The 562,434-nt window shown below is 41.7% G+C and overlaps 4 protein-coding genes and 3 long non-coding RNA genes across 13 annotated transcripts in view; 3 read left to right on the top strand and 4 right to left on the bottom strand.

The window, feature by feature from the left end:
• Nucleotides 1-18,454: 18,454 nt before the first annotated feature.
• Nucleotides 18,455-66,920, bottom strand: CARD11 (caspase recruitment domain family member 11). 3 transcript variants are annotated; one of them, XM_069029980.1, is made up of 26 exons: nt 66,818-66,920; nt 65,283-65,362; nt 62,585-62,707; nt 42,105-42,317; nt 41,364-41,501; nt 40,407-40,732; nt 39,504-39,683; nt 37,785-37,937; nt 37,566-37,691; nt 36,886-37,083; nt 36,206-36,385; nt 35,117-35,171; nt 33,782-33,891; nt 32,508-32,611; nt 29,805-29,857; nt 29,136-29,268; nt 28,454-28,655; nt 27,889-28,015; nt 26,567-26,807; nt 26,056-26,152; nt 24,905-25,000; nt 23,835-23,967; nt 23,111-23,290; nt 21,831-21,955; nt 20,885-21,000; nt 18,455-20,316 (listed from the first exon to the last, which is right to left on the bottom strand). In XM_069029980.1, the coding sequence occupies exons 3-26, from the start codon at nt 62,595-62,597 to the stop codon at nt 20,112-20,114; spliced, it is 3,504 nt and encodes a 1,167-aa protein (XP_068886081.1). In that variant the 5' UTR covers nt 62,598-62,707; nt 65,283-65,362; nt 66,818-66,920; the 3' UTR covers nt 18,455-20,111. The 3 variants fall into 3 exon arrangements, with proteins under 3 accessions (XP_068886081.1, XP_068886082.1, XP_068886083.1); XM_069029981.1 differs by lacking the exons at nt 65,283-65,362; nt 66,818-66,920 and having other exon boundaries at nt 62,585-62,820; XM_069029982.1 differs by lacking the exons at nt 62,585-62,707; nt 65,283-65,362; nt 66,818-66,920 and adding an exon at nt 42,720-42,796.
• A 15,303-nt stretch (nt 66,921-82,223) lies between these two features.
• LOC138118776 (uncharacterized) lies at nt 82,224-122,852 on the bottom strand. Of its 2 annotated transcripts, XR_011155284.1 has the most exons (4): nt 122,802-122,852; nt 103,828-104,070; nt 88,753-88,869; nt 87,971-88,031 (listed from the first exon to the last, which is right to left on the bottom strand). It is a non-coding gene; the product is annotated as an uncharacterized lncRNA (long non-coding RNA). The 2 variants fall into 2 exon arrangements; XR_011155283.1 differs by lacking the exons at nt 87,971-88,031; nt 88,753-88,869 and adding an exon at nt 82,224-82,662.
• Nucleotides 122,853-123,570: 718 nt separating this feature from the next.
• SDK1 (sidekick cell adhesion molecule 1) lies at nt 123,571-511,412 on the top strand. 3 transcript variants are annotated; one of them, XM_069030218.1, is made up of 46 exons: nt 123,571-123,644; nt 124,069-125,437; nt 231,600-231,759; nt 237,240-237,346; nt 241,337-241,484; nt 305,416-305,549; nt 356,688-356,799; nt 357,757-357,947; nt 366,455-366,538; nt 371,659-371,853; nt 373,050-373,166; nt 373,417-373,584; nt 375,576-375,678; nt 376,764-376,940; nt 384,875-385,011; nt 391,627-391,774; nt 392,599-392,739; nt 396,175-396,356; nt 403,922-404,037; nt 407,055-407,247; nt 410,214-410,312; nt 414,866-415,057; nt 416,935-417,056; nt 424,306-424,415; nt 426,819-426,969; nt 428,824-429,061; nt 434,867-434,982; nt 435,248-435,437; nt 437,303-437,401; nt 445,794-445,988; nt 449,970-450,171; nt 452,007-452,110; nt 454,142-454,212; nt 458,763-458,898; nt 460,770-460,829; nt 462,854-462,955; nt 477,785-477,900; nt 479,572-479,758; nt 480,496-480,633; nt 483,692-483,853; nt 484,909-485,034; nt 493,174-493,338; nt 496,073-496,210; nt 498,132-498,252; nt 498,462-498,591; nt 505,114-511,412. In XM_069030218.1, exons 2-46 carry the CDS (start codon nt 124,978-124,980, stop codon nt 505,387-505,389), a joined length of 6,819 nt encoding a protein of 2,272 aa, XP_068886319.1. In that variant the 5' UTR covers nt 123,571-123,644; nt 124,069-124,977; the 3' UTR covers nt 505,390-511,412. The 3 variants fall into 3 exon arrangements, with proteins under 3 accessions (XP_068886319.1, XP_068886320.1, XP_068886321.1); XM_069030219.1 differs by lacking the exon at nt 460,770-460,829; XM_069030220.1 differs by lacking the exons at nt 123,571-123,644; nt 124,069-125,437; nt 231,600-231,759; nt 237,240-237,346; nt 241,337-241,484 and adding an exon at nt 292,203-292,423.
• On the bottom strand, nt 167,783-169,805 carry LOC138118973 (uncharacterized). Its single transcript, XR_011155342.1, has 3 exons — nt 169,686-169,805; nt 169,285-169,424; nt 167,783-167,835 (listed from the first exon to the last, which is right to left on the bottom strand). It is a non-coding gene; the product is annotated as an uncharacterized lncRNA (long non-coding RNA).
• Nucleotides 511,413-512,516: 1,104 nt separating the features above from the next.
• Nucleotides 512,517-531,450, top strand: LOC138118781 (cytochrome P450 3A29-like). 2 transcript variants are annotated; one of them, XM_069029992.1, is made up of 13 exons: nt 512,517-513,109; nt 520,181-520,274; nt 521,375-521,427; nt 522,535-522,634; nt 523,025-523,138; nt 523,731-523,819; nt 524,381-524,529; nt 525,033-525,160; nt 525,468-525,552; nt 526,199-526,359; nt 526,538-526,764; nt 528,202-528,364; nt 530,329-531,450. In XM_069029992.1, the coding sequence occupies exons 1-13, from the start codon at nt 513,063-513,065 to the stop codon at nt 530,422-530,424; spliced, it is 1,506 nt and encodes a 501-aa protein (XP_068886093.1). In that variant the 5' UTR covers nt 512,517-513,062; the 3' UTR covers nt 530,425-531,450. The 2 variants fall into 2 exon arrangements, with proteins under 2 accessions (XP_068886093.1, XP_068886092.1); XM_069029991.1 differs by lacking the exon at nt 512,517-513,109 and adding an exon at nt 519,205-519,327.
• A 24,095-nt stretch (nt 531,451-555,545) lies between these two features.
• LOC138118787 (cytochrome P450 3A9-like) overlaps nt 555,546-562,434 on the bottom strand; it is an 11,640-nt gene continuing 4,751 nt past the window's right edge. Inside the window, exons 4-13 of the mRNA XM_069030000.1 lie at nt 562,334-562,433; nt 561,647-561,760; nt 561,280-561,368; nt 560,174-560,322; nt 559,188-559,315; nt 558,439-558,523; nt 557,934-558,094; nt 557,311-557,537; nt 556,329-556,491; nt 555,546-556,166 (exon numbers count right to left, since the gene is read on the bottom strand). Of these exons, the coding sequence (XP_068886101.1) occupies nt 556,068-556,166; nt 556,329-556,491; nt 557,311-557,537; nt 557,934-558,094; nt 558,439-558,523; nt 559,188-559,315; nt 560,174-560,322; nt 561,280-561,368; nt 561,647-561,760; nt 562,334-562,433 (1,315 nt within the window). The 3' untranslated portion in view covers nt 555,546-556,067. The remainder of the gene's footprint in view (nt 556,167-556,328; nt 556,492-557,310; nt 557,538-557,933; nt 558,095-558,438; nt 558,524-559,187; nt 559,316-560,173; nt 560,323-561,279; nt 561,369-561,646; nt 561,761-562,333; nt 562,434) is intronic.
• Nucleotides 556,153-557,518, top strand: LOC138118788 (uncharacterized). The gene is made up of 3 exons (XR_011155285.1): nt 556,153-556,221; nt 556,345-556,448; nt 557,437-557,518. It is a non-coding gene; the product is annotated as an uncharacterized lncRNA (long non-coding RNA).

The raw sequence follows: 562,434 nt of genomic DNA, 5'->3' as shown, positions 1-562,434 counted from the left end.
GAGCACCGCCCGGCGAGTGACGTCACGCCGTGCCCCGTGTTGTTGGCGTGACGTCACGGCGGCACCGGGGTGACGTGCGGGGCGGGCGCGGCGGCGGGGCCGGGCCCGCGGTACCGGGGCCGGTGTTTGCAGCGTGCGGGGAGAACCCAGCCGGGTTCGTTCCCACCAGAGTGACCGAGCGGCCAGGTCATGCAGTGACGTAGAGAAACGTCATCGCTGACGTCATCAGAGAAACATGTGCATGGCACTGCAGCATCCTTAGATCCTTACTCAGCCAGATTAAACTGCACAGGGATTTGTCTCTGCAGGCCGGGCTGCCCCTGGCAGCTGATCCCGAGTGGATCTAGCCCCTCCTTTGGCATCCAGACTCCAACACCCGGGGTGAACCCGCTCCTCTGGGACACTCCAGTCCTTGGCTGACATGGGGTGTAATTCCTTGCAAACACGCTGGAGCAAACCAGTGCTGGGCTGATGGCGAGGTGAGGATTAAAGTATCAAAGTACGAGTTTGAAAAAAAATCCCCCATGTCTCGTGGTTAGGTACTGGAGGGGAAAAAAAACATTTTGGGAAACAGCTGGGGTGTGATCACCGAGCAGTGGCTGGGATCCCAGACCCTCTGGCTGCAGAATGAAATCATAAAAGACAGGCACATGCCCTCTGTTCTATGAGATTATTTGTCCTTTCTGCATTACTTCTGTCTGTACTTCCAATTATTTATGCCATAAACCTCTATTCCAGTTTAAGTTTGCAATAATTTATCCTCCCCAGGCTTGCTCCAAACACCGGGGCAAGTGACACAAGTGTAGAGAGCTGAGGGAAACTACTAGGATGACTGGGATTTCACAGAATATTAAGGATGCTGAGAATCACAGAACGGCTTGAGTTGGAAAGGACCTTACAGATCATCTCACTTCTCCCCCTGCCATGGACAGGGACACCTTCCACTACCCCAGGTTGCTCCAAGTCTTGTCTAACCTGACCTTGGACACTTCCAGGGATGGGGCAGCCACAGCTTCTCTGGGCAACCTGTGCCAGGGCCTCCCCACCCTCCCAGGGAAGAATTTCTTCCCCATATCCAATTTAACTCTTACCTCTCTTCAGCTTAAGGCCATTCCCTCTTGTCCTGTCACAAGCCCTTGTCAAAGGTTCCTCCCCTGCCTCCTTGTAGGTATTGAGACATCTCAAAAGTCAGGGAGTCACGATTTAAAAGAAAAACAATTAAAGAAATCCTTTCATGGAAGTGAGAATCCTGTGTGAGGATCAATCCCACTGAGATGCTATTGTCAACTCTTTCCCAAAGAGCAAGTGGTTTTCCCCCTGGCAAGAAGAGACCTTTCAAAACTCATTTAGGTATTGGAGATTTCAGGAGACCAGCACAAGACTCTTAGTCCTGAGCCATTCACTACAGAAGCTTTCTTGAACAGTTTCCCTGCCATGATTTTACCGTTCAATTGCAGTTTGAGACTCAGGAGCAGCTCATTCCACCCATAAAATGCTGCTGTAGTTCAGGAGTTTCCCACTGGATGTCATGCTTACCCCGCCAGAACCCAGTAACACCGGCGGGGTGGAGACAAACAACCCAACCCCGAACCCCCCCGTTCTCTGATTTTCCAACAGCTGAGCGCTCAGGACTCCCGCTGGAATCCACAGATGTTAAACTGCCTGGAAATCGGGCCCTTTGCAGCTGTGGAGTGCCCAGATTGGCGTTTTCTGATTAGCTCGGTTTCTCCTGCCCCACTGGCTTTGTCTGTGCCCTACTTGAGGTCCCCTTCTGACTTCTGAGGTGCTGAGGGGGTTTTGGCAGAGAGCTCAGTAACTATGAAGTCCAACTCCAGCGACAGACCTGCTTCATGTGGGAGAGGGAGACTGTGGTATACAATAAACTAATCACATAAATCAGTTGCCAGACGTCCTTAGTTCTCCATGCATTCATCCATGAAAGCAGCTTTCAACAGCTCCCATCTAATTGTCAAAAGGAAAAGGTCCACCCCTCCCTCCCTCCATCCCCCGCAGCACTGTTGTTCCTCATGGAATCATTGGGAAGCGGCTCCCGGAGCAGGACAAAGCAGAATTCTGTTTGCTCCTGCAGCTCTGCAGCCGCCGGGGCTGGTGCTGTGCCCAGGGCCCGGGCAGGGCTCACAGCCACGCGTGACAATCCCCATTGATGGCCCTGCAGAGGTTTTGTCCTGAGCGTAAGCAGGAGGTGAAAGCAGCCCTGATGAGGGACAGGTTTGTTGTACTCAGCCTCAGAGAATTCCCTTTTCCCCTTTGTTACCTGCCCAGCTCTATGCGTCAAGATTTCTGGTTCATCTCCCTTATTTGGGCTTAGACTGAAATTAAAACAATTTATATTGATACAAAATAAAATAAATCAACATCAATTACTTCATTTTTCTGTTCTTTTACTTTCTCAGTTTTTCATTTTTTCCCATTATTTTTCTATTTCTACTCTGTTTTATTCTTCCCTATCTCTGTTTCTTCCTATAACTCCTGTTCTCTTTCTGCTGATTGTCCAGCTGCTTCTATTCCTCCTTCTTTCATCTCCCACAGAGAGAGGGAAAAGACTAAAATACGGAAGAGAACAGAGAACTGGAGGATAGAAAGACAGGGCTGTTGAGGGCAACATTATTTCCACTTCCCCCCTTGGCTATGAGCAACTGAATTAAGAGCAGAAAGATGGGGAGCTCTTGGAGGAAAGGTTGGGGAATAAACTTCTGGGGCTCTGGCCCTGAGACCATCTGCAGATTAAAGCTGGAAAGGTGTCTGGCAGCTGGAGAAGGCAGTGGGCTGCTTCTGCTTGAAGACCTGACTGCAGATGGGAGTGACAAGAGGAGGACCAGTGGGAAGGAGCTGCTGCCTCTCGAGCTGAGGGTGCAGCTGATGGACCCTCAAGTGTATTGAAAACTCTTTGCCCATACCTGGGACATGGCTGCTGTCTCCCTGAGCCCCACCAGACACCATCACTGCCAGGAAGAACATTTTGCTCAGTGAAATTGGGAAGCAAATAAACTACAAGGAGGATTTGCCCCCACTGCAGTAGTAGCACCTTGCAGCAATACCAGAGCTACTGCAAACTCAATCAAAACTCCAGAGCTTAGGCAAGAAACTGGAGGTCTTGACAGGACAGCAGGAAAAGGTGTGCAGTGATGGAATCAGCCAAGGTGATAAATCACCCTCCTTGTGCTGGGTGAACAAACTGAGTCAGAATATTGAACTGTTGCTACCACAGGGCAGGTGCACTCCTGGCTTAGCCTGGGTGATTTGAAGATGTCTGGGCCCTTGAATTTGCTCATTGTGCATTCAGGCAGCAAAGCTTGTAGATCTGAAAGAGCATTTATGATCTAAACTCCTTTTGCTGCTTCTCTGTTGAGACTGTGACTCTCTTTGCCTGAGGAGGTGCAGGAGTTTATGTGCACTTCAAGCCTTACCTAAGCTGGTAGTTTTGTCGTGTTAAAAGTGCCATGTTCTGCTTATTGCATTCTCGAGGTTTTATATGGCTTTTTCAATGGCCCTCTCTCTGCACACTCCCCATGGCAGAATGAAAAAGTGGCGAGAGGCAAAGGGAATAACATTCTCCTGCAGAGGAATGAACAAGAGCAGTTCAAACAGATCAACCATTTTCTAGCAACATCATTAAGTATATGGGAACCTTCTGGTACTAAAGTATTACTTTTTGCTGTAGGTATTGAACCCTTGGCTGGTTGTTATCTGCAAGACTTTATGATCCCTACTCTATTCTCTTTCTGAGAGATCCCAATTTTTTGAAGTGCTTGCAGTCTTAAAACTCGTGAAGCCAAAGAAAACTGAAGTAATTTGGTACCTCTCAAGAAAAAACCCCACTTACTAGTGAATTTGTATCTCAGTATTTGCCTTGTCCCTTTTAATGCCACTGGAAGGGGTGAGAGAACTGGGTTTATTCAGCCTCGAGAGAAGGTTGAGGGGAGAACTTATCACCATGTTCCAGTATTTAAAGAGTGGCTACAACGAAGATGGAGACTCCCTTTTTACCAGGAGTCACATGGAAAGGATAGGGGGAATGGGTACAATTTATTCCTGGGGAGATTCTGATTGGACACAAGAGGAAAATTTGTCACAATGAGAACAATCTGTCATCAGAATAATGTTCTCAGAGAATTGGTGGATTCCCCAACATTGGACACTTTTAAGGTTCAGCTGGACAGGGTGCTGGGACATCTTGTCTAGACCAGTCTTTCGCCAAGAAAGGTTGCACCAGATGATCCTTGAGGTCCCTTCCAACCTGGGGAGGGATTCTATGATTTCAGTGTATCCTGATTTTTAATTATATTTTCTTTCTCCTTTGATAGCTCTGTGAATACAGAGGCTGCAGAACTTTTGGTGCATACTGTTTGTGAGTTCTCTTGCAGTGGATTCTCTTGCAGTGGCCCAGCCCAGCTGCCACCAAGCAGTAAAAATGCCATATTATGTCAAAGCAATTACTCCTGCTTCTCTTATTAAATTGGCAGCCGCTATTTTTTCTTTTCCGTGCGGTATTTTCATCTTCTGTCCCACAGAAGACACATTGCTCATATACATAAAGTATGTGAGTCGTGACACTTCATGGAGTTAATTTTCAGTATTTTCAGACTGCTTGACAGCAGCCTGTTCTCCTTCATTACACACCAGCCAGCGAGTGGATTAGTTTACTTTCAAAACACAAAACCTCATATTAATCCACAAACAATTAATTATTGAGAGAAGACAAGCATATTTTGAATCCAGCCTGTGACTTTCCTACTTATTTCATGCAACGAGGCATGATCTGTGTAATTCCAGGCATGTCCTGCCAAGCATTCTGCAGTTCTTAGTGAAGACTGGATAATAGGAAAAAATCCTTTCCTATGAAGCCCTGGCACAGGGTGCCCAGAGAAGCTGTGGCTGCCCCATCCCTGGAAGTGTCAAAGGCCAGGTTGGACAGTGCTTGGAGCAACCTGGGATAGTGGAAGGTGTCCCTGCCCATGGCAGGGGGTTGGAACCTGATGGTCTTTAAGGTCCTTTCCAACCCAAACCATTCTGGGACTCTGTGAAGTTACTGTGATTACACCCCAGGATTATGAACCTTGGTTCTGAGAGTGAAGAAAGATCAGAAATTGAGGTTCTGCTCCAAGGTGTTCCCTCAGAGGGCACAGAACCTGGGGCTGTGAGACCTGAGTGGGGCTGTTTCAAGTTCTGAGCTCTAAATGTGGGGACACATTCCTGCAGCAAAAGGGACAGAACTGTCCCTGTGCTGGCTCAAGTGTTCTTGGTGTACGGAAAAACCTGGCATTGCAGAAACAACTTAAAAGCAGACCTAAGTCCTGAAAGCATTTGGACCTCTGATTTTGAGTACAGAAGGCTCCAGCAATAAGGTTGAGGGGATTGAGCTTTGTCAATTTAGGTGCATTTTGTTTAGTCATCCAAGTCATGAAAAGTAATCGGAAAACAAGATGAGTGACATTAAGAGGGGAAAAAAAGGCACAAATCTATAAATTGCACAAACAAAGCCAAAGCCCTGGGAGCAGAACCTCATGCATTTGCTGCCAAGCTATGTCCATTTTTTTCTGCATTGTTTTTAAAATGACTTTTCATCTGGTGGTGCAGAGCCAAATATCTCCATGGGCAACATGTATCTCCCCAAACGCGTTGGAAATTAGCAAGCCTTAATAAAATTTATGCATGGCTTGCTATTGCAGTTCCTCATCTAAAGGGAAAACAGATGTTCTCTTTAGTTATTCTCTTCATGTCCGAAGGAAAGCTGTTGGTTACAGTTTGGTTTTAAAAAGGCTGGTGCTGAAAAGGTTACAAATGATGCAATTTTTGCAATCCTACTCCAAGACTCTCTGTGAACCTGAATTGCTGAGGTGACACTTGCAGATGCCTGTCACCCACTTACCAGCCTCATATTTCTTAACACCTCCACTTTAGGATGAATAAATGGAACAGAGTTCCCAGTATTTGCCTGAGATCACTAACAGGCTGGCGTGCCAGGCTCCGAGCCCCTTGGCTCAATGCACGGTGAAGTTCCTCAGCCTGGGCTGGTTTCAGAGGTGAGGCAGAACGGATGGATGGTGCATCTGAGAAGTGTCATTGGACATGTCACTGAATGGGCCTCTCCAGGCTTCAACAGGAAGAAGGGAAGAAGCCTTGATTCCTCATCTCCCTCACCTGGCTCCCTTCACTGAGCACACGTGCACCCTGCCCACAGCATTCCCCACTCACACTGCAGATGGGCAATCTTCTCTCTTTCCGCTTTTACACAAATAGTTTCAAGATGTGCAAAAAATGATGTCGGCACTTACAGTGAGTGTTTGCCATCTGAAAGAGTTTGCCCTTGCAAACATGGAAGCATGTGCGCACATATATCTGAAATTCGTATTTTGCTTTGCAGATGCGTGTCAAACACAGAGCCTTTCAAAATGCTAATATTTGTTTGTTTCTACAACATATTTATTCATTGCTCTCTCAACAAAGGATCTCAAGCCTTCTTTATTCCTCTGCAGCTACCAAATGGACATTGATTTAAAAAACCTTCTCTCTATCCACAAAAAAAATGTCCCAAATAACAGAAAATGCAGTAAATTGTAGACATTGGTTTAATACCCTTTCTAAGTGTTTATTCAAACAATCCTTTTTAGCCTGTGAATATTCACGGTCTTACAGATAATATGGAAGATAAACACTCACGCCACACCTAAATGCCACGACCAGCTAATTTAGGAATTATTGCTCTACCAAAAATGGAGAAGGAACAGGTTCTGTCACTTAAAGAAACGATAGCAAATGATGCAAAACCCAGGTGGCAGGAATGCAGAGAGGAGCTGGCAGGAGCTAACCAGATGAGTGATCAGCATTTTATTCAGACAGTGTTTCAGCGTCCACCCAGAGGAGATTAAGTATCCTGTCCTCTCAGTGCAGAGAAGAAGAAATAAATCAGCTTTTACCACAAGTAGGGTGGCAGGGAGTTAATTAGGAATGGAAAAAATATATTTCAGTTTGAAAAGGAATAAAAAATGGACAAACGAAGGAAGTAAAAGACACTGAAAACATGTTGGAACCCACCTGGGAGGCTGACTGAGAATCCTGCCTGGGGATCTGCAGCCACAGGGGACTGACAACAGGTGATGCCGACAGCTCTCTGAAAGCTGCAGTCCAGCAGCCAAATGCTGCTGCTCTGAGTTGTTATATGAAAGCAGACATTTCCCATAACCTGTCTCATGTCAGAGTCTGTCCAACCACAACGCGTAGAAAAAAGGCAAGGTTGCATAAAGAAATAAAAGAACCTTCGTTTTCTTCTTAAGGTAGTTTTTAAAAACCACAACCCTTGTTAAAGTCAACAGGAATTTGCTCCACATCTCTTCTAATTTGCCTCCCAGGATTTGTGCTAAACTAGATGATGACAGATTCTGCTATTAGAACAAGCAAAACTACACCAGAAAATTAGCAGAAGCCACAAGCAGTAGAACAGTGGTGAAATCACCTTATTGCCCTGTGTTCAGTGATTTCCATTAATGATTTAACAGTAAAGGTCAATTAAATGAGTGGTAGATACTGATACCCGCTGGCCGTGGCTGTGCTCTGTGTTGTTGGAGCACACGGGTACGGATATGCTAAAGCAGGAACAGCTTCCAAAGGCAATGCACCATCTCCCCTCGGCCTGATCCGAGGTTAGATGTGCCTGGGGCATGTTCCTCTGCTCCTAATGAGGATCAGTTCCAAACTAAGGCTGCCAGTCCCCTTCTGTCAGCTGAAGGACAGTGTTCTAGGAGGGGTAAAGACTTCTGTATCCCTCTGGGATTAAACCCTGGGTACCAGGGGGTTTGGGGCATGTTGCCTTGCAGGAGGCAAAGTCCTGGCTGTCAGCTGAGGGGTGACACACACCTCTGTGGAAAATGGCACAGGGCCTGCTCCATGCCATTCCAGAGCCCTTCTTGCCAGGAATGCCGTAGGCTGCAGGTCACTGCTCAAGAGGAAAGCTTGGATGTAAATGAATGCAGGAACATGGCTTCTGGCTGAAATATTTAATCAATGTGGAAGTGCCACCAGTGAATATCAACATTCCTCATTTTGGGTAAAAGCTGGGAGTCACATTCCAACAATATATTCAGAAAGCATCAATATATTCAGATTGCATTGGCTGATGCAGGAGCACTGGCTGTGGTCAATCACCATCCTGGTAATTTAGGAGAGTGCAGAAGAAGGAGTGCTGGCTTTTGAGTGTCTCCATGTCTGTTATTTATACACGGTGTCATCTGGAGCTGGCTGTTTGCTTGTAGCTTTGGGCTGACAGTTCCCTGATTCCAAAGGCAATTCAGCCCCTGACATAAAGCAGAGGAACAATGCAGAGTTCCTGTAAAACAACAGTGCTCCCCCCACTGCTGTCAGAATGCAGGGATTAGATGCAGAATAATGCAGTCCCTGATCAAACCTGCAGCTGTAATTCAACCTCTGGACAGTGCTGATGTCATAAATTTGGGAAGAAAGTGCAGCTCAAGCGATTTGTGAACAAGAGCTGGTGAGTCCAATTGAATTACAGTTGTGGGAGCAGCCGGGATCCCCCTGCACCGAATCATTACTAATGAGAGCCAGAGAGTGATTACTTACAACTTTAATGAAATTGAATTTTAATTTATAACCTTGGCTAGGAGAAGGAAGAAACATCCACTGAATATTTGGGGGTGACAGGACAAAAGTAAAAAACAGAAATCCAAAATATATGGATGGACAATGCATTCTCCTGGAAGAGAGAAGATAAAATTTTATCTTCAAAAATAAATTCATATTTAAGGAAACAGTTGTGATACAGTGAGGACTGAAGAAAGCTATTCTATATCACAGTTCTGATGATGAAAGACCTCAGAAAGAAAATGCTCAGATGTGTTTTCTCTAAACCATTTATAATGCTCATAAAAAGGGGAATCTTTAGCTGATTCTCAAGCCATCACTGCCCATTATTTTAGCATGAAATCAGGAGAATGGTAACCCCAAGCACCACTGACATATTCTAATCAAATAATCCCATGGAACTCTTTCTGAGCAAGTCTTCCAATTTCAGCACTGAGTGATTCACTACTGGAAGGAAAAGCATAATTAACATTAAATACTGGTTTCAATAGAATTCTGTTTCTCGCTGCTTCCCATCACTCTGGAGGTATCACTCTGCTATTTTAATACCCTTTTTAATATTGTAGCTTTTCTGCTGGTGCTACAGGAAGGCCTAGGGAGGTTAAGAAAAGTGGTTTATGAAGTTTGTCTCAGATATGGAAATGTGAGGAGAGAGAGGAAAAACGGAGATCTTGAGTGGAGGAACACAAAATGGATGAATAAGGGAGCACATGTGGCTCACGACACAGATCACACAAGTTTTGCAACTCAAAATATGAATCTGCAATTCGAGGATGATTAGGAAGGTGTGGTACGGATTGTGGAAGGTCTAAGACATGGGGCTTGCAGCCAGGGTCACACCAATCAGGCGGAGTATGGAGAGGTGGTGAAAAATGCTCCGACTTTTGACTTTACATTTATTTTACAGAAGGTAAATCAATATCTCTTCACCCCAGTGCACTTGTGTCATATGGCTTTCTGTTACAAGGTGACCAGGGCTTGGACATGTCTCTTCTGAGCTGAAAACAGCTTAATCCAAAGGGATTTTTTTCTGCAAATATCTAAAGCACTGTATTACTTCATGCCATGGGGTGATGGGATCCAACCCAGTATTTTATGTGCAACTTGACTATCATCAATAGAAACTATTACTACTCCAATGGTGAAACATGCAAATTGAGTGGGAATTCAGTGCTATTTGCATATATTAAACTATTTTGTTAAAAGGGGTAGGTAGTATTAAAAGAAGATTTGCTGGACAGGAGGAGATTTTCAAAGATACAGGGAGGGTTCTACTGGGAGAAATGTTATAAGAAGGGGTGGCTAACAGTGAAAGGTCTTCAAAAATTCTTCAAAAAATTATTTCCCATCGAAGTGTATTGCGGTGCACGCTCATTTACCCAGCCTCACATGCCCGTATTGATGTTGGGAGCCCAAGGCGTTTCCTGCCACCACTGGAGGGAGACCTCATTCCTTCGAAGAGCTGTAAAACTTCTGCTGCCAGACTGCACTTCAGTAAGGAAGAGTGAAAAATAATCTGGAGAAATACAGCTGCTGAATTTGATCCAGGCTGGACACGGTGAATCACAGGTTCTAATAACAATAATAATGCAGCACGAGTGAAACAGTGCCAGATTAACAGAGGTGCTTAATGTTTCCACTCTGATCAATACTGCTCAAGTGAGTCTGCTCCAGGGTCTGAACTCAGTCCTGGTTAAATCCACCACCATTCCCCTCCCTCCTTCCTCACCCCTCCCCTCACTCTCAGGCTGTGCCTGCAGAAGCCATTTGTGATGTTAAATTCTCAGGCTGATATTTCCTAACCCTTTCTCTCACTGTGACCTTAAGTGTGACCAAAATATGTTTCCGTCAATGGCATTATTTTCATTTTCACTTAACCCCTACTGGCCTAGTGGCCTATTTTACAATCATTCAATTACCCCCACTGCTGCTGAGAAAAAAACAACCAGGGAGAAAATAATTTTTTGGTGCACCTCAAGGTTGTTGACAGCAGGAGGATAGAGAGCCATCAGGCAAGGTCCAAGTCACTCAGGCACTGTTGGCCCAGTGACAAGTGCATGGATGTACTTCAGAGAGGGGCCAGGACATACAACTCAGCTCTAAAACCCCAAAGCTTCTGCTGGTGGAACAAAAGAAGCAGTTCTGCTAGGAAAAAAAGAAGAAGAAAAAAAAAAAACAACAAAAAAACAAGCCAAAAAAAGGGAGCAATTCTCCCTAATGCCATGTGGCATGTTCCCAAAAGGATGATGTTGCACATGTCTGTATAGACACATTCTGCTGGGTGGTGACACAGATGTGTGTTTGCACAGGTACACACTCACCCACTCTACCCAAGTTACAAAACAGCATCTCAGCAAGACAAAACTCGTGATAAGAAAGAAATTCCTGTCTGAAGGACTCTCACATTTCCAGTAACAGTGAAGGGCCCACGGAAACTTTCAGCTCAGCTGACTGACTGTGGTTTGTGTTTTGAACTTTATTAATGACACGTGCTACCACCTGAGAGCTGCCTCCTCACTCCTTAACTAGGCTACTTCTAAAATTAGTGCAGAAAACAAAGCTTTTGTTGAACATATAGTCTCATCACCTCCCCACGCAACTGCATCTGACACCTACAGTTGCAGCCAACCATGAGTTTCCTGTTGTACTCACTGAATGGGGCAATTTCAGAGTAAATATAGTTCAAACACTTATAAATCTCTAGAGTGAAATCCCTGCTGTGCTGAAAATAGGAGCTTCACCACAGATTTTGATAGTTTTTCAGTCAGTTTTAAAGTTGCTTTTGGTTCTCAGTGAGCCTTGTTACTGGCAAGGGGACGATTAATGTAATCTTACAGCGTGTGCCACCCTGTGTCTTCCTGCTGACCCACACGTCAGCTTCCATAAAGCACCACGGACTTCCTGACAGGAATCATCTGCTCTGCCCTCATGGCTTAGATGTGCTGGCTGGAGACTGCAAGATCCAGCTTGTGAACAGCGACCTAAGACATTAGAGAAGAGGTAGGAAAGAGCAGGAAAAAAACCCATAATCGCCATCAGCTCCATTAATTTTACTGCAGGACAAAACCTCCCCCTGGTACAACCTGCTCGTCCCAGCCTAAGCACAGGTGCCTGTTCTGCAAGTCTGTACCTCCCATCTGCTTCAGCTCTAGCAGTGGTTCTGGCCAGTGCTAAGCATTTGTAAGGTGTCATCTTGGAGAGATAATTTGTGCTCGGTATCCGTGATTCTCATGGATTTCCTTAGGACTCCACCTGCAGGACTTCACACACTGGTGGAGTCTCATTATCACAAAATCTCCATATGCTGTTTTATAGCAGAGAAGGTCATGGCTTAGTTGCTGGAAGAACCCACTGTTCTGACTATCACCACAGAAATAGAAAGAGCTAAAGAGAAGAGAAATTCAAATCCCTATCCCTACTGCACAGTGCAGTTCAATCTTCCCGAGGCATACAAAGTAAATAGTAGTAATAAAATGTGATAGGAAAATCAATTGGAACAAATGAAGCACTGTCTGTGCTGTATTCCAGCTCCTCCGTCCCATTGTTACCGCTTTGATTAATAAACAGCAATCTGATAATGAGCAAATCACCTCAGCACCAGGATATGGGGAAGCTAATGCTGCAGGCAGCCTACAATGACAAAGCTGAATCTTCCCAGTGTAAGGTTGTGTTTGGAAGGTGCTGGGCTGGTCCAGGAGGTTGGGTCAGAGAAACCACGACCACCACAGGACAGGCTCAGAGGGCAGAGCTCTTTGGGAGAGGAGCTGTTGTAAGCCACTGAGTTTGATGTTATATTTATAAACGTGCACTTAGAACCAGGCATCAATTTTTCACATTCATTTAATAGAAGTTTACCCCACTGGCTTTCTCTAGGGTGCAAGAATAAAGGCAACAGCCCAAAATTGGCTCTTAAAACAGTATTTTAACAATACAGTAATGTTAGTGTAGGGAACTCCAACTAGGTCAGAGTTGATATCCAGCTTAGTTTCTTTCTGGTGCATATTTAGATGGAGCTGAATGCTAATGGAATTGTGTCCATTTCTGCCAGGAGTAAATCAGTTTAATTATGAGTTATTCTTTATTTCTTACTGTGTTTATTTCTTTGCTGTTCTTTCCAAATGTTCCCATGACCATGGTTGGAGATTGCCTTGTGCAGCCCTTCCTGAGCAGCGTCCTGATGTGCTCTGGTGCCCTCCTGAGCACTCTGTTAGGAGTTACTCTGACTGCTGCTGTTTGAGCAGGGGGTTGAACTTCAGCAAGTGTCAGTGCCTGTTTCTGTCTCCTTGCTGTTTTGCTAAGCCCTGGTAGATGCAATCACTGCAGGCTGTGCCAGAGATCCTTGTTAGTTCTCCACCTCTGTGAGCAAAAATTATCAGATTCACTGACATTTCAGACACAGAGACGAGGAGCAGTGTACATAATTGATGTGAGACCACTGGTTGCAGGGAATTTAAATCAGAAGTAGGGATCTGTTTTCCAAAGAACTGGATATACCCAACACTTGTCATCAAGGAATGGTTCCAAGAGCTGACTGCTGACCACGAGAAGGCTTTTCTACCAACATGGGAAAAAGAAATTAATGGGACAGGGGATAAAGGAGAAATCTTAGTTCTAAAGTGGAATTTTTCCAAATGCTACGGTGTTAAAATGGTTACTTTGGCAGTGCTCTGAAATGTCAGGATGGCTGCTGTATCTGAGGGAAAGACAGGTGGAGTGGTAGCTATTGCTGCTCAGATTGCAGCAATTAATTCACATATCCTCTGAAAACAGCAAGGGAAGCAAGCTACATCCCATGTCTCTTTCACATTCCATCCCAGATCCACTACTTTGCTCTACTTCCCATTTTCCCTGGGGGGAGCAGCCTGGTCCTGGCCCCAGTGCTGGTTCCTCATCCCTGGGATGGTGTCCCTCCGTTCTGCACAGGCTTCTGACAAGGCTGCAGTGGATCTCTCCCGTGTTTCCCTGCAGAGCCTCTCACCTGCAGGCTGCTGCTGCCCTGCTGATAGGACTGGGGGCTGCAGGTCTTTTCCTGCCTTGTCTTTGCCCGGGCATAATGGGGATCCTCTGAAAGAGCCATCTCTCCATCTTTGTCTTTCTGCATCTGCACTTTGGAAGAAAATCAATATTGCTGTTTGTTGCTAAATTGTCAGACAGCTTTTGATGCTAATATCTGATGAAGCAGACATGCTGTTGTAGATAGTTACTCTCAAACAGGTTCTCTATCATCTACCATCTGCTTTTAAAAGGTCTTTTTTTCCCTTTTTTTCCAGTGACTAATGGTGTATTTAACCCTGGAGAGCTTCTGATCTGAACATCAGACAGTTTCTGCAGCACAGGAACAGAAAAGAGGAGGTGGGGGAGGGAGAGTGAATGAGCTTCCTGTTGTTCTAACTTGGCTTACTGGTAGGGTTCTCAAATCAAACTAGAAATCTCACCACTTAAGGCAAGCCCCACTCAAACCCTTGATCCAGCTGCCAGATGGCATCACCCCCTCACTCAGAGTCTTGAGACAGAGCAGTGGAGCCCAGGGGGAGCCAGGCCGTGTCACTCGCCCATGTGGACAAGTGCCCTCAGTTCTCTGTCATCTGCTCCATCCATACAAAGACAGTGACAGCACCTCCTTCTTAAAGAAGCATTAGTTCTGCAGGTGAAATCTGCAGGGATGCCAGGCCTTCTGTTTGCTTCTGCAGCCTCAACATTTACAAGGAATCAATGAAAAGTCTGTGAGAACAGATTCCTCAGTGTTTGGGTCTGGGACTGTCCCTGAGAGTCAGACAGTTTTACAGAGATACCAAAAGTGATGCCTGGGAGCATGGCAGAATTCTGCAGTGCCTGAAGGATATGGAGGAAATCTCATGCCACAGGCTTTCAGCACTGCCTTGGCTGAATTAGGTGTTCTTCCCAGGAAAGTGTTGGACAGAATGGTCAGCCCAGTTGCTGCAAGTTCTGTGTGGGCAGGACTGGCACAGCAGGGTCACTGTAACTCTTGCTGTGCCAGAAGGCTGTCCCAGGCAATGACTGTACTGCCACCCAAGCTGCCAGTGCTCAAGAGCCCCTATTCACTGTGCCTGAACCAAAATTCACACTGGATTTGGTCTCCAAAGCCAAAAGCCACATGGCCTTGGATCCATGGGAGAGCCTCCTTTTTGTTCTGCAGAGGAGTCTGGAAAAGCATAAGGTTTTCCTGGAATTACAGTTTCAACTGACACCTGTTCCTGAATCTTGTGGTGCTCTGGTGAGGGACCTCAGGGCTGCACACCCCAAATCAGCCCTTGTGGTCCACAGGGTGCAGAGCAAGCAACTCTGGGAACTGAGCAAGCAGGAGAAAGGGGGGGGAGACAAAGTGACTTACAAGCAGTGAATCACAATCTCCTGTTTGATATTGTGTGTCTCTTTGTGAGATACTGTTCAATTCTCAGAGCTGAACGAGAGCAAGGGAGATGGAAACTGCACCAAAGGGGAGCACATTTTCACGGTCTAAGCTGATTAAGGCTGAATGACTTGGAATACACAATACAAATAACTGCAAAATCCAAGAATGCTGCTCTCCCAGAAGCCCAAAACTCTTGTGTCTTGCTTTTCCAGTCTCCAGGGAACAGTTTAACTGCTGCTTAGACAGCCCAGCCCAGACAGAGCTGAAGAAGCTGAGAGAAGCTCCAGGGCTCAGCAGTGCCCGACTTCAGCATTGTACTGAGCTCTCGAACCCTGGGCCATGAAAATAGCTTGGCACAAAGAACACAGAAACCTCTAACAGGTTTACAGGCATTTTTCCAGCTTTGGCATCTATCTCCACTTCAAGTTTGTAGGCACAAGCCTGCTTTGTGTGTGTTCCTACCCCCCTGTAAATTGTGCTGCCAGAGATGTCTGTGCTGCAGCCGGACCGATTGACAGCTTTGCCTTCAGCCAGAATTCTGATTCAAAGGAATATCCAATTCTGTGTCATAAAGTTTGCATGAAATTTTTACCTGCAACAATTCCCCAATGTGCTGAACTGCATGATGCTGACTTATACAATACATCATTTTAGCAGCAGAGTTAAACAAAACGCAAAGCCAGACTCAGTTTGATTTTTCTCTTGTGATCACAGACATAATACCACATGTGAGAACTGTAAGCCATTACTTCCATTATTTTGTAGTATAAAAACATCAAATACAAGTGTTTGAATCTAATCAAATGTTTAAATGTAGACTTTTAAAACTATTTCAACTATAAAAATTAAAAATTAACGCCAAAATTTTCTTCAGATAAAAGATTGAAAGTATGTGAAATATTGAAAATGACTGCTTCAGTATTATTGAAATACTTTAAACTTTTAAAAAATGAAATGTTAGAATGGAAGAATTTCCACAGACATTTGATTTAGATGAAAACATATTTTCTAACAGGACAAGTTAAAAAATTTCCAATTGCATTTTCTAGTGGGCAATTTTTCAATGACATTTTCAGAAGAACATTCTGCATGTGAAAAATTTTCCAACAAGCTCTTGTGAGCTCTTAAAGGCAAGAAGAACTAGTTTTCAAATAACCCATTTTGAAAGGCACTTATTATTCTATGTTTTACGCCTTTTACAGCACAAGCAGCAGACCAAACATAGGGCAATTTTGGGCTTTCTGTTACCTCCTTTCTAACTTAAAATACAAATTGCTGCAAAATGTTCCCAGACCTCAATTAAAAACCATGAATGATTTTAAAATGGGTTGTGCTGAGAATGTTGCTTACCTTAGGTAGGGATGTACACCTGGGATCCACACACAGCAGCTGGGGCTGAGCTCTGGTGTCCAAACACAGCCTCCAGTTCCAACTCAGGTCTGCAGCTTGAGTCTCCCTCTTTAGACTGATTCAGAGAATGTATCTGAATTTTGGTGGTACCTGCAAATCCAGTTATTGCCCCCAAACCTCATATCAAGTGCTGTCTAAAATACAGAAACAACCAAATCAACATTAAACTTGTCCCATTCTAACCCTTTGATGAGATCAGGTGGAGAATCTGCTTGAGATTTCATTGTGACACTATTTACAAGGAACATTTACACCATTTCCAATTCCCACTTCGTTTTCTGAGTTGTTCTTCCCAGTTTTTTGACCACACAATCCCTACTGAAGCTGGCTATGCCTGGTGGGCTTTTGTGTCTGTGCTGAGCCCAGGTTTGTGTAAATGGGATGTGCATGTGAGGAGGGATGTGGCCTAAGGTGATACCTCACAAAGGAGATTTAGCAGGATGGAAAATACCGCAACGATCTACAGCCCAAATTCCAGGCCTGCACCTCCAATCTGCTGGTTCAGGACTTGGAATCCACACTGATTCCAGCACTCTGACATTCAGGGAAAATCATGGCCTCTTTTCAAGATCTGAAACAGTTTTTCAAAAGGTGCAGGGGTTAATTTCCTTCAGTTGAGAGGGAGAGCTCTTGGCTCCAGAGCAGAAGCATCTCCCAGCCAGTGTAAATGACAGTGGCCCCTTTTGCTCTGTGGCTGTTCTGCAGCTCCACTCCAGCTACAGATCTGCTCTTGGAGTTCACACCCAGAAGTCAAGAGGGAACTGAGTTTTCAGTCCTTGTCTACCAAGTTACAGAGAGATGAGGGTTGTGCAGGCTACAGCACCCAGCTGTGCCATGAACTGCACTGTGCAGGGTCTGGTTGCTTTGCATCACATGAGCAGGCAACCACAATGCCCTATAGTGTCTGCAGAGCTGGGAATTTACAGATGCACTTGGATGTGAGAAGAAAAGCCTGTTCCATGTATCCATTCCTCTCTTGTTTCACAGAAATAATTAGATCTCTTGTTCTCTGCCTCAATCCCTACTTCCACTTTTCCCATAAGGTGGTTTAGCTGTCCTAAATTACAGATCAAAGAGCTAAATGCTAAAGGCCAGGCTAATTCTCTCGTTTCTTGCTGTAGTCTATGAAAACCCCAGACAGTTCAGAGGGCAATTCATCTCACCCTCAGATAGCCATCTCCAGTAAGCCAGACAAACAGCTCTTTGGAGGTGTATCTCTGCTCACTGCTAAAGGAACCTCCTCCAGATTTTGGCATATGCCTTTCCTGTGCCAAAAGTGAAGTGGGACAAATCACATCTGCAGCTTTGTCCATGCAAAGAGACATAAAGCTGTGGGGAGAGGAGATCACTGCAGAAACAACAGTGGCATTCTGAGATAGTCCATCCCCTCTGCCCCACCAGCCATCTGCTGCAGCCATTCTAGCAGATGGTAGCGATCCCTGTGGCACAGCCAGTGGCACACGGACATCCTCCGCGCTCTGTCCGGTGAGCAGTCAGCTGGTGGCTCCTGGAGGCATCTGATGCTGACCTGGCTGAACTTTTTGCTGAAGCAGCTGAGAAATGTTCCTGCAGTTCCTCCCATTGCTCAGCTGCGGACTCAAAAGCTTTCACAAGGGGGGCAGGAACAAACCACAGGCAGCTGTTACACAAGGTTGCATTATCAGGACGTTAGGAATGAATGCAAAATGCTCCTGAAAGGCTTAGTTCTTCCAACTGATGCTTTCTTATTTCTGCTTGAGCTACAGAGGATCTCTGAAGAATCATCCAATTTGTTCTATATATACCCCAACTGGTTGTTATTCTTTGCCCTGGAGGGAGTTGAAAATTGTGTGTGCAGCCTGTCCTTTTCGTAAAGAGATTGCACATGGAAGTTTCCCCCTGCTTGCACAGTCCAAGCAGATGGCACTGGGCAGGTAAAAAGCTATTCTCTGAGAAGTGCTAGCTATGAACATTCTTTCAAACATTAATAACTTGAGAAACACAGCAGCAGCAATTAGATGTAAAGTGACATAAATTACTTCTTGAAGATTCCATTAGTTAAAAAATGATGTGCACAAAAGAGAAGAGCATAAAAGAAAAAAGAGCATAAAGTAAAAGCACAATCCCACAAGCCAACATGAACTGACCCAGTCTACCTGAGAGACACCCACAGCAGAAGTTTGTTGCAAAGACTAGGGAGCAGCTAATCTAACGAAGGCGACCAGACCAGATGTTTTATTTACATTCTGATTGGTTTTTTATTGCCTGCTGCAAAAATCAGCCCACACCACCAAGATGGGGGACTGGGGATGAACACAGAAGCAAAAAGTAAATTTGTTATTAAATGCATCTTAAAATGGAGGGATATGGCAAGGAAAGAAGGATCTAAGGACAATGGGATGCACAACTCTTTATCTGTAGGTCAATTTTAATTGCATTTTAGATCAGCAATTGCGCGAGTCATTATTATCGGGTCAGTTTTATTGGATCAATTTGGCAATCTCAGTACAGCGTCTAATGTCGAGAGGAAAGGTTTCAAAGACTGAAGAGATTTAGGAGTCTAAGTCACACTCATGAACAGTGGAACTTAAACTCTCTGAGGACTTAAGTGCTTTTGAAAATGGGACATGGTCTCCTCAGCCCCATACACTCTTCTGGAAGCATGCATTATCCCACTTGGCCACAGCACAGCGTGGTGCTCGCTGGTCTCCTCGCTGCCAGTCATGGCACACAGGTCAAGGACTGAGTGGTTCACAGAAATTACTGGCTTATGAAATTCTCCTTGTCTTCTTCTCAGAATAGTCCCTCCTGTTGAAAGCAGGCATGTTGGCAGGCAGTGATGTCATAGAAAAATATTTCAGTGAAGAAACAGAGAAACCTGTCGTCCGGAGAAGGCACCATGGTATTTTCCATGAGTAAAAAAATGTTAAAAACTGAGAGATGTACAAATGAATAGGATGCAGAGGCAGGGATAAACTAAATGAAATGTTGGCAGATCTGGAAAGATCTGATGTGCCACTGGGACAGTGAAGTCTGTTTTCCTGTAAGTGCCAGGACTACAAAGGAAACCTGCAAAACTGTTAAATAAAACTGGGGTTTTAAAAGGAAGGGAAAATTTTCATTTTAGTTAATGCCAGGAAGAATAGCTATTTTCTTCTCTTTTCATTAAAATGGTTGTGGAGAAACAGGGCCACAGAGCTGCTCTGGCCATCAGCAGTTGTGTTGCTGTTGCTCCCAACCAGCCTCCAGCTTCCTCAGCTGGGTATGTTCTCACTTCAGGGGGGTGTGGGGCACATATCAATTCCACATCCTGAAGCCCAATCCCCATGCCTTATCCCTTTTAGATTCCACTTATTTGGTCTCATCAGAAGTTTTCAATGAGATAAAATAAATCCTTATTTTGAACATAATAAATTACCCCAAGCTCCCTCTCAAGGTCTTTGTCCTCATGTGTTAAACAGGTGCTGTCCCTTAAGAAATGCCAGCGGATCAGAAATTGTGGTGGTGGCTGTGGTCTGTCCCACAGCCTGGACCCCAGCATCTGAGACATGTGCTCTTCAACACAGCTCCAGTTCCATTCCAGACATGCATCCTGCCAGCAGGAAGTGCCCAGCCAGCAAGGGTGAAACAGGAGTGAGCTCTGGGCACCTCATCAAAGAATTCAGTGAGCCCCTGCTCCACCTGGATGTGTCGTTTGCTCACCAAAGAGCTCCACGTTACTGATGGCTTTTTATAGCTGATCCTCATCTACCCAAATGGTTTTCCGCTGCTCTTCCCCGATCCTGTCTTTTATTGTCCGGATAAGATCCTCAATGCTGCTCCATGCCTCTGCCTCCACAGAGGCATAAAGGCAAGGCAGTGCTTCTAGTTCTTTCTCCTTCAGGCGGCACATCCGTAAAAACTCATCCTCAGCCTCTGGCTTTGGCAGCAGTTTCCTGGATCAAATGAGCAGACCAAAAATAAATGTCTTGCATTCTAAGTTAATCCTGTAGTCCCAGCTGTTCCATCAAGAATTTATTTTCTCCTAACTACATACAAGCAATAAAAGCAGTGAAGAATGCAGCTACTCCAGGTGTGCCCTCCCCTTACCTCCATGCTGCCCCCAAGGAGAAATATTTGCTATGGGGAAACAATTTAAGAGCACTGAATGGAGGGAGAGTGCAAATGTTTATGAGCTCTCCTCTTCCAGCTTGCATTACCTTAAGAAATGCTGTGGGAGTGCTGAGCATGGAGAAAACCACATTTTCTTTGGTCTCATCCTCCCACAATGCTCATTGCCACCAGTGACAGTGAAAGAGTGCCAGATTTGGGGAATTCCTGCTTTCTCTGGTTGTAAGATTTCAGGGAGGAGTCATGGGAGGAAATAGTGCACAGGGAAGTACCAGATGGAGAGGGATGAGGTTCTTTATTTCTCTCAGTGAGAACATTATTGGACTCAAGAATCATTCACTGAATAAGATGGAATATCAAATATGCAAAAGGTTTGCATATGCAATATGTTACCTGAACCTCTTGATGTTTTTCTCTGAGACTCTTATAAAGAGAACAATAGGATATATCTTGGCTTTGATTAAATCCTTTGTGCAGCTTATTCCAGCTTCCAGGAGACAATGCTTGTTCTAAAAACAAAGTCATAACAGTGTCACAAAGGAAATTCACTGCTGTGGAATCTCAAGATAATGGTATCTATCCCTTATGGGGTCATTTAGAAAGCTCTCTATTTACCATTGTACTGATTTAAAATCTTTTAATCAAATACATTTAAAGTCCAGCTCCTCCTACTGGTTTAAAACTAGTCAGTCAAATATCAGCTGAGCTTAACAGCTTTCCAAAAAGGTTTAAAATGGAAATGGATTGTTCTAAAGATGAAAAGTATGATAAAATACCAGTTTTACATAGAGACACAAACACACAGGCTTGCTTTTTGTTCAGAAAGAACATCCGATGCAACTACTTGTGAGAGAAAAAACCATCACTTTAATTCTCCTTTTTTTCCATGCTGTGCATCAAATCTACTCTATTTGACATCAGATCTCTGTCTCAGGCATTGTTATCTTGCTTCTGTACACCCCTGTGTCTGGGTTTCAGGCTTCCCTTTCCTTTGTCTAGGTCCTTGTATCTTTCACTCTCTCGTGTATTCATATATACTTATGATATGAAAAGGAAATGACTAAAGAATGGAGTACAGAAAATGAAAGGATACTTAACTGCATCTATGTGGGTCATCACAGGGAATGAGGGAGAATATAAAAGAATATGGCTGAGGATGGGAAAGGAAAGGAAAACAAGAGCACAAATAAAAAGCCATTTGGGGGAATAAATACAAATCCGAGATTGAAGGAGGGCAGGAGAGAGAACATGAAACTTTAAATTGGTCAGTCTCTTATGCAAGACGTGGCAGAGAGGTTCACAGAGAGCCCAGAGAAGGGACACAGAGGACTGGGAGCACCTTGGCAGTGACAGCCTCAATGTTGGCAGGTACAATACATTCGTATGTGTTCAGATTCTTTTCTCTGCTGAAGATGACAGTCTCCGTCCTTTGCTTCCTTAAGAACTCTTCCTTTGTTACAATATCTAGGAAGAGATGTGGATGGGGATAGAATCAAATTTACAACAGCAGAACATGTAGAAAACTATCCAGTAGTACTTCACATGGGATGTAAGGATGGTTCAGGGAAGGAAGATGAGCAATGAATTGTCTTAACAGCTGCCTCATTTCTTCCATTGAATTCAATTAAAGCCTAATCTGATCACAGCTGAGCATCTCAGCTATATCCTACACCAATGAGTCCTTGGGCAATTACTACAACACTATAAAGGCATTAAATTAAAACAGTAAATACAATTCCAGCACCTAATGTTATGCAGTAACAGTTCAGGGATGGAGGATGCTGAGAAGTGCTAAAAAAAGAAGGTCTCCTCAGCACAGGATCCTAAAACAAGGATTTAGTGTTCCAACATTTGTGTTTAAAGTTTCAAAAAAATTTGGCTTAGGTTGCAATGTGTGATACCGGCCCCCTTGTGAATTGCAGCTCCACATCAAAGCTTTTGTTTTATGTTGCAAGACAGGGGATATTTATTATAATACTTAACTTCTCAGGTTCTCTGTCTGGATGACTGTAAGGCTGCATACTATGCTGTGGGTATTCAATATTAGTGTAAAAATGAAACGTCAGCTCTGTTTAATGCTGGGTTGTATACAATCCTGCCCTGCAGCCATCACGGCACTGCGTACTGCTTTAATAGTAAATACTTAGCATGAAGAAAATCAGTCTTTCCAGTAGATCAAATGCACAATCTTCACAGCTTGGATGAGACAGAAACCTAAAGTCGCTCTAGGGAAGATATGCCTCATAATAGCAAATACTAGAAACAAATTAATCAAAATTTCACATTGCCTAGATATGCAGTATGCAAACAGTATGCAAACAGAAAGAGCACTCACAGCATTTCAGTCTCTGAGGGGCAGCCTAGCAACCACACAGCATACACATGGATAATATTTATAGACACAGAAATCTCATAACCATGTGTACTGGCTGTCTCAAAAACATTCAAATATCCCAGATAGTCTCAAAAAGCAGGATTTACAGCTACACATCACTCTGATGTGACTTGAAGTACCTCAAGCAGCTCTCACATGTGCATTCCCCTACGTGTGCACGCATATATATGTTCGTATTTCCAACACTGAAGGTTGACAGTCATGGCCCTCTTTTATCCCATTACCTGGCTTGCATATGTTGAATTCCAGGGCACCTCCAGAGTTGAGAAGCTTCTGCACCAAGGGCTTGGCAAGCATGGTGGGGGTGAACAGGACAGGGCGCCTGCGCTCGCAGTGGATGGGTCTCACCAAGCTATAGGGGATCAGACTGAGCTTCTTATCGATTTCACTCTCAGAATCCAAATCTGAGCAAAGAACAAGACATTTATCATCTGAGTTCCCCTCCATGAATATTTGGAGAAAAAAAGGAGACACACATGAACCAGAAATGGCATGATTAGTCATACTGGTCCTCTTTCCCCTTTTGCTGGGGTTGTCTTTACTATACTCACAGCACTATGATGTCCAACCTAATACTAGAAAATTCAAGTGCCTTTTGCTTTCAAGAGATTATTTCTTAACCTCTTCAACACAACATTTGCTTGGAGATTTTCTGCTTGTTAGCTTGACTTACTCTAAGTTAAATGTTTTGGAGCAAAAGGCAAGAAAGCACTTAGGAAGAACTGCCAGTCAAACAGGACATTTCAGTGTCCTAAAGCTGCCCATGAAGGCTTAGTGGCCCAAGCACTTTTAGCAGAATCAGTTTTGGTCACAAATCCTGTTGAACTTTTGCAGAGTTGACCACAAATGCAAGACCTATGATATGTTTCGTAGCCATGCTGTTGTGTAGATGTTTATGTAGGCCTTTGTGTCAGTGCTATGTGTGTAAAGGCTGTTTTAGATCTGCACCTTCCAGTTTATCAGGCAGCTGCTTCTTCCCTTCGGATGAGCTCAGTGCCAGGCCTGAGGGCCAGCCCGTGACGATGCGGACCCGCTCGTTGCTGTTCATTCGTTTGTATTTGTTCTCAGACCTACTGACAAACTAAAAAGGTGAACAAAAAAAAGAGAGATTTGACTCTCATTTCTTGCATTATTTACCCTCCCCATGTATTCATCAGCTGACACCTGTTAACTATGAGATCTGAATCACCTGTGTCTATCAAAGACAGGACTCCATGGATCTGTGGACTGACTTCTAAGACTCTTTAAATATCATAGATCTGTTTCAGAGCGGGTGTTAATCCCCTCTGAGATTTCTTGTTTTGTTCTCTGCTCTTAAGAGGCATGTTTCCCTTCACAGAGCTCCCTGCTATCACCAGTACAAGCACTAATGTGTACATCATACCCAGAGTATGTGCACAAATGTATCACAGGTTATACTCAAACTGCCTCTTCTTTACTCTACCAGAGAGACTTAAAAACTCTCAAATGGCATCTTTTTACAGTTATTTTACCTGAGAAATGGGCTTCATGCTTTCCTTCCTCATCCACCCGACTATTCCTCTATCCAAACATTAACTCCTCCTCCTGTGTATTTGCTAACCTTTCACAACCTCCTTCCTTCACAAGGTTTATCTTTCACCCACAAGTCTCTGTCACGCTCAGTCACTGGCCCACAGTTAAAGGACTATTTCCTGATGGAGCCCTATCTCACAGAGACTTGGAGATTTGATCCAGTCCATTGGATTTGTCCTTATGGTACAAGCAAAGCACATTTCAGCCTCTGATGGCAGACATGGGATTCCTCAAGGCACATCTGTAATGGAAGCTATGCTCTTAAAAACAAACACCCCACATCACAACAGAAAACACAACCCATCCTTCTCGTTCGTGCATGAAATCTCTTTTTGATAGGAATAAATTCCAATACAACCTCTAGACCTGAGCTGGGATTTCTGGGGGAATTAGGATAGCCTGAGAGTATCAGCTGTTCAGATCCACTATTTCAGACATTGCACTGAGGATTTGAACTTTATTACCTGTAAAATCTGGCCCAAAAGAAAGCTTGCTCTGGACAGGCGAGGGCTGGTTTTTGGGTCGCTCTGTGGGGCAGGCTCCTCTGGCTGCAATGTATTCTAGTAAAAAAGAACACAGGCGTTTTTCTCCCCCACCCTCTTTTTAGTATTTGTTTTTTTTAATCATAATATTTGGGAAACAAAACAAGCCAAGACAGATATTTTATATTTCCAGTAAAAGAGGAGAGTGATTGATACCTATCCCAAATACAATGTTCTAAACAAACTGTGGACATAGCATGGCCTGTGCCAAAAACACTGCTTTTTCACTGCTCTTCACACTCCTTTTTTCACAGACTGCTCTCCACACCTAAGAAAGAGGTAATTTCTGCATCAAGAAAGATCATGCACAGCTTTTGCTTTCACAAGCACCTCTTCCAATGATCTCTGTCCCTTTGATCAGTGGGGATGCGAGCACAGAAGGAATGTGTGACACTTAACCTTGACTGAAATCAAGCACAAGCACAGTCTACCTGTCTCTGCACAAGTTAGAAGCATGAATGTCTCCCAGACTCTAAAAATAACTTACAGTAACTAATACACTGGGAACATAATTTTAATTTTGTGAAGATGGAATTTTGGGGTCTAAAGAAAGAAAAATCAAATTACTTTTTGTGATGGAAAAGGAGAAAATAGTAGGGCTGTTGTGTGTGAAGGCCTGATAATCCCAATTCTCTCCACAACATCTAGGCTGGAAGAGACAGGTCTTTCTAAAGTGGGACAATAGACTCTGTGGTTTAGAGGCCTGCTCACAATCGGAGAGAAATAACTCTGATTATTAACTCCAAGGACACAGCTTCTTCCTCATGTGTACATGAAGATGCATTCAATGTTTACAGGCAGAGAAGCATGAGAAGGGCAACTAAAGCACAGAACAGTTTTGACTTTTAAAGTGTACTCCCTCATAGCTGGAAGGGTTAATAGTGAGCCAGAGCTGGGTTCATTCGCAGGGACATTATTTAAAGCAAACAGAAGGTGCCCATTGCCTGACACAATCAAAACCTACACAGAATGTAAACAGGAATTTCTGTAAAATGATGATGAAAAATGAAAAATGAAAAAACAGTAGCAGGGGAGTATGAGGTGTTAAAAAGACTTTGTCTGTGGATACTTACCCGCAGTGCCCGAAGGGTATTGTAGGAGTTTTCTGTCTCATCTTTGCTTCCTCTGTGCATCAACCGCTGCAGCTTCACCAAAAGGAGTTGCTGGGCTCTGAAAGAAAGGATGGAATCACACAGATCAAGATAGTTTTGAAACCACTCACAAGAAAGCTGGATTGCAATGGGTCTGTGCCTACGGAAAAGATTAAATAGAAACAGCAGTGAGGACTGACTGAACCATGAAGTAAAGGCAGGAACAAAATAATATGGAGAACTGCATTGCAGTTAAGGATTAAAGAATATCCATGGAATATTTGCGTATTATACTTTTTGAGCAACCCACTTTATTTTTTCAGGTGACATCTGGAATCTCCTTTCTTAAGTTTTATAGCTCATGTTATAGTTTAACATCACCAGATCTTATCTCAAAATTTAAGACACAGACACGTCTTTCCTTACAGCCGTAATTAAGTTCCCTGTTTCTAGATCCCTGCTCTCAGTTGTGGCCACTCAGCATCACCCTCACCTGCTGTAGCTGGGAATGGTCCCCATCTCCAGGTCCCTGTCAGTGAAGGGATCCACCCTGGCACACAGCCACTCACACCTGCCCTGGTACATGGTGTCGAGGATGTGGACGATCTCATCACATTTCACTGACAGGGAGCAGCAGTCCAGCTGGCTGGAGATATTCAGGTTCAGGCGGATGTGAAATGAATCCCCTGAGGTGATGAGCCCTTCTTCCAGCTCCGACAGCAGCTTCCGGTACCCTGCAGCAGGGAGGGAAGGGGTGAGGCAGGATCTCACACTCTGCTCTTGCTGCATTCCCAGGCATCCTCTGGGAGAAGCCACAGCACAAACTCCTGGGGCTCCTCCGAGAGAGGTTTGTACTTCCAGAGCGCTGCCTGCAGTACTTCCAGCAAGATCATGGGCCTGCACCTCAGAGATACTGATGGGGCATTGCCTCAGGGACAGACCATGCTGCTGCTGTCAGGCCTGTGGGAATATTCTCATTATAATGCTGCTTTTAGGTAACTCCATTCTCAGTACTCCCCACATAACCTGTGGAACAGAGAACTCACCAAAGACGCAGACACAGCTATAGCTCTGCCCTCTAAGTACAGTGTGAGTTCTGCCACCAATTTTACTGGCAAGCTATTCCCCTTATTAGCTCTAATTGGCACTCCCAGAATCTATAACATGCTTTATCTGCAGTTAAGTGATGCTCAAAAAATTGCATCAGTCTTTTCTACCGTTGAAAACATCAAAGAAAATCAAAGGCATCACTTCTTGTGTGATCTATGCAGCTGAAATTCTCTAACCAGCATAAAAACACGAACGCCCATTTATACACACCAGTAAAGAATGGATTTTGGAATGTAATTTTTGATCCATAACCTGAAATTATCATTATAGGCCCTGAACACTAAAATCAGATTCTGTTCACCACACATGAACTCCAGCTGTTAAAGATAAGATAAAGCCACAAAGCAATAAACAGGGCAACTCCACCAGGTAAATGCTAAATTGACCAGCTGGATAAAGATCATTGAGCTCACCACATTGTATTGCAAAAAACTGTACATAAAAATAAGCTTGAACGTGTTTCACGAATCATGTCACTATTGGCCACCATGTAAGTTTTTCAGAATCTGCTTGACAAGCACATGGGCTTTTTATTTTCTCAGTCACCAGGCTAAAAGCTGAGACAGTTCCACAGAGGTGCTGTAATTAACACCAGTGGCATGCTCCAGATTTATCCCAATACAAAGGATATGCTGGTCCTGTCACTCTCTTCCAGACAAGTTGCTATAACAGACCATATGAGATGAGAAATACTTCCAGTCTTACCTTCGTGATTTGATTTATACTGGAGTGTTACTGGACCACTGCACCTCTGAATTGTCCAGTGAACTTCTTCCTTTGTGCAAGTATCCAAGGGAACACTTTGATTTTCCCCTTTAATGCAGCCCTCCAGCTAGATACGAAAGAAATATCACTCTCCAGCGCAGGGTCAATATCTGAGTCAATTATACCATTTTTTTTTAAATGTCATAATCTTTTTCTTATTAAACAATGCAGACAATTTGCTATCAGGATGTAGATTATATCTTAATTATACAATTATTTTTCTCTCAAATTAGGAATGCTAGCAGTCAACAGAACTGCAGCACTTGGACAATCCCAGGCTTCCCTGAGAGTAAGGAGTGCAGGAATATAAATTGTGGGGGGTGTTTTCTTCCCCCTTGGAGGAGTTTTAATAGGAAAATGGTCTGGCAACATTGGCAATGGAGGGAAAACTAAGTAAAGAGAAACTTGTCAGAAGCACTGTTGAACTTGTGCTCATGGGCTGCCAGGGACAGCATAGGTGGGTGGGCAGACACCCAGTGCCACTTGGTGATGATTTCATGCTCACCAGGAGGATCTGGTGTCCCTCCCGAAGGCCAGCTTTCTCTGCAGGGGAGCCTGTCTTGACAGAGCTGATGAAGCTGCCCTTGTCATTGCCCCCGAGCAGGGTGATCTCTGAGTTGAGGCTGTCCCCGTTGAGTGTCACGCGCTGGATCGTGTGACACGAGCTCCTGATGCGGCCCACAGACGTGACAGAGGGACGGAAGGGCCTGGTCCATGAGAGGAAGGGACAGTTGGTTATCTCACTCTGAGTTAAATGCATGTATGATAAATGAGAGATATAGAAATAAACCTCCAGCATTACCAAGCACTAGGATCTAAGGACTCTAAAAGAAATCCTCCTAGTTACAGCACAAGTTCTGGAAAAGAGCATCTGGATAGCTGCCAGTGCTCTGGCATCTCTGAAAACTCAGCATACAACAGTTCTCCACTCTGCAAGCTCTTGAAGCAAGATAGCAAGATCACAAAGAGAAATTTAAGCCTTTAGAATGTTTAGTCTGCCTTGAAGTTTTTGAAATTTGAGGATGACCTTCATGGGTTTACGGGACATGAAAGGGCTCCAAGATAACGTTATATTGCTGCCACCATAATCACTCCTGCCACTATAACTTCAGCAACTAATAAATAAATAGAGAGTTTCTACCACAGCACCCTTTCCTCTCAGGTAGGTAAACTGGCATCTCAAATACCTTTCCAGAGAGAACTTTCTAAATATGGAGTTGACATGCTCAAGCTCATAGGCATCCAGGCCTTCTGACTGATGAGAAGAAGAGGAAGAGTGCACTGAAGGAGCTCCATGTGACTGCCTGTCATGACTGTCATCTGGAAAGAGTAACAAGAATGATAATGAGTCCTAGATAAACTGACAAAGATGGAAAAGAGGAAAATGAATTTTAATTGATCCCAGCCAAAGCTGAAGTAGGAAATTCCTCAGGCAGAGGCATGAGGACATGGCACGAGGAATGCCTCTTTCATAGAATAGAAAGTGGGAAGGGACCTCTGGAGATTTCTAGTCAAAGGTCAGTGCAGGGTCAGCTCAAGGAGATTGCTCAGGACTTTGTCCAGTTGGGTTTTGATATCTCTAAGGATGAAGAGTTTGACTAAAACTCTCTGGACAACCCTGTTCTAGTGTTTGACCCCCCTCATGGTAAAAAAATGAACCCTTTTCGAACTTAGTTCTTCAGGAATGACTGCTTTCCCCTTCTTAACACTGGCTGACCCTTTGTTTTCTCAATTTATTCACAGATTGTGTGTCCCATTTTCTTAGAGCAGGGTTGGTTATCTGACAGTCTCTGTAGCTGGGGAGCTGATAACATACTAGCTCATATTTCAATTACACATGATATCCTCTTGCTTACCATCCAGCTCCAAAGCATCACATCCAAAGCTGTCATTGTCCTCTTCAACCAGGCTGGAATTAAAAACAAAGCATGAGATAATGGAAGAGAGAGAAAGCTGAACACTTTCCAGCTTTCAGCAGATTTCATTAAGTTCTGAAGGAGGAACTTCTTCTGTGAAAAAGGAAGATGTTGGAGGCGTTGCATCAGGCAATGGTGCAGCTACAAAAAAATAAGCAAGTAACATCCTTGAGAGTCCAGGGGAGATATAGAAAAGGGCAGGAAGACAACATGTGTCAGCCAGCATGGGAAGCATGTGAAGCAGCAAGAAGGTTCAGCAGGAAGAATTGCCAACAGCAGTGAGGGAATGAAGATTTTGCTGAGGACAAAAGGAAGCTGCTGACTGATGGTCTGGTGTGTGACTCACACCACACTTGGCTCACATGGAGATAAAGGGCTGCACAATGCCTGCTGTGCATGCACTGCACCATGGGGGTTTTCCATGACAGAGCAAAAAGCCAGAAGTTCACTGATGGACAGAGTAAATGCAAGTGAAGTTACTGAGGTGCAGCAGTAAGGAGTAATTTATCTGCTTGATTTAAAGTACTTGAAGTGTTTTATAGCAGTTTCAGGGTACCTTGCATGGCTACTCAGGTACCTGCAGTACAGAACAGCAAAGTGCTCCAGGCTTTGGGAACTGCCAGAGCTCTGCTCCCAGCCCAGCTCGCAGTGACACAGCCATTCCTGGTAGAGGTGACTGGATTGGTTGGCCTGAAAACCACTTAAGATTCTCTAAAATTTTGCTCTTACAGGGGTATTGGGGCTGTCCAGCCAAGTGAGTGATCTGTCAGCTTCACTAGAAGGACTTCATTAAAGCATGTCCTTTGGTTGCAAAGCTGTTTAAATAACAGCTTGTTGTTTTTCCCATTCAGAATGATTTGTAGGTCTCCTGTGGAGCTGATATTCCTCATATTTGGCTTTAGCTGAAGGGTGAATTTTTGCAGCCAGGCTGCAGAGGATCAGCTATTTTTACAGCATGCATAAGCAGGGAAATAATGTACCTTTTCCTACATTAAATGATGATCTCACCTTTTTTATTCACACAAATTAAGTTGAGATGAACTGTGAAACCTGCAACTTGGCTTGCAAACAGCAATTATTCTGGATTATGTTCACAAATAAGTTACAAAAATTTATCATGCTAATTATAAAGTTATAAACTACAGTGAATTTTTGGGCAGGCTCTTGAGATACTTGACTTTAGTGATTATCAGCTCAACAAAGTAAACCCACATTCAGACCTTGTTCCAGGGTACCTTTTTTTTCCACATGAAGAATATCTAATATGAGGGAAAAATTCAGATTTCAGTACAACTCAGTCTTCCAGTGCCTTAACACATGGAACAGAATACAGTCACAGTTACAGTGAAATAAGTCCAGAAGATGAATAATCTCTGTGTAATCTCTACTGTGTTCTGTAATACACTGCAAATATTGAAAGGTTCAGGCATGCCAAAGGCTTCTCAAGCACCTGAAGCACCAAACATTCAAATCATTACTAAAAAAGCCTTTCCTCCATCTTGTAATAAAACACACTTTAAAAAGGGACTTGGAGGGCAATGTAGGAGAAGCTAAGGGAGACTGAAATAAACACTGCTTAAAGCCTCAGCAGCCTACAAAATTATGTGGGAGGACCAGCTGAGGATGCCCTCAGTGGAAAGCTGTCTTGCAAAGCTGTCCAGAGAGAGAGGCAGAAGTGGCAGTCTGCCCAAGATCAGATTGTTTTGAAAAACATAAAAATATGAATAAAGGTCTAATAAAGATTAGATATCAAAAATAGATCTAATAAAGATCTAAACACTCCACATATATTGCTTTCTTCTAAATTGGTCTGCTCTGTTCTTTTCTCCTTCTGCTTGGGACCTTTAGGGAATGTATCTGTATTTCCTGATATTTCTGATGCAGACACTGATGCTATTGACACCACACCAACACAGCATGTCTGAGTATCACATTGCAAAAAACCTTTCAGAAAAGGGGTCAGTGCCCTTTAGGGAACTGTGAAGCAGGAGAGGTCTCTCTCCTTCCTGCCACCAACTTCCCACTTACCAGCTGATGAGATTTCACTGCCAGGGGAAGTCCATGGGGACCTGACCCGACAGAAGTGGAAGCTGCAGCAGAAGGTGAAGCCAAGAGCAAAGCCTCTCTCTCTGCTCTCTGCTCTGCTGAGAAGCAGACCCTGAGACTCACAAAAACCACCTCCCTCCTCCACTTCTCCCCTCCACTCCTCGCAGACATGCAAGCAACTCTGCTCTACTTTGGCAGCTTACAGAGAAGAAGGGCGAGCTTTGAAAGAAGGGGAAAGAACAAGGACACAAGGGCAGCATGGAGCTGAGGGGCAAAAACTGAAGCTGGATCAGTGTATGAAGGTAGAGAGAGCACTTTCTGCAACAGCATCAGTGCCAAGTGATTCCAGTCCTGTTTCTGTTCATTACAGAGTCAGTGCTGCAGTGGTATCACTGTGTCATTCATCCCGGCAGAACCATCAGGCACTCCTGAGTGGTTTGGACAAAATGTGGGATGAAGGGCTGCAGCCTTGAGAAGTTAATCCTGCTGCTTTATAGAGGCTCTTCAATCAGAGGCAGACACAAGGACCTCTGCAGCCCTTTTTCCCTTGTCCTTGTGCCATTGGGCTCAGGACAGGTTTCCCCACACGTGACCCACCTGCAGTGAGGGGTGTCCTCTTTGCAACGCCGCACGATGGAATCGTTCCCGGGAGGCTCGGGAGTGGTCGACATGATGCTGTCGTTGCGATTCCGCAGGGTTTGCTTTGAACAAGAAACCAAAAGGTTTCAGAAAGGTTATCTGGTTGAAATGTGCTCTCACCTCTAAGTCACAGCAGCATTAGCAGTGGTGCTCTGCACTGGCCATAGTCTGCACTGAGAAGCACACACAGAAAAAGAAGAGAAGTCGATTCTAGCTGTGCAGAATCCAAGAGCACTCATATATCCCAGTTTATAGCACAATGCCCAGCTTGTGTGCTGGCACTGCACCTCCTCCTGTGACCACATAACTGCCTGATTTACTAAGCCATTGTAACTTCACCCTTGATGTGTGGTGTATATGTTGCACAGCTGACACAGGAGGAGGATGAAAAGCAGTATGTCTACTTATATAAATATATATATAGTTGGAATGAGACAGAAAAACACAGATCTTCGTATGTTAAATAATCTTCCAGTACACTGGAAACTAAACCCTGAATTGCACTAGAGGGAAGACTAGTATAAGTCATCTTAACATTCAACAGATATTCCAAAAAATATTCCTAACCCAGCTAAGCTTATTATGAGTGGCAGCAAGTTCTTTCCTGGCTATTCTTGAGTATAATTTTAATTTCCTGGGGGCAGCATTTTTCACGGTGTTCTAGAAACATGTCTTGTTCTTTGTTATTAACACTCTGCAAGAGCACTCTCTCTATCTGCCTGTCCTGCTGTGTCAGTGCTCACATATGTATAATGGAATATCTACCTTGGAAGATTATGGGGATACAGCAAGCAGGGAAGAAATGGTTTGATTATGGTATGCAGAAATTTCCAACTGTGATCTGCACCCCTTTTCTCACTTGCTGTTACTTATAGACAGGAAAAGCATTATAGAACTCAAAAAATCCTTAAAATTTTCCCAGGTAAGTTACAAAGCAGCTTTTAAAGCAAATCTCTTTCTTCTAACAGTAAATGTTAAATGGCATAAGGAGACAGCAAGAGGTCATAAATACCTCTGAAATATCTTTAAATAAACATAAACCAATTCTGTGATTTTGGGAAAGGCTAATAACATAGTTCTAACAAAATGCTGGTAAAAGGATTAAGGGAGCTTCTGACAAGGGCCTTGAATGTGATCACAGCTGGGATGCTGGGGAAGTGCTAATACTGAGTTGTGAAAGCACTGAACCACATTAGGAGAGACAGTTGTAGACAGGCAAGGGGCATCCTTACAATCCTGGTGACTTCACAGCTGCTGATGGAGTTACTGATGGACACAGAGGAGCTCGTGTCCGTGCGGCCGGTGCTGCCCTCGGCCCCGTCTTCATCCTGTGCTCTGACTGCTGCACTCACGGGGACACAGGGAAACACAGACAAAACACACGAGAGAGAAGCATGTCAGAGCACTTCCAGTGCAGAGTCTTTCACAGATGTGCCACTGCACTTATGTTCTCTTTCCATTTCAGCTGATCTTGTACTGGACAGGGGCCGCAGACACGCTCCTGCTCTGCAGCTCTGGCTCCCACACCTTCCCCAGCAGTTCCTGACAAAGTACGGAAATTCCCACCCCTCTGCACAGACTCCTGCCCCCTTGTCTCTCAACTCTGTCCTGGCCATTTTTAATAGATCTGTGAATGCTATTTGACAAATAAAGAAAGATTATTTCATGAATTTATGTTCTAACTTCATCACCTGAACCAGGCGATCTGCAAGGTAGGCTCATTGAATTACACATTTTTACTACAAAACATTTACAAGGATCAAGAAGCCTGGGATCCCTCCGCAGCCCCAGGTTAACACAGAGTGAATGTGGACTCCTCCCCTTCCTCAGCACCTCTGATTGGTATTAATGTTGCACACTGCCTGCTAGCAAAGCTGCTGTTTAACATGGAATACCTTGGAGCAGAAGCCGTGTTTCCCATGGTGTTTTGTCCAACAGAAGCACACTGTTAACACACAACAACTGAAGGAAGTGCTGCCTCTGATGGTGTTTGTTTCAGGGATAGTGTTACACAAATAGGAGGAATTAGGAGTAACTCAAACATGAGTGTACAGCAACAAATTCGGTAACTTGGCAGCTGGCTGGGGCATGGGTCAATCCCCCTCTCTGAGCCTTTGCAATGCTTTAGATTTAAAATTAATTCTGTTTTGCTGAAGGACAAAGGAACTCATTAGACAATCACTAGATTAGGGCCTTTTCAGCTTGAATGATTTTTCCAACAGCAAAAAGAGAATGGTATGATGATTTTTAGTGCAGATGTTACACAAATGACTTTACAACTTTTGTAAACTAAATGGAAAACTGAGAAAACAGAAAATTTAGCTAAGCTGTGGGATGCACATCGTGTGCCTGTGGAGGCATCTTTGGATGGAGAGGACAGTGAAGTAGAACACTTGACTACTTTAAATTATTACATTGGTATCTGTGAGAGAAACTGTTTTTTTTTACCAACTTGGACTTAGTTAACAATTTCCCTGGTTGGTATATTTGCTAAAACAACTTAAAGAGATTAAGTGAAAGAGACAAAGCAATGGAAAAGGAATAAGGACATGGGTGCTCTTTCTGACCTTGAAACTCTGATGTTTTGTTCATGCTGACAGGGGATTTAGCTCTTGGACTTATCTAAAAGTAAGAGGACAAAAATCAGCACAAATGCAGAATATTTGCCACACACTGTAAACCAGATATTTTTACCACCTTTTTTCACTGCTACGTTGTAATATACTTGCCCTCCTTTAAACAACAAGACCCAAAATTTAGAAGTTATTTAGGTATCTAAATACCACAGCAGTGATGGAGGGTTAGCTACCTGACTACTTTTGAATGTCTGGCCCAAATGCATTGCAATTTACAGATTCTGCTGAGGAAACAAAGAGACAAAAGGTGAAGTGGGTGCCTTGGGACTGGTTTCAGGCAGCTGTTAATACAACAGGCATCCTTTTGGAGTGTGCAATGTGAAAAATGCAGCTCTATCGCCATAAGTAATAATGACAGTCAGAGCTCAGAAAGGTTATGGAGGGCAGGGAGAATTCAAATGCAGATGAAAGGAAAGAGAACCTCAAAAGCCGGAATGTTAGATTTTTGTGGGTTTTCTTTACAATTCATGAATACAGCATCAGATAATAGCTGTGTGAATGCAGCTGGTTGGGGAAATCATAAACCTAACTCATGCTACCCCTTCCTGTTAGGGGTGAGGAAATTGCCATAATTTAATTCTAAATTAGACAGTTAATTTTGCTCTAGATTGTGTCCACTTCTTTCTATTTTTCCTTCCAGCTGCTGGGAGCTTTTCCTCCAACACTTTGTTTTTCACCTTCAGTGTGTGTTGGACCTCAGGCATTATGTCATTTTTTTTTTCCACTAATGTTAAGGAGGCAAAGAATCAATTTATTGACAACGCTCCAAGAATGTGAATGAACAGCAGAAGCAAGAAGAAAACAGAAAATGGGGAGAAGGGACAGAAAACAGTCTATAAAGCCTGATTAGATCTGCTCCTCAAGATGCAAATCACCACAGGGCAAAAACTGACAGCTCACTATCATACACAAATCTATTATCTTTACAGCAGTTTCAGAGGCACTGCCACAACATGTGTTATGTCTGATAGTTCTAACAGTCCCTGCTCTGTGTCATTCCAGCCTCAGATTCAGACACACCTGGATCCCCTTTAGGTTCACTCTTCTCTTGAGACGAACTTGATCAGGCAAGAAGAATTTGTTGTCTTCTGGAGAGTCTTCAGAAGTGGAGGAGTCATCGGCTTCCTGACCATTGGCTTTTGGGCCAGAAGTCCCAAAGGCCTGGGAGATAACGGTAATGGGAAGATTCCGTGGCAAACTCTAAAGGTCACAAGGGAACACTTTTACTTCTGAGACCAGTTTGGTACAACACATGACCTTCCTTCAGAGCAATCTGATTGAACCCATTGTGACTCTGTGCTTCAGAAGTTCATGCAGAATGCGGCTCCAAACCCAATCAATAATTTGGGTTGAGATTAGTGGGGATTTCTGTTCACTGCCTGAATTCTGTTTCACTCACATTCCTAAAAATATTTGTAGTTTCTAACCCGGTTTAGAAAATAATTGGTTTTCTGTATTTCTTTCCCTACCATTTAAAGTCAAGCTGTGGAATGGCAGCCTTTGGGAAGGCATGTGCATGACAGACAACTTGAACAACACTACAGCAAAGAATTCACAACACTGACATTTAGTAGGAGGAGATTATTTTTTTCAGTTAATTCATGGAAAGAATTAAAAAAGTCCCCTCTCCCTTCCAGACCAAAATGTTTGCAAAAGCAAGTCTTAACAAAAGAGATCATGTCTGTTTTGCTCAGCTGTACCTGGTCAAGGAAGTTGTTGTCCTTGGAGAGGCGCCGGAGTTTGCACTCCAGGTTGACGATGCACGCTTCTTTCCGCACCACCTCGATTCGGAGCTCGTCGTTCCGCTCCTCCAGCTCCCGGATCTGCTTCCTGTATTTATCCTTCTCTATCAGACAGTGTGAGTACTGGGTCTGAGCCTCGTCGCGCGAGCGGAACGCCTGCAGCGGGGCAAGAACCCTCTGTGGCACCTGGGCACCAGACCCTCCCCTCCTGCTGCCTTTGTTTGTGAAGTGTTGGCAACGGGCACTTCAGAAGTGGTACCCAGTCACCCATAAACACAGCAATCAGGACCAGGATGTGCCACGGTAGCACCATCAAAAATTATGATGATGAGGGTTTACATCTCCCTCTGGGTTGGTGGGAAAATGTCCCAGAGTGCAAACGGGGTGACTTGACACTGACATAGAGCCTTGCAGGAGCTGTTGTTAAGATCCTGGTTCTGCCTGCCAGATGCTACACTGTGGAAACAACCCAATATTACCCTGTGTTTAATTACTCTAATGCAAATCCCAACAAGTAATTCTTTTAACTGCTTATTTTATAATGGTATTTTGGGCCCAATTACCCACAATTCCCCAAAGTGACACAGAGGAGATAGAGGCTTTTGCAATTGATTTCCCCCACTTTAACTGTGAGATACCTGGTCCCGCTCCTTTTCCACCTCTTCCAGCTGTATCATTACAGTGTTCATGCGGTGCTTGTACATCTCACAGTCTTTTCCTAGTGTTGAGCACTTTAACTCCAAATCTTCTTTCTCCTCAAGATACTGGAAATGACAAACTGTTAACCACCACCACTCCCAGAGGCATTTTGGGCACCAGCCTGAGATATTCCATCTCTCGACCCTTCCATTTCTCACCTTGTCTCTCAAGTCCTCCACATGACGAATATCCTCTTGGAGATTAAAGATCTTGTTGACCAACTCATGACGATCCTCCAGTGCCTCCTTACGGTCGTGTTCCAGAATATCCAAAATGGCTTTGTCTGAATCTGGCAAACCCCTCTTGTCAGCCTGAGGAAAGACATTTTTTAGAGCCAGGCCAGGGAAACAGAAAATAGTTTTGCAGGGAGAAAAGTATCAAAGACAGTAACAGGCAAGAGGAATAGCAAATGAACAAGGTACTGCAATGGGAAAGCAGGAGAAGAGATGGACATTTGTTCATATTTTAAAGCATTGTCAGAAAAGATGAATAAAATCTGTCTTGCTGTCAGAATAATCTGATGAAGGAACTGTTTTACTGGTCTATTGTACTGGCTGTAATTTGATCTGGTTTGGATGCAGTGACAATTCTTCACTCCAAGAGCTGCATTCAAAACTCTTTTCTATTAATCAGCTCTCACTGAGCACAAAAATCACCCTCTTCCAAAGAGCAGGGCCTAAGAAAATATTCAGGAGAATTTTTAAGTCATGCACAGGCTTTGCAGGCTGTGCTCAGAGAATATTAAACATGCCTGGAGTACCTTGTACCACTGCTTCATTTTCCACACTGTCCAGGAATATAATTTCTTTCAGATTTAAAATTAAAAAGATTACCAAAGCATGTTCCAACACATAATTGCCATCCAAAATTAACCATAAATGGAAGATGAAAAAAGCATAAAATGACAGCAAGGAATATGCTTTTTTTTTTTTGAAATACCTAGACTGATTTGGAGATTTCAGGGACATTTTGGTTATCCAGTATTTCTAAGCATTCCTAAGCATTTCTAAAACAACCAGGTTCAAGTTTATTTATACTTTTGCTTAGGAGAATTTAAATCCTATTTTTAGCTATTTCTCTGTTTCTTTAAGTGCTGTAAGACCATTTCAATTAATATAAGAGACCTACATGGACCAGAACTCCCAGAATCTTCTATCCTACACTGTTTTTCAACCTTTGAATTGGATTTGTGTTAGAACTAAGAATCATTAGGCGCTGCTAGAGGCTACAGTCATTTCTGAAAGGCCTTCTATTGATAATTTTTAAGTGTCATTTTAAAATGCCACAAACATTTCCATCAAAGTGCTGAGCAGTCTCATATATATCCCATTATTTGGCTAAGCTCTAAATGTGCTGCACATCATTTGTTTTCCCTACCTACCCAAACACACGTTAGTTGAGCTCCCTGTGCAAGCAGGATTCTCCAGGGCACCCTGGTGCTTAGTGACCGCTCAAGTACAGGAACCTTTGTTACCCTCTGCTTCATTAAAACCTTTTGGCAAAGATATGACAACAGCCTGACACAGGGTACACAGAGCCACTGTCAGAAATTTCTGAACTGGCTGTTTAACAGAGCTTTGCAGTGACAGGCTGGTACAATGTTCAGCAATTCAACACTGCGTTCTTGGAAGAGCCAATTTCTCATGTACACTTGATTTTTTTTTAGAGGACTATTTTTGTAGAGCCCCTCCTCATGCATGTGTCTGTGCAGAGAGCACTCCAGGCAGCTGGGAGCTGTACAACCAGCCTTCTGTTTGTCCAAACTTTGCACTTATGCTGGTTGAAGCTTTGCAGGCAGAGGTTTCAGCCTACACTTCCTGCACTGTAACTGGAATATGCTTGAGTTTGGATTTAAAGGCAGCAATCTGCTTTTATACCTGAATGATGGACTGTAACTCCTGGATTTTAGTCTTCATCATCTCATTTTCCCGCTCCAACTCCAGAACCTGTTCCTTTTTGGGTCGGTTTTCAATATCATTTTTCAGCTTCAAAGACTGGTTCCTCTCCAGCTTGCACTCCTCTTCCACCTTGTTCAAGCGATGCTTCAGCTGGTCAATCTAGAGCAGCCAGGGAGAGTGAAAAGGAGAAAGAGGAGAGGAAGGGAATCCTTCCTAGCTCTGACATTTAGTGCTCTGAAAAAGCTCTCACTTCCAGGTGAAAACATAGGGGGAAAAATAGTTTAAGCTGTGAATGCTAAGGAGGAGTTGATAATTGGGTGCTGAATGTCCACAACTGAACTGGTGAAGTTTCAAGTACAAACCTGCTACTTGCCAGCTGTAACTCATATGGGCTGATTGTGAACATTTAGAACACCTGGATTAAAAAAACAGTGGCATGCCCCCAATCCTTCAATAAATAAAGAAGTATGAAACAGAATGAACACTTAAGAGGCTGACCACACATTGTGCTTTTCTGCAGGTGGACTATTTGGATCAGGAAAAACAGAAGAAAATTCAGGATATGTTTCTGAACAAACCCTCAGCAGCTGTAGTGCTGCTGGATAACTGTACCAAGATATTACTAAGCCTAAAAAAGCCCAAATTATGTTCTTAGTAAGGAAGTATGTTTTAAATTTTATTTTTACTTGCATTCTGTTAATTCATTATCTGCCATTAAAACACCTCACTGCACTTGGCATTTCTGTACAGTGATGCCTCCAATCATCTGGGTAAGCAGACCAAAAGAGAGCTCTACACCTTTCTGCTGTCTCATTTTCCCAGATGCCACTGGCGCTCTCCATTGCTGTTGCTGACTAAAGCACCCCAGAGCATTTATCTCACCTCCAACTGCAGGTCTCGGCTCCTTATCACAGCCATGCTCTTCTCGTCACTCAGCTGGGCGTATCTCATGGCCAGATTGTAGTTCTCATCTTTCACCTTGACCAGCTCATCATTGTAGTTGTTCCTCTCCTCCTTCATCTTGTTGTACCTCTCCTGGAAGGTCAGCAGCTCTATCTTGTTCAGCTTTAGCTGCTTTCGCTCATCCTCCAGCTGGCGGGACTTGGCCAGGAGCTCACAGCGCTGCATGTCTTTTGTCTTCACTTGCTGCTGCAGCTTGATGATCTCATTCATCAGGAAATGGGTAAGGCCTTCATGTCCCTCCTCCACTGAAAATGTTTGAACAGCTTATCAATGTCTAGTGAAGTACCTTATTTAAGTTACTTTATTAATAAGTAGGATCAGAAGAACTAAGTAAGAAACAAGGGGCCAGAATATGTACAGAGGTGCAGAATTTGCACAGATTCATACACATCTGTATGTCTAACAGTACAAATATTACACAACACACTGGTATCAGAATCCCAATATACACACATACAGCTTGTCTAGATAGAAGACAAAGCATTTACATTTGTCTTGTTTCAGCTGAGCCTGTGGAAATAGCACAACCTTTGTAAAATGAATCTGTACAAGTTCAGTTAATCTGAATGCATCAAATGTGCTGCACATGTGTAGGCCATCAGTGTAGTTTAGTTCACTGTTCCAATATAGCTTCTCCTGAGATTTCTGGCAATGTCTATCATTTCATTTGAAGCTCTTCAGCTTCATTCAGACAGCTGGGATGTCCCTTTGCTTTATACATTACCTACCACATTTTGCTTTGAAGGGGACTGAAAAGCTGCAGAATGCTACAGTAAGATTAGCTTTTATTTCCACTTCTTTCCCAAAAAAAAAACCAAGCCAGTCTTCCAGATAGTCCTTAGTTCAACAGGCTCCTTTATGATTGATTCTACTCACCAACAATAGTGGAAAATCTCCGTGTAGGTTCTTTCCCTGTCACCAGTTTGTAGAGTTCAGGGTAGTAAAATTCCAGGCTCTCTAAGAACACCACATAGCCTCTCTGGCCCTTGGTGTGGAGGATGTCCAGCAGTCGGCCTGGGTATAGACAGAAGAGAAGAGACACATCAGCCCCACCAGCAGCATGAGCAAGTATCACATCCCTGAAGTTAGATCTGCCTAAGGTTCATCTCTGCCATGGCAACGAGCTGTGCAAAATCTGGCTGATTACCTGAGTTCAGCTGAGCCCATAAAGTAATGCCACCAATTCTACATGTTTGTGCTGATCGTTATTCTGAAGGAGTAGAATGGGCAAATTGGTCTGGAAATTTCAAAGGACAAGTTATTCAGTGCAGCCTTTACCAGGCAAGGATGGCAGATCCTCCAGTGACAAATCACGAAGTACTGCAAGACAGCTGAAAATCTGCTCCTGGAATGGCACTGCCTGCTGCTCATGTTAACTGAAATATTTGCCAAGGCCTTGATGGGAGTTTGAACCCCATGAGCTCCAGTCTGCACAGCACTGGAAAGAGTCTTTGTTATCAAAACACCAGCAGAATCTTCCCTTACTTTAAACCTCCTCTAAATAAGATTAAAGGTTTTCATTTGGTGATGTGCAACTTGATACAGGCTCCCTCCAGACTTAGCAAAGCAAAGCTATTCACACAGGGATGCAGATAGAGCCACTGACCAGATAATTACCTGCTCTGTTAATTTTGGAGGGCAGCATAAGGGAGTTGAGCACCTCATCCTCATCCTGCTCATCGATGACTTTGCACTGCCGTAAGTAGGGGGTAAGTTTGGCTGGGTTGATGTAGCGGCTCAGCATGTGCCGGTTGCACTCCACATTCTCCCACAAAGCCTCCTCTTCATCTTTCAGTGTCTCCAGGCAGTCATCCATCTCTGGCTCTGCTCCTGAACAAGGGAAACAACTGGCAAATGAACACCAAGAAGGAGAGCTTCAATCCCCGTAGTTTTTTATACTTCCATGTCATATGGGATGAGCTCAGAACCACTTCTGACTAATGCTGAATTTGCCCAATACTGAAGCTGTTTGAAGTGCAGCCTGTCCACAGCTTATCTGGGAAATGACAGTTCACAGAAGTGCTATCTTGAGTCTATGAACTATTGCTCATCGCTCTCCAGTGATGAATCTGCACTCAGCCAACTCCACCAAGGTCTGTACAAGTCAGACGATCCCTCTGCTCAAGAGAGGCAATGGCAAAGGGCACAGTGCAAGGCAAGAAGTGAATGAACCTGCAGAGCTCAGAGCAAAGACAAATACTGGCTGCAGGCAACGAAGGCATTTATCCTCACCTCCTTTGCTCCTCTCAGCTGTACTGAGGTGAACCTGTGCAGATGCGATGAGCCAGCACCTGCAAGTGGCTGCACACACGAACAGTTAAGGCAGGTCTGTGTCTGCAGCCGCCTGTGGATGCATTGAGGGGTGTCAGTACAGGTACCTGGGAGCTCAGACCTTGCCTTTCCCTGCAGGAGGGGGGAGGTAACAGCGTTGTGTCACTGCAGTCTGAAAATGTTCTTGACTCATGCAAATGCTGTCACACGGTTTCTGAGTGCTTGCAAAGCAATTTCCTGCCAGCTCCTAATTTGTACCCACCTCATTAGAGAAGGTTACATGGCAGGCTACAGTGAGGCAAGAAAACTTGTACTGAAGTTAAAACTAAAGAAACTTTGCAAAAAAAAAATCTTTCCTTCTTTATTTTGTAATAAATATTAACTTTTCACTTAGTACTATTTTTGCATTCTAGCCTTCACAGAATCTCGTGATCCAGGTGGCACGTGGAACATAAGCTTCTATTTCAAGTTCAGAGACCCTGGTGTAAGAAGAATATGCAGTTCTTGGATCATATGCAATGAGAGCTGTGCTTTATGAGGCTTTGCTGGTAATCAGTAACTAAAGACCTCAAAAGCAACATGTTGTTTCCCTCAGCTTCCAGCTGTAGGAACTGGGGAGCAGCCTGTGTTACATGGAGCATCCCTGGGCAAAACCAGCTCATAAACTGCACAGCCAAGGGTTATTAATTCCTCATTTTGAAAACTAAAGCCAAAAGTGCTAATCTGCTAAATAATGCGTTTGTCAGTGTTCTCACATAATGAAATACAGACTACTCCTACAAAAACAATGCATGCTCTCTGCTTGATGCTTTTAAAAGCTTTCCCAATTTGTCAAAAATCCTAGTTGGGGTTTCAATATCTCTGTGAGAAAAATTTGGATGGTTCCTCACAGTATGGGCAAGCTAAGGGAGTAGTGCCAGGGGCTTTGTTTTTTCTCCTGTTCTCCAGCAGAGTTCTTTTCTTTGCAGTTTCACATCCTAGGAGCCACTTTTTCCACATTTGCTTTGATGCTTACATGTGGATTCATTACTCCAGTTCAGAATATCGAATATTCTGGGAGACACAGCAGTCCTCAGAGGGCGAGGAAGAGCAAGGCCGTTCAATGGGATCCAGAATCATGGGGCAAGGCTGTAGTTAGGGGAAAAATCTCCCTGATCTTATGAGCTCCACACTGGCTGGGTGAAATTCTCACCGAACGCCAGTTATCTATGTGTGGTAAAACTGACACTGAAGCAATGAGCAGAATAAAGGTAAAACAGTAGAGAAAAAGCTTTACAAAGCAGGTTGCAGTGGGAGGAATGCTAAAGGGGAAAGAGCTTCATCTGAAGTCCTCACACATTCTCATGAGCCTCATTCTCCACCACTTATTCTGGAAGTAACAGTATTTCACTTCAAAGGTGAATTTAACAAACGCTACATAATTGGAGAAGCTGGACTTTGGGGAGTAGAAGGCAGTGAAGCAGAAGGTCACACAGTACCTCAGTCAGCTCACAGCCACAGCCATCCACTGCAGTTGAAAAAAGGAGAGTCACAGGCCCTTTAATTTCTGGGAGCTCACAGATGGACCTCAGAGTGCAGAAGAAGCACTTGCCTGAATTTCATAAAACGCAAGATATCTTGTAATCTGCTGCACTGAACCAGAAATTATTGCACACTGTCAGCAGTTCCCTCAGGACATTAGTAAGGGATTTCTCCACTAAATGATTCAAAGAAGAGTTCACTCATCAGCGTAATTCTCAACACAAATACGCTTTTTTTTTTAACCTGACATTAAAAAAAATCTTTACCAAATAGTCCCTTGTGTATGGGCATAATACATCCATACTGTTATTTTGGGGACATAATGTTTAATGGGAAAGCAATAAGTATATTGGATGGGTGGCTAAGAATTTTAAAAGGAGATTTCTGGTAGCAAACTCCTGCTAAACACAGTGTATTAATAAGGAGAAAGCCCTGAGAAATGACATTTAGTGGGGTGGTCCTTCACGGCCATGTAGGAATGTCAGACTCTCCCTTTTGCTTTCTTCCTTGGAATTCCACCTTGGAAATTTCCTGCCAGAATCACAGCTGAGATCTGTCCTAACTTCCTGTGCTGTCCATCAGCTCCCAGGGGTGTGAAACAGGTATCTCTCCTCCCCTTCCTGGAGCTTGAGGCGTTGCCTTTGTTGTGATTCTTTGGCCAGGCTGGTCTAAGAGCAGAACCCCCATGGAGCTCCAGTGTCCTGTGGAGCTGTTCCAGAGAAAATAGCAATGAACAGCTGATTTTAGTGCAGAACCCCTCCTACTGAGCAAATAATTCTTTGATTTAGTATTTAATATAATACTGAAGCGGAAACAAAACGCTTGCCATTGGTTGAAATTTTGGTGTGCTGGTCAAAAACCCAGATGTAACAGTGGGAAACCAATAAAGGTCTTGTATTACTGGCTTTAATTTTAGAAGTTTTTTAGCAGTACTTGCATTTTCTAGGCATTTAATAGCCCTTATTCCCTGCTTCTGTCCTTCCTTCCTATGATGATATTGCAGAAAAGTTGTTTTCACCTATAAAATTAAAAATGACAGATTTAAAATGTTTTCAAATGTGTAATCACTTATTAAATCTGATCTTTATTACCATTATCTACTTTGTGATTCCAACACCTCTTGAGCTGTAAACTAACACATCCAGGAGTTGTAATATTTCATAGAAATACTATGGCATCCGTTACAAATCACAGGTGTGAAGTCACAGACTTGGACTGACTTCAACAGACATGAAGCAAAAAGAAATCAGAAATCACCACAGCAGTTAAAAAATTGCTCTCCTGCTGCTCCTTTCAGTAGTTAGTATACAAAATAGCTTTTAACTGCAGGAGAGCTTAATCCAGTAATAATCTCAGCTAGTTCTATCTATTTCAAAGGTCTCTGTAGATGTAGACAAATAAAAGAGAGAATCCCTTTTTACATTAAAAGGAACACTCTACTCCCCTCGTCTCCTTTTCTCTCTCAGGGACTATCCTTCTGCTGGCTGTTACACACAAATGAATTGTTCTGTATGTTTGCTGGTTTTCTTGTGGTGTATTTTTCAGCTGAACAAATCACCTTGCAGTTAAAGCTGCTCTCTGTTCTCACTCAGACTCCACACTCTCATATGTCAGTGACACTCTCCACTGATCAAGGGAACAAAGCCTGCAGGCTTCAGACCCAGGGGTTCTATAAAGTGCTCATCATCAGGTCACATCTAAAGCTTCGTTTTTGTTTTTTGTGCTTCTTTGATGATGGTGCAGAAATTAACCCTTCAGCTGTTTAATTATTTGCATCCCCGTGCTCTCAATTCCTGCCAGCCTGTCAATACTCAGGAATTGCTATGTAGCTGACTGCAAATGCAGCTTTTAGCTCAGGTTTCTGATTTCCTGATATCACCTTTGTGAAATATGAAAAAATGGTTTTGTCTTTGTACCGAGAAGCAGAAGAAACTTTATTTTGGAAGAGGTAATCTATTGTCGTGTTTTGGATTTCTGCATTTGTCACAGATGCTTGCAGACTGGCAGTATTTGAAAAGAAACCACAGCACACAAAATGTTTTGCACATTATAAGTTAATAAGAACAGAATTTTATGTTAAATGCTAAGTATGAATGAATTACATATAAATCATCATACTTTAAACCAAAAATAAAGATGAAAGCAACACTTTGTGTATCTAATTATCCTCAACAATTTGAGGGTGTTGTTCTACATCCTCTTTCTCTGCACATCTCCAGAGTCTGTGGGGCAATGTCTTTTCTCCCTGCAGTTTGTACAGCACCTCACATGACAAAGTGTAACAACTGGGTGATTTTCTCAAAAGCTGCTTGTGTGGATATGTGCAGATTTGCAATATCAGAGAACCACAAAACCACAAAGGGATTTAGAGCTATTTTTACTTTTAGAGGAAAGTCACAGTTTAAAGTGTGATAAGAAAATTATATTCCTTTGCTTAAGGACAGGAGAGCTCTGTGTGCCCTCCAGGCTTTCTGAAATGCTGAATACCAGCAGTTTCCAATTATTCTGGCTGCTCTCTGGATGTTCTGTGGTACTGAAAACCACTTTTAAAAGGCTTAAACATTGATAGAGAGGACTAAATTTGATTACCTATCCTTGCAATTTTTTTCGATACAGATGTCTAAATCCAGACTCCCAAGGGAGACGAGACAGTGTCTTCATCTGCCTTTAAGAATTTGCACTTTATATCCATTCTTCCTACTTCAGTGTCCCCACCTGAAAACAAGGCTGGCATGGGTATGTTTATGACAAGGTAGAACTTGTTAATTAGTGACTGCAAAGCACATGGAACCACTGAGATGGAAAGTCCCCAGAAAAATATTTATTATTAGTGCAGTTTTATTACTTCAGACTTCACAGGCTTCAGAACACTTTCTGAAGGCAGCAGCACTGTTGAGTGGGCTGGGCTGTGTTTCTGTTTTGGGTCATAATGATGCACATGAAAAGAACCATTCTGTGTATCTCAGAACCCCTTCTTTAAACAAGAGATTCAACCAGCTTACTTATTTCAACAAAATATAAAAGAAAAAAATTGAATAAGAGATACCAAAGTAATAGAAGAGCAACAAGCTTTAAACACAAAATAGGATTATTTTTGCACAAAAATGTCCTATTCAATTCAATTGAGTCAATCTTCCTGTTCCACACAGCCTACAAAAGAAACCTCAAACACCAGCAGACCTGCAAGGCTTCAGGGAGGCAAAGCTAGATCTTTGGTAGCTAACATGAGTAGTACTCCCATTTTCTGAATAGAAGAGAGGGAGAAGGAAGCAAACCAAACTCCCTAACTGCTTCAGAGAGCTCTGGAGGCATCTTCATCTGGCTTCAGAAGGGAGAAAGAAAATTCCCTTCATTTTCATAACTATAAGCTTAACAACCAAGTGAGAGAAAAAGAAATGAAGGGTTCTATTCTGTTACTCTCATTCAGTACTTCTGCCCCCTGGAAAAAAAACCAAACCAGTGGAATAAATCGGAGATTTATGTCTAATCACTATTCCTGTCCTAACAGAAGGGGGGGTCAGAAGAATTAATACTCTTGGAACTCTCTTTAATCATCACTTTCTTTGTCTTTATTTACTTTCCTAAGAACAGATCCATATAAAACCTCATCTCAGAAAAAAAAAAAAAGGAAGGGTAACTCATACATAAAGCATGGATCAGTTATTGGTGGTGTCAGTCAGGACAGCCAACAGTTTGCTTAGAACCACCTAAACCAGAAAACACCATGTGCAACAAAAACAGACAAGTGTTCAATATTGCAGGACAATATTGCCTAAGAGTTGAACAATGAATGAACTGAATTCCACACTTTCTACATTGAGCTTTTGTGTATTTTGAAATTGCAAATGAAATTCTACACAATTCCTATTGCTTTCTGGGGGAGAACACTATTTACACATTGAGAACATCATTTTGCCCCATGCAATACTGTTGCAAAGACTCCAATCAGTGCAGCAATACTCCTTAGGATCCTGCAACGATTTCTGTTTCGTGAAAGGCTGAGATCTGCGCTTTTCCATTTCACACCCCACCTGCTGGCAGTATCTGGTGTACCTCCTCCTCCTCGAGTCTGGCAGCTTTAGACGCTCCAAGCTCCCATCGCTTGATCTCACAGGAAGGAAGTGACTCATTTTGCTCAATGGCCAACTGACAGCAGGTTGTGCTGCCTCTAACAGGCAGCATCCAATCAGCTTTGGCTGTAGCATACACATTATTGATAATAAACAAAGACAATGGAAAAATCCTCCTCTGCAAATAGCTGAAACGATGTTTTGACAACTGTCATTTTCTGTGTGTCACTATTTCCTACAAACAATGAAGCTACTTCCAGCTCTGGCAGTAACACACAGTTTAAGCACTACTGAGAGAGGAGCAAATTTTGGGGGTGGATTAATCTCACCATTTTGAATTAGGCATGAATTTAAAAATCCAGTACCTCTCTAGTGAATGGAAAATGCTCTGCTCAAAACTCTTCATTTGACCATTTTATACTTCCACCTTGGAGTGCTCTCCAAAGATTGGTTTCCAGCCATCCTGAGTCTTGGGTTCCCTCTGGGGTCCACAGAGAGAGATTTGTCCTCCTGATGCCAGTATCTACACTGGTGATTAGATGGGTATTATTCTGTTTTCACATGTTGTTTGAGAATCTGATACCCAGGTTTCAGAAACTTCCATACTGCCATTATTCAATGCTAACATGTGTAAAAGTAAATGAGAAATGAGAGATATGAACAATGAGAGATGCAGAAAAAAAAGGGAAGAGGGGAGAGAGAGAGATGAGATTTGAGGATGAAAAATGGTGAGGTCAAGGGAAAAGAAAATATAAAAAGGTAACAGGAAAAGAAAAAGAAAGAGAATGAAAGTGAGGAACAAAAGTGAGACAGAGATGAGAATAGGAAAGGCCTTACTAAAGGCAAAGGCAAGGAATGTGGGAATAAATAGGGAAGGACCTTCCACAGATCCTGAAACATTAGAAATCAGCGTTACTTATGAGCATGCAAATCAAGATAATGGCACAATAATTAAAATAAATAATTTACCACAGGACTTCAGTGCATCTATTTTTTTACAAAGTAGCAGTGGAGAGCTGAGTGCCTGACATTTAACAAATGCTTTAATCTACACATGCTCCGTCCTGTTCCACATGGTGATGAGGAGGGCGGCAGAAATTGCTGTGCTAACGTACTACAAATATGTTTATATAGTTGCCCTTCTGTTCTGGAGCATCAGCTACTGACACAAGCATTTCCTTTCAACTAACGTGTGCTAAAAGCTCAGATCTAAGAAAGAAGCTGTCATCCTCAGGCTGCTGAGGCTCATGAGAATGCTGGTCCAACAAACGCCTCAGAAGTCATTACTGGGTCCCAGGTTAATTTTTTCTTTAGACTGACTCACTTTGTTTTTACAATTGATAATGAGATTCTAGCCAGCTCAAGAGGAGGAGGAGGCACAGCTGGGGGCAAGTCCTGTGTGTTTAGGAGGAATGTTGAATTAAAAATTCAAGTTGCTCAAAGATGCAATTGGCTTTGATGACAGTAGGTTAGGTCTCAGTAAATGTGTGCTCAAATTACAAACCCCAGCACATCCTTTGGTACAGAGAGCCAGTGTTTGTGAGGGATCTCCACAGACTGAACTACATAAGAACCTGGTAAGGACAAAGGTTCATTAACTGGTACATATGAAACCCGCACAACCCTGGCACAGACAGCCTGATTCTTATCAGTGCTGTTAACATTTCACTTCTATTAATACAAGTCACATCAGCAAGAGAGAAAGAATTGTAGCTCTGCCAAACAAAACTCCTACTTAGTCTGTTTCTTGAAAAAATTGTCACTTTCTACAAACTCTTACCTTACAAAAGTTTTAAAAAATAACAGAGAGAAGAGCACTTTCCATCCAGTCAGATAATGACCCTCTGTAGGTGATACTCTCATCTCCAGACAGTCAAAGGATAATGCAGAATGTATTCGAGGAGAGGACTGCACTCAATCTCCAAATTCAGAAACAATTGACAGTAAATGTGTAGGCCATTCTTAAAACAGAAAAGGTCACACTCCAATCTTGAATACTGTCAGATAATCTCACTGTAATTCACCATGACCCAGGAAACTTTGTAAATAATATTTCATATAGCAGGCTTTATAACATGGTAGGAAAATAAGACAGAGATCTATATGGAGAATCATAGAATTATGGAATTTCTGAGTTGGAAGGGACCCACAAGGATCAGCCAGTCCAGCTCCTGGCCCTGTACAGGACACCCAAAAATCCCACCCTGTGCCTGAGAGCATTGTCCAAAGGCTCCTGGAGCTCTGGCAGCCGTGGGGCTGTGCCCATTCCCTGGGGAGCCTGGGCAGTGCCTGACCAACATCTGGGTGAAGAACCTTTTCCCAATATCCAACCTAAACCCCCTTGACACAGCTCCAGCAGTTAAAGAATCCCACAGCTAGTCAAAACACATTAAATACAAAGAGAGGCAAATAAGAAGCCAACTCTCATAACCCCCCTATAAAGATCAACCTTAACAAACTACTCCAAATACATGAAAAACAACCCCCATGCAACCATGCAATACTGCACTACAAGAACAGCATGCACTGATTGTGATGAGAATGTGATTCAGTTAAACATCTTAAGTATTCTGCAGAGGTATTAATAGCTCCCACCGAGCTCTGTGAAAACTTACCCAGTCGTGTTGAGCTTCTAATTTCCAGCAACGTATCCTGTTGCATCAAACACTGGCTATTCTCCTAAAGCTGATGACTCCCATGGTTCACACGTCCATTTTGATCATTTTATGTAAATGCATAGGTTATGTAGATAGACCAGATATCTACACTTTATTCCTTTTTGTGACCTCTTTGTAACCATTACTTTAAAACAGACTCTAATTTTAAAGAACAGGCTGCTCTCCTGTAGCTCTACTGTAGCTGGAACAATGTCATACATACCTTACACAACCAACAACTCACTGGAAGAGGTGAGCTTCACTCCTAGCCACAGTCTGCCATAGTGCTGGATGCTCTGCTCATTGGCCAAATCCTTGCACCTTGCTCAGAGCTGCAGGAACATCTCAGTCAGCAGCACACAACATGCACATATGGCAACTGGATGCCATTTGATGAGAAAAAGCCAACAATAAATCACAGCAGCCTGGCCTAGGAAGGGCAAACCCCCACCAGGAATCAGAAGGAGTTTGATATTTTACTCCTTGCACATGGAAATGGTTGTGCTTTTTTTATGAATAGATCTTCCCTGCTTGTGCTTTCTGGTCACCTCCTCTTCTTGCTCTGTGTCTTCTCTCTTTTTTCACCAGTGTGGTGGGGCTGTTTCACACAGCTCCGGAAACTTACACCCACCACCCTCTCTCTCAGACTTACTGTCTATATATAGCAGGCAGAAAGGTGCTGGGGGCTGCCTTAGTTCCCTTTTCTTCTGAACAGAGCTTGTGGGTAACTTTCAAATTTGACACCGCTGCTGAGGAAAGTCTTAGAGGAACTTCTCTCACAGCCACAGAGAGCTGGGGGCTCTGCATGGAGCAGGAGGAGGACCTCAAATAGGTCCCTTTTTCCTGCAGAGAACCCAGCTGCATTTCCTTAGCCATGCCCTGTCACCAAAGGCCTGCAATTAAGAGCAGGAAAGCAATCTCTGCAAAACAGAGAGACAATTCGCTCTCTGTCTTCCAGAAGGGCTCCTGTAAGTCACTTCTGTAGCAATCTAAAGGAAAAATGGTCTGTTTGTACATTGTCTGTCCATTATTTCTGTAGTGGTAATGTCTCCATGACCTTGTCTTGCTGTCTTGGGGAAGAGATAATACCAAATACTTGGCAATTCTATATTTTCTAGGTTCAAAGCATTGTAAGGAGGAATTAGGCATTTTCTGTTTCTCTCTCCATAACTAAGCCCATTGCTCTGAAGATAGAGAATAAAATACTGTAAAGCTTTCAAGTGGAAAATTTATCCCCAAAGAATTAACTAACCATGGGAAGAGACTAAACTCTGGTCTCATCAGGAAACTCTGGCCAGTTCAGTTCATGGTTAATGTGTATTTTTTTTTGAAGAGACCCAAGAAACAAACTACTAAAATAGCAATAAATCTGGCTATTTGTCTTCACCTGGTGTGGTTCTTGACCACAAGTCAAAGTAAGAAGAAGTATGAGAATTGTATTGAATTCTCCGCTGACTGTGGAAATAAATATTTGGGAAAATAACAACTGTAAAGTGATGCCAGAATTACATTCCATCTGTGAGCATCCCAGCCTTTAAGGATGGGCAGCTGTTATTAAAACAACATCTACAAAAACTACTACAAAAGCAAGATTTGCAGGGTTATTTGCACCCAAACCCTGATCTTCAGGAGATGTTGAACAGTACAAAGAGTGGTAACAAACTCAAAGTCAGAGGAAGTTTGTTTTATTTTCCCATCTTAAGCCTTGGAGCACAATAATTCCTTAGAACAGGCTGACAACAAAATCATTTGCAGAATGTGCAGAAAAGCCTTTGTTTTAAATGCAGCATTGCATTTGTGTCTGAGGTGAGGTTACACACAAGATGAGCACAAGCAAACGGCTTCCACTCGTGAGAATTGATTTCCCCTATTCCTCATTCCTGCTCCAGGGCACAGCTCATAATTAGGGTCAGATTTTCTAAGAGCACAGGTGGTATTTAGGCATCAAAATAAATGGGCAGATTTTTGCAAGCCTTGCCGTGGAGTGTGGGATAAGGTGGTGTTATGAATCATGGGCCTGCTGAGTGTTAAGCACTTTTTAAAATCAGGGCTTCTGTACACACTTAAATTGAAATTGAATGCTTTCAAAAATCTTCTCACAACTGGAACATTCTTCAAATTCTAAGTATTGGAAAAATGGGCCTTTAAAGCTTTGTGAGGTGCTAATTTTTACATGAATGGGGAACTGCTCTCTATAGCACCTATAAATCTGGCTGGCAGCAGTATTTAAGTAGTTCTGGTTCTCTAGTGTTGTATAAACTCTCCAGCAGTGCACATTCCATGGGGAAGAGGGCAGATGCTGTGTGCCAGTGCTTACCTGTGTTAATTCTAAGCTCTGAAATAAATATTTTGCTAGCTAACAGGTGATGACAAACATTGCTGATGCATCAATCTCTTTTCAGCATATTGTTTCCAGCCACAACTGAGATTTGAAGAATTAAATGAAATTTTAAGCTTTGAACCCTCTGAGACATAATAAAAGAAGGGTTCTTTCTACATGACTTTCTACGAGGAACGAAAACAAATTTATTTTTCTTATGCTCAAAAGCTCATACACTGTAGAAACTGTATGAGGTTTTAGATTAGACTCTCCTTTCATCATTAGTTGCTCTATTTATCTTTTTTTTTTCAAAGCCGGTGAGTTCAGCCTTGCAGAATCCATGCTGCTGACTCAGCTAACTGAGCCAAAACTCATAAAAATCTATTTAAAAAAGGTCCAATGATTTTATTTTCTAATCGTAAATATGAAATTTAATTAGCATCTCATTGCTAACGAAGTCACCATGGAAGACAAGACTGAGGAATTAGGCACAGGGGTGGAACATCAAGCGTAAGACAAAGCAACTGTTATGCAGGAGCCAGTTTAACTCCTGCTTTTCTCCACTCATATTTCAGAATTTTTAGGAATGATGCACAGGTTTCCTTCTCCGAGAGCAAGGCCCTTCGATCCTCTCTGTGGCAGTAATTAGTCCAGCATGATACCCCATCACACAAAATACAAAATAACAACAGATAAGGTTCACTCTGGATTAGGAAAGGAAGCAAGGCAGAGCAAGTTGGATCTGAATTCAAAATCCTGTTTTGTCATAAGCTACTCAGGTCAGCAAGTGTTTCAAATCCTGTAAAAGCAATAGACTCATCAAATGAGAAAAGAACTCTCATTATTCTCCAGGGTACAGCAAACATCAGAAAGATTAAAGGAATTTTTTTAAACGAAGCATATGGAGAATTTAAAAAGCCTCTTCAAATAGGAATGTGTCCAGCCTTTTCATCATCAGCAGTTTTAGAAGCTGTGTCCTAGGCTGACATGAGCACTGAGGTCGGCATTACTGGGTGGAATTCAGACTACTGGGAGCTTCCTCTGCCACCTTCTGCCTGAGTTCTTGAGAGGTTGGGAGTTCTTGCTCTGGCTTCGCCCACCCAAGCCTGCAGGAGGAGGTTTCCCAGGTGCCTTTCCCTGCACAGCAGCACAGTTGCCTGAGCTGAAGGCAGGGACAGGTGCTCTCCTGGTGCCCCACTCGGTGCCTCGGTGAGGGAGCACAGAACACAGAACATCACAGGAGAGGGGACTCAGTGTGATGTGGGCAAGTGCCGTGGGAGAGCTCTGCAAGGGGAACTGCAGTAACCACAAAGCTGTGCTTTCTCCCCACACTCACACTGAAATTGTTCACAGCAATCAGTGTGGGAGGAAGTGTTTACAGGACCTTTCCTGTGAGCAACTAATTATTAATAATTCCTGGATTGCTAGAAGAGCTTTAGCAGTAACTCTGTGAGTGGGCAAGCCCCTTGGGTGCTCTCAATGACAACATTCTCTGGGGTGAAAAGCAGTTTAGTAGTGGTGGTCCTGGTTACTTATATACATCAGGACAATTTCATATCACTGTTGCACAATCAGTTACCTGAAATAGCAAAGAGCCACACCCAGACATGTTATCACCAAGATGGACCGGGGTAACGCTGCATATTTTATCAGCAATGCTGGTCCTGAGTGAATGGTGGAGGTGAGGTGAACTGAGCAAGGACCAACAGCTCTCTTCAAACAATTGATGCACAGCTCCTGGTATCTTCAGTGGAGTGGTGATGGAAGTCTCTGTGAATCAGACTTATCCCAGTTCAAATTCCTGAAATAACTCTGTTTCTTGCTAGTATTTATGATGCCACTTATTCTAGCAAGGGAAAAAAAAGGGAATTAAACTTTCTCACTCCACAGTTAGAGGGTCTGAAATGGATAATTCTGGTAAAGCATATTTTTAAAGAATAAGGCAAGTTTAAAGCAATGGCCATATGCTCCTTTTGGATTCTTATATGCAAACCTTTAGCACTTAGCCAAAAATGTTGCTGTTCCTTTTCAGGACAAAATGGTCCAGCTGGTGGCTCAGAATCCACATTCAACCATCAGAAGGCACTCACCCCACTCACTGCTTTTTCTCGGAGGAATTAAGGATTGTTGGTTTGGGCAGCATATAACTGTACAGTTTCTCTTGGGCTTGTGTAAGGCCAAATTCACAGTAGAACAAATTTCTGGTCTGAGGTTACAGAGTTCACTGCCTCCACGTGAGGGGAGAGGAGAGGTGGGCAGGAACCACTTTTAGCCACAGACAACATAGTACAAAATGCCAGGATGTGGCATTGCCCAGCCCTTAGAAGCTGATGCTCTGATCTGAAACCCAGCACAGCAACCAGAACAGCCTGGATTACTACAGCCAACTGTCTGTGTGAAACATTCTCCACAGGAGAAAAGAACTGGAAGAATATCCCAGATTAAAATTTGACCTTGTTTAGAGAGTTTAGAGCTTGCTAAAACACAATGGCCTGTCTCTGCTTTCAGGCAGGTTTTTTTCATTTGCTGTACTTGGTGCATTGCTTCATCTCCCTCAGTCACAAACTGGAGGTGAGTGATGCCTTCAGCTCTAAAGTCTGCTGTAGAGAGAGGAGTTTGCCAGATGCCTTCTCTCATTTGACAGGACTCGCATGCATGGGCTGGGAATCAGAATCAGAGAGGAGAAGGAAAGGAGATACTGAACAAGTGAGGGGAGTCAGACAAACTGGTCAGGCTGAAGGGAGAGAGGACTTGAGATGTCCTGTGAGGACCAAAGGAGCAGTAACAAACCAAACTCTGCCTTTTCTCATATTCTTTCCTCGCAATATTTGAATGTGCAAATAATTTTTACTGTTTGGTCCCTTTGTGCAGAGACTCTACTCAATCTGTGCTGATGGCATTGGTTATTCAATAGCCAGTATTTCTGAATTCATTCAAGATTTCTAATAGTATCCTGCTCAAACAGCATTGGATTTCTGCACTATTATCATGTTGCAATGAGTTTACATTTTTCTGCATTGCAGCATATACTACAGTGTATCAGGAGCTTGTCACTGAATCCACAGCTTTCAAAGGGGCATTCAAATTCTGATCATTACTGTCTCAGACCGAGTGTTTTCCAGTTGTTCCTTGCAGGTGGAATATTCTTCCTGATATTGTATTCTCACCTGGCTTCTAAGGCCAACATGAAGCCAGCCCCATGCTCCCAGGTGTGCAGCCTTGCTGGGCAGTGATTCAGTGAAGGTGCTGCTGTCAGTAGCGTTTAATTCAGCAAAACTGCCTGGATGCTGCTCTCAGTGTGGATATGAATGAGTCACAAAAACACCATTCTGTAGTGTAACAATCCTTATGAAAATATTCAAGTATCACTTTTCCTTCAGGCCACAGACTTGCAGATTAAAAAAACCCAACAGATTCAGCGTTTCCAGCCTTTCGGGAAATGTAAAACTCCTTCACTTTTTTTGAAAAAATCAAGCAAGAGAAAACCACATTTTTTTCAATCCTGACACATAAGTTTAAACAATTTTTGTTTCGTACTACCCTGGTATCTTTCATGGCATAAATTGCAAAAAAGAGAGAATAAAAGACAGAAGGAAATTAAACCTTCTGAAATAAAACATGTTAGTCTTGGGTCTTTCTGAAAAATATGTAACTGGAAATACAGGGATATGTTACTGGAAGGACAAATCACACACAAAAGATTCTTAAATTTTGAGACTTATTCTGACTTCCTTTGGCAGGAACTGTGAAGGAAGACCAGCAGTGTAGTAGCAGGGAAGTATCGTACCTTAAGCTTGTTTTTTTTTCCTCAGGCTCAGCAATAGTAAAGAAGGTGGGAAAAATTTATGGAATTTTCTACTTTCAGTCACTGCAAATCATTAGTGAAAAGAGTTTGATGATCTCACTAACTACCTCATTATAAACTACAAAAACCATATGGAATGTAAACTACTTCACATGGTGCTCAGAGACATGATTTAGTGCTGGACTTGGCAGTGCTGGGTTAACAGTTGGACTCAGTGACCTTAAAGGTCTTTTCCAACCTAAATAATTCTGTGATTCAGAAAAAGCCAAGCAATGAGATGCAGGAAGCAGATGCTGGATAGACACTATGACTTGTTCTTGTAAAAGACTGGGATGCACCAGTAGACTTTGGAGAGGATCCACACAAAACTGCAACCAGGGAGGAAAGGTTCTTTTAAACACAGACTCCATGCAACGGAGTTTGGTCAGCGAGGAGTGTACATCACTGGTATTTGAATTGAGTTGTTAAAAGCCAAAAGCCTTCAAATGATCTTATAAATGTGATAGTTTTTCAGTTCATGATCAAAGAGAAAAGTGTCAATCACCATTTTCACTGTAGTTGGAAATATACTTGGTGTAAAAAGAATTGAAATACCCTTTGGGTGTTTTCCCAGTTTCATCAGGATTCACAATCCCCAGAGGGAAATATTTGAAAGGTGTCTTTATTAGCGTTTCAAATCTTGGAGGAACTTATTTTTGTGCTCAAATATATTAAATGTGTGTAACAACCTATTAAGTACACTCACTTGAAATCATACACTGATCTCAAGTATGGGCACAGACAGACTGGAGATGTTTATACACATTTTGTGCTATAAAAATGAAGTGGAAACAATCCTTCAACTGCTAATGATAACCATATATGTACTGCTACCATACAGCTTTTTCTGTGTGCAGATGGAAAAAAAATCCTTATCCCATTTTAAACAGAAACCTTATGCTACATTTGGTCCTCAGCATCTCAATTACAACCTAAGGAGAATTTGCCCAGTGCTCAGAGGGCCAGTGGGAATCCTTTCCTTGGCTACACTGAAGTTGATTCCTCCCCTGAACTCCAAAAACCAGGGCTGGCTTGAGCAAATAACAAGTACCTTTGTGTAAGGCCAAGCCGGCCTCAGGGACCAGAACAAACACATCCCTTAATACTACACCAAGTTACTTCACAGACAAATTCACTGAGGCAACAATTACTACAAATAATATCACACACACAGCTGTATATACATTTATCCTTTTGACAAAACCAGAATGCTACAGCATTTCATTTGACATTTCTGATAGATTTCCAGTGAGATTTGACAAATTTCTCTTTCCTCTTGAGCTGCTAAACAGATTCACTGAAGCAGACAGCATTAGAAAGTAATGCCCCATCCAGCCCTGAAGATAAAATAGGTTTTGCAGGACTAATGTAACAGGAATATTCTCCTCACTACATGTTCAGCACTGGGGGCAGACAGTGTATAACACATTGCCAATTTTGGGTGCTATTAATAATGTACTTTTGTGAGCTGTGAAAAACCCACCCTGCATGGTCGCCTTACACATATGAAAGCACAAAGTTCTTACCTGCTGGTAAAATGTTACATGTAGATCACTAAGGTTGTGAATTCATGGTACTCATAAACTATCACCCTTCCTAGAGCCCAAATATTTGGCAGAAAGTTATGAAGGGAGGTGTTTGAAATCAAAGTTCAGAGGAGACCTTCGTGCTTAACTTAAGTCAGCGTGCAAACCTCAGCCAAGGGAATCCACTGCCCAGAGCTGGGACACCATGACAGGGAAGCTGGCAGAGCTGCTGCTTTGTCAAACTGCACTTTAAACAGCCTGGCACTGCGTTCTGCTCTTGCCTGGGAGGAGCAGAAGTGAGAGGGTGATATAGGGAGAGAATACAGACTAAAGCAGCAGAGACAACGAAGCTTTTATCACTCATTGGATGCGTGCCACAGACACCAATTATATACATTTGACAGCAACCATTATAATTCCAGAGTCCTTGAACAAATCACAAGCAGAAAGGTTACCTTCCTGAAAATGTTCTTTGCCATTAAGTAAGTGACCCAGACTAGAGGGTGAAGGCAGCTCTTAAGAGAAAATTTGGGGGAAGGGTGGAGATGGAGAATCTTATTACATGTAGACCTATAAACCCACATCATTTGTTCTGAAAAAGGAATTGCAGATTCACTGCAGATGCTGGATTCACAACAAAGCACACAGGGTTCTGCAAATGCAAATCCTACAGACAGCAGTGGCAAAGCAGACAAGAGACAAAGAATTCTTCTCTTGTATCAGTGGCAAAACTTCACCAGACTTGGTGGGGTTTATGGTTTTACCCTTCAACTTGAAAATCACAAGGCCTAGTTCCATATTTCTTTTTAAGTTTAGATTGCTATGGAGGCTACTGCCAAAGAAAGCTGCCATAGGTCAAACTCCACCATCAGTTACACAACTTAATGACCATATCTAAGTGAAAGATTTGTATTTTATGAAAGATGTATTTCAATATCAAAGAGAGAGTCGAGCCATCTGCTAACAAGTGGGTAGCTAAGGATCTCTATAAATTTCATCCTCTGTGAGCAATCATTCCATATATCTGGTGAAAACTTTTCACCAAGCAACTGTATAGAAACCAAGGTCATTTGGTATATGGGACTCTGGTATCTTCAGCATATCTGGGATGCATCCTTCTAGAGAAGGTCCAAATTACCTTTAACTGGAACAAATCCATGCAGTCAGATGGTTCTCTCTTGTCACCCACATTAAAAGCTTATTGTTCTCTTAATTCAGAGTTAAGTCTAATTGGAAGTAACTATTTGCATAAGAGCAGGGAGTCAAACACGTGATTCTGAATCTGTTCTGGAGTTGGCTCTCTTGATAGAGCAATTTGTTGAGTAGAATAGAAAGTTTCCAGGCTCTTTCCTGCTGAAATTTCTCCTCTGCCAGACACATGACTCAAGAAGCTGGACATACACGCAAAAATAAAATTTCTGTCTCCAGATCCCCTTGCAAATGTCACAACACACCTTTGACAATGTCCATTTTTAACTCAACACAAGCAAACTATGTAATGCAAAAGAAAAAGGAGGGGGAGAGAGAGAGAAAAGAGACATTGTCTCAGCCAATTTATTTCTGGGAGACATCAAGTCTTTACCAAAAGAACCAGTAATAGGGTTCCAAATTTGCCAAAAATATTTCCAGATTTGCCCAAACCAGCACATAGGGGCAAAACATACTGACAAAACAAGGCACAAAATCCACAAGTTTGGTAGAATGACTCAAAGGAATACAGATGCTGTTCCTGTCACAAGGTGAGTTACAACAGAGTAAGAAAGAGTCATATTAGACCTGTATGTATAAAATTAGCATTTTATTGTTCTAGGCTTGTAGTCTTTTTTCAAGTTCCAAAAGGCAAAAATATTTTAATGTACCTGTTTCTGCATTGAGAAGAGAATGTTCACAGCTCAAAGGCCTTTCTGAATCAGAAAGGATATCTTATAACTGCAAACATAAAATTGAAGCTCCTTTCATTCATAAGGAGATGGACAATTTGAGAGAGCAGGACAGATCGCTAAGAGAATTCTCCCACATAATAATTCTCCTACTAATTCAGTTGAGTTTAATAAGTGATCCATATTCAGTTCCCAAAAGACCACATCAGAACATCCACAGAAATAAATCTTCAGTCTCCATAGTCCTTCTTAAGAAGGTGAGGCTAAAAAGCTTCATCAAAGAAATGCACTTATTTGTCATATCTGATTCAAAGCATACAAATTTAAGCAAGGACTAATACCAGATATTGTCCTTGAATGCAGTTTTTAGCCATGCCTGATCTTGGTGACTCACCAATATGTCTGGTATAAAAGACATGAGCTGTTTCCAGATCCTAGGAGCAAAGTTACTCCCACTACAGCATTAGAGTTGAGGACTTCTGCCTCTGAGACTTGGAATCCCATAGGAATCAACAGCACAAAAACTATGCCAGAGTCAGACTGGAAATTCTGCTGTGGGGAACGAATTCCAGAGGTTTATTAAGTTTGGTAAAAAGATTTATGATCAACTAGAACTATTTTTTATGGTTTTCCAAAGGCATTTTGCATTGTGCTCTCCCATTTTTTCATCTACCTTCAGTCCCATCACTAAGCTCTTCCTCTGCTCAGGCTGCATATTCTGCAGAGGAAAGAGGAGCTGAGAGACTGCAATACTTCCTCTGGTTCCCCCGCAGGCTGGCAGCAGGGATCGTAAGGCAGCAGTGCAAGCCCATCTGCATCAGCGGTTCCTCCCAGTTTCAATGCAATATAAAGATAAAAACAGATAGAGAAACCTGGTGGAGAGCTGTGGTAAGGAGGTAGGAAGGAGTGGGATGGCAGAAAGAGAAGGGATAGAATACACAAAGTTAGGGCAGGCTGTACTTGAGAGTGGAGAGGAAGACAAAGGAGGTTACAGGTGTTAGAAAATGCTGTTTGTGAGACAGAAAGAAACAGAGAGACAGGATGACAGTGGTTATTTGTTGTGAATGACTAACTATGAGTCTGAGCACTGGAAGGAAGCTATGCAAGTGTGAAAGTCTCTTATTTTGGGATGCATCCCCAAAACCGTAAATATGCAAATCCTGCACGTCCATGGAAGGGAATGACAGGAAAGAGACGTGTATGTAAGGACAGCCCAATGGAGAGGCAACACCTCTGTGTGGGCAACAGGAACTTGCCAGGGCAGCAAACCCATGAGAGAGGGGATGGAGCAGGAAGTAGGAGCGCGTGTGTGAAGCTGGAGGAGCAACAGGAAAGGGGAACATAAGAACAAGAAGGAACTGACAGAGGGGAAGGAGGGAGAGATTAAGAACTTGAGGGAGGATGTACAGTCTATTGCACAGGCATGAAAGAAGGCAGAGGGAAAGGAAAGGAACAAACAAGGGAAACATTTGTCACACAGAAAATACTCCTGATGAAGAAAAGACATAAAAAGATGGTGAAAAAGATAATAAGAGCTAGAGAGGGTTGAGAATAGAATAAAGGAAGTGAGAAGAACGAATGAAAAGACGAAGAAAACCAAGTAAGAAAGATTTTACTAGTTAACAGAAAGCATAAATCTCAGTGAAGAGATTTAAAGAAAGGGCTGGGGCACAACACACTATGGGCAGAACCAGAAATTCCCTGGAGACAAGTGCTGATGACCAGTCCTTCATCTCCCCTCTCCAGACCTCCATATCAACTCTCTTTCCCAGTGCACCTTTGCACCTCCAGCTACAACCTGTTTGCCTCCCTGAGCCCTGGGCTCCAAGGATCGGCGCATGCAAAGTACCAGACCTGTTGAGGGCAAGGAAAGCACGAATGGAACCATTTTCACAGAACCTCTTGAGTATCAATGCAAAAACGGTCCAAGTGGAACTTCAAGTGATCAGAGCCAGTGCTGTGGTAGCCAGCAGGGAGGTGGAGCTGCTCTGACAGCTGCTTTCCTTACCTTGGGTGCTCATGAGTGACCGGCTGTCTCGCTGCAGCTCTGCAGGCTGCACTCTCTATGTCGCTTCCATGCAATTGTCAGCGTCTCTCCAGGAGTCCTGGACAGGTTATTTGTGCTCTGCAGCTGTTGAAAATTAAAGGAAACACAAGGAGTAAAACACCCCCTGGCTCCCAAAGTGCAAAAGTTTCGGAAGAATCAGGAATGAAGGAGGCTGGGGCACTGGGGGAAGAACAAGCAAAGAGCTGCACAGAAAGTAAGAAAAAGTGTGTCAGAGACTGGGAGGGGCGGAGAAGGAAAATGCAAAGACCTGACAGGAAACCAGACTATAAATCTGCTTCGGGTTTGAAAAAAACACATTTCTGCTCCCCAGCGATGGAGCCTGTTTGCAAATGACTCTGCAGGCAGGTGACAGCAGAGCCCTGTCGCAGCAGGCAAGCAAATCAAGAGGCACTGTTGCCCCTTCCCCAGGAAGAGCAGAGGGCAGAGGTGGAGGCAGCGCAAATGCCCGGCTCAGGCAAAAAAGCAGCCCATGTCCACTGCCTCACTTCCAGCTCCACACACACACACACACTTCCAGGGCATGTTTCCCTCGGGCACAAGGGGACGTGCTCAGCGCCAGCCTCTCCCAGCCCAGGGCAGCAGCCCTGGTGTCTCAGGGCACTTGATGGTAGAAAGCAGGTGGGAGAGAAAAAAGAACGGAAGAACTGAAGAAAACAGAGTTTCAAGAATAACAGTTCCAGGCAGAAGGAGTTCTGGGTTTTCCCAAGGTTTCAAAGGTTTTTCATTAAATCATCTATTTTATTAGTAGCTTCTTTTGCTAAAAAGGTAGTCAACAGGGTTTACTTTAGATTAATACATTAGATTATTTTACAGTTGAATGATACGTTAGGCAATATGTTTCCAAAAGGAGTTTTTGCTGACACAAAGAAGCTGCAGTACCTTGTATTTCTTCAATGTTGGATTTCAGGCTTTAGGCCAACATACAAGCCCAACCCTGGTGGATCTCACAGAGAACATTTACCTCTAGGATGCAACCATGAGCCTCCCTACAGCCAAACCCATAGGAGCAAAGTCACTCAGTTCCTGCCCTTGATATTGTCGTGGTCCTGCAGGACCAGGAGTCACCATCAGTTCTAGAAACATCCTTCAGTGCTGCTGTCACCCTGCTCAGGGATCCTGAGCCTGAACCCCTTGTGTGGTGTGCTGGTTCTTGTGCAAGGCACAGGTAGAGATCTACTCTCAGTCACTCCCAAGGCTTTACCTTTGCACTGGGCAGATGTACACAAGTGAAGTCTCACTGGAATCAGGTCCTGGATGTGTGAGGATCAGAGAGAAGAACCCTTGAAGAAAGGATGAGTGTAATAAGGATGCCCGTGTGCAAGGGTGACTACAAAGGTCATCAGTCCAGCTACAAGTGCAAACACATCAAATTACTGGATCAATAAGGGGGAATTCGAGCAGAGTCACCCACAGGTTTTGTTGCCTGGAATGCCTTCTGCTCCCTCATGATTTTTTGCAAAGGTTCAGTTTTTCTTTGAGGGTGACTAGAAAAAAACAACTATGTACATATGGGCATGGGTATGTTTTTATTTCCTGAGAGAAAATAACAGAAATAAGTCAGAAACACTACAAAAATAAGCATAAGCGACCTATGAGAGATAATTTAGGAATGTATGTAGGGGGAAAGCATGATGACAGTAGTGGAGTGAGAGAATAAGAAAGGAAAAAATATTTGGTAAGAGAATAAAGAAAAACACAACAAATGGAAAATAAGTACAAAAGAACAGTGGAAAAATTATCAAAGGATAGAGCAGCGTCAAAGAACAGAATAGAGGAAGTGAGGAGATAAAGTGAAAAGAAGAAATGTAAAAAAAAAAATAGAGAAAACACATGGCTCAAAGTGTTGCTACCATAACACATAAAGTGTTCTTACCAAACTGAAAACCAGAACCCTGCAAAAATTGTAAGGGTGCAGAATATATTCCAGGCAGCAAAATGTAGTGGGCAGCTCTGCTCCAATCCTCCCTTATTTCTGCTCTAATTTCACATGTTTGTAACTGTACCTGGACTGGTGAGGGTCTAAGTTTATGCATAGTGATGATACTGAAAGGGACTCTGGAAGCAATTCCAGTTCTCTAAATCAAGAGCTCAAAGACTATGGAAGGCAGGGATTTCTGTCTTCTGCTGAGCAATAGCAGAACTTGCTACTACCCTACTAATTTTTTTCCAGTGAGGACTATACTGTGATGTGTTACTTACATTCTTGTGCAACGTTATCAAAATTCACTGCTGAACAAACTTGGAGTTGCAAGTGATGAGGTGCAGGAAAACCTCCTGCTCTGAGCAGCCAAAAATCTCTCCATGTGACAACTGCACAGGTGAGGTTCTGCAGTTTCTGAGCAGGGGAAAATCAGCAAAACTTTGGGGGAAAACTACGAAATAGAACTATAAGAATCGTGGCCAACAATTCTTCCATCAAAACCAATACAAGTCACTTTTGAGTTGAGCTTTCTGCTGCTTTCACAGAGGAAGCTGATTTGTGCATGCAACAGAGGAACCATTTTAAGCACAACCAGAGAAACTAACTCTGCTGGCAGGAGGCTCTGTGGCTTCACTTCAATTTTAAAACCACAGATCTTCCACACATAGTTCCTAACCTGAAAGGAAAAACATGCTAAAAATTCAAATCAAGACTCACCAAGTCTCATGACAGCTTTCTCCTTCTGTCCTTGATTTCTTCAGCAAACAGGGTATCAGCCAGCCCACTCTGAAACTGCCCTGGGGAGCCAAGCAAGGGGTTAGGTTTCATTTGTTCCTGTTTCTGCTTTTGCTTTGTTTAATGCTGTAGATTACAAACAGATCAAAAAGTACAGTAACTGTTTTAAAGAAGATGCCACATTTCCCTGGGCCTAAAGTGACGCTCTAGAGATGAAGCAGTTATCTAGCAAAGCCTGAGCAGCTTTAAGGAATCTATCACAGAAATCAAAGGACCTAAAATTCTCATAGTCATAAAGGCTTTCCTGGCAAACTGAGATTAGCTGAGCAGGATACAGTCATCAATCACAAAGCCACATGCAACTGAGTATCAACGTTCTCTTATAAGAATTTACAATCTTAATCCCAGTTTTCAGGTGTAAAAATTCTCTCAAGCTATAAAAGTGTTATGGTGAGGTTGCAGCTCCTTGAGGCTGGCAGACTGAAATGTGTTTCACACAATGTAAGTGTAGAAAATAATTATGTTCTATTAGGCAACCAGAAAACGAGAAAATTCAGATGCATCACCTAAAACACAGCAAAAATCTGCAGGGTTTGAATAAGTGGCTTTCCTGACCCAAATGCAGGGCTTAGTCTGACCGGTAGAGTTCTAAGCAAGAAATGTTCCATTTTTATTTTTATTTTTTGGGGGTGAGAAAACTGAATTGCCTCAAAAAAATACTGTCTCTGTCCTCTGTTTCTTTTTTTGTAATAATAATAATAACAATAGTAGTAGTAATAATAATAATAATAATAACAATAATTCCACTGGGACATTCAGTTTAACAAGCTGTCCAGTCAATGGGTAACAATAAACAGTACTTTTTTGTTATTGTTGTTGGTTATGGCTTCTCAGATTTCTTTCATTAAACTTGGTGCAGGAAACAATAAATTGCACCTCTGCTTTCAAAGGAACTCCCCTCCCTTGAAAGTCCCCTGGAAGGACACACCTGGAATGTTTTCTGTCTCCCTCTTTCTCAGACGCTTCAGAAAAGAAGAGCATATTTAGTCCCTTCCAATTGGTCTGATTCTGCAGGATCTGAGCCCTGTGGTACAACCTGAATTTCAAGTGCATCTTAAATCCTTTGGTGGGGCTGAACCTTCCCTTCCTCCAGGCTTTTGCTTTGGGTTCCTTGCATAAAAAAGCCAGCAAAATGTCAAGGTTATTACATCAGGTGATCAACCAGTGAAGAAGACTTGGAACCTCAGATATTCCTCCCCGTTTTTGCTGGCCTCCTAACTATTTCTCCCACGGGTGACTTTCATACCAGAACATCATTATTGGTGTCTATAGGGAAAGTTGCTCTTCTTTGTCCTTCTGTCTGTCTCACAGGAATCATATATAATTCCCATGGGAATAAACTTCCCTGGGTGTAAGGTTCTCCTTGTACACCACTTCAATTTTAAAACCACAGATCTTCCAGACATAGTTCCTAACCTGAAAGGAAAAACATGCTAAAAATTCAAATCAAGACTCACCAAGTCTCATTACAGCTTTCTCCTTCCTGCAGAAGGTCTTTTTACAAGGTGATTCATCAGCTCTAAGTCAGAACTGAAGCTGCTGCAGAGTTTTAAATATCTGCAGACTAAAGAGTTAAAAAAAATCAGCATTTAAAAGTAAAGAAACACTAAAATGTCCAGCTCTTAATCTGCTGCTCCTTTTCTTCTGTTCCCTTTTTCTCCCAAGAGAGCCATCCCAGCCCATGAGGAGACTGCCCTTGACTCCTTATCAGTGTAACAGTCCTGAAAATCCCTGGATACTAGAAACGCATTTCACAAACTACTGATTTGAGAACTAATATATTGCATTTCTCCTGCATGCCTGAGCACAGCAGCACCGTATATATTGTTAACACAACCCTTCCAACTCTTTAGAGCAGAGAAACAGAAGTATTAAATATTTTCCCCGTTTTACATATTTTATATTATCAGCCTTGCTCAACTATCCTTAGAGACTATCATTCTTACTTAAGGATGCTCACAATTTATCATTTTTCTCTGGAGATCTGACTTCCAGAACAGAAGTATTTCCCTATTCAATTCACCAGCCTGTGCATAAGCAGCTGTTACTGTTCATCTGCCTTTTCTAGGCATTAACATCAAAAATGCCCCTTGATCTCAAAAAGTGACACACAGCGTGGTTTCCTTAACACCTTTGGGGGTAATGGTTTAAATCCAGCAGGGAAATGTTCTCATCTATAGGTTTATGATACACATTTAAACAGTGTTTCAATTGCCTCAACTATGAAATAAGATGACAACCAAACATATATCAGAGGGGGACAGAGAGCATAAAATTCCCTCTTTCATTTGACAGTGGTGGGGCTTACGTGGTTTTGCACAAAATGTACAGTCTCTGTCAAGTTTGACAGCATTATGGGATTTATCTCAGTCACCTGTTAGCATATTCACCCATTGTGGAAAATTTGGGTTCAAATCCATTCTGGGATCTGGGTTCTCAATCCATGGCACAGAAGACCAGCCCTCCACTGAAGCAAAGAACCCAGACCTGAGCTTTTGATAAGATAAAGCTGATAGAGGGTAGATTTAGATGGGATATTGGGAAGAAATTCCTCCCTGTGAGGGTGTTGAGACCCTGGCACAGGTTGCCCACAAAAGCTGTGGCTGCCCCATCCTTGGATTGTTCCAGGCCAGGTTGGACAGGCCTTGGAACAACCTGGGACAGTGGAAGGTGTTCCTGTCCATGGCAGAGGGTAGGAAAAGATGGACTTTAAGGTCCTTTCCAACCCAAAGCACTCTGGGATTCTACAGTTCTGCATTTCTACCACCAATTCTGCCCCTTCTTGAGGCCACAGAGAGGGAAGCTCCAGACTCTGTGACACTCTTTCCAGAAGAGTCAGAGTTAATTTAGTGGTTATTCCAACTATTCTCTTTCCCTTACACATACATCATTCATCAAAATTGGGTATGAGCCATAGTTCAGGTGCTTATGCTTTTCCATATGTTCTTAATTACATGTCCATAGGGCTTAAAATCCAAGGATCTTTAAACCTTCCAGACAAATGATTTAGTTTCACAGCAACCAGTGAGTTATGTATTCATATCCATCCTCAATGGATGATGAGACAAAGTATTGGAGAGGTAAAAAAAAGGAATATTTCCTCTCTCTTGCAAGTGGTAAAAATAGTTTTTTCACATAGTTCAGTATTTTGGTCTATTAAAAAAAACCAAACCAAACCAAACCAAGACCACAACTGGAAAAAGTTAAGAAATCAAGGCAGACACTTCTAAAACAATATTTTTTTCTTAAAGAGGGAGAGGAAGAAATCCAATCACTCTTATGGATAAAAGAAACATCGATATAATTTACATCATTGTTGTCTAAACAAATACTGGAAAAAATAATTTTAGTTCAACAACCTCTGTTGAATTTTTTTCTAAATAAATTAGTTAGTCCCATATCTCTTTTTTTGCTTAAAACACAAGGTCACCTTTCCCCATTTATGTGATAGTAGCACTGTCAGTATGTATTCTGAATAGTGCCCTGAAGGATTTAACATATCTGGAATCTGAAGGATAATCTATCAAACTTGAAATTCAGTAGATGCAAGGAGAGGTGAGTTACTTTTGTTTGTTTGTTTGTTTGTTTGTTTGTTTGTTTTAAATTGAAAATGTTTCTTGTCTTCTTTATAGGCCAGCATTTATTCCAATTAAAAAAGTATGCATATTTTAATAGAGACAAATTGAAAACAACTGCAGAGTTTTAATGGCTTGCATTCTTCAACATTTTATCTTTTTGGATCTATAGAGATTCTTTGAAAGGTCAGGAGGAGGAAAACTTGTGCTGAGAGCACAAGATACCTCACAGATATAGCAATGTTAGGGTTAATTAATAATATGAATGATTTCTAAACCAAGAGTTATATATTAATCCACATAGCTTGAATGGTAAGGGATATTTTTCACAGTTTAATTATCCAGGGAATGCAGCACAGACCTGGAAGTTAAGGATTTTTACCTTTCATTACAGGTCTTCTGCATCCACTGTGGTTCACAGAATCCACCAGTGCTTCTGTCTCCTCATCTGTAAAGAGAACCACGACACCTTTGAACTTGAAACTGTTATATAAATGAGTTGTGTCAAAACCAGAACATGAAACTTCATGTGAGCATATCATCATTACACATTAGAACAGCAAGAATTACTGTACTGAGTCACACCTAAGATCCATCTCTGCCAAACAACAGGAACATTCCCAAGGCTGGAAGCTGAAGCCATCCTTACAGATATACAGCTCCACTGCAGGAACAGGAGTTGGTTCATTATAGAGGAGAACAGAGATAAGCTTATGAAACAGGAATTTGCCAAAAGCAACTTGTGCTAAGCCAGTAATTTGATGGAAAAGTTATCAGATCCCAGAGGTCAGACTGAGATATTACCATGTTATGCCTTATTTCTCCTTATTGTTTCCCTTAAATAGAACAAGCTTTAGCCAACATCACATTCAGAGTTATTCTGCCAAAACGACAATGATCATTTCTGAAAGCAGAGGATTCAGAGTTAGGTTATAAACATATAATATTTTCCAAGCAGGGGAGAGAGGGCAGAAGCAGCAGGTAGGGGAGAGCTCTTGTGAGAATGAACTGGCCCCTGTGACATAGGGCACAGCCCAGAACTGACAGAAATCTTGATGTCCCACTTGATCAGTATGTGGCATTTCTCTATGACTTGCTGCTTACAAATTATTTTTTCATCTTTGGATGTACTTCTTCTCCCAAGCTCTCATGTTCATTTTCTTTTTAACTGTGTCATTCCCAAGGGAAGGACTCTGAGCATTCCTGTGGAAGAGCTCTTAGGATGCATATAAATAGTGGTCATATATCATGACACATTTTACATATGTGAGATTAAACATAGCCATAAAACTATATGACTGCTATTTATTGATCCATAAATGAATACCTGGGTTGGAATTTTTAATATTTCTCTTTGAAACAATAGTGTAGGTTTCTAGAAGCTGTGCTTTCTCACTGCATGACAAGTCTGTGTTAGAATGCCTTTACGACTATATGACTTTCACTTCATTCCAATACCACATACCCACACTCATTACAGGCCATGAAATTTGTAACAAACATTAATTCACTTGTCATTCATGGAGTTACTTCTGATGCACCTGATGTAATAGAATGCAGATAACTCATCTCAAAATAAGTAATGGAAACGAAATTAATTCAAGCACACATAGGTCTAGGTTTTTATCTGTAGATCTAAATTGCCATGATTTTACTAACTTCTTAAATTTATTGCATTAATAGATAATGATATCTAATAAAACTGAAGCCTGATTTTATGAGACATTGCACTAATTACCTGGTTTGATGTGTTAATCACCTGATTCTTGTGTAAAACATACCAGACCACTGCTGAGTTTATTGACCCCCATTCCTTCACAGAAAGGTGCCTACATTATATTTTGTATAAAGGAGAGAAAGGACAGAGAGATGGGCACAGTCCATTCATATAAAACTGAAAAAAATTGTCTAAAATTTACAGCACTGCATAGTGCTTTAGACTTATTTAAGAGTCTAAAAAGTTTTGGCGAGAACAAAGAAACCATATTGTCTGTTTCTGAAAAGACATGAAATTATGCATCTATCCTCTTTTGGCTCACCAAAATATGAAAAACTGCTTATAAAGTTGCAGGCTTAAACTTCCAGAGAGTAAAACCTGTAAATTTTAAGAAACCCCAGCGACTTCTAAATTGGAATTTCAGTGAGACAAAGAAGCAATAATCTTAAAAGTATTGACAGAAAGAGGGAACTACCATTTTATATCAGGATTTAGGGAATGATCTATTCCCTTTGCAGCTATGGTATCCAGTTCTTATCCTTACATGGTGAAACAAACGAAATTCTCTATTCTATCATGGGTCTATTGAGCTCTCTCTCTACACCAATATAACAGAATCCTGAAAATTTATCGACAACGAAATAATTATTTCTCAAAATACACCACCAGACAGCCTTTTGCTAATTACATCCCTGTTGTTAGGGCCTGGCCTGCCTTTCTCCTGAGCAGAAGTCATGCCTGTCTTGTACCTCAGGTTGTTGTATTTCTCTGACCATGAGAAATGAAAGCATGCATGGAGTGTATTTGGTCTCACTGTATTTAACCACTCACTAATAGGTGATTCAAAGTTCGTTAACATCATCCACTTAATGAACAAGACAGGACACTTCCTTCAGGAATGGTCAGCAATCCATTTCTGGCCGTGCAAGCTTCCCAGGAGAAAAGCCAAGTGTTTGAACAAGACTATGGTTTGGGTCTTAAGAGATTTAACACATCGACAGCAGGCTGTCATGAAGGCCAAGAGCTGCTTGGAAAAACATCAGTCTTCCACTGACATGGCAGGGAATGCATTCCCTATAAACATTCTCTGAAATCTTTGTCCTATGCTGTTACAGAAGTTGAAACAGGAAATCTGATGTTTTCCCATTTAATTTATTTTTTAATACAGGTCTAGAGCATGTTTCACATTTGGACACAGCCTGTGTCTGGAAATGCAACCAAAGTAACTAAGCAATGATGTAATCAAAGTAATTAAGCAAACAGGGTTTGGAGACGAGGGAGGAGCAGTGAAGACGGGTACATAAGTTTCAGAAGACTTCACTATTGCAAAGACAAAAGGACAAGATGTTAGTGGCCAACAGGTGAAGATCTGCTGGCCAAAAGCTGTAGCTCTCCATAGTTCTGTATGGACAAGGAAGTGAAAAAATCCTAGTGGAAATGAAAGGGTAATTAAATTGTCTTAAAAGTGATTTCATACACACAGAACACTGCTCTGGTGCAAAAACTGTACATCAGTCACTGGCCTAAGGTCTTCCTGAGAAATACTCTGGTAATTGATGGCTTCAGAGAGAAGAAAAGAGATGACAGCAAGGAAGAATAGAAAGCTCGTAATTTGAAGGGAATAAAAAAGCTCGAATCTAAAGGGAATAAAAAAATCATACATGAATATTGCATTTGGGGTGATGAAAGGACAGAAGGGAAAACCAAACTATGGACATGGAGTGCTGGTGGAAGAAGCTGCTGAGCAGGTTTGGAAGGATCAGTAATGATGAAAGCACAGATATACAGACAAAGGGGAGGTTTTGTCCTGATTTCTTGAAACAGACCAATAATTAGTTTACATTTCTAAAGACTGTGGTAGTGTTCTGCTTTCAACAACAGCTAAGAAACAGACATTTGCTATCAATAGTACTGTACACTGCTACAATACCTTCATCTGGGGTTCTCAGTAGTCACTGCCTCTCCCAAAGCAAGCAGCTCAGTAATATTGACCTATGCATGCAGAAAAAACAGGACTGGAAATTTTCCAGCACAGCCACGGACATTCTCACCAGAGGCAGACAAGAAGTGACCTCACAAGACTTAGCACAACTTGATCCTTTTGCATTAAAATTGAGGTTCAACCTTTTTTTCATATGAGAAACCATTGTGGATGCCTGGGGTATAAGAAACAAAACAAGTATGATAGTGAGTACCAAAAGCCGTAATAAGGATGAATTAACAAATAAGAACATGTGAGGAGACGGATTAAGATGATGATACAATGCTTTCAGCAGAGGCTTTCACTTTGCTGAGTCTAGTCTAAACTGACAGCCCTGGCTGGGAGCAAAAACTCAAGTGTTCAGAGGAGTGGAGAAGGAGAGCTCACTTTTATATTTTGCTGAGTTGAAAAGTGTCACTTTTCATTTCACTTTTATAGTTGCTGGAGACCATTACTGCTCAGGCAGGATTGGTTTTCCCTGCCCTGGAGAAAGTAAATGCCATGTGAGAAGGCAGTAACTGTGTGGTTTATTGGCTCATTACATGGTACCCCCACAAAAGCACTGCAGGCTCATCTGCAGTGCTTCAGCTTCACATCACTTGGGTGAGGCAGTGTACCAGGCACGGCTACTTTTGTTTATATAACTCTCAGCAGCTTTACAACAGGGGAGCAGGAACACGGTGTCTGCTCTGACAAGCCCAGAGGAAGCAGGATCATGACAAGAGACCTTGTAGGAACTTGCTGTCCTTGAAGAGAGGAGGGGTGACAGGGAGAACTATCAGGAGATGTAGTATGGTATAGACATATGGCAAAACTTGGTATAGGCACTGGGCAAAACTTATATCTGGAATAAGACAAATACATCCTTTTCAGCAGAATTCAGAATGTCTCCACATGCTGTGAGGGGGTGAAGGTGATGCAGTAAGGACAGATTCTTTCTGGCATGACCCTGAGAGCAGAGGAAGGGGCACTAAAAAAGCCCAACTTCTTCTTTTTGGTTACAGAATTTAGATTAACCCACTGTGAGGCTTCTGAAGGAGGAGACAACTGTGGGTGTCATAGTATCTCTCTTTTTTCTAATGAATACTCAACGCTTCTGTGGATGAAAAGAAGAGGAAGAGGATGCAGCACCCAGCTGTGCTGCTGGAATGGTCAGAAGCCAAGGGTAACTCATTCTGTCATGGAGCAAAAGACAGTAAGAGAAAATCAGAATATTCATTGTCTGTAGGTTCAGTGACTGGATGGCACCAGGGTTGTGAAGTCAGACTCTGTAGGATCAATGCACAAACACAACCTGCTGCTCTGCAGCTCCCTATAATTGAGGCAGCTGGCAATTGTCCCCGGAAATAGTGCACTGTTAGAATTAAGAAGAAGACTAAGGCAAAGTTAGTGTTTTGGATCTCAATTCTGCAGTCTCACGTAGGTTCTTCATACTGTGAACAGTCCTACTGAAGTATCAGTGCTTAAAATTAAGGCCATTAATAAGTCTCTGCAGGATCAGAATCAAGGATAGTATTTTTCAATCCTGTGTTAGTCCTGGAAAGGGGCTTCATGAGAAAGACATTAGAATAAAGTAGACTTGAAAGCATATTCCATAAATTCTAAGATCCTAGAACTCATACAAGCTGTGCTATTCATTAACGTTTCTGGTCTTCCCCAAAGTCATCAGAGATTAATATGATTGCTGCAGCAAAGGGCTACAAATACTATAGAGAAATAAAACATTTACATACATATAAAGCCAGACTAAATTTGATTGCTTTTGCATAGCATCTCCACATTTGTATTGATACATTTGCTATCATAAAGTGGGAGAAAGAAGACAATAATTTCTCTGCATTATTTCCAGTGCTGAATCCATCAATAGTGTGAAACATATGTCATAAACAGCAGTGAAATCCAGCCTTTCATCCCATCAAGGGTAAGACATTAGCCAGGTTATTATCAACATAATGTCACAGAGCAAAGGAGAGGGTTTCAGGTGGGGTTTTCACATGAAAGGTGAAAAGATTCTTTCCATGGTGAGTTTCTATGACTGTTCTAACTGCCTCCCTCCTCCCCCCCAGTAACAGATATCTTCCATTACCTCCACACGGATGCAGAGAGGGTTATCTCATACATCAGCTTTTTATTCAGGTAGCTAATGACTTCAACCAGACTGAAAGTACTAAAAATAAAATGCAGAAAATTTGACTGGAATGTTTTCAGAGTTTACAAACTCACAGGAGCTAGCAGAGTTGGAACAAAAAGTGAACTTCAAGGCTCTGTACAAATTGAAAGATGGATTAAAATATACTTCAGCTCATTTCTTTTGTATCTACAGTAGATTAAATTATCACACTTGGTTCTTTTTGAAACTTTTTTCCTCCTCCCCAAGTGCCCAACTCTTTTCCTTGTTCTTGCATTCCATTCCTTAGTTCCCATGCAAAATTATATAAAGAGGTCTGTGGTCATTTAAGAAATCTTTGCCTCCAAACCCAGGTCCTCATTTGTTTGCCAGTGCCAACTTGAGAGAGCAGGCAATGATGTGAAAATGTGGAACCAGAGAATGTGCACACGTTGCAGTTTCAAACTTCTCATTCCTGTATGTGCTCAGTCACTCACAGCCTTTGCTCTCCCTGTTTAACTTCCCCAGGAACAGCAGTGCAGCTCCCTCAGCTGCCTTGGTGTTACTTGTTCCTGTGCCATCTGCATGTGTGACACTGATTTATTCAGCCACTCAGAGAGCTCCCAGGTTTGGCCAGGAGGACGAGCAGCAGCTTTGCTCTCCTAAGCAAAACACTTGTACAGTGCCCAGCTCGAGGTGCTCGGGTCTGATCTGCACCTGATGTGTCACTTCCATCTGACAGCGCCAAGAGACCCCAAATGTGCAGATCACAGAGTCTGTGAGTGCAAACAGCACCTTCCTGTCCCCCTCCCCCTGCAGTGGTCAATCCCCACCATACCCAGCTGGTGCGAGAGCTCTACTGTGCTCTGCTACTTCAAAAACTTCATTACTTCTACAAAATATGTTGCAGCACATTTAACAATGCACTGTGAAGGATTATAAATAATTAAAACTAAACCATTCATGTCAGAAATAAATGAACAAAGCCCATTTTGCAATGCACCATCCCTGATTTATTTTTATTGCATTCATTTAGCTCATTTGTTAATTCTCAAAACCCAGCAGTCCGCACAGAGTGGGTCTCACACACGGTAGGGAATGCTAGTGAGGTTGTGTCTTCTCTCATAAAGGACCAGATAATTTTGGGTCAATAAAAACTGTACAAAATACAGAAAATTAGCAACCAACTGCTCCTGGATTTCCCACTCTCTGTTTTCCAAGTGTCTCTGCTCTGAACATCTCTTTTTAAGAACCTTATCTGCACACTGCATTTGCATGGGGGTACAAAATATGCAGAATCACACTCCAATTAGAAATAATTTTAAATACAGCTCTGGCTAGTATCTACCCTGTGAGCTACTGATATTACCTTGGCTGCTCCCTGACTTCCAGTGGGCTTGTTTGTGAGCATCATAAATAACATTGCTTCTTTTTAAAGCTGCAGTTTCATGAGGTGAGGATTTCTTTGGGGGTCCAGATTATGACAGTGGGGATTAGGCATTCTTCCCTTATTGCTGTGCTATTCTTATTCTCTGTATCACTGATATATTTAACAAAAAAAATTTGATCTCACACAGAAGAGGATAAATAAGCATATCATCCCAGATCTGCTGCAATAAGAACCCATAATATTAAAAAACCCCTACTTTTTTTCTTCATCTTATTTTAAAAGAGATTCTGTGTGGAAACATATGCAAATCTATAAACAAATGCATATATTAAACACTGAAACAATTCCTCAATGAAATCATAATGGGCTTAAACACTACTTCAAGCTATTTTAGAACAAATATACATGCACCTGCAGCAAAATAAAATTCTGGAATAATATTGGACCCTTCCAATTCCATTCATTTAATCACAAACCTGGGTTTGTCCTTATGGCTCAGTCCCTGACAGCAGCGACTCCTGTAAAAGAAGGAGCTGTTTGGGCTTTCTTTGCTGGGAGAATGCCCAAAGAATTTGGAAAGCACAAACTTATGTGAGAACCAGGGGAAAGCAGAATGCTCATCTCTCTTAAGTGTCTTTTCTTATGATTCTGCCAAAAAATATTTCAAATTCTATGCATGTATTGTTAATACTATGCTTAAATTATTTCATACTATTCCAATATTAATTATCCCACAAAATTTTGCAACCGCTGCAGAGTTATCTTTGGTGAAATTTCACAGGTTTATTGATTGTGTGTCAATATTTTAATCATAAAGAGTTTCACAGATGGAATATTTTAAATCCTTCCTAAGGTTTCCATGTGTTTCTCTGGGCTATTTTTTCTTGCCATTTAAAGAGGAAATACATTCTCAGAAGTTAAAATGGATTTGAACAGGTAAGAAATCAAAGGCTTTGCTTCTATTCTGATCTTTTCTTTACTATTCTATGCTGTTCTGTTCCATTCCTATGCTTTTCACAACACTGGAAGTGGAGAGCTTTGTAGACCCAAGTTGCTGCTCTTTTCTGGGAGTTTCCCTATTCATGAAACTGTAGAATATCCCTGCCTGCATTCCAAGTGCACCACAGAAATTAGAGCATTTAATCTTGCTGCCTATTTACAGCAAAAACACCTACAAAAATGAACAGGATGCAGAATTAGGTGTCATACCCTTTAATTCTGAGAACAACTTGCTCTCATGCCCGATGTTTCCCAGCACAAGCAGCTCCTGATGCCTGGGCAAATCACCACCTCCAAGTGTGCTGCTCCCAGCACAGATGTGGGCACACAGACCCCTACAATCTGTAGAACAAAGTGTGCTCAGTGTGGCATTAAAAAGAATTTGAGAGAAGCGTACTCCTTGCTGATAGGAGTCCAGGTGCCCCCCAGGGACGGGGCTCTCCTGCTCTGCCAGGGGGGTTCCACAAGGAGGTGCAAAGCTCTGAGTGTTTGCTGAGTTGGCGTCCAAGGAGAGGGGAGGAAGCAGATCCTTGGCTCTAATTCATAGTGAGAGAGGAGCTTCTGCACGACCTCTGTTGTGAGAATCTTGTAGGAACAGCAGCTGAGCTCACCTGAATCCCTCAGCAAGAAATTCCTGTGTCCACACCTCCACAGACAGGACTGGGACAGACACCACTAATAAATAAACAAACCCCCCTCACGTTCAGTAGGATGGGAACAGGCACTCACTGAGCACGAGCCCAGCTTCTCCCAGAACGTACCACACTTGGGCTGAACTTATGCACATAATGATTATTCTAATCCATTCATCTTTATGCATGAACTGGATTTATTTTATTTTTCTAAGCCATTATTTAATACAATAGGCAGTGCAGAAAGTAAGAAGCTAATACAATCACTTCTGCTGTGTACTGCATGCTTCTCTGGCTGAAAATGTAAAAATGTCAGAATGCATGAAGGATATCAGAAGTGTCACTAGGTCTGTTTTGCATGCAAGAGAGCACTGGAGAAGTTATTTTATTTAAAAATATATATTTACTCCAAATTAAATGTCTCCTACTATACCTTTAGTACTCAACAACTAGCTTTCAAAAAAATTCTGATTGGTTTTTAGATATTTATAGGTAATGCAAACCAAATGATTAACAAGACTCAGATCCAGACTGAGATGTCAATATGCACAACAACCTCAACCTGAGCAGCCTTGTCATCCCTGAGCTTTTAAACAGATGTGAACAGTTAAGGTGCCTCCCAGTTCCCACCAAAGGAATAGCTCTGAAACCTATTTTGCATTGACTAATGCTGCAGAGACAGAAATCTTCTCAAAGGAGCCACCTTACAACTAATGCTGCTCAGTTTTAAACCTGAACGCCCTGAATGTTTGGTATCTCTTCCTTTCTACCTTACACATAATTTTCGTCAGAGGGAAGCAGCTACTGAAGGAACCATAAGTTGAGCACTGTAAGTTTTTTTATACATGTGAACTTTGTCAGGGATTGCAGTTCAGTCTTGGTTCTGGGGAGACACAGTTATGTTACTGTGATAGTTCAACGATGCCGTGACATTTGAACCAGCAACAAGTAAAGCAGAATATGTGATTCTTCCTCTTCAGATGGAGAGCAAATAGGCAGAGAGCCAGTCATGGACATAGTAGGGCTTACTGGTGCCCTTCAGCAGAGCTCAGATCCTGTTTGTCCACACTGGCAGGGCAGAGAGCTCCATCAGCAGCATCGTGAACAAGAGTGGCTGGAGGCCAGGAGCAGGGCTGGGACGCAGGAGACACCGAGACCACAGTCTGTCATGTCTGTTCATGAGTGCCTGAGCCCCTCCAGCAACAGCCAGCAGAGTATTAACACCATCACCAGAACAATGATGACTCTTTAATATTGAAGAAACACTATTTTAATCACCCCCTTTTTCTATTAAAACATTAACAAAAATCTCCAATAAGTAATCTGCATTTCACAAATGACAGTGACCTCAGTCTGCTGCTGCTCCAAACACAGCTTGCTTTAGGGCAATGGGCTCTTAACAACCGTCAGTTTACAGCAAATGAACATTTATCTGATTTATTTTTTTTTATTCTATTGTATTGTATTTCTGTAATGGTGCTTGAAATTAACATTTTTACTCTGTTTTTTTCACTTTTTTGATCATTAATGTAGTAAATTATACCAGCAAAATGACTACAACAGTTTCGTTTGTGTCCTAAAAACCTATTAAGTGTCTGAGTAGAAATTGTGGAGCTTTTGCAGGTTGACTGTCTTATTTCTAAGGTCATACTTGGCCTATTGACCTAAACCAAACTGACTCCGCCTCAAATATTCACAAGAAGAACCTTATAAAATTAAAAGCATGAAGTGAAAGAGGAAAATAGAGCCTAGACACATGGTGACATGATCAAAGCTAAAATTATCTGTAACTAGTCAAAGTGTTCCAGAGATCTCCATTGGCTTTTTCTTCCTGGGAGGCCTCTGTTGTATTCTTCAGATTTAGAAAACCTTGTAAATTGAGGTATTCAACAAGCTGCTGGATATAATTTATCTTACTTTAATTTATTGGAACATGTTTCTACATCACCATTTTTATTTTAACAAAGACATTTTTTAAACTGGTAAAACGAAATGCATATTTAATTTATTTCACCCAGTAAAGAATCCTGGAGAAAATCAATTTCCATTTACAAAGGTATCCCAGCAGGCTGGATGTCCCATTACCGCAGTATTGTGCCTCTTACATCCAGGTTTATGTGACACATGCTATCATTTCTTCTCCATGATTCTATTACTTCTGGAAAACTATGTTAAAACATAATATAACATATAATGTGATTTCAGACTGACAAAAGCTGTGAAAATCAAAGGTAGTGCTGATCACTGGCAGGTTGGGTGACAGCACAGCCCATGATCAATGCACACATTTTCGTATTTCTGCCACCACGTGACCAAGCAAACTTCTTATACCTCACCCTCACAGCCACTGAGGTACTACCAATAGCAGTGTTTCCAACCTGCTGGGGCATGCAGTGGGCATTCAGGCATTTACCCCAATCCCAGGGCTGACAAACATCCCACTGACACATTTCCACAGCAGCAGGTACTCAGCTGGATGAGCTGTTCCCCTCTGAGGTGATGCTCTCAAAAACAGCAGTGATCCATCTTACCCTTCCTTACCTAAAGGCCCATGCTTGGATCAAGGAGTGGGTTTTTGTGTTCTGATATTCTTGCACACCATATTTTGCAATCAATGGGCACAACTTCAGCAGGAATGATGATTTAGGTGCACACAGGCAGCCCCAGGAATTACGAGGGCTTTTTCTGGGACTGCAGTGTGCACAACACTGCAATGAATAATGCTGCACTCCCCAAGCTGGCATAAGAAATGGCTGTAAAACTAATCACCTCCTAGCCCAAGAATGACACAGCTGAGGGTGCCTTTGCATCCTTGATTCATCTGAAGGTGTATGTTGCCCCTCATCCACACTAGCACAGGTTTCAAAGGGAACTTAGGGAATCCAATGCTCCTGTTTCACTGAAGTTCCAAGGAATGCATGCTCTGCATGCAGTTTTAGAAACTGTTGGAAACTATAATTTACTGTATTTAATTATATAACCCTTTTGTCTTACACAACGATGGATGGTGCTTATAAAGTCATGTCTGAGCAAATGTAATCAAGTTCTTAAATTTTAGTATATCCTTAAATCCCATTTCCTTTAGCAGGAATTTAATGAATCTCTGTTCTGATGAGGTGTGATGTTTACTTTAAAATAATGTCTGAATGCAGGAGAGCAAACTGTCTCATATCTAAGCACTTTCCTTTTTGGAACTGCAAGAGGATTCAGAAGTGAAAAGAGGAAGAAAAAAATGTGTATTTCTTAAGATTGCACATAACAACCAAAGGCAAAAAGAATGGAGGTAAGATTTCCAAATGTGGATGTTGTCTCTTGCTTATTCACAGAATAAGTATGTAGACTACACAATAGAAATACATTTGTTCAGTATAAACACTTCATTTGCTAAGGTAAAGTGATTGAAATTTGGAAAAGGAAATCACAGGTCAGACAGCAAACATTCCTGTCCATGGATAATAACCTACCCATGTGACAGGAGACATTCAATTTTTATAACCTGGATCTATGTCAGGTGACTGGGATCAGATAATAGAGGGCAATTTGTTCCTAACACTTCTTTGTTGCACATTTTTTACAAGGTTTTAACCTCCAGCAACTCTGGGATTTGAAAGGAGGAGGTATCTCCCTTACACAATATCCCTACATCCCACATCAGACTAAGAGTAAATTCCAGCATGTCATTAGCTGAGTGTAAATCAATAAAAACCAACCAAACAAAAATAAATCCCAGAGACCAAACATATAAGATCAGAATTTCCAAGTACTTGCCTGATTTATAGACTCTCTTTACTAATTCTGAACCCAAGCCTGTTATCAGCCCTCGAGCAGTGCATCAGGAATGCCACACGGCCACCAGTCTTTATCCTTATCTTCATCACCATTTCCCCTCTGCCACTTCAACACAGCACAGAAAAAGCAGCAACTCCTCTACTTTTGGATATCACTACAGAAACTTTTGCTCTTTATTTGAATATTATGTACTGGATTGCTGTGCACAGATTTGTTGTTAAAATATGGTTGTTGTCTTCATGTTTCGCTCTTTCATAAGCTGCTGTTAAAAATGCCTTAAAATGCCCAACACAAACAGCTACAGCCTGTAAAATGCAAACCACAGAGAAACTGCAAGGGTGTCCTGCAATGCATGTGTGTGCACACATGGAACAAAGAGAAGGCAGGAAGCTCTTCAAGAACTTGTCCTGTTGGAAGACCGTGCTGCAGCACAAGACAAGGTGATGCTGTGCCATCACTACACAAATCTGCCCAACAATTCACCTACACTATGTCCACAGGCAACCACACTGGGAGGAATTGCTGCAGCAAATTACTACCAATTGAAATGAGCATGGAGCTGCACATGCTTCTTACAAATATAGCATAAGAGTATGGTTTTCCTCTACAGATCTCTTTGAATAGTTATGAGAGGTTCAGGCTTCTTGTGAGCAGTCACAGAGCTTTGAAAATGAGTATTTTTGTACCATGCTGCTGGTGATAGCATCTGTGGAACAATGTCATGGCATATGCCACAGGAATATAGCACTGAAATCAATCAACAAAGCCTCCTTCTTAACATGCCAGGAAAAAAAAAAGGTGAGACACAAATATTTCATATTTAGAATTGCATATGTTCAAAGCAGGCAGTTCTTCAGGCGAGCTGTGCTCAGGCAGCTCCGGCTCTCTGTGCTTTGCAGAGCTGCTGCAGCGCTCGTGCCGCAGTTCAGCCCCGTGCCCAGAGCTTAGCACACACAGCCAGCACCGAGGGGATTCACTTCTCAGGAAGAGAAGGCAAAATGCATCCTTGCTCCCAGCATGCAGATTGCAGAACGCTCCCATCCAAAACTGAGTTGGTTCTGTCCATGTAACATCCTTCATCACAATGTCCACTAAAATATCCTTTGGCAGGACTAAAAAAAAAAAAAAAAAAAAGCTGTCACCTTTCTTTTGGCACTGAGGTACCTTTATACTGCTAGGGATGCTCTCAGGGAGTGATCAGAGCAATTAGGACATTATTAAGTAATGAAGCTCATACAGCATAAATCATCTTCTCCCTGATATCTGGGTTTCTGAAATCTTATCTTCTCAGAGGATGAAACCAAATCCAGCGTCCTCAGCTGTGCTGCCCTGTAACACACCAGACACCAGCACTTTGTGACAATTACTATTCCCTAGAAAGCTGCTTTGCTGCAGCTGGAACGCTCACATGTTTTTAGCATATGCTGAGTCCATATCAAAGGCCAGCTTGGATGGTGCTTGGAGCAACCTGGGATAGTGGAAGGTGTCCCTGCCATGGCAGGGGGTTGGAACAAGATGAGATTCCAACCCAAATAATCCAGTGAGTCTTTGTTTCTATGAAATCAGGTGTCCTGCTGGCCGTATGCAGGGAGAAAGTCCTACAGGAAAAGTTTCAGAAGCAAAGGTGGGGAAGTGCAAAGAGGCATTTAATTCAAATGCAAGGGGTGGGGGAGGGCAAGAGCTCATTCATGAACTTTCCTCCTGCTGTCATCCCAGGTTGTGTAAATATTAGCTCTGTGAACTGGAATAATGGCTCGACTGTCTGAGAGGATGACAAGGGACAGTGAAGAACTGGGTCAGGATCAATCCCTATTTGCATACCAATTAGTTAATGTTCTTTCTTTTCTCACACAAACAGAGGAAAGGGTAACATTTCTCAGTTTTAGAATAGAAAGCTTCAAATGTCTTTCATGCAATAACTTGTGTTGTATTTTTAGAAAATTTGTTTAGGCCTCAGAGCTCTGCTAAAACTCCTTAATCCTGATTTTAAACTCATCTAAGTCCCAGCTTCATCAACTCAGCTAATGTATCTTGTACCACTCAGCTTTCCAGTAAACCTATATGCTTAGCAAAGGGGTTTTTTTCTGGCTTTGGAGCACTCACTCCTATTTCACTCCCTCTTATAAAGTGCTTCTTTATAACTCCTGTGTTTTTCAGTGTATTCCAAGAGTGATGTTTGTGGCTTTCCTCTTATTCAGGCCATAGGCTCTCTGTCAACACAGCAAACCCCAAACATGTGGCACTCCGGCAGATTCCCTCTTTGGTCATCATTAAAACAGGGCTTGAATTCCACCCTCTTTCTGTGCACAGCAGATTTATGGTAGAAATTACAAGAATCATTCATCTTTTTCAGGTTTATAGTGGAGCTCACTGCTGGACCGTTACCTCTCTTAAAGAGGCTGCTTGCAGTAAGGAAATTGGAGAAAGGAGCAGCTAGATGGAAACTTTTATCATTTGGACATTGTTCTTGTCCTTATTGATCCTTGCCTTAGTTGAGCCAGTACCCCCAGCTCCAATAACACCTTATTTCTAAAGAGGGCAGAAGCCTCAAAGAGACTCAGAATGGTGGATTAGTAAAACAGTCACTTTCTAGGCTTATTTCTTCAAGTATTTTGATATTTCAAAGAATTAATTCTAAATGTTTTAAGAGCTTTAAATTAGTAGCTGTAACCTGATCATAAATTAAACATCTCCCTTTCCAATGCAAAGTGATGCCAAGTTATTTGTATACTTATTGTTTGTTTACACTCAGCATCAAGATATTCCCTGGAAACTGATTTTTACTGCCAAAAGAATCTGAAAAGACAATACAACTTCCATACTAACTAATCTCCTATTATGCCTTCATCAAGCAACTTGAGCATTTCTGGTCATGAACAAACATCCACCCAAACCCATGAAATTTTAAATGTAAATAAATATCCCAAAATCCACATAAGCAGAGCCCCTAATTCTCACATCAGAATGCAGATAGTTGAGAATATATGTGCAATCATATCCAAGTGGAGTTTCAGGTGATGTAAAAGCTTAAACAAAGAGCTCTGGCCAAATGGAGGAATCACAGTAACTCCAGCTTCTCTCCCTCCAGACAAAATGGAAACTCAGAGTCCTGGTCATGCTCATATGCTAAGCCTAATACTATTTATTTATTTATTTATTTATTTTCCTTTTTCAAAATACAGTACACTTCAAGTCACATCTGGGTGCAACCCCACTGCTCTAGATGCTGCATGGCCATATGGCTTAACATTAAGCCACAGGAAAGCTGAAGTGAATTGGACATAAGGTCAAGATTAAAAAAAAAAAAAAAAATTATGTGTGCCCATGATGACTTCCTTAATTATGGAAGGCTTCTTCCCCATGTTTTTTAAGCAAAACTTTTTTAAAAAAAACTTAAAGCTTTTGGACTTTTTTTCTCATTCCAGGGACATTCACTCCAGTAGACATTCCAGGAATACACTTCCTTTGATTTCATTAGGAGTCATTCCCAGGCCAACAGCCAGCAACACAATGGATCCTTCAGATGTCATTTCCGCAGCTCATTCTGTTATTAATGAAAACTGGACACAAATTCTAACTTGAGCAAAGTCATCCCAGAGCTCTATTTTCCTATCGGAGCTATCTATTTTCCTAACTGCTGCTGCAGTGCTTAGAGAATAAAAAAATCCTTGTTTGTGAAATCCCAGGTGTCTGTCCAAGGTTCAGACCAGTTCTCTGGAGTTTCACATCAGCTGTCTGGGAGCTGGGTTACACAAACTGCCCATATGCACATTCTTGCCTAAGGTGAATAAGTAATAACAACAGTTAATTTACCTATAATTAGCACCTCACATGACAGCTACATCCCACTGGAATAAAAAAACAGTCAAGTCAACTGAAGGGAGCTTGGGTGAACAGGAAACAGAAATTTAAATTGAGTTGGGTCTCTGGAAATCATTAGCTATTGGAATGGGATTGGCTAAAAGGTTCATAGGTACAAGTAAAACACTATTCTGTATCAATTGCTCCATTTCATCACCTCAGAAATTGGTTGACTCAAATTCCACAGCCCTCAGAAACACTCAGCCCTGTATAACAATCCTACATAATCCCAAGCATGTATTTTTTTACAGTTTTTCTACATTTTTACATAAATCCTACAGCACAGCCATAATAAAAATATACTTTCTAACTGGAGAAAATTGAAGTAATTAATTTCTTATTGACTCACTTGTTTTTTAAAGAGCATAAACAACAGCCCTTTTCTAAGCATTTGGAGGCTCTCACAAGTATATGTTTATGTAACTCACATTAGTTGTGCATTGAGTACCTGTGTGCTGGTTTGGGCTGGGGCAGAGTTACTTTTCTTCACTGAAGCTGATATGGGGCTGGTTTTGGGATTTGTGCTGCAATTACACAGTCAAGGCTGCCTACCCCAGCCCACCAGTGAGGAGGCTGGGGATGTGCAGGGAGGTGAAGGAATGCCTTGGGTTCCTTACTGTGTGTGAGGCTTTTGCTTTACCTCTTAAACTGTCTTTATCTCAACCCACGAGTTCTCATTTTTACTCTTCCAATCCCACCAGGGATGTGTGGGAGTGGCTGTCCAGGGCTTAGTTGCTGTCTGGGATTAAGCAACAACAATTTGGGTATGCTACAAAATCAGTAATGAAATCCATACAAGGCTCCTGAAGACACTCCTTTGCTACTGCCCTAAACCCAAAGATTCAGAAACCTCAGTGGTTTCCAGCTGACAGAATATTTACAGTGTCTCATGCCTAAATGTCATTTTATTGCATTCTTCCTGCTTCATCTCCTATAAATTAGAAGATGTTTGATTAATCACTTGCGCTTTGGGTTCCACACATGAATTCATGCCCTGCCAAACCCACAGCCCAAGTGTGCCACCTAATGGCCCCAGAGTCAGGAATGCACCGCTCCTACAAGTCCAGCAATAAAATCTAAGGAAAGCATCGCTTCTCTTGTTGAGGTGGAGGTGGAGCTTCATCATTATTGTCCTGCAGGACCTACCCACCACATTTCCCCAGCAATTCTGCAGGTCAGATGAAATAATTGCTTTAAGGCACCTCAAAATATTGAGATAAACAAGAATTTGAATGTGACCATGAGGTTAAAGAACTCCACAGAGCTTTAACATCACAGTCAAAACCTCATAGGCTACAAGCTGCACAAAAACTTGGACAATGCCTGGCTGCCTCCAAGCCTCACTGCTAAATGATCACCATTTCCAGTGAAGTTGGGGTGAGTGGCAGCAGTGGATTCAACCTGCTAAATGAATGTGTTATTCATCTGTTGAAGTACTTTCAGAGGGCAAGCTTAATTTAGCTGATATCATCTCCTTAAAATGCAGTCCATAGTCAAGAGAAGTGTTTGCCTTAAGAAGTATCAGGGAAAAAGATTACATAGAGAGTTGTGGAATAACATTTGCAATGGTGATACATACAAAGAGAATATAATTCTGTTATAAAATAAACACCACAGTAGCACACATTAATGAAGTTGTCAAACAAAGTTCTTAAAAATACTACCCATCTAAAAATACTGTTAAGGAATAAAAAAGAAATACAGATGCAATTAATTCATATAACATTTACTATTGGGAAGCATAGCTACTTTATAATCATTTACAAAAGAAAGCATTACAAACGTGGGGCAGAGGTTATAGATTAAGGAAATGAGTTACTGATTTGGTTATGTACTCAGAAGCTGAACACCAGGAAGGAGGCTTGGGATTTACGTTTACATTTCTTACTGTCACTCTCTGTTTTCTACTGCTTGAAAAGGAGATTCAGAAAATGCTTACATTTGCATGGGATTAATGATTTATTATAAACAGAGTGTGCCAGCAGACGAACAAGGGATGGAAAATACTCCTTGACATTCAAATTATTTTCATATGTACTCAATGCTTCCTTTTCATTATCATTAACTAATAACGTAAAATCTAAACCTAAATATTGTCAGATACAAAGCTGCACGCCAAGACAGTGTTTATATTATTTATTTTGAAATAATTTATAATAAATCCCCATTTTTTTCCAAATATGCCTGAATTCTGTGCCTTTCCTTCCAAGCTCTATTTCACCACCTTGCTTGCTTTAGGCAGGATGAACCATGTGAGCCTTTTGATTCTGATAAATTCATCCAGACCACAAGATTGCTTTCTCTTTATCTAATGTTAACAGTAGTAAAGAACAATTATATCTGCTTTATGGAGCTGTAGCAATACAGAATATCTCTGTGATACATAACTGTGGTGCCTTAGGAGGAGTAATTACTGAACAAGTGTCTTGACTATATCAGTGGCACAAGTACAGCAACGAGGAAATGCTTGTGCCTGCGGTGGGCTCCGACAGACCCCATGATCCAGGGTGCAATGGAGCTTCAGTCATAGTTAAGCACAACAAATCCTAACAAATCCATTATAGTTCTGGAAAGAGACTCTACTGTTACAATTCGAGAAGAGGTTTCAGATAGCTTGAGCCTGAAAGAAATAAAAGTGTCTTATTTAGTGGGGTATTTAGAAACCCTGCAATACACAGCTAAATTTATGCAACTGTCATCTAATTTGTTTATAATTTGCTTACAGCTGCCTCTTAGCAGCTGGTAAGATGTGCCAGCCATGTGGAGATTCCAAACTCCAGTGGAAAGGGCTACTAAAGGAATGCCATGTCAGAAACCATCAAAACGGGGATTTTAGGATGCATTTTTATCCTTTAGTCCAACTATGCTATTCCTAAGGCAACCTCCCACCAAATGTTCAAGCAAACATGAAACTAATCCTTCCATTGTGATGGAAGCACCTCTATTCCATAGGCTTTAATTTCTATTCCAGAAGCCTTCTGGGAACTGCCCGTACTGTACAGAACTGAACTTGTTCATCAAAGCAAAAAGCTTTGTGAACACGAGAGATGGTCCTACCAGACAGATTTGTCCGTCTTTCTAAGATCAGAGTTGAAGACATTTTTCAATCAAAGTGTACTTTTTCCGTTTCACTGCCAAATTCTCCACTTGCTACCATGGAAAGAGATGGAAGGATATGAAACAGAAAATATTTCTGTCTCTTTTCCTGTAAAGTCCTGATTTCTTTTGCCACAATGCTGAAGCTGGTAGAACACTCTGCATGTTACTTAAGCCAATAGGAGTAGGAGGCAAGAAGGACCTGAGTGAGAGTAAATGGCAGAACTAAGTAGTTGGGGTTTTACCTTTCTTTTCCTCATTTCTCTGTATTCATGCTTGGACAATTCCACACAGAACCAGCTGACCCTGCCCACCCAGAGCTGGAAGGTTCTTTTTATTTCAGATCTCATTTCTCTGACAGGCTGCCAAACAGAGAGAATGTTATCTCACAATTTGTCATCTCAGGACTGCTAGTGATGCAACAAAAGGAAAATAAAGACAGAAAATAGCCAAGACGAATACAGGCACTCATAGCCAAGAGATTTTTGAAGAAGTGAAGTTTAGAAAAGGTATGGTTCATACACCGTGCTTGTCACAACCAATGCTGCTCTGTGGCTGGCTACATTAATGCTGGGAATGGCTGTTACTCGTGGAGCTCTAGTATTTCCTTTGTTGGGAAAAGAACAAGACACCCCTCCTATCCCATTCCTTTCCTTATTTACTGTGTTGTGCAATCTGTATATGGAAGATGCTTTTATTTCATCTCCTTACAACCAACACTGACCAAAGGACTTAGTTTAGATGGAAAGTTATCTCCACTGCAGGTGTCAGTTATTAGCAAAGAAGGAATCACTCAATGTTTATAGACACCGCCTTTCCCACTTTATTTGGAGATAAACTTCCTTAATGTATGGCACTCTTAATGTGTGCGTATAGCTTAAGACTGTAATTCTGTATAAATATTTAAATTAAATCAGCGGCAGCTTTCTCTAGTGACGAAATACAAATGAAACTTGCAAAGAAAACAAAAAACCCCCAATGCTTTCACTGAACGCTACTGAAAACTACATAAGGTTTTCATGGAAATTTTTCACACCACTCCCCTTCTCATTTCCTCTTGTCATATAAATAATTCACCAGCAAAATCCTCATTCTGAACAAGAAATGAAAAAACTAAACAAACAGAAGATCTAAAGATATGTATGGGCCCTGCAAAAGGCATAATCTTGTTTTGTTTTGTTTTGTTTTGTTCAGCTAGGTAGGGAGTTGACAAGCAAGCTGTCCTGCCACACTGGGATGAGAGGGGGGACTGCAAAACCTGCAGATAGATAAAACTGCTGGAGAGGCTGGAGTCTGATTTCCTTATCAGAGTCAGAAAGTTGGCTGATGTAAAGCAGAGTGCAAACACTCACCTATTGTGTTTTAAGCATGCAAAACAGAAATGGTAATGCACAGTGATGTCTCTGAGTTACAGGCAAAATAAGTCACTAAACCAGGTGAATAATTTGAATTTGACATAGCTGCCAAGGTAGGGGAATGGCCTAGGTTCTTCCTATCAACAACAAATAGTAGATTTTCCTCCATGCCTATCATGCTCCAAAGACTTTTAAGTGAAAGAATCTTGTTATCTGAATAATCCAGTTTTAGCACAGTGGAACAGAATTTGCAATTATAGAATGCTGCTGTAAACCTTGACATCACTCATGTAAATGGCATTCATCCCAACGTGATCTGTAAGCTCAAAAAACATTTCCAAAATCAGGATCTCAGCACTTAAGGGTGAATCTTGCCTCATGCGCTTGTTGAGCCTGCTGATCCTTTCAAGACTATTCTTCTGGATGGGAGACACTTGAGCATCTTAGTTTGATAGTTGGATAGTTTCTTTCCAAGAGAAAAAGGGAAGGAAAATTGCAAACCATTTCTCATTCTCATTATGAGCTTGCCTGGGTGCACATCCCATGGCACCTACACTGCTCTGTCAGCAGCCACTGTTTGCAAAGAGCAAAAGCCCCATTTCCTCCAACTTGTACAAATATTGTTGTCAGTTCAGGGGAAAGCCTGCTGAGATTTCTGAGTACAAAAACATGTGTAGTCATGATAGAAATTCTTCCAAGAAAGCAACAATTTGCCAGCATTAAAAGTCACTAACCCTCTGTTTCACTCATCCTTCCCATACCACCTTTGTGGTACAGACAGAGCAGGCGAGCGGGGGTCCCTTGGCTACAGGAGGCTGGTGACTGCTCAGGAAGAACAGTTCCTTGCCCATCAATAGCAGATGGTGCCTGGAAAGAAGGAGAAATATTTGGCAGCATGTCCTGAGAACAGCCTGGGATCCCAAGTGCTCCCAAGACACTGCAGCCAGCCTGGCCAGCCCTGTTCTAGCTGCTCTTTGGGGACAGTATCTCCAGGAGTCCAGGCCACTATAAACCAGGCACTGAAATCTGGGGGTGATTTTCAGTGCTGCTTTCAGGAGAGCCCTGTATGAAACCTGAGCACAGCTGTGCATGTTAAGCTGTTACTGGATGATCATTAAAGGAAAGAGAATAGTTCTCAAACAGAGGTGATGCCAGCAGGAAGCTCCTCTTTCAGAAATAAAAGCCTGATGCATCCTGAGAGTTTACTTGAGTGAAGGAAAACAAGGGAAAGAGCAACCCAATCACTTCTCTTGATGTGATTCCAGTAAACTACAACACAAAACATATATGAACACAGGATTTTTATCTATGTGCCAAAATATATAATAGTGTCCTGTTTCACTTATGGCTTCAGGGTGCCCTAACTGCAGCGTTCCAGTACCTGAAGGGAGCCTAAAGAAAGATGGAGACAGACTACAAGAGTGTGGAGTGAGAGGACAAGGGGGAGTGGATTCAAACTGAAAGCAGATTTAGATTAAATATATGGAAGAAATCTTTCCCTGTGAGGGTGGTGAGGCCCTGGCACAGGTTGTCCAGAGAAGCTGTGGGTGCCCATCGATCCCTGGAAATGTCCAAGGCCAGGCTGGATGGAGCTTGGAGCAACCTGGGATAGTGGAAGGTGCCCCTGCAACTGGAATGAGATGAGCTTTAACGTCCCTTCCAACCCAAAGCAATTCATGATTTCATGGTTCTATTATACTTTCATGGTAAATTTAGGGAAACTGAAGTCATCAAAGGGTAACTGTCTTAACATCACAAGAGATTTGAGGGGGCATGTTCTGTCCTTAGTACTTCCAGAAAACTCTATTTATGTCAATACATTTGCGAAAATGTAACTCTGGGTAGAATTTGATCAGCAATTTGTAAATGATCATGTGCTGGAGTCTGCAGCTGTGTTGAGCTGATATTTAGCTGCTTTATTGTGAGCCTCTGACTCTGATATGAATAAATACACCAATGACAGAATTCACAAGCAGTGTAAACCTCAGGGGGACTGTAAATGGGTTTTCTTGTTGGACTTTTTTTTTTAATCATTCCAATCTCTTTATTTGGAACAAAGGATTTTCTGGGAGGAGGAATACAGAAAGACCTTATGAAAATACCATCTAGGTATTTCTGAAGTTGGGTTTTCAAGCAGCCTGTTGCAGGGTAGTTAAACTTAACGTCACACTAACAAGTTCTGTTTGTGAAGAGCAGCTGTGAAGAAGTTTGTAGCAGAAACAAAATAAAACCATTAAAAAGAAGATTTTGAATACTGTGGAGTTTTTCTGGAATTTCTGGAGACAGGGTCCCACCTTTCTTCTCCAGGCTGATGGGAAAAGAGTACACTCTTTGCAATTCTGACTGATACAGTTACAGTTCAGTCCCATACACTGACTGGGATCATTAGCCAATTCTATACATGGAGAGGGAAAATATAGGACATGTCTAAACTGCAGACAATTGTGTGCTGAGCATCCTTTGTTCTTGTCTGGCTACATAATGAACCAGCTGTGATCCAGAGGCACTTGGACATGCTGGGGGTGGTGATGTTTCTGTTGTTCCCAGGCTCTCGCCCCGTCAGCCCTTCCAGGAGAACGGAGCCAGCCTGGCTGTGCCACGCCAGGGCAGAGCAGGAGCAGAGATGATGCCACAGCTCCCTGTGCCTAAAGATGTCTGTGGTCCCAAATCTGCCAGCCCGTACTGGGTCAGAGATGGAAAAGCTGCCTTATATTGAGATAAAGCATATTCCTGCCTCAGGAAAAGGTTTTTAAAATCTAAGGCAAGTTGTTTCACATTCATTCCACTGAGCTTCAGAAAGCAAAGAGTGAATGAAAGGGGAAATTCAGTGTTACGTGGTTTGCATTAGCACATGTATGATTTACCTTCAAGATCAGTGGAAAGAACAATGAATCTGTTTGAAAATTCTTCTTTAACATCAGTATGGAATAAACCACAAAAGTAGTCATTTTTTTTGCTTCAGACAAGATAGTCTTTCTAGGTCAGAGTTGCGGCTTCACTGCTTAACTGAGATGCAGAGAATTCAGGACTAATCAAGTTCTACTGAAGGGAAAATAAATGTCTGAACTGAGGACTGAAAAATACAGATCAAATAAAACTAAGTAAGGTTCCTCTTTTTCACAGATGAATTTAAATTTTGGTCCAAACTGCAGAACAATAATTCTGAGTACGGAATTTTGAAAACAATGATGTAGGCAAAACGTATTTTGCAATTTACTTTAAATGAATCCACTGATTCTACCTTCCAGGGCAGCATTAAACTCTCGTGTTGCTTAACCAAAATCAAGGGATTACTCTGCACTATTATCCCATAACAAACAGAATATGTTAATAGCTGTCATTGCCATTTCTAAAAAGAGAACTCCATCATTATGCATTGTTTGAGCTGCCAGGCTCACATCCCTTTTACAGCACTCCTGTAACCTCACACAGTAACAGCAGTGATGTTTTGCAAGATGTTTTGATATCTGTGGACCTTAGGAGACTTTAGTAAAGGTGGTGCTTAGGTTAGATAGGGAGAAAGAGAGCAAACCTAAAAATGTTTTTCTTCATTTTAATTTAATGTTGTTTCCTGCACAACTCTTGCAACTTTTCTGACATATGAGAAATGCCTGGAGGAGGCCAGTCTGTCAGCAAAACAGCCAGAGAGAAATTTATTTATGGAAAGAACAGAGGTGCAGTTAAAAAAGAAAATAAAAAAATACTCCCCTTTGAGAGGAGATGGAAAAGCACGTATAGACTAACAGGCCTTTCTTGATCTTTCCTCCTTACTTAAAAAAATGTCCTAAAGAAGTCAGACTTGCAACACTCAGAACAGAACTGGAAATTGCCATCCAGTGTTTCCCAAAGTTTCCTGCAATATAATACATGCTTGCTTAGGGACTGTTTCCCACGTTTCTCCTGTGGAAGACAGCAGTTCCCACACACAGCTGGTGATATTCACTGGAGATCTACGAGACTCAGATTTGAACTCCAGTTTCAAGACAGGGGTTTGATCCCTGTGTCAGACACTACCCCATCACTGCCCTTAATAATGGCTGTTCTGGCTTTTTAGTCTCTTGACAATGTTTTTGAAAGACTGGAATTCTTCTCTTCTGTCTAACTGTACTGCCAGGCTTTTTTTTTCCTTATAAAACATGCGAAGGAATTGCAGAACAGACGTGATATGGATGGTAAAATTATTGTACAGGGCAGTAAAACGTTATGACCAAAATCAAATTTCCCTTCTTTAGCTAAGGCAGTCCTAAAATGAGCTCGGACAACAAACCCATTCCACTAAGGAAAACCATGACACATTGTAATGCAAAACGTATTTATAATACAGTTGTACTTAAATCCATGAGTTAGCTATTGGCATTTTCCTGTGAGTGCCACTGTCTCACTTGGAACTGCACCTACTGACAACAGTATAATTTTATCTACAGCCTGTTTGGAACACGGGCAGCTTTGTTGCAGGGAAATGCATTCTCATATATTCCTTTTCTCAATCTATCTTTCTTAGTCATTCACACCATATAAATGCTTTTGGTTTCACATGTATCTCTTGCAGCATACTAATGAAATGTTTCAAAAGGCTTTATCCATGGTTAAGTGATGATAAAATTTTAATGATTTAATTAGCAAGCTCCAAGAAAAAAATAATAACGAACAGAGACGGGTGCTTTTAGTGGCTCTTGCTCTCATGTTACATTAGAAGCACAGGAAGATGCAACATTCAAGACCACTTTTCCTCATACACCCAGCAACAGAGAACATGGTCTATACCATGCTAGAAGGGAAGTGTGGAACACAAGGCAAGTGAATTATGCCAGTTCTCAGCTACATGTGTGAATGGCACTCCCTCAAGGAAAGAGTGCAGTTTTGTGGGGGGGAAACAAATCAACTAGCATTTGATCCCTAATTTTTGAAAGCAACTCAGAAAAAAACCAATACTAATTTCAGAAGATGCACTGAAAATTGGTTCACTTTTAATATTTCCTCATGGCTTTGTGTTTCTCTTGTCAGTTTGCCCCTTTTGTCTCCCAGGCCACTGCATTTAGGGTTTGGTAGAGCTAAAGTTCTGTTGTTCTTTATCATATGTTGGAGAATAAGAAGCTAATTGCTCTGTGTGAATAACTTCCTATACCAATTTAGAACGTATTCTTCTGCTTTCCTCTCCACCAAGATTAGCCTGTCATGAAAATCACTACCCAGACACCGCATATCAATGACAGAGATCACAATACCATGGCAGTTTGAGCCTGCCTCTGGGATGCAGCCATTCTAATCCCACCACTTGGCTCTTCCCTCCCCAATGTGATGAAGTTGGTTACAATATTCCATTTCATATAGACCATGATGCCCTATGCTCTAATTCACATACTGAATATCAAAAGGAGATTAAAGGTAGCCTGGATTGTTCTGTCATTGTAAAGCGTCACTCATTCAAAGAAGTTAAATGCATCAATAGGCAGCTGCTCCCTCAGCACAGTTCAGAGGGATCAACAGAGCATGGAGTGCTACTTTAAGAATTAGAGAGAAGGACAGAGCAGAAGGAGGACTCAGAAAACAGGCATTTAGCTGCAATTAGAATTGCAGCCCATTGTAATATAATCATTGTTTTAGTTCACAAAATTTGCGGTTGGCAGCGATCTCACTCTGTCAGCCATCACTGAGCCTGCTCTGCAAAGACCAAGAGCTGTGCTCAATATCAGCTCTTGGCAGAAGTGGTCACCATGCAGTCACTCAAAGCAAAGTGATATCTATATTCTCATCTCATTATCATTATTCTTCTCAGCCAGGATCCCCAGTAAGAAAACAGAGCTGGCCAAGTTCTGCAGAAGGCTCTGCACACAGGATAATAAAGCTGTGAAAGCTACATGCAGAAGGAGGGCACGGCACAAATGTGCCCTGCAGAGGGAAGGCAACTGATAAGGGAAGAAACTGAGGAACTGATCCCAGCCAGGGAAATCCTGCAGAACATGTGACTCTCTAAGAATTTTGGTAGTATATAGTGCTTATTCTATGTTCTGGTTCTTATAAACTCGGTATATGGGCACTGCTCAAGCCTTTAATCTGCAAATCCCCTGGAGCAAGGATTTACTTTTGTATGTGTAAGTCAACCTCTTGTAAATCACTGTGTACAGCTAACAACACTATCAATGACTGCAATAAAAGAGTGCTAATATGGGTGGCTGAGGCACTGGGAGACAAAAGTTGCAGGGAGCAATGGTACAACTGATGTGGATATGAAGAAGCACTCGGGGTCAGCTTCACACGTTCAACTTAAAATTCAGACTTGTTTTTCAATGCTTAGTTAAGAAAAAAATTAAGTGATCTGTACATATCAAAGTCCCATCCACTGGACATATTTATGCTGCTCATTTATGCACAATATGCTCCACACATTATTTGACCTCCTTCCTGTAAATCTGACTAACCAAAGATGACCTGTACTGTTGTAAAACACTCAAATTTAAATTGGTTCACAAAAGCAGGTTTGGGGGACAGAAAGAGGAACAGAGAATCTGAACCATTCACTCATGAAAAAGCACCATCCATTCACAGCTGGTATTTTACAGCTGATGCGTTTTGTTTTGCTTTCTCTGCACAAACAAACTGAACAAGGAAATCAACAGTTTTGAACTTTGAGCTACATTGAAAGCAGATATGGAGAGTTCTGCCCTAGGCCAACTTAAAACAAACCCCAAACAAAACACCACTAAGATCCCTTACAAATAGACTTTAGAGATTTTCAATATTTAACTGCAATAATTTGAAAGAAGTGCAAAATAGAGTACCTCAAATATTAAATGTAAGTACACCAGTATTGTAATGTCCTTGCTCTTGCAAATGTCAGTGAAAACAAGGGATGGTGATTCAAAGTGTGAGGGTTTTCCACACTTCCCACTGCTACAGAATGCAGCTATTTTCCTGATGAAGCTATGGAGTACTACCAAAACTAACAACAAGGGAAAACTTGTGCTAGAGACACATGAACACTTTGGTTAAAATCTGGATAAAATTATCATAGGCTTCTAGGAAGCAAAGGTCTGTCTAAATCAGCTGTTCTTGCCTGGCACCTCTGCAAATTTGCTTATGAGGGTCTTCAAAATTTCCTCGATAAAAATTAATTAAGGAAGAAAGAGTCTATGTTTACAATCTCTTAATTCTCCCAAGCAATGTAAATGTCTGAAAACACTGTGAGATTGGCTTCAGCTCTTTTTCAAATAGAGAAGCTTCACTGGTGAGATCAATGGTTGGATGTGGGCACAGCCAAGAGGCAGATCACAATAACCAGTGGCATTTTCTGTACAGCTGATCAGCTGTTAACAATTAAGCTCGACAGAAGCAAATCTTCCAGCTGCAGCAGTATCTCAAAAAAACTTCTACCAGGGATTCTCACATTGGTGTGGCTGTAATAAAAAGTCTATCAGTGTTAAAGTTATAAGTCTTGCTTAATTTAACTACAAAAATTTGCTGGAGGCAGAGGTTTGTAATACACATTTTTACCCTGACAGCAATTTCTACTTTACACATTTTGAAAACAAATGTGGCAATGTTTCCGTTAGTGGAGAACGAATAATGTCGTGGAAGTCTATCTGTTAAAGGAGGAAGATTTGCACATTTTAAAGCTGACAAACTCCCATTACTATCAGTGCTGACATGTGCTTGGTTAATTCATGCTTTACCAGAAACTGCGATCAAGTCAGGAAATGTGGAATGACTACAAATGTTTCATAAGCATTCACAGTGACAAATCGTGTTGGAATGACTTGACCAGTTTAACTAGAAACATTTCGAATATATTACAGAAATCCTTATGAACACACACCTCTGGTTACTTTTGCTCTTTTGTTCCATGAGTGTCTTATAATTTTGGCTGTAAATCTGTCAATCACTACTTTTCAAACACTCTGGAAGTATGATAAGGCATCACAACACTATAAATTACAGTTCTAGATAGAAAACACGAGGCCAAAAAGAGACAAAGAACCCTGGATATGGGGCAGAAGTCCATTCAATTCTGGAAGTGAAACAGAGAGTGATGCAAAGCACAGCTCAGTGTGATTCCAGAAATACCATGACCCTGAGAGTACTCATGTGTGCACAGTTCCAGGCACACCAATATTCATTTGTCCACAAAATAGGCTCTAATAAATCCTGATCAGCAGTTGTGCCTGCTCTCTATGTAATTAGCATTTGTGTGCTTCTCACTGCCCAGGACTGTCATCTAGAATCCTGTAGATTACTGCTTTCCATTTCCCCTCCAGTATTGTAATTTCTGCCAAACTGCCTTCATGCCAGAGAATATAGTTGTAAAATGATTAAAGAAAAAAAGAAATGAACAAACTCATCATGTTTGATTTTAACTGCTTTCCATGTTCATTATGTGATACGTGTTTCTCGCTCAGGCTTTGTGGAACCACTTACTGCAGGTACGGCCCTGCAATCTCCACTGTACAATGGAAAACTGACTTGCAATTATTGTCATGAAATTGGAAGGATGGTGTGAATTTCCATAACAACTTAATGGATCTCAGTTCTTCATCTGACAAGCAAGTTTGTGCTTATTTCTTAGTAGATTTACCAATTAACTTCCTGGTAATCTGCAGTAGTTTGAAGTGCATGTGTTTTATACAAACTGAAAACAGAGTCAACCCTGGGAAAATGCAAGAGTTCACTGGATGCTGTGAAGCTTAATGTACCTATGCTCTGCTGGACCAAGGAAATAAATTAATTGCCTCTCAATGGAAAATGCTCTAGTCTGTGATTCCTGATAGACACTTTTTGCTTCTAAGGTTATTTCAACTGAGTAGATAGGACTTAAAAAGAGGTGTTCCTGAGGCTATGTTGGATTAACACTATTCCAGCCACTGTATAGATTAAGTGTACTCAGAAACAAACTGGAAGCCAAATAGGTCTAAAAAGAACAAAGATAATTTGCTTTACCAAGCAGCATGACAGTGGGATTCTACATTAGTTGAGATTTCAGAGTGATCTTTTAGTATTGCTCCAATGCAGATTACAAGTCTGCGATTCTGGACACAGCAAAATCATGGATACCTGCAGTGGAGACGACTATCACTAAAGCTCAGGAAACAAAGAAGTTGATGAAGCAGGACAATAGTTCAAATACTGTTTTAAATAAGTATTTATTCTGCAAAAGCTTGCAAAAATTTTATTAAAAATAATTTCATAGGAAACTCGATTTTTGTTTGAACAGAACCATTCTGGAGAGTAAATTCAATCATTAAAGTGTAAGTCTTGCTTGGTGTAATAATCTCAAAGCAATCTCAACTGCCAATTTACTGCTGATAGCTCTGTAGTATGTGACTTTATAAAGCATTGTCCAAGATTTTTAAAATTAAGTATTTATACTCCTAAATCACTCCTGCCTGAAAAATGCTGGGTATTCAGCAATTTTGAAAATCCATGCCTTTGCATGTCCAAATATAGATGTAGGATGTTCTTGATGACTAAAGCATCACAGAATCCTTCTCAGCTGAGAGAGTAAATATTAATACTACTCTGAGTTCTCGTTCATCCCTCTGCACAGCGCTTGGAGATCTTTGGATGAAAAGAGTTACATGTCTATTAAAGGACCTTCTCCAGAACTCAGAATATTTAAGAGCTCTGTAAACCCATTCCTTCTTTAATAGGACTTACAGCACATGCTCTCCAAAAAATCTATGTACCATTCCCTTTTATACATTGGCAATTGGAATTCTGTCAACCGGAGTTTTTTGCCTTAACCTCTTTGTTCTATTTTTGTTTTTCTGTGCCACATTTTCCTCTTATCGATGGATGCTGTAGCTGCACTAAAGGATGTGCACTTTTAATGGAAATAAAATCACTTTTAGCTTGCTAGCTATGCCATCTCCATTAGTTTCTGTACACAGGCTGTTGCTTATTAATTATATGTATCTATTTAAAGATAGTAAATGCTGAAAAATAAAATACATGTATGAGGCCTGGAGCCAGTGAGAAAGTGAAATAACAGCAAGACAACCTTTCAGCAATGCTCCAGCAAAAGGTAGGCTCTGGCTTTTGCTGCATATTTGATCTGTTCAGAGCATTTTCATTTATCAGAACAGCTGGATTACAGCTCTAGTGCACAATTTTTAAATAATGGTGCATTCATTCTAACCCTATCAAATAAACAAAATGAAACTGCTCTTTGTGATGGCAGAGGGTTTAGCTTCTTTTTCAGAGGCTTTCTGTACATTGGAACTAGCAGGATTGCTTTTTAGGGAAAAAAAACCCCATGCCTGTTTTGAAAGGGTCCAATTAGCAAGTCTGGGGATGCTCAGCTTACAGTGCTGAGTGAAATTGGAGCTGGACTTGTGCAAAACAAGACTCCAGTCCCCTGCTCTCTGGATAGAAAAAGTAGTCATCTGAGAAGCAGGAAATAAGAGTAACAAAAAGGAAAAAAAAAGGAAAGTGGATGATAAAACCCATTCTCCCCACATGTTTTCATTTATAGAGTGTCATAAAAGCCTGCTTAGAGGCTTTTGTTTACTCTTAAGCCAGACACTGGAGTTTTCCCTGAACATTCAATACCCCTCAGTAGGACTAGTAATACTATTTTTCAGAGGGACAGAAATATTTCTTGTTGATTTTTATGAAATTCTAATTTTGTAAATATTGGAAATGATGCACAAATTGATGAGTAGTCTGGGAATTTCAGAGCAAACAATTACTTTCTTTTTTGTGCAAAGAAGAGGGAGAAGAGGAAAATATGCAAGATTAGTAAATATATGAAAACTGTTCAATTAGTGCCAATGGAAAGACAGGAAATCACATGATAATCAAACCTCAGTATTACAGATCAAAGAAGATCCTAGCAAATTCCATGAAGCTGTTCTAGTTTAATCGAAACCAAACTCATGCCAAAGCTTTCAGTTGCAGTACAGACACAGATTCTCACACACAGACATTTAAAATGAAACTGTTCGCCCATTCAGCATTAAACCCCAAAACTTATATGGATCTGCCAGCATGTATTTTCTGTTTTGCAGTGGCAAATAATAAACCAAGCCTACATATTACATGGAGTACAGTGACACAGTTAAACCACCAATTTCAATTATAAGCCTGTTCACTGTTGTCGACCCCTCTAACCATCTCAGCAGCATCTAATATATCCTGAGGTCTCTAAAGAGGCTACGATCAAAACATTGCAAAAAAGCAATCAGAAGGTTGTGTGTGAACAAAAAGCAGCCAGGCAACAACAAGCCAAAAATACCAAGCAGAGCTGCAGCTGGAGGCTGCCTTGGTGCACAGGGGCACGAAAGGGAGAAAACCTGCAGGGAATCTTTGGCAATTTATGTCCCCAAGGGATGTTCCCCAAGACAGGACAAAACCCACAGAGCAACCTCCACACCTTTCTGGGACTGTCACACAGAAGGGAGTACAAAAGCTAAGAGCAGCATTGTTCTTAGCACTGGTACTGGCAGCTGTGCAAACACAAGGAGCCATCTGCTGTCATTTCATAAGTGCAGGGGTGATCTGGGACAACAATGGGCTAAAAATATGACCTTCCTAAGTAAGGGAGGTTGGCTCAGTTTCTAACATTTCTGTCAACAAATCTGTGGGCTAGGTCATACTCTTGAGACATTCCCAACTTAGTTTCTACATGGAGGTGTTATATCAATGGGTTTTATGACCATATTAGTTAAGCCCTCAGGACAATGACTGCATTTCATGGATCTTAGGGGATGATATGCTCCAGCTTGGCTTTGTGGTAGATGCTGAACTCCTCCACACCAACCACTAGAAAAAGACAACACACAGGAAAAAAAGAACAAATAGTATATTTGTGCAACCTAATCTACAGCAGTGTCCATCTAAAATCCATACACTGGGGGGGTTCTGCTTTGCTGGCACTGGCTTGCATTTTGTGTCATGGCAAACTATACTGTATTAAAAGCATTGCACACAGTGTTGCAATTCCTACAACAAATACACAGTTATCTTGACCTGACTATTCGCTGCCACTTGCAGGAAATGTTGGCTCCTGAGGAAGAACAGAGCTCAGCAATGCATGGAAAATAAAGGTTTGGTTGTTTAAAACATACAGCAAGAAGTCACTTAAGTGTTATTATTTCTTGTCAGTGTTGTCTTGTAGTGATTACAGCAAACACTGGCCATGTATTTGTGAAAATACACTAAAAAAATGAGGTACATAATGGAAAATCATGTCATACAAAGGAAAGAATACAAATTTATAGACCTCAGAAAGCTAAAATTCATAGCCTTATACTGTGACTTGGTACTTCCATGCAGCTTTGCATTTCCAACGAACTGTACAAATTGCCTAATTGATCCTCATGAATAATTTACTGTTTGAAATGACACTGTAACCCTTGCCTTTCAGTGTATCACTGAACCTTCTGCCTTATTTTAAAACTGTGGATTCTGCAAGACATACACATAAGCATGTTTTAATCATTTAATGGAATTTCAGCTGGGCAATAGTCCACTACAATTTAGTGGAAGTGGACTCATCACAAACTACTTGTTGATTCCTCCCCATCATGAAGTGTTCTGCTCACATAAATTAAATGCTTATCTAACTGCCTTGAATATGCTACCTTTGCATGTGCCTTTTGTGTGGATAAGTATGCACATAAAATCCACAAAATCCTTAAATTTTTTAAAAGCACCTCCCCAATAAAACGTTGTGAACCTCTCATTAGTATCATGGTGACTTATAATGGCAACACATGGAAATCATTGCTACAGTGAATCATTGGCTACATGAACTCTCTACACTAAATCTTAGTCCATAATTTCAGCAGAATTCAAATAAAGGACCAGACATTTAGAGAGAAACATCCAAAACTACAATGGACAGAATAAAGTTAATTATCAGGGATACAAACTCCTTGTGGTGGTTTTTTCTACCTATCACAAATATATTTTATACTTGCAGATGTCTGATAGATACAGCCTTGAATGAACAAGCAGTTTGATCTGCCATGGCAATTCTTATCTTAAAATGTAGAAGAGTTTTGCAATATTCTCTGTGAAAGTCCAAATCAATTGGAATCAAGTAGCACCACAGGAATTATATTTTTGTTTAAAATGAATGTGCAATATCATCAATGGCATGAATAATTTAATTTAATCTCTAATCTGATTTTAATTTTTATTATTAAACATGACAGTTTTGTGCAACACACTTAATTCACTTTTACCTAGTTGGTACCTAAAATGTAATAACTGTGTTACCACACAAAACTTTTTATATGGCATTCATCACATGTTCTTTAGTGCACTGTATATTTTTGAGCTCCATGTATATTTTAATAATGCTGAGTAAAAAATTTATAGGAAACCTTTTTGCATCTTTTCAAGCATGAAACTGCCTTACTACAGATGAAGAACTATTCTGCAAATGTGCATAATGCTATGACAGCTCCAGAATTACACAGACAACAGTGCAATGGGCAAATACAAAAGCAAAAAAGAGGAACATTCTACCTCATGTTCATATAATCCACAGATTTTTCCATTAAACTATAAAATTCTTTGATTCTGTCTTTCTCCCTCCTTTCTACACAAAGGCACAAACATGATTTCACACACACATAGTTTCTTGAACTATAAACTTTTTCCACCTGCAAAGTAAATTATAAATTATAGCCCCTGAGGGCTAACTACTGATATTCTCTTAACGCACATGGCCAATAACAATATAGAGTTTCATGGCTAAATAGTAACCCTGTAATTCAATCACAGGCTCCTGCTGCCATGTATAAATTGCTCTGGCTTTTATGATGCCAGCATCACACCTTCTTTGGAAATGCAGAACGGGATTCAGACATAAAACTTGCTTTATTGTACCAGTACAAGGACTATAAGGCAGTGTCCACATAAATGTTAACCCAAGGGGAATATATTCTTTCTGGTCAGAGCTGCTGATGCAGTTCACCAGGTTGAGACCTGTTTCCTGAAGGAGGGAAAGGCAGGTACACTTACCTTATACTTAAATGCTAAAAAACTAGACAAAAACCATCTTGGATCAAAGGTCACCTTTCTCTTCTTGCTCTTGCAAGGCCTTGTAGTTTTACTGGGAGAAAAGGGTGTCAGAATTCTGGCAAGCTCTGTAATGTAAGGCGGCACCGTCCCCATGAAGCCGAGTCTTCGTGTGACATATTCAATTTTCATATCCAACATAAAATTACAGCTGGAAACCCATATGCCCACAAGTTCAGGGAAAGCCTAAAGGAAACAAGTGGAAAAGAATTAGGTCAATAAGGAAGGCAAGAAAAACAGTGAAAAGGGGGAGGTAGGTGAAAGGAGTAAAAGAATATTTATTTCCACTGCTGTGGATTTTTTCTCCATAGGTCCTCCAACAGTCAAAGCTCAGCAAGTGTGATGTGCTGTATTGTAACATCAGCCTCCTTCCAAACACATCCTGGCATTGCCAGCTGACACCACAGGACAACTGTGGAGGCCAGGGATTTCAAATGTCCTTCAGAAAGAGTGTGATATGCTTATAACAGATTCAATACATTTTGTGCTTTTTTAGTAAACATTAGGTTTGCTAGACTTCTACCAGAATAATCATTCTTCTAATGAGGAACCTCTAGTGAGACAAGTTAAGAGGTTCTTGCTACATGGACACTACTTGGTCTTTTAACAGTTACAGGACATGAAAAAGATGGCACTTGGCACAGTTCAATAATTTCACTGTTTTATTTCTTTTGGAGTTCACACTGACACCCTACTGCTCTTCAGGGAATTTTTTTCCAGGTCAATTCCAACATAACACTTCAACATCAGCAGAATTAGCATTGTCTGTCTCTCACCCTCCCTTTCCCCATGACCTTGGACACTTATGATAGAATCTGTAAAAACTATAGAAGGGGGACTACACTGAGAACTGTGATCACCAGGGTTTTAAAGAAAGTTTCCCTGAATATAAATGGATTAATACTTCAGATTAATAGCCAAGTAGAATGAATGATGAACGGATGCATTATGACTGTTGCAATTGAGAAACTGAAGCATAACTAAAAAAAAAATGAAATGAGGTTAACTCTATGTGGCTACCATTGTGGTAGGAGCAATGGGAAGCACAGCCTTGTGCCAGATAAAATAACTCTGAAGGGAAAAGCATCACTCAAACTTTATACAGCTCCATTCATCCTGCCTGTCTTTGAGGGGACTGAGCAGCTGACCCACCATTTGACCTACTGAATTGTAATTGGAAATACATATCTCTGCTTCATTTTCTGTAGGGATGTCTGTTCAGGGTCTCATATTCTGTCCTAAATCTGAAGACAGTCAGGATACACATTCTGCATTTAAATATCTTGGGTATTCCACACAAATAGAATAAAATTGTACCTAAATTGAGATAAATCTGATTATGTATAGCTTAGACCTCACTCTCACGGCCTGCCACATGGGTGCAGAAAGGATTGTAAAATTGCTATTGTAAAAAATATCAGGACTCCATTGAATCCTACTGAATATCTCTCTCTCAGTATATGTATTTACTCCACACAGGCACGAATGACTACAAAACCAAGAGGCAAAAATGACTGGATAATTAGTTCAGTTGTTACAATCATCTACAAATACTATTCCCACTGCAATTCTCGTTTTCTTCAGTACACGCCCTTACACATACAGAGCTGACAGAAACATGGCAGAGAAAACCTTTCTTTACTGAAATCAATCTTCTTTCAAAGCAGGCTCATAAGGCAGTCTTCCTAGCACACATCAATGACATAAATTGCCATGTTTCACAGGTTCATTGATACCCAGTAAACACCTTTCAGCTTTATGTCTAAGGCAATCACAGAATCATGGAATATCTGGAGTTGGACAGGACCCATAATGATCATAAAGTTCAATTCCCTGCTCCTCATAGGACAACCTGAAACTAAACCATATGACCAAGAGTGTCATCCAGATGCTCCTTGAACTCTGACATCACTCATGTCTCTGTTTCATAGAGCTGTTTTGGGTTTTGTGTGAGCTAACATTTTTATTTTCTTACAGGCCTGTGCAGAAACAAGTGAATCCCCACTGCTCCCATTCTAATCTAGTGCCAGCTGTTTTCACGTAGCCTGGCTGTCAGCCAGCCTCCGGATGGGTTCTGCTGCGCTTTGGATGAACAGAGGTCATGGAGTGAAATCCTGGGGAACACAAGCACATACTTCAACATATGCTTAACAATAGAGCACCAAGGTATTTGAACAAACATTGCTCTTTCCATGTGCCTCAAGACCATGAAGGTGAGATGGCCTCAGTATAAATTCTGGGGTTCTAACTGGAAAGTTAAAGTTTTCCACAATTTAGGGAGTTATTCTGAACTTGTGATTCTGTTGGTAATAAAATTCTTCTGTTCTTCTCTTGAAGTATATAGACAAGATTCTTTAAGTCTCTGATGACTACAACACTTTTAAATAATGCTTTTTCTCTTGCTTCTCCTTTTCTGATTTAATATTTTTAGACTCAAAATGTCTTTCCCAAGGATGCAGAGTGAACAATGGAAACCTCATTCAATCCAGCCTGCATACAAAGATTGACTTTGTACCACTGACACTGTAACAGGTTGATGTCACTAAAATTAATAAATTCCATCCAACAGTTGGACCCCAGCCATGGAAAAGGGTTATGAAAATGAATGATGTAGCAGATGTCATATATCAGGGTAGGAAGAGTCATTGTTTTCCACTCTACACAATGCCCATGATAACATATTTCGGGAAGGGCATCAGATTATCAGGAGGTTTTCAGCGCATGAGAAAACTGGACAAAATGATCAAAACTGGCAACTTAACCATGTTTCTAAGTTTATAAGAACTATGTTTCTAGCATATTCTTTCTCTTTATAAATACCTTCAACCCATTTTTCACACAAACTCAGAAAGCCAATGACTTAATTACACAAATACAGAACCCACCAGTTTTGTTTCTTTGATTATCTGAGGTCAGTGGGAACGCAAGGATGAACTAGGATAAAACTAAGCCTTAAAAATTACATTAGACACCATCCTTATGCATAAAAAAAGCAGAAGGCCTAACTACCTCCTGGGAAATTATTATCATAATATATCCTTCCAAAAATACAATTGAAATGGGCATGTAGATTATTTTCTACAGCTGCATTTTTTCAGACTAGAATAGTAGATAAACCCACTAAATATTCTCAGGTTTGCCCTGCTTTTTAAAATATGGACTCATTCCATGCTACCACATCTGAGGCATTTCAAATAGATTATTGTGCTTGCCCATTTTTGTGTAAGTTATTTACAAGTAAGACAATTATGAACATCAAATTATGGCCAGAAGAACAGACAAGTCATCTGAGTTGCACACAAACACTATTTTATATACCGAGTTTCTGAGGCATTTCGTTGTTCCCAAAGCCACAAACTGCAGGATTAGAGGAAAGATGGCTGGTGTTTCCCACTGTACAAAGAAGTCAACTGTGTCATCTGAAGGAACAGCTTAAGCTGCACTGATGAAAGAAATCAAGTCATTTTAGGTTTAACCATCAGAAGGCTAAAACACTCAAGCAGTCAAAATTCCGGGATTTTTTGTTTCTTTCTATTTTTTTAAACTGGGAAAAAATGTTCACGCCTGATGATCCTAAATGTCTTCCATCTCTTTGCAATGAAATCACCCAAAGATATAAATAAACTATTCTAAATAAAGTTCAGACTGACTGCAGCATTAGATATGTCTATTAATGTATGTGACTGTCAGCCAAAATAAATTAACCTCCAATAGAAGTCATTTTCATAAAATTAATTATTCCAATGTCAGCTAAAAGAGTCAGGTGCACTCTCTCTGCTCCTTCACCTAGACTTTTTGATGAACTTCTCAAATAGGCTGCAGCTAGAAAAACTTAAGAATAGATCTATATTTGAAGGTTTTATTTTGTTGCTCCTCCTAGGCTGTGAGCTTGGTTGTTAATTTTTTTTTAAATAAACCAAAGGATCTAGCAAGAAAAAGAAAGGATTACTGAGCAATTTATATATAGTACAACAAAAATATAAGGAGGAATTCAATGACAGAATGAACATTAAGCCTCATGGACTAGAAATGGGACTGAGATACTGGCAAGTACCCATAATTCACCTCAGGGATTTAGCTTTTCCACTCTTCTGAAAATTTGCCCAAATTTAGTTGCTGTAAATCTGAAAAACTGAGTTTGTATAGCTCAGTGGGGACTTTGATTTTTGCTGTCAGTGCCTGCAAGATTCAATCCACACTGAGAACAGAGTGGTTCAGTAGGAAGGGACCTACAACAATTGTCTAGTCCAAGTGACACACTGAGCACATCCCAGCCAAATATTTCCAATGCAGCCACAGCTCTTAGCTGCTGTCAAGTGTTTCTAAGTTCAGGCACAGATGTTTCTCCAGAGCTTGCATGGGAATTCCTGCAGACCAAGTTACTGTGCTGTCCAGGCAGACTCTGAGCATGTACAATATTCATAAAAGAAAAAAGAATGTGCTTACAACTCAGGTTCATCTAAACCAGTGTTACAAACATATTTTCATTGTCATTATGAACTTAATGTAGAGGTTCTTAACTTTAATTTTTGCCAGGGTGACACTGTTGTTTCTTTGCTGCAGCACTCTTAAGTAGACTGAAGAGTTCTACATATATTTTCCTCTCTGCTGGCATTCTTAAGTTTCCCTGAATGGCATTGCTGACAGACCACTCAGTCTCTTAACTCTCCCTCCATGCCTCAAAGATCAATTTAAGCCCAAATATACTAATTAAATTTTCTAGCTTAGTAATTCTTGGGTTTGGACTAGCTATTACATTTTCCTGACATAAACACGTACCTCTGTTTGTGTGTTTTTAAGGATGCCAATATGTATTCTCAAAACCGTTTTCTTCCAGGCTTAGTATTTTGTGTGGGGGGTAACAAAAACTGCTTAATTAACATAACAGAGTTTGCAAGGGATAGCTGAAAGCTGGTTGTGAAGCAGTTTGTCCTCACAGCAATTTGTATATAAGGACACACATTAAACATATGGGTAGGGAAAAATCATAATGCTCTAGGCAAGGCTTTGCTGTGGAATAAAGATCCATCTCCTTCTGCACAGAAACACAATAGTTTCCTAACATCACGACATTCCAAGAGAGAATTGGAGCATATACTATTCAATTTTACAAAACTGTTGAATTGTGCACTTTAGACAGTAAAAATGGACAGCAAGATAGACAGATTTTTTATTCCAGCAAAATTATTTTGTGTTGATATTCCGTGTCCATGATGCATCCAAATAGCTGCCCTGGGGCAAGACCCCAGTGCAATCAAGCTGTCAGATTTAACATATATATTCTATGAAAATAACTTTAATAAACAAATTAAAGATCATGACTACTTGCAGAGAAGGCTATTTGCTCTTTTACTGGCAGTTCAGGCATTTTTTACCTCTAGCAGGTAGCCATCAGATATTTGGAGCATTAGTTTCATCACCAGCAGGATAAACAAAATAATGCTCCCCAGCCTTTAAATCCTTCTCCTGTCTATGCCTTAACAAATTCAAGACATATCAACTACTTGTACTGTCAGCATGGTAGATGGAGTATGAGTGCTGTCAATTTGTTGGAATAAACCATTCTGTGCACACAGATCCCAGAATGCAGCTTCAGGTTTACCTGAAGTGAATAAAAAAAGTTTTGGTGAAATGAATATCTAACTTAGCAAAGTGTAAATTTCATGCCACAAAAATAATATTTTCTTATTGTAGAGCATTTACATGCTCTTAATTCATTTGCATCACAAAGGAATAAAATTATTTTAAAGAAATAGTCCCTCAACATCTTAAGGTGCTGGATTCTGCTGTTGTTCTGCCTAAGCTGATACAACTCAGCTGGAAATAAAATGTAACTTAAAAATAGAGTATTTTCATTTCTCAGTTGCTATAATTTTCCAGCAACAAATATCCAGCTGTACTGTATTTCTCCGGGCACTCAAAGGAGAACAAAGGCATGAATTGTAGGTGGGATGTAAGAATTTCCCAACACTAGGTATTTGGGCTTTGTTGGTTTATAGATGGAAAAGTACGGACAGTGAATAGCAGTAAAGTTTTGTTTTCTGGAACAAAACATGGAGTCAGATTCCCAAAGCACTCGCCTTTCTCGGAGAAATGAGGAAACTGGAGCAATAACAGCCACATCCTGTAGGTTCAATGGACAGCAATGGTGCAGAGCCCTCAGTCATTTGGATGTTGTTATGGAAACTACAAAATCAGAGATCCAACAATTGCAGGCATCAGTAAAAAATGCCATTTTCCTCCAAATTCATTTTCGTTGGTCACTCTTCTCAACGCTAAAAATCAATAGGTACTCAATAAAGAAGCCACATCCGTTCCTTTCCATGTCCTGCAACCCATGGCTTATATTTGATACCAGACTAATGTAAAACCTTATTTCCTCTTCTGTGTAATACTGTCAAAACATTTTAATTCTAGGCTCAAACACAGCTTTCTAAATAACCGGCATTTGTTTTTTCTTGTTCTGAAATTAGAATAGTCTATGTCAAAATGACAGTCTAGCAATTAAGGCATTACTCAACATCACTAAGATTACAAGGATCATATCCTTAGTATGTCTATTTGAGGCATGAATTTGCATGAAATAGAATAAAAGAAGTAACAGTTCAACCAAACTGCTGAACACATACTTAACTTTAAATGCATTCTTAAATACTGTACAGCATTTAGGCCACAAAAATATAACCAAGTCTTATTCTGCAGCAATATCCAGTTTACAAATTAGTGCCCTATAAAATCAATTTACAGTAAGAGGCATAGTAAAACACAGGCAATATAGACTTTAATTAAAGCAAGACTGTAATGATGTCATCAGTAAACCACAGTTTGTGCTTTGTAAATAGCAATTACTCCAGAACTGCAGAATTATTAACTTAATCCTATTTATCTGCTCCTTGGTATAAAGTTTTCCTGTTTAAGCTGTGAGTTACAGTCCATCATGACTTTAAACAGCATAAGCATAACAGGGACATCTAAATTCAATCATACACAGAAAATAAATAGAGGCCAGTTTCTACCTCAGTCACATTGTAAATATCGGGTAACTGATTTCACAGGGATGAATTGCAGAACAATGCAAAACACAGAGAGTAGCAGAATTCTTATTAATTGCTATTCCCCTTAAACCAGTATTGATTCCAAATGCTTACATACATTGGGTCACATCTATGGATGAAAACTTCCTGATGTTCTGTCTGTGTGTGAACATGTGTACAAATGTCACACTTTGATAATTTTGTGTCTAATTAATGCACAACTTGCAAACCCATAGCTTCTAATTAAAGTTCTTTGTCATTAGAGACACGCTTCCAAGACACTTCACAAATATGTCCAATTTCATCTGCAAAGAATGACAGACCATAAGCAGCACATTAAGTAATTTGAAAATCACTTGGGGAAAAAAATCAAAACTTAATTACCAAGTTCAAATTATTGAAATTGCTCATGCCAGTGTTAAAAAAAACCCCACAAACCCTCGAAATTCTCCAACAGAAAATATTGACCACTAGTGTAAAGCTAATCTAAGAAATACAATTTGTCTTGAGGCTTTTCTTAAGAAAGCAATAATTTAAAACTGTGCTGGTCCCCAATAAGTAAAACTCCAAGACAGTTTTGATCCATTGATGAATCCTTCCTAATATGTTCCCTGAGGTACAGTTTTCCTAAATCTATTAGACATTTACAGTCTTTCAGGATGTGCTGCCTGAGCTGCTCTATCACACTGTATTAACTTGACAAGGTAATGCAGCACTATCTTTTATTTCCATGGAAAGAACGAAGGTTTGACCTTGGAACTACTAACAACAGTTTATTACCTCTAACCTTACTAGAGGGACATGCTGACATATTCCTGCAAATTATTACCCCTGACATATGATACACATTAGATGCATAGAGGAAGTTATATAGGGGGTTACTCAGGGCAAGATCCCAAAATCACAGTATTATTTCTACCTAATACCCAATTCTCCAAAGAAAGGCAAAACAAAACAAAAGCAGTCCATGATGGTCTAGTAATTTATGAAACAGCTACCAAAAACCCCCCAAGTCTCATGTGTTGCTTACTGACTTCTCTAGGCTCTCTATCAGTATGGAATCATGGCACTGACTCCTCTTGAACCCCAGATACAATCATTCCTCTTCCAATACACACACTTACATGTTCGTGGTGGTAAAAGGAATGTCCAGGCCCTTCTCCCCTGTTGTGCAGTGCCCTCTGGAAGAGTACCCTGAGTATTACTGCACTGATAAAAAGATCCCAGCTACACTGAGCACAGTTGTAAACCCTCCCATGCAACAGATTTTGTGAGTTTATGCATCACAGTAAGCTTCCAGGAAAAAGAGTTATTTGTGCATTAATCTTCATCTTAATAACCCCTTTGCGCCAAATAAATTAGCTATACTTAGCTGTGTCATAAGACGTTATACTGCAATGTGCTGGAAGGAAAGCTGCTCTTCCATTTTTCTTTTTCAGAATTACTCTCCACTGCAATGTTTATCAGGGAGCCAATGCAAAGTGTGACTACTCAGCACAGGGGCACAACTAAAACAAGGGTTATTTTTCACCCTTTTGATATTTTTCTAGGGACAAATTTATGGATACTACTTAAAAATATACCTTAAAGTAACTAAACCCAGAATAATTTAAAATGTTTGTAACTGAAAAATTCTACTTCTGAGATATTTCAACCTGCAGTTTAGGATGTATTGTTCTTTCTTTGTTCAGAGGTTTTGTAATCACTATTTTACAGCATTTTAGGATGCCTTTTAATGAGTTTTTGCCTAAATAATGAACGCTAAGTGACTGGAAGCCCCTGGGACTTGTTAGAGATCAAGCAATAACAGCAAGCAAGGCACAATGTCTCCAACCAGCACACCAAGCTCTGCTCCAGGTGACATCCACTGAAACTAGAAGTGTCTGCTTAAATTAAATCCTGCAGAGATATTCATCTGCTGCAAGTTAAGCATGTATATATTACTGCTGTAATATATGGGATTTGTCTCTTGCCTGGAGTACATGCACTAAGTCCTTGCAGTATTAAGGCTTTATTTTGGATTTATATCATTATGACAAAGGGCAGAATTAGTCTCAGTATTATTTAGCACAGATGTATATAGTGAAAGTAGAAAGGCCACAGCTATGAAAGCTTTTCTTGATCTACTACAACTCCCTGAGACTTCAAACACCCATAGCAGGATTCAGACTCCATCCAGGTATCCAACTGATTAAAGCTACTAATTTTGTAAAAAATTAATTACAACCAAATGAAAGAACTCTCTGAACATATGGTTTTGAGATTTGCCAACATCCAAGGCCAATTTATTTCTTGTTAATCTACGTATGTAAGATTTCTGAGACAGTGCGTAAATCTCCTTTAGAGAGGTTGGAGTCAAGAGTTGAGAATGAAAAAGCAAGATGTGACATTGTTCAATGAATGTCACAAAGCAAAGTTTCTCTTGTCATATAAAAGAAGTATGGAGACTCCAAGCTAACTTTTCTTTGCCATGCATTTTAGAAATAAATGTAATTGGAAACTTTTTTTAATTGCAAACATCCTTCCTTGCTGGCTTTGTTCTTGTCACCAAAGCAACAAACACATTTTATTCTTGACAAGTCTCTCAGAATTTGGAACGCTTTCTGGTGTTTTTGTTTTCTTTCTTGCACACTAGAGTAATTCTTTGGCTGCTACTGTGATCAACAAAGATCGTTGGATTCAGGTGAAACCAAGAACAATCGACCACCGTGCAATAGCAACTTCCTTCCCTGTCTTCTCCCTGAAACTAATGAAGAAACTTCCATGGATAAGGTCAGAATTTTACCTCAGCTTGTGAGGCAGCTGTTTCTCTAAGGTTTGATGAAGCAATGTTGGTTTATATTGCAAACTCCCAATAATTTTTAAAGCTAAATCACATACACAAACAATTTTTTTTAGTTAGCATATTAACATAACTATTATTTCTATTGGAAAGCAACACTGAACATTAAGAAAAATGTAATTTGGGATAGCAAAAAGTCTATTTACAGATTATTTTCTAAATAAGCGATGTCTTCTATGGACAGAGAGGCCATTGCATTTTTAGGTAAAGAATGTAAAGACCAGTTACCAACTGGGATGGTCTGAGTGGATGGATCAGGAAACCTAAGCTGCTGAACACTGGCAATAAAATAAAACAAGTTAAACTCAGTGGTGATTATCTCATTTCAGATGTTAAAAATCTCTTCAGTTCCAAACTCCAGCACACTAGAGTTCACATTACTCAGGAATTATGACATCCACAAAGGGATTTATCATTCTTCAGTTTATGTTCTCTAATTTCACACTTTCAGTTGCCTCAGCTGAGCTTTTTCTAGTGTCACCATAGAGATGCAAATTCACTGTTGACAACCTCTACTCTTATTTGTGGTCTGAAATAATTTAGCATCACTTTTCAGCTGTGGACTTTTTACTTCCCAAAGCATGCTTTTCCTGACAGATGAAAGATGTATCAGAATGTCATTCTCCAGGAAAGATCCTAAATAACATCACACCTAAAAATAGATCTGACAAAGTTCCCCCAAACACACACTTCCACACACCTTTCAACCCAATGATGATTTTTTGAAGTTTGTTTCAGTTTATCATTCCAACCTAAAGGGCTGAACATCAGATAACCCACTTGTTTTTAAAACCATAATCAGGCAAGATATTATGGCCAAATGAAGTACATTAAACGAAACAATGGGAGATTATCTGTCAAGGCTGTGATGTCATCCACAGCATCAGCACTCCTGTTCAATATCTGTTTTCCATAAAAAACAGATCAATCAGCACTGATTGTTAATTTTGTTTCTGCTGTTTCCATCTTAAGCAGTCTGTTAAGTGCATGAGAACTGATCTTCAATTAACATGTCTGGGATTACTTGTGGCGTCATTAACTTTTAAATATTTACACAACATTGGGTTTTCTTTCCAGTTTTCTGGAAATTTTATTGCTAAAGAGACACTGACAGTTCATAGATCTTGTTCAACAGATGTTATAAGAATCCATGGTATATCCAGGCATTATGTAATATAAAATAATATTTATATTATTCAAGCATTATAAATTTGAAGGTATTTTGCATTCATCTTGGTGACTCTTTTAAAGTATTAATTTTGACTAACAAAGAAATATATTGGTATTTCTCTACAAACACAGAAGAAAAATATGCAATCTCTCATCAGTTCCTTTTGCCCTTGTTATTTTTATTTAGGCTTTTAAGGTTATAAATTTCATAACTGAGTTCAGTTGTGTGTGAATGAATCCAAGTTACAACTCAATATTGAAGTTTCACCCTTATCTACTTAATTTTCATCCTTGTGAGGGGGCTTGAAAAGCTCCTCTATAAGACTGTCAGGAAAAGCAATGATAAACATTCTCAGCAAAACAAAGCAGCTCTTATTCTCATCCTACATAGTGTCTCTGATCTGGAATCCACTACAGTTCTGGGGGAGAAAAAATGGTAACAACACATAACTTTGTTTTTTTCCTTTGGTTTTCTCACCCTAACAGTGAAAACCAGAAGTAGTGACACTAAAATGTATAGGGCTGCAGCAGGTGAATAAACATGCTGGATCAGAATTAAGTTCTGTCTCCTTAGGGAGATCCAGACTAAGCTGAACTTTAGTTACTTCACTGTTAAGGCAACAGGAGTCCTGTTCTGATCACTGAGTGCTAGTCACCTCACTGGGTAGTTTGTACCTTTTCCTCTTGGACCTATGAGAACCCTGTGGAGCTGCTCCCAAAGGGAGGTCATATTAGAGTCATCTTGGAATACTTAAAACCTGAAGATACGCATACAAAATCAGGAATGAGATCAGATTTAAATACTAATTGAAGATTTATAGATTTTTTTACAGTATATTCATTAAAAGAGCAAAGAGGCTGCAGCGTTATTGTATTGCAAATGCCACTCAGTTTAAAGTTTATAGTTTTCGTTATTTTGCTAAACTCATTACTAAAACAAAAATCTCCAATCTCTTGCTGTACTAAAACTCTGTATTAGTAGGATCACATGTATGTATAAACCAGCTACAAGAATCAGATCATATTAGAGCTCACTAACAATTATTTTAAAAGTGCATTTATATTCATCCCATAGAAGCATAGTGGATTTTTTCCATTACTGTGAATTATTTACATCAGAAGTGTTGATTCACGAAGCTGGGGTTTCATCAAACTTGACCTATGTGAAATGCATGCACCTGATGGAGTTCTCTGAACTATTGATTCTCCTGCATCCATCAGTCTCACACTCACTGTGCTCCGAGTACTCTCTGAAGAATAATGCTGGCATCTGGTTTAAGTATAAGCTTTCTAAATTACTGCATAGATGCATTACAAAGTAGTTAAGAAAAATCAATGGTTTCTGTGTAAATAACCACAAAGCTTTCCTACTTTCTTTAAAACATAAATTTCTTCAATAAAGATTGTTTTATTTTATTTTTACTCCAATATTTCTCCTTTACATCAGCTATGCTGTCAAAGCTATCCTGATATTCTGCTGCTGTTTAAATTTATCACTGGTGTGAACTCATTGGTTGTGGGTGTTTTTTTCCAAGGAATATGCATTTCATATTGTATGTATTACTGAAAACTAATAGTGAAAAGTGAGATTTGGATTCTGAATCAAGACCTTAGACACATTTAAATACATTTTCATTGCTTTCCTAAAAATGGTGCAAGGGTGTCACCCAAGTGGATCACTTAGAAAATATTTCAGATTAGCCTTTAAAAATAACATTTAATTGCTGTGGAAATTAAGATAAAATGTCTGTAATTAGTATGCACTCTTCCCTTCTGAGCACAGAGCAGCAATAATAACCTTGAGCTAAAACTGTAAGAATGGTGAAATGTACTGTCCGTGCCCAAGCCTGGATTTCTACAAAATTAATTTCTGTTAGCAGAATCATGATAAGAGACCTGTGGAAAGGAAAGCTCTTCAGTGCTAATCTGAACTCTTGTCCTGTCTTGAACAGATTCAAAGATATATTATAATTGCTTTTGATCATCTTAAAAAAAAAAAAAAAAAAAAAAAAAAGAAAGAAAAGAAGAAAAAAGAAAAAAACGTGGAAGAAAAGCAATAATCACAGAACTGAGAAGAACCAGTAGAAAAAGCTGTGAAGCACTGTGTAGATGCCAGTGGAATAACAGTCAGTCAAGAGAAGGGCTGAGCTGATGTACACAAGATACAGCCAAGGAGAACAGTGATGACAAATAAATTATTTTGGCTGCTAAATATAAGAACCTGCTGGTCAGAATCTCTGCACCAGATATCTGGCAAAAAATATTTTGGGACAACATTAATTTTATGCCAAAATAGCAGTACTTGTAAAAACCATCTGGCACAGTGGCTCACTCACATTAACCCTCTTACTTTATCTCCCTGAACCAACAGTCTGGTCCATTTTTTATTTTTGTAATCCAGAGTTACAGGAGCTAAAATTGATGTCTCAACTTCAGTCATCAGTAAATATGGAAAATTCTTGGATACACAAGTGTTCAGGCCCAAAAGGCTAATAAAGCCAAAATGTCATTAAAAGACAAGCCATGGTCTCATTATGGCAGAAAAGTATCTGGTGAAATCTCCACAGTGGCAGATTCCTCTGGATTTGAATCTTAATTTAAAATATTACTAATCAATATATGTTCATGTCTTATGGAGGAAAAAGTAATTTATAGCTAAGGTGACCAATCACTGAAAATACCTTCTATTTATTCTTTAAAGATCACTTTGCCACTTCATGACCTGTTTATTTTTATATGATGGGCAAATTGTAGACTATGGTAGCAGCAATGTGGCCAAGATATTCGGTTTTCTCCCCTTTAGTAAGTGGAACTGCTCAAACCCTGGTGGTAATTGTTTTCATCCTCCTTCTTGTTATCTGTTTATCACGCTGGGATTTTGCTTCTAAGGCTTTTCCATTTGAGTCATGTCAATCAATTCAGAAAAATGTAGGGTTGTAATAATGAACTAACTCATCACATCTAGCACTTTGCATTTCTCAATTACAGGATCTCAAGAATATGCTATTTTTTGGAATATGATCTCCATGTATACATTTAACACTGTTCTTCACTATAATAATGTAATCCTGTCACAAAGTGTCTAACAGATGTCTTTGCTTAGTTAAGACAAGGTGTTTATACTGCATCTGAAAATAACCCATACTCCTGACAAAAACAGTCTTCTTCACTGTTCAGGGACTGCAAGACTTTGTGAATAAGGATATGGAAGACAATAACCAGTTCACTAATCACTGACCTAGCACCCTCTCTGGGAGAGACCATGGGCATATTACAGAATCTTAGCCAGGAAATTCAGAAAATTGTAATCAACAGAAATCACAATGGATCTTGCATAGGGTACAAGGACTTCAGTTTAGGATTTTGTGGGGTTTTTTATTTGCTGGGGTTTTCATCCAAAAGCTGTTGAAAAATGGAAACCACCATGAAATCTAATCTTGTTTCAAAGTGTTTTAACATTTTACGCCCTACCTGAAACATGTCCTGCAGAAGCAGTACTTTTTAATGTTGTGAATGGGTTTTGGTTTAGTTCCATGAAAAAAAAAGGAGAGGGGTGAAAAAAGAATGCAGCTAACACCGCACTCCCTACAGTCTGATGTATTCTCTGGAAGTCTTCTGCCTAGTGTGCTCAAGTGTAAGCTGATGTCTTAATGCATTTCGCTGCTAATATTCAGCTGCAATTCAGTAGACTTCTTTTTTACTTATGGTTTCAGATTCTGCTTCATTTATTTTTTCCTGATCAACTAGAAAGTTGAGGAAGTCCCCAAGATGGCACTCTTAAGTACAAAGGTTAAGTTCAACGGACACATTTAGTCTTTGTCCAAAGTCTGCCCCAGTATTTACGGGCAATTTCAGACAGTTCTCAAAGTGCTCAGGTCACTCATGCCTGGGGCATCATCAGAATCATGAAAGGGCGATCCCGGCAACCCATGGCTGGGTAGCCAGACCCACTGGTGTTTGAAGGCACAGACTTCTTAAGAGAAGATCTCTCTCTACATTCTACACCAACTTGTGTGGAGTAGAATCATTATAGCCCCTGTAGACTTCCTCTGGCAGGCTCTGAGAATGTTTTCAAACGTCTACATTTCAAAAACGCAGAACCTGTTGTCTTGATCCTTTATGTTACTTCGCTAACTCTCTACTCCATAAAACACAGCAGGGCAACATGGCTGGGTCATTGTGAATTTCTTCTGACAGCTAAATGGGAAAGCCTATCGTTACCTTGGGATAATACAGGAGATGGGATAATTCAGAAACCACGTTAGCCCCTTGTCCTGACTGCACAGACATTGCTTCCATAAGCTTAACTGTATTTGAGCATAAATACAGCTGTGCTACAGCTCTAGCAGGATCCTTCTCAGGCTCACAAAAGCCATGAAACATTTCAATATATTCATTCTGCCCTCATCTTTTACCGCTGTGCCTTAGAACTGTGCCTCGCCTGTTCCCACTCTCCTGAGCACAATCATATTAAGCAGCAAGAGAAGGAATTTAGCTCTGAATTTGCTCACATTTCTGAATTTAAAATCAGACCTAAGAGGTACATAAATCTAATTCTAATTTCTTTTATGTAAATTCAAACCACATGGAGAAAACAAAAATTTGTCATTCTGTTTGTTTGGGGGCTTTATAAACTGACACAATATTAAGTTATTTAAGCCCAGTAAAATTTAATGGGAGTTATTCTTGTTCTTGCAACAGCATTTGCTGCAGGAGATACTTCCAGACGTGTGGTGAAGTCATTGCCCAATGTCTCCCCTGAGACTTCCAGCATATAATGGGATACTTTTTCCCTTGTCTTCCAATGTTTCTTACTGACGTAGAAGCATATTTACTTGATAAAAGCAGAGCAGCTGGATAGTGTCCCTTGGGAATATAATCTTGTTAGGGAAGATTTTAGCCCCCTCCCAAAAGTTCATTGAATTCAGGTTGATTTAATATGCTGAAAAAAAATTCCCACCTGAAAGAAAGTTATTTTCTACTTGCAAAGTCATTGTTTTCTAAAGCACTGTCCCTCTTGGGAGAAAAGGAAAGGCACTATAAAAACCCTCTGGGACTATCATGTGGTAGTCAATAAAATTGCTTGTCCCGAGTTTTGCACTTTAAGCTTTTGAGTGGAGGAAAATGGAAGTGTAGGAACAACCCATTAAACTGTTTTCAGGATTCCAACAAGATCTATACCTTCTATCCAGGGAATTAAAACTATTAATTTTTCTACATTACTTATGATGAAGACCTTACTAGAATACTAACTTTTATTTTGCTTGTCATAATGTCTCTATTGCTCTCCATCTAATTTTCAAAGGTTTTGGTAAAGACTTTTTCTTTACCAGTTAAATTTTCCAGGTAGAGTAAATCATCATCAAAAAAAGTGCGCTGACGAAAAACACCGCATAAAAAAAAATTCCTGATTAATTTTGTTGGGTTTTTTTTCTCTAATAGAAGAGAATGCAATACAATTACTTGGCTTACAGGACTAAAACAGCCAAACAAAGCATAACAATTACTTGGCTAAAAACCATCACATTTGGTATTATCTAGACCCCAGTTGGGTACCACCCATCAATGACTCCAAGAACCAGAGACTGCATGAGGAGATACAGCAGATCGCAACAACCTGCTGCATTGCTCAAAAACAAACAAAAAACCAAACAATGCCCCCAAACAAATAAAGCCTTAAAAAGCCTATAAAATTATATGCATATGAGAATGCTCTGTCTATAGGAGTGCAGCTAAGTCCAATGGTTAGAGTCAATAAGCTGTATCCCAGAAGATAGAAAGTATTGTAAAAAACATTGCTGAGATTTTCCTGTGGAAGTAGTTCCATGACTCCACTTTCTTGGCTAGAAGGCCGCCTTTCATTAAATGGCCTCTCTTGAGTAGTGGAGCCTTTTCCTCCTTTCTCTTTTGTCTCATTATCTCACTGCATTTACACCTCATTTCAAAACACAAAAGTAATTGATAAAAAGACTTTTAACCTTCTTGTTTTCCACCTTTAAATAAAACTAACTACGTTGCTTCTTTTGTTCCTGCGCTTACTTTTAAAATTCCTGAAAATCCATCCCGTCCTTTTTTTCTGTCTTTATGACCGTCAGATTTGTTGTTTCTGCTTTTTCAGGTGAGAGAGCTGTTTTCCTCCCAATATTCTGCATGCACGCAGGAGGGAGAAGTGGTAAAAAGCTTTCACTAATCTAGATAACAAGATTTCAGGTAATTTTTTCAGGTATGAACACTATTAAGTATGTTTACTGTAACCACGGTAAATAGAAAAAAAAAAACCCAACCATGAATGTTCTCCTCTTAAACATGCTCATTGTTAAAAGTAAGGAAATAACAAACTGCAAACATTCCTCCCAAAATGTCAAGTATAAAAGACACAACCATATTTAAATAAGAAAGCAAGACCTGAGTGATGAAAATAGGTTACTTTCCTATGTTTATGTTTGTAGGTTACCTTCCTATGTTTATGTTTGTAAGTTACCTTCCTATGCTTGTTTGCATGCTGAACAGATTGAAAGGCTACGAGGAAAACATGTTAATTTCAAAGTGAAACAAACTTTCACTGAAATTGAGCAATGTTAGAGAAATGAGCATTTCTCCTGTGTAGCACCTTGGTTTTAACAGTTTGACAATGACTCTTTCACCAGACTTTTGACAATACCATCATAACCACTGCAAATTGCCCCCCTTAGAACTTGCGAGGAAGCACTGAGGACTTTCTTAGATATCAAACTAAATTTGAAATCCTAAATTGAAATTTCCTTGAGCAGCCCCATGCTCCTTTGTTAACGGTGCTTAAAAAAATACCAAAATAAAACTGCCCAACACACAATTAAATATATTTTCCATTTCCAGTTAAGGTAAATCAGTCCCACCCAAAATTACTGGTTAAGTAAAAAGGGTTTTTTTCATGCTGCAGTAAAATAACTACTGTTAATGGTGCAATGGGAGTTAAAAACAGATTGTTACTTCCTTGAGGTCAGTTCTGAACACAATCTGGGTTCAGTTTGCATTGTTCTCAGAACGGACGTATTGCAGGGAAAATCATAAGCACTGAGTCCTGATATGTGTAGATAATTATTAATGTGGTCTATGCACAAAAAAAGGAAAGTGTGACGTGAGAGGCACAACAGAATCGCTATTTTCACTTTATTTACCACAAGGAAGAGGCGGCTGGTGAATACACCTCATATCTTGTACCACGAAAAGATGCCACAATAAGGAGGATTTAACTACAGCAACTTCTTGAACACAGGAACAAGCTGGCACATAGAGGGATAAAGGGTGGGCAGACAAGAAATGTCATAAAACTTAATAACCTGTTGGATACTCGAGGAAGCAGGGACTGGCGTAGGAGGGAATCTGGCAGACAGATGTACCCGTGAGATAAAAACGGAGCGTCGGGAGGAAAAGCTGCCCAGCAGCTCTGGATGCTGACGGATGCAATGGCACCTGAGGGGCAGGTGCTGGGCACAGGAGACATTGCCAGGGAAACCATTCACCTTGCTGGAGCCAGGGAAAGTATTCACCTGTGCTGGGGTGTAAACTGTGAAGCTGCTTTACCTTTATTTTATGCTGTAAAATAACAAAGGCTTGAGAAAAAAGTGCTTTCTTGGGTAACACACCTCTGTCAGACACCCATCACACCGGCAGTTAGTAACACAAATGACCTTACGTTTGATGTGATAATGTACAGTGTTTGCTGCACGGCTCCATCATCACACACCGCCTGTCAGAAAGGCAGAAGGAGCAAGAGCCAACCTCCAACTTTGGCTCTGCCAACCTGCAGCCCTCAGGGGCACAACCGCCCCGCGCTCAGGAACGCGGCAGCACCGCACACCTCAGCGCGCAGCGACGGGGTTAACTCGCACCTCGGGGCTCCCTTGGCTCTGTCACCGCATTCCTGCTCCTCGCCCGCCGGCGCACGGGAAGCGCGGCCGCCGCGGGCGTGCCCGGGATGAGGAGGCGGCGGCCCGGCCTGTCCGGGCGGGCCCGGTGTGTCCCCGCCCGCGGCATCGCCGCGCGGGCATAGGGGGCGCTGTGAGCGCGGGGACGCGGCGGCGGAGCGCCCCGCCGGGACTACGGGAACGGGATGGGAGCGGGAACGGGGACGGGAACGGGAACGGGGACAAGCGACGGCGACCGGGGGCCGCGTCCCCTCAGGCCGGCGCGTGCGGGGTGGTGTGGGGGGGGGGGGGGGGAGGAAGGGGGGCGCGAGACACAGCGCCGCTCCCGCCTTTGCGCGGCCGCGCTGCGCGCGCGCGCTGGCCGCCCGCTCGCCCGCCCAATGAACGGCCCGGCCGCGGGGAGCGCAGGTCCCGCTGCGCCGGCAGCATGTGAGGGGATGGGGGCTGAGGGGATGGGGATGGCGGTGTTTGCGTCCCCTCTCCCGCGGCTGCGGAACCTGTACTGAAACCACCCCCCCTTCCCGCCCCGCACCGCCCAGTCCCGACAGTGGCACACACGTACACATACACACGCCTGCAGATAAACACACACGCACACACAGATATCCCCTCAGCCCCGCGCAGGATGCGCCCCCCCCCCCCCCCCCGCCCTTCCCAGCCCCGCTGGTAAGGTGTAGGTCAGGGGAAGGTGGGCTGAGGCGCTGTGGGCGGGAGAGCCGTGCGGGGAGCCGGGAGGTGAGCCAGCAGCGCCGCTGCCGGTTCGGAGGGAGCCGAGGGAGAGCCGGGACGCGGGGCGGGGACGGCGAGGTGGGCGCGGGGGGATGGCGGGGGGCGCGGGCAGGGTTGCGCCGCGCTGCCGCCTGAGGCGGTGAGAAAAGTTGAGGAGGCTTTCGGGGGCGGGGGCGAGCCGGCGGGGCTCGTGTTTGATCAACTTCTCGCTTAGGTGCTTTGTTTTTAACTCGCCTTTATCCCGGGTGCACTTCTTTTATAACTACTCCTATTCTTTCCTTTCTTTTAACAAGGGGGGAGGGAATCTCCCACGAAAGTTTTCCCTTTACGGAAGGCGGGACTGAAACAATACCCGATGCACTGTTCAAATGTAAAAACCTCCGGCGCTTTCTTTCTCTTTTTTTTTTTTTTTTTTTTTTTTTTTTTTTTTTTTTTTTTTCGGTTGGGTTTTATTGCCGCCGCCGCCGCTGTTGTGATCGCGCTTTCCCCCTTGTGTTTACAGCGCCTGTGAGGGAGAGACGCTCGGAGGAAGGACCGGGATCCCTGGGCTGCATCAGCTCGGAGAGCAGGAGCCCGGCTCAGCAGAGCTGGGAGGATTTCACCTTGTTGCTGTTTGTTTCGGGAGATTTTCGCTCCCCCCGCCCCGGACACTGTCCAGCTGAGGGTTTGCTTCCTTGCTGCGTCCACAACCGGCCAGAGAAAAAGCGCTTTCCCTGTTAGAGGTGATTTTTGTCGTGGTCTCCCTGGAAGGAAAGGATCGGCACCAGCCTTCGAGGAGGGGGAGACAGGATCAACTGAGGTTTTCTCTACCTCCCGATGAACGTGAGAGTTCAAGTGACACCGGCACTGGCCTGTGGCTGACTGACTGCACAGCGAGCTGGAATCGCAGCCAGAGCTGCTCGATTTACCTGCTCGAGGACCCTTCAAACCCTTCTATTGACGGTAGAGATTTGTATCCCAAGGAAAATCGGATTAATATAAACTATGCAGAGCTTTGCGGGGATATCTGGAGACTACTCTGTCTGCATGGCTAATCTTAAAATTGTCTGAAATAAATCCTTAGCGCAAGGAATAACGAGATACTTTCAATTAGTTTTTTTTTTTCCTTGTCGCTTTTTTTTTTTTTCCCCTTGTACGAGAATTTAACACTTCCATCGCAGTGTTTTTGCAACAGAATGGGACACATGCTGGAGAACTCACCACGCTTCATAAAAATGACGGGGGTAACAATTTCCATCACGGTTGCGGTATGAAAGGTTCTCTTTGGATTGTCTGCTGGTGGCTAAAATGGATCAGTTTCTCCCTGCTCCTGTTTGAGATGTGCTGAAGGATCCGGATTCACTGAAATACTGACGCCCATGAACTTACTCCCTCTCTGCTGAAGGCATCGGATGTGACAGTGCAGAGAAACATGTGTTTCACATTTCTGACTGGTTGTTTTGGTGCAATCAATACCTCCACAAGAAACATTGACTTAGGTGGCGACTGTCATAGCGGGAGGCACACGGAGTGCTGCTCTCGGCTTGCAGGCGGAGTGAGCACAAATCAAAGAGCCCGCCGATCCTGGCAAGTGGGGGCTTCGCTTCCCCCCAAAGCGCGGGGCACAGGCTCCCGACCCTCCACAGAGAGCCCGGCCCGGGGGTGCGGAATGAGCGATGACCAAAGCGCTGTCAGGAGTGGCAGCCAGTCGGATCGGATGGGGATCAGTGAGGCAATACCGGTTGAAAGAAAGGTGGATCGTGAAATTATTGCCCGAAGGAATAGCAGGCGAGGCGGAATGATGATAAAGTTAAACTTCTGTTTCATCTTCTGTCGGGGATGGTGGGCGTTTCTGTTGCTTCAGCTCCACATGTTGCAAGCACTGGCACAAGGTAGGGCTAGAGACATTTTTGTTTATAGAAATGCTGCATCTGCCTTCTGAGAGGAAGGGAATCTTGCTCGGGTACAGAGAAACCCTTTTACTTTTATCCTTATCAGAGATAAACTGCAGAATTCGCACTGAGCTGATTCATGTAGGAATGGTCGTTCCTTACACACAATCGTTTCTTTATGCAGCAGGGATTTGCAAACTGTACCTACATGTTTCTCTCCCTTTCTAGCCCTATCCTTACCCCATCCCAACCTCCCACGGAGAATCAAAATCCCTATCAGCACCAAACCTCCTTTTTAAATTTACTTAAATGCATCTGTGCTGTTCTTTCAGGCAGCAAAAGAGTTAACTGCTGGTTTTGTGTGTGTGTGTCTCTCTGTGACTGTGTGTGTGTGTGTTTAAAAACACTGTGCTCTGAGATAAGTTATTAGGAGAAGGGGAGTCATAAATCCTCCGACTAGAACTAAACCAGGCATGTAAAAGGAATTCTTTAAACATATGAGCACTATTCTATGCGAGCCTCGGTCTCAGCATTGTTCATTTCTTTTGGATTGCCAAGTAACATTTACCCGAGACAAAAACTGCAATTGATTCGTATCTGAGCATTTCCACATCAGAGATCCTTGCAGTCAAATGAGTCACTTGTAAACGAAGGGTCAGAGTCGACCAATAGACTTTAAATACCAAGTGTCAGTCACTTTGCATGTAAATTCCCTTCTCAAAAAATTGCCAAATGTAGCCTAATTCTTAATAATCCTTTGACAGAGTAAACAATAAATGGCAGGAATGGCAGGCAGAAGCATTACAGTTGGCTGCGCCAAATAACACGCTGAACAAACGCAGCTTTCACTTTCTTTGCTGGGTTGAGTTTTATTGCTGTGTGCATTGTCTGGCTGAAGTGGGGTGTGCTGGACAATGCCGAACTGTATCGTGTGGGACCAGGAGTTAGTTATTAAAAGCGGAAGTTAATACTCCATGAAGGGGAGCGGGCTTTGTGTTTTAGCTCTTTGTTTTCAAGTATTTCACGGGGAACAACGGTGCATTCAGTTGTAATAAGTGGATGGGGCTCGTGCATTGAGGAAGAGGGGTTGGAAGCCAAGTCTGCTGTAGTTTGTCTGCTCAGGGTTTACTGCTGCATCCTCGGAAAGTTTGGAGCCGCAGGATACAGAAGAGATTTAATCCAGTGTTTTATATGGACTCCACCCTCATAAACCTTTCTCAGTGCTTTGTTTATGCTGTCACTGCTATTCCCAAATTACCTCTGCTGAGGCCTGCAAGCCCTAACAGGGTATTGTTATCCTGAAACAAGCCATACCTGACATAATTATCTCTGCAAATTAAAATTCACATCACTTTTTGGTCTTTTCCTTTGGTAGTTGTTGTTGATATGTGCCAATATGAAGCTTCATGTTGGCAGATAAATGCTGATGATTCTTGCTGTTTACATTAAAATGAAAAAAGTATCATAAAAGGCAGTTTTAGGTGGCAGGGATTCAGGAATCATTTTAGATGCCATGTAAAGCAGTTTTTCTATGGTCAGTAGTAAACTAGCCATTTTACTGGAATAAAAAGTGAATTGAAACTTTTGTTTAGCACATAGTAGAGCATAATTTTTCAATAGTATGTTTCAGATTACTCAGCATTTGCAGTAGTATCAATTTCAGGTACTGTATATCTCAGGGAGTTATGCAGTGTATACAAACTATCCCAAAATAAAGTCCTTACACTAAGTTAGTTTTAAGTAACTGGGAGTATTTAAGGAAGGAAGGGGAAGAGAATAAGATACATTATTTCTGAAAAATATTTGTGCAGATAAAGGTATAAAACGTAGAAGACATGAAACAATGAAAGATAAAACAATTATGTAATGCAGAAACAAAATACATTTTAATTTTTCATAATGCTGAAGATTACAGTTAGTCCCCTTAAGAATTATTTGACACATAAACTAGTGTGGAGGTCTTAATGTAGAGGGATTTTATTGGGATTTCACAATATTTGTATTAATTTATAACTTACGGGTCTTTTTTGCACTCTGAATTCTAATGGATTCTGAGACATTCATCATTTTTATGCAAAAACTTACTTTAGAGAGAAGATGACAATTCCTATAAAAGTTCTTCATGAAAATGGAAATTCTGCTACAGCCACAGAAGTTTCTAAATGGAATGATGTGGTCATATGCATGAGAGAATTACATGACTTCAATCTTTCTATAAGATAAAAAAATTAACATTCTAAATATATGGGCCATGGCTCTTCTGAATGAATCATAATACAATGCTATATCCAGCTAATGTTTCTGTAATAACTATTCCAGCATTAAAGACATAAGAAGTATTTCAGGTATACTGAAATGCAGGTTCTTCATTTGTAGGAAAAAGATCAGGTAAAGTTGTTGAGTATAAGATACTGCAAGGTGAATGGAAGAAATGAGTTTCAGCTGCAACAGGTTGGTTTAGTATTCTCTAAACTTGAATGATCATCCATGTGAAAGCTGATCTAGTAGTGAACTGTAGACAAAACCACTTGTAAATTCATTTTGTGCTTAGCTCTTCAGCTGTTCTGTCTTCTGGCAGTTGCGTTACATATTTCAATATAAAATTTATTTGATTTCTTTTTCCTTTTTAAAGTGAGTTTCATTAATCTGAAATGTGCAGTGGGTTGTTGTCCTGAGCAAAAAAGGATTCTCTTCGAACCTTAGTGTTGTGCAGACCTTCTCACCATGGCAGTGACTTCTGGGTGGAAAAGACGTACAGGAGACAGAGGTTGTGGCCTGTTCCATGAGCACAGCTGGGAATGGTGCTCCCACTCCTGTGATGGCCAGGGATCTACACAGGGCCCCCTCACACTGGGGGTGTGACTGCATTGGCCCATCTCTGAACAGGGCCTTGTCAGAAAAATTAACCTTCAAGAGTCCCAAAACTGTTGCACATTCCTTTGTTTACTCAGCTCTTTCTGCCTGCTGGCTTCTGCCACCAACCCTCTTTTCGTGGCATTTTTGTTAAATGTGAGTACAAGATGCTAGTTAGCCCCAAGTCATCATGTGTCATCAAATAGTGATGAGATGCTAATTGATAATCACTATAATTATCAAATTAGAATTTGTGAGGTGATGGTAGGAGTGAATCATTTGGCCCCAGTCGATGCCTACTGTACTTAGAGGAACATCCCCCTGCAGAGACGTCTAGCCCAGGGGTCTGCATGCCTGGGCAGAGTCCTGGGAATACACAGACAGAGCTCCTGCAGGATTGGAATTTATTCTTTATGTATGAGATTAACAAACATTGATGCCTACTGAGGTACAAAATGTTTACTAAACTACTGGAATATTTGTATGGAAATAGAAAAATTCTGCTTATTTAAATAGGTTGGAAGTTGCTAGAGGCTACTCTACATGCATCTTAATGGATTTAAGTACCTTCCCAATGTCTGTCTTTTGTTGAGGAATGAAAGAATACTTTGAAAATATATTTCTTCAGATTGATGGCTGTTGTTCAGAAAGATTTTAAAATAGATAAAAGCAGTGCAAATCTTTAAGCTTCTCCAGCAGGAGCCTGGTATCTTTAAATATTAAGAAAGAGAAGCTTGTCTGATTTTTCTTAGTTTTACAGCAATGGAACTGTAATCTTTTTATGCTACTTAATCAAATCTGTATTCAGAATTCTACAAATACCTGAATGTACATTTAAGGTGGTATTGATATGCATTATGCTTTGAAAGAAGCCATGACCCAGTAGATAGATAAAAATGTTTCTGGGGCCCAACTTCCTTAATTCAAATATTTGATCTGGTGCATTATAAATTTGCTGAGTGTAAGAAGCCTTTTCAAGCAAACTTCAAACTGCATAAGGTGCAGAGATGATAAACAACTTGCATAGAGTATTTGGTTGTTAGGAGGATGAAGAGATGGTGAAATGTTAGGGCAAAACTTACTGGAGAGTGAAAAAGATTCTGAATTAAATGTAGAAGGAACCATTTCTAATTGCAAAAGACTGTTACTGTTTATTGGAAACTCAAGATTTTGTATTGGCTTTGCCTTTCGTGTTTCTTTTCTTTAGATGAGCATTTTAAGTATGTGCTAGTTTTTAAACAGTTGATTTTTTGTGTATATAATTATAATAATTAAACAATTGATTTGGAGGAGTAGATCCAGGCCTAGTCTAAATAGAAGTGGGGTGGAGACAGTTGGCGTTTTCTGTGGCCAGATCATGCGACTTCTCACTCTACTGTGGTAACTCTTGGTTTGCTTTATATGTTTATGTTTTGCTGGAAAAGCACTTATTCTCAAGACTTCTTACAGCAAGTTCAAAGAGCTGTGAACACATAATGTTAACATTCCAAGTGCAGTGTTTCAGTTGATTCCTTGAGAGTGCAGTGTAATTGTCCTCTTAGAGCTGAAGGGAGACCATAAGTAATGGGTGTTTATCATCATTGTGTTCCTGCACTGCCAGGAGATGCTCGGACCAGGAATGACCTGGGTGTGGAGAGAGGCTGGGGCAGCTCTGCTCTGTGGCTTTCACCTCACTTAAGAACAGAAGGCAAATCTGTGTCCGTGGCTCTTAGTTCTTGAAAAGTTGTTCTGGAAGGTTCTGCCATCTCTGTGCATAGTCATGTATTTTGAATAACAAAGGCAAATGTTATCCAATATTTTAAAGATTGCTTAAACAAACCATAGAAATACTAAAAAACTATCTTAAAGTGAATTATTAGGAAGCTGTTAAGTGAAGGGATTGGGCTTTTGTATGTCTCAGAGGGATTTTTTTTTTTTATTGTCTTATTGTTCTGACCACCATACATGTGCAAGTCTGGAACACATTCTTGACTCAAAGAAAAGATTTCCATGAATTTTCAACTTTCTGTGCAGCTTTACCTGAACATCACATTCTGGATGGACTGGTTATTTCATCCAGCTGGCCCTTTTTGCTGTGATGAATCTGTGGGCTTACTAGAGGCAATTCGATTCCCCATGGAGCAGGATCTTGTTCATGCTGAGTTCATTAGAGAAATAGGCCTTTCCTCTTCCCTCTGTATATGTACATACATAATATTTATTTAAATAGCTTTTAAGGAACAAATTGATGATATATGTTGATATTTTCAAGATTGTGTTTTCTTGAAGTTAAAACATATGAAATATAACAATTTTCGTAAGATTTGTGCAGAGATTATAAAATGCCAGAAGGTGCCTTTGCATCTTTGATGCAAATTCTTTTTGCACGTGCATGATGATTAACTTTAAATTGATACCTATTATTTTTCCTGTCTACACACTCAGAACTGAGACCCAGAACTGCCCACTGATCAGTTTTTCAGTATTTTGTTTTCTTGTCAGTGCTTGGCTCCATCTTTCATTTGCTTGAAATGTTTCAAATTCAGCACAAGAAGACTTTTGTGTGAACCAAAGGAAGAACTGTTAGCAGCTATAGCATGGCATTGCATTAGACTACTTACAGCTATTACAGCTGGAAAGCAAGTAATTGGTGAGATTTGGGTTCTATTTCTGGCTATCAAGTGAGTATTTTCTAGTGAATAAAGAATCTTTGCTGCACGTGCCTCAAAGATGACCATTCACCACCCGTAGAGCTCATGCAGAACAAAAATTTAACTTCATGGAAAGGCCTGTTCCCAAAGAACTTGGGGTTTCTGAAGTTATATTTGCCAGTGGAGTAAAGCAAGACTTTGCAATTCCTTTACAGACATGGCCTTTGGATTGTCACAGCCCCAGAAGGTTCTGCAGGAATTTGATCCTGTAGCACTTGCAAGTCTTGAGTTCAAAGGGTGACATGGCTGAGAAGGGAGGAGCCTTTTATTTTAAAGTGATACCACCTTCTTTGCTTATATGACTGGGTTTATAGGATCTGCTCATGGCACAGATTCTTGACTTCTAGATATATGTGATATTTCTGTATCTTGAGCATTTGTATTTTTGGTTTACAAAGAGAGATTTTTTGTTCTGCCTTTGCTACAGAAAATAACAAATCTATTCCTGGAGTAGATGCTAGTCTGTTGCTAATCGTGTTTTATCAGTGAAATGCCCCTGAGGTGTAATACAAATGGCACCCTCACTAAGATTAGAAATGTAGATCTAGGCTTTTTTTAGGGGAGTATTTCTAAAGTTAATTTTCAGCTGTTCAGCTCCCTGAACTAGCTCAGACTGGGGTCACACAGGCATCAGGGACAACGCAAACGAGGTGACAGGAAAGCCTGGCCGGGGCATGACCCTGGCAGCCATCGTAAGATCAGCTTAAACTGGGAGGGAATTTTCCGACTGTGACAAAACACAAGGGAATGTACGTGTCCTGACTTCTTACAAATATGTGGAGGCTGCTGCTCATGGGGAGAAAATAGTTGGGTGAGGTGGTTAAGAAGACTTAACTTTAGTTTTTTTCTCTGAAAGACCTTTTCAGTGAGTTTCTCCCTCTGTTGGATGGAGTCTTCCCAACCTGAGTTTGTAAGGTAGATGCTAAATTTAAGTAATGTTAAAATTGGTATCTCAGTTCTGTAGGCTGATGATAGGAACAGCACTTTTTTCTTAAAAAAAAAGGAACTTTGTAGCTTCAGTTGCAAATTCCACCAGTACTACTTTCTAGTGTTTGTATCTAATGCCCAGATTCAGTAGGTAAAAAAGGGTGGTGTGAGCTCAACATTAGGAGGAAGTTAAAGGAAGTCTTTAACACCACTTAATGCAAGATGTAGAAGTGGATTGTACAATCTTACCTCACGCCATTAAGATATCTTTTAAAGTGTCATTTTTATAAACAATAAAGTATTAGAGCTTTTTATGCAGATAACGTGATTCTTTAATCCTGTTTTTCTCATTTCCATGCTCTATTGCGGCAGCCTGAAGAGAAAGTTGATTCTGGTAGATAAATCAATGTCCCTTAGGTCTCTTTAAACCCCTTTATGGTCTTTTAAGCCCAAAGCCATATATTTTTCCTAATAAAATCCTTGGTCTAACATGTTACCTAAGAAATAATTTGTTGGGTATAGCTCTCTTGGACCAGAAAGTAGAGAATAATGATAACATAGCTCCAGTAGGTGCTGCCGGAAGGGTCCCATATTGATTCCAGGCTGCAATTGAAGTTTGTAACTCATTATTACACAAAGAATCAGAAGATCTGGTGGACACTGCTTTCATCCTCATATTTGTCAAATTTTGTGTATTTATTAGCTGAGAATGTTGTGGCTTTAATACGTGGTTTTGGCATTGAGTTCAAAGGAAATCAACTTAGTAGCAATTTTGCTTTCTAAGGGAAGGTGCTAAGGAAATAATGGAACTATAGTGCAAATATTTAAAATGTTTAGACACTTAGAAAAAAATGTATTTTGTTAAACTAGTGCTGTTTGCTCACCTAACATTTGTGTTAAACACTGACTCAGTACTAGCACTGTCATTGCAGTCTTCCTTGTGCATTGGGGAATGAATATCTCTTGCTTCTTATTTCTTATCTGTCAAGAAGTGCAAAGGCCATTCATGACTAAATACTTCTGAAGTAACTAAATGGTGTATGATTATTGGAAAAGAAATATATGGTGCAGTGCCATACCTGCAGTTCAAAGATAATACATTTATCATAACATGGAACACATTTTTGGAGTATTGAAGTGGTTGGGAGGAGGTGAAGGGAATTCTCCATCAGTATTTCTAAATGTGTGTATTGATAATTTTAAGTCCTCTTGAATTTGTGTTTGTAGAAGAGGTACAGCAAACTTTTCTTGCAGATTGTTCATGACTGTTTCCTTTCCTTCAGGATCAAGAGGCTGAATAAACCCAGATTCTACCTATCATGTGAATGTAACATTTGCAAACCTTTGTGCTTTCTTCCCCGCTGTCCCTGTTGAGGAGAAACTCACTGGCACTTTTTTATGCTGTGATGCATAAAAAAACTTCTCCAGTAGCTTTGGTGATAGTGCTCTGGAAATACTGCTGTCCAGTGGAGAGGGCAGTCCTGTTGTTTGTGTGTACATCCATCTGTGTGTCTCACTCCTCCCTCTGTTGTCTTTATCCCTTTGTCTCGGGCTGCCAGAGCCTCTGCACCAATGTGCTTCTGGTCTCAGATTAGTCCTCCTCCGTGCTGTTGTCATACAAGTGATGCCTCCTGCTAGGGACAGGCTGAGGAGGGAGCTTAAACCCTCTGATTCTACACCTGCAATGTGGGACAGATCCCACCATGATCCTCTCACTGGGCACAGAGTGGTTTTTCTAGGACGCTTGCACTGTGCTAAGCAGGGCTTTTATTGTGCCAGAGGCCTTGTTGAAAGCAGATGAGCAGGAAGATTGTTTAATGGTAGATTATCTCAGCTTTTCTTTTTAAATGTTAGATAAATCTAAGAGGCAAGAGATCAAGAATAGTAACTCCTGTGTTCCACCTTTGGCTATTTTTATTGCCACGAAGACGTGAGATTTGTTTTGAAGATGGAGTAGCTGGAATTAAAAACCATTTTAATGCCGCTTCAAACACCAGGTTTTAAGATAAATGCTATCAACTAATTTCCCATTTCTCTTCAGAATTTGTTTTGTTTTTACAAACATAACTGTTTACTTGTGAACAACATCAGATGTGTCTTAAATGAAGAAAAATATGTGGATTGTTGATAAATTAGTTTTTTGCATTGGCATATGCAACCATAATTTTCTAAAATGCCATATTTAAACTAGAAAGATTATTTTCTTTTTATCCTAAACTTCTTGTTTAAGGTTGTGTGTTGTCTTCTCTCATGGAACTGCTATGCAAGATTCTTAGCTTTTAAGAATTAATGAGAGGTTGGTGTTCTGTTCTGGGGATTTTTCCCTGCTTGAAAAGAAAACATATTTTATATAGTAACTTCGTAAAATCAGTGGACTGAGAGAAGGTGTTTCCTGTTCACAGAGCCTAATCATGCTAGTGCTCATTATCCATAGAACAAGGCTAAAATCTCACTTTTAGGTGTTTAGTTTCATGGAAATTGGAGAATAGGTCAATTGACTCTAGCTTAATTCAATTACAAGATAGGCCAGTGATGCTATTGTTTAATGAAATCATCAACAGAAAAATTTCAAGTGACTCTCAATATAAATCTCCCATTCATAAACAAGTTTGAAGCAGCAGTGACTAACAAAGCAAGATCTGTATTTTGAAAACTTTTTTCAAGCTGTTTACGTAGTACCTAACATCTTCATTTCAAGTTTCTCTATATGAGTGTTGAAAGCACTCTTACTCAGATTTAATTAATTATATATGACTTATTATTACCATTTAATGGGTCAAATATTTAAGCATCTTTTTCTGAATCTTCAGTTGAGGATTCTGAGTCAATGGCACTCATGTCAAACTCAGAATTTTAAGTGCTGGTAATTTAACGTTACATTCACTATGTAAATGCATCATAATTAAAATGATGCCTTGTCAATCCCATTCAGGTTTCTTGTGAGTATAATTTTCAGCTTTCATATGCTGGATGTAGCTCTGTCTTTGCTACCCAAAGCCTGAAAAAGACATATTTATGGTATACTGGTGTCAGTCAAAACCTGCAGTGTTAACTGTTGTGCCTGTTTAAACTCAAAGAGTGAAAATCTTATTGCTTCTGTTGAGGAAAACCAGGTCAAGTCTAAAATTAAATTTTTTAATATATTTTTCAAATTGTTAAACTCCAGTATATAAAAAGATAGTGGAGCAGCCACTTAGAAAAGACAAGATGGCTCTGCAAGTGATCCATGGGCAGAGATGGACACTTTTCATCTATATCATTGACAAGTGAAGTCAAAGTTTTCATGTAGTATATAAAAAAGGAGGTGCTGAGCAATTTTGGATTTCCACACTTAACATGTGAACAAATGTTCTTAAATGTCACAATAAATCTTGAAAGAATTCAAGAATTAGAAAGATGTTCTAAGTGTCTTTCCATAGAGCTGCAGGACATTATAAACACTGATAATCCAACTTCTGTGCAAATGTTCACTAGAGTGGAGTAAGTGCTAGCTGTCACTTTATTAAAACTAATGGCATAATTACTCATGTTTGCTTGAAATTCCTTGCAGCGTGAAGTGATTAGGCATTGGTGCTTTGGTAAATTATGGCATAATGCACATTTTTCATAACCAATTAGTGAGTGTTGGTGTTGGGCACGTGCAGTGCACCCACTTGTCACTCATTTCATTAACAGTCAGATCTGTGTGGTTGCAGAAGTCTTCTGTTGGAACTTTTAACATGTGACAAAGGCAGTGGGGATTTTACATAAATAAATAAATGAAACTCAGGAAAGACAGTAAATAAGTACAAGACAAGATACAAGTTACAGAGGTACAGTGCAGTCCTGAGGACATGACTGCCTTCCCTGACTGAAAAGCTCCCCAAACAAGTATCAGTGTTGCCAGATACAGCTTTCTCATAATTCAGTCAAATCTTACATTCTGAGTGAAAGGCAAGTGTTGCCTTCATACATATTTGCAGCTCTCAGTCACTCTTCCAGACATCCAGCAGTCTCAGCTGTCTCGAAATTCTGGAGAATTCAGCTACATGCCGAAAAAACCGTGTGTTAGCCTGGTTGTTTAGATGCTGCATCAAGGCAAATAGAACACCAGACACAGCTTCTCAGAGCTCATGTAGTAAGCTGGCAGTAGAATGTACTGTACATATGAAGAACTGTCTGTAGTGATTGATATATTGGGTTTTTTTGAAGTCTTCAGTGTGTTCAAGGCTTCTGAAGTCCTATTTCTGATGCTGGTCAGAAGTTCCTTTATGGTTCTGTTTTCTGTAGACAGAGTATTTTTGTGATTTAAATGCATATATTGCTGAATTTCAGATTTCTAGGCATGATTTGTGTTTATGACTTGTTATGGTTTAAGCCCAGCTGGCAACTGAGTACCACGAAGCCGCTCACTCCCTCCCCCACCAGTGGGATGGGGAAGAGGATTGGAAGAGTAAAAGTGAGAAAACTCGTGGGTTGAGATGAAGGCAGTTTATCAGGTCAAACAAAAGCTGTGTGTGCAAACAAGGCAAGCCAAAGTGTCCCTTCACCTCATCCCCTCAGCAGGCAGGTGCTCAGCCATCCCCAGTACAGCAGAGCTCATTAATGGTGATTAATGATGGCTGGGGAAGGCAAACGCCATCATTCCAAACATCGCCTATTCCTCCTTCTTCCTCCAACTTTATATGCCGAGCATGACACCAGATGGTCTGGAATATCCCTTGGGCCAGCTGTCCAGGCTGTGTCCATCCTAATTCCTTGTGCTCCTCCAGCCTCCTCACTGGCAGGGTGGTGAGAAGCCCAAAAGGCCTTCACTCTGTGCTGCTCAGCAATAACAAAATATCTCTGTGCTACCAACATTTTTTTTTTGCAGCACAAAACCAAAACACAGCCCCCAACCAGTTACTGTGAAGAAAATTGACTCATCCCCAGCTTAAACCAGCAAATGACTGCATCTGTAAATGCATTTTCATTTTGTACCTTGTATATTGAGTGAGAGAAACTGTATGAAATGGCATGATCTTAAATGGAGATCTCGAATCTCATAAATCTGCATTGTGAAATGTAATCGTGTTAGAGGCAGAACACTTGTGGTTTTTCAATTACTTAGTGGTGCTTTTTCATATCACTGTGTGTGAAGCAGTTCTGCCAGAAACAAAGAGTTCAGAGCTCTCAGACATACCATCTTTGAAGAAACAGCTAAAGGCAACAGGTTTCAAGCTCTTTGAAGCCTTTTCTCTTTGAGTCCTTGTTAAAGGATGGTCTCATAACTACTGGTCACTTACTAAGTCTGTTTTTAAATTTGTGGGCAAACACATGAAGTGCATTATTACATACTCATGTAGCACAGAAAGGTTTTATATTTTCCCTTATATAGCGCACATTTTCATTTTATAACTTGCAAAAGTTAAGTTAATTGCAGTGAACCCTTTCGGTAGGAGGAGACTAATGAGCATCTCAACTAATATAAAAAGGAAGGTTAAGATTTGTATGACTCAGCTGAACATGATAACAAATGTAATTATAGTAATATAATAACAAGATGTAGAAAAGTAAGCTATTTTAATTTTAGCTTTTATTCTGTAGAGTTTACATGTTGGAAGCATTCTTTGACATGGTGCTTTAAACAGTTTTGAAGAGTTACAAGCTTGAAATATGTGTATTGCTGTTACATGATTCTTAATTTTCCTTTAGACATTTAAAAGCCTCAGTTGTGCTGTGATGGTTTTAAAACTTGTTTGGTAGAAGAATCAATGTATACAGGGGGGGTTATTAATAAGTGTTACTGAAGTTCCTCAGATTCATTCCAAAGAGGTTCTTTAGTGTCAATATGTCAACTCTCTCTGCTTCTTACTGTCACTCTGATCTAATTTTTTTTGAGCTTAAGCAAGTGGGGGGCATTCTGTGTGTGAAAAAGGATGTACTTCAGCAGGTTTCAGGAACTGAAAAATTGGTCTGTCCCCCCAGATTGGTAATGGAACTAATACACTTTCCAGGTAAAAAGCCAGTTGAAATGTAAGGATTTTATGATGAAATCCTTGACTTTTGAGATATATAGCTTTCATTGCAGTTCTTAATAAAGCCAAGGAGTCCAATGTTTTGGTTTCAGTTTTAGTTTTGTGGGGTTTTGTTGCTTTTTTGTTGTTTTGTTGCTTTTTTGGGTTGTTTTATTTAATGTCATAATCTGGCTCTGTATAACGGGTTTAAGAAAATAAATACAATCAGGTTGTTGACAAGATCAAAACCATGACAAGTTTTTTAAACAGAAATTTTGTTTGAACCCCAACAAGACAAGACATGAGACGGTATCTTCATAGGTATAGTAAGGAAAAAAATGTAGTACCTTTTGACTAATATTGCTTATCAAGTTGCACAGAGCAGTGTGATGGCTCCTCAAGTTAGTAAAAGACAGCCATAACCATCAATTTTCTACTGAAGTATGAGTGAGCTATTGAATAAAATTAGATATTTTTTCCAAGTCTTAAATCTTACTAGTTGTTTACAAAGGTGTTCCAGACAGAAACAGCAATACTGAATTGTGGGTTGCATTTGCCTGTACTATTCCAGGTGTGTAGATCCCCTAATCTCAAAAAGGCAGTATTTATTCTAAGCTCTGGCCTTTCCTTCAACTAGATCCAAAGGAAAGATAATTCTCAGTAACACAAATATTTAGAGTTGTCCAGCTTTTAGGTATTTCAGAGTCCAGAAAAATGCAAGTAAGCAAATGAAAAGGATTTCCTCTAGTTACCATGATTTTAAAAATCACTGATAGAATTCAAGATATTTCATGATATATCTTTTTTGTTTCTGTAGAAACTTCTTCCTGTGAAAGCAAGCATTCCCAGAGCTTTCCTTTACCCCCGCTCCTTTTTCTTTTTGCCTGCCTTTGATTGCGTTTTTTGGGGCTGTTGGGTTGGTTTTTAATTTATTTGTTTTGTGGCTAGCACGGGGACATTGGTCAGCAGAACGGATGTCCTATGTGGGAGAAAACAGAGATACTGCATAAATGGCTTTTTCCATGTTGGAAAATGAAGGATCTTTCTTGAGTTCTTATCTATAAATTCCTGATACCATCCACCTGGGCAGAGAATAGAATACATATCTCACAACTGTGAGGTACAGGGAAAAAGAAGTTCAAAAGGAGAACCAGCTAAAAGCTGTGGGCTCTTGCAGAGGGTTTTCTCTGAGCAGGTCTCTGGGATCTGTGGAGGGCAGAGCTCTGCTCTGATCCTGAGGCCTTTGCAGTTGTCTCTCTCACCCTGGAGCAACTCTGGTGCCAGGAAGTCTGACCTGTTTATCTAAGTCAACATGGAATCTTTGGGATTGCATGGAAGCCACAAGTTTCTGCACATCAAACAAGGATTAGTGTTTTTATGCTTTAAAATTGCATATCCAAAAACTTTTTTAAAATGGTACCTACTTAGCACAGACCATCTCCTGGATCCCCTCTTTTTAACACTTCCAGTTTATAACACTGCCTGTGGTCAGAATGGCAGAGGAATTCTTCACCATTTATCTTCTATAGTGTCTTGATCACTATTTGACCATCTTGGATCCTATTTTCTCTTCATGCATCATCTACAGAATTGTTTATTAAGTTCTGAACAATTAAACAATGCAAACTCATTCAAGACAAAATAATTGGAGCAAGTGCTGGTGGAGCACTTACACAATGTCAATATTGCATTGATATTGCAAATATCACTCGTTCATTCATTTTTTGTATCTATTTGACAGCATGACATAATTTAAGAGAAGAAAAATAGATTTTAATTAGCATATTTCTGTATTACTGAACAGCTAATTAGGGAAATTAAAGTACTTTCTCAGCTATGAATAGTACGTTAAAAGAACTGTGCAACAAAAATACTCTTGTAGCTGTACTGCTGACTTCCTGGAAAGTATCCATTTAATTCTATTACAGATTATTAGTGGTGCATCATAAAGTGAGAGTGCTCTCAGTTGAAGAGAATTATAGAGACAGAAGAACCAAACCATTGAATATGTTTGACCAGAGTTTGCTAGAGACTTTATTATATTGACTAGTTCAAAGAGCAGTGCTAATAATACAAAAATCTGATACTCGTGGCCTTAGGTTTTTAAAATGAATGCCACAGTAATGGGGAGAATCAGCCTCGTCATCCAAGGGACTTTTACAATTCTTTTTTTTTGGTGTTTTTAATTATTAATTGAAAGTTATTTTTAGTCAGTTCTCACATTATGAAAACCTTTTCTGAGAATTTTCTATGAGGACTCTTGTATAACAAATCATTCTCCTACTAGGTAAAATATATATTTAACTAGCATATGGTTTTCTCTGGCCAGCTGTTGTAGGAAGAATTTCTTCACTGGAAGGGTGGTTAAACATTGGAAGGGGCTGCCCAGGGAGGTGGTGGAGGCACTGTCCCTGGAGGTGTTTCAGAAATGGGGAAGGCACTTGGTGCCATGATCTGGTGGTCAAGGTGATCAGTCAACAGCTGGACTCAGTGATCGTGGAGGCCTCTTCCAACCTCACTGATTCTATGATTCCATTTTGATATTGACATTAAATTTGGTTTGCTAAATAATGTATTAGCAACAGAAGGAATACAACAAAATTCGTGAGGAATACATTGAAGTTCATGTTGGTCCCTCAGCTTTACAGAGAGCCACGTCTCTGGGAGGCAGACAAATATTATTCTGGTTTTATTGCTGCTCTGAGAGTTAATGACCATCATAATGATAAGCATTTCTTGCTAATTGTCCACTAGTTTTGGTTTTAATAACATTTTAATTTGCATATTGATCATCTGCTGAAAACACATGGTTTTAATTGTTCATCTTCAATTAGCATGGCTTTTCATATTTTTTGAATGGGCTTTTAAAAAGTTTAAAAAGTGCTGCTTTAAAAAGTTTGTCAAAACGAATTGAGACAGAAATGTGCAAAATTAAGCTTTTGTAAAAAATACTGGATTTCAGCTAAAAACTAGAGTTCTAAGTTTAATCTTGCCCTACGTGGTTTTCAGCTTGGAATGTTTTGGGCTGTTATGACCATTACCAGATTGACTGACTTCTGTGTTTTATCTTGGACAAAATGGATTATTGCTCAGAGCCTAGTATTACAGTTTGAAAGGATAAATTATTGATTGTTGGCGTTTTGCACAGTATCAGATATTACTCTCTCTAAGATCTTTCCTAGAGGATGGGATCTAATTTCTTTGATCTCGTAAAAGTGAAGTAGAAAAGCAACTTTAGGTTGATTTGGGGAAAAAAAATGCTTTTACAAATAAAAAGATGTTTTCATATTTGCATTATTTAAAATGCATTTTTTGTCTTATAAATATGCTAATCTTTATAAGCTGCTTCTGGTGTGACATATGGTTTGTAATTTTCAGTTCTTTGACATCAACCTAGTTTCTATTACATAAAAATGTACAATTGGCAGGGAAAATTAGTATGTTCAATGGCACCATCCCTAGAAGACTTTTGAGAAGTATCTGGGGTATTTATCTGCGTTATAAGCAGACAGATGTTTGAAGAGGTCTTGGAGGTTCTGCTAATTGTGTGTTTGTTCCTTTTCTTTGGGGCTTGGTCTGATGGAAAAACTGCTGATAAATACTTGCAAATAAAAGAGCAAAGCTCAGTTTAACATATGTTTGTATTTTAAGTAGTTTTGTATATAAAAAAGGATATTTAGCTTATAAATAATTAAGATTATTTTCTCAGGGGGATGGAGCAGTGTTAGGAAAGAAAAAAAAAATCCCAAAACAAGTTTAAAAGTTTGATTGAAGTGTCCCCTTAACCTATCAACCAGGTCTTAGTCACATATATCGTGTTAGGAAACTCAGGAAAATTAAATGATAAATTCAAATTCTGTAGGTTTTTACTATTATAGAGCCAATGAATGAAAAGCTTGAACTAAATTAACTAAAAAAGCTACAGGAAAAAAGAAAGTTACTTTTCCCACCATACTGCTGTTTACATGGAAGGAGATTTGTCTTTCTTTTTTCCTTTTTTGAAATTTAGTCTATGAAAACTGTCTGTTGGTCTCTCTTTGTTCCCCGTTTTACAGGGCTGTGCAGAGATAATTTCTGAATTGAGAAGCTGTCTTGGGTACCTTGCAATAATCTAGCAGTAATGGTGCAGAGTTCAAGTGGGAGGTTCCATGATCTTGTCCCTACCCTCTGGATCACGTGTACCATTTGAAATATTCCAGCTAACCTTGCATCCAAGGTTTTCTGCTCCTTGTTGAAAACAGCTGCTGAGAATCTCAAGTGCTCAGCTCTCCTCAAGTGACGCTGAAGCAGGGTTTGTGATTTGAACTGCTTGAAGTAGGTGTCAAAGGTTGGGTAGACCATAGACCCATTTGTTAGATCTTAAAGGGTAGAATATGTTAAAAATAGTTGCTTTTACTGTTAAGTGTTTTCTGTTCAGTTTAGCTGCAATTAAATGTTGTTACATGTACACTTCTGCCTTTTCTTACAAACGTTTTTCTTCATCTCAGCAACAAGAGAGGTAATTGTTAAGCCAAGGCAAGAGAGCTACAGGCAGTTTTACCTGACTCTTGGTGTGAAAGGGTTCCTTGCTAGAAATTGATATTGAAGAATATTTCCAAGAATTAATTCATACTTTTTGGTTTTGGAAGACTGCTTTGATTATGGTTTTCATTTAGCTAGGTCCCATCCTCAAATCATTGAGCAATGATTCCATACAATCTTATTAAAACTAATGAAATGAATACTCTTTTCATAGGCCAAATTCAGTGGGGTACTTCAGCAAAAGCTTAATTTCACCTACATGAGAAGTGATATTATTGATAAGTCAAGCATGCTTTACCCTACTGAATTATATCATCACTTGTATTTAAAAAAACCCCTCTCAGTCATTTGAGGTCTTTCATAATGAAAAAATTCTGTAAATTATTCTTAGTAAGTGAAAAATTTCCTATTGGTCTTGCTTGGCTTTGTTTGCTCTAGATTTTTTTTTTTTAAGATTTTTGAGTGGTGTGCATAATTTCTTGTACTTTTGGGCCAGTAGTTTAGTATTTATACAAAAACTGTCAGGAACTTCACTGAAGTTTTATCACGTTTTTGTTCTGTAGTAAGGGCACCTTATTTTTTTGTACAAACATCTCTAGTCTTGTTTTGACTTAGCACAAAGTGGTCTGCATTTAGTAAGGTAAAAGCTTCAGCTGGTCAGAATTAGCAGCTGTCTGGAGTAGTTCTGTTTGGACTGACAGACTGTGGAGGTGTGGCTGGGGTCCACCTGCCATCTTTGCCTCTCTCAGTGGACACAAACGCCAGGTTTGAGCCTGTCAGGGCCTTGGGGACCCTGGGTCACAATTTCCCTGACTGCCCTCCACCCACACCCTCTACCCCTGGGCCCCCAACTCCATTTTGGCTCAGGATTGTGTGTTTGGTCCCTGCCTGCTGGGGGGACCTCAGCCCTGTGTGAGAGGTGCCTGCTCTGGATGGGCCCCTCGGATGTGCCTTGTGCCTGGTGCTGTCCCTGTGCCCATTTCTTTCTGTCTCTGCCCTGCCTGGGTGTCACTGTCCCTGTCCTGTTCTGTCTGGGATGGTCACTGAGTTCCACTCCCTGTTCCTCCCTCTGCCTGCTGTGCACAGGTGCTCTGGGGCTGCACCTGGGTGTGGAGGGAAGTCCCTGTCCTGGGGTCACACTTGGTATCTGCTTTGCTTTTTGGCAACAGCCAGCCCTGGCTGCTGCTGGACACTGCTTCAGTGTCCTGTGATAAAGAGTCTTCCTCAGTGCTGGCAGCCAATCCTCCCATAGCTGTCCTTTTCCATCGGTGGCAGGAATGGCAAATGCAGCTCCCTGCCTCCGCTACAGTTTCCTGGCACCAGCACACCTTCCCAGCCCTTCACACCTGCCACTGAGCCCCTTGCCTTGCTGGAGTCTCCCTCTTCCAGGCTTACTCTTCCTCACCATCGCCACAAGGCTGTGAGCTTTTTGTGATCATCTGCTGCTTCATGGCTGAATTAAATATGTTTAATTTTGAGTGTGGTTTTAAGAGATAAATTAACTAAAACACAAGTGATGCAGATGCTGCAATTCAGTGACTCAAAGAGAAGAAGAAAGCAGGGGGGCTGGAAGGGGATTCAAAGGTTCAACAGTATATTCTCCTGGGCTATGGCAGGATCAATCATACCAACACAATTTCTGACAGATATTTATTTAATCTGTTTTCTAAGCACTTCAGTAAGGGAGATTTCCAGAGATTCCATTGTCAATCTGTTCACTATTTAACAATCCGAGCTGTAAAACCCAAATTTTCTTGAGTTCAGGGTCTAATTGCTTTTGCTGCTACCAGTACTCCAGATTGCTAAAGTAGATGGTATTTTGGACACCTGCTATCCATAATCCTTTTCGGTTTCATGGGTTTGATGAGCCTATGCTGCTTGCATTGAAATTTGAAAAGAACGGAACTGATCTGTCCTTTGTTAGTGAAGTAAAAGCATATCCAAACTGTGTCCTCAAGAGATTACTCAGCCAAGTTTTGGGAAACTGCTTGGAAAGCCATAAGAGTGCTGAGGAAGAGTTGACAGTTAGGACTTTCATTTGAAAAAAAAAACCACAATAAGAACACCCACAAGAAAACAACCTTCTGTAGGCACTGGCACTTTAGCAGCCTTCAGTCAGCAGTGATGGTGGAGTTTTATGCTCGTTTCAGACTTGATTCTCTGCAGTCTGCTGTGTTCTCAGTGTATTCTCACGTTGAGGTCAGTCACCTTTCAGGGATGTCTAATGACAATCCTTTAGATGCAAACTCATTTGCTAAGTCAGACACCCTCAGCATTCCCCTCAGTATAAATTCCTTAGGACTGCTCAGCTGGGGAGGAAACACCATTAACTTACTTCTTAAGATAAAACTGAGTTGCAATATTTTGGTTTTCAGAGTCTAAAGTCCAGCTTCCTTCTTGCTTCATAGTAGTTGCATTAAGTGTTGCTTTTGCAGGACTGAATGCTGGCAAGCCAGCTACAAAGTGAGTATCCTGAAGTGTAGAAAAAATGGGGGATTTCAGAGTTGAAGGAAATATTACCTGTGGCTCAAGCAAAATTCTATTGCTTTGTTAATTGGACTTGTAGGGTTTGAGTTTGTTTCCCCAAGGAAATGCCAAAGTTATTTAATTTGGCAGAAGACTGCTTGGATGTGCTTAGCTGTAGGGAGAAAGAGGAATTTTTATTGGGGGAGGAAAAAAAAGGTGTTGGAGTGGGATTTAAAAAAACTGAAATGGACTGAAAGAGAAGAGCAGGAGTGTAAGATTTTAGGATGGGATTTTTTTGTTCAGATAGGAGCTCATACTTTTGCCAAAGAAAGCTCTTTGGAGGATCAGAGTCCACATTTCAGGACAAGCCAGGAGATCAGAGACCCAAGGTGTGAAGTTTGCAATCCTGAATTCTCACAAACGCTCAAGAATAGAAGAAAAGCTCAAGGGAACTGACAATTGGAAGATAATACTTTCTTGCTTATCTTGTCATCCTGCATCGTGTGACTTCTTTTAAACCGCGAAGTTATTTTGTGCTTCTGTTCCCAAATCTCCTAGAGTTAGTAAGCTGTGTATTAGGCTGGAACTCTGGAAAAGAGAGGTGTCAAAGGATCTGCAGCCCGTGGGTGTCCCGAGCCGCCCGCTGCGTCACCCACGGAGCCGCCACAGCTAGCGGGAAGCTTTGAAATCATCGCAAAAAGATGAACAGCCAGTGGTGGGGCATAATCGGCTGAAGGCAGCCTGAAAGCCGTTCGAATCGAGCGCGGCGAGGCGGGGACAGGCCGGGGGTCCCTGGGGGAGGCGGGGACAGGCCGGGGGTCCCTCGGGGCGAGGCGGGGACAGGCCGGGGGTCCCTCGGCGAGGCGGGGACAGGCCGGGGGTCCCTGGGGGAGGCGGGGACAGGCCGGGGGTCCCTCGGAGAGGCGGGGACAGGCCGGGGGTCCCTCGGGACGAGCCCGGAGCGCGGGGCTGCAGGGGCGGTGCGAGGCCGCGGCGGCACCGCCAGAGGGCGGCAGAGAGCGGCGCAGGCAGCGCGGGCGGGGCGGCGGCACCGCGGGGCGGGAGCGACCCCGGGAGAGCCCCGGGACACCCCCGGGACACCCCCGGGACACCCCCGAGAGACCCCCGGGACACCCCCGGGAGACCCCAGACCCGAGCCCGCCGTCAGACACCGCCCGGGACCCTCCCCGCAGCCCTGGGTGTTAATTGAAATTGGCTCGTTTGATGTAGGGCGTCATCCCCGCTCGCGCACGCGGAGGGATCGAGAGCAGGCGCTGCTCTGGTCCAGCCCGAAGGACCGCAGGATCCAGGCAGGGACGTACGGGAGAATGTCCGGAGTAGCGAGTGTTCAGTAAAAACACCTTCGGTGCGTTGGATGAGGCTATGTGTGTTTCAGGTTGGGAAGATGAAGGATTTGATACAGTTTAATGTATGAAAAAGAACTTAAAATTTGAAAGAGATCGCCGAAAATGATGGTTTAAGATTCCTTTTCCAGTTGTGAAATGGATTTTTCTTCTCCCTTAGGTCCAAGAGAAGTATAGTCTAATCCAAAAAATAATTCAAGATAATCATAATCCATCTGATTTTTGTCAGAAAAACATATTTGATTCAATTTTCTTGTTCAACCTGTTGAAGGATTTGATGAGCTAAGAATTACAGGAAGCTTTCTGTAAAAGTAATGACTTGTTGGCTATCCAGTTACCTTCTCAAGACAAAATGATCCCAGAAAATAGCCTGCACATTTGAAGAAAGATTTCCTGCAAGATCCTCTACTACATTCAGTATACAGCTGAAGCCCCAGGAACTTTAACAGGGTCAGAATTTTATGGGAACTTGTCTTTTGTATTATCCTTCATAGATCTCTGGCTGTCTGGTAGAAGCAGGAAGGAGATACAGTGCAGTTTATCTACTTGTGTAGTGGTGTCAAAGTGAGCAAAGTGTTGTGCTTGGGAGTTCAGTTCAATTAGTTTAAAAAATAGTTTTTTATAGATAAACCTCAAAGCTGTGATTTTTAAGGGACCCTAACCATGAGAAACTGCATTTATCCAGTGTACGTCAGTTTTCCCAAACATCTTGTGTTTTAAATAGTCACCAGGTATCCAATCTGATTACCTACCTCCTGCCTTAAACGAAAAATATTGATGCTAAATGAAATGGTTGAATAGAAATCTCAGCTTCAAAACAAATCAGGAGAGTTTTTTTCTTTCTGGTAAATAGAATGTGAAGCACTCAACTCCAGGTACCTCTAGCAGGTGCTGGACCTCAGCCTTCACCTACTGGAGGATGAAGCAATACTTCGTGTGTGGCTGGTTTGTTTTGTTAACAGGAATAGATTAGTCACATCACTTGGGTGGATAAGAAGGCTGAGTAATTCAGCCTGCTGGCAGGAACTTCCCCTGCAACAAGACTTGTCCTATTTTTTATATAATAGACAATTTAACTTGCCTTTAGCTTGGTATGGGAATTTTTCTCAAAGTCCTCGAAGTTTGGATTTTAAGCTTTTTTTAAAATGATGTCTTCATTATATCAGTATTTAACTAAACTAATGTCTTGGTGTTTCATAATTCCAGTTCCCTGATTTTCAACACACAAAGCTTTTGCTTTCAAGAAAAACCCTTCTACTCAATTGTCTTGGAATTCTTGGTGTCTCTGTTTTATAACAGGTATTTGGGCACACCATGTTGTTTGTCTCATGGCCCTTCCCTCTCTTTGGTGAGGAGCTTCAGGAAGCATTGCTGGCTCTGTAACTAATCCCCAGCATCCCCAGTATCCACAGCCCACGTGTGTGCAACACTTAACTTTCATCTGGGGAGTCAAATGACTTGTCAGGACACCCAGCCAGCATCAAATGGCCTTTCTTCACTTGCACAAGAACATTTTAATCAATATAATAATAATTTTTATAAGTTTTTCGTTTTTAAGGAAATATTTAGGAGTGTGTATTTCAAACTGTAGTATATGGAATGCTTAAGTGAACTTCTCACCTTTAAGAAAATTAAATTCAGAAGCCCCAAAAGCCTTCTGCAAAAGACAGTTTCTCTAAACCTTTTAAAGTAACATCACAGTGCTTATGAAAGCTCTTGTTTTCAATAGGAATTCTGTTGATATCTAACCTGAGGATTTTTCCTCTCTACCAAGACAGAAAAGAGGAAGAAAGCCTGGGTTTGCCACTGAGTTTTTAATAATGTCTGTTTTTGCATTATACCTTCTTGACATATCAAAGCTAGAGCTCTCCTGTGCTCTCCAGTCAGTCAGAATGTCTTTGAAAAGCAGTAGAAGGTGGTTTTTTTGGGTATTTTTTTGTGTTTTTAAATGTGATAGCACCTGGTACCTTAGATGAAACTTGGTAGTGGTGCAGTTCTACACTTTCCCAGTCTCCATATTCTCATCCTTAACTTCTGAAGGAGAAAGCATGAACTGACTTTCTTGGTGTTTTCAGGAAAGCAATTGAGGGCAGGAAGGCTGGGATATTTTTAAAATGTTACTGAATTCTTTAACTTCCCAAGTGAGGAGAGGATTATTAATAGCTGTCTGGTATTCATGGTGCAAAGATGATTCATGTATTGGCATTCTGAATTTTTACTTTACAGTCCTGATACTGCCTCTCACACCTGTGAAAGTTCTGGATATGGGTTTTATCTGCCTAACTAACCAAATATCTTGTGTCTGCTGGCAGTGTTCCACAGAATTCAGCGTCTCAGGTTCACATCATGCTCTTCTTTTTTAAACACATCTTTTTTGAGTATCATACATGTGTGAGACCATGGAAAAATTTATTATAAAACAACACAATATTTTTTCTCTGCGTTTAATGCAGAGTGCTGTACCAATGAAGAGGTTATAAAGTGGTGTGGGTTTGAATTGGGAGCTGTGGCACATAGCAAAGCACTGTTTTGTGTGGAATTAAGATTTAGCAATTCAACATCACACAGTTTTGGTGGGTTTTTAAAAAAAATTGTCAAAAAAGTATATATTTTAAAGCCAATACACTTTCTCTTTAGTTTTCTCGTCTAGTGGGTTTCTTTGACATGGTGGGGGTTTGGGGTTTTCTTTGCTAGAGTGAAACTGACAGTATTAATGAAGTGCAGAAGCTAATTTGCTGTATTTTGTCTGAATTTAACCTGGTATCTGCTGAAGTGAAGAATTAATCTTGGCTATATGATGATATATAATAGTGTTTCACTTGGGATCAGTGCAGCAACATTTCTCTTATTTAATTATCATGTCAGAGCAAGGAGAGTGGTCTCCCTTTTCATGTGGTGTGGTAAGGTTATGTTGTGAATTTTTCATGCATACAAATCTGAGCATATTGCTGCTGCAGGATTGAGAAATCAGAGAACAGAGCACAGTGTTGGAGCAGGAAAATTAAATAGTTCAGTGCTGAAATTTTCACTTGCTATTTGAAGATGGAGAGGAGCAGATAAGTGTGTTGCAATAGGGAAGGATGCAGAAGTGAAGACGAGAAGAAATAGTCTGGAATAGCATAATAGCTTGTAATTAAAAGGGGATGGAAAGATAAGGAAAGAGATTAGGTTCATAATTCTGGGATATTTTTACACTGTATATTAAATCTGTGCTTACAGGAAGTATCCTCACAAACTGAGTGGGACACACTGTTGGATCTAGACAGAGCACTCAAGATGGAAAATTATGGGCTAAAAACCATTTTCATGACTAATGGCTGTTTATTTTTCTGCAATTAGTAGTTATAAGGATGATGTTTTTGTATGTACAAGCTGCTTGCCATTTTTGGAAAAAAATAAATCCTACAATTTAAGCTATGCAATCAGACCAACTTTCTTCCTTAATCTAATGCCTCCCAACACTTTGTCACAGGATTCAGATGGAGAATTACTACTTTGCATTGAGGCCTTGTAAAAACCAAATAATGCTCTGCAGTCTTTTTATTTTCTTTCTTTCTTTCTTTATTTGCTCAGATTAGTCCTGCTTGAAACACCCATTGTTGGGACAGCAAAGAAATAAAAGAGGGAAGTAGTTTCACTGCCATTTTTACATATGCAATAGCCTTTTGACTGGATTATTTACAGTTTTCTGAACTGGTGTACAAAGGGAATAGTCCATTTAAGGATGTTTTAATTTCGGATACTTAAACTGATTAACTTTAAATATTTTTCCTTCTAAACATAATTTACCTGAGAATACACGAGATATTCTGAAGCAATAATAGAGATTGTTTTAATACTACACAGTTGCAAGCCCATTCCCTAATTTCTTAACCTTTACACTCATGAGGTGTCCTTGGGTCATTCAGAGTTATTCAGAGGAGTTATTAATGCCCTGTTTAATGGTAATTGAGACAACAGAAAACACTGCCTCAAGTACAGGCATGTGTGAGGGGTAGTTTGAGAGAAAAACTGTGGAATTTTGTGTTTCATGAGTCTGAAAACAATGCTCACTACTGAGTTTTTAAAAGAAAGGCTAAAAATTGTGCTTTAGTTCAGTCTTAAACTTAGTCAAGTGTACAAGCTGAGGATAGCTCAGCTATGCACAACTGGTCCTTGAGATCTCCAGAAGATGAGGGAGTTGAATGGACCCACCGTGTCCCAATATTCTCTGCTACCTAAGAAAAAAATTTTCCCCATTCCCCCTTTAAAAAGGCCCAAAATCTGAGCTAAAAAAAAAAAAAATTTAAAAATGAAGCCATTCCTTTGGAGATGTTTTGGAACATGTGGTAGTTTAGTATCCCCTACCCACTCTTGAATTAGTCTGAACAATAATTGTAATGTTTGGAAAAAACCTAATGAGGCCAGTTTGAAATTATTTACTCAAGAATAGAGTTTTCTGATAATCACTCCATAACATGCTATTACTACCACTTTATAGACTTTTTATTGAATTAATTTTTACACACCAGAATTGTTATTACAATATCATACTCGGATCACTTGTTCCTTGAGAGCATTCATGATCGTGCTGGTCATAATCACACAAACTAGAACTGGATTAATTGAGTTTTTTTAAGGTAATTGCCCTATTTCATGAGCCACATTGTGAAATTTGCAACTCCTGAAAAATAGTATGTCATAGAAAAGTAAAGAGAAACATCAGAGCTCCAAACCAAAATTAAAGTTTCAGTGTTTTTTATGGCTTCCAAAGGTGTTGCTCAATAGCCTGGTTGTTAGCTGTAAGAAAAGGGAATTGGTTTCCTTCATTCAAGGGGTTTGTGAAATGTTTATTTTTCAACATGGGAATTATCAGACAGGGCTGGATTCCAGACAGCTGGGCAGATGGTTCTTTCTTTTCAAATTGGGTTGTGCCAACAAAGAGAGACAGCTATACAAATGTTAACCCCTAAGGGATCGAGAAATCTCTCTCAATACCTCCCTCCATCCCCACTCAACTGTCTGTTTGAAAAGAAGAGCAAAATAGCAATTCTGATCTAATTACTGAATGATATTCTGGGTTTTAAATTCAAGTTTTCAAACTTTGCCTTTCCAAAAGTATTCACATATAGAAATGTAATGGTGTTGATTAGCTGGTGTTTAACATGTGATTGTGTAGATAATGAAGCATGAAAAGCCCAAATTCGCCTCAGGTCATGTGTGTATCAATTGCAGCATCATGGAGATGCTAATATATATTTAAGAGAAGTGGTTACTAACTTGCTGCAGAACTGCTTTGTGCATGGACTGCAAATAGATTTATTTTCTGATCTTGGAAGTAATTTGGTTTATGTTCTTTACTAAGACTGAATTTTAAGTCTAAAATTATTTAGGAAATAGACATACAACCTCATGATCTTAGAGAAAGAATTTTAATAATCATGGAAATCCCCTCTGAGCATCAGGATTCAGTGTTTTCTGTAAGGTAATGATGTAAAAGCAAAACTTTAATTGTTGGACCTTTAAAATAAATTTCAGATGCTATTCTGTTCACATTCAAATTAATGTTGCTTTTATTTTCTGGTTTTGAAAATCAGAAAACAGTTTTCTTATCTGTATTTTTATGTGGGCTTGTATTTAGATAATAAAGGCTTGACTAACAGGTGTAAAAGGGAAATCTAATTTTCTGTCAAGAAAGAGGAATTCTGAGATATTGCAGACAGAACAGGCAGTTATTGTTTGCCTTTATTTGCAAAACAGAATAAGAGAGGGAAATGATTCAGGCAGAGGTTGATGGAAAGTTTAGTGGCTCAGAGCAGGGGGTTGTGTACAGTAGTTGAGAAATAAATAGAAATAAATAACACTCATTCCTCTTCTGGAGCATCCACTCACTGGGTTTGGAATGAGCTACTGCAGAGCCCTCAGAATGTTCTACAGAGCCTGAGCTCCCCTCCTTATGCAAGGAAAAGCATCCTTTGTACCCAGAATTGTTTGTTATAGAAACATTATGTCGGAGAATAATGTGAATGAAGGCCTCTGCAGCTCATAAATGTACAATTTAGTGCCCTTTTCAGGTGTTTTTCCCCCATGGCTCCCATGATGTCCAGGTACAATTTTTGAGTGCAATTGAGGAGCAAGACGCTGTGATTCTGCTGTCCAGCACGTGGCTGGACTTCTTAAAAAGAAAAAATAATAAAAATAATGACATTCTGTGGCTGTCATAAGGTGATAGATCAATATCATATCCGAATTTCTGATGTCTCTGTATTGAGAGAGTAACCTTGAGTTACATTGGTCTTGAAATTTTTTTTGAGCCAAATAGCTTAGGAAAATTGTGACAGTTGTGAAACTTAAAAAAATAGCTGCAGCCAGCTCTTCAAGGTTATTTCACAGTAAAAAGCTAAATTTGAAATGCTGAAAACAATTAACACGGTGTGGAAACTGCAAAATAATCTTACATAAATGTTATTTACTGTTAGTATGAGAGAGGAGGGCTTACTGTCTAATTAAATAATGATATGGATGCAAGCTTAAATGACTTAAATGACATTATGTATGTATGCAGCAAAGTTTTTTGAAGGACAGATTAAAAACATGTAGTTATTAAAGTGTTATTTACAGAAATTATGAACAGTACAGAACATAGAAGGGAATTTTCTAGTTCTAGCATCATGTTTGTTATGTAAATGTGCAATTGTCATTCTCACTGGTACCTGAGTTTAATGTTTCATTTAAATTTTCTTTCAGTGTGCTGGTTTCTCATTTCTGGATTCTGGTAGCCTCACTAGCAGGATGTATATATCCATAATATATGAATTATAATGTGGTAGGAGTTGAAGACAGCAGGGGTAGCTTGTCAAATCCAGCCAATTATTTAAATACAAAACCCATTCTGAATTGGTAAAGCTCATCTGCAGTGCTCATACTCCCTTGGCTTTACAGCAGGGAAGTCAGTCTTGTAGCTTTTGGGTGTTTCCAGTGTCCCAGCTGAATCAGGTGCTGTGGGTAGATTGGGCAGGCAGCTCTTGGATACTCTGAATTCCTGATTTCTGAAGGAAGTGGATGGGCTCATGCTACTGAGGCTTGATTTCACCTGGAATGTGCCCACATTTCACCTCCCTGTTTACACCTCCAAGAATGTTTTCCAGTGTTGTTTTCATACCAGGGCTTCTCTTACTCTGAGCAGCACCAACACCACCGGAACTTCATAACCTCCAGTAAAACCTTTCTAAGACTTTCCTGCTTTGTGAAGAACAAGCACTTGTACCTGCAACAGCTGCATCCTTAATATCCATGTGATATTTCACCTTGATAAATTAGCTTTTTAAAAGGTGTATATATTTGATCTTATTTTTTTTTTTTAATGGAGGTTAATCTGCTCCAAAACAAACCTGAAGATATCCTTGGATAGAATCAGACTGGGCTGGAGGGGAGGGAGAAGCCCTGCCCTGGGACTGTGCAAATGCTCCACAGTCATCACAATTCCTCCAATTCTGCTGCAGTGTCGAAAGCTCCCATCAGAGTGCAAAGAAGAGGAGGAGAAAAGGACACCCGGGGAGGGTGAACCACTTTCTCAGATCCTTTTCTTTAATGCAGTAAAGAATTGGCCCAGAAATTATGAAAGGTATCTCATATTGAGGAAAATGTGTTTTTTTTTTTTTGTGCCATAACCCACAACAGTTACTTGTACCTTTTTAATTTGCATATTTTAAATTTACTTTAGTAGAAGATGAATCCTAAGAGTTCCATCAGCTCATTTCCAATTTTATTTGGTTATGTTAGTTGCAACTCTGTTTATATGTAAAGTAAGACACATTATAAATGTTAATAGATTTTTTCTGCTAGCAGGTATTTCAACTCAAAATGTTCTCATTTTGGATGTTCCTAGATCCTTGCTTGAATATATAGGAGCAACTATGCATTGTCCCATTAGAAATACTGGAGTAACTTGGGAGTATGACTAAAATAGAATTTAATGCAATATCAAATATCATAGAACATTATTTTATTCCAGATAGCCTTAGAGTCTTAAATGACTTCAACAATAACTGAAGCTTTTCTTTTTTTGGACATTGCTGCTGGACTGTTTTTATTTTTTTTATTTAAACAGCCAACTTGACATCAGCTGTGGCCCATCCACTCCTTACTGCATAAGTGATTTCTGCAAACTGTCTGTGTGTAGTAACCAGTAGACAACCTTCCCCATTCCTGACCTGTTTTCAGTCAGTTTTATTCTGTGTATGCAATGGACCCACTGGCTGTGAAAGCCTTTTTAAGATCAACTTTTGGCAACTCCCTTGCACTTGAACTTTTCTCTTCTGCCCTTGGTCTGTGGTGGAAGAAAGAGTCAAGTGGAGCAAGACCGGGTAGTATTTGTCATTTATGTATATTTTTTCATTCCAATGCTGCAAATAAAGGAATCATTTTGTTGCTGATGGAGTGGAGTTTAGGCCAATTTTTTTAGTGAAATAAGTTAGTTCAGGGCAGTGTATAGCAATTTACATTGGCATAGCCTTCTGTACCTAGAAGAATTTTGGCACCTTTAGCAATCACTAATTGAATTTGAGAGAAAATCAGGCATTTTCTTTCTAGATTATCTTTCTAAACTCTTTTCTCTCTAGACTTCCACTTTTTGTGAAGTATTCCCTACTACAAGCCTTGGTTTTACCTTTTTTTCCTGTGTGATTGTTACCAGGAGTCTCTAGATTTTAATTTCTTTGATCTATCCTGAAATATTGAGAAGAAGCACCTATATGTTCTTAAATAGAGTGGCAAATTGATCCTACTTTTTTTTTTTTTTTGGTTGGTTTCTTACAAAGCTTTGGTTGGAATCAGGAGACAGGTGGTGGGATGAGTTTGCTTGTTTTTCTTCAAATCATGGAAAAAGAGATTTTTGTGTTTTCTTCAGTCTTGGGAAAATTATTCCTTGATGTTGGGGATGCCTGGTTGGGTGACTTTTCCATAAACACCTGCTTCTTAAATTTCTGAGACTTCACTCTCAGGGTTTATCCTTGGCCTAATCCCAAGTAATCTGATGTTGCTCTTGGGTTACTTTGTTTTGATGCAGCTCCCAGTCCAGTATGCAAAAATTAGAGAATGCTTTTTCTTTCAGACCCTTAGTTAAAAATAATTAATAATTATAAGTTAAAATCTCAGATCATGTTGGTTTGATGCATGTGTGTCTCTTCTGTTTTTCATGAAGGTCAAATATTGCGACAGCAATTGATGATTGACTGTATTGTGAAACAGAATTTAAATTGATTTTTTTTCACGTCTGAACACAGTATGAAATTAGGGCTGTTCCTTAGAAGTCTTTTAGTATATTGGAGAATGAGAGAAAATGGAGTTTACTGGACTGTGCTGGCAAGTCAGTTAGCAGGAAACCTAAAAATCACCCTATGCCCTCCAGGAAGGAGCCTTGACCTTCAACCAAGCCAGTGTGATGCCTTTCAGCCAGCCCTGTGACTGGCAAAGCACTAATGAAAGATTTCTCTGTACCTCCACTTTTCTGTAACCAGCTTGTCAAGTGGATGTTTTCCTTTTATTTGTATAATTTCATGTTATATCTCTTTTTTTTTTTTTTTTTTTTTTTTTTTTGTGCTCTTTGAGTGTCAGGACATGATGAACAAACTGCTTTGTTGTAAATAGACCAAGACTTGATAAATATAAAGGGAGTTTGATTTTATTTTTTTCAAAATTATAGGAATAAAACTGAAAAGTAACAATTCACCACATTCTTACTGTGCAGAAATAGCAATCCCCTGGACATGGGAAAGGAAAATTCATGTCCTAGGGTGGTTTTGATTGAATACAGCTAAAAATAAGGTCATGAAAAGGAATAGTGTCAAATCAAGATTCAGCTATATTTCAAGAAAGATAGTTGTTTTACTTTGATGGTGCTGTAATTTCATGGAAGCTTTTCATCTACATGTACATTCAAAATTCTCTGAGTTATCAGGTTGGCCATCTGTGGATCCTTCTCAAGAGGATCCAAAAAGTTAAACATCAAATATGTTCGACAGCAGGTAGACCAAATTTTTCACCTCCAACCTGGATATTCAAAAAAACCCCCTCCAACTTCAAAAGTTTTGTCATTTGGTAATGTGATGTTTTCAGTTTTGCCATGGGTGTGATTTTTGTCACACATTAGTTTAGTGGACTTTTTTTTTAAATTTCCACCTTAACTTTCAGTGAGGGATAAGAAGGTATGGAAGTCCATATGGTTTTAGTTCGGTAAGTGAGACAAACCTAAAATTATTGTGTGCAAATGTCATACTGTACTAAATTTCCACAGTTTTGACATTATACAGAGAGAAACATTTTTGGGGAGAAGATTATCCTATTTCTCTCTGTCTTCTGAATGTTAATGGTAAAAGCAAGGCAGTTTCTGAGCAACTCTTGATCTCTTAAAAATACAATTGCTTGGAAAAAAAGATCCAGGGAACACATTTTGTGGAGAAGTGAGACACATCAGGAAATACCACTGGAGCAAGGGAAAATGTCAGTTCTAGCAGTGTTTTGGTGTCGCTGGCCCTAGGTCCATATATTTCCATATATTTCCTTCTGAAGTTTTGTGCTGAATGCTGGAGGGTCTGGGTGAGGAAGAGTGTGATGCTCCAAGGTATTCCTTGGATAAATCACTTGTGGTGGTGGTCTTGGAGGACGAAAATGTCTGAATCATCTACACAGTGTTCTGATTTGTCCCTAATTAAGAATCCAAATACTGCATGTTGCTCTGCTTTGGGTGTTCCATCAGACTTCACCTCTGCTATAAAAAAAAAAAGCAACATTGTTATTAAGTGTGCATACAGTCCAGGAAAAGACCAAAAAAAGCCAAAATGAGATATGATAAACTGGAAGCCCAGGCAAGGTTCAAACTATGTAATTATAGGGGAGATTTCCCCCCTCTTTCTTTGAAAAGCCTGTTATTTATTTGAGTGCACAATACAAAGTTGAGTTTTGAATGAGTAGTTTTTGGCCAAATGTTGATTTTATTACTGTTTAAAATATCACAGGGTTCAAAATGAAAGCACATGTTCTACGCAAGTAACAAGATTAGATGAAACTGTTACATCTCAGCAAAGGACACAAATATATTTGTGGAGAGAAAGATTTCCTCTGAAGAGTGCAATCTGACAAGAAAATTAATTCATCCCTGACAAAGACTCATGAGACTTTGGCAGCAAAATGTCTTAAAAACTGGAGATCTTGAAGATGCTTTGTTTATGGACAGTGAATCTGTTCACCTGAGCCGAGTGCTTTGTTCCTGCAATCAGAGCGATCCTGAGGAGAGGTGGAGAGGAGAAATTCCCCAGACAAAGTCATTTTCCATTCCCAAGGGTTTGAGTGTACAATCAGGGAGAGAATCATCCAAGAAATATATTTTTGGTCAGTAGAAACACAGGAAGTCTGAAAGTCCTTTGCCTGCTCCCACTTTTCATTCCCTTCTTTTAGTGCAGTAGAGGTCGTTAAACTTGTTTGTGCCGAGGAGAAGCTTAAAACCTCAGTAAACACATGAAACTCCAGATGTGAGGGAATATCCTGATTTTATAAAGTCACCTGCTAGAGGAGCTGAGCTCTGCTGGCCTCTAAACACAAATCAAATGACTCTGTAACAAAAATTGTGTTAGGAAAGTGCCTGTGACTCTTGATTGAAGCCCCCTGACACTGCCTGGATCTGGGATTATTTGAAGGTGGGGGGACTGAACAAATGACAAGCTTGTTTCCACATTAGAATAAATAATTTTGTTTTATGTTGGTGTAAATTGAAAGAGAATTTTTGTCTTTGAGTGGTTTCAAGATGCAAGAAGGAGGGACAATATGTGAGTTTGGTACAGTTGGGGTAAAGAAATTGTTAAAAGTGTTTGTTGTAGAGTGAGGTAGTCAAGGATTTGTGGGAGTTTGGAGCTGCTGTTTGTTACCTGCTGGCACTGGACTTTGTATTTGAAGATAATAATTAAATTATTAGGGTTCTTTACATTTATAGATAGATATAAATGAATAAATTGCATCAACTTCTACAATCATAGTGAAGAGGCTTTGGTAGCCCCCATCCTGGGACCTCAGAGGTTTACATAAATATTAGTTGGCAACATGTGATTAAAAAGGGGATCTTGGGACTAGAGGCATGGGATGGGAGGGAAAATTCATGTTTCCAAGACGTAAGAGCTTACTTTATGATCAACAATGAATATTTTAACTGAACTTAGCACTCATTTTTTCCTCACTCATAATCCTAACTCAATAATAATGTGATGAAAAATTGTTAAATATATAATTGAATTATTGCTCCTTATGATTTGCTGACACTCAAAATGTCCTCTCAGTCTTCAGTGGAAGGCTCTGGTACTACTTTATAAGAAACTCCTGGTTTATGTACCTTGCATATAAATATTTTGCGTGGTTTAAAATATTTTTTTCAAACTTAAGAGACTGAATCAAGATTAAGTTTTAATTATGTGCAGCAAGTCACTGCTGCTTAGCAAGTGTTCTGCCTGATAGCGTGCTGATAACAGAGGAAATCAGGGTCTTGTAGATGTCAGTAATCTAGGAATGAATATGCATTTCACTGTGAAGTGGGCAAGGGCAAAAGGCAGAAGACATGGTGGGGATCAGATCTGGTTGATTGTAGCACAAAGGAAATGGAGGTAAAGAAATGAGCAGATGCAGGAAAGCTATAAAAGGTCACAGGATAAACTCAAGTTCAGAATACATTGCCTTTCAGCAGAACATTTCACTGAGTGTTTACTGGAAGGAAATTTTCCTTGTTCAATTTGAAATATAGCAAAGGTAAAGGAAATTGGTGACTCGTTGCTTGTAAAGGGATTCTGTAGGTCAGTCCAGCACTTTGCATTGTCTGCTTGAGGAGGGATCCACAGGGGTTCATCAGATTGCAGTGCTGATTTTAATTACTTAAAAATGTGGAAGAGGGATGTATTTTTAAGTTTGAAAAAACCTGAGGCCAGCACACCTGTCATACTTGATCTTGTGTTAACCTTTAAATCAACTACAGAACCAACAAGATACGAGGTGACAATTTTCAACCTTTCTGTGTTGTTAATTTTGGGGCTTGAAACTCAACATACAACTGTATGAAAATTAATTGTATTGTATAGCTTTGTCACTAAAAAGTGATGGCTGTAAAGCTGTGAAATGCAATTTAGTGTTTTAATAGGAAAAATTACTACAAATGGTATTTTTATATTCCATAGAAGAGAATGCCCATAGCAAATCATGGACCCATTATTTTCTCAGGCAAATACCTATGTAGCTGATGATTCACTTTTAGTTATAGTAGCACTTAAATATTTTTTTACTGTTATTTGAGTAATATCTCAATTGGTTTTTTTATTCCTGTAAGGTAAGAAAAAAGCTGTTAAAGTCTGTAACTTAAATTTTTGCTATGTTATTTTTTAGAAAAAGCCAAGGCAATGTTCTTTCTTGAAATACTTTTATAATGAGGTCTAAGCAATGCTTGTTTCTCCCCCCAGTGAATTTCAGTTTTGTAGAGAATCTTGAAAAAATGGCACTTTAAATATGCAATGGAAGACCTCAGTTGGTTTCTTTTCTTGTAGAATTTTCTCCAATTTTATAGTATCAGATCTTCCCTTTCACATCTTTAAAACTGAACAAAAAAGCCTCCCCAATCCCCCACCACTTGTAATAATCTCTTGAGCCTGTAATATGATGCTTCTTAGTTAAACTCTAAGGTGATGTGTTTGCCCTCTGGTTGCCCTTAAGCCATTTGAAAATATTTACACATTGTTGCTGACCTGCAGTGTATGAAACAGTCAGTTTTCCACTGTTATTTATATAATCTGAATTAATTGCTGATCCCTCGTGTTTTGGATGAATGTCTGTGTGTGTCAGAGTGCACTCCTGGAAAGTTCAGGTCATGGGGTTTATTCTGTTTAACCCTTACTAACAGCCAGTGATACCTTCTGCTGAGTGTTTGCAGCACAGAATAATTCCAGCCTTTTGGGCTGCATGGATATGGGAAAACAAAGTAGCTTCTTGCATGTTTCAGTATTAAATACTGACATATTGATATACTCTCCAGTTTTTTACCCAGTGAATTTTGCTGTCTTTCATATGCAGCTCTTGACAGGGCTGCTGCTCTCCTGTGTTTCCATCCTTGCTCCTGTTCGGTTGCAGAATTTTACAGGAAACATCACAGTTGGTTTTGATGCTTGGAAAAATCTTGCCAATGTTTTGAAACATTTCTCCAAAATTTGCATGTTACATCAGAGATCGTTTCAGCTGTTGTTTGTTCCGTGGAATAAACTACTAGTTCAGTTTTATAAATCTTGCAACTATTTAGGTTTAAATTTCTATTCTCTCCGCGGTTTCAAGAAAATAGATACTACAGGAGAAGGGGCTCTTTTTAAAGTAATTGCTGCTTTTACTCAATAAAGAAGTTGAGGTGGAAATTACTGGTGTGGTTTAAATTCCATGTTTATTCCAGAGAGCCTGGTGCTCCAGTCCTGGAACAGTGGCTAGGGCCCTGATTTTATATATTCTTTTTCACGATTGGTAACTTTCTCATTCCTATTTCTAGACTTTTCTACTTCTAACATGGAGGCCATTTAATTTTCCAAAGAAAAGCTGTGTAGTTCTGTTGTTTTTGTTGTCTCCAAGTCAGTTGATGGAATCCAGGTAGCCTGTGCCACAATATTGCCACAAGCGGTTTCCCTTTGTTAGCTAAATTAACACTAACACACTGCTCTTCCTGAGTCCACACTCATCATTTACCTTCCTCTGGAGATATTCCTAATCATCTTTGGGCCCCACTACTTAGGAAAAGAAGTAGGAACATCATAATTTAATGTGCTTTAAGATTACCTTTCCAAAGTAGTGATTTTAACATTTCTGAGCATTTATTTGCAGAGGTGTATGAAATACAGAGCGGTTGAGTCTTACCCAGGTTGATCCATGTCTTATCGTTGGAGCTACGTTTAGTGAGCTGGTTAAACTTTGTGCTTGCTGATCTTTCTAACGCCCATCACTTCTACCAGGGAGCCCCATTAAATCTTCTGTATAATGCTCTTTGTGCAATAGCAAATTGGATGTGGAAATGCAGCTACATTTTGTAATAGATTCCAAAGGCAGAATTTTGCTATGAAGTTGTTGTATGCATAAATAAATGGAAAAAAGAATAAGTACAAACTTAACAGAAACTAATAGGAGGGAGAAACCAAAAAATCATGTTTAGTTTTATGCCTGTTTCCAGTCTTTCAGTGTAAACTCATTGATTTCTCTCAAATTAGCATCTTCTGCTACAGAACCAGATGTCATCTTCACGTAATTATGTATGCGGGCTCTAAATTCTTTTGGAAACTATGTTAACTACAAGATTTAGTTCTTCAGTTTTACTATATGATGTACTAAATTATATATTCATAGAGATATTAAATTTAGATGAACATTCTCTCTGGGTTCTTTTACCCTTGTTTACCCATCTTGACTGCTCTAAGGCCTTGAAGGATCCTAATCCAGCTCTTGTGCAGGTACTAATACCCAGAAAACAAACTGCCAGGTAAGCTTAAATCTAATTTGCTGCCGTAACTGCGAAGGGTGGAACTCCTGCTGGTGTAAATATCATGTTGTGCATGATCAGGATTCCTTCTCTGCCTAGATTTTTCTTTTCTGGTGAGAGAGATAGACTATCTATCTATCTATCTATCTATCTATCTATCTATCTATCTATCTATCTATCTACCCTCTATCTATTCTTTATGTATGTGTATTTTTATGATGTGTTTGCCCATGTTTCTGGACACAGCTCCTGCTTGGCAGAGCTGGGCTGCTCCTCACTGGACAGTCCCAGGCCTGTTCTCTGTGCTCACTGCAAAAGCTGATTTTTACTTGTGGACACCACTGGACATTTTGTGCAACTTCAGTTGAAACCGAAGTTTGTGTAGAAAGTAAAAATGTTTTAGGCCTCTGTTTTATGGACTTCTGCCTACATTTGGGTGGTACCTACTGAGCAAGTTCAGAATTTCTAGGAGCCCTTGAAATTGCTGCCTGCATTTCGTGCAGTGGGTGCCTGCATCTTTCTGGAGCTTAACGGAGCCAGCTGTGCCCAATAACTGAAGTATATGGCCCACATACTTCACATCTTAAATTCTTAATTGAGGTGAAAGATGACAATGAATCACAGAAAACTTCTGTAGGAATGCAATATAATTTTATTAACTATGAACCAGTATTTCTATGGAAATGTAGGGTCTAAGCCTTGTGCTTGGCAGATCAATAATCACTCACTGTAAGCACTAAAGTCAGGTCTGGGGGAAGAAACACTTGGATATTTTCTGGTTTCATGGCTTGAGTCTGATATTTTGGCAGTGACCCCTGATATATCACTCTTCTATGAAGATCATTTGTGTTAGTGTTAATTTTTAATGGCACTAATTAACCACAATCTGAGGTTTTTGTATGGCACATTGTACATCAGTTTTGGCAGCACCATGTTTTCCAAATTCAAAGAGGGAAGAACAGGTTTTACTACAACTTTGCCTTTTGTTTTGAACATTTGTTTATAATTGTTCCACTAAGTACATTTCTTTTTAAAGGATGCTTTTTGCAATCCTGAAATGTGATAATTACAGAAGCCACACATACAGCTGCATGAGGGTTTCATAATTAATGCATAGAAATATGCAATAAGCCCATGATAAAATATGTGAATAACTTTGCAGAGTTTGGAACAGTTTTGACCTTCTAGATCCTAAAACATTATGTTTTCTATTCCTGCTTTCAGAACAAATTCTAATCATATTCTCTAATTATGTTTTCTTACTTAAATATTGGCATTTGCTGACAATGACAAGCCACTTCAGAAAGTAAACTAGATAAACAGTGGCATGATAACAGTGATTTTGGCTACAGACAGAAACTCAGTGAAAGCTTTCCATACATTGTAATCACTCCAGCATGGTTTTAAAAAGCTGGGAGTGGTGGGAAGCAGTCTTCAGCTGTGTGTGGTTATGGAAGGAAAAAAATAAGAGTTGAATATTAAGAAATCTCCCCTTCTATTATCCCTGTGTTGTTCATGGGATGAACACATACAGGTATTTCGTTTGGGAGTAAAGAAAATATCTTTTTAGTAGAAAGAACAAATGGCAAAAATACTGTTGTAGGTATTTCTTTTTCAGATTATTAATTTAAAGAATACACCAAATAAGCAATATCTGATTGAAATACTGGAAGCTTGAAATTTAGAATTTCAGGAATGTTTATCAGTTTTATTCTTCAGTAATTGGTCCATAAGTGAGAGTGAGCAGCAACCTTTGCTGATGCTATTCCATCCACTCTGCTTCTGCCTCCCCGGACTCACCTTGGCCCTGTGAAAGTGTTCCTACAGCTATTTCTGGGAGTACACTCTGAACTGAACCAGGAAGCTGATTTGATTTAATTATTCCCTCATGTCTACTTTTTTTTTTTTTCTGTTCCCAACCTGGGTTAGTTCCCCAGTTACATTCACAATGCAGCCCTAGAAACAGTTGTGAAGGGCAGAATGGAGACAAGGATGGGGAGCAGAGTAGGAGGAAAGGAAAACCCCATAGTCAGCATTGCTGCTGAGGAGAAGGTTTGTGGAGCCTCACCCTTGCTTTAGGTACCACGGGTTCTTTCAGCAATTGCATGTTCATAAGCCAGTCCACAAGACTTGCAGTAAAACAGGAATTATCAATGAGTAAGACTAGCAGTAGCTTTTTCATACTCCCATTCTGGTCACATGTGAGAACTGTAAGTATAGGGAATTATTTCAGAAAAGAAAAATCACTTTTTGATCACAATGATTAAAAACTTACAACAGCTTAAGCTAGTTTTTCCTCATTACTTTTTTTAGAAATTCACAGACTTAATTTTCATTTAAAAAGGTGATTTGAGCATTGTGAAAGCCCCTACAAGTATCAATCTCTGCTAAATTATTATACACAAGTACAAAATCTTTAGTAATAATTAAATATCAGCTATCTGTAACTTAACTGAGTAACTCTTGAGTTAAACTCAGTGGTTATATTGTTAATGCCCCTGAAATGAAGTGTTTGCAGTATCTTAGTCTGCCTATGCTTTCTGCACATTCAACTGCCTAGAAGCCAAATCTAATATTAATTTGTGAGGTGGAAAAGCATAAGTTTAACATTTGGCAGAATTGCCATTGTTTATGTGAATTGATGGAGTTTTCTATACAGTTTTATAGTTTTCCTGAAGTAAGATTGAATGTTGTATGGAAAGAAATTACCAGGAAGTTGTTATTGAGCTGAGACAAAGGGGCTGCAAAGGTCATACATAAAAATATAATTATATTTCTTCAAATGAAACAAGAATATGCCCTGAGAAAGCAGAGTAGTTTGAAATATATTTTTTGAGGTAGGTATAGTTCATGATGACAATTTTGACTTCAACAGGAATCAAATGGATTATTTTTATTCTTAAGCTGTTTCTTTCCCCTATGGCCAATTTTTTCAATACAGAATTTAGAAGGTTCAAGACACAGATCCACAATTGTTGTGTATCTATTACAGTTTGTTCAGTGGATTATGTTGAATTGTCCAAGAAATGAAATAAATTTGATGGATAGCTCGGTATCCTAATTTTCCCTCCCCACTCCCAAAATGCCTAAGAGTGTCTATCAGCAGTGCATATTCTGGAATGTTTTTATTTTGGAAGACCATATTAAAGAGGATTAATTATCCCATAGCAGAATTTTGGCTTGCAGTTTTTTGCCAGGATGTTTGCAAAAAGCCAAATGGAGAAGCAGCTTCACGGTTCTGTTCTTTGTTTGCTAAATGTGGTGACCCAGCTGAGCTATTACAGGTGGTACAGACAGAGAGGGAGCAGAACTGTGGGGCTGAGCATTCCTTCTGTATGTAAATAGTACTCACTGCAGCTGCCTTTTTAGTTGGTAACTGTGATTACAGTTTAGGAATGGCAAATTGAATGGTGAAATCCAAACCTGGGACAGAAAAGCGACTGTTCATAGGACGTTTGGGGTTTTTGTAGACTCAGAAGGACTATTGCCCAGTTCACAGTATTATTTAAATTTGTACTTAAGACCAGCTTTGGAATTATAGAGGAGCTAAAGGCACATAAACCTTCCAAATTAGTCCCTGCTTCCCTTTTCCTTGCCCTTCAGCACTGCTCCTACTGCAACATCGTGGCTACTTTCCAGCTTCCCTACCTGCCTGAGGAAGCAAAGTGCTGCACAAGAGTTCTGGAGTGTTATCCCACCCCAAATGAGAGCCCTGTGCCAGGGGTCAGTGTGTGCAAAGCTGAACTTGCACTGGGGCTGTGCCTGATCATTCTCGTGTCCTGAAGAAAGCAGCTGGACCAGAACATTTTAGGAAAAGCTTAATGGATGGTCTCAATCAAAGTATTTACTCAAGTGTTACTCAATTTATGTCTTTAAAAATGGGTCTGAAAAGGCCTCCATTTAATTTCTGAGAATGCACTTTGCCTGTTATCTTTTGTGCTGTGTTTTTACACAGTGGGGCAGAGTCCTTTGTCTGATGGGGACTTCTGTGTGCAGTGATAATATAAGATACTGAAATAATGAGGGAAGTGATCTCCTCCAGTATAGAGAGCAAGTTCAGTTTATATTTGTTCTTTGTGAGAAATTCGTTCACTTAAATGCTTGTTCTCATGTATTTATTTTGAATCATTAAAACTAATGATTAGCTTTAATTAATAAAATGGTGAATTCTTTTAATAAGCTCTCATAATAAATTTCTATATAATATTAATGAAACTAATTCTGGTCAGTATTTAGTATAATTGAAGCAAATATTCAACTGTTCTTTATTTCTCAAAAATTGAAAATTAATGCCTCATCCTGCTTTACACCTCTATCAAATGATCTCAGAGGTGTTTTCCAACCTAATTGATTCTGTGAAATAGGTGGACAACACTGAATTAGATTGTGGGGGTTTTTAATAATTGAACTTGTGTGTGCTTCACATAACTGAAAATAGCTGCCTAATCTGCAAGTCAGTGGAAAATTCACTCTGTTCTTCCAGCGTAGTTTCAGTGCAAACTTCAGTACATCCCTAATTATGGAGTCACATAATATTTGCCATCAGATCCATTTGTCAACTCCATTTGCTGTCTGAAGTTACAGATGTCAGGAATTTGTACATGTCATCAATTCATTTGTCAGAGCTGTTGTATGTTAACATTAAAATCAACTTTGCTAATGCTGACATCTAAATTACCATCTTTAGGTTTCACAGTCAATAACAGATTTCAATTAATTCCATTCTGATCTGAGATGTTGTGTCAGGGTGATATAGGGAAGTCAACACTCCTTTATACTTGCTTCACTTATTGGTTTTCTTCAGAAATAAATCATAATGAAAGTGTAAAACAAAGCAATCCCAAATGTAATTTCCACAAGTGAAGGTCTGTGTTGATGCTGGAAGGATAAGAAAGAGCTCCTCAAGTTGCAGCATGAATTCTGATTTGAAAAAAGAAAAAAAAGGGGAAAAGTGATCAGGAAGAAAAGAAACAATTTTACCCATAACCTGTTATTGTAAACGTACTAAATTGTTACTCATTAGATAGTGAGCACACAGTTTGGGAAGATTATCTAAACAATCAAGCTAACAGCTACAGTTACGTGTTTCTTATTTCTTAAATGAAGATTTAAGATTGTTAGCAGGTTGTTATTTGTACTCATGCCTCAGAACAAGACACTTTTAATTAAGATTTAGGATACTGCAAAACACCATTTTGAATCATGATGTTTTGAACAAATGTTATATTGATCAAACAGAGGAAAAGAAAAACAAATTTAGTAACTTGTATCCATAAGATTCATGATGAGCATTATTAAAATGTAACTCAAAATGAAGTTTTATGGTTGTTGTGTTTTTTTGCTGTTATTTGTAACTAAAGCTGTGCAGCTGGAAGGTCCCCAGCTGGTGAAAGGCTGAGAAGTGGCTCTGCAGCCTGAGACCCAGCTCATTCTTGTCACTTATCACAGGAAAGGCATCAGTAGCTGCACTATCCACAACTGCACACCCAATGAATGATGTGAATTTGGCCAACCATACCATGCCCAAGTCCTTTAAATGCTGAGATAATGATCACTAAATTTTTTAAGTCAGAAGCAAATGTAAAAGCTCTGCTAGAATTAAAAAAAAAAAGTTTAGCAAGGCTAACTTGCAAATCTTTCTTTGAAGTGTGAGGAAGTTGACTTTTCAGCTTTACTGTTTAAAAACGTGCAGACAAATCAGTAGATTTGTTGTAGTCTATCTTTCTCTGGAGTAATGAGGTCAGGAGTTTGCAGAATGTCACGGGTTGTTTCTATGTTTGTGTTCTGAATGTAATTCCACCAAAGTTGTTATTTGTATGAAGTTCTCCACAATTCCTGAAAAGAACCCCAGTGAAAAACCCACCAACTCCAAGTGGCTCTGACGCACAGGGAAGGATGTCACACAAATGGAAACTCGAAGTTGTTTTAAAGATGCCAGACTATATTTACACTTAAAAATGCACTTGTGCAGTTGTTAAGTTCGAGTTTTATCTTCTGCAGAAGCCCAGGTGCTCATTCCGTGCTCACTGAGCTCTGCACAGAGTTCACAGGGAATGTGCTGGTTCTGGAATCCTGTGCTGGACCATTCCTGGAGTGAAGAGAAGGGGGGTACCAGTTGTAGGCATCACAGGAGGGGTAGAGATCTCACAGCTCCTCATTTAGAGATTTTCTGCCTTGTGCTTTTCTTCTAATGGCAAAAAAATACAAACCTAATACTTGAAGTGTGGTCTGCAAAAGATGTATTGGCCCGAGAGGGAACAGTGCAGTCACTCAAATTCTTATTTTCTGCTTCTCAGTATGTTTACTTTCCTACCATAAAGGAGATTTATGGATCATGGGGTATTCTGTAGTCAAAAACTGGACAGGGAATTGTCTGGGAAAGCTGTCAATAAGGTATGGTACTTGTTTTTAAAATTAATAATTAATGAGTGAGGTAGTAAGAGGCTCTTAAGTGGGAATTAAATTCTACATTTCTGTCGAGGCCCATCTCCGTAGCTGAGGGAGGAAACAACAAATTGAAAACTGCAGTTATTATGAGCCCATGTGTAACTTCCTTAAGTAGAAACTTTGTTAGTTTTAGTCACACCAGCTCCCTCAAAAGTGTCTGAACACCACTGCACCTTCCACAAGCTACTACAAAAAGATGAAGCCAGTCCATGAATAATCACAGGGGTTTTTTGTGCTGGATGAGTCCAGCCAGCTCCAACAGATCATCACCTAATAATCCCTGAGCTCCTGGTGCGTTCTGGTGGATCAGCATCAATCGGAAATGGCTTTTTATGGTGAAGGGCAGCTTGTTCTATGTCCTGGACACTGCTCTTACTGTTTCAGAGTAAATGTGTTGGTCTCTGGGGAAGCAAACTAATTTTTTTGCACTTTTGTGTTCTCTTTTGCCCTCAAAATGTGATGTTACTTCAGGAAAAAAAAAAACAGTTCAGCTTTTTTGGTTGAATTGTGTTCCAGAATATTTTATATCAGTTGCTTTAAATAAAACAAACAAACAAACAAACAAACAAACAAACCCTGAAAAAGTGCATTATTGCTGGATATCTGGGATTTTCTGAGAAAGCCTGTGGCTTTCCAAATTGCAGACTTGGAGAAATACTCTGCTCAGCAACCTGGAAAGAAAATCTGTATTCCTGTGTGGATATTATGAGGAATTCTTATGTAAGAAAAAATGTGTGTGTTTTTTTATATTCAGTAGTAACTGAGTAGGGCTCAGGTAATTTTGTGGGGGAAGAAAGGGAAGGAGAGCAAAGAGTGAGAGGTTCTGGTCATGTAAAATAGCCAAACCCAAATAAATTGAGTGAATTAGAAAGAACAATCTACATGTGAATGGAGGTATATGGGGAAGAGAAGGAGGAAACAGTGACTTAGCTGCAGTCAGCCAATGGAAGGAATTAATGTGAATTTACTATGGTTCAGATTGAAAAAATCTGCTGATATGTCAGAAAATCCTGTTAAGTGACTTGCCTTCTAGGACAGTGAAGGAAATGCAAGCCAAGGCAGTGGATGGGGAGGAGGATCCTGCAAATACCTGTGTGCATTTCAGTTTTCCGTTCCCTAAGAGCACTCCAGGACCGCATCCTAAACACATCACCAGGGCTGGTTTGAGAGATGTCCCAAGGTGGGTGAATCTTTGGGAGAATTCAGATTCTTCTTGGCTCACTAGAAGAGCTACAAAGGGAAGCAGTTGCTGAAGACAAGAATTTTGAGTGGGGCAGCCCTGAGTTCTCTTGAAAATAATATGTGGGCAGAGATCCCAGTTCTTATGGTGTGCACTCCCAGGTGGGTACAGAGAGACAAAAGCTGGCACAATTCCAGAGGCAGTGGGGAAAATAGGTCCTGTTCCAGATACAATTTCTGTCCCTTTGGTTATAGAAGCCCAGAATTCCAGCTGTGCACAGGGAGTGGTGAAAGAAATGGGGGAAAAATCACCTTAATTGTGCAGACATTTTACAAGTTCAGGGTGCTGCTAGTCCATGATTGGAAGAAGAGGTAAGTATCCACTGGTAAAGGAAATAATGGGTGGAAATAAACAAAAATTGCCTTACATGCCTTAATATGCCTTCCTAGTTGTGTTGGGAGCAAGTTAGGCTGTATCTAATTAGAAGTTAACATAGCCCTGATTTTGTAAGGCAAGCATGTGCACGCAATGAGCTGATGTCTCGGGAAGGAAATGACAAGTGCACAAGAGCATAAATCAACCTCTAGCTGAAATCCCTTGTTTTTCAGCAGTGCATGAAGGCTCTATAAAAAATTTAACCCTGAAGTAGCTCTTAGTTTTCAGATTTTTAAGACAGTGTTTGTAGCTGTGGAAGTTGTGAATTGGCTGAAAAGTAATTCAAGATCTTTCAGTTTGTGAAAGGTAGGAACTCTCTGTCATCAAATGTGGTTGATCTGCATAAAGTAGAGGATTTGTACTTGACTAGAGTGAAGTGAGCAGCAGCCCTGCACTGATTTGGTGAGCAGAGGAGACCTGGCATGTTAGTAGCAGAGAAAAGGATCAGTAATGTAAAAATTACATATGTCTTTATTAAACTTCAAGTTTTGAATGGAACTCTCAGTGAATATTTTAGTATTTGTCTTATCAATCACTTCTGCACTAAGTCTATAATTTTTGAACTCTGAGGGTGTACACTTGAGTTGACTTTTTGAACCTAATGAATTTTAAGCAAACAGAGCTAACAGGGAATAGCTGGAGTAATATTTACTTTTTGTTTGATGAATTACCAGGATGGGGTTGCTGAAGGGTATCACAGTGCCAGTGGTTTCACTACCTTTGTGTTCCTTCTGTGTTTTTATTTGGAACTCATTAGTTCCTGTTAAAGCAGTAATTAGGTTTTGGATGCAGCTGAAATTCTTAATTCTTGGTGAACCCCTCCTGTGGTTTTCCTGCCTCTTTACTTCAGTGTATTTTAGTTTTATTACATGTCTCAACAACCTGGTGTTTATCTTGTGCTTGCTTAGGCTTCAAATTCTGTTTAAAACTATAGGTGTGTTTGATTTGAGAGTGGAGTTTATCTTTCACACTCCTTATTGTGTGAAATGAGGATGTGGGAGGCTGGAGTACCTTTACAATTCGGGCTGTTGCAGGATCTTTCCTCCTTCATTTCACATGAAGTACTTCAGGCCATTTGTGTGGCAGTGGAAAAGGTGAATCTCTGAAGAGCTTGCCAGGATTACTTTTTCCTGGTATTTTTCTTGTAACTCATTGTTTTATAATCCTTATTAGTGAGAATAGACCAAGGACATTTGGTATAGTTACTGGTTTTCTTAGTGCTTTTCCACTCCTTTTCATATTCACTAACCAACTATACTAGTAAATCACTAAGATCCTAAACCTCTGAAGTGCTTTAACCACCTTTCCCCCTTCCTTTCCTTTTTTTGACAATGCCAAGGTAGCAAATCCATTGTCTGGTGCCATGGGGTAGAATCTGTTTTCTCCAATTATGAGAAAGAGCTGCAGTTCTGTCTGACTCTCTTTGCACTGCAGCTTCATCTCAATTTCTTTAACCTGGAACTAGCAGCAGATTCTCCATGCAAATGATGTCTGGCACAGATTTAGGGATGTGGCTGCCAAGATTACTGATGAAGTAGATGGAGAGCTACTCTTTTGCCATCACTACACAATGAACTGTACCTTAATGTTGGTAGCAGCCTCCTGCTCTTATTTCTAGGGACATGGGTTGAGTTTCAGGCAAAACTGTTGTTATCCAGCTTAAGCAAGTCGAAAAAACATTCTGCCCGTGGAAATACCTTAGGAAAACTCTTAATTTGAGAATCTTGATTGCTTTACATTATAGCAAAAATTGGTTGGCTGATTTGGGGTTTTGTTTGTTTTTTGCCTACAGTAAACCTTTTAAAGATTTTTTTAAAAAAATATTTTTCCGTTTCTTTGAGAAAGAAATCTAGATTGGACCCCAAGGAGCTACACATTGCATATAATAAAGAATACCTAATATAAATGGTAAAGCCAGTTTAAATGCTTTCCGTGTTGTTACTGGGCCATAAAAAACTCTAATCAGAACAAGCATGTTGTAAAAGCAAACTTGTGTTCAAAAGAATTCCTTTCTCTCAGTTCAGTAATTGTATTACTAAGCAATTATAGGGAAATCCTTTTTTGTTTAAAATGGTTTAGAAGCTTGAGCTAATCCTTCAATGGTCTGTGGAAATAAATGGAGGCATAAAAAAAATAAAGGGATTCGTCCAAAACTGGAGATTAATGACAGTCAGAACTGACAATTAAGTCGGAATTTTTAGTCTTAATCTCAGATCCTGTTTACCATTCTTCTATGTTTTTAACATTAATAATTGATACATAGTATTTGGTGTGTGGATTAATAGAGAAGGGTGTGAAAGCTTTTGATTTGGGCAGATTACACACAGGCAGCTCTTGCTCTTGGGCAGGAAGCTGTGAAAAAACCACTGTGGTTTGCATTGCACAAGGTTTTGTGTGAGCTGTTGGTGGAGTGGGTGGTTTGCCAGATTGGGAAGGCATTGCCAGTGATGATTAAAATGGCATCTGATATTCTTTATGCATCACTTCAGAGGGTACCATTCTGACTAAGAGAGATTTAAAAATAGGGGCATTTCAATGAACAGTATGACACTGGCACATTCTCCAAGTCAGTAAATTCCCAGTGTTCTCCAGCATTTATAAATAATTTTGACTTGTACTGGATGTCATTGCCCACAGGTGTGGGCACCTTGCTGCAGTGCCACCAACTTCACTTCCCCCCAGCTGGTCATCTGAAATACTGCTCAGCTGAACATACTTTGCTGTGAACAGAAACCACATTATTTTGATAAAAATTTATGACACCAGATGACTGAATCTTTTCTACCATAAAGTTATCAGGAATTTAATGGTAGCTGACTTATCATGAGATAAATTAAGATGATAGTTTAATAAGTACAGATTAACTGGCATGCTGTATAGATATCTGGAAAATCTCCTATCTCTATTGTCATGAATTAGTCTCAAAAATGCCCCATGCACTTCTTGTATTTATAAAAAGAGATCTTAAATTGATTCTGCCTTCCTTTCAGCATTGAGGGGTGTTGTATCTCAGTCATGGCAGTTAACATTGTGTATTTGTTTTTGCTCATATTTAACTTTCCACTGAGATTCATTACAGTGGCATGATGAGAATAAATAGCAAGAACACGAAACACTTGACTTCTCATTAAAATAAAGGAAGCTTGAAACAGTGAGGAGAGGACTTTGGCTGGGTTGCTCTGGAGCTGTGAAGGGGAAAAGCTTGGTGTATGAACTTGCTGGGGTAAATAATAACCTGCATCCCAGCAGCTTTCACAGGTTGTGTGGGACAGCTAAGGAAGGCCATAATAAAGTGTAAGACTGGTTTTGAAGTCTCTTTCTCTCTGCCTGACAGCTGGCTCAGTGTTGTCTCTAAAATGCTGTATTTTGTGAGTAAGACCACTCAGGGGCCAGGAAGCTGTGAGTGTTTCCCCTGCCAGCCTTTCCTTTGCCATGTTCCCCAGAGCCCAGGGAAGCCAAGCACTTATGTTTAACATGTGATGACATTTAGAAAAACAGGTTTAGAACTGATGGTTACAGTTGTCCTTGTGCAAGGAGACTGATGTATTTTTCATGGTCTTTAATAATCTCATGAAAAAATTAAACTACCTCCTAAGTTCTGGGCTGTCATAGGGATCCCCTTTCCCGGGCACATGAAGCAGCTCTCTGTAGCCTGTTCTGGAAGCTCAGTGCTTCAAGTGCTGTGGATCTGCAGCACACTGAGTGGAGAAACATCATCCTGAGGAAAGTGACAGTGCTGATGCAAGATCTTTGATCCTTTCTCTCTCTAACTGCTACAAGATGTTCTGCTAAAGCATGTGCTTCTCATTTTGTAAAGGCAGGTGTTCTGCATTCCACTGCACTCGAGTGTTCTGCTCATCCTGCACAGATAATGCTGCCACTTCTTAAAATAACACTGGAGAATTTTCTTCTTTTTTTTTTTTTTTTTTTTGTTTTGTTTTGTTTTGGTTTTTTTTTGGTTTTGTTTTTTTGTTTTTTGCATCTCCTCTTTCTGTTTCATGGTAAGAGATTATTTTCTAAACCTCTTTCATATTGGCATCTCTTCATATCCTTTTTCCTTCTGGAAAGCAGGAGACTTCAGGAAATTGTCATTTGAGAACAGACATGGCAATGGAGATGGCTGAAGTCAGATACAAGAAGTTCCTGCAGGTGCCCTGGCTGTGTTATAACTCACTGTCACTCCAGACTGAGTGTTGGAGAGTTTTTATGCTTAAAAGAGTAAAAACAATAAGAAAAGAGGAATTGTGGCTAGCCCATGCCTTCCAGGCACTGTGCAAGGCTGGTGGAGTTTTGTTTTCTGATGGGGTTTTGTCTTCTTTTGTAGAAAGAAACTCCCACCTCCTCCCTTGATTTGCTCCTGCCACAAATGCTGCTGGCAGTTGACAATCTTTGGCTTATTCTAAATCCCAGGCAATGTTCTTTAACACTTCAAATTTAAAGGATGGTGTCTAATTTTCCTTTTATTTATGGAAATTGGTTTGCAACTAGTTGCTTTTAAGTAGCAATGAATTCAAGTAACCGAGGGAGGTAATAAGGCTGACTTAGCCATTTGTAATTTTTATTTTTCTCATTCTTATCAGGAAAATTCTCTAACTAGTACTTTCAGAGATCTCCCACTGAGATCAGGCATTTTGGATTCCCAGTAGGAAAAGAAATATCTCAATAGATAGAAAATAATGGATTTTTTCCTTTGCTTTTTCTTCCCCCAAGGGAGAGTAAGAGGAAAACTCCAACAGCACCAAGAGACTACCTGCATAATGCTAACGATGCAAAATCCTGCTTCTTTGTGGCTTTTTCTGTCAGTTTAAATTATTTTTATGTGCAATCTCAGTACTGAAAGTATACATGTGGAAACAAAAGTGGTTTAACTGGCAAGAGATTTCAGCTCCCGCTTTGCAAGCAAATGATGGGGAAGTTCAATTATAAACTTTCCATTTAATAAGCCAGTGATGTGGTATTAGTTTTCTCATTTGTGTTGGACATAGATGAAAATAATTATTATTACTGGCAAAAAAATACTTTTATCTTTTGTAGAACTTTCATTTATTAAAAATACCCCCACAACCACAATGTTTTTTGATGTTGTTAATGCAGAAAGAAAAGCAGTTCTAAGTAGAGGCTTCCTTGACTTTGTTTTGTAATTTTGTTACAGTTAATGTAACTACTTTTATTTTACATCAACTACTTGTGTTTCAAGATTATTCAGCTTGATAGTGGTAAGACTAGATAGTCTCTGTGAGTGTTTGAAGTAGTAATTACAATTTTTGTGCCTCAGGGGGTTGGCATCCTTGAACCTGAAATGGTTTATATCAGTGTACTTTTACTTCCATGTTAAGAAATTCATCAAGTATTTTGGATTTGTTTTTAAGGCAAAATTTCTCATTTATTTACTAAAAACCCTAGTGACAGAAGCACACTATGAATACTGTTTTGCTTTTGGTTTTATATCACAATTGCAAGTTTTACATCTTGTTTTATGGAGTAGTGTGATTTAATTTAGAAGTGATTTATTTTACTTTTTTTTTTAATGCAGAATTATCTATAGTCTGTTCTGCTGACCTTTCACAGTTGTTTGAATGGAAGTTTCAAAAGATAAATCTTGTCATATGCACTGTGACAGCCACTTTGCAATTCAGTGATCCAAAACAATAAAAGTATTCTTTGCAAGTGTTTTAGAGGACACAAAATAAAGAACATTAATAGGGACCCTCAGTCAAATGGATCATATCATAACTTTAATTTGTACAACAAGGCAGTGACTGTGGCATCTGAGCTCTGCCTGGGCTGTGGTGGTGACTCGTGGAGCCTGCGTGGTACTGGGTGATGGAAGGTGTGGTGACCTTGGGTTCTTTGGTGGCAGAACTTCCTTAAAATGTTCCATCCAAGTGCTGAATCATTTCCAATTCATCCAAACAGGGTATGTCAGAATTACATGTAAAATCACAGCTTACCAGCGAGGCTGTATTTTTTTGTGGCTTTTTACTGTGGACAAAGGAATGTGATGAGCTGACTTCCTTCTGCTGTGGTCTAGGATTGCAAATGATTTCAAATTTCAGCACGAATCCACACAGCAGCTTCTCATTTTTAACTTTGAATTTCTGAGTCCTGTTTATGACACTGATATTCAAAGACTGTTTTGATGTTTGAAGATGTGACTTCTGTATATAATGAAATAAAAATTGGCTTCCAAAATTTCTGTCAGGGAAGAAGCTGAATAGAAATTACCTATTTATATTTAATCATAACAATCTAAAAGGAAACCTGAATAATATTGCTTTAAATTGCTGTAGTGGAAAGTGTTGAGTTTTCTGAATACAGACAGGGATATGAGGGGTGCTAAGATTTTGTTAATTACTCAGTGCTTTCTTTACAATCAACTCTTGAGGGGAAAAAACATCATTGTGTGAAAAAAAAATCTGGGTACTACCATTAATTTTTTGGGGCGAAAGGCAGGGGGCTTGGAGACAGAAATGAACTTCTGTGTGATAAAGGAAATTTTTTTAGCTTGTTCATAAGTTTATGTTTTTTGTTCCCAGCATTCAAGGCCTCCCAGTTTGAACACATGGGGTCATCAGATGGAATCCCTCTCTGTCCCTCTGCAGAAGTTTTTAATGTGTACCCTGCATTCTGTTCATCCACTGGAAATTCATGCAAGTGGTAGAAGAGTGTTTTCTGAAGCAGAAGGTTATCACCTGCTGAGGAGCAGGGGCAAAGCTGAAAATTTTCAAACCAAATATTTTTTTGTTTTTGTCAGTGCACTTAATCCCTCCATGAATTCCTCATGGTAAAAGAGAAGATTTCTCTCGTGATCACTCTTTGTTTCTGTTCGAGATGTGGTGCAGCTGATTGAGACAAAAATCACAGAGCTACAATGTTGCTGAAATTTGCTTGCAAATTACTGAAATTATTACAAAATTTCCTGGAATGCTCTTCCTAGAAGAACACTATTCATAATCCTGATAGTCAAGACATATCCAGTTGTTATATGATGCAGCAGAACAATTTCTTATTAATAATATGTTATTAACCACAAGATATAGGAAGTTAGGCCCTATTTCCATCTGCATCTCCTACCTGAAGCTACCTGCAGCATTTTATTTTTTTCCACTGTCACAGAATGCTTTATTCTTCCAACCTAGGAATGCCATGCTCAATAAAAATTCATTAACCCATACAAAGATTAGAGTATAAGACAAATTGACAGCAATAGCCCAAGTTTCAGTCCAAATTATAATTTCATAAAGAAATAATATGCTGCATATTCCTGAATTTATTATTAATAGTATGCCACTTTTTCAGCAGCAGCAGCTCAGTCTAATAATAGTATGTAATAATCTAATATTAATAACAAAATATTACATACTTTAAGTGTTCAAAAATGCATATTCTGACACTTTACCCATATCCGTGGGCAGATGGTTACGTCTATAACAAGTTTAGGATTTTTGATGCAATTCCTTTGGATCTTTAATACCCAATTTTGAATGGCAAAACTCAATAATTATCAGCTGGATAGAAAGACAGAAGTGAGTGCAGAGCTCCACCCTTTTGGAACAGATTTATTGGAAAGCAGCACATCCTTTGAATCCTGCTGTAGGATTAATTGGAAAAGCTGTGGAGCTGCATGGGAATGTAGAAGTCAAAATCGACCTAATAATTCATGATGTGTCGATAAAATCCAACTTGGGGAAGTAAATGAGAACCAGTGCAGTTCCTGAGATGGGCTGACTTGTGTTACATGTTAGAGAAGAGAAATAGAAGGAAACAGAATAGAATAAAAGGAAATCTACGTTGTTTGTTTGTTTGTTTGCTTGTTTTTACTCTTGCTAATGCAGCAAAACAGCTTCAACCTAGTTTTTGGAGATTATTTTTGTGGTTATAAGGTTAGAAAGATTTATTTTTAAATGAAAACTTTATAATCTGTAGAAAATATTGCATGTTTCAAAATACAGTTTTGGGGTCAAGTCATGCATTTGGAGCATAAAAATGCTTGCCAGAAGGTGTAATTCTTACTGAATTCTAACCCTGCTTTAATTCTGCTTTGACTTTATCACTGCCATTCATATTTGGAATTGATGTACATTTGTGCCATGTCAAAAATAGATGAGAGTAGTTTTGCGGTTTTTCTGGGAAGAGCTGATCTGTTTTTCTGAAAATAATGCTGATTGTTGTTAATCAACTTGTCAGAACTGAATAGTTTTCTTCTTTATCAAAGTGAAGAAAATTGGGGCACTAAATAACAGCCTGCGTGGAACTAGGACACTCTGTTTGGAGACACCGCTCCAGACACTGTAGAGGATTTTTTTGACAGATAAGCTGTGTGCTTAAAGAGATAAATGTTAATCTAATACATTGGAAAACAGACAGATTACGGGGCACTGCCATGCATTCAAATAACAAGACTAAGTTTTGTGCCCCAGCTGAGTCTGTGGCATAAAACTCCCCAAACTTACTCGGAAGACCATGGCAGCAGCTGGTAAACTCTGGTGGACTCTGGATACATGACTCCACTCTGGTAAACAGCAGCTCTGCTAACATTTTTAATACAGAAAGTAATTTTTTTAAAATTGGATGGTAGGGAGCTGAAAGAAGATGAACACAGAGCCTCTGTTACCTTTGTTATCAGTCAGAATTCTCTGTCACTTTTTTCTTTTTAAGTTTCCAGAATAAATATTGTCTATTCTTACTCTGTCCAGAATACTGAAGCTCGACAGAGTTGTATAAGCTGCTCCTTGGTACCTCATACAGCAGATAGAGATGAGCTAGGAGTCTGTCTGTCTTTTGGGTTTGTTTCTAATTGCTGATCCAGTAGGATATTCTACAGTGCTTTTTTTTTTTTACTAAAAAGTAACGATTTTAAAGAAACAAGAACTTGGTTGATCTCACATCTCAGAGTAGTAGTTCTCTTATCTTTTCCTGGAATAATTTATGAACACGTGGATATACAAAATACAGCAGTATTTTTTTTTTTTCTTTCATATAAAACACAGGGCTGTTAGATATAACAGGAGTAGCACTTTGGCTGTGCAGCATCTTAGAAGCGAACATTGTAGAGATAAATGATAATGTTCAGATAAATACATACCTGTCTAAATTTAACACTGAAATAAAGATACAGTTGCCTGAATAAGTGACTCGATTTTTAAAGATGCTGCACAGTGAGAACTCACCTTGACTGAAGTGCTGAACTAAAATCACAGACAGCACCACTTCTGCATTTCCTCATCTTACTTCACTTACACTTCACTTCAAGATCATCACTCTCAGATAATCAAAATACACGAGTATTTGGAGGACTGGAGGTGTATGTTGATGTTGTTTCTTGAGCTTGGGCACAGATTTTTGAAAATCCTGGTCAGGTTCTTGTCAGCAGTGAAATGAGATAAGCACAGGTTACAAATTCTGGTTTGTTTCTGGTTAATTGGACATTTAACACTGGAGTACTGTTGCACCGTAGCATTTTCTGAACTTTATGGTGTGGTTTTAAAAAGCACTAACTCAACTTCAAAAGGCTTGTTAAATGCAAGTTTCCCAGTAATTTTAAAAGTAATGTAATATATTAAAACTTACAAAGAACCTTGGAAAGGTAAAAACTTCTTTGAGGAGCTGCTTTTGATTCTGTTGGTAGCTTAAAAATGATGTTCAGGCTTCCTTTTGAAGGGCTCTCATTAGCATTTATGAAATAAAACAGAAGTGGATACTGTTGTGCCAATTTTCTACAGAATATTTGGTGAGCATTTCTAATCTGTAGATTCATAGTTTCCTATTTCTACCTTTAAATGCTTTTTTGCAAAGAATATTGAATAGAACCATTAGAGCTGAGGGATTTTCTTGTACCACAGCTAAAGATCTTTATGTAGCCATCACTAGCATTTCATCTTGGTGCATAAATCAGGGAAATAGTCAATATACTGAACAAATTGAAAAGATGTGAGAAAGTTCATATGCCATTCCAGTTTGATCTTTAACAAATGATGTCTATTATAAAGAAACCCACACTGATATTACTTCATGCAACTACCTTGGAAAAATGGTGTTGACTTAGAAATATTAGTTTCTGTCACAAATGTTATTTATTTTTCCTGCAGGTAGAACTTAGGGTTCCAACAATGTTCTGGTGAAAGTTAAAATCACTCCTATGGTGACAGCAAGTGACAGATTTCACAATGCTGCCTTTTTTAAAGTTTCAATTTTAGCAATGTATAGAATAGACTTTTGAGGGGTGACAGAACTCCAGTTCTTGGCTTGATGTAATTTTCAGGAGAATGTTTGGCTCCAGTGTGGTTTCCAGGATGCAGCTGGGTTTTTGTCTGTGACAGTGCAATAGACCAGCAGGGTACAAATGCTCTTGTGGCGTTCTTTGCTTTGCTTCTGCAGTATAACCTTCCCCTATTAGAGGAGTAAAGTGATTTAAGGAGGAGAGGGAAGGAAAAAAAGGATATTTATATACATTTTTGGAGCAAATATGTCAGTATTTGATGTTTTCACAAGGTATGGTACATTAATTATATTGCAAAAGAGTATAAATATTTAATATGGACATTAATTCTCGAGTGAAAAAACTTGATCTATTTTATTGCCTAAATAAATTCGTGGTAACTGACCTTGTCTGAACTCTGACTAGCATCTGAGAAATGATTATTTGGACCTGCACATCCATCCCAGACTGGAAAAGATTATCTTAGAATACATTATTTTAAGCTTATTTTCAATTTTGAATAAGAAATAATATACTGAGTATATTGCTGGTGTACTAGATAAATGTAAAATATTCTTTCTTATCATTAATACTTTTTTCTAGACATTCAGATTTAGTATTTTCATGGCCTGCTGACCCTCCTCGCTCAGAAACGTTCTCAGACTATTTTTCATTAAGTGGCTGCAGATTTATTTCAATTGATTGAAACTCATCTCTAATTACAGGTAATCATAAAGCAAATGATGATAAGGAAAAGGTGTCATTTAGTGGGACTATCAATCATTCTTTTTTAGTGCATTCTAATTAAATTACCAACTGTTCTTTCAGAAAAATCCTTCATAATAGGCATAAGTATTGATTACATTGCGTGTTTGTTGACCTGGTTTTGTCTCTGCGTTTCTCTTGTTTTTATATACCTAAACCTCCATACTGAGTGCTGTATTATTTAAAGGCAATGTAGTGTGGACTATTGGGAAATTAAAAACCACTAAATATTTAATATGTTAATTGTACTGTTTAATCTCAAAAGAATTTGGAAATATCTCTCATTTGAGGCTGATGATTTACTGCATGCAAGTAGAAAGCTTGGAACACATAATTATGCTCTGTCATGGTGAAGAAAATTACTAGTATTTTAGGAGGTTTTACAGGTTTTTTTGTAGAATTAATGGTCTCAGTTATTAAAACAAATAAAAAGAATCCTCCCCAGGAATTACACCAGCTCAACCTCCCTCCCAAAAAACACCCAAACAGTAAAACAACAAAAAAGCCCAAATAGACAAAAGAACCTTGCCAAATTTGTTCAAATGTCCATGTTAATGTCTAGCTGCTGCAAGGAATCATGGGTGGTAATTGATTGTACTGTATGGCCCAAAGAACTTAATGGTAAATATTTTATTGAATAAAGCTTTGTATTACAAAGGGACTATTCAGGTTGTAATTATCAAGCTAAAATCAATATCACTTTCCCAGATCGGTGCTTTAAATGCAGGGGTATTCTTAAATACAAAAGTATAATCGATAAACAACCGGACATTTTCCATTTTCTGTAATTAACTCTATCCAGTAGTTTTTCAAGGGACCTTCTTTCTGTGCTATTAATAAGAGCTCTTCCCCTCAAAGTTACTAAATGGAGCTGAAAAGCCTGGACAAAATGATGTTTGGGTTGAGAATACATTTAGTCCTCCACTACTCCACTCTCACTTCCTTGGGTGGCAAATCCGTCTGTCCTCGGTAGAATGGAGCTGTTAGTTTTTCTTTTCAAAAAGATAGAGATCAGATGATTTTTTGGACAGGAACGGGGCAACCTTCTGCTGCAGTTTGAGAGAAAGCCCTGTTTATTAATGATCAGCTGAAGATCAAGTTGATGAACCTTTGTGGCTGCTGAAAGCACAAATGTTTGTGTTTTGTACAGATTAGGTCGCACCCCCTTCTCAAGCATTAATTTCTCTGGGAGCGGCTGTTCAAGGGGTTGAGACACAGCTACTTCATGGTAGTCACCAACATCTACTCACTTTAAATTCACTGGGGCAGCAAATGGGACTTTTTCAGAAATTTTGCAAGTGCTGCTGCCCGTTGTTCTAATAAAATCGAAGCTCCTCGTTTAAGGCAGGAGCTGTAGCATCCCATCTGAACAGCAAACCTCCCTCCCAGCCCCTTCCCATTCCAGTTGTCTCCAATTTCCCAGTCCCTTGCTGGCCCTCCTGTTGCTCAGCTCAGACTTTTCCATGTCCCTCCTGCATGAGGGAATGGGAACATGGACCGTGGAGCTCCAGAGGTGTGTCCCAGGTGCTGATTAGAGCCAATCCTCACATCCCTCACCTCCTGGCCATGCTCTAAGCAGTCTCACCTTTCATTTGACACTTCTCCCTGAAAGGAGAGACAGACAGCAGAAAGGGCTCCAGCTGTGTGCAAGGATGAGGCAGTTTCCCTTCCCACCAGCATAATCAAGACTAAACAGGTTTAAACTATCTCTGTTGTAATAGCCTCATGTTCTTGATGAATTGGCACAGCAGGATGTCTTTTCTGCCTTGATAAAGGGTGCAGCTGTTATCATTATTGGTGTGATTGTTTAAGAACTAAATTAAAACTTGACTTCATTTTAGATGCTAAGTAAAGGATTCCTCGATGCTGGAGATACTTTATTTAGAAACAATAGTTGTAAATATTCTGATACAAGGCTGAGAGTAATATTTGCTTTGAACTTTGTATCAGTGAATGTTGCTATAATTCAGATTATTTTGCTTTATTCAGAGTTTGTTTTAGAGTGAACAAATGTGAAATTGTTGTTTTGAAAGATGAAAAGTTCTATGGTACATTTATATTCTACAAGAATTACATTTCTTGTATAATAAGTTACAGATAATCCATATACTGTCTTTGAACCTGGAAGGAAATTGTTATTTCTCAGAATAAGCTCACTTTACTTCCAGGAATGGCAAAATAAATAGCTAAAATGGGGGGAAAAAATCTTTATAAAGTAGTCTATTTATTAACTTTTAAAGACAAAGCCATTAGAACTCTGAGGGGTTTTTTTAAGAGTTAGTAAGAATGCAGTCCTGTGAATAGAGGAGTGCTTCTGTCTCCATAAAACCTGGGTGACCTATCTGCTGGTTCTTCATGGTCCTGTTTGTATGGAGAAGAATTCCTGCCTCCAAGGCGTTCAAGATACTTCCCAAGAGCCAGGTTCCCAACTGCTTGTCCACCTGGCACAGGAAATGATAAATAAAGTGCTCTGGTTGCTGTTTTTAAGAGACCTGGGCTGTATTTGTTAATAAGGTAGAGCTCTGGGTGTGTGGGGACAGGAGGGTGTGAGAGCACAGCTGATGCCAATGGATTTGTGTCTCTGAACACCACTTTGGTGGTGGCCTTGGTGGCCTCACAGCCAGGTGGCTCCGCAACAAGGCCACTTGGACTACGTGCAAGGAATCCTAAAGGAATTGTGGAAACTGGGTGCTTCCCAGCATCTCCTTTGCTTTTCAGAAGGCACTGATTTAGTCAGTGAGCATGATTTCTGCTAAGGACTGTGTTTGAGTTATTTTATTGCTGAGTTAGTTGAATAAATCTTAATACAATTTACCTCTATCCCTTAATGAAGTTTTAAACATCCTTATGAGTCGTTCCGTTACCTGTACAACCGTCTTCTAAGGATGTGCTTAATTGAATTTATGTCAGATGGGATTTAAAACTTTCATAATATATGCAGAGTAAGTGTAATAGGTTTTGCTTTGGAATATGATAACCAAGGGACATTTTAATTCTTCAAGATAACCCAGCGTATATAATATTTCTGTCTCAAGCTGATGATAGAATCTTCAGTTCTTCTCTCTTCCCCAACCAGGAAAAAAGATGAGAAGAGCAGAAGATGAGTATTTTACAGTGGCTACTACATTTACATATATTTCCTGCATATAGGAGTATAAAGTTTAGAAATGTCTAGGCAGGCAGGATGCTTGAAGAAATAAATATAGTAAACGCTTTTTAATGGTTCAACATAAATATGATGTACCTGACTCAGTACTGGAGTGTCCACAGTTCTTTTGCATGAATTTTAAATCTGTGGTTGCTCTGGGGATGAGAGAGATTTCTATTGGTGTTCTTTGGGATACAGAAATAAGGTATTTTTTGTAAACTGCATTGCTAGAAAGAGCAGAACAAGATGGAAAACAGAAACTATTACTCATATTTTAAAACATTTTTAGCCTTGGGGTTTTTTACTAAAATCATAGACAATTTTACTTGAAACTAAGAATTCTTCATTGCAGATTCAAGTCCTCATAGAATTTGCTGATGACAAGTGGAATTCACAGCAAACACTGACACTTGTATAGACAGGGCAGATGGAAACAGGATTTTAAACAGATCTATTCTTATCTTAGGTATTATCTATTAATAACTTATGCCCCATCCTTTGGGGTAGTGGGATGGAGTTAATTTTCTTTGCAGGGGCCCAGATGGTGCTGTGTTTTGCATTTGTGGCTGAAATGGTGCTGATAACCCACCAATGTTTTGGCTGTTGCTGAGCAGTGCCTGCCCGGTGCCCGGAATTTCTCTTCCTCTGCACCCTGGGGATGCAGCTGGGCAGCAGATCTGAACTGGCCAAAGGGACACTCCATCTCATAAAACATAATGCTTGGCAACAACACCCCCACATACCCCAAACCTAGGGAAAAACACTGGGGGGGGGGTGCCTTCCACGGTGGCTGTTGCTTAGAGACTGGGGGGCACCACTCGACCTGTGGGAGGTGGTGAATGGTTGGCTTGGCATCACTTGTTTGTTCCCTCTCCCCACTGCCCTCACTTATTAAACCATCTGTATCCCCACCTATGAGTTTTCTCACTTCATTCTCTGCCTCATCCTGCCATGGGGGGAGTGAACAAGTGGCCATGTGGGTGCTTTGCTGCTGTAGGGGGTCATTCCATAACCTCCAGGAAGAATGGGGAGGGGAATACAAGTACTCTTTGATTTTTAAGCACCAGAATGATCAGGTGTAATAGCTGTAATCCACTATCTCATTCACTGGAATTGCTCCACTGGAGATGCTCACATCCTAGACCTGACAGGATTTGGTTTTGTTCAAACTAGAAATGTTGTCTCAGCCTTTTTGTTACAAGTTACAAGATCCTGCATTTATCCTTGGAAGTAGGTGTAACCATCATAATTCCAGTTTGCAAGGACAGTGGGAGAGCTGACCCTGGCTGTTATGTGTGTTAGATATTATTGGTCTTGCTGGTGTTTCAACAAAATGTGTGTAAGGCCTTTTTTCTAAGGAGGCTTTTGCATTAAGAAACTTGCATTATTCCTCTGATGGTAAAATACCCAGTGTGGCTGTGGGTGTTTGTGTTCTGCTGTTGACCAGTGCTTTGTATTGTTTCCCTTTGTTAATAAGCAGGTAAATATCTCCAGATCAAAAGCTTGCTGCTGAGTTCATTGATCTTTGGGAAGCCTTTGAGTCCTGACAAAGGAATCTTTGTAGCTGCAATGTTTGAAGGAAAAATTCAAGGGAATTTGAAGTGTGTGTGTGTCTCATCATGCAGCTCACACATGGTAGCACAGTGTATCATTAATTTTAGCTTCTTTACCAAAATGGTTACTGAATAAATAAGGATGTGTTTTCTTTCTATTTCTGATCAATTATAAAAGCCTGCAATTAATATACAATATCAAAAATAGCACAAATCCTAGGTTTAAGTATTTTATGCACTATATAGGTTAATGTTTCTCAGTGATCATTACTGACTTTCAGACTATTGGCCTTGCATGCTGAATTACTTAGGCTTTTTGTAAGAATGCATAGTTAAACTTGAGTCTTCTTTTGATCATAGGACAAGATAAAAGGCTGGCAAAGATTATATTTTATATATTGGTAAAAGCCTATCGTTACTACAGCTGATCCTGCGTAAGGTTAGCAGTGACTGAAGAATATTTGTTGTATTAAAAAGAACAAAAAGCATCCTCACCTTTCATGAACGTGTGTGTGCATTCTAGGAGTACATAGTTTATGGAGGAGACTCAGGCACTATTTAATATCTTTATGAATGATGAGGAGGAAATGTGATGACACTGGAGGCAGCTATGACTTGCACAGTTCCAGGATCTGGATGATGCTGAAGTGAAAAGCATCTGGTTCTGGCACTGGAATGTTTACACAGGTTTTGCTTTTGACAGTGTTTTGAAGTCAACAAATGTTAACTTTAAATGAGCAGGAGGGATCCAAGTTGGTATGAATGAATTATTTGACAATTTCATGGAGCTGTTCTGACCACGATCCAAGGGTTGAATAAGTTTTACTTATCTCTGCTTTGTCATGCATGTTGATGTGACAAGATGACATCACAGCTGAACTCTTAAAATATTATGGTGATTTGAATAAAACTTGAAAGGAAGTAACTGGAAAGTCAAACTACTGTCAAATTGCTTAAAGTGTATACAACAAAGTTATCAGTGTTGCTTTGGGTTTTCAGAAACTCAGGTTATCATGTTTGACATTGCTGGAGCAACTTTAAAACAAACTCATGGAAAAACTCCCAAGTTCCCTTCTTTTGTGTCCTGCCTAAAATCACAGCAGAGAATTTTCCTAGGGGAAGTGGTAAATTCCACTCTGGTGCTCTTTTATGCTTCCTTTCTTTGGTTTACATTTTGTATTCCTGATTTATTTACTCATGCTTATCTGAGGAGTGCTTTGAGCTGACAACTGGCTCAGCAGGGAGGGGATCACAATAATCAGAGTAATTTAGCAAAATACATTTTTTTTTTTTGTTTTTCAACATAAATAAAACAGGTTAATCTACGGGAAAAACATGTGAGTCATCAGCTTGGAGTTCACTCACTAGTGGCCTGCCACCCATTCTCTCAAGTGTATTTTTCTGTGCTTCTTCAAAGGATTTCTTAGACCTCTTCCTTTTTCAATTTCCTTCAGTTGACAGTGGCCCCACAAGGGGTGAGTACCAGAAGTTAAGTCCAGCTCAAGCCCTGGGAGATGAGAACTCAAATCTCTGCATTGTGTGAAGGAAGATGAGCAATGGGATTGTGTTATCAGAAGGAGACCATGAATTTATATCTTGCAATAACGGAGTGAAAGCTCATGGTGTCTCCTTCCCTTGCTCCCAGCTGGAGATGCAGTGCTGTCCTGGCAGAAGTCTGTGACATCCTTCCCTTCAAGGCCTAGTTCAGTTCTGGAATGCAGGAGGAGGACATTAAGAGAAGAAGAAACAAGGAACTTCTGCGATTTTCCATCCTGTCTTGATTGTTGTTTACTTGTTTTGAGAGTTCTCTGAACCCCTGAAAGATCAGCTGTGCTGTAGAAGCCATTTAATAATTACATCCAGTTTCCCCATCTGTAATTCTTGTTCCTCCTGAGATTCCTGTGCACTTTCATGCTCATTCTCTTGTGTTGCTTGCTCACACTTGATCTCTCTTTCTCTTGCAAGCTGAATTCTTAGTTGAAATGTGATGCAATGAGGTAAATGCTATCAATTCTTGGAGAGAAGGGGCTGAGGGACTGAGACTGGCTCACTTTGGGCTGTGGAGAAGTTTTGTGGATTAATGACGGGGTTGTGGAGCACAGATGCCCCAGGGCTGAGTTGGTGTATGAAGCTGTGACTTGGGAACAGGGGTGGGCTACAGCAAACACAGAGGCAAACCAGCAGCTGCAGAAGGCAGACAGGCACATGGATACATTTGATTATTTTAACCTAGAAGGCTCCAGAACCAGAGAAAAAGGAGAAGCTCAAAAATTCTGCTCTTTCATCACATTTTAGGGTAGTCCAAGGCGACTTCCTTGCCTGCCACACCTCTGGAGCTCAGAGCATCCAGGCTGTCACATAACCAGTGCTCAACACTCTGAGGCAGGTAAAGCTCAGGAACAGCCTTTGGAAGGAAAAATAAATATCAGCCGTGTCCTCCCTGAACTTGGGAACACTCATTAAGCATCTGTTTTAATTTCTCTCTTACTTTGCTGGCATATGAACGAGGTTGCAAACTGTCTTGCAGAGATGGTGTTAATGTGTAACATTAGAAAGTGAACAACAAATTCAACAATGAATATGGTACAGGTTGCTCAAAACACGGGTTAGTCTGGATAAGAACCTTTCCAATGGGGAGGCCCTGCTGTTTTCACTCTGCTGCAGTGCACAGCCAGGGTGAATTCTGTGAGATATTTCCAAAGACAATGAATACTATCTTGTTTTTTGTCTTGAATATAAGGAATATTTTAGAAGAGAAGCACTGAATGCTAGAAACATGACAAAATTCCGTCAGAGCTGCCTGAATTGTCCCCAGATTTTTCAGTCTTCCTAGCAGTCAAAGAGTTTGTGCTTTGTGGATGATACTTGAGACTGAGTGCTGTTCCAGTAATGAGGCTAATCTCACCATTAAAATTAACTGTGAAGCACCATGTTTACTCTGGGATTTATTCTGAAATGTAGGAGTGTGTCTATGATGTAAGAGATGTGTTATAAATAGTTGTGCAATTAATTCTGATTAATCATATGGGCTTTTTTCTGATTTCCCTAGTAATACTTACAAGCAGGGATTTTATTTAAATCTTTTCTTTCTTGTGTCTTCCACACGTTGTGCCAGCCTTAGTTTTTCTGAAGTCCGTACCAGAACAGAGTAAAATGCAATGCAACACTCAAAAACCCACTCACATCATGTTTTTATATCGAGCTCCAGGCAAGCAAAAGAGAATTGTGTTCCAGGTCCTAAAACCAATGCTCTGAAATGGTTTCACACGCTTTGACCAGATAAATACACAGAAAATTTTATTTAAAGCATCTCCATTAAGCCCAGGGAGATTCAGAGCCCAGTACTATGAAACATTAGCCCTTCTGCTGTGGCAGTGTGCTGGGATGCAGTGAGGAGATGAGCCAGCCTGTGTCACCCGCCTGCAGGGCTGTGTCCCTGGAAAATTCTCGGTTAATAGAACGGCCAGGAAGGAGATCTGGCCCTCTGGTTAAGCTCCCAGACATAAATCTGGCTGAATTCTACTGTGACAGTCAAGTCTTGTGAGCTCTTTTACATGGCTGAGGTTCATTCTTAATGAGAGCATTCTTAATGCTTTGTTCATTTCTAAGCTTGTGTGGGCAGTGGAATGAAGGGAGGGACCACTCTTTTACAGTTCTTGAGGTAAGCTTGGGAAGTTTTGGTTAAGACTGTTGTAATAGAGTGGTTTTTTAAATTTTAGGATTGATGTAAAGAACTGCAACCTCATCAAGTACATTTTGGCCTATATAGAAAATAGTCTGAAACTCCCAGTTACTCTTAGTAAGCACTTCGCTTTGTCTTCATTTGAAACCCGTGGTGCAGAGTTTCAAGGAGATCTGTCAGGGATCCTGTAGAGCTGTCTCCTCCCATTTATCAGTTTAAACAGTGCTAGAAAAAGTATTCCTGCTCATCATTCAGGTATTACTTCCCTGTTCTGAAAGTAATTCTGATGTTTCAATGAAAAAGTTGCTGCAGGACCTTTCACCATATCTCCAAATGAAAAGGCTGGTGGAGGGGACAAAGCTGAAAGTGCTCATTTGAGTAGTGTTGATATGATAGCAGAGCTTGTTGTGCCGATTTTGGAGTGTCAAGGTCACCTTTCATCACCTCAGAGCTTTAGAATAAAGCACAGACATGTATGTTGTGTGAACTCACTCTTGGGGAGAGAATTATGTAATGAAAAATGCAAGTGCAAATGGTTTTAGTTAAGGAATAAACACGTAACAACACACCCAGTGCAGGGAATGTAAATAAGCTGCTCGGGGATGTCTCAATGTCATTTGTTTCCCTGGCCCCCCATGAAGGGCATGGGCTGGCTCTGGTGTCCCCCATCCCTGGTTGTACTGCACCAGTTCTCCTGCTCTGTCTGGAAATGATGTTTTTGTAGAAAGAGATTTTGGCAGCCGTCCATGTTCAGTTCAGCTTCATGGCACATGCAGAATTGATTCAGAATCACTCTGTGTGACCAGGCCGCCGATGCAGCACAATTGCCGCTGGCCTGGTGAGTTGGAGATGCACAGAAAATGATGACACAAGTGTTGCATAAATGCTCCCACAGAAATCCGGGGGGAAAATGAAGGTAAACAGCACGTGGGAGCCTCCTGAGGACAAATGGCAGTGCTAGGTTTGTAAGATAATGTGGGGATGAGGGATAAGATCTGTTCAGATGGTAAAAGTTGATATGTGATTAGAATTATTTTGTTAGATTCCCATTATACTACAAAAAGGCAGTTTTAATTGATTCTTATGAAGCACTGTATATTTTTTTTGTTAATTGTTTATATTAAATGCATAGTGAGGTTAATCATTTGCTCAGTTGATTTCTTAATATCCTGAGGGATTTTTTGCTGTTGTTCTTTAAATATTTGCTTAAGCAGTAGTGCTAGAAATAAGAAACAAAAGGCATTTTATCTTGAGCAGAAACAGCACAGCGATTTGAATTTCACATGTTTCTTGTTTTTTCACAGCAGTTGTTGCTTTCATTAACACAGTTCTTTATTTTAGAGAAATTAATGCCAAATACAGCTAAATTCCACAGTTGGTGCTTAACTCCAGGGCAGAGGAGTTAAATAAACAGAAAAAAAAAAGCCCCAACCAAAAAAACCTTGAAGTTAATAGTCAAGATTTCTTATTCCATCTGCATTGACCTTTTTGAAGGTTTTTATACTCTGTTCTGCTGGCTGATTACTTAGGGATTCACTGAGCAGTTTCCTTGAAGGCCATTCTTTCTGCTGGCCATTGGCATGAAAATGCAGCTGTCTGAGTGAGACCTCTTTGATCTTCAGAGAGCTTTGTAAAGATAGATTAAAAGCAAAGCTATCAGGCATTTTTTTCCCAATGCAAATACTGCTTGTGTTTTCAAGTCAGATAGTTTTTTTGGGGGGGGTTGGCTGATTTGTTTTTAGGGAATTGTGATTTGGAGTTGTGATCACAGTGTTGATTTGTTGTTTTTTTTTTTTCTTTAAACAAAAACTGAAAATACATGAATGTGTGTTGTGCCCTTTGGAGAGAAAAACAAACAAAAAAACCCCAATGCAGCTCTCTGTGGAACATTTTATGTTTGTTAAAATCCAGTGGGAGGATGAATCTAGCACCCTCTGGACAAAACGATGTTTAAAGAGACTTACAAGAGGCTTGATTCCAAAAAAGTAATTGAAACAGAATGTGTTTCTGAGCACTTTTTTACTTTTTATTTAGGTGCTGATGTTCAGATAAATCAAAATTTGCTCTTGCAAGTTAAAAAGAGTCTGCTATGCTCACAGACTATATTATAATTCAAAACATTTAAATGCTACATTAATTTGCAGCACACAAAATTACATTTGCATTGTTTTTTTCTTCCTTTGAGACCACACATTTGTATTGAAATTTCAAATAATCTGTGTTCCTGTTTCCCCTGAAATCAGTCACAATGAGATCAAAATACCTGTTGCTACTCTGTGTCAGAAACATGAATGAAACCAGCTGCTCTTTGAGTGGAAAGAGAGGTTCAAGAACTTTTAGGTTTACCTGGAGGGTCAGGTTAAGTCTGTACAACATCAGATTGGGGGCTTACAGACCACATCATGTGATCCAGCTGTTTGCTGAGTCCTTATGTGTCAACTGGAGTTGCCTCTTTTCCAACAGAAATCCTTATTCTACTTAGCTTAGGATGTTTTGGTTGGTGGCAAAACAGTCTCACCCTCTAAAGGCTGGGATTTGGCAAGATGAACTTTCCTCATCACTGGGAATTTGCCACTCTTTGCTTGGTGGCTTCTCTCCTAAATGTGGTGCAATGTAACAGGGACAGTCCTGGGACAGCCACAGAAGCAAATAAATATGGCTCAAAGATATTCTGTTTTGTCCTCCTGCTTTTGGACCATATCTGTGGAGTTTTAAAATAGTCTCCATTTGTTTTTCTAACAAAACCAATGTAATTTAATCAGCTAAATCCATCAGCTCATTAATCAGTCCCTCTAAATCACAAATAACTCCAACACTGGTTGAGGTACTAACTTCAGGGATGCAGTGTTACAACATTTCCATTTTGAGGAACAGCCACTGAGATTTTGATAAAGGAAATATTTTTAATACAATAGCTGTATTTTGCTTTCATTTCTCTGATATTGCTGTAATAAAATTGCAAGTTGGGGAAAGCTGATGATCCTTACTCACAAAAAGGAAGTTTTATTACTTCTAGTGTATTACAGGGTTTATTGTCCTTAGTGTTGCTAATTAGTTAACAGAACTATTTTGATTTTCATGTACAAGTGCTTACTAATTATTTTATCATGAGAAAAATGAGTGGGGTCCAAGTGCCCTATTAATTCCTTTCAGCCTGAAAAGTTTTTTTATAATTAGTTTTACAAGAGGAATGAGCAAAATTAGCTACTAATGAGAAGATAAGTGTAGTAATCTTCTTGTGATATAAAACTGTGATTGTCAGTAGGTAGTAATAGGAACCAGGAGTGTATTTCATGGGACCTTACTTGGTCCTGTGAAATCATTAACATCATCTGATATCCTAAATTGGGTTATTTCACACCTGCATTTCCATCACTGCCTGCTAACCCTCCAGCCACAGATACCGATAAGTTTTTTGCTAATTAGAGAGTCATTAATGAAGTAAAGAATATGAGCAATCAATTATGGCTTGTTTTAGTAATCCAAACAAAAACTTAATTGCATAAATTTGTCATGTACTTTCAAGTTTTGACAGTATATTTGTGAAACATGGCAAGAATGTCAACACTTTGTAAGTAGCAGGTGTGACCTAGACAAGTTTTTCTCATGTTCAGTTGCAAATTGCTTGACTTGTGATATGCAGTGATGGATTAATGGCTTATTAAAATCCACTCCTTTCTGTAAACAAGAACCTTGCATTTCCTGCTCTGGTTCATTATAATTGCAGCATTTATATGGTGAGGTTCATGATAAATAACTTATGTATTTTTTTTTATTCTATGGATTTATATCTTAAACCAGTAATTTGTGAACAAAGTTAAGCCTTTCCTCACCACTCACTTCAAACTTGAATGTGCTTTTTTTTATGTAAAAACTGCATTTCTTGTGTTTTCTTGCTCCATTTCTGCCTAGGTCTCTATGATAAAATAAAACTTCATGTGTATTACCTCTTATTTACATTTCTTTGCATTTCCTCTTGTTAAAAAGTAACAGTCTCATGCCAAAGCAATAAGGCTCAAAGTGAAATAACCTTGCTGATGAATAAACATGATGTGGGAAAAGGCCACTGTGAAGATATTGCTGGATATTAAGTTGGGTGAATTTGTAATTGTGCTTTTTCAATTTATCTCAGAGCTAAAAATGAGTAACTTTTCTATCATTGCAAATAAGTGTGGCTATGATGTGAATACACCAGGAATGCTGAGAACTTGTAACTTTTTCCATTTCTCAGAACTCTGTGGATATGTAGGTATGCAGTGTCAAATGGATGTCAATATTTTCCTCTAATAAGTTCTTTCTGCCGTAATTTGGATGCTTAAAAGGCTTTCACTAAGGGTGTAGGTAAATAAATACAAAAATTATTTTGAGGTCACGACACATTGGTATTGCTACTAACATCTGGAAGGGATTTGTACAGCATGAAAACACTGTTCTGTGGTGGATTTATTAACCTTACTTTTGTTGCTAACTGATTAAGACACAGGGGAGGACGATGTTCTTATCATTGCACAGTCATTTTTCAGAGCAGGATTTCACACTAAATAGCTCAGGTGAGAACGAGACAGCTTGTTCTGAAGCAAATGCCCAGAGCTGTCATAGGATGCCAGTGGTGTCCTTGAGAAAATGTCTTATGCATCAGTCCTTCCCTTCAAAAAATCTCTTCCCAAATAGTTCTGTGTGTTCAGTGTCTGCTGGGGATCAGCACTGGAGCCCCTGACAGAAGCTGGCTGGCTTGGGGGTTATTTTGGTCAAAGGAACAGTAGATCTGCTTTCTGTTCCAAAAACATTGTGTCACTTCTATGTTGTCCCGAGTTTAAAGAAACAAATTTTGAAAATTACTATTTAAATATCTAACAGTATTTTTCTAAGAATTTCATGGTTTGAAGATTTTGATTTTTAAAAAAATGACTCATTTTTGAAATAAAAGGTAGGCAAAACTCTAGAAAAGCAACTTCTTTATTTTTTGTGAAGCTGTATCAATTATTTACCTGGTAAGTATAAGGTGATGAAGATAATGAAGGGGCGTTAAATCATGAATACTTAAAATGAGACACCACTCTGTCTTTTAGCCAGAGATGCATAACAGAAATTTTAGCAAATTGAAAAAGTCATAAAATATTTTCTTACATGAATATGCTAAGCAGGAAGCTTGAAAAATGTTCTACCCTTAAAGCAAATTATATCCATTGGGCATGAAGCAAAAAACAGTTAAAGACCTAATAGCTGGGTGGTTTCCTGTAAATGCCATTATTTAATTATTTATTTATATTGAAGGAATAATCAGGAATGATACACTATGCATTTCCAGCTTGCCTTTTCTTCTTGTAATATTTGGGTTTAGGCTCCAATTAGCTGTGAAATGTGCCTTCAGTGAAATTACCACAAATGTAATTTGGGCTCGTCAGCAACTGCTTAATCCTGTAGCTGCTGGGCTGCCTCAGTGAGGCTCAGCAACTGAGCTACTAGATGTCTCTTGAAGGGGCTGGGAGTAACTTAGGTTAATATTCCTGCTCATCAATGGCAATTAGAGGAAAGAATAACGATTCTGTGTACTTCCCCCTGTTATCTTTCAGGGGACAGCTGTCTGTCTTGCTGAGGTGTTTAAAGATTCTTGCTCCTTTCTTGGGTTATCCCATCCCAATTTGAAAATAGGTACTGTATCACCATTTTTATGGCCTGCTTGTTTGCTTAGTTGAGCCTAAAGATATTATTATAGGTTGTCTTGTTTTCCTTGCCTTTTGCAGATCAGATTTTTGAGTACTAATTTTTTTGTCCTAAAACACCAACAAAACTGATGGGCGTTTATCCCCGGAGAAAATAAAAGTCTCTGCCATTAAGGGTCCCTATTGTGTTTGTCAGGCTCCACACCCCTGACACAGGCTGACATCCCTTTCCCCTAGAAAGTAAGACACGCAGAAGAGCTGCTTCTCTTAAAAACCCATCCTATAAAATAAAAACTGTAGGGATAGGAAGGTCTTCCAAAGCTGCCAGACCCAAACTTTTCACTGCCAGCTGGTCAGGAAGCCTCATACCGTGGTTCTGTGCAGGGTGAGCCAGAGCAAGGCAGTATTTAAAGCAAGGCTGTGCAGTATATCTTTCAACAATCCTCTGTTGAAGCTGCAGAGCTGATTGATGAAAAAATACGACAAGGTGAGTGTCAAAGACACCCTGTGTGTTCAGCTCACCGAATGCAAATGGAAGGATGGGGATATGCCTATGCTACAAACAGGATCTGGCCAGCACCACAACCTCTGAAGACTTCATGGGCCCAGTTTCATGCTTCAGACAACACCAGTTTAGCCATAAACAGGTCTATCAGCCCAATATTCTGCATAAGGTAGCCCCCAGAGCATATCATCCAATTCTTTCAGGTTTTCCAAATCACAGCAGCCTTGTGCTCCTGTGGATGTGCTGTTATTGGTACCTGAGCACAAGTCTGAAGCTGTAGCCACATGCAGCAGTGTAGCACCAATATATCCTCTCCTGCCAATGTCCTTGGCGTTCCAATTCCAGCCTGGAAATCCCCTCTTACATTGGAAAACTGAGAGACAGAGTGTGGAGAAGTCCCTTCAGCAGTGTCCTCCCCTGCTGTGACCTGCTTCCACAGAGTGCTTCAGCTTGTCTGACTGGGATCAAGCTGCTTCCTCTGTCCCATAATCTTCCTGAAATTTCAAGATCCTATCACTCTTTTAATGTGATTTAAGTCACTGATTTATCAAGCAGTGTTTCAGGATTATACCTGCTGAATGGAAGGGAATAAGGTTATTCACTTTAGAAAATACTTTATTCTTTTTCATTTCTGTCTCCCCTGCACATCTTCTGCATCCCCAGCCTCTCCATTTAATAAAGTTAAACTACCTTTTGTGTATGAGCCTCATCTCTCCACCTGTGAATGAGTACTCAAACAGTTTTCTTTGTTCAAGTACCACAGAAAATATTTTTTTTTCTTAAATTCCAGCTTCTCTTCCTGTGGAGAGAACTATATTAGGAAAGCAACTCAGAGAAGAATAGCATTTCCCCTTTGAAAAGCTCTTTGTGGTTAATACCTACTGAGGAGCTGAAATACGTGTAAGATTTTTTTTCCAAGAATAAACTGAAGTAAAAATAAAACATATTTCTGTGCTTTAGTCAGATGCAGTATCTTAATACTGACGGTGTGTTTAGTACTTAACATCCTCTGACCATTATGGGGCCCTAGACTGTTAAAATTCTTCCATGGGGGGAAGGAATTAACACTATATTATATTAATTATATTAATTATATTAAATTGTATTATGTTGTATTATTTATATTATATTATATTATATTATATTATATTATATTATATGTTTTAACATGAAGGAATGGGAGATTAAAGAAAACCCATTTTGTTCAGGGCAAGTAGGACTAATCAGTGGTAGCAACATACAACTAGGAAAAAATTTTGTCTTTATCTTGCTTTATATTGCATCGATGATTAATGGAAGCATGAAGTGAAGTAGGAAATTTGTGTGTGTGCTTACCAAATTGTGCAGTGGATATTTTATTTCTGAAGTATTAGGAGAAAGGGTTAAACCAAAACTTCAACAAAAGCAATTGAAATCAGTGGCCATAGTTATGTGAAGCAGAAGCTTCATTTGGCAATAAAGATCAGCATGAAATGTGTTTTTCATGTTTTCAGATCTTAACCACACTTAATGCTGCATGTAAGTGACAAGCAAGTCCCTGGTGCTGTCTGCAGGATGCCTGTGCACATCATCCACTTGGTTCAGACCTGAGTTTACATCTCAGAGCTGTGAAACCAAAGGCAAACCTTTCTCCTGAATCGAGCGTTCTGTATTCTGATGTAGTTCCCACCAATTCCTCCGAGTGGCTTTTATGCTCTGCGTGCTTTCAGTGCTTCCCTGGGATGTCCATCGGTGCTTCAGGGAGATGTTGGGGAGGCCTCCTGTGTTTTGTGTCCTCAGCACTCGGGAATCATCTTCTGTCCCTCTACGCTGCTGCCACGGAAAGGCCTTAGGCTCACCTCTCTGTTCAATGCATGCACAGGTGCTGTTGCAGAAGCTCTAAATTTAGAAGGCTGGATCAGTGGGATGTATTTTGTTTGTTTTAAAGTGGTAATTTTAAATTTCTGCACAGACATGTTAATGCAGTATGAATAAAATGGCACAGACACATCATTGTCTTAGAAGGCATCCTGTTGACTGCCAGAGAGCCCAAACACTTTCTGGTTTTCTTGGATGAATTTTCTTCCTTACTTCAGATATTTTTAGCTGTTTGAAGTCAGTGAAATGAAAAACACCACCAGTCTAGTTCAGGAGTAGATTATTTTGCAGAAAAATGAGCAACTTTCAAAATTTTAGCCAAAGTGTTGCTATAATTCTCTCAAACAAGTCAAAAAAGATGCATCAGTCTCTTACCATTTTTGTAGGTGAAAAGTAGAGGAAATATTCTAACTAATAAATGGATATTTGCTTGTCCAAGGAATCAAAATTTGTATTTTTGGTATTTTTCTGCTGGGAACTCAAAGCTGGGCCCTGAGAATGCATTTTCCTGGAGAATTCACTATTCCTGTTATCAAGGAAGGAACCAGCTGAGCAGAAAATAAGATTTAAATGATGATTTAGAGTTTGAGATTAGGACATACAATGAACACCTTTCCTAGCTCACATGCTCCTCTAAGACTCTCTAGTTTGCATGTCTTAAAGTTCAACAGTCATGTTTAATTTCTGATTATGAATCTAAAAGGTTTGCAGTGTCTGTAAATTTGAGGTATTTTGTGTTGCAGACACACTGGATATTGAAGGTACTCTGCTGTTAAACCCAAAAAGTTCAATAAATACATGGCAACTGGGAGCACACACAAAACTTTATTAGTTGGAAATACTAATGAGTTTTTTTAACTCATTAGTTAGTGTGTTTACACCCGTGTACTTAGGAAGTGTAGCTCCCATTTGCTTCACTTTTAATGGGAACATTTATTAATGTCAGAGGATGTATGATCCTAATTTCTTGTTTTCATAGTTTCTTTTGTTCTTTGCAACAATGAAGTAAAGAACACGAAGGGAAAACAACTGTATTGAGTAATTTACTGTATGTAAATTACAGAGTAAGTGTCCCATTCAAACAATCTTTGAATATTTAAAACGGCTTCTGTGGTAAATTATTTATTAGTACTCAGGCTATTAGCACAGAGCTACTAATTCTAAAATATCTTAGGGGAAAAAAACACAGATTCGTCAGTTTCTTTTCAGTTGAGTCATGTAGGTTCTGCTACTACTAATTAGTGTATTAGGGAAGCAAAGTAAGACTCTAAGGCTATCAGAAAAAAAAAAAGCAAAAAAAAGCATGGATTTTAATCTGTTATGATTTGGTACTTATAACAAAACCTGACATTTAAACACCAAAGAAAACATCTAGGTATTTCCAACCCTTCTTTGAAGACAGTTTGGTTTAGTTACTTGGTTTTAAAACTGTTCAACTTTGTATTAATTCTTTTCCCCACAATGATGCGGCGTATCACCGTCTATACAGTAGCAGGAAGGATGAAAGCAATGAACCTTGGTAATCACTGCTATTCTGGAGTGAGTTTTTGGAGCAGCAGGAGAGATGATTTTACAAGTGGCTGTACAATACCAGTTATGATATAGCAGGAACTTGCAATTTCTGTCCCCTTCAAAGAGATGACATTTAATTATGGTAATAGCTTTACTGATAGCTGATACACAGTATGGTGTGCATTAAAATTATACCGTCTGTGAGAAATTACATCCAACTGTTGTTTGAAAATAGAAGGCAAGAAAACACCTCCCCACGGGGGAAAATTGTTGGCAAATTCTTCTGACTAAGGGCGTAATGCAGCGGTTTTATTTCTTGTATCTCTCTGCCAAGGTGGTAAGAGATAATTTGACAAATGCTGTCAGATGTGGTAACCTCCTGTAATTCCTCCAGTGCACATCCTAATCCTGGTGCTCTCTCCTCAGAGAGCTGTGCGGGTGGGCAGCGTTTCCCCACTGACAGATGCAGTGACCTTATCATGCAGACAGCTCCATCCAGCGTGACAGCCCGGCCATCTGCCTCCTATTGATCAGAATTGATTTAAAGAAAGTGATCCTCCAAAGCTTGGTGCTGTGGAACCCCGAGCTAAATAAGCATTTTATGTGGAGGCCTTAACCTTTAGGATGTTTTTCCTCTCGTTTCAATCTGATTTGTAAAACACAATCTGAACACGTGGCTTCTGGTGGTAAAATGCTATTGTCTTTCCAAAACACAGCCTTGAATATCTGAGGCAACTCAAATCCCAGAAAGATAAGAACAGAGCTGGAGTTCACCACGGTTGAGATAGCAAATAACTGCTCATTGGTCCTGAAGAGTGACAGGATCTTTTCAACGATTTTCCATAAAAGATAAATATTTTATCCAGTTCTCCAACTTTACCTATTTTCACATAAATATTATACGTATGTAGTTATATCTGTCTGCAATTCAGAATTTATTTTAATATTTCAATAGCTATAACTGACAGGCACAAATTGGTTGAATAACCCTGAGTATTTTGCAAACCAGAAGTAAATACACATTTTTTTAGTTGTAATGTTCTTTGTGATGAGGGTGGGGAGGCCCTGGCACAGGTTGCCCAGAGAAGCTGTGGCTGCCCCTGGATCCCTGGAAGTGTCCAAGGCCAGGCTGGAAGGGGCTTGGAGCAGCCTGGGACAGTGGAAGGTGTCCCTGCCCATGGCAGGGGGTGGAACTGGGTGATCTTTAAGGTCCCTTCCACCCCAAACCAGCCTGTGATATTCTGTGATTTCTATGTGAAACCTTTAAAAGCAGATTAATTTAAAGCTGTGTGTCATTTGTGTAAATAGTGTTTTATGTGTGGTCCCAATGGAAAGACAACAACACATAAAATCCTAAATCATGTACATTTATACATGCAATGAATTATCTATTTTAAAGGGGTCATTAGTCAACTGTGCAGAGGGAGCAGTTCAGGTTGGGTGGGTGGGCTCTAGAATGAATGCACAAGAAATGAAATAAGCATTGGTGGCCCCTCGATTCGAGAAGAACCTGAGACTTTGGCAGGGAAGAGGTTTGGGGAGTATCACAGTTACACATCCCAAATGCCTGGCTTCAGCTTACAGAAGTACTTTGAGTGCTTGGCTGTCTGGGCTGAGTGACTTGGGCATGCATTGTGAATTTTAAGTGAGAGTAATTAAGCAAGTATTAATTGTAGGTTATTAGGCTGTGGATGAATCAGGAGGAAGGTGACAATCACAAAGCACGCTCTGTTCTGGAGGTGAGAAATCTGGGGGTAGCATTGCATGTGAGACTTGTGTCCTGAGCTCCAGATAAACCCTCAGGTGTGAGTAGCCCCACCGAGTATTAATTCAATAAAATACCATTCCCTTACAAAGATGTCCCCACTCCCAGGTTATTTAATCCATTTCCAGGGCTTACTTTTACAGTCTCATCCAAAAATTGGCAATAAAATCCTTTCACTGCTGCTTCATAGGTTCCTTGAGAAAGAAAGTGACCTGGGAGACCTCTGCAAACATTGTTTATCTTAACCATTGAGAGAAGGGAGTGGATAGTCCTAAAGGACATCATTTTGAGGCTGTCTCGAGGTTTCTCAGGAGTGTAGGCAAAATATGCTCGTGCAAAACCAAAAGTTCTCTGCAAGATGAGGGTGGTAGGAGGCAGGTGATCTCAGAGGGGTTTTAGGCTGGGTGTGAGGAGTCAGGTGCAATATTAAGATGCTGTCAAAAGAAAGGAGCATGGGAAATGAAGGGTCAGGTTATGAGAACAGTGGGAACAGAATTTCCTACAGTGCCTGTTAGTGTTCAGGAATGTGTTTACTGCTGCCTCTCACACGGGCAGGTGCTCTAGGTATCACATGCTCAAAATATTTTACTTTGCCCCAAGCAGTCAGTTGCCAAATGTCAGTCACCTGTTTTGCCTGGTCCAAAAGTCACCTCTCATCATAATCCTGTTGTGCTGTATTACAGTTCTGACAAAAGGTTTATCTGTGTGCAGATGTCTGAAGGTTTTAAAAGGAGATAACTGAAATCACACAGTGTAGTGTCAGTAGGGATGGCACCAAAGGGGATGGGATTGAAGCAAATGCAGAATAAAACTTGCAAGTAAAACAAAAAAATAACTGCAAGTCAGAATGAAGTAGGATTAGTTTCTGAGATGGCTTGGATGGCTAGAAGAAGATTTATGTCACTTCATTAAGAAAGGTTTTTAGAGGAAAAGTTATTATTTATAATTTGAAATGCACAGAATCAAAGATGATACAGGAGAAGTCCAGATACCAGACTCCTTTGAAAATCTTCCAGTTGTTTAGATTTTTTTTTTTTTTTTTTTTTTTTTTGAAATAAAGAAACAAGACCTGAGAAAAACAGCTGTGTGTAAAGAGAAGTGAGGGTACAGTGAGATGTCCACTTTGTGAAGAATGTTGGACATATCTCCTTGTGGAAATTACTGACATTACTCATTTGTCTAAATTGAGTTAATGAGCACGTAGGAAAGCACTCGGATTGTGCTCAGTGGCTGGTAATTGCCTGTACTCAAGGTTCTCTAGTTCTGCAAAGCCCGGAACTAATACCCCCATGCTGTGACACTTTGTTTTGATTGTGCTGTATCATCAGACTAATCATTAAATTGGCCATTGAAAAATGAGTAGGAAAATAACATTTGGTTTTAAATTCTTTTGCTGGAAAGTATTCTTAGTCACAGTGACTGGATAACATTCTAATACGAAATTCACTTGGTTTTTATTAAAATGAAATATTTCGATTTGCCTGAGAGGAAAAAGGTGGAGATTTCTCTAGCTGGGTTTAAAAGGTTTGTGTCGCACAGGTTTTTACTGTACAGATGCTATAGAATGAAAAGTTCAAGGAAAGATGCATCTTGGTGAAAGAGGCCAAAGAGTCACCGAAAGGAAAGGCAGAAGTTTTGCTCTTCTTTGAAACAAGATGCCACTTAACTTGTAATGTGGATAAAGGCATGAAAGTGTCTTGAAGATCTAACAGAATTAAAGTCTGTAAAATAGAGCTCTGAGAAGATGGTATTTTTCAATTACTGTTGATCCAACTTCTGTTTGGCTTGTAAATCAAATATCTTTGTATTGATTGGCATTACTTCCTGGAAAAGTTTGTATTAGGTACTTAAGGTACCATCAAATTTTGATCAATATAATAATATCGATCCAAACGCGCTTTGTTTGTTTGAAAATTAATATTGCAGTTTGCTCTGGCTTATCTATAAAGACCTCAGAGAAGCTACAGTAATTTGTGTCACTCAGTCACATTGATGGTCAGCAATAACCCCAAATCCCACTGCAGTTTGTGGGATTCTCCAAAACAGCTCCTTCCCAGCCATTTGGAGCAATTCCATTAAATTGCCTGATTCTGGCTGGGTCTCAAAGAGAAGATGACTCTGTGGATGTGTTGCAGGCTTCATGTGAAAGGTGGGTCTTGTCATCCTGCTGATCTGATTTCTGTGGAATGCCCCCGAGGAGCTGTTTTGATGTAGACAATCAACAGTGAAGAGAGCCCATTCCTCTCAGCATTCCCACTCTTCCCTTTGGCTTCCCAGGATTTTACATTTTGCACCCAACTTTGTCTCCCAGATCCAAGATTGCTTCTTATCTTAGAAATTACTGGCCTTTATTTCTCAGCCTGAAAACACTGTGAAGTACTTTAAAACATGCAAGAGTGAAAATTATTAGCTAAAAGCTAATGGTTTCTGTGATCACGTCCTTTTAAAATGGCTTTCAGTAGCTTCAGCTGCACGCAGTTCTAAATACTGCACATTTGGGGTTTGGAAAGGCACTTCCTGGGGTTTAAGGTTTATTTTTAGAGATAAATAAATGTTGATAACATTTTCTGAAGATTGCATGGACTCACTAAATATGCATTTACTTTGATAATGGTAGGCAAGTGTTTTTTGAAGCCTTGGACATGTCTGACTTTCTTCAGAAACATTGAAATCACCATTTATGGTGATTTTAAATAAGTTTAAAATAAGTTCTTTAACCATACAAGAATAGCACAAACTGTTTGGGGTTGCTGCTGGGATTTTTTTGTCACTGTTTTTTCAGTTGCTCGTTATTTTGTCACCTGAGTTTTATGGTATTTTTGAAAAATGAATAATATGAAGTCTCCTCAAACCTAGTAAGTTTTTAACTAACTGTGTATTAAGACTCTAAGGTTTGTTGGAGAATATATTCTGACCAGGTATTTAAACTTTTAGGCATTTTGGTTTTGTTTGTTCTTTTTAATATTAAAAAAAATTCTACATATGGAGTAGAGGGCATAAAAATACAGTGTTTAACCCCCCCTCATATACACTGTACTTGTTTCCTTATAATTCCAATATTGATAGCCATGGTTGGTGCATTTTTGGGATATTGATGGCATTGGTTCATCGACAGTGTTGGATTTCTGGTAATTAAAATTAGAGAGCATTGTTGGGAAGTTTACAGCAATCGTGTCCTCACTAGCAAATGATGAACACACATAAAGTAAAATATTTAAATGCTACATAATTGCTGGGTTCTTGACTCAACTTTTTAGTTGGCTCTGGGGAGAGGGAGTGAAAAAGGAAAAATGTTCATTAGGGCTTAGGGAGTCAGGCTGGTGTATTAGGAGGAATTGGATTATTCGGTTTACAGTGTTCTTAACAGATTCAATTTCAGGCAGAGATAATTGAAGTGTCGTCAGAGCTGTGTGCATCACTAAAACATACAGGGAGAGCTGCTCCCCTGGGCTCCCTAAAACAATATAGAACAAATGCAGGAGCTTTGCAGGGATTTAACTGCCCTCGTGCTGAGCCTGCTTTAAAGTATATTACAGCAAACTTCGATGAGTGCTGTTTCCAGAGAATTAATATTTAGATTGTTTTATTTCATTGTTGAAGGAAGCTGTTTGACAAATTATTATTTTTATTAAATCTAATGCCCAATTGTGAATTTGTAGCAAAATTTCATCTCAGTTTCTGATGAGTGTATTTCTAAACTTCTCCACATTTCTTTCTTAATATTCCCTAAAAAGTCAGATTTGAATTTTAAGGGATTTTTTTTTTTTAATGCAATGGGTGACACCAGAGGTAAAAATTCAGTTTAATTATTGTTTAAGGCTAGATCAAAATATGTATTATTGGGAGGGATCTGTTTCAGAGTCCTTTAATCCACCATATTTGCATAGGGGTTTGTGTCCTATTTGAGGCAAGTTCCTGCCCCAGTCTCTGCAGTAAATCCATCACTGCCCTGTGTCTGTATTTGGGGTATGTCCTTGTCAGCCAGGTTCTAACACGGTGCCAGAGCTCATAAACTCCTTCCCTGATGTCCTACAAAATGGACTTAATCATATTTACTTATGGTTATACTCTGGGGAACATTTGGAGAGGCCTCTCTACAGTAACTTGTAGCAAAAAAAAAAGCCCCAACAAGAATAGGAATGAAAATTCCATGAGATCAAGGTGGAGTCAGGGTGTAGCAAAGAGTTGAACATTCCAAGACCATTTATGAGAATTTTACATTTCAAGGTCCTGTTGATCCTGGCCTGGCTGATGTGAGTGCAGGAGAAACCATTTTGTCATGACCAGCTCATGCAGAAATCACAGGAATTTCAGGAGAGGTGCAGGCAGAAGCAGGTGTGATATAAGACAGGCAGGAGTACTAAAATGTTTAAATAAGCTTTGGAAAAAACTGCTCATTTGGTTACTTGGAGTTTCTTTTAGATAATGTTCTGTATATATTGCAAATATTTTGGTTAATTGTGGATCCCCTCCATATTTTATTGGCTTTTATTGGATTTTGCATTCTCCTGGGCTTAAAACATATATAATATAAGTAGTTCTTATGAAAGTAACTATTTTTCTAGCCTGTGCTTCAGAACATAAATGCTTCTTATGAATTCCAAGCTTTATACTTAAAAAAAAAAAAAATCCAGCAGATTCCCACTGTATTTATGTATAATGGACATCAGCAGGGATTTAGTAAACCATTGATTTTTATTGTTCTTTAGCTCTGAACATGAGGTCATTAATTTGTATAGAAACTAGAAAAATATTTCACATTTTATAGTGATTTTTACAACTTTTAAACAAAACTTTATGTTCCATAGAATTGAATTACTTAATGTCTTTTATGCATAAAAAGATGTAAGGAAAAGCTTTTTGATATCAATATGGAAAATCATCCACTAGGGCCACTTCAGAACCATTTTAAAGGAGATTTTCATAATGAAACACATTGTTGCTTTTAGAAGGCTCCTTAAACACTGTTCATCCAGACAGAGAAAGGCAGGGAGGAGAAGTATTAAACTCAGCACTGGGTGTGATATCCCAGGGTATATTACATCTGTAAGCAGAAATACCTGAAGTGTTGGTTGAAGTTATTTTACTTTTATCATCTTTTTTTCTTTAATTATTGAAGTAGGCAGGATTATTATTGCAAAAGCTAAACTGATTTAAATGATCACAGTTAATTCTGCATGAGCTTGACAAGGTAAAGGCAATAAGTAATGGATGCACAAGATAAAACTTGGTGCTTTGTGCTGTTTTCAATTCACTGATTTCAAAGCACTTTACCAGGATTAATATTCTAAGCCTCCACACAATTCCCAGGAGGAAGTTAAGCATTATTCACATTTTTAGAGATGGGTAAATGAAATCCAGAGAGGTTATAACCTGTACAAAGTCACACAGAGGCACCAGGCCCCTGGAGAATGAGGGAACAGACACAGGAATTTTTGCATCTTGTTACCTGCTGCTACCCTGTGAGTAAAAGATCACTTGGAAGATACAAAAAAAAGCCTTTGAGACTCAATAGTTTAAGTCACTTTTAACCCATTTAATGGATTTGTAAGTAAGAAGCAGCAGTTATTTCATGCAGGTCTTTAAATCCTAGTGAGCTATGTCATATTGAATCATATCTACAAAGGAAGGGCTGCAAATACTGGAGGATCCTGGTTCATTGGCACTGAGGTGAAATGTCATTCCTTCTGCTCCTTTGCTCTGCAAGTGCACTGAGCTAGGAGATGAAAAAGCCTTTCTAACTCTTCTTATTACACTTGGTATAGCTCAGAATTTTAGGTCACTGTGGGGACAAAGAGATTAAAACAATGAAAAACTGGGGCAATTTCTTTGTTGCTGGATGCAAAATAAGGAAAATTGTTTGTACCCCCAGCTGCTAAATGCAGTTGCTGGCATAAGGAAACTGCAGAGTTTGGCAGGTGGGTTTGGAGTGGCTGTTGTTGTTTAAATATGCATATTTCTGTATAAATACATTGACATAAATTGCCTGTTTTCCTGGACATATTGGTTGGCTGTGTGCTGCCTGTACTTTTGTGGCTGTAATGGAACAAATCCATGTGTTTGTATTTGCCTTCCCCAAATGCACCTTGAGATTCTGCACTGATACCATTCTGGGGTTTCCTTGTGGGGACTCTGGAACTGTATCTTTTGGAGTACATGTTTGAAAACTTAAAATTCAGTTATGCATGAAAATGCATAATATGATTAATGAACACACTTTTACTATAATTAGTGATGCTCTTCAGACATAGTGATTCATCTGCTAGGGAGATCAGATTAGTGTAGCATGACAGTTTTTCCTGGTCTGTAGCAAAACAGAATAAGTGGGATAGAAGCTTGAGCTGTTTTGGATGAGGTAGGATCATGCTTGGAGAAATGAATAAAACAGAGACGACCTTTGAAAGTACTCACATAGAGAAATTAATGTTTTCTTGCTACCTCTTCATTTGTAGTTCTTGTTACAGGCTCGTTATTCATCAGAAATGTTTGGATACTATGTGGTATTTCTTTCAAAGTTAAGTATACAGAAGTAGCTGAATTTAACTAATAACAATAATAATTATAGTAATAATACTTAGCTCCAGGGAAGAGAACTTTTTGCAAATGACATAATGCTTTCTTGATTACCTTTGTGTTTCAGGATGGATAGTGTGTTATTTTTTTTTTATTTTAGAAAGAACAAAACTACCTGCATTAGAACACTTTCTTTGAATCTCAATAGGGATTCTTTTTTTACAATACCTTTTTATTGATAATTCTGTCTTTAGTTACAATGCAGTGATCACTGAAGATGCAGCTTTGCTAAATACCAATACTTGCTGAAGATAAAACCTATGAGCTGCCCAGCTGACTGTAAAAGAATTATTTATTCTACTTTTCAAACAATTGCCTAATTGGCAAAAAAGGCAGGTATAATATTGGGTGAGGAATCAGCTGTTTCTCCTCCAGACCTTCCAGGAGCACAACTGATGCTGATGTAATTACAGAGCCACCTTGAACAGGAGCACCTTGAAGGAAAGTGTTCTGCTGATGTCAGGCAGAGACAGGGAGGTGATAGGTGACCCTTGGGAGATGATGGCCCTATTGCCATGGACAAAATTACAAATTTTTCAGATGGCAGAACATTCCCTTCCTCAATGTCATTCATATAAAAGACCTTCTAATGAGAAGAAAAACGTGTGAAGTGAAGGATGCAAAGTCTTACTGCCTGGCACTTTCTTGGCTGCTGAAATCCAGGTTTACGAAGCCTTGTATTTATCTGTGGCCCCTGACAGGCTTTAAACTCTAATGTGTCAGGAGCAATGAATAAGTAGCAAACAACATCAGAGGATGCACCAACAGCACTAACAGGGGATGGGCCCCAGTTCCTGCTTTAGGAGATCACTGAACTGACCCTGAGATGTGTTGTACCCCAGCTCAGCTGGAGCTCCTCCCAAGTCCCTGTGCAGGGAGGAACCAAAGCACCAGGTTTGCATTCAGCTGCCCTGTCATCATGTGCCTCCTGCGTCTGTGTGCAAACTGATAAAATCACATACCCTGAGTGTGGTAAGAGCTGTGTGGAGCACCCTGGTCCATTGTGAACCAAGGGGTGAAATTTTCAGCTGTCACATAAAAATTCTTTGACTGGTTCTTGTGTTTGTCTTGAGCCCATATTTTACTGTGTGCTTACATTCTTTGTGAGTACAGCTTTTACACAGATTTTGATTCCATGTTTTCATAATGACACAGAAGCTGCTGTCTGTCCAGTTACTTCTCACCTCCTTTCAATTGGTGATTATTGCTTTTTTTTTGAGAGAGAGGATTAAAAATATTTGCCTTCATTCACAGTGTCAGTGATTCATGTAAAACGTGCCCTTTTTACACTACAGCTTCAACTGTACCTTTCCTGGTACTAATTCAATACAGCTGGTCACTGCTAATGTGGATATTGCAGTCAGCCTGGTATTTAGGTCTGAATTGAAAGAAAACTGTTGCATGTCACAAAATATGAATTTTTTCAATGAGATGACCAGTCCAGGGGTGGGAGGAGAGGTTGAGTGATATCCATGCATTACAAGTGAGCAGCAATACTCCGGAAGCTTTTCTCCAGAGGCCAGAACACCCCGTCTAAAATATGGGCTCTGATAGAAGAGGATTTGTTTCCATCATGATGTAGTAAATTTATCCTTGGGGATAGCAGGAAGGAGGGGTTCCATCAACAAGTGTCTGCCTTTCTGTCAAGATCTGATTAGTTGTGAAATTACAAGCAACATTTTAGACATGGTTACAGTAAAGGTTACAGGCACTCTTGGATCTGAAATTTCATTTTAGAGCAAAAGGTCCCCAAGGGCTGGTTTAATTTATTTAATTACATTGTACAAGACTTGGGTAATAGTTTTAGATGGAAGTATAAGAACCAACTTCCAGGCAAATTTGTAATATAATTCAAAGTGGTAAATTGCTAAACACTTCAACAGTTGTGCTTTATGGGACTGGATGATACAAGGATATGGATTGCAATTATATAATGCAACTGTCTTATATTAGAATCATAAATAATAAACTAGGAAAAGTAATTGCTTAATTGTAATGACAGCATATCTTTCCTGAAAAAGTTGTGCTACAAAACTGAATTAAATGGCCTAGGAAGCCTCAAGGCCCTTTTAAGTATTTCTTATCCCCCTTGGTAGTTTGGATAGGGAAGATGGGCTTTAAATCTAGTATTTTCATAAGGTAATTCTATACCAAAGGGTTCTCTGACTGTAGTGCAGGGAGAGATACTGTGTTCCGGGTCTTCCCTTCTTAGGTGTGTCATGGTGATGGGTAAAATTCCTTAAACTTCCATGTACCCCTCACTGCACACCTTGAGTATTCTTCATTTCACTCTTCTCACTTCCAGCTGAAACTTTTGTACCCTTTTTCTTAGACGTGATGCTTTGGATGGTTTTTTCCCAGCTATTTTACCACCCTGTGCTCAGCTGAGCATCTACAGCTGTTCCCCTGTTGGGTTTGTGATCATCAACACGGTGAAGATGACCCAAAACCAGCGTCACCAAACAAAGCGTTAATCACTCATTGCTGTAAAGGCACAGAGTGCACACAGCAAGAACCAGAAAGCATTAAAGAAATACATTAATAGGTCCAGATCCTCCTTCTGCCATGATCTTTCTTTGGCAGCTCTTTTGATTTACTGTCAAGCAAACTGTTTTCGACTCTCTTGCTCTACGTAGTAAAACCGCGTGGTTCGGCCGTGCCGTTCCCAGCGTGTTTCCTTTCTAATCAGTCAATTTTGGCTGTCACTCAGAGCCTCACGTCTGACTACTGACACAGCTTCAAGGCCAAGGCTCCTCTAATGCCAGTCATTGCTAAATCTTGACAAAGGAGATGGATGACAAGGGTGGGGGCTGGCAATAAATTGGAGCTGCTGTATCTGCTGTTTGCGGGCCTGACTTTACCTGACACTCTGTTTTACAGTCCTTACATTAAATCTTTTGATCCACAAGTATATGCTACATCCATCAGAAGTTTTCCCAATTTCTCATGCATGGCCTTATAGCTTTTTTTAATGATTTTTTAAAAAAAAAATGGACCAGGAATTTCACTGAAGCCTTCCTTTAAATAAAGGCGCCTGGACACTTTGCTGTCAGTGTTTGTAAGGTCAATATGCCTCTGAAAAACAGTGTGCACTTCCCTCTGTTTCATATTTAAAGGACAGTTCTGTTTGTTTCTCTATTGATGCACTACTTTTTCATGGTTTCCATCTTGCATATTTACTCTTTTTGGCAGTACAGCAGTGCTGGGTTTTGGTCAGCTAAGGTACAAGTGATAACTTATCTAAGACCTGTCTTCCCAGGAACAGCTCCTGGGGAAAATTATTCCACCTAAGGAAAAAGTACATTGCAATTTGATATCCAGATTCTTGTTCTTGGAAGAAAAAGAACAGCAAAAATTACATCAGATGCCAGTGGCTTTTTCTAGAAGAAATGGATCCATTTCACGAAAAATATTAAAAATGTTGAAAATTGAGGAGCAATGCCAAATTTTGTTTTTTCCATGTAATTATCTTTGCAGTACTTCCATTTTTAATATGGATATATTAATTATTGCAACAGAAGTAATAGTAACTATAGAACTACAGTACAACTTCTTTATGCTAAAACTCAAACGTGTTTGTTCTGTTGAAGGACAAAGTGAAAATCTGAAGTGCTGCTTAGGATCTTCTCCCGGGCTTCAGAGATTATCAGACAGTCTTCAAATTTTAGTTCTTTTAATCATTTAGCACTAAAACCATTCCTGATTAGCACAAAGAGTTCTTTGGATGATTCTCCGTGTTCACAGACACAAGAATTTAAATCTGCAGGTGGCTCACCAATTTTCAAATATCTGTATTTAAGTAATTCTCTGAAAATATTTGATTAGTCTTGCAATGTGCTGTTTAACATCAAACATTCAGTCAGTGGCCATGATAATTATTTCAGCTAATATCCTTTTTCCTTGGAAAAGAAGCTTTAACTGGTGATGAAATATTCTTTTCTGTAGTAGATATGATTTCCAAATGAATACAAAAAAACCTACATGTGTAAGGGCTTTTTGGTGGGGTTTTTTGGGTTGTATTTTGATGGTGGTGGGTTTTTTCCTTTGTTCTTAAAATATTTGTGATGGGGGGTCAAAGAGAGAGGGAGGCTTTACTGTATTTTTTTCACATTTTACCACACATTTTTACATTTACCACACAAGACTTTGAGCTATTTTTCTTCTCTCTATCATTTGAACTTTGATGTTTTGAAGGACCTTTTCTTCCAAGCCTTCTCCGTCCTGCTGTTTAACCTTTCTGGCCCTTCTAATACGCTTCCTTACTCCAGGCAGCTTTCCCTTCAGAGACAGAATAATACTGTACTAGATTTTGTCATTATTATGATAACACTTAAACTCCTGAAATCTTGTCTTGCAACAGGTCTTTTTATGGAAGAAACAAAATCCAAACTGTGAAAAGAATCCCATGCTTCTGTACTAAACCATTAAAATTTAGGAAATTCCTTGACATAAATTTAAAAATTTGTTTAAAAATACCACAGAGAAAGTTTGAAGCTTGGAAGTAGCTCATTAGCTCAATATCGCTTGTGGAGTATTACAAGACTCCTTAAATTGCCAGCAGAAAGCTGATTATTTTAAGGATAAAAGTCTTCATAGGAGCTAATTTGACAGAGCTGTTAAAGTTGATAGTTTTGTCAAAAATAGTTAAATAATTGGATTTGTTTAAGAATAAGCTACAGACAGGAAAATAATTTGATTCTCATTTATCTAAGGTAGAAGCAAGCTTTAGATTTGGTGGGGAGTGAAGGTGTAGGAATGTGGAGGGGACCTGGGTTACGTGTGGGGCTGGGGAATGCTACTTAGGGAGTCAGGAATGAAGGGGACGACTATGAGGTTATTGAAATTTGAAAATGGGGGAATTTCCTAGGCACAAACAAGTCCATGGCTAATTGGACTTTGTTAATTCCTTGACAGGCAGAACACTGTCTTTGCTTTACACCACTTCTCAGCGTTGCACTCGAGGTGAAGGAAGATGTATTTGTCACTGTGTTGTTTTGCTCTCTTTAATTTATATCAGGATTTTTTGCTTGCTCTAATGAATGAACTCCAGCTGTTGAATTCCATATGGGAAATGCAGCCAGCGTAGCTCTTCCTGACAACTTGTGCCTGTGCTGTGAAAGCTGAGAATGAATCAGCATGAGAGATCTGGGAATGATAGTCTAACATAAAACAGATGACTGTCATCTATTATTTGGGTGGCAAGGGGAGATAAGAGGGAGGAAAGTTTGCTTTTCAAGCAGGGTTAAAGAAATGAATTTTATATCAGTGCAGTTTGTGGCTCTAATTTAGAAAAAATTTAGTCACTTGGGGAATTCTGTCTTCAGGGGTAGATTTGAAGGTGTGTGCTTGGGAGAAAAGAATGGTCATAGGAGCTTCCAGTGGCTATGGAAGCTGTGGGGAAAGGGGAAAAAAAATTAAAAAGAGAGGAAGCAACCAATCAAAAAACCCCCACTTTTCTGCCTCTAGTTGTTACTGCAATTAAAGTAGTTAATGGATATCTGTGTATATCACCTGGCAGTTTCAGTCTGTGCAATCAGAAGAAATAAGAAAATGACTTAGTTTTATAAATCTCTATTTTCTATTTCATGCATGCTCATTTTGCTCTGATTTTAAAGACACACTAGCTGTCACCATTTTTTTTTAAACCACATATAGCATGAACAGAATGTTGGATTTTGGAATTTCCATGGATAATTCTGGATCTTGGGTTAAAGCAAAGAGAAACTGTGTTGTATATTGGGGATTTTAGGAGAATTCAAGACAGAGAATCAAAATTCTTGTGAAAATTTACCAGAGCCCTTCTTGCTACTGCAGAGTATTTTCAGTACTTGAGCCAATGTTCTTATAAGAATTCAAGTTGCATTTCTTGATCTTTTTGATCTCAGACACAAGTGCCTGCTCCAGGACAGCCTGATTCAGATTGCTCTCCTTCTTTTTTTCCATCTCCACAAGGCTTGAGCTACCCAGATTTCACCCAGCCTGCTCCTCAGCCCTGCTTACCAGGCCGTTTTTGTGTTAAATGTCCACCACTGTCTCTGCTGAGCCTCTGTTTCTTTGCAGTTTAACTTGATGGAACTTGTTTTCCTAGAGCTTCCAAATGTTCTCCAAAGCATGGGAATCTTTCAGGAATCTTCAGTTTTACTGCAGTTTTCTTCCAAGAAGTGACAGTCCTACATCCCACGGACCCTGTGGAATCTGTGCTGATTTATTTCCCTATGGATTCATCTGCAATTTCAACCCTTGAATCTTAATGGAAAAATGGATTCTTAATGTGTCCATAGAGATAACTATAGATATTTTACAGTTTCTACGCCTTGTATCAATAGAGAGAAGGATGAACAGTTTTCCCTTAAATAGCTTGTTTAGACCAACAAATGTTCCCATGAAAGAAAAGAGAGAAAAAAAGGGCTATTTTCAGTGTCTGGTAATGAAGAGAGGGTGAGTGTTAAGAAGGATGAAAGCATTGAATGTGTATCTTGTTAGATAAACCTGTATCACTGTGCTGCTGTAGCTACTCTGATTTATTTTGCCTACGTGTGTTTACTTTTTATGGGGCATATTTGGCTGCAGAAAACTTTTTCTTAAGTGCTTGAATTTTGAGCTGGAATATTTTATGCTGAGCCATGCTTGAGGGTAAATTTTTTTTTAAAGGTTTGAATGAGAATGCATAGTTCAAGTCCTTTTGCATAGAGAAATATATGGCAGAGCAACTATTGCCATAAAAAAATGAAAAACTGCATCGATTTAGATGAAGTGTGACAGTTTAAAATTATGTGTGTGCCAAGGTTTATTTTGAACTCATGAAGCTTATTTTCATTAATGACCCAGCTCTGTTTATTAGAAGCATGTGATATTAATACTTTATAATCTTATCCCTGATGACATCTTCAGAATAGAAGAGGAGATTGCTCTTTTTATTTGCGTGGTTGCTGTGGGTATTTTTGTTCAGGGCTGGAGATGTCTCTGAGCTCACTTTCCGAGGTGTCACGAGGGCTGAAATGCAAAGTGGACACCTGATCCCAGGTGGCCGAGGCTCAGGAGATGAAGCAGCCGTGGTTGTTTGATGCATCCCGTAGGTTTGTTGGTGCTGGTCGGTGTCTGAGGGCACAGTGGCATTGCAAAAGGCATGTTGGAGGTAAATAGATCAGAAGGGAAATGTGTGAGTGCTGATGCCGGGCTCTTTCACTGAACAATGAGGAGAAAATGTACTTTTGAGTGGTTTCTTGATTCAGGTTTTCAAATTCTATCAGCACGGGGACTTAGCAACAAGACTCACAATCAGACCATCGTGAAATGAGCTGCATTCCCCTGAGGGGTGGAGGAGAGCTGGGATCTGTTGAGGTTTTATCCTACAGGATACACACGGAGACGTGCCCATGATTTGTCATGTTTTCAAAAGTCATTTGTCAATAGGCTGGTGCCACAAACTGAGTCCTCTTATGAAGGCAAGAGTCAGAGTGTGGCCTCCTGCAAGAGCTGCCATGAAAACAATTCATCTGGAATCTACTCATGAGAAATGAATTGTAAATTAAAAGAAATTGCCAGTGAGCCTTTCTTGTTTCAGGGTTAAAGATCATTTCTGCCAATGTATAGATCCCCTGAGACTGAGAACTACACCATATTCCAAAACTTCTGCTCTTTTCTCCCTTTCTGCTTGCTGGGTGCGTTTCATATTTGTTAACTGTAAGAAAATGAGGAACAACGTGAAAAGCTCAACTTCTTTGACTTCTAGAATTCTGGGGGTTTGTGCTTCAGTAGTGTTTTATCATTCCACTTCTCTTTTATAAAACACTATTTCTATTATAACTGCAGTTGATAAAATCAAAAGATCATTTTCACTTTTAAATCTCCTGAGAGAATTTAGAGCTCTCAAATTCACTTGCACAATTTAAACTAAATTTTCACCTTTTAGAAGTTTGCAGATTCCTTCCATTTTGGCTTCCAAAGAGTACATAGCTGCCAAAATAGAATTAATTAATATTTCCTTTGAACCTCAGTGTGCACCAGAAGCACTCATTAAGAGTAAGAGGCTGGAAGTTGTGCGATAGCTGCCATAGATTTTGTAGTTTCTTTATCGCATATATTGATATCCAATTTTAAGGCTCAATAAAACCTGTTAGCGATGGGGATACTCTTGTGACACGAGAACAGCTGTTATCAGGCAGCACTTTGCAGTAAACACTTCTAGTAAACCAAGGAATTAGCCAAGATCTCTAAAAAGGCAGTCTGGAAACTGCCTTGCATAAGGGAAACCTCAGGTCAGAACTGCACAGGAGTTTGAGTTTGGTGAACTCGATCCAAACACATTTTCAGTGAATGGTGTTTATTGCTGCGTGCTGAGGTTATGTCAGCACAGCAAATCAAATCCTTCACTCTTTTGCCTTGTTCTAAGGAAAACCAACATTTTCCCCAGGAATGACTCTTTCAAAAGTTTCAGCTAGCAATGAAAAATAGGATTAATTACCTTGGATCATGGGCATGTGCCATTAGTCATGCAGTGCGTGGCAACCTGCTTTTGTACTGGTTACTTCTGACCAGCTCACATTCTTTTCCTCTGTGTAATTTGTATTTGTTTGGTTTTCCTGTGTTTTGCTTTTTTTTTTTAATTTTGTGTACAACTGGACATTCTGACGGGAATACAGGAAAGCTGGACTTTCTTATTTTTTTTTTTTCCTGAGAATTCCAGGACGCTCAGTGCGGGCCACATGCAGCTAAAATTAAACAAAACAGGGCATTTTGTCCATTTAAGAAATACTGTGTGCATAAGATAAATGATAATAAGTGTCTTGTTTATCTTGGCTATTTTGCTCTGCCAGCTATGCAGGCAGAGCTGCAAGGTAAAGGTCCCTCATCCATAGATTTAATCTTTCTTCAGTTCAAAGCTTTGTAAGTAAAAGCAACCAGCTGGGCAGGACAGCTGTTGAGATCCCTCTCTTACAAGCATGGTGCTGGTGCCAAAGGGAAGCTCTTTGCCCTCATATCATTGTGCCCTCATTAAAAATAAGCAGCCCAAACCCATTCTGTGTTATCCTTGGAATCCATTGAATGATACACTAATTCCTGTTACAATTAGTCTTTGTTAGAGGTTCTTAATAGAGAGCCTCAATACACAGAGTTGAGTGCATTTTCAACCAGGGTATGGTTAATAAGGAGTTGGTTTTGACATCTGAATAATTTTTTAAATGTTGCTTTTATCAGTTCAACTGATGAATTCATTCATTCATTCATTCATCTATGGGCAATTACACAATTACAGCAGTTGTTTTTTTGATCTCTAGGATATATTTCTCCTCTGTAAATTTTAGTCTGGAAAAGAAGAAACCTGAGAAATTAAAATAGAGAAAAGTACAAGCAAAAGGACATATATTTTCATGAAAGAACAGGCTTTCACTACATGGAAAAAAACCCTAGCTCAGGCATTATCAAAGTGATCAAAAATAGAAAATGAGCAATGGAAGAAAGCAAAGAATTGTTTTTAATATACTTGGCTGGTATTCATTTCAAAGGCACAAGAATAAGGTTCAGGTACATTTAGGAATTTATAATGGAAATTCAACTGCTTAATGATGCAGATGATTTCCAAGAACCAAAGGGGAAAAAAACAGCTAAGGCTATACATTTGATTTTCTCTTTTACAATGCTTTTCCTATGTCCTTTTCTGTAGTATTCTTGCCTTCTCAGTATCTGTCTTTGAAATCAATTTCAGATGTCAGGAAAAAAGTTAAAGATGTTGGCAGTAGTTGTCACGGATCAGACTCGGATGTCTCATTAAACTGAGCAAAGAGAGAGTGAGAATCACCTTTAATTTTCAGAATGGTTGGTCTTTAATGTTAAACTGAATGTGATTGATGCCTTGTAGAGTAATATGTGATAATATTTACTGAAACTTCTCTTAAATATTTGAAGATATATTTCTGTGTCTGCCTGGTAGGAGTGATTTCAGTTTCCTGTGTTCTTCTTTCCTGGCTGATGGCCTCTAAAGTGAACTTTCAGAACAAATGTAGAACAAGTCAGGCATACCCCTGTTGTGTTGATAATATCAACTTGACAAATGTATTCTGAATTTTGCCTGCAGCCATTAAAATGGAAAGCGAAGTCGGAAGTGTTTTATGGGAGGTTTTTCTTATTGCTTGTACCAGCAAGTATTGTACTGATTTTGTCAAAGGAAAACATAATTTTTATAAAGCACTTGCCCTATTGACTCCCAACTAGAACAATATATTTTAATCCATCATCATGTTATTTTTACCACTTCATTGTTTTATTTGCCATTATTATACTTGTTCTGTTTGCTTCTAAGCTGATATAAACTAAAAGCCAAAAGTCTAAACTATATAAATAATTGTCTCAATGCTAATTTAGGCTGACTGTTTATTAATAGAACTTTCTTTCTATATATAGTTTAGAGAAATAACAGAGGTTGTTCTTGAACTTTGCACACACAATTGTAATGATTTGGTTGTATACACAGAGGAGAAGGTCAACTCTGGCTATATCTTTTTTGCCATGTGTGCAATTTTTATTAATTTTATTTATTTTTGTAATAAATTGTATTTAAGGTACTTTATAAATATGAAATAGAATGTTAAATATCATCAGCTTTTGCCAGCATGGTGGGTTGGCAAAAAGCACATGTGGAGAAGTGTCTTACGTAATTTAACTTCTTTAATTTAGAAATAATGATTTTTGCTGTGAGGCTGCGGGATTGGCCTTTGTCCAGTGAATGTTTCCTGTAACCATGAAACACGTTCATTTAATGTGTTTGCACATTAAAGCGGTGTCAAAATAAGTACCTGTGGAGTACTGCTAAACAAAGACAAAAACAACTAATTTGCTTCTTAATGAGCCAGCAATAATGCACCAACATTTCAGTCTGTTTGCTCTTAAGGCAGACAGGGGTTCTGGAGGATGCTGTTTCAGAGGTTCTCCTCCATAAAGAAGCCTTTTGAAATCCATATTGGTGAAAGACATTTTCATAAACTGTATCAATGAAAGCTCTGGTTGTGAAAAATGTGTGAACAGGAGTATTCATGTGATAAACCCTTAAAAGAAGGTAATAGGAATATATCACATAAATGATATTAGGGTCAAACTATATATTTTTTTTTTTTTAGCAATTCATAGAACTGTAAGATCCCAGAATGGTTTGAGTTGAAAAGGACCTTAAAGATCATCCAATTCCAAGTCCCTGCCACGGGCAGGGACACCTTCCACTAGACCAGGCTGCTCCAAGCCCCATCCAGCAGGGATGGGGTTTTTTCTTGGTTTTGGCTTATTCCCACCATGGTGGGAGGTAAAGCAGAGCAAGTGGCCAGGAGGCTGCCCTGTCACCTCCCTTACTGGGACCACTGGGATTTCTGCTGTGCCAGAGGAGGGGTGTTCTGCCCTGCAACAGAACCTGCAAAATTCGCTTTGTTTGCAGTAATGTGTCAGGGCATCACTACAGAATCACAACTGTGTTCTGCTTCAGTGACCTCCAAAATAAATTAATCTATAGAAATCTTTTCTTTTGTCTGTTGAACAAATAGCTACAGGCTTTCCTTCCTTTTGTAAATCTTCTTTTAAAAGTCAAGGAACCATTTCTGGGTGTTTCTAGAGGACTTTTTCTGTCATTTGTTTGTAAAAGTTTTTTTGGCTCTTAAAATTGGAATGTTTTTTCATGTGGTGCAGATTTATGGTTCTCTTGTAAAGCTTTAGTTTGGAAGGACAGGAAGTATACCTTGATTTTTTTTGGTCCTGTGTCTAAAAATGTGAGGAACTTCAGAGTCAGAAGAGGGAGAGCAGGGTAAGTATTATTTGTGAAGCTTAAACCTCAGACAGCCCAGGCTGTTTTCCAGCTGGGCTGGCATTAAGTGCCTGGTGAAAGGTGAAGGTAACTTTGTTGATCCAGTCTCACCTATTGCTTCTCTGAAACAACTTAGTGCTCATGTTACACAAAGAACTGCTCTTTGTTTAAAAATAACTTGAAGTTGCCAGTCCTTTCAGAGAAGGTAATTATTTCCTCCGGGAAAAATAACATGCCTTTTCTACTCAGAGAAAGCATTTAGGATGCCCTTTCCTGCTTTCTTTGTCCTGCAATAATCTACTTTTTCTAGAAGGAACATTTCTGCTGTCAACATTTTTCTCTGGTGTTGCTGGGTGAAAATAAGCTCAGTGTGTGTCATCCTGTGATGCACTCCCGGTAAACCCGGCTAATACGTCATCTACGCTTGTCCCTTTCTCCCACAGAGTTTAATAAAGGAAATTGCTCTGATTAATGGCTTTTAGATTTAACAAACAACACTGTTTGGGGTTATACATCCATCTGGTCCAGTTTCTAAATTGTCAGCTTGATGATGTATGTGGATGTATAGAGCAGGAACAGATGACTGGAGGGACTGGGGAAATCCTGCAGAGAACTGAGCCAGCAGATTGCTTCCCCCAGTGAGCAATTTTATGGAACTTGTAAACCCGCCCAGGGCTCACCTCTTACAGGATACAGGAGTGCTCATGAATCGAGGTTCTGACTGATTCCATACTCCTTGTGGATATACATCTTGATTATTGCCAGCTTGGCCGGGTTCAGAGCAAGGAGCAGATGCTCTCCATTTGTTTGGTGCTGCTAAGCAGGGTTTAGCCAGCCTGTCTGTATTTATTGGACTGGCCTCCAGCAGGACCATCAGGTGCTGCTGCCTTGGATTGTGTGAGAGCAGGATTAGGATCCATCATGGTCAGTGTAACACATAGGGTTTGGTAGTTTTCCTCCCTGCCAGGCTGTGTGTTGTGGGCCAGTGGGATGGGACTAAGCCTGGTGCTGTATTTCTGCAAGTGAGCCCCAAGTGCTCAGTGTTTGATCTCCTGGCCAGTCTCCCACAGGCTGACCCTTGTCCTGACTCACAGTTTCAGGTAGGACACAGAGGTTACATGTACACTTTTCCCACTTTTCACTTGGATAATATTTTCTCATCACTCGGGTGCCTGACAGCTCACACAAAATCCTGCCAGACGTACAAACCCGGGCTGTACCTGAGGCAGCTGATCCTCCTTCTCTTTCATACCCATTCTTCTTAAACAATTTAGAAGAGTTTTTGTGAAGAGAAGTCTTTTGCTGGATTATGTTAAACAAAATACCCAAATTCTGAAGGCAATCTCATGACTTTTTTTGCATTAACTATCAGTCTCATTGAAGGTATTAATAAGGTCCTGCAGGACTTATGTTAGCCAGTAGACTAAGTGGTTTCTTTTTTAGTTTTTTGCTTTAAAAATGTTGGTTAAGTAGAATTTCATCTTTTTCCAAGGTTTGGGGGCAACTCTACAAACTTCTCTTTGACTTAGACTCACCATTGTTTTTCAGTTTTCCCTTTTTGTTAATTATTTCTTAAACATGCTAAGACAACTCGTAGATTGTAGTCATTGCTTGTTACTTCTCATGAATATTGTCCAAAGTAACAGAGCTGGTGGAGTAGAGCTTCCTTGTGCTTCACTGAATATTGTGGTGGTATAACAGAGGTGTCTTTCTGTTTTCTAGTCTGATAAATTGCCCTAAAATGTAATGATTACATGAATTACTTCCAAAGGATAACAGTTCAAGTTTACATTCATTACCTTTTGTAACTTTAAAAAGCCCATCCTCATGACAATTTTTAATGCAAAAGGACGTTTTTTGTCATTCTGTGAATTGGAAATAACATTTCAAGTACTTATTTCTTGTGTCCTGAGAAATGTATCAATAATAGAAAGAAAACAATTTCCCCTTCTATTTCAGTACATGATTATATATTCTGTATATATACACACTTCTGATAATGGGTTTTAACCAGTATTTTATTGATTTACTGCAGTTCCATACAGAGTAATAGCTTTCAGTTCTTTGGGGTTTCATAATTTTAATATACTTTATGTCTTCTTTACAAATAGGACAAATTAATGAGTATTAGTTACATTGTGACCTGTATATCTCTTCAAGATGGGTAGGTGCATTAGTACTGGCTCTTAGGATGGTTTTTGACTGAGTGTTTCTTTTATTACAGCTCCTAATGCAGTGAATGCAATCTTTGAAGCTGATTTATGATCAAAATTTTACTTGTACATCCTTTAAAATTTTAAGCACATTAACTGTAGCATGTTTGCAAATAATAAAGTAGTTATCAACTACTGGTTTTTAATCACCTTATTTGTATGCTTAGATGGAAGTACTGTGTGCAGAACAGGGGGATATGGTACTTCAGCAAAATATATTTGAAGTTTGGGAGGTGCAATTCATTGGTGGTGTATCCTATAGGATACACAGATTTAATACAGTTCTGTACACAGAGCAGTCTGCTACTGACAGCTTCAGGCCTTGGCATTAAAAGAAAAAAAAAAACCTACAAATCAGCCCCAAACAACACCCAAACTCCAAAAAACCCCAAACTTCAAAAACCCAAACAAAAAGAAAACTTTTCACACCTTAATAAAGTTAGGATATTATTTTCAAAACACTGCTTAAGTTTCCTGTCTGCCTAACTGGGATTTAACCCTGTCTGGCTTGCAAATAAATCTTTTATTTTTCCTTTACATATGCTTTTGATGTATGTCATCCATCAATGTTAGCAAGAACAGTAAATGCATTGATCTATTGCTGCACTTGACAAGTTAAATAACACTTTATGTAAGAAGTATTGATTTATAAAATCCAGTACATGTAATTAACATTAGAACTGTCAAAAGTTGAAAACAGTATTAACTTGCTGCTTATTTATAACCCAAAGAAAATTAAATAAAATATCCAGATTAATCAACTAACTCCTTTTCTTTGCCTTCAGATATGTCAAGCTCAGTTATGTTTTCTAGAACAGTGATATGTTTATTCGAATTTTGACAAGAAGAAATTACATGTTTCATCAGTATGACTGAAAATAATCCTATAGGGTCTAGATCTATGTATTTTCCTTGAAGCGTTGAAAGAATTCCACTGGGGTAGTTCTGAAAGGATTTGGTGTAAAAGACACGGAAATAAGTGGTGATATTTGGGAAAATGATGGTGCCCAGTTTGTGTGAGGCTTCCAAAGAACCATTGATCCATCCCTTTGGGAGCGTCTGCACAAACAGCCCAGGAGCTCTGCAAGGATCACTCTGTGCTTCTGTCTCCAACCATGTGCCTGTCCCAGAGTTTGCTTAAGATGTGGGAATATTTCAGCTGAGTCCTGTGAACTTTGGACTGTGCTTTGTTGGCATTTCTGTCCTAATCCAGCATCACACAAGGATATGAACAGTCCTGTCTCTGCTCAGCATAATGTGGCCTTCTGTGCTCACCACCCTCTGGTTCAGTGACACCACTGAGATCCTTTGAGATTTTTGAGGCAGGCGTTATCCAGTTTCTGAACTACTTACGTTTTTCAAGTTTAAACAAAACAAAACAAAAAGTTACAAGTTACATTTAAACAAAATAACAATAGCAGTGAGCAGTAGGCATTGCTTTTAACAAAGGTTTGAGCATGAATCATTTCCCTTCCAGCCCCCTCCATCAAAAGAGATGTGTTTATATCTTTGCTGGATATTCATAGCTGCTTTGCTATTTAGAAATAAATTCTCCTTGAGAACATAAATAGGTGACTTGGCTTTCAGGTCTGGCAGTGCTTTGCTGTTCCTTTGTTTCCTCCTGCTGCTCTTGTGTTTCTGTTCTGGTACTTCGAGATACTCCTCAGCTGTTTAACTTTTTGATTTAATTTATCTTCTGCACACAGAGAATGCCTCTTACAGCAGGGAGGAACTTGAGGAAAGCACATTCATGTTCTCATCTTTTCTCTCCTGTTAAGTGTTCTGTAGGGTTTCATCTCTTCTTTGTCCTGGTGTCAGTCGGAATATTTAGTAGATGTATTTATAAATTGCTGGGTAGATATCAGTGTGATCAGGCTGCCCTACAGTAGTTGGAGATTGTAGATTATGTAGCAGCAACAATAGCTTCCTTTGTGGTTAAAATAATGAAGGAAATCCTGCTATATTTGGATTCTCTTTTGGTGAGGCAGCCCTGCCTTCCACCTGCTGTGGGCCTGGATTTAAACACTAACAACTTATTTCCTCGAGTCTCTGAGTGAGGCTCTGTAAACGTCACTGTATGAAGAGAATATGAAAAGCACAGAGGTTGTATTTTGGTATCAAATTCAGAGGCTGGAGGTTTCTTTGGAGATTTTGTTTTGGTTTTCATAGTTAATGGGTTCTCTTTTATTTGCCCGCTTTGTATGGATGTGCATTTTTCTCTCAGTGCATTTGTAACTTTCTTAAAAATATCCTCATAAATATTAAAAAAAAAAATAATCCTGGAGCCTTTTTTGTGGATGAACTACACTAAACAGAATTTGACAACATCATATGTAGCTTTTTGATTTTTAATCTTGAAGCAGGTAGTGTCTTTAAGCTGGAAGAGGATGGCTTTAGATGGGATATTGGGAAGAAATTCTTCCCTGTGAGGGTGGGGAGGCCCTGGCACAGGTTGCCCAGAGAAGCTGTGGCTGCCCCTGGATCCCTGGAAGTGTCCAAGGCCAGGCTGGACAGGGCTTGGAGCAACCTGGGATAGTGGAAAGTGTCCCTGCCCATGGCACAGGGAGTGGAATGAGATGGGCTTTAAGGCATCTGCCCACCCAAACCATTCTGGAATTCTGTGATATTCCGTGAATTCACAAAACTATGAGTAGTGCTTGCCTTCTGATATACAACAAACCAATACCATTTTTTTTTGCCCTGACTGAACTGATTACAGGTGGTCAGAAAGGGAGACTAAAACATGAGGTGTAGAAATTAAATGGGAAAAGGAAGCCTTAGTGGGATTTTAGGTTAATACATCAGGAGCTGCTTGAGGCTCAGTTAAAACAATATCAGCTCATTATTTTTTTTTCTTCCTTGGCTGGTCTGCTAAAGAAATCAACTTTAAGAAAAAAATAATACAATTGCATGTGGGAAGGTCTTTCTTGGTGTATTTGGGGATAACTGAGAGAGGTTTATGTTGAATTTTAATGGAGTGATTTTACCAACCACTGTCTTTTCTTTTTTTTTCTATCAGAATCCAGGTCCTATAAAAACTCTGCTGTGGTTCTGGGGGCCCTCCTCCTTTCAGTTCTGTTTTGAGTGTTTCCAATAAAACTTGAGTAAGCTTTTCTCAAAAGGGAATTCTTCAAGAAGTGATTGTGTAGTGAATGAAAGGATGGTCTTTAAATAGATGGCAGAGTGTTAGGGAGTAGATTTTTTGAATACAAAAACCAGGTTATATTTAAGGACTTTTAAGCAGTCAGTGATAGTAAGATTTTCTTTTTTATCATAAAAAAATCTGCTCTGGCTTTTTTCTGTTGTCTCAGGATGCAAATGGATTTTTTGTAGTTCATCTAAAGCTGTTCTTAGAGAAAAATGGAAGAAGGCTGAGAGAGATAACAGGAAATGTTTGTGCCTTAAAACAGGGAAGAATGGTTGGAAATATTAAAACAGATTTTACTGTAGTCACTTTGTGGTGTTTATCTTAGAATTATAGATGTTTCTAAGGGAATGAATTAGGATGTTTGTTCTTTTAAGCAATACTATGTGTTAGCCAAGATTTGGGAAAAACATTTGGTCTGTTTGCATCAAGAAACGAGGAGCAGAGAAGCCAACTGGAATCTGCAGCGCCATTTAGGTAATTCTGAAATCGAGAAGTGATGCTTCAATTAAAAAAAAAAAAAAGAATTTTTAATTAAATCTACCTAACTATCAGTGTGAGACACTCATTCTTGCCGCTTGGGACTCCTATTCTATTGAATTGTTGAAAGCTAATCATAACTATACATTACAGAATGTTTAGTTTTCCTCTTGGGATGGACTGCAACAGGTTTGCAATCTTTAGTTCAATATTTCCTCCATCCAAATCAAATATATGATTGGCAATTACCCAATAACTAACTTGCCAATTAGTTATGTGAGCTGTTCAAGGCAAAAAAAGGAAGTTACCCATTGAAATCTTGTCTCCCTGTGACTGTGCATTTAAAAGAAATAAATGTCACTTATTCTAGAAATATGTAGGCTTCCTCTCAGAACTTGCTGAGTCCTAAAACAATTTAATTCCATCCCCAATTAAACCTTTAAAAGCACCATCCATCAGCCTCAGTTGATATCTGTATTTGCATTCAGGGATTATAATGGAGACACCCAAAAAGAAGGTTATCTTTTTAATCTCTAGGACGACAGAAATGGGTAGTGTGGGCTCATTTACTTGATGTGTGAAATTGAGGAAGAAAGACTGACTTAAATACAGTTGCTTCAGTACTCTTCCAATATAAAATCAGATATCGTCTTTGATGAAAGTTCAGGAAATCCATTTTGACAGAATGCTTTATACCATTGTGTGAAAATTCTTTGCTGCTGCAGTATATTTGAAAAATAACCTGATATTTTAATGAAATATTCACTATGATGCATCAGTCCTTTGCAATCGAAGTTTAGAATGAGGTAGTAAAATGCAATTTACATTTAATTGTTGTACTTGGTGATTTATGTCACACTTCCAACCACAAAAATTTGAATCTCAAAGATCCAATATTTTGGATAAAATAGACTTCCTGCAAATCAGTACAGTTAAAGTGACTGAATGCTCTAATGTATGTTTGACATTGTTGACAGTTTATGAATAGATCATATACTAACTTCCTCAGCATCCCACCAATGCATTTTAGAAGGTTTAAATTCAAAAGAAGATTGATTCAAATATATCTGAGTTCAATCTGACTTTCTGGTACATTTCCCAGGATTTACTGTATAATAATTCCAAATTCATATGCCATATAATCTATTGAAGTTCATTTCCACAAGAGAATACAACTTGCATCCAGAGCTAGCACATGTATGCATGTATATCAGAAACTGTAAGATTAAAAAACTGAGATAACAAGACTAAAAGATCCTTTTGTAAAGGAAATAGAGAAAAATCTTTTCCAACTTGGGAATAAGAATAAAAACCATTTCCCCAGGAGGCTGCAGTTATTTGCTGTCAGAGCAGAGCAGCTCGTGCTCGACTGTTTGTACTCGACAGTATCACAGCTGAACTTCAGTCTGGTCTTGAATGGGGTTTTGCTGCCCATAGTTGTACCTACTTTCTGTGGATTACTGAAAAGATTCTTCCTGTCTCAAGTCTGAGTTTCCTGACTCCAGCTGCCTTTTTACCCATACTTTTGTATTACACATTCAGTGCCTCAGACAGACCTTTTGGGATACTCCTTCCATGGCAGTCATTGTTTATCCACCCAAAGGTGGCTCACATCTCCTTTCCTGGCAGACACTGAGAGCAAAAACATTTCTGTATTGCTGATCTTCTCCTGGGCTGATCATTCAGCCTCTGCCTCATTTTCCTGGAGAATTCCTCAGAGGTAATTCTGTTCTTTATTTTCCCGTGTCAGTTGATCGTAGCTTTAGAAGCATATGAAGAAACAGTAATGTGCATCATGCTTTGATTGGAGATTAATAAGTTGAAGTCAAAAGAGGTGTACTACTTCATAAACCCATTGTGTTTTTCTTTTGAGTTTGAAAAATTTATCTCAGTCAAAACTCTGTTTTCAATATTGAACCTGTAGGGCCAACTGTGCAATGGAAAGGCAGCTGCTCACCTGGTATTTTTACGTGACTGAGCTCTATTTGCTCTGAATTGCTGATTTATGTGCAGATTGATCTACTTTTAATATTCAATATTAGCTCACCTAGAAATGGCTTAAAAATAGAGATGCATAACAAAAACAAATAGCCGTGGCAGTGGGGATCTCTCGACCTGCTCTCAGCACTCCTTGCATTTTCCTTCATCTCAGTGTTCAGGACCACAGAAATTGATTTTTTTTCAGGACGTGGGCACCTGATTGTGCCTGTAATTGTTGGTATCCAGCACTTCTGGAGAAAAAAAGCTGAGATTTGGAGAGGGTATTTGCAGTGGGTTTTACTGATGAGGGTGATGTAGTACTTCTCTGGAGTGTTCTAACTTTCCTTTTCTCCATAGGGTAGAGGTTCTCAAGATCAAATTGTGTCTTTAATTAAAATTTATTAATTCCTGAGGGACAGGACTGTGCAACTGCTTTCAAGATCTTGTAAGACCTTGTAGTAACTGAAGGATCTATTTCATCTGACTTTGCTTTATGTGTTTTACAAATGTAAGCTCTTCAAGGGCTAAGAATCATTAGCCCATCCTTGTTAATTTGTTTGTTAGAGGGAATGTTTGAGGTCCCTGAGCTGGTGCTCTTCTGTTTCTGAAGTCATGTTCACTCATGCAATCCTTATGAGATTCCTTGGGTATTTAAGGAGTATCTAGCCTTGGAATTTTTGTTGTCCTTCCAGTCAGTACAAAGCTGTCCAGCCAGGCTGCCTTTTCCTCTTGCAGGTCCTGTTGTAAGTTTGTGCCTGTGCCTGATTTTCAGGGAGAACAGAGGACGAGGGAGCTTTCAGCTTTCCTGTGATGCATCTCATCTGCTAGGGCTGAGGACAAGCCCAGAGTAGAGGAGAATTGCATCCAGCACCATTTTTTGTTTAAATGTCAGCATTAGTCCAAAAAAAACCTGCCTGGGTGTTGTTGAATTTAATCCTGAATCTTTATTTTGAGATAAAATCCATCTAAGCTTTGCAGGTACCAAGGAAAGAAACTGGATGGGCCAACCCAGCAGTGTAATGAAAGTCAGGCAGCTCAGAGGTGCAGAAAAGCAAGGCAGACACGCTGTGGAGCAAATTTCCATATAATTTTGGCATGTTCCATCCTACTTCTTCTTGAGATTTACATAAAAATAAATCTGCAGAATTCTTTTAAGGATACAAGTCGGGATGTTGGCGAGTTTGGTAAGCAGACTTAATGAAAATTTACTGAAGCTGTAAATATACATGTGCATACATGTTGGCACCTTATCCCTTTGCTCCTTCTTGCAACTCAGAAAATTCTTTAACTGCTATTATTTTTGTTTTTAAATCAGCATCTCTGAAGAGCCAGAGAGGCTGGAAATATTAACACATTTAGAAAAATCAACAGTGTATAGCATGAATGCTTGATTCTCTTTATTTTTTTTTTTTTTTTGTAGGCAGAAAAGTATTCTAGCCAAGAATAATAATTGCAGTATTTTATTATTTTTGGTTTTAAGACTCAGATAGGCTTTTTATTAGTATTTTACTCTGTTCTTGAAGAGTATAAAACAAAATATGCCTTCCTGGCTTTCAAACCCTTGGTTGGCCAAGGTTAGCCTCCTGGTGAGCCTTTTCTGTAGTTAATTATTAAATGCAAGTATCTCATACCTATTAACTGCCCCCTTGTGTCTTCCATCCCTCAGCCAGGTGATATTTTCCCTGCCAATTTTCCTGTTTCCCTGGGATGCTGTATAACAACCAAACTTTTCCTCACATGTCCAGTTTTGAATTCTGCTTTCCATTACCACTTAAAGATCTAAACAAAGCCCAGGGTGTGGCCCTGGTTTGATCCTGAGCCGGAGGTGTGAGCAGAAATGCCAATGCCATCAAAGCTGCCTCTCTGCATGGAACCTTTGCTCTGTATTTTATTTTCCTTTCTGCTTTCAGTGAATATTTAGTGAGCTCTGATTGCATAATTGAATTTGATAAACTGATGGTATGTGATTGATGAGAAAGTCAGGAATAAAGGATTAGAAGATAAAATTACTTCAAGGGTTTAAGTAAATCTTCCAGAGAGCCAGGGTAATTTATAAAGCATGATATACTCTTTATAAAAATATTCCCGTAGGTCTATTAAATTTTAGCTTCTAACAGAACTGGATTGAGTTTTGAGAATCATTTTCATGTAATAACAGCTTGATTGTGATGCTTTAAATGGGAGATAGCTCTGAGTGGGCTGCAGCATCACTGGGTTTGGAATATTTGAGTAGGAAACGTAGGGCTGAATGATAGACTTGTGGGCAGCACTTTGTCTTCCAAATACATCATTTTTTCTTGGAAAGATGTAAGTTGGGAGTAAGTGGATAATTCAGAGTAAGTACTGAAGGAGGTTGTGCTGCTGAGTCTGTAAATCACTAAAAAGAAGGATCAACAAATGACTCAGTTTGGTGCAGATACCATTTTCACTGAGCTCCCTCAGTGACTAAACTTTCTTCAGGCAGGAATAGTTCAGGGAACTCATTCCATGAGCCTCCGTACGTGAGCGGGTAAATGCTGTTTTCAGGGGACTCAGCACTAATCATTTCACTGTACCAATTGGGCTCTGTTATCTCCCCCTGAACACCAGCACTGCTCCCAGCTGCTGCTTTTTCATCTCCAGAGGAAGCCTGACACCTTTAATCTTACCAGGGTAGAATGTCTGAAACTCCCTTGGGAGACTCCCCGAAACACATCTGAAGCCGTTGACAAGATTTAACATTTTCTCACTTGTTTAGAAATGCCTTTGTAAAAATTTGCTTTTCACTCCAGCTCAAATCACTGTATTTCACAGGAACATCCTCTAACTCCAATTTAAATTTTTCTTTATAACATTTTAAAATATTGGTTGATTTTACTAGTTAGGAGACAATGAGTATTGGGATAAGATTATTTCACAACAACTGCAGTCATTAAAACAAAAACTAAAAGGGAAGCTTTGCAGAATATATTCACAGTCATGTAATAGTGTGGAGAGGTGTAGAAACTATCCTTGGTTTGTCTGGGAATATCTGCTAGTTTGGAACTGTTCCAATTTTCTCATATGTTGAATTGTTGTAGCTTCCTGTATAGCCAATTTAAAGATACTGCTGATCTGCACTCATCATAAATCAGTTTGTTTGAAAGACAGGTTATTTAAAATGCTACAAATCAGTAAAGGGCCCTACCCCAAACACAGTTTTTAATTCTGTTTGTTAGATTGGATTTTATGTGATAGTTTATAAGCATTGCTTTAAGATTATGTGCTTTTTCTTTCTGCATAAATGACTGTGTTTCTGAAGTTAAAATCTAAAAACTCAGGAGTCAATTTGTCAATCCAACTCATCAGCCGAGTGGGGAGCTCTGGCTGATTTACAGCTCATTGCAGGAGATCCTTTGGCCCCAGTGGGCCTGGGGCTCCCTGGCCACGCTCAGCTGGAGCCCAGCTCTGCCCCGGGACCCTTTAATAACGAGTCTGTGCTGCCATGTGCTCTGCCAAGTCACAAAAATTCCCTGAGCAGAGGCAAAGTGAAAGATAAAGGCTTGGAGACACTGATATCCCCAGGCTGGGCTGTGAACCCCAGTGGAACCAGGGCCACTGGGAAACCACCACCAGCACCCCTTGCCCCGAGCTCCTGGGAGTGTCCTGGGGCTATCAGTGATTCTGTGACCTGTGGGTTCAAAAACCCCTGCCAGCCTTGAATAGTACATGAGGGCACTTCCCTCCAAACTGTAAAATATAGGTTAAACTCTTTAAATAGCAAGTATAAAAATGCCTGAGCCTGTCTAAAATAAATTCTGGAAGGAAGGTTTGCAGTTTCATTGAAACATTACTTGCACTGGGACAACATTTGTGTATCTTGGGTTTTTTCTGTATTTTATATTTAAAGTACCCACACCCCCCCGAACTCTTTAAAGCAGAGCTCAGTATTCTCTACCTACGGAATATTATTCGTATTTTGTATTAAATCTCTGACTTTGAATATAACTTCTGTGTTTTATGTATAATCATAAAATCCTGCAAGTGTTGCAGGCCAGGTTGGATGGAGCAACCTGGGATAATGGAAGGTGTCCCTGCCCATGGCAGGGGGTGGAACTGGATGAGTTTTAACATCCCTTCCAACCGAGGCCATTCTGTAAATTTTGGGTATAGAAGGTATTGATAAACTTCTAAAATTAAGCCTATAGTTCCTCTATAGTTGCAAGTAGAAATTTTACTCATGAAGTGTGAAAACCTTCATCTTCCAGAGGTGACTGGGGTAGATCTCCAGCAGGTGTGGACTCAGAATCAATCTGTATTTGAGCAGAGCTTTGGCAATTTAACCATCAAAAATTTTGCTGCTTGGAGTGTTTTATTTGTGATACACAAGAGTTTGAGAGTACATGTGACCCTTGCATATTACTGAAGTACCTTAATTCAAAATGCGCTAGTAGCTTCAGGTAATGTAATTCAACATATTTTGGTTGGCAAGAACATTGAAAAACACATTAAACTTTGAGGTGTTTTTTTTCTAAATTCTTTTCCCTATCAAGAATCTTCATTTACCCTGAGACTTTTCCTGCTGTGATAATCATTTCTATCCAAGATTACTCTTCTGGTTTCTATTCAAGAAATAAAAAAAAAAAAAAAGAAAAAAAAGCTCTGAGTTTATTTAATCCTCAGAAAGGAGAAGGCGGGGGGCAGAAAAAGCCAATAGGGCTGTTCACTGCCTGCCACAGCAGACAGGGTTGGAATTCTCATATGGAGAAAGAGTAAACATGGACAAAAGCTTGTCTGAGCGAGCAAGGACAAAGTTTATCGAGATCTTGGTAATTCAGCCGCTAAAAAAAAAGCTTAGGTACGAAAGTCCCAGTGCAAGCCTTAACTGAATCATGTTGTTTCTTGTTTTACGATGACCACGTTGAGAAGAAATGAGCTAAATATCAGTAATTTTCCCTTACATTTTCTCAAGTAGTCTCCAAACCCATTTTTTTCCTTTGTATTTCAGGGGATGTTGCACCATTCTTCAAGACAGAACCAGGCTTGCCCCAGATCCACCTGGAAGGAAACCGCCTGGTCCTTACGTGCCTTGCCGAAGGCAGCTGGCCCTTGGAATTCAAGTGGTTGCACAACAACAGTGAAATAACCTCCTACTCCAGTGAATACAAGTAAATCACATTTATAGAATCACCTTCTCCAAGTGTAATTGCAGAAAACAGCCCCAAACCAAACCCAACCCCCTCAATTTCCCAATGCCTCAAACAGCTTTGTAGGTACAGACACAGGAACTTGGGGGTTTATTATAAAAGAAGAGTGGGCTTTGTAAACAGATGAGATGAGATGAGATTCCTTTGTTAAAAATGAGATTTGATGCTTCAAAGCATGGGTGCTAACATGGAATTTTTAAGTACCAAAAGTGCCTTTTGCTGGAGATGTAACTTTTACCTGTGTTTGCAATAAATAGGAGACACATTCCTTAGCTAAATGTTACATATGATGTGTGAACTCATCCTTGAACAGAGCCGAGCTCTCTGGGACTGTTCATCTCAGTCAGATCTAGAGGAATGTGGTCTGTCTTTAATTCCACACAGAACTTTCTGTTTCAATTCTAAGAATGCCAAAATGGAGCTGATAGTTTAACAAACTGCTCTTTAATGATTGTGCAGTTTGCCCCCAGGACCTCCTTCCTGCCTCCCTCCCCATCCCACAGACATTCCATCAAACAGGAGAAAAACCACAGTGTGGCTTATCAGAGCTCATTCCTGTTGATAGGCAGCACATGGCTGGCCAAGTATCAATGTGTCAGACAGCCAAGTTTTGTCTGCTTTTCTGTAATGTGGGAGGATTAACTGGGTTTTCTCCATGCAAATGGAAATTTCTGTAACCTTACGGAAATTTACTTTTTATGCAACTTAACTCGGTGCTTTCAGATTTTGTAGAAATTGTCAGGTGAGTTCAGAAGTTGTGAGGGGTGGGTATGTGGCAGAGGGAGCCTGTGTACAACACCTGTACCTTTTGCAAACCAAGCTAAATGCTGCATTTTTGGGATACATGGCTTAAGGTAGGGAAAATTGTGTGTGAAATTACACTACAAGTTGGCATAAAAATGCAGATAATTATATAAAAGTTCTATGTTGTTACACAAGGTAAATTCCATAATTACTTTTCTCAAAGGTTTTCAAAATTTTATTTTTGATGCTATTTACCTTTACAAAGCAGTAGAGAAAAATTCCCTTAAATGACTTTCTAAAACTTTTGGGGGTCGTTTAGCATTTAAGGTATTTAGCAACTGTTTAAACCTAAACATTTGGATTTATATCAAGTTATCTAGAAAAGCAAGACTTTGGATTTGGATGACCCCTCTTAGTGCTGAGTCCCTGCATCTATTAATGGTTGCTGTTCTCAAGCCTTTGGGACGTGGATTGCGAGCCACATGCACATCAAGAGGAGATTTGTGAATACTTTCTAGGAAATGAAAAGATCTCTAACAGCACAACAAATCACAGAATGTTTGAGCCTCGCTTTGTGCAAATGCCACTTGTTTTGGCAGCAGAGTCAGTTGTAGTGGCTTGGTAGAAGGAGCTGACAGCAGCCCTTGACCATGTAAGATGCTGAGAGAGTGGGAGGAAAAATTATGTGGGAGGACAAACACATGAACATGGAATGAACAGCAAGCAAAGGTTACAACTCCAGCCCTGCAAATGTGCTAGGTATTGGGAGAACTGACATTTCATGGTATTAGGAGAAACTTGAGTCGGGATGTGTGACATTTTGAAATAAGATCAGAATGCCGTGGTATTTCTTCAACAAGTGGACATCCTAATACAAAATTGGAATTTTACTGTGTATGGCAGTGTGAGCTGGAATCAGTTACTGGAGCACCTTTCCCAAGCTGTGTGTGCACATACCTGCAGTCAGTCACTTGTTTCTTAGCATTGCATTTAATTTATTCTTGTGAATGTCAGGTCATTATTCAAACCATATTTATTAATTCTGCGGGTTTTGTATTGTTCTTATTTCTGTTTCTAATTAAAAGATCTGGTGCAGAGGAAGCTGCTGGTTTATGATAATAAAATAATATTGATAAAAAATATTAATTTAGAAATTGCATCCTTACTGCTACACCACAGTCAGAGATCAGCTAAACAGGATTTTGATTCTATAGAAATGCAAAACTTTAAGCTTCCAAAAAAATGGCATAGGTGCAATAGGATGAATGAAAGCAAAGGAAAGATGTGCTCAGACATAAAAATTCCAGTTGCAAAATTTAACCTTTGACCCCATAACAGTTTGCTGTGCAGTTCTCTTGGGTAAATAGACTGTTTAAATGCACGAATCTTCCCTGAGTAAGTGACTTCTGCTGCAATTTGAATCATCAATCAAAGATTTTTGGTAATTGATATTACTTAGTGTGTCTCAGTTAAAGTAATGTCTATATTGTAACAGGCTGAAAATATATTATCATAACACCCCAAGTGAGTAAAGAACTAATTGGAGTCTTTGCATTGTGACATTGGTGACCCTGGAGGAGCTGCTTGTCTTTGTCTAACGAAGCTGGTTGTGTGCACAGCCTGGCTTTTACAGTGACTGTGCATACACTACTTTGTGTTAAGAATCTCTAAAACTACCTTATAAGTTCTTTGTGATCTGAGATACACGTTATGAAAACAAATCAATGCTGCTGACTGCAGGAGCAGTTTTGGTTCTGTCTATAAGTTAAGAGACTTAATGTTCAGGCAGTGTCTTTTTTCTGTTTTCTTCTTTTTTTTTTTTCCCCTTCGTTTTCTTTTGAATTAAGTTCTGGACCAGGTGTGTCTTTCATATTTGCTTTTGTGGCCTGAATAAATGGATTTATTGGAATTTAAGAAACTAAGGTTATGTCTAAGCAGCCATACTGTTTCAACCAAATTACTTAAAAGTTTCTGATTATTATGTTTTTAACATTGGACAGATTTTAATTCTGATTCTGTATTAAAAAAATTACATCAAAATTAGATTAAATTGATGTATAAGTCTTTTGTTAAAAAGCTTGAGCAGATAAAAAAGTAACACGAATATCTAATAAAATACATTTACCTTTAATTCTGTATCCAGAATTATGACTATTAAATCCCATAGCCTATAGCTTCGCTTTTAACTCTTAGGGCATTTAAAATTAAAATGAGTTTAAATTTTAAATTAGGAGTGAGCTGTAAGAGTTAGCTGGGATTCCTCCTTAGGTGGCTGATGCCACTCCCTCCTGAAACTCATTGCAGAGGGGTGATGGAGCACATCTCGCTCAGGGAGACTCCCCTTGAAGCTCCTCTTTTCCGCTTGTCACTTCCCATCTCTCTGCAGAAACTTCCCAAACGCCAGGTTCTGGTTGGCTGTGCCATTCAAAATGAGGAAAAAGTCGGGGCTGACTTTCCAAAGTCCTTGCAGACATCCCCAGAAACCTCAAGGAGCCTCCTGGCATCTCTACCATGGCAAGATCTATCTTCAGAGTTTGAGTGTAGACAAAAATAAAGTAAAAATATGTCTTGTCACTGTAAGGAATTGTATTAACCTTCGATTTCAACTCATTCTGGGGAAGAAAGTATTATTTAGAGCTTAGAAAGCACTATTTATATCCCTTCTTGCAGATCAGAAAACAAGTGGAATGGGGAAAGCATAGCACAAAAAGCAGTATGACTGTTAGGTCAATAGAAAAGTAGGTTTTAAAAAAATAATGAGACATATGAGGTGTGTAAAGACTGTTTAAAATTGTAAACACAGAATCAGGAATTCCATTAATATTTATCCCTTGCCCAGGTTTGCAATTTTCAAGTTAGTTTCACACGGTATAAACACATGTCCAATCTCTTTTTTTCGCTTCTGTTATTTAATCCTTCTAATTTTGCTTGCTGTACCTGCACATCATACCCAGTAGGTCCACTGAGAATCCAGCTGCTCTAGGTTTTGGCTGCCTTGGAATTTCCAAGGTAGATGGGATTTTCACTGTAAATTTTTAAAAGATTTTCATTTCTTCAGGCAACATGTTAAGAATGTTTCCTGCTGAAACTTTAATAAGTCAGAAAAGAAAACCAAAGTAGGACACTTCTGATCTAATTGATTTGTTTTGTCCTGGTGGCAGCAAAACTAACTCTGCATTACTGTCCTAGTACCGATGAATGCTCAGGAAAGAAGCCTTTAATTTTGGCTTTATTTAATAGAAAAGCCAATGCAATAAGTGTTAGTCAAGTAGGACACTAAATCTTTATGGGAGGAAGAAAGATTGTTAATGTATAACTATTGGGTAAGAAGAACTGTAAAAATTAATTTTCAATATTTGTCAGAATCTTCAGTTTATTTTTTCTTTTTTTATAATGATGTTTTATAACAATCTTCTGCCTGGCAGAGAAGGAAATTATTTTCCAGAGAACTAGAGAGTCCTTCTGTCCTATTGATTTCTATCCTCTGCCTTGTATTTTCACCTGTTTTCTCACTCCATTCCCTGTGGTGAGGCTCGTCAGGCAAGAGGCAACAACATTCCTGGTTCAGAGTCATTATTTGTGTGCTGGGACTGCTGTGACTCCCACACAGAGCACAGGCTGGGATCTTTCTTTTCATCCTGGTGCCAATTGCCACAGCCACAGGAGGGAACATGCTGCTGGCTCTGGGGAGGTCACAGCAGTGACCAGAGGAGGTCACAGTAGTCTCAGCTCGTATCCATGGGCAGCCAGGGGATTCTGGAAATCCCAGGGCTTGCTAAAGCTTGGCCCTTGTTGTTGGGCTCTGGTTTAGCTCCCTGTGTTTGGTGGTGTGACCCATTTGCAGGGGTGCATTTTGTGATTACAGCCTGCATTCATCACACCAGAATCTTCTGCCTCCTTTGTTTTATGCTCCCTGATCCTGTCCAGATATTAAGCTCTGCAGGTGGGTGTGCACAGTATATTTGAGTCTAAGAAGAAATGTTTTCTTTTAGTGGAATTAAATTTTGAAGATTAAAATTCAGCAGTTTTCCTTATCTTCCATAAAGACTTTCATTAATCCTGCCATAATATCTCCTGAAGGTGACTGGGGGAATATGTGCTTGTGATTAATGTTTGTTTAATGCAGGATTATCTCTATTATTCATGTGTTTTATTCCCATTAAAACTGTGCCTATCAGCTCATTTTCATGTTGAGCAATCAGATGTAGCTGAATGAGGAAGGTGAGATTAGTGGACCAAGTGTCTGTTTGAGGGCAGAGCAAACACAATGTACAGCCCACGGTGGCAGGTCCAGGATTCCTCTGAGTTTCAGTGGTCACACAGTGGAGATTTCATTGGAAAGCTTTGATATTTCTGGCAAGTCTTCCTGATACCCACACTTGGTCTTCTTGTGGCTCCTCTGAACTATTTACCTGCTTTGCCTTATGAATGAAGGTAGAGAAAACTAGGGGAAAAAAATTTAAGTCTGTCTTTCATGTGGATTTTTGCTATACTTGGCATTTATCTTATGCAGAACTTAAGATTCAAAGGTATTTAATGCATTTCTTGTTAGCTGTTTTTTAAAAATCTGGATAGAACAGACAATATTGTAACCAAAGACCTGAGATTGCACTGCTTGTAAGTAAAATACAATAAGCATTTAAGACAAAGTGTAAAATAAGAAGAAGTGGTCTCTAATTGTGCCTTTTGCCTCGTAGGTACATCATCCCAGCTCTGCAGAGGGCTGATGCTGGCTTCTACCAGTGCATCGTGCGGAACAGGATGGGAGCACTGCTGCAGAGGAGATCTCAAGTCCAAGTGGCATGTATGTCTGAGGGGGGGGGTCACTCTCTGCTCATTAGCTTCTTTTTGGGTAAAAACCCCAATGTATGATAGCATTTGTTAGTCTGAACAGGTTTTGGATGTCGTATTTAACAAATTTTTAAATTATTGCCGCACAAGAAGTTCCATACGTTAGCTATCATCTGAGAAGCAGCTCAGAGCAGTGCAACACTGAGTCTTTGAGCTGTTCAAAGCCATGAAAATGAGATTGTTTGGAGATATCTGTAGCATGAGGGAACTGTTATAGCTCACTCTGAATACACAGGGATTAAGGAAGGCCATGCAGCACAGAACTATCAATCAAAACAACAACAAAAATTCCAGAGGAAGGATGCAGCATCTGAAAGGGAATGGGATGGTGGGGATAGCACCAGGAAGATTTCAAGTCATAATCTTCGTGATACAAAATCAGCAGTTTCACAACAAAACTTTAAAATTCTGTTCTCAACCCCTTTCTGAAGCAACCCCCCCAATGTTTGCAGCACTTCAATTTGGACTGTGCAGAATTTTTGAAATCCAGCTGCCATTTGGAAAGGTTAAGTTGGTTTTCTCAGGAGTTTGTGTTAGTGAACGTGACATAAGAAGTTATCATATACTCTTGATTTCCTTTTTTTCAGTTAATGTATAGAAAATACAGTTCAAATAACTTTTTTGGAAATAATAATAAAATTAGGCCATATTCTTTTTCCATAGTAAAAGCATAAAAGAAATTTAAAAAGAGACAGATTTGTTTTCTGTGCCTAAGAAATCTCATACATGGATCAGATCTCTCCTCAGGGTCAGCAACTGGAAATTCAGTAGCAGTAAATGTCACTTGATAAGTGGAATTTAGAGAAATTGAATTATTTATTAGATACCCAATTTGAAGGAACTGATTCAAGTTAATCAGTATGTCAATGAGGGAAATTACATGGAATTTCCTGTGTTTTAAAATAAAACCAGTTGCAAATGGTATTATGTAAGCTTTGCTATCGTGTCCATCAGTTTACTGCATTACAGTGGATTTTGTTACTATATCTGTAATGTCAGTAATATCAGTAATTTGATGTTTGGTCTCTCTATTGTTTTGGAGCTGCTGGGAGCTAAAGTAAAAATAAACTGCTGCTAAAATGGTGTTTTCCTTCCCTGACCTCTGCCAGCCCTTGTGTCCCTGCTGTCTACTGACCATGGGCTCACTCTGACCTGGGTCAGAGCCTTGCAAGTCCTGTTCCAAATATCCCCCTACAGTTTTAGTGAATTCTGTCAGGTCCCAGAGGTTCTACTGAAAGCTGGTGTGAGTGAACAGAACTTTGAGTGAGGTGTGGGGTGAGCAGGGGGTTTAGCAGGGAAAGGTGAGGGTGAGATGCCTTTCCTTGTGCAGCACTGAGCCCTTGGAGGAGCCTGGATGCCTCTGGAAGTTGCTTCTCCAGATGTGGTTTCAGAGGACAAAGGCTTTGGTAGCAGTCCCAGGGAAAAATGTGCCCATTTCCTCCTGCATCCTTGCTGCTCCTGCACAGCTGTAGAGCTCACTCTCCCTTTAGGCTCAGCAGGAAAATGTGTTTGTGCAGCTGTGGCCTGGGAGACTTCTCCAAAATTTCTAAAAGAGCAACAGTTGTTTTGTTGGGCTGTTGAAGGAGTTCTCTCCCAGCTCCTCCCTGCCCAGCTCCCTACCCAGCTATGCCAGCAGTTGTACTGGCACAGTGCAGGGAGCAATTCCTGAGAAGTCCTTGTGGGAACAATAGTGAGAAGGAGACACAGGAAGAGTTTTCCTTGATTCTTCTGCTGAAGAATTCTGTCTCCTGAAATGACAGCTTTACTCCCCTCTGAAGGAGGGGAAGGTTTTCAATGCAGAGTTTTGTCTCTCCAGGCTGGTTTGTGTTGTCTGTGTTGCTATTCTGGAGAGAGTAAAAAGTGCAATTGTTCACTTTACTTCAGTTTTAGTTTTCCTTCCATTTAATTTGTAGACCTGCATTGCTGAATGAGGCTAAAAGGTCCTCTCTTAAATCTGCCTGAATTAAGCAGTCTATTTATCAGTTCATTTATTCTTTTATTTTCACTGATAAAGACATTGAGGCAAAGCAAACCAGATCCTGTGTGACTTGGGAGATCTTTGGTCTTGAGCCTTTGCGACATGAATGGCTTCTATAGTGAAATTGCCAGTCAGATTTGCACTTCATTCCTGCAGATGAAAGTGTTCTACAAGTTCTGAATACCCTCTTTCCCCTTCACCCAGGGTAGCTACTGAAGCCACATGATTGTTTTCTGTGGTTTAATGTTTTTGATTTAAATTAATTGATTTAAGCTGTATGTGGATATAATGAAGTTCCTGATATTTTATCATACATTACTTTTTGGTTACTCTTCAAAACCTATCAGAAAGCAACATCCCAAGGGGTTCCTAAAATCATCATAGCAACTCATCAAAACTTATGGGGAATTAAATGTTAGACATTTAACTCAGAAGGATTCACAAGAAATGATCTATTTTTGCCAGTGGGTAGAGGATGCTTCCCAATACACTTCAACTCAAGATCTCTAGTGAAAAATTGAAAGGTGTAATTATAATGGCACTGAGAAAGATCTGAGGTATTTTCCATGTCCTAGATATCTGAAGTAGCAGGGAACTTGTTAAATAATTTAAAAAATATTCTCAACACATGCTAACATATTACTTAACTGAATGGGAACAGATCCTTGCGAGAAAACTGCTGAGTAAATCTTAATTACAGGATGGGCTTAAAAACACTTGGATTGTGGAAACTAAAATAATCATACGACAGTGAAGTTAATTAGATCCACCTCCGCAGTTTGAAATTTCTTTTCAAGTAGCTGATCTGATTACAGTTGTAAGGAATCTGGAGCAGCAGAGGAAGTACAATGCTGATTATGTCTGAATAAATAACTTGAAAATCACAAAAATGATTAAAGCTTCTTTAAAATACCATGTGTTTTTAATTTCTGCTCTTGTTCTGTCTCTTCTCATCTCCTGCCATTCACAGACCTGATAGTAGTCTTCTCCTTTCTGTGTCTTTTGCATCCTTCTCTGCAGCACAGAAATTGTAGAGAACCCTCTTGTCCTTTAAAAGAAAAGGGAATTCAGTGACAGGAGCTGGAGTAGTTCTCTGTGTGTCAGGTTCCTAGTTTAAATCAAATTAAAATGCAGAGAAGTTCTTTGGAGGGTGAAGAAGTAAGAGCCTACAGCCCTGTTTATTTTAATGGATAAGAATGTGGTACAAAAGGCAATGGGAAAACAAGAAAAAGGCATTCACTGAATTTTCCAAGGTCTCCCCAGATACCTGAACTTGCCTGTGAAATAAAGCCTGCAGAGGCAGAGGTTCTGCAAGGGTAGTTTCATTTCTTCCATTAACATTTTTGTTAAAAGCTGCTCTCTAACATTAGGGATGCACTATTGGCTTGGGAGTGTCGTGCCAGAAGAGCTGACAGCCCCCAGCATGACTGTGGCCTTGGGGCTCCAGGATCCTTTTGGGATCCTTGCTTAGGTCTGACTCTCCACTGGCCTGGCTGCAGTGGAAGAGCTGCTTGTCTGTCTGTGCAGCTGTGGATAAAAAAAAAAAATGACCAGAAAATGGACACATCTATTATACACCATGAGCATCCCTTTGCATTGCAGGGGTTTCTTTTTTATTGTTAAGGATTAAAAAAAAAACCAAACAACCCAACCAAACAAAAAACCAAAGCAACAAACCTCCATTAAAATGTCATTTTCACTAAAATCCCTCAGTTACTGCCCAAGAACACGGGGGCCATGCAGGGCTGCTCACGGATGCTCTGCCTGTGTGCAGCAGCAGCACTGGGGTTTCCTTCAGGCCTTGTGTTCATCTGCCCCTATAAATCAAAATCCAAGCTGTCCCATGATCCACAGTGTCCCACGAGTAAATATCAGTGCCAGTGGCTGTTGGGAAACACGGTGATTTCTCTGTCCCTTGGAAAGAAATAGGGAGAAAGACAAAACTTCTCATTTTTTTCTTTGCAGACATGGGAGATTTCATGGACACAGACCAGAGAAAAACAGTGGCTGAAGGACAGGCTGCAGTTCTGAATTTCCCACACATCCTCAGCCATCCAAGGCCCCAAGTGACGTGGTTTAGAGATGGGCACAAGATTATACCAAGCAGCAGAATGTAAGTCAATTTAAAGCTCAAAATACACCCACCCTAAAATATGATTAATTATATTTGATAACACAGCTTACATTTTAAGTACACTAATTAAGGTTTAAAGAGAATAAAGTAGTTGTGTTCATACTAAGTTTGAGATAAATTACTATTTTAAGACCGTCTCTGAACTTCTAAAGCAGTTTGACAAAATAATTCATGTGGTTTTAATGGTCCTGGTGCAGCATAAGGGGCTGGATTTGCAGAATGTCTGCGCTTCCTTCACGCTACTCATTTCCATGATACATTTTGAGAAAGGAAATGTTCATCTCTCAATTACCTTTACTTGAGTGCACTAACTTAATGAATTCTGAGGCTTTTTTCTTTTAATATATGAATCTTTGGGGTTTTGTTGCAGAGTTATGCTTAGTACTATTTTCCTCACAATAAAATTCCAGATATTGTTTATTCTTTTCATTAATTTTTAGCCTACAATGACAGTTTTATTTCTTTTTTACTAATTAGCAGCTCACCCCTAATGACATAGTACTTGCACTTTGATTAGTTATTATCTCAAGGTGTGCTCATTTATCCTTTTCTGAAACAGTTATGAAGCCATCCCATGTTTTTATCTGCACAGTTTCATTCAGAGACTGAAGGGCTTGGCTGTAACATTAAAAAATGTGGATTAAATCTTGTCTCATTTATTAGAAAGCTGTTGAAATGCCAGGAATGTTGCTAGTTAGTTTTTAACTGTGCATTACATTTTCGTGTGTTCAAAGGGAGAGATGTGCTAGCAAGTGATGGTAATGGGATATTTCTGTGTTCCAGGGCTTCTGAGGCTTTAGAGTTCATATTAAAAAGGGAAAACTTCTCTTGAATTTGGATTTTGGTAATCTGTGCAGTATATTTTATTGCTGCTTATGTGCCTTTTTGAAACCTGAAAGCTGGTATTACAGTAGCTTTGAAACTGTTAAAATTAGTATTGCAGGGATGTGAAGAAACTGTGTAATAATTTATGAATAATTTAATAGTAATTTGATGAGAAACAGCTGGAAGATGAAACAATGGGTTCCTGGGCAATCTCTTGAAGAGAGCTAAGTGACAAATCCTGAGTTATTAACCATTAAGGATCTACTTCCTCCACTTCTGCCACATTACAAATTTTGTGTTGTTGATGCTGAGAATATGGCAATCAGAAATTTGCTGGTGGTGACAAGGCCTTGTTATCCTGGTGTCTGAGAGCTTCCTGGGACCCCTCCCAGGGGACAGAGCAGAGTGACCAAGGCAAGGCTGCAGTGCCTGAAAATGAGATTTGCCTGAGTTCTCTTACAGTTTAGGAAAGTTGCAAGTAGAGCTGTGTATGGCATGTATTTAATAATATAAAGATCCTGATTTTCACCTGCTGTTCTTTACTCTTGCCCTTACCCTGTTGGGATTGCTGGGGTAAAATCACCTGTAACTATGTGGTCGTGCTTACAAATGGGAGAACTGCAACACAGGCTGCAGCAGGGGTGAAATATGCCCCAAGCTTTCCATATGAATTCCATTTTCCTGGTCAGAAATTTTGTCTAAAAAGAACATTTGAGGACATTTGTCTGGCCTGTGTAGGAATCTGTGAGTGCTTCTGCAGTTGAAATACCCATGCTGGAAGTGTGAACCTTCTTGGAAGTTTGATAGATAGTGCAGAGTGAGTCTGGTAAGTTCAGCAAGTGACAGATTTATGGTACACATACCAATCATCAGAGCACTCTGTGTGCAGTAGGTCTCAAAATATTGAAAAAAACAGGGAGCATCCACTCACATCTTTCTGTCTGTTAAATTTGGAAAGTAAATATGGCAGCCCTATAAATATAGGGAAGCTGACATGTGGAGAGGATGCATATAAAACTGTGAGAAATGTAAAAATATCTTATGGGAGCTCTTTCTTACCTGTGGAGCAAGTTGTGCATTTCACTGTTTTTTGTGCACCAGGAGGTAGCAATTTCCCTGATCAGTTTAGCCAGTGATCCAGTTAGGCTGATGCATCAATCTCACTGGATCTCCTGCTAAACTGATCAGGGAAATTGATACAACCACCTTGTACGATGCTCTTTAATCTGATTAAAAGTACCTTCTATTGCTAAATCAATATAAAGCTTTTTTAATGCTCTTAAACAAGCTTACAATGATTTGGCTGAATCAATCAGCCATAATTTCATGTGTCAGCTGTAATAATGATTTCTAAGAGTGACATTGCTGTGGTGCACAAGGTGTGAGGACATAAACAGTGCCAAAAAGGGCGAGAACAGTGGTGGTTATGGTGAAATTCATTCAAATGGTTGATCAAGTTAACTCTTACTCATGCAAAAGCCTTAATTTACATGTACTTAACACTGCACCACTTTTATGCCATAAAAATAATCTTATGTTTGTGTGCACAGAGCTGCTCTGGCATGGATTCATCTCAATGATGTGGGAACAGAGTTGTCCTTAGGTGAGAGGTACAAAAGATCAAAAGTAACACTAATTCTGAGAATAAAAAATCAGAATTTCTTAAGATGTTTCAGGAACTGTCACTTAATTGGCTCTGCATAAGGTTTCCCTAGCAGGTTTAAGGTAGTAAATGCTGATGTATTTCTCCTTTAGTGTGTACCAGTATTTAGGACCCTTATGGGGAGGGGCTCTGCCAGCTATTCAGCATCTCTGGGCAGCCTGTGCCACGGCCTCACCACCCTCATCAGGAAAAATTTCTTCCCTACATCCACCCTCTTTTAGTTTAAAACTATTCCCTCTTGTCCTGTCACTGCGTGCCCTTGTCAGTTTTTCAGGATGGGGAGGAGAAAAGATTCAGTGGATAGCTTTGGTTTCACCTTTTTTAGGCAGGATGGTAAATCTTGCTCTGAGGGTGTGCATGGCTGTGACATTTTCTGGGAAAAAGTTTCCTTTGGGACCCAGGCAGTTTTTTTCAAACTGCATCCTCTATTTAATTTAACTGCTGGTGTTACTCGTAGTGGAATTTTGCAGCAAATAACCACATATTAGTACCTATTCTAATGGTGTTGGAATATTTTGTTAAAGCCTCCAGATAAAAAGAGGAATAGGATGACAAGTTGCTCTTAAATGAGTGGGCATGTAAAGTCAACAAATCCCTGTGTAATATAAAAATGTGAAGCAAATGGCCTGCACGTACTCCTGGGGTTGTTGTTATAGTTTGTGACTTAAGGCAACTAACAAATCTGCAGCAGAGTCAGTGGGACATGATGGTGTGTGTTTAAAAATTTAAGTCCTAAAAGTCACTGTCATCCTCCCCCCTCGCTTAGTGCAGTGTGGGTGTACATTCATTTTGGTTTTTGTGCATTCTCTGTCACCAAAGCCTTAGCCTGGTATTTTTAAGAGGTGTTTCCAGAATAGAAAGAAGCTCTGTACATGCTTGAAAAGTATGAAGTGGAGAATTGGAGAGGAAGACCAAAAGATCAAGAACAAGAGAAAATGAGCAAGGAGAAGATTTAGGGTTTGAGCTGTTTGTTATTATTCTACATTCCCCAAGAAGTTCTAGAAGAGACTTCACATTGCACCCAGACAGATTCATTTCCAAATACACCAGCAGAGAAATGTGGAGTTTCAGCTGCACTGTTATCCAGGGTCTTGACTGATGGGATGATTTTGCCTGTTTCCCTGCACATCTTACCAAAACCAGCAACTCTCTAAAGGTGACTGCATCAAAAGAAATTGCTGCTCTGGGATGTCAAGTATTCAGCTTGCCTTGCCTGGCTGTACTTCATCAGGCTTAAAAGCAAAGCACATTTAACTTTCTTTACACGAGCACAAACAGTACCTTGGAGAGGCACAAAGGACAGTAGCACCATCAAGGTCTGCAATTGCCTTTCACTTGTGGCATTGAGGAATTAAATTCTTAGTACTCTTAGAGGATTTTTTACCTTTCTCTAAGTGAAGCACTTTTCAGAGAAAAGGTTCATTCCAGCCATCAATTCATTTAACTCACTTTCTTTAAGAGGAATACTTCTATGCAGACATTATTACTGTCTTCATTAACTTCCTTACAGTGAAACTGCTCTTCCCCATGTAAGCTGCAGTTAGATGAATATTAACTCATGTCTTTTGATAGTGGAATTATGTCCGACACAAAACCGGAGAGTTCATTTTTTGGTGTATAAAGGCACTTCTGGGGTGTCCCTTTCAGCAGGATGGACATTTAGTCACTTAATTAACTCCTGAGGAACCAAAAGAGTTCACAGATGCACTTCAACCCACTAGGCAGGGAGGCTGTATTGCATTGCCTTTAGGTACACATGGGTTAAAATCTGTGTTTTGCACTCAGAACAATTCATTTTTGGATGTATTTGGTCATTATTAACTCTTAGAGACTGAAGCTGCTGGCAGATTGTGGAAATGAAAATACATTAAGCACAAGCAACTGTCTCATATGACTTGCTGTGGTTTTGAACGCTCACAAAATCTTGCAAATAAGCAAAGCTGGTGCAAATTTATTAGACATTTGTCAAAGTAAAATTGTAAACATATTAATGGCATCCTCAAAAAAAAAGTAGCTGTAGCTAAGTAGGCTTTAAAAGATGAGAAAAATTAAAGTATCTAGGAATAATACATCAAATTTGGGGCTGATAATAGCATTAGCTTAGGTTTTGCTTTGATGATAGCAGATGACTTAATGTGCCATGTACATATTTTTCACTTTAAAACAAACACCACTTCATTTTTCTATGAGAAGTTCTAGTGGCACAGTGCATTCCTCTGCAAATACAAGCCTGTCATACAACTTAAGCTAGTTGCACATAATTACTTTTCACATACACTGGATAATACTTTCATTAAGATTGTGATGATTATCATTACTGAACAATAAATTCAGAGACTGTCAACTGTGCAATGTATTACCTAAGCAATAATTTAAAAAATAAAAATTTGCAGATCTCTTGTCTGCTGAAATTATGGAATGACACCTCTCAGCAGTAAGAGATGTGAAAAACCCCTGTAATATTGGGTTTATCTGTATGTACCTTTCCCAGGCTCCGCATTACAGTCAGTACCTGAAAAAGAAAAATATTTGGTAGAATTAGATTATTCCCTTAAAATAAAATCCATCACCACCCTTGAATTAATTTATTTAACCAAACTTCTGCATTGAGTAAGTTCAGTTTGGAGGAACAGGCAGTGCCAGGAATCATCTTCCATCGAGTTTCACTGTTATCCCCAAGGCCTGGATGGATATGAAGGACTGTAGGGAAATCTCCCATCATCTCTCAGAGTGCTCAGTTTGAGGAGTCCTGGCGCTGTCAGGGGCTGTGTGAGCATTGTTGTCTGTCAGGGGCTGCTGTGGGTACCACCGTGTGCTGTGCTCAGCAGAGGGAAACAGCAACACCCCAGGGGACGCAAATCCCAGGATTATTTCCCAAAGCTGTTTGACTCGTCTAGATCCAACCTCACTGCTTTCCTCTCTGCTCATAATTTGTTTGCTGCAGGTTTTAAACATATGTTTCAGAAATTAATTTATTCAGACCTCTCAACTTGTCAGGTGAAACTCTGTGTGTTGGTTTGACGAGGGGGAGGAAGACTGAGGTGGAACCTGGGGACCGTGGGATGCTGAGTGCAGAGGGGGTGGGAGCAACGCAGCCCCTTGGAGGTGGGAGAGGGACAGCAGAAAGAAAACATTGCTGCCAAGGAAAATGCCCTTTAGCAAGGCTCATTTGGAAGGGGATTCTTCCCAGGAGAGGCACTTGGGCTGATGAGATGAGAGGCACATTTTGGGATTTGATCAGTATGTTTCATTACAGATTTGGACCACAAAGCACAGAGGGTTTTGTAATATATATTTTTTACGTAAGCCAGGGGAAGTTGCTGCCATTACGGTAGCACTGTAAAATCCATATTTTTTTGCTAGAAAAAAGTGGATGCTTGGAACTAACACTGTATTTTAATGGGCCTCAGCTGCTCACAGTATCTTTCAGGACAATCTTCAGCAGCTGTAGATTTCAATAAAACTTCAAAGATCACTGTCTAAAAGGAAAATCTGATTGTTGGATATTGTTTTTCCTTTGATGATCACATATAAAGAACAAAATAATTTTATGTGCTCCTACCCTTATTAATCATAGGTTTGGAATTTGTAAAATAAAGACAATGGAAGTGTCACTAGAAGGAAACCTTTTTTGCTCTAAGTGTGATTTACTTATCACAGCTTGCAGTAGAAATTGATTTATGAATTTGTTGCTTTCTGGGGACAAATGTACTTTCAGAGAGAAAATATGGACTGTGAAAGAAGTGTTAATAGCATTACTTTTTGAAAGTGAACTATGTACTATTTTTTAAAAACCATCCTCAATCTAGAGGTGGGTAAATATGAAGACTCACTGTCATTGTATTCTGAGGCTCACTTTTTGCATCTGCTGCATTTTCTAATGAGAGCTAAAGATGCTATTAGGGACAAATCATGAATATAATCCTTTAATAACTAATGTGCTTTTGTGGAAAACCATTTCTCTGTCAATCTTTGAACTACTCTGCCTACAAATGGAAATATTTTAATATGCAGCCAAGATAAGACTATTTAAAAGTGTCGCAGTCATTCTTAAGAGCAAACATGCAAAAGAAAACTATTGCTTTATGCTTAAAAAGTGGCAATTGTTCACAAATCCCCAGGAACAGTTTATCTCCTGTGGCCCCTCACATATCTCTGCTTTTATGGAAATAGATGCAAAATGCTTGTGACTGATCAAATATAGCAAAAGGTAATGTCTAATGTTTACCAATCAACTTTTATTAATCAAAACTGACTGAAGTAAAATGTGTCTGTCTGCACTTCTGACTCTGTACTACAAAGGATTGTTAATTTTTTTTCTATGCAGGAAAGGACAAATTCTGTCTTGCCTTATGATTCCAGTGGATTTTTATGTGATGTGGAAAGGTGCTAAGACATATAAGTTTGTAACTTTAAGATACAGGTTTATGTGGAATACTTTAAAAGCCTTTCATTTTGGCAGATTTACTTTTATAGTGAAAACTGCTGTGTGATTCCGGAAACAAAAAAAAACCCCAAAACCACAGAACCTGGCACTCTGGGGATGTATTGTGGCTTTTGTGGTTGATTTGCATCAAGTCTGTTTCGTTAACAGGATTCAACTTGAATTTAAAGAATTTGCTACATGGGGGCAAATGTGGAGCAGTTTTACATTAATTAGTGCTGCAGAGAGAGGCAGGAGCTGGCAGCCTGTGCCTTGTCCCAGGTGCCCAGAGTGGTGAGTGGAGCTGCTTTGTGCTTGGCCTTCACCAAACAGGTTCCAAATGAATTTAAATACATTGCAAATGTGTTGCGTGGGTCAGTCTGATAGGTGTGAGTGGAGGCATTTTTGGCTCTGGTGAAACTTTGCAGAGGCATCTTGCAGTTAGAAATGAGAAAACAGTCAAATTCTGCCAAAATTTATATGAAATCTATTTCTCTGCTGCTTGTTAGTGCTACCTTTTATTTCTTAATACACACCAGTGGCTATTTTTATGTATTACACAAATCCCTTGTTTTACATGAAAGGACCAACTCTAGACACAGACAAGCAAGGCACCTGATTATTGGGGTGAGCACAGCCACCACTTGCTCAGCTTCCCTCTCTTTGCTTTCCTCTCTAAATTCCTGCCACTTGAGTGGGGAAAGAGTGGAATAAATCAACCTGCTTTTCATCATAGCAGGGGCAAAGGGAAAGGCTAAGGAGTGGAAATGCTGGAGGAGATCTTTTCCTTCCCTCACCTCTCAGGAGTGTCAATGGCCCGGGAGCGTGGCCCTCACTCTTTAGTTTCTTCCCCAAAAAATCTTGCTGAGCTTCTCAACCCAAACTCCCAGCAACCCCCCCTGTACTGCCACTGATCCATCCCAGACCTGTGTCCCCCCTAGAACTCCCCTCCAGTCTCTGGAAAACTGAATGTTGCCATCATTTTATTTCTGTTTGTTGTGGCTTATTTGTAGAATGAGGACCTAATGTGTCATTGAGAAATAACACAGGTGAACAAATATCCAGCAATTTCTAGCTTGAATGTGCCTGGCTCCTTGAATTCTCAGAACTGAGGTCTAAAGGAGACCTTATTTAGGAAAAGCACTTGAAAGCATTGCATCTGAGGGCTGTTCAACCACGTTTTGTATTTTTTTCTAAAACCTCAAAGCCTATTCACTTTATAAAATAGGGTTTTGCTAGATTTTACTCAATGATTTTTCAAGAAACTGCATTTGCTGTTGTCATTCAGCAACCACCACCATTTGCAAGAATTTAACAACTCTGCTGCTGCCTGCCAGCTGCCATGTGTTCCTTCCCTGCTCCCTGCATAAAACCTCCTCACTGCAAGAGGACTGCAATACTTTCATAGTAATCACTAGTTCAAATCACTGATTATTTTAAAACATCAAATCTCATTTTTGGCAATCCATCATCTGTTTCCATGGGAACTGAAACTGGCCTCAGCAGCCTCAAGAAGCAGAGTTTATTGGGATACTTACATGTTTCAATGGCTGTTGTTAGACAGCTGCATTTTCTGTTTACCCAACAGATATTGCAGCAACAACCTCATAATACACTTCTAAAATTCTATGTACATTTAATTTTAATGCATTTATGTCTTTATTCATATTTTTCACAACTTAGCAGAAATGTTATGATGGAGGAGAGGGAAATGTCAGTAATTTCCATCATATGCAGTCAATATTGGTTGTTTCCATCAAGTGTCTTTACTATTATTTTAACTAGGGCTGTGACAAAAAAGAACAGAAAAATGCCCTGCCCTGAGGGGACTAAAAATAGGTGGAGGCTCCCACTTTTCAGGTGCAGTATTGTCCCTTGGTAGTCTTATCCCAGAGTTTCTGCTTTCCAAAGTCTGATTTCCTCCACACTTTTTGCCCCAGAATAACCATTTCCCCAAGCTTGCAGCTCATCTTTCTGCTCCAGAGCTCAGATTCTCCTAATTCTTGCTGTTTCACCACCATTTATAGACCCCATTGGTTAAATCAGCCAGGAGTAGCAGTGTGAATCTGAAAACGCTGTTTTGCTGTAGATTTGTGTGGAGTATTTCAGTATCAAAGAGAGTAACTGGGCAACTAATTGAATACAGTATTGATATGAATATGTATCAGCTTTATTTCTTTTCTTCCAACTGCTTTAGACTGGAAATCATTATTCTGGAGTTTGATATTATTTTGGTTCAGAAGTGAGGCAGCCATTTAAGACAAATCTCAAATCTTGAAAAGCTGCTTTCCTATCAGACCTTACATCAAACAAACAACCCTCACCCTCTCCCATCTTCTAGTACAGTTCTTACCAACACAGGGGGAAGTTGGCTTACAAGGAAGCATTTTGGGGCAAAATCAATCCTATTTACTAATAAACATGCTGAAACTAAACTGATTTGTCTTGCAAAACAGGGGGAGAGAGGGGACTGTTAGAGTCTCCATCGAGTGCTGAGGTACAAGGGGAGAAATGCTGATTTTCCCAGGCTCCCAAATAATCTCTAAGGAATTTCCACTAACATGAAGCATCTCATGAAGCTACTGCAGAATATGGCAAAACCACTGCCTATCTCTGCCAGCTACTAAAGCCCTGGATTTTGGTTAAGTTCAGATAAATTAACTGTTCTTTAATAAAGTGACTCTGTTCCCTGATTTGTGGGGTGACCCCACAATAAAAGAATTCGGAATTCTGCTGCAATTCTTGTGAGTCTTTGTATCTTTGGTTGTGTCCCTTGCCACAAACTCTTTCTATCCCAAATCTAACCTGGAAGGAGGTTCATGGAAGTGCCTTGAAAATTCTCAGTTCTTGTTTCTTTCTGTGCTTTCACAGGGCTGATCTCAGATCATGTAATCACTGGTGCAGTATTTACCACAAAACCCACTTTCTAAACAAAATATCTGCCCTCACATCTTTGTGTCAGGGTATTTATCAATAATTTATTCATGTTTAGCATAATTATGAGCAATTCAAGCTATATTTTCACACAGATGGATTTTTCTGCACTCATATGTAGTTAAAAACCTGTGCAAGGGGGATGATAAATAACTGGTAAGAAATGGCTGAGGGTGCACAGCAAGAGGGTGAGAGCAGAGAATATTGTGCAGCTGCTTTGCTGGGATTTAGATCTGGTACTGACTACACCCAACTCTTGTTTTAATGGCATTATTTGAAGAGTAAATTAATTGATTTTAAAGAATTTTTGATTTATTTTAGAAGAAGCAATGAAAATACCTTGAGGAAATCCTGTAAACAGGTCTTTATTGTATGTTGGTGATTGAAATATTCTAACACAAGAAATAAACTAATATGTCACTCATCATTTTATTAAAACAGGGAGTTGGCAAAACTTTCTTGTTTCAGAGAAATAAAGAGAAGTGTTGCTTTAATATTAGAATGCCTGATAGCTTCTAATCCATAGCTGTCAGTGCTAATTTCACTAAATAAAAGACTTCATGGTGCTGAAGGTTCACTAATCAAGATTCATAAAGGTACAATTCCAGTTGTCATGCTCTTGTCTCTTTGGGAAGCCACTTTTATTCATGAAAAAATTCCTGGGTAGAAAAAAAACTTCCGAGCATAAAGCAGAAATTTGGGTGTGTAAAATACACTTTGCTTTTCCTCATGAAACCTTTAAGGTGATGCTGGATGGATAAGGGATCTGGACATCATGCCTGAATTTTTGAATTATTTCAGCAAAATTATTTTATCAGTCTGAAAATTTCTGATTGATGATCAGCTTTCAGAGTTCTCTTTTCCTTGCTGGGAGGTTTCTGTCAGTGAATTGTGGGGTGTCTGAGTGCTGTCAGTTCCTCTGAAACCTGATGTGCCCCATGGGATATTCACTTAATCTGCTCTAACACGTCCTGTGACTGTTAGGTGTGAATTTTATTCATTTCTGCAGAAAAATACTCATTTTCATCAAATGCAGCACATTTTTGCTCGTTTGATAGGTTTGTTTGAGATGGCACAGATGGATTGCTCTACACCAAGAGCAAAGACAACTCATTCTGTTGGTGCACTTTGGTTTTTCTGTGAGGGTAAAGAGCACCTGCACCAAGTAAAACAGTCAAAGAGCACAGCAACAGATCCGAGGTACCCAGCCAGCTGCCAGGTGATTTCCTAAGAATTTCAACTTTTTCATTTCCTAATACTTCATTTACACCTCTGAAATAACATAGTGATAAAACCTCCCTTTGTATCACATTAAAGTGCTTTCCCTGCAGTTTTTACTCACATGCAGATCTTATAAAAAAAATCCATTGGGTCGTTCCTCAGATGCAAATGTTGAATCTCTTTTTTTATTAAATTGCAAAAAGGATTTACCAGAATTATGAAAAGGACTCTGGGATTGTGCTTTATAAATGCTAATATAAAATTTAGTATTTTAATAAGTTTTTTAAATTTACATCCTTGAGTTCATTGAGGGAGCTTTGAAGGTGCACCCTCTCCCTTTGACATTTGCTTTCTGTTCCAACAGTTCCTGCTCCTTTAATAGAGTCACACTTAAGAAGTTCTTTGTGCTTCAATCTTTTAACCATTACAGAGGATCACAGAAGATCTGGCTGCCCTCTGATTCACATCAGAATTGTCCTGAGCCATTTTGGTGTGTGAATGGCTCCTCTTAACTCTTCCAAATCGAGCACAGGGTCTGCATCATGAATGACAGAAGGAGATTATCTGGGGTTTGGGTTTTGGTTTGTTTGGGGTGTTTTACCATGAGTTGTACCAGTGATGTGTTCAGTGGATTTACATAAATGTTCATTTGTGTGTTTGCACTGAAGCTTTGGAATATTGCAGCTCCTGGAAGGTTTTCAAATCAAATGCTCTGGGTGCAGGTAACCACCTCTTTTTCCTTTGGATCATTCTGCGTTGCCGTGCACACTTATCTTTCTGAAAGCTGAAATAATGGTAAAGGTAATGAAATCTCATGCTTCAGGGCATATCCTAATGCCTACAAATCTATTTCACATTTTGTGAGATTAATTAGTTAATATGTGTACAGCATTTAGAACATAATTAATTTTAAATTTACGCCAAGTATTGCTACAGACTGATCATCTGTGGAACTCAAGAGTTAATTTCTTCTGTTATACACTGTGGAAATGAAGAACAGCATTAACTTTTTACATCATCTGTGTTTGTTACTGACAGATCATTTGTCCCACAAGGGTAATATCTGCTACATTTAGTTTGTTTAAAGAACAACTAATCCTGGTTAGCTGGATCATAAGATCACAGCTGCCTGATGAACTCTGGGAGGCACTCTGGATGCTTTGGATTCACACTTCATCCTCACACTGGAAACCCTCACAGTGCAGAACTAGGGCTGCTTTTTCTTGCAAGGGTGGTCTTCTATCCATGAAAGGATCAGAAGTGGCTTGAAATGGATGCTGCAAAATTTCCAGAGCCTGGAAAGGAGGGTTTGTATTGGGAAGATGAGAAGTGAAGCTGGAATATATTCATGTAGTAGAAGAGTGGATGTTCACAGACAGAATTTTGAATAGTCCTGCTAGAGTGGGGGGAGGAAACCAAACCCAACCAGTCTTCCCTCTGTGCTCCTTCAGTGGAAAAAAGGTTCTTCTCAATGAACAGAGTAAATAAAAACAAATAATAAAAAAAGGCTTTCAGAAACTTGTTCAGGGATAATAACCTTGACTGAAATTAGGGGAAGGGCTGGACTGTTTTCACTGATCATTTTAGTTTTTCCTCCTCAGAAGGTGCACATAACTTAGCTTTGTTACTCAATCTGTATGGATTTGCACTAGAAAAAAAAAGACATGAATATAAGATTTTCACCCCATACTATTTTCAATTAGTAAAATAGCTTAGAATGAGATTTGTAATTGGCATCAAGTGGAAGTATGTTGAAACAAGCATTTCTCTACAAAGCTTATTTTCACGGAGCCCGAAATGGTTGATACTTGCATTGCATGTTGTGCTTGTTTGTTTTATGATTTTTCCTGGAACTATGTTTGCTGTCATTTGCAAACAAGAGAGATCAGTCTGTTATTTACTGAGGCTGAGTAAATCACAGAGTATTATCCAGTTAGGAGACAGTACACAGAGTAAGCAGATCAGGAAAATGTATTTCAATGCCAGCTTCATTAAGTCGATAATCATCTCAATATATTCTCTTACAATTTCAACAATTAGTAGCCATAGTTTTCTTCTCGTGATTATCTTTAATCAGTGGCACAAAAAAATCCCCGAGAAGAATTCCATGGTAATTCGAAGCTTCCAGAGAAATGTTCTCAATGTGTGGAGCGTTGCAGCAAGCAGAGTCACAGGACCCAAATTTTCTGGTTGGTTCTGTATTCTGAGGAGAGGAATTCATCCCAGGTGCTATAACAGCAGCTCACCTCTGAGGAAACACCTTCATTTCTGTCAGAAACCATATGTTCCTTCAGAAAATAGGCTTGTTGCCAGATACCAGAACAGCAGGACATGGCCACATGCAGAGAGCTGTGGTGGCCACGTTAGGGTGCTGTCAGGGTTTAGCATTCTGTGGCTGCTTCTGTTCCCTGGCAGGATTATGGAGAACTGCTCTGCTCTTGAAAAGCACTGGGTGTGTTCTTAGCTTTGCTCACACAATAACTTTTGTGCTGGGGTTTCAATTTTAGCTTCTGCTGGTTTAGCCTAAGTTTCTGACGGTTTTGTTTTTTCACAAAATTTCTTCAGAGTCTTCAGTAATAGGTTAAAACAAATCCATAAATTTATTTACAGAATATGCGAGTAAACAGTGCCATAGAGAAATCACCATGGAAGAAATACCCCTCTCTTGGAGTTCCCCTGAAGTGAGAGACAGTGAGAAAAACCTGGAGCTGGCTCTCTGCTCTGCCTGTCTCCTCCACAGCCCCTGTAAATGCCTGTGGACGTGGCCATTCCCTGGCCTGACCCAGCCTGTGGTCACAGGGCTGCTCGAGTCACTTTAGGGACTGGCTGTACTGGGAATCCCACCCTGAGTGTGTCCAAAATCCATGTGCTAACACCAGCTCTGCATCTAACAGAGCTTTGCAGTTGCAATGTTCAACATCTTGCATTTTGAGGAATCTGGATATTTAGAATGACGACATTTGTTCCAGAAGCAAAATTCAACAATCCAAAATTTCCTATTCATTTCATTGCGGTCTACAGATGAAGAAGAACCTGCTATTTCCCTTTATTTTTCATAGAGGGTCTCATAATTGAAGAAAATATTTTCAAAGGTGTCCAGAGTTGCACATACACATTAGGCTGGCTTGAATAGAGTAGCTGGATTCTTGATATGAGTCTTCAGTGAGGAATGAAGCTCCATGAACATCTTTTGTTCATTCAATGTAGCTACTCGAGGTATATTATTATTTTTAGTTGACTTACAGATTTTAAATAAATGTTTAGGTGAGATAGAGTGTTACAGTATGTTTTGTAACGTGCCATAAAATTTGCTGGGAATCATCTGAATTGATCACACCCGGAATGAAATGCACTGATAGAGCGTTTCCATGGTGATTTCTTGTTTTTCTGATCAAGTCTTTTAATTCTCTCTCTCTAATATGTTAGACAGGTTGTTCTCGCTGGAAGCCCATGGACTGCAAGAAGCTTTGGTATTTTCCTGTGCTCCCTGCTGCTTTGTGTATTCTGTCACTGGCATAGTCACTTAATTATCTGACAGGCAATAACTGCTCTCGGAGGGAGTAAAAACAACTGTTGAATTTGTTTCTAAATTATATCATATTGCTCTGTTCAAAACATCTTCTAAATAAATGTTGAGGGTGGAACTATTGATGTGGTTCTTAAACTTTAAGTTTCAGTTAGTTCAGATCATTTTAAATAGTCCTTCAGCAAGAATAAATCAGTTTTTATGACTTATAACTTTCAATTACCATCTTCGGAGGGAATAACAGCACATTTCAAGGAGCTGTAAAGTACAACAACAAGGAAGTGCTGCTGTTCCATTTGTGCAGGCTCTGAGCTCCTGTGGAACTTGGCAGTTTTTTGTGAGGAAGCACATCCTAGAGGGATCCTCGAGTGTGTCAGTCTTAGGTGCGGCTTTGATCTCACATTTGAGCTCTCACCTGGGGAGCTTCCTGACGAACCTTGGGGGGGGATGGATGATGCTTGACCTACTTTGCTGTGCTTCAGCTGTTCCATAGAAATGGTCTGAGAATCTCAAGCTGTTGCAGCCGTCATTGATGTGCCACTGAATTGCCTGGAAAGAGGTTTCCTCTCTACAAATTGCCAACTGGTGGCTCTGATGGAGAAATTTCAGGCTTAACTAATAGCTGACTCTATTGCAAGGTGTTGAGCAGTGCAAAAGCTTTAAATTGTAGCAAATTTGAGCTAAATAAGGTGTGGACTTATTGTTAGGTCTTATTTAGATGTAAGGGTTCTGCATTTAGAAAAAAAGCACTATGGAGTTAGATAGATGGTTAAGGAGAACCCACGTAATGGTGTGGAATAAATAGAAGCCTTACCTGCTAATTGATTTTAGATGTGTTAAAAGACCCAGCTGATGGGTTCTTAGCTGAAAATGCTGGGTTTTAACCAATCTTTCAGAGCCTGATAAAACCCAAAGGCTTATGTGACTGCTAGAATCCCAGTCCTTACAGAAACAAAAAGAATGACTAATGGCAATCTCATTAGGGGCCATCACTCCTGGGCAGAGGAGCTGAGTGGCTCTGTTGGCACTGCAGCAGCAAAAAACGGTAAATGCATCCTACTTTAATTCCTTAGTGTCGTTTGCTGATTTCTTTCTGCCTGAGCTCTGGTTTTGTGTATGCGGATTCAGCCAAGATAGACTTCGGAAATAACAGAAAAACTGGGGTAATTCTTCTCTCCTCCTTTTCTGACTCTCTTGCCTGATGTTGGCACTTGCTTGAACAGCTGCTGTTGGGCACAGAGAACGTGTTGCTGTCACTGTGGGTTTTTTTCTGCTGGCCCAGGGTTGTACCAGGTAAGTTACCACCCTCTAAATCTCCCTTGGTCCAGCTCTACCTTGATGGGTGCCAGGACAAAAAACACAGAAAACAATACCCGTGCTCATTCTGGCTCTTTAGGCAGCTTTTTGTCTGACCAATTACTCAACATGACTCTTGAAACTGTTTTACTGGATTCATTATTTCTACTCTTGCTTTACTGAAGCAGAAATGAGGAAGCAACTGTTTGAAAATCTTGTCTGAAATGTTTGGCTTTAAAACCTTTCTGAAGCATCTGTTTCTTGTTTGCATTCTCTGGCCTCCTCTGTAGCATTCAACACATAGGAAACTATTTGCTTTTCTGCTATGATAATGCTACATCCTATGATCTAAGGATTTTTTTTTTTTTTTAATAAAGCCTTTGCATCTTTTTTTTGCACTGACACAAAGGCAGATCAATGAAACCTATGAAAAAGTTGCTAAATTGGCAAATACAACATTAATTCCAGGGTAGCTGTGTTATAGACTGACCTGATGTTTTTCCATTTAAACTTAAGAAAGAAATTAGTATAAGTAGAAATAAGATGTGCAAAGGGTAATATTTTCTCAGGTGAAATCTCATTTGGATTGTCAGGCATAGAAATTTAGTTAAGACAATATTGTCCTCTAAAGCAACTTCAATGAAATGATACAGAATCCAAAAAACAAAAGTCTTGAACAGTAGAAATATGAAGAATTTTATAGTACCAAATACATTCTTTTTTCCTTCCTTCACAGTTTCTGCCTTTCTTTCCCTTTTTATCTCTCACTTGCAATACATGGATTGCAAGATTTCATCATTTGCTGCATAAATCAGCATTTTACATTTTGTAGATGATTTTCAGAAATTTGCTGGCTTAGATAATGGAATTCAAATTATGTTGCCCTGCTGCTCCGGGATCTGAGTTGCTATTCTAAGGCATCCAGTGCTCTGCACTTCTGGCCCCTGATGATGTTGTTTGCACAACCCCAGAAATTACAGCATTTTGACCCTTTCTGAATGATGAGTTGGGAACCTCGGGATGTATTTCAGATAATTCTGTAAACTACTACCTGAAATAAATAAATAGATGATATAAATCCCATTTCCCCACATGCCTCAGGAATTTCCCACATCAGTTGTGTTTCCTGCATTGGGACCCTACAAGGCAAAAAGGGACCAGTTCTCCACCTCTGCATGTTTGCTGTAATTGCCCTTGAAGTACAGATTATGGGAGGGAAGTTTTCTACATGAACTTGGATCATACAGCAGAAAAAAACTGACGAAAAATATGTGTAAAAGGATATAGGGGAACCAGTCATTTTACTCTGAATTTTCAGATGAGGGACTTCCACTGAACACCAGCTTCCAACTCACTGTCTCACTGCTCAGTGAAATCCAGAATAATTGCACTATAATAGTATTCAATTAACACAAGTTACATTTCTCTGACTGCTACTAACTTGGAATCTCCATTTACAGATTGTCCTAACTTGATAATAATGTCTGTCTTTTATGGTGCCTAATTGCCTTTTAGAAGGGATAGCTTAGGTTTTCCACTAGAACAGAAGAAATGCCCTATTAGCTCAGACTCATGGTCCATTCAGCCAAACGTTCTGTCCTGCCACCAGGAAAATGAGGCGCTCCTCAACGAGTTGTTGTCCCTTGTTCTCCTCCAGCACACAGAATTTTTATGTTAGGAATGCTGGAGGGTTAATTCCTGCCCAGTTCTTTTAGTATCTGCTTACAAACTTGCTGTCCATGAGTTTGTCTAATCCTCCTTTGAGCCTGCTGATGTTGTCAGCCTCCATACATTTACCTTGTTTTTTTTCTTTTCTGCCATTAAAAATTATTAAAATTATAATTCAGCTTTATGTGATCATAAATTTGATTTCTTTAGAACAGATCACATGAGGATTATTGCAAAAAAACAAAAGGATTTTCTGTACCTTGGGCACTGACAAAGCAGGAAAGAAATCCAGGCTTGGCCAGCAATTTAATGATATAGAGGCGGCACTTTCTCTGGTAGTGGAAGAGTGTTTGATTCCAGGAGTTCAGAGTGGCAAAAAAAGAAAGTAAAAACTTCTTGTAGGAACTTTCAGGGTTATCATTGGACTCTGTAAACTTTCAGAAAGATTCAGAAAGAGGGCAATATATGCTTCTCTTATTTCTCTTATTTCTTACATCCTTGCTTCTGGGCTGTTCCACAAAGGACTAAGTTAGGAAAGGTTCCCTGGGTGTTACACTGCTGGTGTCTCCTAACAGATACAGCTGTGCATTAGTGATGTGGGAATTTTTATACCTGGATATTTTATACCTGAAATAAATTGTCCCTTCATCACTAAAACCCAGCCTTTTCTCAGGGTTAGGATTCACCCATCCCTGTACAGATGTTCCTGATAGAGCTACTTACACACCGTGGCTTTTGCTGATACAGAAATGCCTTGAAATCTCTAAGCAAATTTATTGACTTGACAAAAATTGTGAGCCTGTGCTGACAGAACTCTTTTATTCCACTGTACATGGGCTGAAGCATTTCCCAATCTGCCCTCTGATCACTGCTGTGAGCTGATTAGGGTTTAATGTGTTGTGAAGTCACTTTCCTTGGGAGGGGGATGAGCTGTGCATCAATCTGTAGCAATAACTCATGGATCATCAAAAGAGGCGCTGAGCAGCCATGTTTAGCATGGGATATTTTCCTGGGTTAAAACACAGTTCATCAACTTCTTCTTCTCTTGAAGAGATTTCAAACTTTAGCAGTTCCCTGGGTTATTTGAAGGTCAGACCTTGAAATCTCCTTCCTCAGTCAGGGACAAGCAGATGGAAAATAAAACTAAACAACGTGGCATTTTTCTTTGGAGGAATTTACGTGTAAAACTGCATCAAAACCAGCCTGCCCAGCAGGTTGGGGAGGGGATTCTGCCCCTCTGCTCTGCTCAGGTGAGACCTCACCTTCAGAGCTGCCTCCAGCCCTGGGATGCCAGAACAGGAAGGATGTGGAGCTGCTGGAGAGAGTCCAGAGGAGGCCACAAAGATGGTCCAAGGACAGGGAGCATCCAGCCTGGAGAAGAGAAGTCTCCAAGGAGAACTTAGAGCCCCTTCCAGTGCCTAAAGGGGCTCCAAGAGAGCTGGAGAGGGACTTTGGACAAGGGCCTGGAGTGCCATGAGAAAGGTGAATGGCTTCCCACTGCCAGAGGGCAGGGTTTGATGGATACTGGGGGAGAAATTCTTCCCTGTGAGGGTGGGGAGGCCCTGGCACAGGTTGCCCAGAGAAGCTGTGGCTGCCCCTGGATCGCTAGAAGTGTCCAAGGCCAGGTTGGACAGGGCTTGGAGCAACCTGGGATAGTGGAAGGTGTCCCTGCCCATGGCACAGGGTGGGACTGGATGATCCTTAAAGTCTCTTTCAACCCAAACCATTTTGGGATTCTGTGAATACTTCCATGCCTGATGATTATTTTCTATGCTAAATAGCAAAGACATCTAAGATATTATTAGGTAAAAAATTCTGGGCAATGTTACATTTACCACTTTCTTCAGGAGGAAGCCTTTTGGACAGTGTGACTGAATTACAGTTTCTTTAAAAACACAGCTTGTAGCTGTTATTAAGTGTCTGAAATTACAGCAGTCAAAATCCAATTTCATAAAACATCAAATGGAGTCTGCCTTAGAGTGCACTTACACCATGCTAAGGAAGGGAATGGAATGAACTCTAATTTTTCCATTTTTTCTTCCCAGCCAGAATGTTACAATAAAGCATATTTGCAAAATCTCATACAGAAAAATTCCATAGCATGTGCTCACATGACGTGTGACTCCAGTGAGTGTCAGTTCTTGTTCCTGCAGGAGGAGGCTTCACCCAAGCAGTGAAGATAGAAAAGGGTTTGATTACCAAATCCCACTATGAAAAAGGCTTTAGATCCAGAAGACACTTAGCAAAAAGAATGTACATTGATCAACATCTGGAGACAAATAGGGTCGTGCAGGAGGATGTTAGCTGCAAAATAAAAGCAAAGAGGATAATAAATGCAGATTATAAATAAACAATAAGATTAGAGAAGACATTTCAGCTGTAAGCTCTTCTTAGGGCTATGAGCAAATATATTCGTTTTTTTCCACTGCCTGAAGACGGTCTCATAGCCCAAGTGTCATCTCCTATTTGGCTTTCTTTCCTAGTGCAAATTAACCCTTCATTCAGTGTTTTTACGCTCTGCACTGACGTTGAAAATTACATGAAATCATTCTGTTTTTAATTTCAGCAACCCTCTCTCAGTAGCTTTCTGAACAGTCTTAAGTAGTTAATGACTTCAGAGATAAATGGATTGGCTTACACCATTCATTTACAAATGTAGTCAAGATCAGTAAGATGTACAGCAGGATATAATTACCATCAGTGGCAAATGTGTTCATTGTGTAGCTTTGGTTAAGCCCCAGAGCAAGATTTTTTTTGACAAATTTGTTTAGAATGAAATATCTTGAACAACTTTACTGCTGCCATTCTCCAAATCTCTAATATCTTGTGAGTCCTTTCCATTATCTGGGTAAAATTATTCTTCTATTGAAACAAGGAGTAATTGTATGATGAAATGGAAAGAAATCACAGATTTTTTTCAAAAAAGTAGCATTTCCAGGGAATTTTGGTGTTATCAGGGGATTTTATATTTGTATACTTTCTACTTTTTGCTTTCTCATGGAATAAACCAATCAATATCCCAGGAGATTTTTCTTGGTTTGTGAGTAGAACGTAAGAACTGCTTGTGAAAAGCTTTATAACCTCTTTCCTAGTGAAGGATCACTAAAGAGGTTTCCTCTGCTGACTGACATGCCTGGGAATGTGTTTTTTAAGCTCCACAAGAGTGTCATGGCTGTGATAAGGAACAGGAGTGGGTCATTTGCTGTGGTTGCAGAGAGACACCGATGCTCCCTCTGTTGAAGGGCATTGATTTTCCCATTTTGTCTTGCATCATAAGTAGACATTGAGAAAAAGTACCACTCAGTGATTGTTTGCATGGCAAAGCAGAGTTGAGATGCTTTTCATTTAAACAGGAATCTTGTTGCTGCATTGATTTTATCTGACTGCTGTTTGTTCCTGTGCACAGATCTAATGTATAATCAGAATCGTTAAACAGGGAACACAGCAAATCGCATCAGGCCTTGTTTTACAGTGGCAGGAAGGATAAGGTCACTATTTAAAACTGTAACATAAAATTTGGCTTTAATTTGTCCAAATAGGCATTGAAAATGTGAACAGTGTGGTGACCAGGAGATGAAGATTCTGAGATATCGTCACATTTTTTCCACTTAAATGCCAACTGTAGATTTCTACGCCTTCTCTTCATGTCAAAAATGTCTGTTAAATTAGGAAGACTTTTCATCTAAATACTTTAATCATTGTAAGTGTTTGCATTATAGTCAGATTCATGCTCAAATTGTCACACAGAGTTATACTGCTGAGGGAAAACAGAACTTCAAATAAAATTTTGTAGCCATTTGCCATCTCAACCAATTCTTCATGGTTTTCATTTTACTCTCCTGGGAAGAATTTTCACTTATTAAATAACATGTTCTTTCTGTTGCACCAAAAATACTGGATCTTCCTTCGTTGAAAGCAGAATTATCCCTGCTCAGGAATCTGGAGAGTATCTAGCCAGTACAAATGTGATAAGTGCACTAAATTAATTGTCATTCAGTGCCTTCTAATACAGAGAAGTCCTTGAAGGAGACTGTCACAGGAATAAAGGAATAAAGAACTGAAAGTAAGCAACCACTTAAGAGATATCAGAGATGTATTTCTCATCCAGTTAAAAAGATGAAAACCTCTTTGCAAGGCTTCATTGGCTTTTAAGGAGAAAAGCCCAGAATTAGAATGAAAGATGATGTGCTAAGAAGACTTAAAGAAGTGGAAAATATTGAAAAGTGCAGCAAAAAATACTAGGATTAATTGCCAGTGCTGATAATTATTTTTTTAGTTGTCTTCACGTTTTTTCCAACCTTATTATATAAATACTTACTACTTCCTTATTCATTCTTACATGTCTCAGCTTTCCTTTACCTTCCACATTTTTTCTCTTCATCTTTCCATCCATCATTTCTTCAGTCCATCTTTCCCTGCCCATTTTGAAGTCACAATCCATAAATTGGCCTTTCTTTCAGGAGGCCTTTCCGTGCATTAGGTCATACTTGCAGTAACCAGCGCAGGAGAAGTGGCAAAGGCCCAGCTCGCCTGGGAGTTCCCTGGTCTATTTTTGTTTTGCCACAGACCTTTCTAGAGATTTTTTGGTTTCCTGAGCTGCTTTTTTTCCCCCCAGCTAAGTCAAAAGAGGAACAGAGTATCTTTGTAAGACTTGTCATCGTGGTGCTACCTGAGTAGTGATGTTCCAGCCTTCCTGTCAGACACCCCAGTTCCCCCAGAAGTGCTTTTCATCTGTGGGTTTGTGTCCTTCAGAGTGTGCCCTGAGTTGATCCGAAGCAGATGAGGAGCTGTGGGCTCTGTGCAGCCTTTATCAACTTGCTCTCTGGAATGTGAGCTTCTGTGTTGAACAAAAAGGCAAAAACCCAGTCTCTCTTTTTCCTGAAGCTTCTCTTCCCTTCTCGTGTCGTTCAGCTTCTCGCTGATGCTGGAGCTCCCTGTGAGCCAGGCACAGAGGCCTCTCAGGATGCTGCAGGTGAGGAAAGGCTCAAGATAATTTGTGCAGCCAGAGGTGCAGGACAGACCTCGAGAAAATCCCCTCAAGAGCTGTTGGCTTAACCTCACTTCACACTGCAGATGGTTTAACATTGACATAATCAAGGGCTGCTGGACTTCCAGTGGCTTCTTTGGCTCCCTTAGGATATCCTGTTCCATGACCTGTTTTGACTTTCATCTCTTACTGGCTCCCAAGCAGGCTCAGCAGTGCCCAGTGCTCTGCTCCTCTCTTTGTCCCCATCCCAGATCCAACAACACTTCTGCTTCAGTGCTCTCTGGCTTTGGAGAAGTTCACTGGAAAGCTTTCATCTTAATATTTGCAGTTCTGAATCCAAACCTGCAAGAACACTTCCCTTTTAAGGGAACAACTCTGTGAGGATGATGGTCCTTGTTAGCAGTCTAAAATAGAAACTAGAGGTTGTTGTGAGATTTAGTAATGATGCATTTGTTCTTTCCTCACTCCAGTTGCAAACTATAATGTGTAGCTTAAATTATTTTTGTTATACATAATTATAAGCCTTTGGTGACAACCTTGAAGATAAATCAGTTTATATGATTTGCTTGGTAAATCGAGCAGATTAAGAGGATACACAGAGTCAGTTGTCATGGCTCAGGTGACTCGTGGAGACTCTCTAAGCTGCAGTAATTTGACACTTCTGATCATCTGTCTGTGTGCTGAGAGATTTGTGAACTGTCCCATTGAGACTGGAACTGTAAACATGGAAGGATCAGGGTGACAATGCAAATATGGTGATGCATGAAATGACATTTCTGAGATCTGTGTAACCCGGAGATGGTTTAAAATAAACCCAGTAACTCCGCATAATTTGAGAAAGATTAATGTTAGGGAATTACAGCCACCAGCAATTACAAAACCCAGCATCATAGATGGACGAAGTTATATAGAAATAGTAAGTGTATCAATAAAGAGGAGAAAAATACTGGCAGCTGGATCAGCATTTCTGGAAGGCTGTTCCCAGCTAAACAGTTTGCTTCTGGTTTTCTAGTGGGTGTGTTTATCAACTCTATTTCATAGGTTTGGAGAACAGAATTCCTCTTTAATGGGGTTAAATATATTGGGTTCTGGAACAGGCCAACACATAAATGGTTTCACAGGCTGTTACAAGGTGCACATAAGCCATAACTGAAATGAAGGCAGCCAATTTCTGTAATTTTAGAGGTCAGTTTGGCACCATCTCCCTGCTTCTCAAAGCACTTCCTTTCTGGACAATTTCTTCCCTCGTATTGCACTGGATTTGAAGAAGGAAAGGGGTTAAACCAGGCTCCCTAGAGATGAGCCTGGAGGCAGCAGAGTTTGAGGGAGGCTTTGCTCTAAAGACCTCTTTGGGTCTCCTGTCTTGGTGCAGGTGGGGATGGAGATCCATGGGCAGCACTGACAAGGGGTGTAAATGGTCAGCACCCCTCACTCCAGGAAGGACACAGGGGCTGGAGCGTGTCCAGAGAAGGGAACAGAGCTGGGGAAGGGTCTGGAGCAGCTGAGGGAGCTGGTGGGGCTCAGCCTGGAGAAAAGGAGGCTCAGGGGGAACCTTCTGGCTCTCCACAACTCCCTGACAGGAGGGTGCAGCCGGGGGGATGTCAGGCTCTGCTCCCAGGGAACAAGGGACAGGACAAGAGGAAATGTCCTCAAGTTCCTTCACCAAAAGGGTTGCCAGGCATTGGAACAGGCAGTGGAATCCTCATCTCTGGAGGGATTTAAAAGACATGCAGATGTGGCACGTGGGGACATGGTTCAGTGCTGGCCTTGGCAGTGCTGGGTTAATGGGCTGGGCTTGATGACCTTAGAGGGCTTTTCCAGCCTGAATGATTCTATGATTCTGTGGTATAAATTTTCTGATGGTGAAAGAGATGGAATGAAAAGCAGCAGCTTTGAGGCTTACAGTTGTCACGATGACAGGTCTGCTTTTTCCTTTGCATGTTCTGACATGTTCACTCATTGTGCTCAAATGCAGTATGTTTTAATTTACTTTGTAACTGAGATTCACCTTCCTGTGCATCTTCACAAAGGGTTTATGTAGATGAATTTCACATCTTGCAATCAACTTGTCATCTCCTACAATGAGATGATAGAAATCACAGGAACATAAATATCACTTGAACACTGTATCTTTAGCTGATGTAAATAAAACATCATGAAGATAAAATATCAGTACTAAGAAATTTTTCTATGTATTATAGAGACTCAGAAGGAGGAGGGGTGGGCTGGAAGGGTTGCAGGCAGGTTAAAGAGTGAGCCCAGATGTGGATTTTAAGGAGAATGAGGATATGTGTGAATCAGGTGGTGCTGGTGACCTGTACTGGATAATTATTCTCAAGTTGCTGTGACATCTAACAGGAAAATGACTGATCTGGTGTGGGACTGCAGTGACCCTGAACAGGTGCTGTGTCTTGAGGGCTATTCATGAGTGAGGTGCTTCCTGAGAAGAGGAAGCTGCTTCAGGGTACAGCTCCCATTAAACAGTACCCCAAAACCACAGTGGTCAATTATACCAGTCATTCACTTCTGCCTTTAGTCCCTGCTCATGTTGGGCATCACCAGCTCACAGAGGTAAGAAGTGCAACTGGGCAGACAGTGACATTAGTGTTGTGGCCAGAAATGTGTAAAATTCCACTTCTCTTGGAGTGATTCAGTAGAGAGATTCTTCAGAAGATACTGCTGGTAAGCTCAGAGTAGAACTTGAGTGCTTTTGTTGATGTGAAAAAACACAGACACTTCATGACTTTCTTTCTTTTTAACATTTAAAATTGGTTAAATTAACCATGATCAGATGCAGTAATTAAAGCAGATTTTTGGCATTAGTGTTCCTTCAAGGACATTTGTAACCTATGGGAAAGGATGGTAATTTTTTCATCACAAACTGATTGTCATTCAGAATAAGGGGAAAAAATCAAAATTAGGTTTTCAGTAGAGTGGCATTTGATGAGGCTCTTGATGAGCCTGTGTTTATCAGCAGCTTCCTTTACAGGATGTTGCATCTTGTAGGAGCATTTTGGTTTTTCCTTCTTTTGGTTTTTTTGGTACTTCCTTTCTAGTCCAGTTTTAAGGTTAATGCTTACTAGCTCGAAGCAGCTGCAGAGCACTTACAAACCTTTATCTGTCAGCAGTTCATTGTTGGCTACTCCTACAAGCTGTTGAATGCTTTTAACTTGGTCTAGAAGTCGAGGGACTTCAGGAGTTTTCCATATTGAACCCTTTATTAATCAGGTTAATAGAAGAAAACCAGTGTTCATAGAGTTGCTGTAGTTTACTAAAGGGTAACAGAGCAGGTCGTCAGTAATGATGTCAGAGAATGGAGCATTATTTTCTGCACATGGAACGTTTTATCAACAAAAAGGTCAATATATTATAGTAGTTAATATATTATGGTAGTTAGCACATTATAGTAGTTAGTATATTATAGTAGTTGCATGCAGACATCAATAGCAGAATCATCAAGAGCTAAATCTACTGAAGTGATGGAATGGTGTTTAGTTAACCAAAGTGTCCAAGGAAATCTCCTCTTTACTCTTCCTGATCCTCCAATACTCAGGACTGGAATGCAGACAGGACAGGTGGCCAGAGTAATTATCTCTTAAAATAGGAATGTCCTTATTTGTTGCTTTAGGAAATGCTTGTTGCACTGAAGTTTACATCTGACTTTTGGAGTAATTTTTCCAGGTAACCACAATTCCTCAGAGGAAGACAGATCAGAACAGCTTCAGTGTTCTGCCCAGATTCCCATTAAACAGAAGAGAGCAAACACTGACTGCACTGACAAAACACGTAACAGGGTCAGGGTCACTTAGAATTGAGGCTTATGTTCACTTTTCAGTAGGTTGGTGTGATTTAAGAAATTCTTGATTACAGGAGTGTCTCCACCATGTGATATTTTGCACCTTTTTTTTTTTCTGCCTGTGGCTGCTCAGCTGCATTTTAACTCTGGGTTATTTGTGTGTGTTTCAGCTTTCTCTTAGAAACTCAGTTCTCATTTTGATATCCTATCAAGATCAGCAAGAAAAAATGGCAGTAAATTCTTACTTTTGTTAGAAAGTAGCTCTGAACAGATTACTTGGCTCACAGGGATGTTCAAGCCAGAGGCCTTTTTAGTGAAAGGACAGAATGAAAACACTCTCAGAGCTGGCAGAAAATTCAATTGATGCTTTGAGATAGACTTCAAAAATTCACCTGCCTGTTAAAAGAATGTTTACATGGAAATAGGGGTTGGATTAATCCTGCTACTTGCTTTAAGGCCCCAAGTAGCATATCTAGAATGTATGTACAGGAAAAACTGAATCAAAGGATAAAATTTAGAAATTATGACAGTCTAATGCCATTCCCTGCTCTCAGTGCAATCCTTTCTGTGCGTGGTTACACTGGACTTGCTGCACTGATGGTTGAGAGCCTGGGTGGTCTGACACCTACAAGAGCATCATCTAAGCAGCCATCAGATTTTCCCCACTTTGTGTGTCTTGCCATTAATCTCCAGCTTCTCTGGTTGTTGTGGATGCTGACAGTGACTCAGGTTATGGTCTGGTGCTGTTTTAGACAATCCACACTGTCCCTCTTCCCCCAGCTGCAGCTGCAGGAGGACGTCGTTCTGCATTGTGCCTTGTGTGACCATTATCATCATCCCAACCTCCTCTCATGGCACCAGGTGCCTGGATTTTGGCAAGAGATTCACACTCCTTTAGATTGAGGAGTAATCAATCTAAAACAGGTCAAGAAATCTAAATCCAAGTGTCTGCATGTATCCATGCAAGTAAAAGCTCCTGCACAGCTGGTGCAGATGTGTTCTGTTACCAAGCTGCTCAAACAAGTGAGCAATTAAGAAGCTAATTAAAGAAGAGGACGAGAACAAACAGTGAGGGTACTAACTTCTTTAATCAGGCATTTAATTTGCCTCTCCACGTGGGCACGTCGCGTGTTACAACCATTTCATGTTATTGCACATCTCACGAGGAACAGGATGAGAGAGACCCAAGGACTTAAAGGGAATCTAAGTGGGCACAATTTACAATGGGTTAAATGTAACTTCTGATGGGGCCTAAAGATACTGAACGTGCTCTTGGAAGCCAAGGTGTATCTCCTAGTCTAAGTACATGAGCAATCAGCTTAAAAGTGACCATGTCAACGGCTGCATTGTTCAGTTCCATGTGAAATCAACATTTTTTTTCTCATTTCATGGCCAATACCAGAGTTGTTTCAGGAATACTGAGAGATGTTCAGTGTTTTTGCCTCATTTACTGCTGCAATGCCAATATGCAGAAGGGATTCCTCCACCATTCCTTTCTCCTGTAGTTTTTCTTCCATGCACGTCCATGTGTGGCTATTAATTTATGTACTGCAGAGAAGCTGTACTTGCCTTATCACTCTCAGCTCTTATTCTCTGCAGAAGAAGAACAAATACCATGTTTACAAGTATGTTGGTTAATTAGTTTAAATAAATGCATCTCAAATTGACCTTACAAGACAATGTGCGGGTAGCAATTAAAATAAAATTACTGCATTGTTTTCCTTCCAGCTTCTACAGATATTTAACAGCTTAATGTTCTAACTTTTCTGTACCATGGAAACCTCTTGGCATTGATGACACTGTGATCCTGCTGTGGCATTTGTTATTGTGAGAATGCAAAAGCAAACTAAACATAATGCAGAAGGAAAAAAAGTGGGTGCAGAGAATATTTTATGGGCCATAGTTTTATCATTCTGCTCCTCAGCGCGTTGTCAGGTGGCCTCATGTAAAACCCTCCACAGTTTAAACAAGAGCAGAAATTGTAACAACCATTATGTCTTCTTATTCATTGCTTGCCTCTTACGTTCTGTGGTTAAATTATGTGTTAAGAATTCTTTCAAGAAACATATTAACATATTTATTCCAGGTTGCTGCTTAAGGTCGCCATAATGTAATGTAGATACGTAGGGGAAGCTGTGTTAAATTCCAAATACCTTTAATCTGCAGTGTAATTAGTTTGATTAAGACTGGTTATCTCTGTTAATTAGCATATCTGTTAGAAGCATTGACTGAAGTGCTTTTCATGATCACAACTGGTTCTTTATGAATTTAGAAATTATTTCCTTGTGTCTGTTGCTGGGTTAACTGGAAAAAGATCAAATCTCCTCAAAGCTGTGAGACACTGTCAGTGTGGAGCGAGCAATTCTCCCAGAAGAACGGGCAAATGATGAAAAGATGAAGGAATGGGATTTGTTTAGTTTTAGAAGATTAGGAAGGAACATGATAACATTTTCTAGCACATATTAGATTATTAAGTGGATGATGTTCAGTTCTCCTGTATAGCTGGTGGGGAAAGGAGATAGAACAAAAAATAAATGAGCATAATTTATTATAAGGGAGATTTGGGTTAGACAAGTTTTTCTAACCAACAGAAATAACGGGTACTGATACTTTGCTGTGGGAAGAGTTTTTGACAAGGCCTTTACAGGTAATTTTTGTAAGTATAAGACAAATTTCTCTTTGCAATAACCCAGGTATTGCTGTCAGGTCCTGAACTAGAGGATTTACCCAGATGATCTCTTGTTATTGCTCTAGAAATAGCTGATTCTGTGATTCATGGCTCTCTGATTAAGAGGAATTGGTTATTATTCATAGGCAGTTCTTCTGTCAGAAGCTCAGAGTAGGAAATTTAGAAAGGCGCTCGCTTCCCAAAAATGCTGAGTTCTGAAGTTATTATTTTATTTATATCTAATGAATAAAAGGCTCAACAAGTCAACTGAAAGGAGAACAAGCAGATCCTTTTTATTTTAAAATTTTCATATCCTGAGAACATAATTAAATAAATGTGCTTTGGAGGAACCATATATTTCGTTATTTTGGATTTAATAAAAATGGACAGGCTCGGAACATGTAGCAAAACGCAGTGCAGGATGGTACTTTGTAGATTATTGCTCGAGGTATTGAGCATGTACAGAAAGTTTTTATTTTTCTTCTATGGTATTATTGAGAGGGTTTATGAGGTGCTTTACAAGTTTCTCATGGTTGAAAGGCTCAAATTGACTCTGCTAACTTACCTCCCGTGAGATTTATTCTATACTGCATAGGGTAGTAAATTTTTACAATCAATTTACTTAATTAATTTAGTAGATCAATTTATTTTTTTCTGTGATGTATTCCTTCAAGGGCTTTAATGTTCTTTCTTTTATTTTTTTTTTCTTTTCTGACTGTATTTTTTTTTTCCTAAAGCTTTCATGACTCTCACTTTGATATTTATTTACTGAATGTACAGACTTATCACTTTAATACATTATTCCTTTGTGGTTCTAATGGATTAAATTAAAAATACATGTTAAAAAGCGTTGCAAGTTGCATGCCTATTAGCACTGCCCATCAGGGGCTGAGGGAATTTTATGGCTCTTCTTTGGAGCCACAGGTTCATGTTCAAGAAATTCAAAGGGCTTTGAGTAGGAAGTCACTTGATGTTACATTTTCTCAAATCTTTTTTTCCTCCCATTTAATTTCAGTTCTGAAAATATGTTCTGCTGCACTGTAAAGTTGCATCATCACTGTTTTCCCTGAGTAGGCTTTTACTTTTCCAGCTGTAGAGCAGTGATAGGACAAGGAGGTCAAATGAACTCCTTCCTTCAGATCTGGGACACACTCACACGTGAACTCTGACTCAAATGTCTCTATTTTGGCTTCTCTCTCTCAATGACTGCAAGTTTTTGTTGAAGCCATAAGAATAAAGTTCTTGCCTTTTAAACAGCAATCCATTAAATACAGTTTGAAATTTGTAAAATAACCCACCAACTTCCTTGTGATTTCTTTGTATTAATTCATGTTAAATCACATCTTTTTCATCTAATTTGTTGCATCATTTCATTTTCAGTTTGTCCTTTATGGCACACACCTGGTTCTTTCTTCTTTTCTCTCCCTTCACTTCCTCCCTCCCCTGTGCTACAGGCCTGCTCTTTGTATCTGTTTTAATTATATTTTTCTTACGATACCCATGGCCTGAATTAAGTTTTGTTTGCTTGGTTGGAAATTAAAACAACCCATTTAGCATCTCTTTTTTTCACCAGTTGTGGTCAAGAGCATTTCTCCATAATTTTAATTGCTGTGTTTAATAATTACTGTCTTGAAGGTACTGAGAAGACTCCTATTAATTAGCAGACAAGATTAACTATGTGCATGGCTGGACATCTATTTCTCGATTTGAGAGAAAGTGGTTTTCATGACTTCTCTAAACCTTGCCTGCCCAAAATCATCAGGACATCATCCAAGGAAAACTTGTTACTTGGCTAAGCCTGCCTGATTCTAAACTTGCATGTGATAGATGATGGCTTTCATATAACATTAGCTTAAAACATTAAAGGCTTGAGGAGCATTTCAATCAACTTCAATATTTCAATTGATATGCCTGACTAAGCTGCCAAAGAGTATTATTTAGGCAAATCCTTTTTATTTGGCTACAGGAGAATGAGTGCCATTGATGAAGATGGATTTCCTGCTTTGTTTATGGCTTCAGAAGTTTGGAATTTTACAACTTGTGTCTTCAAAGTCTGAAACATTTTAAAAACACATTTTTTTTAAGGAATTCAGTCACAGATTTTGTGCACAAAATTGCAGGTGAGGTTGGGCTCTTTTCTGTCTAAGGCAATACTGTCAAAAACCTTCTTGTCCCAGGACAAGAACAAGATGAGCCTCCAGCATCTCAGTGGAAAATGATGCCTTATAAATAAAACTTCACTGCTATGAAAAACAAAAACCAGTTTACATAAAACAAACCCTCTCCTATAACAATCTTTCTACAAACATCATGTTTACAGAAAAATTTCCTGGGAAACTTTAGGCAAGCATGTGGCTGAAAAACATTTATTTATGTGAGCCTTCTGTCCTGAGAGAGAAAGAAAATTCAGAACAAAAATCTGATTCAACTAAGTTTGAGTATTTCTGTGACTTGGATGGTGCTGCAGCTCCTGGGGTATTTTCATCACTTCATTCTGAACTGGAGGAGGGGGGTGGATGCTCCATTCTTTGCTTCCTTGGGCAAACTTTGTTCTACTTTTCTGCCAGAATAATTTTAAACCCACATCAAGTAATTTAGCACAGATTAATCTCTCCCTTCTATTTAGGAATCTAGCAGACTGTTGTAAGTAGTGAGGAAGAAAAGCTTTTAGAAATGAGACTAGAAATGCTGGCTTATTGTGGAGTGAATCATTTTAATCAGGTGCTGGAAGCATTCCACCAGCCCTCTCTCCACGGCCCTCTGTGATAAACTCATGGAACTTTTTTTGCTGGGAGGATGACATGGGAATAAAACAATTCTTTTCCATGATGTTCCTCCCTTTGCCTGCTTCTCACCAACAAATTTTGGTTATGCAGAGATCACTAACAGTTATATCAGCATGACCTGGTATCCAGGCAACCCAAAACCTTGTCAGCTTAACAATACACAGTGAAGAACTCCAGGATGATGAAAGCTGAGAGGCTCATCTGACAAGATAGCACCTGTTTCACTGAACAGCCAGTGTTGAAATAATGATGGCATTAGTCAGGGGAATACAAGAGGTTCAAAAGGGTTTTTGTGACTTTGAAAGCGAATGGCAGCACAGGGAGCTGTAACCAGTTTCCTCTTCAGAGATGGGTTGCTATGCCTGGTGTTTATTTGTGGCGAGTTTTTGTGAGGTTTTTGATTTTATTGCCTCTAATGGCTCTGAGTTCCCAGCTCTGGCCAGTGGCAGATGTGCCCAGGCTGAGGTCTGTGAGGTAAACAGAGCCTGCTCTGTTCTGAACCTGTCCAACAATGTGAATTATCATCAGCCATGTGAGAGCTGCTGTGTGTGACGACAGAGTGATTGCACCATGGGCCACGATCTTTTAGTGAGTGCACCTCCCCCAGGTGTGCCAGAGCCTCTCAGTTACCTGGTCTCAGCCTGTGTTACCTGGTACATTGAACACTGACTTTTCTCCTGCTGGTTTTGCTGCTCGTGCCCGAGGTCAGTCCATGATCTCCTGGAATGAAGAGATGCAAGGGAGTAAGGGGAGTATCCCGCAGTATAAAAGTGGAACATGTGCAGAGGGGAATGATTTAAAATGATTCAAAAGACTGAGATCTGGAGAAGCAGGAGGAAACATGAAAGCAATGTACAGCAAAAAGAGATGGGGAAATTATAGAAGCAACTCAGTAGGGAAGCAAAATATGTAAAATTGAAATATTCAGATGGTGGAATAAAGCAAGAGTGGTACACTACAGTGGGAAATGATAGGAAAATGAATTAATCAGGCAGCAGCAGTATCACCTTAATGGAATTTAGTTAGGGAGACTGGAGGGGCCATGAGAGATGTTTGGTGGTTCACTGGCTTGAGAAACACAGATTCAGAGGGTGTCTCACTTCTTGTCATTCACTGATGCTCAGTCAAGGCTGTGAATGACCAAAATCATGTCCACATGTTGACAGTTTGATAAACTGTAAGAAATGAGTTGATGATGTGGGGTTCTCCAGCAGATAATACTGGAAAAGGTTTTAACTTGAACTTGCAGCTATGGATATGTAGGGATTAAAGCAGTACTGGAAAACACCACATTCCACCCAGACACTATAGTCTATCTAATTACTCTTTTAAATAATTTAAAAGATCAGTACAAGGGGTAGTAAGCAGTGTACTGAATTGCAAATTAAGCACAGGATGGAAACATGTATTGAGCAGAAGGATAAAAGAGTGATAATAAACTCCCATGTCTCTCCAGTTCACTCTGCTTTCATGTGTCTCTTACTCAGAAAGGTAAATAAGGAGAAAGTGTTTTATCTCCTAAACTTGAAACCAGAAACTTAAATAAATTGATTAATTTTTCAAATTGAAAGAACGAATGATTTTACAGTCAAAAGACCATCGAGATGAAATAATGATTTAAAAAGCCCTCAACTTCCCACTTCCCCTCTGGTTGTCTGTCACCTCCTTTTGGTTCCACCCCGTCCCACACCTTCCTGTTTCTCTGACTCTGCCCACTCCTGATCCTCAGGGTCCCTCTGGAAGCTCATGGCTGATTCCAACAGAAGTTGACAAGAGGAAGAGATGTCTTGGATCCTAAAAAGTTTTGATGATAATGTGAAGCTGGATGGAAGGGAGAGCCCAGCAATGCATCCAGTGTGAGAAGAGCTCCAGCCCTTTTTTAGACATTTGAGTGCCCCCCTGGGAGCTCAGACTGGGGCTGGGCTGAGCTGAGCTGAGGCTCTGTTAGTTCCCTGCTTATGGAGCTGATTATGCTCTTTTAACCTGCTACCCAGGCTTTGACTCTTCTTTCCTACTTTAGTGAATTTTCTTTTCTCCTCTGTTCTCTGTACAGCCTGAACTAAAGTTTTCTTTCATCAAGCAGGGACGAAAATGTAAGTGTTGGACAAACAGAAATTAGAGCAGTCAAAATTTAGACATTGGCAGCCCAAAAGGGTCAGAAAGGTGAACAGAAGCAGCTGAAATATTCCAGCGTTGAGACAGTCAGGAACTGAAAAGAGTTAGGAACAAAATGATCCAGTGACTGCACATACATAGGAATGTCTGTGGTTGTATCAGTTTCTTAAAGTGTAAATGTAATAATGGGCAAAAATGTCTTAACTTTATGATTTTGTATCCATTGGTAGAGGTTCCTATGACCACGTGAGAGATCTCTTGTCATGTGCTACCACTAGAAAAGCACCCTAAGTATCTTCCATCACCCTTTAACATCGCCAGAGGAGGTCTAATAATGAAAATCATCTACCCCAGTGTGTCCTCTTCCATCTCAGGTACAGAAGAGACAGTGCAGAATGCAGGGGGATTTCTGACAATTTTTCTGTGTTTGGGGATGTGTCTGCACTCTGTGTAGCATTTCTCCTTTTCAGTGTTAGTGGCAGAGCAGAAGGTTATGGCAGTCCCTGGGCTTGGAGCTAAAGGTGATGTGACACAACAATTCTCTTCGAATTACCACAAATGTGTTTTCTTGCAACCATTTTTTGTATCTCCCTGTCTGTGACTAAAGTAATCTCTAAAAATCCTTTTGCCAAACAAATATAATGGTAATTAATGGTAAAACAGTTCTTCAAACTTTAAAAGAGTTGAAATTTAAGTCTAAAAAGATTATGTAGCATTTGCTATACTAGAACTTCTAGAAGGAATAAATGGATGGAAATGAAATTGTTGCTTTGGAACTTGATGATGTGGTAAATCTCAGTATTATACTCATTGATATCAAAGATTTCTTAAACTGAGCAAATTGTAAAGATTTGCTTTTCTCCTAGAGGGACTGGATTATGTTTGTCTGCTATTTGGAGCTGGGAAACGCTGAACAATTTCAGGGATAAAAAATGAGAAGGGATTTTGTAGATGAGTTTGCAAGCTTTCCTGTCTTTACTGGACTCAGTGGAGCTGCAGGAACACAATTCTTCACAGTGTTGGGAGCTTTGAGAGCAGCTTAGGATCCAGCCAGCTTTATGGATCTGCATTAAATTTCTTCCGATAGAGGAGACAATGTAGAAGTCTTGTGGTAAAAAGAATTAATTTAATTTGTTTTGGAAGCCTGGCTAAAGAAGCTGAATGTTGTTAATAAAACAGTCTTTAGAATTGTGATTGAATTTATGGGATAGAACAAAAAGAAATTCCACATATAGGTTCTTGACTAGTTTTCCCTTGGCTACTCAAAGAAAAAGAAAAGGAAAAGAATTTTTTTAGAGGAATCCACTGTTTCCACTGAGCTAGAACTGGGTCAGTCTGGCAGTATTGATCAAAGGGCAGAGGATTGAATTTGGTTCATTCAAATGGATGCAGTGCAGTCTCTATTTTGGTAATACTGAACAATGTCTGACACATTGATGGGCACCTTCTCTTTATTAAAAGGATGAAATTATTTTCAAATAGAGGTAGGTCAGCTGCTGAGTTTCACAATTTTTCTGCTCATTTCTTTGCTAGACATGGGACTGTTAGAACAGTTTTTGGCTTCCAGCTTTTACACTTAGGAATGGATTCTCACATTTTATGATGTAATTCCATTTATAGCCATATAAATCTTGACTATCTCTTTAAGATTGGGAGAAACACATTTTTTGTCTTTTTTATAGTGTTTTCTGGCATAACAGTATTTTTTTCACTATTTATTTATAGAATCATAACAATCAAATGGGAAATCTGAAGTGGAAAACCTTGGAGTAAATCTTTGTTACTAATTTTCTGCAGGCCAAAGAACAAACACATCAGTTGACAATTAATTGACTGAAACTACAGTTCTCAAACAATCCACAGGCACAGTTTAAAGATATTACTTTGAGAGGGCTTGTGGGTGTTTGGCAGCTTTTAGGCTTCTAATGACTGTGAAAGATAAGAAGGCCTGAGTTTGTTCATCACAGATGTGATGCCATCACATTTCTCAGTGCCAGAGGTGACGTTCTGTACTTGAAGACCAGAACCTTGCACTGCACAAACAAGTGAGGAGAACGTTCCTTGTACAGAAAATCCTGCCAGTGCTTGTAAGATCAGTGCTGTGTCCTTGGTATTTAATATATGTTGGTAATATAAAATATGCAAACTAATTTTTCATCCATCTCAGTTCAAATGCATCTGCTCCATCTCAGATGTACACTCCAAATATCATTACCTGCAAACTGCATGTCCTCCCATTCCTTGGATGTTTTATGTTAAAGATTTAAGATTAGAGAGTTAGCTGGTGCGGTGGGGATGGAGAAAAATGTTTTTTTGATATTCAAACATCTTTTCCCAGTGCAGCTGATGAAAGCTTTTTCAGAATCAGTTCTTTCTGCAAACTGTCTTCCTGTGAGCCTCACCTAATTCAGAGAGAGATAGGACTAGAAATCTCTGACCCAGGAGTTTGTTAACTGTACTTTCATCTGGTTCTCTTTTGCACAAAAATAGCCCAGAAAAAATTTATCAGATCTTTAAGTCTGAATATTGAATATTGAAAGTTTCTGTGCTGTAGGTATTACTTCTTGTTGGCATCATCAGAAACCATTGGAAAGAAAATATTTGTCCATCTTCTGGGGTTTTTGACCCAGTTACAATCTGATTTTTTAAGGTCAATAATTTTGTGAAGAGCTAGAATGAGCCTGGGCGGTGCAGAGAGCAGAGTGGTGTTTCACAGAGATTTTATTTGTGCCGGTAAATGGTGACAAGGCAAATGCAGACACCAAAGAAGAAGTCAAAGGCAGACACCTTTCCCTTGGCTTGTGCTCTGAAAGGCAAGGTGTTGGATGGAAAGAGGTGTTGCCATCACAAGTGGGACTTTGAGGAAGATCTGAAGATGATTCTGGGTTCTCAGGGGAGAGAAGCCAGACCTTAAACTTTCTGCTGGAGCTTTGCTTGAAAACCTAATATGTAATTTCACATCTAGTTTATGTCACTTTGCTGAGTTTTTAGTGAGTAATTCTGCAATCTTAGAAATGCATTCACTGTGTTCTTCTGTTCTCCTGTTCTCCTGTTCTCATAAATCTTTGACCCAGTCAATACAGTGGGCTGGGAACACAGAACCATGGAATGGTTTGAGTAGGAAGGGACCTTAAATCTCATCCAGTTCCAACCCCTGCCATGGGCAGGGACACCTTCCACTATCCCAGGTTCCTTCCATGTGCATCAGTGGTCTTCACTGCAGTAAAATACCACCTCAGTTCTGTGAGTGTGCTTTGTTAACTCAGCTGTTCCTTAACAACATCTTAATCCAGTTTGGAATCTCTCTGGGACAGGAGTGGGGAATGGTGGCCACTGGCTCCTGCATTCCCCTCCTGTAAAATCATACTGTGCATAATGGAAAAACAGGGATATATTTATTTAATATGCATTTCTCTGCTGACAAAGTATGCCTCAATATGTAAACAGAACCTTTAAGGGTGTAGTATCATATCTACAAATATTTATTCAACCTTAAAATACTTATTTTCTTCTCTTTTAAGCCTTTTCCAAAATACATTATCATCTTCAGTAGTGTGTTCTCATGAGCTGTCAGTTAAAAGCTGGTTTATGGCTCTTACCTTTCCACCCATTTATTCTAAATAAATTACACTAATTTTAGTGATAGTATGAATTTATTCAGAAGTGATCACTGAAGAGTAAGACTTAGTAAATCTTTCTTTTTTCCCAAAAATATTCATCTGACCCTTGTTGTTTAGTCAACTATTGACTCTGTCTTTTCTTTTATTTGTATGTATTACACTGTGTATCACACAGTTCCTAAATCTCTGCCTGTATGTTAAAATTATTCATAATTAAACTCGAGAGAGTTGATGAAACTAAGGATGCCTAAGTAGATGTGGTTTTCCCCAGTTAATATTTCCATCCTGATTGACAGTGATAAGATTACTGCCAGGATGCTGATTACAGCCAAAAACAAGCTCGAAGAATAAGATCCTTTGGAAGGTACCACAATGTCAGCTGGGAAGTCAATTTAAGTTACACTTTTTAAAGATTTGAAACTACTGAAGTAAGCATTCTCCAGAGACTGACTGGGCTTGTTCAGAAATCTTCTTGAGTGCTAAGCTGTGCTGAGAACACAGAAAACATAAACTGACCTAAAAAATGGCTGGGATATAAACTGGACCCTTTTGTTGCTAATGGGACAGTGGGAACAGGACAGTTGTTGAAAAATTATATTTATGACTGAGAAACATTTATCTGGGAAAGACTGGGGATGTTTTCCTGTGCCTGAGGTCTCTCCTACCTGCTGGGTTTGCCTATGGGTAGGCAAGGCTTTATCTTGTATCTGTATATTAGTAATATTTCTTCCAAATCTTGAACCCCCTGCTAGATGGACCTGTTTAAAACAGAGCCTTTAGCAGGCAGTGCCATCTGTGTGCATCCTATGCCCTTACCACAAGATGAATTCTCTTTGTCTGGGGTTAAAAACTCTAAAGACTAATTTTGCTGAATGTCCTGCACACATTCTTTACTACAAATTGTTTCACACCACAGTCCTCAGGACACAGTTCTGCATGGCAAAGGCAGTAGAACACTGATCTTAGCATTGCAGTGCTGCTGTTTGCACTAAGCGCAGCTTTCACCTCAGGTGTTGTCAAAGGGACCTGGGAACGTGGTGTAAAAATGGGGATGTGATTAATTAGGCTGTGAGAGGTGAGGCAATTCTTTCTGATCATATGTGTCCTTTCCTGCACTTGAATCACATCCTGCCTTAAACCAGAATTAGATGTGCAGTATAAAGATTGGACATGGAAGCCAGGTGGGACTGGAAATGTGCAGTTTGCCTTCACCCAGGACTTATTCCAGGATGGCTCCAACATGTCAGAGAGAGACCAAGATGATGGCACATCAGGGCCTGAATCCTTCTTTAACAGATACTTGTAATTTTATTAACCATTTTCCCCCAGCTGTAAATACCATCATTGTCAGAGCAGCTGGAAGCGTGGAGAGCAGCAGAGAAAACATACAATCTTCTGGAGTCTGAACAGAAAAGCTGTTACTTTGAAACTCTGGAGAATATAGGCTTGTATTGTATAACAGGATTACTGTGCATGAACTGAAGAGGAGACACCGCTCGGCAGCAGCACTCTGCAGAACAAATAAAACATCATAAAAATAAACTGCTTAAAGTTCTTGCAAGACAGAAGCTTTAAGATAAAAAAGAGTAGTAATATAGAGGAATAATTTATTGGTCGACTGCATCCTTTTCCTTATTGAGACTTGTCTCTCAGTGTGCTTTGACAGCAGGTTTGAACAGAAAAATTACATTGCTGGATAAAATATGATCTTGGCTCAAGGGAGTAAGCACAATATACTTATAGCAGGGTATAGTCTTGTCTCACAAAACTTAGTGTCAAAAAAAATTAACAATCAGTGTTGATTACAGCAATGCTGCATGTGTCCCTTCCAGCTCCACACTTCTGTGTTGTCATCTTGCACATATAATTTGTTCCTAGACAAACCATTCCTTCCTCACAAGCAGCTTTCAGTTTCCTGAAAGTTTACAACAGAAATGTTTTCTTGCATGAATGAGGAAGGATTTCTCATGTGGGATTCCCACTGCTTTGAAAATAGATTTCCTAGTGCCGGTAGGTCTTGTACTGCTGATGGTTGTGCTACCATGGAGGCTTATTCTGCTCTTTTCCTCGTTTTTTTTTTCAGTGCAATGCAAACCTAGAGCACACTGAGATTCTACTCCTGATGCTTAACTACCATAGGAATGGCTGTGGTGGTGACTTAGTTATTAGTGACTGGGATGAGGAGAGATAGAAGAGACTAAAAACTCCTTAGAGTTTTGTTGACTGATTTAGGCAAAATACCACAGGACATGCCTATAAGGAGCAATGAAAATATAAGTGAAAAGTAATTAACTTTTAAAAAAATAATTTGAGTACATGCGTAGTAATGGGGCTCCAAAGATCGATACTCATGCCAGTATAAGGGAGAGCAGTAATTAGGGCTTTTAAAATAGGAGTTCCATGCTCAGGACTGTGACGTGAAGCATTACCAGGAGTGAAGAAGGTGGCTCAGTGGTTGTGCTGAGATCATGCACAGTGCAGACAGTGATGCTGCACAGGTGGAAGCAAGCAGGGCTCAGGTATCAGAGTCTTTATTGCTAGCGAGGATGAAAAAGAGGCAGGAAAACAACTCAGCTTAATGTTCAGCTTAATTTTTGAGTTTTGCTGTTTATGATCATAAGTCATATATCTTTTCCATTCCAAACAACAATTGGCATCAGCGTGGAGTTGACAGATTTATGTTTGGTTTGCAGGGTTGACAGATTGATTTGCTGTATCTTGTAGAATCCTTTTTTAGATTAGAATAGCATTTTATATAAAAATAATGAGTTTATAATTATATAACATAAACAGAATAAGGATGAAGGGTCCATTGGGTTTCATTACTTCAAAGTGCTGCAATGCTTGCACATTATAGACAAAATTTTACCACTAAAAACAATTCACATGAGACATTAGCAGGCAGGAATACAAAGTAGCTAAATGCTCTTAGACAAAGGTATCTGTTTGTTTTGAAGGCTTAAACTTCCTTGACACTGAAGAGAATTTGGCATCCCTTTTGAAGAGGTGCTTTTAGTACATGACACTTTAATAGAATACCTTGGTGAGTTATTAAATTAACAAAGACAACACTAAATTATTGATGTTCTTTCCCTCCTCCCTTTCTCTTCTGTCCTTCCTCCTGAACTTACCCTGTATATTCACTTTTAGAAAATAAACCTCCAATCTGTCTTGCAATGAGGTTCGATGTCCATCGGTGAAATAGATTTTGAATAGAAAAAGTGCAGATCTTGAGGTTGCCAAGCTGTCCATCTTAGGCTGGAGCAGTAGCTTGCATTAGGCCTGAGCTGTGTAAAAAGAGCCTGTGATAAATCCCTGCTCTGGTGTGGGTGAGTGCTGGGGCCAAATCTGTCCTCTGTGCTGTGGTCTGGAGGATCACAAATGATCCTGGGGGGCAAAAAGTGGGGATAGCATCAACTGCTCCTGTAGGTGTCAAAGGTGGTGTGCAGTGATTCTGATAACACCAGTGCATTACATTGAAAAGTTTAAATTCAGGCTAACCTCTAGAAGCTGTTGTTGTTATTTATATTCTGGAATTATATTATACAGCACTAGAAAATTTGAAAACACCTCAGTAAATCTCTCAGCTGCATAAAGTATGGTCACTTCTTAGTAGTGTTTCTCCACTATTATAAAATAATTCTGTGCAAGAGCTAAGCCATGTGGTGAAATCCAGTAAGCCTTTGATGTCTGTGAACTCAGCAAGAGCTTTTAGTCTATGCCAGAAGGTGAACAATCTTAACACTTGTGGGAGGTGATGTGTAAAAATAAATAAAAGCACTTTTTTTTCCATATGAAACTGCCTTACTGTAGTAGCTTTCAAAGTGACCTGCTTTTCAGTGCTGCTCATGCTACTTTCCCAAACATGTTCTCAAATAGGATGACTTTTTATCTCACATCAAAATACCACATTCCAATGGCATAACTCTTCAGTGAGAGCTGTTTTGGCAGGTTAGGTATGAAAGGGGCTTTTTAAGTAGACAGAGCTGGTGTCAAAAGCCATCTCACTTTGGTCTGATGTGTAGAGAAAAAATTGTTTTGCCTTAAACATCAGGAATTTTTTCCCTCTTTTATGTTTGTTTGTTGTTTGGGGGTTTTGTTTTGGGTTGTTTTTTTTAACCTACTTATTTGTGGATTTGTTTTACTAGTTGGAATTGGAAATTGTGCAGTGACCACTAGGACTTCTGATACTCTTCCTCAAGGCATCTCAGCCTTCCACTCGTACTGGATTGCTTATTTAAACATCACATTTTTTATTTTGAAGAATTTAGATCTTGAGAGGCTGGTTTCATTTCCAAAATGGAATTTTAACTAAATGGCCACATAACTTATTGAAGATTATGATCTGGAACTGTAAGAGGTGATTTTAACAGAAAGCAGAAATCCCCCCACTTGAGGTTCCCCAGGATCTGGATGTGAGTGCTGGGAGACTTCAGCCACTGCACTCTTGTGTCTGAGTATTCTGGGGCTGTAGAGTGTGGGGATGTGTTTAAGAAGAAAAATCAATGTTTTCTGAATTAAAATTAAAAGCAAGAAGGGTATCATCTCTGAGTCTAAGATGTTCTTGAAATATCTGAAGTTTATGCAGCTGGTTTGTTCATTCACAGTGCACAGAACTGTACCTTTGATAAGCACACACTTTGAAATCCAAAGGTCTGAAACCTTTGAATATTCCTGCCTAGGCTGGACAAGGGTTTTGATTTTAATAGAGCTGCAGTAAGGATGCAGAACATAACCCCTTGTTCTCATGCGTGATACAATCCTCTCTGATCATATTTGTTTAATATTCTGATCGTGCAAAGGGGTAAATGGTCTTGACTTCGTTTAAAGTCAGGAATTGTAGCATCTGTCTTTAATTACCTGACAGCATTTTCAGCATTCTTGTCAGATTCTGCTCTAAAGGAATGATAGTTTACAAGCAGTTTTGGACTCCTTTGCCACATCTCCTTCACACCTGCTGTCTGCAACAAGCTCTTCTTGCACCTCGTCTTGGGAGACTTAATTTGCATCCCTAATAGCAGCTCCCAGGGCTGTGTGTCCTGCACATCTCCCAGGGTGGGAATGGCTGTGCTGAGCGGGGTGGTGACTGTGGAGTCATTCTCATTCCGAAGCCAGAGGATGATCGAGGAACCCTGGCAGCAATTTAGGGAAGTTCGTGTGCTGCGCCTCAGGCAAACACTGATTAATGAAATGGCCCTGTCCCTGAATCTGCTGAGGGAGGCTGTTTGTGGCAGATACATTGTGTATTTGGGCATTAATTGTCTGCAGTAACCAAAAAGTTCCTGATACTTCAGTAATTACACATTATATTAAATTACAAATGCTAGAACAGCCAGAACATGTCCAATGCCTTCCATATGGAACAGGATGGGATGTAGAGGAAATGACGCCTCTATCCCTAATTTCCCAGCCCTTCCCTCTAAAGTAAATACACCATATAAATCCTATGTATATATAAATATATATATAAAATATCACATACTCTAAGCACTATAATGCACAATTACAGTGTATTTATCTGTATTCCCAGGATAAGGTGAGTCTGACCAGTTAACTCTCGAGTCAAGCAGCAATGTCTGCTTCTCAGAAGCCAGATGGGCTTTTGGGGCTTCCTGGCAAGATTGCTGTGCCACAGTTGCTTTCCAAACAACTGTAATAGAAAGAAAATAAATGTTAGAAGAGCACGGGAAGCTTGACTTACTGCAATTCATTGCTTGTGTTTTAAAATCAAAAGCTAAAAGGCCTAGTGACTGAGGGAGCTGTGATACAGGATTTATTCTGACTAACTCTGCATCTCCAAGAAGTAGTCCCTAAATCTGTAGCAGTCTGAGCTCTTCCAGAGGCAGAGTGAGCTGATTCAGCAACCAGCTTAATCCTGCATTTAAAGTGAAGAGGGAATTTACTCACAGTTATTGGTGAAATTAGGAGGAGCTGTACACTCCACACTTTCTGAAGTGACTAATTAAAAAGGGCGAAAGGGACATGTCTTGATTTTGTGACAGTAATAACATTTTGGCTTGTCTGTAAGACCAGCTTTGTGTTTGCCTTTCATCTGTATGCTCTGATCAATATCTATGAGCCAGAGCAGTTACTTGAGTCTCTGCAGAAATCCCCTCTCATGCCTGGTATTTCTGCTTCCAGCCTGGAAATTGAATTCCTCTCAGCACCTTTAATAACTGTACCTCAGTGGCTGCACGTGGGATGGGTGGGCTTTGCCTCTGTCCTTACAGATTTGGGACTTTTCTTTTGTAGGCTGCCTACCACAGGATTTCCAATTTGTAGGGTTTGGATTTTAAAGTTCTATTTAAATCTTTATTGATTAATTCTCCATTTTTCATCTAAAGCCACAACTCCAAATTTTACTATCAGAAACCCTGTTTCTTTGCAATACTTATTTTAAAAAGAATGTACTGGCCAGAGATTTGGGGAATGCTTGGTTGTTTTTCTGGACTGATAGAGAACCACAGAGATGTTTTTGTGTAGCTGCAGCCCTGTTTAATTCCATGTGGAAAGTTCTGTTCTCCTGTAATCCACAGCATTTGCAGCAACTCTTCCAATTATGAAAACAATCTTCAGAATTTCTTCTGAAAAAGGTTCAAAGATTGAAGCAGAGAAAACAAAAAAAGGCTGTAATGAAGGTATTGGGGCCTGTGTTGCAAACAATGATATTTATAAGGCGAATACAGGTGCCAATATCAGTTAGTAAGACCAGAATTTGGCTTTAATCATGGAAGTTACAATTTATGTTTGCCCTAGTTGACAAGAAATATGTTTCAGTATTCCATTTTTATTTCTGTTTTTGTCAAGGGATTAGCTTAATTTGTACAATCATATATAGACTGCAAACATATCCATATTGCTGTCAGCTTACGTGCATAAAAGGTGGCAAAAACCCCAAACATGAATCACATCTTTACTCACTGAGATTTTGAGAGTAATTGTGACTTTGTCAGGTGCTAAATTCAGATTCATAATTCAGGAAGCAAACACTTTTCCTTAAGATTAAAAAAAAAAAAAAAAAAAAGAGACTTTCTCCCCCTCTATTACTGTTCCAGAATAAGTTTCCAATAATTTTTTATATCACACTTAGCTAAGTTTTCCCTGTAATATTTTATAGATTAATTCCTTTCCTATGTAAAATTCCCAGTGATGGCCCCTTTATGCATTGGTGAAGTAATTGTTTCAGGAGACAGGCAAAGGTGCTTTGACTGTAACTGAGAGCAGTATCTTTAATCAGGAGTTATAGGGGGGTTTTTTGAGAAAAAGTTTGCAAAAATGTAATTTTTTTTCTAGATGGGGCTTCACTTTCATCAAGTAGAATAACTTGGGCAGTATTGCACATTATCAGCTGTGGATGGAGCTGCTAATTTACCTGGAGATTTCTAATAACTCCACCCTCCTGTTGTATTTTTTCTGGCTAAGATGTACTGCAAAATGCTACTGAGAACTGCAGTACCAGATCTAAATTTAAACTTATCTAATGCAACCTGTTTTCCTTCTGCCTAATTTATGTGTGTGACTTAAAAATATCTTCCCATTTGCCCCTGCTAACACTGCATTTTTTAATTCCAAGTCAAACCAGCCTGTGGGGGTTTATAGTCGTAATGCTTTGTTTGGATGTTGATGCTAAAAATAAATTTAAAAGGGGAACAATAAAACAGTGGCACTGACTGTATTAAACTGAATAATTTTAAAGAATGAATGCATAAGAAAGCTACTTATTCAAGGCCTTCCAGAAAATGAACTACTCCAATTTATTTCCCACAGTAAGAATCTTTGAGCAGCGTCTTCTCAGCAGCTCAATTGCAAACACCAGAGAGGGAATTGGAATCCTTCCACTCATGAAAACTAAGGATGGTCTTATCACACAAGATGCTTTCTCTGGAATGCAATGTTTACCATGCATCATTTGAATTTTTCTCATCTGTGAACAATTTCATTGAAAATAAAAAAAAAAACCCCAACACTCAAGAAAATCCTTTGTTTTGGAAAGCTCCACAAGGACAAAGTGAGCAGCCTCTGTTATGGCCATCCCCCAGTGCTGTTCAATAAAACCAAATTGCCACGAGAGCAGTAAACCCAGAGCTCTCACAGACCCAGCTCCAATATCAGCAGTATCTAAAACACTGGAAGTTTTACAAGTTTTAAACTGAGTTATCTCGGGTGTACATTCACATTCCAGCCCCTCTCTGCGCGGAGTCAGAATTCCTTAACTGATTCATCATCTCCATAAAGAGAGCAGCTAATGAAGATTTTCTTATCTTGTGGAGCCAGTGCTTTTGAAAAAGAAGGATCCCAATTTAGTCTGTCCTGATGCTTTGAAGTTCTGAGTGGTGCTGGTGCTGCAGAGTGACAAACGGGATATTCGAGGTGACTACGGATCTTTTCCATTTGACTTGGAGGCATAAAAGGGGCTGGGATGAAGCAACAAGTTGGAGCTGGGAGTTTGAAAATTGAGGGAAGGAGACAAATCAAATTTATGTCTTGGTTGAAAAAAAATAGTTTTTCTGTACTTTTAATCAAATGGATTTCATATCAGTACGCTGCATAATCTAAGAATTAGTTCTCCCTTTTTACATCTACTTCCTGGAAACCCCTGATAACTGAGATATTTTTAGAGCACGACATCCTTGAATTAGCAGATTTTTTTAGGGTTCTGAAATTACATTTTGCAATTTGCTCAGGTATGAGAAAGATTTTACAGAAACAAACAGTGAAGATAAATCATTGAAAGTGAAATATTCTACAGTTACCTAATGTAGGAAAGATAATGATGCCATTACTTTGTCAAAGGTGTGATTAGAAAAATCCCTTTTCCATTTTACTTCCTTTTTCATTTATAAATGTACTTACAAGGGTAGGGTGTATGGGCTCATAAATGCACAAATATCCAGTACAATTTTTGTTCTTCTTAAGGTAATTCTTAGATCCATTAAATTTTTATGACTGGTACACACACTGTGCCAGGTAATACATATTTATGAATGGTACACACAGCACCAAGTAATATGCAAAATATTCCACAATTATCTACAAACCTTTAAATATCAAGTGGTGGAAGGCCATGGAACAGGCCAGCCTTGGATACTACAAATACTACTGATGGAAAATGTTAAAACATTCATTGCTTTGCAGAAACAAAACAAAACTGCCACTTCTGTGACCCCAGACACCAGAGTTGACCGGGAAATGGAGAGATTTTGCAAATAAGATTGTGTTCAACATCCTTTTCTTAACACGAAAGAATTCCCATTCCTGGCCCCAGAGCACTTGGAACTTGCTTGAAGAAATTCTGCAAACAAGTAGCCCCGTGTAAATGGCCTCTTTATATGCATTTAGTTACTTAAAGTAGTTAAGTCTGCTGAAGAATGACCTGAGTGTGGAATTTGCATTAATATTCAGTGTATGACATACCCAAGTGTTCTGGGGGGCCGTGTTGCTTCTCTGCTGCTGTTCTTTTCTGCATAGAACCACATTGGTCAATGCTTTAATGGTTTGCATGACTCTAAAGGAGGACATAGCTGGGTTTTTCTAGTTTGAGAACAAGAAATTGATGGTCAAGGGACTCCAGGCAATGCTGTGGAGCACATTCCTGAATGGATCCTGTTCTGTTGTACCATAACCACAGAAAACGAGCAAAAGTTCTCTTCATATCTCTCCATTCACCTCTGTCTCTCTATTCCACATTTTCTAGAGCAGGGAGAGGTAAAGTCTGGCTTCCAGACAGGGGCCTTGGTGTGTTCTGATCTGCTGGGTCACCCAGGACACACAGAAACCTCTCCCTGGTGCTCCTGTTCTCCATTCCCTCTGTCATGATCTGCAGTGTTACGAAGCATGGGATGAGGAAATCTCCTAATTTTATCAGCTGCTCTAGCAAGCATCTAAATTCCTCAGGAGCTCCCAGAGCCTGAGATTTACCTTGGGACTTGTGTTGGATGGCTGGAGTCCTCCAGCTGGAGAACTGGGAGCAGCTGCAGCACAGAGCAAGCAGCAAATGCTCAGGGCTGGATTGCCATGGAGGCTTGGGAAGCATTATCAAACATCATCGCCCTTGAGGTCCCCTTCCAACCTGGGAGCCTGCGGTTCTGTGATTTAGCTTCAGTTTTAAAAAGTGAGGCATGCATTGAGGGGCTTAATTTAGTTCACATTAATTTTCTTTTTAACTCAATATCCTTTCAAGGCCACAAACCATGTCCTGGAGATCAGGATTGCTCCCTGGCTCGCTGGAATGATAGAGCAGGCGATGTTGCTGAGGTAATAAATTGGAAATAAGTAATAATAAAAAACATGAGAACATCACAGTGCTTTGAAAACAAGCAATATTTCATCTTTATTACATATATAACCATCCCTCGTACTTGATGTCATAGCTTAAATATTTCTTAATCAATTGGACAGGTGATCTTTATCTAGGTTACGTGGAGAACCCACGGAATGATTTTGGAACAGTTAGCAGTTATCCTGGGGAATGAGTGCAGGATGTGGGCTTGGGATACAAAGCACCAGGAAATGTCATGCCTGTTTTTAGGAATGGGAAAAAAGAAATATGGAAATTAAATGTCAGTCAGCTCACCTCTCATTTGTGGAAAAATACTGTAATAAGCAACCAAAAGAACCAACTGCAATCTCCTAAACAAAAAAAGAAAGGTCATTTAGCAGCAAATATGTATTTATATGTGTGAGAAATGGGTTGTGTTGGACTCCCCTGTGGTTGGCAGATACAAGTGGAGCAGGAGATGTCACACATCTTCGTTTCAGCAGAGCTTTCAATACTGCCTTGTGAGTTGTAAGAAGGTCTGGTCTGCCAGAATTTACCAGCAAAGGGATGGGAAACTGGGAGATTGTACTTTGAGAAGGGTTAGCAGCAGCCATTCTGTGCAGTGTGATTTGCAAGATTCCCATCCTGATAGGATGAGCCAACCAGCACTCCTGGAAGCTGTTTCTTCTGCTTTCATTTGCAGTGATTAAAAGGTGGCTGTTTGGAAAAAGTCAAATTTTGAGCAAAGCCACTGGCAATCTTAAAACAGCCCAGAATGCTGACTCCCCAAAAAATCAATAAGCTGTTTTAAAAGACAGTCTTTTCCAAGGTAAAAACCCAGACCCATCAAGCTGTCCTCTCCATTCAGGTAAGGGTGGGACGTGCAAAATGCCATAAATCCATTGCCAGTATTTACTGTTCTAATGCCTCAATGCATGCCAGAAAAATCTGGTAATTTTTCATTTATATCCTTATAAAATACTGAAAATTCTGTGTCTGGCCCTGTAATACTGCATTGCATACTAAGACCTGTCTTCTGTACATGGTTGCTGGGTGCATGGTTTATAGAGAGGCGGTTTAGCAGAAACTCCTGTGCTTTCTGCTCTGTTGGCACTTAGTGAATCTTCCTTCCTGCTGCTCCTTGGTGCAGAAATTCATCTTTGGCTTGTTACTATGAAGAATGTTTGCATGTATCCAAAGATTTTCAGACTCCTTAGAGACCTGCTGCTACTTTTGATGGGAAGTTCTTACAGATGATAAGACAGAGCAGCTGCGGTTGACCACTCACAGGTTACAGTTTGTTTTCTTGAGGTCAAGATGGTGGAGTATTGTTCCAAAAACTACTGAAAATTGGCGTGCAGTGGCTGTAAACACACAGGTTCCAAGCCTTTGAGATTTAAATTTGCAGAAGACTCACAGAATGTTGTCCATCTCTTTCAACTGCAGATCCTTAGGACAAAAATTATGTGTAATTTTTTCTTAATACATGAAAAATACGTGGATTTTAAAGACATGAAAGGGCTCTGAGTAAGCATATAATCATTAAATATTCCCAGTGTACAAGGTTTAATGTGCACAACATTGAATACACCAAAGAATAATGCCATAATTATAGCTGCTGTAATAATTATGTTTTATTGTGGCTTCCTTACTTTTTATTCCACAGTTGGCATAAGCTTTTAAGCAGATGCCTTGGGTTTGCCCTTTGCAGCTTATAGGCAGATCACTGCTGTGTTGATTCTGCAGTCAGTCAGCTATTCAGCAATCTCATTTTTCTTTTACTGTTTTGGCAGAGATGAAAAGCAAAGTTTTTAACCTTCCACTTTTCTGGTACTTATTTAACTGTTGGAAGCCAACTTTAAAGCTTAAATAGGAGTACAAGCGTATCCTCACGGCAACACATTATTTTTCTTCCCAGAGTTCTTGAAGCAACTGACTGAAGAATGAGATGCAGGCAGTGTGAAGACACAAATGAAGGACTAGAGTAAAATGTAATTTGAGTGGTGTCTTTTTTAATTAACAATGGTTTAGACTCTGCAACACAAACCTTCCAACAGAAACTTGCCTGTAGATATGTTACAGATTTCCTGGTACAGATAGAATATCTGTAGAATATCTATAGATATATCCTGAGGAATAGAGAGTATCTGTAGATATATTCTATAAATATAATGTGTAGCTTATTACAGTCTCTCTCTACATATACTTCTGTATAGCCCTTCTACAGATGTAGAATATATAGAGGTATATTCAATACTTATATAGAATTTATACTCTGGAATCAGAAGTTTGAACCTGTAGCCAGGCATGAAAAAAAGTTATGTAAATGTGAAATTCAGTTCTGCATCTTTGTGCTCTGAGGTGCTGGGAGCACTGGAATTTGTGATGAAAATATAATTATCCACAGGACACATTGCAGAAATGGAGAAATGACAGGGGTCCTTACAAAGGTGCCTCCTAAAACACCTGACAAAGGTGCCTCCTAAAACACCTGACACTTGTGTGGTATTGATTGTTCTGTTTGCCCACACCTGCTTCTGGTTTCTTCCTGCAAGATCTTTTGGAATCCATGGGACAAAATTAACCCCACTGAGAAGCAGGCACCAATAGAAGTTCCCAAAATCTTTGTGGGAATCAGATGCTGGATTAGAGGAAGGCCCAAAGAGGTCCCTCCCTGCGGGAAGGGGTTCAGCTGAGCTGAGCTGAGTCCATCAGCTTCTGTTATCTCCAAACGAGCTGCAGGTGCTGCCACTTGCTCAGCCAGGGCAGGTGAGGAACTCAGGGCTCCAAAGGTTTGGGGTGGCTGCTGGAGACAAGATTGAAGGCAGAGTTTCTGGCTTTTCAGGATATTTTGTGGCTGGAGGCAGCAAAGGAGCAAAATGTGGCTGTGAGGTCAGTGTTAAAGAAAGTAAAGGTCCTGTTTGAATTTATTTTGTCTTATTTTGGTGATGGTGTGAAGATTTAAGGGTGTAAGATGCAACTTGTGAGAGAAAAGACATCAATTCTGCTACTCAAGATTTGTCTCCTGAGGGTCAGGTGCTGCTTGGATGTGCAGGCTGTGTTTGTGTGGCTGCAACCCAGGGCAGTGGAGCAGCTGCTTGGTGTTCAAACTGCACCAGTTTCCCCTGTCAGGTAATTCTAGTTGAACAACAGACATGCAGAGTTTTACATTTGTTGGTTGTGAGTTAAATGGTTGCAGAAAATAATGAGAATGTGGAATTACAGTTGTGCTTCAGCCAATTTTTTATGACCTTCCCTTTTTTTTAAAATAAGCTCCTGGTTGAAAGGAGTCCCAAGGACCTGTTTTAAATCTACATTAAGCGGATGAAATATGGCTTGAAGCAATACAGCATGGAAATGCAGAGTTTTGGGGGTTGCTCATCCATCTTCACAGGTCATCTTAACATCATCCTTTACATTTTGCTGCTGGCTGCCAGAAGTGGGTGCACGGGCAGTTTGTCCCAAGGCTGGGACATGAAACGCAGCCTGAGCTGTGCATGCACAGAGCCCCTGCTGTGTCCCAGGCTGGAAGTGTGTGCTGCAGGAAAGCGTGATGGGTGGAAGAACAGGATTTCAGGGGGCTCAGTAACTCTAATAAACCTCCAGCTGCTCTCTGCGGGAAGAGGAGAATTGTGTTATCTCAGAAAATGCTTTATATTAATGTTGTTCTTGCTATAGAGATTACCAACAAATAATATTTTGATACATCCTTGAGGCATCAGAGATTCAGCTTCTGAGTGACAATAGAAACATAGGAAAAAACTTTTCTTATGAAAGTGTTGGATTTTGGTGATGAGTTTTTGTCTCCAGTGCTGTTGGAATGAGGAGATTCTTTAAAGTGAGACAGTCCCTGTGTTGCTTTAGGAGGGAAAACTCCTAAAAGTGCAGTGGTGTTGGTACTGCCTCTGCTCTTGAGAGGTAACTCATGTTCTCTTCTCAAATATTCCTTTTCAGCTGCCACTCTGCACTGAAGAGTAAAGAAAGAGGGAGGAAAAGGAACACGTTACATTTGTGACCTTTTGGGTGAAGTCATCTAAACTGAGCGGGCTGGAGTTATTTGTAGAGCAATATTGTTAGGTCTTAAAGCTTGATTCTGGCATGATAACAAACCCTACCTTTGTGTAGACACTACTGGCTCATTTGTGGCACCAGGGAACAGAATTTAAAGTATCTACTTCAAAAACCTGAGCTGTTGAATGAGCTGAAGGAGGAACTTCAGTGCTTGAGTTGACAGAGGAATCAATCAAGAGGCAGCTCTGACACCTCTCCCGAGATGTATCTGTGTGTTTTAGTGGGATGTGTGCCCTCTCTCCTGCTCATTCTCATACACAAGCACTCAATTAGACACGAGCTGTGCCATGGCTCCCTTTTTCCCTGCAGTCTCTCTGACTTTGCAGAGTGTGTGGAGCTGAAGTGTAGGCTTGTATGGATTGAGGAACTGTGAGCCTGCACGTCTGTGGAATGCAGTTCTGAATTTTAGCTTTAAATTACAATCCCTGGGTACCTGTTTGACTTCTTTTCTGGGTTGAATATTAACCACTTGAACAATGTGCTTTTACTTCCTTGAAAGAAGGGAACTCTGTGAACTTATTTGTGCCCTTTGTATAGAGATCCTTATCAAGAAATGAGACTTAAGAACTACAAACCTGCAAGAGGCTGTCTTTCAGTTCCTTTGTTATTATTAATTTTGCAGGACTTGTTACATATGGTCATTTTTCTGATTGTTTTGCGTGATTGAAGAAGGGCTGCAGTATAGCCAAATATGTATTTTATCTCTTAGTTATTGGGTGAAGATTATATGGGAGAAAATAGGACATTTACCTCCCTGTCCTGCATGACTTATTCCTTGTCTCCTATTTGTTACCTCTGTTTTCAAGACTTCATTCTGAAGTTTGTGTATTGTTATTATTGGCCTCATGGCTCTGGCTTCCATAAAACACTAATTTTTCCCTTTTTTGTATCATATTTTCATCTTAGGAGGCAAGAGGCTTATTTTCCTGTTTCCTTTAGCAAGGTAGCCAGCAGGATTTATTTGAGCATTGTTTCTATTTTCCATCTTTCGATTTCAGTAACAACAGGATTAAAAACTTGGAAGTTAAAAACGTAGACGTCTGTCTAATTAAAAGAATTGGCTGTCAGGGCTGTATTTTTTCCTCATTAGCATTCTGTTCATTCTGTTTTCTTTCCCTATCTCCCTGTTCCCTACACACTCAGCTTGTAATAAAAGTTGGTTCTTGAATGTAAAGAGCGTGTTAATGCACCTGGGAAAAACATGTACAGGAAGGAATTGGATTTGTTTCTATCTAACCTGGGTAAGATAGACTGGAATGTTCCAGTGTTTATCTTTCCAGTAATAATCAAAGGCTCCTTCCAACGCTCATAAGGATTATTTAAGAAGAAAATTAAGTAAAATGTATTTATTTGTTTGTTTTCAACAGAAAAACAATCTCCTATTTTAAGTTTATACCCCTGCAGCCAAGTGATAAGGGCATTTTAATGTTTTCCTGCATCTATCTTTCTATTTTTATGTGTGGCAGGATTAGGGGAGAGCTGATGCTGCCGCTGCGTAAATGTGAGCAAGCAGAGATCCTCATTACGGGGCAAAGTGGATAAAAAGAGTCAGTAACTGAAGGTGATGGAACTGTTGTGTCTACTGGCCATTAACTGGGTAATAGAACCTCTCCTCCAGATGAGGGGAATCGCAGGGAGCAGCATTTTGCTGCGTTGCAGGAGCAAATCCCCAAAACCTCTGCAGCAGGAATGTCTGCAAGTACAGAGATAAATACGTGGAGACAGATTGCAGCAGAGACTTTGGGGGCATCAGAGGTTTTCTGTTCTGGTCCAGCTCTTATGTGGAATTACTTGCACTGGCAGGGTGTGGAGTACTCTGTTCCTAGCCACAGGAATACAAGCTGGGCTGGCATCATGTGTGTCTCTTCCCCAGGATTTGTGAGTTCTTTTGCCACAGAACTCAGCCGAGTGTTTCTTCGGCACTGGGAATAAAAATGCTCTGCAAAGCCTCTGTTAGCCATAAAGTAAAAGATACTACACTGTATCTCCTGACACTTCAGGGTTTCCTTGGCGTGCTCGATGGGCACAGTGTTTATGGATCATGCAGCAAATGCAAACAAGACAGGGCTGGGGATGCAGCCTCTCTATTGGTCTTCATTAGAGGGAACGTGTGGTGCTTAAAGCTTCAGTATTGGGAGGGAGTTGGAGTTCTTCACTTTTTATTTTACCTCTGGGACCATTTCTAAAGTAGAAGTTGCTGTCATTCCACTGGAGGACTGGCCAGATTTACTGCAGGAGCTTTGGCCTCCTGACTTCCTCAAGCTTTCCAGCCAGAAGCCCTGAATATATTTCATTGCTCTAGGGCAAGGAAATTTGTGTCATTAGACTCAGAAGTCAAATATGCAGTAAGTCATACAAAAACACCTGTGTCTTGATTTCGAGTAATTTAAAAATCAGTGGAGTTGAGAGGGTACCTGTGTGCCAAGATTTGCCAACAGCACTCACGTTGAAAGCATAAAAATCTGTATGGTCCTTTAATCATGTGTCATTTACACCTGAGCTGGCCACTGAAGTGTTCTTGATGAGTTGGAGACAAGGGCTGAACAGCGTTTCAAGCAGGACATACAAAAGGATCCCAGAAAAAGAGCTTTACTTCGGAATAAAAGCCTAAAGACTAAAGCCTCTGTTCTCTGGCACTCTATTTTTAAAAGATGCTGATGCTCACATTGAAGTTTCACAGATTTTGCCATAGGTAGTGCTACTTTGCCTGGGACTGGGATCATCAAATGCTTAGGTGCAGCTTTAGTTCTTTTTATCTTCTCAGTTTCTTACATAAACCTTGTCATAAACTTGCTTTCCACCTTTTAAAATTCTGTAGCTTTGCTGCACAACAGTTTTGTGTATATTTGGCTCATTAATTGGAAGGAAGTATTTCTCCTTTTATTTCTGAAAAATTTTCCACCAGTATTTTTTTGACTAGTAATGTACCCCTAACTTAAAAGATAAAGTGCTGTTGTTAGACCAATATTTTCCAGTAGTTTACTGTGCTGTTTCACACACTATTGACAGAAAATCATGTTTGGGCAGAAACCACAACAGAAAATGCTGCTGCCGTGATGTTACACAGTTTTCATTCCACAGTTTCCAGTGTTTGGCTTCGTATGTTTGTTCAGCATTTGGTTGAATGAATCCTGTGCCTGTTCATTATAGAAATAAGGAGTTTCTGCTTCCTTTTAAATTTCTGCTTATTTCTTCTCTTTAACCAGTGGTTTTTATGTTGTCACAAACTTTAAGTGCTTGGAAATGTTTGCAGAATGGGCATTAAAAGGACACTAAAGCAAGTAAATCTGTGATTGACTGGCTTGAAGTTTGTACTGCTGAATCACTGTCAGTAATAACCAGGATTTTGGGGAGTCTGTGTTTGTCACTGAGTGCATCTGTACCCAGTACAAGGGGATTATGCTGAAGGAAGTTGTGCAATTCCATGAGTTACTGGAATTCCGGTGTTTGGGAAGCAGCGCTGTGTTTAGCTCAGGAGATGTTAACAGCAGCTGAACCTCAGTGCTTTGCCTGAAGTTGTAACCAAATGCCTGATAGTCAGACTGAAATGCAAGGGCAAGTAAAGAGTATTAAGGTTTAGCACTTACATAATCTTCTCATCTTTTGAGTGCCAGAGGTATTAACTATTTAAGCCTCTAGACAAATTATTTTATGTAAAGAGAAACATATACGTGTGTTATCTTTTTTCTCTTGGCAAAACACACAGACTGAAAGGCTGAATAACTCACCCAAGGTGACATAACCCAACCTGGGTGTACCTGGCTCCAGGGCCTGTGCTCAATTTCTGCTGCACAGCAGTAGTGTGTGAGTAGAAATGACCCCACAAAATCCTTATGTTGATGTAGACTGCAAACCTAAGGCACTGTGTAATAGCCCCATATGATGAATCTGCAGCAGTAACACAAATGCTGGTCTTGGCAACCTGCAGTGCTGTACATAGATAGTGTTTGCTGTTGTATCGATCCGTGCCTCTAAATCTTTAATTATCTTTCATAGTAAAACCTGTCTAAATAAATTGCTGTAGTGCTGCTGCTCTTTGGCAGTAGCAGAGGTTGATGCTTGGGTCAGTGGCCACTTTTTACCATATCCTTTCTCTTTGTTTAAAGATTGGTACCATTCAAAGGAAGGGTAATAGATCTAAAATCTAATGGGCTACCAGACTGTTAGTCCTGAGGTACAAGAGTCCCTACTACAAGTTATGTCTTGTACAGTTTTTCCTGTCCCTTGGAGTGTTTATTATCACCTGAAGGAGCTGAGTGGCCAGGTTGGTGCTGTTCCTCTTGCTTGTAGAGCAAGTGTGGTGCACCTGGGTATTTATTTTGCTGTTTTTAAGCTGGAGATACAGTTTTATGGCACTAAAAGGAAACCAAAGCCTTTGGGTCATACAATAAGAAGTAGGCCACTGCAGGTACTGGCCTCTTAAGGTCTTCCACCTGTGGGTTTCATCTTCAGAGATGAAAATCAGCTGCCATTAGGTTTGCTGGTTACAGACAGCAGCTGTCACTGCTCTGTGTACTCTGGATATCAGTTTTAAATATATTCATGTGCGTGTATTTTGCTGCTGAAGGACTTTTTTCATCTGAGAAAACTGAGCAAAAACACTGACCTGTCCAAGATTTGGTATTTTATTTCCAAATGGTGTGGCTATTTCAGTTGCTGTGATACAGATTTCTGAGTCCTTGAGACTACATGTTCTCATACCTAGCTGTGCCAAATCTTATTCTCAGCTACACCTGTGTGAAAATGGAGATGGTTTTGAATGAGATATGTGTGAAATCAGGAATTAAAAAGGCAGAAATGGCACTGGGGCAGATTCAGGAACATTAATAAAGGAAAGTTGGGAGCATTTAAGTAGGCACAGTTGTGGCATGTCTAAATATGTGTTAAATATGCTGTTAAGAGGTTGAAGTTTCCTTTGTCATTGTCGCATGATCAATTATCCCTTCAGGGCATGGCCCTGTGACAGGGCCGTGCTGCTGCTAATTTGTTTTATAGTTAGTGCAGTTCACAGCCATGGCTTATGTACTCAGAATAAAAACAAATGTGTCTCAGTGAAGTAATGGTATGAATATACAATATTCAACAGGAAACCCTTCCACACTTCACCACAAAGCACTAGAGCACATACCATTATGCTGACATGTTTTATCAGAAATGAAGATACAATTTAATAACACAAGTTTTCCTTCCACAGTGGAGGAAAGGGGAACAAATCAGTGTTTAAAAACACCCACAGCACCCTGAATAATCAATTCAGGAGAACTATCATAAAGTGAAGCAATATTCATGTCTGTCTCTGAAAATTGAACTATAAAATCCCAAATGATTACAAATAGTCTTTGTGCTTGCTGTCAGTGAAGTCAGCCAGCTGTGTAGATCAACAGCCTATGGTACTTTTTAACTGCAATGTTTTGTTTAAATAACCCATTTGTATTAAAAAAAAAATTTCCATGATTCTTCCTCCCCGTGGCTGCCAGCAATGTCCATAGCAACAGCTGGTGAGTGCACAAGTGGAGTTCAGTGTGTTGATTATACCATAAACTGGAGAGGGAAGAAAAATAGACACCCTGCTTACAAATACCTGGAATGCTGTAAGAGTTTTATAAGAAGAGGAGGCTGAAGAAAATTGACTTATTTTATTCTGAGTCTTTGCTTTCTGTTATTGACTGAGATGTGTATTTTGTCTTGAAAGCCTGGGGTTGTTTTGTTGTTTTTTTTTTTTTTTCTATTAGCTTGAGAAATGCTGCTGCTGGCATAGCACAACCAGCCACGCCTCAGTGTGGTTCAGCAAGATAAAGCCCAGGAGCTGGGACTTAAGCACCTTCAAGTTCTTATATCAGCTGCACTAACTCTTGCTGCTTAAAATGTAATAATATTTTTTTAAAAACCACAAACAAAACCAAAGGAGCAAAGTTGTGTGATGATAATTAAGCTGCATTAAGTAAGAATTGAAGCTGCTGAAAACCTGGGGAGAAAAAAAAGTTTTAACATAAATAGTGCATTTAGGAATATTATTCCTTAGTTTGTTGCTCTAATTCCTTGCCTCTGGATTGGCAGATTGTAAACATCTCTCTCGTGATCAATTATATAGTGATTATCCTGGGTTTTGTTTTGTGGGGTTTTTAGTCTCTAGCTAAGTAATTGCTTGATATGGGCATGATTTAAAAATATACATTTGGGATAATTCATCTGAGCATCTTTTCTGGGAGCTTCTATCTCCAAAGACCAAAAATAAGCTTTCTGAGGGCGAGCTGCTAAGATTTTCATAACAAGACTCAATATTTGGCAATTCTGCTTAAATCTGAGATACTTTTTTGTAGCAGTCCTGTATGTACATGAAGATGCTTGTGATGAGTTGGGTGGTTTTTTTTGTTTGTTTTGAGTGTTCTCCTGCACATCACATTCTCTGGATGATTCTTTGGATCAGATGGGTGGCAGAGGAGGGGAGTGGATGGCTGTGATACTGTTTTGGTGCTGTTTGGATTCTTCTTGACTTATCCACACATTTAAATCTAATAGCCAGGACTGAGTGGAGGCCATGCTGGGTGAGAAACACGGCTATTTCTTAGATTTCCCAGTGACACTGCTGTTTGCACAACCCCTTGCAAGGTTTGCCTGTTGCTCAGTCACTTATTCTTTCTTAAATACAGTGTTTTGAGCTTGTTCACTGAACTGCAAACCTCAGTCTTGGGGAGAGGCTTGACCAGGTCTCTTGCATTTGTAATTCTGATTTTGTCTTTCGGAGTCTTTGGGACTTTATCAGCAGATTTAGTAAGTGAAATCTATATTCAGCCAACAAACACCGATGAAAACATTAAGCCAGGCCAAAGACAGACCCTGTGGGTTTCTACCTGATCTCACTTTCCAGTCAGGTAGAGGATCACTGATGATTTGTCAAGTGCAGTTTTCTGTCCACTTGCTTTACACAGAACAGATTTAGTGTATTGTGTTGATGAAGAAGCACAGGGATTGATGCCTGCAGCCTTATTAACCCAAGACCTTGCAAGCCCCAAAACCAGAGAATAGAGAAGCCAAGCATAAAACATGGAAATTCTGCAGTTGCTCTCAGCTCCTCCTGGAAATACATCTGCTAAACCCATCAAGAGCTGGTTGTCCTTCACTTCATGGTAGTGTTTGTCCTCTGCCATTAGGACTGTCTTGGTTATTCTTGTGTGACCCTGGGATACTTTCATGACTAGAAATCCCAGTCACTTCCCAGAAACACACACTGTGCCCTGACATAGTTGGAGAAGCAGTGTATGAACTGCCCTGGTTGTAAACTCAGTGTAGTTGTACTTAATATTCAGTGCCTGTGTAAGTATAAAATTTTTATTAATAGATGGTTGATTTGCAGTAACAGTGTACCTGGAACCTGAGTAATATCCCATGAAACTGCCATCCAACCACAACTCCTGGTGCTCTGTCCCTGTGGAGGTGCTACTCTAGCACATACACAAATATTTTTCCCTGTGATTGAGTCCTGAGAAACACAGGCTGTTTGTGGGAGACACGTATTTAAATAATTTTAATTAATAATTCCCCCTCAGCATTGGGAGACACGAGGGTGGTGAAGTGCTGGCTGGGTTAAGCCGTGCGTGCCCAGGGATCCGCTGGAACAGCTGTGTGTGCAACTGCAGCAGATCCCTGCTTCTCCAAGAGGGGAAGCCCATGGGGGAGCTCTTGCAGTAATTATTCTGTTATTACTCCATAATCACTCCCTTTTCTGTCAGCATCACTGTTCCTCTGTGGTGTCTGGGTCACGGGGAGATCAGGCCTTGCTGTGTAGTGGTGGACAAAAGTTTTTGAAAGGGGAACAGAGGCTCTCCAGTTAAAAATATCTGGTATAGAGGGATTGATAATCGTATTAGCTGGAGGTAATATTGGAAAAGAGGCTTTATGAAGGCCTTTGTACTAAAATATTGCATGCTGGCTCAGGAGCAGATGGTGACTTCTGAAAGAGAGCCTAATCAGGTTACCCCGATTTTCATTTTATGTTTTTATATCCCAGTATTATCTACTTTTTGTGTAATCTGGTAGACTAATAACATAACAAATATCTAACTTTGGGGAATTATCTACTTGTAGAGTAGATTTTGGTATTTTCACATAAAAACATTATTAATCTAAATCCACCTATTTGAGATACTGAAGGGTTCATTCGCAGCATTAACTCCAAAACCCTTCTCTTAAAGGCCATAAGAATGGCCCTTTTGAAAAATTGTCTTCACTTTTAAAATTCTGATTCATGTTCCATTGATTTTAACAGAAGAATTCCCATAAGCTCTAGATCAAGCTCAGAGATTATTTGCAGCAGAGTTTATAGTATTTGGACAACTTGAAAAGGTGCAATTAAAAATTGTAGTCTGTACGGAGTCATAGAATAGTTTGGGTTGGAAGGGACCATAAAGATGATCTATTTCCTGTGCCAAGGGCAGGAATGCTTTACTTTAGACCAGGTATCCAAGTGCTCAATTCTGGCTGCAGTGAGTGGAAGTGAGGAAACCCCAGGAGGTGCTGTTCTATGTTCTGATGTTTAGAATAATGGGCTGTATGATCTGTGTCCATCACTGCTGCCTTTTCCCATCCCCTCAGTCCACAACCTTTAATTAAACAGCATCTCTTAAGAACAATTTGTCATCAAAGGCCCCCCTCACCTTTGCTTTGAGATCAGTCTGGTTCTGTTTCCATTTGCTTTTGTGGTGCCACTGAGGTGCTTTTGGGCAGGATAACCCTGGATCCACTGTTACAACCACCTCCCACTGCCAGCCCTGGCCACTGCTGTTCCCTACAGGCTTCTGCTGAGCTCCAGAGAAACCCAACCATTCTTCTGTTAACATGTGTGCTTTAAAATGCTCCTTTCCTACACTTATGAAATCCCAGAGGATCAGTCTGCTTAGTTTGCTTGCTGGTTGCTCCTGTCTTGAAAATGTTAGATTGAGTTAAGTTCGATAGTGCTTCAAAAAAAGCAGTATTTATATTTTTCATGAGTCCTGCGCTGGGTATGAATTACTGACAGGTCCACTCCATCTGCTGCAGTCATCTTCATCAAATGTGCTGCTAAACTGAGCACCCAGGAATCAGATTTTCCTTGGAACACCAGAGTGGTGCTGTCAGAATTTAAAAGTTATATCAGACAATGAAAACAAACAATAAGCCCAGGAAAACACATTCAGCCAATTTTCAGAGTCTCTGTGCAGCTGTTGTGCAGAAAGTGGTTGCAACCCTGGTAAGGGCTGGGCCCTGGAGTTTCAGAGGGTTTAGAAATGTTGGCATTAATGAGTCCTGAAAATGTGACTGATTGATTGATTTTCCTGATGCACGAGGCTCATGCGTGATCTAAATAAAACTCCAGAGCCTGGGAGGGCTCCTGGCTGGCTCCGTACCTGCCTGCACTTAATGAACCCAGGACGTTCCATTTTTCACAGAACTATTAAGATATCAATAACTCATTTGGGGAGTTTTAATCTAACTTTGACCATGTAATTGATGACCCCTAAGAGCTGCCTTCAGGAGTTGTATTATCTTCTAACTCTTTTTTAAATACAAATTAATATCAAACTTTTATGCTTATGTAGATTAGTTTCTAAAATTTACTTACTTTTCACTCACAAATGTTAAATTTTGCTCACACTCCAGTAAAAATTTGTATTATAATGAAAATCCCCACTTCATTTTCAACAATTTCCTTAGTAAATACATTTTCATTTCCTTCGGTCTTGATTATTATACAATGAGTTTAATGGTTTAAGTCTCAAAATTTTCAGCCAATTTAATGCAGATAATAACAGTGTCCACCACAGCAGTATTCAAGGATTGCCTTTAAAACTCTGGGTGCAGTTGTACCTGGAATCAAAGCAGCGTGAAATATATTTCAGTATTTTCAAAGAATCTTTCTAGTGCTGCTTTCTTTAGAATTGAAATAGGAGTGTAAATGTAATTGTCTTGTAATATTCAATTATTAGCACTGCAGTGGAATTTTATCTTTATTTGCTCTATCAAATGTCTTATTAATTGTATTTTATATCCCCACTCTGTAAATCTATCACAGTTTCTTTGATTAATTTTCTAAATCAATTAAACTGGTACAGCCTCATTGAATAAAACAAAAAAAAAACCCATACTGGGATATTTTTTTTTAAGTAGCTTTTATAATAAAAATTGCCAAGGAAGATGTTGTAGACAGGATCTTTAGGTGATGTGTGATGACTGATTTCAGAGCTGAACATTTAGCTTCATTTTTCAGCAGGTTTTTTTTATTATTGTCTGGAGCAGAAGTCTGAGGAGCAGCAGAGGGAGCTGGGGGGGCTCAGCCTGGAGAAGAGGAGGCTCAGGGGGACCTTTTTTGTTCTCTGCAATTCCCGAACAGGACAAGAAGAAATGACCTAAAGTTGCACCAGGGAAGATTTAGGTTGGATACTAGGGAAAATTTCTTCACCAAAAGGATTCTCAAGCACTGGCAGTCTCCATCCCTGGAGGGATTTAAAAGCCGTGAGGATGTGGCACTTGAGGACATGGGTCAGCAGTGACCATGGCAGTGCTGCGGGAATGGTTGGACTCCAAGATCTTAAAGATCTTTTCCAGCCTAAATGGTTCTCTGATTCCATGATAGCTTTACAGAAGTTCAGGTTTCTTTGTATCCACATCAGAAAATTAAAGTGTTATAAGTGAAATGTCTGGCTTTGAACGCGGCTGTGTTCTCACTGTAATTTCTTATGCCCTCCCTATGTATAAAAACCACTATGCTGCACTAGGAATGTGTGATTTACACTGTTCCTTTGAACGCTTTTTCAGAGCAAAATAGCTGTTTATTGTTAAGGGTAACCACCCCATGCCAAAACAGGAGGATGGAATGCAGGGGTGTTTATTATTGACTGATTAGTGCACAAATGCTTTCACTCGGTGCTGACTCTTTCTGAGCCTATCAATGTGTGAACTTGTTCCTCCAGTATAATAATTTTATAAGTTGTTTCATGCTCAGTGATATGTCTAACAGCACAGCTGAACTCAGCATGGCTTTTCATCAAGTATTAGAAGTGAAGGGAATTTCCTCCTCCCAACCTTACACTCAGATTTCCAAGTCTGTGCCTGTCCCAAGCTGCAGTAGGTCAGATTTTTGCTCCACAGGCTTTCCCTGGAAATTTACATTTGCTTTAATCTTACTGGTTTTGTAGCTTACTGTGGCCTGTCAGTCAAATCCTTGAATATTTACATGTTTTCTCTAGGTTAATCCTTTATCTTTTATAGTCAAGAAAAGGGCATCTAATCTATGTGAAAAGTAAAGTAGCCAAGTAGGTAATGCTGCCTATGAGGGAGTTCACAGGAACCTTTGTTGTGCAGCAGCCCTAAGAACAGAACTGTGTTAGAAAAAGACATTTCTGACTCCTCCAGGCCCCTGCCAGTTACCTACAGGGTTGTGCTGTCCTACCTGCTTTGGGATGAAAGAAGAACCCTCCCTGCCTCTCCACACACAGATGGTCTCTGTTACAGCCCATGTTATTGTCTCTGATGAGGTGATAATTGGCAATGCCATAAATTAAGAAAGTTTACCTTTGGAGGTTCCGCTGCCTTTGATTTTTACTTTCTTACTTCAATGAACTGTGTGTTATTCCTTGAGTTTCACTTTAACAGGCTGCCTTCCACTTGTTGAGAGGATTTTCAATAAATCTAGCTTTGCAGCACCCTGATGATTGCCAGGACTGTCGTCACCCCACAAAGATGTTGTTTGCAGCCTGGTGGTCACTGGTGTCATTTGCTGCTCCTTGCATAACTTCTTATCACCATTTAAGCTGTCCCAGTTCTACGTGTTGTAGCTCTTTCTGTGTGTCACCATGAGCATCTTACATGATCTAAAGAGAGAAGGCCTAGAGGCATCTGAGATCTTTATTTCCTGTAAATGTATTTGAAATGGGGCTGGTTTTGATTCTGCAACATCTTGATTTATATGACCAGTGAATATCATATCAGGCTGTCAAGTTTGAAGGGTTGTATGGTTTTTGCCTAGTGGATAACATTCTTCTGATGGCTTCAAAGTGATCTTTCTCTTCCTTAAACAGAGCCATCACCCTGGAGAACCAGCTGGTGATCCTGGGGACATCAGTGCTGGATGCAGGAGGTTACTATGTCCAGGCAGTCAACGAAAAGAACGGGGAGAACAAGACGAGTCCCTTCATTCATCTCAGCGTAGCACGTGAGTACCCAAATTGTGGAGAATGTGCTGTCACACTGGGGCTGCAGACAGGACTCACAAAGGCTGCCCTCATAAAAAGAGCCTTGCTAACAAAGGATTGGACCTTTAAAAGAGGTCAATGTTTGCTTCTTGGTTTGGAGCACACTGACCTCCTTGTGCAAAAGAGGGAGGAGATGCCCTCCACAAATCACCCTCAAAGCCCTTTGTCTGGTGGTTTACTTTGTGCGAGGCAGGTACATGATGATATCCCTCACTGTTTATTGTGAAGTTGTGATTATAATTTCTTTTTAATGCAGGTGTTTATAATGGGTTGTTTTCCATTGTGCCTAAGTAAACAAGTCATCCTTCTGAGTGCAAATTTATTTATGAATCTATTCCCAGTTTATGGCATTATTTTTACCTGGAGTTATCACAGAGTCCCAGGGAACATGCATTTCATTGTTATTACTCATTATTTTACATTACAAAGGTTGTATTAACACCACCACTGCAGAGATATTCCATGAGTGGGTTTTGCAGCAGAGCACCGAGGTCAGGGAGATGGCTGCACACTGGGTCTGCCAAGGTGCACGTTCAGCAGAAACGTGCACGTGCAAACTCTTGTAAAACATCCAGTAAACCTGTTTGTATGAAAAATTAATATTCTAAACATGTGGAATGGCTTGACTCCTTGTATGAGGCACTTGATAAAGGTATTATTTATGTAGCACTGAGAAGAGGGAGTGTGATAGTGCTGTGGGAGAGGGGAGGTTCCTCATTTTGCTTGTAGAGACAGGGAAGAGGTGATGGAGTAAGTCAGTGATGGCAGTGGCAACCCTTATAATTTGGGCTTCTAAAAGATGCAGGACTCAGCTCTAGGTCAATGGCATGATGAGATGCTGCAGATCTCCTGATCTTGGGTACCATTAGATTTGGGACAATCCCTGTTGGCTTGTTTCCTTACAATAGCAAATCTTGGGAGTCTGGGTTTCTAGGGAAATAGCTTTTGGAACTATGCTTGTGTTTGTCAGAAATTCATCCAGAACATTACAGACCTGTGAAACATTTCATTTCTAAGAAACATTTCATTTCTAAGTGACTTTTCTGCTAAAATTTCTAATTGGATTTCAAGGAAAGTTGTTCTTAGACAAAGATAGGAAGCCCTGGTAGTGGGGCTGGGATCACTGGGGGCAGCAGCTGGAAGGTTTGACAGGCAGCAGGAGACACAAACCTCTGTTTTCTTCCAGACAAGTATCTAAACTAAATGAACTGCTCAGGGGTTTTATGTGTATCTTTCTGAAGTGGAAATAATATTCCAAATCCACTTGTGAATTCTGGCTGTACTGTGGCATGTAGATTGTAAACATTATTATTTCTGACAGTATGAAGAGGTTTGCTAACACTTTAGTAATTTCATTTTTAAAGCAAATTTGTGTTGTTTGTATTATGTGACCAATAGCATACTTCCCACTTTAATTTCATGTCTTAATTAATGCTACAAATAGTCTGTGATCATGCATGCATAACAAGTGCTATGCAAAGCAGAAAGTAATATGGGCATATGGAAAAGAAAACACTCCAAAATGCTCACAGACTTGATACCATGAATGCAAAGTCTGCCTGGAATGTGGCAAATAGGAAAGATAAAATGGATAAAAGAAAATGAAGCATGAGACAAGATGGAAAGCCAAAAATGGATTTGCTTTTAGAATTAATGTCAGCCAATGAGGTTTGTGAATTGACACCTTGATAGCCAGGGTTATTAAGGCTGTGTGTGTGTGTTGAAGGAAGGCACTGGCTGTAAGGCATTGGAGTCTGTAAAGAAAATTGCATTTACGTGGTTGTTCTGAACTTTGATCTGAGGACTAAACTTATTAATTTCTATGTAATGTATCACATAAATATTTTTGGTCCAGTAACAGAAAAAAATGGGGCAAAAATGCAGTCCTGAAGCAATATGCAGAGAATGGTTGCAGAAAAATGACATATTTTGGAAGAGTAATAAAGAATTCAAGCAGGAGGTTGGAAACAGATTGTTAAAGGTAACGCAGATGAGGAAGATACTGCATTGACTTGTCACTGTCTGAATCTTATGGGTTGTTAGGAGGGATGACACTTGTAATTTTCCATTAGGACATGTATAAAATTTAAAAACAGTTTAATCAAAATCCAATAAACTCCAAGTAAAGTGGAATAGCCAATCTCTGTGCAAGTAGATGATATATTAATTATTGAGTACAACCTTGCTGCATGACTCAGTGTGCACACTGCCACTGTTATTGAGGGCAGGAGGAAAAAAACCCTATAGATAATTCCCAGGGCAGCCATTCACTGAGAACTGTGTTAGATATGCACAGCTCGTTATTCCTTGAAGGAGACCGGTGTCAGATTTGCTTCAGCCTGTAAGAAAAGCATATTTGCAGAATCATTCCAACAGCTGAGAAAGCTGTAAGCTGTCCTGTTCTGCTCCAAAGTACAAGGCTGACAGCAGGAGAAAGGTCTGGCTCTGAGCTGAGCAGAAGATGAGTTACAGGGTTTTATATTGTAGATTAAAGTCATCTGTTGAATTGTGGCTGAAGGTAAGTGGAGCTTGAGCATCACCTGGAAAATACACTGAACTGTCCTTCAATTAATAACTATATTTGTTACATTGATGTGAAGAGATTAGAGGATGCTGAACGTGTTTCAAAAGCAGTCTAAAAGCCCCAATCACATTGAATTCTCTCATGGGGCTGAGTATTAATAGTAAAGACATTTTGTTTCTTGTCAGTCTAAACTGCAGCTCACCGAGTCCAACACTGTGAAGTCTCACACCCACCCATTGCCCCTGATTGCAAACATGCAGGGAAGTTGGGAAACAGCTCCAAGAGAAAGCCTGCAGGCTTGTCAGAGTTGCTTTGGCTGTGCTTGGGTTTGCTTGTCTCCATGTTCTGAGGTTGGCCACATGTGGAAATGGAGGCAGCAGAGTGCCAGGGCTTAGGGTAATGCTCAGCTCTTGGGGACATTTGGGTGTTTCAGGTACATCCCTCTGCCAGCCTGGTCCTTACACGCCCTTGGTGCAAAGGCACTAAGGATTTATTTCCCAGTAGATTTGGTCACTCTGTGAGCAGATCCAAATATTGAGCAGTGTTTTTCCTCAACAGCTGAGTCCTCAGCTTGGCTGAACCCCTGTGTTCTACATGCTTACCCTAAACCCATGTCTCTGAATGTGACACGGCATGAGGCCCACCCAGCTGTGCTTGAGAACCATGGCTGTTTCTTTCAAGGGGACTAGTTTCCACTGACTTCAGGAGGATTAGATCATCTCTGAGGTGACAAGCTCTGGGGAAATAGAAATTATGTCCAACAGGCAGCATATTGGGAATAACGTCACATCTGAAATTAGTGTGAGATGTCATAAATTAGTCCTAAATTTAAAATGTCTTAAAATGAGTTGAACTGTGTACTACACTAATGAAAATCCTGCCACTTTTTTTTTCTTTTTAACCATATGTCAAAGCTTTCATGTAAATAACACAAATTTTGGCTTGGAAAATCAGAAAGTCTGAAAGTTGAGAGTTTGGCAGTGGAAATAGTAACAGCACTCATTTTGGGTTTTAACTCAAATTACTCACTCCTTGTTGAGAATTCACTATTGCTGCTGGGGAGGGTTTCAGTATTAACCCTGTTGCTGGAGCTTCCTAACTTGATTGGAGTGGTGTGAGAATTAATCCATCTCTGGGCTGGTACAAGCTTTTGGGATGTAAATACTGCTCTTCAGTAATAACAGTTGGAAAATCCTAAATGGTTTTTTCCTCTTTCCATCTATTGAGCAATAGGTTTGATGATGGTATCGTAAACAGATCCTTAATTCTTTTGGCTTTTTCTTTCCTGTGCCCATTCTCCCACAGCCAGACGTGTCCTGCAGCACAGATGGTCAGGTCTAATCCAAAGGATTGTGGCTTGTCAGGGAATAAAGTGACTTCCTTTGATTTTACCAGTGTTGGCAGGGCACCTAAAGATTGAAGTGTTCATTCAAGTAAGGCCATCATAAACCCTTATTTCCTTGAAGGCCGTTCTCAGTGTAACAGCTAAATATCTGAAACTGCATCACAGCTCTTTTGGTTGTAGTATGGAGCTTAAAAACAAACAAAATCCAACCAAACTCAAACCCCCAAATCTCCGAAAGTAATGATAAAAAACATCATGAACCAAAACCCCCCAGAAACACCAAAGCAAACAAAAAAATTTAGTACATGGTACTTTGCTGTTGGCTGTGCTACTTTTGCATGAAGGTTTTTTGAGGGAAAAGGAGGAGGGAGCAGGAACATTTAGAGCTTCTTAATGAAACCATGAGAGATTTTAGTATGTAAGTCAAGAGTTTAAGTGGGTTTATTGGAAGGGGGGGGGGAAAGAAAGATTCATAGGGAGCTTTTTATTGCTGTGAAGAGCTGGCTGAGCTACTCCCTGCAGGATACTCAATCCATGTCCTTCCACTTTATGATATGATGCCGAGGCCAGACTCTGGAGCCACTTGGGAAGAAGTTGGCAAAGCCCTGGTGAGATATTTCCATTATTGACTTGAGTGCAATGCTTTCTGTGAGCACCACTGGCCCACTCCTGGAAACTTTTAAGGGCGTGTTTGTCTTTTTCTGAGTCCAGCTGAAGCATTTTATGAAAAATGTGGGCCTCAGTAAATGATTTAAATGGCTGGTTTGCAGGAGGTGGGTGTGTGTAAGCTGTTGTGACAGTTTAGATGCTCCTGCTTCAATTGGTTTTGCGGCGCTAATCGTCTGGAACTGCAATTCAGGGCCTTGCTCCTGCACCTCCTTGTTAAGCTGTGAAATATTGAGATGCATGTCATTCCAATAGATTTATTAGTAAATTAGATAGTCTCCAGACCTATTGGTAACACCAGGAGATACAGAGTGTTCTGCAGCCTGATGTCATTTTCTGATGCAGGCTTTGTGAAAACAGAAAACAAGATTGATGAAAATTTTAAAAACCTTGCCAGCCAGCATTTCTGAAGAGTCAAAGATAATAAAGCCAATTATCATTTAACGAAGATAAATTTTTCCCTTGGGCACTGGCAATGCTTAAAAAAAAAATAAAATAGGGAAAGAAAAAGTTGGGGACTGAAAATTAAACTCCTGGCTTGGTTGCCTTGCAATTAAGTTAAAGTATGAGAGTGTCATGTTGTTCTGCCCAACCTCCACTCGTGACCAGAAGAATTTTATTCTGTTATGGCAGACATTGACATGAGGCTAAATAGACCCTGTTTGTCCCAGCTTGGTGCCTATTTTGTTCTTCAACTTAATGTATCAAGACATAAATTTTACAGAAGGCAAAAGTCCCATTTCAGGCTCACAGGGACTGAATTTACACAAAGTTCTTGTTTGGTTGGTTTTCTGCTGTAAAGGAAAGCTCTCATGATTGCACAGGACATTTGGGTCACCTTTAGTGTGTGTAAGAATGAAATATTCTTTATGTTGTCAGGAAAGAAAGGGGCGGGGGGGAAAGTGGCCTGTTACCTGTCGGTGTGTTTGATAGGATGTTCCTCTTGACATCCTTCTGTCAGGTGTGGTAAGAAGATAAGTTTTCAGAAGATTCTGAGCAGACATTCTCCTCTCTGGAAGAGAGCATTTCACTAACATGATTTTTCATATTAACCATCAGGGTTCGTTCAAGTCAGCAGATGCTGAGGATCCTTCATGGGTATGTTTGAAGCACAAAAGGCATGAATTTTTCATAGCCAGTCCCAGCTTTCAGGTGTAGGCAGGAAAAAGGAAAAAAGGAATGGGCTGGCACCCCCAGGGAACAGATATTTCTGTTCTGACGTCAAATTCACACAAGCTCTATAGACTTGTCAAACTGGTTTTAGCTCATGCCAAGAGAATTGGCTTCTTTTAGCCTCTCTGGGTCAGTGCTGTGGTGGTGAATTTAGTGCTTCTATGATGCTTTTTTTTACTTATTGGTGTTATTTTGGTGAGGGAAAAAGAAGGATTATGGGATGAGATGAAATTGCATTTCTGTGCCATGACTGTACCTGGTTGCCTGAGGTTGGGACCAAATACTGGGGAAGTCCAACATAGCACATCTCAAACCTCTGTGCACTGGTTTTAAGTCCTTCTTTGAAAGGATCACATTTCTTTCCCATTTTCTTAAAGGTTTTGCTCTCTCTTTGTCAAGCAGGATTTCCAGGAAGGATATCATGGTGGGGTTCCATGAGTAAATGCGAGCCTTTGGCTTTGAGTGGCACTTAACATTTGACTGATGCTTCACAATCCTCTGCTATCCAAAATGTTAATTTGAAGGAGACTGTAGAAGTGTTTGGGGTTTAACACTCAACTCTAAGGACATATTCTGTGTAAAAGCCATCTTGAATACCCTGGTCAAATACTGTCAAAGTGCTTTTTTTCTAATCTTGCTCTATTCTCAAGGACATACATTTTAAATGGGGATCTTTTTTCTTATTTTGAGAATAGAGCGTGACTTAACCATGCCTTTGAGATGTCTGTATGCATTTAAGTCAAACACATTTTAATGTAAGAAAAAGGACTAAATTGAGTTAGTGTTAAAGATTTAGGTTTGATATATTGGAACAAATGTTAGTTTAAGCTTTATCCAGAGCTAGGAGTTTCAGTGGAGGCTGATATTCTCAGTGCTTTACCCTATTATCTACTGCAAAAGTGACACTGTACTGCAGTGTAGACTGATTTTATATGCATTACAAAGAAGTAACAGATGATATTCAGGATTTATCAGCCTTCTTGGACTCCAAATTTCACTGTTAGCTTTTTCTAAAGCATCAGCCAGGTCTCTTCCATAATTCTCTACCTTTCTTCTACTTAAAGGAAAACTTTGCTCACTTTTAACTGTAGTGACAGAGAATGAAATCTGTGGTTAAAATGATAGATTGCTAAACTGCAGGAATAATAAAGGTGAGCCAAGAAACCTCTGTGGCAGCTCAAGCTTTTTCTGGGGGGAAGGGAGTAGAGGGGTCCCAAATATTCTATCGGTGCTCTTCCTGATAAATAGTAGACATATTCTTTGGTCTCCAGTTTCATCTTCCTCTGGACTATTTTTGATAAAACTTAGTGCCACACATGGTGCATCTGCTGCAGCCTCTGCCCCAGGCAAGCAGGGTATCCTCTGCTGGTGGCTTTTGACCTGGAAAGATGATAAATGAACTTTCTGTAAGATTATTTCAGTCTTACTATTAAAGAGAACTTAAACAGCCTAAATCAGCATAAAACCTGTTCCAATATCTGCCACTTAATTTTCATCATATCACATCAACAAATGTAATGAAGCTTTAAATGCATGGTTTATGGGAAGAATAGTTATTTCCTTTTCTCCCAAGCACAACAGAACAACCCTGTTGTTATGGGGACTCCTCAGTGGCTGGCGAAACTACAGAACTGCACGAGAACTGAGTGTCTGTTCCCTCAGCAGATGCACATACATTATGCATGTTGCTGTGAAAAAATGGCAAATGCTGAGGTTTCTATAATCAAACTTATTATTTTAACATGGCTTCTTGTTACACTTGTCTGTTTATAAGGTTTGGGGGGGGTTATAGTGTCTGTGAGAGATCTGGAATGTACACACACACACAGAGGCTCCAAATCCTGGGTTGTCTCCTAAACCCTTTATTTATATCTGACACATGCAATTAATCTCTCCCAATCTCTAATCACTTTTGCTGTTACATTCATCGGAGTGATTTGTATCCTATCTCTGTCACTGCTTGGTAATTGATATGTGGAGATAAGGGATTCTTAGAGGACACAAACAAGGAAATGGGAAAATTGAATTTACCTTGCAATCATTTTATAAAATGTGACACCCATCAATTATACATGCCATCCAGGAAAATGCCATCTTGAACAAACTGTGATGATTTGTTGGAAGATCAGCAGAAGAGAAATGCCAGAAAACTTTTCTAGACAGAAAAGTATTGCTGGTTCAACAGACAGACTTTTCAATCTCATTGGTCCACCTACAGTGTTTTTAAATAATATTGTAGAATTTACAAAGAAAGTATCATTTTTGATCTGTGCATTTCTCTAGTCAATCTTGTACTAATACTTCAGAGTGGAATAAGATGAAAGGGAGCTGTTGAAATAAACATTGTTTTGATCAGACATAAAAAGATGATGTTGGTTACTCGAGATTGAATCATCTTTCATGGGCAGAAATGGTAAAACTGATAGTATAATCCAATTCCAATTTAACCACGTTCTATCATGAACATATTTCTATTTAGTTTCTCTTTTCAATTTCACTGCAGTGATAAGTGAACTAATTTTCTCACTCTTGTGTAAGTACTTTGTGCTCATGATTAGTTCTAATTGTTGGCATGAGAGTAGTAGCTCCTGTCCATACTTGTAAGCTTAAGCACTACTGTGGGATCTTGGAAAAGCTTTTTAATACATACTGATAATGCCATAAAAACGAGTATATAGATGAATAATATAATAACAGTAATAGAAATCATAAAACTGAGAAGATTTAAGTCAAACAACATTCAGTGTTGGCAGCTTCCTGGGCCTGTCAGTGTGGCAGAGAGTCTTTTCCCTGGAACCATTTATTTCTTTATCCTGTACACCCCAGATCCAACTGCACTGTCTAAAAACTCCCAGAGCAGACAGAAGCCCAGTGATTTTTAGGCATTTGTAAAGGGCTTTGCATTTCAGTTCCTGTAAGGATCATAATGCTGAAGCTTTACAAGGAATGGCTACTGGAGGCTGGTGTATCAATTTACCCCTTTTGAACACTAACTCCTGATTTCTTATAAGTCCCTTTCTGCTGTGCCAAACTCCTGGAGTTTTCCAAGGAGCTGACTTGAAGTATTTTGCTTTGATTCTCATCTTTACACAGTGGGATGTTTTTAAAATATAATTCTCATTTATTTTAAGTTGCCAAACCCTTTCTGAAGGTGATTTTTACTGAGAAAGTAAGAGCCTGCAACTTAGTGAAGTGAGCTTGAGCTTAAATATGCTATTTTGAGGCAAAACAAACAACCAACCCCCATTTAAAGAAAAACATCCAAGAACTGGACTTTGGTGATCCATGTGGGTCTCTTTCAACTCAGGATAATCAATGATTCTCTGATCTATGCCTGTGACAGCTCTGTCTTGGTCTGCAGTGAGACAAGTTGTCTTGAATGGTCTGCGAGTGAGAGAGCAAAGAGATACCAAGCTCTTGCTTAGGAAAACAGTGACAAGTGTTTTATTTATTATGAACTGGATAAATTTGCAGCCTGGAGGGCATCTAGGTTTGGTTTTTTTTAATCATAGGAGAAGGACTTTTATATTTGTAAGAGAAACCATTTAGGAACTATTCAATAGCATTCTTTAAACTGTTGTTAGGCAAGCTTGAAATATCTTCTAAACAATATAGATAAGGAATAGTAAATATGGTCAAAACAGATGTTTAGTAGAGTATGTTCTGCACTGAGTTACTGCAAAAGCCTAAATATATCCTGAAGATTCTCGCACGTGCTGAGGGTCTGCAGAGCTGCCCTCCCAGTGTCTTCACAAAAGCTAATTTTTGTCTCCAGCTTTCACAGACATATGGTTGCTTGAGGGTTATAATTTTTAAAGCTCTTCATATTAAAGATGTTTTTAATTTCTTCTCAATATACATCATAAAGCAGGAAAATTGAATAAGAATGGAAAACCCTCGGATGTCTCTCTCATCCTTCTGCCAGATAGACATGATTTGTCCAAGTAATTGTGGGAGTGCAGACAACAGCTTGGGTATGGAAAAAAATGGAAAAATAGTGATTAGAACTGCAAGCACTGAAAACCAGGACAGGCAAGAGTCAAGGTCATCTGTACAGCCATAAATATTCTTTTTAGATTTTAGTAAGGACTTGCTATGAATTTTAAAGTAATTTAGAGTAATTGGTCCTTCCTACCCCATTTGTAACAGGAAGAGAAACTCAGACCTGGCTGTAACCTGGGTTGCTTCACCTGATGTATGTAAAAGCTGCATTGATTTCCTGTCCCCACAGCTGTACCGTGGGAGCTGTAAATTGCCAATCCAGGATGTTTGTGATCCTTTGGTTTTGTACTGCTCGGTTTCACATATTGTTGTGTGCAGCTGGGGAGTGGTTTTAGACATTGGAGCAATCCAAAATTTGATTTTTTTTTTCCCTACAGACTGTGCTATAAGGTGATGGAAATGCAGTTTTCTTTTCATGTGCAGACTTTTGTCAACATTTTCAAGCCCTTAAAGGCAGAGTTTGGGATTATGGATTATTTTTGAGGGTGAATAAATCATTCTAGTTATGGAATGTGGGAACAAAGTTTTACAGCTCCTCTAATACTGGAGAACATCATTGTTAAGTAGCATGTCTTTAAAGGACTGCAAGCTTTCTGTGATAAGAATGGAGCACAGCAACCAGGAAAATGCACACAGTGTCCTGGTCTCCAAGGCCCTATTTGTGCAAAATCGTTACTAAATTTTGTCTGGCTATGTTTGTTGTTAAGTATCCCTACAAGTTGAGGATGAGTAGCTTCTGCTGTTTGTGTGTAGGGAAAATACTGCAGTGGAAAATGTGTTGGATAAAGAAGGAAGAACAGAGTAGTTGTGTCTGGTGGTTCTTTTTTATTCCCTGCTCATTGCTTATGCACTAAGTAGGGATAAAAAGAAAATTTTGCTTTTTCAGTCCATGTGGCTGCATTTTGATCTGCTCATAAACCTGACTTAGTAGAGACTTGGTGAAGGCTTAAAAAGCCAGCAGTGCTGTACCTTCTGCAAATGCTGGAAAAGGGAACTGCAAAGTCTGTGCTGCCTTCAGCCATCCTTGTGGATTTATCAGGTATCTGTGAGTGATACTGTCAGAGCTATTAAAGAAAGTAATTGGTAGTGAGTGATTAAATTGCAGATGGCCTTTTCAAGGTGATTATGAATATTAAATCAAGTCATTAAAAGCAAGCTAAAAAGGCCCATGAAACCAAAAAGTGAATATGCTGAGTATAATGGCATGAAAAGAGGCTCTTGCCGGCATGCCATGCTCATCTGACCCCCCCCAGCCCATCCAACCAACCAAAAAATCCCAGCAAGCAAGAGAATTCAAGTGGGTGTACTGTATTAAAGGAGGTGGAACTAAATATCTCCTTTTCTATGCTGTGAATTCCTCTGTGCAGAGAACTCAGTGCATCTCACTCCTCTTTATGCAGAACTTTACCCCAGGTCCATGGCTGTTGTCACTGAGCAGTGATGGTTCTGCACAATCCCCTGTGCCAGGCAGTGCTCTGTCATTAACAGCAATCTTTTCCTGTTCCTTCCCAATTGTAAGTGATTATGACAAATGTTTCTTTACCACATTGCCCTGGAACAAGGCCAAGAAATACTGTAAAGTGACTTAGTTTCATTTGGTGATCTTCATCTCACAAGGTAAAGGTTATACTGGAGTTCTTTTTTAGCTAAAAAAAAATCTAAGGTTCATTTTGTTTTATGATTTAAACTGGAAACTTCAGATGCAAACAGAGATAAAGAAAACTGAAAAACAAGTGTCATTTTGAGCCCTGCTGACTTAATTTTAGTGTAAGTGCAGAGTGCTTTCACATATGTCTAAATAGCTTGTGAACTTGGAGCCTGAGGGTTGGTTTTCTTGTGCATATTGTGATTATGGACTCATCACTTCTGGACCAATTTCATGCTTTCAAATAGAATTTGGTATGGTTGCTTATACTTCAATACATTATTATTGTATTGATCTCAAACATCATGCTGACCTATCTAATCTGCTCTTAAACTGTAAAACACCGTGGGATTGATTGTGAAGATTTATATAAATGTGCTTTGCAATTATTATTTATTATCTTTGGTGCAACAGGGATCATTTTTTTTTAATCATTCCAGGACCACTTTCCCCTTCAGACAATATTTCTGCTTACCTGAATTTTGTGGTCATTGTAATGTCAGTGGTTTTGTTGCATATTGATTCTTCATATGAATTAATATTCTTTCACTTATGGGTTTTCCCTTGGTAAATTTAGTAATAGAGATTTCTGCTCATTCCACTATAATTACACAGATTTCTGACCTTGTTGCCTTAGGAACTGGTCTGTGACCTCTGTGACAAAAGCATCTGTACCTTGCTAGTATTTTAATAAACTTTTTGTACTGTGCAAGTATTTTAAAAGCTTTTCTAAAAATTGTTCAACTTGATTGCCTGGTTGATTGCCTGTCAGTGCAACAGGTGTGGTTTTTTAAGGGAAAGGAGGTTTAACCAGATGTTCAACACTTCCCTTTAACTGTGGAAAGACAAGGAATGCAAATAGCCAATGCCCAAGATGTTATGGGGAATTAAAGATGAGGAGGATTTTTTCTACTGAAAGAAGCACTGAATTAGAGTAAGGCAGTATTATGCTTTTCCACCCTCAAGACGACATTTAAGTTTAACTCCTCTCTAAATTTTAAGTCAAGAAGTGTTTTGTGTGACATGTAAGCACAGCCAGTGGGTCCAGGCTGTTTAATATTGAAAGCATCTTAATAGAGTTTGGATTAAGAGTTGCCACTTGCTTTTGGGGGAGAGGATATTGATCACTTCTTTCATGTGATTGATGTGGTGTGTTTTAACTTGGAGGGCCTGGGGTGCTTTTAAAAGTAGTCCTGTAGGCCATGGCATCATCAGCAGACACAGCCCTGCTCTGGAGGTGGTGAGGAGAGGAAGACTCTGATTAAATTGTGGCTGGCAGCTCTGTGTGTCCACTACTGAACAGGGGGATTTGCACCTCAGAGGCTAATGGGGTGAAATATGGAATCTGGCAGATCTTTTAGGACTCAGTAGTGACTGCTGAGTTGCTGAGCATAATGCAGAATTCATTTTGAACAAACAAGTCTGGCGTGGTTGTGCATTTTTGTTGTAGCTTGTAACGGTGTCACTGCAGTCAGCTAGGCTACTTGAGGAGAGCTTTTTTTGGATGATTTAAAGGTGGAGAAAGCAGTGGAATTCTTAAAATTCACAGATAAATCTTTTTTTACAAGGTTGTTACAAACGCTTTCAGAGCATGTTTGTAATGGAAGAAGTAACAGACCTCGAATTAGTGTGGCAGCATGAGGCTGTGGCAGCTGTGAGAGGGGTGCAGTAACACTGTTTATCTCGAGTTTATGGCTAGCAGATGCAGGTAGATAGTGTTTTTCTTGGTTCGTTCTTTCACTGCACATACAAGAGGAGGTGTTTTTAATTTTGTCAAAATATTTCTGAGTTGTGAGACTTAAAACGTACAAGTTATGAGTTTACTGTGAATAATGACCAAGCTGTTTTCCTGCAGCCTTTGCACACACTGGTTCCGTAAGGCAACTTCCTTTGAGAACTGCATTTTGCTACTTTTAAAGTAATAAAGCTATTTTCTGTGTATTTCAAGTGGAGGCTTATGAAGTCAGCTGACAAGACTTTATTGCAAGTTTTAAAAGTCTGGGTTTTAACGAGTCCATATTCGGTTTGTGTGACTCAGGTACTTGATTTCAGTTTCACTTCACAATGTCACAAACAACTTTGATGACTTTTTAGTAACTTAATACCATATTTACAGATGCTTCATGGCACAGCACAGCAGCGGAACAGGGAGCACAAACCTCATTTGTGTGTTAATGCTGGAGATGGTGTGTTTGTCATAAATCCTCATCCTTAACTGAGTGGTGTTCTTTAAATATTCATCAGAAGTGAATATGAATTACCTGAGTAATATTTGTGGCATAGAAGTTTGATCAGTTGCATCTTTTAATAAGAATTTTCCAAAGTAAATTTAACCTTTGTGGTGAGGCATAAAGGTGTGTGATCTGTAGAAAGTTCTGTCTATGAGTGCAAACAGCAAACACCAACTGTGCTGCCCAACCTTCTGCCTCCAGAGGAAATGGTCCCTGGAAAAACACTGGCCAGTATTGAAAAGCTCTCCAATCCAGCTCACTTCAGCATCCAATTGTTTGTCAGACACAGCTATTACAAAAACAAGGGGGAACACAGTTTTTGTGGACAGTGTGTGTTGTAAAAAATAGGAAGCTTTGTGAAATCTGTCAGCTTTTGAAATACAGGACAGAAGCCCCTCGTTTTCTTTTTTTAAGGGCACAGTGGTGTGTTTTAAGTGGTCCCCATGTCCTCAAGTGTAGTGAGCCTGTGGTTAGACCGAGACAAAGGTGAGTTGAATTGAATGATCAATTCTGGGTGAAGAGAGACATCAAAGTTGCCTAATGCTTGCTCCGACCTCTGCAAATTCAGCACTGGGAAGGGAAGGGCTTGTCCTTACAGCCAGAGTTGCTCCTTTTGATGAGCCCTTAAGAACAATGTAAGATACCTCTGCTTTTCATCCTTGATCACCAAGAGAACTTTAAAATCTGTTTCAGAAGGAAATCCTGGGTAGCAGTCTCTAGGAATGTGCAAAGCTCACCAGAACTGCATGATAGGGAATGTAAAATCTCAGTGAAAAGTGTGGATCCTGACTGAGGGAAGGAGTGCATTGAATCAGAAAAACACATCTGGCTCGGAATGCATCGGGTTGTAGATCAGTTTTATGAGTTTGCAGAAGATGGGGACAGTTTTATTTTATACTTTTTTTCCCCCCTCAAGATTGTATCATTGCAATCCTTTCAAAAATTGCAAAGTAAGCTTAAGAAGAAATAAGAATCCTCTGTAAGTCACAGCAGGTTGTATTTTAGGCAATTTTCATTTTGCTGTTTTCCTCTGAATTTGTCAAACAGTGAATTTTGAAACAACATAACCAAGTTGTTTATGCAGTTAAGGATTTATGGGAATGTGATTCTCATTCACAAGGGGAGTGTGTGCATTTGAATTCCTTTTTACAATATGCCACCATGATCCCGAAGTAATTCAGAGATTGATTTGTAAAACATTCTGAATCAATTAAGGCTTTAATCAGCAAGTGGCAAACTTCAGATGGCTCGTGGACTAATTTTACCATCTCCCATCAACAAGAACCTAAGCTGGAAAAAGAAAACAATTAAGGGGATGTAATTATCTGTCCTGATTACTGAATTAGAAGAGTTTGTATTTATTCCAATGCCATGCAAAGGGAGAAATCTGCTTTGAAAAACAATTTGAGGCAGCTATTAAATTGCCAAGGGGTTGCAGGGTGCAGTGTAGATGTTTGCTAGGCCAGTTTTGGAAGAGGTTTGTAATCCACAGCTGTCAAACAAGTTCTGGCTGTGGAGCTTTGGAGGCTGTTTCCCAACAGCTGTGTGGTGCACCCTGCAAGTTCTAGTGCTGAGAGGATTTTTCCAACCTGTGCTTAAAAATAGTTTGGATTTTCAAGACAGTCTCATCTACAGATCTGTTGAAGCACATCTCGGGTCCTTATATCTGGTGATCAAAAAAAGAATTCTTTCTAGAAGGCAGGAAGTGATGTTTAAGTTCCCATATGAGAACAAACTTGGCAGAAAGCGGGGATGGAAGAGCATCCCTGTGTGATCAAACAGTCTCATTACCCTGTGGTTGTACCAAGCAGAGTTACTTCAAGTTATTGGTGTTTTGCTTGACATCAAATGAGATAAACTTATGGAAATACAGCAAACTGCTACATAATTCTTTCCCAAACCAGACTTTCAGATTTGGTCGGATTTTTATTTTCAGCTTAGCAGAGAGATAAACACAGATTTGTGATAGACCTTTACTTGCCCTTTAATATTGTCCCAGATGTGATCAGAATCCACAAATTGCATAAAACCTCTCATAAACCCCCAGCTTACAACACTAGTGTAATTTCTCTTGGAATATTTAGCAGAATGTTAATCCTGATATATTTAGCTGCCATGCTGAAGGATTGTTGCTGCATTCTGTGCAAAGTTTAGAATAAATGCCCAGAACTCCAGTGAGTTATATGTCAATTACAGTAATTGGAAGGGAAAGTAAACAAGAAACCTTAGTAGTATCCAGCAGGAGCAATGCCTTTATTTTTTATTAATGAGTAGTAAACAAGCCTGTCACAAATCACTGACTCTTGAGAAATGTGCCATATAACTTACTCCTATAAATGGTATCATTTCTATGTAGTATATGTGTCTCTGGGTAGTACTGGGTTTATTAAACACTGTTGAACAGAATTTTCAGTTGAATGAGATTAAAACTGTCATGTTAAGAAAAATGAACTTTATTTAAGCAGCAAGAGATAAAGCTGCCTCATCGTAGAATCACAGAATGGTTTGGGTTAGAAAGGACCTTAAAGATCATCTGGTTCCACCCTGTGTCATGGGCAGGGACGCTTTCCACTATCCCAGGTTGCTCCAAGCCCCATCCAACCTGGCCTTGGACACTTCCAGGGATCCAGGGGCAGCCACATCTTCTCTGGGCAACCTGTGCCAGGGCCTGCCCACCCTCACAGGGAAGAATTTCTTGGTGTATTTGAAGGACTGAGCCAGTTCAGGCTATAACCTGCTTTGGATGCACAGTGCAGATGTGCTTTGTTCTCAGACCACTCAGCAGCATGGGTGTTGCCATGGGTTTGCAAAAGTACCCAGGACCATTATAAAGGTGGTGTGGATTTATCATGAAAAGAGAGTTGGCTGTGCTGTGCCTGTAGTAACATTCTTATCTTAGTGTCATCCAAAGCCCCTGTCAGGTGTTGCACCATTAGGGTAAATATTTGAGAGGAATCCTTCTGTGAAGAAGGGAGTTCATGTTATTCTAGCAGTTTTCCATGCAGGTTCTTAATACAGGAAATACAGGGACTAAGGAATCTTAGTTTCAAAAATTGAGTTTCTCCAGGGATGTATTCATTGTGAATTCTTTTGGGTCGTTGACCTGGAACTCTTACTGATCACAACTATCTTGAAAACATTCTAACAATTCCTCCACCTCTTCATAACTATAATTTCTCATAGGATTCAGGAATTGTTGATGGAAAGGATCTATGTGAGCAGGGTGGCTGCAGTAGTGTTTCACACAGGCTGAGGTGTTGAAGGAGCTGAAGAAATGTCCAGAGCACATAGTTCAAGGAAGGGAGTAAATTGCAATAGACAATGAACTGGTTGGAAGGAGGGATCTTCTGCCAGGGCCAGCTTCCAGTCCTGTGTTAATGGACAGGCAGGATTTGAGAAATGTCATCTAAAGAGATGGAAGTTTCTTAGAGAAACCAGCTTTGAAAAGCCACTTTTCTAATGGCTTGGGGAAAAGGACAGTCTGCAGTCTGTCTGCTCCTCTGGTAACCAAAGGGCAAATAAATGTTAAATCTGATTTCCCCCGGAGACAATGAGCAGATTATTGAGAATGGGGACTTTATTCAGAGCTGCTGCCTCTTCTGGTGAAATCCTATCAGCCAGACACATTTCTGCTTTCCACCACTTGCCAAGGTTTCTTTATTTACCAGCTGGGTCATGATGTATATGAGCAGGCATCTTGTCTACAGGAAATCCAGATGAGCTCCCTTCTTTCTCCTTTCTTCTCCTACTGGATACAAAAGGTCAGAAGTAAACCAGTAACAGGAATTCTTGCTGCCAGCACAAGATCCTCTTGACTATGCCTGCATCAGTACCAGAGACTTCAATTTCCTTTACTCTGAACTAAGGTTAGACTCGCTGAAAGGTCATTCTCTGTGCAATAGGGTTTGTTCTGCTGTTTGTTTTATTTATTGAAAACAGCCTCTTGGCTGAGAACAAGGTTGTTTTCCCTGCTATTGCCTCCTCTCTTCTTAAGTTGCTTTTGAAAGGTGTTTCATTACTCTCTAAGCTCCAAAGTGATTTTTCTGGTAGGGATAATATCAACTTGCAAAACCTTTGAGCTGGGAGTGTTTTTATCTTAGAACTCCAGTGGTGCTTGTTGCATGAAGAGATGGTGATATTTGGAAGTGACCCGGTCTTTATTAACTCAAGCTTTGAGGGAACCCTGAAATTATCCTGATCTCTTTCTGTCAGCTCCCCCAGACTCTGGGGATAAACTGGAGACCAATGCTCTCATCGTACAATTTTCTTTGGAAGATCAAGTCTTTAATCAACTAATGTTGAAAACTAAATTTTAAATCTTTCACTTCCAGCTGGTTCAGATTTTTGGCTTCAAAAATACACAGGTGAAGAACTCTTCTAAAGTGGATCAAACTTCCTTCCTTAGAACTGTGAGAACTTCTCTAGAAAAACAGGTGTTGCTAAAATGCTGTCTCCTCTTCTTGGCATTCATTTTCATCTATGGTCAGACAGTGAGCAGACATTGTCTTGGGCCACCTTGGGTACCTGGGTACTCCATAATTTCTAAAGAAACCTCACTCTCCACCAGGGCATGGCAAGATGTTGAGGCCAGAGGTGTTTCTGAGAAGGTTTGACGTGAGAGACCTGAAACTCTCCTTAGAAACAGACATAGGAAAGTATCTCTGGCAGGTCTTCTTCCTCTTCCTTGTTTCCTCACTTCCAAAATGTGATTTTTATTTATTTTGTTCTTTATTGGACTGTACCAGATATTTTTCAAGGTAAACATATAAGTTGATTATGAATTAAAAGCAAAAACTAAAAGCAATTCAAATGTGGGCTTTTTCATGCACCTGGGACAAAAATTGAGAGCAACAGAATGTGACAGCTTTAGGATTACTGATGAGTTGGGTTTTTGGATGATGGAGCTCTCTGGGCAGGCATGGGAGGATTAGCTATTGGTCTTATTATGTAATTCACTTAAATGTGTTTGTAGCTCCAGATGGCTGGATTTAAAAATAAAATTAATAAATTATCATCAAACCCTTTGAGTCCCTTGTGTATAGCCAGGTATATCCAAAGCATTATATAGAGAAGTATTTATGGGCTACTATGGAAGGAAATAGATTTATTTTAAAGACTCTCTTTCCTCGATAAAATACTGCAGAAGAGTCCATAAGAATTGTCAAATATTTTGGATGTTTTTGTAAAAAGGAGCTTATTTGGGACTGACTGACGTTCTTGGGTTTCTGCTTTCTGATATAAAAGTAAAGTAACCTGGAAACTGCATCTGCCAGGGAAAGTGTGGCCTTGGATTAAAGTGATGTCTGGCGATGTGAAGGAGCCTTGTAATGAGGATCAGTTTGGCTCAGGGATTGTTTTGTTCAAAGTTAGAACTCGTCCATGTTTGACTTTTTTTTATGTTGTAATAAATATTGGCTGCTGGGGAGAAGCCTGAACGCTCTCCTCATGCCACCCAGTTTGAAAATAATTTAAATAGAATATAACAATGTCTCTGTATGCTCCAAAGGGAACAAAGACAGATTTTTCTCTCCCACTCCATTCCACGGATGGCACTTCCTCCCTTCCTCCTGAGGGCCAATATTCCTTAATTTAATAATATAAAAAGGCCTATTCAACTCTTTCTTTTCAAATCAAATGTCCATAAATGACAGATTTGTCTGTGTAAGATGCAAGCACAAAACCCTGAGCAGAGCTGATAATAACCCCTGCCGAAGTTCTGAAAGGAGCAATCCTTTGTTTCCATGTCAGGGATGGGAGCTCTGACTCCTGTGATTTCCAGCCAGTCAGTTCTGTCTCTCTTAACGTGGCTTTTCCTGTTGCTGTGCAATTATTCCCCTTGTTTTTCTTTGCTTTTGCTGGGGTATCAGGCTCTGCAAGCAGAGACAAGGGTGGAGGGTGTGTGCTGGGGATGTGCTTTGTTCCAGCATCCAGGACAGCTCTCTGGGTGTCTCTAAAGCAGGAGGGGACCCCGTTGTCCCCCATGTAAGCTCTTGGTGCCATTCTGGCCCCGCTCACACCAATGGCCAGGCTCAGTCTGCGGCCGATAGCTTGTGCATCATCTCTTTTTGTTGGTGGTTAATGCAGCATGTGCCCTCCTCTTCCTCCCCTCCCTGGCTTAAAACAAACACTGCCAGGCCCAGAGGAGTTCTCTTGCTTTTAGGAAGTTACAGCCTGAGATGGAGCAGAGCGGTGATCTGATTAAGGTGATTAAAACCATATACAGAATGCATAATTAACCTCTGCCCTGGCTGTCACGGGGAGCTGATGCTGGAGCTGATACTGTCTCTCTCCATGGCAGCTGGTGTATGCTCCATGGCTACTTTATTCTAGGGGTTTTTTCCTGGAGGACTTTAATCGCTTGAGATAAAGAGCCAGGAGAGAGAGATCAGGGCTGTATTAATCCTCTCAATGGCTTTATAATTTCCCCACTATTCTGCTGCTGGTAATCAAGGAAAATAATGCTGCCTTAATCTTGGATGCCAAGGTCAGTCATCCCTGAGCCTTTTGATAGGAAGGATGTCATTATGGAAAGATTTTTAATGAATGTAATTTTCCTTGCCTACTTTGGGACTGGCAATATGGACGTGATTTCTTATTCCTGGTGGAAGAATATTTCTTGGCTGGAGCAATAATGGTCTGATTTTGATCATTGCTCAACAGCTGGCTGGGGCAGCAGGACAGACAAAGGCTGTTTGGGGAGGTGCTGGGGACAGGGGGTGTGCCCAATCAGCCAGGGCTTGGCCACAGCACCAGAGGCAGTTCCTGGGATTAGCAGGTGAATGGGAGGGCAGGAGGATTGGAACAATTCATGGAGAGAACATATGCCCATCCTCATTAGGTCTGGCCATGCCAGACAGAGGCAGAAACTCGAGCCTGGAATGTGTTTTCTGGTGTGACTTCAACCTACCACAGTTTTGGTTCTAAAAAAACCCCCTCAGACTTCAAAAGTTTTTTGTTTCTGAACTAAGGGGAAGAAGTTTTTATCTGTTTCCTGAAGGCTGACGTTCAGAACACCTCACAAAGCTGCCACTGTACATAATGCTGCTCAACATCACATTTAACTTAATTCTACAAAGCTTTCCAGATTAGAGATGGTGAAAGATATGCCTGTCACGGAGACTGAAGGCCAAAAGTGCTAAAAAGGCAGAGCTGACACATGTACAAAAGCTCATGTTAATGGTGGGCTCATCTCATGAGGAAACAGATCAGCTGTGTTTGTGTTCGGAGAGAAAAAAGTGTGAGGGAATTTTCAGGTTTGTCCCTATAGCCAAGGTTTGGGTTAATCCTGGGAGATTATTCTGTGTTCTTGCTTCTCACATTCATGGTTGATAACATCTAAGGGGTGTGGAATGTGCAGAGGATATTAACACTTCTGCCTTGTGCAGAGCAAACCCTTTCTTCTGTGAGGAATTGCTAGGTTTTGACTCTGTTTTTTGCTGTGTTACAATCTATAGCATCCAAACTACACAGCCTCCTATTTATTTAAAGTCATGGGGAGTTCAAAAATAACAAACAAAAAGAAACCACAGTTGGATACTCCATTTCACACAGATTCAGAATGCCAGTCTCCCTCATTGCTGATTTCTTACAGAAAAATATTAAATACAACTTAAATGCATGCACACACAAAGAACAGGATAAAAATCCATCTTCACATTTTTACTTAATCCAGTAAAAGCAAAGAATTCAAAGGAAAAGGCTTTATTGCACAGTTCTGTAAAGTTTAGTGCTGTTGTACAGGAGTTGTATCTTTCATGGCATTGATATTGCAAATATTACACAATATTTGCAAGATTGATATTTTGCCATTGATATTAAAAATACTGCATAATTAACCCTACCTTGTGGGGACGAACAAAAATCATTATCCAGGAGACTGTTTGGATTTAACCATTGGGCTACGATGAGGTGCTGTCAGGCAACTTGGGTTTTCTGGTAAAAATATACATTGTTTTTTCTCCCTGCTGAAAGTTTTTGGATTGTTTCACAGCAGTCATTTTATCCAGAGGCAAGATGAATTATATGTTCTACAACATCTTGGGTTTTTTTTGGTCTCGGGGAGATGTTGTTTTACAGCATTACAGCCAGGAAAAAACAAAAAAAGAATCCCTAATGGCTTTTTGAGTGATATTTTGATGTGACCAAAACAAATGATAGTTATTCTGCACAAGACATTTTGAATGCAGTGTTTTTGGGAGTAGATAGTATTTTAAATGAACCCAATTATAAAAGTAGCTGAAATATTTATAGTGCCTGACTATGGCTGGAACACAGCCCTCTTGTATTTTTAAATAATGCACTTCTCATTGTCCCTGTCCTTCCATATGGAGACTAGGTACTGGCAGTCTTTATTCTTTTTTCCATGGGGGCATCTTCCTTTAAATTTGTTTTGAAATACGGAATGGATGTTAGCAGTACTTAAGGTCTTGTACAGGGCATGGAGTTCAAGCCCCAAAGAGCTTTGATTTACAGGTTTTGTTGTAGAGGCATCTTAAACTATAAAAAAAATGTACCAAATGCACAAGTCCTGAACTCCAAAATGATTTCCATTGAAATGTGGAAGTTGTGCTGAGCAGCAGTGACGGCTGCTTAGCCTGGTGTCACAATTCTGATAAACGACAAAAAGGGGCATAATTAATGTTTCATAGGAGGGGAAAAAAAAGAGCTTTTCCCCTAAATTTCTCTGCTTAGTGATTTTCACTTTCTTCCCCACTGAGAAGCAAATATGGCTGAAAATTCAGCTCCTGCTTTGGATCCCTCCCTGCTGGAGGAGCGTTGCTTTAGGCCATAAATACGGGCTCTTGTTAATTCCTCAGAAGTGCCGAGGGCCAAGGCCATCACTGCTCATCAAATTGATTTGGTTTGTTATTAAACAAAACAAAGCATGTTCCTGTTTTCCCATGGAGTTCTCCTCGCTTCTCAGAGGTGTGAAGAAGCTGCCTGGGCTTTCTGCACAGACACTCGGGCAACCAGGGTGGCTTCCTCCTCCCATTCCCAGCCTGGAATCTGGTTTATAATGAAGAAATAATGTTCCTGCAAGGGAGCGCTGTGGTAAGGTAATGGGCTCTGGCTGGGTAATTCTGAGGAAAAGTGACATCTCTGAAATACCAAAAATACTGGGTATTAAACTGCGTGACTAATGCAGCACTCTGCTTTTGGCCTGCTAATTTCTGATGCAAACTGATTAGTAATTAAGTCAGTCATTACTGTCTTGCCAAAATTAAGATGGCTAAAAAGAGCCATGTTTATGCTTTACTTCCCTCAGGTGGAAGATGAGTAAACAGGAAAACCAAAGTTTTCTCTGCAGTGTTTTATTAGGGGAGGTACTCTCATATCAAGTCCAGGTTTTTAAGTGTTTGCAGCTGCTCTCTTTAATTTCCAGTAGTGAATATAGGTCACACATCAACAACCTGGTGATCTGAGAGGAATTATTAATCACAGAATCACAGGAGGGATGAGGCTGGAAGGCTGTGGAGTCCAGCCCCCTGCTAAAGCAGGTGACCTCCAGCACACTGCTGAGGGCTCTGTTCAGGTGCAGTTTGAGCATCTCTGAGGGTGGAGAGCCCACAGCCTCCTCCAGTGTTTGGTTACCCTGGCAGTCAAGGAAGAAATTAAAACTCCTTGTGCTTAAACAGAATCCCTTGCGTTTCATCTCGTGCCTGTTGCCTGTCTCTCTGTCCCAGGGTGCTGCTGGGATGATAATATCAGTTTACAGTTGTTTTCCCTGTAGTTTGTTCTGGAGACAGTGGGCAAGGCTCCCGTCGGGGCCGGTGCTGGAATTGTTTTCCCACTGTCACCACCTGCTGAAGCCTCTCCTGTACCCGGATGCTGCTGGCAGCATTCAGCACTAAAAGCAAAAAAAAAAAAGAAAAAACATAATGAGCTGTGCCCTGCAGAGTAGTTATGTGGGATAATTGCACTAATAGACACTGGGTTTCACAAAGGCTTTTGCAGATGAAAATATAGGGCACATTAGTGAATAAATCAATGGCAATACTTTAATAGACTGTGGCTCTGATCTTCACTCAGTGAAACTACTTGATAATGACATTTTGTTCCCTATATCATTTCAAAACAACAGTGGTTTCATCACAATTGTAATGACTTTGATAAACCGTTGCATAAATGGAAGGTTTGAAGTTGGGCTGTTGAAAGAATTTGGGGATTTCAGCATTTCCATTAATACCCAATATCCCACCAGCAGCGGGAGATTTGGATGTTTGCCATGTGGGATCTTGAGCAGCACAAATCAGGTGTTCCAAAGCCTTGGAAGCTGCAACAGCAATAATGCAAGGGGCTCAAATATTTATACCTTTGTGTATCCACTCTGATATAATTCGAGTTCAATTTACCTGTCAGTGTGTGAGTAAGTAAAACTGGGGTAGATCTGAAAGATGAAGCAATTAAAGTCCCAATATTTTCTTTGAATTTAAATAGCACTTATCATCCAAGGATCCCAAAGCAATTTCCTATTATTAATAATAAGGCCTGATTCATATCTAATGCTTTTCATCAGTATTCCTCAAAAGTCTTTACCAAGATGCAGGTTATTAATTCCAATATCAAAATGAAGAAACTGATGCACAGAAAGATAAAAGTGATTAGCCTAAAATCACTTAGTTGGAATCAGGGGCAGAAACAAGGTTAGAAATCACATTTTGTAATTCCCGGTCCCATGCTCTTCTCACTTAACAAAATTGACTCCTATATGCAACACAAGGATAATTATTTTATGGAATTTATAAGAGCTGGGTCAAATAATTTCTATTAAAATACCTCAGTATCTGTCTTCTTCAGGAGACAGTGGTGTAATAAAGTGAGGCAGAAGCACTTAACAGATCAAAATTGATCTGCATTGCCCTGCTGAAGGATGATTATCAGCAGTGATTGGTTTGGGTGGTAGACTTGAAGCCCAGGTGTGCTGATCCTGGAATATCAGTGCAATTTGTATCACCTTGAGTTTTTTGTGTTCTCTTAACAAACAACATTCAGACTTTTAGAAAGAACAGTCCCTTTCTCTCTGATCCAGTAATCCCTGGTATATGACATGATGCACTAGGCTTTCTTACAGAAACAGAGGGTCAAATTCTTTAAAAATAAATACATAAATCAAGAGAAAAATGCATGGTGTTCAGATTCCATTCCAGGCAAAATATTTTATTATGGGCGTTCAGTTGAACTGTGAACACCATATCTGGTGTGCTGTCCACAAGGTCTCTGAACAACTTTCCCTGATGCTACAGAAAGACAAGAAAGGACAAATCTTGCTTTATTTCACCTCCCAGAATGCAGTAAAGTACAAACAGGTCTTTGTTCCTTAGTTTTCAAGCTGGGCACAGCTATTTTTGGTGACACAGAACCATACTTTTTCCTCAGTATTTTGCTGCTAATGAGAAGTCATAGTGGAATATCTGTATTTCCAGGAAGTATTTGAATCAGCTAATATTTTGCAATGTATTTTCCTCTTTTTTTTTTTGTTTCTGGACTGCACTGACTGGTACCAACCAATTATGGGAGAAATAGATATTCCTAAGTTCATCACAGTGCTATTTGCTTGCAAGTGGCAGCCAGCACACAATGAAGCTTTTTGGAAGAATCTGAACACTGCATTGGAAATTATAGGGCAGAGAGCAGAAACCAGAAGAATAAAATGCTGGAAATGATCTAATGAGTAAAGAAAAGCATCAGTGACCTGAGTCTTTATGGGTGCAATTCCCATCAATGCTAATGGGCATTGTTGATATAAAACCCATCTCTGCCTTCCACCCTCCCTATTTTCCCTGCCCACATCACCCAAAGCTGAAATTGCAAAATAGGAAGAAATTATTGGGGAAGAACATTTTCTGTGTGCTGTTGAAGTGCTCACATATTGATTTGCAAGCCATTTTTTAATTGTTTTTTATGAAATGCTGAGATGGTAATGATTACTGTCCAAGCCCTAAATTTTGCAGATAAACAGCCTATTTTAATATGGTATGATAATGAAGTTACAGTGTATTATATGGTAGTGGTGTTAATATTAAACCTTTTGGGCGAGGTCACTGTGTTTTCTGTGTAGACCCAGCTGATGTGGCCTGACAGTGGAAGCAGAGGTTCACCTGTGAAGGATTCAGTCCAAATCTCAGTCAAACCTTTTATTCCAGCATAATTCCTTTTCTCTTCTCCTTCTTCCCTCGGACCCACTGATCCCCACAAAATGATGATTCTCTGCTGTAGCTCTTTGCTAGGGAAACAGGAAAGTTGTGCTGCTTGCTCCTCTTCCTGGCCTTGGTGTTGGTACCAGCTGGGCCAGGCAGGTGTGGTACAGCAATGTCCCAGGAGGGCTGCGGGTGCCTCAGTCATGTTGGCTCCCCACTGTTCCTGAGAATCCCTCCCATTTAGGAAGATGATAATCTCAGGGTGCTAATTATCATTAGTTCGAGCTTTGAAGTCTCACAAACACAACACTGAGGAGAGTTGCCTGGGGTAGGGAGGTGATGCTCTGGATAAAAGCGTGTGATCACCCCCCATGGTGACTGTGCTTTGGGAGATGATGCTTCTGAACATCTTCATACACAGGCTGTACACCAGGAAAACTTGAGCATGGAAAGAATAAAAGGTGAGAAAACATTGTTGAAAACTAGGCTGGAAACTGCCTGCAGGGTTTGGCTGATGCAAGGAGGACATCAAGGAACTGGTTTTCCTCTTCTTTGTACCAGTTTAACTTTATTATCCTTGTTTGACTTACCTGGTCATTTAATAGAGAACGGTTTTTAACTGAGAGTTGTTTGGGGTCTGGCACTTGAAAGGAGAGGTGCAGCTCTGTGTGCATTTCTTCCTCTAGGGCTGTGGACCAGAGTCAGCATCAGGATGTGATTCTGTCAGGGGACCCTGGATAAGTGTAGATCCCCATTCCTTTTTTATCATGAGTCGGTACCAAGCAGCAGATCTGCTGAAGCATCCAGTGCTGCCTGAAATTTCTATGAAAATTTCACCCTGTTCCTTGTAAAGCTAATTGCCTTGGAGTAACTGGATACAAATTAAATTAAAGGCTGGAGAAACAGGATAGCTGGAGGACAGCTTTTGTTTTCCTGCTTCTGAGGTATTTTTATTCCCCAAAAGTGCTTAAGGAACAAGACCTAGAGTGTCTGTGTTATTTGTTTACCCAGAGTGAAGCCATCCCTGTTAGAAGCTCTGACAGCCTGTGTTCCATCCCAGGTGTTCCCCTGCTCCCTTGCCTACCCATCACCGTGCAAGGAGTTTGCTCCTAATTGACACACTAACTTGTATCCTGGACAGGTTTCATTTGGTGGGGCTTTGGTTAGCATTTTGAGACTCCAGCAGCTTGTTTCAGTAGATCTTGCACTTCTCCCTGCAGAGCATAACAAATGCATGGCTATTAACCTGGGGTGGTTTCTGAGCAGAAAGATCTGGTGTGTGTGTTTGGGCACTGGGGAGAAGCAGAATGCTTGGGGATTCTCAAATCACAGCAACAGCAAATGGTTGCAGGTTGCTGTGACAGGCTGTGCAGATGACAAGAACACCAGTTCCAATGAAACCTTGCCACCATCATTTGTGGAAATCCTGATTACAAATTTCTTACACGAAGCCCTTGCTGTGAACATTCATACATTAAACCAGACAGCTCCTTTTCGAGTTTTACTTCATCTTTGCTGTGTTTGCTCCTGGGGCCATCTACAGCACATTTTCTGAGATTTAGAGAAAGAGTGAAAAATTACAGTGCATGTAGTGCCATAGGAACATTCTTCAAGATACTGATTTTTATGAAAAAGGGGAGAGGATGGATTGAATGCCAGTCTAGTTATAATTGCAACCACAATATTTTTCAAACTAGGGGTATTGATTGTGTCCTTGAACCAGCAGTGATTGTTTTTATGAAGCTTTATGTTAACTATTAAAACTATTTTAATATTTCTTGGTCTAATTAGATTCTTCTATAGATGGCAATTAAGCAAAAGGGTTGCAGTCAGTTATATTGATGTTAGATCAAAGTCTTGCAGCAGTGCTGAAGTTAAATGCTGTCAGCAGTGCTAATGTCAAAATTATGTGCATTATTTATAGTGGGGTTTGTGTATCACTTGCAATCCAGAATTGCCCTACTCGTGCTATGGATGATTATAAGAAGAAAATGTTTTACCTTCTCTTCAGTACAGGTACTGTTGTAATGACACTTCTACAACAAATTGAACAATAGTTTAATGGCTGAAATGAGGAAGGATTGTGCATCTCAGTGAACTTTCATGTGGACTTTTAACTGCCTGCATAATATGTACTGATTAACATTAATGTTAGAGCAAGAAATGTTGTGGAAAATGCAATTAAAATTATATCATGCTGTGCCATTTTCTATTCAGTCTTGGATTATACTTCCTGGATCCCCAATATCATCCAGAGTGTGGATTCAGTCCTCATTCTGAAAGAAATCTGAATCCCTCAGTGTACCTGTGCTGTAGTTCTGTTGGATTTTCTAGGGGTTGCTTGGATGGACACTGGTAAAACTTACTAATCCTTTGCCACTAGTATGACAGGGTTTTATGTAAATCAAGAGTTTCTGAAAAATGTTCTCTGATATCACCCAGGTTTTGTGAAATAAGATTTCACAATATTTTCAAGAGTTGAACTAGGCTTCTTTTTTACATTTTTGACTGTTATTAAAAGGTATGTACTGAGATATTCTGCAAACACTTTAATTTTTTTTTTTTTCCTAAAGTGAAAATAAAGTAAGATAATGTTCAGAATTTTTGGTAACTTGGGAAGCGATGACAAGTGTTTCTGACTGCTAGGCAACCCCCACCATTAGCAGGTTGGAATGGTGATGTGAGATTGTCAGGAGAGTGAGAAGTGGATTCTCTTTCCTCCCGGGGTACATCAATTCCAAGTTGTGGTTTCTGCTTGGTGTTGAGAACAGAAATGTCTGAGACTCTTCTGAGCCCCTCAGGAAGAAAATCTCATACACATGTCAGTATTTGGGCAATTGTGGGAGGATCAGGTGACAGACATTGGGTCTTACAACAGTGGGGGAAGACTTTTGTTTAATTTCCATGAAATAAAAAAGTGAGATTTCATGGCAGAACGAGGCTGTGCAACATGAATCTTAAATGATGATTGTTAAGCATTAAAGAGCCATTTTTGAGCAAGGCTTGGCTTTTTTTGACATTGACACCAACTTTTTAAAATTAACTTTTACCTAACAAGTGTAGAGGCTTAAAAAAGCATTGCATGATATATTTCTTACTCACAACATCTCTAATCAGCACAATGAGGGCTGGGCTGTCTCACTGGGTATTTGCCCCCTGTATTGAGCTGAGCATCGTTTCATGCTTGATAACCAAAATGCTGGTTGTTCTTATCTTCTGAGATGTAATTTTATTACATCTTTTTTAATTCCCTCTTATTTACTTTTTTTATGACATAGAAGCTGAGCCTGTTCTTTTAGTTATAAATGCCTTTCAGAGGTACATCCCAAATTGTGTTGTTGGTACTTGAGCTGAGAGGTAAAATTTCTTTGAAAGCAAAGAAAGAGAGGAGACTGTAAAAATTACTATTTTGGACACCCAAAGAGCTGCCCAAGAATGTTGTTAATTTTCCCTGAAAGTAGCAGTGGAAGAAGTGTTTGTTTCTGGGCTGTAGGAGCTGCCCCGCACTGTGCCTGGCTCTGAGCTGTGCTGCATCAGCAGCTTTCTGGGAGGAGTGCAGCACTTTGTGTCTGTGTTCAGCAAACAATGTGCAGAATTGCAGAATTAGTTTTTCTCCCATTTTAAGAGACGAAACAAGAATAGACTATCCCACTGTATTGGTACTTCAGCCCCCAACAAAAGCATTTCATAGCCACCTCTTACAAAAAGACTTGTTTCTCAAGCAGACTTGCAGACACCCAGATTGTTCTCTGCCCACAGAGGCATCTGTTTGCTGGTGAACTTGCATGTTATAAAGCCAGTCAGCACCATTAAAATGCAAGGCTCTAGGAAGGGAAACTCTTGCTATCTTAATTTTTGGATGGCATTAATTTCTCTGTTGTAAAATGATTGTACTCCAGTAAGATTCCCTGTCACCCCAGCCATGTTTCCCCTTCAGTGCTTTGCTTGCTCCTTGTTTTTGTATCCATTTCACACTTGAGGTCCTGTGTTTCAGCCCTTTTTAAGGATGTGCTTTCTGTGCCTTTTTGGAAGTGTCCAAGGCCAGGTTGGACAGGGCTTGGAGCGACCTGGGATAGGGGAAGGTGTCCCTGGCCATGGCAGGGGGTGGGACTGCATGGGCTTTAAGGTCCCTTCCACCCCAAACCATCCTGGGAGGAGTCTATGATTCTTCTCCAAACATTTTGTGCTGCTCTTGGTTTTCTTAATACTCAACTGCAGGAAAAAATAAAGAGGAATTATGAGAACTTCTTGGTATTTTAAGTATGTGACTTACCAAGGGTTATTTTTATGCATAAGTTGATAACACAGAAGCTGCTTTTATCTGATCTTTTGCTTTTTGCTATTGGTCCTTCACACCAGTGCAAGTAACAGAAGCAGTGGTAAGCTCCTTGGATGCTTTAGCACATATCCTCCTTGAAATCTTGACCACTTCTGCTTCCTTGCCACCATCCTTGCTTGGTTTCCTATCAATGTAATCAGCCTTTCAAAGAACACCCACCTTATCCCTGTTTCTTGGGCTATTTTTTTTTTTTGCTTTTCCTCTAAATTTCTTTGATATCTATCAGCTGCTTGTCACCCACTTTTGAAAAATCAGATTTATCTTCCCACAGCAGTCCTTGCAGATCCCACCACACCTCTTCCTCTCATTCTTTGCTGACTCCCCAGAGAATGTAAACACACTGCTTATCCCACAGAATGTCATTGCCCAGAAGTTACTTACTGTCATCTTCTGAGATCCCTCATATTTATGTTGTGCCTATTATTTACAAATTCCTCTTACTTTTAATAGTCTCGTGATGATATAGCCTTTCCAATAAATCCAAAACTCGTCTAAGCTCTTAACAACTCATATTTCAATTACTACAATGCCTTCTCTTCTCAGGTATTGCTTTGACCTTTACCCTCCCATTTTGTGTCCTGCAGTTTGTCTCCCTCTTCCTCACTTTGGAGGAGATTTATGACCTCTCCCATCATGGAGGCAGCAGGGAGAGATCAGCTCCTGGCTCCCCTCAGTCATTTCCCAGCCCGTTACCTGCTTGTTCTGTTTTTAGAGTCTCACCTGTGCTGATTCCTATGCTGCTCCTGATTTATATTCCAGGAAAAAAATATCTAATGCTGTGAATCTGCCTCATTAGTGCTACAAAACGCCTTCTGGAAGTGTCTCTGTGCTGGGATGCCTACAAGAAAGTTTGAGCGTGATCCAGCAAGTTAATATGCTGTCAAATAGAGCTGAATAATTTCCTTCTGCTTTCTTGTTTGGCTGCATCATCCTTGGGAGGGGGACTTCTGGCTTATAACTTGCGCTGCAAGATCTGTGAGGCAGTGACTGTTTCATTTTGTGAGATGAGCTGTTCCTCTGTGAAGCCCTGGTCCGTGTCCTTGACAAGACTCCATCCCAGTTTGAGTCTGTCCTGTGCTTTGAGCTGGAATTGCCCTGATTTGGGGGGGCACAGCTGAGATATTCTCACCTAGGTGCGGCTTTCTCTCAAATCCATGAACCATTTAATTGCTCATTCTCTGCAAATCCCACCAATGCAAATTCCTTGTTATTGTGGGCTTCTGATTTACATGGAGCCTCATTTTTCTTTGCATGCCCACGTTCCTAAATCCTTTCTTTCCCTTTTTAATCCAGTGTCCAGGCAAGGCTGGGTGTGCTACTTAGTGCTTTGAGTTCTGTTCTTCTACACATGCATCTGTTTCTTATTATTGTGTAGCTTCTACCGCAGAACCGTTTTTTTTTTTGAAGATGTATTTAATTTACTTTCTTAAATATTTTCTGATGTTTTCTCTGATGGAACATTGAGTAAAAAATATGACTTGAATAGGTTGTATACAGAAGTAAAGAGAAAATGTGAGGGTATGACAGACTGCAAACAGAACTTTGCCAATTTAACTGAAATTTTACAGTTCTGTAACTCAAGAAATGCTTTGGATCTCAAAACCAAAAGGATTTGAATAGCTCCATAACAGCATCTAATTGCTCCAGCTATTTATAAAAAAGAGAAATTGTAAAACATCAAAGTTCAAAAGTGAGCTATTGCACATGCCCAACAATCTTTTTCAACAATAATTTCATAATGATTTTTAGCTTGAGGACTTTGTGCTGTGCATTTGTAGCAGCCAAATTGACACGATGGTGTGTAATAGCTCCAGAGCAGCCATTACAGTCTGTTGGGTAATTAAAAGCTAAATGGAACGTTGAGAAATGATCCATACAATGGGACTGGCTAATTTCTTCACTTTTGTAGATTTAAGTCACTCAAGATGATGTTACCATTTTTTTGGAGTGCGTTTGTATTGTTTAAATTACCATGAAACCTGGTTCAGCCTCAATGTGGTGTTAAAGAAGACCTCAAACTTTCCTGGTGTAGTGAAATTCATATACATTATCTTCCTCCCATGAAATACTTCCACACTTTTGTTGTCCACTGAGCTCATCATGGAGAGGATATTTTATCTGGAAATTCCTAAGGAATAGCACTGATTTATGACTGCCAGCACTACAGGGACACAGCAGCAGTAAGAGGCTTCCCTTTGGTGTGATGTCCCTGTAGACAGAGCAGAGACATCCAGGAGCATTCCTCAGCTCTTCCAGAGCGTGGCCTGGGCTGGGCTGAGAATTGGAGAGGAGGATGTGGCACCCTCATTGCTGGTGTTTTTGTGGTGCTCCACCCAGCTGTAAACAGCTGTAGCACTAAATGGGGAGGATAAGGAGATGCTCCGAGGGCTGGAGCCCCTCTGCTCTGGGGACAGGATGAGAGAGCTGGGAGTGCTCAGCCTGGAGAGGAGAAGGCTCCATGGAGACCTCAGAGCCCCCTCCAGTGCCTAAAGGGGCTCCAGGAGAGCTGGAGAGGGACTTGGGACAAGGGCCTGGAGTGACAGGGCAAGGGGAATGACTTCCCGCTGACAGAGAGCAGGGTTAGGTTAGACATTAGGGCTTCTTACTTTTAATTGATTTTGAAACAGCATTAAATTTATGCTTAACTTAAAAGCGTAGGAGCTGGAAAGAGATTTCTTCTCTACAACTTTAGTTCTCCTAACTAAGCAGTTCTTGCTGGCTGTTGTCAGTTCATTTTGTGGACCTGTCTGTCTCAACTCTGCCTGCTGAAGGGCCACGTCATGTCTCTTTTATTGATTCTGGGGTCCCCTGAGACATGCTCACCCTGGTAATTCAGCAGCAAACATCCTGCACCTCCATCAGAGTTTGCCCAGAACAAGCTGTTTCAGTTTTATTAGGCTTTATTAAGCTGCGTGTTTTTGCTGATCCATAGCCTGGACACTTCAAGCAGGCATCACGGTGATGCTGCCGGAACTGGACTTGACAGGTGTTTTTCAACATGCCTAGTGTTAGCTTGGCTTTTAGGATCATTCCAGACAGCTGTTGTAGCAAAAATTATGCTGCAACACAGGCCACTGGTCAGAGAATCCGTATTTCAGGATGTAACAATGGATGTAACAATGTTAGGTGTGCATTCAAACTTGTTAAAACTCTTTTTGACTGTAACTACATTTAAAAATGGTTTTGGGCCCCAGTTACAAGCCCCAGAGGGAGCAGGGCTTTGCTGTCTCACTCCTTCAGGGCAGCACACGCTACCTGCTCCCCGAGTTCTTGCTAGTCTCCAGAATAAATGGTGAATTAATCTTGTGTGACTGAGAGAAACTTATGGTACATGAAATTTAGAATGCTGTCCAGACCCTTTCAGAGAGGCTTCCATCTCTTTCAGACCTCAGGCTTTAGAAAATTGAACCAAAGGAATATATGTTGTACCTCTGACAGAGCTCCTGTTGTTAACTATTTCTCATCCTTTAATTTCTCTGAGTCAATAGCCTGGTGTGGATGCAGGCCAGGGTTTTGTGGAGAAAGCTGCTCTGAGGGATGCAGCACCTGTGCCACTGAGACAGTCACCTTCATCAGCCTCGCCCTGACCTTGCTCACACTCTTGTCTGAAGCTTCTGCTCCAGCAAGGGCTGAATCCCTCCGTCTGCATTATCCTCCCTTCCCTAACAGCAGTCCTTGAGGAAGCTTTCTCCTCAGGCAGGGAAGGGCATTCTCACCAATATGTAACCTGCGTGTCTGGTTCTTCACTCACAGTAATTGCTAAAGCTGTAATTTTAAATCTGACTGGTGGTATCAGAAGGCCAACTACATGGTGTTATGTGGGTCAGGACCTGCAAATCCCAGCATCTTAATTTGACCTTTGGCAATTGACTCTGTGCTGTTTTATTCCCCATCTTTTCTCCTTAATTGCGGCTGCAGCCGTGTCTGGCTGCTATTACAAGAACTGAATTAGAAAAATGGAAGAAGTTATTCCGTGGTGCTTTGGCTCTTGAAGTAGCTGTTTAACCCTGTGATTTTGTTAGAGCCATGCATGAAATCTATGCCTCTGATGTCTCTTCTGTCATATGTACTTATAATGCTGTGAAAGAACATTCTCAAATGATGATAAAGGGAAAGCTTCAGAATTGTGATAATTTTGACACATCATTACTGTGATTGACACGATAAATAAGTCAGGTCATAAGGAATAATGCAGTTCTAAATCCCCAACCACATAAGCTTGCTGAAAGGGAAAAAAGGGTCTATTAAATTTTCTGTGTAGAGATTGCAGTCAGTGGTGCATAAACAATACATTCTATAGCAACCTGTTCATTGCTCAAGTTGTTATTGGCAGGCACTGTGGCATTTCTACAGTCATTAAAAGAAGCTATCACTATTAATCTCCAGTCTCAAGGCAGACAGGTTTAACCTGAAGCTGATCATCAAATAATGGTAACAGATATTTGTGCTTTGTTCAATGTTCCCTTTCATCTTTGGATGCCTTTCCTGTAATGTAATAGGAAGGGCTGAGGATTGCAACCTTCATTATAAAAGTTAGTAAGTTAATAACATGTCTTTTAAAAAGGTTTTTCCCCCCAGACCCAGGGGTATTCATGAAGGGGACAAGTTTTTACAAAACTTAGCAGCTCATTCTAGGCATCCCCAATATCTGGGGCATTTCTCACACTCATTTTCAATGCCCTTGGTCTCTTGAAAAAACCTCCCCCTTGAGCTGCCCAATATTCCCCCATTAGAAGGAAAAGCTTTTTTTGACTTGCTGAATCAAGTCTTCAAAGTAATGTCAAAGAACAATGTACTAAATAGTAATGTATTTATGTTCCCCTTTTCCTCCTGGTGGCCTGAAGAATTCATCCCATCCTGCAGGTACAGCTGTAGGTACAAGAGCACTTGGGAAGGGCAGCTGTAAAGCTGAATTCATCAAGTTCCTTCCTTAGAAAGTGGCCCTTGAAAGAACTGAAATAATCAGAATATTTTGACTCACATTCTCTTTTGCTTCCTCTTATTCAAGGAAAATTGCGTTTCCCTCTGGGAAAAATACAGGAATCTGTCACCACAGACAAATGGGAAACTGTGATTCATAAAGGTTAAGGGGAGAAAATTCAATTTATTTTTCATTCTTCCTAAAGAGAAAGCCATATCCCTTCTCAAATATCCCTTAACATCCTCACATAAATAGGATGACATCTGTCATTCAAGCTCTCCGAGTACTCTTGTCCCAGTTCCAACTTTTGGTTGTGGCAATCAAGTGATCAAGGCAAAACAAACTCATCCCAAGTTATGCCTTCAGAAACCATTTTTATGTGCAAATACAAAAACTGAATTCCTGCCCTGGAGGACTTCCCTGGTATAAACGATCTTCAGAGCATCCAGTGTCACATGGAGCCCCCCAGAGATGGGGACAGCCCTGGCCTGTTGTCACCCGTGTGCTCATCCACTCAGAAGATGAGTAAAGCAACAGCAGCTTTACCCAGCCTCTCACTGAACTCCTTTGCCCTCTAGTCTGGCATGGATCACAATGACAGACAGAGACTGGAAAATCAGTTTAAAATTAACAATTTAGGTCCCCCCAACAAGGGCCATAGTCCCAGGCTGGCTGAAGGAGGAGTGTGCCAGCCATGGACCCGACAGATCCACAGTGACAGGGCAGGGCCACCTGATGGGTGCAAGGCTGGGTGTGAGCACACCCCCAACACCCCTCAGCAGGGAACAAGGTCTGGGGTTAAGGTGCAGCTCCTCTGCAGTGGGTGAAGGAAGGGCTTGGGTGAGATTTCTCGAAGCACTTTCTCACAGAACTGTTTGGGTTGGGACCTTAAACCCCATCCAGTCGCACCCTGTGCCATGGGCAGGGACATTTTCCACCATTCCAGGTTGTTCCAAGCCCCATCCAGCCTGGCCTTGAACACTTCCAGGGATCCAGGGGCAGCCACAGCTTCTCTGGGCAACCTGTGCCAGGGCCTCCCCACCCTCAGAGGGAAGGATTTATTTTTAATTTATAATCTAAATGTACCCTCCTTCAGCTTAAGGAGCAACCAGGAGTTGATTTAGAGTGTATGACACTGTCTGCATCCATAGGAGAATCAGGAAGGCAAAGAGATGCTATTGGTTTGAATTTTGGAAGGACTCAGCTCAGGGAGTTGAGGAGCATCCCCTGCCCAGGCTTCTTTCCTGGCTGGTTCCCAGAGAAGTTAGTGTTTCCTCACTGACACTTCACACCCACTGAACCCATGCTCTGCAGTGCTTCAGACTGGTTTTCATCTTGGCTTTTTTAATTTTGAAATTTGTTGGATACGTGCATTTGATCTCTTAGAGAAAGGACAAAAGATGTGGCAGAACATGACTGTGGAGATGGAGGAGCAGGAGAGCAGGGTTTTAACACAGGGGAGGAACCTGCTGTCTGAATGGCCTTAGCATATGTTTTGATCTGGGCTTTAGACATCCATTTCTAACACTTTGTAACAGCTAAAGCTCAGTTAAATTGGTGTGGTGACACGTGTCAGAGTCTGTGGGCAGCCTGAGACAATAACTCTGAGAAATGCAAATTGCCTGCTTTGCTCTCACACTGCCACTGCCTGTGGTAAAACCTGGGAGAACACTCTGCTTTCCCCCTCTCCAGTCTGCTGTTGACCAGAGATGCTGTGAATAACTGTCCAGCAGCAGAATTTAATTTGATTGCCACATCCCATTAATGAATTTTCCAGCTGAGAACTGGCCTGCAAAAGGACTCTGAGAAGGGGGACAGCTTCAGAGCCTGTGAGATTCCCAAGGATTTGTATCTTCTCCCAGTTGTAGACTGGAAAAAAAAGAAAGACATCATCTTTCCATCTTGTATTTGAGTGTAACCAAAAGTGTTAAAGGTTGTAATAAACAGGTCAGATGCACCTGGCGCAGCCTAATTTCAGTAATGTTTGTCCTCGCCTCATTTTCACCACACATAAAATGGAGATAATGGTTCCTCCATCTTCTGTAGAGGTCTCTGGTGTGCTGGGGGAAGCAGTTATTATTTTTCAAGAGCACTTTCTACTCCTTCTGCTTTCCAGTGGTAATAAATTGTACTTTTCAATGCTAGGAGTAAAGGATTTGTGCAGAAATAAATCAGCTTTTTTAAATTTTCCACTTTGCCTCTTTGCTGGGTTTTACATTTTATGCATTTGTATGCATAGAGAGGAACCAGAAACAACAGAGAAATTGTTAGCAGTTAAAAACATTTGTTAAAAAGCATTTTTTGTGACTGTTGTTCTCCTATATTAAAAAAACAGATTTGTTTGCAACGTGCTATTTTTTCTTGTCCTTTACATCGGCTATTGCCATCAATTATTATGAGTGGTACTTGTGATTCACTATAAAATACCAAATTTTATGTCCACCCTGCCTGTATTGAGGGAAGGTTCAACCATTTACCACTTTCAAAGTGAGTAGATAACAACAATTTGCAGAAGTTTCTCAGTGTCTCTCAGAAATTTGGTCATTTTTGTCCTGCCCATGGTTGCACACCTAAAATTTGTGGCAAGACAGAATTTGGGAAATGCAGAGAAACACGTAAAAGCCCACATTTCCAGAGCATTGGGTACACATTGGGGTTGAAGCTTGTCATCTTTTCCGTGCATGTTATTTAAAATAAAATTTAAAAAGCAAACCAAACTGCCCCCCAAATCAACAACAAAACCCCACCTGAGATGTGTGTGTCACTGCTTGCTGGATGGGGCTGAGTGGGAAGCGTGGAAAGCAGAAACCCAGTGCAGTTTCCATGGTTTGGGAGATAAATGGCTTTATTCAATGCATGGAATGCTCAGGAGATATGTCCAAAGGCTCTGCCCTGTGTGTGGGACATGGGAGAAGGGGCAGCTGTTCCCAGAGCCCAGAACATTCCAGGTTCTGTACCCTGGGACTATGAGCTGCTCTGCCCTCTTCACGTTGGGAACTGTGCCCTTGTCCCAGTTCCCAGCCCCTAATTCTGGGGTGCAGTAGGTGCTTGAGTGTGAAGAGCTTTATTTTCACCCTATAGTGGGCTCTGTTACAGAGTGGCATTAAAGCATTTTGCTGAAATACCAAGTGATCCTTTTCTTTTTCAGAAGCGCTAAGTGAAAACACATTGATTTTTATTTTCTATCAGCAACTTCAATAGCTCAAGATTATTACTATTTTTAAGAGTGATAGAGAAATGTCAAAAATGCTTCATCTGTACTTTTATTTTTATATATCACCAGGCTTTGTGTTTTTCAGGGTTTTTTTGTTTGAAGTTGCAGACTTTGAGAACAGGACACAGAGATTATAGTTTATTTCAAAAAGCTGCTTCTATTCCTGAGTCCTTTCAGAGATTTTGTGGTTCAGTAGGTAACACATTTTATTGTCTTAAATTATATCTATGCCTCAAAATTCTTTTGCTCCTGAATAGCCAAATGGTCTAGCACACATTAATCTCTTATCTATAATAACAGGAAAGGAAGGAAGGAGAGGAGGGAGAAGGAGCAGTTCATGACACTCTGTAGGGTGCTGGCAGCAGCCTGCAGAGAGGCCAGCACCAGCTTTTGACACTGCACATGCTTTATTCATTCATTATTTCCTCCCACTGAAGGCAAGTGTGGATGCACTGAGTTTTCAGGACTAATCCTACAGCCAGATACCTGCAGAGAGGTCACCAAGCAGAAGGTGGCAAAACCAGGTTGGTGCTGTAGGTCCTTGTGCATCCCCTCCAGGATCCAGGTGCTGGCTGCAGCCAGCTCTTCCAGCCTGCCTTCCTTTTAGCTTTGTTTTACCTGCTTGGAGTAATTTTAATCTCCTCTAGATGCATTTATGTGTGTGTATAAGTGATTCATCCTTCCTCGTTCTGTGTAAGTACTTTCAGGAGATTGTGTGTGTAGGAGAGGAAGCGAGCGACAGGTTTTGGGTTTCAAGTGGACCCTGCAATGTTTGGTTTCTGGTTTAGCTGCTCTGACACAGCCCATCTCCATCTGGAGAACAGAATCATATGTTAAGGGTTATTTTGGGGGCAAATCTGAATAAAATGGGTTAATTAAGTCAAAACAATGTTGTTGTGTTCTGCCTAATGACACGTTGCCAATTTATTCTGAGCTGACAACCCAAGGACGTTTTGGGAAGTGACAGAATGATTCGAAACCTAGGGGTGACTTGATTTCTTTTAAAAACAAAATGAAATAGATGTTACTTGTATCTCAACAATATAGAAATTCATGTCTCAGACATTGGTGCGTTTTCTAATGTACAACTTTATCTCTCATTTATTCCCCCTAATTTTCCTTATTAATTGTAATTCGGTTGTGACATCTGAGTGTCATAATGATGAAAATTTCAAATAAGGAGCAGCATGAAATGTGAAGCTTTGGATGAACTGGGAGTCAAGGAGCACCCTGTGGAAATAAGCTTATGGTTTTTATCACAGCAGAGTCCCTGGCATATTCAGGGGAGGCTGTTTACCATCCACACAGCCAAAAACTGTGGCCAGCCCTCTTCTGAGAGGGCAGGAAGTCAATGCAAGATTGAGAAGACATCACACTCTTCAACTCTTCTCTTGGCAGGGCACAACAGATAGGAGGTTCTAAGTACATTCTTGCAAAGAGCATTTGTACAGGCCAAGCAAGGTACAGCTAACAGTTTATTTTTAACAATACTGGCACTACCCAGACTGCAGAAATACCAACAAAGAGCCTGGAGTAATAACTTTCTTTTAGATTTCTTTTTACAAGACTTGCAGCATTTATGTACTGGGTATAAATAGGCAGCTACAAAATCCCATCCACATCCCAGAAAAGAGAGAAGCTGGTTTATTCTCACTTCAGAAAATTAAATGCTTATCCATCTGTGGAATTATTTTTGAATGGATAAGTTTGTAGACTTTCTTTAGCTGGGTTATTGTTTGCTCTTTTGGAACATTTTTTACTTTCACAGTTGTTTTGTTCTTGAGACGCAGGAAATGCAGCAATGTGTATTTTTCTCCCTGCTGAGGTCTGAAGCAACCTTATATTATAAAATAACCAGAGATTGATAATCACAAAGACTGCAAAGAGGAAGCTGCACTTTATTTAGAAAAAAAAAATCTGTGCTAGAAAGGAGAAACAAAATTCTTTCTTTTGTTAGAAAAATATGTCTTTGGATTTTGAGCTCTGCTCTGTACATGATTTTGTCCTGTGTTTTTTTTTTTTTTTTAAATTTTATGCTACTCTAAATATTATAAATGAAATTTTATTTGGTTCTGAATGTCCATGACCTGAACAACTCCACTTCTATTAAGGATTGTCTCCCTTTGTAGAAGACAGTGGAGAAGTAGCATGATATGGTCAGGGGGATGGAGAACTTTAGACCATATGGAGTGGACCTGAGGCCCCTGATAACCTATTTCTCAAAACATTATTCTGACAAGTCATTCGATATGTTTGGTTGAGTTAGCTGCTGCAAGAAGGCTGTGGGGTATCTTCTTGTTTTTCTAATCTGTTCTCTTTATGTAAAGACTTGGAAATAGCAGACCTTTGGGAGCAAGGTAGCAATCTGGATCCCAAAACATGTTTCTCAGATGTGTGTGTGTGCAAATATATAAAAACAGAATGCAGCAAGAGTTGACCTTGAGCTTAAAATGCTGCTCAGTGAGTGCATCTTGAAGAGTTGAGTTCAGCAAGGAAAACCAAGAATGCCTTTTTATTTCAGTGTTACCCTCTCTGTAGATGGGCTCTCCTTTAAGCCATCATGAACTGTTCCCGGCCTGTGGTATCTGGGATCTGAGGATAGGCTGAATTAGGTTAAATAGGTTCAATTTGGTAGGGTTTTTTATTTCTTTTCAAGTTCAAATGATGTTTATATGTGGCAAGTTTTAATCTCAATTCTTAGAGTGGTTTTTCTGGAGAAAGCTTTGACCAACACTTGGCTTATCCTCCACCTGCAACAATGGACTTGCATGGCTTTGGCTGAGTGTCCCTGATGGACGTGGGAATGGGGCCCAGCTGGTGGCCTGGACACATTCCCCAAATAGCTGTGAGAAAAAAACCCTCCTTTTGTTGTGAAGGGCAGATAAACCATGGAACCACTTCCAGGTTTGTCTTTTTCTTCTTCTCTGAAAGGGCAGGTTTAAAGTCTTTACACCTTTAGGAAGATATCCCAGGTTTTTGAACAGCAGGTATGAGAGATACCCAGGCCTAGGGAAACCTCAAAAATCCAATAGTATTTATATTTAGTATTTATCATTTCCATGTGTTTGCCAGGTATCTAATAGCCAAGTCTGAGTTGATGCTAGGAAACTCCAACTCTTTTTAAACTTGGAGCCCAACTGGAATTCAGTGTTAATTTTAGCTTTATCTATCTCTCTGTGTTTGACAGATGACTTTTCTAACTCTTTTAAACTATCACCCTTTTTTAAACTAAAAAAGGAGAGATTTAGATTATATAGGAAGTTAGGAGGAAATTCCTTCCTGTGAGGGTGGGGAGGCCTTGACTCAGGGTGCCCAGAGAAGCTGTGGCTGCCCCTGCATCCCTGGAAGTGTCCAAGGCCAGGCTGGATGGGGCATGGAGCAACCTGGAATAGTGGAAAGTGGCCCTGAACTGGATGAGTTTTTAGGGCCCTTCCAACCCAAACCATTCTGGGATTCTGTGGTCAGTCTATGTATACAAGTCTCTGCTTCCCATGTGATGCACCACAGTATCAGGTTCATTTCAAAAACTGCTGCAAAGAAATAGATCTTGGGAAGTCACATGTTATCAATTGTACATATCTGCTTTATGCTCTACAGAGCATATTTAATCTTCAATCTTCCCTCTGAAAATAGTGCTTCCATTATTGTTGTCATAAAATAAATTGTTGAAGGCATTTCTTAAAGAATTTCCCCTAAAGTCACTGCAAATGCTTTTCTTTATTTAAGTCCAGTGAAGGATAAGATTTTTTTTTTTTTTTAAGTTGTTACCATTCTTTCATTTCTAAGTAAGAGGAAGAGCTTCAGCTTCTTACAAGTAGAAGAAAAAGCAACTAGATTGTCAATGGTGTGATTTTATTTGTGGCAAAGTAAGAGTTAAGAAATGCATTTATGAAAAAAACAACTAACATGAAGCCATATGCAAAGATGTATTTGTAAATAGAAGGCAGCATTTTATTACCTCTCATTTTTCTCTCTTTCCTGCTCCTTGACATTAAACCAGGATTGCTGGTGAGAATGGCAGCCCCTGAAATGGCAGCAGCTCTTGATCCCTGTGACACAACCATGTCCCCAGCTCTGCTTTCCTCTTTCATTTCTTCTCTCAGCTCATCTCACACTGAACTTGCATTTCTGGACGTGATTATTAAGCGACAGTTTTGGTTTATTTACCATCTGGCCACTGATGTGTGGTTTATTAACCTAGATTTCCCATTATTAAGAAAGCAAATGGTAAATATCCAGGTACGTGAAGCACCAAGGCTGTAAGACCTTAAAAGTTTGGGGTTTGTCCTCAGGAGAAAGTGAGTCTTGCCTTGTGCTGCAGAAACCCCTGCAACCACTGCCAGGCCTATCAAACCTGTTTGTTCCTGCCAAATGAGTGTCTGTTTATGGGTAAAAGGATGCTTCTCATGCCATGCACTAAAGTACATCATAAAAATATACAGCCTCTTAAAAGTAATTCCCACTAATGAGTTATTTTTAAGTCTTCTTAAACATTGGCATGTTTTGGGAGAGATTTGAGGTTGTTCAGCCTGGAGAGGAGAAGATGCTGGAAGAGACACTGGAGCGTCTTCCAGTGCCTAAAGGGTCTCCAAGAGAGCTGAAAAGGGGCTTTGGACAAGGACCTGGAGCAACAGGACAAGGGGGAATGGCTCTAAACTGCCAGAGGTCAGGGTTAGATGGGATATTGGGGAGAAATCCTTCCCTGTGGGGGTGAGGAGGCCCTGGCACAGGTTGCCCACAGGAGCTGCCCCATCCCTGGAAGCGTCCAAGGCCGGCTTGGACAGGGCTTGGAGCAGCCTGGGATAGTGGAAGGTGTCCCTGCCCACGGCACAGGGTGGAATGAGGTGGGCTTTAAGGTCTCTCCCCACCCAAACCATTCTGGAATTCCATGATTCCATGGGAAGCCAAAGGCTGTGGGTCCTGGCTGCAGTGCAGCTGCTCTGCCTTTTGCCTCCTGCATCCCTTTGAAGATGACTCTGAGGCTAATAGATTCCACTGCCAGACCATGGATATTTTTCCCCCTTTTAACTGCTGTTGAATAAGATTACACACTCTATCCACTTATATAGCCGGTATTAAAGCTATCTGGTGAATTGAAAAGCCACCTGAGTGTTCTTTAGCTGGAATAGCTTGAGGCTATATATTTTTTCAAGTTAAAAGCTCTAATGATGTGCTGGATGATAAGTTTCCAGGCAGAAAGAAGCCCCTCACTGTGCATGGGGGAAGGTCAGGTCAGTGACAGAGACTGAACTTCCAAATTGCTCTTTTTGCATGAGGAGTTGTGAGAAGGGAATTTCAGAGTGTTTGAGTAGAAATTTGGTCTGCTTTTGAATTTAGCTGCTGATTCACAGGGAGCTGTGTAACTAAGCAGTGGTTTAATTTCCTTAAAACTACACGGGACAATGCTAGAAATCTATTTTTGAGGTAGTCCTATAAGAAAAAGTGGGTCTATAGACCTCAGGAAGTAGAAAAGAGAGGGATTCACCCCCCGAACAGCAGTTGCTGGGTCACCTGCACTTAATGGCCCATAGAAAGAGAGGAAGACTAAGAAAAAAATCCACATTTCCCACCCCTGTCCCTGTCTTCAGAGCAGAACTGGTGGAAGACAGGATGGAGAGACTGTGTCACCATAGACCATCCTAGCCTTGCTGCCTCTCCTGGGGCACTTTGTTGGTTACAGAAATACATTTTTCCATCTTTAAATCAACTGTATTTAGGCCCCAGCCTCTCACTGTGCCCAGGAGTAGACCCTAGGAACTCTCTATAAGGTTTTAGACCTTTTCAACCTGTATTTTAGACTCCGTTTTATCCAATAAAATATATAAATCTCCTCTTTACTGGAGTATCTACACACAAAGGGGTATAAATCGTCTTGTGGCTAGAGCTGAGTTCTCCATTAATCTTTCCCTAGGGCTGAAACTAACAGCACTTGCAGCCTGTGTGCAAGTCCTTACAAAGGGGGGAAAAAAGCTGTTTGAAACGTGGCTGTTGTTTGTTTAAACATTTGGAGACATTTATAGTGTGATGCTGGCTTGTTTTTTTTACCCTTGCTCCTCGTCTTTTGTTTGTGTGTTTTTCAGTGAATCCTTCCAGGCAAGAAAAGTTTTGCTTGTTTAACTTAGTAAAATGAAGATTGTGGAAGGATAGGATTGTGTTCTCTAAATGCTTTAGGATGTAAACATCACAGAGAGAGAGAGAGAGAGCAGCTCTTCAAGCTAAAGGACAGCTCTGGCAGGAGAGCTAATGGAGTACATTGGCCATTTAAGCTGGAAATTAGGAGTGTTTGTAACAGATTGAACAGAGAAACTTTAGGAAGCTTTCCAACCAAAAAAGGATCTGGTCTGGCTAAATCACACACTTTTATGGGTTAATTTCTGTGGGTAGCTTAGTTTTTCAAAGTTAAATGCACCAGAAGTATCATTATGACATATTCAGACAACCACACGGGCCCAGGAGAGGTGGATGGAAAAGGAAGGAGGGGAAGGTTCTCAGCCTTTATGACATGGGCAATTCAGGCAAAATGAATTTATTGCAAGGCTTCCTCAACAGGTGCTGATGAAATCTTTTCTAATTGCTCCTTTACCATATCCCTCCTCATACTCTGGATCTTTAACTTGTGATCTACTTGCTGTATATTGTTCTGAGTTTTATTATTTTATTCACTTTATTTTTTTTTTATTTTACTTGCAGTAGAAATGCATCCTGTTCTGTGTTTGTTCTGATGTGGACAGAGCTTAGTCACAGTGACAAGAGTGTAATGAGTCAATAAATACAACCAACCTAGATCATTCACTTGTTTTGCTTGAGTTTTGTAAATCTTTTTCATATCTGGTGTTTTATTCATATGTTGTGATGTCTGATGTCTGATTCAAGACGAGGGCTGGATATATAAGATTTCACTTGCTGTGATTAATTCAAACAACTAGGCTGTTTCTTTCCTATAAATTTGATCCACAAAATTAAGTTTTTATGTTGCTCCTTATTTACTTTTTTAAGTCTACAGTCTAGTTTCTCAAAAGTTAAGTAAATTATGTTACTACTCACATGTTTGAGGAGTCTTAAGACATCCTTGGGTACTGAAAAGTCATAATTCTTCATACACCAACTCTTCACCATTAGTTTGCTAATTGTTTTATAAATGTGTAACGTTGACTCAAAAAAATCCATCTGGAGTTTTTATGTTCTTCATCCAACTAAACGTGACCAAGAAGCATCACAGGAAAGTCTCTGTTATTTTTCTTTAGGTCTAGAAATCTGGGCAGAGACCTGTGCAGTGACAGCAGCATTGTATTTCCCTTTCCTTGAAAATAAGTAGTCCTTGCTAGAGTCAAAGTGGGAAACTGAAATGTAACTTTGATTATCTTAATGCGCTTTTATTTTATCAGCTCTTAATCATCACTCTAATAAGCAGAGAACCAATAGACGTGGGTTGGGACAGAGGTTTATGATTGAGAACACACTTTCTTTTCATTATTTGCATAATGTTTCTCTCTGGTGCCTGCAGGTGGTTGTCAGCATTTGCTTTTCTGTTGATCGGGCTCCAATTCCTGTTGTGCATCTTTTGCTCTGAAGGGGAAGGGAAATTAATCTATTATTGATCAGGATCCAATTCCTGTTGTGTGTCTTGTACTGGAGAGGGAAAGGGGCATTAATCCACTCTGGGTTCATAATTCAAACCATCTGCAGGCTGTACCTGGGAACGGGGAGTGTGTTCCATTAGGCAGTTTGTATTTGTAAGGTCTTTTTTTTTCCCCTCTCTCTCCCTCGAGCAATCTTGAGATACCCTGTGATTGTCATTTCTCCTCTTTTCTCATATTCTGTGTCACAGGCAGAGATTGCACATTCCTGATGCCATAATGTTGTGCTATATGTGTAATATTTTTGCTATTTGTGTTGGTCTCTTATCTCCGATCCTGCTTTTTTCTAATAGAGGTGTCCATAATTTGATAAAATGAAGCTTTGCGTGTATCCTGCATAGTAATTACCAAGGCATTTCTGCATCCAGTGCAAGCCTGGAAGTCTGTGGGAAGTTTATGGTGAAAGTTTTCTAATAATTTTCTCCCGGGATAACTTATAAATGGTTTCAAAGTTCTGTTTAAGTACTCAATTTCTTATTAGCTTGAGGGCAGAAGGTGATCTCTTCCATGAAGTGTTTTTCTTGCATAGACAAATTTCATAATATGAAGAAGTAAATTTATTTTTGGGTACTGATTCCTGTGGGGGATCCCTTCTTCCCTGCAAGCTGGACATTGAGCAGTAATTGCAGTAATTTACAGTGAGGGTAGGGATGAGGAGCAGCCAACCTCACATTCCAGGCTCTTGATTATTTGGATAATCCTCCCCCTTCCTCCTGCTCATGGTCACCTTGTTTGGGTTAAGCTTCTTCAGAGGGTTGGGACCTATAAACAACCCTCAAAACTAAACCTTATCATTGTGCTCAAGCCTGAACTCAAACTATTACTTCTTTTCAGGAGAGAAACACTTTCTCTCAGTTTCTGTTGAGGCTGGCTTACCTCATATCTCTGTCACATGAATCTGAGCACCCATTGAAGTAATACACTTAATATTCTGCACTGCAAATACAGGCATAGATAAACTTTGCATGTCATAATGTAAAATCTGGGGAAGAACTTAATGTTTATGCATTTCTGAAGGGGAAGGAACCTATTGTATCTCCAGTCACCCGGCCTGGGTGAGATTTCAGTTCTGTTGAGAAAATTAAGCACTGAAGTGGCTTTGATAAAGTCTGTGATCTTTATAAACTGTAAATGACAATATTTAAAGTTCCCTGTACCTTATGTGTCAATCCATGTACAGAGATAAAAACACTGTCTTTCCAGAGATGATAGGGCAGTGTACATAATTATTGTATTTAAATAACAAATTAAAATTCTACAGCTCATCAGTACATAAAAAAATTCAGTGTTACAGAGGCCTTGGATGGGTTTCATTCCTGGTCAGGCAGGAGGAGGGAGGGGGAAGTTCAGCAGGCTCAGAGATGTGTGGCCATACACAGCCACAGGTGATAAAAACAAATAGACCGTGCAAAAGTTGTTCATTCTTTCTTCTTCTCTCTTCTCTCAATTTATCTCTGCTTTGTGGGGGATTGCCAGATTCCTGAATTCCACAGTCTGGAGAGGAGTTTATGTTCAAAGGGATGGAAAAACCTCGGATCATCTCTTTCCATTTTCTCTTGCCTCATTTTTTTTTTTTCTTTTTTTGGCTCTTAAAAAAAAATTAACCAAACAAAAGTTTAGTATGGAAAACATTATATCAATGCCAACTTACCTTAATATCTTGGGCTGTGAATGGCAGCAGTTCACCAACTGCTTCATGAGCAGCTGGGAATGGCAACCAGTGGAGGAAAAACTCCCTCCTGTCCTGAGTCCAGGCCTTTGGTGTTCCCACAGTCCTGCCTCAAAGACTGTTTGGGGTCAGTCCTGAAAGCCTTGCAGGTACTGAGCCCTTGTAGATCCTGGTAATGGCTCAGACAGTGATAAATGAGAAAGTTCAGAAGCAAAGGGGAGATTGGAAATGCTGGGAGTGCAGTGGCTAAAATGGTTAGAAAGGAAAATAAAGCAGCGTGAGCTCTCTTTTGGAGAACAGTCCCTGTTGGATTAGGACTCTGCCTGTGGCAGTCCTTCTGTCCAGTCATCTATTAAGGGATAAAATCAGATTAAGAGCACATCCCTTAAGTGTTTTTCAGTGTCACTCAGCCTTGTCTCTGCAGCTTCTCGCAGGTTCCACCCAGATTTACTACGTGTAATAGTGAGGCATCCCCTGGCTGCAGCTCTGGGGTCAGTGCTTTTCCCTAATGTTGCTTTGCTTTTTTAGCTGAGAGGAGGGTTCAGAAAGCAGTTGAAAAAGAAAGAAAGCCTTTTCTTTCCAAAAAGATAGAATATAGCTGGGAATGGTGGTTCCCTATTAGTGGATTCATCCTACTGTAGCTCTGTTCCTGTGTGCATTTGTATTGCTCCCCCATTTCAGTGTCCTTAATAAATATTTTCTTCAGAGAAGCTGAAGTTCAATCATTGAATTAAAGGATATGTTGGAAATTGAGCAGTTCTTAGATAGTGTGAAATGTGTAGGGGTACATGGGATGGAAAAGGGGGGGAAATGGCCACAGATGGGAGCAGAGAAGCTGAGGGGGGGGAGGAGGAAAAGGAAGAGGTGATGAAATGCCAGAAACAGCAGAACCCTAGAAAGCTCAGGCAACAAAAAGCCTGATGAAGTAAAAAAAGGAACAGTGAAAAGGAGAAAAATTCAATTGTTTTTGACAAAGGCATTTTTAAAGAAAATGTCTGTTTACTAACAATGACATTCTGCATTGGATTTTCGTGTAGCATCAGTCAAGTAAAATCACATCTGTGTGGTGCATGAGGAGGCAGGAGAAGGATGGAGTGGCTTTATTGACAGGCAGGATGAGAAACTTGGGAAGTCTGGGTAGCTGTTCATTATGATTGTTTGAAATAACTCTCTGCCTTCCCCAGCCTGATGGAAAGCTGATCTGCCACATCCCATCATCCAAACAAAATCCCAATGTTGCTTATCTCCAGTGTTGCTGCTCTGACACTCCAGCCTGTGGATTTCTTACAAAGGGGTGAAGTTATGAAAGGATGAGGCATGCACAGGTCCCAAGTTACAGCCCTGTTGAGATTTTTACTCTAAATAAAAACTAAGATCCTCCTTTGGTGTTTCAATTAGCCATAAACCAAAGCTGCAAACTGCCCTCTGCAAAGGGAGTCCTGGGAATGTCCCTGTGGAGTTTGATTTGGCAGGATTGGGGTCAGAGTGAGTTATGGGAAGGGATTTCTTAGTGCTGCAAAGGGAAAATTAAACTGTCTTTGAATATGAAATAGGAATATTCATGCTCCCTCCATAGTGTTTAGGTAATACTTGGAAATTTGGTTGCTTTCTGTATATGTTTGTTATGTCCATAGCTGACCTTTGCAAGTGGATTCCTGGGAATCCAAGTTCTGACCATTTTCATGAGCCCTCTGTCTCATATCAGTATCAGTTCACTCACAACCTTTAGCAGCAGCCTACTTTTAACAGATTTGTTTCGGGGATGGTACAAATTAAAAATAAACACATGCTTTGTTTAGATTCTTGTTACAGTCAGTAAGAAAGTGTAAGAAATCACCCTTTTCCTGGCTGCAGGAGGGGGAATGTGCACTCTTATTTCCTTTCTTATCTGCTGGGTGCACACAGGGCCACTCATGTGGGGTGATGGGGGTGAAGACAAAGCTGACTTCTCCTCTTTGTCTGGTTTTGGTGGGGAGCTGATAAGTCAAACACGTAGTTTTCCTCTCTTCCAGATGGAGATAAGAAATGATTACTGCCAAATTAGTCACTGGCTTGTTGATCTTTCAGCATTCACTGTTGTAAACCTTCACCTTGGGCAGAAGTGGTGGGGAACAGTGATGCTGAGGTTATTTCTTCTCATCAGTAACAAGCTTCTAATCTGATCAGCTCTTGTTTTCTGGTGTTTTGTTTGGTTTTTTTAATTACTATCTGGAAAATTTCTGCCATGAATACCTATATGGAAGTCTGAGAAAATAGATTTGCTACCTGATGGCATCGTATTTCCAGGACTGTTGACGAGGAGGTGTAAAGTCCACTAACAGCTTGTGTTTTGAGATCCTGTGTGTGTTGCACAGAGATGCTGTGTCAGGTTGACAGAGCATAATTAGGGGAACAAATAAATGTGTGCTTACACTTTAAGTACTATTCTTGAATACTTGAATTTATTCAGAAGTGTGGGTGGTATTCTTAAAATTTAAAAAGGATGCTCCATGCTTCCATCTCCTGTACTACACTAACTGCTGTCAATTAGAAAAACATCAAAAGGTAAAAGATTTGTCAGAGAGAAGTCTGCTAACCTTGTGAACTTTCTGAGCCCCATGACCAAAGCTTTTGTCTTTCCAGAAAGTGAAATCCAATGTCAAGTGGCTTTTTGCATGCTGGGTATGATCTAAGCAAAGAATCTGTTCATTTTCTGTTCTTTAGGGAATTACTTCAAATTTTAGGGTTCATACCTTGCAGTTCTCAATTTCCCATTCTGCTTAATGGGCATAGAGTAGCCTCTTGTGCAGAAAACATTTGATGAACTGGCTTGCTTTTCCATCAGTTTCATTTTATTTTCATTACTTTTCCCTGTAATTTGTTTATTGGTTTCTATATCTTTGAAAATTTTATTACTCTGTTATTTAAGCTAAAAAATTGCTAATTTTTCTTTCCCAAATGAGTTGCTTGAAGCAAAGTACCTATGAATACATGGGTATTTTAATTCACTTACTAAATGCATACAGAGAAAATTTACAAGCTGCCTTTTTACGATTTTTTAAGTGTCTGCTGACTGTTGCATAAGCTAAATTATTTACAGTATGAAGCCTCACAAAAGAGTAACATATTTGGGTTATTTACTTTCCTGATAAGAAAAGGGGATTGAAGTTGCTGTGATATGCTGCTTTGTTAATTTTATATTTGTTCCCCAGTGTGTAAAATTCTTTTTAAAGAACTAACATGAGTATTGTCAGACTCTTTTGAAATGGTATGGAAGGGGTAAGATTAAACAAAACATGAAAAGGTCTTAAAAATATAACTCAGCAAGTGTTTGATAAAAATAAAAGTGCTCAACAATAGAAAACCTTTAGGATGCTTAATTTATTTGCTCTGTTTTTGAGAATATTCCCAGATGGAGGGCAGGGGCCAGTTCTTGGGAGCTGTGGGGTTTGGAGCAGTGCAGGGAACACCAACGGGAATGGCCCCGCTGGAGATGCAAACCCACGGTGAGGCTGGAGGGTGACGTTTGCAGCAGTGCCTGGAACGGGGCATCCTCACTGTCACAGTCCTGCCTCCTGTCACAGGAGCCTCACCAGGTGTGTCTGTGCCCCTGCAGGTGCCACCAGCCCCTCGGACACCGCGGCTCCTGCCATCGTCGTCCGCCCGCACAACACCAGCGTGGTGTCGGGGAGCAGCGAGGCCACCCTGGAGTGCGTGGCCAACGCCAGGTATGGGAACACCTCCCCAGCTCTCAGTGTGACTCTCTGTCTCTTCCAAAGAAGGACAAACGATTTTATTTTCATTTTTTTATTATTATTAATTTGGAGATTGAAGCAGGATGCTTGCTCTTCAGAGCAACCTTATGAATGATCTTGTTTGTCCAATATTACTGAATTAAACCTATTGATTTTTCTGGCCAAATGAGGATGCAGGCAGGAGTGCTTTCCCGCCTGGTCCTCACATGGAAAGGAAAAGAAGTGCTGTTCAAGCAGCAGGCATTATCTTAAGGAAAAAATTATGGTGAGGGTTAATAATATTTCAGCTGTTCAGAGGTGATACTGTTGAACAGTTGATGCTTCCCAGTAAATAAACTTAGTGAGGATCTTCTATGAAGTCATTTCTTTCAGGCACTCTCATTTTGCAGTGATTATTGCTCAGCTGTTCATAATGCACTGTAATATAGAATTCACAGCATTCCTCCTATGTTTCCATCTAATCTGGCCTTGAATAGCTTTGAATTTCAGGGGAAGTGAATAGTTGAAGTCCTCGGGTGATAAGACCAACTGATTTACGTTCCCCTCTGAGGGCAGAGATGTTCTTGATATGATTAATATTGTTTTGGTAATTGAGTTGTAATGAAAGCACTTCCCATGCAGCTGATTCCCATAGCAGTATTTACTCTTTTTGCTTGGAGAAATCAAATTATTAGCACTTAAGTTCTATTGCTGTATCAATTAGCTGTACTTGCATAATGCCACTTGAGTAGTCTGTAGCCCTTGATGTGCAGAAGTTATATATGCATTTACTTTCTACCAGTGTGTTTTGGGGATAGAGGAAGACTTAAAGAAGTTTTATAATCTGTAATATGATATTCCTCATGTGTATAAATATATATATATACACACACAGATTATGCTGTAATATATATGTGTTTTATGATTTTATTCTTGTGGTTTTTTTGGCAGACCTCTTGAGAGGCTGAGTGTGACCTGGAAGAGGAATGGAATCAAGATCACCAGTGGCATCAGCAGCTTTGGGAGACGCCTCACTATCACCAACCCAACCTCTGCTGATGTGGGGATGTACTTCTGTGAAGCCAAACTCAGAGAGAGCACAGAGGAACCAGCAAGAGCAAAAGCTTTCCTTTCTATATTGGGTAATTCTCAAGGCAATGTGTTTTTTAGTAAAAAAGGCTCTAGGCTGAGATCTAATAGGAAATAAAATTGATATCTTAATATTTCATTGACCTTACATTTGAACCTTTCTTCAGAGAACAGAACAAAGGAGGTGAAGGAGGGTTATCTTCCAAATTAATTCAGCTGTTCTTCCCTGCTAATATAAATTCATCAAATAGATTTTTTTAAACACTGCTGTAATTGTGAATCCCCTCTGAAACGATACCTTTAATGGGAATTTTGAGAAATACAGTACTAAAATCCTTAATGGACAGCTTCCCTATCCTGGCTTTTAGGTGCATTAAATCCTGATTAACTCCTGGCTTGCTTACCTCTAGTTTTCATATGTCAAGTGCCTGTATTTTTGAAAGAAGGCTTTTAGGAGCACTCCTGTGCCTCGTGTGCTGCAAGTGCCAGTCGGAGGCCAAGGACGTTCTGCAGGCACAGAGCACTGCTGAGGCAACAGGACGGGGAAGGAAATGCCATTAAAGCAGCTCTGTTTGCTGGACCTTCAATTCCCAGGGAAACTTTGGAATTAACACTTTAAAAGGGGATATTGCTGCCCTTTCCTTGCCTGTTTCCACGACCACCACCTCTCCAAGTGCTGCTTGTAGGGAGGAGGTTGGAATTTGGAAATGGTGGTTCCTGGCATGTTGTGATCTGATGAAATTCTGCCTGTTAGCAGAGTGCACACAGCGTGGAGTGGTTTAGGACTTTTAGGACTTTTAGGCTAAAATAGGTGTTTTAGACTAGGGACACTGAGATGTTTTTAGCCAGAGCTGACTGTGTAAAGTCAAGCTTTTATCTGCAGGTCTGGGGGAGGTCATAGCCCTGGCAATGCCACCAGTCCCGGTGTTTCTCAGGGTTCAGGCCCGTGCACTCCCGGAGCTTTGCAGAGGGAATGCAGCCCACAATTCTCTACATCTTTAAGCCTTCTGAAAATGCAGTTTTAAAGACTGCTGTATGATCTGTACTCTGCTAAAGCAATTTGTAGTAGTTGCTGTTAAGTGAGAAAGCAACTCTTCCCTCTGCAGAGCTCCATTCCAGATTCATCTGTAGCACTGTGTGTCTGTTATATTTAGTACCTGCTGGACAAAATTTGGTTCCAGTCTTTTTCCTTGCCCTCTGTTTCTTAGAGTTATTACCTTACCTTTAAGGAGCAGAGATGGATTTCACTTATTTATAGGTTTTGTTGAAACTCTTCCTTATTCATAAGATTTTATTGTAGCTGGTTTGCCTTTGTTGCTATGATGTCAGATCCAGCCTAATGCAGTACTTAAAGCAGCCTCTTGGTTAATGTGAAAGATTCTTAAATACAGTTATCATAAAACTGAAAAATAATCACTGGGGAATCATATTAAACTAGCAGTGCTTTAGTAGCTTACCTACTCTCTTATTTTTAAATGTGTTATTTATTTCTTATCCAGTTTTAGGAGGCTGTCAGGGAATGAAGTTATGAAAAGGTCTGTAGATAAGAACAAGCAGATGAAAGAAAGCAGAAACAAATTGGTTACCAATTACTTTTATTTCCTTCTGATGGAACACGACACTTCAGATGCAGGTGTTTACTCAATGTGTCAGCAAAGCCTGATAGATTTCTTTATTTATGAGTTTCTTGAGCTGCAAGATGGATCTCTAATTCTAAACAGGGAGCCAAATCAAAGGATTAGTATTTAATGCATAACTTATATTCAGCTTTAGAATTCTTGGATGGATCTGGCTGTCGTTTAATTAGTCAAGGGACAGGTTCTAGAGGAAAGTGCAGACAAGATTCAAACCTTAGGCTTTCTGCAGTGTATCTCTCCTAGTCCGTGGGGGCAGTACTTAGAGAGAATCAGGAATGCTTGTCCATTTGCATGCATAAAATATTTGTAGTGTGTGTGTGTGTAGATTGGGAGCTGATAATGAGCTGTACTTCTTGGGAGAATAACACAGTGTGGATTTAATGAGGGGTCTTGACTAACAGAAAAAGGAAATTGTCTTAAAAGAAGAGGTTTGTTTTCAAAATGGGAGAAATCAAATGCAGGCCCTCAGTAGCATGGCTGTGAGAGCTTCTGTGGATCAATAGAGAAAAATATTTTGCTGTCAACAGGTGGAGTAGGGGTAGCAATAAAAAGATGCATCAAAGATGTCACAAGCACTGAGTTAATCAAAGCTTTTTTCCAAATATATCGGTCTTTGACTTTCCCAGCAAAGAGAAGCAGCACAATTTGAGTGTGGCTCTGATGGTGACTAGAGCTCTATTAGAAGGTAGTGAAACTTAGTACGAAGGCATCTGCTCAACAAATTATTATTTGTGACCTACAGTATTATCTCAGAAGTTTTTCTGGATGTTTCTGAGTGTACATCTCTGTAAATTAAAATCACAATAATATTCGAAAAGCCTGAATCTCCAGTATATTAGAGTAGTACTGCATAAACAAGAAGAAAATCCTCTAGTTGTGTGCTGCTGCAATTTTCTTCTGAATGTGGCAAAGAGCTCCCTGACGTCTTCATATTGTTCCAGGAAAGATAAACTGAGGTGGTTCCAAACCTCGGTTTTATTAGCTGCAGTTGTTATAAATTTTTAAAGGGTATCATGTTCCTCGCTTGGCAGAGTAACAGTTTGGGAAAGATTTGTTGCAGATTAGATAAGAGCACATTTGTTTTATCACTAACAGTTTGAAGATTAAGTAATTTAAAGAGTCTTCCCATGAACAAACCAATTTGAAAGCTGAGATAATCTTAAATTCTTTTGCTCCACTTCTGCAAGTTTTGTTAGTGACAAATGGCAATAGTCATTTCTTAAGTGACTGTTCTACAGGAAATTATGAATTTTAGGAGCTTAAGAAAATGGGGGGAAAAAAACTCTTCCACTGAAATCCAAACTTCTCTTTAAATTAAATGTAGTCAGAAAGTAAAACCTGAACAAAATGAGGAGAAAAACAGAAGGGCGTGGCATGATGAGGGGTTGTGCAGAACTGAGGGTTGAAGCCTTGTTAGTCTGTCCAAAGGAATATAAAGGAATAAAACAGAGTTAGAGTACAGGGCTTCCCTTCTTCTGGATCATTTTTGTGCTCAGAGAACTACATTAAAAGAGAGTTCAGCTCTGTGGGACCATGGGATTCAGGAACACATCGGGAAAATTCCAGTGTTGGCATGAAGGGCCCATCTGGCTTGGCTCTAATGTGGACTGTGGGGCTGTTTCTCCCTCCCTGTTCTCCAGTAGTGTCCAGATGCTGAAGAGTCTTCCTTGTGCGCTGTGGCTGCTCAGGAGTTTGCATTGAGTGTGTATAGAACTGTCAGAGCAGAAGTTATTTCCTTCTGTAGCTATGAGCACCTCAGTGCCTCGTGCTCAGACCACTGGAAACAGCAGCTCTTGTGGCTCCAGCTTAGACACTTTGAAACCCTGCAGATGCTGTCTTTGAAAGCAGTGGAAAGAATTTTTCATGTGTGGCGCTAAGAGAAGATCCTGATGACTGTGTTCATCTACTGTGTAAGAAAATAATAAGTTTTCAGGGAAACTATAATACGAAATGTCTTCGGACTCGCCTAATCACAGTTTGGGCTCAAAGGAAAGAAATATTGACAGCTTTTGATTTGTAAAGCCTCAGAGATTCTGAGACTGGCACAGACTTGCTGCCTTGGGCCCAAATGCAACAGGACCTATCCCAGAGGGAAGTAGTGAGACTTCTGGGCAGCCCAGCTCTGTCTCTGACATTCCTGAGAAGTTCTTCCTCCTTTCAGCCCTGCAGACAGGACCTGTGTTCCCCAGGCTGTTATTTCAGAACACACAGGCTGCAGCTCGCAGTAGGGGTAGTAGCAAGAAACCACACAGATCTTTTCATCTCTCTCTGTTTTAACCTGATACTCATGCAAAGAAAATTCCTGCTCCGAGGAGCCTGCTGTACCTGCATCCACAATGGGGCTTCTCTCCCAGCATGGTCAGTCTGATCTCCTGTCTGCAGCTGCAGACTTTGTACCTACAAGGGGCTGTCAAGCTTCCAGTTCCTCTTCCTTTAGAAGATATCCACCAAATAAATTAGTTTATGGTAATGCTGGAGGAACGCTTCCATGTTGAAGGCTTGATTTTCCTCTTAAATATGCAGGCCTGAATTTCTGAGAGATGCAGGAATTTCAGCTTCGGAGGAGCCCCTGGGGCTTTCTCTGTTCTTTCTGACTTTCATGTGTGTATCTAGGATTAGGTCACACATCTCCAATGCAGCTTGAAGGGTATGTAATGGATGCTGACTGCTATCTTTTGAATGTTAAAATCAGTGACCATGTAACTCTGCACAGGAAAGTTAGAACAGGATCAAGTTGTGTAGGCTCCCAAGGGCTTTTCTGAGACACATCTTTCTGGTGATACCTGGAGTGCAAAAAACCCCCCAAAGCCTCAACAACTATTAAAAGCATGTATTTATATTCAAATACTCTTTTCCCCCCTTGCCTGTACTTGACATTTTAGTGAAGATCAGTCGAACACCAATACAATATCTGAACAATGCAGTATCTGTTTCTTTCAGCCTAATGTGAGCTGTGGCCCCTCTCGTTGCCACATGCCACAACGCCAGCAGGGTGAACTTGGAGTATTGGGTCCTTTCCTCTTCTAACTGTTGTGATTCTATAATTGCCAAAAAATTGAAATGTTTGACCTGATACTGACAGATTACTGTCATGCCTGAAAATTGCTGTGTGTGAGGACTTGTGTCTGGCATGTTACAGACTTTGGAAGACATTATAATTTTGCCACATGTATTAAATTTCAGTACATGATTATTGCCTACAACAATAAATGTTAAATTCATACTTTGTGATTCAAGCCAAGCCTTATAAATATGCAGTGGCATCATATATACAGCCAGCCAGAATGCCCCCTCAGAATGCCATCTGACCCCTATAAATAGTGCTGCATTTTTATGGCTGCTTTCTGACAGTCATTCATCAGGTGCTGTGTAACCTACATTCAGATACTCTGAATTTCTCCCTTGCAGTTAATGCTGGGCACTCAGGCCCTCGGGCACAAAACCTGGTGTGCGGATGACATATCTGACACCTCTGAAAAGTGAGGAGCTGAGGTTTCAGTTGTCTAGCACCTGTAACTGGAGCTGTTTCCTCCACAGCCTGAGTTCTGTTGAATCCACAGGACCTTTAGAGCATCCATCCTGCTGGTGAATGGCACATGGATATGCAAAAGCTGCACGATTGTGTGGAAATTTTAAACTTCTTTACTTGGAGGGTGACAGAGCACTGGGAAGAGGCTGTCCAAAGAGGTTGTAGAGTGTCATTTTCAGGAGATGTTAAAACCCACCTGCAGCCTGCCCTGGATGAACCAGCTTTAGGAGGGGGGGTTGGTCTGGATGACCTCCATGGGTCACTTCCAACCCCACCCATTCTGTGGTTCTGTGTGAAATCACTCTTTTATTTGCCTCAAAACCCTAGGGGTATCCCTACACCAAAAGTTCTGTGATTCCCTCATTCCTTGCACCACCGAGGCTAATTTTCCACATATGTTAGGATTGCCACAGCACTGTTGTCCATGTGCTATTCTGGATCTTCCAGAAATCCCTTATGAATTAGCCTTTTCATCCCACCCAGGCTTGTCTCAATCTCTAGTCAGTACAGGCCATAAATCACAGAGTAGCTCCTGGAAGGTTTTCTCTATCAGTGCTTATCTTTCAAGAATGGGATCTAACTCATCTGTGGGCAGCTGTTGTCTCTGTGTCAGGTGTAGTATTTGGCAGAGCTTCCAGCTGCTGGAGTGGCTGTGAGAACAGAGTTCCAGCAGGCTTTAGTCTAGGGGAAAAGGTGAGTCTGGGCTTCAAGACTGGAAATCAAATCTTTTGGCACCAAAAGTCCTCTGGGATCTGCCTCTGGCCTTTAGATTGCATCTTTCTGCTGCTCCTGCTCTTTTTCTGTCTTGTCTGCTTCTGTTTCTCCCTGCTTCTTTCAGAAAAAGCTGATGTGAGTCTTCCTTTTATACCATCACATCCCGTTTGCTAAGTGACAGTTGTCACTGACTTCAGGTTCTTTGTCACGTAATTCATTGCTTGATACCTGCTCACCTAAGCACCCCTTAACGTCAGAAGTTTCTTTCAAGGTGACATAACAGCCTGTGTGGGATTTAAAGGATGGAGCACAGGTTGCAGGTTAGGATTTTGGGAGGGACAGAGGGAAAGACGGCTGTGTAAATATGCCACGTGTAACTGCAGGAACTGTGCAGCAGCAGCACATAAACAGAGGTCATGGAACCACGAGCATCTTTGAGGTCACACAAAGTGCTTTGCAGCCAGACTGAAGGCCCACAGTGAAGATAAATCTGCAAATTTATCACTGGTGTGTGAGTATGTTGCTGATCCAGGAGAAAGTTTGAGACCTGGTGGCTGAAGGTTGCCAAGTTTAGAGATTGGCCCATTAAGGGCAGAATCCTTTATAAAAGGAAAGGTGCAGTCAGGAGCTCCCTAAGCAGAAGATAAACTTTGAACCTCACTGACTGAAGAGACACTCACAGAAGAAGCCCAGACTTAGAAGGGAATGTCTGGATTTGGGAGTATGTGTCTGGATGCTCTCTTGGCCCAGTGCTGCTTTGTCCTCACCCCACGATCACATCAAATTGCCACTGAGTGAAAGACTCAAATTTTATTCTGAGAGATGGACGTGTGGACACTGACCTGTGTGGCCACAGACTGGACACATAGATAAGGACAGGAGGCTGAAAGTTTGGAAATTAAAAAGTTAACATCCTGAGAAATGGACTGCAAGGAAAACATCAGGCAGGCTTTGGAGGATGGCATGAGAGGAAGGAGTGTGCTCGGAGTGAAAACATGGACTTAGATGAATTGCAGAGGACTCAGCAACTTAGCTGATCAAACATGTCAAAGTGTGTGCCATCAGTGAATTTCAATTAAATGTTCAGCTTTTCAATTTGTTGTTGAGATTAACGCATGAGATCATATGCAATAAATCACAGCTTATTATGCATGTTTATTAATAGCTTTATATTTAGGCAGTGAGGATCAATAATGTTAATACATGTATATTATTAGAATATAATAAATCAGGTAGCTTGTTTTTATTGGTTTTGCTGGGTAAACAACTATTCCAGGCTGTTTGCAACCTCCCCTCCTCCCCTGCATGGCGTGCTGAAGACTAATATTGATTGGCTTTATTTGGAATGAATACAGAATTGTAATATCCATTGGTGCTCAAATGAGACCCCAGTTCTGTACACCCAAGCAAGTATTTTATTGTAGTGAGAGGGAAGAAGTGCTGGGAAAGGGGAGTTTCTGTTCTGACCTGGTGCCTCCTGATGTCACCCCTGTGCAGTGACAGCCACACTTGCAATGCTGCAGGTAGCAACAAGATTTTGCAGGATAAATTTATATGATTTTGATTTTACTTACTAAAATGCTGATGCCCTAGCAATAATATAACAACAAGTCTTTTTTTCCAGACATGTTTGGTGAAGAGTTTTAAGAGCAGGTCAGCTCAGCTGACCTTGGATCTTGTAGCTTCCCACGTATTTTAAAACATACTCAATTTCCTTAAAATGGAAATAAAATAACCCTGTTTCATAAGCTACTTACCTTGCCTTTTCTGTGTTTTCTAAAACTTACCAATGAGTTTGGTTATGCTATAAGAGAACTGTATTTGTAATCAAGTAAAGTCCTTCTAAAAACAGTACTCAGATGATAATTGCATTGAACAGACTATGACAGTCTTTAGTTACCATGATAATAACTGCAACCTTAGTGCCTCTGGGACTTTGACATGATGCTCTTCAATTTTATGCTGCATAGAAGAAGGAGTTACATGCCAGCAAACTCTGCAATTTCTGCAGTCTGGTCTTTGTTTAATTAAACATCTAATATCTTTTCTTTAGCCCTAATGATAAAGTGGGGATTTTTATGATTATTACTATAACTTCAATTAAAGCATTAAATCTGTTTGCTTTCACAAAATAAAACAGTTGAGAGGAATTTCTTTTAATTATGCTGCACTTGTCCTCTGATGTCGACTCTCTGACACGCTATGGCACTTTATTTGAGGTGCTTCATGCCTTGCTGAGGTGAAATGCACTTTAGATACTGAAGCAAACTATCCTATAAAATGCTACATTGCAAATATAAACCTTTACAAACCTCTTGGGAGGGTCTTTCTAAGCAAAGAATTAATATGTTCCATGATTCAGTCCTATAAAATGAAAAGTAGCCCCTGCTCTGAGTATCAATTTGCAGTGCAAACCCCTAAATCTTTACCTTCCATTGACTCAGCTCTGGAATTCATACTCAGCATAGCAAAGCTTTTTTTTTTTTATGATGCTTTTACTACAAAAAAAAACAACCCATCTCCAAATAGACAAACCTTGGACAAACTAAACTGTTTGTAACCCCCTATATCAAATACTTGTGGAGAGATTCTGTGGTGGATATTTTTTTTAATCAGCACCTGTTTTCCATTTTGCTGTGGCTTTGCTTGCTGACTTTTGTTTGCTTTCCCCATCCTCAAGAACCTCCATATTTTACGGCTGAACCCCAGAACGTGATTTTGGCTGAGGTGGAGAAGGACGTGGACATCCTGTGCCAGGCCATGGGTGAGTCTGCAAAAGTGTTCCAACCTGGATTGATGGCATGTCCATGTCCAGTCTTGAAGACATCATCATATACAAACCATCTTTGTAAGCTTTTAATGTCTAGAAGTGTCTGTGTTATTGCTGATTATCACAGGTCCCATATGAAAGGAAGAGGGGTGGCCTTTCCCCTTGGAGAGTTGAGCAGTTCTTGTAATTTAGTTTAGTTTGGAATAATGCTGGCATGTTGATGTTTATCTGTGGGGAGCACAAGTCCTGCTACTGTCACTCTGGGATCCTGCCTGTGCTTCAGAGTTGTCACTAGACAAGAGATTTGAAAATCTTGAGCCAGAAAATGGACTGAGGGAAAAGCATGGTTATGGAACCCATTACTTGCAATGCAAACAGTCATTATTTTCAACAGTTCCATTGCCCTCTCTTCTAAAACTAAGAGAACTTTTATACTGAATAGAAATGTCAGTAACTCTGACATCTGAATGTAGTAATGAAATCTGCAGGAGAACTTATATAAGTGGTTTATAGTTGGCAGGTGGTTTGTTTTTGTAAAAGGCTTCAGTGTCTACAATTCCACCTAACTAAAATGATGTTTCAAGTAGAGTTGCACAGAAATGCAATCACCACCTATTTCAGCACTCTGGTAAGGCAGGAGACATTGTCATGATATTTAGAGCAGGTTTCTCACAGTCACCAAATTTCTACGTGACTGTGGCAAGGGACTGAACATTTTTTTCTCAATTTCCCTGGTGCTGAATTTAAGAAGCGACACACATAAAATGCCATGAAATCCTTAGGGGAAAAGAGATCACATCCTTGATTTAAAAAGCACCCAGACCTAACTAGCAGCTTACTTGTATGGTGTCTTTCTCTAAATCAGAGCCAATGAAGATGTTTTTACTGCATGATTATGTTATTGCCAATATGATTCAAGCATTTTTCTCCCTGTTTTATGTAGGAAGGAGTCAGCACTGCTATTCTAGAAGGAATCTTTGCAAACTGTGATAAGAAAGTGTGTGTTAAGAGTGCTCTGCTGATTTGGAATTTCAGAAGCCTATGATGAGATTTCTTACAAAAAGCTCTTATGGAAATGAAGCTATGAGATGATAAGAGACAATGTCTTCTTATTAATTAATAGCTCTTTAAGCAAAACACAGCAGGACCTGCTGTCAGTGGAGTTCCCCAGGAACCAGTCTGCTGTCTCAAATGTTTTTCATGGATTAAAAAAAAAAAACCAACAAGACAACCCAACCCAAAACCTGGAGGAATCAGGGAGACCTGAGTTTGACTTCAGCTCTTCCTTTACCCTAACTCTTGCTTTGAGCAGTTTAGTTCCCAAGAGGGTTGATGGGGCACTCATAACCATTCTCAGTGGAGATATGGGAACCCTTTTTAGACAAAACTAATTATTTCTGCTCAGCTCTTGTAGTGCACATCTGATTTGCTGATGCATGTGGTGGAGAAGCATGAGAACCTCTTTCCTTGTGGATTATTTTGCTGAGTATCTATAACACAGACTTACAAGGGGCAGGACATAGAGGAGTTTTGATCCATTATTACACAAATCTGGCAATTGCCAGCACTTAAAGATGGTAAATGAAGGTTGCTGCCTCCCTGCTCTGAGCTGAGAGAATGAAGCACTGGGGAAACTTCAGAGCTGCCCTCTACCTTTGCTATAAAAGGAAGACAGATTGTATTTCCCCCAGGCCCATCAGGTTCTGTGCACAAAGCCCATTTGCCAAGACTTCGTGCACTATGAATGTGTGAGAGACAGATTAATTTCACAGTATAAGCAGAGATTAACTGTAAATAAAATTGCAGCTTGCACCGACCAGCTCCCTGCTCCCTGTAATGGAGTTTCAGTGTATCAGGCCACAGGAACCAGGCTCTGCTGTTTATCTTCCAGCAGTGGCTGATGCACCCTGAATGTTCAATGGGTTCCCTTTAAATGCTCTTTCTTATTTTGCTTGTGGAAAGTTTAGAGCTGCAGGCAGTGGTGGTGGTGTCTGGGGAGTGCAGTTAATTGGACTTCAGTTCTACCTGTTCAGAGAAGTAGATGGAAGAGGTGCTTTGGGGATTCCCCAGTAGCTCACTGGGATCTAGAGGAGGCGCTAAAAAATAAATAACAAAGATGACACAGTGAATATCCTGAGCCTTTCATCGAGGTTCTTAAGTTAAATTTGGCAGAGAGTCAAGCAGCTGTTTCACAGATGGAGGAGCTGAGCCTCGGGTTCTGTAAGTTATTTGCCCAAGGTTACAGAAGAAGTGGCAAAGCCAGAACCAGCATCTCTGTTTCCTGCCTTCCCTTCCTCCCCCTGACACTAGATTAATTTGTCTGTGAAAAATGAATAGTGCTGCACACAACTGAGAAAGAAGGTTATTTTATTTATTATTGCCAGTCCTTTAGGCCACTCTCACCTCTCGAGCTGCAGGGTCAGGCTGATACTGCTTGGAAAGGTAGAGTGCAAAAGGTCTATAAGGTGTGTTCTCTTCATAATTTTTTCACCAGTTGTTTAGAGAAGAAAAGAAGCAAAATTCCTTTGGGGGTGTGTGGAGAGGAAAGGTTGTGGGGTGAGTAGAAGAGGAAGAGAAGAAAAGCTGGGTTTTAACCATTTTTACAACGAAACAGGTAGCAAAGTTAGAAGAGAGCATGTGTACAACTTGGCAGACAAATCTCTCTGGGAAGATCAGTAAAGCCCAAATGAATGCTGCTGACAGGCGTCAGAGTGCTCAGATAAGATCCTATTATTCAGACTCATAACTTTGAGTGGAGGAAGATACCCGTAACTGAAAAGTAGAGAAATAGAGATGGTAATATTCAGTTTGTCAGCTGAGTTGGTGATAGGAAGGTGTATCTCACAGTGATTATAGGATTAGAAGGTTTGCCAATACTGTTAGTAGAATGGGATTTATGGAATGACACCAGTGTTAAAGGTTTGAGTGTTCTGAATGCAGGATTTCATTATTTCCTCGGTGCCTATCAAGTCTAATGTGTGGGAAAATGGAGTTGCTATTATTTAAACTTGAAATCATTTCCAGGCTTCTCAGCATCAAGAGAACTATTCCATTTTGCATCATCTGTTTCTTCATTACTCAGTGATAATTTGTATTTGCCCAGGAGGATTTTCAAGAGATGAATAACACTCTCACCGAGAATTGTGAACATTGAAATTTACGCTAATTCTGTATATGGGCTGTTGTATGAAATTTAAATTATGCCTATTGCAAGCTCCTACACCACGTCTATTCTCTATCAGACAATGTACTCTACATAGTGGGTTTCTTCCTGAGATGATTATCTGCATTATGAGTACATTTTATTTTATCAGCTGAACAAAAGCATCAGAGGTGATTGAAGTAAATGATATGTGTTTATAAAAGTAAAAACAGCAATTGAATGTTGTTTTTTAGTCATTTCCATACATTGTTTGTACATTCTTTCCAGAGTTAATACAGCTTTTGTCTGTATAAAGAGAATAAGTACACTGAGAGAAGATATGAATGGAGGTATAACACAGTAGTATTTAATTTTGGGAGTTTTAAAATTATAATGATGATTATATAGATCTTCCCATGGCACTTTAGCTCTCAGAACATCAAGTGACTGCCAGCATTGCAGTGAAATTCATTGTCTGCAGATGCTCAGTTCATCAGTGACATCCCATCCTCCGTGCTTCGGTGACACTGTTTTTTTCTATTTGGGCAGATTTCACTCAGCAATGAATTTAAGTTTGTGGTCTCTTACCTTATTACAAGAGGTTGTGTAGGTCTGAAGTTTTCAGTGAAATGTGTTCAAAAACACCCCGAGTGCTGTGTCCAGTTCTGGGCCCTCGGTTCAGGAAGGACATTGAGGGGCTGGAGCGTGTCCAGGGAAGGGTCTGAAGTGTAAATCCTGTGAAGAGCAGCTGAGGGAGCTGGTGGGGCTCAGCCTGGAGAAAAGGAGGATCAGGGGGGACCTTCTTGCTCTCCACAACTCCCTGAGGTGAGGTTGTAGTGAGATGGGGGTCAGGCTCTGCTCCCAGGGAACAACGGGCAGGATGAAAGGAAATGGTCTTAAGCTGTGCCAGGGGAGGGTCAAGTTGGACACCAGGAAGAATTTCTTCCCAGAAAGGGTGATCAGACATTGGAGAGGTGCTCAGGAAGGGGATGATCTTGGAGGTCTTTTCCAATCTTAATTACTCAGTGATTTTCTAATCACATAATAAAATACCTGCCTCACTTCTGATCTCTGCAGAGACCCCCCAGCATTTGATCCAGTAGGGATTTCTGGGACGTCAAGATAAAACATTGTCTGATATGAGCAGTGGGATGAGAACAGCTGTCTGAGACTGTTCTAGGCCCCTGACATCTCTTGAGGAAAAGAGAATCCTACATTATTTGTGTATAATAAATTTACAGCCACTTCATCCCAGCTGACAGGGACATGACAGCAACAAAAATATGTGTGAAATAACTGTGTCAGGGTTTGTGGAACATGCACATGAAAGAAAACAGGAATAAATGGGACTGTAAGTTTTATCTAGGCTAGGAATTTTATTTCACTTTATGCCTGCTTTTTTCAAACAACAGGTGAAGCTTGAGACTGAATAAAAACAATAATAATTTAAAGCTATCCCATTGTTGGCAACATGTTGCTTTTACATTGGCTCAAACCAAGCTGCTAAATTGGGACTCAAGTACAGCCTTGTGAGCACTTCATTTTTCATGTGTAATTTGCCATTTCCTTTGTATTTTAGCTATCTTAGCTACAGTAGCACAGAGGAATGTTATTTGGGATGGAACGGTCTTACAGAGTGGCTGTATTGCCACACTGCTGCTGTTTAAGGAGCATGATTCTGGCTTTCCACTTGAAATTGCTTCAAATCCTATTTTGTAGTAGCATGAAATATGATTGGGTGAAGAAAGTAATTCGATAACATGTTTTCTCAACATTCCTCCTTCAGTGTTTGCTGGCTTTATTCCCTTGTGTCCTGTAGTGTGTTATTACCATTGATAATGTGAGATGCAGCCTTCATTTATTAAAGCAGCTTGGAAAAAATATAAATAATTGGCGTGGAAAGCTGGGAAAACAGGGATGTGACCATGACAGTGCTTTGCAAAGACTAATAGCGATTTATTTGTTGGAATAGGTGTTCCCATCCCCACCCTGGTGTGGTACAAGGACTCAGTTCCCCTGAGCAGGCTGGAGAACCCCCGGTACAAGGTGCTGCTGAGCGGGGGGCTGCGGATCCACGCGCTGCGGCCCCAGGACGCCGGCATCTTCCAGTGCTTCGCCAGCAACCAAGCTGGGGAGATCCAGACCTACACCTACCTGGATGTGACCAGTGAGTGAGGAGTGGTGGCACGGGGTGCAGGAGGTGTCATCCCTGAAGGTGACCCCACACCCATCACATTTGTCTGAGCTGCTGTAGTTTGACCCACAGAACCCTGATTTCTAGTCAAGTGTAGCTGCCCCGGCTGTAAGGAAACCCAAAAATGCCCCTGTGGCCTCAACACAATCTGCTGAAGCCTGTGGAAAAGCTCTCCATGACATCAGGAGAGGTTGAAGTGAGCTCACCTATTCCACACAGCAAAAAAGAGATCTTAGTGAAAAGGAAAAAAAAAAAAAGAAAGATTAATTGTGAAGTACTTTTATCTTTCTTTCCTATTTCCACTCTAATATAATTCTATCCTGAAGTTGAGCTACTGCTTCATGATTGTGCATGCTATCATTTTATATGCCTTTGTCCCCAACTGCATTTAGTTGGGGAAAAGAAAGAAAGTTCAAGTTAAATGTCTTTTTTGGCCGAAAAGTCAGATTAAATGGTTTTGTTAATGAAGTGCATGCTTCTCTGTGGAAGAATTACAAATCCTAGTAGTCTCTTTTAAAAGTGATTATTAACAGTCATTTCTGTAATATTAAACTTCTCTTCAGGAAGCTGATTTTTAGCCCAAGAGCAGTTTGCACATACCAACCTGAATTCCTACTGGCCTCAGAAAATAAATCAGCCCCAGTTCAATATAGATCTAGGAAACTGCAGGAAAAAAACTGCAATAAAATGCAACTAGGGGAAAATAAGAGAGAAAGAAACTTAGAAAATATCTTGGATAAGGCTCAGGTTCTAAATTCTTTTGGCTGACATTTAAGTTTCAAAGTTAATGCCTTTCTCAAGTTGCCTTTCATCCTAAAGGACTCTGTTATGAAGATGAAGGAAAATAGTTTTGTTTATCTAGATTTCTCAAGTTCCCCCCAAACACTCATTTTGAGCTTTATCTTCCTTTCTCTTTAACCCATCTTACTTGTACAGGTACAAGCACTGATAGATTTTTATTTTCTGTGTAGGTAATAAACAGGATTAGACAATTCCTGGGAGATGAATAAGAAAAGGTTACAGTCACTGCTGAAAGGTTTTCATGTCTTATGGTCATGTCCTTCTCCATGATCAGCTCTATAAAAGTGGATGCAAAGTAGTCCATGATAATAGTTAAAGGATCTTTCTGAGAGCTGATGCACTGAGCGTGTTTGAATTTTTTATTCTAGACATCAAACCAGCCTTTATCCAGCCCCCAGAGGACACCACAGTCACCGAGGGCATGACTGCAGTGCTGACCTGCGAAGTCTCAGGGGCTCCCCGACCTGCCATCTCCTGGAAGAAAGGTAGCCATTTATTAACGTGTAGAAGAGCTGTAATCCACATTTTCCTCTCCATTCCCGTTGCTGAGTTCCTGTAGATCCATTCAGAGCCTCCTTCCCCCTTCCCCTATCCCATGAGCAGCGGGTTTGCTGTGGGGCCGTTGCGAGCAGGTGCCCGGGCAGGATGTAACATTTTGGAAGAGCTGGAATTGCAGTGCCTGATCCCTGAGCCCACCTGACACTAATCATGCTGCCTCCCCCTCGTGTGTTTCAGGAGAGCAGATCTTAGCCAGTGGCTCGGTGCAGATTCCTCGCTTCGTTCTCCTCGAGTCTGGAGGACTCCAGATAACGCCCGTGTTCCTGCAGGATGCTGGCAATTACACTTGCTGTGCAGCCAACTCTGAAGGAGCTCTGAATGCTTTTGTGATGCTGACAGTGTGGAGTAAGGATAATGCTTTGTTTAAAGTCTAACTTTAATCAAGTATTAATCAGTTTTTGTTGTGCGCTCAGGAAATTTTCATAAGTAATTATGCTTTTCTCGTTAATAGAGGTACTTGTATGATTTAATAGGAATAATGTGTCTATTTTAGGAAGCCTATCACAAATACCCTTTTTGTTTGGAAAATTATGCATATAAATCTCTATTTTGTGAAAGGAAGTGTATTTAAATAGAGCTTCAATCACAATTACAGTTTTACTCAGGTTTTTCATTGGCATCTTGCATTGCAAGTCAGAGCTTTTAACTTGTAGATTTGGCTGTTTCCTGCCGGTGGTTTCCGCCTCTAGGAGTGTGCAGGCAGCACAGATCAGTCCGTGCTGGTACTGAGGCTGTGGCCACAGTTACAACAGATAGGATTTTCCTCATATTTTTGTATTTTTTTGTGACCCTGGGTGCTTTTGGAAGCCAAATCAAAGTGCAGCAGATTTCAGCTTATCCCTCGTGCTACAGACTGGTGTGAACCTAGGAAATGGTTTTGCCATTCACCATTTTCCCTTGATCTCTATGTTTTATATTTCTTCTGTTGGGGAAGAGAGTCTGATCCAAGAGGTTTACCTGTGTTACTCCTAAGTGAATTAAATTGAAGTGTAACATGATTTTTGCTACTCAAGGTACAAAATAATGATCTGTGAGCTGGGACTAAGAGCAACTGAAAATAATGAAGATGATGAGGATTAATAGAGAAGTGTTGTGGCCCTCTCTCCTCTCCAGCACCTGAAGTACTGATTTATGCTGCTGATGTGTGGTGCATATTTGGCATTTGTTAATCCCCAAAGTCTGCAAGCTGAATGGGCCACATTTTTCCTTTTGAACTTGGGAAAACATTTCTGGCAGTAACTGTAAGGTATTCATGTCACGTGGCCATTGTATTTATGTCTTATTGACAATATAGAGTTGGTGTAGATACCAGGATGGTGTAAATTGAATGATATCCAGGATCAAGTAAAGGAGATCCTTCCTATTAATTCTCAAAGCTATGGTTGTTACATGTATTAAAGATAGCTCCTGTTCATTGTACTGCATGCGGGGAAGAAATGTGAATATAACCTGATGTTTGTGTAGCAACAGCATCATTATAGAGCCAGAAGTCTTACACAGGTACACCAGGAGTAATGCTGAAAATTCCATGCTGTTAGAGTCAGCTTTTGATTTTGCTAATGGTCCCTTCTTCTGCATGTGCGAGATATCTCAGTAGATGCTGATTATCTCTGTAGGGATTTGGGACTTATTAACATTATCCACATATCTTCCATGCTCGCCCTGGTTGTCTCCCTGCCTCAGCTGATGCTCTCTGCTGCTGCTCCTGTGTGTGACACAGAGTGGGGATCTTTCACACCGGCTCTGGTTGCTGTAGTTACAGCAATTGTTGTGTTCTGAGGCTCAGGAGGTGCTTCAATAAGGATGTTCTGAAACATTTGAGTAAACATATTTTTCTGATATGGAAGATTTTTCTACCAGAAGCTCCTCCTCTGTCCTGGAGTTGATGAGGTTGTAGGGTGCCATTTAAGTTCACCTCTTTCTCGGTATTTTTCAAGTGTCTTCTTCCTTGCCCAGATTTTCCTTGGTGTTGTTTGTGGTTTTGCTGCTCCAAACAGTGTGACTCGTTTCCTGACTCAGTGTTGTCTTCACATACTCGTTTAAGACTTCACGGAGTTGCCACAGACACTTGCACAATCCTAGGGAGAGTTCAGAGAGCTTTATCATTCTTCTCCTCTGGGCTCAACTCATGTCCTCTGCTGCTGTGGCTCTCTGCACCCCACAGCGTGTCACCTGTGTCACAATGACTTTAGAGGGAGAGGAGCCTTCACAGCAGAGGCTTGAAGAGCAGTGGCCTGCTAGCTTTGAATGACAAAGGCTCAGTGGCTGCTCTCTGAGTGAATACCCGAGTCAAAAGGCTCTAATTTCACCTGAGCTGTGCCGTGTGCTCCTTTCAGATCGCACTTCCATTGTCCGCCCTCCCGAGGACAGCACGGTGATCAAAGGAACCACGGCCACCCTGCGCTGCGAGGCCACTCACGATCCCAGAATTTCAATCAGGTTGGTGGTGTCACTTCTCGTTTGTGTGGTTTACCCCAGCTTAATTTTATAAGCTGTATGAATAGCATTAGGTGAAAAGTTTCAGGACCCCAGATTTTCACACCAAACCCCTGATTACTGCATTATAAGGTTGTACACTGTATCATTAATCATATAAATCCTATCTTCCATTTCAGCCTTATGTATTATTTACAATGAGCTATGTTCCACTTCATGACTTCAATATAGCCTTCCATGATTTTACTGTCAAGGTTAATACACTATCAATAAAACCGACTTGTCAGAGGCTGATACTTAATGAGAGTAAAAGCCAAAGAGAAGGAATAGGATTTCAGAAGTGTTTACTCTGGGGTACATAAAAGCCACACAAGAGATGCCCATGTTTTTGGAAACAACTCAATAACTTGGGCTTATAGTCTGTTCTAACTGTGTAAAGGAAACCAGAATTTGTCTGGATGGTTAAAATTTGCTTTAGAGCATTTGGAGGAAGCTCAAAACTTGAAAATAAATTTGCCATGAAAATTAATGTAGTCTGAAAGCAACACAAATGAAATAAAATGCAAGGAAGAGCTTGGAGAGTGCTTGAAGGGTGAATTGCAGAAAGAACTTCAGAAAGAGAAATATGGCTGTAAAAATTGCAGTTAGAGGTGGGAAATTGTGAGTCTTTCCCACACGTCTGTGACCTGTTGGGAGGTGTGTTTTTGATACCTGAGCTCTAGAAAACCTTCAACAAGTGTATGATTGTGGCAGTCCAATGTTACAGAGCCTTGGCAGAGCTGGGCCAGCACCCACCATTAACTGCAGAGTTAACATTCTAGTGGGGGTGAACTTAAGAACTTGGACATTTATGAGTACTTCATCTTTTCCTCGTAAAATACATAATATCTCTGATGGAATTACATTTTTCATTCTGATCACTTGATCTAAAACTTAAATTTGTAAAAGGCACTGCTCTTGAAAGTAGCTGCAGGGGCCTGTCATTTTTAACATGTGATGACAGAAGCTGATACCTTCCAGCAGAGTTAAAATAAATCTATTCTGGTGTTCTTATGGGTAATCAATAACTAAAACATTGTGTTACTCAGGTACCTTTGGAAGAAGGACAGTGTTGTAATAAATCCATCCAGCAGTTCCAGGATCACGGTAGAGAAGGATGGAACCCTCCTCATCAGCCAGACGTGGTCGGGTGACATCGGGGATTACACCTGTGAGGTCCTTTCTTCTGGAGGAAACGACTCCAGAGCGGCTCGGCTGGAAGTGATGTGAGTACCCCAGCTCAGATGCTCACTACACTTGGTTTCAGACACCCTCAGGTATTCTTCTAGCATTTAATTCTAGGTGATCTGGAGAGTCGGCAACTCTGATTTTTGGTGCGGGGTTTTTTAAGGAGAATTAAACCTGGATCATTGCTAATGAAATTGCCTCGAAATGCTCTGGTCTGATCTCATGGCTGAGCCTGCTTTGGGCAGGAGTTTGGACCAGAGACTTCCTAAGGTCCCTTTAAACCTGGATCCTTCCATCACCCCATGCTGTAGGGCTTCCCCAAAAAGCCCAGATGCCGTGCTGTAATGCCAAGGTTTGGAAACAAGAAAATGTTTTCTTCCTTTTAGTATTTTTTCTCTGTTAAACATTTATCAGAATAGCTGGTCCCTGGATGGGCATTGCTTACTCTTGCATTCTCTTTATATATCATTTTTCAGGAAAAAAAAAATATTTTTATGTATGACTTTCTTTATTCCTATGAATCTTTAAAAACAAAAACAAGAAAATGCTTAAAGTGCCATTCAGTTCTGGAAAAGGATTATAAAAATGTCATTACAGGATTCCATATTTTCTATTTCTGTCATTCCACTGGGGTGAAGTGCACTTTCATTTTATTTTTATCACTAAAAGCAACAGCTGTGGATTTGGTACAAGTGTGGAGCAGATCAAATGAAAAAAAAAAAAAAAAGAAGGTAATGTTTTATGTAGAGTTATTTATTTATTTACTCAAGTAGTGTCATGTGCTTTAATTTAACTAAAATTGCATCTGTTTCTGCTGGTCATGCCTGATGTCTCTGAGAAGATGGCAATTGTGTGGTTGGCAGTGTAATGAGTTCACCTCTGAGATTGGCTATGCAGAGGGCTGTTTGATACTGTATTATTCTGACAGTGCCAAGGCTCCATCAGATGCCCATTTTCCAAGAGCGGTCATACATTCTTTTTCTAATTAAGCACTCCTCAGCTCTCCTCCTGGAGTGCATTTTACTGCTGGTTGGAATCCAAGAGCAGAAGACAATTCAGAATATATTGCTGCTGCATAACCACGCTCGCTGTTCTCTGAGGCGGTTTTTGAATGGAGGGCAGAAAATCATGGAGTAGACTGAAAAGAGTGTTAAAGCTTGGACTTTGAAACAAAGCTATAAATATGTGCTAAACACTTCAGCAGCAGGATGGTTTCCTAATGCTGAACAGCAAAAGCTGCCCTGTGCAGCCCAGTACAGCACAGGGGATGGATTTACTTGCAGCTCCCCACTGACCACTGAGGAGCTTCTTTCATGGTCCATAAAATCTGGGCTAGAAGCTGGTTGGGCGAGGCTCATCCTGTGTGCACTGCTGAGGCACCCCAGCTGTTCCAGCTGTGCTGGCTGGCTCCCCACGCACTGGCTCTTAATCCTGCATCTCTACTTCCTCTGATGTTCTATTGCTGATCACCCATCACCTGTTTTTCCTGGAGGAATTAAAGAAATCTATCAGACCCACTCTTTCAGAGGAGTTGAGTAACTGATAAGTCATTCAATAATACCTTGAGTTGTGACATTTCTTTTCAAAGCAGGGCTGCAGGTAGTGCAATACTGCCAGAGAACATTGCATTTCCTTGCAACTTTCATCATTATCGTTTGGCTCAGCAGCACGGATCTGCAAGGAAGAGAGATACATGATACAACAGGAGTGAAATGAAGAAGAAAATATGTGGAAAGGAAACGTCTGAAGTAAAGCTTAAATTAAATTCCAGCTTGTATAGGAATGACAGATCTGTAACATTCCCTGTTCTCCCCGATGATTCCCTTGTGCAGAGCATTAACAAACAGGCCATGCACGTTCCCATCGATGAGCACTTACACTTCAGTGCCTTGAGCAGCACTAATGTCAGACAAATGTTCAAAGGAGGCCTCTCAACCAATTACAGACTGGAGCAGTCACCAATGGATAATATTGTAGCCCAAAAAGCCTTGCCTGACAACTCCAATTGTCTCCTCACCTCTTTCCCCCCAGGAACCAGCATGCTCCTCCTCTACCTCTGTGCCTGACAAGAGGAATTTCCAAAGGCACAAATAAGTTTGTTACTGCTTTCTTTTCAAACTGATTCAGTTGAAAACCATTGACCTTCAGGGTGACCTTCAGTTATTTAATCTCTGAGTGGTCCAGTTTTCTAATCTCTGGAAAGAAAGAAAGAAAACTCTCTCTTCCTTTGCCTCCCCTTGCTGGAAGCCAGGCTTGGGGAGAAAGGTGGTGCTCCTTGCTGGAAGAACCTGCACTGACAGCACAGCACAGATACATTGGTGCTGCAGGCAGGATGGATCATCTTCCTCAGCATGGAAGAAGAAATAAAATATTTGCAAAGGAAAGCCAGAAAACTAATGAAGAACTTGCTAAAGTGCAGACAAAGGTTACCTTGCTCATCAGTTTTGCACTGATGGTGCTTGGGCGCAGAAACTAATTGCTAGTCAAGATACTCTACTCATTCATTTGTCTTCCCTCTAAATGTGTTTATTCTTCATGTACATCACTTGATTTGATTTGCACAAGGTAAAACATTTGCGAGTGATGTTTCTATTCTGCAAGAAATAGATTTTAATTTTACACTGACTTTGCTTTTCTCCTAGCAGAGTTTCTCAACTGCATATCAGAAACATTTGGTGAGAAGGCCCCCCCGCTTCTCTTTCATCCCTCCAAGTCATAGGGTTTGATCCTGAAAGTAGTTGAATGTCATGAAACATCCCAGCTTCATTTAGCTTACTTTTATAGTCCTGTAAATACCACCCTGAAATACATACAGATGGAAAAAGGCCTGTTCCTAAAGCTGCATAAGCTGAGTTATCACCATGTATCACTCACCTGATGGGAAACTGTGCTGATTCCGGCTCAAAGTATCCTGAGGATTCTCAGGATGTATAAAATATGCAGAATTACCACTGTCTGTGCCTGAGGATACCCACTGCTCAATATCAGCCCGTCTGCAGCCCGTGCTAGAGGATCTCTTTGTTGTATGAATGTGACTGGAAAGTATGGTAATGCTGCATTGTTGGAAAATCAAAGCCCTGTACAAGCCTCTGTTATGTCACAACATATAGTAAAATCTTTTAGGCTCTTTTTCTATGCAAAAATATGGGAAGGACAATGTAATACAAAAATAGGCAATTTATTCCTGGCAGCAAGTTCATCTTCTTTCAGTTCCCTTTCATCAGAGAAAGAACTATTATTGTTCTGTCTTCTTCAAAAGCAGGAGAGGGGAGCTAACCACTTATAATAAACCCCAGTGGGTTGCCAGGAATGCACAGTATTGCCTTTGTCAGCTATCTATACATGAATTTGGATACCCTTTTTACTGGAGTATTTATAATTGCTGCTTCTTCCAATTTCTTCCCAATATATCCCATTAAAAAACTATTGCTAAAATTAAAATCAGTATGACCAATGCAGGGTAAGAGATAAAAATGATGTCCCATTACAAACATAACTTGATACAGATCCCACATCCCTTGGTTCCCATAGCCCATCTCGTCTCCTTTCTGCAGGGAGTGAAAACAGGAAGAATGTCAAACTTGAAAATAAATTATTCCTTCCTCACTGGAAAGAAGGCTTCTATTTATTTTTCCAAGCTCTCTATTGAGATGTCATCCAAGAAGCAAGGTTCACTGCTGAGTCTGAGTGCGCTTGATACTCAAAGGAGAAATATTGCCCAGAAATGCACTCGGAAATAAATGCCATTGTGTGTGTTTGTCATTGAAGGTATAGCAGGAATGTAGGTGTTTTCAGCAAAAAGAAAGCATAAAATTCAAACCCCTTTCCCAAGGCGTCTTTAGATCTGAGCAAATTGAAATGGGAAATAAATGTGTGCACTCTGGAATGTGGCAACCGTTTAATTCCAAAAATTCACCCTGTTACAGACCTGTGAGAGACAAAGAGCCTCAAAACTCAGGGCTGCCTCACACGAATTCTTCCAACGTTTATAAATTGGAGAGGATTCTTCTGCAAGAGAAACTGCAAAGTCCTGAGCAACAGTTGCCACGTTTGTTAATTTAAACCATTATAAACTTTTACTGGCAGAGCCATCAGGGCTGAGTGCTGCGTTCCCTCCCTGCCTCAGCCCGGTGCCGTTCTCGGCTGTGGCAGATGAACGACCTGCTCCCGAGCAGACCCTGCCTGCTGGACCTGACTGAGGGAATCGTTTAGGAAATAGGAGCAGGGCTTTTCATAAACTGACAAGAAAACTTGTTTAATCTCCTGTGCCTTTTTAGTAATCCCCTCTTCAGTCACAGTCTCTCTAATTACCTGCTGTTGGACCATTTTTCTCAGAAGTCTCTCCAAACCATGTCTGATTTATTTTCCTCAGCAAATAGTCTGCTTTTAGCTAATTTTATAAAACACTGTGTGTTTGCTGAGTGAATTTTTCAGCTGCCCTCTGGCAGTGATGAGCTGACTCAAAACATTAGGGTTTCTGTTTTGAGCATGTATCATCTGCAACTGGCTAATATTTCTCTCCCAGATTGTCGCAACGACTTCATGTTCTTTTCTTGCAAATGCACTATTTTAATTGCTTTGTCAGAGTTCCCTCAGGTCACCTTGGTGGCAATGCCATTAACCCTGAGCTTATCTATCAATTACAGATTTTAAAGTGTCCATGGACGTATTTTGCTATCACACAAAATAAGTTATGGAAAACTTGCCTCCGTGCAACTCTTCAGCATTAGAAGAGTGAGGTTTTAAAACACTCTATATTGAAAAACTTCCACGTATTTCCTGTTGGGGCTTTAATGAACAAAAGAAAGATAATAAAGCTGGAATTGCACTTGCAGTGTCTGGTCAAGGGCTGTTCAGTGCTCTGGGTGTTACTGTCCTAAACCTCTTCCAGCATCAGAAGCTGACCAGTTCTACTCTGAGGTCCTCCTCACTTTGAGAAAGGGTTGAAATTAGAATTCTCTGCAATAATTTTTTGGGTGTTAGAAGCAAGGAAAAGTAATCCTCTTAAAGGAAAAATAGAAACAATGATCTCTTTGGGGAATGTGAATATTCATGATGGTGGTACAGGTCTCATTTATCATCCCTTCCACAGGGTATGTGGTAGCAAATGAGAAGGAGACAAAGCCTAAGTGCTTGCTGAAGTAGAAATTACCACTTATTAATCTCTGCTTCTGTATGCTCCAACAAGAGAGGCACAGTCCTGAGCTGAAATGTCTTTGTAGCTTTAAATATTTACTTCTGTCCAGGTGTGTTCCTTAGGCACTTCTTCTGTCTGCCTCGAGGGGTTTAAATCTGTGAGCACCATCTGTTGCTGTTCAGCATGGACACGTTTGGGTAAAGGCTGGGATATTTGTGGTATCTTGGATGGAGGCAGCAGCTCATACTACTACTCAATCTCTGAGCAGAAAGTGCCCATTTCCTTTGTACTGCTGTAGATTGTCATTGTCAATCTGAGAGAATCAGCTAAACCCAAATCCTAAGCAAACAAAACCCCAGGTAACTCAGTTTGTCTGTTAAAAAACAGGGAGAAGGGGATGTCCCCTCTTCTTCGAAAGTCTTATGAGTCTTGTGCACTTGGAAAAAGAGACTGAGGTTTTTAAGTCTTTCTTAGCTGTGTAGTCTCTGTCTTCAAGTGCACTGTTAATTGAGCCCTTCTAATGTATGGGAGGTCAAGGACAGTAAATGCACACCTTGAAAATATCCCTAATATGTACCAGGAGTGCTCCTTTGCTGCCCAGAAAAGCAGTTCCATGGGGATAATCTGCTGTGAGCTTCCCCTCAGCCATTCCTCCCACACTGCTGCCTCTGGGACCATCATCCTCCAGAAGGAGCTGGAGCCACAGCCCCTCTCTGAGCTCTTCCCCACAGGGACTGGTGATAAATGAAGTGGGGACTGGGACTTCTGTGAGCCATGTAGCAACAAGACGTTTCACTCTTCCCTTCAGTAATTACCTTTGCCAGCTTAATCACAAAAACTTTTCCAACCAGCTTGCCTAGGACATAATGATAAATTGTGGTGGAGGTTTAATGTTTATTATAATTTAATGTTTCATTCAAAATTAAGCAGCACGCTCCTGTAGTCCCTGGGTAAATGGCCATATCTTACATGCCCACACTTTTCAGTGACAGCCACACTGTGTCTCGCAGGGCAGCTGCCCTCCTGCTTTGTTTACAGGTCCCTCTCTTCCCTAAACGTCCCTCTCTTCCCTTCCAAAATTCCACAGTGCTGTGTTCAAAATCTGCTCCCTTTGGGCCCACTCATGCTCCTTGCTGTGCCTGATGTTTGTTTTAGCCCAAAAGTGGCCATGTCTGAGTTGTCAGTGAACGCCCAGATAGGAGTGAGGACAGTCAACTTAAACTCCTCACCATCAAGGCATCTCAAGCAAGCGATTTAATGAAGTTGAGATCTGAATCCCACCCTGAGGTGTCATTCCATGTTCACTACAGAAAGAGCCTGGGGTCACTGTGCTGCTAATTTGGTTATGCATTTAAAGTCAAATGAGACGAGACAAGGCTTTGAGTCTCAGGTTTAGCCTTAGGAAATATCAGCCCCTCTTGCCTGGAGAGAAGTGGGCAGGGAAGTGCCTTCTGTTTCTGGTGCCTCATTAGCTGTGTGTTTTTCTTGCCACTCTTTGGCTCTTCCAGCAATATATATATTTTTTTTGGTGCTAACTCCACAGTATGTATCCATCAGAAACGCGTAAACAAATGCATTCACGGCTTTAACAGAAAAATAATAAAACTATTGTCTGGCTCTCCATATGTTCCTCAATCTTCCAGTAGAAACAGAAATCCAGGACATATTTATTGTTCTGGCTTGGAGCCAGAGCCTGTATTTACTTTTGTGAGTGGCTGAGGAGTTGCGGTTTTTAAATAACTCTGAGCCTTCAGTGGCAAAATACATCAGAACCAGGAATTACTGCGTTTTTAATTTAAGCATGTGAGGGCCCTTATGGCTTTCTGCTCTGGCCTGAGCTGTGGAAAGGTTACCCTCAGCCTTCCTGGGGAGGAGGGCAGATTGAATGGGTAAAAACTGGCCCTCTTTGCTTTTCTTTCACTCCAAAATTCTCATCTTCCTTAGGAACCAGGATGACAAGTAGCAGAAATCATGCTCAAGTATAATGTTGAAGGGTTTTTATCTCTTAAAACACATCAGCATTTAATGGTTGCAGCAGAATTCAGTGTTCTCACTTCACCATGCAGCTCTCACTTTCAGCCAATGGGTACAAATGAAATGTTTTTCCACAAATTTCCTTTATGTGGGGAAATTACACATTTTAATTGAGCTGCTGTTTTATTTTTGTATTTGAAATGTTTCATTTTGTATTTCCATGGGGTTTCTGCAGGCATTTTCACTACATTTTCTGGTTGGGTGCTTCCAAAAAAATCCTTATTATAGGGAGGAAGGATTCTACCCATGATAGGATAAGCCTGAATCTGTGAGTAAATCAAGCTGTTCTTTTAGCCTAAGAATACATATGGTAATTTTGATTAGTAGCTCTGTGAGGATAGTGTCAATGTCTTCTGCTTCCTTGAGTATGAAAAATTCCACGTTAAATCATATCTCCCATGTGTTTTACTGCTTACACGTATCACTGCTGTCACATTGTAAGGCATCGTTGTAAGAAGGGAGAAAAAGTAAGAGAGGAAATTTATTGACCAACTCAGTCAAAAACAGGATGAAAATTGGCTTTTTTCCACATTTAGCAACATGTCCATTAGCTGTTCTAAGCATCAGCCTTGGGACTTTCAGCATAATTTTTATATTCCCCCCCAGTAGGATAAAATTGTGAAGAATTCCGAGATGTCTTTCATTTATTTAATTGTACAGTCGCTGCCGGTGGTTTTATATCCATCATCACACGGGGCTGATGTCATCTGCCTTTAACTGCCTGTAAGACTCTGTAGCTGAATGAAATGTGGATTAATTTTTCTGTGCTGTTTTTTTTCTTTTCTCCCTTTCCCTCCACAGTGAGCTGCCTCACTCCCCTCAGAACCTCGTGGCCACCCTAAATTCCTCCTACAGCCGCAGCGTGATGCTCTCCTGGGTGCGCCCCTTCGATGGCAACAGCCCCGTGCTCTACTACGTGGTGGAGCTCTCTGAGAACAGTGAGTAAAATACATCTTAGCTCCATGTTGTTCTTAATTATTCCTCCAGACTCACCTCTCACCAGAGCTGCTACAAAATGCTGCTGCAGTTTTCTATATGTGAGCCAGCCTGCAGAAAGGGGTTTTGCACTCAGCTGTTTGCACACTGAAAGAGTGAAAAGACAAAGAGGACTTAGATGGAGGGATTATTTTACAGGAAAGACTTAGTTCCACCTCTAGTGTTGCCAGCCAGACTTGAGGTGCAACAGGTCATTCCTCAGTGAAACAGCAGTAGTCAGTTTGTTCCTTCCCATGGTTGCCTTTTTCTCCAGTTTCATGGATTCCTCGGTGCATTCAGAGCCCCAGTTTCACCTAAAAGATGCAGGCAGGGTGATAATTCAAAGAGCTGATGGTCTGACAAAGGAACAAACTTGGATGTCAAGAGGAGCTGCTGTCTTACCTCGCTGTGGGCTCATATATTTTCTTTGCTTTCTGTAGATTATCATTTGACATCCTTCCTCTAGGTAGGTGGTTGAGGATCGTTGAGTGAAATCCAAATATCTGGCTTCATGGGTTACAAACCTGGGCATTGGGGATTGCCACTTCCCACTGTTTTGTCATGCTGTACACAGGCTCCTCCATGGCTCTCAGTCTGCAAGGTTATTCAGGGACATTGCTAATGCCTCTTTAGGAGTTGATGGAAAGATGAGGTTATATGGAAATCGGTCACCTTGGCAATACTTTCTAATCTCTATCACCCTAGGAGCTGGAAATCCAAGTTGAACAATTGATTCTTGATGAAAAAATTAAGAGCATCACTTTTTGTGACATGTGGAAATTAGTCACCGCATAACTGAATGTGAAACAGTTCTGATTTCTGATTATCTGGAGAGCAGCAGTTTGTTTTGTTGCACAAAGAGCTTGGGAGGAAACTTGGGCTTCAGATCACATACAAGGCTTTTTCTTTGCAGGCTGGAGTGTATAACTTCTCAGATGTGGGGGTCCCAGAACCAATGATCTTGAAAACTGTTAAGCAAAGTGCAGGTTTCTAATCCTAGCAGAAATCTAAAGTCATGCACAGGACTGCTGTCCTTGAAACAGTTCTTTTCAAGCAAAGACTCCTGATATTTTTGTAACAAATGAATAAGAAAATCCATGCTCCTGCTCTCCTATTCCTCCCCCACCTTCATTTTAATTTTTCCTCTTCTCTCCTTCCCTCCCATAACTACAGGCCAGTAACTGCCTTTACACTTATCCTTCCCTGTTCTCTTGCCCAAGGATGTTACCCTTCTGCTCCTTGTTTCCCAGTGGCTTTGCTGATGACAGTTAGTGAATTCCCAGTCAGGGAACATGATGCAAAGGTCCTAGAGCTGTATTTGCACAGAGGTAGCAGAACATGTGCACTTGTGTCCTGCAGTGGGCTGCATCGATTGGGACGAATCCCTAAAAGAAGGGGCAGTTCATTCAGTGCCAGGAGAATCATGGAATTGTTTCAGTTGGAAGGGACCTTAGAGATCATCTCATTCCATCATCTTTCTTGTGTCATGGAGAAGTTTGGAAGTCCTTCAAGTCCTTTCTACCAAGGATGCTTTGCAGTTGTATAGAAATGGGGTAGATGTGCCATCATTTTAGAATTAATTCACTGAAATTTGACAAAGGCTCAGCCAAAATCAACAATAGTTCTTTGGAAAGCATGCAAACAGTGCCTGAGAACACCACAGGATCCTGTGAACCACTGCTCACTGTGTGATAGATCAAATAATTTTGGCTGATGTCATTGCAATCTGCCACTGAGAGGGTTTCATTGTCCCAAAGCACAGGTCTGTGTTCTGCAGCAGCTCAAAGCTGCAGAAGCCAAACACAGGCCAGGTTTGCTGTGAATTGAGCATCTCAACTCCCAGATATATTCCAGGTCTTGCTGTCCTTGAAATTTTGTCTTTATTTACTTTGCTTTTATGTGCAATGTCTCATGGTTGCCCACAAAAGTAGGACAGAGAGGAATCTGAGCCCCTGAGTATTCCACTGTTGCTGTGCTCTCTCATTCCATATATACAGAATAGTATGGCAGTGTCAACAGTGACTTTGGTTTGGAACACTGACTGTAACATCTGCACACTGTCACTGCCTTGGTTTGGTTTTTATTTTCCTGAAGTGTTTGTTTTCCAGAGTCATTTTTGATCTCAGTGGTGTGTGGTTAATATTTAGCTTCTCCAGACCTCCCACTCCTCTGGAAACCTTCCCTTTGTTCCCAGGCATCCCAAGAAGTGCTTGTGAACAAAGCTGATGTTTGATGTTGTGTAGGTGAAGCTTGGTCTCATATGACTGTGCAGAAACTCTTTGCTTTTCAAAGACAATTTCTGTTTGGGTTGTGTGCTGAAGAAGGAGCGACTGTCAGGGAGACAGGGAACACCCTCCACGAGCTCTGTCACTGTCACAGCAGAGCAATGTGCCTCCCATCCCAATCCCCCTTTGCTTTCACACATGTGAAGGTGGAGGAAGGACATCAGAATTATGATTTATTTTCCAGTTAGCAAAGCTGCACAGAAGATTTTGTTCTTAGTTCTGTGGAGTTTGAATGCCTGGAGTTTGAGTGTTTCAGGTGCTGAAATGTAGCCTTGTTTTATTGCTTTTTTTTATGTGTTTTGTTTGGGATAACTCTCTGACAGCTTTAGCATCCATGGTAGGTTTTGAAGCACGTACCATAAATGAATACTCAACAGCATCTGTTGCAGAGAAATAACTGAAGAGGGTTCAAAAGAACCAGTATAAATTTCAGGGGTTTAATTACCAGCTGCATTAGAGGTAGGTGTGTCACTCCACCTGGCATGGATTAGAACTCCTTTTCATTAATATCAATTCAGAGAAGAGATACAAACCCCTTATTTTAATTAGAGGGGAAAAAAAGAGTGGCAGATCATGCACATAAATTGCTGGGAATATGAACGACTCTAGCCACCTAATTTTTAATATTAATGTATTTGGCACAATGCAATAATTCTCAAATTACAAGTATTCACAGTAGACTGTGTCTGTGGGTGACTTGAAACATATGGCCTTAAACATTTGGGGGCAAATTTATAATCTAATTTGAAAAACACAGTTCCAAGGAAACACGGTCATTAAGTATTCCTGCCCACACAGAGCCAAGAATTTGAACCTTGATTTGAAATAGGATTTTCAAATAAGTAGCACCATGCATTGCTGTCATTTGCACTAATATAATTTTGGATGTTTCATGACCTGTTTAGCCCCACTGCGATTTACCTCAGAATTCCAATGAAGTGTCTTCATGGAGTTAGGAGGGGATATGCTTATTTTATTCCAAAGAGGTTTAGACTGAAGGAATTAATCAAAAAATATTCTGAATAGTCTTTTAACTGAAGAAATGAATTAAGACTTATAGAATTCTGCTGAGGACAATTAAGATAAAAGCCCATTTTTGTTTTATTGTATTCTGGGATATCTGTGCTGTGTAAGGTAATGATATAACTCAAATTCATCACATTGTGCCAATGAGGAGATAATAAAAGCTCCTGTGGAAAGCATCTCTACATGCTTAACTAAAACCTATGAATTGTCATCCTGAATTTGGTAGGGATGTTTAAATGGCAAATATTGAACTCATTGATAAATCTTTGCAAAAATCAAAGTAAAACTGCATTTCTCATTATGATTGTGACTCAGATCTAGATATGATAATGTTAAAAGATACTTTTTCTCAGGCCACTGGTGGACCTTGTTTAAGTCCTACCAAACAAAGGATGAACCATTTAGCTTTCATTTGGACCTTCTGCAGTATCATATTGCTGCAAAGGTTTGGGAGATGAATTCGGTGAATTCCAGCACTACAGCAAATTCCTCTGCTGCCATCTATGCAAAACCCCCTGGAGAAGGACAGAGATGGAAATGTGCTCCGAACCTGCAAAAATCAGCTTTCTGAAGTAGATCTAATCAGAAATATCAAATTAGAAATGATTTTTGGGGAATTTGCAATTAATGCATGAACTGTAGGGTAGACAGGGAAATAGAGAAGAAATGCCTCTTGGCACATAACCAGAGTTATTGAACGCATCACAAGCGCGTCCAAAAATTCATGACAGAAAAGAAAAGTAATTTCTGAAAGCCCAAAATGACATTGTAAACCAGAGAACAGCCTGTGAGATTCTTCATTTCCGATAAATTAACTTGGAGAGGCAATCAGAGTTAATTCAGAATGCCCAATATTTGTAAGACGACAGACAGCTCAACATGGAAGTTGTTCAGACAGTGGCAATTACGGGGGAAGAGCAGCGGAGCCCAGAGTATGTTCTGGGCAGCTTAAGTTAAATGAAGGATTAGCAGAGTCTGTTCAGTCTAACAGGGGCTTATTTAATAGTTTGACCTGGCAAGTCTTTTGTCACCATGGAGATTCTCCAGGCTTCCTGGGACAGGTGAGTGACAGCCATCCCTGGAGGAGAGGAGAGGCGGTGTTGAAAATTTTATGGCATGTTTCCCTTGTCAGAATCGCTCTTCTCCACACTGAAACGAGCTGCTGCACAGTCCTGGGGTTGGTTGTGTGTATCTAAAGAGGGAGATCTGTTTTTTGAAGTGTTTTGTTTATTGATTATGGGCAAAAAAGACTTGACATTTAAATTTTAAAGATACTCTGCACACTTGGTGTATCCAGTGCTCCAGGAGTGAGCAAATGCTCCCCAGACCGCCCTCCTCTCTGAATCAGAGTGCCCAGGAGATGAATAGGCTTCGTTTATATTAGTTTCCAGTTTAATCTCTCTTCCTGCCAGATCTTTTATCTTCCACCAGGAGAGGAAAAAGAATTAATAAAGTATTCTACAGATGCAGCATATAAACAGAGCAAAGCCCCAAGGTGCTGAGGAGATTAATAGGGCCTGTTGTTGAATCAAACTGCTCACTACATTGAGCTGCTTGGGTTAAGCACTCTCAGGTGATGTTTACACTGGCAGTAAACAAACGAAATGCTCTAGGAAACGGACCACTGCCCAAGTAGCTCATACAAGGGTATTTCACTCCCCTCTTGGTGTCTGCTCTTCCATTTTCCTCAGGAAGTTTCTTCAGGCAGTGCATGAGGTCAGCCACACCTTAACTTCAGCTTTCCTTGATTTGTTGCTGTGCACTCTGGCCATAACAAGGCTGTTGGGGAAGTCTCGAGGGAAGCCTGTGAAAATTCAGAAGGAGCTAGGGTGCAAAAAACTCCTAAGCAATGCTTTTCTAGGTGGCACAGGTGTACTTCCTCTAAGGGCTTGCTAAAAGAAATTCAATGTTCAGCTAAGATAAATTGGCATCAAGATCTTGCAGCCAAAGTGGCTGTTGGTAAATCAACAATTGGCAAGGACAGACCTTGCCTGCTGTGCAAATGTCCCTCTCCAGCATTCCCAGTATTCTGCTGTGTCAGTTTTCCTGTTAAAAAAGACTTTATTCTGGCAAGGCCCTTACTGGAATAAATACGTTTGGAGTAATTTGAAGATGCAGTGTTTATAGCCCAACTGGCATCACACCCTCGAGGACTTAAACTTGCTAAGGAATCTGCCAGAAAAGCACAAAATGAGTGCTTCTGTCTTGGTGTGAAGTTTAGCAGCCTTCCACATTTGGGACATCTCATCTTCATTTTCAGGCAGACGTTGAGGTGACCTGCCAGGAGCCACGATGCACTTCTGATGAGCAACATGCACAGATAACGTTGCCAAAATCTACAGTGAGCTCCTCAGCAATTTCCAGAAGTGTTAGTAATTTTGAGCAGGGAGCATGAAAACAGCTGGTATTATTTAAAAACTGAGCAAATCTTCAAATTGGCTGATTCCACTGCTGTAGTGTTGCAACACAGACCAAATGTCACCTCTCACTGACTATTTCAGTCATGACTTCAGGGAGAAAGTGTGACACCAGGCTATGCAGAGAAGAAGTCAGAATATTTAATTTTCAACATGTTTCATTTCTGACCTCTTTGAAAACTTGTAAATGTAATTTGGGCATCAGAGGAGCTCGGTATGGCAAGAATGTGAACTGACAGCAAGGGGTTTAGAGTGCTGCCAGGGCTCTTTCTACCAGGGAATCTTCCTAGGGCAATTAGATTCCATGCTGAATACTATCACTAGGGAAAAAAAAGAATTGCAGACACGTAGAATCAGCAGCAGAAGCTTTCTCAGGTCTTGCAGCAAAGGGCTGATTTGGCAGAGACAGTCACGCTCTACACCTGCTTACAAGCTGGGTAGGAAGATATTCCAAACTGACTGTGAATTTCATTAGAATCCTTCCACCAGAGCCACTCATGGGTGTGGTGGTGTGATGGCCTGCCAAACAGATGGGTTGTGAAATACATAGCCCATCTGTCTTTATCATGCTTGTTTCCTCTTTTATTAAAATGTTAATGAATATAGTTTTTATTTATTATGCCATGACATGTGCAGCATCACTTTCCAGTAGACAAATGTGCAATCTGCATAGCCGTGTGGGCTGACAGGAAGGTTTCTTCTGCTGAAAAGAAACGTCTTCCCAAAGTTCCTCTGAGGGAAACAAGCACAAAGAGCTCTGAGCAGTCAGAGGCATTTTCTCACTTCTGCAGGGCTTTTGACAAGCACTTTCATCTTTTTTCTTTTTTTCCCATGCAAATTTTTCCACCAGATTCTCCCTGGAAGGTTCACCTCTCCAACCTTGACCCGAAGATGACCGGTGTCACTGTGAGTGGCCTCACTCCAGCCAGGACCTACCAGTTCAGGGTGTGTGCTGTGAACCAGGTGGGAAAGGGCCGGTACAGCACTGAGACCAGCAGGTAATGACAGTATCTGTGTGCTAAAGGGACAGCAGCCTCAGGAGGGAAAAAATGCTGGTTGTGAATGAAGGAATCAAATAATCATTTGCACAGTTTTTGGGAGATGGAGAAGTTGCCATTTCCCAGGCCTCTGGAGAGTGGGGATGATGGCATTTGGGGGATGCAGGAGATCAGCACTTCATGGGAGAGGTGTCCTCATACTTCCAGAGTATCAGTTGAGCAGAATCTTGGAAATGATATTTTGCTCTTGTGCTAAGCCCCAGTAGTTAGCCCAGGAAGGAGTACAGCCCTCACCCTGTCATGGCAATGCCACTTCTGGAATTCACCCAGATGTGACAGAGAAGGATGGCTTCATCATATTTAGTTTCAAATGCATCCCCCTTCTTCTGTGAACCAAAGCTTGCTGCGAGCTTGAATTGCAGAACAGCTGAACTCTAAATGGCTTTTTCAAAATGTGTGAGTTTGATATGAAAAATATTGAAAGAGCTGAAAGAAACAATTTGGAAGGAGTCACAGACACTGGACCTGAGCTCTTACTCATTCAGGCTTGTAATCTTTTTAAAGAGTTGTAGCAGCCTGGGTGATTCTGAGAGAATAGGGTTACCTCAGCTGTCTGTCTTGTTGCTTGCTTAACTGATTTCCTATTATGTTGATTTGTTGTAACTATTTCATGCATGTCTTCAGCAGTTTGATCAGCGTTATATTTCTTTCTAGTCATCAGACTGTGATAAAAGAAAGTGGTTCACTTGGAGTGGGTACGGGAAATAGACTGTTATTTATGATTTCTTTCAACACTCATGTCCATCACATTCTTTTGTACTTAGGTTGATGCTACCTGAGGAGCCCCCCAGTGCTCCCCCTAAAAATATCGTGGCCAGTGGGAGAACCAATCAGTCCATCATGGTCCAGTGGCAGCCTCCTCCTGAGAGTGAGCACAATGGAGTTCTTCATGGCTACATCCTAAGGTAAGTCCTTTCCTAACCTGGAAAGCCCAGAGGTAGGTCCAGGTGTGCACAAGGGAGTTCAAATGGTGTCAGAGTGTAATAAAAGCTATCTCTAATTGAATTGAAGATATTAGTTATTGTTTGCAAACACTGAGGCTGCCCTGCTTTGTTACATATGAGAACATGACAACTCTTCAAGGGGTCACAAGGCTGCAGCCACTTAAATTCTGGCCTAGAGAGTGTGGGGGCTGCATCAGCTGCTCCAAAGGACCAGCTCCCTGTGGAGACTCACAATATCCTTTTATTCCATTTCCAAGGGGAAGTGAAGCACCGAGTAATGTAAGTCTTCACGTGGGAAGCCAGGCACAGTGCAGACTATGCAGATGTATATTTGCTTATTACAAGCTCAGCTCCCTGCTTGAAAGGTTAATTAAATTTATCAAAGACACAACAGGGCTCCTGCCCATGGAGGAGCAACAAAAGAATCAATAAACTTCAGTTTTGTGCCAAACAAAATGGAGAGAGGGAATGACAGGTCAGATGTGTCGTGGCAGACCTTGGTTTGGTTTTGAAAATCAGCCAGTTGAGAAAGATCCTTTCAGCCCTGTCTGTATTTATTAATGAGAAACACATTCAGGCAGGTAACTGGGAATCCTGCATACACCTAGTTTGGCTGCTTACACAGGATTTGTTGTGTTGGAAAGGGTGTTACCACACTTGAGACACTTTGCAGAGCATTTCCCTTAGGTAATTTTTTGGGACTCAGTATTCACTCCTACCCAATTCCACTACAGCTTACTGCTCATCTGGCATCCCCCATACCCTGCAGTGCTAGCAGCCAGCTAGGGCCACACCTCTAGTGAGGGAAACATTACCTAAATTAGAGTTTTTGTGGGAAACTCCCAGCCACTGACATATTTCCAAGTGATGGTTACAGCCTCCTGTGGGCAGGCTGCTGGCATTTTTAATGCACTGTCCTCCAGATCTGTGAAAGAGAACTAAATGCTGCAGTTTAAATGCCAACATCCTGTTCATGCTGTGCTCCTACTTTTGCTGGCATGGATGGAAAGGCTTTTGTCGTGTTAACAGTGTTGGTGAGCTCCCAAAATAGCCCTGGAAAGTTCCCTCTGTCTGCAGGCAGAGTTGAGTCTGTTCATGTCCCTGTCCCCTGCACAGAGCCTGTTAACAGAGGTGAGCCCCTCGTGCAAGGGCTGTTGGTGCAAGGTTTGAGGGCTGGGCTCCATTTGAGAGCTGTGCCAGCCATCAGTGAGGAAAGATGTTTTAACTTCTGCCTGCAGAGAGAACCTTGTACTGTGCCTTGGGTACCCATCTGCACAGGGTTTATACACTTCCTCCTTTCAAGCTGGTCTCCCCAGTGGTAGGATTAGTCCCTTAGGTATTCCCAGTGAGTCTTTCCCAGTCTCAGCATCAAGTCCTTTAAAAAGCAACCCCATAGCCTCCTACTTCTGGCAATTTGTGCTGTGTTCTCCATACAGCATTTCCAATAATGTGTAACTTTGGTAATTTTACAGTATTTATCTGCATAATTGACCTTGATGTAACGTCTCTTTCCACTTTAATGCTGATCATATTCATTATGTTCAATCTGTGAACGTTTTTGGTGCCTACCTGCTTTTTCTTGTAAAAGAGCAGAGAAACCATTTATTCAACAGGAATTTAAGATTATCACATAAAAGCACAACTGTCCCAGGTAATAAACCAGGCTGTTCTTCCAAGTTGAATTGTGTGGTCACAGCAATATGCACTGAAGAACAGTGTCCCTGCACTGACTTCTGCAGAATCAGGCTGTAGCAGAGTGAAAAGCACCAGGAATCCCAGAGACCCACAGCTCAAGACATGCAAGATGCTAAATTGATGGAACACCTGATCTTTAAAAGTGAAGGTGCACTGCACAAGTCGTGTGGAGTATACATCAAAGTCCATGGTGAGAAAAATCATGAAGACATGACATTTCTGAACCGGCCTCCTTCCTCTGCCCTTTTTCTCACTGCCAGTATTGCATTTAGGGGTCTGCCATGCTAACAGCATAACAGATTAAATCACAGGAGCACAGACACCTTGTCTGCTGGGTAGGAGGCAAAACATTGCTGCAATAAGAACTGACTTGCTGGGGAGCACACACCCTGCCCAGGAGGTGAGAGAGAGAACGGGAGAGCAAGAAATTCAATAAACTCAGCTAAGGGCTGGTATTTCTTTATTTCCATTTATATTTCATAAATGGAATCACACCAGTGTAGCATTACAGATATTAAGTGAGCTAAAGGATGGTCAGGCGAGCAGCAGAAAATAGAGGCGTTGTCAGTGATTAAGAACTGATCTCATTATAGGAAGACTTTAGAACAAAAATCTCTGGCTGAAACACATGAAGTTGTCTAGTCATAAACCTTGCACCAATTTAACTTTGATGAATTTAAAATCTCTCTGTAAGATGTCAATGAAATTGTTCTGTGTCAATAAACTTCTGGTGATATCAGTGAAGCAAAGGATGGCTAAGAGTGCATAAAAGTGGTGTGGTGAATAAAAATACAAATGTTTCCATATTTGTCTTTTCCATGGAATAGTAATGTCTAGAGGCCCTATTTGGCCTCTGTGTTTCTGATTTTTTGTGAATTAGCATATTGTGAGCATCCACTGTACCACTTTCCTAAAGGAAGGAAAGCAAACAGTATTATTCACATTCACAGATTTGCAAGGTTTGTTTGTTTTCTATAATTTAGTTCTTCTCTGTAGTTTGTTGGCCTGAAGAGACACATCAAAGGGGCTCTGTTTTCTGGAATACAGTTTTTACATGGGAAAACACGTTCGGTGTTTCAACTTCTCATGTCTCAGCAGAAAGAGTTTCAGGATATTTACCACCCATCTGTGTTTGACACAGCCCTTCTCCTGAAATTCCAGTGCTTACCCAACCCTTCAGTCTCAACTAAAGTATTCTATCCTTATTTTAATTATTCTGGTGGAAGCCAGGGGTGCCAATGGCTCAGATTCCAGGAGGTCAGAGCCCTCTGAGCTTTTCCTTTTCAGATTTCAGAAGTGAAGGAAAAAACCCATTTCTCAGGCTGATTTACAGCAGCCCTCTGATAAAAATCACATCTGGGCTTTTTTTTTGTACTAAATCACAGCTTTTACTAGACAAGCCACATTTAAAAAGCTGTAATTTTTCTGCAACCATAAAACGGGATAAAATACCCGTTTTGTTTAGCCCTGAGCCTGTAATCTCAGTGAGATCAGATTATAAATACTATAGCAGTCAAACATGATATGGTCTTATCAGGAGTTGCTATGTTCCTCCTGATTATATTCCATTATTCTTGGTAAAATTCTGCTGTAAAACTTTGCATATTGCCTTTCTACAAAGGAAGCTATTTTGCCAGTCAGGATATTTTCTCTAATTGATACCATCTAATTAACCAGCTAATTTTTCTCCCCATATGGTAGGTATCGCCTGGCTGGCCTCCCAGGAGAGTACCAGTACAAGAACATCACCAGTGCAGAAATCAACTACTGCTTAGTGAAAGACCTGATCATTTGGACCCAGTATGAAATCCAGGTGGCATCTTACAACGGAGCTGGGCTGGGAGCCTTCAGCAGGCCCGTGACAGAGTACACACTGCAGGGAGGTGAGCAAATCTGACCAGTATCTCCTCTATCATCCACAGTTTCCTTAGGGGGGTGTGCTGCCTGGCAGCCCCCCCTTAGAACTTGGGAAATGAATGGTCACTTCAGTCAAATTTGATAGACAGCTTGGAGCAGGAAGCACCTGCAAATTTCAAATGCCTGAGCAGAGCTGAGTCTCTGCTCTATCTCTGCTGTAGGAAAAGCTGGGAGTGAAGTCAAAAATTATCTGTTTTTGTTGACCCTCGTGATGATGCGTTGCCACGCTTGCAGGTCAGAGTCAGCTGCAGCAGAGGGAATAAATGGAAATGCTGGTGAGAGCTGGGGTCCTGAAGAATGGATTTATGGGACCTGTGACAGCTGAGGGCTGAGGTTACTCTGCCAGGAGAGTTAGAGAAAATATGGCAGAGAATTGGTTTTATCGTGGCCAAGGCATGCAAGATGCTGCATATGCAATATAGGAGACAGAGTGAACCAGCTGCATTAGTTCTGATAATCACAGATACCTTGTTTTAGAAATACGGAATAAATTGTAAGGAGAGTGTAGGGAGAGAAATACAACCTGTGCAGAAAGTGTTCTGAGGCGTTTCAGGAATGGCACAGATACTTGCAAAGGGGAAGATAAAATGATCTTTAAAGCCCAGATTTTTATGCTACAGCTCCTCCACACTTTTCTAAGTGCTTTAAGAAGAGTGTAAATTACACCAACAAAAGGATATGTAATTACTTTTTACAGCTGGTGTAAGGCATGTTTACACCTCTAGATTGGTATAAAAATCTGCAGGATAATTAAGTGCCAGGTCTTTCAGGCTTCCATATATTCCTGTAATTGCAGGGTTGTGCTGGATGCTGAGCACTGGACAGTGCATGGACTCTACTTCATTGGTCATGAAACAATTACACTGTTTTAAAAACTTGTCGATTTACAGTGCACCAGTTAATTTTCAATCAGTGAAGAAGATGTAGTTGTTTGTTAATTGCTACTAGGAGTATGTTATAACATGATTAGATACAGTTTGAGGTGTAGGGAGATCTTTAAGGAAAGATTGTTCATATGCAACACTAATTAACCACAACAGCTAGAGAAAGAACTATCTATATTTTGTCTTAGGGCATGTAAAGTCTCATAGTTTAGAGGAGCCTAGGCACACTCAAGCTCATTCTAGAAGTATTTATAGCAGACCTTGAAATGTTTTTCTTGAAGTCTTCTCCTTGCAGCCAGGATTAATGTTTTCTATCCCACTAAAGACCCTAGCTCTGCAGAGAATTGGTTTGCGCACACAGAATTTGAATCCCTTTTGTGATTATGCTTGTAATTCATTACCTTGTTTATTTGCACATTTTAAGCTATCATAGCACCTTAACCTTCCATCTATTAAGGCCCAGGTTTGGACTTCACACTCTTTTTTCTTAAACCCTGTAATTGACTCTAATTTCCCTTGATATTATGTGCAGTTATTATCATCCTTTATTGATTGGCTGTCTGTTGTCATTTATAAGGGTATAAATCCTCTGCTATAAATTAGGTGCAGTCAGTCCTGCATTCATGTTAATCAGCAGGAGTGTTTCGACTGCAGGCCAACCTGCAATGGCCTCTTTGGCTTCATGTAATTCCTCAATGCTGGGTAGACGTGGAAGAAAAACTGGATATTTCTGATTTATTTCATATTGGTATTTGCTAATAGCTGTTAATAACTACTTCATGGATGCTGCCACCTCCTAAAGAACCTTGCTGGGTTCACCAAAGGCATATGTCCTGTTTTAAAAAGAGTTTGAAGCCTTTTTACATTTAGAAATGAACAGGGAGACTGGTATAAATACAATTTTGAGACTGGTTAAATATTCAGTCTCCATATGTAATGTGCTACTGTCCAAATCCCTGCTCCTTTATGTTTATTGTAGCTGGGAAAAGAAAGGAAAATCCAGTGATTGGCTCTTGCTCCAGAATGTTCTTCCTAAACCAAACCAGCAGGAGTAAGAAAAAGCCATGTGTAAAACTGCCTTGTAAATCATATTCTGATTTTAATACGAGCAGAGATAAATGTCAAAGACACACTCCCATCCATCCCCCTCTCCTACTACCACACCACCACTGCCTCTGCTCTGACATGCATTAAATGATGTGAGCTGGGCTGGCAAGAACCTGTCTGTCTGCAGATGAAAAATACCTGCAACACCTCATACTAATCAAGTGTGCTGTGCAGCCAGACCCTGGGAGGAAATGAACCTGGGGAGCAGATCAGCCCATTGGCAGGAGCACATCAGCATATTGGCACCTTTGTCATAGGGAATATTGACTGGCCATATAAGCTGTGGATTTATACCAGGAGCTAGTCTATTAATCCCTTATTAGTCCTCTGGCATTGCTTTAGCCACTGAAAACTAATCAGCGTCTCCAAGCGCCTCGAAAATCACCAACTTCCAGAATGCAGCCAAGCTCACAAGGTGCTGAGGGATCTGAACTTGGAGGAAACTGGTGCATAATGTCAGTGAGATAAAATGTCAGAAAGACTTACTGGCAGAGCACTGAACATCCCAGCACGGGGGTCAGACAGGTTGACTGTCTCTAAAATCTTGAAAGTCTTTTCAGAGTGATATTCAGCCTGATCCTTTGATGCTCTGTATACATAGGTCTTTCTTCATCAGAGTTCCTCCAGCTGTTCCTTGCTTTGATGTTACTTTTCACAGGGATTTGTGCCAGCCTTCTGCATAGGGCAATTTTACTTATTTAAACAGTGTCCTGCAGGACTTCTCATTGCCATATGAAAACCTGAAGTTTTCCATTACCTTTTCATGTAAGAATAGCTTTGTGAAGCTATAAACATCTTTCTGTGGTGAAAATATTGTCTCTCCTCTGTACTGTTGGGCATGTTTACCTTTTTCTGCAGGTTGATTTGATAAAGCAGCAGCTTCCACCCTTACTTTGGGTTCTGTCCCTTTTATCTCACCACTTTGAATATTTCTGAACGTCTGTCTCTCTTTGAAAAACTCCCACCCATACCTTAGATTTAGGCAGGGCAAGATTTCAAATAGAGACATGGCTTCCATTAGCCTCTTCAGTGACATTAACCCACTTCTGGTTTTCCTTTTCATGCCATGTCTTTCTTTTGATGCATATCCTAAAAGCCAGTCTTGTGTCCTAAAGTTCACAGATCTCAACATGTGGTTTAATTTTGTTTTGTTTTCCCTTCTCTGCCATGCATGGACACCTTGCCAGCCCAGGAATGTCTGAGCAAAAGCCCTTCCTGAATAAAAGAGTGGGACAGTCACCAGACTAGTGAGTCTTGATGTCATGGAGAGAAGGATAAAGCAAGAGGAATGTGTTTAGCCAGGTCTAAAGCAGATTCTTCTTCAGGCAATAAGAGATGAATCAGAGAAATTTATATAACTGAGGTGGAAGAGCCAGAGGAAACCCAGTTAACTGAAAGCTTCCTGCTTTATGTAGGAAATAATCTTGAAAAAGGAATCCCTGATTGCAGAGTGTCCTCTGCAACCATTCAGTTTTATCTCCGTGAAAAGATATTTTCCTTAGTTTTCCCTTGGGCTTTCTTGGCAAAAATATCTTAAAGATCCTCGTTCACCTCCTTTGGGGAACCTCCCAATAGCCTTGGAGCACCCGTGACTCTTTTGGGCCCATCTGCTCCTGTGCAGGAGCAGGTTGGGGCTGTAGTGGCTGGGGTTTTGTCTTGCTTAGATGTCATTTGCCATCTACTGCTTTTTATCTTATTTTCAAGTGATTTCACAAGGTGGTGAAATTAGCAGCTGTCTCGGTGAGGCCCCTGGCCCCCAGTTCCTAATAAAGAAATGAAATCTTGTCTGTGTGAGAGACACGCAAGAAAGGAAGGAAGCGTTTCCCAGCCACAAGAAGCCGAACTCATCAGTCAGTGCCAAACCTCACACTGCTGAATTTCAGAATTCAGATTTTCAGACGTGTAGAGTTACAGAGACCACTTTTCCTACGCACCCACTGCTGTTCAGAGCACAGCCCAGAACACCAGCTGGGAGCAGGGGGAAGAGGCTTCAGAGGAGGAATTACAAACCTCCACATCCCTACCGCTCCCACGGGATGTGCAGCTCAGCACCTCGAGCTGGTGCATTAAAGGAGCAACCAAATCCTCACCTAGAGGAAAACCTGCAGTTCCACGAGCCTGCCTGAGACAGGCAAGCTGCCACCTCGAAGGTGAGGAGCTCCAGAAGAGCCTTTTTTCCAAGCCTGTGTTGAAGATCTATATTTAGGAGCAGGAGTCTGGCCGTCAGGAACTCTGTGGGATTTACATGCTGTTTGCACATGGCTAGAGACAGAATAATTACATGTACACATGCTTAACCTCAGTGCCTTCTCCCCTCTCAATTATCCTGTCAGTGAAACCCTTTTAATGGTTTTTATCTAGAGTGCTTCCATGACCTTTTCTACTTGGAATGCTGTACATTAACCCACAGTCCCAGGGGCTGAGCTCTCCGTAGATTTCCAACCACATGAACTTTATCGGGAGGAAAGTAACAGTTGGTTGTGTCTGACCAATTTGATCTGCAGCTCTGAGATGGCTCCCAGATGGATCTCCACTGTGAGATGGCTTTGGAATACTTGCAAACATGATGAAGAACAGGTTTAAAAGCTGAGAGTGTAAATACTTGGGGATTGCTCTTGAAACACCTGTTTGACATTGGCAGCTTCTGTACAGCTTGACAACAAATTTGTCGGAAGAGGACATAGATCTACCACTAAATTAGAAAATCCTTTGTGCAGACAGCCACAGCTTCAGTAAGTTACTTTCCATGATCTTGGAAAAGTATTTGAGTTTTGAAGTGACCAGAAGGTCAATTCTGATTTAGCTTCCTTCAAACTTCTTTTCTTTTTTAAATGCAGAACTGCTCAGATACCCAAGGAAGTCTTTAATATCAGGACATAAAAGGAGAATTTTATACTGGCACTTTGAAGTAAATTTGAGATTATAATGCCAATATTTTACTGATTAAAATTATAAAAATGTATTACATTATGCCTTCTGCAGTATAATTAAGCTTATGCATATCAGATGGACAATGTTCTTTCCCTCTTTTAAATGTATTAATTGAGATGCAGATGTTGATTTTTCAATAAAGATATCCAAGGAGGAATTGTGATTTTCATGATTTTCAACGTTCTGAAGGTTTTATGCTTTCTGTTCTTAATTTTTACCATTTTTCATATTGCAGCAGGTACTTGCTCTGCTGTGACCACATATTCTTGTTTCAGGAAATTATCTCCTAAAGAACAAAATATATTTCCCTTTTTAAAAAAAATAACTAAGGCATTTGGTTATCCACATTCCTAAAACTGTAGTAAACCCATCCTCAAGTGTTTGCCTGAGCTTTCTTGAGGACTGTGAGGACCACAAATGAAAACTTGGAGCTTGATGATGCTCAGCTGATTTAGCCTTCCTGACAGGAGGAGATGAATCTATCAGTGATATCCTGGTGACTTTCTGATAACAAAATAACATGAAGACGTGTAATACAATTTTCTTCTGCAGTAACAAATCTCTGGCACTTACAATATCTGAATATGCAAATATGCAGAAAAGTAAGAATTTCGTCTTCTAAAAAATTTTATGCGTGTTAACCATTAATTATGTGAGGTATTGCACACAAAAGTAGATTCAAATATATCTTGTGGCTCATAAACAGTTTCATCAAGAACGTGAATAAAAAAAAATGCATTTAGTGGGGGACTGTAGCCAAAGCAACTCATTATGACTGCAGAGTGACTTTAATATTTATGACTGTATCTCAGGATGATTTGGTGAATCTCTTAACTACAAAAACTTTATGATGTCTACAGGTCATTCAGATAATAGTATAACCTTCTAAAAGCACACAGGGAATTATGATACATGGCAGGAAGTAGGACCTGGATTCTCATGAAAATTTAGAGTACTATCAGATAAACTCTGCTTCCAGAACTCAATAATTATGCATAGTTCATAAATTGTGACATCAAGTTTTAAATTAGGGCAAGAAAGTTCTGACTAATACACAGCTACTGAGGTTAAAAAAGTGTGCAGAGGGAAGTTGTGGAGCCAGGGCAGAATCTTCAGGGAATTTTAGTGACAGAGAGGGCATGGGAGTGGATGTTCTTGTCATTTCAAACCTGACAGCCTTGAGGATTTCTCCATTCTTCTATGTTGATATTTCTGGGCTGTGCATGTCTATGATAAGTGTGCACTGTCCTGTCTTACTGTAGTGTGTGCACCAGTTAAAAATAATGCCCATTTATGTCTCTTCCAAACAAATAATAATTTTGGTGGAAAAAGGGGCAGCTTTGCCTTTTTGAACTTCTTTTCATCATTTCTTTTCCACACAAAGACTGATCTCCCAAAAAGTAGTTTGAGACTTTAGAAGTTTCTGCCCTGTTTTTGAAAAGTGTGAAGGAAACCACCATTTCTCAGTGGGAATTGTGGATACTCCTTAGAAGCACAGATCATTGGGCTTTGGTAGAAATTTTCCCTTGGAAGCAGAAGGAACAAAGCCTTCCAGGCTTCAAAACCACTTGTGGATAGTTCCTCTTTCATAGCATACAAATGCACATGGCTGTCAATAGTGATATTTTTGAAGCATTATTAAGCTTATTTTATAGGATTTCAAGTGTCTTAGTCCATTTTTTTGTACTCAGATAGTAGTTTTCTTCTTAAAATTACTATAAGCTTGGTAATTTCAGAAAAAATAGACCTGTCTATTAATATTCTTTTCTCTGAGAACTATAGAAATGGCATCTTAAAGCAGTAAATTGAAGAAATTGCTTGGAATGAGACATTTTATTAAAAGGCGAAATATTTAAGTGCTATTTTTGGTTGTTTGAAGGCAGCATGCCTTTATGTTACTTGCTTTCTTTTGTATTGAGAAAACATCTGTCTAATTAAATCCTTGGCATAAAATGTTTATGCAACTTTTAGTAGATTAGAGGATGTATTGGCTCAGGATATATATATATAATCAATTCAATATACATGAATGTATATCATATCAAGATAAAATGAGAACATTTCCCAATTCCCAAGAAAAATCTTCATTCCATGTGATATGACTGGTCCTAGTTCTTTAAGCAGCAGTAAATAATAAACAGATGCTGTTGCCAGATTATAATTCACAATTAGAACCTTAATTGTGCAAACTCTGTGTTTTGTTGTTTGATCTGGGGAATTGAGTAGCATTAAAGGACTCAAGAAATTTCTCTCAGAAACTGTTCATTCTCAGTGCACTCAAGGATGACTGAAAGAGCTGTGCTCACCTGTCCTGATGTGGCTTCTGCCTCAAGTCTTTCTGAGAAACTCCTCTGCAGGATATTAAGCTGCAGAAACCATTTCTTCTCCTCCCCTTGAAGGAGTCTCCGATACAGGATGAGAAATTAACCCAATTACCCAGCTTTCCAAATCACTGCTGTTCCAGGGGAAGTGCATCCCTCTCTCAAGGTTGTTATTACTCTGTGACTTGTGAGTGACGCTCATTGGTTCTGTGTTCATTTTTCTCCTTTTTCCCCTCATTCCCTATCCACTCTGTTTTATCTTGTTCCCTCTCTGCTGCCTGGGAGCAGTGCCCACAGCTCCACCTCAGAACGTGCAGGTCGAAGCCGTGAATTCCACAACCATCCAGTTCCTCTGGAACCCTCCACCCCAGCAGTTCATCAACGGCATCAACCAAGGATACAAGGTGAGTAGAGACTTCAGATAATGTCTGCCTTAACAGTCCTGGTAGAAACCAGAACTTCATTCTGATAACCTCTGAATCTCCAAAGTGACTCTGTGCTCCCAGGAGTATCTTACGTGGGTAAAATGAAGAGAAAAGTGAGCAGTTGTTGATCCTCACAGGGCTTGGAGCAACCTGGGATAGTAGAAGGTGTCCTTGCAGGACATGGCAGAGGTTGGAACTGGGTGATCTTCAAGGTCTCTTCCAACCCAAACCATTCTGTGATTCCAATATTTGCAATTTATGTAAGTTCTGAACAGGGAATGTGTCATAGCCTAGAACTCCTTATACCTTTGTCATTTTCCTGGAGCGTTTCCAAAGCCAGAAAGCAATTCCATGTCAGTTTGGAAAGTCCCCACAGGAGACATGTCATTGTGGCACTGAAAACCAACCTTGAGGTTTCTGTTTATGCTAATGCAGAATCACCATTCATTTCACTGGGAGCCAAGACATCACACTAAATATTTGCCTTGACTTTCTCACTGTGATGATCTGGGAGATATGAGAATGTAGAATTTATTAATCAGGCAATACCTGGTACAGTGCACAGAGCAGAGAGTGCTTAACAGAGCCTCTGACCAGCAGAGTGTTTGCTGAGGAACTGGGTGGGGTGGTTTGTCCCTGCTTAACAGAGCCTCCATCAGTGGTTCAGTGGTCAGGGCATAATAAATGAAGGGTTTAAAAACTTCCATGGAGAGAACAAAGAGAAATCTTGCAGGAATCTCAGAGCAAGAAAAGGGAAGACAGGTGTGGTTTATGAGCAGGGAGGAGCGAGGTTGGTTTGAGTGTTGGGTGAAGGGACATGGAGTGGTTTGAGGAGGATGCTGTAGTTTAGAAGACAAGTTGTGAATTAAGGGATTGTATATGGACTTGAGCTGTTTCAGAAGACTTGATCCTTCTCTAGGAATGTCCCAAATTGACAGAGAAACTGAGACAGACAGAGATATGCATGGGAATTTTGGTATTTCTGCCCAAACCAATGTATTTCTCATAAAGACCAGCAGTGGTTTGAGAATCCCACTGCTAAAGAGCTAAATACATGTAGATGTGTGTCTGCTTCTGGCAGAAATAGAATCAGCTCTCAAGGCTCAGTGACTGACAGGTCTGCAGTACAATGCCCTGAAACCCCAGCACAGAAAAAGTACTTGGCTTCTATTCAAACTCTGGAGAATAAAAGCACTTTTGGGGTTCAGTGGACTGCAGTACACTCTAATTTTCTGGTCCAAGCACAGGGAGCCCAGGTTTGCAAAAGTTTTATTTCAGATTTTCATTCTCTGTTGTATTCAGAGTTTCAGTGTAAGGATCCTTCATCTCACTGCATAGCTACCTCTAATTTATGTTTCCATTTCTTCAGCAATGGTATAAAATAAGTCAAATTGTAATTTGTATCTGTCAGTGGACAATGAAAACTTCTGAAATTATCAAAATTTGTATTTCTTCTGATTTCTTTGATTGCAGTAGATTGCCACAGCTTTACCACTCTGTTTCCCCGAGGGAATTGGAGTACAAAGACTGTGTGAGATCATTTCTGTCACTTATTTCTACAGAGTAGCTTTGTGTATGATTTATAAATTTCTAGTAGTCAAAGCCAGGCCTTTGCCTTTCCTAAGGATTTAACCCATTTTTTCCTTTAACTGACAAAATTGTTCACCTGTATTTTCTGCACGTTTCCTCATGAATGTGCAATGAAATGCACTCAAAAAAGAGTTCAGTCCTCCAAAGTTATAAATGCCAATTGTAATCCACAGAGGTGATTTAGAAAAGAAAATAAAACTTACTATCCTCTTTAACCATTTTACATTTTTATCTTTTCTTTGAAATTTATTTGCATTTCAATAAGTTGTAAAGTGCACCTTCTCAAATATGAAATATTCCTAACAAAATTACCCCTAATAGTCCCCTAACTGTGCTTTCTGGTTGTCAGGGACTCCAGACATTGGCTAAGTGTGTCAAATATGGCTTATTAATTTCAGGTATCTATTCATGTTTATGAGCCTGAAATTAATACAAGTAGCACGATTTACACAGCCCTTGAGTCAAGCCTGGAATTTTAACGTTCTCTTGTAACCAAAAACAATAAGGATTTTTGGACAAAATAAAAATTTCATAAACACTTTCAAGTTTTAGACCGCTAAACCTTTAAGGTGATTTCAAAAATTGTTTCAAAATTTCAAAGTCATTTGCCAAAAATGAATTTTTTAAGTCCTCATTTAGGTACCTACACATGAGGTATTGCACTCTGAGATACTGATCGTCCAGAACATCCACTGAGATGAATGAAACCTGGAAGACTGAGCTCCTCTGACAAGCACCCTATTTTAAATGCATGAAAATGTCTTCAGGAGTCTAACTTTTGGGACTCAGGTGTTGAAAATTGTAGTAATCATCTTTACAACCATTTTCTATTCTTTCTGTAGTTCCAGAACCGTTTGAATCATTCACAGTGTGGGTGTCCCCAGTCCACTGAGCTTGTAATGCTCCCAGCCTGTGAGGCAGGGCTGCTCACTGGGGTGCTGGCAGGGCTCTGGGAGGGGAAGGGGATGTGTGTCCCCACTTCTCTCCCTCTGATCCCAATAACCTCCCCAGACAGTGGGATCTTTAAAGAAAATAAGATAAAGCATTTATGTCAGAGTAACACTGAAAATACCTCCTTCAGCTTGCTTTCAGCAGCAGAGACTGGCCAGGCTGATGAGACAAAAGGCTCATGTCATCTGAATAATAATTTCCCATAATTCTGGCATTGCTCAGTAGCAGCCATGGAGAATTGCAATGCTGGTGTATCCCATCAGCAGCGAGTGTTACAGACATCCCTCCAGTGTCACAGTGCTGCATCCATCTGTTCAGCATCAGAGCTGACAGTGGTTTAACAGCATTGCTTGGTTCTTTGCAATCAGATTAAGATGGTTTTGGCAGCCAAACCTACTTTCATTCCAAATAGATACAACTTCTAATGAGAGCTCATCCATGTTTGGATTTCCCAGCTCCTGGCGTGGCCAGTGGATGCTCCAGAGAGTGTGACCGTGGTCACCATCGCTCCGGATTTCCACGGTGTCCACAGTGGCTGCATCACCAACCTGAAGAAGTTCACCACCTACTACACCTCAGTGCTGTGCTTCACCACCCCGGGGGACGGCCCTCGCAGCCCTCCCCAGCTCCTGCGCACCCTGGAAGACAGTGAGTACCTGAATTTTTGAATCTCTCTGCTTAAAATTTGACCTCAGGTTCACAGTCACTCTGCAATCTCTTCTCAAGTGACCTTGTGTCAGATGAAGACCTCAGCCACTCCTCCATGGGTGTTCTTTTAGCCTGTGGCAGATGTTTGAATTTTTTTTTCAGTATAGACTAAACCTAGATGAATTTTTTTACATTGATGATTAGCTAAGAGCTCCATAGTCTGGTTCAGCCAACACACAACGCGTTGTTTGTCTGTGAATCCTTGTGCTCTTAAATCCATGTTCAAGCACCCAAATAAATATGAATTGATCTTCTTAGGAACTGAGCACTGGAACTTCCTGTGGAGATCAATGATTAATTTATGATTGCTTCCTGCTGTTATTCAATATATTGAAAATGTCTGTATCAATATTATATTGCAAGTGTTTGTGTGAAAGAACCAGGCTCATGGCAAGGCAGTATATTGCATTCTGGAAAACTGAAGGCAGGATGACATAAAATGAGCTGGATGGTTTAGCATATAAATTATTTCCTGCATCAGAAAAAGCTTTGGTCTCTGTGGCCCCTTGAAGTTGTTTTCTCAAGACATATTTGGGCCTATCAAGTGCAGTGTGTGTCTGATGCAGATAAATTGCAGTGGCCCTCACAGCTGACTGTGTCCACAGTGATCTTGGCTCTGGCCAGTGTTTCAGGAGCATCGTAAACACTGCTGCACATTTGCAGGTTCAAACCAGAGTAAAAGGTATCTAATTCATCTATTGAGATATTGTTTTTAGAAATACTACTCTGCCTTAATAGGGACCTTTTAGGTTAGTCAGTGTTCCCATAAAGAAGAATCCGATCGTCATTAACATTCACAGGAGTGAGGATCAAAGTGCTAATCCAATTTTTCACGAGATCCTTTTGAAGGAACCTGGAGAAAATTGCTTTCCCACAGATTTTCCTGGTGTGGTTAGTCACCTCTATGTACTAGAACTGTGCCCCAAGAGCAGGTTGTAGGCTTAAACCAGAGGTAGGAATTTAAGGACCAGAAATCTGTATGAGCCACTAATCTGAACTCCAGCTTGTGTGTTTGGGGTGAAAGCAAAAGGTGTGGAAAGAGAAACGTGCATTAGGTTCCTGTGTGCACCATCAGCTTTTTTGCCCATTTTCCTAAGGAAACAAAGATTTAGCCAGTGATGGTTTGTAAATGTGCCTGTTGAGTTCATCTGAGCACAGTTGAACCCCATGGTTAATCTCAGTTAATCTCAGAAGGGTAAGAAACCAAAGATACAAAATTCCTTGGATTTCCCAAAATTAAACAACTGGGAAGAGGAAAGAGAATATCAATATTTCTGCTGAAGGAAAGGCTGCAGAAATGAACCTTAAATGCTTTCCACAAAGTGGGAGAAGAGGGAGAGTCATTGCCCTGTCTCATTGAGGCTGTCTCAGGGAAATGTTGGGATCGTGTGCCATTTTAAACACAAGAGAATTCCATCAGGAAACATAAACCAAGAGAGAGCCAGACTTGTATTTTCTAGATAATCTGAGACATTTCTTGGTGTGTCCAGCTGTATGCTGCAAGGAGCCTCAGCAGGAGAGATAAGCAGGATTGATTTATTTATTTATTAATCCTGCAGAATTGCTTCCCTGGGTTTTCACAGCGACGGAGGAGTTCCATGCAGGATGGTGTAATGCATCCTGGCAGAGAACTCCTGGAAGCTGAGTTGCTTCAGGATTTATGTGGTGGGGAAAAAAGATTTGAAAGGCCTGTCATTCATGTTTGCAGGTGATCATTTTCTGTCTGTATGGCAAAGTTAGGCAGTCCTTTAGGAAAACAGGGATCCATTTGCTGATGAGCTGCAGGTCAAATAAAACCTGACATCCAGTCAGAAGTGCTCCTGGCCTGCAGTCACCTGCACCTGTGTTTCCTGATGACACTGGGCTGCAGCTGCAGGGGGGCTGATTGGAGCAAGGCTTTGTGTGTGTGTGTGTGTGTGTGGTTTCCATGTCTGCAGATCCATGGTCCCAAAGAGTGATAATTCCATGCTCTTGGTGAGCATTCCTGGGATCAGTACTGGATCAGCAGTTCTGTGGTGCTTTGACTACTGGGTACTGCAGAGTGGATTTGGACATTTTCCTCACTGGGACTGCAGAATCACAAATGGGGTTGTAGCTGACCTACTGGCAGGGTTTGGGCTGTTTTTGTCATAGCTGGAGGGGAATGAGAGGCTGGACTAAATTGAAGAGGAAACAAAACATGAAATTGCTGACAAGAAATTGCCAACTGATGTCAGTGGAGCTGGAGGATACTCGGGCAGGGATCCAATGACAGAAGCACAGTGAATATAAAGTGAACAAAACCTCCTTTTTCCAGTACATCGATTGAGGACAGAACAGCACTTGGATCAAAAATCAGTCAGGTTGTCTTCCTTGAAGATCAAAATTGAGGGAGGATGGCATATTCTTGACAGTAATTCCATTTTATGCTCTTTCATTGCACACTGGGGAGCTGAAATTTTTAAGAGCTCTTGAGCTACCTCATAAAAACCCTTTAAAAGTTTCACACACTTGTATTCATTTTACAGAAGACAGTTGCCATTATGTTGGACATTTTTAGAGTTGTTTTTGAGGGAATTTATCCAAGCAGTGGCTTGTGACTCTGTCCTTGCTGTGACCTTGCACACGGGAAAGACTCTTTCCAGGTGAGGGGATTGCTGGTGGTGTTGCTGCACAGAACAGTGCAGATAAACACCTCACAGGTATCCTTGAACAAATGCTGTTCAATGTGCCCAGAGCTGGGATGATGACTGGGTGAAAGAATTGACATGACGATAGCCAGAGCATTTCTTCCCACCTTGCATTCACCTCTCCCCAAGGTTTTCAGGCTCCCTTAGCCCTGGCTCCATCCCTAACCTTGCCTTGTGAATCTGATCCCAGTTAAGTGGGGCTCAGCTATTAACAGCTTTCCTCTTCTGATTTGCCAGAGCCAGGAGCTGTGGGACACCTGAGTTTCACCGAGATTCTGGACACCTCACTCAAGGTCAGCTGGCAAGAACCTGTAGAGAAAAACGGCATCATCACAGGTATCAGCCACTATCTCTGCTTTTACTTTTTTGGTTTTTTGCTTTTACTTTTTACTTCTTTACTTGTGGGGGGGGTGGAATGTGTTGCTGCAGTGAAAAACTGTGCAGTGGAACATTTAGGGAGAATTTGGGCTATTGCTGGTTTCCTCGCCCCTCCTCTGGATAATTGAGATGTCACCAGGGAGTGTTACACAAAGTACAGCTCCAATTACTGGCAGCTCATGATTGTGGTTACTGGAAAAGCAGTTTGTGTTAGAAATCAACTCCCTACAGGGTGTCTGGCCTTGTTAAATCCTCCGTGACCTCCACCTGCGTTACTGAATTTTTGGAAATTTGTGAGACCGTGCTTGGCCTTTGCCCCAAGGGTGGGGGGTCCCTACATGGAGTTCACAGCTGCAAAGTCTGGATTGGCATTGCTGAGGTTTGCAATCAAGACCAAGCCTGAAATCAGCAGAATCCTTCATCTGTGATCAAGTGGTCTGGCTGTGGACTGTGTGACAGAATTTGCATGTCATTACTTAATTTGTTATAAACCGTCACAGGGGTTCAGAACTCTCTTGTTTCCCTTTGATGAGTCTGCCATTTGACAAGCTATTTATCTATTTACTGTATGCCAGTGTAGATACAACATCAGCAACTTCATTATTTTTCATAAAGGAAGCTATAAATACTTGAGGAAACCTCTAGTTCTTATCGACAGAGGCAATATTGTTTTCAGATGGTAAACTATTGCAGCTGCACAGGATGGAAATTCCATTTAACAAAGGCTTTCAAGGTTTTGAAGCACAATAAAAGCTCCCAGATTTTAAATTACTGGAGACAGTTGGGAAGGGAGAAGATCATTTCACATGGATCAAAGTATTTCGTGTTTTGAGCATTTAAATGTATAATTTTTTTTTTTAAATTGTGTTACCATTTTTTTTAAAGCGCATTTTAGGAGTTAAAAAATTCAGATTATCTGACCGTTGACTGTTGAAATGTTATATCAGTCTAATTTTCTGAAGCATTTTAACTTTCACAGGTGTAATTGTTTTGATAGAATTTCACCTGTCAGTGTTTTCCTCTGTGTGTCTGTAACGTGCACCGTTTGTAGCTGTGTGCTCTGTGCTGTTTGTGGAGTCCTCATGCAGATCAGCTCTGGCCTCTCCACCACGGAAACCTGCCTGAAATATGCACTGATTTAAGTGGTTTGAGAATAGAAACTAATGACTCCTGAAAGCAGAGCAGTATTGATTCAGTGAAGATGTCCAAAGCCTTTCAAGCCCAAGTGCTTAAATTTAGGTACCTCCATCCATGATGTAATACTGATCCTTGTTAAGCAGCAGGTAGCAGCTCTGTGCTTGGTGTTGCAGAATTACTTTGCTAAAAACAAGCTTCTCCCTCCCAGAATGGGTTGAAACCTGATGGAGCCAAATGATGGACGGTGTTATATTTGGGGTAAATAGTTTCAGAAGGAATTAACTGAAGAAGTTCTCTTATTCAGGACAAAATACCAGTGTGAAAATGCACAGCAGAGTTTATATGGAAAAAGAAACCTCCTTAATGATGCAAATTGCATTTGGGATAGAGGAACAGCAAAATTGCTCATGCCCTTAGCACCTCAGAGGTTTAGAGAGGGCTGCTTGGAGATCTGAGTGCTCGGGGAGGCAATTATTCATCATTTCTGCTCATTGATGTCTTTACTGGACCTTCTTGTTCCCTGCACGGGCGCTGGGAGGAGGGAAGCACAGAGGGGGTGCCCAGCAGCCAACCTGCTCTGGGAAATTGCCCATTACTCTTGCTGTAAATCTCAGTATCTTCCTCGTTCCCTCAGCAAACATTGATTTATGAGCATCTGGATGTGGATGGACAGTTTGTGATTGGGCGTAGTGCTCTCGTGTAGAGAATTTACTCCACATCAACAGAAAATTATTTCTGAAACTCCTCTGGTCGTTAGTTCCCGTTAGGCAGCGTTTTGTGGAGTGCCAAACTGTGGGGGAAGGATCTGTGGCACCTTCCCTGTCCTCACTCACACTGGAGCCAGAGGAAACCCTCTGGAAAATCCGGCTGCGCTCCCCACGCACGTTTCTGGCAGGGATGGCATCTGTAACACAGGCAGTGTGTTCTCACCAGCCACATGGCCCAGAGTTCTGCCCATCTGCTGCTCAGGGTGGCTGAAGTGCTACTTGGGGGTGCAGTGCTTGTTGTTCCTTTCCTTCAGTGCTTTTTTTTTCATCTGTTTCTGTTATGCCTGATTGCTTTTGGTGTTGTGTCTGCTTGCTGTGTATGTACAGATTTTCTGTTCTCATCTTTTATATGACTGGAATTTAACTATACATCTGGGACTGAAATCCCTGACAGTAAATATTGCCTCTTTGCCTTTTCTTCAATTTACACAGAAACTCAGGATATTCTTCCTGGTGAACTTTTTTTTTTTCCAGAAAATAAATACATAGGGACTATGTGCCTAATGGGCGGGAAAGCTGGGTCTCATCCTGTAGTCACAAGGGAGAAGAGATAAAATGTCCAAAGAATAATCACCAACATTTGATGTATAACCTAAGCTTATCCAGATGGGAGAGGAGATATCTCAATCACTGAAGATTGCCTGGTGCATGCTGAATGACACTTTCTATTGTCCATAAGCAACAAATGGATAGAGGGAGCGTTAAAAGTCCCCTGCTTATCTTCCTCTGGTTATTTATTGTCTGGAACAGACTGCACCCACAGCTATTGAAAGAAAAGGGTGTTTGTGATGATCCTTCTGCTTGCAACTCCTTCGTGCCCCTTCACTGAGCATCAAATGCAGGGGACAGTCAGCCCCCACCTTTCTGCTCATCCTCTGTTAATTCAGGCAACGGAGTCCTTAAATTTTGTCAGCATCTTCCTACAGATTACAGTCCTGCCTGTGCTACATCAACTCTGGTCTGGCAAATGGCTCTTAAGCCTTTTCAGAGAGCACCAAAACACCACAGTGTTTCTAAGACACCGGTAAATTACTGAGTTAATTAATTACCACTCCGACACTTATTTAAAACCAGTTCCAGATGAGCGTTCAGGAGTTTTTCACCTTCCCCTTTACAGTGCAAAGTCAGAGGAGCATTTGTGGTGTAAGTGGAATTGTTGAAGCATCACCTCCCTTTATCACTGCCCCCTCACCTGAAATGTAATTAGTGACTGTGTGAGCACACTGAGCCCATTTTCATGCAAAATCAGATTAAGATGAATCCCTGTCAGTGATGGCAGCTCGAAAGAGAGGACGGAGAACGTCTCACACCTCTCTGACTCTTGCAGAAATATTTGTCTCACCATGCTTTTGACTCATGAGATGATGCTTTCTTGCTGATTAATACCACGAGGGATATTGCTACATCAATTCATATATGTTAATCAGCTTATCATGTCTTTTTCTTTTTAAAAATTTGAAAAAAAAAAAAAACCTCAAGCCCTCTAACTGGTCTGAATTCCTCATCTTAGATGATGGCAACAGAAACCCAGTAGGGAGTTTCTCTAGCCAGTTTGCCTTGTGCATGGTTCACTCAGTGGGATTCCTTTCTGTTAGTCCTTTTCACTCACATCAAATTTCACAGGCATTCAAGAGCTATGTGTATTTTTTTTTTTCACCCTCTGAGTCAAATCACAAAGAAAGCGGCAATCAAGCAAACTTTTCAGACATGCTCTCGGGGGACTGGCACAGCGAGGTTCACATGGGTTCAAATGAGAATAAAGTGGGACTGGGCAGGAGGAGGACAAGCAGATTTGGAGGTAAAATTGAGCAAATCAGACAGTGGAAAGTTTCAAAAGTTCTTGGAAGGCAAGTGGTTATCAAAGAGATAAAAAGGAAAGCCTGGTTGTGATAGAAGAATAATATGGAGGTCAGGGCAGGTGCAGCTTTGGACAATGCATTGGCTCCAAGATGGTTTTGAAAGAAAGGATAATGATTCACCCTGCTGAAGGATTTCTGCAAGGAACAAGCGGTGGGGAGTAGAGGTTTTTCAGTTCCTAGAAGATTCCCACAATGTTCCTGCCTGATTGTTACTGTCAGATTTCTAAGCATTTCTAAGCAGGCAGCAGTGAAGGTTACTTCAGCCTGCAAAGGGAGAAGTCCTACTAAGCACATGGAGATTTTTAATCAGATATTCCAGTAGATGTTGTATTTTCCAGTGTTTCTTCCTGTTTGCTTTGTAGAGTTCACAGAATGAAAATCCACCTTTCTGTCATCCCCAGAAAATCCACCTCCTGTTATCCCCAGGTTTCCAGGCCATTTCATAGGAAGCACAGAAAAAAAAAGACAGTTGAGACCTCATGTTTTCCTAGTAGGGACATACCCCGTGGGGTACCTGCATCAATTGTTCATCAGAAATAACAATATTTGAAAAATACTTGGGTGTTTTAGCCAGTGTGTACTTCAAGGAGGGTTTTTTCTATTTATAAAAGTGACCACAAGGAATGGCTTAAGGAACAAGGATCCACCACTACCCACAAGCACGGGCAGGAATTCTCTGGGTTATTGTAGAGCTGGGCCTTGACAGGAGAACTGTGTCCCCCTGACTTGTGGGTGATCTGCTTTGCAGGGTACCAGATCTCCTGGGAGGTGTACGGCAGGAACGAGTCCCGCCTGGCCCGCACCCTGTCCAACAGCACCCTGGAGTACAAGATCACGGGGCTGTCGTCCCTCACCACCTACACCATCGAGGTGGCGGCCGTGACCGCCCAGGGCAGCGGCTGGGTCACCTCCTCCACCATCTCCTCTGGAGTGCCCCCAGGTTGGTGAAGCTGCAGGGAACAAAGAAAATGTGCCAGTTCTTCGTGTTCCTGTGGTCCAAAGGTCACACGTTACTTCAGTTCAGCAGTAATAAAAATGGTTTTATTTGTAAAGCGCTGGAATTCTTTGCCGCGTAATTTAGATTTAATTTTTGGAACAGAGTGAAGTGTTAACGTGAAGATATTTGTGGTTTGAAACTTCCAGGAAGTTGAGGATGTTTAATACGAATACAAAAGGAGTTGTAGGTCTGACAAAGGAATGGACAAAGTAATAAAGTGGATACAGTACAGAATCTCTTGACATTTACCAAGTGACATCAGAATGAAGCCTGGATCAATTCAAAAAGTGTTGCTTTGGGGGAAGAAATAAAGTTTGGGTGATATTAAAATGAAAAGGATTTTCCATGTGGAAATAATACAGCTTATGTCAACTATGAGTGTTTCACTTGTACAGTGAATCTAAAATCTTACTTACAAGAATTTGAAGTTGTGGCCTGAAAAAAGACTTGGGAGGAGGCAGTTCTGTCCCACATTGTCCGAGTTACCATTTGGGCACCTGTATATTTACCCTTTTTACATTTTGTTTTTAAAATTCTACACTCCACCCCACCCAGTATAAAAAGCAAACTAAACAGCCAACTCATACCTCAGAGAATCAGTTGCACTTAATACAGAGGTTATAGAAGTAGAATTTCCCAAAGTGGAGCAGTTATTGTTCATCACTGAGGGAATTCAGTTTTTCCTTCTCCAGTATATTTGAACTTTTCTGTATATCCTGAAGTATGTTTGCCCTTCTTTTCCCTAATCATAGATAATTGTGACAAGCTGTAGACTGGATCAATGCCATGATATCTGATGGCAGGATGCCTGCCAGATAACAGCATTATCCCACTTGGGCAGGGTTGGGTTATCGATCGTGGTTCCCACAAATGTGAAGTAAGAACCAAGAAATACTGGGTATTTGTGCATACTTGAAATATATGCCAAAAATTGCCCATTTTTGGCCTTTTGCAGTTGCACGGAGTGCAGCATTATTATAAAATTACAGAATGGTTTGGGTTGGAAGGGACCCGAAAGATAATTTAGTTGCAACTCCCTGCCATGGGCAGGGACACCTTCCACTAGATAATTACTGATTATAGTAGTTATTTCCATTTGTTATAAATGCAGGTAACTATTGGGAATTTATTCTAAACACTCTATATTTAATCTCTTCTCTGGACTTGGTTTTGTTGTTAATTCAGATGATATAAAAAATGTAAATGCCAGTATAATCTTGACTGATGGGAGGCAAAGATCTGATTTGGGCTGCAGATTTTTCCTTGTAGGAGGTCACTCTATTTGCTACAGGAATTGAAAAAAAAAAAAAACCTATCTACTTTAATCAGGCATCAGAAATGCCCTGGGAAAACCCAGATATTAAAGGTTAATATAAATACACTACCCAAAACTTCGAGTATTTTCCTGTTGTAGTTGTATGTTCTCTAAGAAGTAAATAAAAATTATTGTCATTTAATTCCAGGGAAACAGAAGTGCAGTGGAATTAGGTGACTTGGCAGACCTGGAGCTGGGAAGTGCCTTCCCCCCAGGACCATTAGGGTTTGTTCATTGGGAAGCTTCTCTAAAATAATACCTGTAATTCTGTAGCTGGGGACTTTCTTTCCTCGTTTGATCTGTAAAAATGTGGCGCATGCTCAGAGCAGCAGAAATAGTAATGCTGTAATACTCTGCCAAAAAGAAAAGAAAAATGACCACAACTGGGGCAAATAGAGCCCTTTTCTCTGTGTTTTTTTTATATTGGAAATTGAATGTCAGCTTGTGTTACCGACTCCTAGACAAAGAGTGTTTCTATCTCTCATTTACTTTTCTGCTTCTCCAGAACTTCCAGGTGCTCCAACCAACCTGGTGATTTCCAACATCAGCCCTCGCTCTGCCACACTTCAATTCCGCCCAGGATACGATGGCAAAACCTCCATCTCCAAGTGGATAGTGGAAGGCCAGGTATGTCCCTGACAAAATTATCTTAATAAAGGTTCTGAGGGGATAAAACAAGTCTAACCTAATGAATTCCTGTTGGGATTTCAGGTTTTGTTACTTTGGGTCAGAGCTCCTCTGTAAATGGCCTGGGGTAGCTGTCCAGGGGGTCCTGGGAAGGTTGAGATGCAGGGAAATTTGAGAGGCTCAGTTCAGAGATGTCTGTGTCAGCCAGAGAGAAAAGGGTCAGATGAATGCTGGAACTTCTCTTCAAAAGAACAAGAGAAAAATGTGTTACATAATACATATATATATGTGTGTGTGTGTGTGAGAATGCTTATCCTTAAATAATTCACACAGGTCTTTGTTTATGTTCAGAAGAACACCATGTACACCATAAACAGCACACACAGCAGAGCTTTAGTCCATCCGTCTATTTTTAAAAGGATTTGAAACTTTTGTTTATGTTCTGTGAGGTGTCTTTTCAAAAGTTTGGAATTATTATCTCAGAGATTCAGAGTATAGAAAGAATTTTATTGAACAGTAAAAATACCATTGTTCATGAGATTGAGTGTGTTTTTCTATCTTGTAATGGAATATACCAAGGTTTTCTCTCCAGGCCTCTAGATATGAATAGGATGAATTCTCTTCTTCATCAGCTTTAAACAATATCCCTCTTTCTGCTGTCATTATGCCTTGGAGGAGTTATATATTCCTCATTTGTTCTCCTGACAGATGAGCTTTGCTTCTTGCTTTCCACCCACTGATCTTTATAAATAATATAATCTGTTTTTAAGACCGAATGTTGGACTCCTTAAATCACCGTCACCACTTAGACATGTTGATACAATCACTTCACTTGGTAATGATTTTGTTGTGAACAAGTTGGTACATTTGGTGCCATTTATATACACATTATGGCATATTACAGAATTAAACACCAAAATCCGATAATATGGTGGCTTAGCACATTCTGAGGAGCATTTTCCTGCTGGAACACCGCATTGATGTTGCTAGGAATTTGTTAATTCAGTGAGTTGCAGAACGCTACTGAAGTGAAGCAAATTTGAATGCTTTAAAACTGCAGTGATAATTATCATGAAGTTCATCTGCATCTTTGAAGAGCCCTGGGTACCAATAGGAGTTTGAACAGTCCTTGGTGTGCAGGGAGGGAAGGGAGGGTCTTTCTTGTTCACAAACTCTCACCAATATCTCTAGCATTGCTAGAAAAGTCCAGGGGTTCTTGGTTTTGATAGATCCAGGAATTATTTGCTCCTTTTGGGGAAGGAGTACAGCCAAGTCCTTGTGGAATCTGGGCAGTCCTTTTAACCACAGTAACCCTGCAAGTTTCTTCTGCACCACACCTCACTGCTCAGCTTTAATACAACACGAAATGTTGCTCCTAGTGGATTTCAGGAAAAAATAAAAATTCTTGCTCACCTGATTAATGAAAATCAGTTTAGGTATGCAGAGAAATTGGTGAGTCCTTAAGGATATAGCAAATCCTGTTTCCAGGATGACAGCTGCGTATGATCCTTTGTTCACAGCCTCTTCCTGCCAGCACTCCTCTCAAACTCTTTCTCTCTGAAAGAGCAGTTTCACAGCTCCTTCAGCCAACCTAAAGCAGAGCTCTCATTGTCCTGCTCCGGTTCCCTCTCCCCATCCCACTTACCAAGACTTTTCCTTCTCCTGCCTTCTGTGTGCACTGACACAGGATCAGACCCAGAGCTGCTGGAACTTTGATCCAGCCAAGAACAAATGAGTTTCAGACAGATCAACTCTGCAAAGGCTATGTGTGATCAGAACATCATTGTAAGGGGAAGGGGTGTGAATATGGCAATGGGAGCAGAGATCAGGGCAGCAGTGCCTCTGTCTCCACTTGGATCCAAGATGCCTTGGACCTGCCCACCTTTCAAAGAGACAAAAGCTTTTGCAAAATTGTTTTTTTGCTGCCAGAGACACCTCAGTCTCCATTTCTGACTTTCATGTTGTCTGTTCTCAGCTGGGATTTGTCCATGCTGGGATGCAGGCTGCTGTATTTTAGCATGGACAACCAAAATTGCTCCTTAGGACCGTGTTGGATTGAAGGGCAGTGGTTGTACAATACTGAAATGGAGGGAGGGTTTTTGTCCTTCTGGATCTTTCATTCACTGACCCATGTACAGCTTTTAATAGCAGTGTTAAGTGTTTCATGCCTTGGCATTAAATTAAAAGCCACTTAAGGGGTGGTTTTGCACACTCTGATTTTAAAGCTGATGGTATTGCCAAGGGACAGGATGACATTTAGCTATAAAACATTAATCTGAAGTTGGGCAATTCATCTGTGTCCCTCCCCCTCTGTAAGGGGCAACACCTTTGTTTTGGACATCCTTGATATTCTGAGTCTTCTCTTCCATCTCTACTGGGAATTTACCTTTCACTCTCAATGTCTGACTCCTTACAGACAAAAGTCAGCTGTTTTGTATTCACAAACACAACCAACCTGCCACCAACGTGTTTTTCTTCTTTGTTCCTTTATTTGGCAGAAAGCTTCCTTAGTGAGGGCAGGTCTAGAAAACGTTCCAAGTGCTCCAGTTTGGCAGAGAGCCATTTTTGAAGTCTGATACTTCATGAACAATTTGGATGAGAAACACAGCTGGGAATTCCAGCTGACGTGAAATTTTGTGCATCTGGCCTTGGTTTCTGCTTTTTGTGCCTGGGTGTAAATTCATGGGAGCCACTGTGGAACTAATTCTCAATTATGTCAATGAACATGAGAGGAGATCAAGTCTTTAAGAATTTAGTGTTGGTAGATACTGAAATATCAAGCATTAAAAATCCCATTTCTGTGTTTCTAGTGAAGGTACATTCTGTACTTTTGAAGGGAGTTTTTTCAAAATCACTAGATTGTTTCTTTTCCATCTTTTTTATCTAGACTCAGGACTGGAGGGAACTGGATTTCCAAAACAGAGAACTACAAAAATGTACCAATGCTTTGAAAAAATACTTCTAACTTTTTTTTCCCTATTACATAGAGTATAATCTAAAGGGAAGAGACTCAAATGTAATGTAAAGGTTCCACTGACACTTGCTCAGAGGGACCAGCAGTCCCCCTGCCTTGTGGCATTGACACTCACAGGTAACTTGTTCCTTCACAAAGAATTTCAGTAAATCCTTCCAGCCATCCTGTCCTCTCTGATGCAGATAGAGCATAGGTTGCAGACTCTGTATTTTGGCAATTTTTAGCCAAGAATGACAATGAATCCCTGCTGGTGTTCATATAGTTTCATGTTTGCACTCTGTTGCAATCCAGTTTCTTATTTTTCTTGTGTTGGATTTTTCCTGGGGTTTTGTCAGGAAAAATATGCATAAATGGATCATAGAATGGTTTGGGTTGGAAGGGACCTTGAGGATCACCCAGTTTCAACCTATCCTGACTGTGCCTTGGTGGTGCTCAGTCCACATCATTGAGCTTATTACAGAATCTGGGATAACTTCTGCCCAGTCTGGTGTGTTTTTTGGTGATTAACATTATTTGCAGGCAGCACAAGACCTGCAGAATGGCTGAAATTTCTGAAGAGGTGTCACATTTCCTGGAGCCATGAACGTATGGCTATTATAGAGAGTTTTGCTTAAAGCCTTTCTGCTGTTTTTAGAGACCCCTTTGTATGAATGCCATGGTGAGCAGCAGCAGTTTCAAAGTGGTAAAACCTTTAAAGTATTATCTCTGTGTTCCCTTCTAAAGCCGTGAGTTGGGAAAGAAGTTGCAACTTTTAACCATGAATTTGTGTGGTTTTGTGGGTGAAGTCAGTGACCCAGATTGGATTCATCCATTGCACCAGGTGATTCTCTGGGTGTCGTTTTCACTTCAGAGCTGGTAAATAAAGTGTCTGAAACTCTGACAGTTTTATGCCCTTGACAATCTCTAAATCAAAAATGGCGGAATCAATGTAAGGATTTAGCAAGAAAAAAAATTGCACCTGGGCTGACATCCCCTGAACTGAATTTCTCCCAAAGCGATTTCAAATGTGTGAGTTATGGACCTCTAAAACGAAAACTCTGACACATCTTGAACTATAGTAGGACACAGGGTACCTCTATAATGTACAGAAACATTGTGTTTGCCTTGCCTGCAGTTAGTACTTTATAACTGAAGTTTTGGAGGCATTGCTGCCTTACACAAATGATTTTTTCATTCCAAATTTTAATTTTTGAGGTTGTTTTATTTTTAAGTCAGAGTTCTGCAACTTTGCTCATGCAGTGCATTCCATCAGAAAACGTTGAGTCATTTTATAAAATATGTAACGTTTGCCTTTTAAGAAATGGAGAAACTAATGCACGGGGAAGTAAAAGGTTCTGACATCACTCTCAATATTGTTTTATACTGTCTCATTCCTGCAATAATAAAGGAATATGCCCTTTTATTGGATGTGTTGCTTTGGGAGCAGCTGAGGGGTGGGAAGGAATATGTGCTAAGCAGTGATGGCTGATGGCTATTGAGCATTCTGTGAAGTGTCTCGGGGCACAGAGGTGTTTTAATTGTGGCAGTCCTGGGGTTCCTGGGGGCTGTGGCTCTGTGGCAGTGGGAAGGTGCAGAGTGTGTTCCTCGAGTTTTTATGCTGATGGTAACAGAAAAGCAGTTGGTGTCTCATCTGCCTCCCAAAACAAAGCACCCACGAGCGTGTGTGATCTGTCAACAAACACCATCCAGCTCTGAAGTGTGCATACACTGTTATCCAAAAAAATAGCTACAAGAAAGAAGCCTTTAACTTCACTTGATGTTCTGCAGAGTGGCTCAGAGTGGGCTCTCTTGCCCCTCAAAGGACTCTTTTATCCCAACCACTGCCCGTGGTTCTTTCTGCCCCGTGGGAATCCCTTTGTACTCTGATTCTTGAAACTGATACATTTCCTCTGATCTGACATCAGAGTGTTTCAGCAAAAATAATTTCCTTTTCCTTCCAGAGCCTGAAACTTGGAATCTGCTATAGATTTTGGGGAACTTAAAAATATAAAGTCCATCACTGAAGGTTTTCTTCTAAGGCTCACTTCTGAGAATACGTACATACATACATACATGTATATAGATATATAAAATAAATAAATGAAACTTCTTTTGAGCAACATGGACCTAGTACAAGATCCTTAATGTTTCCACCTTTGCAGCCCACCAGAAAATGTCTCACTTGAGTCAATGTCAGCCCTGCTGGGCCATGTGGTCCTTAATGTGTATTAATGACCTGCCTGCTCTGCGCAACAATTGCAACCTGTGGGCCTACTTTTTCTTTTCCTCATTATTTTGTTAGGCAAGAAATATTTTAAAAAGCTCTTACTGCTCTTAGAATAGAAAAAGACAACTTAGCCACCACTGGAGATTATTTGCAGCCTCCAGAGCACTGTAGATTGTTGCTATACAATTACTGCAGCACTTGGAGGTGATGCTGTTAAGTGCAAGATTTGCAAAAATAAGCATTTACTATAGACTTCCCACAGTATTAATAGAAAACTCATTTAATAAAAAGTGTTCTCTGTCTCCTAGACTGAAATCAACAATCTCATCCTTTCTTTGTTTGTGTAGGGCTTTTTTCTTCTTTAAATGTCTTCTTCAACTCTTTGTTCTCCAGGTTCAGTTTAGGGATGTTCTGTTTTACCCTGCAGACCTGCCTCAACTTGTTTCTCTTCAGCTTCCACATCCATGAGCTTCACTACAATTTATGGAGCTTGGTTAGGACTGGGAATTTTAAAAGGTCCACAATCTTCACTACCATCTATTTTATATGCTGTTTAGTGTGTGGCAGGGACCTTGATCCCCAACAAGTCTGAAAGGCCCATCCAGACCTGTTCAGCCACATCCTCCAAGGAATCAGTGCTCTGCTGGGAAGACCAGAGAGGATTCTTTCCACAGTGCAATGCAGAACTTATTTCTCTGGCCTAATTTTCTTTGTGTCGTTTCCTCATGCACAAATATAAATATGCAGCACATCAAGTCCTGGGTGAGCGAAGAACTAAAACATCTATAAATAAATCAGGCTGCTTCTCCTGAAGGGGGGAAAAAAAAAAGAAAAAAGTGAATGAAACCTAATTTTCTATTTGAAGTACTTGGGATACATGAGGTACTTTGGGCTGTGGTGCCTATAGAGTGTTTGACAGCGTCTGTGGCTGTAACTTGTACACAGAACTTGCAAGGGATCTGTTTAAAAAAGATTAAAGGAAATAGCTCTTTACACAGTGGATTGTGAGCTTCTGGAATGTGTTGCCACAGCAGCCTGTGGGAATAGATAGTGTCAGTAGGTTAAGAAGGGATAAGGTGCCTTCATGGATAAGTCTGACTAGACACTGAAGGGAAGAGCTGCCCAGATACCCTCTTCCATCCTTCAGCCTCTGACTGTGGATACCAGGGCGAGGGAATTGGGCTACACTCACTCTTTGTGGCAGGGTTGGAACACCAGAGGAATGTGCTCAGTGCTAGGGAATTATTCCAGGGGCCTTGCCTGAGCTCTCCTGGTGTCTGGCCATCCACCCCTTCTCTTCTCCCCTTCTCCACACTCCTCCCATGGCTCTCAGGCACAGCCATGCCCACAGACGCTGCATCTTCCACGTCAGGCTCTGGCCTTTCTCTCATTCCCTGTTGGCTTCCTTTTAAGTCCTGATTCATCTTCATTTAATCTCCAGAAAGCTGCATGGAAAGTAATGCTCAATTCTCATCAGTGTTTAGTCCCTTCTAGCACTGCTGTGGCTGAGGGCCCATGTTGGGTAACATGTTGTGATTAATTAATACAAAGGATTGCTCATGGAAAAGTCTGGTCTGAGTGCAGAGCAGCAGATGAGGTTAAAACACTTTTGTTCTTTGACTTTGTTCTTGTTTCTCTGTCTTCATTTCCATGGCATTTTGCCTCCATTGAGACTTACTTAGTATGCATCAGTTCCTGCGAGTTATTATCAAGGCTATTTTTCATTCTCTTATATTACTACTTGATACTTTTGTATTGTGGCAGGAAGATTGAACAGGGTATTATTGCTCTCATGGTGTTTTTCTGGAGTGGATCTTATCACAGGATCGGGTGAAGTCCCATCAGGTACAAGGAGACTTGGCTAACTTGGCTGGGTTTTCCCTTTTACAAATAACTAGTCATATAAAAATTAGTATTAACTGGAAAATGTGTTTAGCAGCGTTTGTGCTTCCACTGCTGTGATGCCACAATGACACACATCATAAAAGAGGTTACATATATTTATTTATATGTATATTTACATAATTTATAATCTACTTTGTATTCCTTCTTACCTTCCCCTTGTACAGGTTGGTGTGCTGGGTGATGAAGAAGAATGGGTGACTCTTCATGAGGTGGAGAATGAACCTGATGCTCAGATGCTGGAGGTACCAAACCTCACTCCATACACTCATTACAGGTAAGAACAGCAGGTAATCAGCTGCAACATGGGGAAAAAAAATGAGTAAATAGCAGCATGGAACAGCTTTCCTAATCAGAGACATCTGGCTGGGTTTTATAATCGGAACAAAAGGGGGAAGTTTTGCTGTTTTTATAGGTTATACTTAAAATTACTAATCTGATATTGTTAATTGTAATTTGCATACAATCCAGTTGATAACATTTAGAAGGAAATTCAAGTGCCCAGTGAGATGCTTTTACAAGTAACTGCTATCCTGTGATTTCCTTCCCTGAAGGGAGCACCAGTGGAACATCAGCCAGTGACAAATCAATTGTAGCTAAACTGGTGCAAACCTGTAATTACATATTTGCATCAGTTTAAACATCACTTTATTGATTTAACTTAATTTGGTAACATCAGTTAGATGAAACCTTTGTTTATAAGAATTTACCAAGTTGAGCTTAATAGATAAAAGCAATGCCTAAACTGATTGAGGTGACTCTGCAATGTGGGTGCACCCCAGTTAAACAAGATTGATTTTTAAATCAATCCAATCCAAGCAATGCCGTGCTATAGACAAGACTGGAGAATGTGAGGTACTCAACCCTAATGAAAAATACTTTCATGATCCAGCTTGCTAATGTAGAGTCTGGTGAAAAGGAGATCCAGTGGCAAGTGTTAAATCAGCCTTCTAGAAACATATCCATTTTGTGCTGGCTGAAGGGGCTATTAACTAACCCATGTGCTGTTGTAAGCCAGCAGTAGGTGCAACCAAGGAGAGCTCACGTAATTTACAACTGACTCAGTGCTGGCACGTTAATTTTCTCCCTTGGTCACAAACCTAGGAACATATCGAATTTCTCACTAACTCTCCACCCAAGTGTTTTAAACCTCATCTTCCAGAGCTAAACGTTTTACTTAAAGGTCTTTGAAAATTTTTGGTTAGAGATTTCTGGGGCAGAGGTTTAGGGAAATTATCTTCAGGTTAAGAGGATTTTGCTCTCCTCATAAAGGGGGAGCCTTAAAGACAGGGGTGGGCAGGAAAGTGCAGGTTGTACCACAGTTCAAGGTTCACTGTCCATGAAGAATAAGGAAAACTTGCACACCCAGACAGGCACATGGAGAAATATCTTTGGCATAGCAAGTAATGAATATGAGAAATTTGGGGGATTGTTTTTTGCCGGTTGTCAAACTTTTTGGTTTATTTTATTCTTGCAGCTCATTTCTCTCTTGTATTTATTAAATTCTGGAGTGATCCCAGTTATGTTGAGATCTTTCACACATCTGGTTCCCCTTTGATTTTTTTTCATTTTAAGGCAGCTTCTTGAACTTTGCCTACTTTTTTCTCTCCTGTACGCACTTTTAGGAGATTTTTGGTTTTGCTTCAGTGTTGAGCAATTTTATACACATTTTTGAAACCTAGAAAGCTGTTGCCAAATGGATTTGTTGTCCCCTGATCAGCTTCAGTCTTTGCCCACTGAGGAAACGCACCATGGGAGCTGATTATGAGAGCAGATCTTTACAGGCCGTTCTTCTTTCCTATATTTTGGGCCAGTGTTTGAGAGTGAAATCAGGACAGTATTTGTTTAATGTGTTTCCTTCAGGGCACTTTGGAGGAAGATCAGAGCAGGTAAATAAACACTGCTGTGTTGACTGGCTTATCCTTTTCCCAGGCTCAGTCATTAGGTCCAAAAATTAAGTGTTTAATATGAGCAGGTCACGTATTTATGTGCACGTGCTGGGTGCTTGCAATTGCTTGTGACGGCTGAGAGCGTCTGAAATGTACAGCACATCTTAATTATGCGGTGCTCCTTGTAAAAAAAGATGTCCCTAAATCTTCTGTGACCCAATAAGGATTTCTATTGTAGGAGAGATGGTTTCAAGCAGACAGGGTATTTTTTAAAGATGCATATCCATATTAAATAACTTAATCTTTCTTGTGCAGGAAGGCTGAAAATGCAACACACAGATAAATCAGCCTCTTTCAACGAGTAATTGAGGGGAAATGTTATCACCAGTATATTTTTTATATTGACAGGGAATGAGACTATCCCAAGTTTGATATTTTAATACCTTTCTGAATGTATTGTATAAGCATCACCAGAGAAAATCACTTACTGCCAGCATAAGCTCATCAGGCTTGGTATAATTAACATAAATTTCTCACACAAATACCTAAGTTTCTAATAGACCCTAAGCTAATCTCATTTTCATTTTTTAAATACCTGAGAGGATCTGAAAGCAGTTACCATCAAGCATTCAGCAGCGAATACAAAGGGGACCCGCGTGCAGCGACCTTCGCGGAACGTTTAGAAAGCCCCTAATTTGTATTTTTCCAGCCCTCCTCCCTCCCTGGAGAAGCGCGGGAGCGTTCCGAGCCCTGACAGTGGCACTCGCTGCCTCTTTCCCCCCCTGCTCCAGGTTCCGGATGCGGCAGGTGAACGTGGTGGGCCCCAGCCCGCTGAGCCAACCCTCGCGGGTCATCCAGACCCTGCAGGCCCCGCCGGACGTGGCCCCCGGCAGCGTGACCGTGCGCACGGCCAGCGAGACCAGCCTGTGGCTGCGATGGGTGGTGAGCAGCTCGAGGGATGTGGGGATGGAGGGGAGCTGGGGATGGGGATGGGGCTGCACCCCAAGGGCCAGGCCAGCCCTCCCAAAGTGCCTCGTCCTCCTCGCGCTCAGCGCCAAGGAGTGACAGCCAAATTGTTTCCTTTTCCAGAGTAGTTGGAAATCTGAGCCTTGCCTTAAGTGCCTTATTAATCAAATAAATTGCCTACTGCCACTTCATCAGGGGAATGTGCCTGTGTGTAAAAGCTTGGCTTTGAGGAGCTCCAGAATCACAGTCTGGGTCAACATGTGGGGCAGGAAAGGAGCACTCGAGCCAATTTGCTGCTTTCTGGGGCTCGGTTGTTTGCTTGGCATAGAAAGGTCCCCAGAAGGTGCATCCCGGCCATGGGCAGCACCCTGTGGTTCTCAGAGCAGTGGTGCAGCAGCAGCAAGGCTGGGACTCCTCTGGGAAGATTGCATTTAGCTGAAATGGTGTGGAATTATGCACTAAAATGCAGAGATAAATGATTAATTGTGAAGATGCGGCAGTTGCTGACATCGCTGTGCCCCTTCGCCTGTCTCAGTTACCTGCAGAGTTGCCACGTTGGGATTTACTTGGCAATTAACCTGCGCCAGAATGGTTTTTCTTCACCCCTGTTAGGCAGAATTTTCCACTGGGGTTACTGTGGTATGAAGTTGATGAAGCACAGGTTTGCTTTTGCCCAAATGTTAGCTTTTCCATGCATAAACTCATTATGGCTGGAAGTCAAAATTAGGCTGGGAACAAGAGAGTGTTTCTCCTCTTGGAAAGGAATAATTCCAGTTTCTCAACAGGACACTGCATTTAATTCTGAGCCTTGCCAGACTAAAACATGAAGCTTGAAGGTATCACCTCACTACCCACAGAAGAGCTGTTGCAGTTCCTTTGATGGGCCCCACAGAACTCTGTCATGGCTTTTCTGTGGGAATATCATGCCCACATTGGTACTGTCTCCAGACCTACATATCTTCCATCAAAATTAACTCCAGGTTGTTTTAAGAGCCTTTAAAACATCAAGATTGTGGTGCCTAGAAGCCTGTTCTTCTTGAGTCAAACTGTGCAGGGTTCAGGAGGAGCAACAGCCACAGCTAAAAATGACCTGATAAACGCTTTTCATGCTTAATAACATCAATATTTGAAAGTGTTTAATCTCTTTTATTTCAAGACCTGCAGGTGAATCTGTTTTCCCCTGAGAGCTGGGAATTCCTCCCTTCCTACAGAATGAGGGTCACGTTTCTAGCCCTGAATGCCTGCGGGGTAGAGTCTTCTAAGCTGTGAAATGTTAATGTGTATCCAGCTTTCCCAGTGAATCAGAACCGAATCTCAGCCATCCGTGGCATCGTGTAGTTAGTTTTACAGCAGAAAAACTCCAAACTTCATGAAGTAGGCTAATTATTTCATATTTTAATCTCTGAAATTGCTTGGGGAGTTAGAATATTAGAATAAATCTCCGCTGATAAATGAGTAGGCAGAGAGTCACTAAAAAAAAGTTAAAAATGTACGATAAATGAATTTGTCACATGCTTCAGCAATTTATCATTCATTTCCATAATTAATCACAAAGCTCTGAAATACATTGTATTCATATCATCTTTGTTGATACACCCACAGCAAATGGTTTGGTTTTGTGAGCAAACCTACTTAGTTCAAAATGAAGGTAAAAATCAAAAGAAAATTCCAAGCAGCACAGAAGTGTGGAGATCACGAAGCACAAGCCAGAAAATCAACCTCTTGATCTTTTTTGCCTTACGTGGGTTCAGGCAGCCGTGGAACGGGGCGTGGAAAGGCCCGGCCGTGCGTTCTGACGGGAATGTTGTGTTTTCTTGTGTCATCCGCCAGCCCCTCCCCGACACGCAGTACAACGGGAACCCCGAGTCGGTGGGGTACAGGGTCAGGGTGTGGCGCGTGGACCTGCCCGCCCCGGCCCTGCTGAAGGTCATCGCTGACCGCCTGGCACGGGAGTGCACGGTGGAGGAGCTGCAGGAGTGGACGGAGTACGAGCTGCAGATCCAGGCCTTCAACGCCATCGGGGCAGGGCCCTGGAGCGAGGCCGTGAGAGGCCGGACACGGGAGTCGGGTGAGTCCAAGCACCACATCTGCTGGCACAGAAAACCCAAGAAATTCACCACGTTCTGCCCTTTTGTTCAGGTTTTAATTTTTTGGTTTGGTGTTTGGATGTTGGGTGGGTTGTTTTTTTGGTTTTTTTTGCTGAGCCATTAAATCTGACGTGAAATTTAGAAAAAAACAGCCTCAAGATGTACTGAAGGCAAAAAGACATTTGAAGGGTTATTTCTTTTTTTATTCCTACCCTGCTTTCATGCACACACCTGCAGGTTTTTTATTTAAAGGAAACAAAACAACCTCTCCCTATTTCTGCCCCAGTGTGGACAAGGAGAAGCTCGTATAGAGACTTTTCTGGGTGAAGTGCTCTGTCACACCTCCTCTTCCTCCCCAGTACCCCATGGCCCCTCGTCCTCCCCTTTTCCCTGTCTGCTTCTAGGCTGAGGCACATTTTCTCACAGCTGTGGTCACCTGAAATTTCATTTCAAGCACCAAATAATTCTAAAAGGGCACAAGTCACCTTAGAGAGCTGATTACACAGAGAGAAATAAAATAATTACCTGAGCTTCTGATGGCACGTTTTCAAACCTGCCTTCCAAAATTGTGTGTACAAGGCTGTGTGGACATAACCTGCTCAGAGACCTAGAGCAGCAGGGCTGTATTGTTGAGCTGAATTGTCCAGGCAAGCAGAGACTTCAAATATCAGAAGGGAACCGTCACTCTCAGGCAACAGTAAATTACTGTTAGCTCAGGAGAACAGTGAAGGCACGTGTAGAAAAGCTGCTCTCTAGCTGTTGACTTCCCCAAAACTTATTTCCAGACCTACCCTGCATGCACCTGGGAAATGAAAAGTTATGTTGCAAGTTAGTAACAAAGTGGGTGACATTTGTAGTTTAAAAGTTTAATAATAAATCTCTTTGTGACCTTTATTTACGCAAGGTTCAACACTGGTATTTTTTCCTGTTATTTTTTTCCCCGATTTTTTTTTTTGTTAAAGAAGTTGTAGGATTTAATCCTGTGCATGTCTGTGCCCTGTGTACCATGCAGTGTTCCTTGGTGGGAAGCGAGACCAGGCACAGCAGGGTCTGGTCTGCTGGTTCAGATAACTCTGCTTTGAACTAGCCAGGGAGAAGGCTAAACAAAGTCATCCCTCTCCATTAAAGTGTTGCTCTTTGGGAAGGAGTAATTGCAAAGCGATTGCCAGAGGTATTTTAGAGAAGGCTTGTGCTGGAGTTAGAGATAGCCTGACCCAGACAAAGCCGTTCTGTATCGTAATAAAAAGATACCGTATCCTCCGCTTTCGCCTCTGTGCTGCTCTTCAAACACTTCTTTTGAAATGTAGTAAACACTGAGATTAAGTCATTTCATAAAACCTTAGGATTACAGTGCTCTTGCTCAGCACTGAAAGATCAGAGGTTACACGTGGATCTGGCATTTTCTCTGGCAGTATTAAGAGAAGGTTGACTTGAAACTGATTGTGGGAGGCACACAGAACCCAGGATCAAAATAACACAGAGCTGTGATCTAGGCTGTAAGGACTCATTTGGTTTTTTCCATGTGTTTTCTTTGATACTGACATCTGATTTCTTGCATAGAGCAAGTCAGGGCTCAGACTTTTGGCTGTTTCTTCTTAGATTTAGAATATACAAGATGTGCTGGCTTAGCAGCAAACTGTATGTATGAAAGCACTTCAGGGAATCTGGAATTAACCTGTATGCACAGTAAAATGGGGTTAAAATGCAAATAAAAGATATTTAAAACTGGAGAGAAAGGTTAAAGCACTTCCAGGTCAGTTTTCAGAACTATTAGAAAAATTCTGGTTATCGCTTATGTTTTCAAAGCACTTCAGAAGAGGTGTCCTAAATACTTTTTTCTGTTTTTTACATACAGAGTTTTAGGGAAGTTGGTTTTGCTGGTGCTGGGGGTTGTAAATGTCCCTCACAGCTGGCCAGTGGTGCCTTGGCCAGGATCATGTGGTGCTTCATTGGCACAACTCCTGGTTCTATGTTTTACACTGTCCAAGGGGATAAGGAGTAGAGCCCAGGCACTAAACCAGGTCATGGTATCTGATGGCAGTGCAGCCACTGGAGCCCAAAATCTTTATTGAAAATAAAGCTCTGTTTGAGTATTTGTTTGTTTTTCGTTGTGCGATCACAGCACTGATAGCTGAGCACAAATGCCAACAACAATAGTGGGGCATGTCATTACAAGTACTCACTGGTTTCTGAAGCTCTTGAATAGAAAACAAATTGAAACCAAAGAAATTACAAGAGAATAAATAATGCTGTAGTTTTGGTAACACAGGCTTGAAAAACAGTTGGGAAATTCTATAATGAAAATCTGGGATAGGGTTGCAAGCAGCTGAAGGTGGAGGGAGATGAATTAGGATTTTTAAACAGGACAGGTTCTATCAATCCAAAATGTTTTCATAATGTTAGAAATTAAATAGTTCATTAAATTTTACAGTGTAAAATAACTGCAGAGTAACAAGCTCAGTTTCCACTCAATAAATTGACGACGACAGTAGGTCCAATATAGAGAAAGCAAGAAAATGCAGAGACATTTGATGCATTAGAACAACCTTGGCAGGGCTGCTTCCTCTTAGACACAGACCCTCTTGCTTTCAAAAAAATTCATCTCAGATGCACCTAACCCAGTGCCTCAATGGATTTTGTGCTCTTAATATTCATCTACATGAATGTGTACACTTGTCTTACAGGATGAGCTACTGTAGGAGCATGGTCACACATCCATGGCAAGGATCAATCTCCCGATGCTTCGGAGGCTGACCTTCACAGAGCAGTTACTGTGCTGTGATGAAGCATCTCTTGATAATTCAAATGTGGTCCAGTGTCACTGGGGGAATCTGTCAGTTTGTACAAGCTGACAATTTGGCCTGCAGTACCTAATTTTATAGGCAAAGTGGATGTGTGCTGCAGCTATGCTACTTTGCCGTGAACCTTGCTGGAAATTTGCATTTCTTAGCCGATGTCAGATGTACAATGTGCCACTTTAATTTTTGCTTTCAAAAAGAATGAGGGATGTGCAACTAAAATGAGCTGCAAAAATGCAGAGAACTGCTGCATCCCACTCTCTAGCTTTCCTAGAAAGCCAGAATACAGACTAGCTTATTAAAAGCTTCTTTTGGCCCAGTTAGAGACATAAAACAACATAATTTGCTGTATAACAGATGTGGCTGTGTCAGATGTAGAAAAAGGATGCATGATTTTAGATGCCAGCGTGGATAACCTTAAAAACTTGAGCTGTTATTGAAGTTCCAGTGCAAAGTGCCAGTAACTCTGATTCCCTACGTTTGATCTTCTGAAGGGCTCCGTGCTGGCAGTTTGCTGGATTAGCTCATCGTTTAGTTTCCGTGTTTCCGGTGCGTTTTGTTCAAGCTCTGGGATTTTTTTGGACACTGTTGCTTGGCTTCTGTGCTGTTCTTGCAGGTTACTAATGAGAACTGAGCTTTTTGGAGCTTATAACAAAGTCTTCAGTGCAACTGTTTAAGGAAAACAGCATTAGAGAAGGGAGCTTGCAGAGGAAAGAGGGATTATGTGACTCACTCACTAATTAGTCTCAGCAAACTATAATTTCTTTGAATCACAGGTTCCTGAGAGAGGAGATGGGTCAGAGAAATGAAGGTTACCTTTCAATTCATTCTTAAAGGGTCGATCAAAGTCTGTTACTTGATAAAAGACTGGCAACAATAAGATCCATGAAATCACTTGCAGGTCCTGAATTCATATTAGAATAAAATTCTTGACACTGAGGTGAGAACTGAAGATGTAAAGCTCACTCAATGAACACAAGGATTTTTGCCATTCAGGCATTTGACTTAGATTCCTTTCCAGGGAGAGGGGGCATTCAGCTTTTCTGTCACTGGGAATTGAGAGGGGTCTGAGCTAATGAACCTTTAGACAGAGAATTCTCTCCCTTGTCAGCTGTCCAGTGCCCCCACCAGCAGTGTGACCATCCACACCTCAAAGCCAGGATGCCCTTGGGGCCAGCCTGGGCACAGCCTTCACCTTCCGTGAGTTCAGGAGACTCATGGCTGCTGATCAAAGAGGAAAATAAATACTTGTAAAATAAAGTAACTTTTTCTCTCTTGAAAGGCCCCAAACCAGATAAAATAGAAATAAATGTGGCTGGAAAGGGCTTCTTTCCTCTTCACATCCGGGTTTCTTGCAACCCACCTCCACACTTTCTCTCTTCAGGAATGATTCATGTGGGAGTAGCTCTTTGTGAAGATCTACAGATAAAGTTATGGCAGCTATCCAAAGACATTCATGGCTCCTGGCAATCTATTTTCCTTTAACATAATTATATCCTTGTGGGGGATAAATCTGGGAGAAGATTTAAAAAAAACCCAAAAAAACTAAGGCATTTCAATGTTGGAGGGGAAAAAAAATTGGATTTTAGTCTGCTGTGGTGTCGTGTGCTGGTGCTCTGTTTCTCATGCCCCAGATAATTGGTATCGGAAATTGTTTCAGAAATTACTATCTCTGCTGTTAACCTTGAGTGCACGGGGGTGGGGGTGCCACCTTTTTGGGGTGGGTTTTTTCAATTTTTATTAATTCTGGTGTCATACTCATTATCTCGTTCATGTTGCTAGGAGCTTCAGGAGCTTGCCTCTAAAACAGCAGATCTGTTTTTTCACTTGGACAGCCAGGAAAGCATTCCTTTGGCAGAGATTTGGGCTGCTTTTTTTGATATATTCAGGCCCTAATCAAGCTTTACTGTCCCTAAGTGCTTGTGTAACATAACTTGGTGAATGTTCTCTCGAGGTCTGACAGGTGTATCAGGCTTTAGAAAACATTGTACCCTTCAGATGTTGGAAATGCCACGGGGAAAAAAGGCAAAAGGGCAGCATAAAAAGTGAAGTCTTAAAAATAGCCTCACATCCTGCTTGCATAACATGACATGCCATTAAGCTTGCCTACAAAAGGCTGCAGTTGTGTGATTCTGCAGCACTTCCAGTTTTAATGGAATGGGAAAATGCAAGTTTGCTCTTCTCTGGAGTCAGAGAAAATTACAGTGTTCCTGTGCCATCAGTTCTAATGATGTTTCCAGTTTCATAAGAGCCAATTTTGCAACATAAATGAAATGGGCATCTCTCATTGACACCATATCAATCCCTGAAAATACACCTCGTGTTAATGCATCCATCTCTAATTGATGTATTGCAAATGTTGAGCACTATCACATCATCAAAAGGCTGCAGAGGTTAAAGAACTTCTTACTGAAGTGGGAGTGCAATCCAGGGGGGCAAATTATTGCTAGCTCTAGACAAGATGCTATAATTTCCTTTCAGATAATATAGGAAGCCACAGGGGCATAAAACTTCTTGTTAGAACAGATCATGCTATAAGATAAACTCATATTCAGAGAGATTTCCAGCTTTTGGCATAGGGAATAAAAAGTATGGGAAAGAAATACTGGGAGATAGGCTTCTGGAGAAGTCCAGGAATTTAAACTTGGTTCTAATTACTGCAAATATATAGAACTTGAAATTTATTCATAGCTGTCAATATTTACTGTCTGTCTGTAGACACTGATAAGTATTAAATGTTTAGCTCTTTACAAACATTGTCATTTCTGAGATGAACTGGCAAGAAATTGTGAGGCAGGCTGAAATATAAAGTTGATGAAGAATGAATACAAGACGAGAAGGGATTGTCTAAAATGTATTCCAGCCCTTTTGGGTTTGAATACTCATCTATGGGATCCTGGAAGAATCCCAGGCAGGTAGGGAGATGGAGCAAAATGATCTGATATGTCTGACCTATTTCTGCTCTTTGGTAATGCTGTGTGGTTCCAGTTCCCTCTGCTCCTCCTGAGAATGTCTCTGCTGAAGCTGTGAGCTCAACCCAGATCCTGCTGACCTGGGCAGCAGTTCCTGAGTCTGAGCAGAATGGTCTCATCCTGGGCTACAAGGTATGCAACTGGAGTTTCATACTCATTTGATTTTTAGTGCATTACCAGGATATGATTTTGTATTGTTATATATTATTCACCTGCTGGATTTTGTTATTATTCCTAAGTCAGCTGGAAAAGACACAGGAAGTGTGCTGGCTTTGGAAGGGGGTGATGGGTGAATATAATCTCATTTTATATTGGGTGACAAGGAGGAATCTCCCTCTCTTCAATCCTTGTGCACCAATCTCTTTCCTTCTGTGTCTCATCTACATTTATCCTGCAGATCCTTTACAAAGCAAAGGATTTGGACTCCGAACCCAAGAGCCAGACAGTGAGGGGGAACCACACCCAGTCCGTGCTGCTCTCTGGCCTGAGGAAATTCATCCTCTACGAGCTCCAGGTGCTGGCATTCACCCGCATTGGGGATGGGGTCCCCAGCTCCCCAGCAGTGACAGAGAGAACCAAGGATGATGGTGAGTTTAAAGGTCATCCAAATAACCATCTTATTTGATCCAAACTTTTAGTGCGCTTTATTTTAGTGGTGCAAGTGTAGGCAACAAATATTTGGATTTTGGGTTTTTTTTTTTTCACCTTTGAACCCAAAGGACATTGGTTGTCCCTGGTATAACTCAGCAGTATCCCACTGGTCATTGGTTGAGGATCTGGCAAAAGCACAGAACCAGTGTCCCCTATTTCCTCCTTCCCTGCAGATAAAGAGGAAAAAAACTTCCAATATTGAACTCTGAAGTTTGGTGGAGATAATTTCTATTGAAGACAATTTTAGAGCCCAATTATGAATTCCTATTGAAGTTCAATCATGCTAAAAAAAAAAAAGAAAAGTGCTGCAATTGAAAGCAATAAACAAATCTGGGTCTGATTGGACTGATGGAAAGGGATGGAATTTGCAACTTCAGTAATCCACTCTCCTTTTTTTTTACCCCCAAAAGAATAAGACATTGACCTTGACGAGGATCCCACCAGCTTCCTTTTGCAGCTGCCTCCAGCACTTTCCAGGGGGTTCCCAGTGCAGTTGGATGTGCTGAAGGAACCCAACCAAGCACTCCCTGAGCACACTGGTGTGGTGGAAGCATTCCTGCTGGTGGAATTCTACAGAATTTTGGTTCCGTTCTTGAAATATTTTTTGGCTTTGCAGATGCTAAAACTGCTTTTACTTTCATTACCTTTTCAGGAATAAATAGGTTGAGATCAGTGTAAGAGGCTTCTGTTTAAGTCTCCCTCTTTCTCATCAAAATCTTTTCAAAATAATAATGAAGTAAACATTGGTTTACACAAGCAAATTCATTAAGGTAATTTGGTTTGCCTGAAAACACATTCACACTTCTGGCTTAACACAACATTTTCCATGCAGTGCAGGGAAGGAAGGAGTGGGAGCATGTGGGGTCAGGAACAGGGACAACAACTCCCTGACATTTTCTTAGCCTTTTTCTCAGCATACTCCCTGTGTGGGGACCTGGCTTTTCTTTGAAAGGAAAAATAAGGAAAATTACTGTTAGCAGAACTCTGCAGGGAGAGAAAAAGCACTCAGTGAAATGTACATATCAGGCTGTAATGAGAAATACTTAAAACTGTTTGTTTTGGATAACCCCATTATAGCAGATCCCTCCTTAAGTGCATGTTGGCAAATGAAACAAATTGTTCTTCCATCTCCATACCCCTGACATAAATATGTTGTGTCTCCTCTGGGCTCAACTTAATTAAAAGTATCACCAGGAGTAATGCAGGTGGAATTTGTGCTGAAGGGGAAAATTCATGGATGGTAATGCATGAATTAGCATCTCCTCACCTCATGAACCTGGGCTGGTCAGTGCTGTCTGCGTTAATGCGCCTCTCACCTACCTCGGGTTCTCCTGCTCACACCTCAGTGTTTAAGAGGCAGATGTAAAGTCAGGAAGCAGTTCAAAGCTGCTGGTGATGACACAGAGAGGGAATATTATCGAATTCCAACAGGTATGAAGTGGATTAAGCTATATAATTCTCTGTAAAGGTAGCTTGGTGTCTTGCTTCGTAGTGTGTTCTCAGCTACACCAGTGGTGATGCTGCAGTGAGAAAAATCCTACAGAGCTCAGAGCTCCTGGTGCAGTCAAAAACCACTGTAGGGTGCTCTGGTCTGTGCTGTGTTTGGTGTCTGAGGGTGTTGGAGGCCTTTAACCATGGACAGATTCCTCAGAATAAATGTATATTGTGCACGCGCACAGGTGCATCCAGTCGTTATCGGAGGGATACATCCTGGGCTGTAATTCTGTACGGGGTGAGCAGAGCACTTGTGATCCCTCTGCTGTGCAGCCCTTGCTGCCATGATCTCTGTGTTCCCTTGCAGCCCCCGGGCCCCCCGTGAGGCTGGTGTTCCCCGAGGTGAGGCTGACGTCCGTGCGGATCGTTTGGCAGCCACCGGAGGAGCCCAATGGAATTATTCTGGGTAAGATGGAGCAGCAAACCCTGGGCTGGGAGTGGGTGGATGGAGAGCAAAGCAAGCTACAGCTGTTGGGTTTTCCTGCGCCTTGCACATAAGGCTGAAGAAAAGAAAATGTGCTGCTGTCAGCTGAGGGGCTGTGGTGAGGGGACAAGTCTGCATGGCTCCGTGGTGTGGGTTTTCCTGAGCCAGAATTAGGTGTCACTCAGGGCACTGTGTCTGAATGTCATCTCTCTTCCCATCTGCATTTGGTAACCTATTTTGACTGACTGTTGGGAAAACTGCCTGGAGACCTGGGGTTTTCCCACCTTTGCCAGACATGCCCAAAGTTTCAGTTTCACGTGTGCTCCTGTTTTATTGCTTCCTTTGGATAATATGTCTGACAAGTCATAAGGAGTTAAATCCTGTTTGACCTTTCATCAAGTGAAAGAGAAGCAGCAAGACACAACAGGAATTTGTAGAAAACCTTCCCATTCTCATAACTCTGGGGTTGCCTTTGCAATATGTGCACCAGCCACTATTGTACTTAAAACATGAAGACTTTTACAATATAAGAATCCATTCCTGCCTCTAAAATTAACGTAGCTTGTAGTTACTAAGCAATTTTGTGTTCTCTGCTGATGCTGGACACATTTCACAGTAGTTCTGGCTGGTGAGTAAAGATTTGTGTCTCAGTTCTGAGAACAGAAGCAAAAGCTTTTGTTTTTGTCTAGTACTCAGCCTGCCAGGCCTTTCTGCTTCTAATTTCACTGCCATCGTTCATGCTCACGTGGAGACTTTTACCAGTATTTCCTAAAGCCTTTCTTGCTGGCTGGAGGGTGCCTGCTTCAAGTGCTCCTGCAGAGGTGGTGTTGCTTTAAATACAGACCTAGTCCTGCATTAAACTTAAATCTTAAGTCAAGAACTCCAAGTGTTTGCTCAGGTGTGTAGTTTACCAAAGTGATCCTGGCATCTGAAGACACAGGAAAATCATCAAATGGCATCCAAAGGCAGACGCTGCAGGATTTTCTGAGCACGAGGAGGAGTCTGGGTGAAGCTTGGCAGCGGTGAGCTGCCAGAGATGGATCCACGCAGGGTTTCTCTGCAGCTCAAGGAAGCTTGGCTTCCAGGTTGTCTTGTGGGTTTGATTTGTTGCTTTTTTTAAGGAACTGTGTGTCCTAGAACTTGCTCTCAGCAGAGATTGAGATTTGAGTCGCAGGATGTGGTTAAGGAGAGAAAAAAATCATTTGATAGGAATGATGAGAAAGCACAAAAGATATTTTGTTCCCCCAACTGTGTTCCAACTTCTCACATTGCTGCACTTTGTCAGCCTCATTTTCAGGAGTTGCTGCAAGCTCAGTGGAGTAGGAACTTTCCTTTATTTTGTCTTTGCAGAGTGCTTTGTGCAGTGCATCCCCTCCTCAGCTGGTTCTTGCTCATTGCCATTATGGTGATGATAAAATCATACAAAGGCAGGGTTGGAAGGGAAGGGAAAGAGTGAATCTTTGGCATGTTTGGCATGTTTATCATGTAGACTGTTGTTTCCAGTGTCTCTCACAGCCCGTGCCCAGTAAGACATCCCAGTATACATCATACAGTCCTTGACTACACTTGGTTTATGTCCCACTGTTCATTCCTGCCCTTTCCCACAGTACACTTCCAGGTCAGCCAGTCCTCCTTTTACAAGTACGTTAAGCTTTTTCTCTTTAAGTGTGATAATTTGCAGATGCCTTTATTGAATTTCATCTCACTGATTCCAGATCATCTCTCTTCATTACCCAGATCTCTTTAAATGACACTCGTGTCCTCTAAAGTGTGCACAGCTTGGTTTCATTTCTGGAGTTTGCAAGCAGATTGGCAATTCCATCAGCCAGGTCATTAATGAAAGTATTAAACAGGACCAGACTCATTCATGAGGTCTCATGAGAGCTTACTATGGCCTCCCAGGTTGTTAGGAAATCACTGATAACAGCATTTTGACTTTATTTTTTTTAAGTGTTCATCTCAAAATGTGTGGTATTTTTCTCAGATTCTATTGTTCTATTTGCTTTTGGTGGGACTGTGTGCAACCATATTAAAGCCTTACTCAAAGTCAATGTGGAACATATCTACTCTTCCCACCTGGCCAATTATACTGTCAAAATGGAAAACAGATTATTTGATATTTATTATTTGCTCCAATCAAACGGATATTGGCTGCTCCTTGGCACATTATTATCCTCGTGGATGCTTGTATATTGACTCATATTTTTTTTCCACAATCTTTCTGTGTATTGAACTTTAGTTTGATTTGTCCATAATTCCTTTAGTCTGTCTTGCTTCCTTTTAAAAGATAGTGTACTCTGTTTGCCCTTTTGTAATGTTCTGGGATGTCACCTGTCGTCCACAAGTCCTAGAAGAGAATGGCTAATTATTCAGAGATGGCTCCATCTCTGCAGGGCAAATTTTATCAGGCCTTTCTGACCTGATTACATCCAGCTTAACTAAATCTTCGTTAACCTGTTCTCTATTGCAGCCTACCTCCCTACTTACATTGTTGTCACTTTTAATTTGTGTGGAGGATCTTGTCAGCACCGACTTCTCGTTGTGTGTGAAAACAAAGCAATGGAGGAATCAGCCTTCCTTCCCTTTCTGCCTCACCTGTCTTGTGCTCATTTTTTCTTCCTGCTGGTTGACCTGTCCTCCTCCTCTCTCTCAGATTTCTAACGTATTTATGAAATCTTTCTTATTGCCTCTGCTGCCCTTCAGGTGATAACTCACTTTGCTCTTTGGCCATTCTGATTTTGTCCCTACGTGCCTGTGCTGTCTATTTATACACTCCCTTGGAGCTGTGTCCTGTTTCAACTTTTTGTCCAATTCACTTTTGATTTTCAGGTCATTAGTGAGCTCTGAATGCAAACATATTGGCTTCTTAACATCTTTTGTCTGCACTGGGATAGTTGTACCATTTTTATTTGTCTCTTAAAATGGTCAGCTAACCTGGATTCCTTTTTCCCTTAGAATTCTTTCCCAGGGGGATGTTACCTGCCAGTCCTCCCCATCCATGCCTTTGAAGTCCATTGTCTTTATTCAACAGTTCTCACTCTTTTATTTTTTCAATGGTAGAAATACTGAGGTTCCTGGAGGAAGTAGTTAGCTGCCAAAGAGAGAAAAAGAGAAAATTGCTTATGCTGGGTTCTTCTGTGATTTTTCCTAAGAGGTGAGCTGTGCATCAGAAATAGATAAAGAAGCAATGTGTAGCGTTCTAAGGAAAGGTTGCAAATTTTGGGAGTTTTGGGTTTTTTTTTTTCCCTGTACAGTTTTTACATCTTATTACTATAATGAACCTCCAAAACAGCACTGTAACCCCCTGGTCAAGTGCACCAAAGTGGCGTCCTTGGGAAAAATAAGTGAGCATAATTTTGTGTGCTGCCCTTCTAATCACTCACGGGGCTCAAAAGAAAAACCACTTGCTTTGCAAGAGCAACTTATATTCAGAGCCTTTGAACTAATGTTCCTGCTCTGCCTGCCTTGTTCTCTGAGTGTACATGCACCTTTGCAGCTAACATTTTTGTAATCTATATAAAAATGTGTTCTAGCATTTCAGAGAGAGATTAGCAGGATGAAATACTGGCAGGCACCAAGAGGGAAAACCACTTGTTTGTTTGTTTAAATATTTTACCATGCAAGACTGCTAGATATTTCCCTTTTTCCTCCTGGGAATGTTACGCCAACCATCTGAGGCTTCACTCTGTCTTCCTCTCTGCACTCAGTTCAGCCAGCACCCACATAGTTCCTTTAAATACTATTAAAGATAAATGAGGCATTAATGTGCGTATGTGCACTTCAAGCTATGAGCTCCCCCTGAAAATGAGAGCTTAACCCACATCCTTCCAGGCCCTGGTTAGCATTCCTCACGGTATCCTCGTATTTAGCATTTACCTGGAGCTTATTGCAAAAAAAAAAAGTGTAAGAACTCCACCGAGAATTAGAAGCAAAATTGGATGTAATCCATGTTTGCAAATTCCTATTTTGATCCCGGGCTGCATTTGCACACCCGCTGGCCCTAAAACAGATAAGCAGGAAAATCAACAAACTGGATAGCTGCTCCGCCGCGCTGAGCGTAACCTCGCGGTATCGCTCGGCTCTCCCCGAGTTCTGTGACAAATTAATAAGTGTTTGTATCTCTGCTGCACCGTGGCCTGCACCAACGGGTGCTGTCACTTCTTGAAGGGCTTTGTATGGTGATGAGCTTGAAAGCTTTTTGATATTCATGGGGTGTTGTCACCCTCCTCCTGCCTGTTTGCTTTGGGGAATCCAGCGGTTGCGTTGCGGTGACCTAACGTTTAACAGGCAGCTCGGGCTGCTGCCATTTACTGAGTTTGGAAAGTGTGCAGCTCATGGAAGTGCTTGCACTTGTGCAAAAAATGCTCAAAAAGATGTTAAAGAGAAAAATAAGCCTAGTTTTGATGAGTAAATAAACTCATGAAGACTTGATCTGTCAGGGGGTTTTTTATGTTGTTTTGGCCTGGTAGTGGCAGGACTTCTAACAGCAGAAGAGGTTTGGGATCTAAAGCTATAAAGGGAAAATATTAAGAAAATAACATGAATTTTTATTGACCATCCAGCTACTTCACATTCTGTAAGATACTCCTTTCCCCAAAAAGTTTGCTCTGATCACTTTTTAAAGGTTATACTTCCATTCATAACCTTCGATTTTTAATTTTTTTTTTCCCTAAGATATCTGCAACATCTTACTGTCATAATCTAGTAAGGAAAGGAAGCTGCTCATTCCTCCACTGCAGCAATTGCCTGTTATAGCCCTCGAGCATACATTAATTTCTCTTTGAACACTTTCCATTTACCTCTATTGATTTGCCTCGTTTGATTTCACTTAACATTTCCTTTCTTCTCCTATCCCTTGTTGCTGAAATTCATCAACTTAATAATTTTATCTTTTTGATCTTGCATTAGCCCTAGTTATTATCCAAGCTGTAGTTTAAGTACTGAGTCTTCTGTGCCACTCAGAGAAAGTAAAAGTCATGCTTTTTATGGCAGTCTGTATCCTCATTGTCCCAAACTGTCCAACAGGAGATATAGGGGATCAAAATGAAGTACTGGCTGTCTTTCAGATGGGTTGTAGGTAGCAATAAGAGCAGGCTGAGTTCAGGCGTAAAGGTTGAATATTTGCCTTGGAATCAGACCCATGGAAGTGTTGAGTTTCTTAGGAAATCTGTTAAGGTGATGGCTCTGGTTGTGTAAACTCAGGAAAACAGATATTCCCCCAGACTTTCAGCCAACACAGCAGATGTGGGTGAGGACAGTGAGAGCTGGTGCTGTTTTTCAGAGGGATGCATGGAAAAGGAGTTTGCAGAGCCTGTCACAGAGACAGGCTGTGACAAGTGATTTCTTCTTTCTCATGGCTAAATTAGTTTTTCACTAGCCACAGACCCACTCTTATGTAAGATATTGTAATGGCCTAGACATGTATGTGTTCCTTTGCCTAATCTGGGCATGTTTGTAATTGCTTTCCAGCATGAGTGCCGCCATTTAGCAGTAAATAGTTATCTTTCTATTCCCCCCTTACATTTTAACTACACTTCATATTTTACAAAGGTTTAGAAAAGAGAGGAAATTACTCAACAAGGATATGTCCCAGATATCATACTTATCTTTTAATAACTAGATAAATCAACTTTTCTATTCTTTTAATATTCTCTGTTTCCCTCCAGGTCTTGTTCTTTACGTCTTCTGTCCCTTTATCAAGCTGCTTTAGCCATCTTAGTTGCTTTTTCCTTCATCTTCCCTGCTTCTGTAAAAATTTCCCCAGTGCTTTTCTTTGACTGTTTTTCCTCCTTGTTAAGATCCTGCACTGGGCTTTTCACTCCCACGTTCTGCACATCAGTATAAACAAAAAAGATCATATATATTAGTTCCTTCTCCCCATTGCTCTCTGTCTTTCTGTGGACTTTTAAAAAAGATCAAAATATTGCAGCATTAAAGGTACAGAAATATTTTGTTGAAATATATTGGACCAGTAAAGGAAGAACTAGTCCCATGGATAAAAGGAGATAATTTGCAGGGGAAAAAATGAAATGTTGAAAGTGTACGACCCCAAGACTTTGCTGGGATCTAAGCACACTCAGGAGCACTGAAAAATCAGGACACTTTTTAATTGAATAGAATATAATAGAACAGAACAGACTACTCCATTTGGAAAGGATCTACAAAAATCATGAAGTCCAGCTGCCCAGCCAGTTCAGTGCTGACCAAGTTACAGCATTATTAAGGGCTTCATCCAAATGGCTCTTACAGGCTTGGGGCATTGCCCACCTCTCCAGGAAGGCAGTTCCAGGGTTTGACCACCCTCTCTGTAAATAAATTCTTCCTCATGTACTGTCTGAACCTTGGCTGAAGCAGCTTTGAACCATTCCCACATGTCTTATCACTCAGTCCCAGGGAGATCATAGGACCAGGATAGTTTGGGTTAGCAGCAATCTTTAAAAGCTATCTGGTCCAACCTTCCTGCCATGGGCAGGGACAATTTTCAATTAAAAAAGGTTGTTCAGAGCCCTGTCCAACCTGACCTTGAATAGTTCCAAGGATGGGGCAGCCACCACCTCTCGGTGCCAGTGTTTTACCACCCTGGTAGATCAGCACCTCGCTCTCCACATCCTCTTCTGAGGGAGCTGCAGAGAACAGTGAGTTTGCCCCTCAGCCTTCAGGCTAGACAAGCCCAAAGTCCCCAGGCACTCCTCACAGGACATTTTTCCCAGCCTTTGAAGAAGTCTAAATCTGTCCACCCAGCTGTGGAAATGTTGGTGTAGGAATAAACCAACCACAGCCTGCAGGAGCTGTGGCTGAAGCCACGAGTCACTCCTCGAGCTGCAGCCATGGCTGTTGCCCCATGTCTCCAAGCAGCAGCCAGAGAAGAAAGGACAAGGAAACCCACTGAAAATCATCAGTGGCACTGTGAGAATCAGCACAACAAAATTAATACCATCTGTATCCCAATTAAATTCCACTGGTTTTGACACTGTTTGCCACATGCGAGTGGTGTCAATTCCAGGGACTGCAGGAACTCCAGGCCTTTTCTGTGAGTGGGAATGTGGCAATTGGTGCATATTTACAATGGGAAATAAATGTCATTAGGTTTTCTCTAATAGCCATAGGTAAGATCAGCCACTCAGATTTCATGCACTGACCTTCCCAAATGAACCATGCCAGGTTTGGCTTCCCTTGGTCTTGTTATAGCCAAGATGTGGTGGGAGTTCAGACTCTAGCTGGGATATTAATTCCATGAGAAAGAGATGGCTCAGGTGCTGCAGACCCTTTTTGTCATTCAGAGGGTGAGCAGAGGGTTGGCAGAACTGTGCCATGACTGTTTTGTTTTCAGCTGGTTTGATTTGGATTTGTTGGCTGCCCTCTGCCCTGTGTAACTCCATGGAGCGTTTAATCATACATTCAGCTCGGGCAATAAAACCCCACATCAGTTCTGCTATTAATTGATTTTGGAAGTCAGCTGCTGGACTGGAAGTTACCACTGAGCTCCAGAAGTGAGAGCCTGATTGAATTGCTGGGTTTACAGAATGGATTTGAACATTTGGCAGACCCTCTTTGGGGGACAGTTGTCACTAGTGGTGCGTAAGAACCCTGGAAGCCCTCCTTGCACAGTGGAATCATTAATAACCCAGGCTAAACTGTGAGCTCCTGATTGTCAGGCAGGCTGGAATGGGGGTTATCACTTACAGGCATCAGCAAAATTGATTATTGAGACCCGCATGGATGAAGCAGGACCACAGAGTTTGCAGGCTCCTTCCTCAGGCTCTGGGCAAGGGCAGCGATGCTGAATGACAGGAGAAGGATGGCTTTATTGGCAGTTCTGGCACTCACTGCTGAGGGAAAAGCACGTGCAGAAAGGAGGGGCAAGCCTTGATTGGAGCAGTGTGAAGGCTGCATGGTTTGGGCAATCCAGCTGCTGGAGCTGCAGCTGAAGAAATTTGAATTTGAGCCAGTGATGAAACTGGGAGAGGGCAGAACAACCAACCTGTGAGCGTGGGTTGGAAAGCTGGAACTCTGGAGCATTGCCTTGAACTGCCTCAATCAGGTGACACATTGCACCAACTCTGCTCCTTTGCTTTTCAAAAAGGTACCAGTATGCCAGGAAAGATTAAACTGGTTTTGCATCTTGTTGGTCTAAAGGATGGAAAGTAAACTCAGTTTCATGGCAGTTGTATCCAGCAGACCGTTTTGTGTGTGTGATTTCCTTTGTAAGGTGTTCCTTTGTGGTATTGCCCAAGAGCAGAGCTTTATAACACCAAAGGCAGTAAATTACTTTCTCCCAACTCTAGATAAGCATGTAATTAGGATAAACTAATAGTGCTGGTGCTCTTTTTTCCCTGCTAGAGAAGCCAGCTGAGCCTTTTCTCCTCTCTTGCAGGGTACCAGGTCGCCTACCGCCTGGCCAGCAGCAGCCCCAACAAGTTCACCACTGTGGAGGTTGGCTCCACAGTCCGGCAGTTCACAGCTACAGACCTGAGCCCAGAGTCAGCCTACATCTTCAGGACATCTGCCAAGACCAGGCAGGGCTGGGGGGAGCCCCTGGAAGCCACGGTGATCACCACTGAAAAACGAGGTAATGCTGGCAAGCCGTGGGTTCAGGGAATTTCTGTGCCTGCCCTGGAGCCTGTGCTGCACTTTGGGGGATTTCAATAGCGGGCTACACCTCTTCCTTCTCACCCCGTAAACCTGCCCCAATCCTTAGCAACATCATGATTTGAGAAAGCAAGGCAGACTTTTATGAGACACAGTTCTTCTAACCTGACGGGCTGTTGGAATTGATTTTTCCATCAGCTGCTATATTGGCCATATGCAGCCTCCTTTTGCAGTTAGATGGGGTTTTTTTCAGCTCTCTCGTTTTCTAGAAAGATTGCAATCTTAAGAAAGTAAGTGATGGATGAATTATATTGATTAGGGAACACAGAATGAGAGGCAGTGGTGTTGCAGAATTCCTCCATGGCTCCTCCATTGTGCCTCAGCCCTGACCTAATGTGTTTGTAATTACTCTGGCCTTTCGCTGCCACACGCTCGAGCAGAGCCTTTGCATCTGGATTGCCCAGACTTTTTCTGCTTCTTGCATCAGCCACAAAATGGTTGTTTGCATCCTGACTCTCCAGGCAAATTCTGTTCTGAAGGGAACCTGCTTGAAGGTGGCATTTATATGTGTGTGTAAATGATACCAAATGGAACAAAATGTGAAAGACATGTAAGGTATTGCAGGATCTGTTCTGCATCACTGCTTGTTTTAAATGCTTTGGCTCAAGTAACTGCTCATTTCTCCAGTTTTAGAACTGATCTGTAGAGCTGCAGTTAGAAAATTTGCAGTTTCTACTTCTGCATGAAGATTTTTTTATTTGTTTTTTAAATTCACAGCTAAAAGAGGATATATCGATGAATATGTTGGTGGAAAACAAGAGTGTGGGTTTTCCCCTGGTCTTGCACATAGGCCACGTTCCAATGCAGAGGATGTATCTGGTCTCTTGAGCTGGCAAAATCAAAACAAGCCAGGGTAACTCTACCAGAACCACTGGGGTTTGTGCCACCTGCTGCTGTGACCCATTGTGCTGTCTGGATACTGACATTTTTTAAGAAAAATTCTCCCTCAAAAACTAGAACCATACAATTTCCGTGACTTGTTAAAGTCACAGTTCAGAGAGGAGCACGCTCCAGCAGGTCACCAGGCCAGACCTCCACAGACATCTTTCAACTGTTGTTAGAACTTCTGCGTGTGCTTGTGGGCCTGCTCTTAGTTCTTGCCCAAGTTTTGCACTATAATGGAACCAATGCTATTTACTTTTAATTCCTAAAATGTGTCTGATAAACAATCATTTGTTTAAAGTCCTTTCTACACCTTGCACATCATTTAATCCGAGAGTAAGGATTTCCCATTGTATTTGCCCACAATGTCTTCCTTAGTATTTTCCTCTAACACTTCTTAGAAGAGAGGAAGTTGCTCTGGTGTTCAGCTACCACCAGCAAGAGCCCATGAGGTGCATTTCAACTACTCCTGGCCTGTTTGGTTGGGTTTAAAATTTCCTCTGGCAAAGCTCTGCAGGTCATGTGCAGCCTTCCCAGTGCATAACAGTGCAGTCCTCAGAGAAAGAACCTCTGGAGATGTATCAGGAAACTGGAAGTGCCTCTGCTAAAGATACTGTCCATCAAAAAGATTTATCAGCTCAAGGTTTCTCCTGCCCCTGTCTGATTGCTGTCAAAGGGGAGGTTCAAAGCCTGACATGTAGAAGCTTCAAAAAAAAAACCCACCACGCCAAAAAATGTGAATTCTCAAAGCTCAGAGCTTCTCCTGCTCAATAGGATGTGCTCAGATTCCCTAGACTGTGCACAAGGATGCACAAGGCAGAACTCCCAGCTCCGATGTGGGAACAATGATCCCTTGTTGCTATCAGTGCTTTAGGGTTATCTTGAGTACCCAAATCACAGTGTAACACGATCCTGTTCTCTTTTTGATGGACAGCTCTGCTGGGTCTAAACGTGCTTTGGAACCACAAGTTTACTGATCTCATATAAAGTGTAGAGACAATAATGTGTTTTCTCACATCAGCAAGAATGATAAAAGGGGATGATAAAGAAATTTATCCAGTGCAGCTATCCTGCTAACAAGAAATTGACCTGAAACTTGTATACATGACAATAAATATTCTAGAATGAAGATACTTAATTCCTGTTAATAAAGATGTATTTAATATCCTCATAGTCCTTGATACTAAGGTAGGCAGACACAAAAATTCCCTGGACAATTAGCAAAATTGGTCACTATTGCCCTTGTAAATTCCTTGGTTAATCCCAGTATAAATCTTTATATTTTGCAATGATGTCTGTGATTTATAGATCCCAAGTGATATTGTGGCTGTATTCTCCAGAGGCTCTGCTGCAGTGCTTTGAGTCTACACCTCAGAATAATCAACACCAGTGTTCAGGGCAGAACTGAGTCAAAAAATTTAAATGTAGCAAGAAATTAAAAGTAGTCCCTAGAGTCATGTGGCCTGTCAGAGTCAAGCCTTACATTCCTGCACAGACAGCTCACCTTAGCATTTGCTTGTGGCTAAACTCCCATAAATAAACTCTTCATACTAATGGGTTTGTACAAACAGTCAGGGAGTATATCCTGCAACACAGGAGATTTTAAGATCTCCCATTAGCACCAGAAGGAAACCCAGTCATAGGAGACTGACTGCAAGATCTGACCTGCCCAAAATTTCAGAGCTTAGCAGCAAAATGTGTAAAATCCCTGCATGGCTCTCCCTCTCTGGCATGGAATAACCCCACGTCCCTGTCTCCGCCTGTCAGTGTAAGGCACTGACCTTTCACGTCGTGCTGCTGCTTGCAGGCTGCTGGCACCCAGGGCTTCCTCCAGCTAATAGCTTACAAGTTTTTGGGCACTGATGTCAGTGAGTGCAGGCTGCAGAGAAATGCCAAAACACACAGGAAATGGTTTTAGGGGATGGCAGGGAAATGAAGCACTGGCTGTACAGAGCCGTGAGGAATCAGGCAGGCAGAGGTGTGTTTATGGAAACAAGTGCTGATGAAGTTGAATTGAATTGCTTCTCAAAAGCAAGTCACTGCGGTGTCTCCAATCAATTTCTGCTTTATTACATGCCACACATTTTAATCAGAATCAATAATCTTCATGATAAACAATTAAACAATTATTCCTCACTCTATGGAGTTTCTCTATCGAAATCAATGGAGTGCGGAGACGCGGTGACGGGGAAGGAGATCTGTAATGAAACAGTTGGGGGCTGGCATGCTTACACCTGCATTGCCATTCCCTGCTCATCCCAGAGGTGTGAGGGTAATTACCCTGGAGAGACCTCCCTCAGCGCTGGCTGGTTTGACTTTGCAGGTTCAAGGTTAAGTGGGTAGGAAGGGAAGAGTTGGGGAGCTCTGGAAGGGACCCGCAGGAAGTGCTCCAGCCCCAGCTCTTGTGCTGCTTCCAGGCTGGGGTTTGGAAGCAGCAGCACCAGGAGCTGCTGATGGCTCCTGGTTCCTTGCCTGGTGCAGGAATTCAGCATCAGCTGTGTGTGTTTGGACTCTGCAACACAACAGCCTGTTCCAGCTTACCCTTTCCTCTTCCTTGTGCCTCCACTGGGGGAAAAGGACCCTGCACAGCACAGGGAGAACAGAGTCCCTGGTACCAAGGAGTAAGAACAGGTTAAAAGTGAGGTAATTTACACACAGATTCTGTCAAAAGAGCAACTGCAGCCAGAAGAACAGCTGAGTTTCATTGCCTTGCTTTGCTTGGCTGCCAGTCCTGATGATCCTTCTTTAACCTGCCAGGTCAAGACCCCTCCAAGTTTGAGGTCCACTGTGAGGAAGGTTTACATCCTTTGGTGACCTTTGATGCGGGGAGATAAGAATCAGTTTTACTGCTCCTCCTTGCAGTAGACGGTTAAGGAATGGAATGGTTGTATACTTCAAGTGGCAAATCCAAAAGTTCAATGCCCTGTGGCATTACCAGTGTGAAAATCTGACCAGGCTGTCACATTTTATATTGGTTTGAATTTCCTCTCAAAGCAGCTAAATTGTGGTTTGATTGCAGAACGACCAGCACCTCCCAGGCAGGTGATGACCCCCCAGGGCGATGTGTCCTCACGGAGTCTGGTGCTGAAGTGGGTCCCGGGAAGCGACGGATCGTCACCAATCCGATATTTCACAATCCAAGTGCGGGAGCTGCCAAATGGAGACTGGCAAACCTACTCCTCCTCCATCAGCCACGAGGCCACATCCTGTGTTGTTGAAAGGTACCACGTGATCCCAGGCTAGCATAGAAATTCCCATACTTTCCCACTAGTTAGGAAACCAAAACAACCATCACTCAGCTTCACAGCCTTTTTGGGGGAGAGAGGTTAAGTGAGGCCACTGCTTCCATTTTAGAGGTGGTGTTATGAACAGCAGTTGAGAGATTTGCTGAAGGTCATGCAATAAATCTAATTAAAGTCAGACTGCAGTGCATCTTTTTGAAGCCTTTCCTGGAAGCTCAGCACCACAGATAACACTACTCAGGCTAAATCATAATGTAGCTACACAGTGCTCTGTAAAATACAACTAGTTAAAAATCCTTTGAGTAGTGACTGATGTTAAAATCCACTCTGAATGCTGCATTGCAATTATCTCTGTATAAGCTTTTCCAGATGAAATGAGAACCATTTTTATCTGTATTTTCCATACTGAAGTTTATAGATAGCATCAGAATGTTTAAACTTTGTTATTCAGGCTTCATTATATCCCCAGCAATACTGGTGTAATTAAAGTCCTTGTAACATCAGCAAAAGTAATTGAATGTCTACAAGCAGGTACTTGTTTTGCTGTCCATTTCCTCTGTTGACGAGCCAGTAGAAATCAGATTATTTCTAAAAGGCCGTGATCTTCAGAAGAATCAGGTATTCCAAGCATTCAAATTTTTTGGGTCTGCTACTTAAAAGCATCAATGGCTGTGGTATATGGCAGCTCACTTGTCGTGTGCCAGTATCTTTCCAGTAAAAACCTGTAAAAACAAGGAAACCATCTATGTCACTTAGAGTTTACATTGGCATGACTGAAAACAAAAGCTCAGAAAAGATGATTCACATTATTCAAGTTGCTATAGGTAAGTAATTCTGTCCTGATAGGGTGGCACTGCTGAAAGTGATTTTGTCTTCCCCTTGCTAAAAGCACTTTCCTGTGGAAGTCCAGAAGAGTCGTGGATGTGAGAGTGCTGCCCATCAGAATGCATTATCCTTGATGTTTAATCATTCCTTACAAGTAACTTGGATTTGTAGGCAGTGTTATATCTGCCAGTGGATGGTTAGACACTACCAATTAATTAGTGAAATCCCCCGTAAGTTACAGCTCTGCATTTCAAGCCTCTACCTGTGACTCCAAAGGCAGCCTCCCCTTCACCTCCCCTGCCAAGCTGAGACAGAAGCATCTTTGCAAGGTTATGTCAGCTGGAAATCACTCTTTGCCTGTCTTAAAGCACCACATACATAAAAGACCTGCAGGGAACCTGTTGTTGCTGTCTTTATTAAATAATCCAGGTAATGGCATTAATTTGGGATTCAGCAGGAGTGAAATGCCCTGATCAAGTGATGTGGTGTAGGGGATTAGTCAGGAGCTGGCACTCTGAATTCCAGTGCCTGCTGTGCACTGGCTGACCCTGGGCATGTCTCCTGCTTCCTCCCCACCTGTCCTCCCCACCTGAGCTCGGAAGTGGCCCAGATGGCTTTGGAGGATCTCAGCAAAGCACCTTGAAAGCCAGGCTTTGCACAGCCATGCAGAACTCAGATAACAAGACCCAGTCGTGGGCTGCTCCATGAGCTGCAGCCTCATGTCTGTTTTCTGGTGCCCAATTCGGTGATGAATCCAGGAGTGTTTCTGGGAACTCAGGGCAGGGGGCATCTGGGAAGGTGCTGATGGCAGCAGGGGTGGGAGCACCTGGGAAGCTGGGGGAGCCTGCAGAGAAAAGGCGATGGGGAGAGGAGACAAACTGCTCAGTGGCTCTGGCTGGCAGTGGGCGGGTTCTCTTCAACTCTGTAGAGGCAAGTTGTGGTGAGGGGGGGAGATTTCATCCCTCAGCTTTGTTTTCCCCATTCCACAGCTTGAACCCATTCACCTCTTACAAACTGCGAGTGAAGGCCACCAACGACATTGGGGACAGCGACTTCAGCGCAGAGACAGAGGCGGTCACAACCCTGCAGGATGGTAAGGGAGGAGAGGCACATTGGGGGCATCACTGAGGGGTGGGGGCTCCCCAGGGCTCCTGGACCCACTGCAGGGTGTTCTCCATGGAGACTGGAGTGAAAACCAAGAGCCAGAGCAGTTTTTGTCCACAGTAAGTTGACACAGGTAGCAATGAGATATGGCCGAATTAACAGGCAGCCCTAAGTGTCCTGCTGTGCCCTCTGATAATGAATCATACTTTCAGGAGTCTCAAAATGGATTTAAACATCGTTTGATTGGCTTCCAAACTCTGCACTAACCATTATCTTTTCAGAAATTGAATAATTTACAAGAGAGCATTAAAAATAAATGTAGAACCCTGCATACATTTGAAGAAGTTTCTTCAATTGTTTTCCCCTCACAATCCACATCAGTCTGCAGTATGGCAAAATTGCTGAGGTGTAAGTAAGAAAGAGTATGAAGCTCCTGGAAACATGAGCATTTAATCCTGCAGATCAGGACTAATAAACTGTGAATGACATTGACAAGGCTTTTATTTTTAGCCTTAGAGATCCGCTTCTAATTCCTTGATTGTATAAAGTCAGTGCCTGAATGCAGAAGTAGCTCTGATGTCTTGAATGGAGAAGAGAACTCTGCACAGTAGGAAAAGCATCAGTATGTGCTTTTACCCTGGGAAATTGGGTATTTCTGGGATACATACATGGATAAATATATGTATGGGTGTTGTGAGGTAGGGGTCAATCTTTTCTCCCAAGTAACAAGTGGTAAGACATAAAGAAATGGCCGTGTTGCACCAAGGGAGGTTTAGATTGAATATTAGGGAAAACTCCCTCACTGAAATGGTTCTCAAGCACTGGAACAAGCTGCCCAGGGCAGTGGTCGAGTCCCCATCCCTGGAGGGATTTAAAAGCCATGTACATGTGGCACCTGGGGACATGGTTCAGTGTTGGGCTTGATGGTCTTAGAGGTCTTTTCCAACCTGAATGATTCTATGGTCATATATATATATTGCTAGGAATTATCCAGGATTTCCTACAGAGCAAGGAGTGACGAGTTAGAAATGACACTGAGATATAAAAATAGGAAGCCATTTTGCAAGGGAATGTGATCTTGAAATCAGAAGAACAGAGGATAGAGCACAGGAGCCAGGAGCGTGGGAAGTTAAGCAGGAGCCCAATGTAATACCTGACTAATGTGCTAAGCAGCCCCTTAAAGGCATCCTGGCTCTCCACCTTCCTGCACAGCAGCTGCAGCAGGGTCGGTGCAGGCTGTAACTGATGCTAATGAGGCAGCACTCACTCACTTTTTCAGAATTTAAAATTTCATTTTAAGTTCTCTTTGAATTTAGCTCCAGTGGATCCAGAGTTGTGCTTGGCCTCCTCACAATACCACAGGGGAAAAAACTGTGAAAGCTTCTCACCTTCTCAACAAACTGAACATTTATTCTGCTGAGCAGCCCCAGTGCTGCCACTTGAGCGTTGCACTGTGGAGGGCTGTGAACTCCTGATAAGCCTTTGCTTCATGTCTTTGAGCTGCTGTGGAGTGTCTGGGAGTGCCACAGCCTTGGACCCAGGAAGGGTTAACCTGTGGTAAATCAAGGTGTGCTGACTAAAGTAATGTGTGACTATGTGACACAGACTCCTAAATTCAAGGTGGGCTTGCCTCAGCTGTGGCAAAAAATCTCCTAAAAAATCTGGGAGCAGTTTTCTCACCCTTTGGATCCTTCACACAGCTGGTTTAACTTCCTTACAAATGGGCACCCGGTGGTCTGTGAGCAGCTGGCTGCTGCAGCTTCCTCTAGGTTTATGCCCTCAGCTTTTCTTGGTCCTGCTCAAGCTGCCAAGGCCACAGGCAGAGCAAGAGAAGTGCCTGGCTTCTCCCTGGGTTGCAACATCCACATCCTCCATGCTGCTTTTGAGACCCACCACGTAGCAGCTGGGATGGAAGATTTCCTTCAGTAGTGAAGAAAAAGAATCTGATGAGCGAAAGAGAAGCTGCCCCTTTTCCACCTTCTTGCTGTAACTGCTCTTGTTTCCTTTTTCTCTTGTTTAGTTCCAGATGAACCACCCAGTTCTGTGTTAGTAACTCCCCACACGACTTCCTCTGTCCTTGTGCAGTGGCAGGTAGGTAAAATGAAAAATTCTGATGTTCCTGTGAACAATTTTTTGTCTGCTTTGACTTGTTGAATTTAAGGGTGCATTGCCAGGGACGTTTTCTTGAGCTGGAAGTATTGTACTGAAGTTGAAGGACTGCAGCTACTTCCTTATTTGCCTGATCTAGCATAAATTTTAGTGATGGAGATTTCTGGCAGTTGCTTTTACTTTGTGCCCCACTGTAGCCATGTCCAAGATCGTTACTTGTCAGATTCTCCTGTCCTTTTGTTGATATCCATAGCTGTGCATCTCTACACAGAAAACATTCCATGGACCGCGGTGTTGGTAAGGTTAGGTAATCAAAAGCTCACTCTGGCTCACATCCTGCACAGCCTCCTCCTGCTGCTGAAATGATCAGAAGCCTGAGATCAGTGCCTGAGATCCCATTTGTACCTCTGAGGAGCTCCACGTGCCCTCTTGGCTCTTTGAGAGAGAAACACTGAGATTTCTTCAGAGAAGAGAAAGGAAGCTTGAGCTCTCCACAGTCTCTCTGGGTTGGATAAGGAAGTATTTATGTCAAGTCTGCATTTTATATTGGCATTTCCTCTGCCTTCCTTTTTCTTTCAGTCCTGGCCTCCCAGGACATGCAGGAACATTTTGTGACCCAGCGCCTGAGGCTTCTTTTTGCAGAGTGGGCATTAACAGAGGGACCCCAGTGGGGCACTGCACATTATCCATAACCCATCCTGGAAAGCCTCTGCCCACCCTGCTCCCAAGACAATGTCCCCCACACATAAAAAGGATGGCTTTGGACAGATTGCATTATAGTGAAAAATGTACATATGCATTTACAGTACAGATGGGACTCCTTGCATTTTTGGAAGAGAAATATATGGATGAGGGTCTGTTTATTGCTGTGCAGCAGCACTTTAAAATCTGCCTGGCTGTGCTGCTGGGTGCCTGGCCCCAGCTCACACAGGCTAATCCTGAGCAGCAGCATTGCTTACAGCATGTTGAGCAAATAGGAGACATGTTGAGCAGCTTTACCAAAGGAATTATGGAGAGATGCAAATCTACCTCCCCACCTACAATGAGAGCCCCCAGCAAAGGGAAAAAAAGTACAGAAAGAGAGGACAAAGAGGATGTGGAGCACGATGGACCACGGAAATAAACATTCCCCCAGCTGACTGATTACTGGTGTGTAGTTAATGTGAAATAGGTGGTTGTTTAGGTAATTGGATGCTTTTCATTTCATGAAAGTGAAATGGGGTTGTTGTGCCAGAGCCATCTCAAGGGAGTTGTGGGCGATTATATGTCATTACCACATGTATATTAATAGGTCCTGGTAATTCAACCGTACTATATTTTTCAAATAAACAAAAATCTTCAAGTCCCACAATAGCCTCCAATTAAGAGGAAGTTTCACAGCAGTGTCTAAGAAATAATGTAAACTGAAAACAGCAGTCAAGCTTAATGGGAGAGTGGATTTCCAAGCAAAGCTAAATTTTTAACTTTGAGCTGTGTTAATAATTCACAAAACAAACTCTCGATGCACTATCTGGGCTTTCAGCTGCTTGGTCTGATCAGTCCATTATTTTTAAATTTAAAGGAGGAAGAAAATAAGTAATTTCCAGTGAGGTCTCTTGTATCAATAATGCAAAGTTATTTCAAATGTTCTGGAGGATGTTACACTTAACATCAGGATCATGTATTGTTCTGTGTCTACCTTAGAGATAACAATTATTCAAACCTACATTTCAGTCTTTATTTATTTATTTATCTTTAAACAGCACAAAAATGTTTCTCTTACTTCTGTACAACATTATGGGCTGCCACTCATAACCATTTTACCTATTTCAGCAGATCCCCCAGGCTTTCCTACAAAATCCTAAATAATCCCTTACATCAAAAGCAGAGTTTTGTCCACAGAAGACAGATAGGAAGGGGAAGACCTGACCTTTTAGCTGAGTACCCTTTTCAGGAAAGAATTATCATTTCCATGGTAAAAAGAGAGACAGTTTGCAAGCTATTTATTTTCTGAGCTTTCCTGTCCTAAACCTCTAGGAAGAAAAAAGTGGGGAATCACATGATAGCATAAGGAAACAATGTTTGCTGTCATAAAATCAGTGTTAGACCACAATGAGATACTAAGTTTTACCTGTTAGGCAGTTACATGGCAGAGCAGGGAGCCACAGTCTTCTCCTCAGGCTTCAGCAGGATTTTCCTTTTAGGGTTCTGCAGGATATTCCACTTCAACTTTTCTTTTTTCTAAATTTAAAAAAAAAAGTTTATTAGTAATTAAAATAGGAAAAGTCAGAGGGAGGTGAGGACACTGCTGTGCTGTGGAGCCCTTCTCTGCAAGGGCACCATCAGGGCTAAAGCAACTTCAGTGCAACACAGAAAACAGAAAGTCAAAAGATTGGAAAAAAGATCAGGAGAGAGATGCTGATAACTTCCAGTAACCTCATCTCATCTTCTTTCACAGGAGAGCATTTCAGCTGGTCCATGAGCAGTAACGTCATGGGGCAGCCCTGGAGAAACCTGGCACGTTATTTGGTCTATTTTCTTAGTCCCTTGGACAAGGGACTCTCAGCCTGAGACTAGGAAATACTGTTGTACCAGAGCTTGATTTATTTGCCTTGTAAAATGCAGTCGTAGAGGGAATATGCTTGCCCTTTCTAAAATACATCACAGGAGTAAACACCCCACAGGGAGAAGAACAATTTAACCCAAAAGGCAATGTTAGCACAGGAACAAATGGTTAGAAACTGGCTATGAATTATTTAGATTAGAAATTAAACGAAGGTTTCTGACCAAGTGGTGAGGCTGGGAACAGCTTCCCAACAGGAATACTGGGAAGCTGAAGAATCAGCTCCATTTCTGGTGGAAGTTGTTCTGTTTGTGAAAGAAGTTTTCAGCAGGTGGGGTTCTGCAGTGGGGAGGTCCCAGCCCTGATGATCCTCGAGGTGCCTCACAATCCCTCACAGCATCATCCTCTAATGCAGATGCCAAATAACAGTGAAAGGTGGTCAGGGCTTTGCCAGAGAAGGGAGCACAATGATGAGCATGAAACAGTGATGAATAAGAGATCTTCAACCAGGCAGAGCAAGTGAAATTTTGGGACAATTTGGGTTGCTTTCAGCAGACTCTGTGCAGGACATCTGCAAAAGAAGGCAGTTTCTTGCAGGAGCAGGTTCTGCCCCTTTTCCTGGTGGCTGTGTAGCTTCTTTATACTCTGGTTCACATCATTTTCTTTTTTGGTTTCCATAACTGCAGTCTTTCTACTTGATTCCTTCAGCCCTCACCCAAAGCCAAGTCCTTGGCACTGAGACAGGACAGTTCTCTCCCTCCTCATGTCATTGTAATGGAGTAATGGAAAATTGGTGTCATTTTTGGAAGCAGAATGCCAGGTTATTACCAAAGATCTTCCTGCTTTCTATCAAGATGTCCTTACTTTCTTCATTAATATTACATGGGGCATTACCTTCTACTGTGACAGTGTTTCACACCAGCAGTTAATTTTTACACAATGCTTTTCCTTAGGAAAGTTCTCAAGGCTGGTAGGGATCTTCCTGGATTAAGGGCAAGATCATCATTAAAATCCTTTTCATTTATACTTTCAGCCCCTTAAATTTCAGTAAAAGAATCTTTAGAAGATAAATGGCTCAGGGCATCTCTTCTTCTCTGCACTTCTTAGCTTGCATTAGACTCAGGAAAGTAATTTTTTTCCCAAACATGAGGAATCCCTTTGCATGTCTCTAGTTAAGCAAACCACCCAGACACAAATCTCCTTTTCAGTATGCCAGCTCTGTATCTGTATCTGAAGGAGGATGTGAGGGGCTGCTGGAGAAGCCTTGCTGAGGTGTTATGTCTTTGAGCGTCTGCCAACATGATACAGAAGGGGAAAAAAGTCATATTTGAGCCGTGCCATGGCTGTATGTGCCAAACTGCTCTGAGCTGTTACGAAGGAGGCCTGGGTTTTCCTCTGTGCACACACCAGAGCCCATCACACTGTGACTCCTCTCTAAATGCCTGTATGAAGTTGTTATTAGGCCTTGTTTTGTCTTCCTAATCAAAGCCAGAACAATTTTTATTATTCCTTTTTATTTTCCTTTTTATTTTCTCATGTGTCTTTCAGTAAAATAATGCCAGATGAAGACTGTCCTGTGATCAGTCCCCAAGGAAAAGAGCCACTGAAGAAATTCTGTCTGTGACAAAATAATTTCTTTCTTTTTGGAAGCAGTGAAACACTGTTTGGCTGTTCTAGTGTTGGTGGAAAGCAGCCTGCCTTTCCAGGGGATGCTTCTTTATACCCTTCATCACACCTAAGTTTCTGTGGGCCAAGAAGGAAAGGAGCTTGGCTCCTTGTGTGGATTTTTCAATCAAGAGCCTTTTGCAATGACCACAGCTGAGCAAAATCCTCAAAGCTGCTTTTAAATTGTGTTTTGCAAACCACACAACCTTCAACCCTAATTATTAATGTGTGTTTTCACCTGAGCACAGAGCCACTGCCCCTGCTGATGGATGTTTGTTGCCATGCACATCTTAACCAGCCTGTTCTTCATGTGGATGTTTTTCAGCCCCCCAAAGTGGAGAGTCTGAACGGGCTCTTGTTGGGATACCGCATCTACTACCGGGAGCTGGATTATGACACCGGGCCTGGGACAGAATCCAAAAACATCCAGAACCCCTCAGCTTTAAGAGCAGAGCTCACACGTAAGCCTATGGTTTGGACCCTAAAATATCCCACAATTGTAATCTGTTGTTACACCAGGCAGTACATCCCCTCTTGCTCCATGGCAATAAAATGTAAGTCTAAGAGTGCTGGGAATAACTCAGGTTTTACACAATCAGCCCGAAGATGCTGAAAAATGCAAGTAATTTCAGGGTGATCAGCATTGTAATGGTCTGTACTGATCTCTGCCAGCACACTGGAACTGATGGTCTGTCCCCCACGTACCCCCTGATTTCCTGCTTTCCACTACCTCCAGCTCATAATTACCCTGGTACACTTTGTTCTGCCTTCAAATGAGAGTCACTTCATTTTCCTCAACTGGCAACTTTTTCCTTCCTTGCTATTTTCTCAATTGTTTTTATAATTGACATTTTGTTTTTCTTTTTATGGTATGAGGAAACAGCTGAGGAGAATTTTTAAATGGAACTTTTATAATTTCAAAGTGCTTGTCCATATTTTAGAAGAAAATAGCGAAGATGAGCAGGAATTTTTAGGTGCCTGCTTTCCATGTGAGTCACTGGGATTTATGGCTCACATGGGAAGAAGGTGGAGAGGGAGAGAAATAATAGAAAAAATGAAAAGGCTTTTTAGATAAAGGCTAGAAAGGAAATCAGAGGGAAAAATAGGCAGAATAAGATGACGGGAGGCAGACAGGTGAGCACTCAGTAGCTTAAGAAATAAGGTCCAGCAATGAGATGCCCTCATGGAGGGACCAGCTTTTGTCCTGTTTGATGTCACTGGAATATTCAGAATAAGATAATACTCCAAGAGCAGCAGAATAGGGTTGAGTGAGACAATTTTAATATCTTACATCATCTGCCGTGCTTTCCTGAACCCATAGAAGTGATTTCTACAAAAGCAAGAGTGAATTTTAATGAGGGTGTGGGGTAAGTGGGTGCTTTAAATGTAATATAAGCCCCTAACTCTGATTTTGCTTACATGGTCAGAGCTAATGAGACCCCTCAGACTGTGCAGCTTGAACCAGGACAGAGTAGAGATGTAAAGCTCTTGCAGGTGTAGGAATGCAGAAGGGTTTTTCTCAGACAAAAACGGAATGACTGACTGTGTACACGAAAAAATTAATTTGGATGCTCTCACAAGCTGGGGAGCCTGTGAAACCAACCAGTTTTCTCTTTTCCCTCTTCCTGTCTGGCCCTGCAGCAATGTTCCTAATCACTGTAAAGGAGAAAAAATGAGCTGTACCTCTCCAGGTAGTCAAGAGACGGAGAGAGAAAGGGGTGGAGACAAATGTATTTTAAGATAAATTCTCCTCTTTCTCCTTATAATGCTCACCTTAGAACACCTCTGTTCCTCACTGACCCACGGTTTTGCACAGCTTAGCATATTATTACAATTCACTCACAGCAGGAATATTGAATTCTTTAAGTGAAACTGTGGGAAATCAAATTCACACTTAAAGAAACAGGTCCTGCCCTGATGTAAGTGTTCACTTTGTGGCCCACGTTCCAGCTCTGTACTCTGCAGCTCTTCAGGTTTTGAATTTTGCATCTCGAGAAATCAGGATGTAATGCACCACTGAGAGCTTTTGCCCCTAGAAATCATTTCATTGTTACTCATTTGTTCTATTTAATCTAAAAGTCAGAACATTTTTGTGTTGTGCATTTGTGAGTTCCTCTGTTTGAGGAGGAAGTGAAACAGCCCCATGTGAGCGAGATGCTTTTGATGTGTTACGAGAGAGTGATGTGATTTTATTGCCCTAGAAGATATAGTCCTAAAGCTTAAACTGTGTATGGGTGTGCTGCCTCATTTGCCTCTGTCTCTGCTGTACATCATTTGCAATAACTATTTCCTTGCACTGTAACAAGCTTTCTGCTTTGCTTACCCTGAATAGCCCAAAGCAGCTTCAAGACAGTGAACAGCAGCTCTGCATTAACGACGTATGAATTAACACGTAAGTGCACATTGCCTTTGGATGAGACTCTTTGTAATGGTTCAAAATACACCATGGGCAAACTCCTGTGGCTCTCCTCCGTGGATCCAGCAGAAATCAACACAGATTAATGATTCTGGCTTTCTAGAGTTTCTTTTTCTTTAAGCCTTTGCTTCCCCTACACCCAGAGACATCGATGATGCAAGTAGGTAGCTGTTGTAAAAATGTGGCTGCTAGGAAGGTAAAACATTATTGACTGTAACAACCCAGTATTGCTGATGCCAAATGAATTTTGATTCACTTGCTACATATTTTGCAGTCCATCTGAGTTTAGCTGTATCACATCATTAGTCCTGTGATTCAAGCATTGCAATGCTCGGGCATTCCATGGAGTACAGGGCCAATTTAGAAAGGGCCCAATGAATTTATGTGCATCTCCAGAGGTGTTTTCAATTGGAAATGAATAAAATAACATTCGACAGAGTTAAAAGGCAAGTTGCTTTGTGGTGATGATGGTTCACTAGATAGGTTTTGCCCAAGGCTTTTGAGTCACAGATTGTGATGGGCTAAAAAAAAGCAAAAATGAAGCCTGATCCCCACTGAAAGTTGCATGCATGAACTCTCGTGTTCCATTTTCTTCCACATCCAGTTAACACTAAAATCTCCCTTGTGACTTCTCATGGCAGAAAATAAAGTTTCCCTGTGCGAGCTGCCCAGTACTATACGTGTGTGTCCTACTATTGGTTGTTTGTTTATGAACTCAGCACTGTTATTTCTGATTTGCTTGCTCCATGTTTTGCAGTCCATCTGAGTTTAGTGATATCACATTAAAAAATTAGGGATGTACCAGATATAATTTACAGTGTGCCTGAGACTGGGGAATGATGCTGAACTCACAGTCAGATATTGGAGCACAACACTTACAAACACTTCTGTGACACTGAAATTAGAAAAACTTGTCCAATTAGGATTTTTTTAACCTTACCAAACCAATGGCATCCTGTCAGCCCCTGAGTTAAGGGGACTCTGATTTGTAGATAGCAAGGAAAATTATTGGCAAAGGGAGAAATTTGGACCTCTGGCCATGCGTGTCTTAATTCAATGCTCATTTAAATAGGGCAATTTATATTATTGATTGCTCTCTTACTCTAATTTCCCTGTTAAGTATTGTAGATGATAAATATGTCTGTTGGGATTGATTCTTTCATCCTGAAAATGCAAAATCTGAAACTGCTCAGGCGCTGCCTCCCCTAATGACGTTGATGTGATTCTGCTCCACCCTCGTTGCATCTGTTAACCACCCACAAACAATTGGGTTTTCTGGATTTTTTCATGCTTCTCTCACTCTCCCACCTCATCTGTCAGAGTAGTTTCTCTATGTCAGCAAACAAATTTGTTGCCTGGTAGCCAAATGGAGTCCAGCCTTCAAATTCTCCTTTCTCGTTGTGATTGATGGATGGGCTGTGGTCACGTTGGAGGAGAAGATACCCATGGAGTACCTGCAAAGGGACTCCAGGTTCCCCACTGCAGGTCTCCCTCTGCACCTGCTTCAGCTGTGCCATTCTAGAGCAGTGCAGTTGCCAAATGCCCCCCTCTAAATGAGCATTCCAGGGATTAGGCAAAAGCTAGGCAGGCTCTTCCCTACCAGTGCACATCAAAATGAGACCTCATGGTGACATTCAAAGCCAAATCCTGCCATTTTCTGTCCTTGAGAATGACCTAGAGATGTTGCTCTAGGTAGTTATCCATAAGAAATGGGTATATTCCAAGAGAAATCATTATTCTTCTAACTGGAGCAACACTGTGAGGAAACACGGGAAAATCCTGCCATTTCACCACAAATATCTTTCAAAATGATGCAAATACTGCTGTGATGTGTGAATCCAGGAAGGACTGAAGTAGACATTGCACTGTTGTACTGTCCTATTGCCATGTTTCCTGAGAGACAAGTCTGGAGCTATAGAGGTGTTGGAGTCTAAAAGATAGCTGTAATACAGTATAAATGATAGTGTATAATATTAATATATAATATTTTACTTCTTTAGAGTTGAAGAAATACAAGCGGTATGAAGTACTAATGACAGCATATAATGTCATTGGCGAGAGCCCTACCAGCACACCAGTGGAAGTGTTTGTGGGTGAAGCAGGTAGGTGAAAAGAAAATTACTTGATTTCCCTTTTTTTTAAGTACCAGCATGTTTTAGTATTCTCCAGATAATGTTCAATAATTGTCCATGAAAGGGATTATTTGAAAAATTCCCCAGTTGTTATTGCTGACAGTTTTCTGTAGTCCCCTCTACTGGAATTGGCACTGACAGTTTCTTGCCATTGGAAAACCAGTTGGTCTGCAGGAAGGAGGGAAGAAAGGGCATTTGAAAGAAAGAAAAGAAAATATTTTTGGAGTTGCAGGAGGATGACTGTTCATACCAAATTGGCTTGAGGGAAAAATTGACTCGAGCTAAAGAAGTGAAAAGTGGAGCACAGGAAAGCCACAAGGGAAAAGAAACAAAGCTACAAAACAAAGGAGACTTGGAAAGCTGGTTCTTTTATTTTATAACTCTCTCTGTAGAGACATTGTCTGGCACCACACCTGGCTTTAGTTTTGCACTCTTGAAGCGAGGAGACACCGTGCCTGGTTTGATGCTGGCTTTGGAGTCAGGTGTCGGGTACTCCCAGGAACATGCAGACTCTGTCGCTGCATCCAGCCCCTGCAGAAGCTGAGGGTCAGTGGCACTGTTCAAGCCTTTGCTTACTCTGGATCTGGTGCCTGAGTCCTGAGATCTGGTGCCTGAGATCATTTTAAAATCCCCCCACTGGAAGGCTGGAGGTGGAAATCAGGACAGAAGAGTTGAGCAGACACTTCTGTGACTGCCTTGAGAAACGGGTGGCTTGTCAGAGCCCAGATATCCCCCAGCCAGTCTGTCCCCTCAGAAACTCCAGCTGGGAAGGGCAGGACTGGAATAGCTGATGCCTTCCTCCAGCCCTGCCAGCGGGGCCGTGTTTATGGTGATCCCAGCTGGAGAGAGGCTGGCACTGAAATCCTTGTTAGTTATGGTCTCAATTTCTGCAGCAGCAGTGTTTGAAGCTCAGAACAAGGGGAGGCAGCTCGACCCTCCTGTTGCTCAGCCCAGCAACAGAGCTGATTGCATTTTGTTCCCGTGTCTCAGGGCTGTGGGATGGAGGAGTTATCAAAGCCAGCACTAACTCATTTTATTATGAGTCATTAAATATTCTATTGCTCAAAACTAAGCAAAGCACATTTTTTAAGAAACTCTACTGTGCATTTTTTTAAACTCTGCTTAACCTTTTCATTTCAAATATGGTGCAATATTCACCATCTTTCTTTGAAAACATCATAAATTAATCAGAGCAGCGTGGTCCTGGAGAGACAGCTGGCAATATTTACATTTTTTTCTAGTTTGCTGCTGCTCCAGCTTACTTCTGCAACTGCAGCAAAGATAGTCCCAGGTGGAGCCAACTGTATCTGGCTTCAAAATACATTTTTGTTTCAGAGCTAAGTATCTCCCTGCTGCAAATGGAGCCAGCACATGACTTATACACATGTACACAGCACGGGAAATCAGCTGGGGAAAACAAGGAAATGCTGTTATATCGTGTCTTTTAATCCCACAGTCCAGTTCTTCCTATCATAACTCAGAGAACAGGGCAACAGGAGGAGACAAACTTGAGAGGACACTGAGATAATTGCACAATCCCTGAGTGCCTGAAGGAAGGGGGGCTGGAATTAGATGAGCTTTAAGATCCCTTCCAACTCAAACCATTCCATCATCCTGTGATATCCAGGAGACCTTTTCCAGGCAGGACTGGTGTGTCTGAAGTTGCAGTGTGTGACTTGGCTGTTGTTTTAGAGTTCCCAGATTTACCTCTGGAAAGGGACCATCCAGGTTCACGCAGCAGAAATGATGAATGTAGGATCTTCCTGCCGATTTTCACTCTTGTTGTGTGAAGTTATTACACTTTTTTATATAACTGCCTCTTCTCCCACCAGAACTGGCTGTGATTTATACTGTGAGTGAAGTGATTGGAGATGGTATTGCAATTTAAGTTTTAAATTGATTTGTGACACCTTTGAGTTAAAGTGTGCTGTGGAAATACAAGGTTTTTGTTGTTATTGTTTGCTCGATGTTCTTACCCATAGTAAAGGCAGTTAAGCAGCAAGCTGGAAAAAAATGGGTCTGCTCAGCTCCAGCAATGGGGCACCCAGGTTAAAAAGAGAGAAAAGCTTCCCAATAAACAACAGGTGCTGACACAGGCACAGTACTGGGCACAAAGTGAGTGAAGATGGCCAGTTCTTGGCCTGAAGCTCTCAGGTAACTCATGTCTCAGTGCTGTTAAACGGGGCCTCGCTCTGCCCTAAGCATTGCAGTAATTCTGGGAGGGGGAAGAACATTCCTCTCTGGCTCCTAAAAAGGGATATACAGCCTTTGTGCCTTTGGGGAACTATGCTGGGCTTAGGCCAGCTCAGTCAAAACACCCATTTCTGTTGGATATTCGTGTTGCTGATGGTTGTTGTGCTGTTCAGCTTCTACTGAGTGATGCAGAAGGGGGAGTGTCTGTGATTCCTTCCTTCCCTCTTGTGCTCTCCCCTGTTAGATTTGAAGATTTTCCTATGATTACACCTGGATTCTTACAATAAAAGTTCCAGTAGGTAATGGAACCACCTGAAAAACCTGGAGGGGGAAGCCATTAAAACCAACCTTCTGCAAGTTTTGCCAATTAAATCAGCAAAATATACCCAAATGGGGAGTTTCTCTCCAGCCCTCGAGTGCTCTTGAGCTGTACTCCAGCCAACTGCCCCCTTGGGCAACCTGAGCAGGTCTTCCCTGCCCCTGACTGATGGGCAGGTGGGAATTTTGGGAGAGAACAATGGCCCAGACATGAGTAAAAGGCCTCTGTATCCCAACTTGCCTGGTGAACAGGAAAGCTGGATGCCAGTGGTTTGGATCTTTTGGATTTTTTTGGTGGTGGTTTTTTATTTTATTCTACAGATGGAGGAAATGCTTTTCCTTGTTAGAGTAGCCCATAAAATCAAAGGTTCCATTTTGAGTTCTGCCTGGATATTGGCAAAAGTCACTGGTGTGGAGAGCAGTTCTTCCCCGAGATGGGAGAGTGGGCTGGGAGTCCTTGAGCTCAGCGCAGCTGGGAAGGATGTGCTGCCTGTTCAGTCTGAGCAGAGCCCATGTCCTTCCCCCACCTGCCTCAAGCATCTGGATCCCTCTCCTGCAAGGCCCAGAAGATCCTCTAACATTGCCTTTTTAGAGCTGGCTGCAGCTCTGCCCTGCTCATTAGAGAACCATGTGCATCTCCTGACAAATGACAGAAAAATTGAAAGCCACCACTTGCAGAAATTAGGAAGGGAGTCGCAGCCCCGCTGGCAAGCCCCTTTTTTGCCTTGTTAATTCATTTAACAGTTCAGCTGTCAGGGATGCTGGCTTTGATTGGGGAGGCAGTGAGTGTTCAGCGAGAGGCTGGGTACTGATATTCATCCCAGCCTGAAACGCAGCTGCTACCAGAGGTGCTGTTCTGCTCCACTGAAATTAAGACTCTGTTAGAGCAGCCACTTTATCAAGAGCATTATTCTACCAGGTTGCTGTCACTACCTGATTATGTGGGGGGCTCTGGAGTTTGGGAGACTCCACTACCTGCATTTTAATTAAACAGAAATCACAGGTTTGGGCCAGATGTGCTTCACCTAATTTGGGAAGGTGAATAAAGTAAAATGTGGCAGTACAAATCCTGTGCTAACAAGCCTGCAGCCTTCAGTGCTTCTCCCATATACTGCAAAGCTGTTTTGGATGAAAAGTAAAGGAATTCATCACTTCTTCCAGCTGCTGTTGCTGGAGTAGAGTGAGTGTGTGTGATGAGGAGGTGGCACAAGGGGTGAAGTGCTCTGAGATACATCAGCCTTTAAACAGGTTGTAAATCCATTTGTGTGAAGAGGGGAGTGATGTGTGTCATTATAACTGATGGTGACATTGGTGACCTTCAGAATTCACAAGAACTGATGAGGCTGGGTTGTTGTTGTTGTTGTTGTTCTTTTTAATGATGATCTCTGAGAGCTGGTTCCTTAGTGGGAAAGGCAAGGAGTAAAAAGAGCTGGGAGACAAATCCCTTTCTTTAGAAGTCCTCCATTGAAATGCCACTTTGGTTGTACCATCATCTTTCAGAGAAGATTACCTGGCCCTCTCATGTTCTTCCAAGTGAAACTGTAGCTTGGAAAGGAGCAGAAATGGGACAGTGATGACTGCCTCTGACCTCTGTCTTCAACACCTGAATCTACCTTTTTGTGCAAAGCCAGCAGACACCAAAGCAAATTTCTTCCTGTTATCTGCAATTATTTTCATCTGCCCTCCTGCCTGCAGCTCCACAGGTGGTCCTGGACTTCACAGACTTTATTTTATTCACCTGTAGCTGACACAGGGACGGAAGATCTGCTCTGTCAGTAATGTCAGGGGAAGTACTTGGAGCTGCCTGCCCATCTCCAGCATTTTGCAGGCCAGAAACAGAAACCACCTGGAAAGCTCCAAGACTAAAAATAGTGAAGCAGGTTTGGGACAGAAAAGGCTACACTGAGAAAGCAAGCCATGGTAAGGACAAAGAAGCCTTGTAAGGAAGCAAAGACTGAACTCCACGTACTTCGTTCCCCTTCAGAAGCTGCTTCCAGCACAGAGCTCTTGTCCCTTCTTACCTGGTTATCTGTGCTGGGGCTACGTCCTTTTGTCTCCGTGCTGAAGGCAGGGAAGGTTGGCAGGACAAGGCTGCTTTGCCCTTGGGTGCTTTAATCTCTTTCTTCAGGCCTCACTCATTCCTGTGTTCGCTCCAGATTCCCCCCATGGAGTCACCTCCCCACCGTAGGTCGCTTTCTGGAGAAGGAGGTCCCTCAGCGCTGCCCGGGGCCCCCCTTTCTCTTACAGCACAGCAGCCTTATCTCCTCCCCTGCCCCAAACACAGCAGAGGAGATGCTGTGTGGAGTCCCCTGTGCCTCCTTGGTAACAGCCTGTGAGAGGAATGACAACATTCCAGCACACTGGAGCTGGCAGCCTCCATCCTGCCGTGGCCCCATGGCTGTTTTCTCCTATCTGCGTGGGACACGTGGGCTGGCTGTGCCTGTGCAGATACAGAGCACGTTGCTGCTGGCACAGCTGCAAGAGCTGGGTGGGCAGTGCCATCCCAGATGCCACTGGAGGAGGGAAGAGAAGGATTATCATGGCCATTTCACATTGCAGTAGTCTAAAACCTGTCAGCCTAGGGGAGAGTATCTTCTCTCGAGAAACAAAAGGGGATGGAGGGAAGCTATTGGGAAATAGAATGGTAAATAAATTATTGGTTTCATTTGCTCAAACTTTAAACAAAGGGCGACTTTGGCACTTTAAAAGCACCGAGCCTTTGAATTAATAGGGTATTTGCCCTTTAATTGCTGATGCCTCTGGACATCAGTAAAAGGCTACTTTTGGGGGATAGCAGGGTGTTTGAAACTGTTTGTCCTTTTTTTCTCCCCTTTAAAGAACCTGCAGAGCTCTTCCAATGTCATGCTCAGTGCAGGACAAGCTTCCCCCTGGAGCTCTGGGAATGCCTTGCTCCAGGAGTGACACTGGGTTGCCATCCTGTCCCCAATGTCTTTCTCTCCAAAGAAGGAGAAGGTCTCCTCTGAGCTGGGAGTTAAAGATGCAAGCCATGTTCTCCAACAATGTGCTAAAAGACAGAGTAAGTCAGAGCAGAGCAAGAAAGGCAAGCTGTAGGAAGATGGAGAGAAAAAGAAGTGGTGAGACATTTTCTGTTTGGATTGGGCAAGTAAGATCTTTCCAGCTTTTCTTGGAAACCAATACGCCTGTATCCCAACAGCATCCCATTTCTGAGAGCAGGATTGGCCACTCAGCACATCCCATTGGCGTTTCTGGTGGATTTTAAGCTTCTCCAGGTTCACTCTGTGTTCTGGGGCTCCACTAAGGGCTTGTCTGCAGCAAGTCCAATTTGGATTTGTTGTTCCCATCAATGCAGCTCCACTGGAGGTAACAGGAGTGTTGATAGCACTTGGCTGTGGGATCTAATCCTGCAGGGCTGTGGCAGGACAGTAAAAAATAACAAACTAAAGTGTGCCCACATTAGAGCATTAGTCACTGCTTGTGTGCTACTGGTATTGCTGCAATGCTGGGGAGTTATGGAAATGAATTTTCTCTATAAGCCTTGGCTCCCTTTCCTACTCAAACTGGCTATTTCTTAAGGGTAATTTTATATTCTTAATCTGTTTACAGATGATGTGAAGGTTTGCTAATTAGACTTCCAGATCTGGTATCTTAGCTCAGTGGCTGCTCTTCCAATGGCAAGGCAGAAAGTAACTGTGCCAGTGTGAGTCTGTGGAAGAAGTGTCCTTAATGTCAACATGTCAAAAAGACATCCCTGCAGCTCTCTGGAGACTGAAATCTAATGTCAAGACAGAAGGAAGCAAAGTCTGAGAGTCGTAGTGCTGTCAAAGCAAGTTATTCTACCATATAGGAGAAGGAATTTTAAGCGAATGCACTGGAAAGCAGTGTCCAGATTGAGACATAGATTTGATGGGCTTATTTGACATCTTTAATTCTCCACTGACAGTCCAGAAGCTCCCTAAAATGATTTGCAATGTTTTCATGCTGCAAGTAAAAGCCGAACGCGCGCCTCATTAACAGCTCATTAAGTTGTTAATATTGGTCATCAGCAGCCTTTGGTACAGCACAATGCTTTATGCAGTGCGGCAGCTCCTGCTTAGCTCGGGTCTAATTGCCTCTTTTTATCACGTCTCAATGTAGGAAAGATGTTTCTGTCCAAGCAAAAATATCCGCGGTTTTGATGCTCTGCCCCGGCTCGTCCCTGGCTGTGGCTGGGCTGTGCTTGCCGGGCAGCGTTTTGCTCTGATGATGAACTCGCCACCCCAACCATTTGATGCTGATTTTCTGGTGCTGACTGTAGCCCGAGACGGGCAGACTCCCGTGCCCAAATTCATCATGAGGGCTCGTGGCTTTGTGCTGCAGTTGGTGGGAGGGGAAGGACAAATGAGCTGTTCTGCTGCAGTGTTCTATGGCCTGTGAAGAGCCGAGAGCAGGGACATCCCTGCACAGAGCAGAGGGCGGAGGGAGGAGAAGCCTGATCGTGTATGCAGAGCTTTACTGGACTGCCAGCACAGCTACTCCATTAAAAGCAGAGGAATTAACCTTCCTTTCAAAAAACACGAGCAATCAGTAGTAAAGTCAAATGAACCAGAAATTGCCCTGGTACAGAAGTGGGGAAGCCCCTGGCTGATAACTCCTATTCCAGCAGCCACAGGCTGGAGCTGGAGTGCTTCTGACTAAAGGGCTCTATTTGCAGCCAAATTTCTATTTTGTGTAATTGTGTAGTCCTGCTCTGCTTGTTTGCAGTCATCCTGGGATATGTGAGCAAAATTTGTGCTGTAAGTATTTTCATATGGGCCTCAACTCCCGTGGCTTTGCCTCCTCTGTACAGCTTTGCTGTGAAGCCAGCTGTGGAGAAACACAGTTGGTTTTCTTCTCTGACATCTGTTTGCTGTATCTGTCATCAATCACAGAACTGGAGGCTTTTCAGGTTGCCTGTTATAGACTTGAAACAAAAAAAAAGTTGCCTTTTTTTGTTATGAAAGTATGAATTAGCAATAGTCTAAAATATTTTGGCCACAGCAGTCCAGACACTGAGATGATATGGGGGTGTAAAACCACAGTGATGATCTCAGGGATGAAAAATAAAGAAAGAAAGGGAAAACTCTCACTGAGAGTCAAGAAAATTTAAATTTAATCTCTCTCTCCCCAGGAGTGCAAGAACACAGTCTTCTGTGGGCTCCCTGGGGTTCCCTGACCGTTGCAATCTGTAAATCCTAAATTAATCCTCGTGGGGGTCAGCTACCCAAACTGGCATTAAAGCCACAGCAAAAGGTTATTCTGGGGATAGATCCCACCTGTGCCCTTTGACTTTTTTCTTGTACAGCTTTTGACATTTGGTAGATGGCAAACCCAGTGGAGATTATTTGATGCGCTCTTTTGGCTGCAGTGGAGCAGGAGGAGTTGCTGGTGCTGATTAGACTTCAGTAGGTGCTGCCATTGCTGTTGGTGGATGTGGATGGGTGATTTTGTCAGCTGCCATGAACGTGTGGCATTATGATATTCAAATGTGGCATTAACAAATTATAAGAAGTGGAACATGACTATAAATAGAGGAGGAGGAATTTTGGGTTCTGGATTTTGTTCTCTAATGGGTAGACTTGTAACAGAGTGCAGGGCAGTGCTTTCCCATCCTGTACTGCTTCCACTGCACACAAGAAAGGATCAGACCAGTGCATCAAACACGCAGCAGCTCTTCAGCATCCCTTGAACAACCTTCAGCACCTCCTGGGGGGTGAATCCTGTGCTCATCAGAGCTGACACTGCTCTCCTTGCACAACTGGCTCTGCTCTTCAACAGAGAAAACCCCAATGTGCATGGATGTAAGGGAGAGGGGGCTTCAGGAGCTATCCCTAATTTGCATGGATGTAAGGGAGAGGGGGCTTCAGGAGCTATCCCTAATTTGCATGGATGTAAGAGAGAGGGGATTTTAGCTCGCAGGTTTGTGCCTGTGTGTTTGTTTGTGCATACCTAATGCTGTCTGGCTCTTGCTGTTCCTGCTCATGGCCCATCTCTGCTGACTGATGGGCTGCCTGCCTGTGTGTGATCATATCCTTGTTGACATGAAAGAAATAGAGGGAAAAGCTCATTTTATTATTCCCCCCTACTTGTTTTAACCACCTGTACGTCCTTTGCAGAGGCAGTCTGACAGTTCTGTGAGGGCTTTACTTTTGGGCCGGGCTTTCTCACTCCCTTGATGGATAATCTCAGTATGCAATCTGATAGCCTGTTCCAGGGTTGTGTTTGCTAAGTAGAACTGTGGAATTCAGCAAAAGAAAAGTGTGTAGTTTTTGTTTGCAGGCTCTTTCACAGCACTGCTCTGCGAGGTTTGCCGTGGTTGCAATCACAGTAACCCCTGCATCACCCAGATCACGTCTGCCCCGTGAAATTCCCAGATTGCACGCGGCTCACGCACGTGGGAAATCCAAACCCACTTTAAAAGAGTAGGGACCACAGCAACAGTGTTTTCACCACCACTGGAAGAGATGGTGAGGAACAGGATGAAAATGCCTCCTCAGTTCAAAAACAGCACTGGCAGGTAATCCCCTAACTCTGTGTCCATGGAAAAGATACTTCATTTCTAGTCCTTGTTTCATTTCAGTTTTCAGGAATTCAGTTTGCAGGAATGTCATCTCCCCCTCCTTCCTCCCTCCACCCCCACCTCCCTCCTGTGTCTCTGCAGGTGCTGACGATACCTGTGCCAACGTTGGGAAGGTTCCCAGTGCTAAGCAAAGAAGCTGGGGATGTTACATTTGGGGATCATTTGCAGCTGCTTTAATTTATGTTTCTTCATGACTTTAATACCCTTTAAAAATTTGATGTGGCAAAACACAGCTAGTGTGCTAAATACGGTATACAGAGAGAGCCAAGTGTTTGCCTACCCAGATTAGATGGCACAGAGTAAAACAATGGCAGGTGTTCCAGACTCCCAAAGTCCTCGTCCTGACAGCTGTTCTTTTTCTTCTCTTCACCTTTTCTTCTCCACTAAAATAGGTTTCTATATTTTGTCTTTCTATTCTATGTCTTTCTATTTTTGCATTCTTGCTCTCTCATCTTCAGTGTTCATGAAGGTGAGAGATGTTTTTTAAGTTCTTATTGTGTTCACTTCCATTGGTACGAGAGGAAATGTTTCAATTTCTCTTACATTGATCTATGCAACCATGTAAATCAACACATACATCAACAACCCTTGAAAAAGGGGTATTTCTTGAGACCCATTTCGTGTCTCAGGGTGTCACAAGCCTGACAAAGTTAATACCTGGCAGAGCACTGGCTGTTGGTGCCGAATTGCTGTGCCTGAGTAAGAGGGTAGGAGCACTCAGGCCCAGCGTAGCAAATGGAGTGTGTTGGAGGGGTTAAGACCCACATCCCTGGAATGTGGCTCTGCATCTCTCAGTGCCTCTGAAAAACATCTGAGTAACCACAGAAAGTGCAGCCCACGGAAAAAGCACTGACTTCCATCACAAGACAAAGCCCAGCCTAAAACAGCCAGAAATTAGTGGGAAGCGTGTTTTACATTCTAAATATAACTTGTGCTGCTCTGTCACAGCAGAAAGCAGCTTTGCAGTAGCTGGTTTTGAAGCACAGTTGACTAATTGTTATTGAGCTAATCGGCATCACTCACACAGCATTCCTGGTGGCACCGAGGCTCTGCTGCACGGGGAAGCTCCAATCCTCCCACTGCTCTTCCCCAGACTCTGTAAGAAAATGGCCAATAAACACTGAGCATTTTTCTCTCATGCCACTTTTCCTTCAGGCAAGGAGTGACTGCAGACATCTGCAGATTCACCTTTTTGGTTATTCCTGGGAAGTACCACCCTCACATTCCTTCTCTAGGCCCATATTGCAGGAAAACCCCTTGTGCTCCACCTTGCCTGTTCTGCAGATCAGTCTCACTGTTTTATCTGGTGACCTTCTGTTTGTTGGATTGTGTTTGGCTTTATAATCCACTAAACTATTGCTTATCTACACTGTACCTTGAAGGCAGTGGCTGCAGCTGAAGAAGCAGCAATCTCCATGTCACTGCAGGGATGTAACTTCAATACAGTGAGGATGGTTTAGGTTAGACTATGATCAAAAAGAATAATATGAGAGTTATTTTATGAGTTATTGTTATATTATAGATATCCCTATTTTGTTTATTTTTATTTTTAAAATATGTGTATTATACAAACCCCTATTTTAAGAGTTGTTAAGTAGAGGGGTGCTGGCAGAGTTTGTGTGGGAATGACAGCACAATCTGGAAAGAAGTCAGTGATTGAAATTACATGAACATCTCACCAGCTAGCTGATCCCAGTGTGACACAGGAGGATGATGTCTGAGCCTTCTCCAAACCCTTTCCAGCCCTATTTTCCATGCCTGTGTGTTCCAGGAATGAGTCTGTAAGCTTTGGAGGCTCTAGTGTGCAAGATTTCACCATCAGCACACGCTGAACTGAGTATTGCTGTGCCTTCTCCCTTGTTAATCACTAGGCAGGTAAAATTATAGCTGATAGTCAGAACATGCTGCAACCACCCCTCCATTGTAGTGTGGAGACAGATTAGAGGATTTGAGGGCCTGGAGCTGTGTCTTTCTTCTGTGTTTATGCAGCACATTGTGCAATGAGATTCTGGCCTCTAGGTGCTAACACCAAAATGCAAACATATTGATTACTAGGGAATAAAGGCAGGCATGTTCTCCACGTCATGCTTTGAAGAACTGGGGGGAAACACTTGCTAGATAGAAAAGGATCAGAGGTCTTTAAAAACAGAAATTTGCTTGGGATTGCTTGGGATCAAGCTGATGCACAGGAAATCTTCAGTCTCTTTCAGTGCATTTTTCTCCTCATTTTTGGCCTGCATGTTTATTTAAATTGGCATGCGAGTATCAGGGAATCTTGTCCCAAACTTGTCTGTGAATGTCCTGCCAATAATACTGCCACTGCAGAAACAATTAGAAAACCTGTAGAGGAGAAATCCTCTGCTCCCCAGAAACTGGAGCAGATATAAGAGCAGTGAGGAATGCTTCACAAAACCAGTTATTAAGTTTGCCCAATGAATCACAAGGATTTGTAGCCTACTGATGCCACAGAGCATCGTGGTGACTGTCACTGGGAAAAGGAATAGTAGTCCCATACTGATGGAAAGCTCTGGGTGCCACACAGCCCAGAGAACAAATAGCCCAAGCAAGAAGAGCTGAGGCAAACCTTCTGCAGAGCACAGAGCTCCAGAGCAGGGAGGCCACCGGGGATTTTGAGCACCTTCTCTTTAAAGGTTAGAAGCATTTGCAAGCTCAAATTGCCTGCAGTGTGAGCAGAGCCTGCTCAGTGCAGCTGGGAAATGAGGGCAGTGATATGTTTAGATGTGGATTTAGATGTGTAACTTTATTTATGGGCTCATTTTGACACTCTCACCACGTTTCTGGATAGATTTGTTGTCTTTACGTGATCCTGCCAACAGCAGCCCAGCCCATATTTGTTACTATTTGTTACTAATTACTATACAGCCTGCTCAGTCGTTCTCCTTAGTTTTGGCTGAGGGAGAGTTTCAAGGAGACAATCTCAAAGGTAAATTGAAATCAGATAAGAAAAGAAATGTTAACAAATATCTGCATGAGATTTCAAGGCAGGATACGTGCACAGAATTCGACCTTATGAGTACACAGATGTTTTTTTCAGGCAAAGTGAAATGCTTTCCACCTGCCAAGAGCTGTGTTTGGACCCTCGGGGGTCTGTGTCACTCCTGCTATAGTTGATAATGTCACTAACACCTAAAGCAGTGTGAGGTATGCAGCTCTAACCTTGCTTTTTATGTATTTGAGATTTCAACAGCCATGAAAAATTCTGAGCTCAGTAATCTTGAAGTGCATTCCTAGAAGGTAAAAAGCGTTTTGAATTCACCTTTAAAATGCACTTGCTTTTATTGGCACAGGCTATCCATATATTTAGGGAATGGTTTGGGGTTGCAAACAGGTAGAGTCTTCAGGGATGTGTTTACTTCTTTTTGAAGTATTTCACTTCACCCTTGATGGAACGTGCTGTCGGCGCAGAGCCACATCAAGCATCAGCAGCACTCTTCTGCTGTCCCTCGCTGTCAACAAGAAATCTGTGCTTAGAGGATGAGGGGACACATCAGCCTTTGAAAGTTGAACAGAGGGACAGACTCACAGGGCACAAAACCAAACAATTTGCGTCTCGTGGAGGCTCTCAGGCAGCCAAGAGAAATGTCTTTTTCCACACTTTTTTGTTCGTTCCTCCCGTCAAATTTTCCGCCGCTGTGCCAGCGAAAATGCAGCTCCAGCAGCGTGTCAGTGCAGAGTTATCGCTGGTAGGTTTTAACCACTGTGTTTCTTAGATGTGCTGCATGAAGGGCTTGAGGAAAAGCAGTGTTTTTCTGGCAGCGAGGTGCACACGCCATCTCCTCTGATGGTCGCATCTCAGAGGCAGCATTTGTTCCAGGCTGGCACCTGGCATCCCAAGAAAAATGCTCTTGTAGGTGCTGCTTCAGACCTGGGTGTTGAGAGCACTTTGAAGCTGTCAGCTCAGGACAGACAGTGGTGTGACTCCTTAGAAAGGAAATATGCTGTTAAAGCAACCCATTTTCCTCTGTGACTGTACACACTCCTGTTCCCCTGAGCATCTCATCGTGGCAAATCTCCGGGATGTGTTTTCAGCTTTGCTCTCTGTGATCAGTTTGGCCTCACGCTATGGTTTGTGCTGTGAAAGTCTCAAAATCTTGAGGTTTTTAGTCCCTAACAGAGCTCCCTTGCACTGAGGGCATCTAGCCAAGCAATGAGCACAGAAGGCAGGGCAGCAATTAGACAAGTGCACCCTTGTGACCAAGCTGGGTTTTACTGATGGTCACTGTCACCTCATGCATTCACCATCCAGCCAAAAAGGAAACAAAAACCCCACAATAAATAAATAGTTTTAACCGAGCCCTGGGATAAAGGCTATTTTCAATTTTACCTTTCACGTTTTAATTGTATAGCAATAATTTTGCAATAGAGTTGCCAATGGCAAACATGCAAAAGACATTAACTTTATTTATGTTTTGGATTATTAATGTGGCTGTTAAAATTCCTCCAGTTAGTTTTGATTGAATTGTTTTTTTGTGCGATTCTGTCGTTTAATGGAGCGGTAAATAAGAATTTCTGATAATGAGCCCAAGCATCTGTCACAACAACCTGGCGCTGGTTATTAACATTTCCATTAACGGCAGGGTGGGCAGTGATAATATGGAAACCACACAGTTAGAACAAAATAAATAGTTGGTGTCAGGCTGAGTGGGTGTTAATTACTTTTTTATTTTATAACTCTGGGGGGAGGGAGTATTGGTAGAAAAGTGTGACTTATGAAGGTCATTCTCTCTTAAGAAGGAAGTCTCCAGAGGAACAGCTAACCGGGGCTCTCCAGTGCAAGTGGTGAATATTTTATCACTTCTATTTATGGCCCAGAAAGGGGCAGAGAGAAAAGAGACAACTTTCTCAGGGGGTCTGGCTGAAGGCTGTGGCACCGTGAACAGAGAGAAAGGAGAAGTGTAGCCTTTGCCCTGCCTTTCTCTCCCCACTTCTGGAGTTTGACCAGGACACACTTTGGCACCTTTTCTGTGAACAGAACAGGAGCTGTTTTGTTCAAACCTGCCGGAGGCACAGACAGCAGGTCAGGAGAACAGAGCGTCCTCAGTGGCCGCTGGGGAGGAAAATCCACCTGCACCAAGTTGGATCCTGACAAAGGCAGGCATAGAGTGACCCAGGTGCACTCAAAGATTGGTTTTCTAGCACAGCACAATGCAAAGAAGAAATGCCATCAGGAGCCAAAGAGGGCCTGTGTGTGCATGTGGAGGTGTAATCAAAGTGGAGCTATCAAGTAGCAAACTAAAAGTCACTCCATCATACATAAAATATTAGTGAATTGATTAGCAGCTGACTAGGTTTGGAGGTAATTTTAGGCAATATTTTGGCCCAAAATCTTGCTGCTGAGTGGGATTTGGGCTGATGGTGGCAGGGGCTGCCTTGCTCACCAGGAGCAGTCGATCAGCCACCGCAAAAGGTGAGACCCAAACTACCAGGAAACCAAAATTTTCCTTTCTTTTCCAAAGCTGCTGGCAGGATTGGGTTGATTCAGTGTCTAAGCCACCCTGCATCCCCAGGCTCAGCTGCTCCTCACACCTCTTGTGCCGAGACATCCCAATGACACAGATACGCTGGCGCTGGCTCGTTGCTGACTTGTGGCATAAACAGAGTCTGCCCTGGGTCCTTCTGCAAACGGAAAACCTGGATATGAGCTAATTCTGCTTGTCACTGTTAATTCTTCTGTCCTTCTTCCTCCCTAGCACCAGCACTGGCCCCACAGAACATCCAAGTCAACTCCGTTTCCGCGAGCCAGCTGGAGCTCACCTGGGACCCCCCTCCTGCCGACAGCCAGAACGGGAACATCCAAGGCTACAAGGCAATCCTCCCATTCCTCCTGTTTCCATTTATCTTGCTTGGCATTGCTATTTACTTGTGAGAGAGCTCTACAGAGTGCAGTCGCCCTTGCTGCATAAGGCAAATTAAAACAGTGCTCAGGCTCAGCAGGGAACAGCAGCAAGTCCCAAAAGCAAAAGAAAGAGAGAGAGATTGGGAGAGGGGAGGAGAGAAAAGGGGAGAGTGTGTCGTTATTTATGGAGAAGGGAGAGCATGGGGAACCAGAGCATGCAGATAAGGAAGCAGCTCCACTTATGCAGGCAACGTATCTGCTCCAAAAAGCAACACAGATACACAAGAGCTGGGGGCAAGAAATGTATTGAAGAAAATTAACTGAGCTTTCCCTCCATCAAATGTTACAAGCCTTTAGGAAGAGCAGAACTTTCTTCCAGCTAGAAGCCTGAGCCAGGTCAAATTTTGGAAGCGTTGCTTCGTTTCCTTGACTTTAACTAAATTAAATCAGAGTATTAATTGCATTCGGTTTGCAGGAGGTGAGCACGTTGCAGAGACACGCTGCTCAGCACCTCCAGCATGAGAATGGACCCTCAGAGAGTGGGAATGGGCAAGTCTACAAACACTGGAGCTTGGCTTGGGTTCAGTGTCTGGCTCTGCCTCTCTCCATGAATTTAGATCCATAAGTGAAGGAAAGCCAAGCCGATGTGAATAATCTGGCATCCCTTCTTGGCAGTAACAAGCATCCTTATATATCAATCGCTGTCCTTTCCCTTTTGTACCTATATAGATGGTTTCAGCAGCTTGGCTTGGAGAGCCAAGGTGGAGTCTTGCCTTGGCTTGCTCTCTCCACTCTCTGGCTTGCTTTGGCCAGATTTGGTTGTAATGCTCTCGCTGCCAGGCCTGTCCAATAAGTAGGGCTGGCACCACCTGCTTGGAAACAAATCCTCCGAAGCCCAATTTTATGGCATCAGGGTAAAAATTATGTCATGGAAGAAGGGGGGAAAGCACCTCAAGGAACTTTAGGGAGAATCTTTGTTACCCTCTTCAGGAGGGCATTTTCCTGGCTGTGCTTTGAACACCAGTGGTGTGCTGTTTGTGTGCAAGGGGGAGTTACGGACCATCAGGGTGTATCAGGATGCCAGTGCTGACAGGCAGCTTGCATTGAAGGGAGTATTTAAACAGACTTCTCCTCGCTGAATTCTGGCAGCTCATACCTGCTATCATTAGGCCATATTCTTCAGCCTGTGCTCTATTTTTGAGTGATGTACTCAGCTACATGGTCATTGGACTCAGGGGAATTTGCCAAAGGAAAAAATTTGGCAGTTGCTGAAAAATCTGAGTATCCCAACTAACAGAGGAGTCCAGACAAGATTACACCATCTTCCCAGACATTTTTAGCTGCAGTCCCCAGATATTTTCTAGGTGTAGGATATACTAAAACATGTCACAGGATGAGAGGAAATGCCCTTGAGTTGCGCCAGGGGAGGTTCAGATTAGATATTAGGAAAAATTTCTTCACAGGAAGCACGGTCAGGCATGGGAGCAGGCTGCCCAGGGAGGTGGTAGAATCACCAAGCCTTGAAGTGTTCCAAAGGCGAGTGGATGTGGCACTTGGGAACGTGGCGGTCAGTGGTCGGACTCATGATCTTAGAGGGCTCTTCGAACCTTGATAATGCTGGGATTCTTGCTGTCCCAACAGATTTATTACTGGGAGAGCGACACCCTGAATGACACGGAGAAGGTGAAGGTCCTTTTCCTCCCGGAGACAACCGTGAGGCTCAAGAACCTGACGAGCCACACGCGGTACCTGGTCTGCATCTCCGCCTTCAACGCGGCCGGGGACGGCCCCAGGAGCAGCCCCGCCCAGGGCAGGACGCACCAGGCGGGTACGGGACCTTGGCTGCTCACCTGGGCACGGGCCAAGGGAAATAGGGGCAGGCAGGAGGGCACTGCTGTTTGGATTTACATTGTAGAGGTCTTGAAAGGGGGAAAAAAAAGCATAAAACAAGTGGAGTGTGTGGAAAGGGAGTGACACGGGTGAAATGAAAGCGGAGTGGCAGAAGGATCGGTTCCTAAACTAAGCTGGTCCAGAAGGAAACACTCTGTGGCTCTGTTTCTGGTTTCTGCTGTCACACCTGGAAATCAGAAGGAACTCATCTCCACTGCCTGGAAATTGCCATGACAGTCCTGTGAGACAATTAGCATGCTTTTTAGAATTCCTCCCTATTGTTTTTTTTAAAGCTGGATCAGCAGCCTCCCAGTCGGGCTGAGCAGTCCCTGTGCTGGATGTGCTGGGAGTGGTCTGGCACAGGGTGAAGGCAATGCCCTTGGTGGTGGCTGTGAAGAGGAGGTGGCTCCCATAACACCCTTCTGAGGCCCCTTCCATTCCATGCCCTACCTCCTTGTTTGCTATGGAGGTTCAGTTTTGTAGCTGCCTGGCTGTATTTTTAGGACAGGCTGTGTTTCTGACTGATTACAGGACATTTGGATACAACTGACAAATCCCATTCTCAGCTTGTTTCCTTTAGATTTAGGCTGGGCAAATAAAGCAATGTTTTATAATATATATGTATATCAGATTGACTGCTGCTGCTGCAATTCAATCTGTGTGCAATCCTTTCAGCACCCAGTGCTCCCAGCTTCCTGGCCTTCTCTGAAATCACTTGCACTACACTCAACGTATCTTGGGGAGAGCCAGCAGCAGCAAATGGAGTCCTGCAGGGTTATCGAGTCGTCTACGAGCCTCTGGCTCCTGTCCAGGGTAAGAAAGACCTCTGATCATACATATTCATGGAGAAATGACACAATAGTACTGCAGGACCTTTCATCTCTGCCCAATTTCCTACTTGCTCTCTGCCATTTTCTGAGAGAAGCCTGGTGGCAAAGGGTAAATAAAACAATTCCACTTTTGCCAAAACGCTTCAGCGAGCCATAATATTGTGGGATAGAGCTTTTGTCTTGTCTTCTCTCACTTTCTTGCACAAACTATAGTCTGTGTGATTTGAAAAGTCATTTGACAGCTGTCGTTACCTGGTCTGGGCAAAGAGAAAGCTCATCCTGGGAGTGCCTGATGGTCTCCACGCGCTGCCTTTGAAACTGCTGAGTAGGCTCCATCCCAGAATAGTTGGCAGGCGCATTTGCGTTGCTTATCACGTCATGTGTCACTTCTGTTATCACAGAGATTGCCCAGGCATCAAATGTGCTGGTCATCACTGGTAGCACCTCTGCTGTTACAGGGGAGGATAACAGGACAGAGACGTGGTTGTGCCTCTTCACGCGGAGTTTTCAGGCAGCATTTTTAACCCAGCACTAGATTCCAGTTAAACCACAACAATGTGCTGGCCACAAACGCTTCATTAATTTGCCAGAACAGCAACGGAGGAGGATTTGGCAGTTTCTCTGAAAACAAATGTAAATTCATTCCAAAGGTGAATTAGAAAAGATGACATAGTTTGTGGATGGACTTACTAATATTTTTATATTGCTGGTAGATTGCCAGTAGTTCAATAGGATGTCCAGCTTTGGCAGCGTGACAGCAGGGAGAGTAATTTCAGCCATTGCCAATCCATTTTAAACTCTTTTCCAAAGAAATAAGGATATCAATCACTTGCATTTGCTTCTTCTGTACGGAATAATGATCTATATTGTCTAAATATCCATGTCTCATGCACTGAGAAAGTTAAACTCGGGATTGAAAACACCAGAATAAAAGCACTGTCAGCCTTTACAGCTGGCAGGTCAGAGCACAAATAGCTAATACAGGAAGCATTTCTAATTCTGACCAAGAAATATGCACAGGGTATGCAGGAGGTTTTCAGGCTGGTTGGGCATTTCCTCCCTTTTCTTCATTCCTACGCAATGTTTAAGAATACATTTTTTTCCCCTGAAAATATGGAAGCGTCAGATCATGTTTTCTCTGCATGCATTTGACTTAACATCCTTCAGAACCTTTGTTGTCTTTTCTTCTCTTCCCCACCTCTGCCTGTGCTGCCCCTGACTCCAGCTTGTCTCTCCTTCCCCTCTGGAAGATTTCTGATGGGAGCAGGAAGGTTATGGAGGGCTCTCCCTCAGATGCAAAATTTTTGCCTAAATTTATTTTCCAGTCTTCACCCACCTTTTGCTCTTGTGCCAACATTTTTCTTTCAGCAAACATATTTATCCTCCTGCCGTGGAGAAGAATCCCTTCCTTGATGCCATCATTCTCACAGATTCACAAATGTTCTAAGTTGGGAAGGACCTACATGGATTATCAAGTCCAGCTCTTAAGTAAATGGCCCATATGGGGATAGAATCCACATTCCTCTGTGTGAGCACTGCAGTGCAACAACCTACATGGACTGGACCTTCTTTTGGAGCTTTTCTCCTTCATATTTTGACTTTCCACCCATCCTTGATTTTTGGCTGAGCGTCCTCCCATGGTGACACCTTCTGCCTTCCCACTCACAAGCCACCACTTACCTGCCCATTTTTCCAAGCTTTCCAGCAGCGATCTGTTCTTTAGCACAGTCTTATCCCTGTTTGACCTTTTATTGTTTAAGCTTTACACTGTTATGTTTTACACAATAATAGACAACAGAATTGCCCCAGAGCCTTTTTGAACAGTTCTTTTTTTTTTTTTTTTTCCTTTTTGGAACATAACTTGAAAATGACAAATGCCTCCTGATTTGTCTCAGAGAAATGAAATAGTTCACCTGTGGAAGGATGGAGCGCTTTTACTGCTTCCTCGTTAGCCAAGGAAAGATTCCCTGAGTTATAGATTGTATCTGGGAGAAAACTTTGAACAGAAATTGCTTGGACATTACTCTTTATTTAAGTGATTAAAACTGAAAGCATCATCTTGATTTGCATAAAATAAGCATCTGGATTGAAAACATCTTCCTTCTGCGTTTTTTGGAAATATAAACTAGCAAACAGCTCTTTCTAGTGGGAAAAGCCTTCTCCTACTTCCTATCTTCTTGGTTTGAAATGTGTCATGTACATCTACAGAACCAAAAAATGCCAGAAAGACTTTCTAGATTTGAACTTTTTATTCTGTAAAATATTTTATAAATCAAATTCTTTCCATTGACTTACTTTTAGAAAATTTCAGTGAAAAGCAGATTTTTGTTTTCAAACCACTTATTGTCCCTTGGTCCTTTATGCAGCATTGAGAACCTAAAGGTGACACTTGCTGTGAACCTGGGTGAAGGTAACAACTCTGATTTTAATTGATCCCTGTAAGAAAAATTCTGAGAGAGGGAGAAGAGTGAAACACAAGTCACAGCTCCAGCCTTGTTTAAGCTCCCAGTGCTTTGGTTGCATCCCCTGTTGCTGTGACGTTTGTAGCCCCAAGGTCCCAGTGAGCAGCACATCCTTCACTCTCCATCCACATGGGGATGGTGGACACGGCAGGAGGAGATGAATGGAACAAACCTGGCCCTCGTTCCTCCTCCAGACCATGTTGCAGGTTATTTGGGGAAGCAACAACAGAGAAATGCTTATTTAGGAAGCAATGTGGAATGTGGACTCCTCTTTGTTTACCTCCTCCTTTCTTCCCAGAATAATTAGTGAAGTTACATGGAGTCTCTTGGTAATTTCCCAGTTGTGTTGTAAGGTTTTTTCCTTGTCAGTACCCACTTATCAAGCTTAAACTCTAATTATACTTATCAGTGCTGAAAATTGCCTATTATCACTACTTAAACTTCTGCTAATTGTAAGAAATACTTTCTTAGCAAACTGTTAAATAATTTTACTTACCATCTAGATGTAATAAGCTCCATTTGATTTCTATTTTTGCATTGAAACTCCCTCTTATTTTTTTATCTGCATGGCTGTTCCAGGGGTGAGCAAGGTGGTGACTGTGGATATTAAAGGGAACTGGCAGCGCTGGCTGAAGGTCCGGGATCTCACCAAGGGCATGACCTATTTATTCCGAGTGCAAGCCCGAACCATTGCCTATGGACCTGAACTGCAAGCCAACATCACAGCCGGGCCAGCAGAAGGTGAGGGGAACTATAAAAGCAAATCACAAGTCACAAATCACTTCTACCAACACGGGGCACCAGCAGGGAATGGTGCACACAGGGCTTCATATGAATTTCCAAGCCAAGGAGAGGCTGAGTCATGGGACGTGATTCAGTGCATTTCACAACTGCCATGAAAAACATGTTTCCTTTTTATTCCTGAAAGCTAGAAGTCTAATGTGAATACACAAAACACTGTAAATAAACCATAATGCAAACAGGCCAGCCAGGGATTTCAGAGCTGCAGCCTGACAGCACAGTGCATTATTCTGATTGTACTGCTCTGCAGTGGGAGTCAGAACTGGAGTCGCTGCCGAAACAAGCAGAGGTTCCTGGAAGCAAAACCAGAAAGAATTTACAATTGTTTTCTCCTGACACGTTGGCTTATTCAGAGGGAGAGATCTGTGGATTTCCTGCTGTGTCAAGAGCAGCTGCAGGGCAGCGTTCCCCACTTGGTTCAGTGTCTGTACCCAGAGCTGGTTTTCTTATTTGATCAGTGACTTTGATAAACAGATAATCCAACAAGGTAAATGCCCTCCAATGATACCAAACCTGTCAGGTAAGTCACAGAACATCAGTACAGTGGCCACAGTTCTAGTTTTTGGTTCTTTCCCACTTCCACAGTCTAACTCTCACACCACACCACAGACAAGTGTAGATCAGGACTCCTTTCTAACATGGCCATGGCATTTTCCCAAGCCAATGGGAAGTGGATGTCCCCATGACTCTCTCCATGAACCTCATAGGCTGGTTTCATGCTATCCTGCATAGGGCCTCGAGCTGGACTTTGATGATCCTAGAGGGTCCCTTCCAGCTCAGGATATTCTGTGATCCTATGACCTGTAAATCCCATTGATACATAACTGTTGGTACTGGAGCTAGTGAACAAATCAGGTCAGTAGCCCACAGAGATAGTTTATGTTGCATATTTGTGGGCCAACACTGCAAGATAATTTTTTCCCCTCTCTCAATAGAAGCAATTCATGCTGCAATTTAATGCCACCTTCATTTGCTACTCTCTTTTCACCTCTCAGGGTCTCCTGGCTCGCCTCAGGAAATCCTGGTGACAAAATCTGCTTCTGGGCTGACGCTGCAATGGACTGAGGGAGATTCAGGCGAAAAACCCACAACTGGCTACATTATAGAGGCACGACCCTCAGGTAAGCCCTGGGGAACAAAGGGAGTTTGATGGCATCAGGTCCCTTCCCTCAGTCCATGATGAGGTGGAGGGGTTTTCTGCCATCCCAGTAAGGTAATGGGATTTTTTTGAGAGAACGTGTTTCCAGCCAGTATTAAGCTGTTACTGGTTTATTATGTGGTTTAGCATATTTCCTCCTCTTTAGGAGTAGTCACAGAAAATTACCCCGACTACTCTGGCTTTCACTGTGCTACATCACTGGAAAATCATCCAACAGATGAACTAATATAGTTAATAATTAAAACTCATTTAAATGCTTACAGCATCTTTCATGCGCAAGGACTAATAAGTATTTGCAAGCTGTATTTTGAGGACCACAGATAGAAATCTGTCTCCTTCTGCAGCAGAGCACAGCAGCTAATTACTGTTTTAATGTTAATAATAGGGCCAGGGCTTCAGCAGCACATACTCATTTCTTCCCCCATTTGTTCTGCAGGGAGGGCGTTGAGGCGGGGGGAAGGAATCCCCCATCACCACAGTTTTTCTTGGTGCTCTCCCAGAGCTCCTTTGCTTCTGGGAATTGCATCTTAGTGAAGCTGTTCTCTGCTTTTTCCAGAATATTTCCCACTTGGACAAGGTAATTTTAAAAGCCAGTGTGTGCTCCAGCCTGATCGTAGCTTGGTACCCCTTGCAAATTCAAAAAGCATGGATTTCCTGGGAACTAAGTCATTGAGGAAAGCCAGTGAGTGCTGCCAGGCCTCTGTGTAATCTCCCTTGATAGCTTCCCTCCACTCTGACAGGGAATGTTGATAGCCATTCTCCGGGTACAGTTTTCCAGCTGGTGATACATCTACCCGCTCCTTGTTTCACGTGGGCCGTGTTTGAATGTCACCAAGTCAAAAGCTTTGCTGAAGTCAGGATAGATGATGTCTGCTCTTTCTCCTCTATTGACAAGGTCTGCTACTCTGTCACAGAAGGAAATTAGACATGATTTATACTTGACATACCCATCTTGGCTGCTGGTTCTTTCTTTCTCACTTCTAGGTGCTTGCACACTGCTTGATTATATATTGATTAAATGAATGCTTATCTGTTTGATTATATAGAGGATCCTGTTTCTTGTTTGTGTCTTGAATATAAGGTTGCATTTAAAACCAATGATTTTAATTACATTTAACCAGACCAGTAACAAAATTATCAAGGTCATCACTGAAGATGCAGATTTCCATACCTGCATCTGATAGAATTTGCTCTGTAGAGAGGCTCTGCTCTGATCCTAAAATTTCTTTCTTATTTCTGTCATTTAACTTGACAACTGTTTTCACAATAAAAGCAAGGGAAATATGTACCTTCTCAAAGCACTGGGGTTTCCCAGAGTGATCAGGTTTGCTTTTAATTAGAGACATGACACTGCTGTGCTTCTGTTTCACCTACATCAGCTTTTTGAGTTCTGTCCTTATTTCTCCAGAAGTAGAAAATACTTTCTTATTTGAACAGCACTGTTAGGTAGCAAGTTAAACCAAACCTATTCCTTTAAAATCACTTACCAGCTTACATTTCCCCCAGACAGGTTTTTTGTGAGTCAGAGTATTTTAGGGGGAAACCTGCAGCCCATGTACAGATTGTTTGCAAGCTTGGAAATCCAGCTCGTGCGAGTGGTGACATTGGAAACTCGTCCACTCGACTCCCCATTGGATGTGAATAAACATTTCACAGCTCATGGCTAAGGATGTAGGATTTGGGGCCCACTCTTCTTGAGCAGGAAGAAAATAGTCCCTCTAAGGCAGGTCTGAGCTGCATTAACCCTGGGTCACTTCTGTTGGCCCCACTCCTCTGATCCTGGCAACGCACACAAGAGGTCTTATTCTCCCACTCTTGCAACCTGACTGTTGAGGCATTTAATTCCTCTTCAGATTATTTTAATCCTATTCATGCTGCTGTAGCGAATGAACTAGGCATTAGTATGCTGGATTCTCATCCTTCGTGTTCTGGTTGCAGCTGTAGGAAGCGTGAAATGTGATCCAGGAGAGGAGACAGACTAATTGGAAGATTTGCTTATTCCACCCAAGCATCGGCTTCCTCTCTGTGCTGCTTTTCTTCCTCATCTCTGCACGGAAGAGTCTGAAATCTGAATTACGAGCTTAACAAAAGCAGGGAACTAATTCCTCCTGTCAGGGCTGGTCATTCAGAGCAACTCCTGTTTTAACATCATTCTAAGAATTTGCTTTTGCATGTTGATTTATATGGGTAGTAGAGTGTGGATTGGAACAACATTTGTTTTTAAGGAGCTGTTGTTCCAAGAGAAGAGCAGTTGACTTGTGCTCTTCTCATAAATCAAGAAAGGAAGAGATATTTCTCCTTATGAGGTCAAAAAAGGGGCGTTGAGCAGACAGATGAAAAGATTTAGCTTGTTGCCAATATTTAAATGCAATACCACCACCTTAGTGTTTCACATCTCAAGTGTCATCTATTATAGGCCTCATTACCCCAAACGTTAAATGCTGTATCATCTCATTTTCTCTGCTGTAGCTCCCTGCCAAGACGCTTCCATCACAGTAGGAGGATGGCTTTCTGTCAGAAATGGCAAACCCTACTCCCTTTTGTCACTTCCCCTCGAATTTTTTGGAGCCCTGCTGTGTCTCCCAGGGCTCCGCTGCCCTGCTGGGTTTAGCAATGGTGGCAGCAGGCAGCTGAGACTGCTCATTTGATTTCCCTGTTTCTCTGCTGGGTTTATGGAAGGTGACCAGGCTCACTACCTCCTCTGCATTTTGAGTACACTCACAGGGATGAAGCAGGCAAACCAATACTTTTTCCAGAGTGATCTGTGCTAGAGGAAGACATTACAGAAACAGAAGAGTTTTTCTTTTCCTTCAACTTCTCTGTCCTTGGAGAAATGGATTCCAGTTTAGCTCCTTGTGCATTACAAGAAATGCAATTAAGCAGGCTCTGTCTCTGCCACTGTAAGTGTTCCCCAGACATCAGCTGGGCTGGCTGAGGAATGGGGAATAGATTGTGCCCTCAGCTTTTACATACAGAGCAAAAGACAAATGGCACAGCAACATTAAGGTTCCAGTGCTGCTGGGAGGAATGGAGAAGCTGTCTTTACCTTTCCCAGCTTCAGGTCACATCCAAAGGTTCCTCTCACTGTGCTTTACTGGTGAGCACGTGGCCCATACGTTCCCAGCAGTCTCACACAGAGCTGCCTTCCCAGTGACCCCCGTCTGCAAGGGAGGTGTTTGTGTAACACCCTGGGGATCCACATGCCAGAAGTGGACCTGGATATGGAGCTGCCCCATGAAACCTCCATCCATGGATGGGCTTGTGCAGAGCAGCCGTGTTGGTGTTGGGTCAATCTGCCTCACAGAATTATTTAGATTGCAAAAGACCCCTAAGGTCCAACTGTAAGCCTGACACTTCCACGTCCACCACTAAACCACATCCCTAAGTGCCACATCTCCCTGGCTTCTGTCACCTCAGAAAGAGCCCCCCTGACCCAGGACAAGTAGAGGGAGGTTTCCTTTTCTGTTTCCTCTCCCCACTAAGATTTTGGACTTTGTGTGCTTTTCCCAAACAAGGGATGATGTCAGGCAACTGGAAGAGAATTGCACCTTAATGGAACAGTCTGGATTGGAAGGGACCTTAAAGATCAGCCAGTTTCAACCCCCTGCCATGGACAGGAACACCTTCCATTACCCCAGGTTGCTCCAAGCCCCACCCAACCTGGCCTTGGACACTGCTAGGGATGGGGCAGCCACAGCTTCTCTGGGCAACCTGTGCCAGGGCCTCACCACCCTCACAGGCAGGAATTTCTCCCTGATATCCTGTCTAACCCTGCCCTCTGGCAGTTTGAAGCTATTCCCCTTTGTCCTGTCACTCCATGCCCTTGGAAAAAGTCCCTCTCCAGCTTCCAAGCTGATGCGTTCCATGAAGGCAGCAGACACTTTGGGAAAGAACCCGTCTTCTTGGAGCGGGAATTGTCTACCTCATAAATGCTGGGTTTTGCCTCCCACGCCCTGAGGGCAGCTCTCACTTCAGTTTCCTTTCTGGTGTCTTGAGTAGTGTTTTTCTGTTTTCTTCCTTTTCTATTTATTTTTAACCAAATGAGGGAGCGCGGTGTCAAACATGGACACGAACCAGCAGAAGTCAGTAAATTCAAAGTGAAGGGTGCAGCTGCATCCCCGGCATCTGCCATGGGGTCTTTTTTGCTTCTGCTGGCAAGCAACACACCAGGGCTGACAGTTTGTCAGCCTTCACTTCCCATTCTTGTCCTTCCACTGCTTTGCATGATAATCCAGCCCTTTGCCTCTGACAAACACAGCCATGTTTTAACTGTGTCCTCTGTAGGAGGAACACCAGTGGCGTTCAGCAGGGCCTTAACTCTCAGCAGCTTCTCCCCTCATAAACCTTCTAATGTGTAATTAGGAAGGAGCTTTATGGCCCAGCTCTCCTGCTCCAAGAGGGGATGGCTGGTGTTTAAAATCCAAATAACTGACAGCTCTCCATGTCCTGGGTTGTCAGTGGCTGGATTTAGCAGAGCTGGGAGCCTCCCTTGCTGAGTGACAGCTTTATTTGGCATGGAGACCCTGATTAATGGCCTGTGACGCCGGGCTGGCCCACGGGGCCACGGTTGGCAGAGCAGCTCCTCTCCAACATGGGCTGAACACGGCGTTAGGGCAGAGGTGGTTTCACCTTCCCCCATCACGGAGATCCTCTCCCCATGCCTGAACCTCAAGCTCAGATGGGACAGAGGCATCAAGGCTGGGAGGTGAAGAGCAAATCTCCCATCAGCAGGAGTAAGGATGGGGCAGGGCTGAGGAAACCTGGACAGAAACAAGGAGCAAACAAAAATTTCTCTTTTTTGAGGAGCACTCACTTTTCCATCACACGTTTAAGAGGCTGAGTGCCCAGCGAAAGGCAGTGGGGAATGAAAACGGGGATGGATGTTACTGAAAAGAAGAAGCAAGGGCAGCCTCCCTCGGGATGTCCCTCTGAGCCCTGCACCTGTTGGGTGTTGCAAACTTTGCTCCTCCCAGTGGTTTCTAAGAGTTAACACCCAGCCGATGTCCCAGCCACAGCATGTGCATCTTTCCTTCCTAAACTGAGTGGAAAATGCTGTGTATGGTACACTAACGATTTTCTACTGAACTTAAAGGCCAATTTTTGCTATCACAGGTGACCTTCTAATGAATTCTCTTTCAGCTGAACTTCTAACATTTAGAGCACACCTGATTTTGAGGATGGGGGGGAGAGGTGCAGTGAAGGAATTCACAAATGTGTGTTCAATATTTAATCTCTAAGTTCACCACTGGAATAAAGGGATTTTTTTTAGTTTGGATATCTCTGACTGTGATCGTTTTCTACAGTGAGGGGTCTGGATTTTCCAGATGGATATAAGATAAATTAGTAGAGGCTCTGAAATTAAAAATCGTGTTTGCCAGGGCTTGGGAAGCCACAGGCTATCCTGTACATGGGGGTCAGCAGTGGGGAAGATGTAGGACATCCCTCTTCCCAGGCTGTCTTCTTCTGACCACTGTAGCTGCATCAGCAGCTCTCTGGGACCCCAGGGACAATGAGCTGGGTCCCATTTTAGAATCATTAAGGTTGGAAAAGACCTCCAAGATCATCAAGTCCATTAACTCAGCACTGACAGTCCTACCTCAGGGAAAAATGCAGAGTTTTGACAAAGATTCTTTCAATGAATGAAAGGGAGATGGGCCAGTGACTATGTGGCCACCAGCCAGCATCTCTGAGTCCCTGTGAGACAGAAATACCTCTGAAGAAACACCCTACAGCATCTTTTGCTGCCCCACACCATCACCATCACAGCCAAGGGGACAGAGAGGAGGAAATGCAATGTTGACCTCCCAGGGGTGGTTTTCCCAGCTTACTGCAAGCTTCACAGAGCAGTTAAATTTACACTTCTTGGTCTGTTGGGTTTTCTGCACTGTGCACCCTGATAGGTTTGAGAAAATGAGTGAGAAAGTGTGTCTGAACAGTTGTGTTTGCTGTAATGAGTGCTGAACATTCACTTTTATTGTTTCTTTTTCTTTCCCTATTTAAGTGGCTTTCAATGCAAACAAATTGCTTTTCAGACAATTCACAATGGGCTCAAATTCTCTTATTGCTGTTTACAAATGTGTTTATGAAAGCTTAGGCAATTCTAGCAAATATGGCAATATTTTATAGTCGTGAGATGCATCTTCTGAGTATCAGTGGCTGCAACAATCCAACTTTGAAAATGCATCCCTCACTCTACCCTCTTCAGAGAAACTAAATCCCAAACTCCCTCTTTATTACATTGTAACTTTATGTGGTAGAAATAATCTCGGCTTCTATTGCCCTGTAAAAGGGAAGTCAATATTTTATCTCTTGTTTTATAGCCATTGTAATACCCAGCTAATACATAACAATGGTACATTATGATAACTTCATTATAGCCTGATCATGCTGGTGAATAATGTATTGGTCTGAATTTTAAGCATGGCAGGAAAATTACCTATTTTTATTGTTCTTTGGTGTTTCTCAAATGCAGCTGGAACAATAACATTCCAGCCTGCTTTTTGCATCCGCTGAGACTGCCAATCCTCCCGACCAGAAAAGCTTTATTTTGGGGGCTGTTACTCATTGTGTGTGTCACCAGACGTGCAGCACCGTGCAAATCACTGAGCCAATATTTATTGGTGCCAAAGCTAAAACATTCACATGGAAATGCACCTGCAGTGTTAATCAGTCCATCTTTGCTGCTATTCCCCATGGCACAGGAGCAGGCTGAGGGCCAGATCTTGCTCTGCTACACCAGCACAGTTCTGGAATTGCTGCGGTGACTCCAATTAGGTTACACTCAGGTAAAGGCAAAGCAAATGCGAACAGATTCCTGCCTCACACTGCAGCAGAACAAGTCACTGAGGGTAACACTGCTGGCTCCTGCTCTAGTGCTACCTTGATAACACCTCGAGCTACAGAAGTGCTGCTGCTGCTTGAGTCTCGCAGTGCACAGGACTGTCTTTCAAAGCAGGCAGCTCCCACGCTGAAGTCGTGTCTGTGGAGAGGTTATCATCCTATATTCATTGCTGTGGGACATGCAAGGAGAAACAGATATTACTGGAAGAGCTTTGATAGCTAAAAGTGAAAGCCCAGTGGGATGCTGGTGAGGTCAGGTCTGTGAGAGCTACGCTGGGTAGGTGAGCTGAGGGTTTGGCCCCATGCGTAGACAGAGACTCCGTTTCCTCAGTGAAAGTACTGGGCACCAGTTGTTACTGGGAAGCAAATTGGTCAGATTAATGTTTGATTCCTGTCCTCAAAATGTTTGAGTGGTATTTTTAATTGTAGTTGGTTTTGTTCCTACTGGTACCAATGTCCCTTTCTTTGAAAGTTCATTCCACTGCAGTCAAGTGAATGTAAGGTTACAGGTGTGGATCAGGGATGGGAATGGTCCCTGGTCAGGATGTCCATCGGGATCAATGTCAGTATGGCTGTTGAGAGCCAAGATTACCCTACTGAAACGCTCCCATCAGAATGGCTTTGTGTTTCTAACTTTAACAGCTTTATAAAAATAAACAAAACTCATTTCTATTTAAAACTGCAGAGCACAGAATGCAGCACCAGCTCTGTGCCATGCAAAGGACACAACTCTATTGCTGTTATGGAGCAAACAGCACTCCAGTGACACCAGTCCCCTGGCACCAGTTCACAAAAGACCACACAGTGCTTCCCAAAATTTATGTTAGTCCACACCTCACTTGAGTGCTTCAACAGCAAAGCAAATTTTACAATGTAAAAAGCAGGCAAAACCTTTGTGATTAGGACACATTAATGTTACTTTGGGTTTACCTGATCTGTAAACAACAGAAGTGCTGATGGGTGACCTTACCCAGTCAGGAGGGAGTGGCAGCTGCTCCAGCCAGCTCAGATCACTGTGGGTGCTGCTGCTGGTTTTAGAGACCTCTTCCATCTGGGCTATGATAAGAGCCCATCCATAAATGCATTCACAGACGGGGCCTGCAGGGCATTCTGACATCTGTGTGTGTCACGGGGCAGCCTCCAGGTGAGTGTGTCCCTGCCTGTGGCTCCAGCACACAATTAATGACAACCTCTCTCACTGAGCAGGTGGAAGTGCCAGGCCACACAGTTGATGCCATTTCTCTCCTTGCTGCTTTCCTAGATGAAGGACTCTGGGACATGTTCGTGAAGGACATCCCTCGCAGTGCCACCTCCTACACAGTGGGCCTGGACAAACTCAGACAAGGTGTCACCTATGAATTTCGGGTGGTGGCTGTCAACGAATTTGGCTACGGAGAACCAAGTGTTCCTTCTGTGGCAGTATCAGGTAAGCATGGATTTTTTTTTTTTTTAATGTCTTTTTCAATGGAATTTCCCGAGGCTGAGGGAGAAGAGGGGGAAAAGAAACAAACCAGAGTGTCTAGCTGCAACAAATAATCAAGGACAGCTTGCTTTCACTTGTTTTAGGGTAAAACTGAAGTAATACAGTGGTAAATAAAGGTTTGTAATTATAGCATGTTTGATTCTCAAGAGGAAAAATGTGCATATGACATTTTTAAGCTTGACAAAGAACCTAGTTGGTGTGTTTATGTGTCAGATGTCTTGTCCTAAGACTAATTTACAAAGTCTGTAATTTGCTTTTTCTCAATTCATAGTCTGTTGTTTTGTTTGCTCTGATTTCTTTTTTTTTCTTTTAACTCTGGGCTCTCTGATAAACATTTTTCTGTGTTAATTTGTATTTAGCTCTCACAAATACAGAAGTGTAGTTTCACAACATTATTCCTGATAATCCTCTTCACTGGCAGTCCTGGTCCAGTGTGATACCTCCAGTTCCCTCCACCAGAACAGTTCGTTGGTGATGCTCTGGGTCTCTTCCCACTCTCCCTGCTCTCTTCTGCTTATTCCCAGTAAACAGGGCTATGACCTAATCATGCTTCCCAAATCCCTATGAGCAGCCCAGCCCTCTGGTTTTCTGAAGGGGCTTGAATACCTTGAAAAGCAAATTCCCCTCAGCTTGCCAGGGCTGGGCAGCTGGAGTCCCTTGGCCTGTGGTGAGGTGAGAGACCTTGCCCTTGGGAAGGCTTTGCTGGGTCTCCTCTTCCCCCCACTCTGCTCCACGTTGCTTTTGAGCCATAGGTTTCATCCTTGCTGTGCCAGCAAAGACAAGGATAATAAAAGAACCTGATAAAGCGGCTCTGTGATTCAAAATTCTGGAGAGTCCTGAGAACCTGGCAGTGCTCCAGTATCTGGAGTGGCTTTTATCTCTTTGCTGCTCCAGTGAAAGGCAGGAGCACCATTCAACAACTCCCCAGCAGGCAGGAGTAGCAAGTGCTGCTCTCGCCATCACGGCTGCCGCGCTCGTCCTGACACAATTAACCACTTACCCCGTGAGAGCTCCCATGGATTTCACTGTGAGTGCTACCCTTGCTTTTCTTCTTCAGGACAAGGGCATGGACAACCCACTTCAAACACCAAGAGTCAGTGTTTTTCCTATCTGTGGTTTCACAGAGGCTGTAACACAGTGTAAAGGACCAGCAGTCATGTCAGTCTTTCCTCTGCTGGAAGACATTATTCCTCTGAAGCAGGGCATGCATCTCCTTGTGATGCTTTCTATAAATAAACTGCTTGTTTGTAAGTTCTCCACTTGAACAGAACTATTTAATTCACCTCCTTTTGATGCTTCAGTGTTCCTCTCAAATTGCTGCATGAAAGTAAGAGGCTTCCATTGAGATTCACAGTCATAAAAGTATAAAGCATTTTAGGCTGGCCACTTCAGCTGGCACAGGGAGGTATAAATTGCTCTGAATCTGCTCAGCCCAGCATGGCTTGTGCAGTTTGCCTTTAGGATTTTATTGGCCTGGACTGGCCTCCTAGCAAAGAAAGAGCGTGGCTGCTTTCCCCTGCTGCAGAGTACCCAGTGAACTGGAACAAATTTGAGCTTGTATTGTCAGGCTTACAACAGAATTTTATTCAGATCCAGGCTCAGGACAGTCAGAGAAAGAGGGAAAGAGGGTTTGGTGATAGTGAGGGGTTGAGTTGGTCTCCTGGCATCACCCATTCCTGCCAGGTGGTGTTCCACCTTATGGACTACAGGGAAATTATGTCAACTGCTTGTGCTCAGCAGCTGCACTTTTTCCCAAAGCTGAGAGAGCTCAAGGGAGGACAAAGAGAATATCACTGCAAGAAAACAACAATACTTACTACTTTAAACCAAGACTGACAAGGTAACTCCGGAAAGGGGAAGTTAGTGTCATTTTGTGTTTCCACTTGAGGTCAAATGGGGTGAAATGCCCTGAGATTGCACAAAACCCAGGCGATTGAATTGATACCCCTGTGCTGCACATCGGGCTTGGCTCAGCAGATGGAGAAGTGATACAGAGTAGCAGTGAATGTTGGAAGTTGGAGTTAGTGGAGGTACTGAAAGACACTAAACCAAGCGTACTTGGTTCCCTGGCACTCGCTGTATTTTTCGAAGAGCTACTGAAGAACATTTTGGCAAGGCAAGGCTCCCAAAAAGTGGAATAATCATTGGTCATGGCAAGTGTATTAGTGGTTCCCTTGACCCAGGGAGTGCTAAGTCTGCCATGCTCAAGAAATGTAGGTGTGCAGAGCTGTGGGAAGAAACCTGCCTCTCTTCTCTTGGTGATAACTTCTTCTTAGCTAAGGGCCTCTGGAGCTGCTCCAGGGGTGTGAAAGGTGCCTGTAGAGATTGAACTGGTTGCCCAGAGAAGCTGTGGCTGCCCCATCCCTGGCAGTGTCCAAGGCCAGCTTGAACAGGGCTTGGAGCAGCCTGGGACAGTGGAAGGTGTCCCTGCCCATGGCAGGGGGTTGAAACTGGATGAGCTTTAAGTCCCTTCCAACCCAAACCATCCTGGGATTCTGTGCTGGAACTGTGATATGCTCCTGTTCTCTGCCATCTTAGAAGGGTCAGCAAGCCCCTCAAGAGTCTGAACCCCCCTCTCTCCTGAGCACCATTGTTGAGTCATTGTTCACTGTGAGGAACAAGAGAAAAATTTAAAGGGACATAAAGAAGAACTGTTACTTGTTTTCTGCTCTTTCAGCACAAACAGAGACCCCTTTCTACGAGGAGTGGTGGTTTCTGCTGGTGATGGCTCTCTCGAGCCTCATCCTTATCCTGCTGGTGGTGTTTGCATTGGTCCTGCATGGCCAGAGCAAGAAGTACAAGAACTGCAACGGAGGTAAGGTGCCATCTCTGTGCTGTGCAAAACTCTCAAGAGCTGTGGGAATCAGAAATATCTTTCCTTTAAACCCCTGATTTCCTCAGCAGGGACTGTCTTTAGAGCTATTTTGTTTGGCAGAAGACTTGGAACTTTTTGCTGTCTGGTTTGGTAGAAATGGCTTTTGTCTGTAGCCATACTGGATCAGGATTTGGACACTGACCAGCCATGGGCTCGGACAGGACAGCATCTGGAAGTCCCAGGGACTGCAGTAAAAGCCAAGGAGTCTGGGTCAAACACTTGGCAGATAAAGAATAAGGAATCAGCCAAGACTTTGTCTAACTTCGTCATAATTCCCTGATAGATGGGGAGAAGAAGAAAGATTCTGCTTCTCCATGGCTGGACATTCTAAATCTCTGTGTGTGAGGACTATATCACAATTCCTTTATATTGAGTGCCCTGCATCTCACATTCCTTCCCTAAGCCAAGCTGCACTTGCTGGGCTGGGGGCCAAGCAGCCAGGAGGTGTCTTGGTTATCTGGACCTGTTAGACTTCAACACATACTGAGCATCAAGCTTTGAATTTTCCTTTAGTTATGATTTTTACCAGCCTGCTTTCTTGAAAGGAAACAGGAGCTACCCGCTCTGTAACTAGGAATGTTAAATAGTCCCCTTTCAAAAAAGCCTCGTTCTTGAGCTCTGAATATTTTTTTTACCTTTTCTTCTCCCTACATGATGAAGTCCTGGGAGGGTTGTTCACATGTGTATTTCTCTGATAGCCTCCTCCACCTGTAGCAAGAAATTGCTCTGATGCCAGGAGGTGCCAGAAAAGGCACATTAATGAGCAGGATCAGGTGGATGGGTCTTTGCACTACCCGTTCTTAGGGATTAATGTAATGAAGTCTTCCAGGCAGTATTTAGTAATTCAGTCCCAAAGTGAAGATCTTCTCTTTCTTTGCAATTCACTTCTAACAAGTGTTAGAAAATCAGATTTCAGTCCCATGAGATAGAAGATGTATGAATACCGTGGCATTTTACCAAGTTAATACTATTACATATTTGTATGCACAGCTCATAGGAGATCTTTCATGTTCTTAGTTTTACTGTGTTTGGGAGACAGACATGAAAAGGCAGGTCTGACCTGCACTGTCAGATATCCATGTTCACAGAGTCTTAATGCAGCACTGAGATTGAAGCAGAGGACAAAGCACCTGTCTGCTGCAAAGTGGCTGCCAGCCCTTCTCCCTGGGACACGAGCTCAGCTCACACCTTCGGGATGACAAAGGATGAGCATGGGAGAGAACAGGCTCCTGCTAGATTTGATCACAGGAAATAATATACTGGGCTGTATTTTCCTTCTTCTTCCCATCCCGTCCTTGTTCCTCCCTTGCACTGAGCAGTGATTTCTCCATTCCTGATCCTCATTTCAGTTGTGGCACCTTTTTCCCATTTGCTATCCCTTGCCTTTCCTCTTGCTTTTTTTCCAGCTTTTTTTTTTCTCTCTCCTTTTCCTCTTTTTCTACCTTTTCTAGTTTTACTTTCTCTTGCTTTGCTGCAGACAGCATGGAATGGGATTCACAGCACCTGATTTAGGACATCTTCAGTGGCTGCCTAAATTAGTTACCTGGTTTCTATTTATAGTCAAAAACCAAGAATCAGCACTTTTGGAGCACAGTTTATCTGTGCTATTTTAGATACTGACCTCTGAATGAAATCCATGCATCCATCCATGACTCCTTTCTGCTCTTTTGACTTCCTTTGCCCCTTCACATTCCTGATACACTCCTTGCATTCACTCTGCTCTCACTTCCCAGTAAGAAAGGTAAAGAGAATTTCAAATAACGATATCATAAAACAGAAAGAAGGACAAGTTAGCTCCTGCAGTTCTATTTGGGGGAAAAGTGCTTCTGTTTCAGGTCAGCCTTTCCTTTCCTGGCTCTAGGTAAAACCATCTCCAACGTGGAAGAGTCAGTCACCCTGGATAACGGAGGCTTCACTGCTCTGGAGCTCAACAGCAGACACCTGAACATCAAGAGCACCTTCTCAAAGAAAAATGGAACCAGGTAAAAAGCTGGGAATGCTCTGCTTTTGGAATGGCTTTTTTCCTAGCTTCAAGCAGTGTTAAATAGGCAAAAGGAAGAGACTGAAGAATCTAGGGAGGACTTTAACACCCAAGTCTCTGCTTCAAGCTGTGATTCTGGCTTCTAAGCATGATTTCATTAATTCCGGGGAAATTACAACATCCCAAACATGCACCCTTTGCATTTCCTAGGTCTCCTCCTCGCCCAAGCCCAGGGGGGCTGCACTACTCTGATGAGGATATCTGCAACAAGTACAATGGGGCTGTGCTGACCGAGGGCTTGGGCCTCAATGAGAAGCCCCTGGAAGTGTCAGAGTCAGAGGTAAGGATTTCCCTCTGCCTCACATTCCACAGACACTGCAGATTTTCATTTCCATGCTGAATCCTGGCAAGTCTTTGGCGTCCCAGTCCCATACCTGCATCATGCTGTGTGGTCACTGTTTGTCTGTCTCTGGGATTTTGTTTGCATCACGTCTTAAAATTAAAATATCAAAGGAAAGAATGACAAGCAGGACTCAGCCAGGGCAGATTCCAGACCTGGCCTTGGCAGATATTCAGTTTTCCAGAGTCAGTAGAAAGATAAGTGCAACCAGTCAGACAGTGTGTGCTGACCTCTCTGGAAGGGGCTGCACACCCCCTTCTGCCTGTGGGCTGCAAACTTGGACTGCTTTTGGGAAAACACATACATGCTGCAAAATAACCAGCTACTGTCTGGGCAAGGTTAAAGGTGAGATGTGCTTTGGATTGCTGCACTGACTGGAGTGTGGGATGTGGTTTGCAGTTTCAGAGCTACAGCAAACACCACGATTCAGAAGAGTGGTCTGAGTGGTGACAGCCACTGCCTTGGTTACAGAGGGAGTGGGTGGGGAGTGAGTAACTTGCCAGGGAGCACATGGCCATGGCTGTGAGGGCCCAGCATTCAGCTCTGTGAACACGCCAGCCTTGCCTTTAGGCTGCTCCCCATGGAAGGTGGGTGTATGCCAGCCTGATCCACTTGGCAGGGCTCCATCTTGTGTCTCACATTCCCTGTAAGAAGGAAGAAAGCGCTTGTTGTCTGTGAGAGTCTAGCAGTGGCCAGGGGTGAATAGACAGACTTCAAAGGAGATCCAGAAAGGTAAATCTGTCTCTAAAATCACATGCTGTCAGCTGAGATCCTGACGAATCAGAACTGACAGTGCAAGAAGCGAGCAGTGGGCCAAACCACGCCAAACCTGACCCTTTCAGCAAGAATAAATCACAAGCAGCAAGTAGTGAAAGAAGATGACAGTTTTCATCTGTAGCTTTTCTGCACCTGCAGCTACAGCTGCTTTTCCTGGCTACCTAGCTCTCACCTCCTGCTAATTACCACCGACAGCCTGCTGCTTTGTGCTGCCCTGTGGCCGACCCATCATGCAGGCAGCTTTCCTTGGTGCAGCTCAAGCTGCTGTCTCTGCAATGCTCCAGCATTACCCTCCAGATTAAACCCACAGTGCTTTGGTCATGTCACTGTAACAGCCCAGCATTAAACCTGTCATTAAAACAGTTTGCTGAGCATGATCGTGAATTTAGCACTGGCACCTTTTGACATTAATTTCAATGTCCCGTGTGGTATTTCCTGGTAATGTGCAAAAGTCTCCTTGCAGGGTGTCATTATTGCCTCTTATATGCACTGTTTGTACAGCAGAGAAGGAAGTGATTTTGGTGGGTTTTTTCTCAGGCTATTGATATTGTTTATTTACTGTGTATTGCTGTCGAGCCTGAAGGTCTCAGTTGAGATTCTGGTGTTTTTGTGAATGTGGGTGTGCATGTGAATATGTGCACAAAATATGCCTCCTGTTTTTCCTTGGGGCTTGGATATGCAGCCCGTCTGTATAATGTCTTTGATGCTTGTTTTGGTTTTTTTTGTGGTGGGGAGTGCTTTCAGTCATGAAATGTTAATATGCTCCCAGTAGAGGTAGCAGCAGGAGATGCTGCCTTTTGATCAGCCTGAAAATGCTGTTTATGTTGGCAGGTGCAGACAGGAGGTGAGGGTGGATTGGGGCAGAGGTGGGTATAGATGATTGACCACTCTCTTTTCAAGTGTTCCTGTACCTATTAGCTCTTCCTGTTTGTCTTTTATTTTCTTTTTGTTTCTGTTCTCAGATGAGCTCTTAATAGACAGGCTGTGTTTTCTGAAAGTTCCGGATTTTCCGTCTGTCTTAGCAGGCAGAAACGTTTGGCATTATATGAAGAGTTAAAGATATCTTTTCATGGAAGAGTTCTACCCAGGTTTGGTCCTCTGCAACAGAGGGTCCTGATGCTGTTTTCCTCTAATACATCTGTGTGTGGATCTCAAATTCCACTTAATGTGATGCACATCAGGGCAGGCAGGGCCAAAAGCTGTGCCTTTGCCTTCAATCCACTTGTCACCGTGTTAATGCTGAGTCTTACGCCTGTTGCCTGAGGTGTCAAGATTTTACATGGAAAAGAAGGAAGCTCACTGGCTTCAAGTCTCCTGGGGTTTACTGAACATGAAGAACTCTTGGGCTGACTGACTGCACTTAAAACACAGCTGCCTGGGAGCGTTCCTCCAAGCTCCCTCCTGGAGAGGAGAGCCACAGAGAAACAAAGAGGAAATCAAGTAGGACTCTTAATATTCATAAATCAAGTGGTGAACTTACTCCATGTCATGAAAGCCAAGTACTGTTGATGAGGTTAAAGAAGTTTAATTGGCAGGTACAGAGCAGGAGACTGCTATGAGTGTAAATTCTAAATGATTAATAATAATAGTAGGCTTTTAGTTAATGAGTCAAGTGGACAAGGCTCTGGACAGATAATCTGAAAAAATTTGGTGTTCACCATGTAGAGAAATGTGATGATGTATCTGCAGTGTCATCCAGCCAAGGAAGAGCAGGGAGCAGAGGGGGGGCTGGTGCATGTTTGTGTGTTCTCTCCTTGCGGTCTCCCAAAAACTCCTTCCAGGTGAAAATACTCTCACGGGTTGCACACGTTATCAGTCAGTGCTGGATGCTCTGGTCCTCCCGCTGCTCTCTGCAGTCTGACTGGCTTTGGCTTTCTCAGCTCTGTAGGAAGACATTAATTTCCACTTAACACTTCACAGAGATAGGGTTCAACTGGTTTCCAGTAAAGCTGTCCCGTGATTTTGACAAGTTGGGCACTATGTGGAAACCAGCTGCAGGTGACACATAAAGTAAGAGTGGGTCCCCATGTCCAGGGAAATATTTTGCACACTGGGTTACTTTGTTTCTTTTATAGCACATTCATTTTGGGCCAACAAAAAAAAAAAATCCTGCTGCCTTCAACATTTTTAGAAGTAATCTTACAAAGTTGTTTCTTTTGTAGTCACTTAAAGAAAAGATAACTGGAACTATTATCAGATATATTATGAAATTTCCCACTGACTAAGCCAGCCAGCTCTGGTGGCTGAGCTTCCTCTGAGCAGCACTTGTGCATTTTGTGCTATCAAAAATATACCTAAATAGCCTCTCATTTTCTGTATTTGTTGTTTCGTAGGCATCCATGCACCTTTGGTTGACAGTCTGTAATGTCACCACACACCCAATCACGCTCCAGCCTATGGAGGTTTCCAAGGTAACACAGCCGCAGTCGCAGGGAAAGGAGAAAACTGAAAACAAAGCAAAAAGCCCTGCAGCATTTCTATTTACTCAATAGTTTAAAAACCACTAAAGAGTAATCCTCTAGTATAAGCTGTCTGTATTGTCATGCTAAACAGGTTTATCTTACTTCTCCTTGATTTTCATCGGGGCTGTGGAATGCCAGTTTAGAGAATTCCTTGCTGATTAAGGGTGGTTATTGGAGTCTTGCTGAGAGCAGACCTTAGGAGATAACTTCAGAAACATGGACAAAATAGTCAGTTCCTGCCCTTTCTGAAAGAAACAGAAAAAACATGTTGTATCAACACTAACAAGCAGGTTATCCTTTCCTGCACCAGTCCTAATGATGGTGGAAGGTTGAAGTTACTGCAGCTATATATGTTTCATGACAGTTCCTTCTGAAAGACACTGGTCTTATTTACACTAAATTAGTGTTCCCTTTCGGTTGGTATAATGGACTAATTAGAGGACAAATTATCAGCAAGTGGTATTGTTTTACCTTTCCTCTTTCAGTTCACGGCAAGTCTGAGTGTCACCGTATTTCAAATCGTTTAACACTTGTTAAAGTGTTCCTGGGATTTTTCCTCTTAATTATGTTGACTTCTGGCAATCTTGAAAGAACTTGGTTTAGGAACAGAAATTTTTGTGAGTGAGTGTTTTTTTGCTGGTGATGGACAGAGCTTAAGTGGCTGCATCAGTACTATTACACCTATAAAGTCATGTCACATTCTTCTGGATACAGCTTCTTTGCATTTCTCCTTAGGGCTTCCAGCCTTTCAGTTGGCTTTATGATCCTCTGTGTCTGTGGGGACATCAGGAATACTCATAAAGAGCCACTAGAATTTTTTCCTCATGCTTATGCCACCTCAGCTCTGCTGTGATTCCTCTTCTGCAGGGCTCTGTTTCCTTGGGAGGTGGCTGAGTGTGTCCGAGTCAGTAAAAGTGATGGTGGATTGGGGAGGGCAGTGCCTCATGCCTTTGGCGGAGAGAGCACATCCATGGTAGCTGGAGGAGTTCACACCTCTAGGTGCTGCTTCTGGTGAGTGATCCATAACCTGGATGCTCAGGATGCAGAGACTTTTCTTCCACATCATCCCTCAGCTTCCCAGGCATTTACCTAAAAATTAAACTATGGACATGCAGCATAATGTTTGGAGACTGATACAGAGTGCAGTAACTTGTTTTCTGCTGAGTACAGAGGGAACCAGAGTCTGGGGATCTTTTGGTGAAGTTGGCTGTGTCTGCAGCCAAGGCCCAGCCTCGCTGAGCTCCTGCTGCCAGGCCCTGCCATGCTGCCACATCTGCAGCCATCCATGGCAGTTCTGTTGGAGCCCCTTGCAAAAAAAGACAGGGCAGCGCTGGCAGGATGTTCCTGGCAGCAGTGCCAAGACTCTGGAGCTGCTCTCTGCACCCACTGGCTGTGAAATGGTCCAAATCTGGGGGTATTCCAGGAAAGCTGCAAAAACCACCTGTTCAGGAAGGTCTTTGGAGGGATTCAGGTGTTGGCTTCCCAAGCCTGGCAGCTGGTGCAAAGGAGTGTTTTTCTAGGAGACAGGCTTGCTGTGTTCCTTCTGGAATAATTATTAAATGCTGGTAGGGCTTTGTTGTATTAGTAATTACTTGTCAAGGCACCTGAAGCTTTTCATTCTTAAAAATCAAACAGTGCATAATTCCTAAAGAGCCAAAACCTGGGTTGATAGTGGAAGGGGAGTTTTGCAAAGTTGTAAAGAGCTGCTTTGCTCACTTTTGGAAAGCCCTGGGAAAAATTTCTCAGCTCCGTCCATCACCCTCTGTGCTGGAAAATGGGCACGGAATGGTATTGAAGCAGCTACCTAAGCAAAGAAGTGGGATGATGGATGCTGTGCCCTTTTCAAACGATGGTTCACAAGGCATTTGAGGATTGTTCTTCAGAGACCATTAAAAAGGAGCTGTAGAGGAGGAGAGACAAGTTTTGTGGCAGGCAGGATCAAGAAGGATGTGTGTTTGCTGGGTGGTGTCATAGATCAGAACCACACCAACCTTTTGAAACTAATTGCAGCAACGAACAGTGACAAGCTGCACTTACCTGTCTCTCTTGTGTGTCGTAGGCAGCTCCTACTTTGATATTTAATTGCCTTTAGAATTGGCTGTGCAGATTATTGGGGGGGGGACGGAAAGGAGTAAAAGCTTTTGCATGGTCTAACCGGAGATTTTGAGGGAAGGTGTGAGATCTGGAAATGCCTGGGTAAATGTTTGCATGCTGGATGGGATGGGGCTGTGACTGGTGGGAACATTAGTGGGAACAGAAGGAAAATGTGCGCTGAGATTCCATGGCCGAGGCTTTGCTGTGGTGTCTGCGCTCGGCAGAGATGTACAAGCCCTCTGTGATTCCTCCAGCTGCATCCCGGCAGCAGCACTTCAGAGGAGGGGCAGATGCACGGAGCTTATCTGGTTACATCTCAATAGAGTTCCCGCTCGATATTGATGGGAGCTTTGAAGCTATCCAGACACCGTGCATAAATGTTTCAGGGGTAGGATTCTCTCTGAGCACAGAGCTGAGTCTGACTTATCCCAAGAAAGCAGCCCCTCCTGCCTGACAGCTCTTCTTTCCCAGATTTTGCATTCTCTTTCTTCTGTCACTGCTGGTTGTGTACCTTGTACCACCAGTAATCAGCTGGAACATGCAGATGGAGTTATTTGCTTGTAAAAAAGTCTGATTTTACTGAACTCCCTTCCAGTTATATAACTAATTTTCAATATTTAACAGGGCTTGCAAGCCACACCCAGTGTCCTGTGCAAGTGGCCTGGGCTGGCCATCCCAAACATCAGCCTGTCTAACCAGAGTGCTTGTGTGGAAGACATTCCTGCTGTCCTTGCATCGGAAGAGAGATGCTCAGTTGTAATCGCAATATTTCTGATTGTGATTGAAAGCCGTTGGTTTCGCTGTGACATCTCTACACTTCCCTGCATCTTGTGCCCAAGCAGGAGCTCCTGGCTGCCTCTGCACCGTTCTGCAGGGAATTAGAAGGGATTTCTGTCACTTATCATCAGGGGACTCTCTAGCAGCTAAGTCAGGCTAAAGCAGAGCACAGTGCTTATCCACAGCCCTGCTTGTACCACACTTGGACTGCCATCCCTCTCACCTTAACGTTACAGCTTTAGTCAGCTGGTGATGCTAAACTTGCCTCTCATTTCTTTTCGAGCAGCGCAGGCTAAAAAAATCATCGATGCTAATGACCGATTATTTAATTGTATTTTTCCTGCTGCCCCAGGTCACTGACTCAGACTACGAGGACGAGTTGCCCAAGCACTCCTTTGTGAACCATTACATGAGCGACCCCACCTACTACAACTCGTGGAAGCGGCAGCAGAAAGGGGTGAAGCAACACCCGGCGTCCTACAGATACGAGGAGTGCACGGCCAGCGAGACAGAACCCTATTTCCAGACTGTCATCACGACACAGAGCTCAGGAGGGGTGTACACCCCAACGGGACAGCCCGCGCCCGGCTCCCGGACTCCAGTGACAGGATTCTCCTCCTTTGTCTGAGGCGGGGCTGGGGACACGGCGGGACAGTCGCAGTGACCGCGTGTGCGTGGCCGGGGCGCTGAACTGTGGGGGACCTCTCGATCAGGGTAGAAACGGATGGGAACACACCTGAGGCTGGGTTGGTGTTTTGGTTTGGTGGTTTTGTTTTTTTTTTTTTTTTTCCTTTATGAAGACAATCAACTCTATAAAAACACGGAGCTGAACTAGCTGAACCTTTGTTTAAGAAAAAAAAAAGAAAAAAAAGGAATTCTGAACAGTGATGATTTTAACCACTTGTGAATAGTAGGGGTTTTTTAACCGCTTTTTGTAACACTGCTTCAGGAAGCAGCTCCCATGCCCCTCTCCTTCCCTCTTTCTTTCTCTCCCCTCCTTCTGTCCCACCGCTCCCAAACAAGCAGGTGAATTCCCTAGATGCAATGAGTGACTTTGTGATGTGAAGAGAAAACATAAAACCTCCCAGGCTCCTTTTTCTGCCTTTTCCTCTACTCTTTTTTTTTTTTTCTTTTTTTTCTTTTTAATTTTTCTCTGTCATCAAGGTCAAGTAGAAAAACAGATAAGGGACACATTTTTAGGTGAAAAGCAGACACCTCCTCTCTCCTCACCACTCCACACATTAGGAGCACTGGCTGATCAACGTAGGTTCAGACGTGTCACTGTGTCTGCTCTAAGCTCACTGCTGGTGTATTTACATGGAATTACTGACCTGCTTTTCTTTCTTCTTCAAATGGGACCTGCTGCATTCTTTAAATATTCCAACTCCAGGGCCTTTGGAAGAGGACATGGCTCAAAAGAGTCCTGTAGGCAGTGGTGGGTGAAGCAAGTGGGAAGAATTCAGATGTCAGGTCAGTTTATTTCTGGTGTGGCTCTAATGCTTCTTGTGGACTGCGTGTACTGTTTGAATCAGTCATTTTTTAAAAGTCAAAGGACACAACCCAGAAAGCCAGAGGAATTTTTCAATTAAAATTGTAGTGACAACCTAGAGAGTTTACTAATTGATGAGGGTTTTGATCATCAGAGTTACCATGCCCTGCCAACAGAAGTTGAGCATCCTTTCTCACCCAGACTCTGCAGTTCTGCTTGCTGGTCTGTAAAAAAGTACACAGTGGCAGGGTTTGTTTGATTTTATTTTTTTACTACAAAAACACACCACACAGACTGGGTGAGTTTTGGTGTCCACAGGTGCCTTTTATTGATTCTTCAGCTTCATATCTGGGAGAAGAAAAAAGTGTCTCCAAATAAAGCTAACCAGGTTTTTCAGGCATTGGGATTGTGAATTACCTTGTGCACGTTTACAGCCTGCTTTGTGCACTTGAAACTACAGCCTTTGGAAGGAAAAGAGGAGGTTTTTAGTTTATTTTCCATCCTTTTGTACAGCTCACTTTTTGTTTTCTTCTTTTCTATCCTTTTTCTGATAGTCTGTCATGTTTAGCAGCAAGTTGTTTACTCACAAGGAAGTTGTCAGGCGTTGAAAGAATCCAAGTCCAGCCCTTGGACATAGCAACAGTCCTGGGTCACCAGGCTTTTTATCATGAGTTTAAAAGGTGATTTTGGAAGTGGGAGAGTCCTTGCCATGCCAGGATCTGGCATTTCCTTCCAGGTGGATAAGCCAGGAAAATTGGTGCTTGCTAATGTCCTGTCAAGGCTCATGTGGGCATTGTTACTACAGAAAACTGTCCCTGTCCTCTCAAGGGATGTGGGGCATCTGTGGCAGGGGGAGGTGGTGTCTTCAGAGCAGGTTGTTGAAACCAGCCTGCCCAAGGGGCCTTGTTAGGAGTGTCCTGGTGGCACCTCACCAAAACAGCCGAGGTCCAAGGGCCAGCTCAGCCTTGCTGCCACCTTTCAGTGCCTCTTGGACAGGGCAGATGATCTCAGAACTGCTTTTACTCTTGGGCACTGCCTCTGAGCGCTGCTGCTCTTGGTGCATGCAGACTCTACATAGCTTTGGCACTGGATTGCTGTTCCTCTCCAAAGGTTCCAGGAAGAAAAAGTTCAAAACCAAAAACTCCAGTGGGTGTGTTTAAGGGCTTTTGAGTTTGGGATAATGATCTACAGCTCATTAGATGTCGAGGGACACACAAAGACACGGCTGAGCCAGAATGCTGTGAGTCATCCCCCTCTCTGCACCTGGGTAGGATGTGTGTGGGATGGAGAAGGGGCTCCAAAGAGGATGACTTGGAGTGTGCTGTGAAGAGGAATGCAAAGCAAACAAAAAACCCACTGCCTTCTGTGCACTTTGACTGTTCTCTTAAGCCATATGGACTTTGCTTTAATTACTGAACTGCCAAAATTTGTTTTCAGTATGAGTTTTTTGTTTCTAAGACAAAATTATCTACGTGACTTTCTGATTTGTTTTCCTTTTCCTTTGTCATTTCCTGCATCAGATTACATATTTTAAACACATTGTTTTTATACATTTGACATAGCAATGCAATTGCTCTTGGAATTTTAATGACACTTACCCAAGAGGTGTAAGAGGTAGTGCTGCAGGAGGAGCCCTTCAAGGACCACTTAGGACTTTAGGGATGTAAATTAGTAGGAAGTAGACAGAACACTGAAAACTCTGCTCCAAAGGAAAGCATAGTGTGAGTAACTCCATATCTCCTGAATATTGCCAGATCTCGATTGGTGTGAGGTGCAGTTACTCCCTGGGGCTGATCTGATACCACAGTGAGCAAAAACAACCCCAAGAAAACCATGGGGAATAAAGAAAATGGACTTTGTGGCCACTGGCTCCACTGAAGAACAACATGGGGAGCAGCACAATCTATACAAAGCAAGGAGAGACTGTTCTTTTTTTCTCAGAACCAGCTGCAACTAAAAAGCCTGAGCTTGCTGAGGACCTGCTGAGTTGGCTGTGTGGCTCTTTTCTTCTGACTGCTGCCAAAATAACAGGTTAGGTGTGATTCCTTTAGGACCTGTTGATCCCAACAAAGGTATTTCTGTTCCATTCTCGTCCACACCGTTGTCACTCTTGGTTATGTTGTGTTCAGGAGTTGGCTTTTCTGACACATGGGTTTATTTTCAATGGGCAGTTGCAGAGTGAGGAGTTACAGTGCCCTGCTCAGCCCTCAGCTGAGCACAAGATGTGTTTTCTGCTGTGCAGGATCCTGTGTAGCTCCATGTGTGATGCGTCCACCTTCCTGCTAACATACTCAACTTGTAAAATATGGTTAATAGGTAGGTTTTATTTACTTCACGTATCAGGGAAATTGTTTTATCTGGAAGGAAATACTCCATCAGTTAGGAAGAAAGCTCCATTTCATTGCTGCAATCTTTGGGAATTGCAGCCTTGAAATACAACTTTTAAACATTACTTGTCATGTTACAGTAACTTCACCCATTGAATCCACTTCCATTTCCATCTTCCTGTTTAGAATAGTCTTGAAAAATGAAGGCTTACGTTTAAAATGCCTTCTTAGGATATTTTATTTTTATTTATTTATTTCCCTTCCCCTGTTTCTCAGGTCTCTTGGTGACTGTTACTGAAAAATAAAAGCAGCATCATGAAATGACCAAGGGAGAAATTTCAGGGAATGGTTTAATAGGAGCTTGTTTTTCATGCAATAGCCATAACAATATCCAGTCTCCTGCAGGTAAAAGTGCCCAAGTCTTCACCCCCTGCCAGGGCTGAGGTGACACCGGCCACCACTGTCAGCGATGCTCCCAGCACCAAACCTCAGGTTGTCCCTGTCATAAATCACACGAAAAAGTGCACACACAAAAAGAGCTGTGCTGTGTCCAACCCACTGCGAGTGGAGCATTTTATCCCCCCAAAATCCATGTCACATGTGGTGTGTCCCCACCATGGCCCACACCCTTGGGTGGAATATTTTCTATTCCCACCTTTTAATGCTCTGATGTTTGGGCAGGGCCAGTGCTGTGCAGGTACAAATGGCAGTGGTGACAAGGGACAGGAGGGGGCACTCCCTTGCTTTCATCAGTGACAGTCTCCTACTCCCTACCCTGGGAGTCACTCATGAGGAATGATATGGGGAGGGCAGGGAGAGGTGCAAGCACAAAGGGTTTCATCAGCATTTACTAAAGGAATCACACTTTGGCCAGCGATCCTACTTTTGGGAGCAGTTGGCATGACTGGAGAGAAGAAAGAAAAACACACATAAAAGAAACTAATCTATTACCCAAAAGGATTTTTTTTTCTCCCTCTTCATTTTGAGTGTTAAAGCCAGTGATGTTTTGCAGATGGGCCAAGATCTCATTTTTCCTCCTTATACCAAGGTCTCTGCCAGAAGCTGCTGTAGCAATTGTTTAGACTAAATATCTTGACATGGTGTGACACATGGGGATGCATTTATTATCCTTGCCATTGCTTCCCTCAAGAAATCCATTGGGTCATCCAAAGATTATCAAATCTGCTTTCCAAAAGGGGAGGAGAAGAGGTATCTTTATACATACAGAGCACTGGTGTCTTCTCCCACTCACTGCTTTCAGATAAACAGGGCAACTTGTTGAAGAAAAATCCTTTTAGGAAAGGAATTTATTGGAAACTTTAAAAGAAAGCAAACCGCCACATAAGAAAGATAACCTCTGGCAGAGGCATTAGAAATCTTGAAGTCTAGAAGCCTGTGATGTGTAAGACTGACCATGATGCCAAGACCTCCTGTTTTTACTGATCTCCTGTATCTGTAGCCGCCAGAAGGGCACACGCAATGAGGGGTGATGTTTGGAGAGGAAGAACCACAGAGCTGCTGGGACATGGGCAGGTTGTACTGCAGACATCTTTACTCAGTCTGGGGTTCCTGCTAGTTCAGTCACATTCCTTAGCTAGTTTTTTATAGGTTGTTGCCAGCACGTGTGGAATCCACACATTATCAAGGTGTTCCTAGAGGCTACAAGGTTACCAGAGGTGGGGAAAGTTTGTTGGTGTGATGTTCAAAGCCACACATGTGGTGATGTGGTTGTACAAAACCCATTGAAACCTCCTTAGGGAAAGCCAGCCTTGAATTAGGAGGACGTTCACCCCAAGACTGAACATGATGGGCCTGAAATGGCTCTACCTGACAAGTCACAGAATCCCAGAATGGTTTGGGTTGGAAGAGAACTTAAAGATCACCTTGTTTGAACCCCCTGCTACGGGCAGGGACACCTTCCACTAGACCAGGTTGCTGCAAGCCCCATCCAACCTGGCCTTGGACACTTTCAGTCTCTTCTGTTCTTTGTATTTCTGTGCTCCTTTTGTCCTCCCCCAGCCTCCCAGACAAAGAAAGCTGCCTTGTACTTTGTGCAGGTGTAGAGCTTGCTGAGCCCGAAAGCAGAGAGCCACAATGGATAAGCACACACGTGACACCTGGGACAGGTGAGATATGTTTGAACAAGGAGTGAAGTATCTTTAGCACTCGAGATTCAGGCTTTGACTCAGAATTTTATCTTCTCAAAGCTGCCACTTGCCCACTTTAAATGGCCTTGGGGCCTCAAGACTTGACAGGAAATTCATTATTTCAGTGCTGTTTGATCACTGTGCACTTTCTTGGGGCTTGAATCACTGGATACAGAGAGTGGGGTTACAGAGCTTTATATCAAGGTGTTTTCCCATTTGTGTCCAACTCTCTAGATTTGGGAATTTCTGTTGCCACAGAATGGTGGCCTTCTGCAGGTGGGAAATGCCACCAGGGCTCCCCCTTTGATGTCATTACGCCCCTGGGCCGTGCTGGGGCCTGTCACAGTACAGTGGGAGCTCTCAGGTAGCAGAAAGGTGCAAGAACCCCTTATTCTGGTGAGTTTGTAGCTGGTCACTTTGCCTCTCTTGGGCTGGAGTCTGTCCTCTGATTTGGTATCTGCTGTCAGCTTAGGGGTAGGACCACCTCGCACAGCTGTGTCTGAGTTACCCTTCAGTGTACTCCGGTTATCGGATCATTGCTTTTAATTCAGTGTCTCCTTGGAGATTTGCCCTGGATTTTTGTTCCACACCTCTTGTTAGCCTCACCTTCACCACTCCACTATTTTATACGAGAAAGTTACTTCTTCTTTTGCAAACTTGCTTCTGATTAAAAGAACCCTTTTTGAAATACCTGTGTCCTTGGTACATTTGTTCTGTGGAAGGGAAAAAGAGTATTTTTCCAGACTCTTCTGTTGCAGAAGTTTCTGGGTGCCTTGCCAGTGTGCTCACGGGTTAATAGCTCAGGACAGTGAGAATGTAACATGGACTGAAATTCCTCACTGTTTGCTCTGGACTGTAAAATCTTACAACCCCTGCTGCTTCTCAGCGAAGCTGACACTCTCAAAGAGTTTCCACACAAAATTTGATCAGTCTTAAATATTTTATTATTTTGTAGCAGTAAACTTCCTCAGATCCTTAGTACAGGGGAGTCAAAACCCACTCAGAAACAAAAACCCATGGGGCCAACACTTTTATGCCTTTGTCCCTTCCCCAGTAGTGTTGTAGGAGCCATTAATCAGTTGCCACAAATGTGCAGATGTTGGGGAGGCAGAACCAGATCCCAGCTGGGGGAAATCAGGGCAGCTCTGTTACTCCAGGAGGGTTGGTTGTGCTTTTCACCCACTGAGCACCTGGTCTAGAGAAGTAAACTAAACACAGTCAGGTCAGCTACAGCTCTGGTGGGAGAAATGAGGGCAAGAAATCAATGTTTTCCAAGTGGGAGAAAGGAAGAAAAAAAAATAGTCAAACGGTGAAGGAAAGAACTCATATTCTCCTGCTCCTGAAAAGGATATTATAAATAATGCAGTGTTGTATAAATACAGGCAGCCCTTTGCAGCTGGGAGCTTGTAATAACCCAGAGGTATCACTGTACCCATTTTGAAGATGAAAATCCTCCCGTCACAGCATTTCATGAACGAGACATTATCTTGCAAAATTGCCATAAGGTGCAGAAGTGCTTTTTTGAGCCCATTTGGCTCCAAAGTGTACCATCCTCCAGCTTCCAGCCCTTACTCTTCTCAGGACGTGTTTCCCCCACACATGTTTTTGTGACTAGGGTTGGAGCACGGACATAAACATGGGAGTGGATGGGAAATCTGCCACAGTATTTGTAGCCTAAACAATACCAGAGAAAACAGATTGGCTTCCCGCCCTGCCCTGAACAGCACAAGCAGTGGCTTGACTGAATCAAGTAATCTGGGCTTTCATTACTGATCCTTTTCCTGCTATTTGTCTCTTTTGTTCCCCCTTTTTCCCTCTGCATTTTTGCTCCAGGGTTATTTATTTTTCTCCTTGCTCCTTTTCTGTTTTCTTTTTGCAAGCCTGACTCTTGTTTTTATTATTTTTCCTCTCCTCCTCTTGCCTCACTAATTATTTTCATTTCAAACTTGTATTTCCCACAAAATCAAAAGGAACTTTATGTGAACACGTTTTTGTTGGGTTTTTGTTCACTTCACTATGCTCCAGGAGTTCTTTAGCTTTGCTGTCTTGTTTACTTGGAAATGCTGGGCACGTCCCTCCAAGCCAAGGCGGTGTGGCCACTGACTTCCCAGCTTGGTAGAAACCTTCATTAAGTAGGCAATTGGCATGTTCATCACCATTTGTTAACGAGTTAGGATAATCCTAAATCAGACAAGGCTGACATGTGAAGTCATTCTTCGAGGTTTTACAAGGCAAATTTGTCAGCAGCGCTGAAACCTGTGAAGTCTTGTGGAATCAGAGGATCAGCACCTGCCCGTGGAGGAACAAGGAAGCTGCAAACCAAAGCTGTGTGACAAAAATGTGTTCAGAGGAAGAAGGGACCAACACCCACGGTGTCATTCAAAGGTAATTCCCTGCTTTGTGCAACTTCCAAGGGGTTCTGTGCACCCTTTATGCTGATGACACGCACCCTAGAAAAGCAGCTGGGGCAAAGCCACGGACTTGTTCTTTACCCTGAGCCTCCTTAATCTGAGTTTGTGCCCTCTGTGCACTTCACAGAAGGTGTAGACAAGGCTAAAAGGCAAGTTGGAAAAAAAAGCTTGTGTAATATAGCCTGGGACCTCATGCCAGGAGTGACAAAATGCCTGACAAACACAGGTGACCTCACCACAGCCCTGCCAAATTGGGAAGGATAAATATCCCACATTTGGTAGGAGGAAATTGAGGCACAGGCCAGCTTTGCCTGTGGGACCAAGCTGCAGTCTGTGTGGATGCTATCAGTGTGCCCAAGTGGCCTTGACTGCAATGTCCTCAGCACAGGGCGAAGAAAACACATCTTTCTTACAAAACAGCAGGATGAGTTATTTTTGGGTCTTTATAAATTGTCTGTTTTCCAGCACTATCATTCTTACCCTACCAGGGGAACATGACTGACCTAATTAGAGTCTAATTCCAACACTACAAGGCTCAACTTGTAAATACAAACTTTTTCAATCTTGAGTTATTTTTAATGTATGTACAAGCGCATCTGATCGGTATGAACACCCCAGAGGTGGGGGGCAGGGGAGGAGCAGGGCAATGGGACTCATCAGAGAAGCTGAACTATGGGAAGTTTGGTATAAATGAGGGCAAATTTTCAGACATATTTATGAGACTGACTTAATCTGCTGGGAGAATATCATCTGGGATTAAACCTCACATAACCTGATGGAAATTTGGAAATGTTTTATCCCCCCACTGTGGGGAGGACTGGCAGAGGAAGGATTCAGTATTCCAATTCTCTGTCCAGCAAAAAACATCCAGGGTGATCAATGAGGACGCTTTCATTGATCCATAGCTGTCCCCACACCACAGAAGAAATTAAAAGGTGAGAGAAGGATGCTTGTTTTCAATGAAGCCCATTTCACAACGCCAGCAAGGGTTAATGCAACCAGCCAAATGCTTGGCTTTAGCTGCAATAGAGAAATCCTGTGAGGTTGAGTGATAAGCCTCCATTCCACACCTGCTTGGATTCTCAAAGACTGTGCCTGAATGACAGTGCTGGGGATGGCTCATATCCAGCAGCTGCTGATAGGGAGCCCACAATGCCGAATGAGTCACGAGCCAAACAGCTTCATCCCTGCCCTGAGCGCATACCCAGAACGTGTCCAGAAAAAAACATGCAGAACCCAGGCATTGGAGACAGAAACAATGGGCCAAACTCTGCCCCTGGGCAGCCATGTGGCTCCAAGCACTGGGTCTGGCTGAGCAGAGATCCTGGCTCCAAAACAGATTCCAGAACACTGGACTGTTTCTAATGTGTGTCCTCGTGAGATAGGGTGGGTTTGGAGGTAAGGGGATGGTGGTAGAAAGGGCTGCATGTCATGTGTTTAGAGATGATGGCTTCAGGGTCATGTCATGATTTTTGTCTTTTTCTGGCTTGACTTCTGGTTTGGAAGTAGCTCAGCAGAAATTAAGGTCATTGCAAGTGATGCAATGACATTTTCTGGCTGCTTCATGCAGTGAGACTGAGCTACCAGCTGGGAGGTCTGAAAAGCCAGAGAAGTTCTTCTCTGGTACTATGTGAGCCAGCAAAGGAGAAGCCGTCCTTGGAGGAGCTGGTGTCCGAGCATGAGCGGGTAGTGCACACAGCACTGCCCCCTCTGTGCTTTCCAGAATTGGTTTTGTACCTTAACACTGGCTGTGGCTTATAATTTTCCATCCTTGTTCAGAAATTATAGAGGAGTGAAAGCGAGATTGGTTTCAGCTGTCAATGCTTCAGGAGTATTCAGCAGCATCGCTGGATGAAAGGAGCAATGTGGTCTTTTTGCTCTGCAGAGGTCTCAGAAATACCCAGGCATGAAGTGCTGTGTGGTTTCAGGCTTGGTGAGAAGGAAGGCAAAAGCTGGTGCCAGCCCTTGGTCCTTCCCTGGCTGCTGGAGCTTTTTGAGGATGGCATACATCTGGTGCTTTCCCATTTAGTCCTTTCAAGAGGCTCATTTGAGAGCACGGTTTGTAAGGAAGAGCCAGGAATAAACAGCTCATGATCCCATTTATGGGATGAGAGGAAAATAAGAAGGGAATTGTTAAAGATGGGACAGTCAGTGAATAAAAGCCTGGTTATTAATGGGGCTGACATTTTGCTGTCTCTTAGAAAGACTATGTGTGTTACAACTTTTCCCATAGTATGTGGAGGAAATGAAAACCTTTGGGTCTGTAACACAGCAGCTAACAAGAGAGCCTGAGATGCAGCAGAGTGTTCAGCTCCTGGGTAGGGTCTTCCACCAGTGCTCTGCATTTGTGCAGGACTTCTCTCCCCTTGGCCTCGTTCAGTCCCACCAAGCAGACAGTAGTAAAATTGCCTCTCCTTCAGGGAGGACCCTCTAGTTAAAATTTTTGTATCTCTGTCTATCTTGGAGTTTCAGAAACTGAAGTTCTGCATGAGGTTTAATATCATCCTCTGTTCCTCAGGCACCGTTCTCCCAGTTGGTGTAAGGTGCATTGTCCCATTTTCATCAGGGACTACAGCCGGACATCATGTCTCCTTCTGTTTGTATTAGCCATGGTGACCATTGGCTTTTGGATCCCCACATATGTCAGATTCTTGGCCACCTGTTCCCTCCCGGCTCAGAGGAGTGCAGGGTGTTGGCACAGCAGAAGGGTGCTGTGCTCCGGGGTGGCTGCCACAAACACAGGAAGAGCACCCAGTGCACGAAAGCCCAGCACGCTGCCACTGCAAAGAGGAGTGGCAGATAATGTGTGAGCTAATATTGAACTGGGATTGCTGCTGAGGTGGCACAGCAAGAGCAAACGTGCCAGGAGCCGCCACAGTGCCAGGGATTGCGTGGTGGCCAGAGGACAAGCATGGCAGAGCAGGGCCATGGCTTCAGTGCTGCCCAGGACCATCAAGAAACTCCCTGATGTGGGGGAAGAGGGTCACACTCAGTTACTCCTCCTCTCCCCAGGGCATAAGAATAAATAGTCTTTTAATAGCACTGTGCACATCACCGGGGCTCCAGCAAGCCTTTTTAGAGCCCTTGGGATTTTTATTAATGGGGAAAGCAGTGGCACTGTGTTGGTATCAGTAAGAAGGGCAATGTCAGAGAGGCTGAGGCCACATGTTCTCATGACCCAGAGGAGGACATTCCTTTTGGACCACTCTGGGTCCTTCATAGGTACAGATCTCTAACCTGGGAAACATCTCTAGGGCTGTGAACCAGCTCTGCCTTCTTATAACCATGCCCATAGATCAGCACATTGAAGAGGTCACTGGCATGTGGCTCCTGCCAATGGGGTTTAGCAGCTCTCTTGGAGACATCTCCTATTAATAAGTGATTACCTGAAATGGGAGGAGGGGGGGGAAGTGACAGTTTTGTGAAAGAGGTGTATTAGAAGCATTGGTTTCAACTCACAGGCTGCTGCTGATGCTATTTTTCACTTGTTTTAGCACATCTGCTGCACAAGTGCAGTGGGGAGCACTCACTGCTCCCCTTTTCGTACCACAAGATGTTTTGCTGGATCACCAGCCTTGGACAGACAAAAGCTGCATAGCCCAAACCTGGGCAACCTTCTTCCATTCTCTTAGACAAGGTGGTGGGATGTTGCAGCAGCCCCTCGCCTGCAGCGCTGTTGTGTGATTTGCTTGCCAACAATGCCAAACCCCTTTAAATATTGCTAGAAAAATTATCTGGAGAGCCTTTCCCTCTGCTTTATCCCTTCTGGATTCCATTTCAGTGATATTCACATTAGAAAAATAGTCTCAGTAAGTACAGAGTCTACCCTTACATTTGGTCTAAAGGGCTGTGTAAGGATAAAAGCATCACTTTAATACACGCAATTTGTATAAATTATCTTTCAGTGAGTGTTCAGGATGGCCCCACCTGCAGCTCTGAGTCATCACAGCAATTTTGACTGGGAGGTGGACATTTTATCAACTATGATTTTCTCAAATCTGCAGAGCTGGAGAGACACAGCACTTCAAGAGACCTGCAAAAAAACCAAACCAAAAGTCAGATGAATAAGGAGTTTGCAGAGGTTCACTAGCCACACAGTGAACCATAGCTCTAAATTAGCAAATTGCTCCCACTCAAACTTGTTTTGGACAAATGAGCAATTTCCTTGTATGCAAAAATGCTTGCACAGTTTATTTACATATTTTGGAGGCTAGCTAGCATCCTTGTTCTCCAGCTCTGAAGTCTGTCTTTGCTTCAGTTCCTGTCTGAGAGAGAAGAAAATACTGGACCACAAACCTGCTTCCCGCTGAGAAATCACAACAGCTGTTAGAAGTGATTGGAAAATCAAAGGGTTTGTGCGAGAGAAGAAATGTAGCTAATCCCAGCCAGGGAGTTACTGCTCCAGCACCTGGTTTCTCCTCCTGCTCCTCACTGCTGCTGTTTATGTCCTTTCTGGTATGGGACCTGTCAAGGAGAAGAACCAGCCTCTGGATGCAAGAGAAGGGATGACTCCCCGAGTACAGTTGCTTCAAGGTGTCTTAAAAGGGGCAGATCCCATAAAATGGAGAATAAAGTTCTTGTCACAGTAGGCTGCTTGAGCTCAGTTCTTCAGAGCAGCGTGGAGAAGCAGGAATCAGGGATGTGCCTCCATAAAATGGTTAATTGATTACTGTCAGCCCGTGGTTATGTGAATCATTGAGCACATCGAGGCTGTGCAATGCTGGAGATGTCCGAGACACTGACCTACCAAGACTGGCAGTGCTGCTGCTCAGCTCTTCCACATAAGTGTGGAGGTGACTGCTGGACCCACCCGCAGCTCAGCCCATGCTGCATGTGTTTTATGAGACAAAAGAAATGTTTGGGCAGAGGCAAAATCCACTGCTGGCCTGTGGGTAGAGCCACGTGAGATCTGACTGGCAGGTAACTGCAGAAGCACTTGGGTTTCTTTAAGGCTGAGTGTGTCAAAGGCAGGAGAGTAATGTCTGATGCAGGTGAGTGTGATGTGCATGGAGGGTCCTTAGCTGGGTCCATGTGGCTCTAGTGGTGCGTTCAGGGAACACGGAGAAGGGGACAGTGCTGGACTGAACAGAGAAAGACATTTGTGGCCCTTCCCCGTGTGATGGGAACGAAGGACACCATGTGCTGACCCATCCCCACACCTGCCCAGCAGCACGGGATGTTTGCATATGCTTGAACTAAACTGGCCAGAGGCTCCAATGTGTCTCCATACACGTAATGCATTTCCCATTTCTCTGGCAGAAAGCAGCCAGTCCCGTGTCTGTGTCTGAGGGGGAAACTGAGCTGCCTAAAGCCAAATAGCATCATCTTGTGCAACCTGACTGCGGCGAGAACGCCCGGGGCAGAGGGGATGTGGGAATCCATCCCCAGGTGACACGGCTGGGGAGTGCCCGGCCCTCAGCACCTCCTGTCCTGTCCTGGTGGCTCCCTGGGGGTGGCAGGGCACCGAAGCCACCGCTCCCAGCAGCGGGACATCAGGCAGAGCCTCCGCCGGCACAGGCGCGACTACAAGTTATGCTGCCACATAGATACAGGACTGTGTCTTGCAAAGGATCTGCCTGAGGGCAACGAGCCCCTTTCAGCCTGGGCAGGTGTTTGGTGCAGGTCTGCGTCCTCCTGGACCCTAAACAGGAGCTACAGGACATGATACGTGGAGGTGACAGAGGAGGCACAGGGGAAGGTGTAGACACAGACAGCCCCCGGAGCTGGAACAGACGGGACACAGGAACAGCTCCTTGTCCCTCCACAGGCAGCGCGAGGAGCCCGGGGCGCTTCCGCCCTTTGCTCCGTTTGAGCAAATCGCCCTTTCAGCGATTTCCAGCCCCAGGGGGAGCGGGGACCGACACCCCGGGCCCGGAGGACCCGCCCGGGGCCCGGCCCTGAGGCTCCGAGCGGGGGGGAAGCGCCGCCTCCCGCACGTGAGGGCGGGCCGAGGCTGGGCCGAGGCTGGGCCGGGGCTGGGCCGGGGCTGGGCCGGGGCTGGGCCGGGGCTGGGCCGAGGCTGGGCCGGGGCTGGGCCGGGGCTGGGCCGGGGCTGGGCCGGGGCTGGGCCGGGGCTGGGCCGGGGCGCGGCGGCGGCAGCCGCGGGCGGACAGCGGGCACCATGCAGCTCCTGCCTAGCCTGTCCCCCGCCACCTGGCTGCTCCTCATCGCCTTCCTGTGCCTCGTGGCCCTGTGAGTAGAGGCCGGTCCCCTGGGGGACCGGGCAGGAGGAGAGCCCGGTGCCAGCGAGGTTCGAGTGAATTAGCGCTGCCCTCAGGGCACAGCGAGGGCTGCTCAGGGGGGCTGCGCGGCCCCGCTGCCAGCGGGAAGGAGCGAGCTGGGCTGGACGGGGCGGGAAATCATAGGGAATACTTGATTTTTTTTTTTTTTTTTTTTTTTAACTTTTCCCAAGAAGGAGTAACTTCCTGGTGTTTAAAGACAGCGGCATCCGTGGCGTCCTTGGACTGTGCGAGCTGGGAGCAGCGCAGGGTGATGCCGGAGCTGCTGCCAGCAGAACCCCCCGATTAAGTAGTTCTGTTGGCAAAACTTAGGCTTATGTGGCTCAGGGGAGCTGTAGTGAGCTATGCAGGCAAAAACTTAATTTTGCTGTGGTAATTTATGTCCCTGCCGTGCCGCTGTAGCGCGGCCACCTGAGCATCGCAGGACGTCTTGGCAAAGACTAACACAAGGGCAAACCCCAGCTTCAGAACTCAGTCGCTCCGAGACCTCTCCTGAGTCACCCGAGGCACGGTAGTCTGATCTGGGCGACTAAATGAGGCCCTGAATAAAGCCCTGAGGTGCCCATGTACGCTGGTTTGCCTAGGCTGGGCTGCAGCTCCTTTCAGCCCTTGTCTTCCATCAAAACATGCCCCAGGTGATCCTGCATTTACTGCAAAGAGTATCCTCAGCAGGGCTGCTGCTGATCCATAATTATAGCTTTCTCTGAGTGACAGGAACCAGTTATTTAAGCAGTTCCCGTGCTTCAGGAAGAAGTATCTTGTGTTTTCATTGCATAAGTGCTTCTCACATGCTCTTTGCTTGGCAGCTATGGGATATGGCCCTACCAGACCTTCAAGAAGCTGGGCATTCCTGGCCCAAGGCCTCTGCCGTTTGTGGGGACTTTCCTGGAGTACCAGCATGTGAGTACCAGCAGCTGCTGCTCTGTAGTGCCTTAGATCCTTCTTGTGGCTGATGCTGTTTCCCCCATTCCTTGGGCATCTCTCTTCTCTGTCCTTGATTCAGTCAGATGAAAATTATGCTTTTAGGTGGGAAGCTCTCTGGACACACAGAGAACATAAAAGTTCAGGCTGACCTAAATGAGGTGTGCTGTGTTTTAAAGCTACTTTGTAATTTTTTGTTTCTCCCTGTGTTTCTACCTGCTCTTGAGCAGCTGAAGTTCTGTTAGAAACAAAAAAAATATATTGGAGAGATGCCTAAGACTGTTGTTTTCTGGGAACTGCATGGTTTTTTGCCCTTTTTATCATCAACATGAAGAGGCTGAATTAGGCTCAGCAATGCCTCATCCAACTATTTGCTGTTGGGCCAGCATGAGACTAAGCCAGACAAATAGATTTTTAAATAAAACTCAAGTATTCTCAAACTACCAAACCTTATCACATAACAAGGCAGTAGCTGATCCCAGGTAATTGATTGCAAATGCAGAATAAGTGTATTGGCTTCAATAAAAGAGGTGTTTTACTTGTGTTTGCTGGGTTTACATCACGCATGTTGCCTCTTACTAATGGTTTAGCGAGTGTTACGTGTCCCATAAGTTTCATCCTTACACGTAACATCATTTAAAACCCTGATAGAAACAAATAAAAATCCATGTTCACTCCAGTTCAGTAACTGCAGAGGAAGATCATATGAGGACAAGGCAGCAGCAGCTCTTAACTTGTTGAGCTGAAGGTGAAAGGACACCCTGGGATCCAGTTCTGCCTCCTAACTCTGCTCACTAAAACTTTGTACCCTGTCATACCTTGTCTTCGTTACATTTTTAGGTCAGATTTGCTGCTGGAAGTTGAAAGTGCCTTTTTTTTTTTTAATCTCTGCTTTCTTTTTTCTCTCCAATGCAAATGTCCCCTAAGCATCTATGTGATGCTTAAGAGGACCATGCACCTGCCAACCTTAACCTCTGCCACTTAGAACAGGGCTGTGGGATGCACTGTGCTGCCAGCTGTGACCTGCTTTGATCACTTTTCACTGGCAAACTGTTCATTTCTCCTTTCTTCTTTTCCAGGGAGTCCACAAATTTGATCAGAAATGCTTTGAAAAGTATGGAAAAATCTGGGGGTGAGTTTCTGCAGAACAAAACTACAAGTTTGGGGTGCTCTGCAGCCCCAAAATAGAATGGGAAAAGGTACTCCACTATCATGTGTTTCAGCACTGTAATTCCAGCAGTGACTGCCTGGGAGAATTGAGGTTCACCACTGGGAAAGTCTCCACCCATCTCTCCAAGGCTTCTCTCCGGCTGGGATTTCAGTGTGGTGTGGGGCTGGGATGGTGATGACCAGTTTGTGGGGTCATTTGTTTGCAGAAGCTTTGAAAATCACCTCCACTGCTTGGTGTCAAACTGAGCCTCCTGCCTTTGAAGCTGCTCTTCTGTGTGTCTGGAGCAGAAAGCAAGCTGCAGGCTGCCACGGTGTTTTTCATCTTGCTCCCTGCTTCTCCCAGAGCTGGGGCACAAGCTAACTTTCAACCTGCCTCCCTGCTCCCTGCACAGTGCTTCTTTTGTGTGGGGGCCTCTTATCATGCTTCTACTGAGAGCCTCTCAAACCAAAACAAAATTGCTCTGCAAAAAAATCCTGTGAGGCTTCATGAAAACCTGGTGCATTTTTTCTAAAGATTAAATGTTCACAAGCTTCTTGAAGATGGCAGCTTCCCTCAGCTGTGGCCCAAGGCTCCCTGCCCTTTAGCCCACACCATGACTTTTAAGGTTTTCTGTCTCTGTTGATTGGAAAATGGAGGAGACAAATGAGTTTTTCGCCTCTCAATGCCTTGTAGGCCAGACAGGAAATCTGTTCCCCCCACAGGTGGGTTATTTGGTGTGGATTTCTTGTCTCTAGCCATCAGTAGTGGAAGCAGCTCAGACAGCCTGCGTGCAGGGCATCAACATTGTGGCAAAAAGCTGCCTTTTATCTAAACCCACACAGCTTTGGCAACTCTTCAGTACCACAGACAATTGACAGAAATGCTCATGCTGCCCATATTTGTCACTTTCTTTCCCTTTATCCTGTTTTACTACATAATAAATAAGTTTCAGCCTCATCCTTCCAGCTGTTTTGTCAGAGTCAACTCAGGTGGCCCGAACCAGTTGTGCCATGGCTCTGGACGGAGCAGGCTGCTTTTGCTCCAGCTGACCATGAAGGATGAACTGACTGTGGGTTTCTCTTGGCTTAGGATTTATGATGGCAGGCAGCCCGTGCTGGCTGTTTTGGACCCCATCCTCATCAAAAACATCCTGGTGAAAGAGTGCTACAACATTTTTACTAATCGCCGGGTAGGTGCCTAGTCCCATGCTTTGCTGTCCAGTACAGAGTACATGCAGCAAGAAAGGAGTTTCTTCTTGGTTTCTGTTCTCCTCTGAGCCCTTCAGCAAGTACTTACTCTCTGATGTGCCCCAGTTTATTGATGGTACCAACATCAAAACTCTGCTAGAGAGGTGTAGGGACCACTCTGGCTGGGACATTGGGCCATCAGCCTGGTTGTGCCCTAGGGCTGATGTCATTTATGACTCTTAGACTTTTGTTTCCATTTCTATTTACTGGTTGAGGTAGAGCTGGCATGACTTCAGGGGCCGAGTCAACACTCCATGGAAGGCTTTTCTTTGCATTTCTGTCATGTGGAAGGGGGCTGTAAACATTCTCCTGTCTCCTGTTCTCCTGTGCAGAACTTTGGTCTGAACGGGATCCTGGAGTCGGCCCTCAATGTGGCTGCAGATGAGCAGTGGAAAAGGATTCGCACAGTGCTGTCTCCAACCTTCACCAGTGGGAAGCTGAAGGAGGTAAAGCTCAGGCCACTGGTACTTTGCATCAGTAGCTGGAGGGAGAACTGAGCTGTTTCTGAGTGCAGACCTTCCCCTCAAATGGGGAAGTTGCCCTGTTTGGCAGGACCACATCCATGAACACCTGCATTGTTGGTACCGTTCAGCAATACAGTGTCTGTCTGCCATCCCAGGGAGGGAGTCAGGAGAAGGGGGTGGGGGGTGAAACAGCACACAAGGTATTGCAAGCTGGGGCTGTTGGCACTATGGCCTGTATGTTCATCCTGCTAAACACATCGCTCAGGCCATGGTTGTCCATTTTCTATGTGCCCAGGAGCCATGTTCACTCCCAGCTGGAGTGGATGCTTAGCTGGACTGGGAGCTGTCTGTGGATTTTTGGAGGAGAGCCTTGCTCAGTCCTAGTCAGATGAGCTCTCTGGGCAGGTTGTTAAGATGAGAGAAAGCAACGTCCGAGGCCTGGAAATGAGTTTCCCCTTGCTTGCCCTTCCCCCCACAAGCCGTACATGGCAAGTGGCAGATGGCAGTGTGGCCCAGCCTTGTTTGGTGGCAGGGAAAGAGTCAATAGTGCTTTCTGCTTTGGTTTGCATTTCAGATGTTCCATATCATTAATCACTATGGTGAAAAACTAGTGAAAAACACTGAGAAGAAAGTGGCTAATGATGAGTTTGTGGCTGCAAAGGAGTGAGTAACTGTGTGAGGCTGACAGCAAAGGGTTTGTATTCAGTATGGGGAGGAGCCTGTTCTGGAGAGCCTTTTCCACACTGCAGCATGGAGCCCTTGTCAGCTATGGAAGCAAACTCCAGAGCAGTCATGGGCATGGCATGTTCCTCAGCAGTGGGCTTGATGTGCTCTGCTTTGCTCAGATGGGAGAGCTGTGCCCTGTTCCCCATTTCATTTTACTGGGGATGCATTTTGAGAAAGGAAGCATTTTCCAGAATTCTTCCAGAAGCTGCACAAGATGTGGTATTTTTGGATGTAATTTTTGCAATCTCTTTTACAGATGAAAATCAGAATATAGTCTTTGTTACCCTGGACTGCAGTTCAGTGCTTTCCAACTACAGCTTAGGTTTTTGAAGCAGAGAAAAATTGGGGGAATGAATGCAACTGGGGAAACTTCAGTAAATACAATGGTGGCTACTGCTTTAAGAGAGATTCCTTCTCACAAGGATTGTTCCTAGATGGGCTCTTATTTACTGCTGTGGTTGGGTTCATCTCATTCACTTTCTCTTCTTCTCTACTCAGCATTTTTGGAGCTTACAGCATGGATGTGGTGACCAGCACTTCTTTCAGTGTCAATGTTGACTCCATGAACAACCCCAATGACCCTTTTGTCACCAACATTAAGAAATTTCTCCAATTCAGTTTCCTAAGTCCTGTGTTCTTACTCATAGGTATGACAAACCACATCTCATACAGCCCTGAATCAGTCAAAGGTGCTGCATTTTCTGGTAGCTCCCTTATGTCTTTGAGTCCTTTTTGCCATATGGGAGATGCTTAGCACTTTACAGGATTGGATTTACAGTCTCAGATCTGCAGAAATATTTCCCCAGGGAAACCACAGCCAGGATTTGTACAGCCTCTATGGGTCTTAGCAGCATCCTGCTATGAGCAGAGACCCTGTTTGCAGAGATGCTGGAGAGCTGCTCTATCACAGAGATCTGCACTTATTGTTGTATTGTGGTCATAAGGTAACATATGGAGGAGATTCTCTGGTGCTATTGCATCCCAGCCATGGTTAGGTAAAAAGAGATGGAGGCAACAAAAAGGGTCAGGGCAACATCAAAAAGGCAGCATCAGGGTCCAGATGTACTGCTCCTTTCTATGCTTTGTGCCAGTTCTGACTTTCTCAGGACCCCTTTGAGCTCAAGTATGTTGGTCTCTTCTTTCCTTCTAGTGTTGTTCCCCTTTGTTATCCCTGTGCTGGAAAAGATGAAGGTGACTCTGTTACCCTCAGACGTCATGGACTTCTTCAAGAATGTCTTCACAAAACTAAAGAAGGAACGGGAAAAGGGCAGCAGCACGGTGAGTCCAGCCTAGGTGTCCTCTTCAGGAGAAGTCCTGAGTGCAGGAGGGACCTGGTGGCATCTTCAGAAGCTGTGGTGTGTCACCTGCTCTCCAACCCCACCAAACCTGAGAAAGGCTAGAACCACGGCCTGCTTTTGTGTCCAAGTGGAGAAAAATCTGTGTTCATAGAGGGTCTGTAGTCCAGACCTCATCGTGCGCTGAAGCCATGAGCTGTGAGTGGAGCAGGTGTCTCAGCAAGGGACTTGTGCTGGACAAGGTTTGCTTCCTCCTCACCCACATCTTCTCTGCCTCTGTTTCTCCCCAGGACCGGGTGGATTTCCTGCAGCTCATGATTGAATCGCAGAACTCACGGGATGGCTCCAAGTCTGCGGAGACCAACTTGGACAAAAGTATGTCTTGAGATATGTTCTCCTCTCAGCAGAAAGCAGTAGTTCCTTAGCCATTTAAGAGGGAAGCAGGGAGAGGATTTTAGTCATTAATCCCATGAAAGATTCAAGGTCTCAGTAGTGGGGCTGTAGTGATGTTTATCACAGATCAGCCATATTTTTATTGTGTCCCATTTCCTGGGATAAATCCTGAGGTGTGTCTGTGCAACAAAGAGCAAAGAGTGAGTGTCTCCTTACCCCCATTTCTTATTTTGGCCTCTGAAGGCCAGCAGTGTTGGCTGTATATCAAAAAGCACACAAAGCACATATGCCGTGTGTACCTTGCTCACCTGTGGGCTCATCTCTGTTCCCGATCCTAGGTAAACTAAGAAAATAATTGCTCAGCTAAGGCACAGTCCCAGTCCATCAACCTCAGTCAAGGCAGGATGCTTCTAAACTTTTGAGGTGCCAGGACAGGGTATTTGTTGGACACCCTGCACTGCATCCTGCACCCCTTTGTAGTACCAGAGGGAAAGCTGGATATTTCCTTTACCAACTGTTACATAGCTAGGAGTAGCATTACTTAGACTGATGACTGGGATGCTGAATTCACGAGGGTTGATTACTGTCATTTTCAGCTTCTTGTATGTGCCTCTGTGCCTTTTTTCAGCATTAAGTGATGAGGAGGTTCTGGCCCAGGCTCTTATCTTTGTCTTTGCTGGTTATGAGACCACCAGCTCCACCCTCAGCTACATAGCCTACAACCTGGCCATCCACCCTGACGTGCAGCAGCGACTCCAGGACGAGGTGGATGCGCACCTGCCTAACAAGGTAAAGGAGGGTGAGAAGATGCTGGAGTTGTTCCCACCTGTGCCTTGCAAACCCAGGTTGGAAACAGAGTGGCAGAGGTGCTGGCCCTGAGACTCCCCTTTCCCTGGAAGCGCTGGGGGGGTGGCTGTGGGGGTGGGAGTTGCAGTGCTGTGTTCTCAGCCCCCCATTCCTCTCCCAGGCCACTCCCACGTACAACGCCATCACTCAGATGGAGTACCTGGATATGGTGGTGAACGAATCCATCCGGCTCTACCCCGCTGGGGGCCGGATTGAGAGGGTCTGCAAGAAGACTGTGGAGCTCAATGGTGTGACTATTCCAGAGGGAATGGTGGTCTTGATCCCAGCCTTTGTGCTGCACCGGGACCCGCAGTACTGGCCAGAGCCAGACGAGTTCAGGCCTGAGAGGTGAGGGCCTTGTGGGGGGAATTGCTGCATGCTCCACCTCAGCCCTGGGAGCAGGAATGGCAGCAAAAGTGGGGAATGCGTGATTATAACATTTAAATTAGGCATTTATCATTGTCTGACATCTAGTCCCAGCATTACCGTGAGGGGAGTTTTATGATCTACATCCATAAACTGTGCATGGAATTTAATTAACTGCATTGAAGGGAGCAACAGTGAGAGCAGCTCCCAGCAGCTGTAACACTGAGGGGTTTATGGCCAGATATTAAAGCAAGAGCCATAGGGTGACTGGCACGATGCCCTGCAAATCAGCAGTGGAAGGGCAAAGATGGGAAGGAAATAAAACTTAATTTTTAACTCAAGTTATGAAGCAATCTTTGCTTAGGAGCTCTGTCAGACCCTGCAAAATGAGGCAATAGCCCAAGGCAGACCTGGGATACCATGAACCTGGTAGTCTTCAGGTAGCCACCAAGACTTTGAGGCTTGGTCCTGAGAGAGCAGGACCAGACCTCTGCTCTTGCACCTGGAGCTGAAATACCCCTGGAAGCTAATCCTGGTGTGTGGTGACCTTTGGGACAAAATTTGGCCGTGGTATCAAGCAGGAGCACCTACAGAGCCTATGGTCACTTTGTGTTGAATTCAGAAGGAAACAGCCAAATGGGAGTGCTCTGGCAATGGGCCAGGCTACACCAGTTGCTCCAGTAGCCACATCCTTATTCCAGTTGTCAAGCTGGGCATGGGTAGCTGGACAGGAACTGTTTAGGGCTCACTTGCCTTGCTGGGAGTTCATCAGAGAGATGTGCTGATGTCTCAGTAGTGAGATACTTCACTTCTGACTTAGCACGGCTGAGGTTTGTACCTGGACCTCATGCTCTGGGAATGAAAAGCTTTCTGACATGAAAACTAGCTGATCACTAAGAAGTATTACTGAAAATGCTCAGTGGCAAATTTCTCTGTGAAGCTGATTGTTCTTCCCTGTTTTTCATGATGAGGAAAGGAGTGGGGCTGACATGTCTCAAAAGCAGCCCTGCCTTTAGTCACGCAGGGGGAGAACATCTTTGTGTTCACTCGGTCCTTTGATCTGCAGGGAAGCTGTGGAGCTGTAGACCTCTGTGGTTTAGGGTTTGAAATCTGGGTTCCATTTTGGAGCTGAGAGGGAGTTTTGAGAAAAGAGTAGTTACAAAATCCATTAGTGTATTTCAGTATTCCCAGGTCACTCAAAGCACCTGGATTTGCACAACCAAATCCGAGCAGTAGAATAAAAGCAGAGGCATAAGGTATCTGTTGAGACAGAAATAAAGGACTTAGCTGGATTCTTCTTATATGCACAGAAGCACAAAAAGCTTTTGCCTTCCCAGACCCCTCATCACTTCAGATTTGGAAGCTGACACATCCTGGAACAGTAGCTCTTGCTAACTTGGTTTTTTTGGTTGTAATCAGGTTCAGTAAAGAGAACAAAGAGGGTATTGACCCCTACACCTTCCTGCCATTCGGGGCTGGCCCCAGGAACTGCATAGGGATGAGGTTTGCTCTCCTCATCATGAAAGTGGCTGTGGTCGTCCTGTTGCAGAACTTCTCCTTCAGAACCTGCAAAGACACACCGGTGAGGATGTGGGGTGGTGTGTCTCGTTATCTTCCCTTACTCCCACTGAGATGGTCCTACTGTTACATGGGAATAACTGTTTAAATCTCAGTTAATTTCAAGGGGTTCACCGCAAGTTACTGAGGCTTTTTTTAATTCTCTAGAGAAGCATATTTAATTTTGGTGGGATGTTTAGGCTGAAATCCCTGAAGTCCTGTGCCTATCTTTGGGTTCACCTAAATTGTGGGGTGCTCTCTCCCCCACAGTGCACTGTCAGTCTGTTTGACCCAGCTTAGGAAGACCCTGCTCCAGAGAGCAAGAAAAGAATGTCCCCCAGCTCATGCCAAAGCTGTGCTTTGCAGCACAAACGTGGCTGTTCTCTGTGGGACATCCCAAGACACCAAAATTCATCTCTTACAGGCCAGGGCAGTCCCTAAAGGGTAGCAATTTTCAAACAAACACAATCTGGGTTAAGTTTGAATTGGTGACCCTCTCCCTCTTCTAGACTAAGCAAGATCCCACCAGGCTTTGGTTTTGCCCACCATTTGGTTTTTGCCCAGTGAATGCTGCATACAGTACTGATGGGATGGGCCTGGCAGGGTGGGAGTGCTTGACATGAAACAAATGCAGGAGTTGTTGGAAATGATCTGTCAGTCCAGCCCTGCTGAGAGCACGGCAGCTCCCTGTGCCTCAGGCAGGCAGCACTACCATGTTTCCAGCCCGACCCAGCTCCCTGCACTCACTGCTGCAAGAGGCTGGGCCATTATTACATCCTGTTGGTGAGGAGAGCTTGGGAAATCAGAGCACAGGGGGCAACAAGTCACTCAAAGGACGTTTGTTGTAAGAAACAGAAAAATCCTTATTAAATTATTACTTGGCTCGGGTGCTCAGCTGGAATCTCTGCAGATTCAGATTGCAGCTCAACTAGTAACCTGGAGGTGAAAGACTGTAATAGTCCATTAACAATGCAGTGACCTATCCACCCTCCCCCAAGTCTAATGACATTTTTCTAGTCCTCTGCAATCCATAAAATTGATTCTTTTTATAACTGCCTTTAATTAAAAGGAGACAAGTTAAATATGTATTGTATTATTGGTGCCCATAGGTTTATGGGGCTCTTTCAGCCCTTTTTTCTACAGAAGGTGTCATGTACAACAGATCAGAGTGGGAGGGAAAACTTCATGCTGGAACATCCCTTTGGAACATGTATATGGAAGCTGCTGCCTCTTCTCACTGCTTCACTGATGGCACATTGGGCTCCGAGCCATATTGCTTAAATTTTCTGAAACAAAGCTTACTGGGATATGGGGTCTGAATGTGGCCTGTTGGGCTGGGTGTGTCACCCTTGTCCTGAGGGGGAGAGGAGGAGCTGGGGTATGAGCACCATCCATTGGTGGGGGAGACTTAAAACACTTCCCTCCCACAAGATGACTCCCTCCAGCACCAGCTTTAAACATTGCTTCTAGTGAGATTCCCAGCCTACCCCATGGAAACCTTTTCACGTGAGGATGCTTTTGCTTTGGAACTCGCTCTGAGCAGCGATTTTAGTTTTGCTCTTCCTAGAGAGCTTATTGCTCCTCCAGCTCCCATTATGATTTAGCTGCCCTTAGCACTAACACACTTCTGCATTAAACAAAATGGCACTGCATGCCCCCATTTAGCTGCAGCTCCCTGGGTGGGATTTGGCTGCTCTTCCCTCCATGTGCAGCCTGTTGATCAGTGCACTGATCTCTTTGTACTGTGCCACGTGAGAGCCTGAACTCACCAACCAGATTATCCAAGAGCTGAGGGCTGTTAAACACCAGCTGGTAGCTGCTTTGCATGAGCAATAGTGATGCTCCTGCTGTAGGTACACCTGTGAGTTGGGAAATGCATTGAAAACAAGTGGTAGCCGGGATGTGTGTGAGCTGTAGGGCTCCTGTTGTCCTGTCTGTCCTTTCTCCCAGCTGATGTGGCTGTTTTGTTGTTTTTTCCTCCTGCTGAAGATCCCACTGGTCCTGGACTCGAAAGGTTTCATGCAGCCAAAGAAGCCCATTGTCCTGAAGATGGTCCCCAGAGACCAGGCTGACCTGAAGAAGTGAAGAAAGCAGGAACAGAGCAAGAGACTCTTATTTAATGGTGCCTCCTTCCCCTCTTGAGAGGAGACCAAGTTAATGTGTTCGCTGTAGGAATACCAGGGGTGCAACCCCCCCATTTCATGGGGGTTTGGCCCAGCACAATTACATGAGCATTATCCTAATGAACACGAGCCCCAGGTCCTGCTGTCCCCAATCACAATAGGCATTTTGCGAGACCATTTGCACTTGAGTTATTTGGGCATTTTTTTCTCTCTCTCTGAAGAGGCACTTTTCTAAGCAATTTGATTCCAGACATTGTCAGTCTCTTCTGGCAGTGTAATTTAAATCAAGATAGGGAGAGCAAATTGCACATAGTTAAGTAATGCTGCCATTGCTCCTGTTCCCACTGCCTGCTGGGTGACTTTGTGTGTCTTCTGGTTTTATTCTCCTGGGAATGCAGAGTTGTCCGGGGCTATTTCCTCAGCTCTGTGCTGTGACCCTGACAGGTGTTAAAATGGTCACATCCTTTAAGGACTGAATGCCTGCAGCAGATTTTCTGATGCTGATTTATTTAGATTTTGGTATGATTTTAGATGGCTTTTGTGTGATTCCAAGTGCAGATGAGTTCACTGGAGGAGCCCAGAGAGAAGCAGTTACCCCTAATGACTGGAGATTTGCAGAGTGGGAGAGAAGTGTCCCACGTGTGTTGCCTGATTGTTTGCTTATTTTATCGTGGGCATGCAGCCATCTCCCATGGAAGGGATTGTCAACACAGGTACCATCCATACTGCAATCATGACATCTTTTAGTCTGATTTATATTAGGCTGCTGCAAGACCAACGTAACTAAATTAATAATTATGCAGGGTGCAGCACTGAGAGCCTTCAGATGTCCTGGACAACCCTGTCTGGAAGAAAGGTGCCTTTGCCTATTGAGAGCTTCAAAATCTTGCCAAACTTTCTAATTTTTGTACAGTCTAGAATTTCATATTATTCCTCCAAAATCTGCTGCTGGAATGCTAACTGATAAAAAGTTCACTTACCTCTCCTATGACCAGCTGATGCCAGTCTCTGCTGCTCTGCTTTCTCCATACACAAGTGACTCCATCTGAAGATCCCATAAGCCTTTGGCCAGGTGACAATGTCCCATCACCTCTCCCAGCTGGATTCCTCCTTTCTTTGGTGGGATTCTCAAAAATCAGTGCTGCGGAGTGGAGATAGAAGCTTTCTTGTTCAATTCATTCTTCTGCTGTCACCTTGTGACACCACAAATCACTGGGCAGATGGTCCTGCTTCTCTCAGCCAAGCATTTGTATTGCTGTGAGAGTAGAGGGATTTGATTCTGCACAGCAGCTGACCTCATACAGGGTTCAGAGTGCTCTCTGTGCTCTCCTAAACACCTCATGCACCTGCTCTACCCTTCCACAGAACGATGTCTTCTGCTTCAGATCTGTTGGATTTTGGCACTGGGTGAAGTACCTGTGTGTGCTTATACATCCAGCCCACTCAGTACCATGTATAATGGTGCTTGGATTCCTGGGAGATGAAAACTCCTTTTATCCTGGATGAATCCCTGTGGGTACCATAAATCCTAAGAGCTGCTCATGGAGGTGCAGAGTTGAAGGTAGAGCAGCCCAAAAGGACTGGCTGAGCAGGGTCATTGATGGTGTACAGTGATTCCTATTGCAAAAGGAACTTTATTCACTACATAGCAGTTATTATATTTCTTTTGTATTCTTTTATATAGAGGTGGATAGATTATACATGTTATTATATATTCTTTTCATACTTACTTTCTATATTTTTTAGGAATTGAGTAGAAAACCTCAGAAGAGATATAATAATCTTTCTGCAGCAAATTAAATTCCCCAGCGAAAGACACCCTTGACTGGAAGTGTAGGAGAGGAGTGAGGCTGCTTCTCTAGAGAGTCATCAATGAGCTGGGTGAGAGGGTTAGAAAATTCCCAGCAGCTCAGGCAACCATGGCTTCCCCTTCTGCCCTCGTCACCTGCAGCACTGCAACTCCCTTTGGCCACCAGCATACAAAAGTGACAATTCATCTTTGTTTTCAGCTGTTGCTGTTCCATTTTTCAAAGTCAAGGCAGGGTGTTTGTGACAGCACATGGACAAAACGCACAGGCAGTCAGACCCCTGGAGGACAAACAGCTGAAAAGTGCCTGTACCATCACAGTGGTTCATAAAGAGGGGCACGGAAAATCCTCAGGTCTCTGCCTTGAGAGGTGACCGAGAAGATGAGGGTGACAAAGTCACCTGCAGTGTCACAGGTCAGGGATGAATTAATAACCTTGCTGGGGCAAAGGCCAGAGCTTGCCTGGTAGCAGTGAGGAAAGGGTTTTGCCTCTTCACCCCATGCCCATGTTGGAATTAATCACTCACACAGAAATGTCAACACTATAGGAAAACATCCTTCAGGATAATCTCTCTCACAAAGCTGCTTAACATTTTGGAAATATACAGTTCACTTGGAGGTGTCAGGATTTCAGCCCCTCTCACGTCTGTTCAAAGGCATCTTCATCTGCTGCACCCCAAGCCGAGGTAGTGGGGAGCAGAGCTGGGCTGGGAACACCACTGTACCTGCAGAGAGACAGATAAGCACTGCCTCATCTCCCAGCTCCTGCTTAGGGTTCTGACAAGGGACAAAACAGTTGAGTTCTGTCAAATCTCGTCTTTGTTTTGCTGAATTTTGTACTTAAGAGCAGGAAGCGCACACCTCTGTAGGTTCCCAAGTGTCCTAGAGGGAGATCTGCCAGCAGATTTGGCTTTGGGGAGTGGTTTGGGACTTTGCAGTGGGGAATTGCTTGGACTCTGTGAGTTTTCCAGCAGGTTCAGTACCTGGGATGCTGTTTCTTGAGTTTATTCCAGACTGAGCAGGTGTTCAGGAGATGTTCGGTGTCAGCCCTTTCTGGTCTGATTTCCAGAGGTAACGAGCAAGCACCACTCCCCCACAGCCAGGGGAAATGGAGCTGTGCTCTTCCACAGCCCTATGCCTCAGTTTACCTGCACCTATAATTTTTTTTTAATTATTTACACTTAGGCAATAGTGAAATTTGATCTGCGTCCCCCTTAAGCCATGCTTTGATTCAGATCCCAGCGTGGTCCCAGAGTGAGCAAATGGGTTTCCTTTTGGAGGGCACTAAAGCAGACGTGCTTCAGGAGGTCCCCTAATATGCTCCAGCTGCTGACACCTTGAAGCAAGTCCTCCACTCCCCCTAAAAAACATCCAGGATGATTATAGGGCCCTCAGCATGAGCTCCTCTGCTCTGCATATCCCCCTGCTATAGCAAAGCACTGCTTCCTAGAGCAAACAGGCTTCAGCTCAGTGCCAGCTCCTTCTGGAAGGACAGTCCCCCCTCAAGTGGCATCACTCCAATCTGGTCCCACTCACTCCTGCTTCAAGTATTTAGGCTTCTTTCAAGTGAAAGCACCCACTTGCACTTCACAGCATGCTCCCTCTCTGAATTGCTATTGCTGCAGGCTCACCGTGTGCTCCCAGGGCCAGGCCCAGGTGGATTAATCATGCATGCCACAATTTACAAGAAACCTGGAGCTTTCCTGCCCCTGACCCTGGCTTGCATAGAGGTTCTCTGTATTACTGCTGCTGGTGCTGTACTGTACCCGCTGCTGAGGAGAGACAGGCCTCCAGACACCCATACTGAAGGCTCAGTTCGGTTAAAATCGATGAGATAATCAGCCCACAGAGTCTGCCCAAAGGTCAGGAAGCAGTGATTTTTTTCCTCCAGCAACTTTGGTCCTGAGCTCTTGTTTCAGTGTGAAGAGTGCAAGCAGAAGCACTTAGCTGGTAGGTTATCAAAGGGCTGTGAGTGCTGGTAGTTAGCTGGCAGGCTAATGTAACAAGGGCCTAACGAGGTCCCCTAAAACAGGGAGGTAAGTTCTTGGCAGCGTGTGTTTCTCCAAAATGAGCAGGAGATGGTGCAGGGTGAGCTGGTGTCCTGCAAGCCAAAATGCAAAGAGCCTTGAAGAGGAGCCCACCAAGGTGGAGAAGGAGGAGGATGTCAGGAGAAGGGGGTGCTCTGGGAAGGACCAGGTGGGAATAACCCCTTTTTCTTACCCCATCCCCCAAATTTCATCCCCCATCTTGTGTCCCCTCAGTCCCACGTGTGCCCACAGCAGCTGTTGGCGGAGCCAAAGGCCACAGCAGTGGGAGGACCCGTCTTTACCCCTCTCATCACTCCAGCACACATTCTCTAGCAGCTGGACACACGACATACTGCGGGCTGAATTTGCAGAAACACTTTGATCTTTCATTTTTAAGCTCAGTGATTCAATCCCCCACAGAGCCAAGGTAAACAGCGGCGATGCCGCTTCGGTGGGCTCAAGGTTCCAAGTCAAACAGCAGTCGTTTAACCACACTTCTAAAGCTCGTATCATTTGAATGTCATATGTCAAACTGATGCTACTTCCACTGAAGGCAAATAGCTGTTTATTCCCCTCACAGCTGCCCAGCAGTCTGACATTCATTACCGAAGCCTTTCAGATGCCGGGGATTGAAGCTACCTGTAGGAGTGCATCTATCAAAGCCTTCCACCTCTTAGGGGTTATTCCCTGTAATACCAGCTCATACATTTTAGTTCAGGCTCATTTTACAGCGGCTGTAGTTCTGCAGTTGTTTTTTCCTATGTGTGAACAAGGTCAGGCATTGTTTTTTGCCCGTTCCCTCCCAAATTATGTCGTTAGCTCATTTTTCATGGCTTCTCCTGGGTTCAGGCTTGCTGTCACTGTGCACCAGCCCCTGAGGTTTATGATGTGAATGTTCCACAGCTGAGGGCAGCAGCCAGCATACAGGACTGCGGTGCTGGTGGTCCAGTCATGATGTTCAGCTCTCCTTGAGGCCAGCACTGTGAATTCTGTTTCTGGGACGTAAGTTCATGAACGAAACACCTGATATTTTGTAGTTTATTAGGCACTAAAATGTTCAATTGGCTGCAGAGGAGTTTACAGAAGAAGAAGAAAAAAAAGGCAACAGAGATGATGAGATTAGTTTGCATTTAGACAGTGCCTTGAACCTCACAGAGCAATTTACACCTGTGCGAGGAATCTGTGGAGTTCTATTGAATCAGACCTGGGGCGTTTTACAGCCACTTTGCACGAGCATAAACGACAGCATAAGGTGCAAAGGAAACAGCCGGCCGGACAATTACAGAGCGTCTTCACACGCCTTATTAATCCTCATTACAGCCCTCTGTGCTGAGACGGCGTCTTCCCTTCCCCGACCAGGGCCAGCGAGGCTGTGGAGCCAATTTAGCCACCTGCCAAACTCGCAGGGTCTGACTGCTGCTGTGGACATGTCCTTGGTCCTGGGGAGTTGGATGCTCCTTGCCAGAGCCTGAGATGCATCTTGCTAAATTACAGTGATGGAAATCTCGGCTGCCTCCTGCCTTACCAGGCATCTCAGCAATGTGTGTTGTTATGCTCAACTCTATGTGTGTCTTACTGTCCATTTTTTCTCTTTTAAGCTTAGCTCCATGGGTGTCTCAGGAAGGTGGGGTGGTGGTCATCCAAAAGATGAAACGCAGTTTCTTGCGTGTGCTGATACACCCATGAAACAGCTCTGGATGCTGTGTGTGCATGCAGAGTCAGGAGCCTCAGGACACAAGTAAAGGGGGGGGGAAAAAAGGAGTTATTCACATGCTGTCGGAGCAAGGGGTTGGAAGCACTGCCAGCACGTGTCTGAGCCATACCTGTGCACTCAGGTTAATGACCCAAAATACAGCTGCCAGCATCGCTCTGTCTACAGGGACATTTCACGGGTGGTGTGATTGTTTGCTGCAGCTCTCATGTTTATGGCTGTTAGTGAAACTCCTTACAAGAGACTGTTTCTCAGCACTCCCAGAGCACTCGCCCTGGTTCCCACTCAGAACCTCCTGCTTAAAAGCTGATAGACCTGAACTTTTCCCAATGCAGATGACAAGAAAGACCTGGAGAGTGTAGAGCCGTGCAGGCAGGAGACAGCCTGAATAGTTAGACCAGTTGTACACAGTCATGAGATTAGCTGTGTAATGTCCTTTCTGGGAATCTTATTAATGTTATCTTATTATTTCATAATAGATTTAACCCATGTGCTAGTGCTGGCAGGCTGTAATTGGGCCTTGCCAGGGAATTACTCATATTTTTCATTCTTGAAGGAATGAAGAGCGTATTCGGTTATGCTAACGACCTCATTTGTGTGGATTCCATTCACTTGGTACGTCTGGCTGGTGAAGAATTGCAGCCAGAGTGATGATTTCTCACTCCAAGTAAGCGTCGAGGTGTCTCTCAGCAGATGCTCTCCCCTCCAGATGCTGAGTTGATGCCTTGCGGTGTTTGCCTCTCCTCTGGCAGCTGCAGACTCGCCCAGAGGTGTTTTTTTTTCAGCACACGTTTTGCTGATGGTGATGTCTTTGCCTCTCAGTGTCTTGGGGTGCTGCAGGAGCTGTGAAGCTCTTTGAAATGGAGCAATATTATCTATTGCTGCTTTATAAATCCTTTCTGCCTGTTTAGTAGCCCTTGTTTGGGCCTTGGGCCGTCGTGCCTACCCAAGTTCTCCAGTGAGGGTTTTTTAACTCTGCACAGGGTATAAATTATAGTTTCAGCTGTGGAGAGCCCTCCTCCCCATACTTACAATTACTCTCTGTGTGCATATCAAAGCATATGCAACGTACCCGTGTCAATAAACCCCTTTCTAATTCTTTTTTATCCTCCCCAGGGGAGCCCTTAGAGCCCCATGGAACCTCGAGGAGCCCTTTAATTCCTCTTGCTTTGGTCCCCACCGCTGCTCGGGGCCTGTTGTTGGAGCAGCTGTGAAAAATGCTGCTCCCTAATGGAGCAGAGCGGGGGCTGCTGAGTGACACAAAGCTTTACCTGCCCACGGGGACCCGGCTGCCTCCGCAGCCTTCTCAGAAATATTCCCCTGCATTTGTTTGTAAAATGGCTTTATCCAGCCAGGAGAAATGTCCCTTGAAGTCAACTAACCAAATAAATAAATAACAGTCAAAGACAATCCAGAAAGGAAAAAAAAAAAACAACAAAGTTTCTAGAGGGAAATAAGTGATGGATTGAAAGAGATTTGAGGCTGTTGTGTCGTACAGCTCCGTGCACGATGTGACAGGAGAGTCCTCACTGCGCTGCTTGCTGTCTTCCGCTTTAAATGAAGTCCTAAAAATGCTGATTTAAAAGGGTTGAAGAAGCAAAGTGAGATAGTCTGATGTACACTTTGGATGTTTTTTAGCCCTTCTGAACTTTTTTCATGATATACCTGCTGAGGCTGTGTCAAAATAAAGCTCTTCAAGCAAGGTGCAGGAGGGATGCAGGAGCTATGAGAAGTTTTTCGGTGTTCATGCACAAATCTGGGCAAAGAGAGGAATAATTTCACTTCCCACATAAAATAATGTCCAACAACAGGAACCCTGACCTGGCATTTTTCTTTGCTTTCCAAAGGCATCCCTGAGCAGTCTGTAGAGAACAGAAGGAAATGTTGATTAATACCACTGTTAATGAAAATAAACACAGGCTAACATTCCAAGCAACATGATTTCTTAAAGCATCCAAGGATAGCAACAGATGCAATAAAGCAGAAATTCACTTTGGCTGCCAAGGGATAATGTTTCCCACTTTGGACACAAGCCTGGGGGGGAACATGCCACTCTTAGTAGAGCAGCCCATGACCTTGAAGATCTTGTAGGTTTGAAAAACCATCATCTCAGACCTGACTGATCCCAAGGGAAACTTCCCAGACCCTGTGAAGGGCCCAGTACCACCTCCTAACCTGCCTGGGACCTGGATGCTCTTCCTGCTCAATGGAAATGTCCATTGGCTTTTTTCCATCTGCCTATTTATCTCATTGATTTGACCGAAGGAATCATGGGATTGAAAGAAAAATAATAGTTCCCAGCCCAGCCAGCTCCTTATTTTGATTCATTCCATTCTTGTCACTTTGAGTGAGCTAAATAATTAATTGTGTTACCAAAAACAATTGAGGCTAATATCACACCGATTACACTGGCCAATTCTAACAATAATGTTGGTAAGAACATCTAAATAACCTGATATGTAATTATGGTCTGGCTGTTCAGTGATGTGCAGGTTTGGGGCTTTTTCTCCCTCCAAATTTTGGCCAGCCACATTGATTAAATGAGAATTTCTTATAGCTAGTGTTCAAATTATCAAATACTTGCCTAAAGCAATCCCATTGATCAAGTGTATCATTTGTAATACAAATGTTTTTATTAGGAGGCTTTGTTCAAGATAAATGAAGGATCAAATTAACTGGAGATTGGATTGAATAGAAAGTGCTGCAGTTGGATAATTTCAAGCACTGAGGCTGAACATTTCTTTCAAATGATGAGAAGTCATCAACTAAGTCTTAATATAAAACACGCACACACAGAGGCACTGCTGTATCGATTCCCTTCATTGCTGTGGCACTTTTTATCAAAATACATTTGGTGTTTGTAAAATAGCCTACAAACCCATCATCTCACTGCAACCAAAGCAGGCTGAGGGTTTAGTCTGGCCACAATTAGGCTATCAAAATGCCAACATGCACCACAACCCGCCTCCTTCTCCCTCATTTTTTATCCCACTTCTGTTGCCGCTCTTACCACCCAATAAAACTCTGCTCTTAACCCACTCACCTCCTTTAATCCAGAACAGGGCAATCATTTTCCTCTTTTAGGAAGGAAAACCACTAGAAGGGAGCCAGCAGGAATATTTAACTATTCCAGCAGTCATTGTAGCATGGCAGGGTCTGGACGTGACTGAGAGTTTATCCATGGCCAGCCAGTGGAAAATGACCATGGGAGTGAAATGCTGTAAGTTCATATATATATCTACATTTTAATACAGTCTGAATTAGGAAAGCTATTTGGGATTACGGGGTTTTTTTGGCTGCCATGTAGAGCAGTAGATGTTAAGTGGTTGCTTTCTGAAATAACTCTCCCTCCTCTACATCCCGCTCCCAGAGCGACGTGTAAAGTGTTTGCTGATACAGGAATTACAGATGTTGGAGGAGCTGCTATAAAGCCTCTCAAGATTTACATCTCCTCCGTGTGGTTTCTCCACAGGCTGACTTCACAGGGAGAGGTTTTACAGGCGCTCAGGATCCTTTTGAATGTGTCTCCAGAGGCGTTTGCAATAATCGGAGGAAATCCCTTGAAGCCCATCAGATAGAACACACAGAGTTAGGAAGGGAGCAAGGAGGTCACTTAGTCCCTGTGGAAAAACTATTTTTGCCTTATTCAGGGACACAAAGCCAAGTTTTCAACTCATGCTGAACGCTGGCTTCATGAGTACCTCCAGATGCTTGCAGCCTCATCCCAGCTCCAGTTTGTTCTGGCTTACAACATGAAAATAGATGTAAATCTCCTAAAACTGCTGGGTTTCTTCTGAATTTGAGGTAGAGAGGAAAAATTCAGCTCTTATACCTGGATCTGACCACTCCTAATGCCCACTTCCAGTGCTCCATTGATCTGTGAGGCTGGTGACCACACAGCTTTTAGGGAGAATTATTACTTTATTCATTACATCAGTGAAAGAAGTAATGAGCCTGGGTGGAATTATAGGTGGTAATGAAAAACAGAGACTTGTTTTTCTCCAATGTAGTTTGTGGCCACTTCAAATTATTTATTTATTTGTGTGTGTGTGTGTGTGTGTGTGTGTGCAAGTGCCATAGGTATGTACCATGTATTTACGACAGCTGTACAAAGAATTACATCTATATATGTTAGTTGTGTTGCATCTATGGTTTGGAGCTGCAGGCTCTGGGCTGTGAGGCCTTGTATTTTGCTTTTATGCTCTGGCAATAATAGCTTTTGGCTATTATTTTGGCTGTGGCCAATAACAGCTTATTGCCCACATCGTAAGATTTAAAGCCTGTGACCATTACATTTGCTGAAGGAGACTTAAACTTCCCTTTGGAAAACTCCAGTGTATTGGTGCAAGGTGTATTTTCTCCAGGAGAACTACAGCTCTTGTAATAAAAGCAAGCAAACAATCATGTTTATGACTTGTATTTAAAGAGGTGGGCAGTGAGAGCAGATTAACCCCTTTGTGCTGGAGCCAAGGCTGCAGCACAAGGACATCACTGCCCTCTGCCCAGGAAAGGGAGGGAGGGAAGCAGTGACATGGATGGATAATGGGTGACCTTGTACGAGTCAAGCAATTTCATTTCTGTAGGGGACCCGAGGACTGAAAGCAGCACTAACGCTGATTAATCCCCCTCCTTCTTTTCTGTCTCCTAATTTTTCGCTGCTCGAAGCTCTTCCTTCCTTTCAGCTGATTTCTACTGTGTGTGTTTGTCACGACACCTCATGCTCCATGCATGGAATACTTGATAAATCCTGCCTTTCTTAGCCTGCTTCACAGTTTATACCACTGTGCTTATCTCTACTAATTCCCAAACAACAATTGAGAACAATTCTCAGCTACATAATTACTTTAATTACTCTTCTAGTAATTTTCCGCGAGACAATCAAGATTCTCCATCAGGCTTTTGGTGTTGTTTTAGTTTCAGGTGAGATTTTGCAGCACTGCATCCCTGTTTGGTTCCCAGAGCCGATCTCAGAAGACAGGATCTGATGGGGTATGTGCTGTCTCCCACTTCTTTTCTCAGCCTGGTCCCAGGTATGAGAGACATCCCATAAACTCAAAGGGGAGATAAGTTCATGCTCCTCATAACTCCCCTCATTTTGGGAAAGCTGTTCCAGCTTGTTTTCATTAGGAATTATTGGTTTGGCTTAGTAGGTAATTTGATTTCAGGGGAAAAAAGCATGATCTAGGCTTGGAAATGACTCATCTTTGGCCACCCAAACATCACAACAGTGCTTTGACTCTCTTCTGTGTTGGGAAATCTCAGCTGAGCTCAATGTCCTGCCTCTGCCTCCAGCATCTCCTGGAAAAGCCGTGGAAGCGAGTCATGGGTTGCTTCATCCACCAAGGCCGTTAGTGACTGCTGCTGTTGCAAGAAGAGATTTCCCCATCTGGGGCAGCAGCTGGGCTGCTGTGTGCGTGTGAAAGCAGAGATGTCTGGGAGACAGGCTGACACAACACAGTCCCAGGCAGGAATGCATCCGAGGATGGAGCTTGGCAGGAAAAGCTGAAAAGGAGGAAGTGCAGAAATTGCGGGAGCAAAATCCTGATTTTTATCGTGTTGTTTTCAAAAGGAGGGTGATATTTCTGGGGCATGTGCCAGAGTTTTCAGTACCTGGTTTTCTTTTCTGAGAGCCAGACAGGGCTGCTCAGCAGGCACAATGGTGAGGTGTAATTGACTGGATTCAAGGAAAAGTGTTCCCAGTTGCCAAGGAGGTCAGGCTGGATATGCTGGGTAAGAGCAGGCACTACTCATCATCTGTGTTCACATGCAGTAAGAATAGCAGTAACAGGAGAGCTAACAGAGGTTCTCCTCAGGATGGAACAATAAAAAATGTATGATTTGGAACAAAATTGTTTTGATTTCTGCCAAAAGTCATGGACAAAGAGCTCTGTCTGGGCAAAGAGACACAGTAAACCTTGGTCAACTGGTGTCAAGCAGAGGTCTGGGGAGACCCTTTAGTCAGGCAAGAGATTGTGAACTCTTGACAAGAAGAGCAGCATCTCTGAGCACTGAGGCCCAGCCAGGTTGTGTTGGAGGCCAGTGGGTTTCAGACTTGGTCCTTGCTGTCACAGGAAGCAGCATCTCAGTGCTGCTGAGGGGGATTTTACATCTGACTTCAGCTGGGATGGGCTCAAGGATTTCGTTTTTAAGCATCCACTCCTTCTGCTTTACTGAAAATGTGTGCAAAGATTAAACATGATGAGGAGTTTGTATCCAAGGGACTGATATTTTGGATGGGCTAAGAAGTGTAAACATCTTTCTCTCCCTGGAGCGTGAGGCAGGCTAGCTCTGCCCCTCGGCTCTGCCTCCTCTGTGCTGCCCAGGACCACAGGCAGAACAGAAAATGGTATCACCACCACCACGGCTTTTGGAATTGATTCCTCTGCTTTCCCTACAGACCCCTTCAACTCCAACTCCAATCCAAAACAAGTTTATCAAGCATCATCTCCAGAATATCCATCAGCATCCAGGCATTGTGTGAGAAATGACTTACCAGGCAAAACTACAGCTGGCATTCGCCTGTTCCAATCCATCTCCTGTCAGCACTCACACCCCTGCTGACAAACTGAGTTTCACCTTGATTTCTTCTTCCCAATAACACAGATTAACTGGGAGCTGTGTCATTTTTTTGTTTGCTTTGAAGGCCTGAAGAAGGAGTGATGTGACAGAGGAGATACATATGTTGTCTGAGGAAATCCTGCCCGCCTGGTCAGCAACTCAGACCAGAGTTTTGCTGAGAGACACCAGAGGTACCAGTGGCTTCTGCAGGACTTTGGGCACAGAAAATGTAACACTTTTGCCATTGTGCTGCTTTAGTGCTGTTTGCATGCCTTCCAACCAGCACCCCCTCCAGGCTCACTGTCTCCATCTTTTCGTACACAGCACATGATGGTTGGCTGAGATATTTCTTGAAGTGACTCTTAGGAGGTCCCTGAGCATCTCTGTGTCCTTGTGTGCAAAGCAAGGACAGCCAGCCCCCAGCTCAGGCAAGCAAGAGAAGAGCTGGTGGCTTCACATCCCGGAACAAAGCCATTTGTACTGTGCCAAGCTCAGATGTATTGCTGTGTATGCATTCATCAGCGAGCAGAGATCATTCCCCCTCACTCTATCCAGAGAAAGAGATGTAGGGGATGGAGGCTCTGATGAGATAAATGGTTATTATGAGGTATAGACATTTTTAATTAGCTTCTGCAGACACTACCACACTGCTAATGAGCCCTTGCCAAGTTTCCTGTGATTCCTCTTTACTTTTTGTAACTCTGTAATAGTAACAATATAATCATTTTCTCTAATAACCATGATAAAACCCAGATAATCCCTCTATAACTCCGGCATAAGCTTCGTGTAATTAAATCAGTTGGTGAAACATTTTTGGTCTGAGAGATGGAGGAATGCAGCACAGCTCTGCTGCTCCATGAAGAGTGTTCCCCACATCCTCCTGCCCCCAAACATTGTAAATCTGTACAAGATTTATGAAACACAAGGCTGGAATAGGGTTTAAAAGGCAAATGGTTGTGTTTGGATCTCAAACTACCCCATTGTTGCCAAAGCAGAGGCCAGAATTTTACCAAAGCAGTGAATTTGGTCCTGAGGGAAGAGCCTGACCTGTGCTAGGTGGGCTGGTGAGCAGGAGCTCCCAAAGCAGGGAGCAGTTCCCAGATGGGTGGGGAGGTGTGAGAAGGGATGAGGGAAGGAGACCTCACAGGAGCCCTGCTTTCATCTGTGCTCTGAAAGAAGGGGGAATGTTTCTCAACATTGCTGAGAAAAGCAATTCAGACAAATATCTGGCGGCCCCTAGGAAGAGTTGATCCAGTTGCTCTTCTTCCACTGCCCTGCTCTGATTGATGTACCCCAGGTGTGCCATACCTGCTTATTCTTTCCTGCTTTTTCTTTCAGTTACGAGACAAGTTTTTCTGTAATTACTCCTCTTTTAAGCATTTCTCATGCAAAAGTACACACACAGTTCACAGGAACAGCCTCTCTGCACTCCAGCTGGGTGAATAATCACAGACCTGCTGCCCTCCCTCCAGGAGCCTGGGGATGGGGAAGCCTTTTGTGAAGCTGCCTTTAGATGAGGATCTTGCTTCTTGATTTCCTGACTCATCTTTAAGCCCATGGAGTTTATTAGCAAGTTCAAGAACCTGGGCAGAGAAAGGCAGCAGCTTCCCACAGCTCTGCCACAGGCCAATTCCTGCCAGGACTTCTGAGCAGAGTTTTGGAAAGCAAAGCCATCCCAGACAGCCCTGCCACAGTTCCTCGTCCCACAGTTTCACAGTTAAAGGGGGTGGGAAGATCAAGAGAGGGGAATGAGCTCCCAAAGCCCCCATCCCAAATTTCCTGGGTAGCAATTAATGCTACAGCACGGCCCAGCCAATGGGGCAAGCCCAGCTGGGGACAGTGCAGTGGAGGAAGGTGAACTTGTAAAACAAACCTGATTTCACTCACTGAAGCCTCCCTGAAGCACCAAAATGTGTCCAGAGGTGGGTCAGGGCTATTTGTGGTGACACAGAGGACAAGGGGTTCTGGCTGCTGCCTCCCCAGGGGCTAGTGACCTTCTGCTGGGTTTTCAATGAGCATTTTGTACCCATTAGGAGCTGACAGTGACTGGGATGTTTTGTCTCTCCACCTTCTCCTACACCTCCACACGAGTCATTAAGCAACACTTCAACTCCTCTGCTTTGTATCTCTGTCCCCTGTCACCTGTAATGGCTTAATTCATCAGCCTCCCCTTGTTTTGGCTGTATTGCAATGGGTTTTTTGGTCTGGGTGCATGAGATGCACTGGTCTCCTTGGCCTGCCAGCACAAGGCAGTCTTCCACCTTCTTCTTCCAGCTTTTCTCCTCTGCTGGGTGCTCCCACACCCAGACTTTCCTTTCTCTGCTGTGGCCTCCTCACCTCTGAGCATGTTTTTTGTGCCTTGGCTTTAATAAGTGACCACAAGAGGAGCTTTGGATATTTTGGGGAATTTGTTCACATTCACCCTTTTAAGGGAATGACTAAGGAAAGGATGTTTATGTAGGAGCCAGTGAAATGTGTTGTGAAATGGATACAATGCCCTGAGAATGAAACTCCATTAAGAGACAGGAAAATTCTAACCTCACAAGAAATCTCTGACAGCGTTTGGACATGTTCTGGTTGGTAGAGCATCCAGATTTTACTGTTTGCAGATTGGGCTCTCAACTGAACCAGGCGCTGAACAAGTGCTTTCCACAGGTCACCGAGTCCAACTTTATTCTAAATAGCTCCAGCCCCAGGCCACATTCACTCCTGAACTAAATGGACTCATCTCTCCCCCAGAAAGCCACATGCCCTGGCGTGGTCCCTCTCCTGCAGCAGCCTGAGGCAGCAGGGATCTCTCAGCAGGGTGGTTCCTGTGGCAGCTTCTCCTGCGGCCACGCGCCAGCCCCGTGCGGGGTTATTGCCTTTCTGCTCCAGTTCCTGCCCCAGCTTGTGGGAGCCTGCAGGGACAGTGTGATGCTTCAGGGGACGTGAAAGGACAGAGGAAGCTGTCCTGGTTCAGCTGGGATGGAGTTAATTTTGTTCTGAGTGGCTGGTACAGTGCTTTGGGTTCAGAGTGAGAAGAGTGTTGCTGACACCGATGGCTGAGCTGTTGCTGAGGGGAGCTTACCCCAAGTCCAGGACTTTTCAGTGTCTCATGCTCTGCCAGTGGTGAGGTGCCATGGCCAGGAGAGGTGACCCAAAGTGGCCAAAGGGATATTCCTACCTTAGGGCACCATGCTCAGTGTATGAACTGGGGGACTTGGCTGGGAGTGCTGGGAGCGCTGCTGGGGACAGGCTGGGCATCGGTCAGCGGGTGGTGAGCAACTGCACTGTGCATCCCTTGATTCTCTTGGGATTTATTCCAAACTTGGAGACCCCCAGGCCTCAAGTAGACAGGCCCTGAACTGTCAAGCAGGGATTTCCTCCAGCTGAGGATGGATGAGGGGCTTCTGAGTGGGGACAGGCAGACCTTGACCAGCCTCACCTGGGCTCTACACCCCACTCATGGGCCCAGAGCCCGTTTAAGCTCAGCCTGGTGCTGCTATTTATCTCCTGAGCTCAGCTGGAGATGTGCAGGTCTCCTGTGAAAGCACAACCATGCTTCACCATGAACCCCCATCACCTACCTGAGGAATGGGTAGGTGCTTTCCCCCAGCGTGATAAGAGGTTATTTTGCTTAAAGATTAAGCTGGTGGGTTTGTGACTCGTGCTCTGTTAGTTTGCTGTAAGGGCTGTAGAGGGGCAGTGAGTGTCCAGGGAGGGGTGGGGACAGCCCTGTGTCCCCTGCCCAGCGCATGGCTGAGCACCACAGCTGCTGCCCTGCAGTTTAGATGAGCTTTCCTCAGCTGCACAGGCTTTGCACAGAGCTGTGACTACATCAGAAACTCCATCCCTTCAGGAGCTGATGTTTCTGGATGTGAACAACGTGGGACCTTGGTGGCCCCAGGCAGGGGCACGGGAAGCAGTGTAATTCCCTTCTTGCCCACAGAGATCCATCCTTTCCTGTTTACTGCTGAAGATTTTTCATTACAATGTTCTTATGATGCTGTTGGGCTGGAAACATCAGGAATATAAATCAGAGCCTGTCATTCAGAGGCATCATGTTTATTTTACATTAATATATGCTTTCTGTTAAAATGTCATGGATTCAGTTGTGAGCCCTGGCTATTACCAGAAGCTTATTGCAATCATTTCCCTTCCCTTTTATTTATGCACATGAAATGCTGTGTTTGATGATGAAGTGGTTTCTGACTAAAGGGATCGGGATGTTTGGGAAGTCACAGCCTGTATGGCCTCTGTGCTCTGACTTCGCAATTTTGTTGCCTCTGTTCCCCGGGGTTTTACATCTTTTCCTGTTGGTGAAGGGAGGGAGTGCAGAGAGCCCCTTCTTCACTTTAATGGCTAATATGAGACTGCAGTCTCACCCTTAGACTAAAAATCTAGGCATTAAAAAATAATGTAAAAGGTATCTGTAATTCTGGAAGGATTTGAGGGTTTCTCTGGGGAGGCTGAGAGTGGGGAGTGCCCTCCTGCCACCTCCAGCATTTGTCACCTGTGAAATGCACCTGAGAGAAGGCACAGAGAGGGACAGGCCTTGTTGTCCTGGGCTGACTGGTAGGAATCAGAAGGGAGGTGTGGAACCAAGTGATGTTTTCAGCTGTGAGCCTTCAGCTGTGTGCCATTCCCAATTATCCAGGCACATCCATATGGATGTGCACAGCCCTGCCAGGCTGAGGGTCAGCTCAGCTGGAGCCTGGCACGGCTCTGCTGCCATCCCACCCCCAGATGGGGACAGGGGGCTCGCAAAGCCTGCTGGAAAGGAGAGCAAAGCTCTGTCCTCGAGCTCTCCTTACACCAAAACTTCATCCTTGAGATGGGAGAGCAAAACTTTGTCCTTGGGATCTCCGTGGGCTGTCGAGCTGTGCACAACTCCGGCGCTTTTGGAGCATCGTTCAAAGGCACTGATTTCCTCCAGAGCCTTTCCTCCCCTGATGCTTTAGCCCAGGTCCTTGGCAGTTAAATGAATCCCAAGCAGACAGGCTTGGGCATCCTGCAGGATCAGCGACAGGTTTCCTGCAGGGCGTGAGCAAGGATGGCCTTGTTTCTCCGAAGGGTTATTAACAGCCAGGATTATCCTTTGGCTGCAGTAAAAGCTCTTATACCCACACAGCTTCCATCAGTCTGATCCCAGACAGACCACACAGGCTACAATCAGAGGGCACACGGGTGGGGAAGTGACCCTTCGTACTGATAAACCTTTGTTGGCAATAGGAAGGCGGCAGAGGAGGAGGCTTAAAAGATGCTTTTCTCCCAAAATTTCTGGATTAGGTGCAGGATGTGGGCTTTATAAACTTAACAGGAAGATCTGCTGATTGGATATGAAAAATAGATTAGGTGGTTTTTTCTATAAGCTTCATTTATACTCATTAGAGTGCTGTAAGTAATAATACCAGGAAATAGATTTGCAGGCAGAAGTAGGATTTTTAAGTTAAGGATGTTCATTTAATTTCAGCTGTTGTCTCCTAGATGTGCCTCCTCCTAATGCTCTAAATAGCTCTTCTGCCTCTTTGATGTTTACACCCTTCAAATGCATAAAGACAGTTCTCTGCAATTCCTCATTTTGCCAAGCAATACATACTTAGTGCTTTTCATCTCTCTCCATAAATCAATCCCTTTCCTCCAACAGGAGCTAGAATAGGATTTTTTTCCCTTATTGGATTTGTACTGAGAATTTCTTTTTTCAGAAACAGATAAATGATACAAGGTTTTTTCATGACAAAGCATCCTATCATATATTATTAGCAAACACTTCCACAGTAGAAGAGGAATAAAAATAGAAAGTGGGCTATAAAAAAAGAATGTGTAGCAGGATAACATTTAATCTCACAGTATGGTACTGAAAGTGGAGCATTTCCTTCACATTTCTTTGCAGATCTTCAAGGAAAGATCCAGGAGGCCTCCTCAGAAACGCTCGGCATCTTTTACTTAAGATTTTCGTTAAATTCTGTGTGATCTTTGACACAGAGTTAATGAATTTTCTCCTTATTCAAAAAGCCCACCCACTGCCTGTGGTGCGTTTGAAGCTTCAGGTCTCTCCTCCTGGCTCAGCTGCTGTTCCCTCTTCCCAGCATCTCAGCATTGGTTGTACCCCGTCTATTCCACAAAACTTTAATTGAGGAACCACTTGAATGATAAGAAGAAAATCTCAGATCCTGCTTATCCCCAAACCAAATTTTTTTATTTACTGATTTTCAGTGGAAGCCATCAAACTTGAACATTTTGGGGTTCTCACCTGGCAGGCCAGGCTAACAGGTCCATGATGTGCAGTTAAGATTGCTCCCTCTGCCAGACCCTCCCCAGGGATCAGCCCTGGGGCTGAGGTGGGTGGCTGTGCTGCAGTGAGATGCTTTTCTATGGAAAACAGCCCTTCTCACATTTCCTGGATTTCTGAAAGCAATTTTGGTTGAAGTCCAGCAACCCCTACAAAAAATGGATTGAAAATGAAATTACAGGTGAAAGATGAATACTCAAATGGCCAATTTCAGCAGGTTTTTGACAGCGTGAGCTCTGGAGATCAGGCTGCCCTGGGATGGAGGCACGTGTGGATCACACTTGGACACGTGTCCAGCAGAGAGCCACTCGCCTGATTCTTCCCTGCCTTGCTCTTTCAGCTGTGAATAGGAGCAGTGGGGAAAAGAGAGGCTGATCCATGGGTTTATTTTCTTTCCTTGTGGCTCCAGGGGTGATTTGGAGAACAGGAACGTTCCCCTGGGGCAGAGCAGCCCAGCAGGGCCAGCTGCTGGTGCTCAAACCCCACCTGGGAGCCAGTTCAGAGATGGGCAGGAGACAAGAAGGTTTAAACCTCCAACGTTTTGGTGATTATGTAATAAACGTGGCAAATAATGAGCTGTGCAGCTGTGGTGTATATTTAGGGAGGGAGCCTGGAGGGAGCTTTTGTCTCCTTACAAAGGAGCAGGTGCTGCAAAGGAAACCAATATCTGAAACTTTTAGCAAAATTCCAAAGATCTTCTCTGGAGCTGCTGCCAGCAAGCAGAGAGAAGGCAGAAAACCCACCACAAAGCCAACATAGCTTTGTAGTAAACAAACCAAAGTGGTGCCAGAAGTTGTTGTGTGCTGGGGTTTGTGACTGTGCAATTTAATTTCTCATTGTTCTCGCTGTCCTTAGAGCCGGGTCAGCACAGCAGAGGGTCTGAGCACTTCCCTGGGGCTGCTGCTGCTTGGGCATCCTAGCAGGTCGCTGTCTTTGGAATCTCGCTGTTCTCTGAAGTTGCAGAAACTTCATTGCTGCCACCTTGGGGCCTGCTGGGTCCCTGGGAAGATTTATGCTCTGGCATTTTTTGAAGTTTGGCTTTTGCTAGTGTAAAACAGCTTTTGAATGTGTTTTACTCTGGTGGTGGTTATAGAATCATGAATTGATTAGTTGGAAAAGACCTCTGAGATCACCCCACCACTGAACTGTGTCCCCAAGTGCCTCATCTACACATTTTTTTCAATATTTCCAGGGATGGTGATTTGACCACTTCCCTGAGCAGCCTGTTCCAAAGCTTGACAACCCTTTCCACGAAGAAATTTTCCCTGATGTCCAACCTAAACCTCCTCTGGAGCAACTTGATGCTGTTTTCTCTTGATCTATCACTTGTTACCGGGGAGAAGGAACATCAATGACTAAATGTGGTCCCTCTCAGCCAACCAGAACTTGCAAGGTCAACTTTTTAAACTGGAAGGCCAGTGTTTCAAAAGTGCGTGGTACTCTTATGTCCCATTTTAGTTGTCTTTCTGATACGTGCTTGAATGTTGCTGTCCCTCCACAGGGAGCCAAGAACTTCTCAGTTCTTCTATGACTCCTGGAAACAGATTTCTGTAACTGCTCCTACTGTTGCGTGGAAGTTCAGCACAGCAGGGAACGGGTGGTGGGAAGGTTTCTTGAATTCAGGTTGTGGGTTAATGAAGAGCCCAAACTGACCAATTCTATGTAAGTCACAAAAAAACCCTGAAGATGGCAGTGGTTTTGGTGTGCGTATGAAATGAGCACCGTGGTGGTGCAGAGTACGTAAATGCTCCATGCCATGGCTTGGGCTCTAAGCTTATCACCTCAGACACTTCCAGGTGAACCTCTCAGCTGGATTTGGAGAGTCTATCCAAAGGCTAAGATACTCTTCTGCCCTTTTGGGGTGTGTATATGTGCACAGATATGAATACACATATCTACATGTGGCTGCTACATCTATAACAGCCCCAGCTCTCTGTTTGCTGCAAATTCTGTTCCTTAGGGCAACACTTAGTCTGTGAACTCCCTGAAGATAAGGCTGCCTTGCTGAGCGTTTCCAACACTCCTAACCCTCCTGGGCTTTCATTTCCCAGCTGGCTTTTAATGTAATGTAAAGATTAGAAATGATATCTTCCATTAAAACTTTATTATGTGGCTCTTCCACTTAGGAGAGCGGTTTCACTTACTGCCAGCCAAGTGAATTCCAGTCACTGAAAGCTACACATGAAAATGCAGGAGGGGGAAGGAGAAAGCCACTTACAGTCTTAAAAAGGTGAGGAAAAATAAGAGTAGTTTGTTCAGGGGCCTGTCTGAGACACCTGTAGCTCAGCACAGAGCCTGGGGCCGGAGCTGTGCTGGGCACAGGAGTGTGAGAGCCAGCATGGGAAACACTCCCCTTCTTGGCAAGGGGCACCTGTAAATGCATTTTTCCCACTTGTACATCCTGCACATTTCCACTGGAGTCTGTTACAATCTCTGGGAGCACCAGACATCTGCTCAGTCCCGTGGATGTTGCTCAGGCTGCTGGTGGGGTGATTGATGTGTGGTTACCCCTGAGAGCAGCCTGAGTGGCAGCAGCTGACCTTCCTTGGAGCATCTGTGCTGCTCCTCGCCTTCCCTCTGGCTTTTACTGTGACCTTTGGATACTGATTGATCCCAGATTAGTGCTTGTTAACAATAAATAGCCTAAAATTAGGATACAAGTAGACAAGTCCTGAAAAGGTTAGACAAGCTCTGGGCAAGTTAGTGCAAGACTCTGCTGGCCATGCTGGTGGTTTGCCTTTGTGCTCCATGTTCCAAAAGTCTTTTCCATTTTAATTACCTCCAATTTCAAAGCAAAACCAGCTGAACAGCCCCAGGACAGGGGATCTGTGGTGTGGCACCTGTGCCCCCTCAGCTGGGCTGCACAAAGCCCTGACACAGTCCAGGGGATGAACTGGGACTTATTTTCCTGGGCTCTCCGTGGTGTATGGATGGAATCAGCATTTTGCCAAGTGAAGATGGGTAAATGCATCCAGCTGTGCTGGACTGGCTTCAGTTCCTAAGTGGCAGGGAAGGTTTTTCATTTTCCCTTGAGCGGTTATATTGTCTTCCCCACTCCATTTGCAAACTTGTGGCTGCACAAGTACCTCAGAGTGGGCTTATACATTATATATATAAATGTATGGAAGCTGCAGGCCTTGGAACAAAGTTCATTTGTATCCAGACATTGTACCCAGCCATGCAGGGAGGCCCAGAGAGAACATCCCTGAACATCTGCTGTGAAATGGTTAAATAAAAACTTTGTTCCAAGTCATCAAAGGTATTTTGAGCATCTTTGCAACATTTTCAAGTGTTCAGGAACAAAGCAAAATGAAAAAACCTTGGAGGGGGAAATTATCTGTGTCATGGGTGATACAAAGCTGCAGCAGTACCTATAAAGTGCCCCAGCAATACAAGAGAATTGGAGTAATGAACAGAAATGCTCAGTTAGAGCTTTTTCCATATTTTATGTTAATCATTAGGTTAGAGCCGAAATTAGCTTTAATTGATATTAAGAGTTGAAAAAATGAATCCTCCGGAGAATGAGTCTCTTTAACCTTTAATGATGCAGTAAATAAAATATCCTGTCAACATTTGTGCAACAGTAAGGGCTTTCAAAATTCCATATCTGTGTGGTGAGCAATTCAATATGTCTAATTCTCTCCATTACAGCAGAGAAAAGTGATGTCGTTGCATAAATTCAGCTGCAGGTTTTCCATGTTTCCAATCTATCTGGTAATTCCCCACGCTGGCTTGTTGCTTCTACCAGGGAGATGGAGAGAGGAAGGAGGGACTGAGATCAATCCCAGTCCTGCTTGTGCTGCTTTTTCCACTTGTGTCCCTTGACTTGCTGGCTCCTGATGCCAGAGAAACTGTGCCTCAGTTGAGGTAAAAGGAGCAACGCTGCCTATTCTTCCTTTCAGGTGAAATATGCCTGGAAATGTTTCATTTTTTCACTTTAAAGGCACAGTAGAATTGCAGAAGACTTCAATACTTCAGGGACACTTAGTTTGCTAACAGTCAGACCATTCTTCTCTCTGTCAGGGCTCAGCCTGGTGTTGAAATACCTCATAACTGACTTGGTGAAGCACATGAAACATTCCCTCACTGTGAGCAGGAAACCTGTTTTTCATAAAATCCACTTGGTCATTGCAATCAGCTGGAAGCATTACAGCATTTAGGCGAGTTAGGAGTGACTCTGCTGTAGTTAACTGGGAAACAGAAAACAAATCTCCCCACTCAAAACCACCTTTTGTCTCTCACCAGGACTGATGCAACAGCAGTCCTCATCCCACGGGCTATAAACCTCCTTAGGGAAGTTCCCTTCTGTGTGAAGGGGAATATATTTCTGCATATTTACTGAAGCTCTTGAGGGATGCTGGTGTTTCTCTGGGTGTGAGTCTGTTACACTGCAGTGATGTGAAAATAACTTCTCTGAGACAAGGCTGTAAAGCCTTTGAGAAAACCATGTGTGTTTTAAAATGCTGGTGAGACATCAATTCTCTTCACTCTTTTTTACCTTCTTACTTGGGGTTTGGGAGGATCAAGGTAAGGAAGAGAAACAGAAGTGTCCCCACAATTAACTTCTACCTTACATTGTGTTTTCTTTCCTCTGATGAGACCCAGCTATTTTGGGACAGTTCAGTGTCCCTGGCCTGACAAGGATGTGTTGAATCAGTGCCTAAGCACTGGAACAGGCTGCCCAGGGCAGTGGTGGAATCTCCATCTCTGGAAGTGTTCCAAAGAAGTGTTTGTGGCACTTGGGGACATGGTTTATGTGATTTAGTGGTGAGCATGGTGGTGGGTTAATGGCTGGATTTGATGATCTTAGGGGCCTTTTCCAACCATAAAGATTCTGTGATTTTATGACTCAGCAAGGAGTCCAGATAAAATAAATGTTTTATCAGCAAAAACCATTCGAGAAGTGAGTTAAGCTGTGCTATGCCTGATGTAAAGCAGAAACAGACAACCCAGTGAAACCTGATGGAGGCCCAGGACCAGCAGACTCCTGGCCAAGTCACTTCTGAGGAGTGACCAGCAGAGCAGTGGGAAGTGCTGGGAATGATGGAGGCAGCCCTTATAAGCAAAGTAATTTTACGGAGTTAAGACACGGAGGATCTAATTTTCCTCCAGAAGACTCATTACCACGATTTTGTAACATGTTATTTATGGCCTGTTATGATAGTCCTGGCAGGTCATAATTGGCTGAAGCCGGAAAATTAGTCACATTTTTCACATTTGGAAGAGTGATCTGTACAGTTGCACTTAATGACTTCATTCCTGGAGAGCCCCGTGCAGGGAGGGAACTGCCTGGCCTGGGGTGTGGCTGGATTAACCCTTTGTGCTTCTGGCCACCCTACAAAGGCACCTGGGTTTGCTCATCAGGTGCCAAAAGGACTTTTCATAACTTCAGAGAAGCTCTTTAGCATGTAAGTGATTTGCTGCTTTGGTGATAGCTTCCCCTTTCTTTCCCTTTCCTCAACTCTGAGTTAGTTTTGCCTGGCACGGGATTTCCTACAGAAAAATGCCTTTTTTAAACTGGTTTGTCCATGCATTGCACTCTCCCTGTCAGAGCCACTGCAGCATCACAGTCAGTCAGAGAAGCCCAGCTCTTCCAGGGATGGTTTCTAATCCCTGGTAAGAGATGGGTAACAGATTAAACTGAGGCAGGGCCTTATTGGCAACACTCCTAAGAGCCTTGCTGTGTACACAGCACAACCCAAACAGTCTATCACAGATGATGAATCAGAAGGGAGCACTATAATGGTTTTATTTGCCTTTTGGGACAGCACAAGCTGCTTACTCTTGAATTAGAACCTGGTGAATGTTGCTGTATCTTCCAGAAAAATGGACAGCTTTGATTTGGGGATTTCCAGTGATGAGGAATCCACTGTGCTGTTGCCTGTCCACTCCCAAACCCCTGAATAGTCATGGATAAGAATGGATCTGAATTGTTGCATGAATTTGTTTTCTGTGGGATTGCAGCATTTGGGTCATGTTGCAGTTTTGTCTGCTAGACTAAAGAGAAAAGCACGTTGCCACAGGAGAAAATTACAGATCACTATCCAGCAAATAATGCCTTGGAATTAAGGGTGGCAGGAGAAAGTTAAGGGGTGACTTGATTTGATTTGCAGCTTTTGTAGAAACCTTTCCCATTTCACTAATACCTGTTTTGGTTTTTGGTAGGTGTCAAGACCAGCACAATTTACTGGAGTGTGAAATTCAGATCTAGGAGAACTTCCCACCTGCTTTGTGATATTCCCTGTTTAAATGGTCAGAGATGGTGTGAGCCCTTGGGTCAGAGCACCCTGCTGATGACAGCAGCAGCTCAAAAACCCTTCGCCAGCAATGACTAAACCCCATCCATGGCTCTGGGAGGAAAGGCTCAGCTCCAGGCTGGGTGCAGACCATTCCTCCAGGAGCACTGGCCCTCCTGCAGTGTTGTCCTCTCCTCCTGGGAGCTGCTGCTCTCTCTGATCCATCCTCTGTCACTGCAGCATGGGAAAGGGTTGGCCGGTGCTGAACTGAAGGCAACCTCTTAATCAAAGTAAGAGGTGGGAGCTGGAGTGTTTGTAAAATACCGTACAAATGGGAGGGTTTGATGGCGTTAAATGAAGGATCAGATTCATTAAATTAAGTGGAAAGCAATGTACATGGATAATTTCAAGGGTTGAGGCTGAATATGGGTTTTAAATAGGAAGTGATCAGCTGCTATACACAACACAGAGCAGCTCTCAAACATTTTTAATGACAGTATTTGTACACACTTTAGTTTAATTAACACATGGCACAGGAGAGGGTTGGTAACTAGGATGTGTAGTCTCACACCAGTCGTCTCAATTAGAACACATGAAATTTCAAGCATCGATACACCCAGAAGAACAGCGCCCTGTCCCTGCCTGGCGAGGTCTGGCCGTTGGAATTTCCATCACACCTTGTTTTTCTTGGATGTGGCAGTAATTCCTTCCCTCCAGATGGAGAAGTCCCCTTAGAAGTGGATGATAAGCCTCTCATTTGGATTTATTTCTTGTTTTCTGCAATCAAAATTAAGGGGACTGTGTATTGTCACTGCCCAGTGATCCACGTTACATTTCTGACAGCTATGTTTATTAGTAAATATGTAGTAATTGCTTCCAGAATTAACTGGAGCTGCTCTTCTGTGTCTGTTCATGTAGGAGAGATTTCCTGTGATGTGTGATCCCTTTGTTAGCACGACGGTCCTTGGATGCCAGGGGACTGTGGCTGGGTTTCAGTTCTTGGCGGGCTCAGTGCTGGTCCGGGGCACCAACTTCAGAACAATCGGCTTCTTTGGCGTTAAGAGCCCCACTGAACTCAGCTGGATCGGGATCTGCAACAATGAGAGGGAAAACACGGGTGGAGATGGACAAGTTACATATGCAGAGGTGAAAGGTTCAGCCACGACTGGATCCGTGGTGCTGCAAGTGCAAAGCGTCTGGTGTTGGCACCCGGCTCCTCCTGTGCGAGCCTCAAGCCACCACGTGCTCCTCACCTGAGTCTCTTTGCAGGTCTGGAAGGTGAAATGCTGCAGCAGGGAGGCGATGGCGACTTTCAGAGTCAGGAGAGCAAACCTCATCCCGATGCAGTTCCTGGGACCAGCCCCAAAGGGCAGGTACGTGTACGGGTCTATGGACTCCTTGTTCTCCTTACTGAACCTGGATGATGACATGGGTGGGGAAAAGAAATGAAGGCAGCAAAACCACAAAACCTACGTATCTTATTTATCCAGGGATCTCTCGCTGGTGCGCTGCAGTGCCTTGTTTGGGTTTTTCCTAAGGTGTCTCAGGGCACCCCAGAAATCAAGTGCTGTGACCAAGCCCTTGCCCAGGACAGGGTGGAGTCCAGCTTGAGGGTTTGATTTTAATTCTGTCCCTCCTAATTAGTAGAAGTTGGAAGCAAGGTGAAAATTCAGGCAACATCCTGTCCCACAGTGACAGAAATTTCCTGTCTGTGGTATTTAGTGAGAGAGGAACCAGAAGCTGTTTTGGTTAGGAGCAGCCTATGGCTTCAGTTTCTCTGGGAATGAGAGGTAGGTGTCAGGTCCAAAAATAACCAACTAGGGAAGGTTATCCTTGAAAACAAGGAGGGAAGGGAATTCTGGAAGGATCAGGTCTGGCATATTTAGTAGAAGCTTGTATGAAGGGAACAGGTTCAACAAGGAGGATTATAGAGGATGGCCGGCAGTTACAAAAACTCCACATTTACCCCCTCTCAGGAAGCTTAAAAACTGGGTACAAGATCCTATGAGGTATCAGTGGTATTCTCCCAATAAGATTATGTTGTTTGAAACCCTGCTTTAAGTGCAAAGCTCATTTTCTTCTTAAAATGACATTCCCACGAGCCTGCAATTTCTCCTTCATATTGTTTGTAAAAAGATAGGAAGAACACCATTAGGAAGCTAATCAGAGATTAATGCTTAATTACTGAGGAAAAAGCAGTGTGATATTTCTTCCCTTCCATTAAGCTTTTTGTACCTTTCTGGCCTGAACTCATCTGGGTTGGGCCAGTACTCGGGGTCACGGTGCAGGACGTAGGGTGGGATTGTGACCACAACTCCTTTGGGAATGGTCACTCCATTTATCTCCACGTCCTTCTTGCAGGTTCTCTCAATCCTCCCCCCAAGGGGATAGATCCGGAGGGTTTCATTCACTATCATGTCAAGATATTCCAGTTTCATAATTGCATCGTATGTGAGAGGAGCCTGCAGGACAACAGGAGGAAGGTGACCAGGTATGCTGGCATCAGAACTGGATTGTCCTCAAATGACTGTGGAGACCAGAGTGTCCCCAACCCCCACTGCCCCAAATTTGACTCAGACTTGCTGAAGAACAAAATGCAAAGGTAGGAATTGAGCAATTGGTTTCATTTTTCTACCCCTGAGTTATGGAAATGCGTAGAAATCCACATCCTCTTGTGCACAGGTGCAGAGTGTGGCAAATGGGTTTGAGCAGTGGGGTGGCTGGAAGGTTTCAGCTGTCGAAAGAAAATCACTGCAGGGCTGAGTTGTCCCAGTGTGTCTCCCAGAGCTCTTGGAAAATCCATGGTGCTTAGGAGCTAAAGATTTCTCATTGCCCTGGCTGAACCAGGGTTCCCTTACCTTGTTGGGCAGGGCTGTGTCGATCTCCTGCAGCAGCTTTTGCTGCACATCAGGGTGCAGGGCCAGCTCGTAGGCCAGGTAGCCTAGGGTGTTGCTCGTGGGCTCGTACCCAGCAAAGATAAAGATGAATGCCTGGGCCAGGACCTCGATGTCAGTCAGGGCTGTGGGGAGATGAGCAAAAGCAGTGTTGGCTGATGGTCTCAACAGGGACCAGGCAGCAACAGGTGGTGTTGAGGCAGGTTTGCTGCAGTTGTTTTCTGATTACGCTTCTAAAACTGCTCAGCCTGCCTGGAAAAATCCATTTTATAGAAGAGGCAGGTGATTTCCTGAGTATAAATAGCTGATATGGCAGTCCTGCTCCCAGGGATCTTAGCCTGCTTCTGGCACCAGGAGATGGAATTCTGCCTGGAGCTGGTCAGTGGAGATGATGGGGACCCGGACACCTCCCCATATTCTCCTCACTCCCACAGCCCCGTTCCCATGATGAGGATTTGGGTGTTGTTACCTTTATTGGAGTGATTTGCTTCGTTGTTCCCCTTGCTGGCTGAGTGCTGGGATTCGATCATCAGCTGCAGGAAATCTACCCTGCCCTGAGAGGGAAAGCAGGAGAGTCTCTTTGGTGACAGGCTCCTTGGAGGGCTCAGATAAGCAGATTTCACAGCCTAAGCACAATTTTTAGACTGAGAGCATCCCCAAAATGCACATGACTTCCTCACTGAAAAACATAATGCTTGCTTTTTGTTTTGGAAATCTGTCTTTCCTATCCATTGAGCCACTGGGTGGGAGAACAGTGTCTTGGATGAATTTGGGGAAAGGGATCCAAACTCTGAAAGGCAGAATTTTGTCCGGAAGCAGCTGCAGTTTTCAAAAAACGAGAGGGGAAGGCACAACCCTAAAGGTGATTTTGCTGCTCGTGTGCTGCTTACTCTGCACTCTCTCATCCTCTGCCTAATCTTCTCCAGGGAGTCTCTCACTCTCTCATTACAAGTGCTGCACACTGAAGCTTAGACCAATTCTGCTGAGCCTTTATCTGGATTTGGCTTCAGAACACGGATGTACAAAGCCCCCCTGATTCTCTGCCAGGACGGGTCAGGTGGGGCTTTTCTGACAGTGTTAAAATGAAGTGTTTACACTTGAGTAGGCTCAGGGTTTTGTTGAGTCATTGTACTTTGGCTTCACCTTTGATATCATCACCCTAATTATGTCTCACTTCAGTGTACTTTCTGCTACAATTGCTCTCAAATTCCCACTCACCGTGTAGGCCTCCTTTTCACGTTCCTGCTTAATTTTGGCGATGGATCTCATGAAAAAATCGACAGCATCAGTGGGGAAGAAGCTTACTCCTGCCTTGGCCAACAGAGGAGTAAGGAATGGGAAAACAACTGAAAAACAAATCGAGAATTAAATTGCACACTGTAAATAAACCCCTCCTTATATCAGATAGCTGTGGATGCCACTGGGAAATTATTTCCTTTTTTAATTTCTTTACCTGAGAAAAGCATGGACTTTGCCTATTTTCTCTCTGTTTCATTCCCTTGGAATATTTTTTTGTCAAACAGGCACAGCCAAGCTGGGTATAAACTTTCCTTTAAGGGAAGACCAAGGCATATTCCACCTCCTATTTCTAGGGCTCTATTTTCTAAAGGCAGGTTACTTCTGGACACAACAGGAATGTGGCTCAGAAGAGAAATATTGAAAATTCTGAATTCTTTTTTCAGGCTGCTCTATCACTGCCTTGCTGTGATCATGCAAACATTTTCAAGTCCCCTTCAGAGTGTTTCCTTCATCATAGAAACTGGATCTTCTTCTGTATAGTTTCATAAAATCTACAGCACCAGAACCTCCTCTATGCACAGATCCCAAGTTTCCCTGGGTTTCAGCAAGGTATCTAACCTTAATTTAAGGTCCATTGCTGCTGGGATGCTGCACTGGAGGAAATTGCATCTAATTACAGTCCCCACTCAGCACTCTCTTCCAGAAAATGCATTTCAGATAGCACTGCTCTCCTCAAGCCTCACCTGCTTTTCAATCTTTGAATAATTTCCCAGCACTTAATTGGATATTTCTGGGTGGTTCATAAGTTTCTTGCACTGTGGATGGCAAAGGTGGAGGAAGCTTTTCCCCATCTCCACCCCAGGGTTTCAGCATGAAGCTCACAATGAGGAAATGATAAGACAAGGGCCAGTTGGACTTCATTCCTGGCAAGGGAAGTTATCCAAGCAATACCTGGAGTCACTTACATGACAAGATGAAGAGTGGGTCAAAAAAGTCAAACTTGACCAGTTTCTTCATCTCTCTGACAAAGGGGTCTTTGGGGTTGTTCATGGAGTCAATGTTCACACCAAAGGAAGTGCTGGTGACCACGTCCATGCTGTAGCTCCCAAAGATGCTGAGGAAAGGTGGAAAAAAGTAGACTGTGGTTAAATATTTGGACTGAGTGTATTTTTTCCTCATGTCTATGTGACATTCAAATATAAAGTCTCATAAGACCTCCTGTCTTGGGTTGGAAAAGAATATTGTATATGTGGTACAGAACAGAACTTACAGAAAAGGAGATAGATTTTTAGAGAGCTTTGGTTTCCAGCCTGGACAGGTTTTGAAGTCAGACAGCTTTTCCAAGGATTTTAAAACAACATGGAATGGGTTAGTGGATGGATAGCATGTGGAACTTAGCATGGTAACCCCTTGGTTAACCATGGGAAGGGTGGCACCACACCTTGCCTCAAACATGCCCTGAGAGTGATCTTGTCCCACCCAGAACAGCTCCTGTTCCAAACTGTCCAAGCCCTTCCCTTGCAGGGTTTTGGTTCAGGGGGAGCTTTGTTGGTTTGTGGTTCGTGGTGTGCAGCTGCCCCTGCTGCATTCATGCTTTGAAATTGGGGGTGCAATACACAGGGTTTTGTCCAGAGCCCATATGGAGGGCACAGATGAGGCAAAAACACTCAGGGCCACTCTAGAGCCTCAGTCCCCCCATGAGCATCCCACAGTGCTGTGTGGGGCGGAGAGGTCAGCAACCCCTGTGTCCTGGGGAAGGAGAAGGTGCTGCACAGAGATCCTGAGTGTATGCAGGAAAAACTGGATTTTCCTGCCCATCTTGGAGTTATCCTGGATCTGTGGATTCACAAAGCTGTGCTGGAGCACTTTTCTTCCTATCTACTTCCAGGAAGTTTCCTAACATCCAAATTAAAATTTCCCCTCTTAAATTTCCAGTCAGGCATTCAGCAAGCCCTATTCCTCCCTTCAGAGCCCTGGTTGATCCAGGGAAAGATCTGTATTGCTGGTAGCTGATGACCCACAGCACTTCTAACAAGGTTTGCTCTGTCTGCTGCTCTTAGCAGCTACTTACTCCTTTACAGATATTGAGCTGTCCTCCTTCACTTGCTTTTGAACATTCTCCACCAAAATTTCCCCGTAGTGCTTCATTATAGGGAACATCTGTAACACAAACCAGGCATGGTCACTCCAGTACAGTACATTTGACTCCTTTGGACAGGCTCATGAAGACTATGGGGAGTTCCATGAATATTTACAAATAAGATCTCTCTGCTCAGGTTTTATTTTAAGACTTTTCTGGTTTCAATTAGGCATAAATTAAACAGGCCATCTTAGTTGCTAGGCTCTGATTAAAGAAATTAGACCCCTGGGACAATCTCAGCCTTAAAGCACTGCCTACTGACTTTGTGATTTAGTCTGTACCTGCCCCTCTGTTTTACCTCCTTTAGTTTTCCACTGGTGAAGGTTGGCGAGAGCAGAGTACGGAGCCTTTTCCAGTGTTCATCTTCGGCTAACGAGATGGCATTGACCAGTACCCCTGCCAGATCTGTGCGCTGCAGAGGAAAAAGAGAAGGTGTTAACCCCAGAAAAGAGAGCAGCCTCCTTGCCAGGGGTGGGAATGGGGCATGCAAGCCCCTGCCCGGGCTCTTCCAGGGGCATTGCTGCTGGCAGTGGGCTGTGGCCTGACAAACAGCCTCTCTCAAGACACACATCCATAAATAATCCCCTTTCCTGCAGTAAACCAGCTGAGAGGTGCCATTCCCAGCCCAAGAGCAAGTCCAATCAGCCCAACAGCTGCCTGTCTGTGTATCCACCATGTCCCATCCTTGCATCCCAGCTGGTGGCACGTGTGCATCCTTACAGATTCCTGCGTGCTCACACGCACCCAAATTCATCCACATATACAGATATATACATATACAGGTGTGAGAACAGACTCAGTCTGCTCCCTCTGCCAGCCCCGGTGTGCAGTCCAGGCTGTAAGGCAGGGGAACAGTGACATGCAGTGGCGGTGTTCAGCAATCCCTACAGTGCAGCCACTCGTTCCCAAAGGATGCTTGGCATGCCTGTCTCCTCCTGCACTTTTCCTGGGCTCTGGTGGTAGACCACAGCGCTTCTGCTCTTACCCTCCTGTTGGTGAAGGTGGTGTAACAGTCTTTGACCAGCACAGATTTGATGATCTGGGGGTCAGTGACAGCCAGAGTGGGTTGCCTTCCATCATAAATCC

The sequence above is a fragment of the Aphelocoma coerulescens genome, chromosome 14, assembly GCF_041296385.1.
Source record: "Aphelocoma coerulescens isolate FSJ_1873_10779 chromosome 14, UR_Acoe_1.0, whole genome shotgun sequence".
Taxonomy (NCBI): Eukaryota; Metazoa; Chordata; class Aves; order Passeriformes; family Corvidae; genus Aphelocoma; species Aphelocoma coerulescens.
The sequence above is the reverse complement of the archived record's forward strand: the minus strand, read 5'-3'. Positions and strand labels throughout refer to the sequence as shown.

Bases quoted from the DNA above. Each gene is read 5' to 3' on its own strand.
- SDK1 (XM_069030218.1), top strand. From the start codon at position 124,978: ATGTGTTTCACATTTCTGACTGGTTGTTTTGGTGCAATCAATACCTCC. The intron at 404,038-407,054 runs GTGAGTAGAGAC...TGGATTTCCCAG, and splicing joins GCATCAACCAAGGATACAAG to CTCCTGGCGTGGCCAGTGGA. The intron at 483,854-484,908 runs GTGAGGGGAACT...TTCACCTCTCAG, and splicing joins CACAGCCGGGCCAGCAGAAG to GGTCTCCTGGCTCGCCTCAG.
- CARD11 (XM_069029980.1), bottom strand. The intron at 41,502-42,104 runs GTAATTATCTGG...GTCTATACCCAG, and splicing joins CTCCAAAATTAACAGAGCAG to GCCGACTGCTGGACATCCTC. The intron at 32,612-33,781 runs GTAAGGATGCCC...TCTTGTTCAAAG, and splicing joins GCTGTGAAGTCACCAGGATT to CAAACCCTGCGGAATCGCAA.
- LOC138118781 (XM_069029991.1), top strand. From the start codon at position 519,257: ATGCAGCTCCTGCCTAGCCTGTCCCCCGCCACCTGGCTGCTCCTCATC. The intron at 523,139-523,730 runs GTAAAGCTCAGG...TTTGCATTTCAG, and splicing joins CCAGTGGGAAGCTGAAGGAG to ATGTTCCATATCATTAATCA. The intron at 525,553-526,198 runs GTATGTCTTGAG...GCCTTTTTTCAG, and splicing joins GGAGACCAACTTGGACAAAA to CATTAAGTGATGAGGAGGTT.